Raw genomic sequence first — 576,716 nt, forward strand, 5'->3', positions numbered from 1 at the left:
TCTCTGGGTTACCTATAACATGTAATCGGATGTAAGTACTTAGGAAATAGCTGTATGTACGATGTAAACGCTATGAAAATAGATACTTGGGTGCAGCAAATTCAAGTTTTGCTTTTTGGAAGTTTCTGGATTTTTTTTTTTTTTTTTTGTGGCCATATAGCATGTGGGATCTTAGTTTCTTGACCAGGGCTTGAAACCACGCCCCCTGCTTTGGAAGCACAGAGTCTTGGACACTGGACCACCAGGGAAGTCCCATCTGGAATTTTTTTCTGAATATTTTTAATCTGTGTTGGTTAAAGTCTTAGATACAAAAAACACAGATATAGAGGGCCAACTGCATGCTCCTCTGTCTATTAAAAAAACAACAAAGGAAACTTTGAGCCAACCCAGTACTTGTCCCAGGCCCCAGTTAGTGATTGCTTTTTTTCAAAGGTTCAAAGGGACAGTGAGGGGCTTGTTCCTCTGCTGGTTTACCTGGTAACTAATGAATCCACTTGATGTCATTTCCCCCCAACCCCCTCCCTGCCTTGGGAATGAAGACTGCCACCATGTCCTGCTCACTGGGCCTATACTTGGTGAGGGTGTTGCTCCAGCAACTGGCTTCAGATGTGTAAGATCCCCCATCTATTAAACTGTTAATGTCTCTGTTGTTGACTCCAGGCTCTTTCTTTGTTCTTAAAGCTGGCCAAGTGCAGGCCTTATAGACCTGTGGGGTGCAGCCCAACACTGAGTTAGATCTAGGATAAGGAGAAGTTTTGCACAAATAATGTAGCTAAAGGCAAAGGAGAAAAAGAAAGATATACCCATTTGAATGCAGAGTTCCAAAGAATAGCAAGGAGAGATAAAACCTTCCTCAGTGATCAATGCAAAGAAATAGAGGAAAACAATAGAATGGGAAAGACTAGAGATCACTTCAAAAAAATTCGAGATACCAAGGGAACATTTCATACAAAGATTGACACAATAAAGGACAGAAATGATATGGACCTAACAGAAGCAGAAGATATTAAGAAAAGGTGGCAAGAATACACAGAAGAACTATACAAAAAAGATCTTAATGACCCAGATAACCACGACGGTGTGATCACTCACCTAGAACCAGACATCCTGGAACGAGAAGGCAAGTGGGCCTTAGGAAGCATCACTACCAACAAAGCTAGTGGAGGTGATGGAATTCCAGTGAGCTCTTTTAAATACTAAAAGATGATGCTGTGAAAGTGCTGCACTCAATATGCCAGCAAATTTGGAAAACTCAGCAGTGGCTACAGGACTGGAAAACGTCAGTTTTCATTCCAATCCCAAAGAAAGGCAATGCCAAAGAATGTTCTAACTACCACACAATTGTACTTATCTCACACACTAGTAAAGTAATGCTCAAAATTCTCCAAGCCAGTCTTCAACAGTACATGAACCATGAATTTCCAGATATTCAAGCTGGATTTAGAAAAGGCAGAGGAACCAGAGATCAAATTGCCAACATCCATTGGATCATCAAAAAAGCAAGAGAGTTCCAGAAAAATATCTACTTCTGCTTTATTGACTCTGCCAAAGCCTTTGACTGTGTGGATCACAACAAACTGTGGAAAATTCTTGAAGAAATGGAAATATCAGACCACTTTACCTGTCTTCTGTCTCAAGAAGCAAGAGTTAGAACTGGACATGGAACAACCAACTGGTTCCAAATTGGGAAAATAGTACATCAAGGCTGTATATTGTCACCCTGCTTATTTAACTTATATACAGAGTATATCATGTGAAGTGCTGGGCTGGATGAAGAAAAAGCTGGAATCAAGATTGCCAGGAGAAATATCAATAACTTCAGATACACAGATGACACCACCCTTATGGCAGAAAGTGAAGATGAACTAAAGAGCCTCTTGATGAAACAGGAGAGTGAAAAAGCTGGCTTAAAACTCAACATTCAAAAAACTAACATTATGGCATGTGGTCCCATCACTTCATGGCAAATAGATGGGGAAACAATGGAAACGGTGACAGAGTTTATTTTGGGGGGCTCCAAAATCACTGCAGATGGTGACTGCAGCCATGAAATTAAAAGATGCTTGCTCTTTGAAAGAAAAACTATGACCAACCTAGACAACATATTAAAATGCAGAAACATTGCTTTGCCTACGAGGTCTATCTAGTCAAAGCTACAGTTTTTCCAGTGGTCAAGTATGAATGTGAGAATTGGACTATAAAGAGAGCTGAGCGCCAAAGAATTGATGCTTTTGAACTGTGGCATTGGAGAAGACTCTTGAGAGTCCCTTGGACTGCAAGGAGATCCAACCAGTCCATCCTAAAGGAAATCAGTCCTGAATATTCATTGAAAGAACTGATACTGAAGCTGAAACTCCAATACTTTGGCTACCTGATGCAAAGAACTGACTCATTGGAAAAGACCCTGATGCTGGGAAAGATTGAGGGCAGGAGGAGAAGAGGATGACAGAGGATGAGATGGTTGAATGGCATCACCGACTCAATGGACATGAGTTTGAGTAAGCTCTGGGAGTTGGTGATGTACAGGGAAGCCTGGATTGCTGCAGTCTGTGGGGTCACAAAGAATTGGACACAACTGAGTGACTGAACTGAACTGAACTGAATGTAGGATCATGAAGCCATCGGGCTTCCCTGGTGGCTCAGGGAAGAATCTGCCTGCAATGCAGGAGATGTAGTTTCAATCCCTGAATTGGGAAAAAACCCTGGAGAAAGTAATGGCTGCCCACTCCAGTATTCTTGCCTGGGAAATCCCATGGAAAGAGGAGCCTGATGAGCTACAGTCAACAGTCAACGGGATCGAAAAGAGTCAGACACCACTGAACGAATAACAACAACAACATGAAAGCTATCATCTAATTGGTTAAAGGGAGGATTGCAAAGTCTTCTTTGGGAATGGTCATTGCTGTGATTTACATCATAATTATGGATACAGTTCTTTAAAAAACCCAAGATGATATAGCAAGCACTTTCATACGCATAAATCTGGGCGTTGGAAAATATTTTTTTCAACATCGTATTAAAGATTGTGAGATGTTGAATAGTGAAGGATCCTGCTCAACCTCTAGCTCTGCATCTCCCCCAATTTGAATACTGAGCCCTGCTTTGAATAACTAATATACTGTGGAACACATCATGGAAACACTTGTTCATACTTAAGTGTGTACACTTTCAATAGTGCTCAGACGCTTCAGTTGTGTTTGACTCTTTGCAACCCCATAAACTATAACCTGCCAGGCTTCTCTGTCCATGGGAATCTATAGGCAAGAATACTGGAATGGGTTGCCATGCCCTTCTCCAGGGGATCTTCCCGACTCAGGGATCGAACCCACGTCTCTTATGTCTCCTGCATCGGCAGACGGGTTCTTTACTGCTAGCACCACCTGGGAAGCCCATGTACATTTTCAGGAACAAATTAACTCAAGAGCTCATTGACAAGGATTTGGCTCGGATAGATCCAAGGAGTTCAACCTCGTCATTAGAGTTACAGACAGTAGAAAAATAATTAATATTCAGGGATCTGAGTAGGAGGTTGTTTATGATATTGTTTGGGTGGGTCCTTGAGTAATTTCTTTCTCTCTTGGAGAAAGCAGGGATATGTACATTTGGGGATGACATTTAGTTCTTGAGCCCCAAGACACAGTAGGGTGAATGTGAAGCCTCAGGCTCTGGCATGTTGAGTCTGTGGCCAGGGCTCCTTTTCCTCAAGACAGTGCTCCAGCTCCTGCAGGTACTTGCATGTAGAAAGCACTCTCCTTGGTGGTTGTGGGGGCTGCCATATTGGTGAAAGAATCTCAAGTCTAAGGCAGGGCCGCTTAGTCTTCTTGCAGTTCATTTCTTTAGTTTTTTCTTTTGTCTGCTCCCTGTAGCATGCAGGATTTTAGTTCCCCCACCAAGGATTGAACCTACACTTCCTGCAGTGGAAGTTCAGAGTCTTAACCACTGGACCACCAGGAAAGTCCCTCATTTCATTCTTGATGCTCAGATGTTGAAGTGTCACCATTGGAAAGGCTTTTCCAACTGACATTTCCAACTCCTAGAATTGATTCTCTGGCAGAATACAAAAAAAATTTTTTTTTCAGCAGAAGCAGTACCAGCACAGTTTGGTACACAATACAAATACATCAATAAAGCATGGAAAATGCAAGAATCACATTGGTGTTTATTTTGAGTTTCGTGAATTGAAGCCTGAATGTACTCTCACATTTGTTTCTTTCCTTTATAGGATCTGTCAAGGTAGCTTCCCTGGTGGCTCAGAAGGTAAAGAGTCTGTCTGCAATCCAGGAGACTGGGGTTCAATCCCTGGGTTGGGAAGATCCCCTGGAGAAGGAAATGGCAATTCACTCCAGTATTTTCCATGCAAATCTCATTCATTATTTTCTCATTCCTCACTGAGGAGCCTGGTAGGCTACAGTCAACTGGGTCTCAAAGAGTCGGACACAACTGAGTGACTAACACACGAGGTGTTTTACATTACCTTACCCTCTTGTCTGGGCTTCCCTGGTGGCTCAGTGGTAAAGAATCTTCCTGCCAATGCAGGAGACACAGGTTAGATCCCTGGGTCAGAAAGATCCCCTGGTGGAGGAAAAGGCAACTCACTCCTGCATTCTTGTCTGGAAAATCCCATGGACAGAGAAGCCTGATGGGTTACAGTCCATGGGATCACAGAAGAGTTCAACATGACTTGGTGAATCAACAGCAACAACAAATATAGACATCTTGTTCATATGTGCGTTTGGTAATGTAGGAGACTTTACTGAAGGCTTGAGAAGAAGACAGATGAACATTTTGGAAATGTGACCTCAAGCTGAATGTTACCATCTCCATTTTTTTTTTTTTCACCTCGTCAAGGGGCATGCAGGATCCTAGTACCCTGACCAGGCATTGAACCCCCATGCCCGCTGCAGTGGAAGTTTGGAGTCTCAATGACTGGACTCAGTCATTGGCAGGAAAGTCCCAAGCCATCTCCCTTCTTAAAATATGCTGGAGGCACCCCAACTTAGGAGAATTTTCACTGGTTTCTTCCCACAGAATTTCCTGCTGTATTCCATCTTTTTGGCTCTTTCCCCCTTCTTTCCTTTTTCTTCCTTTCCATCTAATTAATTAATTAATTTTTATTTTGACTGTGCCGAGTTTTCCTTGTGACGTGCGGGCTCTTCGTTGTGGCTCATGGGGGTTCAATAGCTGTGGCATGCTGGCTTCATTGCCCTGTAGCCTATGGGATCTTATTTCTCCAACCAGGGATCAAACTTGTGTCCTCTGCATCAAAAGGTGGATCCTTAACTGCTAGATGACCGGGGAAGCCCTTCCGCATCTCTTTTCCTTCTTTACTGTTTTCCTCTCTAGAGAAGCACTACATACTATGCTTATTTTCTCATTCAGGGCAATTTAAACCATTTATTGGTGATAGGGCTCCTGATAATATTCATGCCCTTTGGTTTTTTTTCTCTTTGCCTTCAAATGACTCATTTCCTCTGCCCAGCCCCAAGACAGATCCTCTCTAAGAAAAGCAGGTAATAACATCTTTATCTCAATACACTTTGTTTTGCATTTGCAATTTTCAGTTCAATACTAAAAGAAATATGCAATAATCCTTTTCCAAAAATCACAATTTTAATGAACTTTAAATGACAGTCTTTTTTGCTATTGCAAAAGGGACATATATAATGCAGTAAGTTCCCTACATATGAACCTTCAAGTTGTGAACTTTCAAAGATGTGACTGTGTTCGCATGTCTAATCACGTAAGTTTGTTCATATGTCTGGAGTACATTGTCAAGTGTATGCATCTCTTTACATGTGGTTATGCTTTACTGTAAAGTACTGTATAGAGTCCTGGAGAAGGAAATGGTAAGCCACTCCAGTATTCTTGCCTGGAGAAGTCCATGGACAGAGGAGCCTGGCCGGTGACAGTCCGTGGGATCGCAAAGAGTCAGACATGACTGAGCGATTAAGACACACACACACGCAGACACATTGCATAGAGGACAATAGTGCAGTATCTTTATTTCAAGCCTAGGATATCTGGAAGCAAGTGTAAAAGCAGCGGTGGTGTAAATAGTGCTACTGTACTTTTCAAGGTACTATATACTATAAGATTAAAAATGTTTATTTTTTCCATGTTTGTTTTTTATGTGTTATTTGTGTGAAAAGTTTTATATACCTATTACTGTACAGTACTGTAAAGCCGATTGTGTTAGTTGGGTAACTTTGTTGGACTTCACGAGCAAACTGGGCTTACTTACAAATGCATTCTTGAAACAGAACTTGTTTGTATATAGGGGACTTACTGTACTTAATATTACAAACTGTGACTCATCTGTGTCATCATTCTCTAGAAAACTTTTTCTGCCAGATGTCTTGCCTCAGAACAGGGTTAAACCAATGTTTGTCACTTGCCTTAGAGGATCTTACAGGCTAACTCTAACGTAAGATCTTAATGTAACCGGGAGGCTGAGCTTTGCAGCAAGAAAGACTCAGCAGTTACATTGGCTCTGAGACTTCTACTCATCTCCTAAACACATGGCTTACCTGGATTGAAGCATAGAAACGGGCATACTTCAACTGGAAATTTTCACCTTGATGCCCTCAGGATTTGGTACTACGTGGGAATAAACACCTTTAGGTTTATCTAAAAATTTGTATTATATCAAGATAGAAGTTGCCATACTGAGGCATTATCAAGCAAAAACCTGGTTCATTTCAAACAGTTTTGAAAGACCCCTAAATTGATCAAGAGACTTTAGGTGGGGAGACTTTCCTGGTGGTCCACTGGTTAAGATTCTACACTCCTGATGCAGGGGTCCTGGGTTCAGCCCCTGGTCAGGGAACTGAGATCCCACGTGCCATAACTAAGAGTTCACATGCCACAACTAAAGATCCTTTGTGCCGCAATTAAGGCCTGGCACAGCTGAATAAATAAATAAATATTTTTAAAAATTGGAGGGACAATGGATACAGGTATATGTATGGCCAAGTCCCCTTCTGTCCACCTGAAGCTATCACAACAGTTAGTGAGCTATGTGAAAGTGTCAGTCACTCAGTTGTTGTTGAGGTCCTTTAATGGACCGGAACCTGGTGGTCCGCAGTCATCAATAAGAAAGTAAAGGAGAGAAAGAGGCTGATATTCCTTGGTTTACGCAGAAGCCAATAAAGCCCCTGCACGGGGCTTGCTCTGTTCACGGAGGCCTCAGGCGCCCTCTCGATGGGGTGAAGGCACAGAGCGCCTTCTCTAGAGGGTCTTAGAAGCCCGGGCAGGAAAGTGAACTCAGAGAGCCTCTGCACTCCAGGGGATCAGCCTGAAAAAGAGAGAGAGAGAAAGAAAGAAAGACACGGGGATCAGAGCTCTGATGGAGCAAAGGTGTTATAATCAACATGGTGTGGGTATATATACTGTCTTACAAAGTAGTTATTCTCAGCAAAGATAAAGATTAAAATTCCAGACTTACAAAACATAGGCAATCCATATTAAAGAGAGAGATTTGTAAACAATCACTTTTACCGTATGGTTCACAAGAAGGAAGAGGGTACTTATCACCATATAGAAACACTAATGAAGGAAATGCCTGGATTCCTCAGTCCCCGGAGAGGCTTGCCTCTCCTCTTAATTCCTGAATATTCAGGAATTAAAAAGGAGCAGAGAATTCCTGACAGATCCAAAACAGCACACAGGAAGCCTCCTGTTAAATGCTTGCTGACAAGTTGTGTCCAACTCTTTGCAACCCCATGGACTATAGCCCTCAAGACTCCTGTCCATGGGATTCTCCAGGCAAGAATACTGGAGCAGGAACTGTTCCCTTCTCCAGGGGATCTTCCCAACCCAGAGACCAAATCTGGGTCTCTGGCATTGCCAGCAGATTCTTTACTGTTTGAACCACCAGGGAAGCCTTAATGAGCTAGAGTCCCACATAAAATAAAAAGGTAAAAGAAAACAGATAATTCTGATTCTATTTAAGGTCCTTCATGACATACCCTTCCTTTACATGTACATACACACCAAGCACTCCTTCCTTACTCATAATTTGGCTTGTTCCTTTGCCAGATAAACCAAATTTTAATGGACTTAGAAAAGCACTTTTGAGTAGTGGAAAAGTACTTTTTCACCTTTATCAGATCAGATCAGATCAGTCACTCAGTCGTGTCCGACTCTTTGCGACCCCATGAATCGCAGCACGCCAGGCCTCCCTGTCCATCACCAACTCCCAGAGTTCACCCAGACTCACGTCCATCGAGTCAGTGATGCCATCCAGCCATCTCATCCTCTGTCGTCCCCTTCTCCTCCTGCCCCCAATCCCTCCCAGCATCAGAGTCTTTTCCAATGAGTCAACTCTTTGCATGAGGTGGCCAAAGTACTGGAGTTTCAGCTTTAGCATCAGTCCTTCCAAAGAAATCCCAGGGCTGATCTCCTTCAGAATGGACTGGTTGGATCTCCTTGCAGTCCAAGGGACTCTCAAGAGTCTTCTCCAACACCACACTTCAAAAGCATCAATTCTTTGGCACTCAGCCTTCTTCACAGTCCAACTCTCACATCCATACATGACCACAGGAGAAACCATAGCCTTGACTAGACAAACCTTTGTTGGCAAAGTAATGTCTCTGCTTTTCAATATGCTATCTAGGTTGGTCATAACTTTCCCTCCAAGGAGTAAGCGTCTTTTAATTTCATGGCTGCAGTCACCATTATAATTATCTGTCCATCATCCACACAGTTTTTTTTTAATGAACACTATATAGAGTGGTATGGGGCTTCCCAGGTGGCAGAGTGCTATTGGCCAATGCAGTAAATGTGGGTTCCATCCCTCAGCTAGAAAGATCCCCTGGAGGAGGAAATGGTAACCTACTCCAGTATTCTTGCCTAGAATATCCCATAGATAGGGGAGCCTGGTGGGCTGCAGTCCATGGGGTTGCAGAGTCTGAAACCATGGAGCACACTTATCTACAAACATCCAGCTGTAGGCTCGTAAGAAGTAAATCACACTCTCATATTCTGAAAGAAAATTCTTAACTTATAAATATGTTTAAAAAAACTGATTTTATATACACGTGTATGTATTTTTATATGTAAAAATCATTGCTGTTGTATATTAGCAATGAGATACAACTTAAATAACAGAGCAGATGTTTTTCTAAAGAACCTTGTTCCAATCTAATTCAGATTCATTTAAGTAAACTAAAAAATATTCAAAATTAAATGAATAAAATTGCTTAGCAAGTGGGGAAATGTACTAAACTTTAATTCAAAGTTCCAAGACCAACTGAATCAGGGCCTAATACATAGAAAAATATAATAAATGTATTTTGGATAAAGATTTGTAGACACAAACTTATCACAGTGAAAAGGCTAGCAAATGCGAGGGATAACAAACTGGAAACCCTTGGAATACATTCCTATCAAAATTGTCTGTTGTAGCTAAGTATCTTTCTATACCAGGGCTTCCCTAGGGGCTCAGATGGTAAAGAATCTGCCTGAAATGCAGGAGACCTGGGTTCAACCCTTGGGTTGGGAAGATCCCCTGGAGAAGGGAATGGTTACCCACTCCAGTATTCTTGCCTGGAGAACCCCATGGACAGAGGAGCCTGGTGGGCTACAGTCCATGGGGTCACAAAGAGTCAGACATGACTGAGTGACCAACACAACACAACAATCTTTCTATGCCACGGAAAACATTCCTGTTTGCATATGCAAAATTTCATAGACTGAGCACTTTCCTTCTGTTCCACTAAAATTCAACAGAAAATAGTAAAATTATTTCTTATCTTATTCATGCTATTCTTTCATATGGTTCTTCTTTAAAATGGGTAAGATAAACTGCTCTGAAATGAATCAGCCAATTTCCAAAGTATGCAGGAAATTTAACATAAAGAGGTAGGTCACAGCTGATTGATAGTTTGCTTAATTCTATCTCTATATGAGAAAGCATGAATTCTCTGAGGGTTCAGGGTAGAAAAATACTTCCTTCACTCCCATCTCTTTTCTAAAGAGTTATTTTTTGTCTGTAATGTCACAAATGCCAGTTCTCTTCCATGAAACTATGAGAGTCAGAGATGTATTTGAATTTCTATTAATGGCTAGTATAGCTGGCCATGAGCCTAGTCCCTCTACACAGAGTAGCTAGAGGTTTATTGTCATTCCCCATACAGAAAACGGTGGCATTCTCTCCTGGCCAAAACAAAATTTCTAAGGGCTAAACATTTCAGAATTTAAGGAATTAGACCTATTTATTTCACAGGCACTTATTGAGAGCTTACTATGTTCCAAGTCCTGCTAGGGGATTAGGGAACCTCTTATTTAAAAAAAAAAAATTCTTTTTAAAATTTTTTGGCCACACTGAGAGGCATGTGGGGTCTTATTTCCCTAACCAAGGGTAGAACCCATGCCCTCTGCATTGGAAGCACCGAGTCTTAATCACTGGATCACCGGGGAAGTCCCCAGGGAGCTTATCATTTCGATAGGGAGAGAGCCCACATTCAATTACAACATAACCCAGTGAGTGAGTGAAAATGTAGAGTTGTGCACAGATTGTTTTGGGAACAATCAGAAGAGAAGATTTGCCCAGCCTGGGTAGGGATTAACGAAGTTTTTCCAGAAAGGAAGGTGCCTAAGCCGAGTCCTAGAGGGGTGCAGTAGGAAGAGAGTTGGGTGTGGAGGGGAAGTGCATTCCAGACAAGAACTCAATCAATGCTTGCAAAACAGAGCTGGAGCAGAGAATCCAGACTGAATTGAAGCTGGAGTCAGGCTTGTCCAGGCACTTCTGATAAGCTAACACAGGTGGGACAAGCCTCCTGTAAGTCCGTTTAAAAGATGGATTCATGAAGGTTTTTGCGGGGAGGACCTTGAATCAGGGAGTTTGCTAACACGGGACAAATGTGTGTGTGTGTAAAACATGATATCAGCCTTCCTCTCCAGCACACATGCACATTTACACTCTATAGAGAAAGGGGCTGCCAGTGGTGAATGAGCTCTTTCAAGATGCTCCAGTGACAAGGTCAGGACCTTGAGGGTAGCATCCAAATTCCTTAGTATGCCGTTCAAGGCCACTGATGATCTTGTCTTACTAACCTCATCTTCCAGCCTGAACTTCTGCCTTTTTTTTTTTTTTTTTTCTTTTGCTCTATGCTTATTGAATTATCCAGGTTCAGAGTTTGGCAAACCCTGGCCCTGTTTTTGTAAATAAAATTTTATAGGGCCATACTCATTCTTTTTCATATTGCCTTTGGCTGCTTCTGTGCTCCAGTGGCAGAGCTGAGTAATCACAACTGAGAACAGATGGCCCCCAAGCCTAGAATATTCACTGTCAGGCTCTTTACAGAAACAGTTTGTTAAGCCTTGCTCTAATTCCCTGAATGTGCCAGCCTCTCTATCTTTTAAAAATATTTATTTGGCTGCATTGGGTCTTAGTTGCAGCATTCAGGATCTTCAGTTGCAGGATGCAAACTCTCAGTTGCGGCATGTGGGATTGAGTTCCCTGACCAAGGATGGAACCCGGGTTCTCTGCATTAGGAGTGCGGAGTCTTAGCCACTGGACCACCAGGGAAGGCCCAGCTTCTCTCTTGTCTCCAAATCACTGTTCATGCCATTCTTTTGCTTAGAATGCCCTTCCCCAATCTCTTCGTTATTTGACTAAATCCTGTCTGATTTAGGATCTCAGCTGAGGAACCACCTTCTAGGAAAACTTCTCTGACTTTCCATCTCTGGTCTAGTAAAGATGTTATTCTAATCTTCTTGTGCTTGCATAACACCCTGGGGCTTATCTATATCTGAACACTTAGAAAATTGTATTAACTGCTTCCTTTGCTTCCTCTGTAAACTCTAAGGCCCTTGAGGGCCGCAATATAGTATCTGTAGGACCTAAGCATAGAACTTGGGATGAAATAAGCCCTCAAAAGATGTTTTCTTAATGCTTATTTAAGTGGAAAGTTTGTTGATACCGTGTCCCCTGGTATCAACAAACTGATATTTGCATATGTTTCCAAAATGCTACCATCTCTATATTTCAAATGCTGGAGATGTGTTTTAACAGGGACCGTTTGCTGAATAATTTGTCAAGTCTGCTGCTGCTTCTAACTTTTCTTTTGTAAGTTTTTCTGCATGTAAAGCTTTCTGCTCCATCTTTCCTGATCAAGGCTATGGATTTCCTAGTATGTTTTGGATATTATCCTAGCTCTCCAGACTTCCCAGAGTACAAATATTTTTCTTAACCCATTTAATGCTCAATGGCTTGAGATGGAATTGAGTCATTTTTCTCCCAAGCTATGTTATTGTAATCAAGCATCTTTCAAATTTCTTAATCTTTTCATAGTCTCAAAAGAAGACTAAAAGTAGAAAAGTATTAATATATTTCTTTTCTGGATTTGAGCTAAGGGCAATATGTCCCAAGCTTTGGGGGGTTTTTGTTGTTTGTTTTGTTTTGTTTGCTTATTCATATTTTTGAACTTTTTATCTTGTATAACTGATTCACAATGTTGTGATAGTTTAAGGTGAATAGCAAAGGGACTCAGCCATACATATATGTGTATCCATTCTTCCCCAAATCCCTGTCGCACCCAGGCTGCCACATAACCTTGAGCAGAGTTCCTTGTGCTGTACAAGAGATCCTTGTTTGTTTATTCATTTTGTTTTTTAATTGTTGATAAAGACCAACTTCAATTTTTTTAAAGACTTTGATCATACTATCAAGCTGAGGATGTTCAGTTGTTTACAATCTTAAAGCAGAGGCACTCAGGATATAGACTATAAACTGCACAAGGGGAAGTGCATCAAAAAATCACTATTTGGGGAATTCTCCTAAGCTGAGATGAGAACAGAAACTAGTTTGAAATTCATCCTAGGAATTGATGATTTTGGGTAAGATGTAGTGAATTTAGACCTTCATTTTACTTAGGAAGGTCCAAGTCTAACTCTTCATTCTGATTTTCTGCATGAGACTGAAATTCAGTTATTGGAATTTATAGCAAGGCTTCAAGGCATCAAGGCTACTGTATGCATTCATTCTAGAGAAGAGCAGACTTTTACTTCCAAAGAGTACTCTTTTCCTCTCTTTAGCAATACAATACTCACAGCACTAAGGATTCCCAGGGAAACACTTTGGTCCTGAGATGTGTCCTTGTCCACAACTAGACTGAACGAAAAGGAGAGACTGCTTTAAAGGCAGTCTAATTGGAACAGAAAAGTTTCCTTCTTCTTCTGCACAAGGAAAATGAATCATTCTGGGATTTAAGGCAAGTGCTGTTATGCATCACTGAATTCTATTCATAAAGCTTTTAAGAAATGGCGAGACTTCTGTAGCATTTAGGGAATTGTATTGAAAATGATTAGTAGTAGATCAGTTCACACTGATCTAGATCAAGAGTTCCTGCTGAAAATAATGATTTGTTACTGTGGCATTTTTATTGATTCCTCTGGGACATCAGTCTCCATGGATGTGCTTCACAGACTCCCAGGAGAAAAAGGAAAGTGAAGTCACTCAGTCGTGTCCAACTCTTTGCGACCCCATAGACTGTAGCCTATTAGGCTCCTCCTTCCATGGGATTCTCCAGGCAAGAGTACTAGAGTGGGCTGCCATTTCCTTCTCCAGGGGATCTTCCTGACCCAGGGATTGAACCCAGGTCTCCCTCATTCTAGGCAGACGCTTTAACCTCTGAGCCACCAGGGCTCACTATAAGTTTATTTGTAAGTCAAGCTGAGGAATTTGCAGTTTTCTAAATCCTAACTGGTACCAGTCATCCCTATACTCCTGAAGTAATTAATCAAAGTCTAGGAAGCAATGATGTTATGTGTTTTAGATCTTGAATTTCTCTATTTCTCCAAGAAGAGAGATCAATGGTCTCTTAGCAACTAAATGAGATCCTCTGATGAACTGAACTAATCAAGGGTATATGATTAATAATATGAAAAAATGGCCAGGTATTAAGAAATGCAAGAGTAAGAGAACTATATTTGATTTTCTTATGAACCATCTTATGGGGATAAGTGAAAAGACAAGACCTTAAATTGTTGAGGGTCATATGGAGAGTTGATGGAAATAGCATGTATATTGCTGATTGTTGGGGGAGACTGTAAAAAGAGGAAAATAGGGTTGGAATTATAACCTAAAAAAAAAAAAAAACTTTAGCGAGGTATAATTTACATAGAATAGAGTGCAGTCATTTTAAATATGCCATTTAACGAATTTTGGCAGATGTAGATGCCTATTTGGGTTTCCAGGTGGCTCAGTGGTAAATAATCCTCTGTGATGCAGGAGAGGCGGGTTCAATCCCTGGGTCAGGAAGATCCCTTGGAGGAGGAAATGGCAACCCACTCCAGTATTCTTTCCTGGACAACCCCGTGGACAGAGGAGCCAGGTGGGCTGCAGTCCATGGGGTCACAATTTTGGTTTCTCTGATGGCTCAGATAGTAAAGAATCTGGACAGAGGAAACTGGCGGGCTGCAGTTCTTGGGGTCACAAAGAGTGGGACACGACTGACTGATTAACACTAGCATGTGCCTATTTAACTACCGCTTCTATTAAGTTTTAGAAACTTCAAAGCACTCCAAAAGGTTCCACTGTGCCCATTTGTGGTTGGTCTAATTCAACGCTCTGTCATACCACAATCACTTACCTGATTTCTGTATCTATAGATTTCTTGACTGTTGTATGGTGTTAAATGAAATCATGTAGTATATATACTCTTTGGTGTTTGGATGCTTTCACTTAGCAAACTACCTTTGAGATTCGTCTATATTTTTGAATATAAAAAGTTCATTCCTTCTAATTGCTGAATAGTATTCCACTGCATGACTATATCTCACCTTTTGTGTGTGTGTTTGTGTGTATGTGTGTGTGTGTGCGTGTATGGTGAGGAGGTGGGGTATGGATTTTAGTTGTTTGACCAGGGGTTGAACCTGGGCCCTCAGTTATGAAAGTGCAAAATCCTAACCACTGGACCACCAGGGAATTTCATATATCACACCTTTTAAATTCACTTACTAGTTGATGAACTTTTGAGTTGTTTCAGTTTTGATTATTATAAATAAAGTTGTGGTGAACAGTCATGTTTATTTAATCTAATATGCAGAGTACATCATGTGAAATGCTGGACTGGATGAAGCACAAGCTGGAATCAAGATTGCCAAGAGAAATATCAATAATCTCAGATATGGAAATGACACTACCCTTATGGAAGAAAGCAAAGAGGAGCTAAAGAGCCTCTTGATCAAAGTGATAGAGGAGAGTGAAAAAGTTGGGTTAAAACTTAACATTCAAAAAATGAAGATCATAGCATCCGGTCCCATCATTTCATGGCAAGTAGATGGGGAAACAATGACAGACTTTATTTTCTTGGGCCCCAAAATCACTACAGATGGTGACTGCAGCCATGAAATTAAAAGACACTTGCTCCTTGGAAGAAAAGTTATAATCAACTTAGATAGCATATTAAAAAGCAGAGACATTATTTTGCCAACAAAGGTCCATCTAGTCAAAGCTATGGTTTTTCTAGTAGTCATGTATGTATTTCCAGTGAGACTTGAACCATAAAGAAAGCTGAGCACCGAAAAATTGATGCTTTTGAACTGTGTTGTTGGAGAAGATTCTTGAGAGTCTCTTGGACTGCAGGGAGATCAAACCACTCAATCCTAAAGAAAATCAGTCCTTAATATTCATTGGCAGGACTGATGCTGAAGCTGAAGCTCCAATACTTTGGCCACCTGATACAAATAACTGACTCATTGGAAAAGACCCTGATGCTGGGAAAGATTGAAGGCAGGAGGAGAAGGGGACGACAGAGGATGGGATGGTTGGATGGCATCATTGACTTGATGGACATGAATTTGAGCAAGCTCCTGGAGTTGGTGATAGACAGGGAAGCCTGGCCTGCTGCAGTCCATGGGGTCATAAAGAGTCCTACAGGCCTGAATGACTGAACAGAACTGAACACACATGCAGGAATGTTTTGGTGAGTATATGTTTTTATTTACTTGAGGTTAATGATTAAGACAGAATTTCAAATTATGAGGTAAGTATATGTTTAATTTTTAAAGAAAAAGCCTACTGTTCTGCAATGAGGTTACACCATTTTACAGTTCCATCAACAAACGTTTGAGAGTCCCAGTGGCTCCATATTTCACTAATATTTATTATTGTTTTCTAAAGACATATTGGAGTATGGTTTTTCTTTTTATTAATTTAATTTGCATTTCTGTGATGACTAGTGATGTTGAACACATTTTCATATGCCTATTGACTGTTCATATACAATTTCTTATGGAGAATTAGTTTAAATCTTTTTCCTATTTAAAAATTAGATGAATTTTCCTCTTATTGTTCTCATATGAGCCTTAAATTCTAGATACAAGTCCATTGTCAGATGAAAAATTGAGACTATTTTTTCCAGTCTCTAGCTTACTGTTGATTTTCTTTCTTTTTTTTTCATGTGCTGTGAGGCATATGGGATCTTAGTTACCTTAGTTCAATCCAACTACAGGAATTTAACCTTTGGCCTCTGCAGATGAAGTGCAGAGTCTTAACCACTGGACCACCAGAGAAGTCCACTGTTGATTTTCTTTATGTTTTGATATACAGAAGTTTTTAATTTTTGAGATCTAATTTATCATTTTTTTCTTATTATGGCTCATATTATTTTTCTTTGGATTTTTCAAAAAAAACTTTGCCTACCCCAAGATTGCAAAGATTTTCTTCTATGTTTTCATTTAGATGTTGAAGTCTGTGGTCTATTTTGAGCTAATTTTAAACATTACTTGTGCTGAAGGTCTAATGGCAAATTTTTTCTCGAGCTTTGGTTTGTTTGAAATCTATTACATGTCCTTCATTTTGAAAAATATTTTTGCTGTGTAAAGAATTAAATAGTTCATTATGCCTCCCAAGTCATTTAAAGATATTGTTGATTGTCTTTTTATTTGCATGGTTATAGTGAGATATCAGCAATATTATGCATATGTATAATTTAATCTGTTTGCTTTAAATATTTTTATTATTGACTTTTGGCAATACAATTATGATATATATAGGTGAATTTTCTTTTGTTTGTTTTGCTTGGTATTTGCTGAGCTTTGTGACCAATGAATTTATATTTTTCATTCAATTTTGAAATTTTCTTGTCACTGTCTTTTTTTTTTGTCCTCCAATTACATGTACATTAGATTGTTGGATATTGTCCCAAAGGCCACTGAGGGTCTATTCACTTTGTTTCTATCAATGACTTTTATCTGTCCTCTGACATATAGCTTGGATAGTTTCTACACTTAATCTTCAAATTTTATTTTTATTCTAAAGCGTTGTATTAGCAATTATACCAATCCAGTAAAATTTTGCTCCAGCTCTCTGTGCTCTTCAGTTACATTTGCCTCTTTTTTTGTATTTTTCATTTCCTTCTTCATTATGTTCACGTTTAAAAAAATCTTAGAACATATTGTTGTTGTTGCTCAGTTGCTAAGTCATGTCCAACTCTTTGCGACCCCATGGGCTGCAGCACCCCAGGCTTCCCGGTATTTCACTCTCTCTTGGAGTTTGCTCAGACTCCTGTCCTTTGAGCCGGTGATGGCATCCAACCATCTCATCCTCTGTTGCCCCCTTCTCTTCCTGCTCTCAATCTTTCCCAGCATCAACGTCTTTTCCAATGAGTCAGCTCTTTGCATCAGGTGGTCAAACTGTTAGAGCTTCAGCTTTAGCATCAGTTCTTTCAATGAATATTCAGGGTTGATTTTCTTTAGGATTGACTGGTTTGATCTCTTTTCTGTCCAAGGGACCCTCAAGAGTCTTCCTCAGCACCACAATTCAAAAGCATCAGTTCTTCGGCGTTCAGCCTTCTTTATGGTCCAACTCTCACATCCATACGTGACTACTGAAAAAAACATAGCTTTGACTTTATGGACCTTTGTTAGCAAAGTGGTGTCTCTGCTTTTTAATATGCTGTCTAGGTTTGCCATGGGGGGCTTCCCTGATAGCTTGGTTGGTAAAGAATCCGCCTGCAATGCAGGAGACCCTGGTTTGATTCCTTGGTTGGGAAGATCTGCTGGAGAAGGGATCGGCTACCCACTCCAGTATTCTGGCCTAGAGAATTCGATGGACTGTATAGTTCATGGGGTCACAAAGAGTCGGACATGACTGAGCAGCTTTCAGTAGGTTTGTTGTAAGTTTTCTTCCAAGGAGCAAGCGTCTTTCATTTTGTGGCTACAGTCACTGTCTGCAGTGATTCTGGAAACCAAGAAAGAAAATCTGTCACTGTTTCCACATTTTCCCCATCTATTTGCCATGAAGTGATGGGATTGAATGCCATCATCTTAGATTTTTGAATGTTGAGTTTTAAGCCAGCTTTTTCATTCTCCTCTTTCACCCTCATCAAGAGGTTCTTTAGTTCCTCTTCACTTTCTGCCATTAGACTGGTATCATCTGTGTATCTGAGACTGTTGGTATTTCTCCTGACAATCTTGATTCCAGCTTGTGAGTCATCCAGCCTGGCTTTTCACATGGTGTACTTTGCATGTAAGTTAAATAAACAAGGTGAGAGTATACAGCCTTGAGTATTTCTCTTATAGTTTTTCTTTGCCTGGGCTTGTGAAGCTTCAGCCTAGGCACACACATACAGCTTATTATTTTCAGCTATAAACTACAAAACACTCCTTTGCAGATTTCTGAAGATTTTTCTTTACATAGATACTTCCTTTTTTGTACTCTCTTCCTTAGCTGCTTCAGCCTCCTTCAACCCTGAACTTTGTCTCTTTACTTCAGTGATACTGCTATATCCTGCCTGGGTTTGCCCTCTGTACACTGGTTGCTAATAAACACCTCCAGGTGGAGAACCCTGGCTTTCTTATGGCTCCACTAATCAATTTCCCTTGTCTTATAGATCAAATATCCTTGATTTCTTATTGTCCAGTGTCTGAAAATTGTTGTTTCATATATTTTATCTAACTTTCCTTAAGTGTTTTTGATGGGATCATTAGTAGAGTTACTTTGTATGGTTATTTATTGAATTCTTCCAAAAATTAAAAAAAATTTTTTTTTATTTGGCTACACTGGGTCTTAGTTGTGGCATGGCATGTGGGATCTAGTTTCCTGACCAGGGATGGAACCCAGGCCCCCTACTTTGGGAATACAGAATCTTAGCCACTGGACCACCAGGGAAATCCTGAATTCTTCCAAAATTTATTGAATGGAAACTGGAAAGTGCAGTGATCTCCAAGAGATAATTTATTCAGAATTGGAGAGATTTGAGAGAGTTCAAAAGCAAGTAAGACAGCACTAGGAGGGGAGAAGATTGTGACTTTAGAGAAGGATGTTATGTAGCAGGAGTTAAAAAAAGAATCACATAACCTATTTATGTGTGCAGTTACTTTATTGCTGTTATTATTGATATTCTTTACTTGTCATTTCTCAGAGTATCCTTGATCAAATATTCTGCTTTCTTTTTTTTTTTTTTTCTCTCTCTTATGGGAGTTTTATTATAATATCACTTACATTTGGATATCCATCCATTTGGACTTAATTTTCTCTGTGGTATAAGGCTGGAATTCAAATTCATTATTTTGCATGTGGATTTCTTGTTTTCCTAGCACCATTTGCTAAAACAACGTTCTTTCCCTTCAGTTGTCTTGGCACTTTTGTCAAAAATTAATGTAGTACAAATAGGTGGATTTGCTTCTAGACTCTTGATTCTATACCATTGATCTATGTATTTATGCTTAGGCCAGTTCCATGCCATCTTGGTCATTACAACTTTGTTATAACGTTTGAAATTGGAATACGTGAGTCCTCCAAGTTTGGTTTTCTTTTGTGAAGTTAAGGTAGTCTCTGTCACTGATCAGCCTCTCAATGTCTAAAAAGTATACAGTTAGAATATTAATAGGGATTACACTGAATGTCTGGATCAATTTGGGGAATATTTCAATCATGACAATATTGTCTTCCAATCTATGAACACAGAATATCGTTCCATTTATTTATGTGGATGTGTGCTTGATTGCCTCAGTCATATCCAACTTAGCTTTCTTTGGCAACTGCACCTCACTTCCCTCTGCCTAATTAACTCCTTTTCCTCTTCTTTAAGAAAGCACAATTCTCTACCTTAATAAAACATTGATCTCTTGGCTATCTTGGATTTATTTTATTGTACACTTTCTTAAATAATATGTATTTTGGTTTCCTGAGATTTGGTTTCCACTTCATAATTTTAGTGAATTTATATATTATACCTAAGACTATTCTTTTTAATAATTTTTATTTGATTTATTTTTGGCTGTGCTGAATCTTCATTGCTGTGCAGGCTTTTCTCTAGTTGTGGCGAGAGGGCGCCACTCTTCATTGTGGTGTGTGGGCTTCTCATTGCAGTTGCTTCTCTTGTTGCAGAGCATGGGCTCTGGAGCACGAGGGCTTCAGTAGTTGTGGCTCCCGGCTCTAGAGATCAGGCCCAGTAGTTGCAGCACATGGGCTTAGCTGCTCTACAGCACGTCGGATCTTCCCACATGAGGGCTTGAACCCATGTCTCCCGCACTGGCGGGTGAATTCTTCACCATTGAGCCACCAGCGAAACCCCCTTAAGGCATTCTTAAATTTTCTTATTACCTTTCAAACCCAAAAGGATTTTCTTAGTGCTCATTAAAAAAAAAAATCAATCTGTATTAATCAATACCACTGACTACTTCCTTTTTGGAGCTCCTCCCTCCTGTACACATTCTCATTTTCTTGGTTTCTTTCTTCCTCCTTCACCTTATCTTCTTAAGGGGAGAACCTCAATTTTTCTTAACCTATTCTTTCTTTCGAGCAGTAAGTCCCCATAATGACCAAAACATATTCAGTTAGATAACTTAAGTGAGAATTCTTTTGATCCTTGTGTGGAATAAAGTAATGACACCCTATTGATCTCATATACATGTTTTGATTAGGCCATCCTTTTGGTTTGTAGTATTCAGCAAACTTCTCATCTATCTTTCAAATTTTGGACATTTAAATTAGATTTCTAGATCATATATCTTGATGTAATTTAGGTCTGTGAGCTGCAGTGGGAAGCAACTTAAAGTCCATTCACAATTGAATATTTATAAATATATCTGGGAGCTAAGGTGGTCCTCAATGAATTATAGAAAAGCAGTCTGTAAATTCTCAGAGAGAACTTACCATGTATAAGAAATCTGGTAAGGTAGGAGTACTTTATCAGTGGGAAAGTTTGAGAGGATACAGTGAGGTTCCAGGTACAGGATGGAATGGTGCTTGTCCCCTGTCCCCACCCAGTCATTCTTCCTTTGCCCTCATCATGTTCTCTCCTTGAGTGCTTGTGTGCTTGGGAAATAGAGGACCAGGGTTAAATGGAAAACTTTGTTATGAGAGAACCAAATAGCCCTAGGAGTTGTTTCTCGGAATTGTTAGGGAACAAAAATATTCCTTGTACCCTTTCTATGTTCTTTCAGTTCGGTTCAGTCCAGTTCAGTTGCTCAGTCGTGTCCGACTCTTTGCGACCCCATGGACTGCAGCACACTAGGCCTCCCTGTCCATCACCAACTCCCAGAGTTTACCTAAACTCATGTCCATTGAGTCGGTGATGCCATCCAACCATCTCGTCCTCTGTCATCGCCTTTTCCTCCTGCCTTCCATCTTTCCCAGCATCAAGGTCTTTTCAAATGAGTCAGCTCTTTTCATCAGGTGCCAAAGTATTGGACTTTCAGCTTCAACATCAGTCCTTCTAATGAACACTCAGCACTGATCTCCTTCAGAATGGACTGGCTGGATCTCCTTGCAGTCCAAGGGACTCTCAAGAGTCTTCTCCAACACCACAGTTCAAAAGCGTCAATTCTTCGGCACTCAGCTTTCTTTATTGTCCAACTCGCACATCCATACATGACTACTGGAAAAACCATAGCTTTCTAGGTTCTTTGAATGGTCTAGTAATCAAATTGATAGAAGAGAGAAAAATAACCAGAAGTTTAATAACATGTATATCTTCTGTATATATGGGAGAGATCCAGGACACTGAGTAGTGAAAGTCGCTCAGTCTTGTCCAACTCTTTACGACCCCATGGACTATACAGTCCATGGAATTCTCCAGGCTAAAATACTAGAGTGGGTAGTTGTTCCCTTCTCCAGGGGATCTTCCCAACCCAGGGATCAAACCCAGGTCTCCCACATTGCAGGCGGACTCTTGACCAGCTGAGCCACCAGGGAAGCCCAAGAATTCTGGAGTGGGTAGCCTATCCCTTCTCCAGCGGATCTTCCTGACCCAGGAATAGAACTGGGGTCTCCTGCATTGCAGGTGGATTCTTTACCAGCTAAGCTACTAGGGAAGCCTGTTAATTCACCAAAATGGCCAGAGCTACCACCGTAAACACCCTCTTCAGCTAAACACAAAAGATGTTGAGGGGAACCAGTTAAGGGAGGTTACCAGTGGCTCAGTGGTAAAGAATCTGCCAGCAGATCAAGAGACTGCTTGCAATGCAGGAGACTCGGGTTTGATCCCTGGGTAAGGAAGATCCCCTGGAGAATGAAATGGCAACCCACTACAGTATTCTTCCCTGGGAAATCCCAAGGACAAAGGAGCCTGGATGGCTCAATTTAAAGAGCTTACAAGCCAATCCCAGCCAGTTCAAAGAAGACGGCTTGGTTCTAGAGGAGCCAGGGTAAAGTCTTTTTAAAGCTAGTCACTAGAGGACAGCCCTTCCAAAGGAAGAGACCAAAGGCTGAAAAACTGGCACAGTTTTATTTGAAGCAACCCTTCCAGAAGGAATTGAACTAGATTACTTTTTCATAACCTAAACAAACAAACAAAAAAACTCAATGGATTAAAGAGTTAAATGTAAGACCGGAACCCATAAAACTCCTAGAAGAAAACATAGGCAATACACTCTTTGACATTTTTCATATTAATATTGTTCGGATCTATCTTCTTAGGCAAGGGAAACAAAAGCAAAAATAAATGATACTGCATCAAACTAAAAATCTTTATACTGCGAAGGGAACTATTAACAAAAATGAAATGTCCGCTTACTGAATGGGAGAGGATGTTTGCAAACAATATAGCCAATACAAGGGTTAATATCTAAAATACACAAAGAACTCCTACAACTTAATAGAAAAAAATAATCCGATTAAAAAATGGGCAGAGTACCTGAGCTGACATTTTTCAAAAAAAGACATATCGATGGCCAACAGACATGTGAAAAAGTGAACAACATCCCTAATCCTTAATGTAAATAAAAACCAGGATGAGATATCACTTAACTTCTGTCAGAGTGACTATATCAAAAACAACAAATATCAAGTGTTGGTGAGGGTGTGGAGGAAGAGAACCCTCATGCATTGTTGGTGAGAATGTAAATTGCTACAGCTGCTATACAAAACAGTAGGGATGTTCCTCAAAAAATTAAAACTAGAACCACTATATGAACCAGCAAAAAACAGAACCAGCAATTCTACTTATGGGTGTTTTTTCAAAGGAAGCAAAAACACTAATTTGAAATAATACATGCACTCCTATAGAGCTTCCCAGGTGGTGCTAGTGTTAAAAAACCTGCCGGCCAATGCAGGAGATGTAAGAAATGTGGCTTTGATCCCTGGCTTGGGAAGATTCCCAGGAGGAGGGCCTGGCAACCCACTCCAGTATTCTTGCCTGGAAAATCCCATAGACAGAGGAGCCTGATGGGCTACCGTCCGTAGGGTTGCAGAGTCAGATACAACTGAAGCAACTTAGCAGCGGCATGCACTCCTATGGCCACTGCAGCTTATTTACAATAGCCAAGATATAGAAGTAACTTAGGTGCCCATGAACAGATGAATGGATAAAAAAGATGTGGCATATATATGTACAATATGGAGTAGGAAATGGCAACCCACTCCAGTATTCTAGCTTGGAAAATCCCATGGACCGTGGATTTGGATGGAGGGCTGGAGTCCATGGGGTCACAAAGAGTTGGACATGACTGAGCACGCACACACACACACACATGCATATATATGTATATATACACACACACATAATAACATTACTCAGTCATAAAAAATAATAAAACCTTGCCATTTGTGACATATGGATGATCCTAGAGGGTTTTATGCTGAAAGTGAAATGTCAAACATAGTAAGACAGCTAGCATATGATTTCAGTTACAGGTGGAACCTCAAAAGAATACAAATTAGCAAACATAGCAAAACAGAAACAGACTCATGGATAGAGGTATGGTTGTCAGAGGAAGAAGGTTGTGGAGGAAGAGTGAAATAGGTGAGAGAGATTAAGAGACACAAGTTCCCAGTTACAAAATAAATGGGTCATGGAGATAAAATGGGCTTCTTATTTGGCGCTAGTGATAAGAACCCACCTGCTGGTGCAGGAGACATGAGAGACACAGGTTCGATCCCTGGGTTGAGAAGATCCCCTGGAGGAGAGCATGGCAACCCACTCCAGTATTCTTGCCTTGAGAATCCCATGGACAGAAGAGCCTGGGAGGCTACAGCCCATTGGATCACAAAGAGTCAGACATGACTGAAGTGACTTAGCATGCATAGCGTGCACGGAGATAAAATATATAGTGTGGAGAGTATAGTCAATAATATTTAATATCTTTGTATGGTGACAGATGGTGACTAGACGTATTATGGTGATCATAATATATGACTATATATCTTTTCAAGCAATCATAGTATATTTACACAGAAGATAGTCGTAAACAATATATTACAAATCAGGATCATAGCTGAACACAAGTTCTCATACTGCAATGAAGTAAAATTAGAAGGAAATACTAGATAATAAAAAACAGATGACTATAAACATCCCCCTATTTTGGAAATTTTAAAATCACACTTTTAATAAAATCTGAGTGAAAAAAGAATTCATAAAGTATACCATTAGAAAATGCTTAGGGAATTCCCTGGTGGGGTCTGGTGGTTAGGACCCGGCACTTTCACTGTCAGGGCTAGAGTTCAGTTCCTGGTTGGGAAACCAATATCCCGCAAGCTGTGTGTGCAGGGTGGCAAACAAAAGAAAGAGAGAGAGCGAAAGAGAAGAAAATGCTTGGAACTGAATGATAATGAAAATATTATGTACCTCCGGAAGAGGAGAAAAAAAACACATCTCTTCTACTCTTCTAGTTGCTTCTGGCTGATCTAAGAATTAAATTTGACGTGAAACAGATTAATAGGAGAAAAACAAAGGTTGGAGCCTGGGATAGGACACCACAACTTTTAATTAAAGTTACTTAAGAAATGGCTAGTGCAAGGGGGGCCCTTTTATTCTCCTCTCTGTCTTCCTGAAAGCAGGAAATAAGTCTCCCCTGTGAAAGGTACCCTCTTTGAGCACAGAGGTAGAGACATCCTTATCACCAGAGACAGGCAATTCAGGGTTGAGAAGCTTATATAAACAAACCTTGTAATTTCTTTATTAATTTACTACCTCGTCTTAGACATAAGTTTCTTTGTCCTGTCAATTTCTCTCAAATTTATTTTTTATTTGTCTAATAATTATAAAACTGACTGTTTTGGTCACTTTTGAGTTCAATTGTGTCCAACATTTTTGTGACGCCATGGACTGTAGCCTGCCAGGCTTCTCTGTCCATGGGATTTCCCAGGCAAGAATACTGGAGCGGGGTGCCATTTCCTTCTCTAGGGGATCTTCCCAGCCCAGGGATCGAACCTGCATCTCCTGAGTCTCTTGCATTGCAGGTGGATTCTTTACCACTGAGCCACCTGGAAACCCAGAGCCTATATTCGCAACAAGAGAAGCCACCACAGTGAGAAGCCTATGTGCCACAATTAGAGAATAGCTCTGGGTCACCCCAACTAGAGAAAGCCTGAACCCAGAAACGAAGACACAATGCAGCCAAAAAAATTTTTTTTTAAATAAAAAGTTTGGTAAATAAGTGTGCTGGACCATGAAGTGACGATGGGACCCAGAGCAAATTCTGATTTCTAGGTCCCGCCAGGTTTCCCCACCACACTGAGTCCATATTTGCAAGTATCTTTGGTGATCACTCTGTCTGAGAACAGGCCCTTTATCTAAAGTCTTTTAGGTAGTTTAGGGGGAAGTAACATGGAGGACTTTCTGAATCTTCTATTTCTTAAAAACAATAGGCCTAAATTAATCTTCATGCCAAAGAGTCACATTTTGGGGTAGCAAATTTTGTTCCCCATACATATGAAAATATATGCAACATAGCTAAAGAAGTAGAATTAAAGGATTTTTTTTTTTTAAGCTTTAAATGTTTAGAATTGCTTCTTAGAAAAGCATACTGAAAACCGATGTGGCAAGCATCCAGTTTAATAAGTTATGGGGGGGAAAAAAAACAAAGAATTCCTGGAGGCATGTTATCTTGTAAAGAGACTATCACCCAACTTCAGCAGAAGCAGTAGGACTGACTTATCTGATTGGCACTTTGGGGAGAAAAGACTGAACATGTTTGACCAGCCTTTCTGGAGTTTTCTTTTTCAGAATCTGCCGCCTCCTGAGAGGGTGCATAGGATCTCAGGCTAAGTTATCACCATGTGTAAGCTTAGTTGAGCAAGTTCTACGTCTGATGAGGTGTTCATCTCGTTGGCAGAACTGCTCATAACCAGAGTGTGTGACCTCTAATTCCTGGATGACATATATAGGAAAGTCAAAGCCGTGTTCTCTTATTGACTTTATCAGCAGTAAAGGAGACAGCTCCATTTTCATCTGTCTCTTGTTTCTTATGCCATAGTTAGTTTAATTTATTTCTTCATTTGACAAGTACTGCTGAAACTGTATAATCCAGACTGGGACTTGAACCACAGTCTTTTAACTGAGATCACATTTAGTCTCAGGACTTGATGAAGCTCAGGTTCCTGATATCTGATAGCAGGAAGAATTCAGTGAGTGACAAAGTGGTAGGTAAGAAGTGGATTTATTTAGAGAGAACACACTCCACAGACAGAGTGTGGGCCGTCTCAGAAGGTGAGAGTGGCCCCAGGGTATGGGGTTGTCAGTTTTTATCGGGGTGGGTAATTTCATAGGCTAATGGGTGGGAGGAGTATGCCAGGTATTTGGGGGAAGGGGTAGAGGTTTCTAGGAATTGAGCCCACTTTTTGACCTTTGTGGTTGCCCTTGGAACTGTCATGGCACCTGTAGGTGAGTCATTTAACGTGCTGATGAACATATCCTGAGGCTCAAGGTCTAGTGGAAGTCAACTGGCCCACCATCTTGGATCTGTTTGGTTCTAGTCAGTTTAGGCTCTGTCCTCGGGCCATGCTATTCTTTCAAAGGGTGTGTCCTACCCTCTTCCCTCCAGTTTGACTGTGATCCAGAATTATGGGCAGGGAATTTTTTATTTATTTTGGGGGGGGGGATATATTTAGGCAAGGGACACACCTTTCCTTGGCATTTGCTTTGCTCTGCAGGTGGAGGTAGCCATTCAGCAGCCCACTTTCCCTATCAGAGGAGAATTTCTGAGTTCAATAGTCATGTAAACTGCAATCTCTAAGGAAAATGGGTGTAGGATGGTGTGATATAGGCAATTTGTATGCTGACTTTTATTTTTCAGGTAATGAAATTTCACCTGGCTTGATTTCTAGCTTTTTCTCTCATGTTGCAATCAAGTCATATATCTAGGGTATGTGTGTGTGCTCAGTCAGTCATGTCTGATTCTTTGCGACCCCATGGACTGTATGTAGCCTGCCAGGCTCCTCTGTTCATGGGATTTCCCAGGCAAGAATACTGGTGTGGGTTGACATTTTCTTCTCCAGGGAATCTTCCTGCCCCGGGGATCGAACCCTTGTCTCTTGCTTCTCTTACATCGGCAGGTGAACTCTTTACCACTAGCAACACCTGGGAAGCCTCATATATTTAGGGTCCTTATATTAATTAATATTCTCTTCATTTGAAGGACCTGAGAAGATTCAAGATGACTCATGGATTCTTTTAATAAAGATCCAAAGGATAATGGACTCATTATCCTTTTAATGCAAAATGTTGAGGGGGCTGGACAGAAGATACCCACATGTAAATGGTTATGTAAGCCTCTCTCTTCACTGTATTCTATATCTTTTTCTTCTTTCCAAGTTTTTTTGATGTTTTGTCTTTCTTTATTTGTGAGTAGCACATAACAGATCCCTCAAATGTCTCAGAAGTTCTTACGGTACTCCCAGATTGTGCTTTAATGGTGAATAATTCTTTTTCCATTAACTTGTCTTCTTTATCTCTATTTAAGACATTCCTTATCTGGCAAGGTGAGGTCATGCTATATATGGGGGTAAGCATTTAACATCCATTTTTTTACCGGAGAAGTTTTATTTGTTTTGCCTAGAGAATATTTCTGGAGAAGGCAATGGCACCCCACTCCAGTACTCTTGCCTGGAAAACCCCATGGACGGAGGAGCCTGGTAGGCTGCAGTCCATGGGGTGGCTAAGTCGGACACGACTGAGCAACTTCACTTTCACTTTTCACTTTCATGCATTGGAGAAGGAAATGGCAACCCATTCCAGTGTTCTTGCCTGGAGAATCCCAGGGAAGGGGGAGCCTGGTGGGCTTCGGTCCATAGGGTCGCACAGAGTCGGACACGACTGAAGTGACTTAGCAGTAGCAGCAGAGAATATTTCTATGGTGTCCATTTGGGATCATGGTTAGATAGTTACAATTACAGTAGGAGTTCTTTTCCTTCTCTGCATTTTTTTTTTTTTTTTTGGCTTCATGGTGCAGCTTGCAGAATCTTATTTTCCCAACCAGGAACTGAACTTGGGCCTTGGCAGTGAAAGTGCTAAGTCCTAACCACTAGACTGCCAGGAAATTCTTTTCTTCTCTTCATTTGTGATGTAGGCTGTATGAAATTTGGTATGATAGGTGTATGCTAGTTATTTCAAAGACATGTTTTAAAAGAAGCAGCCTTGCCATCAGGATATTATAAGCTCCCAGACTCTTCTGGGCACTTTTTAATTCTTATTGGCAGGTATATTAGTCTGCTCAGGCTGCCATAACAGAAGACCACAAAATAGGTGGCTTAAATAACAGAAGTTTATTTTCTCATAGTTCTGGAGGCTTGAAGTCAAAGGTCAAAGTGCTGGCAGAGTTGGTCTCTGGTGATGCCTTCTTTTCTGGCTTGTAGATGGCCACTTTTTCCCGATCCCCCACTCTTTTTTTTTTTTTTGGCCATGCTGCACGGTGTGTGGGATCTTAGTTCCCTGACCAGGGATCGAAACCAAGCACTCCTGCACTGAGAGTGTAGAGTCTTAACCACTGGACCACCAGGAAAGGCTCTCTTGGCCATTCTTATAAGACCTTTCCTCTCTGTTCATGCTTTGGGAGTGTCTTCCTTTTCTGCCGACATGGTCATATTGGATTTGATCTCTTCCTGATGACCTCATTTAACCTTAATTACTTCCTTCAAGGCTTTATCTTCAAATAGTCACATTGAGGACCTCATCTTATAAATTTTTTGGGGGGGACACAAGTCAGTCCATAAAAGCAGGTGACATGTTTCACAAGCTGTCTGGGGCCCACGAGAAGGAAGGAGCACCAGATAAAACTCTTAAAGGAAATCAGTGAAAGTTTTAGTTTTCCTTATCTCTTGGCTCCACTCTTTTTTCTTTTTTATCGGCTGTGCTGTACAGCCTGCAGGATCTTAGTTCCCCAATCAGGGATGGAACCCCAGCCTCAGCAGTGAGAATGCGGATCCTAACCGCTAGCCCCACCAGGGAATTCCTCCCCTTCTTTTCCTAGATTGGTGGTTTTTAAATGGTGGGAGGGACTAGGAATAAGTGGAGAAGAATTTAGAAAAGATGTTGCCATAGAGATTGGCTTATTCTGTGTAAACTTTGGAGACTTCTGGTTTCTGTTAAGAGGGTGAAGCAACATGTGTTGCTGGCTTCCTCAAGGAACAACCATCTGGGAGGAACCAGGAAGCCAGAGGGAAGCATGGTTTCCAGAACCTAACAATTACCAGGGGACAACAAACTTCATGTACCAAAAACTCCAGGGAGACGAAAGGTTGTCTTTTTTTTCTTGTAAGAGTCAAATAGTTGCAACTTAGTTTCCAGGCAGGAAGAGGAGGCTTCATGAGGCTAGATTAGTGAGCACTGGGGTTGAGCACCCTGCATCATACAGCAAATCACCACTGGTTGTCTATTTTACCTACAATAATGTATATATTTCAGTGCTACTCTCTTAATTCATCCCACCCTCTCCTACTCTCACTGTGTCCACAAGTCTGTTTTGTGTCTGCATCCCTCTTCATCTTACGCTTTAAAAGGGCCAATCAGATAACTAACTCACTGTCTCCTTTTTGGTTGATTCCACCAGGAAAACTGAACCAACAAATTCTAGTGCCTTAGTAGCTAAAGTGTGATACGTGAATAACGTCAGATGTGATGGAAACTTACTGGAAATACAAAACACTGGACCCCATTCAAAACCAGTGAATTAGAACCTGCATTTTAAATGGGTTCTTTAGACAATTTGTATGCATGTTTTATTTTGACATCAGGGCCTAGGGCAGGTCATCCTAAAATATGACTCAATGGCATACTCATTTTTTTGAAATTAAGTTGCTTAAGAAGTGGCCCATACAAGAGGAACAATTTGACTCTCTCTCTGGAGAAGGCAATGGCACCCCATTCCAGTACTCTTGCCTGGAAAACCCCATGGATGGAGGAGCCTGGTAGGTTGCAGTCCGTGGGGTCGCTAAGAGTCGGACACGACTGAGCGACTTCACTTTCAGTTTTCACTTTCATGCATTGGAGAAGGAAATGGCAACCCACTCCAGTGTTCTTGCCTGGAGAATCCCAGGGATGGGGGAGCCTGGTGGGCTGCCGTCTATGGGATCGCACAGAGTCGGACACGACTGAAGCGACTTAGCAGCAGCAGCAGAATCAGGAAATAAATGTCCCATAGAATGGTACCCTCGCTGCACTGGGAGGTAATAAAGATTTTTATCACCAGAAATAGAAAATACAGGGCCATGAAGCCTGTATAAGTAAATCTTGTTACTTTTCTATTAATTTATTATCCAAGCCCAAATTTAGCTTACATTTCTTACTAAGTAAGCACCCAAACCTAAGTATCTTTGTCCTGGAAATTTCTTTCAAATTTATTTCTCTTTGTCTAAAAAAGTGTAAACGCTGCCTCCTTTGGCCACTTCTTAGATCCTATGTTTATGAGACCTCTGTGTGCGTGGATTAAATTTGTTTCTCTTTCTCTTGTTTTGTGCCAATTTTATTATCAGTGCAGCCATAAGAACTAACAGGGGTGGAGGGGGAAACTTGCCCTTCCCTGACATTGAGAAGCACTTTTATACATCTGGACCAAGACTCATGGTATAGAAAACACAACCGCCTTAATTTAGAATTGAAGAAACTGAAAAAAATAGGAATGTAGTGACTTGCATGAAGCTACTGATCTAGCTTATGGCTGGACCATGACTGGAACCCAGGGTAACTGATGGTTATTCAAGGGTTATTTCTAAACCACAACATAGTTTGTCATTTTCAGGCTTCCCGGAGTGAACGTCTGACCGGGTTTTCATTTCTGCATCAGTTTGTCATCAGCCTCAGCTGTTCCTGTCAGCTGCTCTTCTTTCTGTCAATCCCGGTTTGGGTTCACATGGAGAAGACAGCTGTGTGCTCCTCCTGCCAGTGCCTTTTTGGCATTGTTTGGTTGCCGTTCTCATGCATGAAGAGCAGAGAGCACAGACAGACTTTCTATCAAACATGCCTTGTGAGCCATGTCCAAAGTACAGGTTTATATCACCTACGCCTTAATGATCTTCAAGGAAATGAGAATACTTTTATAGAACTGGCTCACTCATGATTTCCTTGTCACATCTGATATAGAAGACTTCTATTTTTCAATGTCTTAAACATCATTCCTTGTTAAACGGAATTCCAGTCTTCCATTCTGTGAATCTGATTCTGTTCCAAAACCGAATGCTTCTAGGTTGGAAGTTGGAAATATATTGCTATGTGAATTATTAAGCTTTTCAAATGCCAACTGTTTTAAAGTCTTTATCACTAAATTCCTTTTATCCAGGACACAATCTGTAAACAATAAAACGTTCATTATTCACATTTGCGCAATACACTTCTGCCAACATTTTAATATTTGTGTCTAAGTTCGAAATCAATAGAAAGGGACATGGCTGGGACCCATGATTCCAAATTCTCAATTTTGTGACCAGCTGTCTTCAGCAGCTGCAGTCCCTCCCATGAGTCCCTAGAGGATATGGGCAAGAGAAGGAATGCTCTCTGTTACTGGCCTTGGAGCCCAATCTCAACGTATTTCTTTGATGGGCTGAGTTGGATGATGTGAGGTATGCCAAGGCTTCTCTCATCCATTAGAGGAGGGACATTCATGACTAAAAGTAGCCTCAGTTCACACCTTAAGTTCACACTCTAATGTTGATCCTTATATCTTACCACTTGGATGGCCTAAAGAAGCATAGAAGGGAATCAACAAACAAAAATCAGTTGCATATCTATTCATTAACAATGAACTATCCAAAAAGATAGTTGTTTTAAATTTTTATTTTCTTGGGCTCCAAAATCACTGTGGATGGTGACTGCAGCTAAGAAGTTAAAAGATGCTTGCTCCTTGGAAGAAATACTATGACAAACCTAGACATCATATTAAAAAGCAGAGACATCACTTTGCCGACAAAGATCTATATAGTCAAAGTTATGATTTTTCCAGTAGTCATGTATAGGTGTGAGAGATGGACCATAAAGAAGGCTGAGCACCAAGGAATTGATCCTTTCTAACTGTGCTATTGGAGAAGACTCTTGAGAGTCCCTTGGACAGCAAGGAGATCAAACCAGTCAGTCCTAAAGGAAATCAACCCTGAATATTCATTGCGAGGACTGATGCTGAAGCTAAAGCTCCAATATTTTCACTACCTGATGTGAAGAATTGACTCACTGGAAAAGACCCTGATGCTGGGAAAGATTGAGGCAAGAGGAGAAGGGGACGATAGAGGATGAGGCGAAGTTCCAATTACTCGGCCACCAGGGAGTTCCCTATACCAGCAATATCTTATGTGGGAATTATAGTAGAGGAAGGGCGATGCCTTTAGTGGTAGGAGACCCCAGGCTTTTCTTATTGCACCAACCACACACAGTGTGTGTGTGTGTGTGTGTGTGTGTGTGTAAATTTTAACTGGTTCACTTATGTCATCCAAAGCACCAAAACACCTAGGCCCTAATAGGTCTTGAATTTGAAATATGTCACAGACTACAATGTGAGCTGCTGCTGCTGCTAAGTCGCTTCAGTCGTGTCTGACTCTGTGCGACCACACAGACGGCAGCTCACCAGGCTCCCCCGTCCCTGGGATTCTCCAGGCAGGAACACTAGCATGGGTTGCCATTTCCTTCTCCAATGCATGAAAGTGAAAAGTGAAAGTGAAGTCACGCAGTCATGTCAGACTCTTAGCAACCCCATGGACTGCAGCCCACCAGGCTCCTCCGTCCACGGGATTTGCCAGGCAAGAGTACTGGAGTGGGTTGCCATTGCCTTCTCCAACAATGTGAGCAGTGACCCCTATATTGTGCAATACAGTAAACTTGTTAATTACTCCTGTGTCTGATTGCAGCTGTTTGTTGTTGTTCAGTCACTCAGTTGTGTCTGACTCTTTTTGACCTTATGCCCTGCAGCACACCTGGGTTCCCTGTCCTTCACTATCTCCCAGAGTTTGCTCAAACTCCTGTCCATTGAGCCGGTGATGTTATCCAACCATCTCATCATCTGTCACCCTCTTCTGCTCCTACCCTCAATCTTTCCCAATGACAGGGTCTTATCTGATAAATCAGCTCTTTGCATTAGGTGGCCAAAGTATTGGAGCTTCAGCTTCATCATCAATCCTTCCAATGAATATTCAGCATTGATTTCCTTTAGGATTGACTGGTTTGCTCTCCTTGCTGTCCAAGAGACTCTCAAGAGTCTCCTTCAGCACCACAATTAGAAAGCATCAGTTGTTTGGTGCTCAGCCTTCTTTATGGTCCAACTCTTACATCCGTACATGACTATTGGAAAAACCATAGCTTTGACTTAAATGGACCTTTGTTGGCAAATGATGTCTCTGCTCTTAACATGCTCTTTGGGTTTGTCATAGATTTTCTTCCAAGGAGCAAGCATCTTTTCATTTCGTGGCTGCAGTCACCATCTGCAGATTCTGGAGGCCAAGAAAAGATCTGTCACTGTTTCCATTTTTTCCCCTTCTATTTGCCATGAAGTGATGGGACCAGATGCCACGATCTTCGTTTTTTTGAATATCAAATTTTAAGCCAGCTTTTTCATTCTCCTCTTTCACCTTCATCAAGAGATTCTTTAGTTCCTCTTCACTTTCTGCCACTAGAGTGGTATTTCTGCATATCTGAGGTTATTGATACTTCTCCTGGCAATCTTGATTCCAGCTTGTGCTTCATCCAGCCCAGTGTTTCTCATGATGTACTCTGCATAGAAGTTAAATAAACAGGGTGACAATATACAGCCTTAACATACTCCTTTCCCAATTTTGAACCAGTCCGTTTTTCCATGTCTGGTTCTAACTTGCTTCTTGACCTGCATACACGTTTCTCAGGAGACAGGTAAGGTGGTCTGGTATGGAGGTTGCTGCTGCTGCTAAGTCACTTCAGTCGTGTCCGACTCTGTGTGACCCCCTGGACTGCAGCCTACCAGGCTCCTCCATCCATGGGATTTTCAAGGCAAGAGTACTGGAGTGGGGTGCCATTGCCTTCTCCGGTATGGAGGTTAGGTAGAAGTGGAAGGGAGGGCGGCATGTGTGTGTCTTGCACTCGCTCTTGTGGTTGGAATGTATGACTAACAAAACCTAGTTTTCAAATTTAACCCCAAGAGGATCAGGGACTCCTTTATAGTATTTAACTATGAGAAAAACAAGCACCCACACACAAAAAAAGTGATTAGGTATTTTAAAGGCGGAGCAAAAATTTCTAGCAGTAATGCTCAGCCTGGACAATTACTAGATTGAGAGAATGGTTTTCAGTTTGCCACTAAGGTGAATTTATAACAGAATCCTTTTGACTTTCATATATTTGATTATGTAGGGGAACAAAATTTGCCACCTCAAAATGTGTCTGTTTGGCATGAGGATTATTTTAGGCTGATGATGATTTTTAAAAAACTGAAGACTCAAGGAGTCTTTCTTTTTACCTCCCCCTTAGCTGCCCAAAGAGTTTAGACAAAGGGCTTGTTCCCAGAATAGAGCTATCCCCAGAGACGTCTGTAAAGAACGTGGACCAGGTGTGGTGGGGGAACCAGGCAGGATCTGGAGACCAAAGTCCACTCTGGGTCCCATTATCTCTGCCTGGCTCAGCAAACATTTGTTTTTCCATGTCTTTGTGAATTACCTTCTCTCCTTTGAAGTCCCAAACCACTACCCTCAGCATCCTCTTTTGTCTTTAGCTGAAGATGGTATTTAAAACGAGGGCTTTGGTCTTTTTGCTAAGTTACTCAGTTTTCCTGGGTCTCTCCCAAGTACGCGTGCATGTGTACTAAGTCACTTCAGTTGTGTTCCACTCTTTGTGACCCTATAGACTATAGCCTACCAGGCTCCTCTGTCCATGGGATTCTCCAGGCAAGAATTCTCCAAGCCAAGAGTTGCCATGCCCTCCTCCAGGGGATCTTCCCAACCCAGGGATAGAACCTAAGTCTCTTGCGTCTCTGCATTGGTAGGTGGGTTCTTTATGACTTGTGCCACCTGGGAAACCCCTCCCAAATATATGTTATTAAACTTTTGTTTGATTTTATACCCTTGATCTGTCTCATGTCAATTTGCTTCTTAGACCAACCGGAAGAACCTAGAAAGGCAGGAGAAAATCTCTTCCTCCCTGACAATTGACTATATTGAAATATTAGGGGTTACGTTGATAAAGATAACAGTATCCAGGAAATATTTCTAGGGAATTTCCTAGAGGTCCAGTGGTTAGGACTCCACACTTCCGCTGCCAGAGGCCTGGGTTTGACCTCTGGTAAGAGAACTAAGATCCCACAAACTGTGCAGTATGTTCCAACAAAAAACAAACAAACAAAGCCAGAAAATATTTCTAATATATGTTAACTACTCTCAAACTCTGAAGGCATTCTTGAGATCCCATTTCCAAAAATTGTAATCTTTCTGACTCCTCTTTCTCTCACCCATATCTGGTAGGACAAGCATGCTCACACTGCCCTGAATGTTTCCTTTCCTGAATTTCCCTGGGATTATGTATAACAATATACATTGTTATATAATTATTATGTATAACAATATACATTGTTACATTGTTATATATAACAATATCCCCCTTCTTTGAATGCCTTGACAATTTTGTTTGGAAGCTGAATGTTGCCTTAAATTGTCATGGATTAGGTTTGTAGTCTTTTAGGCTGGGTTAGACTTTGTTCTCCCAGGCAGTTATGTTACTTGTGGACTGGGTTGATCCTTTTGGGTATTGTTTTAAAAATTGTCTTAAGAAAAAGCTTGGTTTGTTTTTGCAATAGGGATCATTTATCCCCCTTACTCTTAATAATACCCCGTTTATTAAAAGGTCTTTCCTGTCTGGCTGGTGGGAACAAAAACTGTTTCCATCCCTATGAGAGCACTGGGAATTATTTGCTTACTGATTTCTTGTGTATTTGTTCACACTTTCAGGTAAAAAATTTTTCTTGTGTGCTGAGATCTATCAGTTCAGTTAAGTTCAGTCACTTAGTCGTGTCCGACTCTTTGTGACCCCATGAATCGCAGCACGCCAGGCCTCCCTGTCCATCACAAACTCCCGGAGTTTACTCAGACTCACATCCATCGAGTCAGTGACGCCATCCAGCCACCTCATCCTCTGTCGTCCCCTTCTCCTCCTGCCCCCAATCCCTCCCAGCATCAGAGTCTTTTCCAATGAGTCAACTCTTCGCATGAGGTGGCCAAAGTACTGGAGTTTCAGCTTTAGCATCAGTCCTTCCAAAGAACACCCAGGGCTGATCTCCTTTAGAATGGACTGGTTAGATCTCCTTGCAGTCCAAGATCTATAATTCAGCCCAAATCCCAAGGGGCTCCCTTTGCCTGTTTGCAGAGTTCTCTTTCTATGCAACTCTCCCATTTCTGGTCCTCTTCCCTGGAAATGTCAGTCAAGTCATCTGGCCTCCCTGAACTCTGATCTCTGCTCACTTCAGAGACACTGCTGGTCCCCGGCCCCATCTCTGTGCTGCAGCTTGCAACCAGCATTCAGCCTGCAAGTTGGGGCAATTGTAGGGCTCACTTTGTTTCCCTTCTCTCACTGATTACAATTCTGCACTGCTTGTTGTTTGATGGCTGAAAACTTACTGAATGTACTTTTGACATTATTTAGTTGCTTAAATCAACAGGTTAAATAAAATCTCCATTATGGTCAAAATCAAAAGTATTAATTCCGTTAGTTTTAGAATGTATCATTCACAATATTTTCTTATGTATCATTTAAAAAAATAAAATATGAATTACTTAGGGGTTGAATTCATGTTTTGTTTATATCTTCAGTACCCCCCATAGAGTTTTACACAGGGTCCTTAAAAGGGCAGCTAATATTTACTCAGTGATGCACTGATATAAGTGCTTTTAAGTTATCATACAATAACCCTACATCATAGAAACGGCTATGAAAATTCATTTTATTAATAAGGAGACTGAGGTATGAAGAGATTAAATAACTTTCCCAAGATCATACTGGCAGTAGATGTCAGAATGAATAAATTCAGAGACTGTGCTATACCAATTTAATAAGAATAAATACCTGACTGAATATGAGTTATGAGGAAAAATGATCTTCATGTTTTTATGAATAAATCTTTTATGAATAAATACCTGACTGAATATGAGTTATGAGGAAAAATGATCTTCATGTACACAATGGTAATTAAACCTCATAAACTAAAGCTTTTTGTCCCACTCCCAGAGCCAGAAAAAGCCAGAGAGAAGATTTAGATCACAAGTGATTTAGGTGACTGAGAAAGGGAGCAACAAATCTGGTTTTTGATGCAATCGCTGGGAGCTCTTTGTCTTGTGTCTTCCTTGTTTCATTACCAGGGGCCCATGGCTCATACAAAGCAGAGCAGTTAAGTAGCTATCTAGAACTGCAGCAGAGTACTTCTCCATAGACACAATTAAACTCAGTTTTTGTAACTAATTTAATCATTTAATACCCATATGTTAATAGGTCTAGTTGAGCACCTATGATAAGAATAATGTTCATCATTATAATGGTAATCATATTAATAATACTGTTATATAATTAAAAAAATCAGATAGCAACTACATTGTAAGGCAAGTTTCCTGGTGATATATATTTAAGGAAAATATTTATTTATCTGGCCGTGCTGGTCTTAGTTGGGGCACATGAGATGTTCAATCTTTGTTGCAGTATGCAGTATCTTTTTTTTTTTTTTTTCCAGTTGCGGCATGCAATCTCTTAGCTGCAGCATGTGAGATCTAGTTCCCTCACCAGGCATTGAACCTGAGGCCCCTGGACTATAAGGGCAGCGTCTCAGCCACTGGGCCACCAGGGGAAGTCCATCCTGATGACATGTATCTCTTCTTAAAGTTCACTTTGGGCCATCCGTCAAAAGGCATTGTGACAATTTTCACCTTGTCCAATTTTCACCTTGGTTCCACTTCTGGGTTCATTCATTCCTATTTATCAGTATTTTTATAAACTTCTGCAAACAACTGTCCACTAGTATCAGATACGCCTGAGCAACTAAACAACAGGGAAACTCTGTCTCTGTGGACTGGTTCTAACCAGCTCAAAATAATGTTGCTGAAGACACATTTTGCTGAGAAACGCTATAGTCATTGAATGGTAGGATAGTTATTGGGTTTGGTTGTGTTGTGTTCTAGTTGTTGTTGATTGTGGATTCTGCCAGAAGAATGCAGTGTTGTCTTACCTATGCACCACCAGCAGCTGGCTGAGAGGAGAAACGCGGTAGATCTGGTTTCTTAACTGGTTGTTTCCAGGTTTGTGAGTGACTGGAGTCAGACTTTGTGATTCTGGGAAGTTGGTCATTCTTTCTGACACTTGCAGTCCAGTGGACGATGTTTTCTCAGGTTCCTGGAGTGTGGGCACAGTGAGGAGCCCTCCAGAGCAGAAACTGCTGCTGCTGCTAAGTCACTTCAGTCGTGTCCGACTCTGTGCGACCCCATAGACGGCAGCCCACCAGGCTTCCCCGTCCCTGGGATTCTCCAGGCAAGAACACTGGAGTGGGTTGCCATTTCCTTCTCCAATACATGAAAGTGAAAAGTGAAAGTGAAGTCGCTCAGTCGTGTCTGACCCTCAGCGAAACTACCCACCTCAAGGGGCTGCCTCACCTCAGTATCAGGGAGCTGCTGCCCTCTACCGGATAAACCTATAGGTGCAGGTTCTGGTTTCAGGAAGATAGAGCAGCTGTGTAAAATGTTTTCTTTTTTGACGTATCCATTGCCCTCCCCCCACCCACGACCCGCCGCGCCCCACCACAGTCTCCCCGCCCCTCGCTCCCCGCCCCACACCAAGTTTGTTTCCTTGGAGAGAAACGCAGCCACATAATCAAGAGTGTACACAGAATTTAATATTTCTTAAATTGTTTGAATGGAATATTCTTTTTTAATCTCCCTGAGTGAACTGAAGTACAAGGAATGGGGAATCCAGCCTTTCTGGTACTAGCTTTAGCACCTGCAGAAGCTAGCACCTTGTCTTAGGGATTGGTTTATCAGTTTCTAGTAGGACAAAGAAAAGGGTTTGTGGAACCTGGAATCAGTAGCAGTCCCATGCATGTGGTTGGGATTAAGAGGTGGCTCTCTGGAAGAAAAAAAAAAAAAAAAACCCGACTTAAGTGTGTCAATTTCCATTCCCTGGTGGTTCAGCAGTAAAAGAATCCACCTGCAATGCAGGAGATGCAGGAGACATGGGTTTGATCCCTGGGTGGGGAAGATCCCCTGGAGGAGGAAATGGCAACCCACTCCAGTATTCTTGCCTGGGAAAATCCCATGGACAGAGAAGCCTGGCAAGCTACAGTCCTTGGGGTTGCAAAGAGTCAGACAGGACTGAGTGACTGAGCATGCACGCATGCACAAATACTTCTACCGTCGTTAATTTCAAATGACCAAGACTTAACAGTTGGCTCATCCCCGAAAATTTAATAGTCAGCTCTCCTGAGCTAATATGAGCTAATTCTAGCACACCACAGGGTAATCCACTTCTAAAGGGTAGAGACTACCAGCTAAACCTTTGAATCTAAGTTGAAAGTTTCAAAGATTTCCCAGGAGAAAATAGCAAGCAAAACAAACTCTTTTAAAAGGCAGTGGCTTTTAAAGAAAACTCTGTAACTTGATCTGAATGTGGGTTCAATCCCTGGGTCAGGGAGATCCCCTGGAGAAGGAAAAGGCAACCCACTCCAGCATTCTTGTCTGGAAAATCTCATGAACCCGAGGAGCTTGGTGGGCTACATAGTGTCCCAAAGAGTTGGACATGACTGAGCGACTGAACATGCACTGTAACTTGAGAGAAAAATGAAAGTTTACCTCTAAAGGTGCTTGCAAAGATAGCTATGTCGTAGGTTATATATATTCTGTACCTTGAGCAAATACATTAATAACTTATAACAGTTGGTTGTCAGAGGAATGAATAAGATAATTTTTCACTTTAAAAGGTGGTTCCTAATTGAAAAAATGCTACAACAAGGGTAAGCATCAGTATTCATCAAAAGATACCAGAAGGAAATTTTTTAAAAAGCAAAATTCATTAGACAACTTTGCAGTTCCTAGGATTAAAATTTATTACTCTAAAAATTGATACATAAAGAGAAATAAAAAGTATTTTAAAAGAATTAGTGGATGGCTGTACATGATCATTTTGTTGAATCATGTTTGTTAAATATAAAACCAAATACATTACTCCATAAAAATGATTGAAAACAGATCAAAATAAAGGCCACAAACTGGGGGAAGATACTTGCAACATACATAATCAAAAGTATGAAGTATATAAGGAACTCTTCAGTTCAGTTCAGTCGCTCAGTTGTGTCTGACTCTGGGACCCCATGGGCTGCAGCACGTCAGGCCTCCCTGTCCATCACCAACTCCCAGAATTAACTCAAACTCATGTCCATTGAGTCCGTGATGCCTCTTACTCATCAATAAAAAAGGAAAAAGAAATGAATATAAACTTCACAGGAAAGGAAGCACAAATGGCTCATCAATGTATAAAAATAACGAATCCCATTGACAATCAGAAAAACACAAATTTAAACTACAATGTAATACTATTTATCCACCAACTTGACATAAAAAACAAACATGGCCTAGAATGTGGAGCAAAAGGGCCATGGATCCACTGCTTGTGGGGATATAAATATGTAAGTGTATATATAACCATTTTGGAAAGACAATTTGGTATTATCAACTAAACTTCAACATAATCATATTTTGTTTCACTTCGAGGTCTGTACCGTTTGAACTCTCTTACCAGGATATGTGCACAAGATTGCCAGAAGCAACATTGTAATACCAAGACAGGAAAAAAAAAACACACAAATGTCAAAATAAACTGTGATAAATTCATGTTTTGCAATAATCTTTATCACTTCATGGGAAATAGATGGGGAAATAGTGGAAACAGCGTCAGACTTTATTTTTTTGGGCTCCAAAATCACTGCAGATGGTGATTGCAGCCAGGAAATTAAAAGACGCTTACTCCTTGGAAGGAAAGTTATGACCAACCTAGACAGCATATTCAAAAGCAGAGACATTACTTTGCCCACTAAAGTCCGTCTAGTCAAGGCTATGGTTTTTCCAGTGGTCATGTATGGATGTGAGAGTTGGACTGTGAAGAAAGCTGAGCACCGAAGAATTGATGTTTTGAACTGTGGTGTTGGAGAAGACTCTTGAGAGTCCCTTGGACTGCAAGGAGATCCAACCAGTCCATTCTGAAGGAGATCAGCTCTGGGTGTTCTTTGGAAGGAATGATGCTAAAGCTGAAACTCCAGTACTTTGGCCACCTCATGCGAAGAGTTGACTCATTGGAAAAGACTCCGATGCTGGGAGGGGTTGGGGCAGGAGGAGAAGGGGACGACAGAGGATGAGATGGCTGGATGGCATCACTGACTTGATGGACGTGAGTCTGAGTGACCTCCGGGAGTTGGTGATGGACAGGGAGGCCTGGCGTGCTGCAATTCATGGGGTCGAAAAGAGTCGGACACGACTGAGCAACTGAACTGAACTGAACTGAACTGAACTTAGTGCTGAAAATGAAAGAACTACTGTATTTCATCAACATGCCTCTATTTAAAGAACATATTGTTGACCAAAATAAGTAAATGACCAGTGAACTATACAATATAAATCTAGTTACAGAAGTTCAAAAACTGGCAAAAATCTTTAAAAATATATTGTTTATGGATACACATATGTGATAAAAAAATAATTTTAAAACAGCAAGGGAATGATAACCCTAAGTTTAGGATGGAAATTACCCTTGGAGAGAAATGTGTGGAAGAGAGGGACATGACAGGCTTCTGCGATGTTTGTAATATGCTGTTTTCTGGATTGGGGGCTTCTTGGAGAGGAATACTTTAAAAGCTTTAGCTGGTAAAGTAATATAAATGAATATATTAATTTTAATTATCCTGCCATGGACCTTCATAAGAACAAAATTACATAAATTCTAAAACTGCTCAGCAAAAGATATGAGTATTGAACAAGAGGCTACTGCATAGCACGGGGAACACCGCACAGTTTTGTGTGGCAGGCTGGATGGCGGGGGGAGCGGTTTGAGGGGGAATGGATACATGCATGTGTGTGGCTGAGCCCCTTCTCTGTCCACTTGAAACTGTCACAACAGTGTTCATCAGTTATACCCCAGCACAAAATGAAAAGGTTTTTTTAAAAAAAGGTTTTGGGTATAGCACACATTGTTGCTTTTTAAAAATTTTTATAGGATTATAGTAGATTTATAATATTGTGTTAGTTGCAGGTGTGCAACAAAGTGATTCCGTTACACATACATTATTTCTTAAATCAGTCCTTTGTGTGTCTGATTCTTTTGTGACCCCATGGACTGTAGCCCCCCAGGCTCCTCTGTCCATGGGATTTTCCAGACAAGAATACTGAAGTGGGTTGCCATGACCTCCTCCATGGGATCTTCTCCACCCATGAATCAAACCCAGGTCTGCTGCATTGCAGGTGGATTCTGCACCGCCTGAGCCACCAGGGAAGTCTTTGAATCACTCTCAGTTCAGTTCAGTTCCGTTCAGTTGTTCAGTCATGTCCAGCTCTTTGTGACCCCATGAATCACAGCATGCCAGGGCTCCCTGTCCATCACCAACTCCTGGAGTTCACTCAAACTCAGGTCCATCGAGTCGGTGATGCCATCCAGCCATCTCATCCTCTGTCATGCCCTTCTCCTCCTGCCCCCAATCCCTCCCAGCATCAGAGTCTTTTCCAATGAGTCAACTCTTCACATGAGGTGGCCAAAGTATTGTAGTTTCAGCTTTAGCATCAGTCCTTCCAATGAACACCCAGGACTGATCTCCTTTAGAATGGACTGGTTGGATCTCTTTGCAGTCCAAGGGATTCTCAAGAGTCTTTTCAAACACCACAGTTCTAAAGCATCAATTCTTTGGCGCTCAGCCTTCTTCACAGTCCAACTCTCACATCCATACATGACCACTGGAAAAAACACAGCCTTGACTAAGACGGACCTTTGTTGGCAAAGTAATGTCTCTGCTTTTCAATATGCTATCTAGGTTGGTCATAACTTTCCTTCCAAGGAGTGTCTTTTAATTTCATGGCTGCAGTCACCATCTGCAGTTGATTTTGGAGCCCAAAATAATAAAGTCTGATACTGTTTCCACTATTTCCCAGGAAGTGATGGGACCAGATGCCATGGTCTTAGTTTTCTGAATGTTGAGCTTTAAACCAGCTTTTCCACTCTCCTCTTTCACTTTCATCAAGAGGCTTTTGAGTTCCTCTTCATCAGTCTAGTAATTTCCAAATAATTTGTTGATTTTTTGGTTGGTGTGTGTGTTATCTGATACAGCTGAGACTAATCAAGTGGTGGCCTTCTTGCTGTGATTTGACATGGAGGATCAGTGTGCTCATCAATACTTACCCATCAAATTGATGTTAATAGTTGTTGGATGATATGTAGTATTGAGAGAATCATTTCCTAGGCAGGTTGATAAGTCCAGGGGTCCCTAAGGAGAGAGGGGTCTGGAATTCTCAAGGAGAAAGAAAGGACAAACTTTTTTTCCCCTCTACATTCCTTAGGATTATATAACAATAATGTATCCTGCTTGAGGACAATCTCTGGAAAAAACCTTCTGGTTAAGCCTGTTATCTTAAAATGTAAATTATGGGAGTAGGTCTAGTGAGGTCTTTACAATCTGCAGACATTCTTTTGATTCATCGTAATAACTCTCCATCGTAATTGGAGAGTATATAACTCCATTGCTAACACTAGCACAAGGGGGTTCTCGGAGAAGGCCCTGTCACCCCACTCCAGTACTCTTGCCTGGAAAATCCCATGGATGGAGGAGCCTGGTAGGCTACAGTCCATGGGGTCACTAAGAGTTGGGCACGACTGAGCGACTTCACTTTCACTTTTCACTTTCATGCATTGGGGAAGGAAATGGCAACCCACTCCAGTGTCCTTGCCTGGAGAATCCCAGGGACGGGGGAGCCTGGTGGGCTGCCGTCTACGGGGTCACACAGAGTCGGACACGACTGAAGCGACTTAGCAGCAGCAGCAGCAGAATATCTTTCCAACGCAGGGATCAAACCCGAGTCTCCTGCATTGGCAGTAGCAGCAGCAGCAGCAGCAGCAGCAAGGGGGTACTCTTTCTACCCGCTTCTGATGTCTATGTCAGAAGCTTTCTCTATCCATTTTATACTTTAATAAAACTCTATTGCACAAAAGCTCTGAGTGATCAAGCCTTGTCTCTGGCCCCGGATTGAATTCTTCTCCTTCGGAGGCCAAGAATCCCGGTGTCTTTTCATGGTTCAGCAACAGCCTTTCAGTATCAATAGCTGGAGAAAGAAAGGGTCCATGGTGCTGAATTCTTTCTGTAAGGTAACATATTCAATTAATTAATGCTGGGATATAATTGATGTAGAAAATTACATTAGTTTCATGTGTGCAACACAATGCACTTCCCATCCACAAGTTCCATGTCTGAGGACTCAACTAAACTTGGACCTAAAATATTTGAAAAACAAAATTTCCAGAAAGCAAAACTTGAATTTGCTTTGCTTTGGCAACTATTTACATAACATTTATAATGTATTGGACTTCCCTGGTGGCTCAGACGGTAAGGCATCTGTCTACAATGCGGGAGACCCGGCTTTGATCCCTGGGTCGGGAAGATCCCTTGGAGAGGGAAATGGCAATCCACTCCAGCACTATTGTCTGGAAAATCCCATGGACAGAGGAGCTTGGTAGGCTACAGTCTATGGGGTCGCAAAGAGTCGGACATGACTGAGCGGCTTCACTTTTACTTTATAATGTATTAGGTATTATAAGCAAAATAGAGATAATTTAAAGCATATGGGAGGAAGGTCTGAGGTTATATGCAACTACTACACTATTTTCTATAAGGGACATGAGCATCTGAGGATTCTGGTATCCACAGGAGTCCTGGCACCAATCCTCCACAGATATTACAGGATGACTGGATTGTGAAATGACTACCACAAGAAGTATAGGTAGCATCTACCACCAACGCACATAGCTACAATTCTTTTTTCTTGTGATAAGAATTTTAAGATTTATTCTCTTAGCAACTTTCAAATATATAATATTATTAACTATGGTCACCATGCTGCATATTATATCCCCAGGGTTTGATTATTTTATAACTGGAAGTTTGTACCTTTTGATCCCCTTCATTCCACTCACTCATTTCCCACTCCCTGCCTCTAGCAACGATTAATCTGTTCTCTGTACTTATGAATTCAGCTTTTGACTTTTATTTTAGATTCAGCATATGAGTGAGGTCATGTGGTATTTGCCTTTTTCTGTCTGACTTATTTAAATGCTTTAGAATGCCCTTAAGGTCCATCCATGTCGTAGTAAATGGCAAGCTTTCCTCCTTTTTCATGGCTGTCAGGGATAATAATGTCCCTATGTATGAATATATATATGTGTGTACATATACACACGCACATATATATGTATGTTCTATTCATATATAAATAACCTTTTCTTTATGCATTCATTCGTCAACAGACTCTTAGGTTGATTCCATGTCTTGACTAGTGTAAATAATGCTGCAATGAACATGGAGCTGTATATATCTTTTCCAGTTAATGCTTTCCTTTCCTTCAGATAAATAGTCAGAAGTGGAATTGTTAGATCATTTAGTTATACTTTTAGAACTAATATTTTAGGTAGTTCTATTTTTAATTTTTAAAGGATCCTGCCTACTGTTTTCCTTAGTGGCTGCCGCAATTTACATTCCCACTGACAGTGCTCAATTATTCCTTTCCCCCCACATCTTTGCCAACACTTGCTGTTTCTTTTTTATAAGAGCCATTCGAATGGGTGTGAGATGATATCTCATTGTGGTTTTTACTTGTAGTTCTCTAATGATTAGTGATGTGGAGCACCTTCACATGTGTCTGTTGACACAGGTCTTCTTTGGAAAAAATGTCTAGTGAGATCCTCTGCCCATTTTTAATCAGATTGTTTTATTTCGCCATTGAATTGAATGAGTTCTTTATACATTTTGGAAATTAACCCATTACCAGATATATGATTTGCAAATATTTCCTCTCATTTGGTAGTTACTTTTTCATTCTGTTGATGGTTTCCTTTGCCGTGCAGAAGCTTTTTAGTTTAAGATGGTCCTACTTGTTTATTTTTGCTTTTGTTGCCTCTACCATTGGTGTTAAACCCCCAAAAAATCTTTACAAGACTGATGTCAAGGAGCTCACTGTGCTATGCGTGTGTGCTCAGTCATTTTAGTCATGTCCAACTCTTTGTGACCCTCTGGACTGTAGCCAGCAGGCTCCTCTGTCCATGGGAATCTCCAGGCAAGAATACTAGAGTGGTTTGCCATGCTCTTTTCCAGGGGATCTTCCTGACCCAAGGCTCGAACCCGTATCTCCTCCTTCTTCTGCATTGCACTTCTTTCACAGCTGAGCTGCCTGGGAAGCCCCAAGGAGCTTACTACCTATGTTTCTTCTAGGATTTTAATGGCTTCAGGTCTTACAACCATGTCTTTAATCTATTTGAGTCAAGTTAAGTTAATGGTATGAGATAGTGTTTCAGTTTCATTCTCTTAGAAGACTGTCTGCCCAGTTTTCAAACACCAGCTGTCCTTTGCCCATTGTATATTCTTGGCTCCTTTGTCATAAATTAATTAACCATACATGCATAAGGCTGTCCATTCTGGTCCATTGATCTATGTTCCGGTTTTTAATGTAAACATTGTACTGTTTTGACTACTATAGCTCATTTTGAAATGAGGAATTATGATGCCTTCAACTTTGTTCTTTATTCTTAAAATTACTTTGGCTATTTGGGGTCTTTTGTGGTTTCATGTGAATTTTAGGATTGTTCTATTTTTGTGAAAAATGGCATGGGAATTTTAATAGAGATTGCATTGATTCAGTAGATTACTTCGGGTAGTATGGATATTTTAACACTACTAATTCTTCCAGTCCATGAAGACTTAAATGTTTTAGAAAAGGTATTTTAATGGTGCTGAATATAATACTTATTTTTCAAACCAGTAATATTTTAAATACTACATGAGTTTTAACCCTTAAAGGATGCTCACAAATGTTCTCATCTGGATACTAAACAGGCATTTTATATTAGACAGACAAACCTGAAAAGTAAGAGAAAAAGGAACCCATGTAAACAGAAATTCAGATAAAATATTAACTATGACAAAATGGGGCTTCCCGGGTGGTGCAGTGGTAAAGAATCTGCCTGCCAACGCAAGAGACGAAAGAGACACAGGTTTGATCCCTGGGTTGGGAAGACCCCCTGGGGAGGGGAATGGCAACCCCTTCTAGTATTCTTGCCTGGAACATTCCATGGATAGAGTAATCTGGTGGGCTACAGTCCCTGATGCTGCAGAGTCGGACATGACTGAGTAACTGAGCACAGACACACACATAACAAAATGGGTGACTTTAGACACAAATGATTACATGCTCAGCGTTCCATGCTCACTATCCTACTTTGGCCTTTTATCCTTTCGGTAAATTCTGAATTTCTCAAGCCAATCTCTTTTTCTTTCAGTGCTATGTAGTGGAATTCCAGGGTTTAATCTTAGAAAAACTATATGTCCACCCAACTGCTGGTGAAAGAAGTCATGCCAGCATAAAGGAGACTATCTCCTCTTCTCTAGCAACTTCAAGAAGTACAGATGGTTTTCTACACCAAAAACTATCCTTGCAACAGTTATTTCTAACAAAGGAAACTTGAAAGACACCCAGGCTTCAAAAAATGTTGCTATACCCTGTAAAAATAAACCTTGATCTTTAAAACTTTTATTCTGTTTGATAGTCTTACTTGTTAATATATTAATACTGCATGGCTTTCACAATAATATATTAGTTTATCTTTCTGTCTTCTGCAAAATATAAATTATTATGAATTTTATTGGTTAATCTAGAAGAGTTAAAATGTATTAAATATTTTACATGTGCCCAGAACTGATCCAAGCCCCTAGAACATTAAACATTTAATCCTGAAAATAATTCTATAAGGTAGATATTATTATTTTCTTCACTTTACATTGATGGAACTGCTCATGAGTCTTTCCTTTTGTCCCTCTGAGTCTGGTACTTAGACCTCAGATGCTATTCTGTGGGGTTTTTTTTGTTTGTTATTCTGTTTTCTGATTCTTCATAGCCTTGGTATTCTCTGCTGCTGCTGCTAAGTTGCTTCAGTTGTGTCTGACTCTGTGTGACCCCATAGACGGCAGCCTACCAGGCTCCCCCATCCCTGGGATTCTCTAGGCAAGAATACTGGAGTGGGTTGCCATTTCCTTCTCCAATGCATGCAAAGTGAAGTCGCTCAGTCATGTCCAACTCTTAGTGACCCCATGGACTGCAGCCTACCAGGCCCCTCTGTCCATGGGATTTTCCAGGCAAGAGTACTGGAGTGGGTGCCATTGGTATTCTCTACAACTTATATTAACTGTGAGAGAAAAATGGCAATCCCTTAGGTGTCTCAATAGCCTTGTCACACACGGCTTTTAGAGTAGGGGGTACCATCTAATTTCTTATGTAACCCAGGTCAAAAGTAGAACTGTTTACTAACTGTCACTGTTAACACCCTGGGACCATAGGCGCTAACGGAGACCATCTATGCAAACCAGGACACAGCGACTCATGGGAGACTCTTGGGAGATCCCTCTAAAGCCTGAAGATTCTGATATGGCCGAGACAGGGTGACTTTCTTTTGCAGGAAAAACAAATGAAAAGAACTGACCACCACTGTTGTCTATTATTCTAAGCATGTCCCTGCCAGGAAGACAGAGGGCATGAAGAAACAAGGTAAAGAACTTGCAACGCTTGACTTGGTTTCTAGAGGTTGTACTTGCTTTCTCTCTAATGATTCTATCAAAGAGGAAATGACTGGAGTGACGTGAGGAAGTGGGGAGTGGATTTCCAGTAATGAATGGCTCCAAACTAAGTGAAAGAGTTGCAACAGAATGTGATCACTGGCTCATGATTTCTGCCCTGAGGAAAGTAGGAGGACAGCAGAAGTGGGGTGGACATCACAGCCCCCTCTATGGAGTAGCCCCCAGTGCATGCCCAGTGCCAATGACTGTGGATGATTGACAGCATCCCTTCTCCCCTCCATGCATACTCATATTCAGCTGAGCCAGCCCAGGGACCTGGAATACCTGGATCACAGGGAACCCCATCTTTCCCAAGGAGTATAAGTTCTGTTGGGAATATTTGAATGTTAGTTTTTCCCTGGATAAGAACCAGAGGGACAGAGAAATCCTTTAGACAGATATCTGCCTTACTTGTTCATCTCATTACACCTACAAGAAATAAAATATGATCCAGACCCAGGAGGAGGCATCATCCTTATTTTGAGAGGCTCTATTCTAAAACAATGATTCCCAGACACCAGAGTCACCCTCACTTGGCTTGCTTCCTCTGGGGCCAGTGTTCTTCTGTCTAATGTCCTCCTCCTATTTCCCCGAGTCTGCTATTAATAACAGATTGCAAGTTCTTCACCCTTCTTCCCTTTCTGAGGGTTACCACTTGAGCACAAGTCCCATGTCCTTCTTAGACTCTTATTTACCATCTCCTAGCGTCTCAGTTCCCAAGTCTCTGTGATTTGCTTTTATCTGTCTTGGAAATCGCTTTTCTTTGTCTCCAATGCATGGCTCACATTCCTTCTCTCCTATAAACACTCCAGACAAGAATCCTGAGGTGGTGCTCCCTGTGCTGGGCCTTACTTGCCCTCCTGAGTCTTCCAACTCATGGGCCCACCATCAGGAAGAGCAGTTTTGAAGTCCTCTGAATCACTGACCATCTCTGACATATTACACATGCACCATCCCTTCTCCTCTAGGGAAATCTAGTGACCTTTGAAATTTCCCTTTTGGATGAAGAGGTAGAGACGGGGCAAGGATTTCATCAGAGACTCCATCCTTGTGATAGGACCTGCATGAAGTTTCCTCTCAGGATTGTCTCACTAAACTCACAGAATAAAGACCAGTCCTGTTTTCTGATGGAAACAACTGTTCTCTGATATCATACCCTCCCAGCATTCTTGTACTAAGTTCCAGCTTTCTTTGCATCCTTCTCAAATCTTCTATTCTGGCCATTTAACAGCCAGTGGGTCCATTCCTGATCATGTTTATGATGTGTCATTGCTACACAACATTATGGCGAATTTCTACACTATAGTTCAACATTCCTGGGGTTACAGTGGTCTCTCCACATAGCCTGTCATCATGATCTTCAACAGTATCTGTTCATAGATACACTCGAGTGGAGAATTCCCTTTCCCAGGCTAAGTCCACCCTATGTGGGTGTTGGAAGGGTTTCTATTTCCTTCTTTCCTACTGCTGTACCCTGGGGTCCCAGATTCATCCTGAGCTGTCCTTTGCAATGGACCTATTCTGCTGTTCCATTCACCCTGTATCCTCACATTCTTTAGGCAATCAACTCTCTTTTTCTAATATTGATTACCCTTTCACAGAAAATGTTAATACATTATTGTGTAGGGGAAAAACACCTTGTCCCCACCAGGAGTGAGACTGGAAACAGACAGAAAAAGCCTAAGTTTCTACTCTCTTGAAAGCTGCAGGATTGCACAATTTAGGGAAATTAGACGTGAGTGAAGAATAATACTGCTGTTTTGAATGCTGTGTTCTGGACAAGAGGGATTTCCCAAAATTTCTCTTCTTTTTTCTTTTTTGCTTCAAACCCATCTTCTGATTTGTTCCTCTAGCTAAGTTGGAGTATATAAAGCACCAGTGTCGTCTCCCAGACAGCCACACAGGCAGCTCAGCTTCACCAGGAACCTCAGCAGGAAGACACACCAAAGGCGAGGTGCTAGAACTTTCCAACACTTTTCCTCCTTGAAGACTCTCTCTCTTCACCAGCATTCTTGTGCTGCAGCCCCAGCTCTCTGCTGCCTTCCTGAATCTACTATTCTGACAGTTAGAATTCACCAGGTGTGAGTATTTCAGGAGGGGGTAGGGCTTCCCTCATATGCTTCTCCTATGTGAGGGCAGTGATGGGGTGAGCAGGTGGTCCACAAACACCAGAGTGCTGTTCACCTTGTCTCACCACCGCAGAGGCGTGGTGCCCAGACTCCTCATGCCTTTCGGTAACTTGCAGTGTAGTTGGGTTTCAGGGCTGACAGAGGATGACTGGACTGGAAAGTGGTTTATGCTAAAAGCCCATTGCAATCCTTCATACAGGAAATCATTGGGATTCCAAGGATTCACATGAAAATGAGAACTGGGATCCTCTGTAATACAATTTATCATCTATCTATCTATTGAGATAAAATTCAGTGGCATTTATTTTTGGAATGTAAGGATGTATCAACATTACAACTCCCTCCCCAATATCTCTCATCCTTGGTTGAGTCCGCTTATCTCTCTGCAGCAGGATGAAGCTCTCCACGGGCATTATTTTCTGCTTCCTGATCCTGGGCATCAGCAGTCAGAGATGGGGAACATTCCTCAAGGAAGCTGGTCAAAGTGAGGACCAAATGATGGGCCAGGGGAGGCTGTGTCTGCTTCCCCCAGGATTTACCTGAGCAGAGGCCACATCTCCACAGGGTAAAGACCACAAACAGGCAGAAAAGGAGCTTGCTCTTTGTGGTAGCACTTTGTCAGGCTTTTCTGACCAGCTTTGCACTTTTCTTTGGGGATTCCCAAACCTAAGTCACATGAAATTTGGGCCCCAACTTTCAACAGGGGTGAGGAAGAGATCTGGGTTCAGGGGTGAAAATGAAAGTGAAAGTCACTCAGTTGTGTCCGACTCTTATATCCCTTCTCCAGCGGATATTTCTACCCAGGAATCAAACCAGGGTCTCCTGCATTGCAGGAGGATTCTTTACCAACTGAGCTATCAGGGAAGCCTTTTGAAGTCACTCAGTTGTGTCTGACTCTTTAGGACCCCATGGACTATACAGTCCATGGAATTCTCTAGGCCAGAATACTGGAGTGGGTAGCCTTTCCCTTCTCCAAGGGATCTTCCCAACCCAGGGATCAAACCAGGTCTCCCACATTGCAGTCGGATTCTTAACCAGCTGAGCCACGAGGGAAGCACAAGAATACCTGGAGTGGGTATCCTATCCCTTCTCCAGGATATCTTCCCAACCCAGGAATATAACCGGGGTCTCCTGCATTGCAGGCGGGTTCTTTACCAACTAGCTATCAGGGAAGCCCCATCAGGTGTTCCTTAAATACAAGTATGGTTCTGCTGCCCCCTCGTGGGCAACCAGGGGAGAGCTCATTTCCAAGTCTGGTAGCCATGAGGTACACGCATCCAGTGGTTGGGGAGTGTTCACACTCTCCACCCACTTAATATTGTAACTAAAATAACTGAGCCTCCTCTTGGCACTGTTCTAAAAGCTTTGTATGTATAAATGAACTCGTTTTCATCCTCAGGTTTTTAATCCTTTAGCCCTGAAATGTAGGTACCATTATCCCTTAACAGAGAACCTGAGGCAACAAGAGATTAAGACAGGTAACAAAGTCCTTCAAAAGAGCAGATTTAACCCTGAATGGTGAGCTCCCAGACCTTGCTATTAATGCCGGCACTTCCACTGCCTCCTAGACAAAAGTTCATGTGGGAGAGTGAGGGGTTTGTGAACACACGTCCTGCTCTTTATCTGAGCAGGTGACAGGTGGTGGGGATGTGGTGCCTTTGGAAGGAAACTCTATACAGTTCTCCTCCCCACAAAAAATGGCACCATGAATTACCTTGACAATGGTTCTACTGAGGCTGAGACCTGACGAGAATCCTATAGCAAGAGATGTAGACCTCACTAGCCAGAGTGAAGTGGCCAAAATTTGTTTATTTCACAAAATTATTTTTTGTGTTTTTCTTCTGTGATAGTTTTTGACTTAACTGTTTTAAAAGTTTGCTGTTAACTTTATCGAAATTCTCACAGACCCAGCTAAAAATTTCTTTTCATCTCTGAGGTCGATGTTCTTCCAAGGGTTGTTCTAGGATCACTTGCATGAGAATCACCTGTGGTCTGCAGTGCTTTGTGGAAATGCCTGGGTCCACACACAACTCCTCCCCTGAACACAACCCCTGGGGCTGAGACTGGAGATTTGGCCTTTATTAAGCACCCCAGTTAATTTTTATACACACCGAAGTGTGCACAGTTACCTCTGGTTTTACTGTTCTTAGGTGACAAGATACGTACGTCAAGCATTTTGGAAATATTTTTATGAGAATTCTGGATTCTAAGGAGCTATTTAAATCAGTGTGAATAATAGAGATGTCATAACTCTCAACAATACTATCTTTCCAAATGCCAAACATAATATATAAAAAGGAGATAAGTTATCTCATAGAGTCACTATATAAACCATGATTATAATCCTATATTAGATTTTTCTTATTTTCCTGATAAGCAGTTTTTTCTTGTTTTAGAAAAAAGATGTTGCCATTTAATTTTAGTTGACCAGATCCCTTCTGTCCATAATTCTCTGCTCCTCATCTTAGTTCATCCTTTTTCTTTTTTTATCAAACTCTTCCTAAGGACCAGAGAGTGATAGTGTACTGAGCACCTACAATGTTCTATAAACCGAACCTGTATTTCCCTCAGTTCTTCTGCATAAACCTCCCCAGAGAGGCAACACTCCTCCATTTCACTGGCGAGGACACAGAACTGTAGAACTGGTGGACCAGTTGCCCTTTTACTGCATCTGATCACCCTGTTTCTTCAAACCTCTTAGGGAACTCACCTTTATCACCTGCTAATTGAATTTTCCCAGGTGCCAAATATGCCCAGACCACTCAGACTTAAATTGAAGAAAGTAGGGAAAACCACTAGACCATTCAGGTATGACCTAAATCAAAACCCTTACAATTATACAGTGGAAGTGACAAATAGATTCAAGGGATTAGATCTGATAGACAGAGTGCCTGAAGAACTGTGGATAGAGGTTCATTTCACTGTACAGGAGGTGGTGATCAAGATCATCACCAAGAAAAAGAAATGCAAAAAGGCAAAATAATTGTCTCAGGAGGGGTTACAAATAACTGTGAAAAGAAGAGAAGCAAAAGGCAAAGGAGGAAAGGAAAGATATACCCATTTGAATGCAGAGTTCCAAAGAAAAGCAAGGAGAGATAAGAAAGCCTTCCTCAGCGATCAATGCAAAGAAATAGAGGAAAACAATAGAATGGGAAAGACTAGGGATCTCTTCAAGAAAATTAGGTACCAAGGGCACATTTCATGCAAAGATGGGCACAATAAAGGACAGAAAGGGTATGGACCTAACAGAAGCACAGGATACTAAGAAAAGATGGCAAGGATACACAGAAGAACTATACAAAAAAGATCTTCATGACCCAGATAGCCATGATGGTGTGATCACTCACCTAGAGCCAGACATCCTGGAATGCGAAGTCAAGTGGGTGTTAGGAAGCATCACTATGAACAAAGCTAGTGGAGGTGATGGAATTCCAGTTGAGCTCTTTCAAATCCTAAAAGATGAGTCTGTCAAAGTGCTGCACTCAATATGCCAGCAAATCTGGAAAACTCAGCAGTGGCCACAGGACTGGAAAAGATCAGTTTTCACTTTAATCCGAAAGAAAGGCAATGCCAAAGAATGTTCAAACTACTGCACAATTGCACTCATCTCACACACTAGCAAAGTAATGCTCAAAATTCTCCAAGCCAGGCTTCAACAGTACATGAACCATGAACTTCCAGATGTTCAAGCTGGTTTTAGAAAAAGTAGAGGAACCAGAGATCAAATTGCCAACATCTGTTGGATCATCGAAAAAACAAGAGAGTTCCAGACAAACATCTACTTCTGCTTTATTGACTATGCCAAAGCCTTTGACTGTGTGGCTCACAACAAACTGGAAAATTCTTCAAGAGATGGGAATACCAGACCACCTGACCTGCCTCTTGAGAAATCTGTATGTAAGTCAAGAAGCCACAGTTAGAACTGGACAGGGAACAACAGACTGGTTCCAAATCGGGAAAGGAGTACATTAAGGCTGTATATTGTCACCCTGGTAATTTAACTTATATGCAGAGTATATCATGTGAAATGCTGGGCTGAATGAAGCAAAAGCTGGAATCAAGATTGCTGGTAGAAATATCAATAACCTCAGAAATGCAGCGATACCACCCTTATGGCAGAAATTGAAAAAGAACTAAAGAGCCTCTTGATGAAAGTGAAAGAGGGGAATGAAAAAGTTGGCTTAAAACTCAATATTCAGGAAACTAAGATCATGGTCCCATCACTTCATGGCAAATAGATGGGGAAACAATGGAAACAGTGAGAGACTTTATTTTGGGGGGCTCCAAAATAACTGCAGATGGTGACTGCAGCCATAAAATTAAAAGATGCTTGCTCCTTGGAAGAAAAGCTATGACCAACCTAGATAGCATATTCAAAAGCAGAGACATTACTTTACCAACAAAGGTCTGTCTAATCAAAGCTATGGTTTTTCCAATAGTCATGTATGGATGTGAGAGTTGGACTATAAAGAAAGCTGAGCACCAAAGAATTGATGCTTTTGAACTGTGGTGTTGGAGAAGACTCTTGAGAGTCCCTTGGACTGCAAGGAGATCCAACCAGTCCATCCTAAAGGAAATCAGTCCTGAATATTCATTGGAAGGACTGATGCTGAAGCTGAAACTCCAGTACTTTGGCCACCTGATGTGAAGAACTGACTCACTGGAAAAGACCCCAATGCTGGGAAAGATTGAAGACAGGAGGAGAAGGGGATGACAGAGGATGAGATGGTTGGATGGCATCACTGACTCTATGGACATGAGTTTGAGTGAACTCCGAGAGTTGGTGATGGACAGGGAGGCCTGGTATGCTTCACTCCATGGGGTCGCAAAGAGTCGGACACAATTGAGTGACTGAACTGTACTCAGATGTATGCAGAACCAAGTTGTCCTCACTGAGAGTACAGGGATGAATATTTTCCCCCTTTATTCTGTTGGGACTATCCTGTATCTGCAAGCTTCCCTCAGTGTTGCCTTTGGTCTCAAGTTCTGGTCAGAGCCTTTCCTGCACTTTTTCAGGTAGAGGTTCATTATACAAGCAAATGTAAAGAGCATCTGACCTCTTCTTGCACATATCACACCCCACCAGAAACAAAGTACCAACAGGCTTAGAATGGAATCAAACAGAATAAAACTTGCACCAAGTGTGATTCTCACAAGTTTAAATCAGGGAAGTGAAAAGTAAAGGAATATTTATTTCAAACCAATATAATAATCTCCGAGGGCTTACTCAAAGGCTGAAATTTGGAAGCAGTGGGAAGAAAATGTATCATTTCTCTATTTTGCCAAGATATGATCACGTTCATCTCATCCTTTTCTTTTCCTTTGCAGGGGCTAAAGACGTATGGAGGGCCTACTCTGACGTGAGAGAGGAGTAGCAGTGTTAGTCGCTCAGTCGTGTCTGACTCTTTGTGGCCCCATGGACTCTAGCCTGCCAGGCTTCCCTGTCCATGGAATTCTCCAGGCAAGAATACTGGAGTGGGTTGCCATTTCTTACTGACATGAGAGAAGCCAACCTCAAAGATTCAGACAAGTACTTCCACTCCCAGGGAACTATGATGCTACCCAAAGGGGACCAGGGAGCACCTGGGCTGCTAAAGTGACCAGGTACCAGGGACGCTGGTAATGCAGGGATGGGTGAGCATAGCTCGGCTGCCTTGGAGAATATGAAGGGGCCAGGCCCTGGAGAACTTCCCTTAGGGCTGTGGGCCCTCTTCCTCTTACCCACCCTCCTGCTCTGTGTCCAGTGTGAGGTCTGAGTGGCTGAAGAGCAGAATGAGGCTGGTGGAACCAGCGATTCTCAACCCTCTCCCTATGAGAGCTATTCACCCAGCACGGGCTAAGCTGGGCTGAGGTGTGTTGTCTCAGAGTTTTAGCCCCTCTTTCCTTGGCTCCTCTCAGAGTCATTGATTCCTTGGAAAGAGGAGAGATGGGGAGGGTGCAGCTGTGTCTCATCAGCCCTGGATTAATCTCCTCCCCACGCTTCTTCATTCCAGCGACGCCAGAGGGAATACTCAGATTGTCACAGACTTGTCTAAGAATGGAGACAGTGGCTACGGGTGGGAGGACTCGAGGGCCGACCAGTTTGCCAATGAATGGGACCGGAGCGGTGAAGACCCCAATCACTGCAGACCTGCTGGCCAGCCTCTGGCCAGTACTAAGCTGTACTGAGCTTCCTCTCACTCTGTGCAGGGCAGGGCTGTGAGCCCCAAGGGAGCAGGGATGATGCAGAGCTAAGTTACTGCATTCTGTATCTGCAGTACTTGATAGTGTATAAGGGGCACATAAAAATAATTAATAAATGCTTGTAAAGTCAATTTGTCTTTGGTATTTAATACTCTAGGGTTTCCCAGGTGGCTCAGTGGTAAAGAGTCTGCCTGCCACTGCAGGAGACTCAGGTTCGATGCCCTGGAGAAGGAAATGGCACCCGACCCCAGTATTCTTGCCTGGGAAATCCCATGGACAGAGCCTGATGGGCTACAGTCCATGGAGTCGCAGAAGGGTTGGACATAATTTAATACTATGGGGATGATCAATAAACATCATTGTTTTTAAAAAGGAGATAATGTACTAATAAACAACAGTAATAATTCAGAGTAAAACTACAGTTATCCATTGATAACTGCTGGGGATGGGTTTCAGGACCCCTGCAGAAACCAAAATCCACAAATACTAAGTGCTTCATATAAAATGGCACCATATAGTCGGCCCTCCACATGGAGAGCATGCCAGCTTTATGTCCAGAACATGGACCATGCTATATAAGCCATATATGTACCATTATATGCAACAATTATCTGTCCACAACTCTGTGCTCCAAATCGTGGAAAGGATATTAGGAACACCATGAAAAACTTTGGCAGTAAAGCTTAAAACTTGATAAAAATCATCAAATTCTTAGAAAAACACAATTTACAAAAACTGACTCAGGAAGAAATGAAAACTTTGATTATTCTACAATTATTGTAAAAGATCAAATCTTCCTCCAAAGCATACAATAGTCCCAAAGGGTTCTATAGACAAATCTAACCCTTCAAAAAAGTGAATAATTATTTTTTTGTACAAACGATTCTGCTGAGTAGAAAATACTCCCCCAGCATAGGGAAGTTTGACACCTTGAAAATGAAAGAAAAGTACAAGCGGTCAGAACTTTACAGATTATCAATAACAAGCTGTGAAGCTGAAAGGAACTTTCAACTACCAATAATAATTTCCTAAACTACCAATAATAATTTTTAAATATTTAAACAACTATGCTAAAGACAAAATTACCAATTTTTTTGTCATAGAAAATGACGTTACAAGGCCATTGTCATACAAAAGGTGATCAAAGAAACATAGCAAAAACTATATTGAAAAAGGATTGCAAATATTCAGAGCACAGAGGATTTTTAGCACAGTGAAACTAACTACTCTTTATGATACTATAATGGTAAATACTTGCCATTATAAATTTGCCAGAGGCATAGAATGTACAACCCCAAGAGTGAGCCCTAATGTAAACTATGGATTCTGGATGATAAAGATGCCCCAGTGGGCTTGCATGCATGCTAAGTCGCTTCAGTCATGTCCAACTCTTTGCAACCCTATGGACTGCAGCCCCCCAGGCTCCTCTGTCCATGGGATTCTCCAGGCAAGAATCCTGGAGTGGGTTACCATGCCCTCCTCCAGGAGATCTTTTCAATCCAGGGATCGAACTCCTGTCTCTTACCATCTCCTGCATTGGCGGGTGGATTCTTTACCACCAGTACCACCAAATTTGCCGGATTCATAGGATGTACAACACCAAGAGTAAGCCCTAATGTAAACCATCAATTCTGGGTGATAATGATACCCCAGTGTAGGTTCAACAATTGTTGTATCAAATGTTTATTGTTTTTGGTGGAGAATGTTGATAATGGTGGAGGGTATCTATGAGTTGGGGTAAGGATTCTATGGGAAATCTCTGTACCTTCTGCTTAATACTGCTGTGAACCTAAAACTGCTTGAAAAATAAAGTCTATTAAAACAAGAAAAAAGGATTGTAGAAGTGTGTCAGGCTGCTTGTTAATAAAAACAGGTATTTTTCTGGATTTCACTTTAAGGTAGATATTCGTTGGCTACTTTAAATTGGTGATTTGCTGTGATTTCTTTTTTCCCATTCTAAATAAATATTTCATATTGTAACTAATTTAATGTTCATAATTTTGTAGTGTTTTCCCTTGGAGAAGGCAACGGCAACCCACTCCAGTACTCTTGCCTGGCAAATCCCATGGATGGAGGAGCCTGGTAGGCTGCAGTCCATGGGGTCGCTAGGAGTCGGACATGACTGAGTGACTTCACTTTCACTTTTCACTTTCATGCATTGGAGAAGGAAATGGCAACCCACTCCAGTGTTCTTGCCTGGAGAATCCCAGGGACGGGGGAGCCTGGTGGACTGTCGTCTCTGGGGTTGCACAGAGTCAGACACGACTGAAGTGACTTAGCAGCTGCAGCAGCAGCAGCAGCAGTGTTTTCCCTAAAATGGGCTTCCAAAACTGAATAATTCAAATACCACTAAGTCTTCCCCTGAACAAAAGGTGAAAAAAATGTGTATAATTATTTGAGCCTAAGACCCACTTGTATTTTATATATTAATGCAGAGTATTTTTTGCTCACATTTAATATACTTTAAAATATTCCATAAATGCAATTGCTATGTAAATTGGAACTTTATTTTATTAGAAATTTTACCATTATCTGTTCATGATTTTGAGAAGCAGGGTCCCTCAGGAACCACACCTATGTCATTCTCCATTTGTAAATATGAGGCTCACAGTAATCTGATATGTATGTGCCAAAATTGGAGATCTTTAGTATATTGATATCTTCTAGGACTGTTGTGCCTGAGCAGTTAAAACATTAAAATACATATTATTTTATTTTAAATTAATTTTATTTTTCCTTTCTGTAAGGGAATCATATTGTGTGTGTGTGTTAGTCACTTAGCCGTGTCTGACTCTCTGTGACCCTATGGACTGCAGCCCGCCAGGCTTCTCCGTCCATGGAATTCTCCAGGCGAGAATACTGGAGTGGGTTGCCATTTCCTTCTCCAATGCGAATTTTAGTAGTAGTAGTTCAGTCGCTAAGTTGTGTCCACTCTTGTGACCCCACAGACTGCCAGGTTCCTCTGTCTATGGGACTCTCCAGGCAAGAATACTGGAGTGGGTTGCCATTTCCTTCTCCAGGGAATCATATTGGTATTATTGAAATTACATGTTGAGGTAGGTTATATCATCTGTAAATTTAATTTCCTTAAAGGGGTGTTCTAAAATATTTGCTGTGGGGTGTGGGGGAGCATGGGGTCTGAGGTTTAGTACCAACAGACTAAATAGCAGCAGGAGCTGAAAATACATCACCGACTCAATGGCATCACCGATTCAATGGACATGACTTTGGGTAAACTCCGGGAGTTGGTGATGGACAAGGAAGCCTGGTGTGCTGCTGTCCATGGGGTCGCAAACGGTCGGACACGACTGACCGACTGAACTGAACTGAGTTGTAATACTGACATTCTTACTGGTGACTTTCGTCTTTCCCAGGATTCCGAACACACCTGGGAGAATAGCGATGTTTTTAAGAATGGCAACTATGCCCAAGGGTCAGAGGTCCGATAGTTTCACGTCTGTAGCGGATACATCGTCCTGTTCCCTGCCCCCACACCCTGGCCATTCCAATCAGGCTAAGAGCTCCTGGAGAGATGGAATATGTGGTCCAGGGAGGGTGACAAATAACAATTATGAATATAACAGCGCTGGGGTCCTGGGTAGAGCGCTGGGGTAAGACCAAGACATTTGGGCTCCCCATCCCAGTGGGCATATGCATTGGGCGGGTAGTCAGGCCGGCAGGGCTCCGGGCAGCAGGGGGCGCTGTGGCGGGAGCTGCGCTGGGCCTTCTGGCGCGTGGTAGTCTCTCGCCTCCTCCCGCGGCTTCCGGAGGAGCTCCCGCGCGCCAGAGGCGGCCGAATCATGGACCGCAACCCGTCGCCACCGCCGCCGAGTCGGGACGAGGACGAGGAGGCCGCGGCCGGGGGGGACTGCATAGGTAGCACGGTCTACAGCAAGCACTGGCTCTTCGGCGTCCTCAGCGGGCTCATCCAGGTGCGGAAACGCGCGCCTCGCGTGGGCTCTCCCTACTCTCCCCAGGCGGCCGCCCCGCCTCGGGCAGCCCCCTCCTGCCCCGGGAGCCGCCGTCCCTTCGACGACCCCTCCGGCCTCACCCCTGGCCTCCAGGCTGTCTACCCGCGGACCCCAAAACTGCCGGGCGCCACTCTTTGTGCCCCTCAATACAAAGGGGAAGTGTAATGGCAGGGATGCTGGAATGCTTTTGGTTAGAATGTTTTATTTTTACAAAATTTCCAAATATATGTGACCATGAAAATGCATTGCTTATATGCAATGCATGTGATGCAGTGGGTTTTTGCTCCCATTGCCGCTGTCGTTTCTGAAGCCCAGGTCGTAATTTATGTTTCGAGGACTTTAGCTGTAGTAGAATAAATGGTTATTTGGGCTTCGTGCAGTTCTGATGTCAAAAGCGCGGTTTGCCCTCCGTGACTTTGGGCAAGTCACGTAACCGACTTCTTTCCTAGTTTCTATAAAGTGGGGTAGTATTTGTATTATTGTTTATAGAGTTACTGTGTAGATTGAATAAGATTATGATAGCCAGAGAATGCTTACCGTAGTTTGCCTTATAGGAACCTCAATAAATGAGAACGTTCTTCTCACGTTTCCCTAACTTTTCCCTCTACTTTCAATCACTGTCCTCCCTAGTCCATCTTCTGCACAGCTGCCCGAATAATCTAAAAAAAAAAAAAAAAAGTCCATGGGAGTTCCTCATAGTTAGCGTTGCCTACAGTGGAAAACTCGTATTTCTTAGACTGAAAGCCAGGGCTCTTTGCAGCTTTTCCAGATTTATCTGCCCATGGCACGCTAAACTGCTCATCATTCCCCACACATGCTAGGCCTTTTCTTAACTCTGAACTCTTGTACTTTTCTCTGTCTCCTCTTCTTCAGGATGACAAACTCCGGTTTCCCCGCAGATTTAGCTTCAGTATCCCTTCCTAAGAGAAGTTTGGGAAAACTTCTTCCAGACATAGGTCACTGATCCATCGTTTTGTTTTCATGACTCTGTCCACAATTCAGTTGAATCACTTACCTTTTCTGTTGTGATTATCAGTTTATGTCTTTTCCCCACTGGATCCTAAACTATTTGGAAGTAAGTGGTTAAGTCTTACTTACCTTTATATTTCTACCCCAGTGCCTAGCAGCAGTATTTCCCCAAGGTGCTCCAGGTACTAGTTTTTTTAAATAAGCTTCTTGCAGAAGAAGATACTTTGAGGATACTAATCTTTGTGACTTCTAAACGATTATGGGATAATATTACTGGAGGAGTGCTATGGACAGCCTTTATTCATCTCCTTCCTTTCTGTTTCTGAAGATGGTTAGCCCTGAAAATGCCAAATCCAGCTCGGATGACGAGGAGCAGCAGATGGAGCTTGATGAAGAAATGGAGAATGAAATTTGCAGAGTATGGGATATGTCCATGGATGAGGTATGGGATTGGAAATGAAACTGAAAAGACTGTTGAGTAAGGAGATGGTGAGTGGTTCAGTCCTTAAGTCTCTGGATTTTGTCATGCTTTCACTAAATCTGTTGAGTTGGTCATGTGGTTTTTATTTTTGGTTTGTGAATATGAACTACATTGATTGATTTTCAAGTTACCAAAATGTAGTTTAGAAATTTCATGTATATTTATGAGAGAGATTCGTTTCTTTTCATTGTCTGATTTGGTACCAAGGTAATGCTGTCCTCACAGAATGAGATGGGAAGTTTTTCCTCTTCGCATTTCAGGAAGAGTTTGTGTACAATTACTGTTGATGCTTCCTTAAATATTTGGTGAAATTCACCAGTGAAGCCATCTGATATTGGAGTTTTCTTTGTGGGAAAATTTTGTTTTTTGTTTGGTGTATATATATATGTTACTTTTTTTTAAAAAAAATGAGTTTTATTGAGATACAAATCATTACCATAAAACTCACCATTTAGTGGTTGTTAGTATGTTGTGGGAAGACTGAAAATTCAGTTTCTTTCATAGATACAGGGCTGTTCTGGTTGCTTTGGTAGTTTGTGTTCTTCAGGAAGTTAATCCACTTCATCCAAGTTATTGAATTTATTGGTGTAGTTGTATGTTATTATTCTTTTAGTATCTGTGGTGATGGTTCCTTAATCCTCACAGATTTTTCTTTGTTGCTTTACTGTTTTCTGCTTCATTGATTTCCACTTTGATCTTTTATTATTTCCTTTCTTCTGCTTACTCTGGTTTAATATGCTGTTCTTTGTATAATTTCTTAAGGACGAAGCTGAGGTTGTTGATTTGAGATCATTCTTTTTAATATAGGCATTTAACACTATAACTATTCCTCTAAATATTGCTTCAGAACTGTTGGACAGCTTCTGATATGTTGTGTTTCACTGCATTTAGTTCAATTAATACTTTCTAATTTTCCTTAATTTTTTTTGGTTAATGAGTTAGCAGTACATTGTTTAGGTTTCAAATATTTGGGGATTTTTCAGATATCTTTCTATTACTGTGGTTAGTGAACACTCTGACTTCTGTTAAATGTATTGAGACTCATTTTATGGCCCAGTATTTGATCTGTCTTGGTAAATGTTCCATGTTCTCTTAAAAAGAATGTGTATACTCCTGTTGCTGGGTGGAGTGTCCTGTAAATGTCAGTTTGATCAGGTTGGTTGAGAGTATTGTTCAAGTCTTCTCTGTTTGTCCTCCAATTGTTAAGAAGCTTTGGTTTGAAAACATTTTTTTAAAGAAATAAAACTCATTTTCAAGTGAAATATTAGTGTGAAAACCTCAGATATAAAAAGGTGAAATAGAGCTACTGTTTGAGATCATGGGTGGAGGGAGGGTCATGCTCTTGGTCTTCCCTTTGTCCTCTTGTGGTGGTTCTTGAAGCGCCTCTGGAGAACAGAGCTGCTTACTGATTCTCTGGCATAGAGTCCTTCCAGTAAAGCTCATCCCAGCCTTATCCCCTGCGACTCGGTGTTTGAGCAGGGCCAGAGGCTTCCAGGCGCTTCCTGCATTCTCATGCGCTCATGCTCTGCTCATGCAGCTCCCGGCACGGAATGTCCTCCACCCCACAAAATCTTCCCCATCTTTCATGGCCCAGCTCAGATGTCACCTCTCCTATGATGTCTCCCCAGACACTCCAGGCAGGATTCCTCTCCTCTGCTCTCGTGGAACCTGTTCATTCTTGTTATTCAGTGATTGTTTTGAGCCTGTTTCTTCTGATGGATTTAAGTTCCTTGTCTTAAAAGCTTAACATCACTTCTTCAGAGATACTGTCTCTGATATATCTAGAGTAGGCCCCCTTACCTTGGTTTCTAGCACATACCATCTTGTTATCTTCTTTATAGTACTTAGAATTTATGTATTAATAGATTAGTTGTTTGTATGTTTATTATTTGTTTATCCCTCTAGAAGGAAAACTAGATGGGACTGAGACCTTATCCCTAGTATGTCTCCAGAGTTCAAAACAGTGCCTATTATTTGAGTTTTTCAGTAAATATTTTATGAGGACCGAATGAGTGGATGAATACCTAAGAGTTAGAGTTAGGATGGCATGCTGGCTAAGAGCATGGGCTTGATCAGATTTCAAATTCTGACTCTCTTCTCCTACTTTTTGTATAACCTTGGGCAGGTTACTTAACCTTTTAAAACCTGAGTTTGCTTATTAGTGTAATGATTGTAACTACTTCTTAAGGTTGTTTTCAGAATTACATGAGATAGTGTGCAAACCACTTCAGTGGAATTTACTGCTTGTTCAATAAATATTCATTGCTATTACTATTATTGGCATTGATATTGGGCTACCTTGTGCTACTCTAGGAGTCATTAACTGTCATTAAATAAGTAAATCCCTGCATGCTGCAGAGAGATGCCCACTTGACAGACAGCTTGATCACTTAGGGTGGAGAGCATCTGGTGCTATGACTTTCAGCTTGTAGTATATCCTTGAAAATATTGTTCTGTCTGACCATGATCTCTGAATAAGTATAGTATTTCTCTCCTAGCCAGCAGTCATGCAGGTTACCACAGTTTCAGCTGCTTTGAAGGATTACTGCCTTTCTCTTTGAGGGTGCTTTGAAGGGCATTTTTCATTTGAGCCACTTAGCATGTGTTCTAAGTTAAACTATTGCGAATACACGCCATAGGTTTGGTGAATATCCAAGGCAATAGGCAGCCAGAAGCTTAATTTTATTTCAGTATTTTACAATGAAAATCTCCACAGCTAATTGATTTAGTTTTGGGGTTCACATTTCTAGTGAGGTTGGGCCACATGTCCACCCCCAGTTCATTCACATGTGTGATGTGTCCCTTTAGGCCCTGGGAGACTCGGCTGAACATGTGAAGCTGTTGCAATTACGCTGTGATAAGAATTTTTTCTGTTGAGGATTTTGAAAACAAAAGTTCTCATTTTGGGCATGACCCAATAGGAGCTTTTATCTCTTTTCTCTGTAAGGTGTTAAGTTCTTAGAAGAAAAAAATCATGACTTACTTTTTTCCCCCTTCTCCCATGTTCTAGCATGATACCTGGAATCAGCAATGTGTTTGAATGAATTAATGAGAATTCCTGGTGGGTAGAAAGATCACTAAGATAACTGCATCCAAGGCAGAGAAAGGAGGACGGTCCTCTGGAATATCACAGTCACTTCAGATTTGCCTGTGGAATTGTTCCATTGCCTTGAGACCGTATACCACAGTGCTCTAATGTTACTTTTGTCTGTGGACACAATTCCTAGCCTTATGCATTTTTTACCTTGTGCCTGAAAAGAAGTGCATATGAAATTCACTTTTTTAAAGGTTGCCTAAGCTATTGGATTTAAGGAGGAATATTCAGCATCCAAGTTAATAATCACTTTTATTTTCAGGATGTGGCTTTGTTTCTCCAAGAATTTAATGCTCCTGACATATTTATGGGAGTACTGGCCAAATCCAAATGTCCTCGATTAAGAGTAAGTATGTACCTTTCTAAAGCTGCCTCTTTGGAGCAGTGGCCTAAGAGTGCTGGCTAGTCTTTCATTTTTCTCACTTTACTGTTCTGAAGTGGCTACAGATCAGTCTGCAGATGTTTATCACTCTGCATATGTTTATTGAACATTATCAGGTACCAAGTAATGTGCTATTTACAATTATTACAGTCATAGAATTTTAGATTTGGGCTGGACCAGGGAGATCAATACATAGATTTAACAGCTGTAGACACTATAGATAGTCATAGCTATCATTATGCTGCTTATATGTGGCAGAACAGGGACCAATGCCTGGACTACCCGCTTCTCAGTTTATTGCCTTTTTTTTTAAGTCATAAAATCCTCCGTTGCTTAAAAAAACCTTAATTCTAAACACAGCCATAGCTCAGTACTTTCCATAATTTGAATCTGATTTTATTTCTTGCATAAAATCTGCCCTCCAGGTTATCTTCTGATTTAGCATGGCCTGTCTGCTCCTCACCTCAGGAGCTTACTGTGATCATCACCTTCTCCGGGCCTCCCTCTGTGTGCCTTCCATCTCCTCTCAATATTCACATCTGTTTTCCAAGGTGGTACTTTTCTTCCAAGACTTCCCCAATAAGTAATCTCTCAGTGACCAGTGATGATAGTAAACGCACCAAAACAGTTCTGTACTTCTCACTGTCTTCTGTGCTTTAGTGCCATTTAGGTTGCCCTGTGCTGTGTATGTTGTGGCTGATTCGTAAATATTAAGTAATTATAATTATGAATGACTGCTATTTACTGAGTATTTTCATTTTACTATCTGTGAGGTAAGCATTTATCTCTTCTTTGTAAATAAAAGAACCAAGTCTCAGGTTAAGAAGTTGGTCTGGGGTTATACAACTAAGAAAGAATGGAGCTGGGATTTGAGCCTAACCTGCCTGACTTCCAAGTAACTGCTGTACTGTATCGTCTCTCTTTCTTTGAAATTATGAAGGAAGTGGAGAATTCTGTAGTATATTTTTACAAATTGAATGTTGGCTTAAAATTTTATTTCATATAATGCACCACCTGAGTTAGGACCTCTTGAAGCAATGAACCACTTTTTCCTTAGGTTGTTATATTAATATAAAGATTTGACAGTTGCATAACTTTCTCCTAGCTTTTTCAAATTTAGGTACTTAGTACTTAAAGAAAATAAGCTTATTTTATTTTAAGAAAATAAGAATTGCTTCTTTTAGGAGTTAGTCCTGTTATTAATTATATATGTCTCTGAACCATAGCATGTTCATGGCAGTGATTCTCAGCCTTTGACACATGTTAGAATCACCTAAAATGTTTGCTTCCCAACTGCAGCGTGTCCCAGAATCAGTGATTATTGGGTCCACCCCCGGGGTCTGATCCAGTAGTTTTGGGTAGGATTAAAGAGTTCTGACAAGTTTCCAAGTAATGTTAGGCAGGTTGTGACCAGGACGAGGGCCCAAATTTTGAGAAGCTTTGTCCTAGGAAGCTTCTTACAAATTGCAGGTCAGGCCATTCCCAGATCAAACAGTCTCACCAAATGTGAGGCTCCAGACAGCTTTTAAAGTCCCCCCTGGTTATTCCAGTGAGTAGCTGAGGCTGGAAAACTGGGTGTTTGGTTGGAAGTTCAGTTATTCCCTCTAGTTTTTAAGGGCAAGGTGTGTGCTGCTCTTCTGCCCCTGTTTTGTTTACCGCTTTCCCTACATTTGACCACCCACATTTTATTGAAGCTCTTTACTCATTTAACTTTGGTGCCACCCCACTCTCCTGGTCTCTGACCTCTCCAGTCACTTCTCTGTTACTTGTTTTGCCTTTTTAATTTCTTCCTACATGCTTCTTTTAAGGTGTACATCAGATCCTTTGTCCTCTTTTTATTCACTTACTTGGTGAGTTCATCTACTCGACACCTTTCTTTAAGTGGCAAATCTGTGTTTGTGGGATGCCTCCCTTCTGATTTCTGGTGTTCTGTCTCTGACCTTTTATCAAGAACTGTCTGCTTGCATGCTGCATTTTCCAATCCAGAATTGTGTATGTTCAAACTCAGTGCTTGTTGCACTTATCCAGTTTTCAAAATCACATGATGTGCTTGATAAACAACTTCCCACACCCTACTCTGGGGATTCTGATTCAATAGATCTGAGATGGGACATGGAAATTGGTATTTTCAGTACATTCCCTGAGTGATTTTTATTTTCTAGCAAGTTTGGAAGCACTATCCTAACTGAATTCATTGTGTTCTTTCCTGTGCTTTCTTTTCTAATTGTTTTTGTCAATGGAACCAATCTGTCCTACTAGAGAAATAAAACAACTTGAAACCTACGAGTTATGTTCAGCTGCTTCTCTTTCCTCCCATCATATTATTCGGGTTTCACTTGAGTCTTTCTCCACTTGATCCATTTCTATACCTGCCATTGCCACCCTCATCTTCCTTCACCTTGATTTCAGAGATGCAGTGTGAGATAGTGGTTAAATGCTTAGCCTCTGGAATTTTGTTGTTTTCTAGTAGGAGATCTTGGGCAAGTTGTTTAACTTCTCTGTGTTTTGAATTCCTCATCTGAAAAATGGGAATAATGATGGTACATACCTCATGAATTATTATATGAAATGGTACATGGAAAGTGCTTAGGGTAGTGCCTGGGAATAGTAAGTGCTAAATAAGTATTAGCTGTTACTAGTCAAGTTAGCTTCTTTAAAAAATTTTTCACTATCATGTGTTACACATTTTGCTGCCAAAATAATTTTCCTAAAATATTACAGTATGTTGACCACTTTCTTGAGGACCTTCATGACTTCAGATAACTCAGATTAAGTCTAAACTCTTCAACATGACATTTAGGGCCCTTAATCCTGATCCTTTCTATCTGCTGGATTTATCTCACACTCTCCTCCCACCATGTGCTACTAATACTGGGTTGGCCAAAAAGTTTGTTTGTGTACGATGTTGTGGAAAAACCTGAACGGACTTTTTGTCTGACCCAGTAGCTGTGTGCTAATACAGGCAGCTTTCTGTTAGCCTTTGTTCACTCTCTTGCATTGTTCCTTCCTGCCTTGGCTGACGCTTTCCCTCTCATTTGAATGTCTGTCTTGTTTGTACATTCAAATCCTATCAATCAATTATGACTCAGTTCATCCGTAAGATTTCTTCTTCCACGAACTCCTGCCTGCCTTTGATCTTTCTTTTTCATGTGTTTTTCATCTTCTCTCAAATACTACTGGACAGTTGTCAAATTAGGTACAGGCAGTATGCTCCCCTGTGCTGCTTCCCTTTTTCTCTCCCCAAACTTGGCTCAGTGAAAGTTTTTTTTTTTTCAAGTTGTTATTTTTGTATATATGTCTTTCACCTTAGAGCCATTGTGACATGTGAAATTTGATTTGGCAGGAAATCTGTGTGGGAATATTAGGTAATATGGCCTGTTTCCAGGAGATATGTGTGTCCATCAGCAGTGATAAAAATCTTGGGTAAGTTTTACTACATAATAAGTATGTTTTTAAAAGATAGATTCATATTTCATATCCCTAAGGAAATCCTTATACATAAGAGAGAGGGAAACGTGGAATGTAGTACTTCCTTTGTCCTGGTGAGCATGCTCCAGGACTTCACTCTGTGTTGATGATGGTATCTGAGGGCTTCCATACTACTTGTGGACACGATTCAGAATTTAAGTCTGTTTTCAGCATTGGTTGCAAAGCGGCCCGAGTAGTCACCCACATGGGATAAGAACCAGTGGGGCAGAGCTTGGCGATGGAGCACCTGACCAGAGTCCAAAACAGTTCAGGCTCAGGGAATCCAGAGGTGCAGAGCTGGAGTCTAAAACAACAAGACTTGTTGACCATAGTCACCCCGAGAATTTTGACTTAGATGGTGGGTGAAATGGCTTGCCAACAGACTAGAGGATACAGGGTTGCCCCTGTGATTCAAAGGCTCTCATACTTCTGCTTAGAGGATAGGTCTCTTCTAATTCTGTTAAACAGAATCTTAAAGAAATATGTGCCTACAGTAGGTTAAGAAAACTGTTCTAGGTTATTTTCAGGAAGAGCTGTAGGGCTTATCACAGGATTCAAGTACCTGGGGCCTCCAAAATAGAGGTTATTACCTCTTCTAGGTGTGGAAGGACTTTAAGATCCTAGTTTAAGGTATTTGTTCTTCCATAACTTGTAATCATTCATGGAATAAACGATTCAGGATTATGTTTGGTGTCTAGTGATACCTATTATTTTGCCAACAAAGGTCCGTCTAGTCAAGGCTATGGTTTTTCCAGTGGTCATGTATGGATGTGAGAGTTGAACTGTGAAGAAAGCTGAGCGCTGAAGAATTGATGCTTTTGAACTACAAGGTCCTGAAAGTCAAGGACAGACTGAGGAATTATTCCAAATTGAAGGATTCTAAGGTGACTGCAGCCATGAAATTAAAAGACACTTACTCCTTGGAAGGAAAGTTATGACCAACCTAGATAGCATACTGAAAAGCAGAGACATTACTTTGCCAACAAAGGTCCGTCTAGTCAAGGCTATGGTTTTTCCAGTGGTCATGTATGGATGTGAGAGTTGGACTGTGAAGAAAGCTGAGCGCCGAAGAATTGATGCTTTTGAACTGTGGTGTTGGAGAAGACTCTTGAGAGTCCCTTGGACTGCAAGGAGATCCAACCAGTCCATTCTGAAGGAGATCAGCCCTGGGTGTTCTTTGGAAGGAATGATGCTGAGGCTGAAACTCCTAATACTTTGGCCACCTCATGTGAAGGGTTGACTCATTGGAAAAGACTCTGATGCTGGGAGGGATTGGGGGCAGAAGGAGAAGGGGATGACAGAGGATGAGATGGCTGGATGGCAGCACCGACTCGATGGACATGAGTTTGGGTGAACTCCAGGAGTTGGTGATGGACAGGGAGGCCTGGTGTGCTGTGATTCATGGGGTCACAAAGAGTCGGACATGACTGACCGACTGAACTGAACTGAACTGATACCTAGTAAAAATCTGAATGAGTAATATTGACAAGTTTTATAAATTTATTAAATATTTATCTTAATATGGAACAGTGTACATTGCTGATGAGATGTACATTTCCTCAGCCACTTTGGGACACTTGGGCATTACTTAGTCAAATTAGAAGATGCACTGTGACCCAGTGATACCGCTTATAGGTATATGGTAAGAGAAATTGCACACACAAATCAGGATACTCATACAAGAAGTATTATGACTATTGCTTGAAATAGCCCCAAATTGGAATCAACCCAAATGTTCATCAGTAGTAGGCTGGAAAAACAAATTGTTTTATATTCATTCAATGAAATGCTCCACAGCAGTGAATCTGCAGCTACAGGAACAAGATGGGTAGATTGTAAAGAGATGGTGTTGGGCAGAAGAGCTCAGATGCAAAAGAGTACATACAATATCATTTCTTTCATATAAAGTTCAAAACCAAAATATATAAATGAACTATAGGGTAAACCAGGAAAATGATTGCTGGAAAAGTCAGGATAGTAGTCATTTCTAGGTGGGAAGGAGAACTGTGATTCGTAAGAGACACAGAGTGGCTACAGAGATGCAGCTCTGTTCTATGTCTTGCTTTATAATTGTTGCCCAAGTGTAGATTTGTGTCTTCCTGGTTTTTATGTTTGTAAGCCATATTTTCACATTTAAAACGTTTAAAAAGTTAAACATTCTGTTGTGATATTTGAAATGAGAGAAGTGAGGCATTTTGGGTTACCATTTTTTGTTTTTGTAGCCAGGTATTGCTGCACTGTTTGTATGATTCAGACCCTCCTACTCTGCTGGAAACAAGCAGGTATGCTTTCTTGTTTTTATAGATTCTCTATACTTACCCATAAGGGGACCCAGGAGAATAGAGTTGCCCTTTCCCTCTTGAATTTTCTTTACTGTTTTGAAAGATAGCTATTAAGCTTACATTTTTCACGTAGGTTGTTGCTTACTTGCCTTTCCCAGACAGAAGTGGCCAGTGTCTGGGTTGAAAGAATTCGAGAAAATCCAGCTATTTATGATAGTATTTGCTTTATCATGTCAAGTTCAACAAATGGTAAGTCACCATGTAATCTAGAAAAAAAATCTTTAAAATTATATTTAATTTTTAGGAAACCACATAACTATTTCTAGAGGTCACTTAAAAACTAAGTGTTAGGTGAGAAACTATTTCAGTTCAAGATATAAACTTTCTTCTTAAGCTCTCAAGATACTGATAAATCTCCCACTTGAAAATGAAGGAACACAAGCAAATTTAAACGAAGGTAGTAAACAGATTGCGCTTGGAATAAGTAATGCTTTGATAGGATTTAGCTTTCTTGACATAGTTTTAGGAATTTTGATTAGACTTACTGGTTTAAAAATTTTGTTTCTTATTTCAATGTTGCTTTTATTCTCTGCAGTTGACTTGCTGGTAAAGGTTGGGGAGGTTGTGGACAAGCTGTTTGATTTGGATGAGAAGCTAATGTTGGAATGGATTAAAAGTGGGGCTGTTCAGGCTCTGGACCAACCCCAGGAAGATTCTGAACAACAGCCAGTGTTTCGAATTGTGCCGTGTGTTCTTGAAGCTGCCAAACAAGTGCGGTAGGTGAGCTCTTCTGTGCAAAATGTTCTGGGAAAACCCCGTTGCTAGAAGCATCCTTACATATGTCTTCTTAGTTTCCTTTCGGCGGGATGAGTAGCACATAGCTGATCTTTGACAGGTTTGATTCACTACTAATATTGGTGACAGTGTATTTGCTCTTTGCAAGAATCATAATGGTTGCAAAATAACTGTTCTGATACTAATATTACTTGCTGCTAAGTCGCTTCAGTCGTGTCCGACTCTGTGCGACCCCATAGACAGCAGCCCACCAGGCTCCCCTGTCCCTGGGATTCTCCAGGCAAGAACACTGGAGTGGGTTGCCATTTCCTTCTCCAATGCATGAAAGTGAAAAGTGAAAGTGAAGTCACTCAGTCCTGTCTGACTCTTAGCGACCCCATGGACTGCAGCCTTCCAGGCTCCTCTGTCCATGGGATTTTCCAGGCAAGAACACTGGAGTGGGTTGCCATTTCCTTCTCCAATGCATGAAAGTGAAAAGTGAAAGTGAAGTCACTCAGTCCTGTCTGACTCTTAGCGACCCCATGGACTGCAGCCTTCCAGGCTCCTCTGTCCATGGGATTTTCCAGGCAAGAGTACTGGAGTGGGTTGCCATTGCCTTCTCCATAATATTACTTAGAAGTAGGGTAAAATCTTCTGCAGTTTTGTATAATTTTATATCAAATGGAAAAGATTTTCTTTGTGCTTTATTTTTTACTGGCCATGTGACACCTTCTTCATTTAGTGTCAGGTATCATTTGTTTTCTTGCTCCTTCCATATATGTGCCAGTCTCGGATAAGTGACTGCCTTTTGGGCTCTGGTATCTTCCTAAGAGTGATTACTAGATCTTGTAGATCACTGAAACTGTTTTTTGCTAGTCATTAGAAAATTAATTTATAAATTGATCTGCCTGCTGGTCAACTCACTGTTAATGCTTTATGCCCTACTTTTTTTTTGGCTACTCCCTGTGGCTTGTAGGATCTTAGTTCCCTGACCAGGAATTGAACCTGGGCCTTCAGCAGTGACAGTGCAGAGTTTTAACAACTGGACTGCCAGGGAATTCCAAGTAATCGACAATAAAACCTTTAAATTTTATGTCCTTTATCCAGGTGAGCATAAAACTCATCATTTCCCCCCAGACCTGCTTCTTCAGTATTCTCAATCTCAATAAATGAGGTAATCATTATTCCATTTGGATAATGTGGGAGAAATGTGGAAGCCATTACTGACACTTCCCTCTCCCACCCCTTTCCCATGGCCAGTCAACCTCCAAGCCTTGTTCCTAACTTTTTAAAAACACTTATTTATTTGGCTTCAGCAGGCCTTAGTTGTGGCATGCAGGATCTTTGTTTGCGCCACACAGACTCACTCGTTGCGGTGCACCAGGCTTAGTTGCCCCTTGGCATGTGGGCATTGAACCGCCTGGGGATTGAACCTGCATCTTCCACATTGCAAGGCAAATTCTTAACTACTGGACCACCAGGGAAGTGTCTTTGCCTGACTTTTCTGGAACTTTGTGCCCCTGCCAGGCTACAATGGACAGTTGCACAGCTGGACAGCTGCACCATTCTCTTAACCTGAGTTCCCAGCCTCAAGGCTCGCTTTTCCAGGCCGAGACTATAGAGCTGTCTTTTTAGAACATACACTAATCATCTCACTTTGATGCTTCAGACTCTTCAGTTGCCTTCCTTTGAATGAGGTCCAGATTTTTCTGGCTTAAAAGGCTCTATACAGTGCTTCTCCATCCTTATTCCTGTCCTCTGTTTCAGCTATAGGAAATTTCCTTCAACTGAACCAAGCCATTGTGACTCCAAGCCATTGCACACCATGTTGTCTCTGCCTCCAACATTTCTTTGCCCCTTTCAGGGCAAACTGTTTCTCTTAGGATACATTCCCTGACTCTCCAAACTAAATTAAGTCTGCTACTTGGATATCTTCTAGTGTTACATTCATATCACTTTACTGTTATTTATTATCCCTGTAATTATCGTCTTTGCTTTTAGACAGTAAATTTCATGAAGGTAAGGGTGTCGTGTATGTATCTGTTTTCCCAGCCTCTAACATAGTGCCTGCAAGCTGTAGGTACTTATGAACCATCTTTTAGTTGTCACTATCTTTTCACTTAATTGTGTGGTTGAAGAACTAAGCCTGTGAGTTTAGGAATCCAGACTGTCTATCACAAAAATTATACTTACCAGGTTTTAGTGTTCTCAGCTCGGCTGGTAAGATGATCCTATGAAGTTTTAAGAACATCGTTATTGTCAGTGCTGGGTGCAGTGGGCCTTACAGTTCATTCTGTAGAAGTCTCAGTCACTTTTTGTCTGATGATTCAAGTAAACCAGCATGGTGAAGTATCTGTCACCTGGTAGGTTTCTGCATTGTTACTTTCATGGGCCAAGGTCAAATCGAATTTTTACTTCTTGCCCAGTGTGTGTTGATTGTAGTACATAATATTTGTTTTTTGACTGTTTCCTCCATTAGAATGTAAGGACTTTGTCCTGTTCCCTTTTTTATCCTTAGCATGTAGGGCAGTGCCTAGTACCATGATAAATATTTACTGAATAAATGAGTGGTCACAATTCCACAGACTGAGAGTTGATTTAATGCTTTTGCTTTTTGTATTTAGCTCTGAAAATCCAGAAGGGCTTGATGTTTACATGCATATCTTACAGCTGCTCACCACAGTAGACGATGGAATTCAAGCAATTGGTAAGATGTTGAATGGGGGAGCACAATAGGTATTCGTTTAATTGTTTTCTGTTTTTTAATTGTTACTTTCTTCATCATCTTTATCAAGTACAGTGTCCAGATACTGGGAAAGACACTTGGAATTTACTTTTTGACCTGGTGTGCCACGAATTCTGCCAGTCTGATGATCCGCCCATAATACTGCAGGAACAGAAAACAGTGCTGGCCTCTGTTTTCTCAGTGTTGTCTGCCATCTATGCTTCACAGACTGAACAAGAGTACCTAAAGATAGGAAAAGGCAAGTATAATTTTAGCTCACTAAGTTAAATTCTGGTTCATCAGATGTGTTTGTTGTTCCTTTTATTCCTTTCTTCCATTTTTTTGGTGCTTTTATTCCCTTGAATAAAAAAATACCACATGCTCAGTACAAAAAAAATTTAAATTTATAAAAGGAAATCTAGTGCTTGTAATCTGACCATTCAGAGATAACTACTATACACTCACATCCATACTTTTTTTTTCTTGTTTTTTAGGCAGCTTTTTTCATTGAGAAGTAAAAATGAATATTTTCCTCTGCAAACACATGGTCTTTCACAGAATAATTTTTTATGACTAATACAATTAAATCCATGACCCATCTAGAATTATTCTGCTGTTACATGTGAGATGTGGTTTCACGTTTTTTCCAGATGGCTGCCCAGCTGCCTCAGCATTGCTGAGTGAATAGACCAGTTTACCCACAGGGATTTGAAAGTTCACTGTTCCTGCGTTTTATATTGCCATATGTCCTTGACTCATTTCTGTTGCTCTATTCATGTATCCATAGCAATACTGTTTTAATTATTAAGACTTTATGTTTTGATACCTAGTAGGGCTAGTCCTCCTTCATTCTAATATTTCAGTATGTTTTTGACTATTATTCTTTTTTTTAAACACTGCATTAGATTGACAAGTTCCAAACAAAACAAAACCAAACGTCTTCTTGACTTTTTTGATTGAGATGTTAAATTTATAGACTATCTGAGAACATGTGCTTTTCCATTTGTTTAAGTCTTATGTCTCTCAGTAATGTTTTATGATGTTTTTCATACAGATCTTCATATTTCTTATTAGGTTTATTCGTGAATATTTTGTGTGTTGCTATTGTCTGTGGTATCTTCCACTGATTACTGTTGGAAAATATGAGGACTGCTGGGTTTCTTGGAGAAGGAAACAGCAACCCACTCCAGTATTCATGCCTGGAAAATCCCACGGACCGAGGAGCCTGGTGGGCTACAATCCATGGGGTCGCAAAGAGTCGGACACGACTGAGCGACTTCTGTGTGTATGTGTGTGTTGGGTTTCTGTGTATTAATTTTGCGTCTGTTGCTTAGTCACTAAGTCATGTCAGCTGTTTGCGAACTCATGGACTGTAGCCCGCCAGGCTTCTCTGTTCTTGGGATTTCTCAGGCAAGAATACTGGAGTGCGTTGCCATTTCCTTCTCTTGCTGAATTCTCTTACTGTTTTCAGTGGTTGTTCCAGTGGTAATTTTGGACTTTATCTGACACTCCTTTTAGTTTAACCTAGATATGTTTTTTCACTTTTCTGCCTCTTTATTATTTAATGGATTGCCTTGTACCTCTGGGGTTATGTAATAATGGTGATCTTTACCTTTTTCCTCACTTTAATCCGCCATGATTCTAGAGCTTCATTAATCATGATGCTGTTTTAGGCTTAAGCTATTTATGTTGTACCATTTGAGGAGATACTAATCCATTTCTATTTTATTCAGTTCGGTTCAGTTCAGTTCAGTCACTCAGTTGTGTCCGACTCTTTGTGACCCCATGAATTGCAGCCACCAGCCCTCCCTGTCCATCACCAACTCCCGGAGTCTACCCAAACCCATGTCCATCGAGTCGGTGATGCCATCCAGCCATCTCATCCTCTGTCGTCCCCTTCTCCTCCTGCCCCCAATCCTTCCCATCATTAGGGTCTTTTCCAATGAGTCAACTCTTCACATGAGGTTGCCAAAGTATTGGAGTTTCAGCTTCAACATCAGTCCTTCCAATGAACACCCAGGACTGATCTCCTTTAGGATGGACTGGTTGGATCTCCTTGCAGTCCAAGGGACTCTCAAGAGTCTTCTCCAACACCACAGTTCAAAAGCATCAATTCTTTGGCGCTCAGCTTTCTTCACTGTCCATCTCTCACATCCATACATGACCACAGGAAAAACCATAGCCTTAACTAGACGGACCTTTGTTGCCAAAGTAATGTCTCTGCTTTTGAATATGCTATCTAGGTTGGTCATAACCTTCCTTCCAAGGAGTAAGTGTCTTTTAATTTCATGGCTGCATTCACCATCTGCAGTGATTTTGGAGCCCAGAAAAATAAAGTCTGACACTGTTTCCCCATCTATTTCCCATGAAGTGATGGGACCAGATGCCATGATCTTCGTTTTCTGAATGTTGAGCTTTAAGCCAACTTTTTCACTCTCCACTTTGACTTTCATCAAGAGGCTTTTTAGTTCCTCTTCACTTTCTGCCATAAGGGTGGTGTCATCTGCATATCTGAGGTTATTGATATTTCTCCCGGCAATCTTGATTCCAGCTTGTGCTTCTTCCAGTCCAGCATTTCTCATGATGTACTCTGCATATAAGTTCAATAAGCAGGGTGACAATATACAGCCTTGACATACTCCTTTTCCTATCTGGAACCAGTCTATTGTTCCATGTCCAGTTCTAACTGTTGCTTCCTGACCTGCATACAGATTTCTCAAGAGGCAGGTCAGGCGGTCTGATATTCCCATCTCTTTCAGAATTTTCCACAGTTGATTGTGATCCACACAGTCAAAGGCTTTGGCATAGTCAATAAAGCAGAAATAGATGTTTTTGTGGAACTCTCTTCCTTTTTCCATGATCCAGCGGATGTTGGCAATTTGATTTCTGGTTCCTCTGCCTTTTCTAAAACCAGCTTGAACATCTGGAATTTCATGGTTCACATGTTGCTGAAGCCTAGCTTGGAGAATTTTGAGCATTACTTTATTAGTGTGTGAGATGAGTGCAATTGTGTGGTAGTTCGAGCATTCTTTGGCATTGCCTTTCTTTGGGATTGGAATGAAAACTGACCTTTTCCAGTCCTGTGGCCACTGGTGAGTTTTCCAGATTTGCTGGCATATTGAGTGCAGCACTTTGACAGCATCATCTTTCAGGATTTGAAAGAGCTCAACTGGAATTCCATCACCTCCAGTAGCTTTGTTCTTTTTCAAGTGTCTTTTTTGCATTTATGGATAAGTTATGTGACTGAGGAGATGACATTAAGTACAAATGTGAGAGAGGTAATGAAGTGAGTCATGTGAATACTTGGGCAGAAAGCATTCCAGACAACAGCAAGTGTAAAAGCCCCAAATTAGAAGTATGCTTGGTATATTTGAAGAAGAGCAGTGAAGCTGTATATGCTTGGGGTGATGACCACGTGAGGAAGAGAAATAGCACCTGGGGCCAGAGAGATAATGGGGGTTGGGTGGGGAGGGCCTGATTTTGCCTTTTGCTCTGAATGAGTTAGGGAACTGTGGGAGTTTTAAGCAGAGAATGGACAGACGTGAGCAGACTTTAACAGGCTTTCTGTGGGGGCAAAAGGGAGACTAGTTAGGAGGCTGATGTGAACTTGAGGCAAGAGATGGTATAACTTGATTGAGGTGGTAATGGGGAGGTGGTGGGGAAAAATAGTCAGATTCTGATCATTTTTAAATAGTGCCAACAAGATTTGCCAACTCGTAGAATGAGAAGCATGAGAAAAGTCAAGCTCTGTCTGGCATTTTTGTGTAAAAAAATTGCCATTTACTAAGGTAGACATGGCACCCCACTCCAGTACTCTTGCCTGGAAAATCCCATGGACGGAGGAGCCTGGAAGGCTGCAGTCCATAGGGTCGCTGAGGGTCGGACATGACTGAGCGACTTCACTTTCACTTTTCACTTTCATGCATTGGAGAAGGAAATGGCAGCCCACTCCAGTGTTCTTGCCTGGAGAATCCCAGGGTCGGGGGAGCCTGGTGGGCTGCCGTCTATGGGGTCTCACAGCATCAGGCACCACTGAAGTGACTGACTTAGCAGCAGCAGCAGCAAGGTAGAAAAGACTGGTTTTTAAACCTGGTAAGGTTGAGATGTCGACTCCATGTCCAGCTGGAGCAGTTGAGCTGACAGTCTTGAGTCTGGAGTGGAGAAGAAAGGCCTGAGCTGGACTGTAAATGTTGGAGTTGTCAGCTGTTATGCTTATTAGGTCTTCCATAAACCTTAGTTACTTCTTTTCACTTGATTTGCTATGAAAAGAGGGAAAATTAATATCTTTTACTGCCAATATGTTTGTCCTTTTCTTTTCATCATTTGTAGTTTAATGAATGTTGATGGCATATTGTTCAGTATATAGACATTCATTATAAATTGCCCATCTTTGTTTCCCATAATACTTATTTTTTTGCTTAGATCCTTTTAAATCAGATATAAAGTTCATATCCCCTGTTTTCCTTTTGTTTGTTTGCATTTGCCTCTAATACCTTTGTCTATATTATTTTTTTCAACCTTTCTGAATACTTTGCTTTAGATGTGTTGATTTCTTCTCAGTAAATGAGTTAAACCATTTAAATGTGTTGATAGTTATGTTTGATCTGCATATTGTCATTTTTCATTATGTACATTTATATTGAAATACTTCAGTATATGATTTATTAACCTTGTTTTGTGAGTATATCTGAGATTTAGTAAGGTTAATAACTTTATAACTCTCAAAATACAGTTATAATGCCCCTCATTACAAAAAAAATCCTTAAAATCTAATAACTTAAAGCACATATCTCCACGTTGACTATTTTTTATCCATTTCCTTTATAACTGTCTCAAAATACAATTATAATGCCCCCCATTTTTAAAAAAATCCTTAAAAGTCTAATAACTTAAAGCATATATCTCCATGTTGACTATTTTTTATCCATTTCCCTGGTATTTTCAAACTACAAACTTAAATGTGGGGGGGAGGCAGTTCCTGAATTATATTTTTTGATATCTGTTCTTTTTCATCATTTTGGGTTTCTTTTTCATTCTGTTTTATTCATTTGCTTATTTGAGAGTATAAAAACGTAAACCTCTTGGTGTCTGAGGCCTTGACAATCTTGTTTCCCGCCATATCTACAGTACCTAAAATACCGTGGTGTCTGGTATTCGTAGGTGTTCAGTACGTGTGCAGGAATGAATGAATGGTAACCAAATTTAACTGGCTGATTCCTTGCCCCTTGATTTGTTTGTACAGTGGATCTTCCTCTAATAGACAGCCTGATTCGTGTCTTACAAAATATGGAACATTGTCAGAAGAAACCAGAGAACTCAGTGGAGTCTAACACAGAAGAAACTAAAAAGTCTGATTTAACCCAAGAGGATTTCCACTTGAAAATCTTGAAGGATATTTCATGTGAATTTCTTTCTAATATTTTCCAAGTGTTAACAAAGGTAGGAGAAAAGTATAAAATGCTTTCTTCAGGAAAAGAAAGTATGGATTGCTTTCTGCTCTCAAATTTTATTGTTAGTGTTTTTATTTTTTAATTTTACATTAATTTGGGGAAATAGAGAAAGAAAAAACTTTGAAGTTTATACTCAAACTAACAGCTGATGTAAATTGGTATATTTATTTATGTGCTTTTCATATACTTCTCACCAGTTATACAATTTTTGGAGGCCGTTCTTTTCACTTAACATTATAAGCACTTTTCCTGACTCCACATCAATACACTGAAAAACTTTTCACTGAGAACCAGTTTGTTTAATACTCAATTTGCCAAAAAATCGGTTTTCAAAATTTACTGTGAACTTGTCTTAAGAAGTATTCTTCCTGAATATGTGCAGGATTGTTAGCATATTCTTTCTTTGAGCATATTCTTTCTCAGTTCAGTTCAGTCGCTCAGTCGTGTCTGACTCTTTTGCCACCCCATGAATAGCAGCACGCCAGGCCTCCCTGTCCATCACCATCTCCCGGAGTTCACTCAAACTCACGTCCGTCGAGTCAGTAATGTCATCCAGCCATCTCATCCTCTGTCATCCCCTCTTCCTCCTGGCCCCAATCCCTCCCAGCATCAGAGTCTTTTCCAATGAGTCAACCCTTCGCATGAGGTGGCCAAAGTACTGGAGTTTCAGCTTCAGCATCATTCCTTCCAAAGAAATCCCAGGGCTGATCTCCTTCAGAATGGACTGGTTGGATCTCCTTGCAGTCCAAGGGACTCTCAAGAGTCTTCTCCAACACCACAGTTCAAAAGCATCAATTCTTCGGCGCTCAGCTTTCTTCACAGTCCAACTCTCACATCCATACATGACCACTGGAAAAACCATAGCCTTAATAATTTTTTATTATTAGTGAGATTGAATATCTTTCCATATATTTGTATATTATTTGTGTTTCCTGCTTTATAAACTTATCCATCTTGATTTTTGTATGAACTCCTTGGGTAATTCTATATCTTTTGCATATTTGTTACAAGTATTTTTCCCATTGTTTGTTGTTGTTTTTGTTTTTTTGGAGGGAGGGATGTAGGTGTTACTTAATTTTTATGTGATAAGAATATAGGAAGAAAGTGGGCTGAGAATAAACCAGGGATATGTCTTGAAAATTCTGATATGCCATACTTAATGGAATTTGGACTTAATCTTGAGGAAACTGGGGAACTACTAGAGTTTTTTTTTTTAAGCATCAAGTGATATGACCTGTTTAGAAAGGTTACTCCAGAAGTAGTAGAGGATTAGAATGAGTTGAAGCTGCAAGACAGGAGACCAACCAACAGGCTCTTGTGGCTGGTAATCTTCAAGGAGAAAGAGTGAGAGCTTAGACAGTGGAAGAGTGGATGGAGAGCAGGGGTGAGATGGGAGAGATTTAGTAGAGTAGAACTAAACCCTTAGCTGGAGGGACTGGCCGCAGAGGAGGACGTCTTGGCGCTCCCCTACATTTTTGGTTTGTGCAGCAGGCCTGGTGGGTGGTGGTGCCTTCAGTGGAGCACATGTTTGGGTTAGACCAGGAGGGATGATGGCGGGTTCAGTTTGGAACATTTGAAATGCCTATAGGATCAGTGGGGAACTGGATAAACTGACTTGTGTTTATTCGCCAGATGTGGCTTTAGAAATTTTCGGTTTTTTGATAACAGATCTTTTTGTTTATTTGTTTTAGGAGACTATAACTCAGGGACTAAAGGAGGGCCAGTTAAGCAAACAGAAGTGTTCCTGTGCATTTGAAAATCTTCTTCCTTTCTATAGCCCTGTGGTGAGTATAAGTAAATGTATAGGTGGCCGAGTTTCAGGGGATTACTCTGTAAAATGTTTTAAGTAATAAGCACTTGATCTCTGAGGCCTTTGTGAAAAAAGGTAGTGCATATACTACACATGACTCAGTGCCTTTGTCAGATAGATGACTGCTGGATAATTCATGGCACTAGCCTGAGTAACAAAGGAATCAACACTGAATTTATAGTATCCTTTTCTGTTGTAGCATATATACTAATTAAAAATAAGATTCTTAGGTATAGTCAATAGGTTTTTATCAGATCAGATCAGTCGCTCAGTCGTGTCTGACTCTTTGCGACCCCATGAATCACAGCATGCCAGGCCTCCCTGTCCATCACCAACTCCCAGAGTTCACTCAGACTCAAGTCCATCGAGTCGGTGATGCCATCCAGCCATCTTATCCTCTGTCGTCCCCTTCTCCTCTTGCCCCCAATCCCTCCCAGCATCAGAGTCTTTTCCAATGAGTCAACCCTTCACATGAGGTGGCCAAAGTACTGGAGTTTCAGCTTCAGCATCATTCCTTCCAAAGAAATCCCAGGGCTGATCTCCTTCAGAATGGACTGGTTGGATCTCCTTGCAGTCCAAGGGACTCTCAAGAGTCTTCTCCAACACCACAGTTCAAAAGCATCAATTCTTCGGCCCTCAGCCTTCTTCACAGTCCAACTCTCACATCCATACATGACCACAGGAAAAACCATAGCCTTGACTAGACGGACCTTTGTTGGCAAAGTAATGTCTCTGCTTTTCAGTATGCTATCTAGGTTGGTCATAACTTTCCTTCCAAGGAGTAAGCGTCTTCTAATTTCATGGCTGCAGTCACCATCTGCAGTGATTTTGGAGCCCAGAAAAATAAAGTCTGACACTGTTTCCACTGTTTCCCCATCTATTTCCCATGAAGTGATGGGACCGGATGCCATGATCTTCGTTTTCTGAATGTTGAGCTTTAAGCCAAGTTTTTCACTCTCCACTTTGACTTTCATCAAGAGGCTTTTTAGTTCCTCTTCACTTTCTGCCATAAGGGTGGTGTCATCTGCATATTCAAATTACATTGGATTTGCTACCATTAGAGGCAATTTCAAAATAATTTTTTTTTAGAAAAATGGAATGTGGAATGTGGGAGTGAGTGAGTGGGTCAGAAAGGAGGATGATAATATAATTCTGGTAATGGACCCTCAAGGGCAATCAGTAGGAGGAGAAATATTAGTTTAAAAATAAACGAGGGGACTTCCCTTGTGGACCAGTTGGATAAGAATCCACCTGACAATGCAGGGGACATGGGTTCGAACCCTAGTCTGGGAAGATTCCATATGCCTCAGAGCAACTGAGCCATGTGCTGCAGCTACGGAGCCTGTCCTCTAGAGCCCGTGAGCCATAACTGCTGAGCCTGAACGCCCTAGAGCCACATGCCGCAGCTGCCGAGCCTGCGCGCAAAGAGCCAACATGCTCCACAACAAGAGAAGCCACTGCAGTGAGAGACCCCTGCTCGCCGCAGCTGGAGAAAGCCCCACACAGCAACGAAGTCCCAGCACAACCAAAGATGAGTAAAAGGAAACAAAATGATAAGGGCTAGGCATTGCCTTGGTGTTTCAGAGGACTATCCAGGAAGTACTGTTCTTGTCATCTGATCTGTTAACAGTTCTTTTCCACTGGACTGTTTAGAAAACATAGGTAGAGCGTTTTTATAGACAATAGTCAGTATGTTTTTAAGGTATCTTTTCCTGTACTTATTTTTATTTGATTTCTTTTGTTTAACTCACAGGTGGAAGACTTTCTCAAAATCCTCCGTGAAGTTGATACGACTCTTGCTGGTAACCTGGAGGAAGGCTTCCCAAGTTTGAAGATTCAGACTTAAAAACTATTAGAATCCTCTGCCCAAGAAATGGACTCGCTGACTGTTGAAATTGACAAATAGGAAATATTACACCATAATTGTTTGGTATCATACTCATGCCCTTCTCCTCCAGCCTTATCTCATTTTTGTTTGGCACTGAAATATTTTCACTACCATCAAACATCATCTCCCTCCCCTCCTTTTTTTTGGTGTGTGTGTGTTGGTTGTATAGTATTTGTCTTCAGGTAAAGAAAACAAAATTATCATAGAGGTCCTTTTTAGAATATTTGAGGGGTCACTGAGGATTTTCTTCATAACTCAATTTGATTTTTACTCAGAATTTTGTATTCATATCTACTGCAAGTGCATTCAGCTGCACTAGTAGAAAACCCTACTACAGTAGCTTAATCTGTTAACTTGTATGTATTTTATGCAATAAGAAGTCCAGAGGTGTGCAGTCCAGCCCTGATAAGGTGGCTCAGGGACCCTGACTCCCTTTATCTCTACGTGATCTGCCGGGTAGACCTTTGTGTTCATTATTGTTGTCTTTTGGTTAAAGGGACTATAATATCTCTTGTCCTTTCTTCCACATTCATGGAAGAAAAAAGAGAAAGAGGCCAAGGGGCTTTCTCTTAACAAAACTTTACTTTTTATTTGGAAAAGATAGCCCTCCCTGGCCAGAACCATGTCTTATGTCTGTCCCTAATTGCAGGTATTTGAAATCAAGTACTTTTTTTCTTTCTGGCCTCTCCAGGAGAGAAAGGCAAGAGAGAAGGGAGATAGGAATGGCTTTTGAGTATACCCAGTTCATGGTGTTTGCCACAATATGCAAACCTTTCTGTCCATTTTAATTGTATTGATTCCATGCTAGGTTGTTAGTAACAATCAAAAGCAACTACTAGTTTAGCTTTGTTACAGTTCAGTTTTTTTCCAGTGTTTTACGTATGAAGATGAAAATGCTAACATTCTGATGAAAGCACATTAGCAGAATTCTCTGGTTTAATTTCAGAAAATGATTTTCTTGAGTGACCTCAGATTTTTAAAGTTAAGACTGAGGAAGTTTCATAACTTCTGGTTGTTTACAGACTGTTGTACGTGATTTTCCTCTCACACTGTATCATTCAGTATAGTGCTTCCTAATGAGACGTATTCTGGGAATCAACCAGGTACACTTATAGGAAGTACCCAGTTTGTATTGTTTCAGTTACTGAAAGTGGACTTTTAGTAGATTTTCAGAAATAGCAGTTATGAATGAAAAAGCCAGCTGTTTAAGCCTCTCTTCTGGTATACCTTCTTCTCAGTCTATTGTAGAATCTTTAAAATTTTTAATCTTTAAAGCATTAGTCTTGCCTTTTGTATTCTTTCCTTGAATGATTTTTGCTGATAAAACACAGGGTTTTCCTGTGCTGTTTGTAAGAGATATATAATTTCCAGTTTGGGGGTAATTTTAGTGTTGAAAGTACCCTGCCAAAAAGAATTGAACTATGAAATTAAAATCTTATCGATTAAACTCTAGTTGGTAGGTTTGCTTTATGTATATTTGTATGTCTTTGGTGGTGACCTGTCCGCCAAGTGGAATATGACTTTAACGTGAGATTTCAAAGGCACCTATGTAATCACTCCTACCTGCTAGCCAGTGCTAAAAATTCTACTTCTGTTATCTCTTAAAGTTTAAGGTTAAAGATGCAAATAAGCCTATTAGAGTAATACTCCAAGTTACTGTCATGTTTAACGTCAGTGTGTAAATTCACATTCTCTTTTCCTGAGGGCACATTTTAAAAGGGGGAGCACAGGAACCTTGGGTGTCTGAACAAAAGAGTGCCATTCAGAGTGGCCAGGTTACAGAGGGAGAAAAAGGATACATCAGGGGGAGGCTCGGGATGTCCAGGTTATTTTCTACTTCCATTTCTGCCTTGAACCTGCCTTATTGATGCTTCTTGCTATTGTAACATTATGAAGTGGTGCATATTTTCATAGTACTTCGATATGTTTGAAAACTTCCTAAATCTGTAAATTATAACAAATAGTTTTTTTTTAAGTGAGCAATGTTAAAACTTCTTTTTTTTTTAATGGTACACAGTTTGAAGAATTTACTAAAAATTAACGCTTGTATCAATTACAGTGATATTTTAAAATGGTGCTTTCTGCAGAAGCAGGTTCAGGAGGCTGGACTCTGAAAATCATGTAACTTGCAAGGCTGAAGACCCTATTTGGGGCAGCCAGTCATATTTATTGTCTACTATGTATCAGGTGTTGTTCTAAGTATTAGGAAGACAGCAGCCAACTAAACAGACAGGATATGCATACTGGAAATTTTGTAGTGGACAAAGAGACATGAATCTGGCCAAGTGGAGCTCACATTCTAGAGTCTTCTGTAGAGTAACGGGAAGAACTTGGCCTGCACAGAAGAACAGAAGAGGTCACTCAGCCTGGAGGAGAACAGATCATTGTTCTCAGTTCTTCACCTCTCTTGCCATGGCTTCTTGGTGACTGGAGTGTATTTCCCTGCCCTTTGATTTTGAGCTTGGCCAAGTCATTTTGCTTCAGCCAATTGAACATTAGTTAAGTTAATATAAGCAGTCTAAATACACTAGTCTTTTTAAAGGCTGAATAGTATTCCACTGTGTGTATATGCCATGTTCTCTTCCCCTGTCAGTGGGCATTTAGGTCGCTTCTGGGTCTTGGCTTTGTGAAGAGTGCTGCAGTGAACACGAGAGTGAAGCTCTCTCTTCGAGACCCTGCTTTCAGTTCCTTTGGTTAGATACCCAGAAGTGAGATTGCGGAAGTGTAAGTAACTTAGCTAAGAGAACGGTTAAGTCATCCCCTCCCCCAACTCTTTTTTCCTAAAATAATGATTTTTTCCCATCTTTGTCAGGATAAGGCTGATCTGGAGCATACTAACCCTGATCACCTTGCTGCGATATTATTGAGATGTCACTCTCAGTTTACATTGCTACCAACAGTGTACAAGCGTTCCTTTTTCTCCACATGCTCAGTAACACTTCTCTTTAGTTACCAACACTTATGTATGTAGATAGTAGCCCCCTAACTGGTGTGAAGTGATCATCTCATTTTGGTTTTGATTTGTGTTTCCCTGGTGATCAGTGGTGTTGAGCACTTTTTCATATATGTGTCAGCCATTCACATCTTCATTGGTGACATGTCTCTTCAGTTCCTTGGCCAAATTTTTAATCAGCTTGTTTGTGAAGCTTTTTTGTTAGTGAGTTGCAGATTTTCCATTATATTTGAATATTAACTCTATCAGATATATGGCTTGGAAATATTTTTTCCCATTCCATAGGCTGCCTTTTCATTTTGTTGATTGCTTCCTTTGCTATGCAGAATAGTTTCCTTTGCTATGCAGAATAGTTTGAGGTAGGCCCACTTGGCTGTTTTTGGCTGTGCTCTTGGTATCATATCCAAGAAATGATTGCAAAGACTATTATCAAGAAACTTCTCTCCGTGTTTTCTTCTCAAGAGTTTTTACAGTCTAAGTTTTACATTTATGTTTTTATCCATTTTGAGTTAATTTTTATGTATGATGTAAGAGAGAGGTACATATTCATTCTTACACACATGAACATCCAGTTTTCCCCAGCATTACTTATTGAAGAGACTGTCCTTCCCCCATGGTATATTCTTGCTGCCTTTGTCAAAGATTGGTTGTGTGTGTATGGGTTTCTTTCTGGGCTCTGTTCTATTTCTTTGGTCTATATGTCTGTTCTTAAAACAGTCCCACTTATGGTAGCATCAAAAAGGTGGTGAAAGACTTACACACTAAAAAATTATAAAACACAGACAGAAGAAATTAAGGCAGACACAAATGAAAAGATATCCGTGATCATGAATTGTAAGAATTAATATTGTTAAATTGGCCATACTATCCAACATAATCTTCAGGCTCATTGTAGCACCTATCAAAATCCTAATTTTTTTACAGAAATAGAAAAAAAAAACCCTAAAGTTTGTGTGGAAGCATAAAAGACACCTAATAGCCAAAGCAGTTTTGAGCCAAAAAAACAAAAAAACAAACCCAAAGCTAGAGATGTCATGCTTCATGATTTCAAAATATATTGCAAAGCCCTTTATGTTTTCTTGAATGAGATTTGAAAAGTCTTAAATATCTGAAAATTCTGCAACCACATTTATTTTTCACTAGGACTATATTAAGTGAAATATACCATATTTGAAACTTCACTGCAAATATGATTTGTACTAGAACATCAAGAGCTCTTTAGCGGCAGTCTTAACTATGTGCCTCTTGCTGCCTCTAAATAGGTTTCCTTGTGAAATGATTTTAAATTAACTTTTAAACACCAGGTTCCGTGTTCCACTGCTAAGGCTACAGCATGTATTTATAAAAACATTTCTGCTCACTAGGACACCTAGTTAATTACATACTGAGCTTGTATCAATATTGGGCTTGGTGACCTGCAGGCTGTTTAGAAGTGGGAGGCTTAGGAGACCATCTGCCAATCTCTGCCATTGGAAATGCTTTTCTCTATTACTGTAATGAAATCACTAAAATCATTTCCTGTTTCCAGTCCTTGTTCAGTTCTTCTATCTATTGTCAATAAGAGGATATTAAAATACTCAGGAAAGTCCACATGTCCTTTTCATCCTGGTCCATAATGTGGCAAGTGTCTTTGTGTTTTAGTATTGGAAATAATAAATAATGACGTCAAGTCTATTGTAATAAAAGAAGCCTGCTTATTAAACTCTTTCTTTTCCTTTGACATCATGGGATCTGTTTATAATTTTATGGGTTTTCCCGCTTACCATTCAGGGTTTATATGATTACATGAGAAATTGAAACGTTTTGGGGAACAGTCCCTTCACAGAACTGACAATTTCCTGCTTGGTCAGGCCCGTTGTGCATGCAGACTCCAACGAGATAGTGGAAGAAAGGACAAGGAGGCTTTCTGTATTCTGGAGGAGCTTGACTTCGTGAAGTTTGGGCTTGCTTCCACAAAGGAGTGTGTGTTTTAAAAGCAAGGTGTGTGGGTTAGTGGGGAATGTATATTTATCATAGTCCACAGATCAAGAATATATATAGAGAGACATATGGCTTTATTATAAGTCACTCAGTCAATGTAGGATCATGTAATTTTGTTTTGAATGGCTCTTTCTGACCCTATACCATTTGAAGACATTGGCATCTTTGGAAGTTAACTCTCCTAGGACCTGTGTCTGGGAAGGCTGGTGGCATTTGTAAACCTATAAGTGTGCTTTCTTCAAAATGCAGCTGGTGTTAACCAGGAACAAATATCGTGGTCAGTCAGCTAGCATTCACCTGGACAAACTTACGTCCTTTAACTTCGCTTTAACCACAGAGAAGTCTTGATTCTGTCACCAGTGGTAGAAAAAAAAAATCTGTCAACATTGTGGACCCTGGAACAAAGTCCTCAAATTGAATTCTTTAATTTTTTTTTTTTAATGTTTGGACAGACCAGGTAACTGTCTTTTGTGTCCTGACTAAAAGTTACTTTAATTTTTGTGATTGTAGTATTCAATATTTAAAGCACTTTGGAGATTTCTTGCTCCAAATGTACCCCTTTGCTTGTTGCCCGCATAAAGTGATACCCAAATGATCTTTAAAGATCAAATTTCACATTTTCAGATCAGTCTTGAGTAATGTGAAATCTTAGTAGATTTTTATCTTTCTATTTGAACATGTTTTAATGTGGGTTGGCTATTTAGGACTGTTGCTGAAAAGACACACAGTTTTCCAGAACAACTCACATTTTTCCAGAACAACTCACAAGGCAAGTCAAAGATTATTTTATCTTTTAGGAAGTCGCCACAGCACTTACAGCCCAAAGGAAACCAGGAGGATCATGCTGCAGAAGCCCTTTGGAGGAACGTGCCAGCTGCTCCGTAACCATGACTTGGCTCTCCTTTGATGGAGAGATTAATAGTTTCTATAATCATATCATCCTGGTTGCTCTGTGCTCAGAGTTTACTCAGACTTGAAAGAAATGGAAATTAATTGAAAAGGAAAAAAAAAATTCTTCCTCTCTTGCCTCTCCTCGAAACCTGGAAAAGTGATGAGACAGATTCAAGGGTTTGTTGTCAGCTGGAGCTGGTATTTATTTTTTTGCAATTCTGGATATAGAGAACCCGAAGAAAGCAATTGGACAGTGAGGAAGAGGTAGGTACAGGAAGAGAGTCTAATGCCCAAAGGCCTAAATAATTCCAAACAGAACAGAATCACTGGGCATTGGACCCAAGATACACATGGAAGGTTATTTGTGAAGCCATATGTATCTGCTCCTGGAAATAAATGCAAAGGGAGCAGAAAGCGGGTTTTGTAGCTTATGTGATTGTCATCAAATGAATTGGGTTGGTCTAGTGATTTTTATCTGTGTCTACTTCTACCACAGAGGTGCTGCCATGAATTTATTTGCCATATCCTGGGTTTGGGAAATACTTTGGTTAAAATCTATCCTTTTCTGCTCTGAAATTTGAGCTCAGTTCTTTTAGGCTGTACCATTGCTTTGTCCCTGGTAGCTCAGATGGCAAAGAATCCGCCTGCAATGAAGGAGACCTGGGTTCAGTCCCTGGGTTGGGACGATCTCCTGGAGAAGAAAATGGTAACCCACTCCAGTATTCTTACCTGGGAAATCCATGGACAGAGGAGCCTGGCGGGCTACAATCCATGGAGTCTCAAAGAACTGGATACGACTGAGTGACTCACACTTTTACTTTCATCACTTTGGACCAGTTCTCTCACCCTATATGCTAGTATTGATTTCTGTTAACGTTGCTGTTGAGCCTTGAAGTGTTTCAGTAGCAGAGGATTTAGCCTTCTGTGGGAGAACATGGATGTTCATAGAACACAGGTCTCTCTGTCACATCTCAAACCAGGGATAAACTTCCAATATATGATCAGTAAGTGCTTTGCTGGAGTTCACTGAACCAGGAAGAGAGAAACTGAGTTGTGAATAAACACTTCTCATTGGTGCATGCCGTTTTATGAAAGTTGTCATGTGTTGAACTTGCCAGGTGTTTAGCACAATGCTCAGTGGGGTTAAGAAGTTGACCATTCAGTACAGGAAGAAAACAAAGTTAACAGGCGTTTATTCTGTCTCCAAAAATCAGAGTCCATGTCTCTTCTGAAACGACTTACTTCTCAAAGTTACATGCTAGTCAGAGATTGGGGCTCTCTTGAGGCTTACATAACTCTAAGAGATATATAGGTCTCTTTGTGGGTAGAGAGCTCCCTGCAGTTAAATGCAGGCCTAACAGCAAGCTCCCTTCCACTGTTGCCCATCCGCCATCACAGTTAAGGACATCAGATACATACTTGCCCCCGTTCTCATGGGACCACATAAGGAAAGCATCTCCAGCCCGGGGCTTGACTCCATCCCTCCTGCAGAGGGAGGCTCTGAGAGCTTGCGAATATGCCAGCAGCCCTGCTGTAGCAGGACATGGTGATGCCACAGCAGAGGCTGGAGAGGACGAGGCCTTGATCCAGGAGGTTGAAGCAATGATGTGTATGTAGGAGACTCACGGGTTTGTTGCCAGTGGGAGCTGAGATGAGGCTAGTCACTCAGGGAGCACTGTGGAGCCTGACGCAAACCCAACAAGATAAAATGCTGAATTTATAGAAACTAGGACACTACCTCAAGTGAGGGTGAAGCAACAAGCACCCTGGAAGCCAAGAGGTCCAAGTAGAAAAGGACGATCTTCACATCTACCGTGACATCTTGGCTACACCCCTCCTCTATGTGCCTGGACAGCATCTTAGGAGGCAGCTGCATGAGACGCCAGCCTTTTTTATTTCTTTCTAATTAAAGATTGCAGTCTTAAAGGACCTCTTTAAATTATTGGACCAGAGTGAATTTCATTGGAATTGGATCTTTGGTTTTTAAATTTTCCTGCTACTAACAGATGGAGATTCAGAGAAATATCAGCTTTATTATGGTAACAAAATGAAGCTGTTACTTTTTCTTTCCCTATCAGAGTACCAGTGTGAATTGAATTTTGAGACCCTGTAACGGAGAAGGCAATGGCAACCCACTCCAGTACTCTTGTCTGGAAAATCCCATGGACGGAGGAGCCTGGTAGGCTGCGGTCCATGGGGTCGCTAGGAGTTGGTCGGGACTGAGCAGCTTCACTTTCACTTTTCCCTTTCATGCAAAGGAAATGGCAACCTACTCCAGTGTTCTTGCCTGGAGAATCCCAGGGACCGGGGAGCCTGGTGGGCTGCCGTCTATGGGGTTGCACAGAGTCAGACACGACTGAAGCGACTTAGCAGCAACATGAAGAAAGAGAGGAGAAGGAGTTGCCAAAGTTTTAGCAGATAAGTGAGAATCCTTACAGATTCCTTTTGGAATTTCTGCAGTCAGATATACTCAGTGTTTCTCTGCATAGATTCATTTCCAAGAAAACAGAGGAAGACAATAGATGAAAAAGATATTTCATTACATTTCAGGAGGCTTGCTGACTGACATCTTTTGTATCTAGAATCTGTAGGGACCACCTAATACGTATGGCGGAGCCATGAAGGATCTTTATCATGGGGTGAAACCCTGTGTTCCTTTAAAAGCTGGCCTATCTAAAGGAAAAGAGAAACTGGAGAATTCCAAATCTAATACACAACCAGTCTCCTATGTGAAACAAGAGAGACTGCTTAAGTAGAGTTCATTTATTCATTCAACAAGCATTTAGCAGTTGCCAGCTACATGAAGTCACAATGCTAAGTGCTGGGGATACAGTGCTTGGGATGTGACATTTGCTCCACAAATGTTAAATAAGTGAATAAAAACTATGCTCCATTTCCAGAGGGAGGCTTACCTGAAGCTGCTGCTGCTGTTGCTGCTAAGTTGCTTCAGTCGTGTCCGACTCTGTGCGACCCCATAGACGGCAGCCCACCAGGCTCCCCTGTCCCTAGGACTCTCCAGGCAAGAACACTGGAGTGGGTTGCCATTTCCTTCTCCAATGCATGAAAGTGAAAAGTGAAAGTGAAGTTGCTCAGTTGTGTCCGATTCTTTGCGACTCCATGGACTGCAGCCCATCAGGCTCCTCCGTCCATGGGATTTTCCAGGCAAGAGTACTGGAGTGGGGTGCCATTGTCTTTTCCTAATGAACTTAAATCAGTGGTTCCCAAACTGATGCACCTAGAAATGACCTAGGGGAATCTTTAAATCTTTAAAAAAAGATTACTGATGCCCAACTCTCACCTCTAGACATTCTGATTTGTATGGGGTACAAACTGGGCATCAGGATTTTTAAAGCCCCCCCCCAAGTGGTTCTCACATACAATGAAGTTTGGGGACCACTGGTTTAAGGACCCTTCACTTGCTTGGGCCTCTTCCAGGACCATTGTATTGACTGGATTTCACGACCAGCACAAAGTTTATGACGTCATAGCATTTCCAGTGCAAGGGCCTTTTCAAGAGACACACTTGTCTTTTTACTGTGTGCCTGGAGGTCTGTACCTCACCATCCCCGGCTCCTTTTCCTGGAGGAGTTGCCTGGTGATGCTTATGAAGCTGATTTAAAGCTCTACAGAATTCACTCATGACTTCATTACAGAGACAAACAATAACCATGTCTGCTGCACATGGGGACCAGTTGGCAGAGAGCAGGGCCGTGTGCGGCACTTCTTCTTCCTTGCCTTTGGCCAGGTACCCACCTGGGAGGCCACCTCCATGACCTCAGTAGGGTGAGCACGACCACAGCCTATAGAGAAAGCAGTAGAGCACTTCGCTGTGCAGCCGCTGATGAGAGGCTCTCAGTGGTGTTTTGAAGTGGCTCTGAACTTGCCACGTGGCTATGTGGTCTGTATTTACCCATATCATCCACAGGGTGCACAGGCTGCTCGGGGTTCTCTGAGGCTTCCTTTTCCTGGTCATGCTTTGGTGTGAGTCCTCTTGGCCCCTTCTGTTATGAAACACCTACTTAGCAGGTCACATTCAAGTTATTGATGCATCTGATTATCAGTGTCTTTGTTGCACTCTGAGGAAAATATTATGTAACACATAAGCCAGAGCCCCCAGTGATGACTAAAGGCAGATTAAGGGCATGGCTGCTTCTGTCTCTGTAGGGAAAGACTGGGGCTTTTGGGATTAAATTCTGCTGTAATAGCATCTATAGTCTTCTAATATCTGGCACTTAAGAAAATGTGCCCCCAACTAACCTCTTCTGGGGTGAGATCCAGGGTATAATTGCCAGCTAGGTAGATTTTCCCATCTCTCCTTTCTGACCCTGTGGAACTCCAAGGGGGCATTCCTTGTCTGTCCGAATGGTATACCTTCCTCTCTTGACTCTTCCAAGTGGTCACTTTTAGAGTCTTTCAGAATCTTCCTGATAATGGGAAAGCTTGGTCACACTATCTTGAGCTCAGTTGGAGCAAAGGAGAAGGGACGTTAATCATCAAGTTTGCTCGGTTTTTCCTGATGTAGGCTCAGTGATACCCTTTCGTAGAAGCTTCAGAGATCATTAATTAGAAAAATGGTACTGGCTTTTCTTTCTGCAGCCCCAGCTAATGCTGTTTGACTTGTAGGAGGAATGACTAGTTATGTTGAATGAGAGGAGCGATGATGCCTCTTTAAACAGTACAAAGCAAATGTTAGGACAGCAGCGGGGGTGGGGGGAACCAAGTATGCCCAGGCAGGGGGGCCCGTGTCTCCAGTTGTTTCTCAAGCTGTAAGATAGTCTCTTTCGTCCTATAAGTCTGAATAACCAGCACAACCTTGTAGTTAGTGGCATTTTTTCACACTTTGATTTATTAACTTGAGCAGGCATGCCGCTTTGCACAACTTAAGGGAGCACCATTTGCATTGCCTTTTATGCAAATCTTGCTTCCTGGATTTGGACTGTCTTGGGTCTTTCAGATGGTATTTGTAATTACCTCTCAGCAATGGACTAGGAGGTTTCCATATGACTCAGAGCCCAAAGCCAAAGAAGTGTAGAAATCTGAAGAAACTAAAAAAAGAAGTCCTTTGGATTCCTTAGTCAATTTTTTTTTTTTTTTTTAATTTGGTGGTACATCGAGGTGAGAAATTCTCTGGGTTAAGTGAGGTCTTGGATTCTGGCCCTCCTCTGTCGTTCCCTGTGTGACTTCAGGCAAGCTGTAATGCACAACAAGTAAACGGTTTTGTCATGACCAATACTGTTTGGACTGCTTTGTTCACTGTGTTAGAAATGACCCCAAGCCAGCATCTCTTGGAGTAACGTGTTGAAGCAAGAATGTTCAAATGATAACCAGGGTTTCCAGTTGTAATTTTTATAAGTGGAATTGAGAATTGAAACAGATCTGGAATAAAACTTGCGTTAAAGCTGTGTCTCAACAGACTAGTACACAACTCTGCCCCATAAAGCCATGTGAGTGTTACCAGAGATGTGTGATCCCTGAAGACACCATGGTGTGAAGATTACTGTTTTTGGAGGGAGATTTAGTAGATTTAGATCTTGAGGACTCAAAAGATTATGTGTGGCCTGATCTCTCTCATCCCTTGGCATCATCAAATGAATTCCATTTGAAAATGGATAGAACCCCATATGGCTTCTAACATCTGAGGTCTTACTACACAAAAAAAGAGAAAGCCCTCCATACATTCCATACAATATACACTCAGATGTGATATATTATTTAATATATCAAAACTCAAAACTGAAAATTCAGCATGACTTTGGCTATCTTAGAAGTATGTTATCTTGGGACTGCAACTTTTAAAAAATAATTGTGCAGATTGTGAATGCTATTTTTCAACTCAATAAAGTATTTGTATTAAGACATGTATTTAAATGTTCCTGTCTCTGGTGATATTCTACTTTATATTGAAGAGATTTAAAGAAAGGGAGAAAGAAGGAAACTTGCAGTTATTGAGTGCTTAGTGTATGCTGGGACCTGATCCCTGAACTGGGGAATTTATATACATAGTCTTATTAATACAATAGTTTCACAAGGGAGATTATATCATCTTTGTTTTCTGGATGAAGAAAAGTTCAGAGAGGTTAAGAAAATTTTTGATGATCACAGAGATAGTAAGTTGGAATTTGAATCAAAATTTGTCTGACTATACAGCCTATTTCTTTACCTAAAAATTCTCCTTTTCCTATATCTATCATACTAAACATGGGACTGCCATAGTATGAAATGCTCTGTGAGCTTTACTTATTCTTTTCCCGAAGAGACACATGAAATGACAAAGACAGTAAGTAAGTCTCCAGAATTGGAACACTTTTCCTTGTGTGAGTATTCTGGAAATATAATTAATACCAGACTGCAGGGAGATCCAACCAGTCCATTCTGAAGGAGATCAGCCCTGGGTGTTCTTTGGAAGGAATGATGCTAAAGCTGAAACTCCAGTACTTTGGCCACCTCATGTGAAGAAAAAGACTCTGATGCTGGGAAGGATTGGGGGCAGGAGGAGAAGGGGACGACAGAGGATGAGATGGCTGGATGGCATCACCGACTCGATGGACATGAGTTTGAGTGAACTCTGGGAGTTGGTGATGGACAGGGAGGCCTGGTGTGCTGTGATTCATGGGGTTGCAAAGAGTTGGACACGACTGAGGGACTGAACTGAACTGAACTGAGCTGAGGTCTTTCTAGAAAAAAAAAAAGTCAAGGATTTACTTCAAGAAAATAAAATATGAATTTATGGTAAATTTAGTCCTTGGTTTAATAAAAAATGGGAGGCAAGCTTCGGGTATGGTTGGTTCCAGACATTCAAACAAAGTCATTAGTCCTAATTTCTCTTCATCTTTCAGTTGTCTCTTCTTCATGTTGGTGTCCTTCTCCACTGGCTAACTTTCATTAACTCCAGGCTTTTATCCTCCAAGGTTAAAAAGATAAGAAAGAGGATCTTTTTCTGAATTATAAATAAGTCATAGGCCTGATCTGCATGGGCCCATATCAGATCACGTTACCATCGCTGAACTGATTAATCTGGCTAAAGGCTTACAATTCTCTGATCAGCAGTTTAGAGTCATGTGATTACCCTAGAACTGGCTGGAAGGTAGGTACAATAAAATCTACCCAAAGCAAATGGACTGAGACTAGGAGAGGTATGGATCTCCAGAGGAAAACTGGGGTTCTGCTAATGGAAGAAGAGAAAATAGATGCAAAGCGTAAAAACAGTAGTATCCTCTACAAGCAATGAACCAATAAATCAGGAAGTTTGTTAATTAATATCAAATAATCACTGGTAAAAGTTGATAGGGTGTTTGTTACAATTGTTAAGTGTTAATGTATGAACATTAGCATTTAAGTATGTTAAGCATTCAAAGATAATTACTACTGAAATAAGAAAAAAATGTGGAACCACTACTTAAAAAAGAAAGAGACCAAAGAAAATTTGATCTATCCAGCCATTTAAAGCATTTAAAAGCTGGCATACTACTGGGAAACTCTCCCTTTGGGTGACAGCCATGGCTTGAGATGGCAGAGCAACAGGATGAAGTTGTTTGAATCCCTGAGTAACCACACAGAACCACATGGAGGGGAGCTTCCCCACAGAGTCACCCAATACGTGTTGGACTTAGAGCGAGAGAGAAATAAACCTGTACTATGTTATGATAATAAAAGGATAATTCATTACTATAGGATTGCTTACTCTGCCTTGATTATTACATACCCCTAAATGAAAAATTCACATTCTTTTCAAATTTAATATAACATCCGTAAGAGATAATGTGATGAGCCACAAAAGACATCCTAATAAATTTTTCTAAGTAGAAATCATACAGATACATTCTCTGACTCAGGTGCAATAAAGAAAAAAAAATTTTAGAAGGAAAAGCAGAACATAACCACAAGGAAATTAAAAAAAAATTGGGGGGAAAAGATTCAGTACTAAACCCAGGAAGAGGCAGAAAACTGTAAAAGACTAATATTGACGTTGAAAAGGTAATAAAAGAACTACCCCATCTCTACTTCAAGGCAACAGAAAATGGTGGAAAATTTCTGAATTATTTCTACAGAGACAACAACTGGATAAGAAAGTCATACACAAAGGAACTATGTGGTGACCGTTTAGTCGCTTCAGTCATGTCTGACTCTTGTGACCCCATTGACTGCCTGCCAGGCTCTTCTGTCCATGGGATTTCCCAGGCAACTGGAGTGGGTTGCCATTTTCTTCTCCAGGGGATCTTCCTGACCCGGGAATCAAACCCGGGTCTCCTGCATTGCAGGCAGATTCTTTACTGACTGAGCCAGAAACTATAGACCAGTCTTATTTATTCATATGGATGCAAAAATTCTAAACAAAATACCAACAAATACAATTTAACACCGTATTAAAAGATATATGAATCATATATCATTTGAGCTTCCCAGGTGGCACTAGTGGTAAAGAATCGGTGTGCCAATGTAGGAGATGCAAGAGACAGGTTTGATCCCTGGGTCAGGAAGATCTGGAGTAGGAAATGGCAACCCGCTCTAGTATTCTTGCCTGGAAAATTCCATGGACAGAGGAGCCCAGCAGACTACAGTCCATGGAGCTACAGAGAGTTGAACATGACTGAGCAAACACACAAAATATATATTAAAAAAAACATAAAACCATCATGATCAAGGTGAGTTTATCCTATGAATGCAAGGATAAGTTAACATTAGGAAATCTCATGTGATTCACTGCATTGCTGCTGCTAAGTCGCTTCAGTCGTGTCCGACTCTGTGCGATCCCATAGACGGCAGCCCACCAGGCTCCCCCATCCCTGGGATTCTCCAGGCAAGAACACTGGAGTGGGTTGCCATTTCCTTCTCCAATGCATGAAAGTGAAAAGTGAAAGTGAAGTCGTTCAGTTGTGTCTGACTCTTGACGACCCCATGGACTGCAGCTTACCACGCTCCTCCGTCCATGGGATTTTCCAGGCAAGAATACTGGAGTGGGGTGAATTCACTGCATTAATGGACTAAAAAAAGAACTCAAATCAGTAAATGCCAACAATTTGATAAAATTTGTAACATCTATTTCTAAGAAAAATTCCTTTATAATCTGAAATAAAAGAAAATTTCATTAACATAATACCTGTAGCAGATAGGATTCTTTATTGAAACAGAAACATTTGCATTAAAGTCTGGAACAAAACAGGATGTTATTATTGAAAATTACTCTGACAGCCCGACTAATAGAATAGGATGAAAAACAAATAAGTATAAGATTTAAATATTAGAAAGGGTCAAATTGTTATTTTTCATAACTTTTGTTTTTCATCAGTCTTTTTCTTGTCAAAACATAAAGGCAGAAAACTGAATTTCATTGATTATTAAAAGGCAAATACTCCTGTTTCCATCGCCCAATTCAAGAAACAACTTTGTCAGCGAACCAGATATCCTAGCTCTATATGGCCTCCAAACCATTCTACTCACTTAGGATGATCTTTTTTCACTTATTTGAAAAGTACTAAGATGTTTTGCAGATGCCTTTTCAGTGGATATGATTATATACCTAGGAAATCAGGAGGCTCACCTGACTGACCTATTAGAACTAATAAGATCAGTGGGGTGGACTTCAGCTCCTACAGTTATCTTCTCACTTCCTTAAGTCATCCATTTCTTCTGCCCTACTGGATCATTCTTTCTCTATCATCTCCTACTTAAAAAAAAAAATCCTTTCCTTCACCTCATATTCCCCTCCAGTTTCTACCACATTTTTTATGCTCCTCTCTACAAGAAACCTCCTGAAGGAGCTGACATTATTTCTGAAGCCTAATCTTACCTCTTCACATAGAAACTGGATTCCCTGTGCCATACATCACTGATGTTGCTTTTGTTGAGGATCCCAGTGACTTCCCTGTTGCTGAATCCAGGGGTGACACTTCTGTCCTCAACTTGGAGAGTAGCATTAAAGGCAATTGAAAGTCTCTTAAAATTTTTTTCTTAATTTATTTTGATTGAAGTAGAGTTGATTTACAATGTGTCTTTTTCTGGTGTATAGTAAAGTGATTCGGTTATATTCTTTTTCATATTCCTTTCCACTATGGTTTATTACTGCCGAGGAACACAGGGGACCTCTAGAAGCCAGGAAAGGCAAGAGAACAGATTTTCTTCTGGAGCCTCCAAAAGGAACATAAGCCAGTTGACATCTTGATTTTAGATCAGTGAAACCCATTTTGGATTTCTGACCTTCAGAACTATAAGATAATAAATGTGTGTTGTTTTAAACCACTAAGTTTGTTGCAAATTGTTCCAGCAACCATGGAAAATGAATACATTTACTGAGACAGCTTCTTTTCTTCAAGTCTTGATTAATTTACCTCTTCCATAACTTCCATGGAAATGTAATTTTCTCATTCTATGATATCAGTTTCATATTAATTATAAGCTTTTCTAATTAGGCAAATATATATATATATATATATATATATATATATATATATATATATATATAATTTTTCTCCAACTGATAGTTCTTTCTCTGTGCCTTGTCAGAGTGTATGAATTTAATTTAAATTGTATCATTAGCTCTGGTGAAAATTCTTCTTTGGTGGAATTCCAAGCACAATGTTTGAGATGTTTTGGGGAGAGTCAGCATCCCCTTAGAATTCTGTCAGAGAAGTGGGAAAGCCCAAATGCATGCAAGCTCCCAGGATTGTAGGAGCTGAGTACGTTCAGTGAGGTCCAGAGACTATCCCTGCTTCTCGCAGACCTTCAAAGTGACCTTAAATAGATTTATATCAATTACTCAAAATTTTTCACATAGAGCTAGTGCCCAAACTGTTCTCCTGAGTTCTTTGAATGACTTGGCCCCATCCCTCTTCTTTAACAGAGGTGTTTCAAGCGCTCCCATAGACCCAACTTTAGGAAAGCTGTCTTTGACCACAGCTTGATTCTGAAACGTCTGTACCTGGCTAGTGTTTTTCATGAAATTGTAGTAAAAACACCAGATTTAAAGTCAGAATACTTTTGTTTAATTTGTGATTCTATTTACCAGCCTGTGCCAGAAAAGGGTCACAGAACCTCTCTAAGCCTGAGTTTCCTTATCTGTAAAATGAGGATAATATTTATCTCATAGAATTATTAGGCAGATAAAAGGAAGAGTGCACTTGAAAGCAGTAGATGTCCTGCATTTTAAAAATATATCCATATTCAGCAATGAAAAGGAACAAATTACTGATAGGCGACAAAATGGATGATATTCAAAAACACCATGTTAAGTGCCAGGAGCCAAAAAACACATGCCAGTATAATTCCATTTATATGACATTCCAGAAAAAACTAGACTGACATAAATTACATCAGTGGTTGTCAGGGGTTGGATGTAAGGGGGGAGAAGTGAAACGGGAGCTTTTTTGAGGTGAGAAAAACGTTCTGTATTCTTTTCCTTTGGTGGTTACACAACTATATCTGTCAGAACTCAGAAATGTACATCTCAAAAGGGTGAATTTTACTGTGAGTAAAAGATACAACAAACTTGAGTTAAAAAAAAAAAAATGAAGCACATATATAGCCTTTTGGGACAGGATCTTATGGACTGAGTGCTCAATCAACAAGTACTTTAGTCCAAAATTTTGACCTTAGTGCCATGTTGTTAACGTACGATTTTCTGCTAATACAGCGTGCTCACCTGTTTGCAGCTTTGAAGTTTTTTAAATTGGAAAGGTACTGAGCACTTCTTAAAAGGTCAATTGCCTTGTTTTAAGGAACAAGGGAAGTCACCAAAACGATAAGGCTGGGCTGGACTATTAACCTAAGAGCACATATTCTGGGAGGTGGGGTGGGGGTGGGGGTGGGGGTGGGGGTGGGGGTGGGGGTGGGGGTGGGGGTGGGGGTGGGGCGGCGGATTCCTGCTTCAGTTGCCAATCAGGAAAAGCAGTGCAAACCTACGATGTGTCAATAACGGATGTTATCTTGATTTGGAGGGAATTTCCAGCTCGATTGCTTAATATTGGTCGGACTTCTGTAGTTAAGGATGGCCTCACATTAGTTTAATTAAAAGGCTAAGGCGTGCGAGTCTCCGCGCAGGCTGGCAGGGACCGTCAGCACCCAGAGGAGGTCAGCTCCTTGGGTGCCCCGCCAACCCCCGCCCGGCAGGCGAACCCTTTCCTCATTGGCCACTGCACGGTCGTCTCGGGCGTCCATTGGCCGGCTCTGACGCCCGCCTCTATAAGAGGCGGGCAGCGCGAGGCTGCGCGCGGACCCAGCTCACAGCTAAGCTGCCCTCGAGGTGAGTGGGTTGGTGCCTTCCCGTCGGGATCAGGGACCACCGTCGAGGATCTGGGGGCTTTGGGCTGGCTCGGGGAGAGGCAGGATCATCCTCCGGGAGGTAAATGCTCGTGGAGAGCTGGGTCTGGGAAGTCGAAGTTGTGCTCCTGTGGTCACTCATTCTTCTCCCTTCCACCTACTCTCTTTGGGGCGAAAAGATACTATTTTTGAGGACCTCCTGAGTGCCAGAAATAGGCTCTTTACATGTCATCTGATTTCACCTCCCCATCAAACCCTGTGAAGCAGACATGTCTTGAATTTTACAGATGAGGAAACTGAGGTTGAGTTGAACCCAAGCGTGCATGATTCCTCTATGCTAGCAGAAACACGCGCTCTTCCTTCTCTTCCATGTCAAACGGCAACATCTCTTTTTTTCCTTCTACTCCTACAAAGGGAACCTTCCCTTAGACACTCCCAAAGAAAAGGGAGGCTCTGATGCAAAGCCTCTCAGCATCACATCTTATCACCTCCACCCCAACACGGGACTAAGAGCTCCAGTACGAGGTTGCGGCTAACAAAGAGGCATTGGACCTAGTAGTTCAGATCCTGTTAACAGTCGAGGTAAGAGTAATCTTGCCTCTGGCCATTTGGTTTACAGAGGTTTAAAATTAACTCCCCACTGATGCTCTACTCTAATTGACTTAGGGCAAAAAGACTAGAGTTGAACTTTCGAACCCAGTGAAAGTTTGCACCTGTCAATTAATTCTCAAAGAAGGATGGAATTCACTTATTTGGTTTAAAAGTAGAAGTGAGCACAGCTTAAAGTAACTATACATGGTTCTGTAAAGCTATAATCTGTGACCTATGAAGTTCACTGGAGTTCATTTGTAGATGTATTGTCAGATTATCTTCAGGCAGGGATGTATCTTCTATTACCATTTTGTTTGCTGGTACCTTTATTTCCTGAAATAATGTTTTCCACATTTTCATATTTTATTTTTTATTCCATCTTTACTTTCATCCTCATCCCCTTCCTCCATTCAGAAAAGAACATCAAGGTTCTCTGGAGGGTTCTCTTCTTTCACACCAGTCTTTCCAGAAGCTTTTAATTCTGTCTTCAAATAGCATCCATGCTTTCAAAATACTTATTTAATAGTGCTCTGTGCTTCCTAGATCATAGAAATTTAAGTTACACTGTTACTGATTAAACTGCTGCTGCTGCTGCTGTTAAGTAGCTTCAGTCCTGTCCAACTCTGTGTGACCCCATAGACGGCAGCCCACCAGGCTCCCCCGTCCCTGGGATTCTCAAGGCAAGAACACTGGAGTGGGCTGCCATTTCCTTCTCCAGTGCATGAAAGTGAAAAGTGAAAGTGAAGTCACTCAGTCGTGTCCGACTCTTAGCGACCCCATGGACTGCAGCCTACCAGGCTCCTCCATCCATGGGATTTTCCAGGCAGGAGTACTGGAGTGGGGTGCCATTGCCTTCTCCGACTGGTTAAACTAAATGGAGAAAACAGTCAGTGTAAACACCCTGACCTCTTCTATACCAAGGGCATGTTGGACTTCAGACCACCTTCTTGGTATGTGTCCATTATTTCACATGGCAGGTTCCTATATGCCAGTGTATCTTTAGTCCGGTCAGGAAAGGTGATAGGAGAATGGCTCACTGCCTCTCACAGAAAAGCGGAAAGTACCAGTTGGCACTGGCTTATTAGAGTGTTGCTTTCAAAGTAAAATATACACTTCTTCATGAGACACATGTCCAAACAAGTGTGACTCATTGGACACCTCATAAGCTTTTATCTTACTAGGCTAATATGGTGGGCTTTGCCCCTGAAGGAGTAAGAGGGGGTAGGCAGCCTGAAGGGGGAAAGAAAAAAAGTGACAAGGGGAAAATGTTGAGGTTCTGAAAGGGGTTTGGGAGTAACAATAAAGACAATAAAAATGCTTCATAAGTTCTATCAGGCCCAGATGTGGCCAAATTTTAGTAAAGGTCAGAGCCCTATGCTTTGAAGTTGATTTTGGGGTGGGAGCTGGGGAGTGGGGAGAACTCTTTTCTTCTAGTTTCTTAGCAGAAGTCCCTTTTGAGAAACTTCATTCTTATATTGACTTAACAAGAGGGATAGGAATATTTCCAAATCTCAGTATACAAAATGCCTTACCTGTCATAAATATTCAATTAATGTAGCCTTCACCTTCCTCTATCCCCACGCATTAGGCAACACTAGGTCCATTTCAGAACCAGGGAGAAAAGAAAGAATTATGAAGCCCAAAATGATGGATTAGCTATGACCATTAGTACCTTCTTACAGTGGCTCCTGCCACAGGAGGTTAAGGGTCAGTTTTGAAATGTGAAAGAAAATCTTGATACAGTTTGATATGAAGAGTTGCATTCTAAGCTCTGAGGGATTGTTGAAGGATGAACTATCAGGAGATCTGAAATTCTGTTGGTGTTACCACTGACTGGCAAAAACATCGTTTTTCTTTCCTGTTTTCTGTTCCTTGCTTGTTGTTAAAGTTTGCTTATATTATAAAAACAATGGTAGACCAGGAAATAACTTATATTTTCAGAATGCTGTTACTTCAGCATGTTACGGTGATAATATGAGGGAAAATGGGGACTCAGTAAATATAGACTTACCCAGTAAATTGTACTTTGGAGTCTTCATCTGTTTGTTTGCAAAAGAATTGCTAAATTATTCACTTGAGATTTGGAACTTAATACACTTAGGGGTTTCATAGCAAATAAACAAATAAAACCGAAAAACACCTTAAGACAAAAGAATACTTAAATTTTATGCCAATTTTTCCATGTGCTTTCTATGATAAGAAGTAGCTTTATAACTATCTTGTGAAATGCTTAATTCCCAGGGAAAGAAAAGTTTATAGCCAGGGAAGTTTAGAATATCAATTTTGTTATGTTTAACATTTTTTTTGAAAGACTGGAAAATGTGGGATGCACTTCCCATTGTTAGAGCTAATATTTACTAAGTACAGAGATCACATTGCCAACATCCGCTGGATCATGGAAAAAGCAAGAGAGTTCCAGAAAAACATCTATTTCTGCTTTATTGACTATGCCAAAGCCTTTGACTGTGTGGATCACAATCAACTGTGGAAAATTCTGAAAGAGATGGGAATACCAGACCACCTGATCTGCCTCCTGAGAAATTTGTATGCAGGTCAGGAAGCAACAGTTAGAACTGGACATGGAACAACAGACTGGTTCCAAATAGGAAAAGGAGTTCGTTAAGGCTGTATATTGTCACCATGCTTATTTAACTTATATGCAGAGTACATCATGAGAAACGCTGGACTGGAAGAAGCACAAGCTGGAATCAAGATTGCCGGGAGAAACGTCAGTAACCTCAGATATGCAGATGACACCACCTTTATGGCAGAAAGTGAAGAGGAACTAAAAAGCCTCTTGATGAAAGTGAAAGTGGAGAGTGAAAAATTTGGCTTAAAGTTCAACATTCAGAAAACGAAGATCATGGCATCTGGTCCCATCACTTCCTGGGAAATAGATGGGGAAACAGTGGAAACAGTGTCAGACTTTATTATTTTGGGCTCCAAAATCAACTGCAGATGGTGACTGCAGCCATGAAATTAAAAGACGCTTACTCCTTGGAAGGAAAGTTATGACCAACCTAGACAGCATATTCAAAAGCAGAGACATTACTTTGCCAACAAAGGTCCGTCTAGTCAAGGCTATGGTTTTTCCTGTGGTCATGTATGGATGTGAGAGTTGGACTGTGAAGAAGGCTGAGCACCAAAGAATTAATGCTTTTGAACTGTGGTGTTGGAGAAGACTCTTGAGAGTCCCTTGGACTGCAAGGAGATCCAACCAGTCCATTCTGAAGGAGATCAGCCCTGGGATTTCTTTGGAAGGAATGATGCTGAGGCTGAAACTCCAGTACTTTGGCCACCTCATGCGAAGAGTTGACTCATTGGAAAAGACCCTGATGCTGGGAGGGATTGGGGGCAGGAGGAGAAGGGGACGACAGAGGATGAGATGGCTGGATGGCATCACTGACTCAATGGACGTGAGTCTGAGTGAACTCTGGGAGTTGGTGATGGACAGGGAGGCCTGGCGTGCTGCGATTCATGGGGTCGCAAAGAGTCGGACACGACTGAGCGATTGCACTGAACTGAACTAGTTTAGGTCAGCATCTGTTCTAAGAGTTTCATGTATTATACTGCTTCTTCTTATAGCCACAAACTTGGGGCTAATTAGCCTCCATCCAATTTTGCATATAAGGAAATTAATGCACATAGAAATTATAACTTGTCTACATGGATTTGTAGTTGGATTTATTACAGAAATCTGCTTTATCATTTTATATCTCTCTTATTGTTGGCAGTTGTATACTATAGGACAAAGTCACCAATACTCTGTGAGAAAAAAAAAAAAAGTGCATGGTCTTTGAGTGATGGTTAGACACGTAAGAACTGTTTCCAAAAGTTTTCACATCTCTAAGAATGCAAATCTGAGACCATCCCTGAATTTTTAGCTCTAGAGCCACCAATTCAGAATTTCCTGTGTATAATTAAGCTTACCTTAAGAAATGGTCAGTTCCTTTGAAGCTGAAAATCCCTTTTTGGATGTCTTGCTTCCCATCCATAAATCTTTTCTGCTCAGAGACTTAGGGATGGGCCACAAACCATCTCCAACACCTTCAGAATCTCATGGGATATTGGTCACAGGGTTGGTAAGTAGGTGAGGTTTGGTGTGCTTCTCAGATATCATAGCTCGGATCTCAGTATACTGTTCTCTTCTGCCTATTTGTCCTTGCTGGAAAGTCTGTCTCTCCTCCTCCCCCTCATAATAAATCTGTGAATTCCTTTGAGGCAAATAGTCTTCTTTGTCTTTTTCATCTTTACTGCCCTAACACTGACTATAGTAATTCATTCATGTAAATGTGCTTGGGTTGAAATTTTATTTGTTTTACCACTAGTGATCATTTGAATCATAGAAAAAATCCACATTATCATTAAGTTTAACTGGCCATTTGGTTTTAAAGCATTTGACACAGAGATTGTCTTAGTTGCAGAGAATAAATTGACACAATTAGAAATATCTAAGCAGTTTTGATTTTAATCTCAATGATTTGATAAGTATTTGTTAAATTTTGAATTTTATATTTTTGGGTAACTGAAGTAGCTTAGTTTCTTCTCTGGGGAAAACACCAGAATACCAAGTCACATTATGTGTTTAAAATGTGTAAGCGAGTTTTGAATGCTGTGAGTCCTGATTAACTGTTCGGTTACTTTGCTGTATTAGAAAAGTTATGTAGTGTGCCCAAGGTCATACACTGACAAACGTTAGGCCAGTGATTAGATATTTCCTTCACTGTTTTGCAGTGTAAATAGTGGTTGAGAAGATGCCAAGGTAGATATCTAGTTCATCTGAGACATCAACTTTCAACTAGATCCTAGGAATTTTGCTCTACTTTTTGTGTTTCTGCACACTTTTAGGGTAATTCTTGTGAAAGCAGATACATACGTTAGCATTCACATTTTCATAGGCAGTTTTCAATATGTGTTCTTACATTTCTAGCTGTGTTACCATGGACAGGTTAGTTTCTCTAAGCTTCAGTTTTCTCATTTATAAAATGAATATAATTCCTATGTCTCTCCACCAAGATTTTTATGAGAATTATATGGGACAATATTAGTGCATGATATATATAGGCATTTGACAAGTATCAGTTTCCTTACCCATCTCTTGGGTTGTTTAAAATGGATGGAATCTTGTCATCATGGCATGGGAAATTCTTTATCTTCATACTCTCTGAACTTATATGTAGAAGTCCCTCAACTTAGTATCTGCCTGATAAATATTTTTTAAAACTAAATTTCAAAGGTATCAAAGACTGGATTCTGAAACAGAAAAGTGTACTCCATTGGCAAATTTAGTAGCAGACTATTGTTTATGACCATACAGTTGGAAATTCCTGAGCTTTATTTGGTACTTTATAACCTCTATCAAGCCAGATAGGGCTCTTAGGGTTACTTCTTATAAGGTGCCCCCAAATGTTACACAGTATGGGTTTTAAAAAGGGCATTATGGCCAAAAGAGAAAACTTACAAAGTTCTCTGGTCAGAAGGACAGAAATTCATGAAGCCCCTCATTTTGCATCAGCCTATAGAAAGCATTTCAAAGCCAAGAATTTAGCTTAATGGAAAATTACCTTGTCCTAACTTTTCTCATTTAGCCTTTCATCAGGCTGGTCATTGTATGGGTACCTGAGATGGGTATCTGGATGGGCATAGAAGATCAAGTCCAAACTCCTCTGCATTAACTGCACAGAGCCTTTTGAAGGATCTGACCTGCTTACCGTGCCTGCATGATCCCTCAGTGCGCTGAAATACTGGGTCACTTCCTGTTGTCTTTCACCTGTCACCTGTCATCTTTCACCTCCTCATGGGCTCTTTCCTCTCTTTTTCTTTAGGAGAGGAATTCAAACACATCTTCAGTGAAGCACCTCTAAATACATAGCGGAAAAATTAATCTAGCCACTGCCATCACTACCATCTGTGTTCTCTGCTACAGTGCTTATCCTTCACATTGTTCTTCTACTTAAGACTCATAGTTTCCTGAGGGTGGGGACCATGTCTGTCACCAGTCTTTCATTTATTTATTCATTCTGTGATATCTATTCGGTCCCTGTTATGTGCAGAGACTGTGCTGCTACTGCTACTGCTAAGTCGCTTCAGTCGTGTCCGACTCTGTGTGACCCCATAGACGGCAGCCCATCAGGCTCCCCCATCCCTGGGATTCTCCAGGCAAGAACACTAGAGTGGGTTGCCATTTCCTTCTCCAATGCATGAAAGTGAAAAGTGAAAGTGAACTCGCTCAGTCGTGTTTGACTCTTAGCGACCCCATGGACTGCAGCCCACCAGGCTCCTTTGTCCATGGGATTTTCCAGGCAAGAGTACTGGAGTGGAGTGCCATTGCCTTCTCCGTGAGACTGTGCTAGGTACTAACAATGGTGAATAAAAGCATATATGATCCCTGCCCCTCATGGAACTCATAGGCTAGTTGTAAATACAGAACAACCATATACACAGGTGAGCTACAGCTGCGCATGTGACTGTTGTTATGAATAGGAAGTGTCTGGTGCAATGAGAATCAACACTAGGGGTTGACTTGCGGAGGTCAGGGAAGGCTTCCACGAGTTCGTGAAGTTTGAACTGCGGGGGACTGGAACATAGTTTCTCTGGCTTTAAGCCCATGCTATCCTGTGATACCTGCTCCACAGGCTTGGAACAATGCATGCAAAGTGGCGAAAGGCAGTGAGATTGGTTATGTCAATGTTAAATGCCAGTTCCACTAGAATAATGATGTGAAACTGGGCAATTAGGAAGAATTAATAACCCAGAGAAAACCAATAACCATAAATCTTCAATATGCTCTTTTCATTTACTAATCTAAATCTTATTTCTCAATTGTGTATTTCTCAATTGAGAGTCACCAGTACAAAGTTACTGTACCCTACATCTATCTACTACACTATTCTCACCTTCCCCAACACACATACACACACATACACACATACACAAATATATATGTGTTTGTATAATCATATGGCACTTGTAGGCCAATACTAAAATGGCTTCAGGGCTCATGGCCTAGGGGATTCCACAGTCAGAGAGAAAGCAGATACTTACCTGGAACCAAAATTCTCTGGGCTAGCAGTTATCCATCTAGTCCACCTGTGTCCAGAGCTGTCCAGGCTCTTGAATTTACAAAAGAAATAAAAGACCCTATCCCTGTTCTGAAGGAGTTTACTGTCTTTTTAGAAGCCATGTATGAGTGACACTTTTGAGGAAAGCCATTCAAGACCCAGTATGACTACAGTTAACAAATGGTGAGATGTGGAGAAAAGGTAACCCTTCTGCACTGTTGCTGGGAATGTAAATTGGTGCAGCCACTATGGAAAACAGTATGGAAGTGCCGCAAAAAACTAAAAACAGAACTACTGTGTGATCCAGAAATCCCTCCTGGGCTTACACTCAAAGGAAATGAGAACACTACTTTGAAAAGATACACACACCCCAATATTCACAGTAGCACTATTTATAATAGCCAAGATACAGAGGCATATATATATGATTGAATGCAAAAGAAGGGGGCAGCAGAGGACGAGATGGTTGGATGGCATCATGCATTCAATGGACGTGAATTTGAGTAAACTCTGGGAGATAGTGAAGGACAGAGGAGCCTTGTGAGAGTTGGACATGATTTAGCAGCTGAACAACAATATATAAATATATATACACACGCAATGGAATATTAGCCATACAAAGAATGAAATTCTGCCATTTGCAGCAATATGGATGGACCCTGAGGGTATGATGCTTACTGAAATAAGTCAGAGAAAGACAAGTCCTGTATATTATCATTTACATGTGGAATCTAAAATATGAAACAAGTTAATGAAAATAACAGAAACAGGCTTACAGATATAGAGAACAACTGGCGGTTACCAGTGGGAGAGTAGAGGAGGAAGGGGCAAAATAGCATAGGAGATTAACAGTAAAAATTACTATCTATAAAATAAATAGGCTATAAGGATATATATATTATACAGCACAGAAAGTATAGTCAGTATTTTTTGATAACTTTAGATGGAATATAATCTATGAAAACATTGAATCACGTAAGTTGTACATCTGAAACTAAAAAAACAAGAAGGATCCAGTATAATAAAGTGCTAAAATTGTAGGGGGGGAGGAGGTAGGCTCTCATGGAGGAAGAGTGCTCAGTTCAGACCACAATAGTCAGGATGACTGCAAGAAGCCCACGGGCTTGAGTCACACCCCGAAAGCACTGGATTAGGAGAAAAAAAGAGAAGGAAACTGCCAACATGTATTGTATGCCTATTATATTCTGAGTACTATGCTAGGCTATCTTTTAGCTTATTTTGGTCTCATTATGGCCTTGCAAAGTGTATCTGTACATTCATGTTTTACAGATGAGGAAAACAAAACTTGGTTATTATTATCAAATATTGTCTGAGTTTCAAATATCTGTGTTATCAAACATTGCCTACATCACACAACTTTCTTTTTTAGGTCTTTCTATTTTCATACTTTGTTTTTAGAGAAGTACACCAAACTGATCATGATTGAAGACAATAAGGAAAACAAAGACCATTCCTTCGAAAGGGGAAGAGCAACTCTTATTTTTTCCTTAAAAAATGAAGTAGGAGGACTTATAAAAGCACTGAAAATCTTCCAGGTAAATACTCTCCATATTTTTGCATAAAACTTTTATGAAATGGGTCTATAAGATTATTTGTAAATTCATCATTGGTGGACTACAGAAATGTTTTAAGTATTTAAATTTCTAAAATATTGCTCAGTTCTATTAAGTGGGCAATCAGATCAGATCAGATCAGATCAGTTGCTCAGTCGTGTCCGACTCTTTGCGACCCCATGAATCGCAGCACGCCAGGCCTCCCTGTCCATCACCAACTCCTGGAGTTCACTCAGACTCACGTCCATCGAGTCAGTGATGCCATCCAGCCATCTCATCCTCTGTTGTCCCCTTCTCCTCCTGCCCCCAATCCCTCCCAGCATCAGGGTCTTTTCCAATGAGTCAACTCTTCACATGAGGTGGCCAAAGTACTGGAGTTTCAGCTTCAGCATCATTCCTTCCAAAGAAATCCCAGGGCTGATCTCCTTCAGAATGGACTGGTTGGATCTCCTTGCAGTCCAAGGGACTCTCAAGAGTCTTCTCCAACTCCACAGTTCAAAAGCATCAATTCTTTGGCGCTCAGCCTTCTTCACCGTCGAACTCTCACATCCATACATGACCACAGGAAAAACCATAGCCTTGACTAGATGGACCTTTGTTGGCAAAGTAAATGGATACAAACAATTTATAGAAACAATTTGTTATTTAAGTAATAAAGAAGTGGGGAAAGAAAGATTTACTTCATAGATTCTGAAGAAGCAAATTTTAATTTTAGCTAAATGAATATTCAGATTTTAATGATATCCTTGACATTAATATGTTAAATTATATTTTTATACAGCAAAATAGCAAGGATTCTACAATTATACTACTCCCTACTGTCAGAGCTTCAGTGCATTTGGCACTTAACTACACCTTTGGTGTGAAGGAAAATTGATGTGATGTGTAGGGAAACAATCTGGCAATAAGTATTGTGAGTCTTAAAGTGTTCACACATTTTGGCCCAGTAGTTTTACTTTCATAAATCTGTCTTAAGGAAATTGGGTCAACCAGTTGGGACATGAATATTTACTGAGTGCTAAGTGCACAGTGCCCTGCTGGATACAGAGATGTGGGCTGGAGCCGAGCAGACCCAGTGTCCGTCTCACAGAGATGTGGACTGGAGCCAAGCAGACCCAGTGCCCATCCTCACAGTGCACACAAGCCAGTGCAGAACACAAACACTGGACAGTTATGTTAGAGAAACGATTGTCGTTGTTGTCTAGTCACTAAGTTGTGTTTGACTCTTCTGTGACCCCATGAGTCCATGTAGCCTGCCAGGCTCCTCTCCCAGGCAAGAATACTGGCGTGGGTTGCCTTTCCCTTCTCCAGGGGATCTTACTGACCCAGGGATTGAACTCGTGATCTCTGCATTAGCCGGCAGATTCCTATCCACTGAGCTTCGCTGGTGGCTCAGATGGTAAAGAATCTGTCTGCAGGGCAGGAGACCCAGGTTTGACTTTCACTTTTTTCACTTTTTCAACCTATAGGGGGCAACCATTTTCAACTCTTTTAACTATATTGTATAGTATTAACTTCCATATTTACAAACAATATGTGTATTCGGCTGCTATTTCTTGATTTTTCCCTTTGTAGATATTACCTATTGGTTTCCTCCAGTGGAAGTAAACATTTAGCTTCCTTGGCACAACTCCCTTTTGCAGAGGCCTCCTCGACTTCCCTTTCCCGCACCTTCCCAGTGTAGTTATGCCCCAATTTTTGGCTATATCAGTCTTTAGTGTTTTCATTATTAAGATTATGTAAATCTTGCTCAGAGAAAAGCCATATTATCCATTATTCTGACTTTTTATTTCTTTATGTACCTGGTTCAATATTACAACATAGTGTTTAAGGGCATAGACTGTGGATTTGGACAGCCTGACTTTGAATTCCAGCTTGAACACTTACTAACTGTGTACCTTTGGGTAAACTGCTTAACCTCTCTGTGCCTCTGTTTCTGTAATTGAAATATCTGATAGGGAATGTCTCATTTATTGCTTTAACTTTACTGGAATTTTCTTGGATCTTCTTGACTAAATTTTTCTCCTGGATGGACTTTTAAATTGTTTGATTATATTTCCTTGCCATATTCCATCAATGTTTTGATTTTAATAGCATTCAATTTTAGATTGATTTAGGAAGTATTGAAATTTTGTGTCTTTTTCTCCAAAAACATAATGTATAGCTTTACATTTGTTCAAGTAATCATTCAAAAAAATTTATGAATGCATTCTTATTATAAAATTTGTAAGAAATAGATTCAGTGAAACTCTTCTTTGCTCCTGATCAGCTCCAGTATTTGTAGCTCACTGTCTTCTATGGGTTCCATGATAGATTGTACATTGCAGGATGAACCCTGCCTATTCCAGTTCCCAACATCCCTGACACTCACTCTCTATTGTTATTTATCAAGTTCATGTTCCCTGATAATTATCTCATCCCTACTTTTACTCATACAAGTCCCTCTTGTTTGGAATCCCACTTCTCCGCTTCTGTTTATTAAGACTCGCCTCAGTTCCTATCTACTTCATAGAAGCTTCTACTTTGTCTAGCTCATGATGCTTTTTCCCTTTGTTGAACATCTTCTGCACCTGAAGCCAAACTATTTGTATTTTCATAGTCTTTCAGGCTCCATAGGTGGCGCTAGTGGTAAAGAATCCACCTGCCAATGCAGGAGACATAAGAAATGAAGGTTTGATCCCTGGGTCGGGAAGATCCTCTGGAGTAGGAAATGGCAACCTGCTCCAGTATTCTTGCCTGGAAAATTCCATGGACAGAGGAGGATCCTGGCGGGCTACAGTCCACGGAGCCACAAAAAGTTGGACATGACTGAGCGCGTGCATGCGTGCACACACACACACACACACACACACACACACTTAGTCTTTCATGTGTTAGCCAACTAGATTGTCAACTTCTTGTATGTCTTGTCTTTCTTCATATACTTCACTGCCCTTACCTGGCTACACAGGTGTTCGTGCAGTTAATTTAGATTCGACATGTTAGTATTGGAAGGCATCTATTCTTTCTCATTTTTTAGATGTTGGGCGATTGGTTCTTATGTTTCATGGTTATGTCACCAGGGTTTTCCCTCAGCACCCAAATTGGTAACAGAAGATACCCTCCCCTAGCAGGTTTACACATATGGCACCCACAGCTCAGGATGGCATGGGAAGACATCAGAAGAAGCAATCTGATTCAGCTGGTTACTTGAGTTTGTAGTCTAGGAGACTGGAGGTATTAAACATTTTGTGTTCAAACTGTTCATCTAGTTTTAGTAAATGGATTTTTTCAAAGGAAACTTTTCTTTCTGAAGGACTAGACACCAAGATAACTTTTTTAAAAAGCTAGCCTTTATTTGTGAGAATTTTCAAAGAGTTCTTTTCATCTAGAAGACTAGGTCTTTTGATTTGAATGCTAATCAGTTGTGGAAATCTGGGGGACTCCCTGGTGGGTGTTCATTTCATTTATTAGTTTCTGGAGGGTGAGATGAATTTTTCAAACTGAAAAAAAGTACCTAAAATTTAGGAGGAATTTTTTTACTGTTGGCAGCACTAAAAATGGACTTTCCGCCTGTTGGCTACTATGACAAATGATGAGATTGATTTTTAGCGGTAATGAAAGTAATTCACTCAGAGACTATAACCATTTGAGGCAGTCATGGATGCTCTTCATCTTCTTCTTTCCACAGGAGAAGCATGTGAACCTGTTACACATCGAGTCCCGAAAATCAAAGAGAAGAAGCTCAGAATTTGAGATTTTTGTTGACTGTGATATCAGTAGAGAACAACTGAATGATATTTTTCATCTGTTGAAGTCTCATTCTAATATACTCTCTGTGAATCTACCAGATAATTTTACTGTGAAGGAAGTCGGTAAGTTGAAAGGTGAAAATGCTACTCAGATGATTAAGTGCATCATATATGTGTCTGATCTTATGTTTATCTTAAAGGCATGAAAGTAAAAATCAAACACTGTCTCTTCAAATTGCTTACAATCTGATAATAAAGAAGATACAAAATGTAACTGCTCAAGGTGCTAAAGAAAAATTATAAAGCAACATTTTATCAAAGGTGAGAGAAGTGAAAAGGAAACCTTGAGTATGGTAAAGAATTCAGAATAGTTAGAAATCCATTTAGTTATCTCAATTTTTAAATTGTCAGGCATTTCTTGGTTTTACAAGTCTCAAATTCACAATCTCTGAGCACTTAATAACTCTTACAGGGCAGATTCTTAGCAGATATTAAATGGATATTTAAATTTGCTGAAACTGTTGACAATTACTGATGACTATGATATGAAATATTTTATATGTGAAATACAACATTCTTCCTTGCTCTCACTTCCACCAAAACCAAATGGAAAAGCAGTAAAGCCCTGTATGTTTTCAGATGCTCAGTAGCGAGGATAAAGTCTAAAATCTCTATTGTGAAAAAATCCTTGTAGTTTACTTAGGGCAAAACACAAGCAAATAAACCAGTCACATTTTGTATATGGTACTCAATTTTAAATAATCCCTTCAGATTATGTCACAAGATTGGGGGTGTAATAAACGCTGATATTCATCTGTTAATGTATTTGTATGGCTATGTGTGCTAAGTCGCTTCAGTCGTGTCCAACTATTTGTGACCCCACGGACTATAGCCCGACAGGCTCCTCTGTTCATGGAGTTCTCCAGGCAAGAATACTGGAGCGGGTTGCCATTCTCTTCTCCAGGGGATCTTCCTGACCCAGGGATCGAACCTGTGTCCCCTGTATTGGCAGGCAGATTCTTTACTTGGGAAGCCCTGGACTTTGGTTACCTCATCTATAAAATGATAAGTTTTATAGAGGCTAAATTGTTCAGTTGATATTTAGGGAACAGTAGCTTGTGTCAGATATTTCTACTAAGAAATGGGGATATAAAAAAATAATCTTACCCTAGAGTCATTCCAATTCTTTTCTGTAAGACAGCCATATACGGTTTCATTACAGTAAAACATGGTAAAAGCTTTTGGAGAATTAGAATCATAGTCCCGAGAACCCAGAAGATAGAGAATTAGCGCCACCTACAGGGTCAGGGAGGAGAAGGCAATGGCAACCCACTCCAGTACTCTTACCTGGAAAATCCCATGGGTGGAGGAGCCGGGTGGGCTGCGGTCTATGGGGTCGCACGGAGTCGGACACGACTGAAGCAACTTAGCAGCAGCAGGAGCAGCACAGGGTCAGGGAAGGCTTATTTGATTTGGGTCTTGAAGGAGAAGGATATTCTCAGGAAAACTGAAAATGAGGTGGAGCAGGACTGGGAGTGGAATAGGTATTCCAGGGAGAAGAGCTTTAGGAAGACTTACATATATGAGGGATGGCAAGAAGATCAAAGTGGCAAAGACATATATGATCTCTGCTGCTGCTGCTGCTGCTAAGTCGCTTCAGTCGTGTCCAACTCTGTGCGACCCCATAGATGGCAGCCCACCAGGCTCCCCCGACCCTGGGATTCTCCAGTCAAGAACACTGGAGTGGGTTGCCATTTCCTTCTCCAATGCATGAAAGTGAAAAATGAAAGTGAAGTCGCTCAGTCATGTCCGACCCTTAGCGACCCCATGGACTGCAGCCTACTAGGCTCCTCTGCCCATGGGATTTTCCAGGCAAGAGTACTGGAGTGGGGTGCCATATTATCTCTAGGATACTTCCAATCAACAAAAATAAACATTCAGTGAAAGTGAAAGTTGCTTAGTCCTGTCAGACTCTTTGCAACCCCATGGACTATACAGTCCATGGAATTCTCCAGGTCAGAATACTGGAGTGGACAGACTTTTCCTTCTCCAGGGGATCTTCCCAACCCAAGTATCAAACCCAGGTCTCCCGCATTGGAGGCAGATTCTTTACCAGCTGAGCCACACATTCAGAGTTTTTAATAATTTAAAAGCATTTACATTTAAAGACATTCAGAGTTTTAAACATTTAAATTTAAAAACGAGTTTTTAATAAATTTGCACCTTGATCTGTAAAATTCATCCTTATCTACTTTTTAAGGATAGCTAAAGTTGTAGCTTAAACTGTTTTGAACTTTTGGTCTGTGACTAAAATACATAATTTCTCCAAGACTTAGGAAGTTAAGGCTCAAAACATTTTTAAATTCAAAAATTTTGAATAAGATGTATTTATTAGAACTAGAACAACTTACTTGTTTACATTTTGCCTCAAAGTACAAGCTAAAATAAAAAATCTCATCCAAATGCATTTGTGACTTCCTTAATTTCTTCTTTCTTATTGCCTAATTTAAGAGGATCTCTTCAACTGTTAGTGGTTTTTGTATTTTGCAGGTATGGAAACTGTTCCTTGGTTTCCAAAGAAGATTTCTGACCTGGACCATTGTGCCAACAGAGTTCTGATGTATGGATCTGAACTGGATGCTGACCATCCTGTAAGTTTTTAAAATATAAAATATAAAAATATAATATTTTCATGAAAATAATTTAAAACAAACTAAAAAGTTAAGGATATTATTTTTCTTTTTTAGAGAAAGTGCTTATTCTAGACTAAATAAGGATCTCGATTAATCTGAGTTTCAGGAAGTGTTATTAGACCTTCATGTTGGTGGACTTGATACCAAGTGACTGAAGAGCGTCCAATTTCATTGGCTCCAAAATATCTGTCCCATGTCTGGAATTCTTAAAATTGAGAGCTCTTCCAAGAATTACGCTACAGTTAAGACTGTGTCTGCAGTTTCTATTAAAATGTGATACAGTACAGGCGTGAGTTGGAGCATTACTAAGTCTGGAGCAGTAGGACTTCTTATGGACATCTAGGATCCTAGGAGGGGAGGAGAAGAGCAAGTCTGCATTAGAGTTGTACAGGCCAGGGATTTAATCTAGCTTCTATCACTCATTAGCTGTGTAAATGTGACCGTGTACTGCTTTAGACAGCCCCCAGCTGATCAGTGAATTTATAATAATATCTTATCAAGTATTGGAATTAATAAATTCCTGTAACTGCCCTTGGGGAGCTACAGTCTAGCTGCAAAAGTAAATCATGTATATATAAACACACATATAAGATTTAAATATGAAAAGTGTGCTAAGTGGCATGCAAAGGCTGTTTTGATATGTACACAAGGGAGGGAACACTTCTAGCTGAAGAGATCAGAGAAAGGCAACCTGTTAACTTTGCCTTAGAGAATTTGGGCAGGAAAGAGATGGAGAGAAAGGAAAATTCATTGCAAAATGAGCGAAGATTCAAAGGTAAGAAAATCTGGGGCATGTTTACAGAAAGGGGAAAAGGGTGTAAATCAGTTTTACTGACCTACTACCAAGGCCTGCTGACTTTCACCTCCTAAATACTTCTTAAATTTGTTCCTTGTTTATTCTCACTGTATCCCTTAACTGATCCCTTAACTGGTTTCCCTGTCTTCATCCTTGCCACCTCCATCCTGTCCTCCTTATAGTCACAAGAATGATCTAAAGCCTGAGTGTCACAATTACCCATCTTGTGCGTAAATACAGATCTAAGAGAATTGAAAACATAAGTCCATGCGAAAACTTGTAAATGGATATTCATGAAAGCATTATTCATAGTAGCAAAAAGGTAGAAACAACCCAAATATCCATCATGATGAATGGATAACTTAAGCATGGTATGTCCCCAAAATGAAATAATAATGGCCATGAGGCTTCCCTGGTGGCTCAGATGGTAAAGCCTGCAATGTGGGTGACCCAGGTTTGATCCCTGGGTTGGGAAGATCTTCTGGAGAAGGAAATGGCAACCCACTCTAGTATCCTTGCCTGAAAAATCCCATGGACAGAGGAGCCTGGTATGCTACAGTCCACAGGGTTGCAAACAGTGGGATACAACTGAGCGACTTCACTTTCCTTTTAATGGCCATAAAAAAGCGTGAAACACTCAACATGCTACAGCATGGGTGAAGAACTTTGAAATCTCTGTCATAGTGAAAGAAAAGCCCTTCACAAAAGGCCATATATTGTGTGGTTTCTTTTATATACAATGTCCAGAACAGGCACATTCCTAGCAATAGGAAGTAGATTAGTGACTTTCAGGGCTGGGGATGAGGGAAAATGAGAATAGTCTGCAAATGAGTAGGGTGTTTCTTTTTGGGGTGATAAAGTGTTCTGGAATCATGGTGGAGGTGGTTGCACAATATCCTAAAACCCACTAAATTATACACTTTAAAATGTCAATTTTAAAGTATGTGATTTTACATCTTGATAAAGTTATTATTAAAAAAAAAAAAAAACCAATGGCTTCCAATTACCCCAAGACTAAAATCCAGGCGGTCAAACAGACCTTTGTTAGCAGGCCTGTAACTAGTCTTCACCGCGCTCCACGCTCTCCAGACTTCAGCAGTGTTGGATTGTGTATGTTTCCCAGGCACAACATGCTATTATTTCTGCGTTGCCCTTGGTGCTGTGCTTCCTGTCCTACACCTAGCTCTCTCAGCTCCTCTTTTGAGACTTACCTTAGGAGTCAGCGCCGGGGACCCTTTCCTTACCCACACTGTCATCTTCACATACTTTGGATTCGAGTTTCTCTTGTGAGTTCGAGTGGTATTTGTGCCTGTCTCTAACAAGCCATTTATCATATGCTTCAAAATCATTGGTTAACATAAACTCCTTGAAGACCTGGATTGTGCTGTGTTTTTCTGAATCTTAGCACAAGGCCAGGGGCATAGTAGGGACTTGTAAATCTATGTTAAACATACAAGTCTCATTCTTTCCTTTCAAGTGTCCTCCCCTTCTTTCCTATTTTGTATTGTTGATTATTTCCTCCTGAGACTTGCTGTTTGATGCCTTATTTTGCCTATTGTTTTTATTAAATATCTTTTATAGGTATAAATTCTAATGTTACTATTTTGTCTGTTTTTATTATCATTATTTGCTTCTGCAAATGATTAATATGTCAGCATTTTGCAATAAACTCTGAGGCTAGATTCAGCTGCCATAATATCAAGTATTAGTAATTACTACTTTGTTATTAATTACTGTATAGGAAAATATAATTGAAGATGTAGTCAGACAATTAAGAAAAAAATCTCGCCCTTGGAAAACAATGTACTTTAACTAGGGTGATACTTTTCTTCTTCCTCAAACTATTTTATTTTTGTAGCAACTGTAGTATTTTTATATCCATAGTATCTTTTATCTTTGTAGTCACTATCATATAAAGCTGTCATATAACATTGACTTTAAAATGATCATAAACTTCTAAACAGTGCTTGCTCAAAATAAGTTATACAGCCCTTCTTTATAGTCACTCGCATAATAATGAAATGTTTTCTAAATTATTTGTCAAGTATATTTTAGAATGGATATTTAAAACCTTTTCTTTAATTATTAGGGCTTCAAAGACAACGTCTACCGTAAAAGACGAAAGTATTTTGCAGATTTGGCTATGAACTATAAACAGTAAGTGTACTATAAAAATAACTTAAAACTTTGAAATAATGAAATAAATGGCATAAATTATGCTCATATAGTAAATAGAAAATAAAATATATGCTGTTTATTGGATGCTAATTCAAAATGACTTCTTCTCTTTATCTCATTAGTGGAGACCCCATTCCTAGGGTTGAATTCACTGAAGAAGAGATTAGGACCTGGGGAACTGTGTTCCGAGAGCTCAACAAACTTTACCCAACCCATGCCTGCAGAGAGTATCTCAAAAACTTACCTTTGCTTTCTAAATACTGTGGATACCGGGAAGATAATATTCCACAATTGGAAGATGTCTCAAACTTTTTAAAAGGTAATGAGCTAATTAATTTTTTTTAGCTTTTATTTATTTTTATTTACTTTTTTAAAATTAATTTTTATTGTAGTATAGTTGCTTTATGATGTTACTAGTTTCTGCTGTACAGAAAAGTGAATCAGCTGTACCATATCCATATATCGCCTCTGTTACGGGTCTCCTTCCTATTTTAGCTTTTATTTATTTATTTATTTTTTTTGTTGAGTATGTTTTTCTTTTTTTAAATTTTATTTTTAAACTTTACAAATTGTATTAGTTTTGCCAAATATCAAAATGAATCCGCCACAGGTATACATGTGTTCCCCATCCTGAACCCTCCTCCCTCCTCCCTCCCCATACCATCCCTCTGGGTCATTCCAGTGCACTAGCCCCAAGCATCCAGTATCGTGCATCGAACCTGGACTGGCAACTCATTTCATACATGATATTATACATGTTTCAATGCCATTCTCCCAAATCTTCCCACCCTCTCCCTCTGCAACAGAGTCCATAAGACTGTTCTATACATCAGTGTCTCTTTTGCTGTCTCATACACAGGGTTATTGTTAGCATCTTTCTAAATTCCATATATATGCGTTAGTATACTGTATTGGTGTTTTCTTTCTGGCTTACTTCACTCTGTATAATTTTTATAAAAGGAGTATTGAACTCTTTTTCAACCACAACAGAATTTTTAATAGAGGACTAACATCTGGTTATATGGGAAGTCAGAATTTTTCTGTATTCTGTCCTGGAGAATTGGGCACCACATTTGAAGAGGAACATTCATAACCTGGAGCAAATGTGGAGGAAAGTGAGCAGAATTGTAAGGGGATAGGAAAATATATCAGATAAATAAAATCTGAAGGATCCTTAGGGAACCTGGGAATTTAGGGGAGTTTATAACTTTATTTAAATATTTGAAGGTCATCTTATATATTAGAGGGATTATTCTACAGCTCTAAAGGACAGGACAGTTGGATAGAAAGAGCAAACTTTTAGTTCGAAATGGAGAAGATCTTGCTAAAATAGCCATTTGAAATGCAGCAGGCTAATGAGATGATCAGTTCTACATCCATGGAAATGTTCATGCAAAAGTTCCATACCCATCTGTGATAGAGAAGATTCAGGCACCTTTGGAAAGATTGGAGTAAATGATCTCTGAAGCTCCTTTCTACACTAAGATCCTACTGTTTTCCCAAAGAAGATGTTTTAGGGGAAGCATAAATGAAGAGTAAGGACAACTTTCCTCCTTTTAGTCCATCATGCTTACTTGGGCCAGGTTTCCTTATTTTTTCCTAGCTAAAATAAGAAATAAAATGACCAATGATCTCCAGAGTCTACAATATGTAAGAGAAATAAACATCCCCTTTGATCTCAGCAGATTAGAACTTTAGGGGAAAAAATAGAAGTTATGTTTTTGACTGAAAGGGAGTTTAGTGAAAGTGAAAGTTGCTCAGTCGTGTCCGACTCTTTGCAACCCCATGGACTATACAGTCCATGGAATTTTCCAGGCCAGAATACTGGAATGGGTAGCCTTTCCTTTCTCCAGGGGATCTTCCCAGTCCAGGGATTGAAACCAGGTCTCCTGCACTGCAGACGGATTCTTTACCAGCTGAGCCACAAGGGAAGCCCAAGAATACTGGAGTGAGTAGTTTATCCCTTCTCCAGCAGATCTTCCTGACCCAGGAATCGAACCAGGGTCTCCTGCATTGCAGGAGGATTCTTTACCAACTGAACTATCAGGAAAGCCTGAAAGCGAGTTTATCTTACTGAGTTGAGTAGATATGTAGATATTTATAACAGTCTATGTGATAAATTCAAAAACAGTATTTTCCAATCACAATAGAATTTATTACATAGACTGTTATAAACATCTACATATTTTTTCAACTCCATAATTCTCATTCCTCAACCACTGTATACAAAACTAAGAACTAAACAGAAGATGGCAATATAGTTTTTTCAAGGGAAGAACCCATGGTAGTAGTTCCTATGAAAACTAGATTTAAAAATAGTAGTGATTAAGAATGGCAGAGAACCAAAGCACATGAACTTGTGGGGCTTAACAAAGATAGACTAGCATATGCTACAGAAGTTATTATCAAATCACATTTGCATGAGATTTAGAGGAAATATTTTGTTATGGATATGAAACTGAAAGCTGATCACTTGGGGTCTGGAGCTTGAGCAGGCTGCAGAACTTATAGCTAAAGATGTTTCAAGGGAAAGTGTCAAAGACAGAAACCAAAATTAAGAGTCAGCTCCAACAAAATGTGAGTTGGAAAGGGCTACCTACCCTGGCAAATATGGTGGCCACTAGACAACTGTGGTTGTTTAAATAATTAAAATAAATGTAAATCAAGATGTTAGTTCCCCAACCACATTAGCCACATTTCAGTGCTCAGTAGCCACACATGGCTAGTGGATACCCTACTGGGTAGTCCACATAATGAACATCTCCATCTTTGTGGAAAATTCTTTTGCCCATCAGAGTGGGAGAATCCAAGTACAAAGGAATGGGGTGGAACTAGAATTACCAGAATGTGTGAACTGAAGTTGAAAGGTTCTAGGATGACCCATTAGGGCTGCTAGAACTAACATCAAAACAAGATGTCCTTTTCATCATAGGGGACTGGAATGCAAAAGTAGGAAGTCAAGAGATACCTGGAGTAATAGGCAAGTTTGGCCTTGAAGAACAAAATGAAGTAGGGCAAAGGCTAACAGAGTTTTGCCAAGAGAATGCACTGGTTGTAGCAAATACCCTCTTTGACAACACAAGAGACAACTCTACACATGGACATCACCAGATGGTCAATACTGAAATCAGATTGATTATATTCTTCGCAGCTGAAGATGGAGAAGCTTTATACAGTTAGCAAAAACAAGACCGGGAGCTGACTGTGGCTCAGATCATGAACTCATTGCAAAATTCAGACTTAAATTGAAGAAAGTAGGGAAAACCACTAGACAATTCAAGTATAACCTAAATCGAATCCCTTACAATTATACAGTGGAAGTGACAAATAGATTCAAGGGAATAGATCTGATAGACAGAATGCCTGAAGAACTATGGACAGAGGTTTGTGACATTGTACAGGAGGCAGTGATCAAGACTATCTCCAAGAAAAAGAAATGCAAAAAGGCAAAATGGTTGTCTGAGGTTGTCTTAGAAATACCTGAGAAAAGAAGAGAAGCTAAAGGCAAAGGAGAAAAGGAAAGCTATACCCATCTGAATGCAGAGTTCCAAAGAATAGCAAAGAGAGATAAGAAAGCCTTGCTCAGTGATCAATGCAAAGAAATAGAGGAAAACAATAGAATGGGAAAGACTAGAGATCTCTTCAGGAAAATTAGAGATACCAAGCAAACATTTCATGCAAAGATGGGCACAATAAAGGACAGATATGGTATGGACCTAATAGAAGCAGAAGACATTAAGAAGAGGTGGCAAGAATGCACAGAACTATGCAAAAAAGATCTTCAGGAACCAGATAACCATGATGGTGTGATCACTCACCTAGAGCCAGACATCCTGGAATTTGAAGTCAAATGGGTGTTAGGAAGCATCACTACGAACAAAGCTAGTGGAGGTGATGGAATACCAGCTGAACTGTTTCAAATCCTAAAAACGATGCTGTTAAAGTGCTGCACTCAATATGACAGCAAATTTGGAAAACTCAACAGTGGTCATAGGACTGGAAAAGGTCAGTTTTCATTCCAATCCCAAAGAAAGACAATGCCAAAAAATGTTCAAACTACTGCACAATTGCACTCATCTCACATGCTAGCAAAGTAATGCTAAAAATTCTCCAAGCAAGGCTTCAACAGTACGTGAACTGAGAACTTCCAGATGTTCAAACTGGATTCAGAAAAAGTAGAGGAACCTGAGATCAAATTGCCAACATCTGTTGGATCAGAAAAAGCAAGAGAGTTCCAGAAAAAGATCTACTTCTGCTTTATTGACTATGCCAAAACCTTTGACTGTGTGGATCCCAACAAACTGTGGAAAATTCTTCAAGAAATAGGAATACCAGACCACCTGACCTGCCTTCTGAGAAATCTGTATGCAGGTCAAGAAGCAACAGTTATAACTGAATATGGAACAATAGACTGGTTCCAAATTGGGAAAGGAGCATATTGTCAAGGCTGTATATTGTCACCCTGCTTACTTAACTTACATGCAGAGTACATCATGCGAAATGCCAGGCTGGATGAAGCACAAGGTGGAATCAAGATTGCCGGAAGAAATATCAATAACCTCAGATACGCAGATGACACCACCCTTATGGCAGAAAGCAAAGAGGAACTGAGGAGACTCTTGGTAAAAGTAAAAGAGGAGAGCGAAAAAGCTGGCTTAAAATACAACATTCAAAAAACTAAGATCATAGCATCCGGTCCCATCACTTCATGGCAAATAGATGGGGAAACAATGGAAACAATGAGAGACTTTATTTTCTTGGGTTCCAAAATCACTGCAGATGGTGGTTGCAGCCATGAAATTAAAAGATGCTTGCTCCTTGGAAGAAAAGCTATGACCAACCTAGACAGCATATTAAAAAGCAGATACATTACTTTGCCGACAAAAAGGTCCATCTAGTCAAAGCTATGGTTTTTCCAGTAGTCATGTATAGATGTGAGAGTTGGATCATAAAGAAAGCTGAACACTGAAGAATTGATGCTTTTGAATGGCAGTGTTGGAGAAGAGTCTTGAGAGTCCCTTGGACTGCAAGGAGATCCAACCGGTTCATCCTAAAGGAAATTGGTCCTGAATATTCATTGGAAGGACTGATGCTGTAGCTGAAACTCCAATACTTTGGCCACCTGATGCGAAGAATTGACTCACTGGAAAAGACCCTGATGCTGGGAAAGATTGAAGGCAGGAAGAGAAGGGGACAACAGAGGATGAGATGGTTGGATGGTATCACTGATTCGATGAGCACGAGTTTGAGCAAACTCCTGGAGTTGGTGATGGACAGGGAAGCCTGGTGTGCTGCAGTCCATAGGGTCGCAAATAATCAGACATGACTGAGCGACTGAACTGAACTGAGAGTTTGAAATGAAGGACAGTATTAGAGCTTATAGAGCCACTGCAGCAAGTAACTTTCACAGTGGGCACGCAGTCTCAACTGTTGGGGAATGAAAGAGCACCAGTCAGTTCAGATAATAAAGAAACTACAAGAGGGAGTACTGGCTAAGAATATCATAGTTTCAAAAAATGGTTCTGGTGTAAATTAACAGATTTTTAAAGTTTGTTTTTTTTTTTTTTAAAGAAAGATTGTCTAAGGAACAGTTTAACCTCTTCATGGAGACAGCAAGGTGCAGTGTAGGGCCTGGGTTCATCCTACATTTATCATCTGCTGTGTGGCCTTGGGCACATTATTGAGTCTTTGAGCCATAGTTTTATGGTTGGCACAATCATAAACATGAAAGGAGATGTCATGTGTAAAAGTTCTTAACTCATCGTCTGGCCATTGTAATTATGACTTGTGTGACACGTTTTAGCTTCACGTTCTCCCTCCAAGTGGTAACTTGGTCCCACTGGCAGAATTAAAATGTTGCAGCAACTAGTCTATTCTGGGGAACATTTTTCTCCTTTGCTTTGCAGAACGCACAGGTTTTTCCATCCGTCCTGTGGCTGGTTACTTATCACCAAGGGATTTCTTATCAGGCTTAGCCTTTCGAGTTTTCCACTGCACACAGTATGTGAGACACAGTTCAGATCCTCTCTACACTCCAGAACCGTAAGTACCTCTATCGCAGCTCCATCCATCAGTATGGTACTTACCTCACGAGTTTTGTTTTCATGAAGATCAAGTGAATTAGCACATGTAAAGCATTTTGAATGGTGCTTGGCCTGTAATACATGTTCTCTGCGCTATACACGCTAGCCATTACTATTACCAGTAGTAACTGACAACCTGTTAGGTACGAAGTACTGTTCTAAGCGTAGGGGATGTAAGACTGAAAAAAATTCAAAGTTTCCTGCCCTCCTAGGGCTTATATTCCAATGGGAGATACAGAAAATAAACAAACAAGTAAATATGAATAAAATAGAATATCAGGTGGTTATAAGTTCCATGGAGAAAAATAAAGCAGGGAAAGGGGACAGAGGTGTGTGTGTGTGTGTGTGCGTGTGTGTGTTTCTATTTTGAAAAGGGTGATCAGAGAAGGACTCTCTGAAAAGGTGACATTTGAACAGAGACCTGATTTGGGGGTGGAGGTGGGGCGACATGTGGATGTCTGTGGGTATGTGCGTGAATTTATGTATATGTGTTTGTGAATGCTCAAGGTTTTGAACCAAAATAATTTCTTTACTATAATAATGTCCTTTGTGGTCCATTTCCAAAGTAATACCACCTGATCAGTTTGAATAAAAGTAAGATCAGGTTTTTATTTGATTGAATGGTTGATCATGCATTTATGTTAAACGTCATAGTGTGACAACTTGTACCTCTTTTTCAGAGATACCTGCCATGAACTCTTAGGTCATGTTCCTCTTTTGGCTGAACCTAGTTTTGCTCAGTTCTCCCAAGAAATTGGCCTGGCTTCTCTTGGAGCTTCAGAAGAGGCTGTTCAAAAACTGGCAACGGTATAAATCTGGAAATCGCTATACAGATCATTAATTCTTAACTGGGGTGGGATGTGGGTTTTTGTGTAGTTTAAAAGTACATATTCCAGATGAGCATTAGAAAATTTGTCTCTGCTCATATTTAATTTAATTTAAATAGTTTAAATAACACTAAAGGAAGACATTTAAGGTTTATCCAAAGAAGACGTGGTAGGCTACAGTCCACGGGGTTGCAAAGAGGGAGGCAAGACTGAGAGACTTCACTTCACTTCACTTAAAGAAGACATGAGCTTAAAAAAAAAGGCAGAGAAATAAAGAACACTAGAATACAACAATGTTAATAGTTTATATACCCTTTTTTTCAGTAAAAAATGATAGGTTCTCTAAAAATGATGCTAAAAATATTTTTTAGCATTTTATAAGACATCATGCTGGAAATACAAATATGAGTAAAGTTTAATTCCCACCTTCAAGGAACTTAATGTGTTAGTCACTCACTCATGTCCTACTCTTTGTCACCTTATGAATTGTAGCCGGTTAGGCTCCTCTGTCCATGAAATTCTCCAGGCAAGAATACTGGAGTGGGTAGCCATTCCCTTCTCCAGAGGATCTTCCTGACCCAGGGATTGAACCTGGGTCTCCTGCATTGCTGGCAGATTCCTTACCACAGAGCCACCTGGGAAGCCCATAAAATGGTTTATTATATTTTAAAATTAATGTCAATATTTAAATTTTGTCTCAGTTTACATTTGAATATGGTAAATATAGTTAGCTATATCCCACATACACGGAAGGTCCTTAGGGTCCTTAGTTATACTTGAAAGTATGTAAGAGTTCCAGGAACAAAAGTTTGGGAAGTCTGACTTGGTCAAGGCCAGACTGTAGAAATACTTGTGAGCCAATCTGGGGTCTTGGATTTTATTCCAGGGTAAATTGGGTCAGTGCCTAAACGTCGTAATTTGTTTTAAACTGAGCCATCCACGATGTGAAGGTAATGCTGATGTCCTTTTGCAGTGCTACTTCTTCACTGTGGAGTTTGGTCTGTGCAAACAAGAGGGGCAGCTAAGAGTCTTTGGTGCCGGCTTACTTTCTTCCATCAGTGAACTCAAAGTAAGAGTTGTAAATATTTGCATGTAACCATATTCACTTAATGTAATTGATGCGACCTGAAATAGTTTCTGGATTTGAACAAGAGCTTACTGTGGAAAATACTTGGGGTGGCAGTAAGCATTACCTAAGAGGTATTTTTCTCTCTTTCCTAAGTTTTCTGAATATAGATGCCTATTCAGAATATAGATATATCTTCTAAATAAATAAGTATTTTAAAGCTTTGGCTTAACAAAGTCTTGCTGTTTCCTCACTGTTTTTGGTGTGCTAACAATAACTTCAGTACTTTCTAGGGAATTCTTCAATGAGATTTATTATGTATCCAATAAAGGAATGAACCTCTGTTTGTTAGGTGGTGAATGGAAGGTACAGTCCTGCTCTCAAAGAGCCCACCACCTGCTGGAGGGTACAAGTCATGTATAGGAATAACTACTGTTGGGTAGAAAGCAGATGCCATATTAACAGTAAATAAATAAAGATCCTTGGGTATATCCTACATGGAGAAGAGTGTTATAAAGAGTGGGGCATTTTATAGGGAATAGCAATTCATTTGTTTTACTTTAGTATATTGTGGATTAAATAGAGATGTAGGAAATAAGTTTGGAATTGTAGATTGGGACCACTCTGTAATACATTCAGAGGTGTGCTGATTCTGGCAGTTGTGTGAAGAAGGTGATCTATGAAAATGGATAGTATTTTTTGATTCATGGACTCTTTGTCCTCTAGCATGCTCTTTCTGGACATGCCAAAGTAAAGCCCTTTGACCCCAAGATTACATGCAAACAGGAGTGTCTCATCACAACTTTTCAGGATGTCTACTTTGTATCTGAAAGCTTTGAAGATGCAAAGGAGAAGATGAGGTAAAGTATATCTTCCTCATACCTTAATTTTCCTCTGCCTTATGTAGGTCCAGTAATGTAACAAGTCACAGAAGTAAACAGCTAATAATTAGAAGCCCTCTACGCTTACTCCTTGGAAGGAAAGTTATGACCAACCTAGATAGCATATTGAAAAGCAGAGACATTACTTTGCCAACAAAGGTCCATCTAGTAAAGGCTATGGTTTATCCAGTGGTCATGTATGGATGTGAGAGTTGGACGGTGAAGAAAGCTAAACACTGAAGAATTGATGCTTTTGAACGGTGGTGTTGGAGAAGACTCTTGAGAGTCCCTTGGACTGCAAGGAGATCCAACCAGTCCATTCTGAAGGAGATCAGCCCTGGGATTTCTTTGGAAGGAATGATGCTAAAGCTGAAACTCCAGTACTTTGGCCACCTCATGCGAAGAGTTGACTCATTGGAAAAGACTCTGATGCTGGGAGGGATTGGGGGCAGGAGGAGGGGGGGACGACAGAGGATGAGATGACTGGATGGCATCACTGACTCGATAGACGTGAGTCTGGGTGAACTCCAGGAGTTGGTGATGGACAGGGAGGCCTGGCGTGCTGCGATTCATGGGGTCCCAAAGAGTCGGACACAACTGAGCAACTGAACTGAACTGAACTGAGCTGAGGCACCTTCTGCCTGGAACATATCTCCCTTCCACAGTAAATATTTAGGATGTGTTGTTTACAGTTATGTTCAGGGTTGCAAATATGAATCATATACACTGAGAAACTGGTTACTTCCCGTTCCTTCCTATCAGAGAGTTTAGAATCTAATAGGGAAAACAAAATGTATGCAAATTACTATATACCAAATTGGAAGCCTTAAAGAGATACAGATGAAACATCATTTTGCATTTTATCCAGGAGCAATTCATTCCAGCTAGGGGAGAGGGAAAGTTTAATGGCATTTCAAAAAGGACATGAAGTATACAAAGTGTTTCAGTTCAGTTTAGTTCAGTTGCTCAGTCGGGTCCGACTCTTTGCGACCCTATGATTTGCAGCACACCAGGCCTCCCTGTCTATCACCAACTCCCGGAGTTCACTCAGATTCATGTCCATAGAGTCGGTGATGCCATCCAGCCATCTCATCCTCTATCATCCCCTTCTCCTCCAGCCCCCAATCCCTCCCAGCATCAGAGTCTCTTCCAATGAGTCAACTCTTCTCATGAGGTGGCCAAAGTATTAGAGTTTCAGCTTCAGCATCAGTCCTTCCAATGAACACCCAGGACTGATCTCCTTTAGGATGGACTGGCTGGATCTCCTTGCAGTCCAAGGGACTCTCAAGAGTCTTCTCCAACACCACACTTCAAAAGCATCAATTCTTCGGCGCTCAGCTTTCTTCACAGTCCAACTTTCACATCCATACATGACCACTGGAAAAGCCATAGCCTTTACTAGATGGACCTTTGTTGGCAAAGTAATGTCTCTGCTTTTGAACATGCTATCTAGGTTGGTCATAACTTTCCTTCCAAGGAGTAAGTGTCTTTTAATTTCATGGCTGCAATCACCATCTGCAGTGATTTTGGAGCCCAAAAAAATAAAGTCTGACACTTTTTCCACTGTTTCCCCATCTATTTCCCATTAAGTGATGGGGCCAGATGCCATGATCTTCATTTTCTGAATGTTTAGATATGTTCAATGTTAGACTAATGGACAGTATTCTGTTTTCATCATTTTCCCCCTAGAAACTGATTGCCTCTTATTTGTTTTCTTATATAGAGAATTTACCAAGACAATCAAGCGTCCATTTGGAGTGAAGTATAATCCGTATACACGGAGTATTCAGATCTTGAAAGATACCAGGAGTATAACCAGCGCCATGAACGAGCTTCAGCATGAGCTGGATGTTGTCAGTGATGCCCTTGCTAAGGTCAGCAGGCAGCTGAGCATCTGACAGTTACCAGTCCTCATCCTCAAAGCATCTGAGCACCAATTCAGATGCCTGTGGGCCAACTGTGGCTTTGCTTAAAGAGCTGATTGTGGAGGGACAGCAGCCAAACAATATTCTCTACTCACATTCTTTAAGGGACCATTACTCTTTGAAAATGAGTACCCAGATACCCCGAGCACACATCTAGATATTTTAGCCACTACTTATTTTTTTCTTTTGGTAACAGCTTTTGTGAAGTATAATTCACATACGATACAATTCACTTACCATCCCAATTTTTATAGAGAATTTGCTTGACCCAATGGATAAATCTATTCTTAGCCTGATTTTATTTCCCCAGTTCTTCTTGAGTAAAATGATGATCACTTAAAATACCTTGATGGTTATTATGGAGCTAATCCATATTGTTATCTAAGATCCTCTTATTTCTACAGTATCTTACTTATCATCAAATTTGGGCCAAGCTTGGTCACATTCACATGCCTCAATTTAATAGGAAACCAACTCTCTCCACTGCTAGCCTGAGCAAAAGCAGAGAGAGCTTTGCATATGAAACATGCCTAGTAAAGAGCAGATAGTCTAATTTTAAGTGTAATGTCTTATAGGGAAATAGGAGTATCTAAATCTAGAAAGGCTGATTGGGACATAATCGTTAAGAATTTGTGACTTTATTTTGTAGGCACTAGGGAGCCCCTGCCGAGTGACCATCCTCCTTGGGGATGGTCTTTTCTTTCTATGGCACTCTGTATGTTTTACACGATCTGCCTTACTCAGGAGGCCAAAGGGAACTTGGTGGGTGTGCCACTTGCAAGGCCCTGAACTCAGACATGCAGCCCCAGAGAATGTCCTCAGGTTAGCAGGAGACAGTGTTGTTAAGAGGGAGAGTTCAAACTGAGACAGAGGAGAGACGTACCAAGTTAAAGTTGGAAAGCAGTGCCAAGCACTTTATTTCCAAGGTATAAGCAGAGACCATAAATAGGAAGGCCAGGCGTGAGGGTATAGGGTGCGGAAATGGGGAAGAAAATGGTGTAAGAAATGTCAGGAAGAGCATTTTCAGACTGACACTGAAACAGTGAAGGTAGCTAGCACTGGCTTTTATGTGGTGTCAGCGGTGTAGTACAAGGAGCAGGTCTGGTATTAACGGGTAACTCTGGAGGCCACAGGACAGGCTTTATTTTTTCAGTTTGCTCCTATTCTCCCCCCACCCACGAAAAGAAGACTTTCCTCAAGTTTCTGCTTTTGGCCCTCTTTTCTCTCTGCTTTCTGTTCATGGAGATGTCATCCGTGTCCATAACTTCAATTCTTATTCCGTATGTGTCCCATATTTGCAATTCTAACTCTTAACACCTGTCTTGAGTTTTTGCCTTTTAAATCCAACTGCCTAATAGATATTTCCATCTAATGCCCCATAAATTAGGCCAATGTTGTGTAACTTCTTGTCACACTATTTACATAGAATGAAATGGGGTTGTGCATAATGGCAGCCCTGCCAAGAATTTTAAACTCTATAGGTCCAAAAAGGAACTCAGAATCACCTGAATATTGTGCTCCATCAGTTTCCTCTCCCAGTGATCTCATTTCTATTAATGGTGAATGAAACTGAAACTGTTAGTCACTCAGTCGTGTTTGATTCTTTGTGATACCATGGACTGCAGACCACCAGACTTCTCTGTCCATGGGATTCTCCAGGCAAAAATACTGGAGTGGGTAGCCATTCCCTTCTCCAGGGGATCTTCCCGACCCCAGGATGGAACCTGAATCTCCTGCATTGCAGGAAGATTCTTTACTGTCTGAGCCACCAGGGAAGCCAGGGTCATATTTTCAGCCAATTTTCTGTTCATAATCAGCTACTTTAAAAACTGTGTCCTTAATTTTTTTCACATTAATAGTCAAATTGTATATCATTTAACATTTTTTTCCAACAGATCCCTAGATATTTTAATCCTTTTTAGGCCTCAAAGGAAAATTTAAAAACTCTTAAAATTTATTTCATTTTATGTTAGACAAGGAAATAGAATTAGGAAGAGTAATTTATAGTACTTCAGATTTTTACATTACTTGTAAATTTTAATAGCTGATCAACTGTTAAATATACCTTTGATAGTACTAGATCTAAGTCAGTTAATCTGAAACCATTTGAAATACTGGTTAAGTAGTTTATAGTATTTGGTTGCAAGGAAATCTATGAAGCAAACCATGATAGATAGCAAATAAAAAATTATGCATACTGTGTCTGGTTATTTTCATATAACCTTGATTATGGTAAAGAATCATAGTTATTGAATTTTTAAATGATGGTATTTCAAATCACTATGATTAAAGCACACTAAAGTAAATGTTAAAGACACAACAATTATAATTCACATCTTCAGAATAATGGAAACATTTTATGATTGATGTCAGATTTTTGCAACTCTGAATTTGTGATGTTTGGTAAATGAGGAATCTTGAGAGTCTTAGAGTTTTCATGCATTTTAAATATATTTCTTCAAAGCCTCAAGGAATATGTTAATACTTACTCAAATATCAGAACAGACTTGAACCAAAAGTGCGGTTCATAATGGTTAATCAGTGAGTTATTACTCAGAGACACAGATGGTATTTTCCTGACTTTTTGAAGAACGAACGCTTCAAAATCTGGTTGTCAGAATGCCTACATTTCTTAATCTGCCTATTTTGTCATTTGGAGTTATACAGTGGTAATGACACACCAAAGTGTGTCCAAACTGAAAGAAAAAATCCTGGAATTACTAGAGCAACACATAATAGAGTTTGTATATTACTCTCTAGGAAATGTATAAAGACACTGTTGTCTTATTTCAGTCTTGTCTTTATTTTACAATGTGATACACATTTATGATTTGAAAGTTTGTTAGTCATTTGGATAATAAAAGGACACAAAATTTATGTTTTCAATAAGCACATATTTTTTGTCAAATGTATGTTGAAAATGGATTTAAATGTATATTAGAATTTTATTAGTTTCAAAAATCTGTAACATCCTTATTCCTTTTAAAAAGCCTATGAATATGTGATATAAGTGAAATCAAATACACCTGGAAAACCTAGTAACCAGTTTTTGGAATTCTTGATAAAGTTTCAGTCTTGTGTTTCTCATCTGTTAAGTGGGCTAGATGTACTTTCCTGGGTTATTGTGAGAATTACATTGTGAGAGGACTCTGTAAAAATAAACTTATTAGCCATATGTAAAGAATCATTGGGGCTTCCCAGGTGGCTTGGTGGTAAAGAATCAGCCTACCAATGCAGGGGACATGGGTTTGATCCCTGGTCCAGGAAGATCCCCGAAGAAGGAAATGGCAACTCACTCCAGTGAGAACCCCATGGACAGAGGAGCCTGGCATGCTGTACTCCTCGGGGTCACAAAAGAGTCAGACCTGACTTAGCCACTGAACAACAGCAAAGAATCATTAACCTCCTTATCAGAAATCCTTCATAGCTTCTGGATGATTTTATCTTCCTCCAGAAGAAATTAACTTTTGCTTGAGCAGGCAGTGCTTAGTCCAAGTAGGAGCTAAGTCAACTTGATGATACATTTCAGTCTTTGAGGGCTGGTCTATTTCCAGGTCACCTCTACTCTTAGGGTGCAGCTCTTTGGGAATCTCAGAGGAGAGCTTTGAGTATGTACCAGGGCTTTTCCTTGGGGATCCTGGACTTCTGCTCTCCTTTCCTTTACTCTTACTCCTCCTGATCGCATAAAATTGCTAAAAGTACTGTTCAGTTTCTCAGCTTCTCAGCTGCTGCTTTCAGCCCAGCTCCTTTTTTTCTTTGAGCCCAGCTTCTTAGCCTCCAAGTCACTGCTTGCTAATTAACAAATGCTTCAAGTAGAAAAGTAGTGCCAAATGAAATCTCTCAGCTTTTAGATCCTGGCCCTCCAAGTTCTGGCTGCTTTCATAGCTCTCCAATGACTTAAAACAAATTTTAAAAATATTTTCCCATCTTTCCTAATTGTTTTTGGTGAGAGAACTGGTCTGTAGCTAGCTAATCTGCATATATTCTACATATATTCTAAATTCTGCATATATTAGCTATTTCTGCATATATTCTGTGGAAATCTGACCCTGGAGTAAATCATTTAATTTCTTTGAGCCTCAGCTTTCTCATCTATAAAATAATGATCCCAACAATACTTATTATACCAGTAATATTGACAGGATCAAATAAGATAATCTAAAAGAAAAAACTTCCTAACCTGTATAGTATACAGATATATTCCGTATACTCAAAAAACTTCATATTTTCCTCTTATGGGGAGACAAGGCACCTGACAGTGTTACCATCAAATAATTCAAATCTAGCTTCATTCAATAATTCATCAAATAATTTGTATCTAGCTTCATTGCTCAAACTCATGTCTGACTCGATGGACGTGAGTTTGAGCAAGCTTGGGGAGTTGGTGACAGACAGGGAAGCCTGGCGTGCTGCAGTCAATGGGGTTGCAAAGAGTTGGACATGACTGAGTGACTGAACTGAACTGAGCTTCATTCAAGAACTGAAACTCAACCAAGCTGCTAATGGGAAGAGCTAGTCAGTGGTATGTACATAGTTCAAATATTGATAGTAGCTTCACTGCAACACTTTCAAGAAATTGTATTAAGGGATATAACTTGATAATATAAGTTAGTTAAAGTACTGATGCGTGTATATTCAAGGGATGAAACTGAGTAACAACTGTATTCTTCCAGATCCTCTCACTATGAAAACTGACTCTAGGTTGTTCCTTCATATGCCCCTTTGGATGAAATCTCAGGTTCCTGTATTGAATTTTCTGCTCACTTTAAGTCCTTAGCTTCTAAGCTGTTTCTCTCATTTCAGTATTTAAAAATTCCAGTGTTATAAATTTTAAGATTAAAGTTTTTCTTCTCCTCTAGAACTGAGAAAGGAAGAGATGTGCTTTGTGTTTTTATTTTCTTGTGGCTCATTCTCTACTCACAAGAATGCCTCTGGCTCCACCAGGGTTTGGGGATGGTGATGAGGAGGAGAGGTAAGGAGTAAGAAGTTCTTTTTGGTTTGATACTATTGACTTGGTATATATGCTTTCTGTACTTGGTAAGTATTTAGTGTTGACTCATTGTCTGTGGGTGTTTTGAAAGAGCTTCCTACTTCTTATTTCTTGGAATCTCTTAATTCGGGTATATTAATGTCTCTGAATGGGATGCTGAATTCATCTCGCTCAGCCTTTATGGATCTAGTAGTCAACTCTCCCGTGGGGGTCCCTTCAGCCCTCCAGAAATTCCCATGGGCTGAGTCTAACACTATACCCTGGGCAATTTGCTCACGCATGGGAAACACTCACATAGGAGATATTCAGACATTCTTTGTCTTAAAATCTCTGGACATGAAAGACCCCTCCAAAGTAACAATATCTCTGCTCACTATCAGAGCAGTTATCTGGCCAGAAGCCATTGGATATTTCTCAGCATGAACTGGACAGCAACCTGAAGTGAAAATCGCTTAGTTGTGTCTGACTCTTTGCAACCATATGGACTGTACAGTCCATGGAATTCTCCAGGCCAAAATACTGGAGTGGGTAGCCTTTCCCTTCTCCAGGGGATCTTCCCAACCCAGGGATCGAACCCAGGTCTCCCGCATTGCAGGGGGATTCTTTACCAGCTGAGCCACCAGGGAAGCCCAGATAGCAACCTGCCTGGTCCCAACATGGAGGGATACATGCCAAGCTCTCAGTGGCCCTGCTGACACCTGCCTTTCCTTAGACACAAAATGGGCAGGATTCATAGTACACTGACAATATTGCACGTATCCTCTCAGACTTCTCTTTCAACCTCTTCAACCTCTTTCATAGACTTCCAGGGTATGTGAAGGTTTCTAGACACCTTCACAAGTTCTGCTTTGGTGGTTTTGTACCTCATTTTATAATGTGGGAGTAATTGGCACTTACTACTTTAGTGAAAGTGAAAGTGAAGTTGCTCAGTCGTGTCCAACTCTTTGCTACCCCATGGACTGTAGCCTACCAGGTTCCTCTGTCCATGGGATTCTCCAGGCAAGAATACTGGAGTGGGTTACCATTTCCTTCTCCAGGGGATCTTCCCGACCCAGGGATCGAACCCAGGTCTCCCGCACTGGAGGCAGATGCTTTAACCTCTGAGCCACCAGGGAAGCCCAAGAGTCCTAGCCAAATGGAGATGAGGAGGGTCTCATTTTATACTATTACATATGCTTAAAAGGAATGGTCAGGGACTTCCCTAGTGGTCCAGTGGTTAAGAGTCTACCTGCCAATGCAGGAGACAAGGGTTTGATCCTTGGTTGGGGAAGATACCACCTGCAGCAGGGCAGCTGAGCCCCGTGTGCTGCAACTACTGAAGTCCTATGCCTAGAGCCCATACTCTACAATAAGAAAAGCCACTGCGATGAGAAGCTTGCACACTGCAATGAAGAGTAGCCCTTGCTCACCACAACTAGAGAAAGCCTGTGTGCAGCAATGAAGATCCACCACAGCCAAAAATATCAATCAATTAATTAATTTTAAAAAAAGGAATGATAGTCTGATCATATAAAAGGCCACTCTTATAAAACAGGCTTCCCTGGTGGCTCAGCTGGTAGAGAGTCTGCCTGCAATGCTGGAGACCTGGGTTCGATCCCTGGGTTGGGAAGATCCCCTGGAGAAGGGAACAGCTATCCACTCCAGTATTCTGGCCTGGAGAATTCCATGGGCTGTATGTGGTCACAAAGAACGGGACATGACTGAGTGACTTTCACTAAATCATTTAACTTAAAAACAATCAGCAAACAGTATAGTTTTTGCACATCAAGTTCTCTTGAGAACAAAGAGCTGCTTTGCCTCTAAGGTTTTCATTTTTATTAGCATGGTCCTCCATGTTTTCAAGATGCCACAGACTGGACAGGTAAACGTGAGGTGCTGCCCTTAAGTGGTCTTTAGGCAGAAACACCAAGGAGTGGGTGGAGTGAAAGAATGGGAAATACTATAAGAGCTCAGGGAGACGCTAGCAAGGGCCTCTCAGGTATAAAGGGTGATGAGTACTGGAGGCTTGTGTCAGCAGAGGGGTCAAGAACCACTGAATATGGACTATCTTTTTAATGTGACCCCATTTGTACCCGCAAGATAAGTTGTGGCTTGGAGTCTGGGTTGTGTACAAAAAGTACAAAAAAGAAAATAAAAATCACCTGTAATCCAACACCCAGCGTGTGTGTGCATGAAATTGATATAATATTTGCTTTAATTATACATCATGAATATTTCTGTTACTATTTTACAAAACTTTTTTTTTTTTAATGGCAGCCTAGTATTCAAGTGCATGGCTATACAATTTAATCAATTTGTTTTTGAACTTTAAGGACTTTAGATTCTAAGTTCTTTACTATTATATGTAACCCCATAATGAATAACTTGGAGTACAAGGGTTTGTGCATAGTTCCAATTTTTTTTCTTGTGATAAATGAACAGAAGTGGAATTGCTATCTTCATATTCGTAGTATTCTTTGCTACATTTTCCTTCAGAAAAATTGTCTGATAGTGTATGAAGGTGTGTCTGATAAAAGCTGTTTTATATGAAAATTTTTGCTGGATGAAAATCATTCAGTTATTATCCAAGTTATTACCTGATGATCAGAATCCGGGCAGGGGCTATGCTGGAAGCGCTGAGGGTTAGAAGGCCGCTCTGGCAGGCAGGAATCAGTTGAAAACCAGCCTCCTTAGTTCAGTATCCGGGGGTGAGTTCCCGCTCCGTGCCAGGAGCTGAGGGCGTTGAGCAACGCTGTAAGACACTACATTCGCCCACTAGGAAGCACCCTTCGATCTTGCAAACTGCACACCAAAGCAGGCCCGAAGCCAGTTTGGCCTAAGACAGGACCCTTTCCACCTCCCTTCCCAGGCTCAATTTCTTCCCCATCAAAATGGTGATGCAATCCCCGTTCTGTCAGCCACTCCGGGCCGTCATGGGGCTCTAACCTGAGCAAGCTTTCTGAACGGTTTAGCGTAGCGCAAGCGTACAGAATTATTACTAAAAATAGAGTGCGAGGGGAGGGAAGGAGACGCCAAGCTGCCGGGCGAGACCAGAGACAGGGGGCGGAGACGCTCGTAGCGCGCCGGGGCGGGGTGATGGGGGAGCTGCAAACCCGCTCCCGCCGGCGCCAGGTTAGCAGCTGCAAGAGGGGGCGGCCCACAGCCAGCCGCAGACCCTTCCCCGGCGTGGGCGCCGCACACCCTTCACCAATGCCTTCCCAGGCCTGCCCCGCTTCGGCAAGCCTCTCCCCCGGCGGGCCCCGCCCCACCCCCTGCCCGGCCGGTCCCGCCCCGCTCCCTCCCTGGCGGGTCCCACCCCCCTGCCCAGGAGGGCTCCGCCCCCGCCCCGCCCCGCCCCGCCCCCCGCCCGAGACGGCCCCGCCCCCGCCCCGCCCTCTCTCCGGGAGGGCCCGTCCCCGCGCCGGCCCCCCCGGAAGCGCGGGCTGAGAGTGCCCGCATGGAGCCAGAACCGCACTCCTCGGAGGCCGTCCCTACAGCTGCCGCGCTCTTCGCTTGGGTACGTGACTCCGCCCCCGGGCCGAGGCAGCTGGAACTGAGGGTCGCACAGACCCTGGGAAGCCCCCGGCCTGGGCGTGGGCGGCCCTGGGGCCCAGTGGTCGAGGTCCGAGAGGCGCTCCGGGTTGGAGGATCCTGGGTTGGGGTCTGGGTAGAAGAGGATCGGGAGGGAAGGGTCTTCGTGGGTGACTTAGGGGCTTCGGATCGGAGGAGCTGCGGCGCAGAGGGAAGAACCTGCTACCCGGACACAGTGTGTGAGTCCGCGACAGACTTCAGGCCTCGATAGCGCTGGGAAAGACCGCGCGGCGGGCTCTGTGCAGAGACTACCGCCCTGTGGGGCCACCTGTGCTTCTCACCCTCCCGTTGCCAGGAGGATGGAGGCCTTTCCCCAGCTCCACCCCCGCCTGGTTGGAGCATCCTTTTGGTGTGAGGCCTGCCGTGTTGAACCGTGCACGCGGCGAGACCCTGCATAGTTGCAGATATTCGGCTGTGATTGGAACCTGCCTGCACTGGGAGTGTGGGAGACTGCGCTGGTGTTGGTTTGACCAGAGCATTGAGAGACGGGGTCATCTTTATGTATCGTGGTTGGGCAAGAGGAGAGCCTGTGCACAGGAGAGCGTGGCAGGCATCCGGCCAGATGCACGGGAACAAGCAGACACAGTGTCTTGTAGTTCTTCACAGGGCATAATTGTATTGAAATGTATGAGTTGTTAATAATATCAGTCTCCTTCGCTAGAATGTAGGCATCAGGAGGGTGGGTACTGTGCGGGGCTCATGCCTGGCACATTGTAAGGTGCTCAGTACACATTTGTTGACTAATGGATGAATGAGTACCTGTTGTGTGCAGAACTATGTGCAGGTCTTTTGGGAAAAGCACAGGAATTAAAGACTTGCAGCTCTTGCGTTGGGGATGGTGGAGAAGGAGGTGGGAGAGGATAAGACCTTTATTGCTGTTAAAACCAGTATGTATTGACTAATTTTTTTTAAAGCTAATTATCAGCACTGGGTAGTATTTATTGAATGCGGGATTGCTTCTGACGGGCAGAATGGAGAGCCTGGCGTGGCTTGAGGTAGTCTGAATCTCTAGGTGCCTTTGAGATGGCCCTTGAGCTGGGTGTGGAATTAGGGATTGGCTGTGTGCCTGGGATGGCTGTTTGTCCCAGGCCAGGGACTCGGGTCTGTGTAGACAGTACTGACAAGGCCTTTCAGATATGGCCTTGTCAGTACTGAAGCAAAAGTACTGTTGAACCTAACCTCCTTGCTGTGCTTGGAGTCTTGATGGTGTATTCTTCCTGCTGCATTAGCTGTGTGGAGGGATGTATTAGTTTGCTAAGGCTGCCATAACAAAATAACACAGATGGGGGGGCTTAAACAATGGAAATTTATTTTCTCACATTCTGGAGGGTAGAAATCCAAGATCAAGATATCAGCACGTTTAGTTTCGTCTGGGTCCTGTCTCTTTGGCTTAGAGATGGCCTCCTGTTTGCTGTGTCCTCATGCGGCTTTTTCTGTGGGTGGGGAGTGTTCACGTGTTTCCTCTTATAAGGATACCGGTCATATTGGATTTGGGACACATCCTTATGATCTCATGGAGCCTTAGTTGCCTTTTAAAAGGCCCTGAATCCAAATACAAATCACATTCTGAGGCACTGAGATTAGGGTTTCAACAGATGACTTTCAGTGAACACAGATCAGTTCATAACAAGGGAATTTACCTTTATAGAGATGTGTGTGTGTGTGTGTGTGATGTATGGACTGTTTATAAGGATGGGAGGCAAATACAGCTGTAATAGGTTGTATTAAAATTTCCCTTTGTTTTGCTCTATCATGGGTGTAGGGCCTCTTGCTGCATCACAAAAATTTGGTGCCAAATTTGAATCCCATAATGTTGGTGTATTACTTTCTGTTCAGCAACCTGTAGCCCTGGTCGTGGGGCCTTGGAGCTCTTACAGCTAACAGAGAAATCCTGTACACTTGTTCTCCACCTCACATTGTGCAAGTCTTTCCTAGGTAGAGACTCATAGGGTCTTACGTTCATTCCCTGTAAAATACGTGCCCACCTTCTTTGGACCAGCACCATTTCAGATGCAAGGGAAACAGCAGTGAAAAGAACAAGGTTCCTGCCCTCATGGAGTTTACTTTTTAGTGGGAGAGGTAGGCAGTAAACAAGTAAACATACAATGTAATGCCAGGGAGCGCCATGAAGAAAAATAAAGCAGAAAAAGGACGTAAAGGGATTGGGGTGCTGTTTTAGAAAGGGTCATACAGTTAGCTTCCTGCTAGGTAAGCTCTGGGCTGGTTCACCATATATGCCTTTTTTCTTTATTCTTAGAGGCAAAATAGGCTATAATGAAAGGAGCGGGGCATTTGACTTGTCTACTCAGCTGTGTGACCATGGAAAGTTATTTAACCTCTCTGAGCCTTAGTTTCTTCATCTGTGAACTGAGAACGATAATGCCCTCTCCTCTGTTGTGAGAATTAATGCCCAACATACAGAGAAGCAAGCACTCAGTAGTTGGTAGCTAATATTGCCCTAGGGAATTCTGGGACTTCTGGGACCTGTGTCCCTGCATGGCTTGCTCGTCCAGCAGGGAGTCCTTGCAGCCCAGGATGACTCTGGAATAGAGCACACGGGACAGGAGTTTGTATGCATGCATGCATTTTTGAGTTTAAATCACTTTTCTTCATTCAGGTGTCTTACAAAATGAACACGTTTTAAAAGTTTTACTACTTAAGAACCAACCAGCAGTAGGTAGTTGGAGAAATTATAAGGATTCTCAAAATCTTAATAAGATTTTCCCTGCAGGCCCACCCATTATCCCTTATCTTCAATTTTGAATACAGGAAACTCTGAAAAGCCAATACTGACTTGACATGAGGCTGTTTACAGTCTTTGACCACTGTGAGTATTCGTACCATTCACCGCAGAAATAATACTGTTTTACTTATGGAGTGCTGCTCCCGGTCCTTGCAGCCGCGTGTATGATTTATATACCACATTGCTTTTCTGAAGTCTGTAAACTTCCAAAACTGAAATACATCTGGCTGCAAAGGTTTCAGGTTAGGGATTCTGGACCTTTATCATATAATAATGATGACACACATATTGCCCACCAAGGGGAAATATGTTTCCTTAGAGGAATCTCATGGCGTGAGTCTTACAGTCCCAAAACAGTGTACTTGGAAAGGTCCTTAGAGATCGTTGCCAGCCTCTTTCACTGTGCGTATGAAATAACAGTGATGCGCTCTGTTTGCGGGCACAAAATCCGCAGCTGACTTTGATTCCAGAAGCTCATTGCTAGTTTCCCCAGTGAGGCTGTGGGGAGAAGGGTTAAGAACTAGTACTACTACATTCTTCCCCGCCCACTTTGTTCCTATTTTTCCTGATTATATCTTACTTTAGCTATCCTAGATTTTTATCAGAAGGAACTCCTACGCTGTCTGCCCGAAGCAACACATATTGGCTGGGATGTTGGAAGGGGAAGCTGAGGAGTATCCCAGGATGAGCTGTGGATGCTGATGGCTCCTCCCACATAGAAACTGAGGTGTTCTGGGGCCTCTGTCCAAGTGTAGGTGTTGTATAACATCTTCGTAAGAAGGAGCCTATGGCGTCTTATCTGTCCTAGGCTCAGAGAGGAGTGTCAGGGTGAGAAAGGTGGGGACTGGTAGATTCACATCGACCAGCTGAGGTTATTGAAGTTCCCATACTTTTTCGTGATTGGCTTGTTTTATCCCTAGGGTGCAAATAGCTATGGGCAACTTGGCCTTGGCCACAAGGAAGATGTGCTTTCTGCCCAGCAACTGAGTGACTTCTGTAAATCTGGTTGTATCAAGAGGATCACAGGAGGAGGGGGCCACTCTGCTGTTGTCACAGGTAACTTCCTTCCAGAACAGCCTCTCACTTTCTTATTTGGACATTTCCCCCTAGGGTGTTATGTTACCGTCTTTCAGCCTTTTGTATTTTGCAGAGGACAGCATTTTTGTGATGAAATCAGGCTACCATCAGAGAATCCTAGGTTGTCAGAGCCAAAAGGATTTCAGAGATCAAGACCCCTTTCTTCCCCTCCCTCCCCTCCCCACATGAGGCTCAGAGAGGAAAACTGCTTCAAGTTACAAGACAAATAGTGGCCAAGTTGCAATGTATATTATACTTTATGCTGTATATTGATATTTAACTTTCACCTATGAATTAGAAGTCCTTGCAGTTAAGTTGAATATTCCCTGAGAGCAAGAACTTTGTATTTTCCTTAATCTTCCCTCACAGTAGCTGGAGTAGTACTTAGTAAGGATTACAAGTGCTATAATATTGCCAAAGAGGGCATGTTCCATCCTGACTAAGAACTTGAGCTCTGGAATCAAACCTCCTGGGTTTAAATCCCGGTTCTTTTAATTACTGGCTGTGTGGCCTTGGGCAAATTACTTAATTTCTCTGTGCCACAGTTGCTTCTCTGTTACATGAGGATAATGGTGGTGGATAAGGAGAATCCGTAAGTTAACAGGACTGCATTATGACTTTCATGGATACTTGAAACTTTGGCCTCCCTCTATAAAAAAATATTTAAAATTATACTTACAGTGGCACAGATATAAAGATTAATATAATCCAGGCTAGATTTAGTATTATATATTTTTATTACATATATTTTTTATTTAAAAAATTTTAATTAAAACATTTTTGTGGGCCTCTATGAGTATTGTGCACCCTGGCACTATGCATAAAAGATAAGTTGGCTTCACACTCGAGGCCCTTAGAAGAGTACTTGGCACATTTTATATTCCAAATAGATATTGGCTTTTATTGTTACAGTAGATGCTCAATTTGGTGATTGATTGGCCACTGCTGTGGAACTTAGAGTTTCCATTTAGATATTAGGTTGTAACCCCTTGGCCCTGTGCCATTAGGTCCAGAGCATCTTAACATGCATGGCTTATTAACTTGGGTGGGAAAAAAGTTAGTGGGTCCATGACTCCAGATAATTTATGAAATCCTTTTGCTCACTTTGGCGGTTGTAATTTCCCCTGCACATACTACCACCAAAACCTTTGTATTTTGCAGATGAAGGAAGCCTTTTTGTGTGTGGCCTGAACAAAGATGGGCAGCTGGGGCTGGGTCACACAGAGGAGGTCCTGTATTTTACTCCCTGCAAATCGCTCCTTGGCTGTGCCATCCAGCAGGTAGCCTGTGGCTGGGACTTTACTATTATACTTACAGGTGAGTGCTGCTGCTGCTAAGTCACAGGTGAGTGCACTTCTAGGTAAATCTGTGTAACTGCCAAGGCTTTTGGGGAGGAGAGCATGATGCTGCGGGCCCTGATTCAATGAAACGCACTTTGTATTTAAAAATACACACCAGGGACTTCCCTAGTAGTGCAGTAGCCAAGACTCCATGCTCCCAATGCAGGGCGTCTGGGTTTAATCCCTGGTCAGGGAACTAGATCCCATGTGTTGCAAGTAAGAGTTCACATGACACAGCTAAAGATCCCACGTGCCACAGCTAAGATCCGGTACAGCCAAGTAAATATTAACACACACACACACACACACACACACACACAAATATTCTTTCTAGTTGTCAAGGCAAGTTGTGGGGTGCATTTTGCAAGGAGAATTTTAACAGTAAAGGAGGTTGGGCTGGAAAATCTGGAGGGTAATTATTAGAATCTAAACAGTTGCTAGTGGTAAAGAACCTGCCTGCCAGCGCAGAGTTGCAAGAGAGCTGAGTTCGATCCCTGGGTTGGGAAGATCCCCTGGAGGAGGAAATGGCAACCTACTCCAGTATTCTTGCCTGGAGAATTACATGGGCAGAGGAGCCTGGCATGCTGCAGTCCATGGGGCCACAAAGAGTCAGACAGGACTGAGTGACTGAGCACACACAAACGATAGCTATCGTTTATGAAATACTTAGAGTGTGGGCCTGGGTCAGAGCTGTAGGGAGTCAGTAGATACCACTGTTTCTTGCTATTCGGGACCACTTGTGAGACAGACTCAGAACATTCAGGCAGGTGGAGAGCAAACGATTAGCTTTTTACTGATACAAGCTAAGTTGGAGGATGGGGCTGACTGTCACACCAAGAGGTTCTGCTGACACTCCTCTAATCCAAGCCTGCCCCCTAAACTTTAACAGGGGAGACCCTACTGTGTGTCAGCCCAGGGTGCTGAGAGGAAGGTGCTAAGCCATACATGTCCTGTTTCTTCTCTCAGATTCACCAAGTGGCTAGGTTATCCCTCCTTCAGAAAGCAGTGCAAATGGAGAAGGGCAGGGAAAAGACTTGAAGTGTATTAAAGTAGGGGCTTCCCTGGTAGCTCAGCTGGTAAAGAATCCGCCTGCAATGCAGGAGACCCCGGTTCAATTCCTTGGTCGGGAAGATCCTGGAGAAGCGATAGGCAATCCACTCCAGTATTCTTGGGTTTCTCTGGTGGCTCAGGTAGTAAAGAATCCACCTGCAATGCGGGAGACTTGGGTTCGATCCCTGGGTTGGGAAGATCCTCTGGAGGAGGGCATGGCAACCCACTCCAGTATTCTAGCCTGGAGAATCCTCACAGACAGAGGAGCCTGGTGGGCTATAGTCCATGGGGTTGCAAAGAGTTGGACACAACTGAGCGACTAAGCATAGCACATATTAAAATAATGGAAATTCTGTTCCATGGAAATGTGAAAAGTGGGAGATAAGTATCCTGCATCTCAACACGAGGCACACGGCTAAGCGTTCTTCATGGTTAACCTGTCATTAATCAGGTGTGGAGTGGGCAGTCTGTGTGAAATGCTCAGCCCAGTGCCCAGTCTTCTTATTCCTAGGGAAACAGAGCAGGAACTATGGATTGAATGGGCTGAAGCACGGGTGCCTCTCATTCCTTTTGCTGTTATCATCCTGCAGAATTTACCCATTAGACTTAGATATCTTACTTCTTAGATCTGCAATTCAAGTATTTGTATTTTGCAGAAAATGGTCAAGTTCTGTCATGTGGATCCAACTCCTTTGGCCAGCTGGGAGTTCCTCATGGGCCTCGAAGATGTGTGATCCCCCAGGCCATCGAGGTAAGGATGGCACTTGATACTGAGCTTGCCTGTGTCCTGTTAAAGGGTCTCCAGGTATCACATTTATCCCCCTCACCAGACTGAAAGGCTGGCTGCGTCCCTGAAAACTCATGGGGTAGTTAGAATGTATATTGAAAAACTTAGGTTCTCCTGGGAAAATTAGGTTGGAGGGATGGATGCTGTGAGTGAAAAGCCTCTGCTAGCTCTCATACATGTTATAATTTTTTGTGAAGTAAAAGAATGAAACTGATATATCCCATAATGACATCAATGACATCTTAAAATTCTAAAAGTTATAATAGTGGAAACTGTGTTAGAAACAGGTCTGATTGGAAGTGACTTCCCTAAGGACACTATATGAGGCAGATGGCATAGGTCAGTTCTGCCCAGTGGAAATGTAACGTGAGCCACATATGTAGCTTAAAATTTTCTAGTAGCACCATTTAAAAAATGTGTTTCAGGACTTCCCAGTCCAGTGGTTAATACCACTGGTGTGGTCCAGCAGTTAATACTCCATGCTTCCAATGCAGAGGGGTGGAGGAGGGGGCAGGTTCGATCCCTGGTTGAGGAATTAAGCTCTCACATGCTGTGTGGTGTGGCCAAAAAGTAAAAATAAAAATGTAAATAAATAATGTATGTTTCAGTGGTTTTTAGTATATTCACAGAGATGTGCAGCCATCACCGTCATCTACTTTTAGAACATTTTTATTATCACAAAAGAAACCGCACGCCCAATAGCCGCCAACTCCCATTTTCACCTCTTAACAGGCCCTTGTTGTCGCTCTTGTTCAGTCGCTCAGTAGCGTCTGACTCTTTGCGACCCCATGAACTGCAGCATGCCAGGCTTCTCTCCCTCTTTCACTATCTCCCTGAGTTTGCTCAAACTCATGTCCATTGAGACAGTGATGCCATCCAACCATCTTATCCTCTGTCGCCCCCCTTTTCCTCTTGCCCTCAATGTTTTCCAGCATCAAAATCTTTTCCAATGAGTTGGCTCTTCAGATCAGGTGGCCAAAGTCTTGGAGCTTCAGCCTCAGTCCTTCCAGCAAATATTCAGGGTTGATTTCCTTTAGGATTGACTGGTTTGATCTCCTTGCTGCCCAAGGGACTCTCAGGAGTCTTCGCCAGCACAGTTTGAAAGCACGAATTCTTATGGGCATTTCATATAAATGGAATCATATAATATGTAGCCTTTTGTGTGTGGTTTCTTTCATTGCATATGATTTTTTTAAGTTTCATCCATGTCATGGTATGACATGGCAAAATTAATTTTAATAACTTTTAAACTAGTCTCATGTATCCAAACTATGATTATTTCATTTTATGTATCATCAATGTAAAACTTTATTAATGGACATTTTATATTCTTTAACTTATATGAAGACTTTTTTTGTGGTGTAGATTTTCTTTAGAGTATATCTCGGTTCAGTATAGTCACCTTTTAAGTGTTCAACAGCCACATGTAGTTAGAGGCTACCGTATTGGATGGCACAGGTATTAGGACTCCTGGTTTTAGTTCAGAGCTCTTGTCACTGCATTGTACTTAAAATGTACACATTTTTCTGAAGATATGGAAGCAAATTTTTAGAGAAATTATATTGGAATCTAAAATGAGTTTCACCTAAGCTGCCCCATTCATACCTAATTTTCTTAAACTGTGACTAAGAATGGGATCTGTTTTCATTGGATGGAGAGCTTGGGTCTGCGCCTATCACATGAATTCTAATTGGCTGGTATTGGGGGAATATTATTTGGGGTCATGGTTTCCATGGTGTTTTAATCCCTTTGGGCTATTCTAACAAAAATATCATACAGTGGGTGGCTTAAACAGCAAACATTTATTTTTCACAGCTCTGGAGGCTGAGAAGTCCAAAATCAAGGCGCCAGCAGATTTGGTATTTGGTGAGGGCTCACTTTCTGGTCCATAGACAGCTGTGTTTTTGCTGTGTCCTTAAATGTGAGAAGGGGAAAAGCACTGTCTTTTATAAGGGCATTACTTTCATCCATAAGGGCTCTGCTCTCATGACCTAATCACCTTCCAAAGGCCTTCCAAAGTACCTCCCAGTACTATCATGTTGGGGATTAGGTCTCAACATATGACTTTTCAATGAACACAGACACTCAGTCTGTATAGCATATGGTATACATGGAATTCTAGACCATGTAGTCCCTGTTGTAAGGAGTGTTACAGCTTCGAGTAATAGTTGCAAATAGATGAGTTTTTAAGAACCTATGTAAAAGTTGTAATTAATTTAGCTTGAGTCACATGATGAAAGAAGACAGAGGAACAAAGGTTAAAATATGTTGGATGATAAAATAAGAAGGTAAAAACATTTTGACATGTGTATCTTATAGAACAATGGGAGAAATGTGCTAAAGTGAAGTGGAAGAGAAATTCATTCATTTATTTAATAGCAATATCGCTGGATCATGGAAAAAGCAAGAGAGTTCCAGAAAAACATCTACTTCTGCTTATTGACTATGCCAAAGCCTTTGACTGTGTGGATCACAGTAAACTGTGGAAAATTCTGAAAGAGATGGGAATACCAGACCACCTGATCTGCCTCTTGAGAAATCTGTATGCAGGTCAGGAAGCAACAGTTAGAACTGGACATGGAACAACAGACTGGTTCCAAATAGGAAAAGGAGTACGTCAAGGCTGTATATTGTCACCCTGTTTATTTAACTTATATGCAGAGTACATCATGAGAAATGCTGGACTGGAAGAAACACAAGCTGGAATCAAGATTGCTGGGAGAAATATCAATAACCTTAGATATACAGATGACACCACCCTTATGGCAGAAAGTGAAGAGGAACTAAAAACCCTCTTGATGAAAGTGAAAGTGGAGAGTGAAAAAGTGGGCTTAAAGCTCAACATTCAGAAAACAAAGATCATGGCATCTGGTCCCATCACTTCCTGGGAAATAGATGGGGAAACAGTGGAAACAGTGTCAGACTTTATTTTTCTGGGCTCCAAAATCACTGCAGATGGTGACTGCAGCCATGAAATTAAAAGACGCTTACTCCTTGGAAGGAAAGTTATGACCAACCTAGATGGCATATTCAAAAGTAGAGACATTACTTTGCCAACAAAGGTTCGTCTAGTCAAGGCTATGGTTTTTCCTGTGGTCATGTATGGATGTGAGAGTTGGACCGTGAAGAAGGCTGAGCGCCGAAGAATTGATGCTTTTGAAGTGTGGTGTTGGAGAAGACTCTTGCGAGTCCCTTGGACTGCAAGGAGACCCAACCAGTCCATTCTGAAGGAGATCAGCCCTGGGATTTCTTTGGAAGGAATGATGCTAAAGCTGAAAGTCCAGTACTTTGGCCACCTCATGCGAAGAGTTGACTCATTGGAAAAGACTCTGATGCTGGGAGGGATTGAGGGCAAGAGGAGAAGGGGACGACAGAGGATGAGATGGCTGGATGGCATCACTGACTCGATGGATGTGAGTCTGAGTGAACTCTGGGAGTTGGTGATGGACAGGGAGGCCTGGCGTGCTGTGATTCATGGGGTCGCAAAGAGTTGGACACGACTGAGTGACTGATCTGATCTGATTGTGTGAAGGTGCTGTATTTAGGCAGGAGAGACAAAGGTGAGTAACACCAAATCCTAACATTTGAGGACCTTGTAGTTTAGTAGTACATGTTGATATAGAAACACCTAGATGAATTACCATGTTAGAACTATGATAGATGCTTGTGGAGCCCCTAAAAGGGAGGGTTGAACTCTTTCTAGGGGAAGGTAGGGTGAGAACAGACCTATGCTGAATCTTGAAAGTTGAGTGTAAGTTGACCTGGCTTGGGATAGGAGGATGTGCAGAGTAGGTACAAAAGAAGCAATTGCAAACAGAAGGATGCTGCTGCTGCTAAGTTGCTTCAGTCATGTCCAACTCTGCGCAACCCCATAGACAGCAGCCCACCAGGCTCCCCCGTCGCTGGAGTTATCCAGGCAATAACACTGGAGTGGCTTGCCATTGCCTTCTCCAATGCATGAAAGTGAAAAGTGAAAGTGAAGTTGCTCAGTCGTGTCCGACTCTTCTCGACCCCATGGACTGCAGCCTACCAGGCTCCTCCTTCCATGGGATTTTCCAGGCAAGAGTACTGGAGTGGGGTGCCATCGCCTTCTCCAAAACAGAAGGATAAAACAGGCTTAAAACAGGAGTTTTAGAGATGCTGCAAGCAACTTAGTATGATTGTAATATAAGAAAGTGGTAGAAGTGACAGTGGGGAGCGGGCCGGTAGTATCTGACAAATGGTAAGAACAGTGAGTTAGAGAGGGGCCACATAGGGAAGTGTGGGGGCATGGAGTGAAGGAAGATTCCTCAGCAAGAAAGCTCTTGCTAATAACCCACATGAGAGATGATCCTGCCCCAAGCTAAAGCAGCAGCAGTGAGGTGGAGAGGAAGGATTGGAGATAAGTTGTTTTGAAGAGATTGAATCCATAAGTAAAGCCCTTTATTTACCTTTGAAAAGAAAAAAAATAAAAAAATTTAAAGGTAGTGTTTTCAAATTGTGTGAACAGTAAGATTGGATCTTCCCTGAAGCTAATGTGATTGTGGGCTGAATTAATAGAAGTATAGTCTACAGAAGAAGGGAGGCCAGAGCTCTGTCCTTTGTGCTGGTCACACTACGTCAGCGATGTTGTGTCGTGGTGTGGGTTTGTTTCTTCAGCTCTGGGCACTGAGGTGAATAAGACTCAGACCCTGCCTTTGAGGACTCTAAAGTTTAGAAAGACACTGTTGTTGTTCAGTCACCAAGTCGTGTCTGACTCTTTGTGATTCCATGGACCGTGGCATGCCAGGCCTCCTTTAGAAAGACACTGTGGACCTCAATAAGCAAATATGGTAAAGCCCCACAGGGGCTGTGATTGTGCATATACAGTCCCTTAAAAGAGAGAGACTGAGTAACCAGAGCGTAGAGGAGAGAAAACAAGAGAGGGAGGGAATTTGAAACTCGATGATAGCTGATGGAATTGGGGATGTTTGGCCTAAAGAAAAGATATGTATCTGTTATGTATAGCTGTGTAATAAACATTGCCTGAAATTTTATTAGCTTACAACAGCAAGCATTTATTGTCTCTCAGTTTGGAGGGTGAGGAATCTAGGAACAGCTTAGCTGGTCTCATGAGGCTGCAGTCAAGATGTCAGGCATGCTGGAGGTCTGCTAGAGGCTTGACTGGGCTGGTGGTTCCTCCTTCCACTTTCTCATGGGCAGGAGACTAGTTCCTTGCCATATGGCCCTTTTTGTAGGACTGTTCAGATGTGATATGGCTTCCCCCAAAAGTGATGAAACAGTGGCTGACTTTATTTTTCTGGGCTCCAAAATCACTGCAGATGGTGGTTGCAGCCATGAAATTAAAAGACGCTTACTCCTTGCAAGGAAAGTTATGACCAACCTAGATAGCATATTCAAAAGCAGAGACATTACTTTGCCAACAAAGGTCCGTCTAGTCAAGGCTATGGTTTTTCCAGTGGTCATGTATGGATGTGAGAGTTGGACTGTGAAGAAAGCCGAGCGCTGAAGAATTGATGCTTTTGAACTGTGGTGTTGGAGAAGACTCTTGAGAGTCCCTTGGACTACAAGGAGATCCAGCCAGTCCATCCTAAAGATCAGTCCTGGGTATTCACTGGAAGGACTGATGTTGAAGCTGAAACTCTAATACTTTGGCCACCTGATGTGAAGAGCTGACTCATTTGAAAAGACCCTGATGCTGGGAAAGATTGAGAGCAGGAGGAGAAGGGGATGACAGAGGATGAGATGGTTGGATGGTATCACCGACTCAATGGACATGGGTTTGGGTGGACTCCAGATGTTGATGATGGACAGGGAGGCCTGGTGTGCTGCGGTTCATGGGGTTGCAAAGAGTCGGACACGACTGAGCGACTGAACTGAACTGAAAAGTGATGAGAGAGAAAGAAAACTTCACCACCTTTGGTCAAGCAAGAGGCTTCAATGCCTTTTATTGTCTAGTCTCTGAGTCACTCAACACTTCCTTATCCCATTCACTAGAAGCAAGTCACTAAGACCAGCCTACAGTGAAAGTGAGGGAAATTAAGCTGCCTATCTTGAAGGGAGGAGTCTAAAATTTGAGGACCTGTTTTTAAATTTTATTTTTTGAAGTATAATGGCTTTGCAATGTTGTGTTAGTTTTCCTTTGTACAACAAAATGAATCAGCTCTATGTATACATATATCCCCTCCGTCTTGAGCCTCCCACACCCACCCCCGGAGGACCTATTTTTAAAGCCACTGCAAGATGTCTTAGAGAGGACGTGACAACTGACTTCAAATGTTTGGAAAGCCTTGTGAGAAGCAATAGCCAGTTAGCTTTGGTTCCACCTAGGGAGACAGATGGAACCGTGCAAACGTGGGCAGGCACCTGGTGAGCCCATGTTACTGGAAGAAGGTATTTGGGCAGGGGTTAGATGACCCTTGGTGGGGTGTTGTCAAAGGGTTTCAAGCATTGAGTGTGGATTGGACTAGATCAGAGATCAGCAAACTAGAGCCCTTGGTAAATAAAGATTTATTGGAACATAACCACACCTATTCATATATTTATGGATGTTTTTATGTTACAATGGCAGAGTATAGTGATGTGACAGAGTCTAAAATTTTCACTATCTAGCCCTTTATGGAAAACTTTTGCCAACCCCAGACTGGATGACCTTGCAGATGCCTCCTAGCCCTGAGTGGCATTGTGATATGGTATTTGAAAAATATTTTGCCTTTTAGGGATACATATAGAGGCATTTGTGAATGGAAGTGTTGGGAATTGGGAGCGCCGCACTAATGAGACACATAATGAGGACCATGCTGCGTTGTATTTGGGCATAAATTACATAACACTTTGTAGATGGATAGTTCTGAGATCACCATCCTTTTCTTTGTTTTGACAGCTCCTGAGAGAGAAGGTTGTTAGTATTGCTGCTGGACTGAGGCATGCTTTAGCTGCAACAGGTGATCATTTTGCTATTATTTTCTTAATGGGCATGTAATAAGGAGACATGGAGCTTTGGAAGAAATAAACTTTAAGGAGTAATTCAGAGTGTCTGTTGTGCTCCAGTCTGATTAAAAGGAGGGGATGTAAGCAGAAGTCATGTGGGAAAGCCTTCAGCAGGTAGGGAGGAAGGAAATGAGGTGGTCCAGGTTTTCACTGTGTTCTAGGCTTGGTGCTAGGTTCTCTTGGTTTAATTGTTTGGTGGTGTTCAGTCGCTAAGTTGTATCCGACTTTTTTGAGACCCCATGGACCAAAGCCCTGCCAGGCTCCTCTGTCCATGGGTTTACCCAGGCAAGAATTCTGGAGTGGGAGCCATTTCTGGAGCCATTTCCTTCTCCAGGGGATCTTCCCGACCTCGGGATGGAACCTATATCTCTTGCGTCTCCTGCATTGGCAGGTGGGTTCTTTACTGCTAAGCCACCAGGGAAGCTCCCTTGGTTTAATTAGTAGCTCATTAATCTTCATGGCCATGCAGTAATGTGAGTTAAGTGTTTTTAAAATTGAGGTATAGTTGATTTATAATATTATATAAGTGTTAGGTATGCAACATAGTGATTCACAGTTTTTAAAGATTACATTCCATTTATGGTCGTTAGAAAATATTGACCATGTTCCTTGTACAATATATCCTTATTGCTTATTTTATTTTATACATAATTGTGTGTTTGTCTTACATATGAAGAAACTGAGGTCCAGAGAGCTGTGACACAGGGAGTTGGGGAATAAAAGGTGAGCTGGGATCAGAGTCTAGGCTGGATTCCAAGACCCATATTCTTTGTCATGAGCTGCATTGCTTTTCTAGTGGATTTTAATGTTGATTAATTTAAAAGCTTCAAGTGAGCTTGCCTCCTGTGCTGTAAGAGGGTGATGGGTGTAGGGCTGACAGAGTGTGTGAGGTCAGAGGTGGAAAGTGGAGGAGGCATGACCCTTTTTTCTCTCTCTTGCTCATTTTTCTGCTTTCTGCTCCACTCCTCTGGGCTGCAGGACAGCCTGAACGGGCTCTGGCAGCCGAGGCCCAAGCACTGGTGAGTCCAGTCTTGGAACCAGGAGAGGAGTAGAGGTGATTAAGAGTCTGGTGCTACATGGTGGTCACCTGGGGCTTAGGGTCGATTATAGTTTTTTGAAAAATTAAGGTTTTTATTTTGATAGGCATACTGATTCACATGCAGTTGTAAGAAGTGAGATAGATCACATGCACTGTTTGCCAGTTTCTCCCAGTGATAACATCTTGTGAAACTATAGTGTAATAGCTCAACTGGGGTGTCTTGACACAGTCAAGATACAGAACAGTACCTTCTCAAGGATCCCCCTTATTGCTCTTTTATAGCTTTACCCACTTTCTACCTACCCTCACCCCCTTCTTAGCTCTTCTGTTCCCCCATAATAATGTCATTGTAAGAATGTTATAAAATGGTATCATATAGTATACAGCCATTTGGGGTTGGCATTTTTGCTCAGCTTATGATTCCATGGAGATTCATCCAAGCTGGGAGTATCAATAATTTGTTCCTTGTTATTGCTAAGTAGTATTCCATGAAAAAGTGAAAGTGAAGTTGCTCAGTCGTGTCCGACTCTTTGTGACCCCATGGACTATACTGTACCTGCCAGGCTCCTCCATCCATGGGATTTTCCAGGCAAGATTACTAGAGTGGTTTGCCATTTCCTTCTCCAGGGGATCTTCCCAATCCATGGATCGAACCCGGGTCTCCTGCATTGCAGGCAGACTCTACTGTCTGAGCCACAGGGGGGGCTTCAGTATTCCATAGTATAGCTGTATTAGTTATACTGTGGTAGTTAAACTCTATTAGCTTGCTAGGGTGGCCATAACAAAATATCACAGAGTGGGTGGCTTAAACAACAGGAGTTTATTACTGTTTTCTCACAGTTAAGGAGGCTGAAGTCCAAGATGAAGACGAGGCTTGGTCTCTAGCGACATTTCTGTCCCTGGCTTGCGGACGCTACCTCCTTGTTCTCTCCTCACATGGTTTTTCCTCTGTACACGCGTGTGGAGAGACACAGAGACCTCTGGTGAATCTTTCTCTTTTTAAAAGGACACCGTTTCTTTCAGAAGCCTCACTCTTACGGCCCATTTAACTTTCATCACGTCCTATAGGCCCTATCTCCAAATACAGTTACGTTGGGGTTTAGGACTGCCGCTGCTGCTGCTGCTAAGTCGCTTCAGTTGTGTCCGACTCTGTGCGACCCCATAGATGGCAGCCCACCAGGCTCCCCCGTCCCTGGGATTCTCCAGGCAAGAACACTGGAGTGGGTTGCCATTTCCTTCTCCAATGCATGAAAGTGAAAAGTGAAAGTGAAGTTGCTCAGTCGTGTCCGACTCTAGCGACCCCATGGACTGCAGCCTACCAGGCCCCTCTGTCCATGGGATTTTCCAGGCAAGAGTACTGGAGTGGGGTGCCATTGCCTTCTCCGGAGTTTAGAACTTCAATATATGAATTTACGGGGGATACAATTCAGTCTATAACAACCACAGTTTGTTTAACCAGTCACCCATTGAAGCACATTTGGCTATTTCCGGTTTTTAGCTATTAAGAATAAAGCTATAAACATTTGTGGACAAGTCTTTATGTGAGCATAAATTTTCATTTCTCTGGGATAAATGCCCAGGAGTGTGATGACTGAGTTGTATGGTAGTGATTATACTTTTATAAGCCGATTCCCTTAGAAATTAGCAGGGCCAACCAGAGAATTGCCTGTCATCAGTTTCCTTGCCCCTTGCCTACCAAGATTCTGTGACCGCTAGTCTCATGAGTACATTTTTGTCAAGTTACATAGAAACACAGTTACGTGTTTAATTTTAAGTCCTCTTCTTCCCCCACTTTTTTCAGTAAATATTTCTACCTGCATCTCAAAAAATAAGGACTTTTTCTGAAAACATTACCACCCCCCCAAAAAAATACCACCATCGTATCTGCAAAAAATTATCAGTAATTCTGTAATTTCATTAAGCATCCAGTCAGTATTTAAATTTCCCTGATTGTTTCAAAAATGCTTTTTATGGTTTTGTTTGAATCAGGATCCAAATTAGATCTATCATTGCACTTAGTTAATATGTATTTCATGTCTCTCTCTTTCTCTTTTAAAATTTATTTATTCCTTTTTGAAAATCTTTGTTTATTTATTTTGGTTGTGCCAGGCCTCAGCTGTGGCATGCAGGATCTTCAATGAGGATCTTTAGTTGTAGCATGTGGGATCTAGTTCCCTGACCGGGGATCAAACCCGGGCCCCCTGCATTGGGAGCATGGTGTCTTAGCCATTGAACTACCAGGGAAGTCCCTATTCCTTTTAGTTTTTTATTGTGATAAAATACACATAACATAGTTTTATCATCATAATCATTTTTAAGTGTACAATTGAGTGGGATTAAGTACATTCACATTATTGTGCAACTATTACCGCAGTCCATTGTGGAACTTTTTTTCATCTTGCAAAACTGAAACCCTATATCCATTAAACAGTAGATCCTCATTTCCCCTTCTCCCAGTCCCTGGCACCCACCATTCTTTCTGTCTCCGTGATTTTGACCACTCATTCAGGTACCTCATGTAAGTGGAATCATAGAGTCTCTGTCTTTTTGTGGCTTATTTCACTCAATATAATATCCTCAGAGTCTGTCCATGTTATAGCAAATGTCAGGATTTCCTTCTGTTTTAAGACCTAATGGTATTCTCCTATATGTATATACCACATTCTGCTTGTCCACTCATCTACTGATGGACTCTTGGGTTGTGTCCGTACTTTAGCTATTGTGAATAATACGGCCATGAACGTGGGTGTACAGATATCACTTTGAGATCTTGCTTTCAATTCTTTTGGATATTTACCCAGAAGTATTATTGCTGGATCATACAGGAATTCTATTTTTAGTTTTGGGGGGAATTGCCATACTGTTTTCCACAGTGGCTGTACCAATTTACGTGACCACCAGTAGTGCAGAAGGTTTCCAAATTTCTTCACATCCTTGCCAACCCTTGTTGTAGTAGCAATCCCAATGCCATCCCAATGAGTGTAAAGTGACAATTTCAGGGTAGTTTTGATTTCCTTTTGCTAATGGTTAGTAATGTTGATCATCTTTTCATGTGCTTATGGCCATTTGTGTATTTTCTTTGGAGAAAAGTCTATTCAAGTCCTTTACTCATTTTTGAATCAGGTTTTATTTTTGTTGTTGTTGAGTTTTAGGAGTTCACTGCATATTTTAAGTATTAGTCCTTTATTGGACATCTCCAGCTTCTTTATGTACCTTTTCCTTTCTGTTTTTTCTCTCACAATTTGTTGAAGAGTTGGTAAGTTTCATTTTATTTCAACACTGTGTTTTGTTCACTTTGTGCTCAGTCATCACCAGTTACATTTCACACAGCAAGCTTGTCTGTTTTCAGCCTAGAGGACCACTGGGTATAAGACTTCTGGAGGAGCAGTATCTTAATGTTGCTGTTGGGTGATGGAGCCTAGTTACACACATCTGACTGTAGGCCAAATATATGATATTTCATCTACACATTGGTATGAGTTTCAGAACATTGGTATATGAATTAGATCCAGTGAATATGGAAACAAAAGACCATTCCACGTGTGGAAATGGTGGCTGTTAAGAAGCTATCTTGCAGTCATAAATATGTATTTATTTGACAATTAGGAATCTCAGAATTCATCTTGGTGTAGTAGAAAAGGCGCTATGTTAGGTGCAGGAGAGAGTTGAGTCCTGGTGTTTTCTCTGCTCCCTGCTCCCTGTATGACCTTGGACAAATCACATGCCCTCTTCAGGCTTCAGTTTCTCATCCAGTGAATGTGAGGCATGGACGTGGTAGGGTTCAAGGTTGTTTCCTGCTTGGTCTGGAGTCTGGGTTGTCTTTTCGGGTTAATCATGAAAAAGATATCATTCCAGTAATTTGATTCTGGAGGAGTCAAATTTGACTCCAGGGGAGTCAAAGGAGAACTTTCTGGAAGGAGTTTTACTATGTTGGGATTTCCACTGATGGTCTTAGATTGCCCTGAAGATTGGATTTGTGATTGGCTTGGTGGTAGTCCCTAGGACCAGCCATAGAATTGCTTGAGGCAGTAAGCTTTTTCATAATACGTATGCTAACTAAGCATGAATGGGGAATCTCTTATGGCATGAGGTTGAAAGCGCCATCTAGTCTTCATCCAGGTAAATGTTTTCTCTTTTTCTCTCCTACGCCGCTGGGAAGCTAGCGGCACTGTGTTCCAGTGGGGAACTGGTTTGGCATCATCTGGACGGCGACTGTGTCCTGGGCAGACTCTCCCACTGTTTCTGACAGCAAAGGAACCCAGCACAGTGACAGGTAAGGCCCTTATTTCTTCTGAGTCCTGTATTCATTCTTTGTCTGGAAACGGAGATACAGGCATGCACAAAATGGGTAAATGGCATTTTTCTTTTTGCTGTTTCTTGGTCTCTCTGTCTTAACTCTCTGTTGGTAGGTCTCTTAATTTTTTGGGATTTTTGTAGGCCCAGTAAAAGTACCCCTCTTTGGTGCCAGAGTTCAGAACCCATTGAAAGACAGATGCAAGTCAGGTAGGTAGAAATCAAAATGGTTAGATTGAAAGACATGAGTTAGGTGTTTGGAAATAATGGGTAGCAGTAGTGAGCCTCCAAGTTCTGAATACCAGCTTGGATTTACCCACCAGGCACAGGCGCAGCTGCAGGCAGTCCTGCTAAATTCCTGGTGCCACTGAGCACCTGGAGGAGGGGCCCTCTGCAGGCAGGCACAGCCCAGAGAGAGAAGCCATGAAGACCATGCCTGCCTGCCCAGCCACTCCCCAAAGGAAAGCAGGAGCGGCTGAGGACGTAGAGAGAGGGGCCGGAAGTGTTCCCTTAGGGAAGTCTCTCCATGAGCACATGAAGAGTAGATAGGAAGGATGCTGCCTACTGGTCTGCTGGTCAGCCTTTTGTTGGGAAGTTAGCCTCTAGGACCTCCTGTCTCTCTCCCTCTACACTCTTTGTGGGCCTTTCTCTCTCCATATGTAGTACCACGTCTCCACCTCCTCCTTCTCTTCCTCTCTGGCTATCTGACTTTGTGATCCAGTTAACTGAGGGTTGGCTCTAGGAGAAAGCTGTTAGGAAACCTCTACTCTCCTCTAGCTCAGAACAAAGGAGGGATTTTTGAGGGTGGTAGGAAGCAGGGAAAGAAGACTGAGGAGTGAGCCACAGTGGGCGTGTGCTACAAGTTGTTGGGATGCTCTGATTGCCACTTTCTCTCTCTCTTTTTAAAAAAATATTCATTTGTTTATTTGGCTGTACCTGGTCTTAGTTATAGCATGTGGAATCTTTAGTTGCAGCACGTGGGATCTAGTTCCCTGACCAGGGATTGAACCCAGGCCCCCTGCATTGGGGTGTGGAGTCTTAGGCACTGGACCACCAGGGAAGTCCCGGATCTGATTTAGTCCTCAAGGCTTCCCCCTGCTGCGGGCGTAAGGTTAGCCCCCTGAAGCCCAGGGGTTGAGCTGGGGAGAGTTCTCTCGGAGAAGGAGAAGGGACCATTGGACACAGGCCAGAGAGTCTGCTTCACATTGAAAGCATTTGTAATATAAGCTCATACTTGCCAAACATTTTTCCTGCCTCACCAGGGTATTCGCTGCTCCCTGGGCATGCACTGTGTTCTCATCCCTCTGTGCTTGTGGGCAGACTATTACCTCTGTGCAGAATGCCTTTTCCTTTCTGTTCTCCGTGGAAAAATCCTGATAATTTTTCAGGTCCTAGCTCAGCTGCAACTGAAAGACTCTGCCCTCTTCTCGCCTCCGTTTGCATTTTCTTTCTCTGCAGGGACAGCACAGTGTGTTGTATTGTTATGAGCTGTTTACATGTTTTCCCAAATGCCAAAGATGATGAGCATTTTAAGGCTAGGGACTGTGTCTACTTTCTGTTTTTGTACAGATTTTGTATCTAAAAGGAATCAGTAATGTTTTTATTTGATTTGACTTAACCTGGTTGGGAATCTTCTCAGGGCACAGCTTAGATTCAGAGGTGGTTTGGGGGAGTTTTCTGATGAGACAGTAGCAGAGATCTCAGCTTCCTGCCCTCAAAGTCTTTCACTTTACCTTCCCCCCATCTTTACATCATCTCCATCAGTTCTGGAGCTGGGACCCTGGGCGTCCTCTCCCAACCTGGCCACTAGGGGACCAGTGCGTCCTCTCTGATGAAAGTGGCAAGAACATCTGTTTGTCCCTTTCTCATTCTATAGGATACTTGACGGCATGAGGGGTATTTTAAGACACTGGAGAAGCTTTATACAGTCCACAAAAACAAGAGCCGGAGCTGACTGTGGCTCAGATCATGAACTCCTTACTGCAAAATTCAGACTTAAATTGAAGAAAGTAGGGAAAACCACTAGACCATTCAAGTATAACCTAAATCAAATCCCTTACAGTTATATAGTGGAAGTGACAAATAGATTCAAGGGATTAGATCTGATAAGAGTGCCTGAAGAACCATGGACAGAGGTTCGTGACATTGTATAGGAGGCAGTGATCAAGACCACTCCCAAGAAAAAGAAATGTAAAAAGACAAAATGGTTGTCAGAGGAGGCCTTACAAATATCTGAGAAAAGAAGAGAAGCTAAAGGCAAAGGAGAAAAGGAAAACTATACCCATCTGAATGCAGAGTTCCAAAGAATAGCAAGGAGCAATAAGAAAGCCTTCCTCAGCGATCAATGCAAAGAAATAGAGGAAAGCAATAGAATGGGAAAGACTAGTGATCTCTTCAGGAAAATTAGAGATACCAAGGGAACATGTCGTACAAAGATGGGTACAATCAAGGACAGAAATGGTATGGACCTAACAGAAGCAGAAGATATTAAGAAGAGGTGGCAAGAATACACAGAAGAAATATATAAAAAAGATCTTCATGACCCAGATAACCATGATGGTGTGATCACTCACCTAGAGCCAGACATCCTGGAATGTGAAGTCAAGTGGGCCTTAAGAAGCATCACTACAAACAAAGCTAGTGGAGGTGATGGAATTCCAGTTGAGCTCTTTCAAGTCCTAAAAGGTGATGCTATGAAAGTGCTGCACTCAATATGCCAGCAAATCTAGGAAACTCAGCAGTAGCCATAGGACTGAAAATGGTCAGTTTCATTTCAATCCCTAAGAAAGGCAATGCCAAAGAATGTTCAAACTACTTCACAATTGCACTCATCTTACACGCTAGCAAAGTAATGCTCAAAATTCTCCAAGCCAGGCTTCAACAGTACATGAACCATGAACTTCCAGATGTTCAAGCTGGATTTAGAAAAGGTAGAGGAACCAGGGATCAAATTGCCAATATCCATTGGATCATAGAAAAAGTAAGAGAGTTCCAGAAAAACATCTACTTCTGCTTTATTGACTACTCCAAAACCTTTGACTGTGGGGATCACAATGAACTGTGGAAAATTCAAGAGATGGGAATACCAGACCACCTTACCTGCCTTCTGAGAAATCTGTATGCAGGTCAAGAAGCAACAGTTAGAACCAGACATGGAACAACAGACTGGTTCCAATTTGGGAAAGGGGTACGTACAGGCTGTATATTGTCACCCTGCTTATTTAACTTATATGCAGAGTACATCATGTCAAATGCCAGACTGGATGAAGTACAAGCTGGAATCAAGATTGCTGGAAGAAATATCAATAACCTCAGATACGCATATGACACCACTCTTATGGCAGAAAGCAAAGAGGAACTAGAGAGACTCTCAGTGAAAGTGAAAGAGGAGAGTGAAAAAGTTGGCTTAAAACTCAACATTCAGAAAACTAAGATCATGGCATCCGGTCCCATCACTTCATGGCAAATAGATGGGGAAACAGTGGAAACAGTTGGGCTCCAAAATCACTGCAGATGGTGACTGCAGCCATAAAATTAAAAGGCGCTTGCTCCATGGAAGAAAAGCTGTGACCAACCTAGATAGCATATTAAAAAGCAGAGACATTACTTTGTCAACAAAGGTCCATCTAGTCAAGCTACAATTTTTCCAGTAGTCACGTATGGATGTGAGAGTTGGACTAGGAAGAAAGTTGAGTGCCGAAGAATTGATGCTTTTGAACTGTGGTGTTGGAGAAGACTCTTGAGAGTCCCTTGGACTGCAGGAAGATCCAACCAGTCAATCCTAAAGGTAAACAGTCCTGAATATTCATTGGAAGGACTGATGCTATAGCTGAAACTCTAATACTTTGGCCACCTGATGTGAAGAACTGACTCATTTGAAAAGACCCTGATGCTGGGAAAGACTGAAGGCAGGAGGAGAAGGGGATGACAGAGGATGAGATGGTTGGATAGCATCACTGATGTGACGGACATGAGTTTGAGCAAACTCCAGGAATTAGTGATGGACAGGGAAGCCTGCAGTCCATGGGGTCACAAATAGTTGGACATGACTGAGTGACTGAACTGAACTGAGTAAATTAAACAGAAATGTCAGAAGAAAGTTACAGAATAAGACTGCATATCTGCATGCCAGACCAGGTGATCACAGCTTTGAGCAGAGTTGATTGGGATTATACCTCATCACTGAAAGCAGTGTATTTAGGGAGGAAGAGCCTGGATTTGAGATGGGAGGCAAGTTCAAATTCTAGTTCTGTCTGTGTCTTGTTAGAAGGCCTGGACTTGTGTCTCAGTGTCTGCACTTGATAGCAGCTGAATATAAGAGATGTCACTGCTTCTGGGCCCACTCCGTGGACAGAGCAAGGAAATATACAGGGACACACACTTGTGTTTATACCTACGTATACCTACGTTTGTTTATCTTTTGTAGAAACCATGAGTTTACACTGAATTCAGTTACAATCCAGTGTCAAATGGTCGATTCTAGCCTTCCACCTTTTCATATCTGTTCCTTCCTTCTCTTTTCTAATAGTGGGAAATCTGACTCCTTTATCCTCAAAATATTTACTTATTTGTTCAGCCTCCTGGATATCACCAGTCTGTCTACCACACCGCTCATCTTCTTGGCCAGTGCTGCTGACTCAGACCTTCATGCTTTGGCTGAGTTTCTCCCCAGGTGCTGGTGGGTCACTGCTTGTGGCCCTTCTCTACCCAATTTGTTCTGTTATAAATGTGATTTCAAAAGAATTTTTTTTTTTTTTTGGTAGGCCTAGAGAATTCTCAAGCAGTATGTGTTCTTGCTGGCTCTGATCACTCAGCGTCACTGACAGGTAGGTAACATGCCATTCAGAATGCTGGGCGTTTCTGCCTCAAGTGTTGCTGTTGGGATACAGATGGAAGAGCATAGACGATGGAGTTGGGATAATGATGCCACTGCTGATGTGATCTTAGCAAGTCACTCTACCTTCCTGAGACCATTGACTTGTCTATAAAATATTTTGGGGGTAGTTTTCAGAATTTCATATGATAATACACATTAAAACACTCATGTGAAATAGAGGCTCACTTCCCTTCCTCTGAGTTTGTTTTCTCAGCTGTACAACAGGGATAAAAATATCTTTTGGAGTAGTTGTGATTGTCAAATCATATAACCAACAGTAAATTTATGTATAACATATTCTTATTCATCTAATCTGTTTTGATGTCTAATGTAACTGTTTTAAACTTCCCTGGTGGCTCAGTCAGTGAATAGTCAATGCAGGAGGCCTAAGTTTGGTCCCTGGGTCAGGAAGATCCCCTGGAGAAGGGAATGGCTGCCCACGCCAGTATTTTTGCCGGAGAATCTCATGGACAGAGAAGCCTGGCGGGCTACAGTCCATGGGGTTGCAAAGAGTCAGACATGACTGAGCGACTAAACACATATACACATATAACTATCAAAGCTTTCTACGTTCTCTAGCTTTCTCTTCTCTAGCTGTTTAATCTCAAACTAGCATATTTTTGCTTTGATTTGTCACTCAATCGTGTCAGACTCTTTGCAATCTTGTTTAGTCCATGGAATTCTCCAGGCCAGAATACTGGAATGGATAGCTGTTCCCTTTTGTAGGGCGTCTTCCCCACCCAGGGATTGAACCCAGGTCTCCTGCATTACAGGCAGGTTCTTTACCAGCTGAGTCACCAGGGAAGCCCTGTATCTTTCTACTCCTTTTATCTGTTGCCCTGTCTGTTCTCTCTGTTTATCTTCTCTATTTTATTTAACTACATGTTTCTATTTTTATCTTCCATCTTTATATATAACCAAGGTCTCCATATACTGCTAAATCTAGTTGTGTGTATATTTTTCTAATTTATTTTATGTTTTTATATATTTCTCTAGTTGATCTCTCTATTCCATCTCTTTAATCTGCCCTCACTCCAGTATTCTGGCCTGGAGAATTCCATGGACTGTATAGTTGCAAAGAGTTGGACACGACTGAGTGACTTTCACTTTCACTCTCTATCAAGTCTTTTTTCTCTCACACACTATGTATACCTCTCTGCCTTGGCTATGTATCCATCCATCCATCTATTTGACACACTCAGTCAATACAGTATTAACTGCTGACAGTGCAGCATTTTTTTGGGTTGCGTTGGCTCTTTGTAGCTGCACAGGCTTTTCTCTAGTGGCAGCAAGTGGGAGCGCCTCTCTAGTTGTGGTCCGGGGGCTTCTCACTGTGATGGCTTCTCTTGTTGCAGAGCACACGCTCCAGGGTGCGTGGGCTTCACCCTAGTCGTTTACCACCCCTGGTAGTGGTGGCACGTGAGCTCAGTAGTTGCGACTCACAGGCTCTAGAGCACAGGCTCAGTAGTTGTGGGCTTAGTTGCTCTGTGACGTGGATCTTCCCAGATCAGGGATTGAACCCATGTCTCCTGGATTGGCAGGTGGATTCTTTACCACTGAGCCACCAGGGAAGCCCCAGCATTTTCTTGAAAGTGAAAGTTCTCTCTCTCAAAGTTTATCTTTTTCAAAGCCTGGATTGCCCTGACTCCTGCAGGTAGACTGGAGACTATAGCTATGAGAAATTTATGTTGGTAAGCTCTCTTGCCCAGAGTTGAATGCATTTCATTTTTTAAGCAAAGGGAAATGACTTTCATACACTGTATTTTCAATGTTTTATGTGGAAATTAAAGATGTATACACTGTATCTGTAAATTAATGGGGGCTTGCATTCTTCAACATCAGATTTGAGGAGAACACAAGAGCTGTAACGTGAGAGTTTAAACACTTTATAAATTCTGAATTGTAGATAATTTGATATTTAATGAATTAAAAGCAACTAACTAATGAAGGAAATACCTGCTTTTAGCCTCTGGTTCATATTAGGCAGATTTGTACATATGCTAAAAAGGGTGAGCTGAAATGAATGCCAGCTCTAAGGACTCTCCTGGGCATGTGGTCCCTCACCTCCCCTTTTATAGAGGGGACGAGAAGTGACTAGTTCATCCCTTGTAGTCCTCACTAGCTCTGGGAGAAGGCATTCTTTTCCAAGAATAAGAATAGAGTAATAGGTTTCAACTTTTAGTCTAACTTGAGATGGCTAGTATTATGTAAACCTAGAGGTTCTTCTAATTGCTCATTAATATCAATTTCTTCAAAAATTTTATATTACTAAAACTATTATTTCATATGCGGGTACTTTTGTTATGGTGTTTTAAAAACACAGATGTTGAATTTTTTATTGAGATGTGCTTCATATATGAAATTCACTCCTTTAAAGTGTGCAATTTAGTGATTTTTAGAGTATATGCACAAGGTAAATTGGTTCTGGATATTTTGAAAGTGACTTAAAAGGGTCAAGATTAATATCCCTCTTTCCCAGTCCAGTTCAAGCTGTGACACACCGCGTTTTGTTCGGTGCTCTCTAGACCGCTCTGGAGTTGTAGCTTATGTAACTGTTTGGCATTGCAGCAGAATTTAATTTTGCCTGCTGATGCACAGCGTAATGATCTGCATGTGGAAGACAGTTTGTCTTTGCAAAAGATGGTTTAGACTTACTAAGATAAATGAAGGCTTATAACAGACACAGGCTCATTGTCAGTGGCACCTTGGTAGCTCAGCAGTCCCTTTCACGGGTGGAGACTTTGCCGAGGGGCTCCACTTCCCTCTTGTAAGGAATCCTCATACTTAACACACCCTGGTGAGGTCCAGGGAGGTTGCCTTCTCTCTAGGCATGAAATAAACCAAATTTGCTGTATAGAACTGCGGTATGTCAGTGCTGCAAGGTCACCTGGGTGACACAAAGACTCCACTGATTTATGGTCCCTTATTTTAGACTTGGGCTTCCCCGGGGGCCCCAGTGGTAAAGAACCCCCCTGCCAGTGCAGGAGATGTAAGAGACACAGGTTCGATCCCTGGGTTGGGAAAATGCCCTGGAGAAGGAAATGGCAACCCACCCCAGTGTTCTTGCCTGGAAAATTCTGTAGGCAGAGGAGCCTGGTGGGCTACCCTCCATGGGGTTGCAAAGAGTCAGACACGACTGAGGGACTGAGCACACATTTTAGACCATGAAACAGAGACCCAGAATGTGACGTGATGTGCCCAGTGTCAAAGAGTCATCCAGTAGCAGATCTGGGACTTAAACCCCAAGTCTTGGCCTCATATCCTTTAATGATACTGTTTGGCTTCTGATTGGTTTTTGAGAATAGACCAAGCTGCTCCAGGGCAAGCGATGCTATAAACCTTTATTGGGAGGTCACAGGATGCAGTGGAAGTGGAAAATCCGGCTTCTGGTCCTGCTTGATCCCTAATAAGCCTTGCAATCTTGAAAGTCACTTAATGTCTCCGAGCCTTGGTTAATTTATCTTCCAGAAGAGTGCTGTCTAGGAGAAATATAATGTGAGCTGCATTGCAAAAAGTAAAAGAAACAGGCGAATTAATTTTAATAATTTATTTTGCTTTACCCAGTATATCCAAAATATTATTGCAACATGTAATCAATATGAAAATTCTTAAGGAGCCATACTCTTTGTTTTTGCACTAAGTTTTCACAATACATTGTGCTTTTTTTTTTTTTATCTTCAAAACGTCTCATTTGAACCTCACAATAATCCTGTGATGTAAGCAGGAATAAGACTGACTGACATTGTGATTTAATAGAAAGAGCAATTTCAGAGTCAAGTAACTGGTGCCTTAGCTGCCTGTGGGCACCGTGTGCTGTCCTGTGCTGTGTTACATGTGAGGGTTGGGGAAGCACTGAGAGATCATCCAAGGAGTCACAGACGGTAGATTCATAAGCCAGACTGTAGCCCATGCCCTCTTTTGTTTGACTTCCAGTTAAAGATTTGTTGAACTTGAATGCCTTCTCGACAGCCATGTGCCCTCTGGTTTGCCACAGTCGCCCGCCAGTCTCTCCTTACATCAGTTACAGTGTCCTTCTCCACCATCAGCTTTCCCCTCCAGTCTTCAGCTGGTGAAACTAAGGTTTGGAGAGGAAGTGGTTTGTCCAAGGTCAATAACTAGTTAGCAGATCCAAGAATAGAAGCCAGAGTCACTTGACTCTGAATTTGCTCTCTTTCTGTTAAATCGCAATGTCAGTCAGTCTCATTCCTGCTTATATCTCAGGATTATTGTGAGGTTCAAATGAGCTTAAGTGCTATGTGAATGTGATATGATAACTTTATATTTTCCGCTGAACAGGGCATGTGGTGAAATCATCAGATATTTATAAAGTTTAAACTTTAAATAATTTGCCTTTTAATCTGTTATTTTGAAAAGCTAATATATATTTTTTCTAACGAAAGGTAAGCATTTATTTAAAAAATGTAGAAAACGGAGAACCATATGTCTTGCACAAGGTGGATGTTGAATAAATATTTGTTGAATGAATTAATGAAAAAATAAACTCACTTTTCCTGTTCTTGACAAACTGTTAAAAACATTTGGCCTTTTTTCCTATTTATAGAATTAAAAAAAAACTTATGTATTATGCTATACCTGAATTTGGTATCTTGCTTTGCTCTATTCAATATTGTAGGGTAAGAATAATACAACTTCTTTGAACCACTTTTTTCCCCCAGACTCGGGTTATTTTCCATCATTTTGGGCTAATGTTTCTTCATCTCTTTTGTTTCCCTTCTGTTTGTTTAAAGATGCAGGAGAGCTGTATGTTTGGGGAAGCAACAAACACGGGCAACTGGCTTCCCAGGCTGCTTTCCTCCTTCTGCCCCAGAGAATAGAAGCACGTTGTTTCCAGAATGAAAAGATCGCTGCTGTCTGGAGTGGGTGGACACACCTGGTTGCTCAGACAGGTGAGAGAGTGGCAGGGAATTTGTGGTTGGAAAGAGCAGCTGGGGGACAGCTGTCTAAATAGCTATGAATGCTCGGGATTAGGTAGGTTGGTTTTCACTGATGAAAAGCTTGAAGGACTGGGAAGGGGAGGACCTGAGATCTATTAATAGTTCTGCAGTCAGTCAGATGTGTGGCTTTACTTCTCTGGATCATAGATTTGTACCCAAAAATGTGAGGCTGGTTTAGGTTAACTCCTTGTGGTTCTAAGGGTCCATGAGGTTTCGAGAGGCAACAGGCACCACCCAGAAATTTGTCCAGGTTGTTGGGAGGGTCTTTGCCTTGTCATAGCTAAAGGAGTGACTCTATTTGCATTTCCACCTGAGTCTAAATTCAAGGCATCAGAAACTTAAGTTAAATGTTCAAGATTGAGGCAGAGCATTATTTTGAGTCATAGCTGGCATGGTATTTTGGTTTGAATTTTTATTAACCCTAACAAACTGTGTACATTGATTCGAATATCTCACGTGTTCCCTCAGACCTCACTTTACCAGGCCAGGCCATCCAGCTTTTGGCATCTTTATCTTTTCTTGATTCATCTTAATTGTTTCTCATCTCTCTCTTAGGGCATTTCTTCTTTCCTAGTCTTCATATTCCTGACAGTGTTCTCAGGGTTTGTTTTTTCATGGCTGTCCTTCTTCCCAACCTTCCTACAGCTCTTGCTGACTGACACAGAGTTTCCCAGGCCGGCAGGTTGTGATTCTTAAGATCCATTATCGTGTCAAGGCCTTCTGAACTTCAGGGGTTCTCAGGAGTCCCCTTGCCTGCTCTTGGCCTGCTTGTTAGCAACACGCCGATCTGTAGACCCCCAAATACCTCATGACTTATTCCAATGCCTTCTGACTTCTGTAGGTTTTCAAGTCCGCTTCAGTTATCCTTGGTTAACACACACTACATGTTTGAACACACAAACATAGGCTTAGGAGTATTTACATCCATGATGCTTTTAATTGGTTCTTAAATTTTTTTTAAAGATTGCTTTGAAACAGAGGCCTGTATAACCAAGGTGTATTTAAACTTTCTGCATTTACTTTTTCAGAGGGTGCTCTAATGGTGTCATTCATTTGGAGGCAAATCATGACTTTCCTCACAGTAGTTCAGACTGCTTAAAGATTGGGACCATCTACAGAAATTTATCTTAAAGAGACTCTCTGAGCATAGTAGCTACTTATTTATATAATTGTTAACTGTTTCTCTTCTCCTCCTGATAGTGAGTTCTGTGAGAGGAAGCCCCATATTAGTCTTGCTCACATCTGTATCTCCACCACCTCCCAAAGAAAGTATTCATTGGCTGCATTAAACCTGCTAGTTAAAAGAGACTAAACATACTCAAATGAGGCAGGGTAGACTGCGAGGATTTCTGACCTCTTAAGAGGTCCATGATCAGAAGGCTTCAGTTTGTCTCTTTGAATTTGGTTGTTGTTTATTGGGAACCTTTTGAGCAGTGGGCTAAGCTTGAAGAAACGGAGGAGACGGGCCATGCTCTGTCGGGGCTTCCCAGGTGGCGCTAGTGGTAAAGAACCCGCCTGCCAATGCAGGAGACATAAGACACACAAGTTCAATCCCTGGGTCGGGAGATCCCTTGGAGAAGGCAATGGCTACTCACTCCAGTATTCTTGCCTGGAGAACCCCATGGACAAAGGAGCCCAGTGGGCTATAGTTTATGGGGTTGAAAAAGAGTTGTTCATGACTGGTCACTTGGCACGCATGTATGCCCTGTCCCTGCCATGTGTGGACAGGCTTAAGAGTACAGAGACAGAAGGTTTTACCCATCCGCCCACCATACAGATGGTGAGGATCCGATTATGTACCATTCCTTGTGCTTGGTCCTAGTCCTGCCCTCAAGGGGCCCACTGTCAGTGGGGGAGACAGGCTGGCGTCCGATTTCAGTGCATCAGTGGAGCCAAGTCACCATGCAGAGGGGCACAGACACTAGCAGTCGTGTGAGTCACTGGGTGTTAACAGGTAGGCGTTTCATGCTTAGTCAGTCTCCAAAGGATTGCAGTGCAGCAGGATACACTTACTACCAAGCGGTAGTGGGTTTAGTTGAGTCTGTCAGTAAGCCTGTTAGCTGGTTAGGCAGCTGACTAAAGAAAGGCATAGAGATGTTGCTGCTTTGATTCTGGCTTTGCACCGTTGGAACTCACTCTGATCTCCACGTCTGGGCCAACAGCACGGCCCTCGGGGTGGGAGGTTGGAACCCATGTCCCTGACACTGCCTGAGTCATCCCAGCTTCTCTGTGGGGCTCAGCTTCAGGTTTCTACCTCCCCTTGAAAGCATGGTCTTTGGGTAAAGTTTCAGCTGTTTAATTAACTTGTTGATTCGGATCTCTTGTTTGTGCGCTTTGTCCCTTTCCCCTTTCTCCCGAGTGCAGAGTGGTTGGAAGCTGGGCTGTTGGAGTGGCCTGGTTGCCGCACTGAGTTTTGGGTGGATGAGAGTCCCCTGCTGTTTGATTCACCAGTTTTATCCTCCTCCCCAGCAGCCGTGGACCCCTTTGCCCTGGCACGGTGTCATTGAAAAGAAACAGCCAGGGCCTCCAGTTTAATCAGACCCAGCTGCTCATGTTAACGGGAACAAGATTTGCTTACAGGATCAGAAGCAACTCATTATTGGAACAAGGAGTTATTTGATTCGAGTTGTTTTCACAAGCTCCAGAGGAGAATGGTTCCTGGGACCTACCTGCAGCCACAGCAGCACAGAAAGCTGCCTCCTGTCTCATTCTGTGAGGCATTAGGGTGTGATATTGATTAAAAACAGCTTATGGGCCGTGACCATGGATCTGCCCAGTAAGGTGGGCTGGATTGGGTTAGGATGAGAGCGGGGAAGTAGACAGTGCTCTCTCCTTACTGGTGTGAGTACTTACTGGTGTGATAGTCCCTACACCAGTGACTCCCAGCCACAGGCCACTTTGTACCTTGGGGGATGTTTGCAAGGTTTCAGAATGTGTCTGGTTATCACGTCTGGGATTGGGGTGCTACTGGCCTCTACTTGGTACAGGCCAGGGATGCTGCTAAATGTCCTACAACGCAGAGGCAGCCCCACAACACAGACACCCAGCCCCAGGTGTTGGTGGTGCCACCGTCAAGGAACGCTGCCCAAGACGGCCACCCCCAGTGGAAGGTGCTGAGCGAGGGCAGGTCACATGGTACCAGGACAACTTTTAGTTCATGCATATGGGACTCTGGGATGCAGTCTCTGCCCTCCCCCATCAGGAGTCTGGTGCCTGCCTGCAGTGCTTGCGATGGAAAAATACTTTTCTCCGTTAGTCAGAAGCACTTGGAAAGAGTCCAGGAGAACCTGTTCTAATCTGGGAAAGTTGGCAAGGTACCTGTGTCTCAGGCTGGTGGAGCTGCATTCTAGAAACCTTTCCCAAGCTGCTTAATGTCCCTGATCATTGTTCTCGGGAACTTCATGGGACTCCTGGGTGACTTTATCCGGGCTCAGTGACCTGCAGCTGTCTCCTCTGAGATTCATGATTTCCTGGCCTGAAGTGCTTCCTGTGAGGACTGGATGGCAGCTCTGGGTGCCTTCTTAGTTGGTGACCTTAATGAAGTCACTTCACCTGTCTAGGCTCAGTTTCCTCATTTCTCAAGTCAGGATGTTAAAACCTACCTCCCTTCTGTAAGCAGCTGTGTAGGGTTCAAATGGGTGTATCTGTTGAATGGTGCTGCTCTGTGTGCTGTGCTTAGCGGCTCAGTTGTGTCCAACTCTTTGCAACCCCATGGGCAGTAGCCTGCCAGGCTCCTCTGTCCAAGTAATTCTCCAGGCAAGAATACTAGAGTAGGTTGCCATGCTGTCCTCCAGGGGATCTTTACAAACCAGGGATCGAACCCAGGTCTCCCACGTTGCAGGCAGATTCTTTAGTCTGAGTCACCAGGGAAGCCCAAGAATGCTGGAGTGGGTAGCCTAATCCTTCTTCAGGGGATCTTCCCGACCCAGGAATCAAAGCAGGGTCTCCTGCATTGCAGGTGGATTCTTTACCAGCTGAGCTACCAGAGCAGCCCATGAATGATCCTAACTAATTGTAAAATGCTGCATATACCTAAGTGGGGGTGGCTGTGGTTAGGGTGTGTGAGTATAATATTAAGGAATTAGCAGGTGCTTTTAGAAAGGCTTCTATTTCAGCAGAGTCTGTGCAGCGCTGGAGACAGGGCTCATGAACTGGCTAGGGATGCCTTGCTTGAGCTCCAGCTCTGACAGGCAGTTTTCTGAGGGTTTTCACTTACATGCAGCAGGCATGTAGCTCTCTGATATAATCAATATAGGATTGTCATGGCCTTACAGGTAGGTTTCCCTGTTAAAAATCTCTGGTCACACTCTTCTTCCTTCACCCCAATTTGTAACTGTATACTTCCATTTGCATTCTTTTTAAAAAAGTATTATCATTTGGCTGTGCTGGGTCTTCACTGCTGTGAGTGGGTTTTCTCTAGTTGTGGTGAGCGGGGGCTACTCTCTAGTTTCGGTGCGTGGAGTCTCGTTGTAGTAGCTTCTCTTGTGGCTCCCAGGCTCTAGAGCGCAGGCTCAGTAGTCATGGCACATGGGCTTAGTTGCCCTGTGGCATATGGGATCTCCCTGGACCAAGGATTGAACCCGTGTCCCCTGCATTGGCAGGCAGATTCTTAACCATTGGACCAGCAGGGGAGTCTCATTTGCATTCTTACTTGTTTAACATCTAGGCTGTAAATTCCATGAGAGCAGTGTTTGTTCACAGCTGCATCCCCAGCACCTGGCGCAGGCCTGGGCACATGGGAAAAGATAAGTAACTAACTGCTGAATGAATGAACAAATGGTGAGGTAGAGAGAAGCCTGGTTTTGGAGTCAGACAGGCCGAGCTGTGACTCTCAGCTCTGCCAGCTTCTGACTGTGTGGTGGCAGCTCCACCTCTCCCCGTCACCAACCCCCCACCCCCATAGTTCAGGCCTTGTCACCTCTTGTGGGGTCCCACAGCGGCCCCTGCTGGTGACCTCATCTTCCCACATTCATGCAGTCCCTCTCACCCACTCTGTTCCCCATCTCTCAGTTGGAAGATCTTTTCAAGCCCATGTGTCAAGTTCCAGTGTCTTCCCATTGCTCTTAGGATAAAGACAAGTCCTTAGTGGCTACCAGGCCCTGCACGGTCTGCGCTCTGCCTGCCTTTCCAGCCCTGTTTCTGACCATGCAAACCCTTGATCTCTAGCTGACCTCTCCTCTGGCCTGGGTACCTGGAATGCATCCTGTATTTCCCATCATAGTGCTTTTGCTACTGATGTTCCTTCTATTTGTCACACTTATCCCTGCTCTCCTTCTTCATTTTGACTTAGTTACATCCATTTCCCCCACCCCCTGGATGTCAACTTAATCATCACATCCTCAGGGAGGCCTTGCCTTGACATCCCTGACTCATCACTTTTCCCTTTTATCTCTTCTCAAGCACTACAACCTCTCTTTTGTGCTATTTTCTATAGGATTCTTTAACTCATTTCCATCCCACTAGATTTTAAACTCCATCTGGACAGGAGCCACATTTGTTTTGCTCAGCATTGTGTCCACTGTGCTTAGCAAAGTACTTGGCACATCTGGGGTAGGTACTCAGTCCATGCTGGACAAATGAATAAGCCCAATTTCTCTGAGCTTATTTCCTCATTAGGAAAGCAGGGAAATTTTGCTGACCTTGGATGAGGATTAAATAAGATGGTGTATCAAAGCTTCCAGCATCCAGCAAAGGACTGGGCTTATGTCGGTTCAGTATACCTTAGCTTCCTCTGTCCTTTGAAACTGGAACGATCAGGAGGTCAAATGCCCCGTATCTTCTCTTTCCGGCAGAGGTCTCTGTGGGGCTGGATCTGAATGTCTCTGGATCGGTAACAGGTTGACTCAGGACTCTCCTGGTGAGTGCAGAAAGATCAGTGCTTAAAGATGCTAAGTGCTGGTTGCTGGTGATTTATTAGAATTTCATGGAGAATGATTTACATGAGATCCAAACCTTAATATAGGGTTGGTCAGAATGTTTAGAGCCCAGTTGCCTTGGGGATGCTGGAAGTGTTCCCTGGGCCATGCAGTATCCCAAAACAGCCTTGTGGTCTCACGCAGGCTATGGACTGAAAAAGTGAGCCCCAACACAGAGTTCTTGACATTCTTCACTCTCTTCAATGTCACCTTAAAAGGTCCTGAAGTCTTATCTTTTCAAGAATCAGAAATGGAAAGAGAAACTTCCTCACTTGGGAAATGAGAAAACTGAAACAGAGAGGCAAGAAAGTGCATTTATGGCAGCATCGAGGCTGGAAATTCAATTCTACTTTTCAGTAATTTTTTCCCCTCCTCCCTTCATTATCTTCCTGGTTCTTGGTTATATCCTTTTAGTTGAGATATTTTTTATTCTTTCATTTCTTCAAAGTGGGGAACTGCATGGCACGTGTGGAAGGGACCAGATCTTAGCCATTCTCCTTTCTTCAAGAGTCACAGATAGAGAAATATTTTATTGCATTTGATGTCTAAGCATTAGTGAAATCCAAGCCCAGTCATTGATTCACACTAAACTGAGTTTATAAATATACTTAATGCTGATTTTTCTGTTTGGGGGCCAGGATCCCTCCAGAATAGGGTGATAGTGTATATTACTCTGTCTTCTTTGGGACCTGATATCATGAAACCCCAACCGAGCTCAGGAGGTTCTGACCTCATGGGCTCTGTATAAAGCAGGGGTGTTGGAATTCTTGATGTTTGTGCTTTAGAACTTTGAAAACCCAAACGTTGAAAGTCACACTGAACCCAAAGGACTCTTTGAAGTGGATAGTTTTTGCTTCTTGTTTAAACCACAATTTTTTATCCTAGAATCCTTAGCATGTCAGGAATGGATGAGAACTTAGATCTCATCTGCTCTGACTCTCTCAGCTTGCCTGCTGCCAAGTCGCTTCAGTCGTGTCAGACTCTGTGCGACCCCATGGACTGCAGCCTACCAGGCTTCTCCGTCCATGGGATTCTCCAGGCAAGAACGCTGGAGTGGGTTGCCATTTCCTTCTCCAGACTCTAGATGGCAAAACTGAAGCCTGAAGAGTTGGAAGCACAGGGAGTGAGGGTAGGAGGGAAAGCGGAACTGGGGCCTCATGGCCTGGGTCTAGTGCTCTTTACACCTTGTCACTTTCTCTGCAGAGATGAGGAGGAAATGTGCGTGATTTAACTACACACACCCAGCGACCTAAACCAGGAATAATAGTTCCTTCTGTACATGAAGTTCAGCCTCAAGAAAACACCAGTTCTTACCTGAAATGTGTAGCCAGAAGTTCCTTTAATGGATTTGCACATGGAGTAGAAACTGGGAACTGGTGCTCCGGGAGCACAGGTCTGGAGGCCATCCCAGGACTCAGAGAAGCAACTCCTTTCCCATAACTCCTATAGCATATTATTACCTTATAATAAGATAACGGTGGTCCTAGCTCTCGCCGACCACTTTTATCACTGTCAAATGCTTTCACCTCCATTTTCTCATAGGAAGGTGTGAAGATGGGTGTTATTATCCGTGCTTTCCAGATAGGTCCCTACTCAGTTAACTGTACTGCCCTGGTCACGTAGTTGGACATAGTTAAAACTTGAACCTGGTCTTTTGTCCCCAAACCTGCTACTCTGACTCCAGGAAGCACATATCTCAGAATGCTCTAACCCATGAACCAAATTTCTTTTACTCTTCAAAGAAGCATCTTTTCCCAATGTTTGCCCATGACTCTGGCAAGCAGCAAGGAAGAAAATTCCTAGTTATCCTTAATCCTTCAGCAGGTGTTAGTGGAATGCTTGTATGTTAGTCACTCAGTCGTGTCCGACCCTTTGCAACCTCATGAACTGTAGCCCACCAGGCTCCTCTGTCCATTGAATTCTCCAGGCAAGAACATTGGAGTGGGTTGCCATTCCCCTCTCCAAATGGAATGCTTACCTAGATGAAATTAGACTATGCTATAGACTACAAGGAAACATAAAATTTGGAACTACCTTCAGGAATTTTATAGTTGAAATATTTAGTAGAAAAATTATAAAATATGGCAAAGAGCCAGAGGAGTGGCCCAGATACTGAAGGTTCTAGGGTTTCAGGGGAAAGGGAGGTCAGTGTGGTCACAGAAGGGTGTGAAATCCTTTGGGAAGGTCTCATTTTAATGTGTAGAGGGTTTGGGACTTGGTTCTGTTGCTTTCTCTTTGTCCTCTGGTAAGACACAGAACTATCTGGTCCCCTTCTTCCCATCTGAGCAATAGCAGGTTATGGACAGGATATCCAAAGGCCATCCCAGCTCTGAAATTCCATAATATTAAAAAAAATAAAACTGACCTAAGGAAATTATCATGGATACATTGGAAGATTAAGTGTAATGCCATTCATTGCAGCCTGATTTATAATGACAAAAACAAATGCCTGGAAACAAATGAAATTGTAGGGGGTTTGGTTAAATAAATTATGGTACAAACATGTTGGAATATATACCCACTATATAGAATGTTTTAGAAGGATATTTGGAGAAGGCAATGGCATCCCACTCCAGTACTCTTGCCTGGAAAATCCCATGGACAGAGAGGAGCCTGGGAGGCTGCAGTCCATGGGGTCGCTAAGAGTTGGACACGACTGAGCGACTTCACTTTCACTTTTCACTTTCATGCATTGGAGAAGGAAATGGCAACCCACTCCAGTATTCTTGCCTGGAGAATCCCAGGGACGGGGGAGCCTGGTGGTCTGCCGTCTCTGGGGTCGCACAGAGTCAGACACGACTGAAGCGACTTAGCAGCAGTAGCAGCAGAAGGATATTTAATAACAGAAGAATATGCTCATGATATGGTAAGTAAAAAGGGTAGATTGCAAGGTTACTGTACTACAACTTCTATTTTTTTTTTTTTTCAAAAAGAATGTTTGTATGGGTGAATTTTCTTTTGTATTTTCTATGCTGAATATGTAATTTTCAGCCTGATTATATCCCCCATAAATGTCAGTGAATAAACTTTCTTGTCCCTCAGTGCAGGGAACTGGCCCCTTTGCTGGTGTATTCTTGTGTGTATATGCCCTTGACATCACTTCCATGGGCCTCGTTTGGGAGGTAGCATGGAAAAGAGGCAAGAGACTGTAGAAGGAGGCAGGAAAGCACAGGTCTATTTTTGGCTCAGTCATGAGTCAGCTTTGTGGCCCGAGGAAACTTTGTGACCTTTCTGCACATCCCTGAGCCTTGGTTTCCTCATCTGAAGAAGGGAATTGGAGGTCACAAACAGTCCTTTGAGCTCCAGATACACTCATTCCTAAAAGTGGAGAATTTCTTCACTGTCATGGAACCAGCTGAGAGCTGATTCAGCTGAGAGCTTAACCAGCTGATTCCTTGAGCCTGGGTCCTTTCTTTCTCTTTCATTCCTCTGTACCTGGATTTAGGTGGCTAGCTGTAAGATCTCTCCCATTCAGACTTGGGGATGAGACTGAATCGGGTTGAGCAATAGGGCCGAGACCAGAGGGTGTAGTGACAGTGTTACACCACTAGAGGGGAGCATTGTTTGACTACTTGCCCTATCTGCTCTGCAGGTGAAGAGTGGCCTTGATTTGCCTCAATTTGATTTCAGATTCTAGAATTTTAGATTGAAGAGGACTTTGAAGACGATCCAGCAGAACTCAGTTATGCATATGTGAGGTAATAGAGGCCAGAAAAGGCAAGGGACCTACTTTAAGTCACATAGGTTTGTTTGTTTGTTTGTTTTTTCTGGGTCTTTATTATAGAGTTTAGAAGAAGGCTATAGACAGAGCTAAGAATGTGATCAGTTGCACGTGCAGAAGGTGGACCATTTCTCCTAATTGTGCAGGAATCCGAGAGATCTGCTTGTGTACACATTCACCCAGCTCTTCTGGCCAGGTGCCAAGAGGCCTGGAGGTACAGAAGAAAAGATAGAACAAGACCCCAAGGGGCAGCATCTGGTGGGGAAACCCATGCAAACACGTGATGCTACCCATGTGTCTTCCTCGGTCTCTGTCACCCTCCTGTGGTCTGCCTAGCCTAGGATCCGGGCTGTGGTAGTGCTCAGGGGCTGGTTTCCTGAAGACCTGCAGACATCCTCGTGAATGATGTCCTCCAAGGGCAGGAGGCACCTGACCGTGTCCAGTTTGTTATTTCCAGTGGACTTCTGCAAGCAGTACTCACATGTTCACATGTCCTCTCTTGCCATTTCTTGAGGTTTGCAAGGAATCCTGACACTTTATTTGCCACCTTCCAAAGGTTTTATTTCCTTGACCCTGGGTTGACTTTACTTTTGGTTTCCAGGGTGCCCACTAGCCCTAAGCATTGTGGTAAAGTAGAATTGTGCTCTGGTAGGACTCCCCTGGTGGTCCAGTGATTAAAACTCCATGCTTCCAATTGGGGGGCTTGAGCTCGATCCCTGGCTTGGAAACTAAGATCCCACATGCTAAGCAGCATGGCCAAAAAAAAAAAAAAAAAAACCCACCCAAACGAAAAAGAACACCCCACCCCCCACATAAAAAAAGAAATAGAACAAAATACCAGTGCAGAAATGGGCATGGGTCTGGGAGCCGGCAGCTGTGTGACCTTGGGCAGGTTACTTCCTTTCTTTGGGCAAGGAAGTCAAGCTCTCAGCTGCAGCTGTGTCATCTCTGCTAGAGAGCTGAAGTTTTGGCATTATTTTTGGCTTTTGTGTTTGGCAGTGAATACCCATTGATCCGTGGTCTAGAGGAGTGCAGTGTCTGTCCAGCTGCAGCAGAAGCAAAATTTACCCTTTGAAGTATGTGCCTTTCTATAAGGGCCTTGCAGAGGGCCTGGCCAAAGCCAAGTTCAGCTGGTCCCACGAGGCCACCAGATGGCAGCAGTGGGCAGACAGATAGCCGTCGGGTGAGCTGATAAAGCCAGCATCCAGAGTTAGAACTAGCAAGGTCAGAGCTGAAAGCACCCCAGAGGTCACTCCCAGGCCCAGAGAAAGAAGTAGGGTACGTAAGATCTCTGGCTTCCCTGGTGGCTCATTGGTAAAGAATCCACTGGCAATACAGGAGACTTGGGTTTGATCCCTGGGTTGGGAAGATCCCCTGGAGAAGGAAATGGCAACCCACTCCAGTATTCTTGCCTGGGAATCTCATGCACAGAGGAGCCTGGTGGGCTATAGTCCATGGATTCACAAAAGAGTCAGACATGACTTAGTGACTAAACAACAGCAACAGTGCCTAAGGTCTCACTGTGCGTTAACACGTGATATCTCCTCGCTTGTTAGAACTGAGATTGGTTTGTTTTCTAGCTGGCCGCCGCACAGGAAGAACCAGGGGACAAAGACCTAGGCCAATGACCAGGGACCCGGAGGTGGGAAGGGAAGGGGCAGGAGTTAACTGTCCGCCTTGGTCTTGATCTCTTCGAGCGTCTGGTCTTAACGGTCTCTACCCTGCCACCCTCAGTAAGGACGGCGTCCATTGTCTTTCTGCTCCCCTCCTGCCTGCACAGTTGTCCTCTGGTTCACAGTTCTCCTATCAGGTTGTACCAGGAATCTTTGTCAAGGGTCATCTCAGAGTCCCTACACCCAACAGATCTGCAGTCCCAGGGCCTTGCACATTGCAGTAAGTTAGCACAATTGGTTGAACAAAAAAAATTCTCTTAAAAGAATTTCTCAGGGGGCCAGAGTAGGGCAGGGAACCAATCTTGCCAAGCATGTATCATGTTCTGGGTACATGCTAAGTACCCATGCTCTGCTGGGTACACATCCATACTTCCCAGAACGCTCTGAGGTGGGGTTCATTTCCTCTGCAGTCCAGGTGAGGAACTTGAGGCTCAGAAAGGCTGAGTGACTTGTCTAAAGTAACACAGCTAATTAACCAAGCAGACACTGGAAGTGTGCTCTGTTTGATATCAAAGGTCAGACTCATTTCTTTTGCCTTTGCCGCCTCCCTTCAAAGTGACTGCCTTTGAAAAGTACCAAGTGACTCCCCAGGCTGGAGGGCAGAGAGGAACAAATAGGTTTTTCTCTTCTGTAGAGAAAGCTGGTGGTGGGCTGCTGGGGAGAGGGGGCCTGAGAAGCAGTGAAGGGCAGGTGTTTGTGGAGCAGGTTCGGGGGTGGCACCTGGCGGTGGAAGGCCATCTGAGAAGAGCCCAAGTGCCTTTCGTGTCCAGGGCAGGACTCCAGCAGTTCCCTCTGCCGGGCGTGCTCGTCTCCCTGAGCCCTGCCTGTGTAGCAGCTGCCACACGCCCGTCGCCCTCTGCCACTGTCACCTCTCACAGGGGCCTTCCCTGCCCACCACGCCGCAGGTGGCCCCCTCGCCTGTCTCAGACGCAGTCTACTCTCTGCCTGCCTTTATCTTCCACCCAAGCAGTTTTCAATGCCTGAAACCACAGTATGGTTTGTTTACTCATTTGTCCTCACTCTCCCCTCACCAGGTCTGAGCAGGTTAGGTGAAAAAAACCTGTCTGGTTTATTCTCCTCAGCTCTCCCCTGGCATAGAAAAGGGCTCCGTGAGAGTTAGCTGCATGGGCGCCTGGAGCTTTGGATGTGGGAGAGATGCTGTTTTTGGAGGCTTGCACCCAGAACTGGATGACTTGGCCCGAGGCCCTGCCCTCTTCCCACCTTCTTGGAGAGGCCCAGGGCCAGAGAGCTTCAGCTCCTTGAGGCTGACGGTGAGGCCTAGTGCCCCAGGCTTGTGGGGCCAGCTCTGCCACTGCACGTCTGCCAGACCCTGCCTTGGGCCCGTGGCTGCCCAGTCTGTCCAGGGGAGGCAGGGGTGGGGGCCCACCCTGCCGCGAGCTCACAGGATGCTTCTGGGAAGGGCTCCTTGGCCCCTGGCAAGAGGGCTGAGTTTCCATTCAGAGAACCCTCCTCCTCTTTCCTGGTGGGGATTGATCTGTTCCAGGAGCTCTCTAAAAGTGAGCATTAAGTGACCGGGCTGTAATTGCACCATCATTTTTAGGTTCTTGACAGATGGCACTGTGCTTGCCCTTCCTCTGGGGACCTTGCCTGTCTCACGGGAATGCTCAATAATCATAGTGACAGCCAGTGCCTTAAAGTGCTCTCGGATGTGGGCCAGGATGGAATTGGCCCACTTTGAGGAATCTTGGATCAGCTTTTTCCTAATCTAAGAGTGACTTTCTACTTCAGGAGGAAGCCTGATGCAGCCAAAAGAGCCCGGAAGAGCCAGGTTCAAGTCCTAATTTGGCTGCTCATTGGCCGGGTGATCTTGGGCTAGTCGTTTAGCCTCTCTGGGCCTGAATTTCCTCATCTGTTAAATGAGAAGCATGATCCCTAATTTGGCTCCCTCGAGGGGGAAATATCATGTCATTCATTCATTTGCACACTCCTTCCTTCACATCCTCACTCTACCATTCAACAAACACTTGTTGAACAGGCTGAGGGGAGAGGAGGGCGTTCCAGGCAGGAGGAATCCTGGAAACAAAGGCATGGCAGCAGGAAGTGCTCGCTGGTGCAGTTTGCTTACCATGGGGCCAGACGGGGTCAGCAGGGACTGGAATCCCTCGAGAACATAGGTATGGCTTTATTCTGGCTTTGCTGTGAGCAGTGGGAGGAGTGGCTGAAGGTTTCGGGGAGGGGGTGAGAGACGTGAGCAAGGGAGGGAGGCCCTGCCTTGGAGTGGCTCTTACAGGCAGCTTTCTGCTCCGGCCTCTTCTCTGTGGCTGATTTTGAGGTACTCCGGATTCTCAGGGGGTCCTCTCCCCTGTGATCTGACTAATAGAAAGTGCAAAGCAGGCGGGCGCTGGAGTCACCTGTCTCGCTGGCTCGCCCTCTGGGGAGCTGTCTCAGGCCCCGGGGACCGCGTCACATTTCCTTCCATCTTGAATCATTGGATGAGCAGCTTTGGGGTTTCTCCCACACCTCCCTGAGGAGATGAAGGGTGTAGGGGATGGTTATTCGTGTTTACCAAGGATGCACTGTGTGCCAGGCGTTTTGCCAGGGCTTTGCAAAATCGTCTATTTAATCCTTACACAAAGTTTGCCGAGCAAGGCTCCCTCTCCATTATGTGTGAGGAAGAGAGGTTAAGAGACGTGGCCTCACCCCACCTAGTTACTTGGCCTTACTTTGCTCAGTGTGAAATGGGGTCGGCAGTGTCACCCTGTCAACTGGAGGGCCTTACGAGGAGGATCAGGTAAGATCCTGGATGTGAAGGCATTCTGTACAATACACGAAGATGCTGCGTGACAGGACTGCTTCCCAGAGAACTGCTTGTGACTCCCTTGGGCCTTTCCTGCCTGGTGATAGAAGGTTCCAAGCTCTGGTCTCTCTTCTGCGCACCTTCCCCTAGCCAGCCCCTGGGCCAGGGGCTCTGCTCAGCACTGTTCTCATTTAGTCTGCAAATATGAAGGCATCACTCTTCTTCAGAAAACTCTACAGTGCAAAATTCATATCAATGTATGCTTACTTTTTGGCCATTTTGGTGAAAACAGTAAGAAGTCATGGAATTTTAATGCTGGAAGAGACATTCTCATCCTTACTTGAAATATGAGGAAACAGAAGCCTGGGGAGATGGTCCCACAGCTCATGGACACAGGGCCAGGATTAGAACCCAGGGGTCTTGAGCCCACGGCCCTTTCACTGCCCTGCAGCACCTCTCATGAGAGAGACTTTAATTGCTTCATCTCCTTTGTGGAGGAAGGAAGAATCCAGTTTAATAAATTTCATTACACCAGCCCCTTTATGTAACAGGGCTGTTTCCGGGTCCTGGCAGATGGTCCATAGTAACAGTGCTTTGCTGATTTGCTTGGAGCTGATCCTCTGCAATGAAAAACCCCGTGCAACAGATGCCTTTCCCAGTCCCTGGCCTGGGAAAAGCCAGCCGCTTGGGGAAGGCACTGTAGCTTCACCATCTCTCATGGGACCTAGTGGCAGTCCCCGGAGGTCATCTTAAACCAGCTTGGGTTTTTACAGAAGGGTCACATTGGTGCAGTTTGTTGGTGGGTGGGGTACTGGTAAAAAGGATGTTTCTTCTGGGGCCTGAGGGACAGATGGGCTCAGGGAGCAGAGTGGGAGAGATCAGATGTGGACGGGGAAGACAGGCTGTCCCTCTGTGGATCTGGCCTGGTGGCCCTTCACACCATGAGGCCTTGGACGCCCAGGTGAGCAGTTGGAGTGTAACTTGCAGCCCCTTTTGTTGAAATTACTGGGACTCCATGTCTGATTATTTTCCCTTTCCTGATGAGTGCTTGATCATGATGGTCCTCCTTATGGCCTCTTCTGGTGGTGCTCCTTACTGCCATTGCTTGAGGCAAGTGGGACATTCTCGGGCACCAACAGTGAGTGGGTGTCACTTCTACAGACTCTTCCTGACCTTGTCCTGCTTCTCAGGTCTCCCTCTTGCAGGGTCCTCCAAGGTGGGGGTGGGAGAATGGCCCCCCCCCCCCCCCCACTGTGAGTGCAGCTCTTTTAGGGCTCCAATAGGTCTTTAACAAAAAAATTTTTTTAATGCCATGTGGCATGTGGGATCTTAGTTTCCCCACCAGGGACTGAACCCCTGTCCCCTGCATTGGAAGTGTGGAGTCTTAACCACTGGACTGCCAGGGAAGTCTCCCCAGTAGGTCTTTTACACTCACCTCCCCAGTGTTCTACCCTGGAGAATCCCATGGATGGATAAACCTGGTGGGCTGCAATCCATGGGGTTGCAAAGAGTCAGATGCAACTGAGCAACTGGGCACACACACATGCCGCTGAAGAACCTGGGATAGTCCCCGGGTTTAGAAGAAATTCAAGGCACCATCCAGAGTCAGGTCCCAAGGTGTTCTCGCCGGTTGATCACAGGCTGGCATCCCAGGACAGGATGCTTTCCCTCCGTGCTCCTACCCCTGGGTGAATTTTTTGCCCTCCCAAAGTTCAGGGGCAACATCTGCCTCTCTGCTTGAAGATCTTAATCTGGGCCTCCTATTAACTAACAGTTCAGTTTCTCTTTGAAAACCAAGGATGCAAATAGTATTGTGGGATCTCTTGGGGTTTCGGAGGTGGAATCCTGGTTTCGACGCCACGGTGAGTTCTGCAGGATGCCCTGGCCCCAGGTAATGGTTTTTTCCTGCTCCTGGTCCCGTTGGCCTCAGGTTGGCCTGCAGGGGGCGCTGTGTTCACACAGCCGAGCGCCGGGAATTCACCCAAGGGACCCAGGCAGCGCCTCTCTGCAGGCCCAGGCATGCTGGAGAACTGCGGCTTTTCCTTGGCCCTGCCGGATCTCCCAAGTCTCATTCCCAGCTCAGCCTCCAGCTTGGGCACCGTGAGTCATCGTCATCAGTGGAAAACTCGGCCTCACCAACAGCTGGGCGCAGTGCTTGGCCTTTTTTCTTCTTCTTTTTTTGTAACTTCACAGAGATGGAAACTGCTGATGATCATTTGCAAGAGACAGCAATTGAAGGCGAAGTTCAGGGCCAGGACGGCAGTTCTAGGTGGGGAGAGGAGAACTCTGAGATAAGGGTGGGGATGTGTGTCTTTCCATTACCTTGCCCTTGGGCCTTCCAAGAAGCCATGCTAGGGAGGCAGGCAGTGAGGGGCTGTGTGGGCCTCACTGGTCTCTGTTCTTTTCTGCCAAGGAGCCCAGGAGGCCTTGGGTAGTTAACTGATGCAGGCGACAATGAAAGCTTTGATAGGTTGACGGAGGTTTTTCTAAGAATCTGTGAGGAGAATGTGCTAGAAGTCAGAATGACCTGAGTTCTAGTCCTGTTTTGCTTCTAAGCCACTACGTGACCTTGGGTCAGTCAGTCACTTTGCTCACTGGACTGCACTTCTCCGGCTGAAGCACATGGTGGGGGTGGGGTTGGAGTCCCTTGAGGACCCTTGCTGCTCTGGTGCTCTGTGAGTCTGAACTGAATGTAAGGATTTTGAGCCCACAGTCACCTTCAATAGTTGAAGCCTGTAGCTGTCCTGACGCAGTGAGCGCCGCTCATGGACAATCACACAGGTACAGGTTCCTTGTTAGTGTTCAGTTGCTAAGTTGTGTCCAGCTCTTTGTGACCGCATGGACTGCAGCACACCAGCCTTCCCTGTCCATCACCAACTCCCGGAGCCTGCTCAAACTCATGTCCATCAAGGCCGTGATGCCATCCAGCCATCTCATCCTCTGTCGTTCCCTTCTCCTCCCACCCTCAGTCTTTCCCAGCATCAGAGTCTATTCCAGTGAGTCAGCTCTTTGCATCAGGTGGCCAAAGTCAGCTCTTTGCATCAGGTGGCCAAAGTATTGCAGCTTCAGCTTCAGCACCAGTCCTTCCAATGAATATTCAGGGTTGATTTCCTTTAGGATTGACTGGTTTGATCTCCTTGCTGTCCAAGGGACTCTCAAGAGTCTTCTCCAGCACCACAATTCGAAAGCATTAGTTCTTCAGTGCTCAGTCTTCTTTATGGTCCAGCTCTCACATCCATACATGACTATTGGAAAAACCATAACTTTCACTGTACAGACCTTTGTTGACAAAGTGAGGTCTTTGCTTTTTAATGCACTGTCTAGGTTCAGGAATGTCCCGGTGGCCTGCTTCCTCTCTCTCCCCACGAGGCAGTGGGCAGAGGCTCTTGGAAAGCAGGAAGCTGGGATTCTGGTCCTGGCTCCGCCAAAATACATTGTATGTCCTCGGGCAAATCCCTCACCTCCTTCAGTCCCGTTTTCCATTTTCTTGAAAATCAAGGATTAGATTCCCTTCTTGGCTTCAACTCCCCTCAACTCCCACCTGCCACCCCCCACCCCCAGCCAGGCTCCTGCTAGCTTTTCTGCAGGGTGTGATTCTTAGCTGCAGAAGCCCTGGGGTATAGTTCCCTTTCTTGCCGGGAGGGAGAGAAGCAAGATTATTTTTTTAATTACACAGCTAAGATTAGGCAGCAATCTACATTTTAAAATGTTATTAATAAGACTCTGAAAGTGTGCAGAGAAGCTTTGGAGTTGGAATGTGGAATAAGATGGAAAACATCTGCAGAGCCAGCGGCCTCTATTGGGATGTTTTTTTTTTTTCCTCTGGGTGCCAAGTGACTGCTAGGTGTGACTGGTGGTCCGGTATGCCACCGGGCCCCTGGAGGAGCAGGAAGCCCTAGCACTCGTCCAGAGAAGCATCCTCAGGGCTGGGGATCGCGGTCCACCCTCTCAGGATGGTTCTTGCAAACTGGCTTTAGAGAAAGAGTTATAGTCATATTGCCAGTTCCCCTATTTAGTTTATAAAGTGCTTTCATATTTATTGTCTCCTTTTTCATCATAGACCTGAGAGGTAGTTAGAGCTGGTCTCACTGCCCCTTCAGGAGCTGGGTGAGGTCTCTTCAATGCAAGATTCTTCCTTTAAGAAAGGGATGTGCTACAGAGGAAAAGCCCCACACACGGAGTGTGGAGCTGGGCACCTGTCCTAGGCTCCCCCTCCCACGCCAGCTTTGCCTGTCTCCTTTCCCTACTTTGTATTTCTCTATAGCACTTAAAATCCTTTGCCAGGGGATATGTTTCATGTGATTTTTGTCCGTTGTTCTGTCTCCCCCCCTCCCACCCCAAATGCTAGAATGTAAACCTCATCAAGGAAGGGAGTTTTGTCTATTTCCTTCCCAGCTGTGGCCCCTAGCACTGGGAAGCCCCTGGTGTGTAGAAAGTGCTCAGGAACTATTTGTTGAATATTGAGAGTGCTTGGCTCTGCTTCCAAGTAGTCTATGTGACTTGGAAGAGTTATTTATTTTCCTCAGTTTTGTTTTCTCTTGCAGGGAGTTGGATGGGATGGTTTGTGGCATCCTTGTGGCAAGCAAAAGCCTGTGGCAAGCAGTGCCCGCAACGCTTCTTCCTTTCAGCAAACACCGAGCACCCGCTCTGGGCAGGCCCTGTGCCAGGTGCTGTGAGGAACACAGCGAGCCCAGGAAGGGTCCTGTTTGCACCCTTTGGTTTATGTGATTGTTCGTTTTTTATGTGTCACCTTAACTGGGCCACAGGTGCCCAGGTATTTGCGTGACTGTTATTCCGGGTGTTTCTATAAGAGTGTTTTTGGAGATTAACATTCATAGAAGTAGACTGAGTAAAGCAGACTGCCCTCCCTAAAGTGGGTGGGCCTCATCCAATCAGTTGAAGACCTGAATAGAACAAAAGGCTGACCCTTCTCTGAGTAAAACTCTCCTGCCTGACACCAACCAACAGCCTCTGAACTTGGACTCTGGCTCTGCAGATTTTGGAGTTGCCAGCCTCCATAACTGTGTGAGCCAGTTCCTTCTACTTCATCTTGCTCTGTAGGACCTCCTGGTTCTTTTTCACTGGAGAACCTTGACTGAGACAGTGGGCGATGTAAGACATGTCATCAAATGGTCTCCTATTTGGCAGCATAGGATAGTAGTTGGAACAGGGTACAAGCACCATGCCAGTGGCTCCTAAGAAAGGGATGGCCTGTTTTGACTTAGGGGATAATGGAATGTTTTAGGGAGGCAGTGGCATTGGATCCAGGCCCTGAAGGGTGGGAAGGGATCTTGTGGGTGGAACAAGTAGGCTGATCGGCAATACAGGCTGGGGCACAGCACAGCCCTGAGGCCTGGGAGCTGGAGGAGGTGGAATGTGCCCTTGACAGAGGGGCTGTCATCGGTGCTGAGAGAACAGAGGTGCTTGGAGGGCTAGAAAGCTAAACACATTACACAGTCTAGGACCAGGGCTTCCTAGAGGCCCTCACCAGGACTGGAGAAGAAATCAGCCCTCCCTGCGTTTGTCTGGGAAGCCCCCATCCTGCATGGTATAGACAGTCCTGCGGCTGGTCTGGGGCTCCTCAGGTACAGTCTGTCTGGTCTTCTCTCACCAGTGCCCTTTATTAGCTGTGATAAAGTCAGTGGTGAAAATGGAGCAGCGGTGTGGAGTGTCTGGCATGTCTTTGCTGTATGGGCCAAGGATGATGCTCCCTTAGTAAACTGACCAGGCCAGCTTTGTTCCTCTAGCCCACACAGGTGTCCCTGTGACTCTGAGCAACCTCTGGAAGTCCACGCACTGTTCACTTTTGGAGAGGCAGTGTAAGCCAGACACGGACTGGTGGGTCCCCTGCAGGGCAGTGACCAGGGGCACTGACAAGGGGCAGCTCTAAGCTCTGAACCGAGACTTCACCCCTCCCTATGCTTTAACTTACCTATAACTTGAGGATTGTAATACTGCCTTCTCACAGGGGGGTTTTGTGGACCAAACAGGATAATCCATGTCAAGAATTTGGCATGAAGTTAGTGCTCTCAAATATTAGTTATTATCATTGGGGCTTCCCAGGTGGCTCAATGGTAAAGAATCCACCTGCCATGCAGGAGACGTAGATGTGGGTTTGATCCCTGGGTTGGGAAGATCCCTTGGAGGAGGGCATGGTAACCCACTCCAGTACTCTTGCCTGGCAGGCTTACAGTTCATGGGGTCGCAGAGAGTCGGACATGACCGAAACCACTTAGGACACAGGTTATTGTCATTATCACCATTCCTGCAGGTTTTTCACTCACAAGCCGTGTGATCCTGAGCAAGTCATTTAACCTCTGTGACCTGTTTCTTTTTCTGTAAAATGGGGTTCACACCCATTGTTTAGTGTTGATCAAACTATATCACTTCATGGCAATGCCTAAAATAGAGTTTTGCACAGAGTCAGCTCCCAATAAATAATTCTCCCCAGGCCCTTATGTTTTTATTCAATCTCTTTGCAGATTACTTCTCTTCTTTTTAGCTGGACAGCTCATGTTTGGAATTTTTATTTCTATATGAATTAAAAAAAAATTCCAAACCTTTGTTATGTGATATTCTTCATGGTACAACTTTGGAGACTTGGGGAATTTTACAAGAAAAAGAAAAAATAAGATATACAGCCAGGTTTTCAATTTTTAAAACTGGTTACCACAACATTGTAAATCAACTGTACTTCAGAAAAAAAAAGAATGTGTGTATGTGTACAACTGAGTCACCTTGCTATATAGCAGAGATTGGCGCAGCATTATAAATCAACTGTACTGAAGTAAAAAAAGATTGTTAACCACATTAGTGGTCTTTGATATTAAAGTGGATGTTTTAGTTGAGGACATTGGTCAGACTAGATATTCAAAACGTGCCAATAAAATTAGATTGTACACCATTCATTTTTTACATTAATTTAATTATTTTAGTTGGAGGCTAATTGCTTTACAGTATTGTGGTGGTTTTTGCCGTACTTTGACATGAATCACCCATGAGTGCACGTGTGTCCCCCCATCCTGAACCCCCCTCCCACCTCCCTCCCCACTGTATCCCTCTGGGTTGTCCCAGAGCGCCGGCTTTGAGTGCCCTGCTTCATGCATCAAACTTGCACTGATCATCTATTTTACGTATGGTAATATAGATGTTTAAATACTATTCTCTCAAGTCATCCCACTGTTGCCTTCTCCCATATAGTCCAAAAGTCTGTTCTTTACATCTGTGTCTCTTTTGCTGTCTTGCATATAGGGTCTTCATTACCATCTTTCTAAATTCCATATGTATGCATTAATATACTGCATTAGTGTTTCTCTTTCTGACTTCAGTCTGTATAATGGGCTCCAGTTTCATCCACCTCATTAGAACTGACTCATATGTGTTCTTTTTTATAGCTGAGTAACATTCCATTGTGTATATGTACCACAACTTCCTTATTCATTTGTCTGCCGATGGACATCTAGGCTGCTTCCATGTCCTAGCTATTGTAAACAGTGCTGAAATGAATGTTGGGGTACACGTGTCTCTCAATTCTGGTTTCCTTGTACACCACTCATTTTGACCCTGAAAATTTTTAGACATAATTATTAAAGTTTAGACCAGGAGAATGTCTCAGAGGTCATCTATCCCAGTCCTCTTACTGTATGGATGGGAAAAGTGAAAGTGAAGTCTCTCAGTCGTGTCTGACTCTTAGCGACCCCACGGACTGCAGCCTACCAGGCTCTTGCATCCATGGGATTCTTCAGGCAAGAGTACTGGAGTGGGTTGCCATTGCCTTCTCCAATGTATGGATGGGAAAGTAGGTCCCAAAAGGAAGGGACATGTTCAAGGTAATGTAGTCTTGGAGAGAAGCCTGGTTTAGGATCAGGTCTCCGAGTCTCTGGTTAAAGCGTCTTATCTTCTCCAGCTCACTTGCTTCATCTCTTTTCCATTGCTCTCTTCCACCCTCTTCCTTTTCACCCTTGAGTTTAAATTTATTTGTGCTATGTGAGGCGATGTGCCAGATACTATGCTTGCATCTAATAAATATCCCAAAATCCAATGGTGAAACTTCAGTACTCTTCTCTTATTGTCAGTAGAGGCAATGGCCCTAAGATATTGGTAGTTGGCGGCTGGCAGAGAAGATTTGGCAAATCGGTAGAAACTGGGAGTGGAGCGATGGGAATCCTGGGTAAGGCTGTGGTGTTGAGTTGAGGAGGACAATAGTAATAGGGCTAACACTTGCTGTTATGTGTCATGCACTTTATGAAAAAGTATCCTTGCAACAGCCCTACAAAAAAGGTGTTCTTATTCCCATTTTTCCTATGTTGAGTCATTTGTTCAAGATTATAGAGCCAGCAAGTGAAAAAGGTTAGTAGTGGGGAGCAAGAAGTAGGTGAGTGGAGATGGTTAGATTGTTCATTTGTTCATTCAGGCAACAAATGTTTTATTGAGCATCTACTCTGTGCTGGGCATTTTTCTAAGATACAGGAATGGGCAGACACAGCGCCTGCTATCATGAGCCAACTCTCTGGAGGGGAGACAGACTTTAATCAACAGTCCTTCTAATGAGTGTACATTTATAAACCAAGACAAGTGCTCCCCAGATGAGGAAAGTGCTGCTCTGAGATCATTGCACAGAAGAGTCTGATCTGGGTTGAGGACTGAGCAGAGCTGCAGAGTGAGTAGGAGTTGACTAGGTGAATGAGGTGGGGGGTAGAGGAGACAGTGAGGATGGAGGGAAGCAGTGTAGCGGCCTTGAGAAACAGCAGGATGACACGTCTACCCAAGGGCAGTAGCCTGGTGTGCTGGCGTCCAGCCCCTGTGCTCTGAGCTCCCCTCTCTGTTCTCCTCTCTCCTGCTCCGTGCCTCTCGGGCAGTTAGTTCTGTGTTGAAAACTTCTTGGTTTTTATCACCAAGTGCCTTTTTATAAAGTCTCTGTCCACATGGCAGAATGGAGGATGGGTTACAGAAATGAGGTGCTTATACTCTAAGGACTTAGAATTAATAACCCTGAGAGTAATAGGTGTTTGTAAACAGGTGAATTATAAATATAACTCCTAAGTGCACAGAGGTTTCCTCCTCGTGTGTGTGTGTGTGTGTGTGTGTGTACCCCAGAAGGTGTCATAGCATCCTGGAACATTCCAGGTGGGAGGGACTGAAGAGGTTGTGTGGACTTTCCTCTGCCTGCCCTGTGGGATTCTTTTTGTAACATCCATCTCTATTTGCTGTAACTCCATTTTGATATCTTCAGTGGCATTGTTTCCTCCTGGGACAGATTCTGTTAAATAAATGTGGATATTCCTTATATTACAGTGTAATCTATCTTGTCGCCTTCAGGACCCCTTTTCCTGAACAGGGTGAAGATTCCCCTTCCCCCGAGGACTGATGATACTCTTGGAGCTGTTTCTCGCTGTGCCTGTTGCTGTGGCTGCAGCCCCTGCCTTTACCAACATCTCGGGCAGCCCCCTGAATGGTAAAGGAAGCTGGCTCTGTGGCCATTTCCCATCCACCCCCCTTCCTGAGTCTGCTGTGACCCCACAGCATCCAGGGCTTGGCACCTCGTCTTCTTTCTCCTCATTCACTCCCCCTTTATTTGTATTTGACTGTTTGTTAAGATGCTTATCAAAAGGGGCTTATAAAAGGCCCCAGAGGATTTAAATCACTTAGTAATGAAGTAACATTACCTGAGTCCCAACAGTGGAACCCCCAGTCTAGCGTCTCTGCCTCTTTGTTCCTTTTCATGGCACCACCACCTTCCTTCCCACTAACCCTGAAGTCCTGAAATCAGAGTGCTGTTTATCTCCTCCCATCCCCTTTCTCTCACATCAGATGGGTGTCAAGCCTTGCAAATTCTTACCTACCCAGCCCCTCGTGACTTCAGCCTTGGCTGTGGCTGATACATCTCTGGCTTGCGTCACTATAGTGGCTTCTTTTCCTTCCTTCCTTTCCTTTTAACTTACTCCTACTGTGACTTTGCTTATCCCCTCTCCTCACCCGTAGAACCTTCTCCCTGTCAGTAAGAAGGGGATGGTAAGTGTACCTGTCTCATGGTGTTGTTAGGATACTGCATAGAGATGGTTTAGAACAGTATATAGAGAATTCCTAGAACAGAATCCTAGGCACACAGTGGGTGCTGTGGAAGGAAATGTTAGCTGAGTATTATTACTGCCCCCCTAATTCTTTGCAGATGTAGCACCCCCAAAACACTCGTTTCATCAGACCCTACCTCTGTCCCAAAGTCTGCAGTCTGAGACTGAGAGTCCGGATAGCAGTCATCCCTAAAGTGAGCATGCCAGATGAATTGCCAGGGCGTGGGAACAGGAAATTATGATGTCTTTTGTGTTTTTATTTCATTCTTTTAATTTTACACTTTTGGAGTGTGTTTTATACCCAGTTCAGTTCAGTTGCTCAGTCGTGTCTGACTCTCTGTGACCCCTTGGACTGTAGCACACCAGGCTTCCCTATCCTTCACCAACTCCTGGAGCTTGCTCAAACTCATGTGCATCGAGTTGGTAATGCCATCCAAGCATCTCATCCTCTGTTGTCCCCTTCTCCTCCTGCCTTGAATCTTTCCCAGCATCAGTCTTTTATACTGGATAGATTTGAATAAAGGTGTTTTTCTTATTGTTCAGTCACTAAGTCATGTCTGACTCTTTGCAACCCCATGGACTGCAGCCCACCAGGCTTCCCTGTCCTTCACTATCTCCCAGAGTTTGCTCAAACTCATGTCCATTAAGTTGATGGTGCCATCCAACCATCTCATCTTCTGTTGCTCCCTTCTCCTCCTGTCCTCAACCTTTCTCAGCATCAGGGTCTTTTCCAATGAGTTGGTTCTTGGCATCAGGTGGCCAAAGTATTGGAACTTGAGCTTCAGCATCAGTCCTTCCAATGAATATTCAGGGATGATTTCCTTAAGGATTGATTGGTTTGATCTCTGTGCTGTCCAAGGGACTCTCAAGAGTCTTCTCCACCTTTCAGTTCAGTTCAGTTCAGTCACTCAGTTGTGTCTGACTCTTTGTGACTCCATGAACCGCAACATGCCAGGCCTCCCTGTCCATCACTAACGCCCGGAGTCCACCCAAACCCGTGTCCATTGAGTCAGTGATGTCATTCAACCATCTCATCCTCTGTTGTCCCCTTCTCCTCCTGCCCTCAATTTTTCGAAGCATTAGGGTCTTTTCCAATGAGTCAGCTCTTCGCATCAGGTGGCCAAAGTATTGGAGTTTCAGCTTCAACATCAGTCCTTCCAAAGAAATCCCAGGACTGATCTCCTTTAGAATGGACTGGTTGGATCTCCTTGCAGTCCAAGGGACTCTCAAGAGTCTTCTCCAACACCACAGTTCAAAAGAATCAGTTCTTCTGCGCTCAGTTTTCTTTATAGTCTCTCATGTCCATACATGACCGCTGGAAAAACCATAGCCTTGACTAGATGGACCTTTGTTGACAAAGTAATGTCTCTGCTTTTTAATATGCTGTCTAAGTTGGTCATAACTTTCCTTCCAAGGAGTAAATGTCTTTTAATTTCATGGCTGCAATCACCACCTGCAGTGATTTTGGAGCCCAGAAAAATAAAGTCAGCCACTGTTTCCACTGTTACCCCATCTATTTGCCATGAAGTGATGGGACCAGATGCCATGATCTTAGTTTTCTGAATGTTGAGCTTTAAGCCAGCTTTTTCACTCTTTCACTTTCATCAAGAGGCTCTTTAGTTCTTCACTTTCTGCCTTAAGGCTGGTGTCATCTGCATATCTGAGGTTATTGATATTTCTCCCGGCAATCTTGATTCCAGCTTGTGCTTCATCCAGCCCAGTGTTTCTCATGATGTACTCTGCATATAAGTTAAATAAGCAGGGTGACAATATACAGCCTTGACATACTCCTTTTCCTATTTGGAACCAGTCTGTTGTTCCATGTTCAGTTCTAACTGTTGCTTCCTGACCTGCATACAGATTTCTCAGGAGGCAGGTCAGGTGGTCTGATATTCCCATCTCTTTCAGAATTTTCCACAGTTTATTGTGATCCACACAGTCAAAAGCTTTGGCATAGTCAATAAAGCAGAAATAGATGTTTTTCTGGAACTCTCTTGCTTTTTCCATGATCCAGCAGATGTTGGCAATTTGATCTCTGGTTCTTCTGCCTTTTCTAAAACCAGCTTGAACATCTGGAAGTTCACGGTTCATGTATTGCTGAAGCCTGGCTTGGAGAATTTTGAGCATTACTTTACTAGCATGTGAGATGAGTGCAATTGTGCGGTAGTTTGAGCATTCTTTGGCATTGCCACCTTTACTTTTATCTTTATCTTTGCTTAAAAGTATCTAATTATAAATATGTATAATGCAAGTGCATACTTTAATAAATAAATGAATATATATGTATATCAGTCAGTTCAGTTCAGTCGCTCAGTTGTGTCTGACTCTTTGTGACCCCATGAATCACAGCACACCATGCCTCCCTGTCCATCACCAACTCCCGGAGTTCACTCAGACTCACGTCCATCGAGTCAGTGATGCCATCCAGCCATCTCATCCTCTGTTGTCCCCTTCTCCTCCTGCCCCCAATCCCTCCCAGCATCAGAGTCTTTTCCAATGAGTCAACTCTTCGCATGAGGTGGCCAAAGTACTGGAGTTTCAGCTTTAGCATCATTCCTTCCAAAGAAATCCTAGGGCTGATCTCCTTCAGAATGGATTGGTTGGATCTCCTTGCGGTCCAAGGGACTCTCAAGAGTCTTCTCAACACCACAGTTCAAAAGCATCAATTCTTTGGTGCTCAGCTTTCTTCACAGTCCAACTCTCACATCCATACATGACCACTGGAAAAACCATAGCCTTGACTAGACAGACCTTTGTTGGCAAAGTAATGTCTCTGCTTTCCAATATGCTATCTAGGTTGGTCATAACTTTGCTTCCAAGGAGTAAGCATCTTTCCATTTCATGGCTGCAGTCACCATCTGCAGTGATTTTGGAGCCCAAAAAATAAAGTCTGACACTGTTTCCACTGTTTCTTCATCTATTTCCCATGAAGTGATGGGACCAGATGCCATGATCTTCGTTTTCTGAATGTTGAGTTTTAAGCCAACTTTTTCATTCTCTCCTTCACTTTCATCAAGAGGCTCTTTAGTTCCTCTTCACTTTCTGCCATAAGGGTGGTATCATCTGTATATCTGACGTTATTGATATTTTTCCTGGCAATCTTGATTCCAGCTTGTGCTTCTTCCAGCCCAGTGTTTCTCATGATGTACTCTGCATATAAGTTAAATCAGCAGGGTGACAATATACAGCCTTGACGTACTCCTTTTCCTATTTGGAACCAGTCTGTTGTTCCGTGTCCAGTTCTAACTGTTGCTTCCTGACCTGCATACAAATTTCTCAAGAGAAATATATATATGTATATATATATGTATATGGATATATAATCAGTGGTATGTTGAAAGTATTTTGCTGATAGAAGTGCAAGCAAGCAAGTCTTGAATGTCAGGTCCAGACCCTGAGCCTGGTGTTGCCCTGTGGTGGCCCCAGCCTGGCAACCCTGACTTGCCTCCACCTCCCAGCCTCGTGACCCTCACACTCTCCACCTGCCCACCTTATGCTTTTGGATTTCTGTCATTGCTTCTCCCCTCTCCCTGCTCCTAGAATGTTCTCATTTTCTTTTCCTATCCAAAGTTCACCTTAATGCCACCTGTTCCATCAAGCCTGCTGGGACAATTCCAACTTGGAACGCTCCCTCTAAGTTCCCTAGACCTTCCTTGTCAATACCGCTCATCTGGTCCTGTTGCTTTCTCCACTGTGCTGGGACCCTTGGCCATGTATGTTTCTTGGTCATCCTATGTTATCTCACGTGGATGTGCCTTTAAATTATAATTTACTTGCTGACTTTATTTTGAGGTGTATATAGTTTCTCCCATTTATCTGGAGACACACACCTATACTTGTTGGATGATATTAATGTATCTATTTTATATAAGTAATATATAATTATTTATGCTGATGTGCTGTGTGCTCAGTTATGTATGACTCATTGCAACCCCATGGACTGTAGCCTGCAAGACACCCCTGTCCGTGGGATTTTCCAGGCAAGAATACTGGAGTGGGTTGTCATTTCCTCCTCCAGAGGATCTCCCCATCTCAGGGATAGAACCTGCGTCTCTTGCGTCTCCTGCATTGCAGGTAGATTCTTAACTGCTTGAGCCACTGGGGAAGCCCTGTACAATTATTTACTATAATGTAAAGATTCATTTGTTATACATTTGGGATCCGAATGTCCTTGGATTTGCCAGCGTGCTTCAGCTCGAGGCAGGCAGACATTTATCTAGAGTGCATTAATGAACGTCTTTTGTATGTGGATTCATTGTTTTCTTTTACTTCAGGTGACCTAAAAATCGTAATCCTTTTGTTTAATGCCTTTATTTCAGTGCTTGTAGTTCCAAGTTCTGAATGGTCTCCTGGGAAGGAGGCCATTCTAGTGAAGAAAGCTGGATGGTACACAGAACATATCCATTTAATCTGAGTTTTCCCCCTCTTCAAACATTGTGAGAACGGCTGTTTCATCAGCTAGGTTTCATCAGTTTGTGACAGCAGCTGTGCAATCATTGAATCTGCCATTGGTCTTAGAATCAGAAGACAGAGGTTTAAATCTTGCTTTTTATCACGTGCTGGTTTCATGGACTTGATCAAGTCATCTAACCTCTCAAGTCATCTAATCTTATCTGTAAAATAAGCCTAATAATCTGTAATTCCCAGGATTCTTATGAGGATTGATTGAGATATGATCTGTGAATATGCTAGACCCCTGAGAGGTGGTCAGCTTAAAGGAAAAGAAAAAAGGGATCCCTCCCTCTGTCCCCTGTGAGCCTTCCGATGCAAAATGTATTTTGGGGAGAAACAGACAGCTTCAGGGAGTGGACCTACCTGACTGAGCAATCTTAGGTTGGTGCTCGAAGGCTGGCCATCCAGGCAGCCTGACTGTCTCTAATAAAATGTCTGTGGCATCCCCAGGGAGCATGGAGATTAATTAGTTCATCTTTGTAAAGTGCTTTGAAGGTGAAAAGTGCTGTATAAGTGGAATGGTTGAATTGCTATTGGAAATGTAATCATGGTAGCGCCATATTCTGGCAGTCTTGCCTGTCTTGGACATCAGTAATCAATAGCAGAGAAGGTTCTAAGATGTCTTACTTGATAGGAAAGGATTCACTGTGGGGTTTGTGATAACACAGTTCTTTCTGTAGTCTTGCAGTTAGCAACTTGCCAGTTCTTCTCAGCAGAGGAATGCAAGTGTCCTTTAAGAAATAGCAGTCTCATCCTCTGGCTTTTTGGGGCTCTTCTTGCTAAGGCAGCCTGGTGGTAAATCCCAGCCAGCTCAAGCAGAGGGACAGTTTGCCAGGTGGGAATGCCTTGTGGGTCCTGGCCCCTTGAGCTTCCCCCTCCCCCCCCCCCCCACCCCCCACCGCTAATCCTGCAGAAGTTAAGGAAGAGTTAAGAGACAATGTGGGCCAGTGTGAATAATCAATGCAGAGTGGTGTCATGGACTAGTAGAAGGAGATGTGGCTTAACTGTGTGACCCAGGGCTGGTCACTTCTCTGAACCTTAATTTTCTTACCTGTTTCATGGGATCATAGTGGTTGATGAGTACAGTAATAAAGGTGCTCGCAGGAAGGAGGTTTCTTCCATTCTGAGGAGAGCTTAAAAGTCAGGAAAAGTTTTGCAGAACTGGGACCCATGAGCTGGACTCGGAAGGTTGAGTCACCGTTTGTCAGGTGAATGATGTAAGGAGAGGGCATCCATGGCAACAGCACATCTGAATGGACCCGCTCCCTGTTCTTGTAATATATCTGCTACCCCATGTGTTGCACAGACTTGGGTCCCTCTTTGAGGAAGCCAGGAAGAACTTCTTGGTATCGACGCTGGTGTCTGTAAGCAGACTGGTCCTGAGAACTGTATTCCTGCAGAGCCCTGTATCCCTTCACAACTCTGACATTTCCCCTGTGAGTTCTCTGGTTGTTTTTTCACTGACACCATAAACCATATGTTGAATGCGGGGCCAGATGAAGCTCTGAGACTAAAACACAGAGTATGTAGTAGATTTGTCTAGAATTTAATATGCATTACTTGGTGTTTTGTCTCTTAAGCAAAGTTTTTCTTTGTTAAAACAAACATGTATAAAGAATTTATACAGCGCACATGGTTATGCATATTTATTGCAGAGAATCTGTTAATAATCTATGCCTCATCAGATTTTGCATTTCTGTTGAAATAACAAATGTGGCACTTGGTACAACTGAGTAAGTTCGGTGAATTCTCTCTTATCTGGGAGAAGAAAGGCCAGTTCCTTTTTCCCAAACTTCATTTTCTTCAGTCGTCTCTAGCACTGGCCAGCCCCCAGGTGGTGCATCTGGGGGACTGACTGCTTTTCTGGCTCCAAATGATTTTGTCTTTTTTTTTTTTCCCTCTCACTCCCTTCCCTCTAGCACACATAGGCACTCACCTTGGAGCTGTTAGCATCGCTCCTGTGGGTAAGAGCACAGACTCGGGCAGGTCCTCTGTGTTACATGGAGGGGAAAACGCGTGCCAGGGGCCACTGAGAGGTTGTGGCCTGGGGCAGATCAGGAGCCTGGGGAACCGCAGAGTGGCTGATGGGGGGCTCTGGATGGGATGAGAGGGAGGGGAGCCCAAGAACAGATATCATATGCCCCTGCAAAGTGCAAGGCGAGTGTGGGGAAGGGGAGGGGGGTTAGAAGTGTTACATACAGAGCGGTCAGAGTATCCTCGGTGGCCATGTCTGCATCTCAAAGGCAGGAGCCCAGGCTGTAGAAGCAGCCTCTTTGGAACCCAGCTTTGGCACTCACCCCTTGTTGGATCTTGGTCAAGTCAGACATCTCACCTCTCTGAGCCTCACTTCCCTCATCTGTAAACATGCTCATGCGTGCGCTTTCTTTACAGGAAGATAGGAAGGTCCCTGCTGCGTGGTAGCTGGTACTGAAATGAGTGATCACACATTCCCTTGTAGTTCTTTGGTTACCCGTGGGAGCACAGCTGTGGAATATAGCCTTAATTCAAGTTTTGTTTTTGTTTTAGTAACTGGCAAGGTGTTTACCTGGGGCCGAGCGGACTACGGGCAGCTGGGGAGGACAGTGGAGACTCGTGAAGGCTGGGAGTCAGAGAAGCAGGATCCATCCCTCCCTGGCTCCGGGCCACAGAAGGGCACACCTTCGTGTCTGCCTTGCTTAACGGGAGCGACCGAGGTAGGAAGTGACCTCTTTCCTCAGAGGTGATGTGTCTCTCTTCCTTGTCATTTGGGGGAGTGATCACTGAAGACCTACTGTGTGCTTATAGTCCAGGCCATACAGTGAGTTCCACATAGGAGCCTAAAGGGGTCTTCACTTTGAGTTGTTCACGTTGAATATGATAGAAAAGGCAGTTACCCAGATACCTGTACTGTAGGGCAGACTGTCTGTGCCTCCTTTAGAGATTCCAGGGGCTCCGGGTCTGCTTTGGAGGGTGAGAGATGCATTCAGGGTACAGGGCTGGGTTGGGCTTTGTGGAGGGCCTGGCTTGAGCTGTGTCTTGGAGGATGGGTGAGACTTGAGCAGGAATGAGAGAGAAAGGAGGACTTTCTGGTGGGCACTGCAGCTGGAGCAGGGTCGGGGTGGGGAAGTGAGGAAGCTGTTTGCGGAGCATTGGTGGTTCTGTTTGGCTGGAGCCTGGGGTGTCTGTGGTGGGGAATATGAGGTAATATCAGAAGGATGAGTTGGAACTTTATCAGAGGGGCCTCTACTACTAAGCTGAGTAGTTTGCTCTTCTGTTTATATTTCCCAGTGTAGAAAGCACAGTAGTTCAGTTGCTTATTCAAGCCCCTTTAGTTCCCTGAAATGTCTTGAATTCCTCCATTTAAGGCAGGAGTCTTAATTTCTCCAGGGTATGTGTTTCTCTTACTAAACTTTATTTTACTGCTGTCCTTAAAAAAAAAAAAAAAAGAAAAGGCTAGGTTTTTGAGAAGAAGGAGGATGGCCACTCAGGAAACGTGCCTCTGAACCCAAGTTGGCTTCATGTAGGAGTTCAGTCTTCATTGAGTCTGTCAAAAAAATTAATAAGCTAGTGAGACTTCTGTAATTAGCATCAGACTAATTACAACCCTCTCCATACCTAGAGGGCTTCCCCTCCCCCGGGGCCTGCCTGGCCTCCTCCTTCTGGGTATGTAGGACGGTTCTCAATTTCTGCCTCACATCCCAGCCCTGGTCCTCCTGGGTCTTTCCTTGGTGCTGGGTTGAGTCTGTCTGTCTGTCTTTTTCTTTCATTGTAAAGGAACTGAACAATACCAATTTAGATACAATAACGCTAGTAATAAAGCCACCTGTTGTCTTGCCACCCTAACACAACTACATTCCTTTTTTGTATATACACATGTAGACACTTTACAAAGTTGTAGTGATGGCATTTATGATGTTTTATACTCAGACTTCATTTATTTTATCACAAATGCCTTGCTTTGTTTCTTCTTGGTCTTTGAAGATTACTCAAAATGACTGTCTAATATTATATGGTTTGAAGGTTCTGGGGTTTTCCAAACCATTCTGTGAATATTGGACATTGAGGTCATTTCTTTTTTTTTTTTTTTTTGGTCACTATAGTGAATTCTGCAGCAAATAGCCTGTTGAATTGTTTCTTGAAGGGAAAATCTTGGGGATGACATTGCAGGGGCAAAGGCCATGGGCATCTTCATGGCTTTTGCTGTATTTCTGTAGATTGTGTTTGAGAGACGTTGACTTCAGTGAGGGAGGGAATGCAGTGCTTGAGCTAGTGCTGTCTGTTGAACAAGGAAGGTGCTGAGAGCTTGGTACCTGTTGCTTCAGACTCTTTTGCTTTCCTTTTCTTTCTCAGAATACTTAAGATGTAGTGGTCAGGTAGCATAGCAGAGGTACACCAGCTTCATGGATTTTTCTGAGTCTCTAGTTTTATTGGCAAGACGAGGACAAGAATACCTACCCCAGAAGGTCATCAATGAAGATCACCACAAAGTTTTTGGCATCTGCCCAGCATGCAGTACCTGTGGGTCCTTTCTCTTCTTCCCCTTTGGAGCCTTGGAATGCCCTGCCGTGGTCATGCTATGCAACCCTGTAGCAGTGCAAGCAGATAGCTGGAGAGCCTCACCTTGATGTGATTTTTGACTGAGCTTCTTGGCAGGGCGGTGTGAAGAGTCAGCTTGAGCTCTGAGCCCTGTAGCAGCTTCATTTCTGTGCTCCCCTCCATTTCCTCTCCAGACTCTGGGAAACTGGTACTGGTGTGTGTACTCACTGGTCTCACTGCAGGCGCAGACCCCAGGTCATTTCCTGTTGGTAAATTGGGTCTGGGAATTCTCTCTGCTGTTGATGTCCAGGTCTGGCTGCTCAGGCAGCTAATTGCCGGAGGCCCAGAGCTGTAAGCTGCTAGGAGTGGGTTCACCTTAGGGAAGACCAGAGCTGTAATAAACTGGGGGATACCCTGGTAGAGGCTTGGCCAGGGAGGTGCACAGATACCTGGGGAGACAGGAACAGCCTTGGACTAAGCTGATGATTCCTGACCTTCAAGGACTGGAGTGGCCCGTAGCTGACCTGTTACCTTCTGCTACGTCCAGGGATGAACAGAGGGAGGAGGGAGCTATCTGGGCTGAGGCCTCAGGTAGGATGTCTGCCCAGGAGGATCCAGAGAGACAACCAAGTGGGAGAGGAAAGCACAGGTAGACACAGCTGGACTCCGGTCTGACTGACCCCTCCCACGAACAAAGGAAGGCAAATAAATCCTGTGTAACTTGGTGGTTATTACGGCCCAGAAAGCATGCTAAATGCTTTACATTTATTCTTTCATTTTTACAATAAACTTGGGCACAGATGTTATAATCACTGTGGTAAAAATAAGGAGACTGATGGGTTAGTCACTGGCCTTGGATCACACAGTAGGTAAACTGTGGGGCTGGGACTTGGACTTGAAGTTCTCATACTTTCTGTAGACATGAAACAACGTTGCCTGTGTATGCTCACCTGCAGGGAAGTTCTGGGAATCAGGATCTCTGATTCTTTGAGAGTCCCGGTTCTTTTCTTCTGAGCCCTGTCTTATCTTTAGCCTGAGAAAGACTGAGATTTCAGACCAGACAGGCCGTGGCTCAGTGTTCTTACATACTGAAGACTGTGTTTCGTGCACTTTCAGCTTTGCCTTAGGTACTGGCCCTCTCTAACCACTCTTGGAAAATTCCAGGGTGAGCACAATGGTTGGGATCACTCCCATGCACATGTCAGGGTAGGGTGTGTGTGAACTGGTTTATCTGCTCCCTGCCAGCAGCCTCTTGCTTTCTAAGTTCCCGGTGGGGCTACTGTCTGTTCATTTCCTGTGGAACACTGGTTCCAAACTCCACCCAAAGGTAGAAACCCACACTTCCCAGTAGGGCAGAAGTATCTGCACTCACTTAGTGGGTTCAGTGGGGCTCCCCCAAGATTCTGAAGCAGCTAGAGTAGGGTACCTGTTATGTTAGTAGAACCATCAGGAGACTTTCTTGACTGAAGGTCAACAGCCTCTGGGAGGACAAGGTCCAGCTTGGGGTTCAGAAGACCTGGGTCTAGCCATGATTCTTCCCTGACTGGGTAAACTTGGGAAAACCCCTTTCCTCCTGTACCCACCCCCCCCCCCCCCTTTTTTGGAGAGTCGTTCAGTCGTGTCCAACTGTTTGTGACCCCATGGACTGTTGTCTGCCAGGCTTTTCTGTCCATGGAATTCTCTAGGCCAGGATACTGTAGTGAGTAGCTGATCCCTTCTCCAGGTGATCTTTCTAACCCACGGATTGAACCCAGGTCTCCGACATTGCAGGTGAATTCTTTACCGTCTGAGCTACCAGGGAAGCCCAATATCCTGGGCTATCCCTTCTCCAGAGGATCTTTCTCATCCAGGAATTGAACCAGGGTCTCCTGCATTGCAGGTGGATTCTTTACCAGCTGAGCTATCAGGGAAGCCCCACGATTCTGCCCTGACTGGTTGAACTTGGACAAACCCCATTCCTCGTGTACCCTTAGTTCTCCAATATATAGGTTAGGGTTGTTAGACCAGGTGATTTCTAAAGTTTCTTATACCTCTTACAGTCTCTTCCATCTCTGATTCTTATTTTAAGGAGATGATCATTACTTAAATTTGTAATGATCCGTGCCTCCAGAGTCCCTAGGTGTCATAGCCAAGGTCACTCAAGCCCGAGCTGCTGGCCCAACTTTGGCAGATCTGGAAATGTTGGCTCTGTTCTCTGCCCTTGTTCCTCATCCCCAGGGCCTCCTGTTCCAGTTTAGGTCACTGGGACTTGAATGCTCCCACCTGGCCCTCCCAGGACTTGCAGTTCGGCTCTGACCCCTGTCCCTGTGGCTGTGACCTTATTGCTGGTAACAGCAGACCTTGGTGCCTCCACCTTCCTCCATCCCCCTCCTGTCACACCCTCCACTGGATCTGTGTGTGCTGTCCCACCTTTGTGCATGTCTCTTGGGTTTATCCCCTTCTTGGGCTCTTGCCCATTCTGTAGGCAACCTGGGGAACATTGGTTGGCACCTACCATATGCTTGCTTTGGATCATACAGTGGTGGTGGCTGGGGAGGTGGGCACAAAGATAAAAAATAGTCTTTGCCATCAAAGAATTTCCAAGCGTGTAAATAAATTCCTTACCATGTGGAGTGAAAAGTGCTGTGGGAGGTATGTACCAAAGGCCAAGGGAGCAGTGAAGATGAAATGATTTACTCTGAAGTCACTAACCAAGAAAAGTGTTTGGACTGGGTTCTTAAAGATGGGTAGGAGTTTAGCAAAGGGAGAAGGATGTTCCGGGCAGAGGGGACAACATGAACTAAAGCCTTGAATCTGGATCTGCTTTTAGCTCCTGGTACAGGCGGGATGGCTGCCCCGTCCAGTGGTCCAGCTGAATTTTATAGTCTGGCTGCCTGTTTCACTTGTTCCATCACTGCCATCCATCCTTCTGGTAGGAGTCCTGTCTAAAAGAAAGTAACTCTCATGTGCGTTATCTCTCTTGATCCCAGTGTGATGCTGTGAAGTAGGCCAGAATAGGAATGTTTATCCTTGTTTTATAAGTAAGGAAACTGAGACCCGGAGAGGCTTGCTGGGAATTAGGAGAAGACCTGAGACAAAGAGCCTGCTTCCCACTGTTTCTGAGAGCCTTACTCTGGGCTCAGTCTGCAGCCATGGTCCTGAGTCATGTTCCTGGTTTAAATTCTGCCCACGTCTGGTTGAAGAGCACCAGATCCCAGCCAGGGAGCTCAGTGCACACGTGCACGTGTGCACATATGCAGCCACTGGAGCAAGAAACACGGAAATAAACAAAAGTTGAAGCAGGGATTGGGTAATTGTCAAGCCCAAATGCCACCAACCCTCATTTTGCTACAGGACTGAAACTGTTTGTTGGAGAATCAACCTGTGCACAGGGTCTAAGTGAAATCTGTCAGAATGAGTGGGAAAGAAGCTATTTTTAGTTTGCAGAGTCACTCACTCAGCTGTGTTAGCTGAGGTTTGAGCCAGTCCCCTACGCTTTCCACAGTGTTATTTCTGAAGGAGAAATACCACTTGAATGCTGTGTAAAACCCATTAATGAACCTGGAAGTTTCCAGGGCGTCTTTGTCCTGCATCTCCCTCAGAAGGCTGCCTTTCCTGAATGACCTTCCTCCTTTCCTATATTTAATACATTTCTAATTTTAAGTTTGTGTCAAGACTGTGGGACTTTGGTGCCCTAAATAACACAGAAATCTACCACCAGCAATCAGCTGAGTCCGGAGGGCTCTGACAGAATGGAACACAACCTGAAAAAGCATCCCCAAGTAGCTGTCTGGGAAGTAATCCGCAGCATCACGGCTCTTCTCAAGGGGCGGGAGGTCTCTGAGACCACGGCGTCTGGCTGCCCAAGCTGTCTGGGGGGAGTGGTTTCAGAGGCCTCCCCAGAAGCAGGGGGCAGTGTTCATCCAAACAGGGTTTCATTGGAGATTAGAAAAGCTAGCACATCTATGCTGTAGCTGCTGACCTAACTGGGGGAGAAGAACACAAAACAAACCTCAAAGCAGGGAACTGGATTTGTTTGTGTGAACACTCAGGAGAGAGAAGGAGGCACCAGTCAGGGCTGTCTTGTTTGAAATTATGGTCAAGGATCTGATGCAGAAGCGCTTATTTACTGCCCGCTGTTTTCTTATTTATTTGTATTTATTCACCTCTTCTCACTGAACTATATAAGATCCAGGAGGACAAGGACCTTATCATCTCGTTCAAAGCCGTGTTCCCAGTGTCTGACACAGATCCCGGCACCTCCGAGGTGCTTAGTGGACATTTAGTGATTGAACACATCGAGAAAGAGATGGTTTCCGAGGCTGAGGCCCTCTCAGCTCCTCTTCAGCTTCTCCCTTTCTGTCACTACAGTCTGTGCTTCTCAATCCCAGGCCAGTTCTGGAGTAAGCACTTCCATGTTCTCAGGCATTTGGGCATCAAATGTCCAACAAAGCCAGAAAATGTGCAGATCTGTAAAACACCCGAGCAGCCTGAGAAGTTTCCTATGAAGTCTGTTGATGGCGAGCCTTAGTGTCTTTTAGTGTTTCACAGTTGACCAGTTTATGCCTTCACGCGTGTTCATCTTTCGTTTTTCTTCTTTTATCCAGCAGATGCTTATGTCTGTCTGTCTGTCTGAGCACTCCATGAGCCGAATGGGGGCAGCAGAGCAGAGTGGGACAGACAGGTCCTGTCTTAGGAGCTTGTGAGCTGGTGGCAGGGCTAGGTAAAAAGTTCATTGCAGGACAAGCAGGATGTGTCAGAGGCGGTGAGAGAGTCTGACATTGAAACTCTGTTGATCCCATCCCTTCCCCTGCCCTCGGGGACCTTTTGCTTTCTTGCATTTTCAGTCCCTGTGGTTCTTTTGGGTTCTACAGGGTTGGGGTGGGGTGGAGTGGGGTGGTGGGGGTGGGAGGTGGTGACTGGAAAGGCTTCCTGAATTGGAAGCTTTGACATTAAATTAGTTCTCAAGGGAGTTAATGTGAAGTAACAGGGGAGTCTTGGCAAGAACTTGCATTAAGAGGAAAGCAGAGGAAGAGCAGCCAGATAGAGATGATTATTGACAGGAGAGGGAGAAAGCGAGCCAGGGAGAAAGCGAGCCAGGGACTGCAGCGTCGCAGAAGCCCGGGGGATTTCAGCAGGAGGTCAGGGAACTGGGAACCGGAGACGAGACCACTGGATTTGGAGATGGGGAGTGGGGATGACACATCAGAGACAAGCTTAGGTGGAAGCTAATGCAAGGACTTGGTACAAATGGAAGGCTGAGGAGAAACCCAGGCTGCAGGCGTGAACAACAGAATCAGGAGATTCGGTGGTCAAAAGAGGTTGGGACAAGCGTAGACACTTGAAAGGAGAGCTTGGTTGGAGTTAGTTTTATAAGCTCGGGGAACCTGGGGTGGGACAGAAACCTGAACGCAAGGATCAGAGAGCAGGGAAGAGAGAAATCTTGTGAGGACAGAGGCAAGGGCGGCGGGTGGGGGATGTGGCTGGAACAGGGCTGCCAATGCAATGACGGTGAAGAGGGACATCGCTGTGAAGGGCTTAGTTCCAACAGGAAAGAAGGATGCTTTTTCTTTCAGCACAGGAATAAAGAGAAAAGGGGCTGCGGGAAGATGGAAGTTTCAAGGTGGAGAAGAGCAATGCTTTCACTGAAGTGTGTGCACCATTTGTTGTCATGTTTTATCTTAGTTTCATTTATTTATCCAGTCAGTGTTTACTGCATCCTGCTGAGGGCCACGCACAGCGCTGTGAGCCAAGTTTTCACAAAGAAAAGGCAAAGTTGCTAACCCGATGCTGTAATAACCATATTTATTAGTAATACAGTCCTTACTAATCTGTCCATCTCTAAATCAACCTGGAGCTCTTTGAGGGCCTACAGTGTCTTATTTATTTTTATATAATTAGGGCCAGGCTTGGTACAAAGTAAATCATCAGGAGAAGTGCACTGACACAGTGCAAGAACTCCTGTTGGGGGGCGTAAATCTTCTTGCTTAGATCAAAAGACAAATTGTCTCCTGCTGTGATGAGGTTAGTGTGAGGAGGCTTCCAGGGAGGGATGGTTTGCTTTACTCTGCAGTGGGTGCATCCTGGTAGCACTCTGCAGACTCCAGACTGGGTCCTTGTCTTATGAGGAAAAGCAGCAAAGAGAGGACCGGCCTCAGTGAGGACTGGCACAGAGATGTTAACTCATGACCACGGTCAACCCTACTGCTTTCTGGAGTTGGATCTCTGGTGGACAGAGGCTTGAATATGGAATGAGACCTGGTTTGGAATTTCTGCTCTGTCACCTAGAGTCCATATGACTTTGGGCCAGTCAAAATCTCTCCAAGTGTTAGTTTTCTCATCTACAAAATGGGAGTAATAATATCTAGTTTACCTTGCCCACAGGATTATTGAAAGATGCAAATAAACTGTATAAGGGCTCTTATGAACTGTAAAGTGCTGTACAAAAGAGTTACTATTGGGTTCATAACATGCGAGCTACTCTGTACTTCAGACACATGTTTTATTATAAGTTTGAATCAGAGCTGCTCTTCTGTCTTAATCACTTGAGATCTTAGGAGCTACAAAGAACCATCCTAGATCTTGTGGCAAAACTTCTTAGAATCGTGAAAGTGAAAGTTGCTCAGTCCTGTCCAAGTCTTTGCGACCCCAGGGAGACTATACAGTCCATGGAGTTCTCCAGGCCAGAATTCTGGAGTGGGTAGCCTTTCCCTTCTCCAGGTGATCTTCCCAACCCAGGGATTGAACCCAGGTCTCCCACATTCCAGGCAGATTCTTTACCAGCTGAGCTACAAGAGAAGCCCAAGAATATTGGAGTGGGTAGCCTATCCCTTCTCCAGCGGATCTTCCCAACCCAGAAACAAACCGGGGTCACCTGCATTGCAGGCGGATTCTTTACCAACTGAGCTATGAAGGAAGCCCTTAGAATCATAACCAGTAGAAATACTGGAGGCCAGGTACTTGGGAATCTATGGCCAATCTCCATGCAGTTCCTGGGAGTGTGAATTCCTGTCTTTTGAAGTAGCCATCAGCATCTGCAGCAAGGATGTTTCCAGTGCTTCCTCTCAGCAGCAGAGGAAATTCATCAGGGCTGATTTAAAGTCCCAGTGACCTCATGTGTCACCACCACACTCTGCAGCATTACGACTGCCCCCAGGCTGTGCCCAGGGTCACCCTGGAGCTGACCAAGCTCTCTACTGTTGCCTTTGACCTTGAAAACTGGGCTGTCCCAGGGTAAAAGTAAATCATGCTGAGGTTTAGAGTGAAAACAGGAGCCAATGAGGGTTCAAAGAAGGCTGCAGTGGTTTGATGAGAGACTATACAGTCTGTGAAGGCTGAGTGAGCTGTAAGTGAATCAGTCATCCAGGGGACTAAAACTACCTCCATCTCCACCACTGTTCCTGTAGCTTGGACCCCTGCTATCTGTTGATGACAATGACCACCCCTTAGTTGAGAACCCCTTGTTTCTAGCTGGGCTTATTCTGGCTGCCTGCACCCAGCTGCCAAAATAATGAACTAAAATATAAATCTGACCATGTTAGGATCTTATTTTTTAAAAACATTTTAAAAAAATACAGAAAGCATCCATTACCACAATAAACACTTATTGGAAACCCAATTGGAAAACTTTATATGGGAGAAACTTAGCTGAGCCTTCAGGATATAGTGGAGAATGAAACCCAACCTCTGCCCTCAAGAGGTACAAGAAACAGAGTCTCTAATCCCCACAGCCAGTGTGCCAAGAATGCGGTTATTAGAGCGTGAGTTTCAGAATTGTTGTTGGCCTTGTTCACCACTGTGTCTCCATCACCTTAACTGGTGCCTAGCACACCTAGTAGGTCATCAGCAAATAATTGTCATGGGGATGAATGTACTTTTTAATGGCTTCCCATACAGGATGAAGTCCAGAATCTCTGACTTGTCCTAAGAGATTGATCCCGCCCCTGTCAATATCCAACTTCACCTTCTATCGCTCTCTCCCTCACACTTTGCAACTCATCGTGGCCAAACCAGAGAAATCATCATGTGGTTTGATTCTTGTGGGTCTTTGCATGGATTGGTTCTTCTGCCTTCCTTTGCCCTTGGCTGCTTGGACAACTACTGCCCGCTCCCCCCACCCCCAGTGAGTAACAAGGGTGATGTCTTGTATTCATCTCAGTTTTCCTGCCATCCAGCTTGACAGACTTGTCTTTTCTTTCAAAGTTTTTCTTCATCTGGTGTCATTACCCACCTGCCTTGACTCTGTTGAGCTGCTTTCCCCTTTCTCTCCACCTCCCTTGTCCCTGAGACTTCTTGAGATTCCAGCTCTGAAATTTGGTAGGCTGCTGGAGGCCTGGCTTCTTGGCTGTGATGAACTCTGGCCTTCCTTTTGCCTTTTGTAAATGCCTTCTCCCTCCCACACTGATCCAGTCCAGACAGCTGCATCTCTCTGCCAGTTCTAGCAGAGAACTGGGACAGGAAGCTTACCCAGAGCAGCACCTGGATTTTGCCAGTCTCATTCCCCAGGGAATAGATTCTGTGTCCTGGACCCCTGGTCATTGTTTGGGACCTTGTTTGGAATGGCTGGTTCCCCAGTAGAGTGTCAAGTGTTTAATTCCAAGGGTTATCACTGCTTTGAGCTTCCTGCTGGAGGCCTTCTTTGGTATTGGCAATGGCCTGAATCAAGCCTCTCTCTGCCAGTTCCTTTGGATATGTTATACTGAATGGTTGCCTTAGGAACCAACCCTGTAGTTACCCCTCTTCCCCAAGGTTAATCCCATCCAGTTCCAGACTCTTCTTTGCCTCCAGTGTCCTGAGCTGCTGCAGCCTTGGCTGGTAGGATCCCCATGAGGTAGGTAAACAGAAAACATTCTCATCACTTCCAAGGAAGCAAAACCAGGCCTTTCTTTTGGCATGTAGCCTTAAGAACCCCAAGACGCCAGGTCATTTGGTAGTGGGACCACCCAATTATGACTAGAAGGAAGAAGTTAGTCTTTGTGTGATTCTGTAATTCCCTTCTGTGATGCAGTGGTTCTGTCTGTGGGAGCTCTGCAGGTGGTGGCCGCCACCTCCTGCATCTGCAGCTTGCTATTTGTATGGGAGCTTTTTTTTACTGGATGCCTGGTGTCATCCAAGATGGGGAGACTGACTGTGGTAGCAGAAATGGAAGGAGTCAGAGATGTCTCTGTGAAAAGAGCAGCTGCTGTGACAATCAGCCGTGAATCTTCTGGCTCTTCAGAGGGGCCAAAAGTGCAAGGAGAAAGGAGAGCAGGAGGCAGAGTCGAAGCCACTCGGAGGTGCTGGGGGCTGCTTGTCACTGCCATTAGGACCTTCCAGGTGCCACTTCAGGAGATCCAGCTGGCTGGGGACAGTTGTTCATGGCTGCTGATCAAAATATATGTGTCGCTGTAGCCAGCACTGCTGGGATTGCTTGAGGAAAGTTCCTCACTCTAGAAAGATAATTTAGTCATTGTTGAGTGTCTTCTCTGGTTTTATGTCCATGGGAGCCCTTTTGGGTAAGGTTTTTTGCTTTTTTTTTTTATTTCATTACTAACCTAGAGCATGCACATCATTTGAGGATAAGAGTCTGTGTGAAGGAGCAACCAGTAGGAGAAGGAATTGGGAGAATCAAGTGACTTTACATTGTCATTTGATTTTTGGACAAACTGCTCTGAGTCTCTGATTTTGCATCTGTCAGATATAATACTGCTTATTAGGCCTGCTTCTTCGAGTGGTTGTCAAAATGATGTTATGAATGTGAAAGTATTTTATAACCATGAAGCAACAAACAAATGTTAGTTAAGCTGGTTGATTTCATTGTCATATCCAGTCTTCTGTGGGTTTTCAGGCAACTTCCATTTCTTACATCTCTTTGGAAATTGTTGTCAGTTATCATAGAGCTTGAGTTTGATATGAATCGTTTCCATGATTCTTGGGTTCCTCTTTATCCATTATTACCTGTCAGTGCATTTGAGCTGTGGACTTAGAATGTGACAACAGGGAGGACACAGAGTTCTACAGCTTTCAAAATGGGATGTGACTGATGGCCTGAATCTCCTACAGGTGAGAGCTGAGACCCTGAGAGCAGAAAGATCTAGGGGCAGTGTCACAGAAGAGCTGTTGGCCAGGCATCTTGAGTCTTTGGGAGAGCTTCTCATAGGAGATGCAATTTGCAGTCTGGGGGAGACTGAGTTTGGTAGGTGAGAAGATCAAGCCTTTTAGGCTCCTGAAAGATCTATGGGAAGTGGCTGGTTGCTTCTGAGATGATAAACCTGGGGATGGTGTTGGCAGGCTTGGGTTTGAGCCGAGATTGGCAATTAAGAAAGATATGATGGGGAACATTAGGATTTTTTTTTTTTTTAGGATTTTTAAGAAATAATAATGGCTTCTATTTGTTGAACATTGACTATGTGCCATCCATCATACACTGTATAAACAACCCTTTCAATTCTTACCGTATTCCCACGAAGCGTATACTATGTTATTCCCATTCGTAGATGGGGAAATCAAAGCTTGGGGAAGTAACTTATCTGAGGACACAGCTGGGAAGCAGCAGAGCTACACAGTGGCTCTGTGGCAGTATCATGGAAGAATGGACATCCAGGTGACTGGATAGTGGTTGTTCAGGCTACAGGGCAAAGAGGTGACTGAGAATTGTGCTCACCACCACCACCTCCTAAGCGGCCAGATTATGCCAGAGGAGATAGAACCTGTGAAGTTCATTCTCCCCTCTTTGGTGTCTGGGCACAGACTAGTGCCTGTTCTTCCCCCAAAACTGCCACTTTAAAGCTGGGACAGTGAAATGTACCTTTGAAGAGTTGGGAGGAGTTATTTTAATTGCTCAGCGTCCTTTCTTGAGCTTCCATTTCCATTCATAGTGGCAATGAGCCATGCTGTGTAGGGCCATCTAAGACAGATGGGTCGTGGTGGAGAGGTCTGACAAAATGTGGTCCACTGGAGAAGGGAATGGCAAACCACTTCAGTATTCTTGCCTTGAGAACCCCATCAACAGTATGAAAAGGCAAAAAGATATCACATGGATGAGTTTTGGAGTATTTCAACCCCAGCCCCCTTACCTCCAAATCCAAGTTGTATGACTTTACAAGATTCAGATTAGAGCTTACCCAGTTGATTACCTTAGACAACTCCAGTTACCGTTTCAAATGTAAGCTACCTGAGGACAAATACCATGTCTTGGTTGTGGCTGTATCTTTCGTGCATGACACAGTGCCTAGAAAGCAGTGGTTGCTTCAATTCCAGTTATGGAATTGAGTGGAAACCTCTCCTCAGAAGTCTGAGTCACCTGTTACTATTTGGTTTTACTCTAGCATCTAATCACCTCATGTGTGGTGGTCTTCCAGAGGAAAGCATATGGTGCTGCAGAGTAGACACTGTATTTTAGGATTTGGGGGCAATCTCATACCCTGATGGGCAGGGGGCAAGAGGCTAGGTCACACAGCAGGTGCTTGGAGAATCCTTAGGGGTTTGAGCTCCACCTACTTAGAAGCAGGCTTGGACAGGTCTGCAGGTGGGTAGTTGCTGATTGCTAACAGAGTTGTGATATATTCATTCTAGAGGAAGAGGGATGGAAACAGAACACTGACTCCTCTGGTTGTCTCAGCTTGAGGGTCATTGAAAGAGAAAGATCTTTCCTGGTCTGCAGTGTTCCATTCCTCAGATGCTGATGTAAAGGCAAGATCACAGAGGCAAGAAAATGGTGCATTTCCCTTTGCAGCCCTCAAGGTGAAAATTCCGCTACTGCATGGCGACTTGTGGGAGCAGTTCCGTAGTTACTACTATTCAGGCATTTATCATTCTGCTCCCTGGGCACATTTTGCCAAGCTGCATTAATTTCCCCATTCTTTCTGACACTCACCAGCTCTGTGGTGATGATGCATCTGGTGGCCGAAACCTTCCCCATCAGAGTTTGCAGTGTAGTGAAAAGAGCAGTGTCTTAGCTATAATGCCAGCAGGTAGCATCCTCTAAGTCTCAGTGAGGTGCCAGGTTCTTTGCTAAGCCCTTTAATCCTCATGGCAACCCAGAATCGTTGGGGTTATTATTCCTCAGTTTTTAGATAAGGAGAGTGAGGCTTGGGAGTGGTCACTTGTCCAAGGCCACTGGTTAGTAAGTGACAGTTGTGATTAAAATCCAGATCCTACTGCAAAGCCTAGGCTGTGAAATAACCAGGATTGCATTTCAAGCTTGAATTCTAATTTTCTGTGGGGCCTGGAGTCAGAGAATCTGCTTCCTGGGCTTCAGCTTTTAGATCTGTGTAATGACAAGCAATTCCAAGGTTTTTTCCCAAGCTCTAAGGCCACTACCAGAGAAGGAAATGGCAACTCACTCCAATATTCTTACCTGGAGAACTCCATGGACAGGAGCCTGGCAAGCTACAGTCTATGGGGTGGCAGAGTTGGACACGACTGAGTGCCTAACACACACACAAGGCCACTACCATTCTGGTTTGGTTAGAACTCTTCCCTATCTGGATTTCTTTTTAGCTTTAAAACTTTTTTTGTTGTTGTTTCATAGGCTAGTTGCTATGTATTAATTCCATAGAAACAACATTAATATCAATAATTAACAACATTAATATGAGGCAGTTAAGAATATATATTATGTAAAATAATATGGATCAGTACTCTCCTTTAGAACTTTATATGGTAATGGAAATGGTTTGCATTGGTTCAATGCAGTAGTTGATAGTATAATAATATAAAACCAAGCAGAATATGGATTCTTCCGTTATTCTTCCTACATCTCATCTTTGTCTCCTGTGTTCCAACTAAGTCTTCTGATTTCCATGTTGATTTTTCCAGAGGTCTAATACTTGATATATTATTACATTTGTATTATGCTTTTAACTTTCAGCACACCCAAACGTACAATATTACATCATTATTTTCCTGCCTGTGAGGCATATGGAAAAGATGGATAGTGTTATGTGCATTTCACAATAAGGAAACTGAGATGCAGAGAGTTATATATGCTACCAAGAGCAAAGTAAATACTTTTTGCATGAATAAGTGACTTACCTAAAGCCATTTTTGGAGCAGTAGCACCAGGATTGGAAACTCAGATCTTCTGATTCTCAGCCAGAGTTTCTTTATCACTGGTGTGTCAAGCATAGAGAGACTCTGCTCATGAGGGAGAATTCTTTTAATGTTAGATATGGGAGGTTTTCTTTTTACTTTATATTTTTATGTATTATATGATCTTTAACTCCATATAGGTGTTATCTTAATTATAATAATAAAATAGATATTTGGAAAAATTATATGAAATGCTGTGAAAGAAAAAGTGAAAGTGAAAGTGAAAGTCACTAACTCATGTCTGACTCTGTGACCCCATGGACTATACAGTCCATGGAATTCTCTAGGCCAGAATACTGGAGTGGGTAGCCTTTCCCTTCTTTAGGGCGTCTTCCCAACCCAGGGATCAAACCCAGGTCTCCTGCATCGCAGGCAGGTTCTTTACCAACTAAGCTATCAGGGAAGCCCGAGGCTGCTTATCAGAGCTATTCCTATTTTGTAGAGGTGAGAATGCTCGTGCTAGTCAGATAGGCAGGTTTTCTATGTGGTATCTGTGGTGAGAAGAGGTTTGAACCCCCATCTTGGTTCCATTTCTGGTAATGGTGAAGTAGTTCTTTCGGATCAGGCCCCACAGAAAGCAACTGTAAACTCAGATAAAATGTAAAAATATAACTCCATGAAGGAAGTGGAGAGTGACCAAAAACAGGCCTATTTTTCACAAGGTCCTGAAAGTCGAGGACAGACTGAGGAACTGTTCCAAATTGAAGGATTCTAAGGTGATTGCAGCCATGAAATTAAAAGATGCTTACTCCTTGGAAGAAAAGTTATGATCAACCTAGCTGCTGCTGCTGCTGCTGCTGCTAAGTCGCTTCAGTCGTGTCCGACTCTGTGTGACCCCATAGAAGGCAGCCCACCAGGCTCCCCCGTCCCTGGGATTCTCCAGGCAAGAATACTGGAGTGGGTTGCCATTTCCTTCTCCAATGCATGAAAGTGAAAAGTGAAAGTGAAGTCACTCAGTCATGTCAGACTCTTAGTGACCCCGTGGACTGCAGCCTACCAGGCTTCTCCATCCATAGGATTTTCCAGGCAAGAGTACTGGAGTGGGGTGCCATTGCCTTCTCCATGACCAACCTAGATAGCATATTAAAAAGCAGAGACATTACTTTGCCAACAAAGGTCCATCTAGTCAAGGCTATAGTTTTTCCAGTGGTCATGTATGGATGTGAGAGTTGGACTATAAAGAAAGCTGAGTGCTGAAGAATTGATGCTTTTGAACTGTGGTGTTGGAGAAGATTCTTGAGAGTCCCATGGACTGCCAGGAGATCCAACCAGTCCATCCTAAAGGAGATCAGTCCTGGGTGTTCTTTGGAAGGACTGATGCTAAAGCTGAAACTCCAGTACTTTGGCCTCATGTGAAGAGTTGACTCATTGGAAAAGACTCTGATGCTGGGCGGGATTGGGGGCAGGAGGAGAAGGGGACGACAGAGGATGAGATGGCTGGATGGCATCACTGACTCGATGGGCATGAGTCTGAGTGAACTCCGGCAGTTGGTGATAGACAGGGAGGCCTGGCGTGCTGCGATTCATGGGGTCGCAAAGAGTCGGACACGACTGAGCGACTGAACTGAACTGAAAGGGGCATGGCTTCTACATGAAATGTACCATTGTGAACTGCAGCCTTTGTTGTACAGGACTTCAGTGGAATGATGGGAGAAATCTAAATGGAGCCCGAAGTTGTGTGGGTACTCACATATCAGTGTTAATTTTTTAGTTTTGATAGTTGAATTGTTGTTATGCAGAGAGTATTGATGGTTTTGGTGACAAATACACTCACATGTTTTGGATTGATAGGGCATCAGTTTGGTAACTGGCTCAGAGATAGTTCAGGAAAAAAAAATGGAGAAAGAGAGGAAAGGGAGCAAAGATGGTAAAATGTTAATATTTGGAGTATAAGAGTGTTCTTTATATAGTATTGCAACTTTGCTAGAATTTATTTCAAAATATATAGTATTGCAACTTTGCTAGATAATACATCAAAATATTTTGATTATTTAAATCAAAATAAGATTTAAAAACTTCATGCTGAAGTTCCTTGAAAGTTTTTTTCTGCATCTATTGAGAGATGATCATATGATTGTTATTCTTCAACTTGTTAATACGATCTATCACATTGATTTGCCGATATTGAAACCGTACTTGCGACTCTGGGATAAACCCCATTTGATCATGGTGTGTGATTCTTTTAATGTCTTGTTGAATTTAGGTTGTTAATATTTTTGTTGAGGACTTGGCATCTATGTTCATCAGTGATGTATGTGTGTTAGTTGTTTAGTCGTGTCTGACTCTTTCCAGCCCCATGGACTGTAGCCTGCCAGGTCTCCTCTCTCCGTGGAATTCTCCAGGCAAGAATACTGGAGTGGGTTGCCATTCCCTTTTCCAGCGGGTCTTCCCAACCCAGGGATCAAACATTGGTCTCCTGCATTACAGGCAGATTGTTTACCGTCTGAGCCACCAGGGAAGACCTGGCCTGTAAATTTTTGTGTATGTGTGATTTTGGAATTAGGGTGGTGCTGGCCTTATAGAATGAGTCTAGAAATGTTCCTTCTGTGGTTTTGGGGAACAGGGTTATAATTTGACTCTTCTTTAAGTGTTTGGTAATGTTTAAATTCACCTATGAAGCTGTCTGGTCCTGGACTTTGTGTTGTTGGTAAGTTATTTATTTATTTTTCTAATTTGATTTTATACTGGTAATTGCCCTGCTCATATTTTCTATTCCTTCCTGATTCAGTCTTGGGAGAATTGTATATTTCTAAGAATTTGTCCATTTCTTCTAGACTGTCCATTTTATTGGCCAAATAATAATGAAAATTTGTGGGATGCAGCCAAAGCAATGCTTTTGGGGAAATTGATATCTTTAAGTGCACATATTAGAAAGTGTTTAATTCAGTGACTAAAGGTTTCGCCTTTAGAAGCTGAAAAAAGAAAAGTAAGCCCAAAGTAAGTAGAAAGAAGGAAACAATAAAGATAAGAGTAGGAATGAATGAAATGGGAAACTGACAAAGATAGAGAAAAATAACAAAGCCAAAATAATTCTTTGAAAATATCAACAAATATCTAGCTGGACTGATCAAGAAAAAAGAGAAATATATGTTTCAAAAACAATCAAACTCATAGAAGGAGAGTAGAATGGTAGTTGCCAGGTGGAGAAAATGGGGGGATGTTGGTCAAAGGATTCAGTTATGTGGGATGAATAAATTCTAGAGATTAATGTGTAGTGTGGTGTGTGTGTGTGCTAAGTCACTTTCAGTCATGTCCAACTCTTTGTGACCCTGTGAATTGTAGCCTGCCAGCCTCCTCTGTCTGTGGGATTCTCCAGGCAAGAATAGTGGAGTGGGTTGCCACAACCTCCTCCAGAGGATCTTCCCAACCCAGGGATTGAACCCATGTCTCTTATGTCTCCTGCATTGGCAGGTGGGTTCTTGCCAATAGCAGCACTTGGGAAGCCTGTGTAGTGTGGTAGCCATAGATAATAATACTGTATTATATACTTATGATTTGCTAAGTGAGTTGTAGATCTTAAGTGTTCTTAACACACACATAGTAACCATGTGAAGTGATAGGTGTGCTAATTAGCTTGATTTTAGTAATCATTTTACAGTGTATATGTATATCAGATTCCATTGCACTTAGATACATTCAATTTTTATTTGTCAATTATACCTCAATAAAGTTGGAAAAAATTTTAACATCCATTTGTGATAATAACTCTAATTTTGGCAAATTAGAAGTAGAAGGGAACTTCTACAGTCTAATAAAGGGCATTTATAAAAAGCAAATTTCATAATTAATGGTAAAAATTTGGAAGTGTTCCTTTTAAGATTAAACTAAGGCAAGTGTGCCCTCTCTCAGCATTTTTATTAAACCTCATGCTGGAAGGAGATTCTAGTGAGTTCCATAAGTAAGAAAAAGCAGAAGTAGGCTTAAAAATGAGAAAGGAATAAATCTGTTTTGATTTGCAGATGACATGATTGTTGACACAGAAAGTGTCAAGGAATCTAGAAGATAACTTTAGATAGAAGAAAGAAGTGAATTTAACAGAGTAAAGGCTCAACATTCAGAAATTGATTTTTTTATACAGCAGCAACAAAAAATTGAAAGATCTTAAAAATATTCTTTTATGATTATATTGCAAAGCATAATAAAATATTCAGGTATAAACTTAACAACAACAAAAAAATCTGAAAGACCTGTACATAAGAACTGTGAAACAATGCTGTGAGAAGTTAAAGACCTAAATAAATGGAAAGATAAATAACATTTATGGATTGAAAGAATCAGTATTGTCAGTCCTCCCCAAGTTGATATATAGATTTAAAGCAGCCCCAGTCAAACAGGCTTTTCTTGGGGTAGAAATTGACAAACCGATTCCAACATTTATATGGAAACATAAAGAATCTTGATTATCCAAAGCAATCTTGAAAAACAAGAGAAGTTAAAGGATTCACATTACCTAACTTGAAGGTTTGCTATAAAGGTACAGTATGTTAACAATAAAAATGAAAATAATTTGATTTACAGATATACAATGGAATATTACTCAGCCATAAAAAGGAATGAATGCAAGTCAGTTCTAATGCGGTTGATGAACCTAGAGCCTGTTATACAGAGTGAAGTAAATCAGAAAGGGAAAAACGATTACTGTATATTATCACATATATGGAATCTGGGAAAATGGTATTGATGACCTATTTGCAGGGCAGGAATAGAGACACAGACAGAGAGAGTGGACTTGCGGACATAGTGGGGGATGAAGAATGGGACGAGCTGAGAGAGTTGCACTGAAACATGTACACTACCATGTCTAAAACAGACAGCTAGTGGGAAGTTGCTGTGCAACACAGGGAGCTCCACCTGGGGCTCTGTGACAACCTAGAGGGGTGGGATGAGGTGAGAGGTGGGAGGGAGGCCCAAGAGGGAGGGGACGTATATACATACGGCTGATTCATGTTGATGTATGGCAGAAACCGGCACAATATTGTAAAGCAATTATCCTCCAATTAAAAATAAATTTAAATTAAAAAATTAATTCATTAAAAAAAAAGAATCTGCCTGCCAATTCAGGAGATGCAAGAGGCACAGACTTGATCCCTGGGTCAGGAAGATCCCCTGGGTTAGGAAATGGCAACCCTCTCCAGTATTCTTGCCTGGAAAATTCCATGGACAGAGGAGTCTGGTGAGGAGTCCATGGGGTTGCAGAGAGCTGGACATGACTGAGCACACATGCACGCACACTCGAACTCAGAGAAGACAAGCGCCTGGCCCAGGGCTGCACAGCAGGCCAGGGACAGTGCTGGGCCTGCTGCCCAGCCTCCCAGAGCACTGTCTTTTCCGCTCTCCCGGGTGATCTTGTCAGCATTCTCAGACACTAGTACCCTGAGAAGAGTACTGAGGTTTCAGGGTGGCTCAGGTTTCCTCTGACACCTCTTTTTGGTCTGAAAAGTGGTTTTCCAGCTTCTCTGTGATGCCTGTGAGAGTGAATTCAGTTGATTCACTAGACCCTGTTCAGCTTTCCTTTTCTTTGCTGGGCTGGAAGAGGGAAGGAGCAGCCCGCTGGAGGGTGTACTGTCTGTGTTATTAGAAAGGTTTTTCCGGGTCTCTTTCCTCTGCAGTTAGCACCTTTAATTAAAAATAAAATAAACAAGTAACTGTGTTCCTTCTCCTTTCCAAATATTGCTGAGAATCTTTGCGTCGTTGCTCTTGGTTGTGTGTTCTGATGATGTCTGAGCACTAAGAGCAAATTGAGAAAGGGACTGAGAACACCATTACGGAAGAGGTTTTCTCAAGGGGAATGGCCAAGTCTAGAATAGAACAGCCATCTGCTGCCAGATGGACAGGGTGCCCCTGAGCTATGAATCTGACCCAGGAGCTGGCCTTTACTGTGTGTGTGCTCTTTGGGGATACCCCCTGTGTCTTTGTTCCCTGCTGGCTCGTGGATTCCCCCTCCCTCACCCAGGCTGCTCTGGCCCCCAGGATCCTGCTGCCTGTAATGTCTGGACATACCCAGATGATCCAGCGGAAGCCAGCAGCACACTGCATTCATGCAGCGAGGTGGCACCTCTGCTCCTCTGCAGTGAAACGCCCAAATTAATTCACCGTTGTTAGCAGTCCTCCCAGCCGAGAAGACTCATGGCAGTTCAGAGTGTTCTGGTGCAAGAGGTGGGGTTGAGGTGGATTTTTCTGTCCACACTCAAAATGCTCTTGCCTGATTTACCCTGATACTTCATTATCCTGGAAGCTGACAGGCTAGGGGAGGGAGGCAGAGACAGGTGTGTGGGTGGATAAAATTCAGAGTAATGAAGTCCACTGTCCTTTTTTCATGTTAGAAAGAAAAAACTCTTTGTTTCCTGTGTTGCCATCCAACTTGTTTACTATGAATATGCTTTTCTGCTCTCACTTCTTTCCTCTACCCTAATCCTCCTTTCTCTTTCTCCTTGTCCTGCCCCTCTTTTCCTCCCAGCCCTGCCCCACCTTCTACTCCTGTATCATTTGTTCTTCTGAGAATATGAAAATATGGAATGAATGGTAGGGGAAATACCATCACCAAACCCCTGCCCCTTCCCCAGGTATTAGAGTCATCATTTAAAGAGGGAGTCAGGAATGTGACTTTCCCGCATTCGAGGTTTATTACGTTTGCTATACTCTGTCCCACACAGGGAACTGTCTGATGAGGGCGAGGCGGCAGCCAAGCTAAGGAGGAACAAGAAACCAAGGTGAAAATGGATCATCTTTCCCTCACCATCATCTGTTCCATCAACTCAGCCTTCTCTGAGAGCCACAAGTATTCCTGCCTGTCTGCTCTTGGGAGCTGTATGAATATGTAGCTTTGTTTATGCATCTCTTTAGCATTAAGACACTGTTTGTTCACTTGCTTTAATTTGGTTCTGTATCAGCCATCCTGGGGAAGCAGGGCTTCTCTCATTTCCTCATGCCGTCCTTCCTAGCATGTGCTGTCATTTCCTGTTTGCTTACAGTCAGTTACTCGTGAGTCCCAAGTATGAACTTCATATTTCCCCATATTGTCAGTCAGTCAGTCAGTTCAGTCTCTCAGTCGTGTCTGACTCTTTGCGACCCCATGAATCACAGCACGCCAGGCCTCCCTGTCCATCACCAACTCCCAGAGTTCACTCAAACTCACGTCCATCGAGTCGGTGATGCCATCCAGCCATCTCATCCTCTGTCATCCCCTTCTCCTCCTGCCCCCAATCCCTCCCAGCATCAGGGTCTTTTCCAATAAGTCAGCTCTTCGCAGGAGGTGGCCAAAGTACTGGAGTTTCAGCTTTAGCATCAGTCCTTCCAAAGAACACCCAGGGCTGATCTCCTTTAGGATGGACTGGTTGGATCTCCTTGCAGTCCAAGGGACTCTCAAGAGTCTTCTCCAACACCACAGTTCAAAAGCATCAATTCTTCGGCGCTCAGCTTTCTTCACAGTCCAACTCTCACATCCATACATGACCACTGGAAAAACCATAGCCTTGACTAGACGGACCTTTGTTGGCAAAGTAATGTCTCTGCTTTTTTTTTTTTTTTTTTTTTGTCTCTGCTTTTTAATATGCTATCTAGGTTGGTCATAACTTTTCTTCCAAGGAGTAAGCGTCTTTTAATTTCATGGCTGCAGTCACCATCTGCAGTGATTTTGGAGCCCAAAAAATAAAGTCGGACACTGTTTCCACTGTTTCCCCATCTATTTCCCATAAAGTGATGGGAACAGATGCCATGATCTTCGTTTTCTGAATGTTGAGCTTTAAGCCAGCTTTTTCACTCTCCTCTTTCACTTTCATCAAGAGGCTCTTTAGTTCCTCTTCACTTTCTGCCATAAGGGTGGTATCATCTGCATATCTGAGGTTATTGAGATTTCTCCCGGCAATCTTGATTCCAGCTTGTGCTTCTTCCAGCCCAGCGTTTCTCATTATGTACTCTGCATATAAGTTAAATCAGCAGGGTGACAATATACAGCCTTGACGTACTCCTTTTCCTATTTGGAACCAGTCTGTTGTTCCGTGTCCAGTTCTAACTGTTGCTTCCTGACCTGCATATAGGTTTCTCAAGAGCCAGGTCAGATGGTCTGGTATTCCCATCTCTTCAGAATTTTCCACAGTTGATTGTGATCCACACAGTCAAAGGCTTTGGCATAGTCAATAAAGCAGAAGTAGATGTTTTTCTGGAACTCTCTTGCTTTTTCCATGATCCAGCGGATATTAGCAATTTGATCTCTGGTTCTTCTGCCTTTTCTAAAACCAGCTTGAACATCTGGAAGTTCACGGTTCACATATTGCTGAAGCCTGGCTTGGAGAATTTTGAGCATTACTTTACTAGCGCGTGAGATGAGTGCAATTGTGTGGTAGTTTGAGCATTCTTTGGCATTGCCTTTCTTTGGGATTGGAATGAAGACTTTTTCCAGTCCTGTGGCCACTGACAACTTGAAATAATGACTGAAGTCTCCTGTGATACTGAGCGAAGAGACCCATAGAAGGTTGGAGAGTCTGGGGGCACCTCCTGATATCAGGGGTTCTAGAGTCCCTGTTGAGTCAGGGTTTCTGTAATGTCACACATCAAACCAGGTTTAGACCCTACAACCTGGTATTCTAACTAATAACTTGCTGCATGGACAGATCCCCTTCCTTCTCTTAGTTTTTTTCATTTATTACAAGCTTCAGTACCTGCCGGGGCATCAGTTTAAGTTAAGCTGCTTATTCTATATTGTCGACCAGGCTATTCAACTATTGAAGTATATTGGTTTTTGAAACTTGTTGGCTCAAACAAATAGTGGGACAAAGGAAAAACATCTCAGGGTTATATTTGACACTCTCACTTGTCCTTTCCTCCATGCCGTGAGTGGATCACAGCTGCAAAACAAAGCCTTTAGGACCAGTTTAGGTCCTCAGGAAGGTTATCATGAGGACGGTTATCCGAGGGCCAGTAGCAGGGGTCCCAGCAACAAGTGTGCTGGGCAGAAGGACCTTTACCACTTGGGGCTATAAGGGCACAGTGGCTATTGTCTGCTAGGATTGGTTCCCTAGAGGGTTTCTCTTTCTTGGCCACTGACTGCTTGCTTTACTCCTCACAGCACATACTGCTAAGCAGCAGGAAGGATAGGACCAACCCAACTCAGTCTGCCCTGCCAATAATGCAAGACACATGCTGAGGGTGGAGGGATTTCACAGAAGGCTCTAGAATTCCAAGTTCCAAATGTTTGATCTAATCAAGGGCTGTGTGGTCACATAGCAATGCTTGTACCCTTTCCCTGGGGATTCCATTTTAGGATAATTCTTACTGTTAGAAAGCTCAGCCTTCATATTTGCTTTCATCACTACTTTGGGAGGTAGGTAGGACAATGATTTTTTTTTAAAATAATTTTTAATTTCTGGTTGTAAAAATAGTGCATGCTCTTTGCAGAATTATAGAACACCAAGATCATTTATAATTTCACTATTTAGTGAAGACAACTTGTAACATTCTAATGCATTTTTCCAGTTTTTCCTACATGTATTAAAAAAAAAAAAAAGCACCACAAGATGTGCATATTGTGTGTTTGCTTTGCAGCCAGATTTTCCACCTACAACTATATTGGGAACATTTCCCCTATATTGCTAAATATTTAAAAAAAAATTATTTAACATTAAAAATAGCATTCTATTATTTGGATATGCCACAATTTATGTGGTTATTTATGGAAGTGTAGGTTGTTTCCAAATTTTTTGCTACTAAAACTTAGGCTGTGATCAACATCTTTGTACTTAAAAATTTGGTCAAATCTCTGATTGTTTTCTCAAGAAGGATTTCTAGAAATAGGATTCTTGGATGAAAGGATATAGAATTTTTAAGGATCTTGATATACATACATACACACATTTTGCATTTCTCAAATTTATTGCCAATAAAACTGTTATTTTTGAAAAATACAAAACAGACACAAAAGGAACCGTTGAGTGTTTGCTTTGACAGATATTTTAGGACATTTTATTTTTAAAAACTTAATTTTTTATTGACGTATAGCAGATTTACAATGTTTTATTCATTTCTGGTGTACAGCAGAATGAATTCAGTTATATATAAATATATATTCTTTTTCAGGTTCATTTCTATTATAGGTTATTACAAGGTATTGAATATAGTGCTGTAAATAGGAAATTGCTATTTATTTTATATATAGTAGTGTGTATCTGTTAATCCCAGACTCCTAATTTATCCCTTCTGTGGTAATCATAAATTTGTTTTCTATGTCTGTGAGTCTGTTTCTGTTTTGTAAGTAAGTTCATTTGTATCATTTTTGTTGATTCCACACATAAGTGATATCATATGATATTTGTCTTTGTCTGACTTACTTCACTTCGTATAATCTCTAGATCAATTTATATTGTTGCAAATGGCATTATTTCATTCTTTTTATGGCCAAGTAATATTCCATTGTGTATATACAAAGTCTGCTTTATTCATTCATCTGTTGATGGACATTTAGGTTGCTTCCATGTCTTGGTTACTGTAAACAGTGCTGTTATTAACATTGGGGTGCGTGTATCTTTTTGAATTAGAGTTTTCATCTTTTCTGGGTATACAATATACCCAGGAGTAGGATTGGTGGATCATATGGTAGCTCTATTTTTAGTTTTTTTAACTGTTCTCCATAGTGGCTGCACCAATTTACATTCCCACCAACAATCTTGACACATATTTAGTATGGCAAGAATTACTGCCGTACTGCCATCAAGAATTTCATTCCTTGATCCCTGTGCTGATTACTTCTCACTAGAAAAGATGCCAGAGTAGCTGAAGCATCTCATTGGAAAGTTTCCTGTTCCCCTCAAATGAGGAAGGGATTTTAAAGGGACTTTAAAATGCTCTTGCCATCTTCAACTCTGTTGAATGGCACCCCTCACTGTTAGTTTCTGTGTGAGGGGTTTGTTTATTTTCTTGGTCAGAGCCACATGCAGAAAAGAGAATAGGCCCTGGAGAGCAGGAAACCTCATTTTATCTTGGATTGATGGAGGACCAGCCTTCCCTATTAGAACATGAAAAAAAAAATGCTGTTCTGTTATTTGTCAGATGAGAATAATGCATGTGAAAACACATTGAAACCTGTGAAGAACTCTATAAATGTAATGTGTTATTATTAGCGTTATTTTGGATTCAGATAATAATGCTGATATGATTACTGAGATATTATGTAATGCTTTTGGCAGAATAAAGGATGTTGAGCTTTGAATGATAGCATGGAACTTCAGAGAGAATATTTACTCTGACCTCCTCATAAGGGAACGCAGATAAGGCAACTGAGTCTCAGAGAACTTAGCCATCCAAAGTCACATAGCAGAATAAGCTGGCAGCCAGGTCTCCTTCTTTCTCTCTCTCTCTCTCTCTCTTTTTTGGGGGGGGGTCATATTCTTGACTTTTAGAGCCAAATGCAGCCAAGTGCAACCAAGTGCAAGCCAAGTGCAGTCTTGCTCATGTGTGCTTCTAAAGTACCATTTTACATTTTAATTGTATTACTTTTAATTGAGGTATAATTGACATACATTATATTAGTTTCAGATGTTACAGTGTAATGGTTTGGTATTTGTATATATTGCAAAGTGATCACTATAATTAGTCTAGTTAACATCTGTCACCATACGTTTACAGAATATTTTTTCTTGTGATTAAAACTTTTAATGTATACTCTCTCAGCCGCTTTCAAATATGCAATGCAGTGTTATTAACTGTACTTGCCATGTTAGACACTACATCCCCATGACTTGCTTATTTTATAAGTGGAAGTTTGTATACCTTCACCCATTCTGCTCATCCCTCTTCCCACCTCCTCTGTGAGTATGTGCTCAGTTGCTCAGTCGTGTCTGACCCTTTGCAACCCTATGGACTATAGTCCGCCAGGCTCTTCAGTTCATGGGATTTCTCAGGCAAGAATATTGGAGTGGGTTGCCATTTCCTTCTCCAGGGTATCTTCCCAATCCAGGGATCAAACTTGTGTCTCTTGCATTTCCTTCATTGGCAGACAGATTCTTTACCTCTGAGCCACCTGGGAAGCCCTTACCCCCATTCTCTGGCAACCATCAATTTGTTCTCTGTATATATAAGCTTGTTATTTTTTATTATTTAAAACTTTAAAAATTTTAAGATTCCACATATAAATGAGATCATATGGTATTTGTCTTTCTCTATCTGGCTTATTTCACTTAGCCTAATGCCCTCAAGGTTTATCCATGTATCCGTGTTGTCACAAATGGCAAAATTTCTTTATTTTATAGGACTGAATAATATTCTAGTGTGTGTGTGTATATCACATCTTCTTTATGCATCTGTTCTTTATCTGTCTTGTATATACCCATCTTCTTTATCTGTTGACATAGGATATGTAGTATGTTTCCACACTTTGGCGATTATGAATAATGCTGCAGTAAGCATAGGAATGCATATACCTTTTTGAGTTAGTGTTCTCTTTTTCTTCAGGTAGATACCCAGAAATGGAATTGCTGGATCATATGGTAGTTCTATTTTTAATTTTTCAAGGAACCACCTCCATACTGTTTTCCATAGTGGCTGCACCAAATTACATCCCCACCAACAATGCACAAAGGTTCCCTTTTCTGTGCATCCTTGTCAACCCTTGTTATTTCTTTTTATAATAGTTGTTCTAACAGGCATGGTTTTCATTGTAGCTCTGATTTGCATTTCCCTTATTTTTTTTTAAATAAGATGAACAACAGGGATTTACTGTATAGCACAGGGAACTATATTTAATATCTTGTAATAAACTATAATGAAAAAGAATCAGAAAAAAGAATATATACATATATGAAATGAAAGTGAAAGTTGCTCAGTCGTGTCTGACTCTCTGTGACCCCATGGAGACTATACAGTCCATGGAATTCTCCAGCCAAAATTCTGGAGTGGGTAGCTTTTTCCTTCTCCAGGGGATCTTCCTAACCCAGGGATTGAACCCAGGTCTTCCACATTGCAGACGGATTCTTTACCAGCTGAGCCACAAAGGAAGCCCAAGAATACTGGAGTGGGTAGCCTATCCCTTCTCCGGTGGATCTTCCTGACCCAGGAATCCAACTGGGGTCCTCTGCATTGCAGGCGGATTCTTTACCAACTGAACTATCAGGGAATACATATAAAATGAAATCACTGTGCTGTACACCTGAAACTAACACACATTGTAAATAAAATGTGCTTCAATTGAAAAAAGAGAGAGAACTAGATGCTAATATGGAGAACGAGACAGATTTAGGGTATTATTAATATGAATTCTTAGGATTATATAGCCCTTTTTTCCTTTTGATAATTTGTAGACAGTGAAGTTTAAATACTTGATTGTAATTTTTAAATTGACACCTTAGTATTAATAGAAATAGTTACATATTATATCAATAAACTTTAGGAATATCATATCTAATAGTATATCTAATATTAACTGTGGTTTTTGTTTAGTCTCTAAGTTGTGTCTGACTCTTTTGTGACCCCATGGACCATAGCCTACCAGGCTCCCCTGTCCATGGGATTTCCTAGGCACAAATACTGGAGTGGGTTGTCATTTCCTGCTCCTTGCATTTCCCTTATGATTAGTGATGTTAAACATCTTTTTATATACCTATTAGCCATTTGTCTTCTTTAGAAAGAATTCTATTCAGATCTTCTGACCATTTTTTAATTGATTTTTAAAAAGTTTTAATATAAATTTATTTATTTTAATTGGAGACTAATTACTTTACAATATTGTATTGGTTTTGCCATACATTGACATGACTCTACCACAGGTGTACACGTGTTCCCCATTCTGAACCCCCTCCCACCTCCCTACCCATACCATCCCTCTGAGTCATCCCAGTGCACTAGCCCCGAGCATCTTGTATCATGCCTCGAACCTGGACTGGCGATTCATTTCACATATGATAATATACATGTTTCAATGCCATTCTCCCATATCATCCCACCCTTGCCCTCTCCCACAGAGTCCAAAAGACTGTTCTATACATCTGTGTCTCTTTTGCTATCTTGCATACAGGGTTATCATTACCATCTTTCTAAATTCCATATATATGTGTTAGTATACTGTATTGGTGTTTTTCTTTCTGGCTTACTTACTCTGTATAATAGGCTCCAGTTTCATCCACCTCATTAGAACTGATTAAAATGTATTCTTTTTAATGGCTGAGTAATAATTGTGTATATATACCACAGCTTTCTTATCCATTCATCTGCTGATGGACATCTAGGTTGCTTCCATGTCCTGGCTATTATAAACAGTGCTGCGATGAACACTGGGGTACACGTGTCTCTTTCAGTTCTGGTTTCCTCGGTGTGTATGCCCAGCACTGGGATTGCTGGGTCATAAGGCAGTTCTATTTCCATTTTTTAAGGAATCTCCACACTGTTCTCCATAGTGGCTGTACTAGTTTGCATTCCCACCAACAATGTAAGAGGGTTCCCTTTTCTCCACACCCTCTCCAGCATTTATTCCTTGTAGACTTTTGGATCGCAGCCATTCTGACTGGTGTGAAATGGTACCTCATTGTGGTTTTGATTTGCATTTCTCTGATGAAGAGTGATGTTGAGCATCTTTTCATGTGTTTGTTAGCCATCTGTATGTCTTCTTTGGAGAAATGTCTATTTAGTTCTTTGGCTCATTTTTTGATTGGGTCATTTATTTTTCTGGAATTGAGCTGCAGGAGTTGCTTGTATATTTTTGAGAATAGTTGTTTGTCAGTTGCTTCATTTGCTATTATTTTCTCCCATTCTGAAGGCTGTCTTTTCACCTTGCTTATAGTTTCCTTTGTTGTGCAGAAGCTTTTAATTTTAACTAGGTCCCATTTGTTTATTTTTGCTTTTATTTCTAATATTCTGGGAGGTGGGTCATAGAGGATCCTGCTGTGATTTATGTCGGAGAGTGTTTTGCCTATATTCTCCTCTAGCAGTTTTATAGTTTCTGGTCTTATGTTTAGATCTTTAATCCATTTTGAGTTTATTTTTGTGTATGGTGTTAGAAAGTGTTCTAGTTTTGTTCTTTTACAAGTGGTTGACCAGTTTTCTCAGCACCACTTGTTAAAGAGATTGTCTTTAATCCATTGTATATTCTTGCCTCCTTTGTCAAAGATAAGGTGTCCATAGGTGTGTGGATTTATCTCTGGGCTTTCTATTTTGTTCCATTGATCTATATTTCTGTCTTTGTGCCAGTACCATACTGTCTTGATGACTGTGGCTTTGTAGTAGAGCCTGAAGTCAGGCAGGTTGATTCCTCCAGTTCCATTCTTCTTTCTCAAGATTGCTTTGGCTATTTGAGGTTTTTTTTGTATTTCCATACAAATTGTGAAATTATTTGTTCTAGCTCTGTGAAGAATACCATTGGTAGCTTGATAGGGATTGCATTGAATCTATAAATTGCTTTGGGTAGTATACTCATTTTCACTACATTGATTCTTCCAATCCATGAGCATGGTATATTTCTCCATTTATTAGTGTCCTCTTTGATTTCTTTCACCAGTGTTTTATAGTTTTCTATATATAGGTCTTTAGTTTCTTTAGGTAGATATATTCCTAAGTATTTTATTCTTTTCATTGCAATGGTGAATGGAATTGTTTCCTTAATTTCTCTTTCTGTTTTCTCATTATTAGTGTATAGGAATGCAAGGGATTTCTATGTGTTGATTTTATATCCTGCAACTTTACTATATTCATTGATTAGCTCTAGTAATTTTCTGGTGGAGTTTTTAGGGTTTTCTATGTATAGGATCATGTCATCTGCAAACAGGGAGAGTTTTACTTCTTCTTTTCCAATTTGGACTCCTTTTATTTCTTTTTCTGCTCTGATTGCTGTGGCCAAAACTTCTGAAACTATGTTGAATAGTAATGGTGAAAGTGGGCACCCTTGTCTTGTTCCTGACTTTAGAGGAAATGCTTTCAATTTTTCACCATTGAGGATAATGTTTGCTGTGGGTTTGTCATATATAGCTTATATTATGTTGAGGTATGTTCCTTCTATTCCTGCTTTCTGGAGAGTTTTTATCATAAATGGATGTTGAATTTTGTCAAAGGCTTTTTCTGCATCTATTGAGATAATCATATGCCTTTTATTTTTTAATTTGTTAATATGGTGTATTACATTGATTGATTTGAGGATATTTAAGAATCCTTGCATCCCTGGGATAAAGCCCACTTGGTCATGGTGTATGATCTTTTTAATGTGTTGTTGGATTCTGATTGCTAGAATTTTGTTAAGGATTTTTGCATCTATGTTCATCAGTGATATTGGCCTGTAGTTTTCTTTTTTGGTGGCATCTTTGTCAGGTTTTGGTATTAGGGTGATGGTGGCCTCATAGAATGAGTTTGGAAGTTTACCTTCCTCTGCACTTTTCTGGAAGAGTTTGAGTAGGATAGGTGTTAGCTCTTCTCTAAATTTTTGGTAGAATTCAGCTGTGAAGCCATCTGGACCTGGGCTTTTGTTTGCTGGAAGATTTCTGATTACAATTTCAATTTCCATGCTTGTGATGGGTCTGTTAAGATTTTCTATTTCTTCCTGGTTCAGTTTCGGAAAATTGTACTTTTCTAAGAATTTGTCCATTTCTTCCACGTTGTCCATTTTACTGGCATATAATTGCTGATAGTAGTCTCTTATGATCCTTTGTATTTCTGTGTTGTCTGTTGTGATCTCTCCATTTTCATTTCTAATTTTATTGATTTGATTTTTTTCCCTTTGTTTCTTGATGAGTCTGGCTAATGGTTTGTCAATTTTATTTATCTTTTCAAAGAACCAACTTTTGGCTTTGTTGATTTTTGCTATTGTCTCTTTTGTTTCTTTTGCATTTATTTCTGCCCTAATTTTTACGATTTCTTTCCTTCTACTAACCCTGGGGTTCTTCATTTCTTCCTTTTCTAGTTGCTTTAGGTGTAGGGTTAGGTTATTTATTTGACTTTTTTCTTGTTTCTTGAGGTGTGCCTGTATTGCTATGAACTTTCCCCTTAGCACTGCTTTTACAGTATCCCACAGGTTTTGGGTTGTTGTGTTTTCATTTTCATTTGTTTCTATGCATATTTTAATTTCTTTTTTGATTTCTTCTGTGATTTGTTGGTTATTCAACAGAGTGTTGTTCATCCTCCATATGTTGGAATTTTAAATATTTTTTCTCCTGTAATTGAGATCTAATCTTACTGTGCTGTGGCCAGAAAAGATGCTTGGAATGATTTCAATTTTTTTGAATTTACCAAGGCTAGATTTATGGCCGAGGTTGTGATCTATCCTGGAGAAGGTTTCATGTGCACTTGAGAAAAAGGTGAAATTCATTGTTTTGGGGTGAAATGTCCTATAGATATCAATTAGGTCTAACTGGTCTATTGTGTCGTTTAAAGTTTGTGTTTCCTTGTTAATTTTCTGTTCAGTTGATCTATCCATAGATATGAGTGGGGTATTAAAGTCTCCCACTATTATTGTGTTATTGTTAATTTACCCTTTCATACTTGTTAGCATTTGTCTTACATACTGTGGTGCTCCTATGTTGGGTGCATATATATTTATACTTGTTATATCTTCTTCTTGGATTGATCCTTTGATCATTATGTAGTGTCCTTCTTTGTCTCTTTTCACAGCCTTTGTTTTAAAGTCTATTTTATCTGATACGAGTATTGCTACTCCTGCTTTCTTTTGGTCTCTATTTGCGTGGAATAACTTTTTCCACCCCTTCATTTTAAGTCTGTATGTGTTCCTTGTTTCAAGTTGGGTCTCTTGTAGACAACATATATAGGGGTCTTGTTTTTATATTTATTCAGCCAGTCTTTGTCTTTTGGTTGGGGCATTCAACCCATTTATGTTTAAGGTAACTATTGATAAGTCTGATTTCATTGCCATTTACTTTATTGTTTTGGGTTCGAGTTTATATATCCTTTCTGTGTTTCCTGTCTAGAGAAGATTCTTTAGCATTTGTTGGAGAGCTGGTTTGGTGGTGCTGAATTCTCTCAGCTTTTGCTTGTCTGTAAAGCTTTTGATTTCTCCTTCATATTTGAATGAGATCCTTGCTGGGTACCATAATCTGGGCTGTATGTTATTTTCTTTCATCACTTTAAGTATGTCCTTGCCATTCCTCCTGGCCTGAAGAGTTTCTATGGAAAGATCAGCTGTTATCCTGATGGGAATCCCCTTGTGTGTTATTTGTTGTTTTTCCCTTGCTGCTTTTAATATTTGTTCTTTGTGTTTGATCTTTATTAATTTGATTAATATGTGTCTTGGGGTGTTTTGCCTTGGGTTTATCCTGTTTGGGACTCTCTGGGTTTCTTGGACTTGGGTGGCTATTTCCTTCCCCATTTTAGGGAAGTTTTCAACTGTTATCTCCTCAAGTATTTTCTCATGGTCTTTCTTTTTGTTGTCTTCTTCTGGGACTCCTATGATTTGAATGCTGGGGCGTTTAACATTGTCCCAGAGGTCTCTGAGATTGTCCTCATTTCTTTTAATTCGTTTTTCTTTTTTCCTCTCTGTTTCATTTATTTCTACCATTCTATCTTCTACCTCACTTATCCTTTCTTCTGCCTCCGTTATTCTACTGTTGGTTCCCTTCAGAGTGTTTTTGATCTCATTTATTGCATTATTCATTATATATTGATTCTTTTTTTATTTCTTCTAGGTCCTTATTAAACCTTTCTTGCATCTTCTCAATCCTTGTCTCCAGGCTATTTATCTGTAACTCCATTTTGTTTTCAAGATTTTGGATCATTTTCACTATCATTATTTGAAATTCTTTATCAGGTAAATTCCCCATCTCTTCTTTTTTTGTTTGGTTTGGTGGGCATTTATCCTGTTCCTTTACCTACTGGGTACTTCTCTGCCTCTTAATCTTGTTTATATTGCTGTGTTTGGGGTGGCCTTTCCATATTCTGGCAGTTTGTGGAGTTCTCTTTATTGTGGAGTTTCCTCACTGTGGGTGGGGTTGTACAGGTGGCTTGTCAAGGTTTCCTGGTTAGGGAAGCTTGTGTTGGTGTTCTGGTGGGGGGGGGGCTGGATTTCTTCTCTCTGGAGTGCAATGAAGTGTCCAGTAATGAGTTATGAGATGTCAGTGGGTTTGGAGTGACTTTGGGCAGCCTGTATATTGAAGCTCAGGGCTATGTTCCTGTGTTGCTGGAGAATTTTCATGGTATGTCTTACTCTGGAACTTGTTGGCCCTTGGGTGGTGCTTGGTTTCAGTGTAGGTATGGAGGCATTTGATGAGCTCCTATTAATTAATGTTCCCTGGAGTCAGGAGTTCTCTGGTGTTCTCAGGATTTGGACTTAAGCTTCCTGCCTCTGGTTTTCAGTCTTATTCTTATGGTAGCCTCAAGACTTCTCCATCTTTAAAGGTTCTCTATTTCTTTGCATCTCCATCACGACCACGCTAGTCCAACTTTCCACTCTCTCCTGTCTGAACTTTATTATCTCACTCATTTATCCCCAAAATACACTTTCTATTCTCTTATCATCAGTAAGCAGAGAAGTGAAGAAGTCACCATCAGATGGAGTCTCTTCTCCAGTTCCCCCCTAATTGAATTTTTAATATTATGTAAGTTCTTTATACAGCTGACCCTTAAATAACTTATATATGGATTTTTTTAATAGTTAATACTACAGTACTCACAGTTGCTTGAATCTATGGATGCAGAACCACAGATGAGGAGGAACCACATATATAGAGGGCCAACTACAAGTTACATGTAGATTTTTGACTGTACAGAGAGTTCGTGCCCCTAATCCCCTGGATATTAACTTCTTATAAGATATATAATTTATAAATATTTTTCCCATTTGATAGGTTACCTCTTCATTTTGTTGATGGTTTCCTTTGCTGTGCAGAGCTTTTTAGTTTGACATAGTCCCAGTGGTTTACTTTTGCTTTTGTTGTCTTTGCTTTGGGGGTCACATCCAAAAAGTCATCACCAAGATCAATATAGGAGCTTACTGCCTATTTTTTCCTCTAGGAGTTATATGATTTTCAGGTCTTACATTCAAGTCTTTAATCTATTTGATGTCATTTTTGTGTATGGTATAAGATAGTGGTTCAGTGTCATTCTTTTTCATATAACTGTCTGGTTTTCGCAACACTATTTATTGAAGAGATTGTTCTTTCCCGTTGTGTATTCTTGGCTCCTTGGTCATAAATTAATTGACATTTATGTTTGGGTTTATTTCTGGGTTCTCTATTCTGTTCCATTGATTTAGGTCTTTATGCCAGTACTATATTCTTTTAATTACGATAGTTTTGTAATATGCCTCCAGCTTCGTTCTTCTTTCTCAAGATTGCTTTGGCTATTTGGGGTCTTTTGTGGTTCCAAAAAATTTTTAGAATTGTTTATTCTATTTATGTGAAAATGCCTTTGGAATTTTCATAGGGATTGTATTGATTCTGCAGATTGCTTTGGGTAATATAGACATTTTAAGAATATTTATTCTTCCAATTCATGAGCAGGGAATATCTTTCCATTTATTTGTGTTTTCTTTGGTCAATGTCTTACAGTTTGCAGTGTATGCCTTTCACCTCCTTGTTTAATATTATTCCTAGATATTTTATTCTTTTGATACATTCATAAATGGGATTGTTTTCTTAATTTCACTTTCTGATAATTTGTTACTAGTGTATAGACATGCAGTGAATTTTTGTCTATTGATTTTATATCCTGCAACTTTACTGAATTCATTTATTCTAACAGGGTTTTTTTTTAAATGAATTTTTTAGGGTTTTCTTATATCAAGTCATCAACAAATAGTGAGTTTTGCTTCTTCCTTTCTAATTTGGATTCCTTTTATTTCTTTGCTTTGCCTATTGCTCTGACTAGGGCTTCCAGTAGTATATTGAATAAAGTGGTGAAAGTAGACCTGTTTTGTTCCTGACATTAAAGGAAGGTTGAGTATGATTTACCTGTGGGCTTGTCATATACAGCCTTTATTATGTTGAGGTATGACCACTCTTTACCCACTTTGTTTTTATCACAGTTCAGTTCAGTTCAGTTCAGTCGCTCAGTCGTGTCTGACTCTTTGCGACCCCATGAATTGCAGCATGCCAGGCCTCCCCGTCTATCACCAACTCCCCGAGTTCACTCAAACTCATGTCCATTGAGTCGGTGATGCCATCCAGCCATCTCATCCTCTGTCGTCCCCTTCTCCTCCTGCCCCCAATCCCTCCCAGCATCAGAATCTTTTCCAATGAGTCCACTCTTCACATGAGGTGGCCAAAGTATTGGAGTTTCAGCTTTAGCATCAGTCCTTCCATTGAACACTCAGGACTGATCTCCTTTAGAATGGACTGGTTGGATCTCCTTGCAGTCCAAGGAATTCTCAAGAGTCTTCTCCAACACCACAGTTCAAAAGCATCAATTCTTCGGCACTCAGCTTTCTTCACAGTCCAACTCTCACATCCATACATGACCAACTGGAAAAACCATAGCCTTGACTAGACAGACCTTTGTTGGCAAAGTAATGTCTCTGCTTTTTAATATCACAAATGGATGTTAAATTTTGTCAAATGCTTTTTTGTGTTTATTGAGATGATCATTTATTTTTTATTCTTTATTTTGTTAGCATAGTATATTATAGTGTTGATTCTTGCATCCCTGGAATAAATCCCATTGATCATGGTGTATGATCCTTTTAATGTATTATTGAATCCAGTTTGCTAATATTTTGTTGTATATTTTTGCATCTATGTTCATCAAGGATATTGGCCTGTAATTTCCTCTTCTTATAGTGTCCTTGTATGATTTTGATATCAGGGTAATACTGGCCTTATAAAATGAGTTTGGAAAGTGTCCCCTCTTCTTCTGTTTTTGGAAGACTTTGAGAAGGACTGGGAGTAATTCTTCTTTGAATATTTGGTTGAATTCACTAGGAAAGGTGTCTGGTCCTGCACTTTTGTTTGTAGAGGGTTTTTAATTACTGATTCAATCTCCTTACTAGCAGTTAGTCTGCTCAGACTTTCTATTTCTTCATGATTCAGTCCTTGAAGGTTATATGTAGGAATTTATCCATTTTTTCTAGGCTGTCTAATCTGTTGGTATATATAATTATTTGTGATAGTCTCTTATGATCCTTCGTATTTTTGTGATATCAGTTGATATCAGTTGTAATGTCTCCTCTTTCATTTCTGACTTATTTATTTGAGCCCTCTCTTTTTCTTGGTGAGCTTAGCTACAGGTTTGTCAATTTTGTTTATCTTTTCAAAGAACCAGTTCTTGGGTTTCATTCATTTTTTGTTTTGTCGTTTTAGTCTTTATTTCATTCATTTCTGCTCTGATCTTTGTTATTCCCTTCCTTCTGCTAACTTTGGGCTTTGTTTATTCTTCTTTTTCTAGTTTCTTGAGGTGTAAGGTTAGGTTGTTTATTTTAGATATTTCTTCTTTCATGAGGTAGGCATTATTTTCTATGAGCTTTTCTCTTAGATCTCCTTTTGCTGCATTCCACAAATGTTCATGTGTTATATTTTCATTTTGTTTGTTTCAAGGTAGATTTTTATTTCGCATTTGATTTCTTCATTGACCCTTTGGTCGTTCAGTAGCCTCTTGCTTAGGCTCCACGTATTTATGACTTTTCCAGTTTTCTTCTTGTTTTTGATTTCTAGTGTCACATCATTGTGATCCAAAAAGATATTTGATATGATTTCAGTTTCTTAAATTTGTTAAGGCCTATTTTGTGGCCTATCATTTAATCTGTCTTGAAAAATGTTCCACATACAATTGAGAAGAATGTATATTCTTTTGGTTTTGGATGAACTATTCTGTATGTATCTGTTTAGTTCATCTGGTCTATCATGTCATTTAAAGCTTATTGGTTTTTTTTATGGATGATCTACCTCTTAATTGTAAATGAGATATTAAAGTCTCCTATGATTATTGTGTTGCTATGTATTTCTCCCTTTAGTTCTGTTAATATTTACTTTATATATATAGGTGTTCTTCTGTTGGATGCATAAATATTTACAAGTTATATCATCTTGTTCAATTGACCTCTTTATCAGTGTGTAATGTCCTTGACTTTTATTACAGTCTTTGTTTTAAAGCCTATTTTGTCTGATATAAGTATAGCTACCCCAGCTTTCTTTTGGTTTCCATTTACATGGAATATCTTTTTCTGTCCCTTCATGTTAAGTCTGTACAAAGGAATATGTTTCAAACAAAAGAACAAGGTAAAACCTCAGGGGGGAAGAAAGCTCAATAAAATTGAAATAAGTAACTTACCTGATAAAGAGTTCAAAGTAGTGGTCATAAACATGCTCACTGGACTTCAGATAAGAATGATGAACAAAATGAAAACTTCAACAAAGAGACGGAAAATATGAGAAAATCTCAAACAGAAATTATGGAACTGAAAAATACAATAAGTGAAATGAAAAAATACACTTGAGTAGTTCAGCAGCAAACTAGATAAAGCAGAAGAAAGATTCAGTGAGCTCAGAGATGGGACGAAGGAACTCACCCAATAAAAGCAGCAAAAAAAAAAAAAAAAAGAAGAAAGTAAGAAAGAAGGAAAAAAAGGAAGATAGTTCAAGGGATTTATAGGACAACATCAAGCAGACTAATATTCACATTATAGGAGTCCCAGAAGGAAAAGAGAAGTGAAGATACAATGTGCTTGAAACATACTCCTCTATTTCTGCATTTTGCTTGACTTTGTTTTTTATGCGTTGTATGAAACAAGCTACTTCTCCCAGTCTTGAAGGATTACCTTCTGTAGGACATGAACCTTAGCATTCAGGTCTACCCTAATTCTTGGTTGCCTATCCAACCTTTGTGATTTTTTTCCAAGCAGCCTATTTTATTTTTAACAGTTGCCAGTAGTTGAGGATGTGCCAGGACCAGCCTGTGTCCCAGACAGGAGGCTCTCGGTCAGCAGCTAGATTTAGGCTGATTGAAAGCTAGACCCTCAGGCAACAGCTTTTAAAGGATATAAATATACACAGTTTTGTGGGACCACAAGCATAAGCCCCACTGGCCTCTAGAGCCAGTTAATTTGGAGGTGTCTCCTAGGAAGCAGTTGCAAAAACTGGGGCTCCAGATGTGTGCACAAACTCCTTTCTGGGAGATGACCAGTGAGCTTTAGTGAGGCAGGAGAAGAGTGCAAAGATGGCATCCTGTGGCCTGCATCGCCCAGGAGCACCTCTGTAGGCTCCGGATGTTTGCTGAGGCTGACGCTCCGGGATCAGCAAGCAGAAATGTTGGGAGTGTGTTTCAGTCTGCTGCCAGTGCATGCCCTGGCTGTGGTGGCCTGCCTAGAACTGCCTCTCTGACTGTTACAGTCCTATGGGATCCAGGAACACACGCTTACCTGATCTTCAGAGGCAGGTGATTAAAGGGTATCCTTTGGGCGCCAGCTGCAAAACCCAGGGCACCAGATGTAAAAACTGGTGTGGCAGATAGTTTAAGAGCGCCCCTCTGAGAGACACTGACACTCTGGAGTACAGCGGAGGGGGAGCACAAAGATAGTGCCCATCCTCTGAGCTCTCAGGAAAGGTTTGCAGTCAACCTTGGACGTGTGTTTACTTAGAAGCCTGCCCCTCAGGCTGCAGCTAATAGGCCTCTTTCTAGAAGGATTGAGCTCCTGGGTCTATTGCCTCTTTCAGTGCCCTGAGGGTGGTAGCTGTTTCAGAACCCTTTCTCCCTTGTTTATAGTTTTGTCAGACCCATGAGCATAAGTTCCACTGGTCATCAGAGCTAGGTGAGGGAGAGGGGTCCCCTGGAAGCAGCTGCAAAAACTGGGGCGCCAGAGAAGGATGTAAGCTCCTTTCTGTAAGATGAGCTGGGATAAGGCAGAGAGAGAGAGGGTAAAAATTGCATTCTCCAACAAACTAGTGGTTACCAGTGGGGAGAAGGAAGGTGGGGAGGGGAATATAGAGCAGTGGATTAAGGGGTACAAGCTGTTAGGTATAAGATAAGCTGCAAGGATATATTGTACAACACAGGGAATATAGCCAATATTCTATAGTAACTATAAATGGAGTGTGACCTTTAAAAATTGTGAATCATTTTATTGTCCACCTGTAGCTTATATACTATTGTACAGCAATTATACTTCAGTTAAAAAAGATAAAAAGAAAAAAAAATGCATTCTTCAGCCTTCATTCCCAGAGACCCCCTCTGTTAGTTCCTCTAAGTGTGCCAAACCAGATACTTGCCCCTCAGACCACAGTTCCTGGACAAGCATGTAGGCCTCTTTCTCAGAAAGGCAGGGGGTGTGTTTCAGTCTGCGGTCTGCACAGTGCCCTAGGAGTGGCAGTCTGCCAAGAACTGTCTCTCTGATTGTTAGGCCCATGGCACCCAGAAACTCAAGACCCCCAGCCTCCAGAGCCAAGTGATCAAGGGGCTTCCCCTGGGTGGCAGCCACAAAAACCAGGTCCCCAGACACAGAAACCGGACCACTAGAGGGTGTGTGGGGACTCCCCTCTCTGAGATACGGGCACTCTAGAATAAGGCAGAGGGAAAGTAACTCTCACTGCAAAAAGAAAAAAAAAAAAAAAACAGAAAAGGAAAGGAAAAGAGAAAAATGAAAAGTAAGGAAAAAAAAAAAAAAAAAAAAAGGAAGGAAGTATTGGATTGACCAAAAGACCAAAAAATTCATTTGGGTTTTTCTGTAACATCCTACAGAAACTGGAAAGAAATTTTTGGCCAACCCAATACAAAGAAAAAAAGAAAAGATGATGCCTACTGGCTTTAGCGAGGCTGATTTGGACTTTTCTCCCGGTATACCTTTTAGGGCTTCCCTGGTAGCTCAGTCAGTAAAGAATCTGCCTGCAATGCAGGAGACCCAGGTTCGATTCCTAGTTCAGGAAGATCCCCTGGAGAAGGAAATGGCAACCTACTCCAGTGTTCCTGCCTGGGGAATCCCATGGACAGAGGAGCCTGGTAGGCTACAGTCCGTGGGGTCACAAGAATCGGACACGACTTAGCACCTAAACGACCACCAGGAGAGCATAGAAGATCCTTGGAGTGTCCCAGCAGGCCCCTGTCCCTCAGACTAACATTTAAAGTTAGGGAATAAGTCTCATTCATATAAAGTGGGCATTTTTCAGATCACTGCTTCTGTATGGGACTCTGGCACAGGTGAGTTCAAGGCCCTTTAAAAGACCTTCTTCAGTTTACCACAGCCCCATGCAAGTGGGTTAGACTTCAAAGCTCCATGTTCTGGGGACTTCTCTCTCAGGTGCTGGTCTTAAAATCTGGGATGCTTGATGTGGGGTACAAACTCTTTGCTCCTCTGGAAGAAGCTCTGGGTTTTTACTCCCCACCATCCGCCAATTATGGGTTGCTGTGCTGGGCATGGGTATCACAGCAAGATTGTGTCTCAGCCTTTCCTACCTGCTATGATGTGTCTTCCCTCTCATTTGCTCAAGGTGAAGGGGTTGTTCTGCCAGTATTTAGGTTTTCTTCAGAGAAAATCATTCCATGATAGCTGTGGATTCAGTGTATCAGTGAAGGGAGTTGAGTTTGGGATTGTCCTACGTCGCCATCTTCCTGTCTAACATTTTTACCAGAGTTTTTAACACTCTGCTTATTGTACTTATTGTATAATAAGTATATTGTATAATATAATATATTTGTATGCCATTAAAAGAAGTGTTGGGTTTTTATTTCCAATAGATTAGAGTCCTGGGAAATTTCAGACAGACTCACCATTAGATTATTTCTTTTTCTGAGTTAGTGAGTCTGAATTAGAGAGGATTACAGCGCATACATACATATTCTTACTGTATGATAAGGGACATAAAGACCTAATGACAGTAGTCTTTGAGGAAATTCATTAGTTGCAACCTCTAATCTCCCATCCTGGTGCCTCTATCCCCCTTCCTTACTTTATTCTAATATACTGTATACTGTATTCATCTGTTGTTTTTATCATCTGTGTTCCTCTACTAAATTCTAAGTGCCATGAGGTTAGGATTGGTGGTTTTTTTTGAGTGGGGGGGTCTCTTTTAACTTCTCAATGTTTAAATCAGTGTACACAGTAGCATTTGTTAACTATTTATTGTAGGAGCGAATGAATAGTTCCCAAATTAGTTGGGGATGGAGACCTGGGATCTAATTCTAGTTCTGAATCACCTGTATAAGCTTAGGCAAGTCTTTATTTTTTTGAGGTCTCCTTTTAGCACCTGTAAAATAAAAGCACTGGATCTCTAACCTAAGTTAGCATTCTTTCTAGCTCTAACATTTCATGACTGTGCACCCTTAGTTTTTAAATGCTTAGTAGATATAGAACAATATTTTGTTTTATTTTCAAGTAAAATTTTATACAGAATCTTAATATCTAAGACAGATAAGAATGGAGCTGCTCTGAATGAATTGGGCTTAGGGATAGGAACAGGAGAATGAGGCCTTTCAACTTGGCTGCCTGCTGGCAGGCTGGTTCTTCCTGTGAGCTCCACGGGTTTGTCTAAGAAACACAAGGTCTCTCTCAGACACAGTTTGAAAATTCTTTCTCTAGATTAAGTCAGAAATGGGAAGTGGCCATATATCTGCATAAAATTCTGTTTGTGTGGAGATATGGATTTGATGGAGATGTTGAATAATGAAAAAAAGATGTGGTTTAGATGATGGAATTGTAGACTGAGTTTTCTTTCTGCAAATAATTTTATCTATTGTTATACAAAAATAAAATTAGGATAAATTATTTTTGGTTCTGTGATTTTATTAGAAACTTATTTGATTGAGGTTGCTTAATACAGCTTGGTCTCTAGTTCCTTCTTCTTCCATGGCTACAAATCTCATGTAGCCTGAGGCCTAGAGCTCTGTTTGTTTTGGAATCTCCAGAGAAGTAAGGGTCTTTATGAAGTTTTTACATTAAGATTCCCTGAGTCATGACCCACCACTAGTCCCATCATACTGAAGTAGACCACTGTTGTTAATAATAGAGCTAATGTCTAAGCCATGGGTCTTACCTGGAGGAAAACTGTCAGATATATGGGTTCAACAAGATAGTGAATTAAAGATAAATGACACAGGAAGTTTCTTTTCTTGTGTAACTGGATTGAACTCTGTCTGGGCACCAGCTGGGAAGCAAGCTAAGCTAATATTTGTCTAACTGTGATCTGAATTGTTTGAAGGATGGTTTGGCTTATTTGAATTTGAGTATCCACTAATAATCAAGAAAGGTTGAAAGCTTTTGTATTGTTGAGTACATATTTACCATGTATTATATTACCTTTTATTAATATGGCAGCTTAAGAAACATTCAGAGTAAAATTGTTTGTGGACTCATTTGGTTGGTATTCCTTCCTGGATAATAGCAGTGATAAAAAATACCCAGGTAATAGCTTTCATTCAAGTATCTCAACATTTAAAAAAAAATCCTAGTGTTTTTTGTTATTCAATTTGTTCTAAAGCATTATTGTTAATTCTGTGAGCATTTTAAAACTGTATGTATAAGTGTAGAGGTATCACCTTTAGTAGAAACTTTCTTGTAGCTGTCATCATAATACAAGCAGAGCCTCTTACGGATTACCTCAACTGAATGGTCCTATCTGTTGCTATGGTAACTCTAACATCATGTTTGAGATTATTCAAACTCAATTTTTCCAAAGACAGTTATTTTGACAATCCAAAATCAGGATATCTAACAACTCTGAAAGCTATTTTTCAGTTTTCCTACCTGACTGTCCTGATATCTGCGATCCTTAAAGCAGCATAGTTGTCTTTGCCTAATTTTAAAAGTTTTTCAAAGTAGTTAATTCTTCAGCAAGGGTATGTTTGCTTGCTTGGTTCGAATTTAGTGGAATCTAGGTACTATCTCATAGTAACAACTTTTTGTTTTCTTGATTGCTCATCACAAAAATTTGGTGAATATTTTACAAAGATTATTTTATTGTGTAATAATATAGTGAGGAACTTGAAGCCCAGAGAGATGAAGTGACTTTCCCTGGGGTGAAAGCCCAGTAGATGCAATGCCAGATGCAAACACCAGAACCCTGATCTCTTTGAGTCCCAGGTTAGCATTCTTTCTAAGAGGGGCCCAACTCAATGCATATCATTTTTCTTCCTCAATCTGCCATTTGGATATCACAAAATGACATTAATCAATCAATATAGATTAAAATGAGAGAAAATCAATGGGACCCAGTAGTGAATTGGAACAACATCATTAAATTTACAACCTTCCAAGTCCAGAGAGTTGTTTAAGCTTCCATTTAAAATGAAAGATATTAGAAATAAACTGTCTTTAGATGGATTTATGATTAACAATGTATGTCTTTTCCTTTGTGACCTGTAGAACCTCAGACCATTTCTACAGGAAATTTGCTGTTACAATACAGCTGACTTTTCATTATTATTGTCTTCCTCAGTATTTAACATTTTGTGGTGTGCTGGAGGAAAATTGCATTTGGATCATAAAATTAGACCCAACTTGACATTGAGTTTCATCCAGGAAAATAGATATTTGAGTTTCATCCAGGAAAATAGATATTTTAAAATAAAATGTACTATCTTAAAATTTAGTTGTGGTAAAATATTAATGTATAATACTCAGTATATAGCCTTTATCATCATGGGCACTTTTTATTACATTGTTGCTCCCACATTTTAAATATTATGATACTCCTTAATTAAGGTCACTGATTGAATTAACATGCATAACAGCCATCCATTGCTTAAAATTCTCTCCCTTCCCCCAATTACCCCACTGCAAGTTGCTCTGCATCACCATTCTTACCACAGAGCAATAAAAACAAGAAAAGACAAATCACAATGAAAGCTTTGGACAGCAACTAAGCTGTGCTGGGTTTATTTTGTCACCTCGTGGCAGAGACCAACAATATTTTTCCAAAGAAGATATAGATGGCCAAAAGATGACATGACATGAAAAGAGGCTTAACGTTGCTAAGTATTAGAGAAATGCAAATCAAAACTGCAATGAGGTATCACCTTACACCAGTCAGAATGGCCATTATCAAAAAGTCTACAAATAGTAAATGCTGGAGAGAGTGTGGAGAAAAAGGAACCATTCTACAATGTTGGTGGGAATATAAATTGGTACAACCACTAAGGAGAAGTTATGAAGGTTCCTTAAAAACACTAAAAATAGGGCTTACCATATAATCCTACAATCTCACTTCTGGGCATATATCTGGAGAAAGCCATAATTTGAAAAGACACATGCACCCCAGTGTTCATGGCTTCACTATGTACAATAGTGAAGACACTGAAGCAACCTAAGTGGCCATTGACAGATGAATGGATGAAGAATGTGGTATACTTATACAATGGAATATCACTCATCCATAAAAAAGAATGAAATAATGCCATTTGGAACAGCATGGATGAACCTAAAGATTATTATACTAAGTGAAATAAGACAAATATCATATGCTATTACTTATATGTGGAATTTAAAGATACAAATGAACTTACATATAAACAGAAATAGATCCACAAAGGTAAGAAAACAAGCTTACGGTTATCAAAGGAAAGGGAGGGGAATGGATACATTATGAGTTTGGGGTTAATACATAACACACTACTATATAAAATAGGTAACCCACATGGACCTAGTGTATAGCACAGGACGTTCTACTCAGTATTTTTAATAAGCTATAAAGGAAAAGAATCTGAAAAAAAATACATATGTCTGTGTAATTGAATCACTTTGTTATACACCAGAAACTAACAGAACATTGTAAATCAACTGTACTCCAATTAAAGAAAAAAGAAATATCTCAACATTTTTTTTTACCTCTTTTCTCCTTGGACTGGTCCTATCCCTCCTCTTCTTTAGTTTGTTATTCAGAGCTCAGCAAATCCTACCTTAATTTCCTTCTCATATGTACTCACATATTTCTTTCTCCCTCTTACTTTTAATTCTCCCTTCATTTTTCAATTTAGTGACTTCACAATATTCATTGCTCCTTTTTTACTTTTCATTGTCCTATTTATGGGTCCTAAAAAAAAAAAAGTGACCTTATTTGTAGTTACTGAGAGCCCTGCTAGTGAATGTGTGGGAACACCCTCTAAAGTGATGAGTTCTCAGCTAAGGGCCAGAAAAGGCCTATATTTGGAAATGAAGTACCTCATAGGAAAAGGCCTGAGGCCTTACACCTCAGAGGCCCCTGAATACGTGGAGACATTCCCTTCTGCATCAGAACCAGCAGTTCTGATGTCTCTGTCTCTTCCTTCCTCTTCTGATAAACCTGCTTTTTCTAAAAATGCCAACCCTCAAGATAATTTTAAAAACCTATTTCTTACCTGGTTTCCTTGTTTTTCTCTAAGGTTTAATTTTTTTTTTTTTTTTTTTTACTGCAAATATTCGGCATTTGGGATGCTCTAAGGCAGTGATTCTCATACTTAAGCATGCATTGTCTGGAGGACTTGTTGTAACAGACTGCTGAACCCAACCCAACAGTTTTAATTGAGTAGTTCTGGGATGGAGCAGGAGAATTTGATTTCTAACTAGTCCCCAGGTGGTATTGATGCTGATGCTCTAGGACTACACTTGGAAAACCCACTGCCCCAGTGTTATGTGGCCTCTCTGGTGTGGGTATTGGGCAGTGTTTTGCAACCCATTCTCTGGCCTGTGTGCCTACAGAGACCATTTTCTAGCATACGGACTGGGTTCCTGTCTGCCACTTTTTTTCCCATAGCTGAGACCTCTTAACCTGTAGCCTCGACTTTAAGGACAGAATGTGTGTTTTAACAGTTTCTCTATCCCTAAGAAGAATGGCTACATTAAGAGCTATTAGTTGGGTATATGTTTGGGGGTGAGGGTGGATACTGTTGCAAGGCAGCAGGCCTGGGATATTGAGTATCACTTATAGTATTGTTTCCATAAAAGAAAGGCTCTGGGTTATGAATGGGATATATTGATGCTACACTGTGTAGCATCACTTGTTTGGAAGTAGGCATTAAATATTTGCCCCCATGTCTCTTCTGATGGTAGTCTGATTTCTACCATCAGTAGAAATGACGGGTCAACAACTCATTAAAGGTATTGCTTTTGTGATGGAAACAAAGTAAGGAGAAGATTGTTTTCTGGGCCAACTTTATTTAGCAATTTTATTGATGAATCTTTATAATACTCTAGTCTTAAAAAAAGAAAAAGACCTGAAATACTCAAGCAAGTGACAAATGGTAGCTGTTCTGGGAGTGCCTGTGATGATATTGTCTAGTAAATTGCCAGCCTGGAAGGGACAGGTGCAAGGCTGAATCGGGAGACAAAATAGGCTCAGGAAATACTGTGTTAGCTTTTCCTTCTGACCATTTCGTCTGCTGTGTAACTGAGGGTGCAGGAGAACATTAGGTCAGCGATGTGCATGATTGGCAAGCTTCCATCTGCCCGCTGGTCACAGCTGATAGACATGCACCTGGAATCTCAGCTCTTCCATGCTGTCAGGGCCCTGGGACATCATCCTAGTCTAGGCCATTCCATTTACAGATGGTGATATAAGGCCTAGGATAAGGAAAAGACTTGCCCCAAAGCACAGGTGAAGAAGAACTAAAGAACCTCTTGATGAAAGTGAAAGAGGAGACTGAAAAAGTTGACTTAAAGCTCAACATTCAGAAAACTAAGATCATAGCATCGGGTCCCATCACTTCATGGGAAATAGATGGGGAAACAGTGGCTGACTTTATTTTTCTGGGCTCCAAAATCATTGCAGATGGTGATTGCTGCCATGAAATTAAAAGACGCTTACTCCTTGGAAGGAAAGTTATGACCAACCTAGATAGCATATTCAAAAGCAGAGACGTTACTTTGCCAACAAAGGTCTGTCTAGTCAAGGCTATGGTTTTTCCAGTGGTAATGTATGGATGTGAGAGTTGGACTATAAAGAAAGCTGAGCACTGAAAAATTGATGCTTTTGAACTGTGGTGCTGAAGAAGACTCTTGAGAGTCCCTTGGACTGCAAGAAGATCCAACCAGTCCCTCCTAAAGGAGATCAGTCCTGGGTGTTCATTGGAAGGACTGATGTTGAAGCTGAAACTCCAGTACTTTGGCCACCTGATGCGAAGAGCTGACTTATTGGAAAAGACCCTGATGCTGGGAGAGATTGGGGGCAGGAAGAGAAAGGGATGACAGAGGATGAGATGGCTGGATGGCATCACCGACTTGATGGACATGGGTTTGTGTGAACTCCGGGAGTTGGTGATGGACAGGGAGGCCTGGCGTGCTGCAGTTCGTAGGATCGCAAAGAGTCAGACACGACTGAGCGACTGAACTGAACTGAACTGAAAGCACAGGTGAGAGGCGGCAGAGTCTGGACTTGAGTCCTGCCCCGAGTCTAGGCCCAGATCTCCTCCCATTGCACTGCACTACTTTCTCCTTGCCAGTCTTACAAGGTGACTGTAATCTGTTTTAGACCTTTGGTTTCCCTTCAGTTAGCTACAGACAGCAGGATTATGGAGGAGAGTTGTGTGTGCTTTTTTCTCAATGCCTCAAAGGCCATTTTCTGCTACCTTCTCCCAAAGCCACAGCTATTTGATCTCCAGCTTCAGGCTCAGTCCAGGCCCAGGATTGTACCTTGATCAGGTAGATTGAAGAGGCTCAAGTTCACAGCCTGGGAGTCAGTAAGATGTCATCTGGGTGGTTACTACCCCCGTCCTGACCTGCCCAGTTCCAATCTTGTTACTCTGTGCCTCATTCCTGTCTTGATAAGTTGATAAGTTCTTAGAGGGTTGGTGCCCTGTCTTACTGTTATCAATTTGTTTTTCACTGTAGAAGAGTTGGGGTGCGGGTGGAGGGTTAGGAAGTGTTATTTGTTGATGTCTATTTTGTGCCAATCACTTTACTCACATCATATTATTTTATCTTTGCCACAGTTTAATGAGGGGCCTCACAGTTAGCTCAGTGATAAAGAATCTGCCTCCCAATGCGGGAAATGCAGGAGACTCAGGTTCAATCCCTGGATCAGGAAACTCCCCTGGAGGAGGAAATGGCAACCACTCCAGTATTCTTGCCTGGGAAATCCCATGGACAGAGAAGCCAGGCAGGCCATAGTCCATGGAGTCACAAAGAGTTGGACATGACTCAGTGACTGAGCATGCATGCACATTTTCATCAAGTTTAATTTCATTTTACAGATAAGGAAGCTGAAGTGCTGAGAGATCATGGGACTTGCTTAGGGTGACACAGCTAATGAGTGCTGGAGCTGGGGTTCAAGTTTGAATCTGTTGAGCTCCAGATCCCATACTTTCCATACTGTACCTGTCAGGGCCTGTAGTTCACCCATAAATCCCAGTCCATTTATTTGTTCAGTGAGTATTTATTGAGTTCTGTTGTTTTTCAGCCCCTATGCTAGCCACTGGAGAGGCAGTCCCTTCCCACATGGAGCTTAGTACCATCTATTGGGGAAGACAGAGTAATGATGAGTAGATAAGAGTGTTAGAAGGAGATGCTTATCTAGCAATGAATGGGGTTGGGGTATAAATCAAACAAGACCTTTTGGAGGAGAAATGTTTACATTGAGCCCTGTGCTGAAGGGTGGAAGGACCTTGCATAGCGACTGGAAGGAAAGCTAGTTAGGCAGGAACATAGTTAGCAGTTGTGGACTGATGTCCTGCTATTTACTAGAAATCCGCCTTCTGCTGCTGCCTTCCTAGCACAGTGCCTGGCACATGATGGGTGCCCAGTGAATGTTGGCTGAATGAATGAATGGATGGATGAAACAACAAATGAATGGCAATTCTGGAAGTTCATTTTGTTTCTTATGTAATAACATAAGTTACCTTGGAATGAGTCATAGTTTCAAACAGCCTTTTCCTCCATCTCTTCTTAGCTTTCTGTTGTTTTGGGTTTCCTCGCTATATTTTTAATGTCCTCACACGGGTCCTGCTTTTCACAGCCATGGGGTGTCTTCCTGCCTCAAAGAGAGCAAAAGCTGAACTGCCCCATTATCCTCTTAGTGGCTGCCTTGAGCATGAAGTTTGAAATAGCGTCAGTGATTTGATTTTTTCCTCTGGGGATCCAGCAATTGAAAATAAATGTAGAAAGAGCCCCAAAGGAGGTTTTTCTTGGGGGCATGAGAGATGACAGCACCAGTTATTGGTGCACTTTGACAATGCAGAGTTATGTAAGTGGATGAAAAATAGAGGCTATTCCACCAAAGTCAGCTTGCCTTACTTAAGTGCTTTTATATTCACAAAAGTGGGTGGCCCAGAGTGCTTCTGTAACTCTGACTATTTGCAAAATCCTAGTTCATGACAGAGAAATAGAATTCTACAGACGGAGGTTCAACAAATGTTACTTTAAACAACAAATATGTGCTGGGTACTTTCACGTTGCATTTAATATCTAAAATATCAACAATATTCTGTTTCTAAAGAAGAAATTTTCAACCAAACAGTTCTGGTGGGAGTAGCACAACATTGCAGAACCTGAAATAGGTGAGAATAGCCTATCATTAGTATACCTTGGTCCAGAAAAAGTTCCCAGCCACTTTGTATCCCAGTTTTTTCCTAATTTAAGCTCCTGGGTATTCTCTTTCTCTTCTAACTTCTGGGCTGAGGAGTAGGCCTAACTAAATCAGTTTGAAGGTCAGACAATGACAAAACTGAGGAAATGGTCTTTGGTTCTTGTTTGTTTTTCTTTGCTTGGTCCATTCATTCACTCACTCATAAAGCAGTGTTGAATGACTCCTATGTGTAGACCACCACAGATGCAGACAACTTTTACATCCTGTCCTTGCAAAGCTTGCAGTGCCTGGGTAAGACAGATACAAGATGGGGGGTTGGAGGATTGTGGTTTGGGGTGGCATCTAATGCAACACTGATGGCCAGAGAGGGCATCCTAGGAGAAGGTGAATCCTAGGGGTCTGGCAGGGGTCAGCTCTCAGTGAAGACTCACAAAGGCAAGCCCCTCACCCCTCCCTAAGTGAGGCCGGAGCTGGCCAGAGTCCATTCAAGAAGTACTCAGAGTAATCTTGTCCATGTCCCCCACCACAGTAAGAGTAGGGGTATTTAACAGGATGCTGCTGCTGAGTTGCTTCAGTCGTGTCCGACTCTGTGCAACCCCATAGATGGCAGCCCACCAGGCTCCTCCGTCCCTGGGATTCTCCAAAGAGGTAATCAGGAGTCCTGTTACCTTGCTCTTTTAGGAGTTCTTGGAGGTTGATTTTTGGAAGCAGAGTATAGCTGTAGCTAATGGCTTATGGAGAATTCTGTAGTCAGATTTCCACTTGAGATTTCTATCAGAGTCAGGGACATCAGGTGATCAGTTATGTATGTAGTTATTGTGTCATCCTAAAACCATCTTGTAGAAGAGGGTCCTTTGGCAGGTGCAGGGAGAGGTTTTGGAGCTGGGCTCTGAGGGCTGTAAATTATTTTTCATAGTGTATTCAGAATGAAAAATGTGCACTGTGACACCGAGAGTGCCTCAAGAAAGGAGTCCATTTCTAACTTGCTGATGACCTGCACAGTCATCAAGTCGGAGCACCCTCTCCCCTCTTTTCTCCTCCTGTCCCCACCAGGCAGCTGAGATACAGCCCTTGCATAGTGGCTGATATTGGTTTTCCTGGTGGCTCAGTGGTAAAGAATCCACCTGCAGTGCAGGAGACAGAGGTTCAATCCCTGGTTCTGGAAGATACCCTGGAGGAGGAAATGACAACCCACTCAATTATTCTTGCCTGGAAAATCCCATGAACAGAGGAGTCTGGTGGATTGCAGTCCGCAAAGAGTCGGACACGACTTAGCGACTGAACAACAACAACAAGTGAGTGATGTAGCCATGCAAAGAAAGATGAATAATTCTAAAATGTGGAGTAGAGAGATGGGGAGCAGGAGATGGGGATGGACAGGGAGGCTCGCTCCCAGGGACACACAAAACCCAAGGCTTAGAATTTTTTCTCTGCTTGTCTCAAAGCCTCATTGGCCAAATGAGACTTTCTCAGCTGGATGATCACCAAATTCAAAGCTGGTCTTCCTGGATTTGGAAGCAAGGACAAGGTTTGTTTAATCTGTACTGCTTCCAATCTCTGCTTCTCCCCTTCTTTTTCTGTTGCATGGGACTGACTCCGTATGGGTCTATCACCCCAGAGGTTATGACCCTCTCCCACTTCTGTCCTGCTAGTAGGCTTAGGCAGTGTTCCTTTGATTATGGTTTTATCCCTGAGATTCCAATAAAGACTGAAGTCTGCCAGTAAGTGAGGACCAGTCAGGGGACAGTGGGGCTGGGAAGAGTGCTGTAGTTTCAGAGGTGACCTCTTTGCTGATTTTAGAGCTCTGTTCGGTGCTTGCTGGCCACCTGCCAGTACAGAAGGAGCTCTGGATTCACTAATGCTTGGTTCATGGTTAGACTTCCGTGCTTAATTAGTATTTTTAAGTCATTTTGTCTAAAGGCTTCAAATTTAGAGACGCTAAGTACTCCAGAGATATTTTATGGATCGCAGCTGAGTTTAAAAGGATCTTGCAGCATCCCTCCCCAGCCCTTACTACTGGCCAGCTGCTTCTAATCACATCCAGCAAAGTCCTGTGACAGACTCATTCTTCTTCCAGCTTCTTGCAGAAGATGTCATGCTCTAGGTCGGCCTGGGTCTTTCTGAGAGCTGTAGAACAGTGTCTCCCAAACTGCAGTGTGTGTGCGGATCACTTAGGCATCTTGTTAAAATGCACATTTGATTCTGTAGGTCTGCTCTGCAGCTCTAACAAGCTCCCAGGTGATGCTGATGCTGGGGTCTGAGAACTCCCCTTTTGAGTAGCTAGGAAATTGCTGAATGTCAGGCATATAAGGGGCCTTAGAAATGGATTACCAGATCTGAGCCTGACTGCACAACAGAGGATATAGAGGCCCAGATAAGAAGAGTGGCTTGCCTGAGGTCACACACCAAATTAATGGAAGAGACCAGGACTAAATCTCAGTTCATCACTTTCCCTTGATGTTGTATATGCTTTTCATCTGCTGATCTGAAAACTAGAAATAAGGAATGAAGGAAATGAAAATAAGGTTTCCTGTTGGCATTATCAAGTTTTATAGAGCCAAAATGTAATATGTTGTAGTTTAGATCCGCCTGGATTACTTCTTTCTTAGGTTTTAGTGAGACATTTTCTGTGTTAGGGGTTTCCCTGGTGGCCCAGATGGTAAAGAATCTGCCTGCAATGTAGGAGACCCAGGCTCAATCCCTGGGTCAAGAAGATCCCCTGGAGAAAGGAACGGCAACCCACTCCAGTATTCTTGCCTGGAGAATTCCATGGACAGAGGAGCCTGTTGAGCTACAGTCCATGGGGTCACAAAGAGTTGGACACGACTAAGCAACTGAGCACATAGGCAAGTGGGCACACTTTTCATTCTGTAAATATTTATTGTGTGCCTGTAACATACCAGATGCTGAGCTGTGCGCTTGTGGATGTGGAAGATGAATTCCTAAGAGCTCTGGCTGCAGGAGGCTCCCAACTAGATTCTGCATCACAGTCATCTCTTGGAGTAATATCAAAGTGGGACTCTGGTCTTGGTTGAACGATTTGATAGGTGGGGATTCAGATAGAGGACAGAACTTAGGGTCATACTTGCTGGGTGTCTAGCACAGAGCAGGATGGCATGGTTTCTGGAGTAATGCCCAGTGAGGAAAGCCAAGGAAAAGGTCAAAGCAGGAATGGCAGCACCCTGAGTTTGCTTCTGAGCTGCTAACCTCAGATACTTGAAACCTCTCCTAACTGAGGACAGGGCTAATTGCTCAGGACTGGGCTGGGAAGGTCACTTGGTGAGAACATAGGGCCAGGCACTCTGATACCAGAAAAATGTAATCACGCAGGCTTACCCTCTGTTTGCCTGCTCACCCTTCCTGCCTTTGGCTACTTTCGTGTAAGAATCATCTTATTCTGTGGTTATAGAGATTAAGGTGCAGGAAGCTTCTCAGGATCAGGCCCTTTGGGAAATCAGAGGTGCCAAGAGGCTCCCGTCATCACTTATACTAACATCTCCAAGGGCTGAGATATCATTAGGTGTCTGCTGATGAGGCAAGTGACTAAATGCTTCAATGGGAGAAGACTGGATGAATGGGTACTTGACTTGAGACCCCTCAGCCAGGCTGTGTTTGAAATTGACATCCAGGGACCAAGCTGGAAGGGCTGCATGTTGGTAGTGCTCGTGACAGTCAAACGGGGAGCAATGCCTGGTGCCTGCTAGGCCCATAGTAAATACGTGTTGACTGAGTAGGTATTGACAAAGTGCTTTATATAGTGTGCAAAACACTTTCCAAGGCATTCCTCTCCCAGACTGTGAGATAGGCAGAGCATTATACCCATTTGATACCAAGGAAGTGGAGGCTCAGGGTGTTACATATTTTGCCCAAGATCACATAGCTGGTAAATGGCCAAGCTGATACTAGAGCTCAGCTGAGTCTCTTTCTAATGTTCTGTCTTTGAAGACGGGTTTGAAAATGCACACAGGTACTGCTGGGGACCTGGCTGTTGCACATTCAATTTTAGGTAGTTATTAAAAAGATATCACTTTTTTAATGCAAAACATTTTTTTTTCCAAAGGAAATGTGCCTCTCTGTGTGCATTTCCCCCAAATTGAGCCCTTGGGTGTCTTTATTTTTAATAAGGAAGGAACACTTGGGTCTGGAACAGCTGAACCAAGCACCATTGCTGCCTACTCATTAGCTCCATCTAATTAGATTGAAACCAAGGAAGGAAGTGGCAGAAGCAACCATTTTGTTGTAGCAGGAATGGTCACATATGGCCCTGAACCGGCCTTCCTTCTCCAGAAGGCCATTAGGATGCAGCTTGTTTCACAGGACAATAGTATATTTCCATCACAGAGAGAGAGAGAGAGAGAGAAATTGAGAGAGACAGACAGAGTGACAGATTGACTTCTGGGACCCTAGAGACTTGGTGACTCATTGTATCTTTTCATTGGCACTCAGACATGTAGGGCAGAGAGGCTAGTGTTTTTTCTTTAAGAACAACCTAGATACAAGCCATTTCTCTGAAGTACTTGGAGGACCTTGGGTTCCTGTAAATAGCTTAAAAAAAAAAAAGTACACCTGAAAGGTTTTGTCCCTGAAACTTGGGTCCCAAGTTTGCATGTGAGTAGAACAGTCCTGGCCCTGATCCCAGGCCTGCGGTAGGTGGTTTTGTCTAGTCCTCAGTGGCAACTCTGACCTCTGGGTCTGCTTACTTGAATCAAAGCTTCAGCCGGAATTTTCCATATTCATGCCTCTCTGCTGCTGTTGCTGCTAAGTCGCTTCAGTCATGTCCAACTCTATGTGACCTCATAGACGGCAGCCCACCAGGTTCCCCCATCCCTGGGATTCTCCAGGCAAGAACACTGGAGTAGATTGCCATTTCCTTCTCCAATTCATGCCTCTCTGTTGTTGCACAAATCGTAAGGTAGCAAATGAGGAGAGAAGGAGATTGATCGAACTCCTAGGCCTGTACTTTATGTGAAGGAGCCTTGGGGAGTGCCAAGGGCCAGTTGTGCTTTTTCTGAGACTACTTTCTACCAGCTCCTTGGGCTGGCTTGCTTCCTTTTCCCCTGCCTTTACTCCCATCTCTGTTCCCTTCCCACATCAACCCCTCTTACTACCCTGTGGTCTCCCCGTTCATCCCTAGTTTTTCCCCCTTTCCTCACCTTCCACACAGGAAATGCCCGTGCACTTCCTTCCTTGCTCAGGGTCTCCCAGGAGCAGTCTGTTCTCCTTGGCAGAGCTTGTGGGGAATTGCTGGCTCTTTCTGGTCTCTTCAACCCATGAATTACCACTGCTCCTTTGCTCAGACCCTGTTTGTAGCCAGACTTAGAGCAATTCCTGATTGCTCAAATTCTCTCCCTGCCCCTGTGCCTTTGCACCTGCCAGTCCTTTGAGAAGATTTTAGTTATTTAGTTTCTAATTCAAGTATATGCCCAGGCAAACTTAGGTGTTTTCTTTCTCTTTTCTACTTTTAGTAATTCAGATGTATTCTTGCTCTTTTTTTAATTGTATAATTTTGTAATCATTTGTTTGAATGTTTATCCCTCTTTCTTACCACAAATACATCAAGCATTTGCTTGTATGTATTGATTGATTGATCAAAAAATCAATTGCTTGTATGTATTTAAGATTGATCAAAAATCAATCTTTTTGATTTTTGGTACTTTTTAAACAGAGAGCATATTTATGTATATATTTATTTATTTATTTTGGCCACACAGCTTGCAGGATGTCAGTTCCTCCACCAGGGAGCAAACCCAGGCCCCACACAGTGGAAGTGTACAGTCATACACTGGACTACCAGGGAATTCCCATCAGGTAGCATTTTTCAAATGCAAAACTTAAAAAAAAAAAAAAAAAGCTAAATGTGCCTCTCTGTGTGCATTTTTACCAAATTGGGTTGAATCCTTGGGTCTCTTTATAAAATAAATATATGAATATAAATGTCTGCTTTGTGCTATTACTATCTAGCCATTGTTGAGTTCTGACTCTGAGTCAGACATTAGGCTACAGTTAGGGCTTTCCATTCACTCATTTCCTCCTCCATGGGCATAGAGCTTATTATTTTCTCCACTCTGCTGCTGCTGCTGCTAAGTCACTTCAGTTGTGTCTGACTCTGTGCAAACCCATAGACGGAAGCCCACCAGGCTCCACTGTCCCTGGGATTCTCCAGGCAAGAACACTGGAATGGGTTGCCATTTCCTTCTCCAGTGCATGAAAATGAAAAGTGAAGGTGAAGTCGCTCAGTCATGTCCGACCCTCAGCGACCCCATGGACTGCAGCCTTCCAGGCTCTTCCATCCATGGGATTTTCCAGGCAAGAGTACTGGAGTTGGGTGCCATTGCCTTCTCCGTTTCTCCACTCTATAGACTAGGAAATTGTGACTTAGAGTTTTTCAGTGACTTGGAAAGATCCCAGAACTAGTAATTAGTAGATCCGGGGCTCATGCCAAGCATGCTAGATACTGTAGATATAACATGCAATATGTCATCAGCTTTTCCCTCAAGGAGCTTGTGGTCTAGTTGGTGAGACAGGTAAGTCAGTATCAGGCCAGGATGCTGAGTCCAGTGCTGAAGGGGTGCAGGGTGCCTCAGGGGGTGGGGAGGGCAATGTGGGGCTGTGCACACCCACCCTGCTCTGTGTCCCGGCACCCAGCCCTGTGTTGTTTCCCTCTGTGACCCACACTCCGCATCTCACTCCTCTTTTGTTCCACTTTGTGTTTCTCATCAGTCCTTCTGCAGCGCCTCCTCCATCAAGTTTGGAACGTGTGCTGTCTCCGTCCTGCCCCATTCACACCAACCGCCCCAAGTGGGTGAGGGCGTGGGTGAGAGTGGGATGGTTTCTGGAGTACCAGGAGTCTCTGGAGATTGCCTGTGCTTAGCTCATTTGTCATTGCCTCGGCTTCCTGGAGCGTTTCCATCCTAGGAAAATTTTTCTTGGCCTCAGGACAGAACTTCTAAGAACATGTCCCAGGATTGGGCCCTCTGGCACCCTGTCTCTCTCACCCCACAGGCTCTGGCTAGGCCTCTGCCACGCACTGGATTCTTGCGGGTCAGAGAGCTCTGAGATGTGACCGCTGTTCTGCAGGGGCTTGGGATACAGTAGCCCAGACCAGGTGAGGGGCTGAGGCCTACGTAGGTCTGGAGGGTGATCCCTGGGCCTGTGGCAGCACTGAACCAACACAGGAATCAGGTGTGAGGAGAGAAGGTTGCACCTGCGGGGACCTCATAGATGAGTCCCCTGGGGTTGGAGGTGCGGTGGACTGTCTGAGGTCAGAGTAAGGAGAGATGTGAGCTAGCCCCAGGATCTTACCCACATTTCTCCCTGTTAGAGTAACCCCCCATGTGGATGTTAGTGTCAAACCAGGCAGAGGCTCTAAAGGATAACTGTTTTGATCCAACATCAAAAGAGGCAAATCCAGTGCCTACAGAAAAAAATATTCTAATTCTTCAGGGGCACAAAGAAAGGGAATAAAAGAGTGGGGAGCAAAATATAAGGAGCCCCTCCTGTGTGTGTTGTGCCAGGTTATTATGTAATAATATGTGTGTTAGTTAAGTTCATAGCAACCACCTGAATCTTTATTTATTGATGGGGAACTGAGACTGAAGTCATGTCGCTGGTAAACAGAGAGTAGCCTTTGAAGCCTGGTCAGTCCTAAGCATTTCCTCAGCTTGCTGCTGTTCCCCAGGCACTGAAAAATACCCGCAGAGGAGACGATTGAGGAAGCTTAACATACCACACAGGAAGCCTCAGACTAGCCCCTATGAAAGTGCCAACCAAGGAGCAAAAAGTTGTTAATAAGATCTTTGTCAGCAGGGGCTAGGAAAGAAGCCCTATGTTTTCTACCAAGAGTGGTGGAAGGTTCTTTTGACCTTCTCTTCCCTGCCCTGGGCATGGCGGTCTCTTCCTGGGGTCCTCCACAAGCTCTGGGTATGACCCCACAATCTCTGAGGGAGCCCTCTGTCTCACCCCGTCTGTTGGCGTCTTGATGAATAACCTCAAGACGATTTAGGCTGGCCTTCCGGAGCCCTCTCCATGAGTATGTGTGATCTGTCTTACTGCCAGAGCTCATTTGGGCTCCTTTAATAATTGAAGGCCAATGTTAAACGTTTCAGTTTGTCCTTCGCAGACAGGAGCAGTTTTCTGGGTGTAAGTGATATGCCCCGTCCCCCAAGGACGCTGTGTTTCCTGAAGTGCAGCTGATTCAGCACGCTCGGTTGTGGCCGCCAGGTCACTGAGGTTTCTTCAAGTCCTCCTTTCAAGAGCCATCTCTCCTGTTTCACCTTTGTGAACAATCCTGGGAGGCTCCCTGGCTAGGGCCGGAGATCACTTGACTGGGAATTTGGACTAAGAGGGGTGATCTATGGCAGCCGTTTCCCACTGTTCAGAGGAGTCAGTGCCTTTTGTCACTTCAGCACAGAACGAGGGGCCGCTGCAGGTGTAAGTACCATCTGTTTACCCTGTACTGGTCATTCGAGGACAGTTCTAATTGCAGTCTCCCCAAGTCATGTACTTGTTCTTGCCTCCAGGCCCCTCTGCCTTCCTCACCTTCCCCTGCCGACCTCTGTTCCTCCTTCTGGCTCGGTCAGGTTGGCTCTCCCAGGGGCTCTGTGGTAAAGGGTCTTTCTCTGCATGTCACGGCCCTCTGTGTCTCCTCTTCCCTGGCACTCAGCCCCATGTGTGGAGTTGTCTATTTACTTGTCTTTCCCTGGTGGACTGAGAGCTCTTGGGAGATGATGGGATAATGAACCAATGAACAAATGGAAGTAGTTTGTAAATTCTGCTGCTGGAAAAATCACAATAACAATTAAGGAGGAAAGTTGACGTTTATGGAGGACCTATTCTGGCCCGGGTGCTGGGCTGGCTCTGCCATCTCATTTAATCTTCACAATGGCCTTGGATGGTGGATGCTAGAGGTTACACAAAGAAGTCAAGCTTTCTGCAGTGTTTCATTGTGATCCTTCTGGTTTGGGACTGACTCACCACAAATGACCTGCCTTATAATTTAATAATGAGTACGTTAGAAACTTAAAAAAAAAAAATGCTTTCTTTTAATTTTGCAGTTTCACAGCTTCAAGTTTTAGCATCGAGTACAATAATATATCAGATGACTGTCAAAATGCAGCACCAACTCTTTTGCTGGAAATAATTACAGTTTGCCAACCCTGTTTATTTTAAGCGGCTCCAGTGCCTTAATGTACTGTGCTGTAAATTGAGCCTGTGATGTATGGATTATGCAGGGGGATTGGAAAGGCAAGGAAGCCAAGGGCAGATCCACTGGATGGGTGGTAAAAAAGGAACTAGAACATGTCCCTTTGTTAAATACATTCTCCTGAAGATGTGTTTATAATTTGACAAGTTAGACAGCTGGGAAAATTAGGAGCTGCTTTGCTGGAGAACTTGGCCTGATTCTTCAGACTTGCACTTGGAAAATGAAGCCATTGGTTCTCTTGGTAATTCTCTGGTCAAAGTGCTTGTTTCTCAGGCCATAGGCAGTTCAGGCCCCAGCCAGGCCGAGTCTGCTGTCTTTTAGGCCTGGTTGCTGTTGGTTCTAATTTCACATTTCTTACTGCCTTCTTATTGCCTCCTAGGTAGACCACTGCCCCCTCTAAGTTGTCTAAAGCAAGACTCAGCCTGGCAGAGTGGAAGCTGGAGTTAGATTTGTGTTTGAATATAGGCTGTCACTTTTATTTAGGGAAAGTTGTGTGACCTCTCTGAGCCTCATTTTCCTCATCTATAAAAGGAGGTTATTCACTGAAAAATTATTTATTGAGTGTCTGTTATGTGCCAGCCACTGTTCAAGGCATTTGGGAAATAGAAATTCCTGGTAGAATTTACATTTTATTGAGGGGAGACAGACATTAAATTGTAAACATAGTGATTAAGAAAAGTGTATCATGTGTTAGAAGATAATGAGTACAAGAAAAAGAAGAAAAGATAAAGAGAGTGGGGTAAGGATTTTGGGAATTCCAGAGGGAAGCTGGGACAAGTGTGGGTTGCAGTCTTCAGTAGGCCTCATTGAAGTGGGGGCATTTAAGAAAAGATGTGGGGTTGGTGAGGGCTTCCCTGGTGGCTCAGAGGTTAAAGCATCTGCCTCCAATGTGGGAGACCTGGGTTTGATCCCTGGGTTGGGAAGATCCCCTGGAGAAGGAAATGGTAACCCACTCCAGTATTCTTGCCTGGAGAATCCCATGGACAGAGAAACCTGGTAAGCTACAGTCCATGGGGTCACAAAGAGTCGGACACGAGGGGATGGCCATGCAGGTATCTGGTGAAGAATGTCCCAATATGAAGGCCCTAAAGTGGGGGTGGGCTTAACATGTTCGAGAAACAGCAAGGAAGCCAACATGGCTCAAGCAGACAGAGTGAGCATGGGCAAGAATAAGGGAAACTGAGGACAGAGGTCATGGCGATCATTGCCCTGGGGTTATGAGGACTCAGTGAAAAGGTATCTGTAAGGCACCTTGCTCTTCCATTGGATTTCCAGGTTTCCCAATGGCATTTTCATTCTCCAGTCACCCAGGCTCCAAACCAGGGCTCGAACCCACACACCCTGCATTGGAAGGTGAAGCCTTGACCACTGGACTGCTGGGGAAGTCCCTCACACCCTCCGTGTCTTTGTTCACACTCTTCCACCTGCTGGAAGTTCCGGTTTTGCCTAATCTGTGATCTGCCTGCTTTCCTGGACTCGGCTTTAGATGGTCCTTGTGAAGTCTCCCCTGATTCTTGTATCCTAAGTGATCTCCCCCTTCTCTGAACTGCCACAGCATTTCTCTTGTCATTCACAGCTTCCCACCTTGGATTTTAGGTTGGGATGCAGGTGTGTGTACTTTATTTCCCTTCTAGGACTGTGAAGTCATTGAGGCATGGGTCATTTTCGTCTTTTACCACCCATAGCACGTGGCACAGCACCTTTTCCAGAGGAGGCACTCAGTGAATCTTTGAGTGAGAGACTGAGTGGATGTTTCCCAAGCCAGAACATCTGGAGAGGGACTTGCCTTGGCAATTCTTCCCCTTATGCTGATAGGAATGCGGTACTAACAAGTTTCTGGAGTCCGGGTGTATTGAGTCTGCGTGGAGCTGCTATCGTCTGGTGCTATAACTCAGAAGGCATTTTCTCGTAGAAGTCATGATGTAAATAGTTGTTAGGACTAATTCCATTAGGAGTTCCAAATATCTGACTTAGAATCACACACTTTTGGTGGCTTGTTCATTCATAAGTTGGGGACTGCTTCTTTTTTTTTGTGAAGATGCCCGTTTGTACTGGCAGGCAGGCAGTGTCTGCTTAGCCAGACTGCCAGCCACTATCCAAAGGCACTCTGAGGTGAAGAAAGGTTACAGAGAGATAACCAGCTCTACCACTTATTAGCTGTGTGATTTTCAGCAAGGTACTTTACTGACCCGAGCCTCGATTTTCTAATCTGTAAAGCAGGAATAAAAATTTCTACCACTAGGCTTAATGAGGATCAGCAAGGTAATCTGAATAAAGGACAGTTAGTCCTAATAAGCACTTATAAATGTCATTTAACAACATTCAAAACAACAGAACATTTATTTTCCTTTTATTTTGTGCATTTTGGAAGTTTCTGTGGTCTAGGACAGTGCTGCTCAGATATTATGGTGGGTGCGAATCACCTGGGAGCTTCATTAAAATGCAGAATCTGGTTTTGTAGGTCTGGGATGGGGCCTGAGATTCTGTTTCTAATATGCCACACCGCTGATCCCGGGACCGTATTTGGAGTAGCAAGAGGTTAGGGTGACGGCTCTCAAGCTAAGGCCTGCCTCCAGGTCACCTGGTAAGCTTGTTAAAATTGGATTTCTGGGCCCCTCTGCTAATGATGTATTCATTCAGTACATCTGGGCTGGGGTCTGAGAATTTTCATTTCTGATAACCTCCAAGATGATGCCAATACTTTCTGGTCAGGGACCACACTTTGAGAACCATTGTGGTTGTGAGGTAATGGGGATGAAGTTAATAAGAAAAAAGAGGGAAGTAATGGTAATTCTTGAATGCCAGGGTACTTGTGCTCTCTGCTCTTTTAGTTGTAGAAGTCCATATGATAGTTATTGACTGACAAGGCTCTGGAATGTCTTATTAATAATTAAATAACGACAGCAAGCAACACTTGCTGAGCACTTATTATGTGCCAGGCACTGTGCCAAAAGCTTTATATAGTCCCACTTAATTCTGATAAAAATTCTATTGAAGTGGATACTGTGATTTTTCTGTCTTGGTGTTTCCCACGTTAACCGATTTGTAAGAGTCAATGGGTGTGGTTGCTAAAAATACACATTTCTAGGTCTCTACCCTGGTGATTTAACTTGGTGAGGCCTAGTGTCTCTGGTGGTTCTTACAGTCAGGTAGACCTGGAACTCTCTCCTCTAGATAATCCTCTCTCTACTTCTCTTTCATCTATGTCCAATATTAAAACTGCCAGTTTCAAAGAAATACTGTAATAGAGGGGCGTCCCTAACTTCCCAGGTGGCTCAGTGGTAAAGAAACTGCCTGCCTCTGCAGGAGATGCAGGAGACCTTGGGTTTGATCCCTGGGTTGGGAAGAGCCCCTGGAGTAGGAAATGGTAAACCCACTCTAGTATTCTTTCCTGGAAAATTCCATGGACAGAGGAGGCTGGCCGGCTACAGTCTATGGGGTCACAAAGAGTCAGGCACGACTGAGCACACGCACACACACGCAGCAATAGAACGCAGTATATTTGACATTAAAAGTTACATTAAGTCCAGTTTTTCTTTGCTGTTTCAGAAAACCCTTTGGGAGCCCTAGATGCCTTGGCAGTCCACATTTTGACCATCTCTTGACTGTAAAGGTGCAGAAAGACTAGGTGATGGAGCATTCTATTTATTAGAAGGCCAAGGAAATCCAGGCCAGGCAAGGAAGCCCAGGCCAGCCAAGGAAGCCCTGGCTGACTGTATAATATTTGGCTGTCTTGAGGAAAAGCATTTTGTTTGGAATATTTTTCTAGGAAACTGGTCTCCATCACATCCAGATGGATCCTATGATTCTACAAGATTTTAAGAAAGATGAAAAGAAAATGTTGTACTTGCTTCTCTATGGTCAGGGCTTGTTTTCCCACAACAAAGCCAGCCTCTTGCTTGGAGCACACATACCCCATCACTTCATCAACAGCCCCAGTTGATGGTCTCCCTTACCTTGCCAGGGCCTTAAGCTCTTCTCTGGTTTTCCAGCCACTGGCTTCTTTGCATAGGATTTTGCACTTGGCCTGGGGTTGTGTATTCTGTATTTCATTGAAACTATGGCTAAGGATAGAAAATGGGAAATGTTTCGAGTTATATTTACAGTTGGAAATAACTAACTGCTCGCCTACTCTGGGGAGGGAGGAGGTCCTGTCTGCCTGTCTTGATGGGGGTGGTGGAATGGGGCAGTGAGGTGTAGCAAGGATGAAGTTGGCTGTTAAATGTACCATGTTTTAGCCATCAGGAAAGATTGTTGTGAAACCAAAGAAAATTGAGACTTTCTTTAGTTCTGTTGATGCTAATCTGAATTACTTTTTGAGCCATTTGATGTAACAGCTCTCAGAGTAACTTTCTGATGCTAATAGGAGCAGTATTTCAGTTTGATGGAATGAGCACTGGACCCAGAGTCAAAAGAGGTAGGGACTCAGGTCAGCTCTCCCTCTGATTTCTTCTGTGTTCTTAGGTTAGTTAGATAATCACCTCTCTGGATATCACCTTTATCTTTAAAATGAGGAGATTGAGCTCAGTGATCTCAGGATCAGCTTGATATTCTGTGCTCTTTTGATGACCTATTCCCAGGAACATGTGCCATCATAATAACTTGTCCCAAAATGCAGTCAAATTCACCCACCCAACCACTATCTATTGAGCATCTAGTCTCCAATATTTCAAGTACTGCCCTGTATACTATGGGTGATGTAGCTGTAGATAAGCCACACAAATCCATTCACTCATTCATTCTTTCATTCATTCATATACAATCATTTATTTATTGAGCATCTATTATGTGCCAAGCACTATGCAAAAAGCTATGAATGATACAACAGTAAATTAGACACAGGTTTCATTGTCACATAACATGCTGTCTTAGGGGTGGATAAGTTGTGTACATACTGTAACCACTGTCTCTAAAAGAGGCCCTCTCCTTTTTCTCTGTCTCCTTACCCTACTTTTAATAGCATTTATCACCTGACCTTGTATTATTTGTTTTGTATCTGTCTATCAGAATGTAAGCCCCATGAGAGCAGGGGTTTTGTTTTGATCACTGCTATACTCTAGCACCTAGGTTAGTGCATGGATAAAATAAACACTCAGTAAAATCTTTTAAAAGTAAAAATACACAAGAAGCTAGAAATTATGTCTATTTATATAAAACTTCCCTTCAGCTCAGTGAAGAGAAAGGTTACTTCTAACTAGGACAATGATCTTTAAATCCTGCACATTAGAAACACCTTGTGAACGTAAAAAATCAGTTGCCAGGTCCCACTGCATATGAAGTCAGCGTCTCTGAGTGATGGTTGGACATCAGTATTTTATAGGAGTTTCCCAAGTAAAGATAATGGGTAGCTAAAATAATGTAAACTAGCAAAATCAGGGAAAGCTTCATAGAAGAGGTAGGGTTTGAGATGGCTTGAAAATCTGGTAGGATTTGGATAAGAAGGAAGCATTCCAGATGGAGTACACAGCATAGACAAAGTGCAAATACAAGAATTACAGGCTGATTTCAGGTATCAGAAGGAGTTCATTTGGGGCTGGAGCCTAAAGAGCATGAAAAGGAATAATTAAAGCAACATTTATAATTGTTGGCTGTGGCCAGCTAGAGAAGGTCTTTGAATTCTAGGCTTAGAGATTTCAACTTCATTCAGTTTTGCAGTCAGAGAGAACTATGAATGGTTTTTAAACAGAAGTGATATCATCAGACTTTTCCCTGACTGCTCTTAGAGGATGAATGGGTTGGAAGCTGACAGGGAGGCCAGTTAAGAGGTAGTAACATGGTCCATGTAATTTGGGCTCAGCGTAGGGTTGCATCACTGGTATTAGAGACAAGGGTTGAGGTACAGCTAGGCTGCAAAGCCTGCCCACCCTCCAACTGTGGTCTTCTTTGAGGGATCTTGGTGGAATCACTGGCATTGCAATGGTCAGTACCTTTTGATCATGCCAGGGGAGCCAAGTGCCATTGCATCCCTAGGCCAGTTTTGTCCTAGGCGTAACTGATGAATTGATAGTGCTGTTAAGGCCTCCTTCCTGAAACGATAGGCCATTTTATCTAGGGAAGAATTTTTACACATGAAACTCAGAACCTTTGAGACAGAGGTTTCTGTTATTTTAATGTGGCAGTGTGTGCGTTTACTTCATCTCTGGTTAATTCCAGCACCATGGATACCATCGGGTATGATGACCAGTATCTGGAGCTGCTAATTTCTTAAGCTTTGTCTGGGTGTACTGAGGACAGCCTGCCTCCAGAGACAGCTTTGAGCAAGGGCCGGGAGCCATGGGCCAGGGGGTATATTTCCAGGAGCCACTCATTATCTGAATATGTTCATCTACAAAGAGCTGAAGTTTCTGAGTGCACAGGACATCTGCATAGGCTAGGACACCATATGTGTGTGGGGCTGGAGGAAAGCAGGGTTGATGGGGGGAGGTCGTGATTGGGTCTAGTTTGATGATACAGGCTTGTGCAGAGAGGACTGCCTGCCCTTGGCCAGATGCTGCCTGTAGCTGGTGCATCCCCAGGGTCATATGCTACTCAAAAGGACAGGCAAAGCCAGAGTTGCTAATACAGATTATTTTTTTCCTCCCTGGATCTGTTTTGCCAGGGTTGACCTTATTCACAGTCAGTTTCAGAATGTCAGTCCCTCAGATAGGCACTGACTTTACAGCTTGCAAGGAGCTTTCACACCCTTTTTATCTCATTGGAATCTCACAACAGCCCTGTGACTTAATTAGGACAGGAGTTGTTCATCCATTTTATTGATGAGAAAACTGGGGTTGGGATGGGCTTCGGTAGCTTATTCTAAAGTCATGTAGATACAATGCATAAAGGCTGGGGCATTTCCATGCAAGAGCCAAGAGGCCAATGGTTGGGGCTGCTTTAACGGCATTTATGCACACGGCAATAGGAAAAGTTAAGGTTTTGGGACCTGCACGTCTGTCTCTCCATTCCTTTCAGAGGTAGTTCTGGCTTGTCCTCTATGAGTCTCATAGTATAATGATGCTTAGTCATATCATCAATAAGACGTCCATACTGTGATAGTTACTCACACAAAATGACACATGACTCTGTGCCTGCTGGGCTCTGATCTAGCTTGCAGGTTCATCCTTGTTAGCACCATTCTTTGCAGCAGCATCTCCCGCTGGAAATGATAACATATTGGGCCCCTCATATCTCGGAGCACGTTCATTTATCAATGGGTTCCTTCCCTTCACAATGAATATGGAACAACTTAGAAGCACCAGATGCCTTGGGACAGGAGAAGCATGGCTCTGGTCAACATTCATAATAATAGATGGCCAATTACATTGTTCCTTTCACTTACCAAGTGTAACATATCTCATATGTTCCTTTAAAGAATTCTAGGAAATGGGTATTATATTCCCATTTTACCAATGAAGAATCTAAGCTCCCTAGAGAAAAACAAAAGGCTTGGCTTGCCCAAGGTCCCAGAGCCATCTCACTCCAAACTCTGTTCTCTCTCCATTGTTCTCCTGGCTTCTCCTACCAGTACTCTTTGATCTCTTAGACTTGTTCTGGCGTAAGCTCCAGCTTTTTCTGTGATTCCAAGCTAAACTATTTATTACCTTTTCTGCAGCTTCCCTATCTTTTTAGTCTTGGAAGTGTTCCATAGAATTCAGCAGGAAGGAGCTTGTTTCTCTCAGACCCTGAGATTTTTCTGTGACTTCCCATGCTGACCATGGAACCCCATTCATCTCTCTTAGCTAGAGCTCCTGCTGGTCTCTGCCTTTATTTTTCCCACGGTCAAGTTTACCCTTGATCTGAACCATAAACCCTTGTCCTTTTTCTCCTAATCTGTTTAATATTTCTCAAGGTTCTTCCTGTCAGTCTTGCCTCTGTGACAGACTAAGGCTCCCCCTCCTATCAGGAAGGCTCCGTTTCCTGCATATATTTATTCATTCATTCACTTACTCATCAAGCATTTCCTGTATGCCGATGTCAACCACTGTGTTTAAGGACTGGGGGCTCTGAGTTGTTAAAACATGGTTGAGGAAACCATAAAGAATCAGGAGCCTTTATGGTTCAATTTGCTAATGATTGTTAAGGCATAAACAAATGTTTTTGTGGGAGCATAGGAGGAGGGACATGTGATCCAGATTTGACAGAGGGCAGGAGGTGGTCGGAGAAGGCAATGGCATCCCACTCTAGTACTCTTGCCTGGAAAATCCCATGGACACAGGAGCCTGGTAGGCTGCAGTCCATGGGGTCGCTAAGAGACGGACATGACTGAGCAACTTCACTTTCACTCTTTCATGTGTTGGAGAAGGCAATGGCAACCCATTCCAGTGTTCTTGCCTGAAGAATCCCAGGGACGGTGGAGCCTGATGGGCTGCCGTCTGTAGGTTGCACAGAGTCGGACATGACTGAAGTGACTTAGCAGCAGCAGCAGCAGCAGGGGGTGGTCAGAGAAGTTTTCTTGGAGGAGAGCCTGATATCTGAACTGAGTCCTAAGGGATGGGTTGAAGTTGGCTTAGAGAGAGTGGTGGTGGTGGTGGTTTGGGGGAATTGTGGGGAGAGCAGAGTGCCAGTTAGAAAGATCTGCTTATATAAAGGCCCAGAGCATCAAGTTTAGGGAATTGCAAGCACTTTGACCTGATTGGAGTAGAGATTGTAGGGATGGTGAGGATTAGGCAAGAGAAGTAGTCTGGAACCAGATTGTACAGGACTTTTATTTCATTCTAAAGGTGATGAAGGGTCATAGAAAGATCTTAAGTAGAAGAGCAACTTGTTAAGCATAGCATTTTAGGGGGAAGAATGGATCGGAGAGAGACAGAAGAGGTGAGTCAGAAGTCTGTGGCAGTAACTGAGGCCTGAGCCGATGAGAACTTGAACTAAGGTTAGGGCAGCAATAACGGACAGACTGAGTGAATGGATTCAGAATATGCGGAAGGTGGAATTTCTGGAGCTACTAACTGGTTAGCTGTCCATGCGACTGAGAGGACACGTGCTCTTTTGTCTCTCCCTTACGTGTGCTACCTTGCCTTCTCCTTTATGCGATCCCTGTTTGCAGTCAGAAGAGAAATCTGATGTTTGTTTTCCAGTTGGCTGTCTTCCCTTAGCCCATTCTCCCTGCAAGGTCCTTCTTCTTCTGGCTAACCCTACCTTTATTATCTGTCTGGTCAGTGTCCAGGGCATTTTTTTTCTGTTTGTACTTGGAAACAGTGACACTGCAGATCAACCAAGAGGTATCACTCAGGTTTCCTCTGGTAGCCATCATTCCCTCTCTGTCTGGATAGTGCCAGCCTCTTCTAAGAGGCTACCTGGTGGGGAGGGAGATACAAGGTGACTTTATTTGCTAAGTTGCCACTAAAGGAGGAGAGGACGAGTGTTTTGCACTTTTGGAACAGAAAAATATTTAAACACAGAAAAGAGCATGTAACTACTCCCCATCAAGAGAAGAGGAAGCGTGGTGTGGGCAGATTGAGATGCTCCAGGTTGGTGACACTTGGAACTGTCCTCTCCATGGCTGTGCTGATGGGTTTGATCTTTTACGGAATAGAATAGAGCATCAGCACCAGAAGGGGCCTTAGAGATCATCCAGCTCATCTTCCTTGTTTTGCAGAAGACTCAGATCTCTCGGAGAAGGCAATGGCAACCCACTCCAGTACTCTTGCCTGGAAAATCCCATGCACGGAGGAGCCTGGTAGGCTGCAGTCCATGGGGTTGCTAGGAGTCGGACACGACTGAGTGAATTCACTTTCACTTTTCACTTTCATGCACTGGAGAAGGAAATGGCAACCCACCCCAGTGTTCTTGCCTGGAGAATCCCAGGGACGGGGGAGCCTGGTGGGCTGCCCTCTATGGGGTTGCACAGAGTCGGACACGACTGAAGCGACTTAGCAGAAGAAGTAGCAGGAGATCTCTAGGGGATGGTGTGGTTTGCCCAAGGTCACGATTAGCTAGTAGCAAAGCTAGGACCAGAACCAAGGCCCTCTACTTCAGTTTTTGTTTCGGTTGCTCTATAAAAGTACATGATTCTTTTTTTCCATAAAAAAAACTTTTTTTTTTTTTTTTTTTTGACAGTTTGACAGTCTGGAGAATTGGACTTACAGGCTGCTTTAGCAATAAGTGTATATTATTAGATGGTTTCCCACACCCCCCACTTCCAAAGGGACTGGAAATAGCCTGTCCAAGATTGCAGGGTGAGCGAGGGGTAGAGGGGTCTCCAGACTTGGACTCTAGTGTTCTTTCCAGCACAGCCCAAGGTCTCACCCAGGGCCCAAGACTTGGACAGCTTGGCTCTAAAGACAACGGACAGACTCATTCTTCAAATGCATCACAACCACAGTCGATTTCATAAGATCCAAAAGACATGATTTCCTTCTTTTCTCTTTTTTCCTTGAGTGTTCTACTTCTTCTTCTTTTTTTTCTTATTTGACAAAAGTGTATAGTGGTGGAAATGACGTCAGTTTAATCAGGCTGCTTGACACAGTACTTTTCCACTGAATTTACTAGGAACCGTGAATTTGTTGTAGCAAACGGCCCTGAAGGCTGCAGTGTCTGATTGGCATGCCAGAAGCATCACTAGCGAACAGCTAAATAGAGACTGGGGAGAAAACTGGGTCAGGAAACAGGCCTCCTGTACCTGCAGCGGCTGCGGAAGGCGGCGCACAGGCGGCAGGTGGCCACAGCATGGCACTGTCTCCCAGAGCCTGCGCCGGCGAGCACCCCGCCCCCCAAGCTCTGCGCTGCAGCACCCCCCACCCACTTTCCTTTGCAGGTGATCCTTCCTGTGGCCATTTTGCCTTCTGTTTCTCTACAACTGCAAAGCTCTTATATCTGGCAGCTCAGGAATGGCTTTTTCTTAATTAAAAAAAAAAAAGCCAATGATTGGTTCACATGGAACCTTCATTAGCCACTGGTGTTCCAAACCGTGGAGCATGTCTTTTGGTTTTCCAGAGCTGGATTTGTCAAGGGGTTTGAGAGTCCTGCACAGTGTTGAGGAAAGGCTTGGTCCTGTTGCAGGAAGGGGGACCCCTTCCAGGGCCCGAAACGGGGCTCTTGTCTAACACTCGGAAATGAATTGTCCGAGGAGACACATGTGCTAACAAAGCAAGAGATTTTATTGGGAAAGGGCACCCGGGTGGAGAGCAGGAGGGTAAGGGAACCCAGGAGAACTGCTCTGCCACGTGGCTTGCAGTCTCGGGTTTTATCCTGATGGGATTAGTTTCCACGTTGTCTTTGGCCAATCATTCTGACTCAGAGTCCTTCCTGTGGTGCACGCCTTGTTCAGCCAAGATGGATGCCAGAGAGAAGGATTCTGGGAGGTGGTCGGACAGGTGGTGTCTCCTTTTGACCTTTCCCGAACTCTTCTGGTTGGTGGAGGCTTATTAGTTCCCTGTTCCTCACCAGGACCTTCTGTTGTAAAACAACTCATGCAAATGGTTACTATGGTGCCTGGCCAGGGTGGGCGTTTTCAATAAGTGTGCTTCCCCTAACAGTCCCATTTCCATTTGCCTTTCTCCTGATTTCCCTTCCTTCCTCTCTCACCCTGCACCCCCCAAAGATGATTGAATTCATCTCTGAAAGTCTCAGTGCTGAGCACCAAGATAGATCAGGGTCTCCTAAAAGGAGATGGGGGTGATTATGCCAGAAGGTTCAGGGGCAACTTCTTGAAGGCAGTGGCATTCAAGCTAGGCTTTGAGCAGTGAATTGGGTCAACATGGCAGGCACCGAGGGCAGGATGCTGGTGGTCTGCCAATGCTGCCTCTGGACTGCCTTATGGTGACTGGAGACCTCCCCACTGTTCTGGGGCTAGAATCTATCTCAGTGTGTAGGAGCTGACAGATCCTCAAGAATCTGTTCTTCTAGCCTCCTTATTTTGTAGATGGACAAATGAAGGCACGAGAGGAAGGGGCTGGAAGATAGGCAGCTCAGTGTTGTTGTAACCATACTCTGCACAGTCATGCACTTGGCCTCATTTCTGACAGAGTCCTGAGAACATCTGCTCCTCCTTCTGGGTTTCACTCCTATCATTGTTTTTTGATCCCATCATGTGAACTCAGAGATGCTCAGTGGTCTCTACTTATAAATTACCAGTTAGGGAACAGACCTGGGTCCTGCTGGCTCTGGACTCCTAGATCACTTGGATCCTTGATGGTTAGTTACATTCCATTCCTTCCTCAAGCCAAGCCAGATCAGGCCAGGACTGCTTTTTCAGAAGGGCTGGTGCCTCCCCAGGAATGCTTGGTAGAAATGGGTCTTGTCTCAGAGCAAGGGCTCAAATTCTCACAGTCAGAAAAGTTGAGCATGGCAGGAATCCAGGTCATTGAATTTTTATGTTATTCTGTGAGAGAATTTGGCTCATTTTGGCTGAAAGTGGTTTTTAATAAAATATGCTTAAATTTACTGAAATTTGCTTTAAATACAACTTTTGCCTGACCATTTTAATTCTATACAGCATCTCTTTTTCCCTTTTAAGGCAAAATCAGAGAGTGAGAATAAAACAACCTCCCTAGTACTTTTCCCTGAATCTTTTGGATAGTCTCAATTCAATATGAGGAGTTCTGTCTTTGGATCAAGTATTGATGTTACAGTTGAAATGCAGAAATGTATACCAATTTTGGATAGATGCACCAAAGTTTGCTGAGCAAATGAACAATCTGCACAGGATCTTTCAAAGCCAACCTCAAGGCCAGCTTGTTTTGGAATACAGTTGATATTGATAACTCACATGTCAGGTAGCCTCTGGCGTGAGATAAGTGGAATGAACAGAAGAATAAGCCCCATTAGAATAGTCATCAGACATTCCAGTTCTGAAGATCAGCCTTTGATGGTCCTGGTAGTTGGATGGCCAGAACAGATCCTGTCCTTTTCAAATCAGAGGTTCTTTTATTTTATTTTAGGTCAGAGCAGGTGGTTTTAAATGCCTCTAAATAATTTTCCTGGCTTTAGAAGGCTATATTCACTTGCAAATTAGTAGGCCTAGCATCTAATTGGTATTTGCTGAAAGAAAGGGAAAGAAGGAAGGGAGGGAAGGAAAGAAGAAATGCTTCTTGATACTTGGCAGGTTTCCACCCAGAGGCTGACACATTCATAGAAATTTCCATATATTCTCATTTTAGGGTCATACTAGGACTTGTCACTAGAGTGAACATCATCTGAACATTCGTAGAAGTGGTTGGAAGAGACAGAAAAGCTGGAGAGAGATTGTAATTTGAAGTTTGTCAAGAGCCACTTATCTTCCTTAACACAGTTACATAAAGGAAGTGAAAGGTAGGAGTCACAGTAGAATGCCCATACAGGCTCAGTGTGGCTTGGCCAGGGTCCTCTATAGTCTTTCCTGAGCTTATCCACCCCTGGCCTTGGCCTCATTAGTCAGGGACACTTAAAAGTGGTCCTTAGTTCTCAGCTGTTCATGCTGGCTGTTGCCAAGGGCAGCTTGGAGGACCCAGGCTCTTCTCCTGGAGAACCCCCTCTGCTCCACTGGTTCTGGCTGTGACCCATGCTTCCACTTCCAGCCTTGACGATGCTTTTCTGTTTCTTGGAGCCCTCATTCGCCCTCTCTAAGGAACACAGGGTACGAGACGCACAACCAGGATAAGGTCTAATGCAGTGGGCTTCTCATATTTTCTCCTCTTCCCCGGATGTACCCACCCTCCTCTAATGCAGTGGGCTTCTCATATTTTCTCCTCTTCCCTCTGAAACTTCCCCGGATGTACCCACCCTCCGGCCCCAGATGCCCACTGCTCTGTTCTGTGCATGGAACAGATATGGGCTGGCTGCTCTGGTGCCTTCTGCTCATGCCTTCAAAGCCTGTAAAGATGAGGTGGAGGAGGGATTGTTCACTGCTGATGGCTGTTGTCTTCTTAAAGATCATCAGCGTAGAGGGCATAGAGGTTCCCCTTTTTTCTCTCTCCATGGCTGACCTTTTGCCTACTTTGGTGACTCCCTAATTCTGGGGCCAGTTAGAAAGGTCAGGCAGCTTCAGTGTGCCCCGTCCTCTCTTTCATATCTATTCATTCAGTGATCAAATACTGGGACCTTCCTGGTGGTCTAGTGGTTGAGACTTTGACTTTCAACACAAGGTATGGGTTCCATCCCTGGACTAGGAGCTAAGATCCCATATACCTCATGGCCAAAAGACCAAAACAGAAGCAACATTGTAGCAAATTCAATAAAGACGTTTAAAAAATTATAAAATCCTGGGATTTCACCTCTGCAGTGTCCCTCAAGTCTACCCCTATCTTCTCATTTCTCTTGTCACACGTTGTTGTCATTCAGTTGCTCAGTCATGTCTGACTCTGTGACCCCATGTACTGCAGCACGCCAGGCTTCCCTGTCCTTCACGATCTCCTGGAGCTTGCTCAAACTCATGTCCATTGAGTCGGTGATGCCATCCAACCATCTCATCTTCTGTCGCCCCCTTCTCCTCCTGCCCTCAATCTTTCCCAGCATCAGGGTCTTTTCCAAGGAGTCGGCTCTTGTCACATGAACAATTGCAAATAAGCTTCTCTTCTCAAACGTCTTCTCTGGAAACCTCTGCCCTGGTTGCAGTTTTTACAACGTCAGCTTCCGCTGCTTGCTTCCAAGGCCCCTCATCATTTACTTGTTTGCATCTCAGGCTCTTGTATTAAATGTTTGTTAAACATTCTATGATCCATCCAGAGCAACCTTGTCAGAACAGAGTGGGGAGAAAAGCAAATATCTATCTTCTCTCTTGTCATTTCTCTCAGATGAATGAACTAAATATTTTTATTGCCTTGAAGATTAATTATCTTTTGTCCCTGGGCCAGCTTTAATATTCTTGCTGTACCTTCTTGTGACTGGGGCCTGACGGCTGGAACTTCTACCCCCACTCTGAACTGTGTTTTTGCCAGGTTTCTCAGCATCTCTGTACCATTTGGCTTCTGCAGTGAGTCACAGCCCAGGGGTTCGGAGAGATTGGAGTCTGACCTTCAGGGTTTAGATTAAGTACTGGATCATAGATCTCTGAACTGAGAGACCTCCTGAAATCTTCTGGTCCTTTCTGGCACATGAGATACTGCTATTGCATTTTAACAAATAAAACACCTGAGAGCCAAAGAATTTAAGTGACTAAGCCATGGTCACCCAGCTCATAAATTTTAAACTCTAATGCCAGACTGGACTTTAGGCTCTAAATGTACTTTATCCTCTCTGGGTAATCCAGCTCTCTATTTAGAGAAGGCATTAAATCTCTGAATTTCTCTCTGCATGTGAAACAATATGGGAGCCCCTTTTTGCAGTCCTGTGTCTTGTCAATGTAAGGAAGGAAAGCAGCCTAGCCGTGACCTCCTCCCAGACAGGTGATGGCTGGTGGACAGGCAGACATGCGCTGCATCCCCTGTCCCTTGTTCCCCAGAGAGCTCAGGGGGTTGGCCTGTGGGGCCGTTTGCCCTACCTGATTCTTCTTCAGGGAATCTGTGTCGGCCCTCATGCACCAAAGGAGGGTTTTGTTTCTACAGTGGTTTCTCAGTCCCTCAGGACCACTAAGCACTACTTGCTCACTTCCGCCTGTGTTGCACCTCAAACCAAAAGAGCAAATTTGTATTCTTCCTGCATGTGCCCTGTGCTCGTCCCACCTCCCAGCTATCTCTCGGTTCCCTGGTTGTTCTTTTCTCCTAATTACTGGAGCCCGGAGCCCTCTGTGACTGGGCTTGGTAGGTGTCCTCCAGTCACTTGATCTGTCAGCACTCACCAATCCTGCCATTCCCCCCCCCCCATTCCTGTCTGCTCCCTCGTGGCCAGAATCCCCTCATGGCCAGATATCTGTGCCCTTCTTTCCTGCATCACTACAGCAGCCTCTTCGTGATCTCCTGGTCCTTTGTCCTTCATCGCATCATGTAGACTGGTAGACTCTAAACACTGCCCCACTTCGGAATCTAAAACTCCCTGAAGCTATCAGGTTAAGCATCCCAGCTCTTTCATAGTCTAACCTGCATCTCTAGTGTGGGTTGTTCATACCCGTCAGACAGGGCTACTCATATCTCCTACCTATTTAGTGACTCTGTGTTCATGTATTTCCTCCATCTCTCTTTCCCTCCTTCACTGAAAAAAAATATAATAACATCTTTTTGCAAACTATGAAGCATGTAGGGTTTTATTGGTTCAACAAATCCTGCTGTGTGAAAGAGAGGAATGGGTTTTAGACTTGATGATTTACCTACTGTGTGCTGGGAATTTGCATGTATTACCTGATATAATTCTCTCAATATTCCCATGAGTTGGGTTGGATTATGTTCATATTACAGATGTGGAAACTGAGGCCATGAGGGGAAAAGCATGTTCTCTTCTGCTATGCCATAGACTGGGTGCTAGAGGTGGGTAAGAACTAAAAAGTCTCTAGGCTGGTGTGGAATAAAATTTCTGTTGTCCAAGGACTACAGAAGAGGTGCTGCAGAGGTTCTGAGAACGGTGAATTTCTCCTAGCAGGAGGATTAGGGAAGGCTTCATGGAGGAGGTAGATTTCTCCTGGGCAGGAAGGATGGGCAGTATTTGACAGAAAGATGTGGGAAACTCGGCCAAGAAAAGAGGGACTAGCATAGACAGAGGCCCAGAGTCGGAAATGCCTGTGGTGTCAACAGAGATCATCAATGAATGGTCCACTTTGGTTGAAACACAGAGTTCTTATAGGGGACCACGTAGTGGGAAGTGAGGCTACAAAGATAAGCTGTAGCCTATTCACAGCTTCAGTGTCTGGTTAAAAGATTCACGGTCTGGGGAACTCCCCGCTGGTCTAGTGGTTAAGACTCGGCGCTTTCACTGCCATGACCAGGGTTGAATCTCTGGTTGGAGAACTAAGATCCCACAAGCTACACAGCCAAAAAAAAAAAAAAAAGATTTATGGCCTGGTCTCTAGGTGCAGGGGAGCCATTAGCACATTTTGAGCAGGTGAGTTGCTAGTCAGAGCTGAGATTTAGAAAGCTTACCTTGGGCACCCAATAAGTTAGAAGAGGAAACAGGAAATAATTAGCAGCTATTGCAACTGTCCAGTGCAACTGTTCTGAGGCCTGAAATATCACAGTGCAATGGGATGGAGAAAAGGGGCAATATGAGAGCAGAGCCTGGGAGACAGAATTACAGAACTTGGTGACTGGCTGGGCTTGGGGCTTGAGAGGAGAACTCAGAGACGATTCCAAGGTGACTGCAGAGATGATGATGGCAATGCCTAACAGCCAGAGGAGAGTCAGAAGGGGAAACAGATTTGGGGTGGGCAGGGCTCCTTTGGTGGTAGGTGATTTGTTTTGTTTGTGCAGGTGGAATTTCAGGTGCTGCTGAGTAGCCTAAATCACGCCTGTGTTCAGTGCTCTTCACCACTGCTATCTCCCTTCCTTCTGTCCTTCCTCTGTTAAGCAAACGTTTGGTTGTCTTTTACAGTCCAGCTGAACGTCGCCCTCTGGTGACCTTTGTTTGTCTTTGAACCTCTGATGTACTGTCCATGCCACTGGATATTACCTGAGTCCAGTCTCCCCAGCACATGCCCTCAGACGCAAATATATACCTGATATATGTGAGATGAATGTCTGGTGATTATAACTGACATTATCACAACTGAAGTTCATGTTTGTATGAAAGTTTATAGAAGCACTTAGAATGGTCAGAAATGTGTTGTCATTTTCTCCCAGTCCCTCCAGGTAAAATCAGTGAGCCACTGATCGTCCATACACTGAAAAGGTTATTCGGGAATAAATGGCAACTTTTAGTTTGATAATAAGCACAGTTGAGGACATTCAGTTCAGTTCAGTCGCTCAGTCGTGTCTGACTCTTTGCGACCCCATGAATCACAGCACGCCAGGCCTCCTTGTCCATCACCATCTCCCGGAGTTCACTCAAACTCATGTCCGTCGAGTCGGTGATGCCATCCAGCCATCTCATCCTCTGTCATCCCCTTCTCCTCCTGCCCGCAATCCCTCCCAGCATTAGGGTCTTTTCCAGTGAGTCAACTCTTCGCATGAGGTGGCCAAAATATTGGAGTTTCAGCTTCAGCATCAGTCCTTCCAATGAACACCCAGCACTGATCTCCTTTAGAATGGACTGGTTGGATCTCCTTGCAGTCCAAGGGACTCTCAAGAGTCTTCTCCAACACCACAGTTCAAAAGCATCAATTCTTCGGCACTCAGCTTTCTTCACAGTCCAACTCTCACATCCATACATGACCACTGGAGAAGCCATAGCCTTGACTAGACAGACCTTTGTTGATAAAGTAATGTCTTTGCTTTTGAATATGCTATCTAGGGTGGTCATAACTTTCCTTCCAAGGAGTAAGCATCTTTTAATTTCATGGTTGCAATCGCCATCTGCAGTGATTTTGGAGCCCAAAAAATCAAATGAAAGAGTTGGAATGATTTTTAGTTGCTTTAAGTAGATAGACTGTTAGAAAGAATGGTTAAAGTAAAAAGTATATTTCAGGTGACATCGATGCTGAGATGGATGTTTTGTGTGTATTAAAAAAAAAAAGACTCTTAGCATTGTACTTGGCACATAGCGCTCAATAAAGCTGGACTGTGTTATTAGTGATAGAAAATTTGAAACTATAAATAGAAAAAAAGCCATTTTTAAGGATAAGATCAACATTTGATTAATATGGAAATATATACAATGCTTTTTAAATTAATTTATTTATCTTAATTGGAGGATAATTTCTTTATAATATTGACACAAATCACCCATGGGTGCACATGTATACCCCCAACCTGAACTCCCCTTCCACGTTCCTCCTCACCCTATCCCTCTGGGTTGTCCCAGAGCACTAGCTTTGAGTACCCTGCTTCATGCATCGAACTTGCACTGGTCATCTATTTTACGTATGGTGATATAGATGTTACAATGCTATTCTCTCAAATCATCCCACCCTCGCCTTCTCCCACAGAGTCCAAAAGTCTGTTCTTTACATCTGTGTCTCTTTTGCTGTCTTGCATATAGGATCGTCGTTACCATCTTTCTAAATTCTATCAGTTCAGTTCAGTTCAGTCGCTCAGTCGTGTCCGACCCTTTGCGACCCCATGAATCGCAGCACGCCAGGCCTCCCTGTCCATCACCAACTCCCGGAGTTCACTCAGACTCATGTCCATCGAGTCGGTGATGCCATCCAGCCGTCTCATCCTCTGTCGTCCCCTTCTCCTCCTGCCCCCAATCCCTCCCCGCATCAGAGTCTTTTCCAATGAGTCAACTCTTCGCAAGAGGTGGCCAAAGCATACATGACCACTGGAAAAACCATAGCCTTGACTAGACGGACCTTTGTTGGCAAAGTAATGTCTCTGCTTTTCAATATGCTATCTAGGCTGGTCATAACTTTTCTTCCAAGGAGTAAGTGTCTTTTAATTTCATGGCTGTAGTCACCATCTGCAGTGATTTTGGAGCCCCCCAAAATAAAGTCTGACACTATTCCCACTGTTTCCCCATAGGTATGTGTTAATATACTGTACTGGTGTTTCTCTTTCTAATTTATTTCACTCTGTATAATAGGCTCCAGTTTCATCCATCTCATTAGAACTGACTCAAATCCATTGTTTTTTATAGCTGAGTAATACTCCATTGTGTATATGTACCTCAACCTCCTTATCCATCGTCGCCGATGGACATCTAGGTTGCTTCCATGTCCTGGCTATTGTAAATGGTGCTGCGATGAACACTGGGGTACATGTGTCTCTTTCACTTCTGGCTTCCTTGGTTTTTATGCCCAGCAGTGGGATTGCTGGGTCATATGGCAGTTTTATTTCCGTTTTTTTGAGGAATCTCTGCACTGTTCTCCATAGTGGCTGTACCAGTTTGCATTCCCACCAACAGTGTAAGAGGTTCCCTTTTCTCCACACCCTCTCCAGCATTTATTGTTTGTGAACTTTTTGATGGCAGCCATTCTGACCAGTGTGAGATGATACCTCATTGTGGTTTTGATTTGCATTTCTCTAGTAATGAGTGATGTTGAGCATCTTTTCATGTGTTTATTAGCCATCTGTATGTCTTCTTTGAAGAAATGTCTGTTTAGTTCTTTGGCCCATTTTTTGATTGGATTGTTTGTTTTTCTGGTATTGAGCTGCATGAGCTGCTTGTATACTTTGGAGATTAATTCTTTGTCAGTTGTTTCGTTTGCTATTATTTTCTCCCGTTCTGAAGCCTGCCTTTTCACCTTGCTTATAGCTTTCTTCATTGTGCAAAAGCTTTTAAGTTTAATTAGGTCCCCTTTGTTTATTTTTGTTTTTATTTCCATTACTCTGGGAGGTGGGTCATAGAGGATCTTGTGATTTATTTCAGAGAGTGTTCTGCCTATGTTTTCCTCTAAAAGTTTTATAGTTTCTGGTCTTACATTTAGGTCTGTAATACATTTCGAATTTATTTTTGTGTATATACAGTGTTGTTAAAGTGCCATTTAGAGGTCTAAAGTCATTATTGATGAATATAAAGATGTTTGGTTTGCTCATAAAATTATCATGACTGACGTATTTGGAGAGAATCAAATTCAAAAAACTAGGAAGAGTTGTTTTTCTCTTCTAAATATTTAGTGAAAGATAAAAGGGGTCTGGGGAAAAAACATTACTTCCCAACCTTTCAACAACTTTCCATTTCCCCTTTTGTTTCTCTGGACCATCAGATTTCCAGTGACCAAAGTGGAAAGGGAACTAATGTAAGTATCTACTTTGTCTGAGGTACTAAATACAGGTAACTGAATTCAATCCTGGTGATAGTCCTGTGAGATTATTGCTGTAATTCCAGCTATGCAGATGAGGAAATCGAGGCTTAGAAAGTCTTAGTAACTTGGCCAAGTTCACAGGACTACCAGGTGCTAGAACCAGAAGTGAGAGCTCTTTCACTTCGTCTCTTGCAGTAGCTTCCTGACGGTCTGTGATGGAAGAGCACACGCTCCTCCCCGCTGCCATGCAGCCTTCTTGCTTGTGAGGTGCAGGACGGGGGGCGGGGGGCAGGGTTGGGGGCATTTTATGGTTACAACTTCAAATGACAGTTGCTAGAACAAGTAATTCATTCAACAATATTTGACCTCTGTTTTGTTTGAAGGCAGGACCAGAGTCTTGAGTTCCTCAGTCACCACTGCTGCCTGCTACTCATTTAAAATACGTTTAAAAATAGTGTTAAATTGTGAATACTCAGCCCTCCTTGATACATGGGGCATATTGTAAGAGGAACTTGACAAGAGAAGTCTGTCTCCAGATTCTTATCTGGAGACTCTAGGGAAGAGCCTGCTTCTAAGCTCATTCAGCTTGTTGGCGGGTTTCAGTTCCCTGTGGCAGCAGGGCTGAGATCCCGTCTCCTTGCTGGTTGTTGGTCTGGGCTTGCTCTGCAGTCAGATGGCACCCTCCAGTCCTTGTCTCTCCATCTTTAAAGCCAGCAATGGTGCTGCAGGTCCTTCTGGTGCTTTGAGTCTTTCTGACTTCTCCTCCTGTTGTCAGCCACAGAAAACGGGCTCTGCTTCTAAAGGGTGTGATTCGATTAGGCCAGCTGGAGACAGCCCTTCCATTTCTGATAGACTTTCATTTTTAGAACGGCCTTTTGGATATTAAGCTGTACTTTGACATTTTAACCATTTCTATCCATTGATTCTCATTCTGCCATCTCATTCTGCAGTCTGATTCCCTTTCTCCCTGCCCCATGGCCCTTGCACCATTCAAGTTTTCTCTTCTCTAGATTGAAAACACTCACAATCTTCCCTTTATTTTTCACAGGACATGTAGCATAGCAGTCAGTGTACACGAGAGTCACACATGCTGTGCTGTGCTTAGTCGCTCAGTCGTGTCTGACTCTTTGCGACCCCATAGACTGTAGCCTGCCAGGCTCCTCTGCCCATGGGATTCTCCAGGCAAGATTACTGGAGTGGGTTGCCATGCCCTCCTCCAGGGGAACTTCCTGACCCAGGAATCAAACCTGGGTCTCCTGCATTGTAGGCAGATTCTTTACCAGCTGAGCTACCAGGGAAGCCAGGAATCACACATAATTGGATTTAAATTCAGCTATACCACTTACTAACTGAGATATTGGACAAGTTAACTTCTCTGAACTTTGGTTTCTTTATCTATGCATACTTTATAAGATTAATTCAGAGATTAAATGAACTAGTGTATGCAAAGCTCTTAATCACTTTCTCGTCACATTACATATAACTAATATATGTTAGCCGCTATTATTCTTTCTGCATTGTTACTCTTTTCCCATTTTGTTCTTTTTTTTTTTTCCTGGATGTGATCTGTTTTGGCAATGACATTAATAAAACATGCTGCCTGTATTACACAAGTGTCTTAAAAAACATTCTAAGTTCTTTATCCAATAATTCTTTTTATAAAATTTATCCCAAGGAAATAATCAGATCTAGGCAAAGATTTTTGTTCAAGAATATTTGTCATAACACAACTTATAATGGTGAAATATTGAAAACAATCTAGGTAACTAAGAATAGGGAAATAATGAAATTAGGATACATTCGTTTGATGCTATAAAGCTGTAAAAATAACATTTTTAATGAAAGTAATAACATGGGAAATATAACATTGTTTATTGCAAACATCATAATATAAAACAGAATATATAGCATGACCCTAACTGTGTTTCTGAAATTATGTCTATTTTATTCACACACAGACAAATATTGTTAGGGAAAAGAAAGCCTGAAAGGAAATCTGCTATGTGTTAATAATGAGTGGTGGGATTATAGGTGTTCTTTATTTTCCTTACTATATTTTTTTGTAATAACTGTGTGTTACTTTTATAATCTGAAAAAAATTGATAAATTTTATTTTAAAATTACTTTAGGTAGGGAGCCTAGAATAATACCTGGTAGTCCACAACTTTGGAACCAGAAAAGTTGCAGAGTCACATCAGTAGATCGAGAGCACCTCTGATGATCACTCAGCTGGGAACTGGCCTGAAGGCAGTGGGATTCTCGAAGGCCGCCCCTGGGGTCAGGATGGCAGCTCTCATTAGTCTGTTGACCAGTGGGGCTGCCACCTCATAAGGACACATGTCGGGCCGGGTCATGTGGCACCGTCAGCTGCTGCTGACGCGGCGTCACTCTCGGCGCTGCATTCAGTGTTATACCGCGCCCGCTTGTTATGATAAGTTTTGACATCTCTGTCACATCTTATCTGCATTCTTGGCTTTGTAATCCCAGAAAGAATAAAGTTTTGGGATCTGAACCTCTAGACTTTGTTTTGTTCTAATCAGAAAAGCAAATTGATCCTTAGTGTGAGGAGCTCAGGGCACCAGAGGGGCCTCTTGGTCAAGAGCCATATTCAGGCGGTCCTGCCCCATGCCTGGCAATGGCCCAGCCAAGCTCTGCTGTATAGTTGCAGCAAAGACAAAAAAAGATTCTCAGGTCTTGCACACACACGGCTCAGAGTCAGCCTGTAGGCTTGTTTTTGTTCTGTTGCAGAGAACAGAACTGAGAGAGGGTAGGGTTGTGCTGTCTCCATCCACACACTTGGAATTCACTTTCTAAAATTGTTCCCATCCAGGGGCTTTTCCTCAGACCTCGTGGGATCTAGCTGTCATTGTCCTGAGAGGCCATTCTGTTTATCCAGTGACTTAAAATCTGAACATCTGAAGGATCATCTAGTCTCTGAATTCAACTATTACTTACAGAGTTCAAAGCATTTATGAGACCGTGGTAAGAGCTGAGGAAATTCAGATAAATCCAGTGTCATTCATCTAGCATTTCCTAGTATCTACCCTGTATATCAGATTCTGAGCCAAAAGCTGGGGGAGGTACACAGATAAGTGACTTCAATTTGGAAAACATCTGATTAGGACCTACTATGTTCAGGGCACTGTGCAAGGCACTGAGGAAATAGATTAATGAGACACAACCCTTATGCTTAAAGAAGTTACAACTTAAAAAGTCTGGGAAGAGAGACATGGGAACCACTTAATAATAAGTGGAATGAGTGCTATTTCTATAGCAGAGCCCAGAGGAGGGAGTAATTACTTCTGAACTGGCCTGGCTACTTACTAGCTATGTGCTTTTAGTCAAGGTATTTAACCATTGCATTCCTCAGGTAATGTATCAAATGAAGATATAATGAGTTAATTCCAATGAAATGTCTACATGGGATTTAGCAGTCATAGATGTTAGCAGTCCTTTCCCTTCTCCTCTTCTGCTGTCTCCCTCCTTCCCAGGAATGAATGGTGAGGGTTACCCCGAACCAAGGGGACAGCATGAGCTGGGTGTGATGAGGAGTAGGGCAATACAGTGTCTGGGGTCTGATGAGGCTGGCATGCAAGTATTTGTGGATAATTCAACTGGAAGAGAGGCCAGAGAACCACTCTAGGTCTAGACCATGGAGGATTTTCAATGCCAGACAAGGAGTGTGGGTTTGGGTGACACGGAGACAGCTGATCCATGTGGACTTTCAGAAGAGCATCTTGGCAGAGTAGGGAGAGGCTGAGGAGGAGAGGGACACTACAGAAGCTGCTGCAGAATTCCAGGCAAGAGTTAAGGCCAGAACTAAGACCACTTCTCTGACTCCCTGAGTGTGGTGGGGCCTGTGGTTTTCTTGTTGTGGAAACATTGGTTTGAGTGGCAGTTTATCCCATGTAGCCCATCAATTTTAATATTCTGAGATTATGTTCAGTCTCTTGACCTCAAGGCTGATCCGCGTATGCATCCCTGCCCATGTAACTGTGCTCACTGCATTGCGTATAAGATGGGCATATACTTGAGACTTCCTGTGTGTGGACACCAATGGCGTACACAGAGCATCTGTAGAACCTGCTGAAATATGAAATAGTCTTATTGCAGGGGAACCTTTATGAAGAAAAGCCTAATGTTTAAAATCACAACAATGAAAATTAATATAAAGACATATTTTCCAAAGGCTTTATAATGTAAAAAGATTTGGGATATCACAGGAGATGGAGGTTAACATTTATTGAACTATGTCTAAGTATTGAGTTGGCAAAAAAAAAATTCATGCAGGTTTTTCCATAACATCTTATAGGAAACCTGCACAAACTTCTTGGCCAACCCAGTATCAGGAGTGGGGTTGGATGCTTTGGTATACTTGATCTTATGGATCCTGTGATGCAAGTATTAGGATAGACACTGAAGAAATGAAGGATTAAAGGTGAAATCCCTAGGCCCAAGGTCAGGTAATTTAACAAGTATCAGATTTAGGACCAGGTTCTTTATCTCCATGAGCCTCAACTTTCTCATCTGTTTTCACTGCTTTTACTTCTTTGATCAGTTCCCCTGTACGAAACCAGTGCACTGCCCCCAGTCCTGCTGCGATCTTCCTTGCCTGGGGTCCTGCGGTCCACCAGGCCACTGCTGTCGAGCCAGGCTCTGAGCTCCCCGGGCTGCTGCCAACCCTGCTGAGCCACTTGCCTCACATGGGCTGCCATCATCCACTCCCCTGCTTAGCCACCTTCCTTCCTTCAGCTTTTGGACTGAATGATTCAGGAAGGAAGGCTATGCTTCTTTGCTTTGGGTATGTGTGTGCTCAGTTGCTCAGTCATGTCTGACACTTTGCAACCCCATGGACTATAGCCCAACCAGGCTTCTCTGTCCATGGGATTTCCCAGGCAAGAATACTGGAGTGAGTTGCCATTTCCTACTCCAGAGGATCTTCTCAACCCAGGAATTGAACCCGTGTCTCCTGCATTGGCAGGTGGATTCATTACCATCGAGCCACCTGGGAAGCCTACTTTTACTTTCCTTTTCTCTTTTTCTTGTTTGTTTGTTTTGATTGAAGTATAACTTAAACACAGTAAAATATGCAGACCTTAAATGTTCAACTCAATGAAACTTTACATTTGTAAATACCTATGTAATCACCCAAATTAGGCACCTCAGCAAAGCATCCCTCTTGACCTTTCTCAGATACACCTACCCCAAGATTACCACTGCTCTACACTTCCACTATAGATTAGTTTTGCTTATTTACATTTTTAACTTTTTAATTTGAAATAATATCAAATTTATAGAAAAGTTACAAGAATAAAGAACTCTCCAAATCCTTCACCCAGACACAGCATGTTTTAACATTTTACCACATTTGTGTGCATTTATGTGTGTGTGTCTCTTTCTAAAAATTTAACATTGATAGAACACTGTTGTCTCATCTACAGAGCATCTTCATCTTTCTCCAGTTGTCTCAATGACATCTTTTATGACAATTTTTCACTTTGATGTAGGATCCAATCCAGGATCGTATATTGCATTTAGCTGTCATGTCTTTTTGCTTGCTTTAATCTGGAATAGCTTTTCTTATCTTTTATGACATTGATTTTTTTTTAAGAGCACAGGACAGTTGTTTGGTATAATGGCCCTCAATTTGGTTCTATCTGATTTTTCCTCATGATTTGATTTCATTAGGCACTTTCAGCAGGAATATTAAATAAGTGATATTTCTTTAATGTATCACAGGAAGAGGCAACTGATATTGATTTATGCCATTGTCAGTGATGCTAACTTAGATCACTTGGGTGAGGTGACGTCTGCCTCCTTTACTATAAAGCTACCATTTCTCGTTTCTTTGTAATTAAGAAGTAATCTGTGAAGAGATACTATGTGAGTCTGTGAAGTGAGGCTATGTAAATATCCTGTTCCTCTTCATACTTGGCCCAATAGTTTTAACATCTATTAATGTTTCTTGCCTGAATTCACCATTATATTGCAAAATTATTTTCTTGATAAAAAAATAATTATTACTTTTGCATTTATAATTTTCTACATTTTACTATAAGGGAGAGCTTTCCTTGCTCCCTTATTTATTTATTATTCATAAGTATAGTATATACTTAGGATTTTTTCTTGTATTTAATGAGCTGTAATATATTATCATTACTCATTTTGATGCCCCAATTTTCCCTGACTTAGCCAGTGGGAGATCCTTCAAGCTTCTATATCCTTTTGACATATCCCTGTCATTCTTTGATCACTTCCTTTCTTCTTGGCACAAATAGATGTTCCTGGCTCAAATTGTTCTTTCCCAGTCTCAACCCTGGAATCAGCCATTCCTTCAGGGAGCTCTGATTGTTCTTAAACAGTATTAAAAAACCAAAATCGGTACATCAAGTGACCTCATTGCTGCTGGGGTGTCCTTGCTTCTAGACAATTTCATATTGGTTTAACTCAACCTCTGTGTGTGTACATATAGAAAACTGTGAGTTCATACTGATATGTCTAATTCTAACCTTATATCCACAGAGTTCCTCTTGGCCCTCTCTCATTACATATTTGTGTTTTCTTTATCTACAGTGAACACTCTAGCTCCCAAGAACATTCATATATTTCATCTGCACAGTCCTAAAATATATACAAAATACTTTCAGAACTAATACATGCATACTGCTATGGGACAAAATCAATCCACTGAGTAGGGTATTTTTAACAGTTCTTTTTGTTTTTAAACACAATTTATTTAGTCAAAGTACTGGGCTTAAAAGTTACTAGGACTGGTTCTTTTTCCCCTCTTCAGAACAATTATATTATTTATTTGAAATAAATTTGCCTGTTTTTGAGCTTCATGTAGATAGTGTCTTACAATATTTACTCTTCTGTGACTGGAGTCTTTTGTTCACCATTATTCTTGAAGATTTATCCATGTTTTGAATAGCAGTAGGGTTTTTATCCCCCCAAAGTTACAAAGTATTCTGATTATACTATACTTTATTTATTCTATTGATGATGAATATTTGGGTAATTTTATGTTTTTATTATGAATAAAGCAGCTGTGAACATTCTTATACATGTTTTTTGATGGAAGTAAGTAATCATTTATTTCGGGTACTTGAGTCTCCTGGTGTGTGTGTCTGTGTGTATTTACCTTTAGCAGATACTGCCAATTTTTCAGTGCAGTTGAGTTTATATTCCTGCCAGTCATGTAAGAGATTTCCAGTGTTCCACATCCTCATCAGCATTTGGTATTGGCAGTCTTTATAAATTTCAGCCCGTCTTGGCTATTAGGGAAAGGGTTCAGTTTTTTGGAGAAGCATGCTGGCCTAAATCTGTTAATTACCTGTCTCTGAGGTCAGCTGCTCAGCTCACGTGGCTGTATCCTGTTCTCATGGGCACAAGTAACTTCCTGGTGTTGCCTTTACTGAAATTCAGATGCTTTGTTAAGTTTGGCACTTTTAGTCTGTAAGGATCAGAGATACTCTCAGGTTACTTTAGGATGGGCATAAGTACTGGGAACAGGTGAAGCAAATGCCTTATAAAAGAACAACTGGAAAGTCACTTAAAACACAAGGTAGCTGAAAAAGCTCGACTTTCTTGCACTGTCAGCAGTAGGATCTAGAAATCTCACATTCCAGTGACTTAGCTACTCTTCTTTAGTTTGCTCCTGTTGCTTCTGACTCTTCTGACTGTAGCTCCTCTTTATATGAACCTTTCTTGTGTCTATTTTTTCCAGCTACTGTGCCAGCTACCAACAAGATGACTTATACCATACAACATTTTTCAGGCAGGATTTTCACATTAAGCCACTTCACAGACTGTGGCCAATCTATGCATTAACCTTCTTTGTGCAGGTATCCCTCGATAGCCCATTCACACCAATTATGCCACGAGTGCACATAGTATCAACATAGCAATTTAGGAGAAAGCAATTTTCTTTGAGTGCACTATGGAAAAAGCAAGTATTCTGAGGGGCTGGCTGGCTAGTTTAATTGTGTATATTATATTCTAATTAACTAGACATTTCTCAAGTCCTCTCCTTATCTGGCAGTAAATAATTATTGAAAAAAGGAAATGAACTGTTCATAGTGAACATATGCCAGTTCCGAGTACTTATAGTTTCCTTTTACATGTTCTCCAAATTATATTTTATATATTTTGGAGAGATGTCTGCAGAACAGGGTCAAACTCAAAGTGAATTCTATTCTGTAGAAGTTGGGATGGGTGTGAAAGGGTTTTAGGATGTATGAGATTCACTTGTTTGTTACCATCCCATCCTAAAGTTGAGGGAACTGAAATCCAGAGAGGTGAAGAGATTTGCCCAAGGTCCTATGACAAGGAGGTGGCAGGGCAAGGACTCAAAATCCAGATCTTCTGGTTCCAAGCTCTTCCTACTACCCTACACTGCCTGGGGAGATATGCCCTACCCCCACACCCAAATTATTAACAGTAGAAAGGAGGTTTGACAAAAGCCAACTTTAGCCAAGACAAGTGGTAGGATTTGAGAGAAGACAGATCTTTTAAGGGCTGAGATGATCTGGGAGACTTCCTCCAGGCAGTGAGTTTTGAACTGGGCCTTGTAAAGTTGGTAGGTTCAGAATGGTATGGAGAAGGGAGAATGGTGCAAATAATGGTGCAAAAGAGGGAAAACACAGAGATTTTCCAGGGACAGAGAAGAGACTTGTGTTGCTGGGTTAGTGGGTTTATGTAGGGAAGGAGTGAGAGATAAAGTGTGGTAGGAAGTTGGAGACTTTGAGACCATGACAACTTAAAAAAATTTCTTTTTAAACCAGATCACGACAGGATGGCAAGAAGAAAGCTTGAGAGGCAGCTCTCAAAAGCTTCCAAGTTGGAGTGGAAAGGACTGAACTAAGATGGTAGCAGCTAAAAAAATCAAGACATGGAGAAGGCAGAATTAACAGGCTCTTGAGACAGAGTAGGAGAGAGATAAAGGAGTCAGAGAGCTGTTAGTCACTTGAGAGTTTGAGCCTTAATGCCTGGGGCAGTCTGGTACCAGAAGAGGGGCAGGATATGTAGCGGGTAAAGCTCACGGGCTTTGGATCAAGGCTCACCTGGGTAAATAGCCCAGTGTGACATATTTAACTTTTCAGAGTGTGTTTGCCGACCTGTTAGAAGATTGATCCCCACTTCTAAGAGTAGCTGGGAGGATGCAGCTTTGCGAGTAAAGTGAAATTCCATAATATCACACGTTTGGCATCCAGGCACTTAACAAATTTTAGCTCTCTTCCTCCCCACTGCAACCTCTCCATTTGAGAATGAAGTAGGACCTAGTTTAAGGTTCATTTTCTTAGGTATCAGTCAGTTCAGTCGTTCAGTTGTGTCCAACTCTTTGCGACCCCATGGACTGCAGCACCCCAGGCTTCCCTGTCCATCACCAACTCCCAGAGCTTGCTCAAACTCATGTCCATCAAGACGGTGATGCCATCTAATCATCTCATCCTTTGTAGTCCCCTTCTCCTCCTGCCTTCAATATTTCCCAGCACCAGGGTCTTGTCCAATGAGTCAGTTCTTTGCATTAGGTGGCCTATACTTAGGTATGCTGCTGCTAAGTCGCTTCAGTCATGTCCGACTCTGTGCGACCCCGTAGACGGCAGCCCACCAGGCTCCCCCGTCCCTGGGATTCTCCAGGCAAGAACACTGGAGCGGGTTGCCATTTCCTTCTCCATAGGTTGTGCAAAAGGAGAGAGAATGGATACATACATATGTACGGCTGAGTCCCGCAGCTGTTCACCTGAAACTATCACAACGTTGTTGGTCGGCTGTATCCTGATACAAAACAAAAAGTTCAAAAGAAAAACAATAGTAAATCTATTTTAAAAACGAAAGAAAAATAGGCTTTTCAGGGTGAATGCGTTCTTCCTTCCCTGGATTTTGAGGTGGACGACAAGCTGAAACCTCTGGGACCAGAGGTCTCATTTTTTTTTGGCTTCTTTGACATCTAGGCTTCAGTCAAAAGTTGACGCCCCGACAAAGGGAGTCAGAGGTGTCTTTTTAAGAGTAGGTGCTTCCAGAAACAAGCAACCGCGCCGCTCTGCTGTCACCAAGGACCTCCTTTGAAGCTTTTTCTGAGCCTACTGGTAAAACGCCTTTGACTGACAGGACTGCAGTTTGTCGTAAAATATGCCCAGCCTCCCAGCCTGCTTTTCTAACAGGTCTGGAAATTCTGGTTTGTCTCCCTTGAGTGCTATGCAGGTGGCAGCTGGGTTAGGGCAGAATTTAGCAAAGGCTGCGCTGAGGCGCCCATTCCCTTCCCTGTTAACCCGTTCGTTAATCCCAGCCGGGGCGAGGCTGCCGTTCTGGAGCTGCATGCCAGTCTGTTCTTTCTCAGGACCGGGCGGCGCTGGCCAAGGACGTGCGGTGAGGGTGGGAGCCGGGGCTGTACCGCCGAAGCTCTCCTTCCGCAGAATACCCTACGGAGTGGACGCCCCGCCCGCCCGCCGTCACGTGCGTCCACACGTGCGCCTTGTTGCCATGGCATCGGCCGGCGCCCAGGCCCATTGGCGTGAGGCAGAACCAATCAGTAGGCCCGTCACGCTGCTGCGCACCAGGGTGGTCCCTGAGCTGCCACCTCTCCGTTGGGAGGTCCCCGCGCTGAGGATGGCCCCTGGATGGTGACGGGGACCAGCCTCGGGGTTGGTCTGGCCTCGGCCTGGTTTCCCTCATGGGAATCTCAGTGCTTCTTTTCCTGCGTCCTGGTCGCACCCCGCCCTACTCTTTTTTCCCTGATTAAAGTGTGCGGAGTGGGTCAACCTGGTGGCCTTCCCCGCGAGGTGATAGCTTCCACAAATCTTTGTTGCCATTTTACAGCCGCGTCCCCTGAGAAAAAGCCCTGGAACAGCCCTTGATCGAGGTAAATCTAGATCTACCAGAGGTAGACACTCGTAACCACAGGCAGATGGTTGAGCCTTGTAAATCTGGGGCTCTCCCAGCATAAGATCCCTTGATAATTGACACAGGGTTGCCAGATGTGAGAACATGCTATGTGGCACCGGGAAGGGTTTGGACAGTTAACAGGACAGAAAGGTTGAAGAAGATACGAGCACAGAATCCAGCACCTCCATCAGCGGTAAGACTCTGATCAGTTACCTCACCTCTCTGAACCCCAACTGTCTCATTTGTAAAGTGGTTGTAACAAAAAAAATTTAGATTTGGTTTCAGTTTAAATGAAATAATATAGGCAAAGCAGTTAGCCAGGTTCTTGGCCATTAAGACTCAATAAGGGCCAGTCAGCAGTTTATAGAAATGGTACAAGTGTGACGGTGGAAACTAAAGCACTCATATTCAACATCTGGCCAATATTTTCAGTCATCTAATTTTTATTTATGCTTTTAGTTATTCCTTTACTTAACCCATTAATGTTTCAGCAGCTACTGGTAGTGGATGTCCACTACCAGTCAGTTCTTGCCCCAGGTCATCCCTGTCCAACTGTATTTAGTGGGATCCCGCCCAGGGGGAGTTGTGGCCTCCTTCATGAGAACTGATGGAGTCCAGCTCCGCAGGAGGGCTCCTAGGAGATCTTGTCCCCGTGGCAGTTGAGGCTTTGGAAGTTGTTTTCTGCAGCTCTGCCTCCTCAGGCTGAGTTGCCTGAGCAGAGCAGATCCCTCTAGTGTTTGGACCGAGTGACAGGACAACTTTCCATAAACTCCTCTGTCCCCCACTCCTCACTGTTGGGGGGGTGTGCCCCCTGAATCCTGAAGGCCCCAACCAGCAAGCTGAAACCCACCCTGGAACAGTTCTGTGCTCTTGACACCCTCCCCATCTCCCTGTCTACTAATACCTTTCCCTTCCTGCCTTCATGCTGCATCGCAGTGCCTTTCTGCATTTGGACTGGCATCTCCGCACCACTACTCACACTGTTTTGGGATCATCTCACATCTCTGGGCCCATTATCTTTGTCTGGGCCCCTTCATGCCTTTAGCTTGGGCTATATGGCAGACGCATTACTGGGCAGGCACCCTGCTGGATCTGTGAGAGACAGAGGTGCTTAACACATAAACGGTTCATAAGTAAACATCATGTGGTAAGGGCCATGGTGCATGGTGCTGTGGGAGTAGCCAGGGTGGAGCAGCTGGCTCTACTTTGAGAAGTCAGAGAAGGCTTTACCAGGAGGTAGTGTGGCACTAATGGTAAGGAACCCGCCTGCCGATGCAGAAGACGTAAGAGACACAGGTTCAATCCCTGGATTGGGAAGATCCCCTGGAGAAGGAAATGGCAACCCACTCCAGTATTCTTGTCTGGGCAGTCCCATGGACAAAGGAGCCTGGTGGACTACAGTCCGTGGGGTTGCAAAGAGTCGGACAGGACTGAGCATACAGGCACAATGTAAGCAATCATAAACGATTTTGCTAGATGGAGAGTAGGAGAAAGGGAAGTCGAGTCAAGGAGAATAGCATGTATTAAAGTCTGAAATCATGTGATATTCTTACAGAAAATGTAGCTAGTGTGAATGGGAAAAGGGATATGTTACTTGGGGTTGAGAGTTCATGAGTAGCAAGGGGGAAAAGGGAGGCCAGAGAGGTAAACAGGGGCCTACTTGTGAGGACCTTGTAAGCCATACCACTTGCTTTAGACTTTGCCCTTCCAGTGCTGAAGTCCTGTGGAGGGTTTTCTATAGGGGCGTGACATGTGCAGGGTTATATGTAAGGAAGATGAGACTCATGGCTGTTGGGGGATGGACTGTGTCATTTGTCCTCTAGCAATTCTGTCAGGCAGATGGGAGGATACTCTTTTCTACCTTATACTCCTGAGAACGCTGAGGCTCCAGGGGCTAAATACCTTGCCGGAGGTCTGACAGCCAGAAAGCGGAGGACTTAGCATTCACCTGGTTCTGACCCTGACTCTCTTTCTCCTGGGCATACTGCCATTGTTAACAGAGTCTTCTAGAAAGCTGGGCAGTGGGTAGATGCTGACAGAGGCAATGTGAAACAAATGGTCATTGACACAATCTTGTTGAAGGAGTGTAGCACTGGGATTTTGTGGCCTGTGGTGTTCAGTCTCCTGACCTCTGTGCCAATGCACAGACAGCAAGAAACAGCAGGGAACTTTGAGCTTCAAGCACTACATTGCCTTGACAAAATCCATTCATCACTGTCTCGCTCATTAATTCACAGCAGCATCTGCTGCCTGATGCTGGCGTTTGTCAGTGACTTGTTTCTGGAAGCCCCTAGTCTTCAAGGCTGGTCAGGTCTGCTCCCGCAGCCCCAGGGTGAGCCCTGGCAATCAGAGGCAGGCCCTTTCTGCCTGCATTTATAAAATGAAATAACTTCATTAAAAAAAAAATAAAGGTAGTGTAAACTGGCCGTATAGAACATGAGCTCTGGAGATAGACAAACCTGGCTTTTAGTTCTATGGCTGCCACTTAGCAAACTAGGAAGTTATGAATATATATGAACCTCAGCTCTCTTCTCTCTGAAATGAGCAAAGTCAAACCTACCTAAAATATTACTGTTATGAGTAAGGTGAGATAGTGTTTATAAAGTGTCTTGGCATGATACCTGGCACATATGAGTCCTCAGTGTATGGTGGCTTTAATTTTGAACATTTAAAGAATGTTTGAAAAATAGAGAATTTGAAGGAAAAAAATCTTATAATCTTACCATAATACAACTACCTTTATAATTTAATTATTTCCTTCAAATTTTTTATCTCTACTACTTCAGAACATGTCAGATTTTATAGCACATTTATTTTATAGCCAAGAGCCTTTTTAAAAATTTTTTTTACTCCTCTGTGGTGGGAACTGCGTTATATTTATTTTCCTTATTTGTACTAGATAATTTTTCTGATTATTAAAATTGTGTATAAAATTTAAAGAACATAGAAAAAGGCAAAGGGAAAACCATACTCATCAGTTCAGTTCAGTTCAGCCGCTCAGTTGTGTCCGACTCTCTGTGACCCCATGGACCACAGCATGCCAGGCCAGGCCTCCCTGTCCATCACCAACTCCTGGAGTTTACCCAAACTCATGTCCATTGAGTCGGTGATGCCATCCAACCATCTCATCCTCTGTCGTCCCCTTCTCCCACCTTCAATCTTTCCCAGCATCAGGGTCTTTTCAAATAAGTCAGCTCTTTGCATCAGGTGGCCAAAGTCCTGGAGTTTCAGCTTCAACATCAGTCCTTCCAATGAACACTCAGGACTGATCTCCTTTAGGATGGACTGGTTGGATCTCTTTGCAGTCCAAGGGACTCTCAAGAGTCTTCTCCAACACCACAGTTCAAAAGCATCAGTTCCTCAGTGCTCAGCTTTCTTTATAGTCCAACTCTCACATCCATACATGACCACGGGAAAAACCATAGCCTTGACTAGATGGACCTTTGTTGGCAAAGTAACGTCTCTGCTTTTTAATATGCTATCTAGGTTGGTCATAGGTTTCCTTCCAAGGGTCAAGCATCTTTTAATTTCATGGCTGCAGTCACCATCTGCAGTGATTTTGGAGCCCCCCCGCCAAATAAAGTCAGCCACTGTTTCCGCTGTTTCCCCAGCTATTTCCCGTGAAGTGATGGGACTGGATTCCACGATTTTAGTTTTCTGAATGTTGAGCTTTAAGCCAACTTTTTCACTCTCCTCTTTCACTTTCATCAAGAGGCTCTTTAGTTCTTCTTCACTTTCTGTCATAAGGGTGGTGTCATCTGCATATCTGAGGTTATTGATACTTCTCCCGGCAGTCTTGATTCCAGCTTGTGGCTTCATCCAGCCCAGGGTTTCTCATGATGTACTCTGCATATACGTTAAATAAGCAGGATGACAATATACTGCCTTGACGTACTCCTTTTCCTGTTTGGAACCAGTCTGTTGTTCCATGTCCAGTTCTAACTGTTGCTTCCTGAGCTGCATACAGATTTCTCAAGAAGGTCAGATGGTCTGGTATTCCCATCTCTTTCAGAATTTTCCACAGTTGATTGTGATCCACACAGTCAAAGGCTTTGGCATAGTGATACTCATATTCATAATGACCCCCTTATCCTTATTCTTATCCTTACCCTTACCTTATCCTTACCCTTATCCTTAGCCCAGAGGCTATCACTATTAAATTTTTGGAATAACTCCTTCCAGTCTTTTATTCATGTTTTATTATAGAGTTGAGATCATATTACATATATAATTTTTATGTAGTTTTTTCAGTTCACAGGATATCACACGTATTTTCCTTTATTGTAAGCATCATTTTCCAAGGCTGCATAATAATTTCCAAGTCATCAGATGGCTCTACTGTAACTTACATAGAATTCTCCTATTGTTAGACACCTAAGTTTGTTTCTAATTCTTCCATCTAAGTAGCTTCCTGTGGCAAAACCAAGGGAACCAGCCTCAGTATAACCAGGAAGCATATGATGAACTTGTGCTGTGTGTATGGCCTGGGTGAGGCCTAGGGGGACCGCCTCAGATAAATCAGAGACAGAGCCTGCCTCACAGGAGCTCAGAGACTAGTCAGCCTGGAAATATTTAATACCCAGGTACTTCTTTGCCAGACAGTGTTAGGGAATCCACCTAAACATGGGTAGCCCTCTTCCCTGAGGAAACTAAGATCCTGGACCCATAAGTTTTACAAAGGAAAAAGCCTGAGAAGCCTGGCTGCCCCTTCTCACTTGAAGTGAAGTGAAAGTTGCTCAGTCATGACTAACTCTTTGCGACTCCATGGTCTTGGTCCATGGACTTCTCCAGGCTAGAATACTGGAGTGAGTAGCCTCTCCCTTCTTCAGGGGATCTTCCCAACCCAGGGATCGCACCCAGGTCTCCTGCACTGCAGGCAGATTCTTTACCAGCTGAGCCACCAGGCCTGCCGTACTCAAATGTCTTTTGAGCCTGTTACCTTGACTGTCAGGGGCCTGTGCTAGTTACCCTTGAATATCACTGCCAAGTGGTTTTTCACTGGGAAAGTGTAAGAAGTTACAGCACCAGGAGAGTGTGAGAATGAGGGAATCAGAGAGGCTCTAGTCTTAATTTAGACAGACACGCACTTCCACTGGCACCTGATGCAAGTTATATTTCCTCTTCCTAAGCCCGTTTTCTCCACATCATGTGAAAGATCAGACTAGGTGATCTCCAGGGCTCTTCCAGTTGACATTCCATAAGTACCTGAAGCCCTTTTTCTTGCCAGGAGCTAAAGTAAGCATCACAGTAAAGGTCACGGGATCTTCTCCAGAACCTAGAGTTCCTTTTAATTAATACCTGGGGGACAATTTACGCTCTTATTTTCCCAGTCACTTCCTTCTGGTAGCATTTGGGACATGCAGAGACTGAGAGGCAAGAAATAGCTCTCACTGGGTACAGCACTGAATTCAGAACCCCAGATGATTGTCTCTTAGGTGTTTGTTCTTTAGGTACTTTGTTCTTTCATTCATTTTCTCTGAGCCCCAGACCTTGTACAGTCCATCTGTGTAGTAGTGCAGAAGGGAATGAGACATAGCGCTGTCTTCAAGACACACACAGTCTAGTGAGGAAATGGGGGAAAATGTAAAAGACAACAAGATGATTGCTGCAGTGGGGATGCATATAAATTGCCTAATGGAAGGAGTGCTTCCGTCAGCTAGAAGCAGTAGCAAGGGAGTGTCTGGATGCTTTGAAATTTTAAAGGATGAAAAGAATTTTTGGAGGTAGGCAGTTCAGGGGAGGCCATGCAGAGCAGAGGAGCAGCATGTGTAAAGGCCCGGAGGTGTGAGAGGACATGTGTTCAGAGAACTGCAGGTGGTTTGTGTGGCTGGAAGGTAGAAGGGAGAGTGAGCAGATGGGCAGAAGTCAAGCGTTTTCCCTTGGGCAAGTCTGTTTCCACTGAGTTCTTTGCTCATTTTATCATTCCAGGCCAGAGTGATGGACTTTTCAGCTCAGTTTTCCAAAACTGTCATTTATATTGCCTTATATTTTCATTTTTTTTTTTTACAGTAACACATGCTCATTATAGAAAGTTGAAAAATACAAAAAAAAAGTATAAAGAATAAAGGATTTTTTAAAAAATCACTTATGGTCTCTGCCTACAAGCAAATACATTAACATTGTGGTGTATTTCCATTCAATATTTTTTTATTTTTTCACTTTTTATGGAGTTGTGAGTGTATTGTAATTATAGTCTTTTGTTCATTGTGCCCCTTTCTACTTCCTAAAATTGCTCCAAAACTGGATGTTAATATCCTTAAAAATAACTCTGATCATAAAATATAATGGCTTAAATAAGTTTTCTATTTATATCTATAATATAACTTATTTTATTTCTTTTTACAGATCTCCTGTGGCTCAGAGCATAATCTGGCGGTGATTGGTAAGTAATTTGTGTCCTGATAACTGCGTTTATTCTGAAACTCATGGGCAGAACTGGAGGACTCCTGATTAAGCAAAGGCCAACGTGCGTGTGTGTGTATGCTGGGGGAGATGCTGGGAAATGGAAGTATTTAGTTGACCAAGGCTTTGCTAGGGGCCCTTTTTCTAAAATTTCTCTACATATTATTGAGCATCTAAAAAGGTACCTGAGCTAGCCTCCCTGCTTCAGGAAGAGGCATTTTGGGGAGAATTAAAGATCTTATAGGTTGAGGGCATCGTGTGCAGAGAGCTGAACATTGGAGAGGAAGAGAATTGGGCTGCTCCTGGCTCTTGAGTCAGTCCTTTGCACCAAATTCTTTCCTCTTGCTCGGCTCTTTTTTTGGAGACGGGGTGGGGTTGGGGGTGATGGCTTGGCCCACTGCTTTCCTGCCTTGTGTTTCTTGGCACTCAGGAACTCCCAAGCCTGTGATTAATTGATGTTTCTTCTTATTGGCTGTTTATAACCAAGGTTCACTGGTTTTTATAATCAGGCCTGTGAGTAATTCCTTCAAAAAGCTTTCTCGATACTTCCGCAGGTAGACTCAGTCTGTAGGTTTATAATAGCCAGGACATGGAAGCAACCTAGATGTCCATCAGCAGATGAATGGATAAGAAAGCTGTGGTACATATACACAATGGAGTATTACTCAGCCATTAAAAAGAATTCATTTGAATCAGTTCTAATGAGGTGGATGAAACTGGAGCCTATTATACAGAGTGAAGTAAGCCAGAAGGAAAAACACCAGTACAGTATACTAACGCATATATATGGAATTTAGAAAGATGATAACAATAACCCTGTGTACGAGACAGCAAAAGAGACACTGATGTATGGAACAGTCTTATGGACTCTGTGGGAGAGGGAGAGGGTGGGAAGATTTGGGAGAATGGCATTGAAACATGTAAAATATCATGTATGAAACGAGATGCCAGTCCAGGTTCAATGCACAATACTGGATGCTTGGGGCTAGTGCACTGGGACGACCCAGAGGGATGGTATAGGGAGGGAGGAGGGAGGAGGGTTCAGGATGGGGAACACATGTATACCTGTGATGGATTCATTTTGATATTGGCAAAACTAATACAATTATGTAAAGTTTAAAAATAAAATAAAATTAAAAAAAAAAAAAAGAGAGAGACAGTGTAGAGTCTGGCTATCTGAGTTCAATGCAGGCTTCTACTTATTCGCTGTGTGACCCCAGACAAGGTACTTAGCTCTCCATGCCTCATCTTTCTCATTTTTAAAATGAGAAGGGCAATGGTATCTTGGGGTTGTTGGGGCTGTTGTGAGGGTTAAAAGAGTTGATATGTGTATAGCACTTAGAAGAGCACTTAGCTCCTAGTAGGGGTTTTAGAAGTGTTAGTTGATATTATCTAATATCATTAGATCAAATAATTGCCCCCATCTTTAGGTCCCCCATCTGTGAAATGGAGCAGTTAAAACAGAAAACCAAGTTCCCTCCAGCCCCAGTATTTTATTTTTAAGGGTATTTTTTAATTGGAGTATAATTACTTTACAGTGCTGTTAGTTTCTGCTATACAGCAGTATCAATTCTCTCTTGAACCTCCCTCCCTCCCTCCATCTCACCCTTTTAGGTCATCACAGCCCAATATCTTAGGGCTCTATTACAACCCCGTTGCTGTCTGCTTTGAGTAGGTGATGTCTGTTCTGTGAACATCCCTCTCCCAGCCTCTGAATCTCAGCTTCTGAAGGTCAAGGCCCCTGGCTTTTCCTTTTGTTTCCTGGTTATTTGCAGCACCCAGAGCAGTGCCTGGCACTCAGCAGAAACTCAAGCACTGTTTTCTGGATTAAGCTAGACTGGCTGGCTCAGCTGCCTGGGGTGGCAGTTTGAAGCACTGCTTTGCAGGCCCGAATGTGATGTGCAAGAAGGCAGAACCAAGGACAGCAGAGGAGGCAGGCTGCCAGCCAGCAGAGTGGGTGGGGGGAGGAAAGGGGCTGGAGTCAGAGAGGGAGTGAGAAAATGTAACAGCAGACCTGTGTGCTTTGCAACACCAGATACTTTATACTGGAATTGCTCCAGCCTGGGTGTAATTAAGACAAGCTAATCAAAGAATCAGAGGCAGTGCCTAGGATGTTGCTACTGCTGCTGTCACTGGACTGGAAGAGAGGTTGGCTTCTTCTGGGACCAGCACAAACAATAAGATTGCAGGGAATCTAAATACAAGAAAGAACAAAATACAGCTGACGGTGGGGGTGCTGGAGTCAGCAGGGTGGCAGGCAGAGCCGACAGGCAGCCTAGGGCTGTAGACAGAGCACAGACTCTGCAGGCAGACAGCCTTGGTTTAAACTGGCTCCATCTCTGTGTGAGCTTCCATTTTTTCCTCATCTGTGTAATGGGGATAATTCCACCTGGCAGGATTGTTGTTGTGAGGATTAGAGAAGATAATATATCTGAAGTACCTGGTACTATATAGGAGATGTGTAAGAAATAAAGTAACTATTCCATTTCTTTTTCGGTTCTCTTGGTCAGGGTAGGAAGAGGGGAAAGTCACTTGTTCGTGTAACTGTTCTAGTGAAGTAATTCTTGGTTGGGAGAGAGAAATGATGACATTCTGGAAAGGTGTGTCCAGCGTTCCTACCCAAGTGAGGAAAACAGCAGAGCCAGTGGGAGAGCAGGGCATGGCATACTGGTGAACTCCTCGAGGGCAAACCTCTTATTTTCCATTTTGTTCCCAAAGCCTGGGGCTTGGCTCAGTCTGCTGAATGAATGGTTCCAGAGTCAGGAAAGGTGGGCCCAGTCCCAGGACTCTGGACACGTATACCTGCCTGTGTGTGAGCTGGGATCAGAGGCTGAGCACCCCTGGGGGCATGGTGCCCTCAGTGGGTGCCCGGCAGGATGCAAGCTGTGCAGCAGGAAGCGACAAGAAGCCTCCTGTGAGCCCTGGCAGGAGGCCAGCAAGAGGGAGACAAGCTGGAGGAGCAGAGTTCCTACCAGCTGGATGTCTGGCTCTCACGGCCGGCTCCCGCCTCCACCTCCTGCCCCTGCTGCCTTCAAGTGGACTTCCCTGCCTTCAGTCTCACACCCGAGATCCAGGCCCTCCATGCCTGGTGCTGGGTCACACACGTGATGGGCACAAAACAGTGCCCAAATAGACTGGAGTAGAATGTAGAGAAGCCACACTTTGCTCCAGGGGAGAAGAAACACATCAAACTGGAAGGGAGGGGGAAGTGAGATGATTGAAACAATGTAACTCGGGCTCTGCTGCTGCTGCTGCTGCTTCTACGTTGCTTCAGTCCTGTCTGACTCTGTGCGACCCCATAGATGGCAGCCCACCAGGCTCCTCTGTCCCTGGGATTCTCCAGGCAAGAACACTGGAGTGGGTTGCCATTTCCTTCTCCAAAATGAAAAGTGAGAGTGAAGTCACTCAGTCATGTCCAACTTGTAGCGACCCCATGAACTGCAGCCTACCACGCCTCTCCATCCATGGGATTTTCCAGGCAAGAGTACTGAAGTGGGGTGCCATTGCCTTCTCTGTCTTAAAATGCACAGGACTCCACAAAGCCTATTTGTTGTACCCACTTTATGGAGAAGAAAACTGAGACTCAGAGGTGAAACAAGGTGCTCAGGGATAAGTAGCAGTAGATGACAGCACTCTGTGCCTGACTTTTCCACGAATGCTTCTTTGACTCACTCACCTCCTCAGGGCCAAGGAGGGTGGGGAGTGACTAAGAGCACAGACGCTGGGGTCCTATCTCCTGGATGCAAATCCTGGCTCCTCTGCTTATGAGCCGTGTAGCCTTGTATATGAATGACTTAGCCTCTCTGTGTCTTTAAAAAAAAATTATTTTAATTGAAAGATAATTACTTCACAATATTGTGCTGGTTTTTGCCATACATCGTTGTGAATCGGCCACAGGTGCGGTGTATCCCCTCCAGCCTGGACGCCCCTCCCACCTCCCTCCCCGCCCCATCCCTCCAGGTTGTCACAGTGCACTGACTTTGGGTGCCCTGTGCCACATGTCAAACTCATCCTGGTTGTCTCTTTTACATATTATAATGTGTATGTTTCAGTGCTATTCTCTCAAACCATCCCACCCTCCCCTTCTCCCTCTGAGTCTAAAAATCTGTTCTTTATGTCTTTGTCTCCTTTGCTGTCCTGCACGTAGGATTGTTGGTACCATCTTTCTAGATCCCATATATGTGTGTTAATATATGGTATTTATCTTCTTCTTTCTGACTTACTTCACTCTGTATAGTGGGCTCTACGTTCACCCACATTTTTAGAACTGACTCAAATGCATTCATTTTTATAGCTGAGTAATATTCCATTGTGTATATGTACCACAGCTTCCTTATCCATTTATCTGCCGGGTGGGCTGCCGTCTATGGGGTCGCACAGAGTCGGACATGACTGAAGCGACTTAGCAGCAGCAGCAGCAGACATCTAGGTTGCTTCCATGTCCTGGCTATTGTAAACAGTGCTGCAGTAAACACTGGGGTACATGTGTGTCTTTTTCAATTCTGGTTTCCTCAGGATACTCTCTGTGTCTTGACTGCCTCACCTGGAAGATCATATTATTGACCTCATAGTGTTGTTGTATAAAGGGCTGACAGTGCCTGACAAAAATAAAGGCTCAGTGAATGTTAGCTGGTGTTGGTGCTGCTTTTATTATATGTTGAGAATATAATTTAAGGAAGTAATATTAACAAGACTGAAGCTCATGGTAGGAATTCCAGAAAGTGGAGAGAGAAGTGTCTCCCTCACCTAGCGTGTCAGGGTCAAGGATCTCGGCAGAGCGGCAGAATGGATTTGTAAGCTGCAGCCTGGGTACACTGATCTGGGGATCTCAAAACCCCAACAGCCCTGGAAAGAGTGCCAGCCCAGCTTTGCTCCGTGTCAGGGTTTTGCTGTTCACCGTCCCAGACAGGGACTGGGCCCTGTGTGTTCAGCCCTAGAGAAGCCCTACAGCAGCCACGTTAGCTTCTTAAAGTGAATGTGTTAGTTGCTTAGTCGTGTTCTGTTCTTTGTGACCCTACAGAACTGTAGCCTGTCAGGCTCCTCTGTCCATGAAATTCTCCAGTCAAGAACACTGGAATGGGTAGCCATTCCCTTCTCCAGGGGATCTTCCTGACCCAGGGATCAAACCAAAGTCTCCAGCATTTCAGGCAGATTCTTTACCGTCTGAGCCACTGGGGAAGCCCATAAAGTCAAAGCATCAATGATTCAACTTTGCTACTTCATTTGCTTCCGGGTTTCTTTGTTTCTCCTTTTGCAATTTAGTTTGGTTCTTTCCTTAGTTGTCCAATGAAGCTTCTCTTGACCTGGGCTGTGTTTGCCACAAGGTTGCCCCCATGGCTAGAGAGGATGGTGAGGCAGGGCAGGCTCCTGTATTAGACAAAGGAAGAGCCTCTGGAGCTGAGCGTAGACAAACTCACTGACAGGAAGGAAAAGCAGAAGCCACTGGCCGTGGCCGGCCTGGCCCCTCTCTAGCTGTGTGCCTTGTACAGTTGTTCCCCACTGAGCCTGATTCCTCATCTGTAAAAGCAGTATCACAATCCCCAACTCTAAAAGTTATTTTTCCAAATGGCACAGGTGTGTCAGGCACCTGCCCAGTGCCTGTCACAGCATAGGTGCTCAGCTGGTGAACTTGACAGGTTCACGAGTTCAGCTGCTTGCTTGCTTCCTTCCTTTTCACCCAGGATTCCCCTCCACATTCTGACGAAGCTGGCCAGCTCCCCTTCATGGGCATAGATGAGGTCAGCAGGAGTGAGATGAGGGCGTGTGGCCGCCACTTGCTCAGAGGATCCCTGGTTGCCAGCGGCAGGTGTCCCAGGCCCAGCTCTGTCTTCAGGGCCCTCACCTCTGTGTCTGGCTGAATTGGCTCCAGCTGTTTCCCTTCCCCTTGGGAGCGGCTTATTTTGGCTTGAATGGGCAATTTGTTTGCCTTTTCTCCTGATGTGCGGTTGTTCAGCCTCCCCTTCCTGCAGAGAAAAAAGAGCTGACTGCATTTCCTCTCTCCCACTCCATGCAGGCCCTTAGAAGGGATTTTATTGGGGGCCCTTTCCTGGAGCACTCACGCATGCCAGACAGGCATTGTTAAAGTGTTAGATATTTGGCAGCAAAGTATAGTGCCTCCTCCTCCAAGCAGAAGCAGCTCTTTTACCAAACTGGAACTATAATCTGTGCAAGGATCTTTTATTTTTTATTATTTTCCTTTCACTGATTTTTTCTAACTGTTGAACTTTTGTGCTTTTCTAATATGTGTGGCAGAACAGCTGACCGGCGTGGCCTGAGACCCGTCAAGTGGGGTCACATAGGAATTGAATCGAGAGAGCTAACTTATTTTGACACTGGCTGTAGATCTGAGAGGCAGTACCTCCAAACCCCAGGGCCTTGTAGAGGTCTTTGAGGCGAGGACAGACTTGTATGGTCCTGTGCACAATGGGATGGACGGAGCGGAAATGCTTTACTTATTTTGTCCCATTAATCCTCATACCCAATTGATGCACGGTTGTTAACCCTGCTTTCTAGATGAGAGAATCTGAAGCTTAGGTTGAGCAGTTTGCACCGCCAGGTCATCCGGTCAGGAGGAATCTGTGTGTCGAGTCTTTAACCCAGGCCTCTAACTCCACAGTCTGTGGTCTCCTGCCTGCTGCTGCCTTCCTGCAGACCCTGACAGTCTAGCCTGTTTTTAAGGCCACCAGATAAGATTATTTCATCTCTTCATTTCAATATTTGGTTCCCCTTCATGTTGGCAAGTTCTGTATATTTAGATTATAGCAGTCTGGCTCAGATTAAGCAGTTCTCTGCATAATAACTAGGTAAAATTGTGACATTGATGACATTGTGTTGTTATCACACTTCCCTCTTTACCTTCTGACAGTCCCAACCCTTTTAAGATTCTTCTTCTGGTGTACCTTCTCTTTAAAATTTTCTTTTACTTATTTAATTTGTGAATAATTAATACATGTACATTATTTAAAACTTAAAAAGCACAAAAAGATTTAAAATGAAAAACTTCCCTCCTGCTTTATCTCCCATCTATCCAGTGCCCCCAAACCCTTCTACTACATGTGCAACTAATTCTATTATTAGTTTCTTCATATCCTTCTAGTTGCTTTTTTGCATACATAAGTGAATGCTAAGATTTATTTTTATCTTCTCTTTTACATAAACTGTAGTATACTTTACATGCTTTTTAGTGTCTGATTTTTTTCTTTCAGTGATTTATCTGGGAGATCTTTTCATATCAGTATAAAAGCCTTTCTAGGGACTTCCCTGGTGGTCCAGTGGTTAAGAATTTGCCTTGCAATGCAGGAGATGTGGGCACAATCCCTGGTCAGGGAACTAAGATCCCACAGGATATGGGACAGCTAAGCCCTTGTGCCACAACTGCTGAGCCCATGTGCCACAACTAGAGAGTTTGTGCACCACAATGAAGATGCAAAACAGCCAAATTAAATTAATTTTTAAAAAGCCTTTCTAGTTCATTATTACCACTCCATAATATTCCAGTATACCTATGTTCAGTTCAGTTCAGTCACTCACTCATGTCTGACTGCGACCCCATGAACCATAGCACACCAGGCCTCCCTGTCCACCACCAACTCCTGGAGTCCACCCAAACCCATGTCCATTGTGTCAGTGATGCCATCCAACCATCTCATCCTCTGTCGTCCCCTTCTCCTCCTGCCCTCAATCTTTGCCAGCATCAGGGTCTTTTCAAATGAGTCAGTTCTTCGCATCAGGCGGCCAAAGTATTGGAGTTTCAACTTCAACATCAGTCCTTCCAATGAACACCCAGGACTGATCTCCTTTAGAATGGACTGGTTGGATCTCCTTGCAGTCCAAGGGACTCTCAAGAGTCTTCTCCAACATCACAGTTCAAAAGCATCAATTCTTTGGTGCTCAGCTTTATTTATAGTCCAACTCTCACATCCATACATAACCAACTGGAAAAACCATAGCCTTGACTGGACGGACCTTTGTTGACAAAATAATGTCTCTGCTTTTTAATATGCTGTCTAGGTTGGTCATAACTTTCCTTCCAAGGAGTAAACGTCTTTTAATTTCATGGCTGCAGTCGCCATCTGCAGTGATTTTGGAGCCCAGAAAAATAAAGTCAGCCACTGACTTCCACTGTTTCCCCATCTATTTGCCATGAAGTGATGGGATCGGATGCCATGATCTTAGTACCTATGTACCTATGTACCATGATTTATTTAACCAGTGCCCTGTTGCTGGAGATTTAGGTGATTTCCTGCCCTTTGCTTATTACAAGTTGTGACATAGTGAATTACCTCGTATATATGTGTTATTTCATGTTTAGGTGAGTATAGCAGTAGGATAAATTCCTAGAAGTAAAATTATTATGTTAAAGAGTATTTATTATTTTGCAAGATACTGCAGAAACTGGCTTCCATAGGAATTGTACCATTTTCCACTCCCAACAGCAGTGTAGGAGAGTGCCTGCTTCTGCAGCCTCCCTAATCATGTGTTAGGAAACTTTGGGATTTTTGCCAATTTAATAGGTGAAAAACTACTCAGGGTGGTTTTGGCTTATCTTACTTTTTCAACTGAAGTACCGTATGTAAATAGTAAAGTGCACAAATCTTAATGGTTCAGATTGATGAGTGTTCACATATGTATCTACTTAAGAAACCACCACCCAGCACAAGATACAAACCATCTCCAGCACCCCAGAAGGCTGCCTCCTGCTTGTTCTGTCAGTAACCCACCCCGCAGAGGGAACCACTGTTCTGACTTCTGTTTCCGGAGATCAGGTCTTCCCTGTTCTTAAACTTCATATAAATGGCCTCATGCAGCATGAACTCTTGTGTGGCTTCTTTAGTTCAACACACTGTGTCCATTAAAACCATCCACTCTCTGTGTAGCAATCGTTCTTTTTTATTGATGAGTAATATCAATACTACAAGTTATTAATCCATGTAACTGCTGAAGAGTATTTGAACTGTTTCCAGTTTGAAAATTATGAATAAAGCCGCTATGAACATTCTTCTACATGCTTTTTGGTGAACATACACATTTATTTCTCTTGAGAATGTAACTAAGAGTAGGATTTCTGTGTTACCAGGTCATATATATAGCATTAATAGATTCTGCTCAACAGTTTTACAAAGTAGTTGTACCAATTTATACTCCTACCAGCAATGTATGAGAGTTCTAATTGTGCCATATCTTTGCCAGGTATTTTCAGTCTTATTGATTTAGGCCATTCTGCTGGGTGTGTAGTGTGGAGTCTCACTGTGATTTAATTTGCATTTCTCTGGTAACCAATGATGTGGAGCACTTTTGTATATGCTTATAGGCCACGTGCATAGCTTCTTTTGGTCTAGCATGAAGACTCTGCTCATTGTTTTAAAGTGGGTTTTATCTCTGCTTTTCTTAACAATTTGTAGAGATCCTTTATCTTATGAATTCAGTTTCTTTGTGCTGCTAAGTCGCTTCAGTCATGTCCGACTCTCTGCGACCCCATAGACGGCAGCCAACCAGGCTCCCCCGTCCCTGGGATTCTCCAGGCAAGACCACTGGAGTGGGTTGCCATTTCCTTCTCCAATGCATGAAAGTGAAAAGTGAAAGTCAAGTCGCTCAGTTGTGTCCGACTCTTCGCGACCCCACGGACTGCAGCCTACCAGGCTCCTCCGTCCATGGGATTTTCCAGGCAAGAGTACTGGAGTGGGGTGCCATTGCCTTCTCTTTGTAGGATATATATATTGTGAACATCTCCTGGGCAGTGACTTTCTCTTTTGTTCTTTTAGTGTAAACAGTGATGATATTTATCTTTTGATAAATATCAGTCAGTTCAGTTCAGTTCAGTTCAGTTGCTCAGTTGTGTCTGACTCTTTTCGACCCCATGAATCGCAGCACGCCAGGCCTCCCTGTCCATCACCATCTCCCGGAGTGAGTCCATCGACTCGGTGATGCCATCCAGCCATCTCATCCTCTGTCGTCCCCTTTTCCTCCTGCCCCTAATCCCTCCCAGGATCAGAGTCTTTTCCAATGAGTCAACTCTTCGCATGAGGTGGCCAAAGTACTGGAGTTTCAGCTTTAGCATCGTTCCTTCCAAAGAACACCCAGGACTGATCTCCTTTAGAATGGACTGGTTGGATCTCCTTGCAGTCCAAGGGACTCTCAAGAGTCTTCTCCAACACCATAGTTCAAAAGCATCAATTCTTCGGTGCTCAGCTTTCTTCACAGTCCAACTCTCACATCCATACACGACCACAGGAAAAACCATAGCCTTGATTAGACGGACCTTTGGATATTCTTAATTTTAATGAAGTCTAGTTAATCAGTCTTTTCTTTAATAATTTGAGGTATTTGGGTCCTACTTAAGACACTTTGCCTATTTCAAGGTCCTCAGAATGAAAATATCCCTCCATGTTCTCTCCTTTTTTTTTTCTTTTTGGCTATGCTGCATGACAGGCAGGATCTTAATTCCCTGACCAGGGATCGAACACCTACTGCATGCAAAGTAGTGTTGTACATGAACCGTGTTGTACGTCTTCATAGACCTGCACTGTCTATGCTTGCTTTGCATGCAGTAGGTGCATGTTCCACGCAGTAGGAGGAAACACATGCCCCCTGCAGGGGGAGTGCTGAGTCTTAACCACTGGAGCACCAGGGAAGTTCTCCTTTGTCTTTTTCAGCAATTGAGTTGTTGGTCTTCTGCTAATCAGTTTCTAGGAGCTCTTTATATATTAGGAAGATTAGGCCTTTGTCTGTGATTTGAATTGCTCATGTATTTTCCTAGATTTTTGCCTTTTGTTTTTGCTTTTGATGTTTTTATTTTGTCCTATTTTTATCATGCAACTTTTCTTTCACTGTAAATGAAATTTACCAGTCTTTTCCTAGAGTTCTGGATGCCGTTAGAGTATGGCTTCTGGATTTTGAGAATCCCTCCCCACCCCAGGGTATAAAGGACTTTCCTCTTATTTTATTCTGGTACTTTATGGTTTTATAGTCTACATGTGAATCTTTGATCTATTTGGAATTTATCCTGATATACGTCAGGTGCAGATTCAACTTCATTATTTTTCCAGATGGCTACTCAATTGTCTCAACACTGTTTATTGAATTCACTTTTTTTGGCTGCCTTCCTGGGTCCTGTCACTACCAGTATAGCCCTCAGGCATAATGAGAAGCAGTGACTTAACCCAAGACTGCCCAACTAATCAGTGGCACAGTTGGGGCCAGTACTTGGGTCCAGCTCCTATTGCTTAGACAGGGCTTGTGGCTGGCTCTCAAGGAACCTTCTAAGTGATCATGATCTCCCAGGCTGTTTGCTAAGTGGAGGGGGCCTGCTAAAGGCAGAGCAGCCTCTTCTACTTTGTTTGTTAGGTCCTGAGTACTCTGCCCCAGGTCCCCTTTTCTTAGCCTTGGAGGTGATAGGCTGTTGCCTTTATCACACCACTTGAGGCACCTTATTTTCTTCACTGCCAGACCAGAATGTGGCCAGATCTGCATTCAAGAGAAATGTTTCACAATTAATCAGAGATATTTTTGCAGACCATTGGTTATCATTTGAGTCACATTTCTGTTGAGTCATTTGTTTTCAAAGCATAGCCTCACATCACAAAAAATGCCTCCTTAGCTCTCCATAAAAATGGAATTATTTTTCCCCCACTATTACTCCTAAAGAAGCAGTGTTTGTGTCACTCCACAGGAGTCATCCCGCATGAGACCACAGGTGAAGGTGGCAGGCTGCCAAGGAGGCTCACAGAATTGCTAAATGACTGATGTCTATGCAGCCTTTTTGGGCACAAGATTGGCCACCATGTTTTGGCTTGATATTCTGATCCTTATAGAGTTGCTTACAGTAGCAAAACCTGTAATTGTGTCCCACTGCAGTTGTTTGCAAATACTCAAGAGGCCTGTGGCCTTGCAAAAGTAAGTCTTACTAAGGTGAATTCAAAGTAAAAAAAAACAACAGAGTTAGCATGAGATAGAGACAGCCTTCTGCAATAGAAGGGCTGAGCTTTGGTCCCAGCTCTGTCTGCCACCAAGCTCTGTCTGGGCAAGCACCCTCCCTCTCTGGACCTTAGAATCCCCTCTGGGAAATATTTTTGAAGTCTGCTTCATTGCTCAAGTCTGTCCTCATGTGCATGAACTGTGTTGTACATCTTAATAGACCTGCACTGTCTATACTCGCTTTGCATGCAGTAGATGTTTGTATGTTTGTTAAATGCTGAATGAATATTACATACAGTATTTCCCTTATCCCTTCCCATCAGCTTGCTAGTGACTAATAATGTGCCCTATAGCATTCTGGGTGCTGAGGTGGAATACAGCAAATGGTCTTAGCTTATGGAGCTCATATTTAATGGGAAAGGGAGCTACGTTAGACCTGGCACATGATATGTACTTAATAAATACTGAATGAACACATGAGTGAGTGCAAAGCAGAGAGTGATAACACTTAAAAGAAAGAGTGAAGAGGGAGGAATGATTAATTTTGGAAATCCTCATGGCAGAGGGGCTTTCTGAGTGGAGGAAGGGTAAAGGGCGTTCTGAGGGATCAACATGAGCAGAGGGAAGGAAGGCTTTAAAGTGTGAATTATGGTTGAGAGACAAGTGATCCACCAGCAAGACGGCAGAGGGTCAGCTGAGGCCATGTCTCTGGGGGCATTAACTTTACTATATAGACAGTGTGGTTCCATTAAGCATTATTTAGGAAGACACTCAGAAGTTGATGGTTGCAGCAGCAGACTTTTTTTCTTTTAATAATGCTTTCTTACAGAGCAAAAGAGAACTGACAGTAACGGGTACCTACTATATGCAGGTGCCACTCTGAGCATTTTGCTTCCATCATTTTATTAGGCCATCACCATGCTAGGTAGAAAGAAGACATGTAAGAATTAGCCCCATTTTCCAGATGGGAAAATAGAGACTCAAAGAGGTGAAGCCCTGGATTCAGGCTGACATCCACTGACTCTGAGGTCTGCATGTTCCCCCCTCACCACATGCTCCCTGCAGCGGTCAGGCTTTGGCTTAGTTAACACATCAAGCAGCATCTACCAAGCCTATAGCATGCACATGACTTCTGAAGACAGGAAAAGGCAGCAGAAACTGATAGTACTTGTCTAGAGGTGCAGAGACCAGCCTGTATCCCAGTCTGTCCTCAGAGCACTGCATCTAGGAGACCATATGCAGCGTGGGGCAGCTTTAACAATGGCCAAGCAGTCAGGTCCAGAAGCCTGCTCAGTCCTTCCTTAGATGGGAGCAAGCTTCCTGAGTCTGGGTGACACCCTGATATCTCCCTGTGAACGCCCAGTCTCACAATGCTGCCCCTTAGCAGCCACAGGCCTCAGCATGCACCAGGGCCCCTAAACAGCACCTACCCCACAGCCACTGTCTCTGTTACCTCTCATCTCTGTGGAATTCCCCATTCTGCCTGGGTGCACCTAAGCCCTTAAATATAGAACAGCTGTGACTCTTCCTTCTGATGTGCTCTCTTCAGCATTCTGTTTGCCCATTTGCTCATTCATAGATTTAGTCATTCATTAAGAAGCTGCACCAAGTACTAGAAAGAGTCCTGGGCCAAGGGACCTGAATGCAAGATTGGTTGCTTTCATCTTGGGCAGGTACTTTCCTTTTCTGGGTGTGTTTTTCTTTATGAATAAAATAAAAGAAATCCGTAAGGTAATCTTCAAGGTCTCTTCCACCTCTGACACTTTGGGTCTTGTTCATAAAATTCATAAATTCACACCTTTACCCTAGCATGGGGTTAGAGAATACTTCTAAGAAGACATGATGTTTGAGGTGGGTCTTTAAGGATAAGCAGGAGGAAGAGAAAGGCTTTCCAAGGAGTGGGATCAACTTGAACAATGGCTTGCAGAAGGCATGCAAACTGGGGGCAAAGAAGGGATCAGGAGGGGAACAAAGCAGTGGGAGACAAGGCTGCGGGGATGTCCGAAGGTTGAGGAGCTGGGACTTCATCTTGTATGGCAACAGGGAGCAGGAAAGGTCTTAAAGCAGAGTTGGGACTTGATCTGATCTGTTTCCAGGAGCAAATAGCTGTTCAACAAAGGAGTCTTGGAGAAATGGCAGTGGGTTTGATTTTGTGGCTTTGTAAGATATGAATTCAGTAAGTTTGTGGTTTTCAGCTTGAGGCGAGGAAGTTGCTGCAGCCCTTTGGGTTCAGCACACTGGATATCTGATTGTTACACCCAGCATCGTGGCACCAGAGTCCCCATAAGACTCCTTGGCCCAGACTCAGCCCCATCCTAAACACAACTCCAGGTCCAGCCAAGGCCAGTCCCTGCCTTTTCCTGTGGCCGCCAAGAGGCTGACTTGGTCAGGAAGCTGCCCAGTGTGGCCCTAGTGCAGCACACATGCTTACACCAGTAGCCTCTTTCGCGGCCTTTGTCTTTTGTGAGTTTTTGTGAGTCTGCTCACTTTATTCAGGCAGCACCTCTTAGATAAATTCTGCATATGAAGGGAATTTACTATCATCAGTTGGGAACTGACTTGCAAAAGTGTTCGGCAAATGGCATTTTATATATCAAGAAGGAAAAAAACCCACAAGTAAAATGATAGGGACTCTTGGATAGACACTTTTTGAAATTTAATTTTTTCAAATGTAAGCCTTTTTTTCAAAAGGCTTACAGGTTTCTACTCTGGGAGGAGACTGCTTCTCTGAGTAAGGCGAGGAGAATTTTAGCTGCTCTAATGTAAGAAGAGATATAGGGTCCTAGAATCACAGTCTGAAGGTGGAGGAGACTTCAGAAATCCCTACTGAAGAGGAAATGAAGGCCTAAGTGAAGAAATCATTTGCCCAAAGTCACACAGTAATTCAGACGCTGAGCCCAGGATGCCAGCCCCCAAGTCCTGACTGCATGGCACCACCACGTCTTTGGAGACAGAGCATCGGCAACTTTTGAGGTGAGTTCCGAGGCCCCCGCCCGTGTCACGCTGACCTGGCAAGCCCTGGCGTCAGGAGTCCTTGCCCCGGCTCACTGCTGGGTAGTCTCTGTGCGCATCCACACCCAAGGTCCCACATCCGCCCTCACCCTCTGCGGCAGCACATCGCAGGTTTTCAGCAAATGCAGCCCAGGAATAGAAATCGGACCTGTTTCCTTTGATTTCTCTTTTTTTTTTTAAGGGGAAGGGAAGGGGAAATAAGGGCCTAGGAAGCCAAAACAGGAGATTATCAACTCTCAAATATTTATGGACCATATGCAGTTTTTTTTCCTTTAAAAATTTTTTTTACTTTATTGAAGTATAGTTGATTTACAATGTTATGTTCGTTTCTGCCTTACAGCAGAGTGATTTAGTTATACATATACATACATTATTTTTTATATTCTTTTTCATATATGCAGTTTTATACAGCATCACCAACTCGATGGACATAGGTTTGGGTGAACTCCGGGAGTTGGTGATGGACAAGGAGGCCTGGTGTGCTGCAATTCATGGGGTCGCAAAGAGTCAGACACGACTGAGCGGCTGAACTAACTGAAGTGATACAATATGAATTTATTCTTTGCATCAACCATTAAGTGGGTACTGTTATTATACCTGTTTCAAGATAGAGAAACTAAGGCATAAAGAGGTTAAATCATTCACTCAAGGAGAAGAGCATTGTCCTGGGTGCTCTACAGTATAAGGGTCTGGGTATCCAAAGTGGTGGATTCATAATTAGTGAGTGATATTCTCCCAAATTATTCAGCAATAAATTGATAAGAGCTGCAAAGGGAATCTCTTGTGACTGCCAGAAGGCTCCAGCCTCAGCCTGTCCCCATTGAAAGCATAGCAGAGTGCTCTACTTTCTGTTACATCAGAAAACTGGGAGGGTTTATATATACAAAGGATGATAAGATCAGAATCTAGCAAGGGCAGATATGTGAGCTGAAGTCAACAAAGTAACACATAATTGGGCATAAATGTAAGAGGAGGGCTAATGGTAGACATTGGGTATTGACTGCTTCGATGATTCCTGGTCAGCACTAGTGAAACAGAGCAGGGGGCAGACAGTCAGAGCAGCAGAAATGTTGGCAGAGGGGTGAGGATGAGCTCATGGGTTGTACTGCCTTTACACTTTCCATTGTCAGTGGAGCATCCCGAAGACAGAAAGTGAAAGGGGTCCAGTCTGTGGGTAGGGGCAAGGGTGTAGTTTTGTGTCTGAGGTCGCAGCATCACCTCTGTATGCCCACGCTGCACGTTAACCTCGATCCACTCCAGGGAGAGCCCCCACAGTGCAGGTACACTTGGAAATGTTCACTCTGTAGAAGTAAAGTGGGTGGGAGCCAAAGGACCCCAGAGGCCATTTATTCCCACTTCTCATCTATGAATGAGATACCCAAGTCTTGGAGGGGGCAGTGATAGGGTCCAGTTGTGAGCTGTCAGCGAGGAGACCCAGGCTGACTGAGAAAGCGGATCTTCCACCACTTAGTCCAGAACCCTTTGCTTCAAACCATGTGTTCTCAGAAACCAATACCATCCAAATCTAAGACTTCCCATCCCCTGGGGAAGATTTCTCTTTAATCTGGACCTTTATAGGCTATTTAGACGCTTTTATTAATCTTCTGTTCCTTTGTGACTTTAAGTAATTCGCTTGCCCTTCAAGAGCTATAATTGCACAACTATAAAAATAAAGATAGGGACTTCCCTGGTGGTCCAGTGGCTAAGACTCTGTGCTCCCAATACGGGAGGTACAGGTTTGATTCCTGGTTGGGGAACTAGATCCCATAAGCCACAACTAAGTGTTTTTATGCTGCAGTGAAGGTTGTGTGAGCCACAGCTAAGACCCAACACAGCTAAAATAATAAATAAATATTAAAAAAAATAAAGATAACAATCTGGCTCCCCCTTCTTGCTCATAAAGCCTTCCTGGTGTTGTAAAAGCATAAGTCTGATTAGAAAGAAAAAGTAATCATTTTGAATAAAAATCAAGATAGAATATCATAGTTTGAATAAATATTGTTTTATACGTCTCAAATTAATTTGATGTGACTTAGGGGGGACACTAAGTCCACGAAAGTCACCTGACTAGGCTTCAGATCAGCCCTGCCGTTTTCTAGCTCTGTTCCTTTGAGTACATTACAGCCTCCCTGAGCCTCCATTTTCCTTTGTGGATAAAGAGAATGAGAATACTTAAAATGTTATAATGCCGATTAAACAGGACGATATATGTAAAGGACCTGGTACATGACACCAACAGCACGTGAAGATTTCCACAGCTCCACATCCTGCCCAAACCAGGACTGATCCAGCTGGCAATTTTCACTAGTCTAGGAGGTTCTATCCAAGTAAGGATTTTGTTTCAGAGACAGGAACCCTCTGCTGGATCAACCAGAGAAACAGACCCAGTAAGAGACATACGTTAAGAGATTTAATGCACAGAATCTGCTTACACAATGGTGGAGGATGGAGAGGCAAGTCTGAAACCCAGAGGGAAAATCTTCAGGAAGGGCAAGCTGTTGCTCCAGCAACAGGCAGAACTTCTGCCTCAGGGAAACCCCAGTGTTCTTCTTAGGATTTTCAACTGACTGACTCAGACCCACCCAGATTATCTAGAATAATCTCTGTTACATAAAATCAGCTAATTATAGAGGTTAATCACAACTACAAAATACCTTCACATCAAATACTTAGATTAGTATTTAATTAACTGGGTACAGATTGACACATAGAACCAACCATCACAGGGTCCAACTTGTATTTTAAGAAAATCATTCTAGGCACTGGAGGAAGGCTGAGCTGAAGGTGAGAGGACCTGGAAACAGATGAACAGAGAAACTAGCCCATTACATCAGGGGAAGGCATTTAAGTAGTGGTAGCTGAGGTAGAAAGTCAGAAGCAATTTGAAAGGCCAGGCTCAGCTTGATGGGACTAAGTGACCTGTTATGAACAGGGTTACAAAAAGAAGGAAAAGAATGGGCAGGATCAGGGATGGTACTGAGGTTTCTACTGGCTAGACTGGGTGGATGTGTGTCACTGACCAGTGAGGGATATACATAGAAAAGAGTAGGCTAGTACTCTTGCCTGGAAAATCCCATGGATGGAGGAGCCTGGTAGGCTGTAGTCCATGGGGTTGCTAAGAGTCGGACACGACTGAGCGACTTCCTTTTCACTTTTCACTTTCATGCTTTGGAGAAGAAAATGGCAACCCACTCCAGTGTTCTTGCCTGGAGAATCCTAGGGGCAGGGGAGCCTGATGGGCTTCCGTCTATGGGGTCACACAGAGTCGGACACGACTGAAGCGACTTAGCAAAGCAAGGTGATGGCTTTATTTTTTTTTTAATATAAACAAGTGTGAGATGGGCTTCTCAGGTGGCTCATGATCAAGAATCTGCCTGCCAATGCCAGAGATGCAGGTTTGATCCCTGGGTCAGAAAGATTCCCTGAAGGAGGAAATGGCAACTGACTCCAGTATTCTTGCTGGGATAATTCCATGTACAGAGGAGCCCGGTGGGCCATAGTCCATGGGGTTGCAAAGAGTCAGACACAACTGAATGTGCACGCATATCATACACAACTGTGAGATGCCTGTGAAACACCCAAATAGACATACCTGGTAGGAGATTGGCATGAAGACGTTTAGCTCTTTAGAGAGGTCAGAGAGTTTCTGTAAAGAGAGCTTGGTGAAGCAGATTATCATAAGTAGTTTTTCCTTCATGTACAATGGATAATGTTTCTGCTAAGTGGCTATAGGGTGTGCTGTCATGGTGCCTTTGATAATGTTACATCAGTGTGACCATTCTGTGATTATCCCTGCTGCTGCAGTGATTTAGCCCAGGGCAGAAACTGCTTTCTTGGCCAACTGTTGCAGGGGCCTACCTGGATGCCATTGCAAGAGTTAGATCCTCAGTAGGAGCCATACCTGCGGAAGCTGTCTTCTGAGGAAAATCCAGGATGGAGTCACTAATTTCTGGGGTGTGACCTGAAAGCATATAGAAAAAGCATGATTAATGACCATGTGACAGCCCAGTGCCCCCCCAAAGCAAGGCTAGCCCAGGCAGGCTGCCTGGGAAGAAGCAAGCCCCCTTGGCTCTCTCAATTTCCAACCCTAGACCTCCTCTGACAGGTCTGCAGATAATGGATGGAGGGTTGTGCACTGGGAGGTATGGGAACAAGGGAAAGAAGAAGGAATGAACACTCACCAAGCACCTCCTATGTGCCATGAAGTGTGCCGGGCGCCTTCAGAATGATGATGGTGAAAATGGTGACAGCTTACACCAAGATTTGCCTTGGTGTAGATGGCATGTATGGTTTATTTTCTCGTATTTAATTGTCACAGCAATCATATAAGATGGGTACTATCATGAAGCACATTTTACAGGAGAGATGAAGTGACTTGCCCAAGTTCATACAAAGGTGGGATTTGAAAAAAAAGTTCTGACTCTCAAGGCCAGAGTTTCAGATTCTGTGCTGCCTCTGCCCGATACTGACACAGCCACTCTCCCCTCCCTGGTCCTGTCATTCAGGGGGACAAGACTACAGGGTTCTTCCTCCTTCAGTTCTTGCAGATTTCTGTCTTCACAACTTTAAGGAGCTAGATGGGTTGGAGGAAGCACTAGGTGGGGATTAGGACACTTAGGTTGCTATCCCACCCTCTGTCTGACTTTGAACATTAGACCTTAACTTTTCATTAGGGTTCATCATCTGTAAAATGGAGATGCTTACATCTGAGGGTCCGATGCAGGACTTGCTAGGGAAGTGTTTTTGCAAACTCTGACAGGTATTCCTTTGCATCTGTACCTACTGCCCTGCTTTTCAGAAGGTCCTCTTGCCTGTTACCTTCCCCAATCCTGACTCTGCTTATCCTTTATTATGATTTATGACAGTTTTATCACTTAAAGCTCTCTGATAATCATGCCTTGAGGCAGGAGGCCACTAAAATTCTTATTTAAATAATCTCAACTCCCGGAGCCAGCTGGAGGGGGCAGGGAGGTGTAGCAGATTTAGCAGTTGCTGAAGCTATAACCAAGAGGAGTCTTCTTGTCAGTCATAGGAGTGAATCATTCAAATGGCTGCATTGCTGAGTCCTTTCCTAAGGCAAGTTGGATGGCAGTGTTGCTTTCCTCACTCACTAAGCCTAAAATGAAGCTCAGCTTCTTACTTTGAAATGTACCAGGCATAGGTATTTGAAAGAGCATGGGCTCTGGAGCCAGCACTGTCACCTACTAGCTAAGTGACCTTGAGTAACTCCTGTTGCCCAGCTGGGCCTCAATTTCCTCATCTGTAAAATGGGAGTGAAAATACCTGCTTCACAGGGTTGTTGTACAGTTCAGATGAGATCGTGGAAGTAAGGGGCCCTGCAACTATACCACTTGGTCATTAGACTCTCAGTGATTCTTCCTGCCCTGAGTCTCTGAGCTGTGGGAACCAGCACCTTGGGGAGGTTGATTTGATGAGGGGTGAAACGATCTGGTTTCCAGAGTGCAAAGGCAGAGGACTCAGTACTAGACATTTGAATCACAGTTCTATTTTTAGTTACAGCCTGCCTAAGGTTTGAGAATGTGTCTTCCTCATGTGTCCCTTCCTCCTTCAGTGTAAGCAGCGGAGGATCAGGGTGAGGAGGCCGCTGCCCAGCTTCCCCTGTCTTCACAATCCATCTTTCTCCTCGCTGGAATCTACTGTCAGCTTCAAGGAAATCAGTGCTGATCCTTGGACATGAGTGTTTTACTTTAGTCTTCAGTCTTCTAGTTTTTACTCTAGGTTCTCTCACCACCAAACCAGCCTTCAACTTAAAACTGTGGAGGAATTTCATCCATCACCCCTGCCTGTGTCCACAGTGTGGCTGATCTCATGAATTTGGGGAGCACAGCAGTACATGTTTTTCCAGCAGGGCTTGTTCTCACAATGCACAATGCCCCACAGGGCCCCCTCCAAGCTCCGAGCTCTAGAGAGCCTCCTAGGTCTCATGTGACATAGAAGAGGAGTGCAGACCACGGGCCACCCGTGACTTAAGAGTAATAGTAACAGCGAATGTTGTTTCACGTTTTCCTTGTAGCACCTCTCTGGTGGGCAGGAATATGTTTTGGTGGCTGAGAGCACAGGGTTTCAAATCAAAGAGACCAGGGTTTGAGTCCTAGCTCTGCAGCTTAACACTGTGACCTAAGACAAATTAGTGAACTCCTCTGAGTGCAGGTCACGATTTCTGTCAACTGGAGATAGTAGTCCCCATCCCACAGAGCTGGGAAGACAAGTGAAGGAATACCTGCAGAGCTGCAGCACAGGCCAGGGACACAGTAAGCATGTCACTCGAAGTGACTGTGGCAGCGGTTTTATAGCAGAGGAAACAGCAGCCCAGGGAGGTTAACTCATTTATCTAAGATAGGCATTATCCCTATTTTATGTAAAAGGAAATGAGGCTGAGAGGTCAAGAATCTGGCCCAAGATTATACAACTGCTAAGCAGCAGAGTCTGAACCTTAAACCAGGTCTCCTGATATTTTACCAGAAGCCTCTGGAAAGCTGGAATAAATACCCCAAACTCATTTATAACTGGCCCCGTGGTAGTGGAGTCCCAGCCCAACCTTCCTTCTCCTGAATCCCTCTTCCTAGACATGGACCGCTGGTGATAGATGTGTGTGGGTGCACACACACGTTTGTATACAAATATGTACATCTAAAAGGACAGAGTAGGAAAGTGTCCTGGGAGACCACGATTCCCCAGAGTGCTCTGGGGTGCAGTGTTCTGGTTAATGAATTTTCTATGAGCTTAACCCCTTGGCTTCAGTCATTGTTGAAGATGATTTTGAAATGCATTGCAGCCATCCACTTTCTGATGCTATTGATAGAAGAGGCTGTCTAGTGAGCGTAATTACATCCTCCTTAAATGACAGAGAATCTTGGCAGGGTCTCCAGGCATCATCACAATGGCCAGTCATGATGTTCAGGACTCTAATAGCAATCTGTGCATCTGTGTAGGTCTGCTACACTCATTGTATTATTTAATCATGGCAGCAGCCCTGGGTGTGTTGGGTGGGAGAGAGGGGTAGGATGGGGACATAATTATCCCCATCTCACACGTGAGCAAACTAGGGCTCAGTGGGAAGGCTTCATCAGGGACCGTCTAGCTTGAGATTAGCAGAGCTAGAACTGAAGTGACATTTGCCAAGACCATGCAGTAAAGCAGGAAAAAAAAAAAACACCAAACAAACCAACAAACAGATTTTTGAGTCAGACATACCTGGGTTTAAATCTCAGTTTTGACACTCACTAATGGTATTGACCTTGAGCAAGTTACTCAGTCTCTCTGGTCCCAACATTTCTCATCTGTAAAAACAGGGAGAATAATAGTGCCCTTGCTGGAATTATTTTAAGGTTATTCCAAGTGTATAATGCATATTAAGTAGCTGGTATTGTGCCGGGTCAGAGTAGGTCCTTAGCACATTTTGCTGTTGTTTAGTCGCTAAGTCGTGTCCGACTCTTTTGCAACCCTATGAACTATAGCCTGCCAGGCTCCTCTCCCCATGGGATTCTCCAGGCAGGAATACTGGAGTGGGTTGCCATTTCCATCTCCAACCTTAGCACATGGAAACATTCTGTCTCCTAGTCACAGCACTGTTTCTCTTCTACCAAGATATCCGTTGGTGTGATGTGGAAGGTCAGAGGGAACGGACTGACCTGTCTTTGAGCCCATCAAACTCGAAAAGTGCCTTTTTGAAGTAAATATATTCTCATTAGCTTTAGGAGGGTGGGTTTTTTTGTTTTATCTCTTTCTAATAACAGAGGCCTTTGAGATTTTTATTCATAGGTAAACTTAAATAATTTTAATACAAGAGGTCTGACGTGACAGAGGTCACCATCAATACAAGAGGTGCTGCAAAGCAATATAGTATCATCAGTTCAGTTCAGTCGCTCAGTTGTGTCCGACTCTTTGCGACTCCATGAATATATGGATGTTATTGATAGTAAATGCTCATAGTCTGGAAATTCTTTTTGGATCATGTAGGTCTTTTAAAATATGCATAGAATTTGACTAGGAGAACAGGACACATTTCATGTAGGGTCAAAGGTAAGAAGGTAAGACAGTGTAAGATATACTTGACTTGAATGGAGCAGAAACTATACTATATGGGGAGCATACATATACGGGGAGCATAACATGTAAACACACACATGTTACTCTCATCTTCTACCTATATACATTGCTAGTCTAAAGCCACTTCCTTAGCTGGAAGTGATCAGAGACTCTGGCTGAATAAATCTGACTGTCCTCCTTGATCTGTAGGAAGACAATGTATATAAAGAAAGAACCCTGGGCCTGGGTTTAGGAGATTCCAGAATTGCTCTAGGTTCCATCTCTTTTCAACAGTGTGACTTGGAAGAGACATGTAACCTCCCTGGGCTTTACCTCCTCATTTATAGAAAATGGGCCACTTTTGGAAAATCCTTTGAAACTATTTATCAAGAGCCTCGAAGATGTCTGTTCACTTTCATTGATTCATGTCCTGAAACTGTCTCCTAAGGACAGATCTTAAATGTGGAAAAAGTCATTATGATTAAAGATGTTGATCCCAGTGTTTCATAATCTAGTAAAATTAGAAGTTGCCTAAACATCCAGCAATTGGGATTAGATAAATTTATGGCCCATCTACTTGACTAATTTGCTGTGTTTACTAAGAATAAAACCTTGGACACATAAACAGGAAAACCAAAAGGCATATATGAAGTACTAGGAAAATCATACTCCCCGACGTAGGCAACGTTCTTGATGTCCTCCGGGATTCCTCATGGTCTGGCCCCAGGCATTCACACCAGCATCCCTGTGCCATCACTATTCACCATATAGGGAGACCTCACTTTGGTGACCCTAGGGCGTTTTCCTAACAAAGGCCTTTCTCCTTTGTGTTTGCATGTCCTGACATCCCTCCTGAGATGCCCCTTCCTCCCTTGTCCAGCAGATGAACACCTGTTCTCGTTCCAGTCCAGCTTTAGCTTTCCCTGACTTCCTAGGAAGAATCAATTGTTCCCTCATCTCTGTTCTGGTACACTGCATAAGGGGCCTCTCACCCCTGGCTATCGTGTTAGTCTTCTGTGTGTGTTTCCGTTGTTGCCTCCACGCATAGCCTGGACGTCTCTTGAGAGTCAAAACTGCCTCTGTACTTAGAAGAGGGCCTGGCGTTTAATGGACATGCAATAGGTATTGATTATTTTTAACTTCTTACTTTTACTTTTTGTTTTTCCATGTCTTCTGCATATTTTGTAATGACCTTGCGTTATGCTTATAATGGAAGGGGAAAAAACCCCCGATAATCCATTCATCCATTTCTTTTTAAGGAGGTGACTGGCCTAATTCGGAAAAGTTATTAAAATGCAAATCCCCACACCCCTCGACAAGCTTTCGGAACCCAGTCTTCAGGGCAAAGGCCTGGAATCAGTATTGTTAAGAGGCCACTTGGTTATTGTGATGCTTAGCCATGGGTGGGACCCCTTGACCTAAGTACCTCTCAGGTGTTTTCAGCCTAGATTCTTCCTCCTTCTTGGAGGGCCTCCTGTTCCTTGCTGCGCCTGCCACGAGTGGTGTCAGCATGAAGGCATTGTGGAGCAGCAGGCCAGACAACAGGAATAACTGTGATAACTGTGTTATGAGCACCAGTTCTGGGCCAATGACTGCTTTTTTTTTTTTTTTTTTATCTGTACAACAATGCTTTAAGATCAGTTTCATTATCTCCATTTTTATAGATGTGGAAACTGAGGGAAAGGGGAGTTAAGTGTCTGAAAGTGTTAGTCACTCTGTCTATGGCATTCTCCAGACAAGAATACTGGAGTGGGTTGCTAGTCCCTTCTTCAGGGATGGAACCTGGGTCTCCTGCATTGCAGGCAGATTCTTTACCATTTGAGCCACCAGAGAAGCCCAGTGGGTTGCCATGCCCTCCTCCAGGGCATCTTCCCAAGCCAGGGATTGAACCCAGATCTCCTGCATTGCAGATGGATTCTTTATCTTCTGAGCCCCCAGGGAAGCCCAAAAATACGGGAGTGGGTAGCACATCCCTTCTCCAGGGGAACTTCCTGACCCAGGAATTGAACTGGGGTCTCCTGCATTGCAGGCGGATTCTTTATCAGCTGAGCTACCTGGGAAGCAGTGTCTGGCCCAAGGTTAAATAACAAGAAGGCAGTGGAGCTCCTATTTGAATTCAGTTCATTCAGACATCAAAGCCCAGGAACCAGAACCTCCCTTCCGGCCCCTGCTCTGCCTCCCCGAAGGCGTCCTGGCAGGGCCAGGTGTAGCCTGCTGTGTGTGGAGAGGCCGGGTGCAGTGTGGTGGGCCCTGGAGCCCCTGTCCTCTGCGCAGACGTGTGGGATTAGCAGACTTGGGCAGCCATGCGCCACAGAAGCGGGGGCTCCTGCTCACCAAATGTGCTCTGACACCCACCCACCTGCCTATCGGGCGCAGTGAAGCAGCGGAATTCAATTTGTGGCAGTGACCTAAGAGGGGCTATTTTTAGTAAGAAAGTAGGTCAGGGGCTGCAGCGGTGCTGCCTGAGAAACAAGCAGCCTCCCCTCTCACCGGGAGGCTTGTTCCTCTCTCACACAGCCGGTGTGGAGGTGAGGAAGGCCGACCCGGCATCCTCACATGACCGCAGTCGTCACTGTGGAGCCACTCCAGGGAAAACACATACACACATCTAAGACAGAGGTTCTTGTCTGGCTTTGCCTAGGGTCCTGGCCCCAGGATTCCTCAGGAGGTTAGAATCCCTTCAGGGAACATGATGCGGGGCTCTTATACTGTGTTCCCACTACATAGCAGCTACTGTTCTGGGTTTGATATGTATTATCATTTAATCCTTGCAAATACCACTGCAAAGTAGGTATTATTATCCCCATTTTACAGATGTGGAAACTGAGTCACAGAGAAATTGAGGATTAGCGAAGATCACAGAGCTCATGTGTAGTGGACCCAGATTTTGAATCCCACGTCAGACTTCAAAGCTGATGACCAATCGACCAGTCCATCAAACCATGGTTGAGGGATGTTTTTTAATTACCACTCTACTTCTGCCCCATTTTATTTGGCACTTCAGAGAAAACAGCACAGAGATGGCTTTCTCTAGCTGGATTTACCTGAGTCAGACAACCTACTCCTTCCAGGACAGGAAAGGGTACACCGACCTCTTCCCTAGAGAGGAGAAAGCGCATTTCTCCATCCTGCTGCCCAATCATCAAAGCCAGCAGCTGCCAAAAACAAACCAGCCACCTGATTTCCCTGGACCTGGGGTGTCTCAAAATGCTCTGTCCCACTTGCTCTGCCACATATTAACTGCAGATCTGTGGCAAATTGCAGGGTGCTCATTGGCGATGCACAGGCAGACTCGAGCTTGTTAACAGAATGCAGTAATTGACACATCGTGATTCATTATGCACAGCACGGAGGACTCGAGCACAAGCCCACTTTGTGGCCAGCCGCCGCTGGCACTGCCAGCCTTGAGAATCTGTTCCTGGCTCTGTTCTGGCTCTCCAGCTGGAGAGCACGGTACCTTCAGGGCCAGAAGCAGTCGGAGGCTCCCACCTTATCCTGCTCCCTCCCTCCAAGCAAGCCGTGAGGATGTTTCCTCTGTCCCAGGCTGCATCATCTCAGAGTGGGGGTGTGGGGGGGTCATTTGTTCATTCATTTATTCAACATGTATTTTTGAAAATGCGCCAGGCATGTCACAGAGAATAAGACCGACAGTTCCTGTCCTCACCGAACTTGCAGTCCCTCTCTGGGCTTTGTTTTACTTGTCATCAAGTCAGTAGGAAAGAGAGAAATGGATTGCTCAATCTCTTCTAGCTCTAAGATTTCAGAATCTGTGATCCTGGATTATAAACATTTATTATTGAATCCTAGTGTCAATCTTACTCATTCGTATCCAATGCCAAAGGGGAAAAAAAAATGAAAATCTAGAATTTCAGAATCAGAAGTTGGATCAGAAATCAGAAATGAGAACCATGGGCACAAGCTCATTCAATTTCTTCACTTACAGATGAGAAAAATGTGAGAGAGAAAAAAGAAGAGTGGGACTTGGCCCAGTGGCAGAGCAGGCTGGGGAGGCCAGTGCCAGGTGAAGCCAAACCTCACCTCCAGCCTCTCCGAGGCCGCCTCCTCTCTCAGCACTGCTGATGAGCCCCTCCTCAGAACCCTTTCTACATCGGGCTCCTTGAATGCTGAGCCCTCCTGGGTCTCTCCTTCCTACTTCTCTGACCCCTGCTTCTGGGCTCTCTTACCAGCCTTGGAGCCTTCAGCCTGCAAGTGGAAGAGGAAAGATCAGCTTTGCCTCAGAGGTGGCTAATCTGGTAGGCGAGCCTTAGAAGGTGAATAGGATTGGAATTCCTTTCACCAAGACCAGCAGGAAGATGGCCAAGAAGGAGAGGAAGAAGAGCAGGTAGAGTTTGCTGCGAGTTCTCAAACAGGCAGATTCAGGCAAACGACAGTGAACCTGAACGGAGAGGGGAGCTGATGGAGGTGGCTGGTGAGCAGCTCACTGGAGCCCCACAGAGGGGCCAGCCTTAGCTCATGCTGCAGAGCCCCTCTGTATCTCTGCCCTTTGCCTGAGTCCTCCATTTAGCCCCGTGGAAAGAACCTCAAGCTGGGACGAAGAGAAGATCTTTCTGATGATCTAGTAGGGCAGGGGCATTGAGTTCAGTGCAGAGAGGTCAGCACCAGGAAGCTCAACACTTTTTCAGTGACCAGGGACATCACTGTGGGTGGAGGAAGATGCTGTGAGTAGACAAGGCTTTGCTGCTGCTGCTGAGTCGCTTCAGTCGTGTCCGACTCTGCGACCCCATAGACGGCAGCCCACCAGGCTCCCCCTGTCCCTGGGATTCTCCAGGCAAGAACACTGGAGTGGGTTGCCATTTCCTTCTCCAAGGCACGAAAGTGAAAAGTGAAAGTGAAGTCGCTCAGTCGTGTCCGACTCTTAGCGACCCCATGGATTGCAGCCCACCAGGCTCCTCCATCCACGGGATTTTCCAGGCAAGTGTACTGGAGTGGGGTGCCTTAGGCAGCTCCTAAAGTACCTGTTTGTGGCTTTTCTCTTCTCTCCCTCACAGTCTGGGAACCAGTATATTGAAGTACTTGATCAATTAATAAAGTTTTCTGTCCTACCATGCTCCCCTAGGATGGAGGTGGTCAGAGGTAGGAGGTAGGTCAGACGTAGGTCAGAGGCAGTCGGAGGGTGAGAATATTGTTGATTATGAAAACGTACATCCATTTTGTGTGTATCTTTGTACAACTTTAGTCTCCTAAATTGATCTGTTATTTTCCATACTGTACTTTTGTAGAATATAGTTTTCCAGTAGGCACGTAAATCATCCTTAAAGCAGTACTTACTCCATGTCCATAAAATATGTCATATGTGCACTTAAAAAATGCATCTGTCACACTCAAAAATAAATCATTCTGAAGTTTTGAAAAATGATTTTCAAGTCATCTGACTGTGAGCTGGAAACGTGAGTCAGAAGCATTGACTCTTGTGTGTCCTTGGGCTGGTCACTTTCCCTTGCTGTCCCTCAGCTCTCAAACCTGCAGAATGAAGGGGGTGGATTAGTGTAGTTTTACACATCTGGCCTGTGAACTGGTGCTATTGACTCACTTAGGATAATTGTTACATATTCCGATTACTGGGCCCAATTGCCCATGTATAGAACTGGGAATTGAGTGCTTGGAAATTTTTACTTCTAGCAATCCTCCAGGTGATGCCAGGTCGTGCAGCCAGGTTTGAAATAGTTATCTTCCAAGAACCTCACTGGTTCTGTTTTAGAATCCTCTGCTTTCTCTTTCTTGCTCAGTTTTCCTGATTTTCTCCTATCTTTTTTTTCCCCCCTAGGGAGCTCCCCTCACTAGATCGTAAACCTCTCAGGAGCAGGGGCCACATCTTGCCCACCTCTGTATCCCTGGAGTTCAGCACAGTTCCTGGCACACGGGATGTGCTTAGTGAGCAGAAGAAGGAAATGAACGAGTTTTCATGGCTTCGCTACCATTTGTGCACATCCAAGTAGTTTCCATAATTTTTCCTATAGGACTCAATCGTTATACATCTTCTGATTTGATAAGGACAGAGATTTCAGAAACTCACAAAAATGGGTGTGAATCTTAGTTCCACCACTTACTGTATAGTAATTTATTCCAAGTCATTTAATCTCTCTAAACTGCAGATTCCTTGATCATACAATAAGGATAATGGCACCTGTTGCTACAGATCATTGTAAGGATTAACTTACTATTAATACATGAGAATATACATGTGAAAGTGCTTGACATTCAGTAGGAACTCAAATACTTTAGTTGCTTTCTTCCTTTACATGGTAAGTGATAGGAAAAGGAGGGAAGGAGACTCAGAAGAATGGATCATTCCCAAGCCAGCCACTGAGGATGAAATAAGGCCCTTCGTCATCCCCTTGCTTCCCAGGACTCTGAGACTCTGAATGAAGCCCAGGCAGCTTGGTTGCCCCCTACTTGCTCTGTCCTGAGCACACCAGTATTCAGACTTAGAATCTCCTGACTGCAAATGCAGTGTATTCTCTCTATTACTCTGCTACAGGGAGGTAGGAAAAGAGGTAGCAAAAGAAATTCAAGGAACTGTTATAGGTTTGGGCCCCTCATGCAGGCCCAATGTCTGGGGCTTGCAGTGGGAAGCCCAAGTTTATTTAGAGAGGAGAGTTTCCAGGGTCAAAGATCTTTGGGTTGGTTTTGTTAGCACATCAGCTCCCCTCTCTGCAGACTCTGTGTGGAACTGTCACAGCATGCTGCTTCCCATTAAAATCTTTTTCAAACTAGGTCTAGCTGTTTCAGCCCTGGAAGGAAAGCCGGATTATTCTCTGAGAAAAATGGTCAGTGGTTATTCCTCCCCGCAATACTTCCAACATCACAATAGCAGCAACAGCCATCCTTTACCAAGTGCCTCCTGTGCTGAGTCTTCCTGACATCACTGTGAGTAGGTGTTATTAGCTCCATTTTATAGGGGAGCAGGTTGTCATTAAGAGTGTAGACTTCAGAGTTAGACCAAGTTTCAAATTCTGGCCCCACCATGTTTTAGCCAACCCTCTCTGAGTCTCAGTTTTTTCATCAGCAAATAGGGTTAGTAATGTATACATTATAGTTGTTGTTCAGTCACTCAGTATTGAATCTTATAGTGTCAATACTATTAATATGAGGACTGTGTGAATATCACCTTCCTGATACTTGACATAGTGCCTAACACATGGTAAGGAAATCCTCCAGCAGCATTGTCGTTGTTCAGTCATTCAATTGTGTCTGACTCTGCTAACCCCATGGACTGTAGCACGCCTGCAGACTTCCCTGTCCTTCACCATCTCATGGAACTTGCTCAAACTCATGTCCATCAAGTCGGTGATGCCATCCAACAATCTCATCCTCTGTCGCCCCCTTCTCCTCCTGCCCTCAGTCTTTCCCAGCATCAGGGTCTTTTCCAGTGACCCTGAAAAAGGGTCTCTTCGCATCAGGTGGCCAAAGGATTGGCGCTTCAGCTTCAGCATCAATCCTTCCAATGAACATTCAGGGTTGAATTCCTTTAGGATTGACTGGTTTGATCTCCTTGAAGTCCAAGGGACTCTCAAGAGTCTTCTCTAGTACCACAGTTTGAAAGCATCAGTTCTTTGGCGCTCAGCCTTCTTTATGGTCTAACTCTTACATCTGTACATGACTACTGGAAAAACCATATTTTTGACTATGTGGACTTTTGTCAGCAAAGTGGTATCTCTGCTTTTGAATATGCTGTCTAGGTTTGTCATAGCTTTCCTTCCAAGGAGCAAGCGTCTTTTAATTTCATGGCTGCAGTCACCATCTGCAGTGATTTTGGAGCCCATCAGTGTATGGTGATGGCCCATTACAATGATGGTGACAGTGGTGTGATCTCTTGATCTATAGAAGGTTGGCCATCATAGTAGATACTAGAGGGATGAGGAGAGACGGCAAAACCCCCAGAAGTTCCTAAGATAAACTCAGGAGAACCTCAGAAATGGTGTTGGAAGGAACCTGGTATGATTGGTTGGAATCAAATCAGAGAAGAGCTGTATTTTATTCACTCAGTGTGCTTTTATCGGCTACCTACTCTGTGTCGGGCCTTGTGCTAAAACCTGGAGATACAATGGTGATAAAACAGGTATGATTTCTGCCTTCAAGGAGCTTGCAGTCTCATGGGGGAATCAAACACTATTAAAATACTTATACTAGGATAGTTATTAAAATAATTATAAAATTGCAAACTAGGATAAATGCTATGAGATAAAGGGACAGGTTGCCATAAGAACATATGACAGGGGTCCTGACCTACTTCAGGTGATCAGGGATAGTTTCACTGGGAAAGTAACATCTGAGCTGAGAGTTGAAGGATCATTTGTTTATTAGGTGAGGGAGTGAGTAAAGTGAGGGAAGGCTTCCTAAGCATATGGACCAATATGGCCCCTAAGGTGACAGGAAGCTTAGTGCTTTCAGAGAACTGAGGAAATCAGTGGGCCCTGAGTATAGAGAATGGGGAAGAGTGTGAGGCTGGAGAGACAGCTCAGGGCCTCGCTGATCTGTCTTTTTTTTTTTTTCTCTAAGAGCTTGGAGGCCATTGAAGGATTTGAAGCAGAAGCTGATGTATGTGTGTGTTGCACACATGGGGAGCAATATGAACAATTGGGATTTATAAGAGATATTTTGGCAGTGGTCTTGAGAATGGGTGGCAGGTTACAAGAGTGCCTGTGGGGAAACCAGGATGCTTTGCATTAGTCCCAGAAAGAAAGAATGCTGGACTGGGCTGAGTGGTGACATCAGAGGAGAAGGGCTTTGAGATATTTAGGAAGTAAAGTTGGCAGGACTTCCTGATGGACCGATGAGGAAAGAGAAAGTGTGTAGGACAGCTCCCAGGTTTCTGTATAGACAATGGATTATGGCCCTGCCATTCTAATCTGAAACAAACAAACAAAAACAGGCAGAAAAAAAAAAAAAATGAGATTTGGGTAGAAAGATCTTGATCTGATTTTGAACGCACTACATTTGAGATGCCTTTTAGATATCCAGGTGTGGAGGATCCATGCCGAGGGCTAGGCTGCCCGTGGTAGGACACGCTGACCTTGGAACGCCTTTGGGTGCTCTGGCCGAGATCCAGCCTCTTTAGGGCCCAGGCTTGTTTAGTCCAGTTGGTCTGAGGACTCGTGAATTTGCTTCTCACCCTTCATAGTTCTGGTTCCTTAATTGAATAACCTTAAAAGGGGTGTCATGAGAGAATTCAGCCTAAGGGAGGGGTATGAACAATCTAGGGAGAGAGTCAGCATCCCGAGGGGAAAGAATTTAGGCATTGATGCATGTTATCATAGGTGTTTTTCCTCCAAATCTGTGGTTGAGATGTGTTTATTTCCTTATTCGTTTATTAATTAAAGTATTTCCTATTAAATATATATCTTTAATATGGCAGGCATGATGCCAAGTCAGAAAGGACCCCTGGTTCTTTGGGAAATGTCATCTCCAGAAACTTCCTGGCATTTCTGTTCTTGTGATCAGAAACAAACCACGCAGGATACTGTCTTTTCTCTGAACACTGAATCTCCAGGATGCTGCCTGCTGACTTTTATCAAGGGGACACGTCCTTGACTTCAGAGAGTTGGTTTGTCAGAGGGGCTCTATCTGCAGCTGAGACCCCCCTCCCAGTCTGTCTCTGGGCCTTTCCTCTCTTGCAGAGGCTTCCTAGACAGGATCTGCATCAATGCCAGTTCTTCACTTTAAAAGGGGCACAGCTGGACAGACTGAGCTCCACCTCCCATGCCTCAGCCTGGGCCGTGTGTTCTGGTTTGTTGTCCAAGAGCATCTCTTTGTGTCCAGGTGAGGGTGAGAGAAGTGGCAGCACCGGCTCTGTGTCCTCATCTGAAATGGCTGAGGAAGTGGGGCTGGCGGGCAGTGGGGGGAGAGCAGAGGAGTGACTCATCCAGCCCTGGCACCATGTGATAGGATCTGTGAATACCCATGTGCTCTAAGAACATTTGCCTTGTGAAAATCTAAACTCACGAGCCACGTGAATTCAGGACAGTGATTACCATCCTGAAAAGGAGCGTAGTGTCCTTGCAGAAATCCTCTAGTGTATTTAACATGCAGTACAGTGAGGGAGCCCAGGTAGTGCTAGTGGTAAGGAATCCGCCTGCCAGTGCAGGAGACACAGAAACACAGGTTCGATCCAGAAGATCCCCTAGAGAAGGGAATGACAACCCACTCCAGTGTTCTTGCCTGGGAAATACCATGGACAGAGGAGCCCGGCGGGCTACAGTCCATGGGACCTCAGAGAGTTGGATGCGACTGAGCTCACATTCAGAGTGAGGAAAGGGAAAAACTATGCCGTTTAGGCACTCAGGGGAAGTTGACACAAGTGGAGTGGATGGTGAGCCCATGTTTGGGGAGATCTTGCTGCAGAGAATGACCATGTGTCAGGGGGCGCTGAGCCACTCCTTCCCAGGCTGGGATGGTAGACTGAGAATTGCATCTCTAAGATTCTCTGAGTCTTGGCTTTGTCCTTCATCTTTAAAAGTATGTCTGCCTTGGGCAAGTCTGCTGAGTGGAAGTGTCCTTGAAGTCAGAAGTTGTTCAGTTGCTAAGTCACGTCTGACTCTTTGCGACCCCATGAACTGTAGCACGCCAGGCTTCCCTGTCCTTCACTATCTCCCAGAGTTTGCTCAAACTCATGTTCACTGAGTTGGTGATGCCATCCAACCATCTCATCCTCTCTCGCCCCCTTCTCCTCCTGTCCTCAATCTCTCCCAGCATCAGAGTCTTTTCCAATGAGTTGGCTCTTCGCATCAGGTGGCCAAAGGTTTGGCGCTTCAGCTTTAGCATCAATCCTTCCAATGAATATTCAGGGTTGAATTCCTTTAGGATTGACTGGTTGGACCTCCTTGCAGTCCAAGGGACATTCAAAAGTCTTCTCCAGTGCAACAATTCGAAAGCATCAATTCTTCGGTGCTCAGCCTTCTTTATGGTCCAACTCTCACATCTATACATGACTACTGGAAAAACCATAGCTGTAACTATATGGACCTTTGTCAGCAAATTGATGTCTCTGCTTTTTAATATGGTGTCTAGATTGGTCATAGCTTTCCTTTCAAGGAGCAAGCATCTTTTAATTTCATGGCTTCAGTCACTGTTTGCAGTGATTTGGGAGCCCAAGAAAATAAAGTCTGTCACTGTTTCCACTTTTTCCCCATCTATTTGCCATAAAGTGATGGGACCGGATGCCATGATCTTTGTTTTTTGAATGTTGAGTTTTAAGCCAGGTTTTTTTTTTTTTTTTCACACTCCTCTTTCACCTTCATCAAAAGCCTCTGTAGTTCTTCTTCTTTACTTTCTGTCATTAGAATGGTATCATCTGCATATCTGAGGTCATAGATGTTTCTCCAAGCAATCTTGATTTCAGCTTGTGATTCATCCAGCCCAGCATTTCGCACAATATACTCTGCATATGTTAAATAAGCAGAGTGACAATATACAGCCTTGATGTATTCCTTTCCCAATTTTGAACAAGTCTGTTGTTCCATGTCCCATTCTAACTGTTGCTTCTTGACCTGCATACAGGTTTCCCAGGAGGCAAGTAAGGTGGTCTGGTATTCCCATCTCTTTCAGAATTTTCCAGTTTGTTGTTATCCACACAAAGGCTTTAGCATAGTCAGTGAAGCAGAAGTATATGTTGTTTTGGAATATCCTTGTTTTTTCTATAATCAAGTAATGTTGGCAGTTTGATCTCTGGTTCCTCTACCTTTTCTAAATCCAAATTGTACATCTGGAAGTTCTCAGTGCACTGTTAAAGGCTAGCTTGAAGGATTTTGAGCATTACCTTACTAGCATGTGAAATGAGTGCAATTACAGGGTAGTTTGAACATTCTTTGGCATTGCCTTTCTTTGGGATTGGAATAAAAACTGACCTTTTCCGATCCGGAGGACCACAGCTCAATCCCAGCTCTACGTCTCCTAACTGTGTGACTTGGGCAAGCCACTGTCTGAACCTCCTCCTAGTCTGTAAAACCAGGTCCATAATACTTTGCAGAGTTCTGTGTGTATGAGGGTCAATTGAGTTAAGCCTAGCAGCCAGCACCCCAGGATATAAACAGGGGGAAGCTTTGAGGAGCTCCCGCTCAGCTGCTTTGCATCGGCCGTCGACTGTGGTGTGTGCGCGTGGCCTGAGTCTGCACGCTCTGCTCAGACAGACATTCGTTGCTCCCCAGAACACAAATGCAGGGCATGTGTCAGCTCACTGGCAGCCTGCGGTGGCTGGGACACACTGTCCTGTTTCTGCCTGAGGAGACATGGGTTCAACAAGCAGTTAGCCCACCTGGCTTAAGTTTCCCCGGAAAGCTCGGTCCTCATTACAGAGAAATCCTTTCAGGTTCTGAGGGTGGCGTGTTGCTGCAATCTGACCCCTGTAAGAATTCTGGCTATGTCCCCTTCTCATGCCAGCTCTCTCCTAAAGCCGTTTTTATGAGGAGTTATTTTCTAACATGTTGGATAAAATCCCAGTGTGTGTTTCTGATGGCGTCTTAGGAGGATCACACTGTTTTTATTTTCCAGGGGAGCATTAGCAAAAGATGGACTAGCCTTTGGATAGAGCCAGCACAGTCACTGTCAGCTCAAGGCCATTTGCTGCCTGCAAGATCCTTGGTGCCCTCTGTATGACTCTGGCTTCATCTGTCAGCATCTAACACATGTGAATCATGCCAGCCCAAAGATACTTGTCCTGGTTCAGGGTGCCCATCCCAATCATCACAGTTTCCATCTGCACACACACAATGCAGATTTGTATTAACTGGTTATTTTCTCCCCTAGCATCCCTGCAGACTCTGTAGGGTCGAGTTCTTGGCTCCTTTATTCAGATTACGAGAACATGGATCTTACAAGGTGCACTGATTTGTCTGATGCATGCAGCTAACGACTGTGTGCTAAGTCGCTTCAGTCATGTCTGACTCGTTGTGACCCCATGAACTGTAGCACACCAGGCTCCTTTGTCTATGGGATTCTTCAGGCAAGAATACTGGAGTGGGTTGCCATGCCCTGCTCCAGGGGATCTTCCCAACCCAGGGATCAAACCCCCATCTCTTATGTCTCCTGTGTTGGCAGGTGGGTTCTTTACCACTAGTGCCACCTGGGAAGAGTTCTTGGCCTCTTTATACAGATTAAGAGAACATAGATCTTACAGGGTGCACTGATTTGTCTGATGTCAATCAACTAATGATTGGCAGAGCTGTTTTTCAAACCATGGGCTTGTAAGCGGCAGCCTGACAGAGTGAAAACACTGTCCAGCATCTGCACCTCTCACCTGTGACATTCCTGAGCTGTGTGACCTCATCCATACTAGTCATTAGTATTAAAAATGGTTCTTGATATTGGTGATAACAGTAAAGTTTCCAAAGCATCTGGTATGGTAGTAGGTTCTCTAAACCATATCTCACTGCATTCTCACACTAGACATGAGAGATGGGTTTTGTTACTATCTGTTTTACAGATAAGCATCCTGAAATCCAGAGACCTAGAGTATCTTTTCTGAGCCTCAGTTTCTGTATAAAATAAGGATATGAATACCTCCCTGGAAGGGTGATTACAGGGACTGAATGAATGTGCATAAACTACATGTGTGTGTGTTAGTCGCTCAGTCGTGTCCGACTCTTTGTGACCCCATGGACACTAGTTGCCAGGCTCCTCTGTTCATGGGATTCTTCAGGCAAAAATACTGGAGTGGGTTGCCATTCCCTTCTCCAGAGGATCTTCCTGACCCAGGGATTGAAGCCAGGTCTCCTGCATTGCAGGCAGATTCTTTACCAACTGAGCCACCAGGGACTCAGAGCACAGGGCTATGATGGCTGAGGCGCTCAGTTAATGCTTCCTTCCTTTCTCTAGCTCCTCCTCTGACTCCTAATCCAAGTCTTTCCGTTGCATCCCCTTTAACCCGTTTGGAAGCTGAGGTCATGCTGGAGCCCTTTCATAACTTTCTTTCTCACTATCCCCACACCCCTCAGAGGGCCACTTCAAGTCTCTGATCTGAGCTCTCTGGCAGGTACCGCCTCTTTAGTCCTCTGCCAGTTCAGGAAACACCATCCTCTCCTGGCATGATGCTACACACCCCTGACATTTGCTCCACGGCTCTGTTCTGGAACGCTAAAGCCTGTCCTGGCCTCTCCAGCCGGGGCTCTCCCCTTTCCCAACTTGCTCTAAGGCAAATAGAGGTTGTTTTTCTTATTTTGGCATCTTGCCCGAGTCCCTCATGTTGTTATGTTGTGTTTCACGAGGGCCCACATATGGAAGTGACCTGAAACCAGGTCTCCTGACTTCCAGCATCATGTTCTACAGCTTATTATTTAAAGTTTAAGAGGCATACACAATAGGTCATGGGGAAAATATAGGAGCCCCATCTTTGGAGATCCTGAGAAATGTATTTATTGGGCTCTCAGTAAATGTTTATTCATTTAGCACCTGCTCTCAGCCAAGCCCTAGGTGTGGCCGTAAAGGAGGCAGGCAGGTCTGTCCTTCAAGAAGCTTTCATGGAACTCACGTTCTAGGGTGAGAGGTGGAGAATAAAAACATAAAGTCCAGGTTCGATGCATGAGACAGGGTGCTCAGGGCTGGTGCACTGGGATGACCCTGAGGGATGGGATGGGGAGGGAGCGGGAAGGGGGGTTCAGGATGGGGGAACACATGTACACCCATGGCTGGTTCATGTTCAGTGTGTGGCAAAAACAACTACAATATTGTAAAGTAATTAGCCTCCAATTAAAATAAATGGATTAATTAGAAAAAAAAACATAAAGTCAACTGGTAAGAGAATTTTAGATTTTATGTGTCATGAAATAAATTAACTGGACTGTGGGACAGAGAGTATCTGGGAGGTGTGTTGTGCATTTTGGATGGACAGAGTGGTCAGGGAAGGACTCCTTGAGAAGGTGCCATTTTGAGCTGTGATCTTCAAGGAAAAGCTGGAGCATCCCAGGCTGAGGGAGTATCGAGAACAAAGGCCTGGAGGTGGAAGGGGCTTGGCCATTCGAGGAGTGAAATGCAGATCTGGACAACTAGGGGCACAGGGCAGCAGAGGGAGAAGGCTGAAGCTCAGAGAGCAGGAGCTGGAGGGTATTGGGTTTCAGAGGCCATGGAGACATTGCGTGTCTAGGATCAGCACGGAGCCACCGAAGGGCTTTTCAGCAGAGGAGTGATGTAATCTGAAGGAAAACTGAGGCGGCCACATGGAGAATGGATTATAAAACGTGAACAATGAAGCAATACCAGATAGCTGCTATTAGAATAGCCCAGTAGAGCTGACCGTGGCCTGGCCTGGGTTATGACAGTGGAGACAAATGACCTGAATTTGTGATTATGTTGAGGTTAGGACAGCAGGGCTCAGTAAAAGAATTAGATGAAATAATCCATTCTGCTCCATCTATTCAGTACCCCATTAGTATAAATCCAGATGATACCTAGCTTCAGTTTTAAACTGGGAGTTGTGGGGGATGACACATGCCTGGCAGTGGGTAGACTGGAAGGGCTACAGACCTGACTGCCAGAATGTGCCTCTGCAAGTCTGAGAGACCGCAGATAGAGAGAGGCTAGTCCTTGCATCTCTGAAAGACAGCTCGGAGGAGTGACACGGGGAGATTTTCAAAGAATTGGTTCATTCAGCAGTCCTATAGCAAGTACCTTATCTGTGGCTGGTGTTCTGTCCCTGGTGAGTGAGATAGGCTCTGCTCTTTAGCAGCTCCCTTCTCTCGGGGGAGGTAGAAATGTAAATAGATAAATCTCAGTGGGTAAGGATAATGACAAAGGGATAAACAAGGGGATGTGGAAATATGAAGGACAGGACTTTTCATAGAGGAAATAAAGGAAGGCCTCACAGAGAAATCAGGCATCAAAAGGAGCTAGGAGTACATTCCAGAAAAGGGAACTGTATGTGCAAAGGCCAGACTCCTGAAAGAGAGGGCTACATTCAAGAAACAGAAAACAGCTGAGTGTGGCTGGGGTTTAGGGTGTATGGGAGGTTTATGGACTGCTAGGTAAGGTTGTTGTCTGCACTGCAAAGTGCCTTGTGTGCCATAGTGAGTATATTGGACTTAATCCTTTATGCATCCAGGAACCATTGGAGGTCTTAAAACCGGATGCAAAGCAAATAGCTGCCCCACAGACTGCCAATCAATCAAATCCTCATTTCCTACTGCGTCTGGATGCAGCCTCAGAAACGTTCTTAACACAGCACTCCAGGCAGTCACTTCCAGTCAGCCAGAATTGGCAGGGGATAAGGCCTATTTGCCGTTCTCGAAAGAAGATGAATCTGTGGATGAGTTTAAAGAGAGAAGTGTTCTAGGACCAAAAACTATCTTTTACAGTTACTTCATCGGCCACAAGTACAAATTGCCTTCATTGTGTAAGACCTGAAGGACAGTCAGAGAGAACCCAGCGTCCCTGCTGTTCATAGGAGAATGGCTGTTGGACTGATGGGAGAAATAACCATCTAGCCCGTAGGAACATATTTCTGAGTGTGGCCATGGTTGTATGAGCACCAAGGAGGCAGTGCTGAGGCAGAAAGTACCAGATTTCCAAGGAATTCTGCTTCACTAGTCCCTAAATGGATGCTTTTGATCTATAGGGAAGTACAGTGTTTTAGTATATGTAAGGCTTCCTTGTCCAGTTGACATTGATCTTTTTCGCCAGGAAGTTCTTTTGAAAACGGCATGTAGCTCCTTTGAAGAAGGCAGAATATCCCGGGCTGAGAAACCAGGAAGTAACCATTCATCTGAGAGTTGAGTGGTGGCTGGGATTGTCTCTGCCAGTTCCATATCCCTGACACCCAGTGTGGGACCTGGCACACGGTGGTGCTCAGTGATGTTTGTTGAGTAAATTAACTAGGAAAAGAAAACAACCAGCCAACCAAACATCCAACCTAGGTTCTAATCCCAGCTCTTGAATTTTGTTTCTCTTAGTTATACAATGACCTGGTTGGTTTCCGTGGCCCTTCAAGACATTCTGCTGTCCTCAGATTCTAGGATGATGAATAGAATGGTTCAGAGCAAGCCAAGTCATCACTCATATTTCTGATATGCCTCAAATTTAATCAGAATAAAATACCAAAATCAAGCAGTACTTTACAACATCTCAGATATGCCTTCTAAAAACAGAACCTGCGTCTGTCTCTGAGTTGTGAAGAAAATGTATTAGGTTATATTAAACAGCAAGATTGTCCTTTTTTGTAGGAAGGAAAATGAATTAAATCTTGTCTTCCTGACTGGGGATTTTAATTGGGATTTGAGTCAATTTGATCTAAATTTGAGCATCCATCCAGAAAACATTTATTGACATCTGCCATGAGAAGGGCTTTGTGCTAGGCATGTGGGAGAGAGGGAGATGAACAAGACACAAGATGTACGAGAGCCTTCTAGGCAGAAACTGACAGTCTACTCAGCAAGATAAAACATACACTTGACTGTGGCCCCAGGTAGACTGAGAATTAACCGGGACAGGACTAGGGGAGGTCGGAGGAGGAAACCCCTTCAAGTACATCATACAGGCAGGAAGTCAGCCTCTTAACACACCGTGTAGGGCTTAGAATTCACTGAGCCATTGTGGCCATGAGGATATACTCTCATGGGATGGAGCTGCCCAGAGCTCCTGGTTAGCCTGCAGCCACTGAGTCAAGCCCCTTGGCCTGAGCTCTGGTTGGCAGGGAAAACCACCCCATGCATTCAGCCATTGGTCTTTATGAGCAAAGGGTATACCACACCACCAAGCTCAGGGGCCCCTTTCATGGCTCTTATCCTTGGGGCCAATTCAAAGAAAAAGATGTTTACTGCAATAGGAATTCCTATTTTTCCTTTTGCCCATGTTACCCTTTCTGCCTCAGCTCCCACTGAAATTCAAGATCTAACTAAAATGGGGGCACATGCTTTCTGACATTTATCCAACAATTACTTGTCAAACCCTTCTCTGTGCAGGGCCCTGTGCCAAGTGGGTAGCAGATCATAGAGGCCCTGCCCTCAAGGGGCTGACAGAAGGCTGCATGAGCCAGGCCGAGGGAAGACTGTAATCCCAGCTGTGAGAGGGGCCAAATGAAGTGCTCGCAGTCAGAGGAGAAGGAGCTTATTTTAAGGCTATCGAACACAGGTATACCTGTGGTGGATTCATTTCGATATTTGGCAAAACTAATACAATATTGTAAAGTTTAAAAAAAAATAAAATTTTAATAAAATAAATAAATAAAAATCAGGCAAAAAAGAAAAAAAAAAAAAAAGGTGGGGGGGAAACCTAAAAGAGATCCATGGGATTTGGGCCTCAAAAAATGTAAGGACCATACACATTGAAATAGATGTAGTAGGTTTTCTAAGATAAAATGATGACCAAAGCGTTGAGGAAGCAAAAAAAAAAAATTCCAAGCATGTTTAGGGAACAGGGAATACCTCAGTCTGATTATATATAATAAAAGGAACATAAAGGAGAACAATGCTTTGGAAAAAAAAAAGTTGAGGCCCATCTGAGTCAGTTTAGAATACTGTATAACAGGGTTCCCTAGACTGAGTGACTTAAACAGCACACATTTATTTCTCATAGTTTTGGAGGGTGGAAGTTCAAGATCAGGCTGACAGCATGGTTGGGTTCTTGGTGAAAACTCTCATTTTAATTCACAAATGGCTTTCTTGTTGTGTCCTTATGTGGTAGAGAGAAAGAGAGAAAACTCTCTTTTTATCAGGGCACTAATCCCATCATGAGGACTCCACCCTCATCATCTAATCACCTCCCTATCTCCAAACACCATCACATCAGGGATTAGAGTTTTGACATGAAGAATTTTAGAGGAACACAAGCATTTAGTCCTTAGTAGGGCCAGACTGGGCTTCCCTGGTGGCTCAGACGGTAAAGTGTCTGCCTACAATGCGGGAGACCCGGGTTCAATCCCTGGCTCGGGAAGAAGAAGGCAGTGCCTCTAGAGAAGGCAGTGGCAACCCACTCCAGTACTCTTGCCTGGAAAATCCCATGGACAGAGGAGCATAGTAGGCTCCTACAGTTCATGGGGTCACAAAGAGTCAGACACGACTGAGCGACTTCACTCTCTCTCTCTCTCAGGGCCAGACTATAGCGGGCCTCCTTAGGTGTTCCAGGGTAAAGCAATTATATATTTAATTCTATAAGCAATAAGATGTCACTGATAGTTTTTAAGCAGCAGTGTGCATAAAATCCAAGGGTTGGAAAGGACTTTGGAGATGACCCAGTCCAGCCCTCCATCTCACACATAAAGACTGAATCCCAAAAAGGGTAAGTTACTAACCCTAAGTCAGACAACTAGTTCTGGAGCCAGGGCCAGCACCAGATCCAGATGTTCCAGCTTCAAATAGAGTGGTCTTTTGCCCACCAGGATGAGATCTGCACTAGGGAGAGATTTGTGAGTCTTTCTGCTGCTGCTGCTGCTAAGTCGCTTCAGTCATGTCCGACTCTGTGCGACCCCATAGACGGCAGCCCACCAGGCTTCCCCGTCCCTGGGATTCTCCAGGCAAGAACACTGGAGTGGGTTGCCATTTCCTTCTCCAATGCATGAAAGTGAAAAGTGAAAGTGAAGTCGCTCAGTCATGTCCGACTCTTAGCGACCCCATGGACTGTAGCCCACCAGGCTTCTCCATCCATGGGATTTTCCAGGCAAGAGTACTGGAGTGGGGTGCCATTGCCTTCTCTGCGTGAGTCTTTCTAGTGGAGGTCAATTGGGAAAGGAGAGGCGAGAGTCAGAGAGGCAGAGCTTTGGGAGACTTTTGTATAAAGTTTGGATGAAAGGCAACACCTGAGGCTTTTAGGGCCTTGACAGTGGACTGACAAGGAAGGAGCTGATCAGGGAGAAACACAGAGGTCCAGCTGACGGGGCCTGGATGTGGAAGATGGAAGGGAGGAGTCTACTGGTACTTGCTCTGGCTTCTCTTCTTTACCAAGTTGTTCCATTTTGGTAACAATTTCATAAACTACCTTCAAGTTTTCCCTTCCCAGAGGCAGGATGGGAAACAAATTGAACATAAATGCATCAAACACCCTCAGTGTTTGCTATATTAAACCCTTTTTTGTAATTTCGTTTTTGTTTGTTTTTTTTTTTTTTGGTCCTTCTTGCCTAGAGGACCTGATCCTTTTCCAGAGCCTGACCTTCCAGGTTGTAAGTCCTCAGCAATGCTTCCATTTACCAGCCAGCACTCTGACTCCGTGGCTTTACACATGGGATACTGGAGCTACCATCATCGTCTGAGTGTCCCCGATTTTAGGTTTCCTGCCAGACCCTGTGAAGGTCTGTGCGTGTGACTTACCTCCCATCACATGACTCTAAGTTTGAAACCAAAGCCCTGAGACAACCCCCAGCAAATACCGAGCTCCTGACTCCTGGCCCTAGGATGGTCTGGGCCGAGACCACCTGCCTCAGAACCTGGAAGCATGAAAACGAATATTCCTGGGTTCTCCCTTACCCCTTCTGAATCAGAACTGCAGAGTGGGGGCCAGGAATCTGTATTTTGGATAAGTGCCCCCAGATGATTTTTATGTACCTGAAGTTTGAGACTCTGCCTTAGATCACTTAATACTTTTTCTGGGCCTCAATTTCCTTGTTTGAAAATTGAGAAACTATGTACTCAATTTACTGTGAAAAAAGAAATGCACTTGGAAAAAAAGTGTTAAAAGTTAAGTACTTATATTTATAGAACTAATGGGCTTCCTGGTGGCTCAGATGGTAAAGAATCCATCTGCAGTGTGGGAGACCTGGGTTCAATCCCTGGATTGGGAGGATCCTCTGGAGGAGGGCATGGCAACCCACTCCAGTATTGTTGCCTGGAGAATTCCCATGGACAGAAGAGCCTGGTGGGCTACAGTCCATGGGGTTGCAAAGAGTTGGACATGACTGAGTGACTAAGCACAACACAGTATGCTGCTGCTGCTGCTGCTAAGTCGCTTCAGTCGTGTCCCACTCTGTGTGACCCCATAGACGGCAGCCCACCAGGCTCCCCTGTCCCTGGGATTCTCCAGGCAAGAACACTGGAGTGGGTTGCCACTTCCTTCTCCAATGCATGAAAGTGAAAAGTGAAAGTGAAGACCCTCAGTCGTGTCCGACTTCCAGGGACCCCATGGACTGCAGCCCACCAGGCTCCTCCGTCCATGGGATTTGCCAGGCAAGAGTACTGGAGGGGGGTGCCATTGCCTTCTCCACATACATGTATATAAAATTATTATGTGTATTGCTCAGTTTACAATCTTGGGATCAAGAAAGTTTAAAATATTTCTCAGACTGAGATACACTGGATACTGGTAAAAGATCTGAGTGCTCACATCTGGAGCATGTCTGCTTACCAAGTAAGAGACAATATGAATGAATAACTCCAGGAAAGATAAACCCGAAGCAAAATCGTTAAGCTTTCTCTTCAATATCCTCTACCTCCTGCATTCAGTCAGCATCATTCACTGAGTGCCTAATATGTGTCAGGGCACCGTGCCAGGCTAACAATATAGAGATAATAAGACATGGTCCCTGACCTCGAGGGGTTGAAGATCAATATGGAAAGGAATGTTCAATACGGTGTGATAAGCACTGGCTCCAGGGTGGGTAGAGGCTGGGTATTACTACTTTGGCAACAAGAGCAGGTATCAGGTGTCAGGAAAGGTGTCACCAAGGAGACGACCCTAGGGCTCTATCTTGAACACAAGTATCATTGTTCCAAGAAGGAAAGCCCCTTATATAGTCCTTGTCACTCACTGGCTGCCTCCTTCCATCCCATCCAGTTCTCTCATCAGTTTCCTCCCCCATCAAACCAGTTTCAGGAATTGAGTTTTTTCCTTCTTCCACCAAAATCTGCTTTCACTCTAAGTCAATTTTTAGATTTAGTCATAAACACTGGGGTTTAAGACAATGCTTTTTTGGGGGAAGGGGTGCAATGTACATTGTTACCCCCAAACTAAGCTCAACTGGAGATGTGTTTGTTTGCCTTTTATATCAGCCAGCTGATGGGAGAGGTGTTATGCCTGATTGGTTAGTGTTTTTTTTTTTTTCCCTTGGGGGGAAGAGTATTGGTGACAAGTGGTTTTCCCCAGTCCTTGTTGTTTTACTAGTTAAATGATTACTACTTTGCTTATCTGTAAAGAATTAAGGGTTAATACATAGTCAAAGTTGACTTGTAGAATTGCTTTCTTAGTGTTTTAAGGTAGAAAAACAATGGATAATGACTCAGATCCTAAATTAAACTAGCCCTTCAGAATGCACAAAGTGTCATGACCAGGTATATCCTTCCTACTCTAAAGGTGATCACCAAGTCCTCAACCTCAACCTTGGCTAGCTCTGAGTTGAAATGCAGAATCTCAAACTAGCTTATGGTTACTAGGGGGTGAGGGGAAGAGGGATAAATTAGGAGATTGGGATTTGCATATACAAACTACTATAAAATATAAAATAAATAATTAGTAAGGACCTACTATATAGCACAGGGAACTCTATTCAATATTCTGAAATGGCCTATATGGGAAAAGAATCTAAAAAGAGTGGATATGTGTATATGTTTAACTGATTCACTTTGCTGTACACTTGAAACTAATATAACATTGTAAATCAACTATACTCCAATAAAAATAAAAAGAAATAAAATGTAGAACTTGAGTCCCTACCTGAGATCTGCTGAATCAAAATATGTATTTTAACAAAATTCCCTGGCAATTCATATGCACATTAAAGTTTGAAAAGGACTACAAAGTTAGTGATTTATCCCCAGTTATTGATTAGGACACTCATGTCCAGACAGATTAAGGAACTTTCTCAAAATCATGTAACAAGCAGCGGAGACAGGATTCATGCCCTGATTACTTGAATTCCAAGTTCAACACTTGGTCCACTGTACAGCTTTGCTTCTTTGTACTGTATTAACAACGCTTCTTCAGTAGTTCATGATAAATTAAGAGGGAGAAAAATAATGTTTTTTCAAGGTATAAATGTGTCTTCTTGAGAGCTTCAGGAGACAAGGAGAGTCAAAGAGCTCATCAAGTGAGCTTTGAGTTTATGCCAGGCATGTAGCCTTGTCTCCTTTTTACAGATGGTGAGAATCCTTAGCCTTTTACTGAGCGTAAACGACCCATAGGGACTGGGGAAAGAAAGGGTTGAAGATGGTATTTAAAGGTATGATACTGGGACTTCCTAGGTCAGAGGTCAAGGGATCAGAGAGATTGTGAACATTTCTTCATCCTTGAAGTAAGATCCTCTTCCTGTATGAGGTCAGCTTCTTCCTCAACTAATCAGATTTGTTGGCTGCTCCCTGCCTCCAAAGTCAGAAATTCAGGAATTCAATCTTCGGCTTGGAGCTCCTCTTGATTTATGAACAACTGTCTCGTAGAGTAAAAGTGGTTTTCCCAAAGAGGGAAAAAATAGCTTAAAAGAAGGCCTTGAAGAATCAAGATGACAGAATGTATTATTTATAAGGGCCTAAAATAAGTGCTGGATCCTCCACTCAAAGTGAGCAGGCGACAGCCAAGCCCTGTGTGGAGTGGAGCCCAGCCGGCTCCAGCTAGATCCATGTGGCAGGGTGGTCAGCCACGCTCTGCTCAGGATGCCAGGGGTCCTTCTCAGAAGGTGACTCTCACTGCCAGTATAGGGCAGCCCGTGTAGCTCATGCCTCCCAGCTTACAAGTGCTCACGATAGCATCAGTGAAACAAAGTAATTCATTTTTAAGAAAACTTTTTATTTTATACTGGAATATAGCCAATTAACAGTGTTGTGATAGTTTCAGGTGGACAGCAAAGGAACTCAGCCATATATATACACATACCCATTCTCCCCCAAACTCCCCTCCCATCCAGGCTGCCACTTAACATTGAGCAGAGTTCCCTGTGCTGTAGCAAGAAGGTAATTCTTGAAGGAGAATGAAGGAAATGCAGCAAGAGCCTGTGGATTGGTGGGAACACACAGGCATACACATATGTGCACACACATACACATGCACGCACACACCATTTGTAAGATTATTTTGAGTTCCTGACTTAATGACTCAAGGATACAGGTATGTGTTGGGTATGAGGACAGGAGTAGATACAGGGTCTCTGGACCTTGTCTTTGATAATGGCTCCTGGTTCTGTAACAAAGCATGCATCTGCTGGTGACTCTGGCCATGCAGAATAGGTCCTGCCACATCCGGGTAACAGCCACTTCTTGCTACGTTACAGGTGTTTTTTTTTTTTTACTCAAGGCTTGGCTCATTATTCTTGAAGAACTTAAAACAATTTCTCTGTTTTCCTTTAGGAGAATGTTTACAAACATGTCTCCTACAAAAGGCTCTCCTGCTTTCTGAAAGAACCTCAGACTTAGCAAGTCTGCATTTTGCCCAGTGGGGAAGAGGCAGTCAGTGTCCAGGGTTCTCACATCAACAGCCAGCATTACAGAAAACCCATTTCCCTGGCACTCGTCCCTTGACTCTGCCGTAATACCTTTGTTATCTGGGGGCTTGTGGCACTGACTTAGACCTGAGGACTATTTCCTAAGTCCATTTGTCTATAGCAGCCATGACTCAGTGACAGGAGGGAGGTCACTGAGAAATAGAAGGGGTGCCAAGAGACTTCGGAAGACACCCCAGGCAGTCATGAGATTGTCTCCAGCTTCAGAGTGATTATAAGTCTGCTTTTACCAGCAGAACAGTAGGCTGGGATTTGAACAGAGGCTTCAGAACCCTCTCATCTGTCTCTGATCCTTCCCCTGCTTCACCCTCTTCCATCCTCTTACTCTTCAAAATTTCTCTTCTGGGCTGTGGTGACTACACTGTGGGGGAGTAACGCTTTCAGTAGCTCTCGCTGTATTTGGAACTTGCTTTGTATTCTCTGTTGGCTGACGGCCTCCTCCCCAGCCATGGGAGCTCACTGTGATCCATGGTGCTGCTGCAGCCATGGCAGCATCAACTTATATTGTCTCCAGTTCTAATCTCAAAGGTCTTCCAGGTTCCTGTCATCAGAATGGTTATCCCTGGAGTGTAGGGTACTGGTCAATAGGATCAGGTTTACCCACATGCCCTGGCAATCCAGGGAGCCTTCAAGAAGATGGACGTCTGACCTTCCTACCACCCTCCCCACCCCAATTCAGAATAATAAACTCTGAAGACTAAAAGAAATCTCAGCCTTTTAAGATCCAGGTAGCGATTCCATATTTGAATGAGGCAGTGTGGTATAGGAGGATGTGGTGTATTGAACTGGTTCAGTTCAAATCTCATCATTACCACTTTCCACAAAATGTGTGATCCTGGGCTCATCACCTGATCCCTCTAAACAAGAAATGCCTGGTAGAGCCATAATGGAGAATAAAGGATGGTACAGATAAAGTGCCTGGGTATATGATGTGCTTGATAAGTAGTGACTAATATTATCATTATCCTGAAAACCAGGGGTTTTCAAAAACTTTTGCCTGTAGAATACGTGCTTTCCATCATATATGCTTTTTAGACCCCTTACCACTCTGGTTATTTTAGTAGTAGTGTTATTACTATTACTGTTTTTATTGTGGTAAAGTATACATAATACAATTCACCATTTTATGTGTACAAGTCAGTGGCATTAAGTAGATTCACCTTGTTGTGCAGCCATCACCCACATCCATCTCCAGAATGTTTCCATCCACCCACTTTGAGACTCTGTACCCATTAAACAGTAACTCCCCATTCCCGCCAGCCTCCCAGCCTGGTCACTGTCTTGGAATAGCACACTCCAAGTTCTTCGGTGTCTTTCTTCCTACCGTAAATGGGGCTTGGAAAGAGCTTCCTGCTAGGGTTTTCTTTGTGTTCTACAAACTCCCACCAGCAAGCCCAAGAGTTAAAGCTCTATGTCAATTGCAGCAAACTTTGGGGATTACTAATAGTTACAAAATGGATGTAAAGCAAAGCTGCTTTGCATGGAATGGATCCGCAAAGAGCCTTCCAAGGACTGGTACATTCCTTCCAAAGATATCCAAGGATGTGGCTTGGCATAGCTTTGGGGAGAAACCAACAGCTTTTGAATTCTTCAATAACATGTATCTCATGGTGAAGATTAAATGAGCTAATTCGTGTTAACTGTGTAATACAGTGCCTGGCATGGATAGTGTCTTTATATGTACACTGTTGTTGCTGTGATTGTACTGTGACAAAGTTGTTATGTATGTTCTGTTATTTAATCCCCACAGTAGGTAGATATCAGCTTCATTTAACATGAGGAAACCAGGGCTCTGGGCTGTTAACACACCTGAAATTACAGAGCTAGTAACAGAGTAACAGAGCTGCCCTTCAAACCCATACTCAGTAAGATGCCACCTGATGTGATATATGCCAGGAAGGGAACTCTATGGGTGAGTGAATCATATTGACTTCATTCTCAGTATTACATCTTTCCATCTACCCTGCCCTTTTTCTGAGGCCCTGTCTTTTTGCTGTTTCTTCTTCTTAAATCATTCACCTAATGTCCAAGCCTCAGAGCTTTGCGAATTTACTAGCCCCCATTCTCTGCACCATCTGAGAGGGATCACTCATGGTCTTCAGTAAGCCCCCTGCTCCAGAATAGGAAACTGAAGCCATGCATGTAAACCATGGAGCTCTCTGGCTTTATTCTATGAGCACCTGAGAGCTAATGCATTGTTCATGGAATTTAGAGCAATCATTGGGGTTTGGGTCAGGAAATAGTACTTTGCAGGACATTCAAGTCACTTGGCTGGAATTTGTTCAGAAAAGAAAACACTTACACCTGGTTTCCGTGAGTGACCAAGATTCATTCTCCTTTCAGAAAGCAGGACCAAATCACTCTGTACTTTGTCATGACTCCTAGGAAGCTCAAAGCCAGCTTGAATGCTTGAGTCACACATGGCATGTACATCAATTCCCAGGGCAAACATGTTTGATCCCCCTCCTTTTCCTGGTTTTGCATCTCCATTTCTGTTTTACTCACTGGGTTATGGAAATTCCCTTTGGAAAGAGAGGAGTTTAGGTAAGTCAATCAGTAAAGACTATAAATGTGTTGAAGTCAAGGACCGTATTTGGTTATGGTAGTGTCCTCAGTCCATAGCCCAGGATCTGGCATGTGGTAGGTGCTGAATACATGTCTGTCAGTTGAATGAATCAAATATGTTAATGAACCAGTGTTCAAAGTGACTTGAAGGGTGGCATCTTTGGTACTTTCCTTTGGACTCTCAGCTCATAGGGTTACCAAACTGGAAGCTTTAGAAAGCGTTCCTTAGACTTTGATGGTCTTTCATTAAGGATTTGTGTGTATATGCTCACAACAGACACCATAAATAATAATGACTAAAAAAAGGATAAGTCAGTTTTTTGTGACTATTATGCGCTAAATTGTGTCTGCCCAAGATTTGTAGGTCAAAGCCCTTGCCCCCAGTCTGACTGTATTTAGAGTGAGGGCCTCGAAGGAGATAACAGAGATTGAGTCATAAAGCTAGATTGAATCATAAAGCTTGAGTCTTAATCTGACAGGGCTGGTGTCCTTATAGAAGAGGAAGAGACACTAGAGATCACTCTCCCTTCTTGTAAGCCAGAGGAAAGGCCATCTGCAAGCCAGGAAGACAGGCCTCACCAGAAACCAACCCTGGTATTTTTTTTTTTTTGACTCTGCCATCTAGCTTGTGGGATCTCAGTTCCCTGACCAGGGAATGAAACTGGGCCATGGGAGTGAAAGCCCAGAATCCTAACCACTTGGCTACCAGGGAACTTTTGATCTTGGACTTCTGTCCTCCACACCTGTGAGAAAATCTTCTGTCCTTTAAGCCACCCAGTCTGTGGTATTTTGTATGGCAGCCACGGAGTCTAATACACTCATGTATGAGAGGTCTAGTGATACTCAGCTCAGGGCTGGTGTAGTAGCCCTGTGGATAGCAAAAAACGTTTCCAGTAATCTCCATCTTTCTATTTTACTATCCTTAGCATAGGTTTTCATGGTTTTACTATCCTTAGCAAGGTTTTCATGGTTTCCTCATGGCCCAAGATGGCCGCTAGAGTTCTAGCTGCCACATCCACATTCAGGCAGGAAGCACACAGAAGGGAAAAAGGCAAAAAACAGGACCTACAAAGACCCTTTGGGCTTCCCCAGTGGCTCAGTGGTAAAGAATCCACCTGCCAGTGCAGGAGATGCACTTTGATCCCTGGGTCGGGAAGATCCCCTGGAGAAGGAAATGGCAACCTACTCTAGTATTCTTGCTTGGGAAATCCCATGGACAGAGGAGCCTGGCGGGCTATAGTCTGTGGGGTTGCAAAGAGTCAGGCACAACTTAGCAACCGAGCACACAGCACAAAGACACTTTTCCTGAAGTGGTACCCTGCCGTGTCCACTTGCATCTTTTTGTCCAGAACCTAGTTACATAGCCAAACCTAACCATAAAGAAGGCTGGGAAATTAGTCTTTTAGCTGGGCACTTGACTGCTCTGAATAAAATTTGGAGAGAATGAGAGTTGAATAGATCACCAGTAGTCTATGCCTAAGAAACATGAGCATTTTGGAAACGAGGAACCTGGAAGTGAGCCTCTCACTCACAAGAACAGTTCCACTTCTCAGAGCCTGTGAGCTACTACCAGTCTTTAAATCCCTGCTCTCCCACACAGAAGAATTCCAAATAATTTATGTAGAGGCTCCCTACTTTAGGAGCTGGAACTTAACTTCCCATTCCTCGAGTATGGGCTCTGCTTGTTAATATGCTTCCGAAGAGTAGACCATGGAAGGGGGAGTGGTGGAAGGGAGGGCAACTCTACGGCGAAGAAACCTGGTAAATATTACCTTGGCCAGGTGATCGAAGTTATAATAACATCATTAATAATAAATCGTTTTGAACCTTTGATATGACCTGATGAGAAGGGTACTTCTCTGTGGTCTTTCTCTCCCAAACCCATAATCTGAGTCTAACCATGAGTAAAACATCAGAAAAACCCTATTTGAAGTCATCCTACAAAATAGCTGACTAGTACTTTTTGAAACTGTCAAGATCATCAAAAAACAAAGAAAGTGAGAGGCACTCTAACAGACCAGAAGATCTTAAGGAAACATGACAACCAAATATAATGTGGTATCCATACCCTGGAGCAGAAAAGGACATTAGAGAAAAAAAGTAAAAATCTAAACCAGGTACAGCATTTAGTTGGTAGTAATGTACCGGTGCTGGTCCCTTAGGCATGACAGATACACCATAGTGACCTAAGATGTTAACAGTAGGGGCAACTCGGGGAGCGGTATTTGGAAACTACTGTGTCTCTTCAACTTTTCTGTAAAATAGCACTCTTCTAAAATTAGCAGTTTATTGAAATAAATCCCTGCTCTCCTGCTTACTCACTGAATGACTTGGGCAAGTCACTTTGCCCCTTTAGGCTCAGTACCTCAGCTGTGTGACGGGGTGATAGAAACTTCACTGCAGGACTGAGAAACGGCTTCAGTGAGACGGTGTGACACAGCCTTGAGACAGTGTCCCCTCAGTGTGGCTTTGCATGCAGCATTCCCTCCTGCCTCTGCAGTTCCACACAAGGGCCTTCCAGAAATTTCTTCAGAGGCCATTGCCACTGTGGCACCCAGCAGGGCCCAGCCCCACCCCACTGGAGTTCCTTTATAGCCAGAATTCCCTGCAGGAACTTCTCTTGACAGGTTGCTCTGAGGGACTAAGATTGCATTTTTATTTTCATATTTCACTTCATTTCTCCCCTCCTTGAATTTAGTTTTTCTCTTCAGGAATCAGCATATGACTCAAACTGCCAGTTCTAAATTTAGTATTGCCTGTGATAGGGAGAATGCATTTAGTGCTGCCTAGGATATGTATTTGGAAATAATGGTTTTATTTACCACATCCAGTAATTCTGACTGCCTGCTGGGTTCTTTCAGGAAAGAATTTGTCATCTCCTTTCCTCCTAATGATGAAATGTTGCCGGCTCAGGTCCCAGAGGCCCAGCCCGGGCCAGACGCTGGTGACTTGAGTCTCGGTTTAATTAAACATCATCCCCAGGATTCTGCAGTCCTGGGTTCTCTCCAAGCCTTCTGTTTAGAGGTAGTTTGGAAACAGGTCTACTCTTTGGAGCCTGGAAGCTTATCTCTGGGCTCCAGGCCGAGAAGATTTGCCCCTTTTTTCATCGTTGCCCCTTTAGTGCTGGAATATAGGGGAGACGAGGAAGTTCCGCATATATGGGGCATGTGTCCTCGACATGCTGGGGATATAGAAGTAAACCGTAGACAGCTCCTGCTCTCTGAGAACTATAATTCATTCATTTATTTTAAAAAATGCCTCAGGCATCTACCATGGACCCAACACCATGCTAATCGTTAGGGGTACAGCAGTGACCAAATCAAACGAAGTTTCATTCCCTGAATCATGCTTTCTTGTGTGCGTGGTTTGTATGGTTTCTATGGCTCTTGTACACATGTTTTGTATGGTTTCTATGGCTGTGGTGCACATGGTTTGCATGGCTCTTGTGCACGTGGTTTGCATGGTGTGTATGGCTCTTGTGCACATGGCTTGTATGGCTCTGACATAATGCAGGAGATGAGGGATGGTATGTGGTATTAGGGAGATAGGCAATGTGTGTTCATTTCCCAGGTCTGCAGTAATTAAGTACCATAGTCTGAGTGGCTCACAACAGCAGAAATATATTCACCACAGGTCTGGAGGCCAGAAGTCTGAAAACAAGGCTTTGACAGGGTCAGACTCCTTTTGGAGACTTTAGGAGCAAATCCTCCGTTACCTCCTCTGTCTTCTGCTGGCTCTAGGCATCCCTTGTCTTGTGAATGCAAACGCCAGTCTCTGCCTTCTTCTCCACACAGCCTTCTCTCTGTGTCTTTCTCCTCATCTGTCCCTTCAAGGATATGTGTCTTTGGTTTAGGGTCCACTTGGATAATCCAGGATGATCTCACTTTGGGGTCCTTAATTTAGGTACATCTGCAGAGGCTCTAGGGAAGAACCTATTCCTGGCTCCCCCAGCTTCTGGTGTTTCTTGGCATTCCCTGACCTCACTCTAGTCTCTGTTTCGTGGTCACCTTGCCTCCTCCTCTTCTCTCTGTGTGTCGAACTTCCCTTTGCCTTTCTCTTCAAGGACACTTGTGGTGGCACTTAGGATCCACGCCCATGATTTAGAACAATCATTTCATCGCAAAATCCTTCACTTAAAATCTTATCTGTAAAGACTCTTTTTTCCAAATAAGGCCCCATTCAGAGGTTCTGGGGGTTAAGATGTGGAGGTGTCTTTTGGAGGGCCACTGTTCATCCTACCATGCGACATGAGAGTGTAAGACCTATGCATATTCACCCTAGGAGGTTGATTTTATTCTCATTTTCCATGGGAGGACACTACGGCTCAGAGAAATTACGTGATTAACCCAGGGTCACTCAGAAAGGAAGTAGCAGAGCCTGGGATGGACACCTGGAGGTATCTGACACTGAAGCCCCTTCCTGTCCTCCCCTGGCCTCCTGACCAACCAGAATTTCTGAGAAATCTCTCCTTTGGTTTCAAACACAAGTGACTGTTAGGCAGACCACACCTAACTTTACCAGGCATTGGGATCAAATATGAACTAGCCTGAATGAACTGTTAGCTGAGAGCAACTGCTCTGCAACCAGACAGGAAGTCTGTGGGAAGGAAGGGAGTGGGAGCAGAGGGCTGGTTGTGAAGAGGGGGCTCAGAGCCCAGAGTTGGGGCAGGAATACCTACTAAATAAGGGAAACAGCAGCTAAACGAGATGCAGCCATGCTGTGCTTAGAGCTTTGCCCAGCGCCTTCTCTGGTTCCTTGATGTCAGAAGGACTTCTCTGCTTGCCCGCAGCTGGGGGTGGTCTCTGACCAAAGACTCCCTGCTACAAGCTGGAGGGCCTGAGAATGCGTAGGGAAGGGCTGTTGGTTTGAGTCATTTGTGTCCTGACATTTCCAAGCAAAGCCAGAAGTGAGGCGCAGAACACTCAGAGATGAACACCTGTGGTCCTTGCCCCGAGGCAGAGTGACGAGAGTAGAGAAAGATCCAGAACCAGATTCTGCTCTGCCCCTCTCGCTGTATGACCTCCCACAAGGTATTATACCTTTCCAAGCTCTGTTTTCTTACTTGGAAAATGTGGACATTTTTGAGATTTAATGGAGATAAAGATGAAAAGTAACTGTCACAGCCTTAGAATATAATAGGGTTGATGGATGTTACTTCCTTTTCATCAGAAAACCACCTCTCCAGGCCAGAGCAGTGGTTCCCAAACTGTAGGCTCTGGTGCCTTAGAGTCCAGAGTCTACCACAAGGCCCCCAGATTCCTCTGTACACCTGCAGGAAGCATTGTTTCCAACTATATATAGATGGTATTGTGGTGACTCTAATTTAAAAGCTTTACTGAATTCATGGTGACTTTGTCATTAAATGTAGCTTTGATCGGTGTGTATGGAAAAACCCTGAAATTCTCTGATGTTGAAAAGGAGTCTTCATGCTCAAATATGTTGGCAACCACAGGTATAGTGCGGGAGACAGATTTGTAAATTGACAAATCAGATTGTGTGCAATCAGTGGTTTTACAGAGCTACATTCAGGTTCTAGAGAAGGAGACAGGAAAAGCTAGACATACTTCCTGGAGAAGTCTGGGAAGGCAGAGGTGACATTCAGGCTAGGCCTTCAAAGATGAATAGGAGTTCGCCTCATTTGGTGTGTGGGCATTACAGTTATGGAGAGTAGTAAGGTGAAAGGCACAGAGTCCAGCTGGTGAAGACTTGGGTTTTAGTGGGTGCTAGGAGAGGGGAAAGGCCAGAAAAAGCAGATAGGAGTCGGGTCAGGGCCAGGCCTGAATGCCATGCCAGAGTTTAAGATGACTGTAAGCAGAGGGAAGCAAGCAAAGGTGTGAAGTAGAGGAGCGACAGTATGAAATTGACCTTTAGAAAGATCATGGCTTGAAGGATGTAACTTGGGAGTCCTGTGAGTGGGGGAGCAGGTGTGGGACTCATAGCAGAGTGGGAAAGCATAAGGTTTCAGGAGTGACACAGCCTGGGCCCAAACCCCAGCTCTGCTTCCTACCGGATGAATGACCCATTTAATTAGACTCTCTGTTCTTCAGTTTCTTTTCTGTAAAATGGACATAATAATGTATCTACCTCATAGGAACTATTAGGAGGATTAAATAAGAAAATGTATTTCATGGAATATTAACTCAGCCTTAAAAAAGGAAGGGGATTCTGATACACACTGCAGCCTGGGCGAACCTTGAAAACATTATGCTGAGTGAAAGCAGCCGGCTATAGAAGGACAAGTGCTGAACGATTCCACCTTTATGAGGTTCTGAGGGTCGTCAGACTCATGGGAGACAGAAGGCACAATGGTGGTGGGCAGGGACTTAGAAGGAAAAGGAATGGGAAGTTATTGTTTAATGGGTACAGGGTTTCATTATGAAAAGGTAGGAAGCACTCTGAAGATGGATGGTGGTGATGGTTACCCAATAGTGTGAATATACTTAATATCCCTGAATAGAACACTTAAAAATGGTTAAGTGAGTAAACTTCATGTCATGTATGTTTTATGACAGTTTTTAAAAAAGAATAAGAATTTTAAAAATGTATTTCGAGTATCTGCACACAGGAAGAAATTAAGGAGTATTGTTAGTTAATATTATTGTGCCAGGTAAACGAGGATGCAGGCCTAAACTAGGACAGGAAGAATGAAGGCGGAGAGGATGAGGCATTACCTGGCTCTTTTTAGGCAGAGCCCCTAGGGCTGGGTGACAGTGAGCCAAGGATACAAGGCAGAACCACAGCAGTTTTACTGGGACGCCGCAGAGCCCGGCCCCTGTCACAGACCTCCATCAGAGTCACTATGAAGACCCAGCTTTGACTTCTCAGACCCATGAATTTCTGAAGGATGTCCTGCCATGGCAGAGGGCCAGGGCCAGCTGGTGCTGAATCACCCACTGGGCCTGGAGCTGCCCAGGCCAGGCTCTGTACCCATCTTGCAGATGAGAGCACCTGCTGCATCCCAGATCCTGGTGGCTCAAGGCTCTGCAAGGGAACGCCTCCATGTCCCCAGAATCAAGCTGTCGGACCTTACCATCACAGCCTCTCCTTCTTCCCCTGAGATCTGAGAGCTAGAGAGGAGTCCCACCGGAAACCTGAGAGAAGACACAGGAGGGTCTTTGACCTTCTGTTCGATCACTTAAGTCCAAGCGTGAAATTCCCGTTCACGTATTTTATTGAAACCTCACAGAAACAAATTCTGGGGAGGTTTGTGCAGCTTTGGCCCTGCAGAAGAGGGCCAAGTTGGCAGGCAAACGCCTGAGGCCCCCCACCGCAGTGGAGTTGGAGAGCCTATTGTGCCTTTTTCAGGAGGAGTTTGGTGAGGTGGTAAAGTTTCCAGGTGCATTCCAGACAATCTGGGTTCACTGCTCGGCTATGGCACTTACTAGTGATGTGGCTTTGAACAGCCTTCACCTCCCTGAGTTCCGGTTTTGTCTATGAAGTGGAGATATCTCTCTTGTGTGATTTTTATGAAACATAAATGAGATGCATACACAGAGAGCCTAGCACATTATAGGTGCTTAGTAAACATGTTTTCTTTCTCTGCTATAAAATTTCATACTTTTTTTTTCTTAACCACCCCAAAAGAAGAATTTTGTTTCCTTTTTTTTTGCTTCAGAGAAGGAAATTGGAACTCTTAGAGATTAAGAAACTTACCTAAATCCCCACCAGAAGGGAACAGTAGCTCTCAGACTCTCTAAGCCTATGCCCTTCCGCTGGGAGACACTGCTTCCTGTATCTCACTCAGTACTAGGAACAAGAATGTTCATATATGACTAGACTACTTCTAGAAGAGCACCTGAGCAGAAACCTGCAACCACACAGAGTCCATGCGGCGTAATAGAAAAGTGTGCCCACTGTCCCGGGAGGCTGGCTCATCTCGGTCTTCTCTTTCTCTAAGGTGAAATGGGCTGTGTACATAATCATCTATAAAAAGTACTGTGGAGACCCATTCAAAATGACCTGCTGGAAGAACGGTGGGCATCCATTGCTGGTTTTCATCCCAGAGGACAGATGAGGTCAGCTGGCCTCCCTGAATTTAGCCTGAAGTGATTGTAACACAATCCTTACAAGGAAGAGCTTGAGAAAGGATGCAGCCCTTGGGTTGAGTACTTGATTGGCTTCTTTTTAGCTATGTGGTCTTAGCTGACAATGCTCATGCCTCAGTTTCCTTAACCTCTAAAGCAGAATTAATAAAACCAACTTGGCAAAGTTGTTGTTTGGGATTAAATGATACGGAGCTAGAATGCCTCGGTTTGAATCCCCGCTCTGCCAGTTATTGGATGTGTAATATGGGCAAATGATTTAATCTCTCTGTGCCTTGGTTTTCTTGACTATAAAATGAGTGTGATGATGGTACCTAACTTTAAGGGTTATGATGAAGATAAATGAGTAAATATTAAAGCGTGTGAAGTGCTCAGAGTAGTGCTTGGTACCTTGTATGAGGTAAAAGCAAAAAAGTTCAAGTGTTAGTCACTCAGTCATGTCTGACTCTTTGTGACCCCATGGACTGTAGCCTGCCAGGCTCCTCTGTCCATGGGATTCTCCAGGCAAGAATACTGGAATGGGTTGCCATGCTCTTCTCCAAGGGATCTTCCCAACCCAGGGATTGAACCTGGGTCTCCTGTATTGCAGTTGGATCCTTTACTGTCTGAGCCACCAGGGAAGCACAATACCTTGTATACTGTCAGTACATTTTAGTTATTATTGTTGTTATTATCACTAGCTCCTGTGTCCGTCTCATGGGAGTGCTGGTTGTTGGTGATCCCAAGCTCTAGCAGCTGTGTGAACATGCAGACAACTCTTTGTTTGTGTTGACACAGCAGCAGAGGAGAGGATGGATTCTTGGTGTCTCAGTCGACACAGAAGAGAGTGTGTCTGCAGGCAGGCTTCCTGGGGGGAGTAGCGCTTTTCCTGGTCCTCTGAGGACTCTCTGGTCTATACTGTGCAAGGTTACTCATCTGTTGAGGGGGAGATAAGATTTCATCTGAAAGATGATGTCTTTTACCTATCACCACGTCCCAGCCCATTACCTGTGGAGCAAGCATGACCCTCTCACCAGTCCCAGGAATGAAGGGGTTGGCCCAGGCAGGAGGCCAAGTTGGTTCCGGATCTCTTGACTTGGGCCCGAGTGGGACAAGACTCCACACGACAGATTTCCCAGCCAGGGTGTCAAGACAGCGATGGCCTCAGCACTTAAGGGTGGTGGCCAGGCCTGGGCTAGCAGAAACCAGTCCTCGGACTGCACATCCACCTCCACATTTACCCAAACAGTATAATTTCTTTCTTTTTTGGCCACACCATGTGGCATGCAGGATTTTAGTTCCCTGACAAGGGATGGAGCTGTGCCTCCTGCAATGGAAGCGCAGATTCTTAACCGCTGGACCACCAGGGACGTCCCAAACATTTTTGATGTGGGCCTGAAAACATGTTGGGAGGTTCTACCCGGGAGGCCATGCCTTTGAGGCAGTAAGCCAAATAGCAATCAAGAGAAACTGCTGCCGGTTCAAATGACTGGAAGCTGAGCGGAGGCTGCTGCAGATGTATGTCCCGGTCCTTTGGAGAGAGGAGAGAGCTATTAAAGAGTCAGAGGCCCATCTTGGCAGCCCTGCCTGCCAATGGATGTGTTTGAATTGCTGTAATGGTTTCCTTTTCAGGCCCCCCCCTAGCATTTAATAAACTTCCTCCTGCAAATCCCACCCCGTCTCAGCTGCTTTAACGGGAATGGAAGCAAGAGGGCTCTTCGATCCTCCGGTAAAAGTTGTTCAGGAGAAGAATGCTTCCGCTCCCCCAGGGGACACTGTGGTGGTGAGAAACCTCTGGGGATGGGAGAAAGGACAGCTGAGAGGTGGAGGAAGGCTGCGGCCCAGATAGAGGAAGCACCCAGTGAGGGCTCATCGCTTGAGCATGGCCTTCCTGCTTCCCGGCAGGAGCTGACTGAGACAAGCACAGCCCACTCCCTCAAATGCTAATGGTGAGGGCTCAGGTGGAGAAGTGATGCGACCCCACAGTGTTCATACAGACCCAAGTCTTGGGTGCAGATACAGGTCCCAGAAAGGATAGAGATCCTATAGACAGCGTTCTGCAAATCAAGTCTTCCTGCTTGAGTGAGCAGGACTCAGGCCTATTCATACCCCTAATTTCTATTGGCATTAATTGCCCCTCCACCAAGAAGGGCTTCCCTGGTGGCTCAGTGGTAAAGAATCCGCCTGCAATGCAGGAGACCTGGGTTCAATCCCTTGGTTGGGAAGATCCCCTGGAAAAGGGAAAGGCTACCCCACTCCAAGGAGAACTCAGAGGAATCAGCAGCACTATTTGGCCAGGCATTCTTGTCCCGGTATTCTTTAGAGAAATTCTGCTTCTTCATGGCCCTTTGGTAAAACTGATAAAGTAAGGGCTCTGAAGTCTTCTTTACCAAATGGCTCGGTTTCCTCATCTGTGAACAAACATCAGAATAGCAAAACCTACCTCTCCGTTCATTTGGAGGATTCGGTAAGGTAAATTAGATGAAAACCCTCAGCCCTACCTGTGTTAGGGTTCTCTAAAGGAACAGAACCAATAAGATATACTATACCTATTTATCTAGGTTTATTTTAAACAATTGTCTCCCATTGTGGTAGAGGTTGGCAAGTCTGAAATCCTTGGGGCAAGCCAGCAGGTAGGAGATTCAGGTAAGAGTTGATGTTTCAGTCTTGAGTCCAAAGGCTGGAAACACAGGCAGGATTTCCTATGTTGCAGCCTTGGGGCAGAATTCTTTCTTCTTCAGAGAATTTCTGTCTTTGTTTTTAAGGCCTTCAACTGATTGGACAAGGCCCACTGTAATCGATCATAAATGTTAATCACATCTTAAAAAATACCTTTACCAAGGAGTTCCCTGGTGGTCCAGTGGTTAAGAATCCGATACCTTGCAATGTAGGGAACCCAGTTTTGATCCCTGGTGAGGGAACTAAGATCCCACATGCCACAGAGCAACTAAACCCATGCGCCACAACTACTGAGCCTCCACCACAGTTAGAGAGTCTGTGCACTGCAACAAAAGATCCTACATGATGTAATGAAGATCCCACGTGCTGCAACTGAGACCCAGTGCAGCCAAACTAATGTTTTTAAAAATACCTTTACTGCAACATCTAGACTAGGGTTTAACCAAACAACTGGTCGCTATGGGCTAGCCAAGGTAAATTAACCATCACACCATGAATGGGTTAGGGTTCTACACAAGGACATATCCTTCCCTCTCTTCCACCCTTTCTCCTTTTCAAAATCATTACAGAGGTCTGAAGAAGCTTCATTCAGTGACATCTTTGACATGAGGGCCTGGAAGCTGTCCGATTGAGGGCCTGTGTGTTCCTCTTATGACCCTCAGATCTGTTTCTGCTGACCTCACGCTCCAGGGAATCAGTGTCCCTACTTCCCGAGTCAAGCCTAGAGTAGCCTTGGTGGTTTTCCATTGAAGTCTATGCTCCAAGCCATATCTGGTTTCCTCTATATCCGGTCCAGGTTGTTCTGATCTGCTTCTCTGATATGTGCAGTGTTGCCATTTCTAGGGTCAAATCAGAAGACCTGTGCTCTGTAGCAGCGAAACTGTGTTACTGCCAGAATGACCTTTCTGGCATGGGTAAGTTAGCAGGACTGAGAAATTGGAAGGAAAGCCTTGATGGGGGCTCAAGAGCTAACTTCCTGCTTACAATGTTTCAAGTGTCATTCAGCCTGGAAGTATAGCGAGCTGTTCCTGGTCAGAAACTTATCCTCCCCAGGTGATCTAGAATGCTTCTTGTTTTAATGGAATGTGGAGTTGGTTTTGCCAAAGTTGAAGAAGGCCTGTATGGAACCTCTAAGGCAGCATGAGGTTGGAAAAGAGCTCTGGACCAAGAATTAGAAGAGCTGGACTCTGCTCCATCACAGTCTCCTTGTGTGGTCATGAGCAAGTCACTTGCCCAATTCAGGCCTCAGATGCCTCCCTCAAAAGAGGCTGGAAGCCACACTCCTCCTTACCTTTGCCCAGAGACCACTTTATGGCTTCCAGAGCATCTTCACGATTCATCATCCTTATACCAGACTCAGGAGGTAGGTAGGATATAGGTAAGGAGATGAATTGTTCCCATTTTGCAGAGAAGGTCCAGTGAGATTAAATGACTTGCCTTCGTTCACACAGATGGAAGGTGATACAGCTAGCACTAAACCCAGGATCCGTAGTCCAGCTCGTTCTTGGGTCCCCTTTTGAATACGGTGATGTCTATGAAACTATAAGGGAAGGAACACATTGGAGTTGGCAGAAAGCTAGTGGGGGGACCCAGCAGGGAAGACAGCAGCGTAGAAGAGGGGATGACACTGCCTTCATGCCCCCAGAACACCAAGGCTTTGGAGGGAAACGAGTGAACACCCTTACACTGACAGAGGGCCGGTTTAGCAACTCAAATGAAAATGTTTTTTCATGCTGTAGATTCCATTCAGAAAACATTTATTGAGGCTTTATCACAGACCAGGTTCTCTACTGGGGGTCAGAATAAGTGAGTAGAAGTGTAATGCAAAGCGGATTGTCTGTCTGCTTCTGTAAGCAGACATATATAACGAAAAGTTTTATATTTGAAATGTAAACAGAAGGCTTTGGATTTACAGTGGAAGGTCTGTATGATTAAGCCATCCCGGGGAGATGAAGGCAAACACAGCTGAGCCCCGAAGGCTGAAGCAGGATGTGACCATCGGGAGACAGAGGAGGAGAGGGGTCTCTGCCCTGCTCGTCCTCCCTGACAACCTCCTACCCTGCTGCAGCTACCGCTGCCCTGGTGCGCCAGGATGCCGGCTGCCACAGCCTGCTTGCTGCAGGTCCTGGCCAGTCCTGACCCTGACAGAGCCCCCTACCCTCGCTTGTCTGAGTTGGTGCGGTGCCCTGAAGCGTGGACTGCAGAGCGAGAGCGATTCTGCCTGACAGCTCTGGGAAGGTTCACAGCAGGAGCAGAGACACCTGGGGCCCTGGGCAGGGGATGGCAGGTCGGAAGGAGCTACCTTTCCTAGGGGTTATGCCCACCCTTCCTAAGGGGCTGGGAGGCGGGAGCTATTGCTCTGCATGTGTGATTTTAGACTGAGAGTGTCTTTATTTTAAAATAAAATGGCCTTCCCAGTCTCCTATGCAGTTTTCTGTCAGCTCGTTGCCATGGAGAAGTTGGTTGCGGCTGAAAGCTCTGTCCCTCTCTGTGTCAGCATTTCTGGACCTGCCAGCTGCCTCCTGCTCCTTCTACAGATGGAGAGAGCACTCCCCACCTCGGGGTGGGGGGGCAGACCCTTCCTCTGCGAGGCCTGGAGCTGCGTCTCGACTCCCTGCCGGGGAGGAACCTCCCTCACCCATGCGCCAGCCCAGCAGCTCTGCCCCGCGTGCCTTCCTGTGGTGTCCCCGTGCGGGTCTCACCCCGTGCTGGGCTCTGCGAGGAGGGTGACGACCGTGGCCAGGGGACATGCATCCCCAGGCAGGACCCGCCAGCATGCCGTCACACCATCCCTGTGCGTCAGCCTTATTCTTGCTTCAGAATTTAAAGGACAGGGTTTGTTTCTCTTTCAATCACGATGGCTGCTCATTTAGAATCTTCCTGGAAGTCACCTCCTAGTCTCTGCACTCCTGGGTATCGTTTCTTCTCTGTGTCCCCCGCGCCCAGCACGGGGCTCACCTGGAAGCGTGTGTCTAACGGAACGCTTTGTCGGACCTCTCAGATGTCCGTCTATCCTGTCTCTCTCCCTCACTTCTGAGCACAGAGACAGTATCTGTGGCAGTGTGAGCCAGTGGAAAAAGGAAGGACTTCAGGACCAGGGTGTCTTTGACTTTGTTTCCACATTTCCTAGCTCTGTAATCTCAAGCAGGAGGCTTCTTCAGTTGGAGGCTTAGTCAAACCCAGTACTTTTCTTTACATCCGCATCACCTGTCAGTGATTCAGTAACTGAGTTTTGACATTTAAAAAAACATGTAGAACTTACCGGTGGCCATTAATTCCATCAGGTGCCCTCCTTCTACATCCATGTGGGGCCCCACTGAAAAAAGGTGCTTTGCAGAGAGCCCTGGGTTGGGCTTCAGAGCCCTGGACCGTGTCCTCGCTGTGACCCTTGATGAGTTGTATGACCTGATCAAATCCCTTTCCTTACCAAGACCTCAGTTACCCTGTTCTAAAAATTCAGGAATTGGAGTGGGTCATCTTGAAGGGTTCTTTTTCTCTAAAAATCTGAAGACTCAGCTTTAAAAGAGAAGTCTTACCTCAGCTGTTGCTACCAACATCCCCAGTGCCCCAGGCTGGAAGCTGACCTCAGCATGAACCCTTCTGCCAGCCTCTGGAAGCTGCTTTCCCGGGAAGCTCTGGGCTAGAACCCTGGCACTGGATGCAGAAATCTCTTTCGGATATAAAAGTCCCCTTGAATGCATCATCTCTGTTCCCTCCCCCAATCCAGTGGCTGAGCTTGGCTTGTATCCCAGAAGCAGTGGAGAGTTGCTGGAAGGAGGGTTTTTTCCTTCTTCACCCGTGTCTTGCTTTCCCACAGACCTGTTGCCTTTGAGAGCCTTCAGCTACTGAGAATTCTATTTCCCAAGCTCCCTGCAATCGAGGACTCTGTGCTCAGCACTGAGAAGGTTGCAAAGATGTGGAAGTCATCGTCTCCACAGACAGTCTCACAATCTGTGACGGGTATGGGAGACACAAAGCAGAAGTGTGAAGGTCACAGGAAGCTGCCCAGAGAATCTGTTAATAGCTCTTCTTCTGTCTTGGGCAAGTTCTTCCCTTCTCCAGACCCAGGTTTCCTCTTCTGTGTAGTTGAGACGTCTGGGCCTATGATCACTTCATTCCCTTCCTGCTTTGAAACTTCCATTCTAAGTGCTCGGTGAAGGAATGGTTGTTGTAGACTTTCTTGAGGAAGGAGACTTGAGCTGAGCCTTGAAGGCTAGGCTAGCATTTGGCCTGGCCTAGGAGAGAGAGAGGGAAGGAGGGTGCAGGAACACAGGCAGAGACCAGAGAGCGCAGGCTGAGGGTGGAGCGAGGTGGGAGGCCTACTCACCAGAGCAGTCTCTGAAGAGATGGCTCTTGCCTTCCACCCGAGGACACTTGTCCCCAAGAGCTTGGGGCACTGGTGGTACCTGCAGGAAAGTGTTAGTTACTCAGTCATGTCTGACTTTTTGTAACCCCATGGATGGTAGCCCGCCAGACTCCTCTGTCCATGGAATTCTCCAGGCAAAAATACTGGAGTGGGTTGCTGTTCCCTTCTCCAGAGGATCTTTCCGACCCAGGAATTGAATCTGTCTCTCCTGCATTGCAGGTGGATTCTTTGCCATCTGAGCCACCAGACAGAGAAGAAAATGAGACCGGTGGAAACCAGGGTTTCCTCCCTACCTAGGGGCCCCAGTCTGATGTACACTGTGGCAGAAGGACCTCCACCAGGAAGACACGGGATCAGAGCCAGTAGAGGCCAACCCTCTCCAGGTCTTTACCTTCTCATCCAGTCAGCAGGTTCTGATTCTGCTACTCTCTTGCCTGAAAGCTCCTGAATAAAGTCCACATCTTCTTTCTTCTTTTGACTATGCAGCATGTGGGATCTTCCTACCAGGGAGTGAATCCATGCCCCCTGCATTTGGAGCAGGGAGTCTTAACCACTGGACCACCAGGGAAGTTCCTGAGGTCCATATCTTTAGTCAAGCATTTTGAGGATTGTATTTCCCCCCTACCTATTACCCCAAATTTACTTCCTTCCACTTCTTTTTACACTTCTTCCAAGCTTAACTACCACCATTAGATCTACAGGCTCCATCTGCCTTCTCAGCTGGGCCTTTGTTTGCCCTGTGCTTCCTCCTTGGAATGCCCTTCCTCTCCTCTCCTCTAACGTTCTTTTTCTGCTTGGAAGTCTCTGCTGATCCCCTAGATTTGATGGCAGATGCCACAAACAGTTCATTCTATATTCCTGGTGGCATCTACCAAATAAAACTAATAAGTGTTTTATGAATGACTAGAAAGACCTGGTTAAGTCCCTGTTTTCAAGCAGCTAGAGTTTGTATTGGAAGTTCAGTGGCCAAGGCCTTGATGCTTGTATATTGTCTTGAAGATTTTGGAAGTTCCCCAGGGTCTGTGGGCGTGTGTTCAGTTAGCTAGTTCCATGTGGTTATGACCCCTTTATTCAGTGTATGAGCAAACTGGCAGAAGAGGGTAGAGACCCAGGGGACTCATATTAGCTGTGGAGTTAGCTCCTGCTAGGTGGGGATCGGGCTCAGTCTAGGTGTAGGGGCCTGTGTGAGCCTGGGAATGTCAGTATGCTGGAGGGCCCATTGAGAGGTCCTCCAGTAGGAGTGTAATGGGTCCGACAGGGGCATCTTAAGGTAATCACCACCAGGCATTCAAATTCTAAGAGGCTCCAGTCAGAGAGCAACCTGGGGATACATAAAAGGTTCAGATAAAAGGCTCAGGCGGTGGGATGGCAGGAGAGTCTAGGCAGGGTGTCAGGGTCCTGCCCAGATGGCTAGAGTTAGGCCTCTAGCTCCAGGAGCCCCTAGTTTAGGGCTCACTGGTCCTATGGCTGGGCGTTCCCAGCAGGAGTCAGCAGGGATGCTATTCAAGGGAAATGGATTCCCTTTCCAGACAAGATTGGCTTGGAAATAGGCATGACCTCAGTTTGGAAATAGCTTCTGGGCTTCAGTTCCTTTTCAGTGGGTAGGTCTAGGGTTGGCAATGGCTGATACATTCTTGGGCTCAAAGGTGAATCCTGCCTTCTTCCTGGGTCACCGACTGGCCTACCAGGCCCTTGCTTCCATTTCAAACCCAAGCCATGATCATGCCTCCCTCTGGGCTGCCATTTGGAAAAGCCAATCTCAGGCTGACACTGGCTGCCTGTAAATGGCATGGAATTAGGCTAATCAGTGCCTCTTAATTCCCCAACAAATGTGGATGCTGTGCTAATTGCCAGGGTCCACACCGGCAGAACTTTGGCTGGTAGCATCAAACAAGAGAAGTGGTAATTTGGAGGCTGGAATGGGGAAGGGCCTGCTTTGTTGGCTGAGCCAGTTGAAAACCATATTACCCTTTGAGCAAGCCACAGTGCAGACAGCCAGGGCCTGGCCTCTTTTTACAGTTGAGGGACTGGGGAAGTAGCCCACAAGTGTGTTTGCAGGAGCTGAAACTCGGCACCAGCAAAGCAGTTTTTGGTCCATTAATGGGATTTTGTTGTTATTGTCGTCCCTCAAGGAAGATTCCACCAGCAGCCTGGAGTAGCACTGCCAGGGCAGCTCACTGGGGATAAAGCATCCCAAAGCTTGGTCTACTGTTACCATGGCAACATGGCATTTCCAGACTCTCCAGGCAACCTTACCGGCATCTGCTGCTGTGAACGATTCAGATGGAGAAGGGCCACTGCTCTTTCTCCGTTAGAGATCGAGCAAATTGGGAAGACAGGGAGCCTTGCACCGAGGACCAGGGTCTTAAAGGAAAAGGCTGTTCCATTGATGTGATGTCTTCTTGATGCAATAGAATTTGAATGTCTGTTATAGTCTCCTGGGGAAAGCTGCAGGATCAGAAGATAAATCCTGGAGGAGAAAAGTAAGGGGAGCTAGGGGAACGTAGGGGGACTATGTGACAGAGGCCTCCCTGGGCAGGTGGCTGGAGTAGGGGATGCGGTAGGCAGTTCAGTGTGATGGGAAAATTGAGGTTGGTGGAGGTGCCTCTCTGAAACCTGCTGGTTTGAGCCCTATTTGACAAAAGCCCAGCCTTTGGCCTCATTTCACCCAGATTATGTCGTACCCCTTCCTCTCCTGAGGTTGGAGAACTAATCTCCACACCTCATGTCAGGTGGATATATCTTGCATTCTGTCCTGGTTTGTAGTCATTTGCAGTATGGTGTGTGCCCACTGGAATCACTGATCCTCTACGTTCATAGAGGGAATTGAGACCCACAGAGGAAGGTAGGTTGTTTAAGGTCCCCAGCAACACAGAGGCCATGGACCATAGTGGTTAGAACTGAGGATCTGGAGATGGACTAACTTTGGTTCGAGTCCTGGCTGCATCACTTAGTTTTCCAGCGAGCCTAAGCCTCAGCTTCTTTAGAGGTAAAATAGGAATCCCGAACATTCCCACCCTGTTGGGGTATTATGGGTGTGAAATGAGATCATGGAAGTTGTACAGCGGGGTTCCTGGTATATAGTAAGAGCTCAGGAAATGTTATTAATTAAGAGACTGGAAATTCCTTAAAAATGGGGACTATCTTATTCATCTTTGCTCATTCCCTCCTCTTCCTTCCTTGCGCACCCAAGGCACCCAAGTAATACTGTCTCTGAAGTTGATATAAGAGGGATGTTAACTGGGTGAACACATGAATGCTGGGAATAGAGAACTGTCCACATTGATGGGCTCTGTGCTCCTATTGACTGTTTTCAGTTTCAGTACTGCCTGGTCTCCATCGGACTGGAACCAGGCCAGGCCAAGAGTCTTTCCTGTGTAGCTCAGCTCACAAAGTGAAATAATTTGCCATTCGGGTCCCATACCCACCTGTCCTGAGGCCCAGGACTTATACTCCCCAGGGCTGTGGGTTTCTTAAAGGACCAGTAGAGTCGTTCCCTCTCAATCTTTGGGCACAATATATGGTGTTGCTGGTAACTAATGTATAGCTTTACAATATACAAGAAGTTTCCATTCACTCTCACGCGAGCCTCATCATAGCACTGGGTTTGTCCTCTGTAGTAGCCCAGGTTGTGGTGGAGATCCTGAAGCTTGGTAGCAGGGAGTGGCTGGTCCCAAAGCACACACCAGGGAGCGCTGGAGGACGGGCGCAGTCCTATCCTCTGACGCCAGCTCTGGTGGTCTTCCCACCAGATGAAGCCTCTCTGGGTCTGTAGTTCTTCCTGGGACCCCATCACCTCCAAAGGTGCAGCTCTTAGGTGAGCCCCCTCTCTCCTCTACACGCTCACTCCCTCATCTTCCTTCTTTGGGTTTGCAGGAGGGCTGAGGGTGCTTTGGAAAGTCTGAGATTCCGATTTAGTGACTGGGGAGAGAGACATTGTTTTCAGCAGGGGCAGTCTCCCTGAGCCATGTCGAGCTCAGCAAAACTGCAGGTGCTGCCGTGCTGTGGAGGACTGCCTGGGGATGCTGGAAGCTCCACACCATTGTCCTAAAACGCTAACCATCAGAGCTGGCAGGGCCCTTGGAGATCCGTAAAGCTGCTGCCTTCGGTTAATAGGTGGGGAAACAGAGGCCCTTTGAGAGGTGGTGACTCACCCAAGATCGTGAGCTGAGTTGGTGGCAGAGCCACCCCGTGCTCCTCCTATAGGGCCATGCTGCAGCCCTGCCCGGACTGGCATTTGCCCTTGCTCTGAGGTGCCTCATTTGAAATCATTTTAAAGAATCAGATTTTTAAAAAGAGTTTTTTGGAAAGAACTGTGTATTTCAGACAATATTTTCAACAATGTTAGTTTTTCAAATTGTTTATATGATCATTGAAGAAAATTTGGGTAATATAGAAATGTTCTATTTAGAAGGTAACAAACTGAGCCATATTTGTTGCTGGTTTTTTTTTTTAATGGAAGCTTTTAGATCAATAGTCCCCTATACCCTGTAACATTTTCTGCAAGTTTAGCTGCAAAGAGTAGGAAAGTAACAGTCCATAGGGGCCTGGAAGGACTTAATTTAGTTCTGCAGATTTCAGGTAGGCTACTAACACTAGTTGTTGGCATCTATAGAGTCTCTTCCAAGTAACAAACCACTCTTTCATAGGTGTTCTCATTTGATTATTTGATCATTATAAGAGTCCTGTGAGGTAGGGAAAACAAGTATTATTTTCCCAATGCAAATGAGAAATTTGAGCCCCGGGGAGAGAAAGTAATTTGCTCAAGATCACACATCTAGTAAGTAGCAGAGCTATGACTTCAAACTAAGACTTGGGATAAAGAAAGCAAAAGACATCTAATAAATATTGGTAAATGAATATTTGACTCCCCGTCTAGGGAAGGCACTGGAAATCATCTGGTCCAGTGATTTTCAAACTGTGCTCTGGGAAAACCTAGGATTCCTTGGAGCCAGTTGAGGGTACCGGGAGGCTGTGTTGGCTCTGAGCCACTCACCCCTGCTCCAACCAGAGTAGCTTCAGTGTTATCTTTTACCCACTGGAAGGCTGAAAACATCTTAACTAATCTGACTTCTCCACCAGTGGCTCTCAAACTCTGGTGTGTATCACAGCCTCCACGGGAGACTCTGACAGTTGGTCTGAGGTGGGTGCCAGGACTCTGACTGTTTACAAGTGCAGATGGTCATCAGGCCATGCTTTGAGAAACAGTGGCCTGCTTCTTGGAATTGAGGAAAGTCAGATCCAAGGAGAAGCGGGGTGTTCCCTTGGGCCGTACAGCCCTGTGGGAGCAGAGGCCCCTGTGGGGACTGTAACCCCCGGTGCGGCATCCGCTGCCCTTCCCCCCGCACCACCACTGCAGCTCAGCCAGAAAACAAATGACACAGCAGAGAGTAACAGAATGGTTTCTGTGGCAATGCTTCACGGTTTGTGCTCGTCAGGACACCTCAAACACTCATCTGAACCCTCGGCGAGAACTTGTGTGAGATCTAATCTACTTGTTCCACGCAAGGAGTCTGGCAGAAAGGAGGAAGGAGGAAGAATGGATGGCGTGCTTCTGTCGTGTGCCCCCGTCCTGGGGGATTCTCCCAAGCTTACCCACAGCTGGCAGCAAGATAGAGCAGACCAGGGAGGGGTAGGAATGGATTCTGGGCAAGAGGCATGGGGCTGTCCCATCAGTGGATGGAGACATGTGGATGGGAGCGAGCGCCATCTAGGCACATATCGTGTGATGGACTCTCTGCTGGGCATGTTACCTGTTCATTCAAAAAAAAAAGTAAAAGAAAGATGATTGTCCTTATTTACAGACAAAGAAACTGAAGCTCAGACACACACAGTAGGTGACAGAGGCAAGACCAAGTCCAAGTCTGGCAGGCTCCATAGCCAGTGAGCAACAATTGCTTTCAGAGTCTCTGGTCAGTGAGGGAGGACTTGGATGTTTACTCTGCAGCTGGCCTCTCCTTGTCTCAGGAAGGGGAGGGTCGGCCTGCAGGCAGCTGGGTGAGTCCTGGTGCTCCTGCAAAGAGCTGAGTTGGACTGTGCCAGGCCATAGTGCTCCTAGAGCTGGAGATGGAGTCTGCCCAGTCTTTAGCTGTAGTGTTTCCCTGCCCCTACAGTGGGGGCCCCAGTGCCCTTCAAACTGCAGGTGCCTTCGACATGGGCTTCCCCGACTGCCCCTCTACACATACCCACTGCAGATCCTTTGGACTGATGGCCCCTGTGGATGGCCTGCCCAGCTCTCAGAGTTGGCTTCTCCTCAAGGAAATGAGTTCCTCCTGGGGCAGGTGACACCCATTCATTCCTAGAATGAATTCCTAGATGTTCACTGAGCACCTTTTATGTACCTGTCACTGTTCTAAGTGCTGGGGATGCTGCAGTTGAACAAAATGAAATTTTTGCTCTCTTGAAGTTGTCCATTCCAGTGGGAAGACAGGTATATGGTGGGGGTGGGGGGGGTGGCGGGGACATACTAGGGGGCTCATTTAGTTTTCCCTCCTCATAATGCTGTAGGCCTGCCAGTGCAGAAGGTGTAAGAGATGTGGGTTCAATTCCTGGGTCAGAAAGATCCCCTGGAGGAGGAAATGGCAACTCACTCCAGTATTCTTGCCTGAAGAATCCCATGGACAGAGGAGCCTGGCAGGCTATGGTTGGTCCATAGGGTCGCAAAGAGTTGGACATAACTGAAGCGACTTAGCACACACGCACACACGACGTGCGTGCAATTGTGAGGGGTGGAAGGGTGGTTGAGTGGTCAGAGAATGCCCTCCGAGAAGGTGACGTTTGAACTAAGAGCCAAGTGAAAGGAGGGAGAGGAAGAACCTTGTGGATATCTAAGAAGGAATGTTCCAGACACAAGGAACCGCCAGTGTGAACGCTAATGCAGGAAGCATGCCTGTGCAGTTGGAGGAATAGCAAGGAGGCCAGTGTGGCTGGAGAGGAGTGAGTGAGGACCAGAGTAGCAGCAGTGGGCATGAGGGAGGGACCTGGGGACCAGACGGTGTGCAACCTCAGAGGCCAAGAGCCAGACTCCTGGTTTTCTTCTGAGCCAGGAGGACTAGCACCCTGTACCTGGCTTCAGCCTTAGAGCCTCCACTCCTGTTATCTGAGAGGGGAGTCTGTCATCTGGGACTGAGACCACAGGAGGCTGAGTAGCCCCTTCTGGGGACGTGAACACAGCCTCGGACTCGCCGGTCTTCCTTGGATGCAGTTTTGTTTCTTCTCAGGGCCACGGAGCTGCCTGCCCCGAGGCCCTCACTTCTGGGTGGCCCCACACTTCCTGGGAGTTAGAAGGCATCCCAAGGAGAGTTTGGCAGCAGGGCTGCAGCATTCCCGTGCCAGCCCTGCATCCTCTGGGAATGCTGCTTCTGCTGACTCCTGGCCCCGGGAGAACCCCAGGCCTGTGCATCCCAGCCCAGCAGCCTGGCTGCTCACAGACTTGAGCGAAGAATGCCGCTTCCCATGGGACCAGTGGGAGAACTTGGGCTGGTGGGTTATAATTATCCGAAGTGGTAGTTTTGTTTCCAATGTAATGTGTTTTTTATCAAGTAGGGATGTCCACGGAAAAAATCTATATATTAGCCCATGTAGCATGCATACCGGAAAAGGCAATGGCACCCCACTCCAGTACTCTTGCCTGGAAAATCCCATGGATGGAGGAGCCTGGTGGGCTGCAGTCCATTGGGTCGCTAACAGTCGGGCATGACTGAGCGACTTCACTTTCACTTTTCACTTTCATGCATTGGAGAAAGAAATGGCAACCCATTCCAGTGTTCTTGCCTAGAGAATCCCAGGGATGGGGGAGCCTGGTGGGCTGCCGTCTATGGGGTCGCACAGAGTTGGACACGACTGAAGTGACTTAGCAGCAGCATGCATACATCCCAGTCGTGCGCATCATTCAGAAAGCTAGAATTCAGAGTGATAAAGGCACCATCTGGGCCCCATCGCGTCATAAACTTACCTGGTAGCTCCTGACTTTAGTTATTCCCACATCTCATAGCCCCTGCCTTTTGTTATTCCCATGGTTTCCCACTTCTCACTCAGGTCACTCACTCATTTCTTAAAAGTCCTTCTATCTTAAAATGTCTAAAACAGAACTCCGGACATGGTCCTCAGGCTGACCACTCCCCGCAGGCTGCCTCACCTTAATAAGCACGCTCTTTGCCCGTTGTTCAGGAAGTCCCTCTTGATCCCTTCTTTCACTCTTTCCCTATGAAGTTCCATCAGCAGGTCCTACACACCCTGCTTCTGAAATAGATTGTGAATCCGTCTGCTCCTCCGTCCCCACTGCTGCCAGCCCTCTCCGAGCACCACCCGGTCCTGCCCAGCTTGATCCCCAGCACTGCAGCAGCCTCCTGACCTGTCCCCCTCCTTGTTTGCCCGTCACCAAGCGGCCCTTTCAGATGTGAGTCAGAGCTGATCACCCCCTTCTTAAACCCTCCAGTGGCTTCTCAGCCCACCTGCTGCACACTCCGGCCCTCTCCCCCGCCTCCACATGGCCCTGCCTCCCCATCACTCAGAGGCCTGCCTCTCCCCTGGCTCTCCTCCCCGGACCCCACCGGCCTCCTGCCTGTTCCTGGAACCAGCAAAACTCCCTCTGGCTTTGGGCCTTTCCTGGAAACCCCTTCCTCCAGGTGACTGTATGGCTGGCTCCTCATCTTTCAGGTCATAGCTCAGAGGCCACCTTATTGGAAAGACTTCTTACAACCTGTCCTTCTAATTCTATCACTCTATTTTGGTTTCCACATAACTCATGTCACCTGCCACGTGCTGAAGAGTTGCCTGTCTGCTTGCCTGTTGGTCCCCTGTTGGAACGTAAGCCCTTTGAGTACCGGAACCTTGGGCCTTGTTCTCTGCTATGCCCCTCCCGCTAGAACTGAGCTTGAACCTTATGGACACTCTATAACTCTTCATCCACTCACTCATTCATTCATCTCTGGTAGATAAAACCAGAGGGAAATAAGTGGAGCTCAGAATTTTAGGACAATTAAATAATAATGGTGGATAGCCGTCTATACATTTGTTCAAATCCATAGAATATAAATGGCAACCCACTCCAGTATCCCTGCCTGGAGAATCCCATAGATAAAAGAGCCTGGTGGGCTACAGTCCATAGGCTCACAAAGAGTTGGACATGACTGGAGCAACTTTAGCACACATAGAATGTACAGCAGCAAGAGTGACCCCTAAATGTGCACGGTGGGCTTTGGGTCATAATGATGCGTCAGTGTAGGTTTGTTGACTGTGACAAATGTATTGCTCAAGTAGGGAATGTTGACAGTGGGCAGGCTGTGAGTGTCGGGGCAGGGAACCGTATACTTTCTTCCAGTTTTTCTGTAAACCTAAAACTGCTCTAAAAAATAACATTTTTTTTTTTTTAAATAACATTTTTTAAAAAAGGAAAAAAGTGTACTAATGTAAATTGAAAGTATTAATCCCTTAGTTGCTTCCTATATTGTACTATAATTTTTTTTTAATGTCATGAAATTCAAGAAAATTTTACCATCTGGAATAAAAAGAGATCAATAAGAGACAAACCCTATTCCCAAGGGACTGTGGTCCCTTTGAAGAACTGACCGCTGCCTTTCTGGGTGTACCCTCTCCAAGGCACCCAGCTCCCGGCACTGTCACCGTGGGAGGAGCACCCCACCCGTGTGGGAGCCTGGTCGTTGTGGACCAAACGGATCAGGCTGACCCGGGCACAGCTCCCCACCCAGAGTGGACACTCAGTAAGTATTTATGAAGTGACTGGAAAGCATAAGGAGAACTCCTGGTCAGGTTTGTGTCATCCAGTGGCTTCTCAATGGACTCTAGTGCCCGAACCTCCGAACCTGCGTGTGGTTCCTTCTGGACCTGCTGCTGGATTCAAGAACAGACCTTCTTCCTCCCACCCTCGCTAATGCACTAGTGCCCTGGCTCCTCTTCTGAACCCTGGGGTTCCCAAACAGGCGTGGGGAGCACAGTGTCAGGAGGCTCTGCTGTGACCAGGCTCCAGGCCTCAGTGCTGCACTGTGCCCCTCTGCTGGTGCCCCTCAGAAGTGGCTGTGTTCACTTAGGAAAGTGCTTTTGATGGAGACATCTTGAAATTCCCAGTCAGGTCCGAACACCAGCACCGAGGCCAGTGTTTGTATAGAAGCTTCTGCGGAAACAGTATTGGGGTGGAAGTGGGCTGTGGGGAGAGTCAGCTGACTTGGACTCCAACACAGCTATTGTGGCCTCAGGCTGCACTGATGCAGGCAGCCCCTGGGAACCAAGTGTGCGTCTAGATAGAGCCCTCCGCCAGCTCTGGGGACCAAACTTCTAGGAGGGGTGATGACAACTTGGGACCTACCAAGAGGAGGGGCTGTGGGACAGGCTGCTAGGTTATCTGAATTCAGTTCAGTTCAGTTGCTCAGTTGTGTCCGACTCTTTGCAACCCCATGGACTACAGCATACCAGGCCTCCCTGTCCATCACCAACTCCCAGAGTTGACTCAAACTCATGTCCATTGAGTCGGTGATGCCATTCAACCATCTCATCCTCTGTCGTCCCCTTCTCCTCCCGCATTCAGTCTTTCCCTATTACCTGCAGTGGAGAAGTCTGGAGGACAGGATATGCAAACACTGAAAGGGATTAAACCCCACAGGCACCATGCTGTGGCCTTACCACTCCATCTCCAGGGCAGACCCCTGCTGGCAGCACCAGACTCCACCCTGGGCCTCCTCACTCACAGCCTTGCCCTCCCAGGGCATGCTGATCTGGGATCTCTCCCAGCCTCTGTTTCTTCTTCCATAGAGTGTGATCAAAATACCTCCTTCCTAGGGCGGCTCTATTCAGTGAGTGGGTTGCGCACAGCCCTTGGCTGCACTTGGGGTCCTGGCAGACCCTTGAGAAGGCGAGCTGTCTTTTCTGTTCCTTCTCCAAGTGCAGCCAAGAAGCCCAGAAAGCTCGCAGTTCTGACGGAGAACACAGAATTCAGAAAGGCAGTCTATGGGGAGGAGTTTGGTTGTTTATAAAACAGGCCAACACGTTTCCACCTCGTAAGTTCTAAATCCATCGCTCCTAGCTCCCTAGATCTAAGAATAGTCACCCAGTGGGGCCAGCGTGCCGCAGCACGCTCTTTCCGCAGGTGACCCAGGCTGCCACGAGCCGCAGCACCTCCTTACCCCTGGATGTGTGTTGGGAGGTAGGATTCATACAGCTGGCCTCCGTCTCTCTCAGCCTGGCTGTTTCTGAACCTTCTCAGACTTGGCTTTCCCTCTCTTCTCACCCCTTCCTCACTGGGCTGTTTTCACCATCAAATGTGATGCCTGCAGAGATGCAGAGGGGGACATAGCAGTAGAAGGCATGCAGGTGGGGACCTTTGGCGTGACACTGCCCCACTCTCGGCCTGCTTCCTCTTATGTAAAGGGAGAGAGATCAACAGGGAGAACTGAACAACATTTTAAGCGATCAGATTCTAACAGAGGTGCTAGAACAGCCCCAGCCTTGCAGCCTCAGATTGAAACCTCTGAGGGCAAACCCCATCCATTCAACCCATTTTTATTTATCATCTGAACCAAGGCCATTCCTCTGTCAGGTCCGAGGAAGCCAGCCTCAGGCCCAGGGCATGTGTCCCCCTCCTTGGCTCTTCTACTTCCACCTTCCTCCTCTCTCTCTCTTTCTCTCATTCACATCCAAATCCACCCACACCACCACGCAAGTTCTCCAGACTTAGAAGGACTTCTGCGCTGTGTCATCTCAGACTCTGCCCACCATAGGAATGCCATCACCAGCTGGAGGCTCAGAACCTCTGGCACAGGCGACCTGCCCCTCTCCAGGGCAGTCCTTACAGTGTTCTTCCTGATGGTAAGCGGAAATCGACCTGCGTGTGGCATCTCCTCCCCACGTCTGTGGGCTCTTTTAGCCTCTGGGAAAGATCCAACAGCTCCTTGCTCTTGCCAGCCATTCATCCATTCGAGTGTCCATTCATTCAAACAACAGGTATGAGTGCTAGTGTCCTGTGAGTATTGTTTCAGGTGTGGAAATAGCAGCAAACAAAGAGTCCTGCTCTCAGAGGGCTTGTGTTCTGGTCAGGAGAGAGATTGTAAATAACAAGTTAAAAATACAAAGAAAAATAAAGCAAGTGAGGAGACAAGAGATGGGGAGGGGTGTAGATGGCTATTTCATACAGAGTTGTCAGGGAAGGCAACTGGAGTTGCCATGCCCCACTCCAGGGAATCTTCCCGACCCTGGGATCAAACCCACATCTCTTATATCTCCTGCGTTGGTCGGCAGGTTCTTTATCACTAGCACCACCTGGGAAGCCCAGATAAGGTGGCATTTGAACAAATACTTGACAACATGAGGGAGTGAACCTGTGGACATCAGGGCAAGAGCATTCCAGACAGTGAGGACAGCAAAGGCCCAGAGGCCAGCGCTGTTTGAGGAACAGGAAGAGAGTCAGTCATTGTAGCTGTGGTGATGTCAGCAAGGTGGAACTTGATAGAAGCTGAGGTCCAGGAAGAAGCTGGACACCAGCTGTTATTTATCTGAGTCAATGAAGAGGCAATGGAGGATCTGCAGTGCCGTGCTGACTTCCTGCCAGGTTTGAACAGCCTCTCTCAGTTTTTGTGTAGAGAATACAATAGGGGCAGCAGAGAGAGCAGTTAGGACCCTTGCAGGAGCACCCATACAGAGTGATTGGCTGGTGAGATCCTCGATGTCCTTTAAACATTACCTTCCTAAATCCTTCATTGTTCCTACCTGGTGGACAGCCACAACCTCCTCTCTGGCCTGCTCGCCTTCAGTCCCAAACCCTACCTCTTCCTCTCACCCCGTTCTCAGTGCTATCATGGATCCTTGTCTGGAAAGGACCCCAGGCCAGTCAGCTTCTACTTAGCAAATTAGGCTGCAGTCACAAAAGCATCTCCAGAGTAACACTGTGGGCCAGCAGGCCCTCCCCGCTCCTGATTTTGGGAGCTTGCTTCCTCCTGCTGCCTCAGATCCTGCCTTGAGGGCATCAGTGGCCCCAGAGAGGGACAAATGGACTCATTATTAGACATGTCCTGCACTGAGAGTGCCTCTTCCCTCAGACTGGCCCAGTGGGACCGTTGTCCTCGCAGCCACTCTCTAGGCTGTTCTGGTGGAGGAGCAGCCCCTCTCTGGGCACTGTGGCCATGGCTCTCTGTTCTTGAGGCCAGTGGCCAGGAGGTGGCTCTGGCCACAGATAGAGAGATAAAGATAAGGATCCAGGCACAGGACTGGTGTTGATGGCACTAGATCTCAGTGTTAGGTGTGTGCTCCAGCTCTGCTGCTCTCCAGACAGAGCAGGGGGTTCAGAAAGACTGTGGCAGGGGAACGGCCCAGATGTATCCACTTTCACTCAGTAGCTCCATCCTGAGTTGCCCATACCACATACCTGAGGCTGATTGACAAGTGTGACCCGCTCCCCAGGCCTGGCTCTCATCCCAGCTCACAGATCAGTGAGGCAGTTACAAATAGAAACACCTCTAGATCCAGAAAGAGTGTGGTGTGTGTGCTTAGAGAGCTCTGGGCACCTTAAGAACTCAGCGGAAGTGAGATTAACAGCCTTCCAACAGCGCAGGAGGACCCAGCCCTACACTGGGTCAAAATGTACTCCTGCAGCCAAAAAGATGCCAGCAAAATCAGTGAAGGTCACTCCAAGTAGGCAAATCTTAGTGAGTACCTTCTACTTAAGATGGGTGAACTCTTATTCATCCTTCAAAACCCAGCTCAAAAATAATTCCTGAAACTTTCAGTGACACCTGCCTCGTGTCCACAACAGAGCATATAATTCTCCCCTCTGCTACTTCTGTCCCTTAGAAATACTGTTGCTTTTTTTATCATCATCCTATATTATTGGTTTTTAAAATATATGAACACACAAAGGAGAAAATATCAGTCATCCTTCCCCGTGTCTCCCTCTCTTCCTCAGAGACTGTGTGTTCTCAGTTTGGGATGCATTCTTCATTCTGCATTCTTCAGAATCTATACATACAAAAATATATAGTGGCTTTGCATAAATTAAGTCATAATTCCTCTATATTGTTCTGTATCCTATCTTCTCTTAAAAATGTCCAAGGTATTGTCCCATGTCAGGCCACAGAGTGCTACCTCATTATTTTAAATAGCTGTGTATTATTCAAGACATAATATTATTCAATATTATTCATAATATTATTCAATATTATTTGATATTATTCATAATATTATTCAATTATAAATAATTCATAATATTATTCAATATTACTTGATATTATTCATAATATTATTCAATTATAAATAATTCATAATATTATTCAATATTACTTGATATTATTCATAATATTATTCAATTATTAAAATAATTCGTAATATTATTCAATATACTTGACCCATATGTGGTTCAAATGGTAGGGTCACATCATAGTTTCTTTGCATATTCCTTTGTGATGGGTATTTTGGGGTTTCCCTTAAAGTCTTTCACAATTACAAACAATACCACAGTAGACACTGTCGTGCCAGCCCCCTTGTACATGCCACTGGTCCCCATAATTGTCTTTCCCCATGGCGGCACCAGAGAAGGAAATGGCATCTCGCCTAGAGAATCCTGTGGCCAGAGGAGCCTGCTGGGAGGCTATCCATGGGGTCGCACAGAGTCGGACACGACTGACGTGACTTAGCAGCAGCAGCAGCAGCGTGGCGACACTAGTGGTAAAGAACCTGCCTGTCAATGCAGGAGACGTAGGAGACTCAGGTTCAGTCCCTGAGCCAGAAAGATTCCCTGGAGAAGGAAATGGCAACCCTCTGCAGTATTCTTGCCTGGAGAATTCCATGGACAGGGGAGCCTCAAAGGCTATAGTCCATGGAGTCACACAGAGTCAGACGCGACGGAAGCTGCTGAGCACGCACGCACATGGTTGTCTACCCTAATGGCCTGGGAGCTCCAGGGCAGAAACTGAATTTTCCTCTTCGGGGTCTTGTGTCCAGTACAGGTGTCCACACAATGAAATAAATGGACTCATCTGAGCAGAATCATGACTGTGTGAAAGATCTGGGTGAACTCAGGGAGCAGTGGCAAGCCTGTGGGGCTGGAACAGAGGAAAGAGCGCTGATGCAGCCAGGAGGGACAGGCTGCCGTCAGAGTCAGTTAAGAGGTCCCTTGTAGATGGTGGGGAGACAGGAAATTGTCCGCAAGAGGACCTAGTCCACACTGTGTTTCAGCCTAACTTCCCCCACCCAGAAACCAGCTGTTGTAATTGTCCAGGCAAGATAGACTCTGGCCCTGAATCTCATCTTTCTGTCCTGAGGTTGCCACCTAGACCCCAAACACATCAGGAAGCCTGAATTCCTTGCTCACAGCAGGACCTAGGGACCACCAGTTACGGCCCAAATGGTGAGATACCTATAAACTTGGGCGACTGGACACTCAGACATTTCTCTGAAACTTGCCCGGCCCTGAGGCCAGCTCCATGCACACTGACATCTACCGCCTTCCTGAATCCAGAGCCTTCCTCTCCGTGAGGTGCTCAGACCTCGCCCCTCCTGTCTCTCTTTATCTGTCTCTGTCTCTGCCTGGTGTTGCAGAAGAGCAGCTCTGCCTGAGGCCCAAGGTCCATGTGTGGCCTCTGAGAGGCAGCAGACAAGGTGAACCATTGGCGGCCTGACTTTTTGCACCGTCTCTACCTCCTCTTTCCCCATCCCCAAGATGTGCTGGGGTGGGCAGTGGCAGAAGGAAGCAGGGTCTTCTGCAGCTGCCGCAGCCTCATCCCCAGTGCTCGTGAGGGCTCGGGGAGGATCCTGCTCTTCTATAGCGTGCTCCTCCTCTCACCTGCTACAGCTCTTGCCTCCCATCACTGACCTTGTCCCTGTCCAGTTGGGCCATGACTTTGAACCTTTCTTCATTACCTGAGGAGCAGGGCTTTTGCTAGAGAGGATGACATATTGACAAAAGAGATTCTGGAGTCCTTTTGGCTGGGTTGGAATTTAGGTCCACTTCTCACCAGGTGTGCTAGGTTTGCTGTGGGGATTCAGTGAATTAATACATATAAAGTGGTTATCATGGGCCTGGCGTACACTAAGTATTCAGTGACTTTATTACCATTTTGGAAATACTGAAGGACCCTGAGACTCAGGAGTCCTGGATTCTAGTCCTGGCTAGAATGGCCACGTGACCATGGGCAAGTTCTTTTACCTCTCTGAGCTTAGTTACCTCATCTATAAAATGGAGGCAAGAACACTTCAGAGGGTTGCTGTGAGAATTAAGGTAACATTTATATGAAACTGAGAAACACCATCCCTAGGTTGTAGCCTGCATCTTCATGGTCAGAGGAGGCAGCTAGAGCTCCAGCCATCACATCCACATTTCCAGTGACAGGATGGAGGAAGGGACAAAGAAGAAAGGGGCAAGGGGCACATGCCACCTGTCTTTGAAGAAGAGTTCTTTAATACAGAACATTTCAGCTTGCTTCAAAAAACTAAGATCATGGCATCCAGTCCTATCACTTCATGGCAAATAGATGGGAAGAAGTGGAAACAGTGGCAAATTTTATTCTCTTGGGCTCCCAAATCACTTTGAACAGTAACTGCGAATTAAACAGTGACTGCAAATAAAATTAAAAAATACTTGCTCCTTGAGAGGAAAGCTATGACCAACCTAGACAGCATTTTAGAAAGCAGAGGCATCACTTTGCCGACAAAGGTCTATATCAACAATGCTATGGTTTTTCCAGTAGTCATGTACGAATGTGAGAGTTGGACCATCAAGAAGGCTGAGCACCAACAAATTGATGCTTTTGAACTGTGGCACTGGAGAAGACTCTTGAGAGTCCCTTGGATGGTAAGGAGATCAAGCCAATCAATCCTAAAGGAAATCAACCCTGAATATTCATTGGAAGCTGAAGCTCCAATACTGATCCTGAAGCCAGAGCTCCAATACTTTGGTCACCTGATGTGAAGAACTGACTCCTTAGAAGAGACCCTGATGCTGGGAAAGATTGAGGGCAGGAGGAGAAGGGGACAACAGAGGGTGAGATGGTTGGATGGCATCACTGACTCAATGGACATGAGTTGAGCAAACTCCAGGAGACAGTGAAGGACAGGGAAGCCATGGGGTCGCAAAGAGTCGGACACGGCTTAGCAACTGAACAATGAACAACTCATTGGCCACGCTCCACTGTACAAGAAGTTGGGAAATGTAGCCTCCATTCTGTGGTTCAGGGACAACCAAGGGTTTCTGCCACACATGCTCAGGTGCTTGCCTCTTGTAGGCAAGTATGCTCCCACAGAAAAGCTGCCCCCTTCCTAGTGCTGGGCTGCAGTCCCAGCACCATAAGGCCCTGTGAGGACCCAGGTTGCCAAGGAGCTCAGGCAGGTGCCACAGACCTGAACAGATTGAGGTGCTGTGTCCAACCTGTGCCAGGGACCGTCCCACCCCAAGATTCTGTTGCCTGCAGGGCTCTTAGGCTAATGCAAGTGTGGTGGGCCCTAAGCTTTGTCACTTGTTACAGCCTGAATCAGCTTCACTGAGCTCCACAGGCAGGGCACTGAACTCTAGAGGTTGAGGAATCCTTCTGTATCTATGAGCTCTCTACCCAAGGCTCGGAGCTTCCCCGGTGACTCAGTGGTAAAGAATCCACCTGGAATGCAGGAGTTGCAGGGTTCGATCCCTGGGTTGGGAAGATCCCTAGGAGGAGGGCATGGCAACCCACTCCAGTATTCTTGCCTGGAGAATCCCATGGACAGAGGAGCCTGGCAGGCTATGGTTGGTCCATAGGGTCGCAAAGAGTTGGACATGACTGAAGTGATTGATACCCAAAGGCTCAGACAGGTGTCCCAGGTCTAGTGGAGCAACTCTGGATCAATCAGGTGGGATCTCAGTGTCCTCGAGAGCTTGGCGAGTGCCAGACACACTGCAGAGATCCCTGTGTAACTCCAGGAATCATCGTGAATGCACTTGTTTTGAAAACTGGGTGTCCCGTATGCCATTTAGCTTAGGAGGAGACTTGTCATGGGCTCCTACCTCTATATGAGAACAGTAGCACCTTGCTGAGTCCAGAGGGCCCTCCCGTCTTCACTGTGCCCCTGAATAGGTGGCCGTCAGTGAGGGTGGGAGGCGGATGTGTGTGTGAAACATCTAAAATGCTGGAGGAGCTCAGAACCTAAACATGTCTTGGGTGAGCCCTTCTATTACAGGGCAGCCCATCTTTCACTCTCCAAGTTCAGCAGCCTGGTCTTTTTCTACAGGAGGTTTCTTTGCAGTGTTGGGGAACCCCTGACTTGTCATTCCACCCTCAGCCTCCCCATCTGCAGGGAGGGTTTCCCACCTGCATGGCCTTCCTTGCCTTTTCCTCCTTCTCACGTGGGTGTGAGCTGTCACCATGTGTCAGGCAGGGTACCAGGGCGTTACTGTATATCAGCACATGTGGGCCTCCTCCTAGGAGCCCCGTGAGGGAGGTGGGGACAGACTTGGCATTGTCACACAGCTGTGTGGTGATGTGAGAACCAGGGCAAGCGTAGCATAGTCCACAGTCATCCATAGTATGTGTTATATATGTACCAGGGGCTGGTGGGTTACAAGCCATGGGCCAGATCTAATTCATGGTCTGTTTTGTATGGCCTCGCAAACTAAGAATGATTTTTAAAGTCTTGTAATAAAGAATAAGAATATGCAACAGAGACCGTATGAGACCATCGAACCTGAAATATTTCCTGTCTGCCTTTACGGAATAAATTCGGCAAGCCCTGATATAGAATGTGCAGAGTTTAGCATAGATTCTGGAGCCACACCTCCTGGGTTCTAGAGCCTCAGTTTCATAATCTCTAAAATGAGAATAATCTATGAAGCATGACTGCCCTACAGGATTGCTGGAATAAAGTGAGATAAAGAATATAAAGCACCTACCCTCATGCCAGCCTCTTTGGGAGGGCCGGAAGAAGCTATATCTGAGCCTGTGCCAGGCTTTTCAACCCAGTGGGCTACCCCAGCCCCGCACGTGGCTTCCTCAGAGCGTTTCCTTTGGCAGGAGGAGAGGGGCCTGCCAGCTGCCCATTGTGCCATGTCCTGCTGCTAGGTCAGCGCTGCCTTCCTCCCACCCCCATTCCTGCTGACCGTCAGCTGGTGCCGCTCACCAGGGCTGGGCATGAAGCCTGCAGCAGGTGCCGAATGAAGCCCGCAGGTCCCAAGCCTGTCCCACTGTCCACCTTGTGCCTGAGATCGGCCTGGCTGAAGCGCCTGCTGAACTGCAGGACTTGTGGCCTGGGGCTCATCCTCTCTGTGTGCATTTCCTCACTCACGGGCCAAACAGGCAGACATCTGTGTTTCCCCAAGCCCAAGCTTTTGGCTAATGCCTGCCTCCCTCCCAGGGAAAAGGAAGGAGAAGGGCAATCCCAGGCCAGCCAGGCTCCCTCTGTGAAAGAGTGGTCCACAAAACAGATTTTTCAGTGGCTAATGAGTGAAATGTAAAGATAATTACAAACTCAGATGATTGAAAAAAAAAAATCAAAAGTATTTACTCATCTGGACGGGGATGGGCTTCCAATTCTTACAGCAATGGGAGAAATGATTAGATAAAAGAGCAAGAAATGGTACTATGTAGAACCACAAAATTTATGTTTTACATCAAAACACCCAAAGCAAAATTTTAAATAAAACTGAGGAAAAATATTTCTGCCACATATGCACAGAATTAATACTCTTAAAATAATCTTAGTAAGGCTCTTGAGAACAATAATGGCAAGCATTTATTTAGTGCAGTAGTGCCCCCTCAGCCACAATTTTGCTTTCTGTGGTTTCAGTTGCCCACTGTCAACCATGGTCAGTCAATATTAAATGGAAAATTCCAGCAGTAAACAACTCACAAGTTTTGAATTGCATGCCATTCCGAGTAGTGTAATGAAAACTTGCTCTGTCCTGCTCCATCCTGCCCAGGATGTAAATCAACCCTTTGTCCAGCCCATCCATGCAGTACATGCTACATGCCCATTATTATAGGAAGAACCAGTACAGGATTTGGTACCATCCACGGTGTCAGGCATTCACTGAGGGTCTTGAAAAGTGTCCCCTGCACATAAGCTAGGACTGCAGTACTATGTATTTTATATATATACTTATTTGTTTAATGCTTGTAAATGAATCAGTTCAGTTCAGTTGCTCAGTCGTGTCCGACTCTTTGCAACCCCATGAACCACAGCACACGAGGCCTCCCTGTCCATCACCAACTCCCGGAGTTCACTCAGACTCACGTCCATTGAGTCAGTGATGCCATCCAGCTATCTCATCCTCTGTCGTCCCCTTCTCCTCCTGCCCCCAATCCCTCCTAGCATCAGGGTCTTTTCCAATGAGTCAACTCTTCGCATGAGTTGGCCAAAGTACTGGAGTTTCAGCTTTAGCATCATTCCTTCCAAAGAAATCCCAGGGCTGATCTCCTTCAGAATGGACTGGTTGGATCTCCTTGCAGTCCAAGGGACTCTCAAGAGTCTTCTCCAACACCACAGTTCAGAAGCATCAATTCTTCGGCACTCAGCTTTCTTCACAGTCCAACTCTCACATCCATACATGACCACAGGAAAAACCATAGCCTTGACTAGACGGACCTTTGTTGGCAAAGTAATGTCTCTGCTTTTTAATATGCTATCTAGGGTGGTCATAACTTTCTTCCAAGGAGTAAGTGTCTTTTAATTTCATGAGTGCAATCACCAGTTGCAGTGATTTTGGAGCCCCCCAAAAAAAAGTCTGACAAGAGTTCCAGAAAAACATCTATTTCTGCTTTATTGACTATTGCCGAAGCCTTTGACTATGTGGATCACTATAAACTGTGGAAAATTCTGAAAGAGATGGGAATAACAGACCATCTGACCTGTCTCTTGAGAAACCTGTATGCAGGTCAGGAAGCAACAGTTAGAACTGGACATGGAACAACAGACTGGTTCCAAATAGGAAAAGGAGTACGTCAAGGCTGTATATTGTCACCCTGCTTATTTAACTTAAGTACATCATGAGAAACACTGGGCTGGAAGAAGCAGAAGCTGGAATCAAGATTGCCGGGAGAAATATCAATAACCTCAGATATGCATATGACACCACCCTTATGGCAGAAAGTGAAGTGAAGTCGCTCAGTCGTGTCCGACTCTTTGCGACCCCATGGACTGTAGCCTATCAGGCTCCTTCGTCCATGGGATTTTCCAGGCAAGAGTGCTGGAGTGGATTGCCATTTCCTTCTCTAGGGGATCTTCCTGACCCAGGAATCGAACCCGGGTCTCCTGCATTGCAGGCAGATGCTTTACCATCTGAGCCACCAGGGAAGCCCTGGCAGAAAGTGAAGAGGAACTAAAAAGTCTCTTGATGAAAGTGAAAGAAGAGAGCAAAAAGGTTGGCTTAAAGCTCAATATTCAGAAAAATAAGATCATGGCATCTGGTCTCATCACTTCATGGCAAATAGATGGGGAAACAGTGGAAACAGTGTAAATGAATAAGTATGTATAAACTTTATGAAAAAGATACTATTATTATCCCCATTTAACAGATGAGGAGACTGAGGCTCAGAGAAGCTAAGTAACTCACCCAGGATCACAGGTAATACATGGAGGAGTTAGGATTTGAACCTAGGCCATCTGGCTTTTGGGTCTCAACACTTAAACTTTTCTGTGCAAAACAGGGAAAACCTGTAAAGCAGACAATACACTAAAGAGGAAATACAGATATCTGAGAAAAATAAGAATTCTCTTTCAGTTTCAGTGGGAATGAGAAAAGTACAATAAAAATAATGAAAATAAAAAAATAATAATCTTTGCCTTCAAATTAGAAAGGATTTTTAAATATTATAATAATGAATACCCACTGACAATACTGGAGTGCTATAGAGATTCGCACAGATTGCTGTAGTTATATTTGAGTGGCCTTTGTGAAAAGTATTCTGGCAGTACTCAAAGCAATACTCAGGAATCTCAAAAATGTCCACGCCATTTGACCAGAAATTCCCATTCTAAGAATCTTAATTTGAGAAAATAATTAGAAATGTAGGCAAAGATTCATGTACAAAAGATGTTCATAGAAATGTTATACAAAATAATGAAAAATTAGAAACAAACCTCATAATAAAATGCAGGTTAAGGAAACTGTTTAATCTCCATAATGGGCATAACTAGGCAGTCATTTTAAATAATCTTTATAACAAAAGACACCATAAACAAAGTGAAGAGACACCACAGACTTCTGGGGGAAGACATGATGCTTATAACAAAGGATTATGTAAACAAAAGAATACACAAAGAACACTTACAAATTAGGAAGAAAGAAAAGGCAAGCAACCAAAAACAGGCAAAGAATGAAAGAATGTAAACACACAATACGTAGGAGAAGCAATTTAGGGGTAGTATACAGAGATGCTTCATCTCACTAGTAGTCAAAATTGCAAAATAATTACATGTATTTAATAAGAATCGAAAGAATGTAACGGCAAAGATAGAAGGAAACAAGTTCATACCCACTGCCGATGGGACTATAAACGATGAGGCTGCAGCCGTGGTGAAGAGCGGTTTGGCAGTACCTGCGTGTGTGTTCAGTCGTGTCTGACTCTTTGCCACCCCCACGGAAGTGTAGGCCACCAGGCTCCTCTGTCTATGGGATTATCCTGACAAGAATACTGAAGTGGGTTGCCATTTCCTCCTCCAGGGGATCTTCCCGACCCAAGGATCAAGCCCATGTCTCCAGTGGCTCCTGCATTGGCAGGTGGATACTTTACCACTGAGCCGCCTGGGAAGCCCTTGGCCATGCCTGGTAAATGCAAACGTGTGATTCCACCACACTCACACTTCTAGGGATCAGTGTGCACAAACACCAATTTGTATAAGGACACGTGTTCCAGGATGTTCACTGCAATGCTATTTATAGTAGCAACAATAGTAATAGGATTGTTGTAAATTATATCTTGTGTAATAAAATAGCAGCAATAATCATCAGTCATTAAAGAACTGTCCATCAGAAGGGAAATGGGTGAGTAAAATATGATTTATGCATAATAAAATACTATGCACAGTTGAAATAAATGAACTAAATCTGTAACTATCAGCTCAGATAGATTTCAAAAACAATGGTATAAAGAGCAAGTTACAACAAAAGATATATTTGAGTGACACTACTTGTGTAAATCTTTAAAACAAACTAAAAATATTACATAGTATTTAAGGACACATATATGTAGAAAAATATAAAACAAGCATGCAGGCAATGTACACCAACTTCAAATAGTGGTTACTTCCTGGAAGGAGGGCCAAGGATGAGAGGTGGGTCTTAAATGGTATCTTTATAATTGATTTATTTTTTTAAAGGTTGAAACAAATATGGTAAAATGTTAACTTATGTTCTAAATCTGATTGGGGAACATGTCTTTCTGTTAAATTATTTGTACTTTTCTGCATAGAGTGTTTTCAAAATTTCAAACAATTTATTTTTAATTTACTTTTTGAATAATCTGTAATTCTATGGAGAAATGTTTATGTTATTAAGGCAGGAAAGCAAGATGATATGTACACAAATATTTACAGGTTTCACAAATTGAAGATTTGAAAGAGAGATTGAAAATATTCGTAGTGGGAATATTCACTGGCGGTCCAGTGGTTAAGATGCAGGAGGCATGGGTCAATTCCTGGTTGGGGAGTTAAGATCCCACATGCTGTATTGTAGAGCCAAAAAAAGTAAAATAAAATAGTTAAAATATTCATTGTAGTGGACAAGATTCTAGGAGTCTGCTTTTCTTTACACCTATCCATATTTTTCTCTACACACCCCCCTCGCTTTTACCACAAAGATATATTACTTTTATATCCAGAAAAAAAAAAATTTTTTTTTAACAACCACAGAAAAATGTGAGCGAGTTTAGTTAGATTCCAGGAAAGGGTCCAAAACCTAGGAAGAGGTGCTGTGATGGGGTGGGAGCCTCGTGGGCTGTCGGAGAGACATGCGCTCAAATGCTGGCTCAGAGATTGGCTGTAGGAGTCTGAGTTCTTTAATTGTTGATCAATTCAGTGAACCTTGTTGAGCCACAACTGAGATAGGGCAGTGAACAGAACATTCATGTTCCTCCCTTACTGTAGGGCAGACAGTCTTGAGAGGAGTGGAGAATAAACCCATCAGCACCCAGACCATCTATCCACCCCCACAGGGAAAAGTACAAGGGCGATGACAGGAATCCAGGGTGACTGGGTGCTGGGGAATCCGGCCTCTGAGCATGATCTAAACAGAATCTGAAGGATGAGGGGGATGTAAAGCCCAGCAAAGCCGGGACTTGGAGAGAAAGGTCAGCCCCACAGGGCATGTTTTAGAAGCTGAAGGAAGCAGGGGTTCTGGCATGCAATGGGGTGGGGGAGAGTGTGAAAGGGGAGCCCCGCAGGCTGGTCCAGAGCCAGACCACTCTGCCTCACTGGCCAGAAGGGCTTTAAGGGCAGTGGGAAGTCAGTGAAGGGTTGAAGCAGGGGAGTGACCTGGTTAGATCTGCCGTTGTCAGAGATTATCCTGATGCTCCTTGAAGATCAGAGTGGATGGTGAGCAGCCTGGTTAGTTGGCTGTTGGTGTGACCCAGATGAGAGAAAATGGGGTTGGGATCAGGAGACGGAGTGGTGGGGAAGGATTGGAGAGACTTTCAGAGGCAGAATTGGCAGGTCTAGGAGTTTGTGTGTGTGTGTGTGTGAGTGAGAGAGAGAGAGAGAGAGAGAGAGAGAGGTGCCTGTAGGGGGAGGGAAAGGGAGGGGCCGCGGAGGAGAGCCAGGTTTGAGACAGGAAGGTGGCGGGTGGGTGGGAGTGAAGTAAAGCAGCCTTGGGGAGCAGGGGAGGAAGCCAGGAGGGCAGGCAGGCCCTGAGGTGTGGCTGAGCTTTGGTTTCCTCAGGTGTAACGTGGGGTCCTCGGGGATACCGCACCCCCAGGGGGAATGTTTTGGGCCTGTTCCCCAGAACCACAGCTACAACAGTCTGTTTCTCTCTCTCTCCCTGTCTCAGGTGGTGTGTGTCACTCCTGGGGCTGGAACGAGCATGGCATGTGCGGGGACGGCACCGAAGCTGACGTCTGGGCCCCGAAGCCCGTGCCAGGCCTACGTTTCTTCTTGGGACTCCATGTGGGCTGCGGGGCTGGCCACTCCCTGGCCCTTTGCCAGCTGCCAGCCCTCCCTGCCCTGGGCCAGCACCCCAGTGTCACCAGTCCTTCCCCAGATGCCACCAAGGAAGCCAGATCTCAAGAAGCTATGGAGCAAGAAAGAAACCAGAAGGAAAGGCATGCAGAAACTTCTCCCCAAGCCCAATCTGACAGGTTCAGAAATGGGGGGCTTGTGGCAGAGACCCTTGAATAAAGTGACCTTACCCACCTAACGTGTCCCTGGAGAATTGCTTTGTCAGGTTGCAGCAATCCTGAGAGGGATTCAGGAGGCGCTGTGGGTGGACCGACAAGACCAGAATGATGGGTGGCTGCCTGCCTGGTGTCTGGGCTCTAGAAACAGACATCATTTCTACCCAGTGCATGTGAAGTCTTTACCCAAGGACATAGGAAGCAGCAGGAAGTCTCCAGCCTGTCCCTGACTGGTGGGGACAGAAAGTACAGCTCTGGGGTTTCATTCTCAGCATCCAGAGCATGCAGTCTGCTGGTTCAAGGTACCCTGGTTCCATGTACTCTGATCCGGTGACTGAATACTTGGACAGGATGGAGTTCTTCCCTTGGTGACTGGGACCAAGGGAGAGGGCTCTAGAGTGGGAGTGGAGGAAGTGTAGATGAGTAAGTGGAGGAAGAGACAAGACTTCTGGAAAGACCAGGCCAAAGAGACCCCTGGGACAGACAAGGGAATCTTTAGAACCAATGAAACTCCCAAGGTCAGTCTTCCTCTGAACCAGGCAGGACTCTGCAGCCAGTCTGTGTGACTGTAGTTGCCAAGCTGTATTTCTGGGTGAGGGACCAGCACCCGGTGGGAGGCGGGGTGGGGGGGAACTTAAGGGAAAGCAGCATCAAGAACCCTAGCCCCTGAGCTCTGCCCCCCAGGCCCTTGGCTTCTGCAGGAAGGGGTCCTTCAGGTGAAACAGGGACCAGGCCAGGCCACAGGCCTCAGGCTTCCCTGGTGGCAGCTATGGCTCTGGGGGCCATGGCACCTTTTCCTCTGCTGTGACTGCCAGCAGGCCTTTGGCCAGAGGCCTCAGAAAGTGGCTTTCCCTGGTGGGCAGTATCACCACCCAGCCAGCCAGGGCTGTGGCGCATTGCACAGCGCCTCCTTCTGACTCAGGAGAGCATTTGAATCTGTGAATGCTAGGCTCCAAAGGCTTGAGAATATTACAAAAGCCCAGAACATCATGACTGGAGGATCTGTAACCACCTTCTAGCCTAGTGGCCTCTAAACTTGTATTCCAGACCCTAGCAGTCTCCTGAGACTGAGAGCAACCTCCTGACAGTGGCCACCGGGTGGGCTGTGGGTAAAGGAAAGCCAACTACACAGAGGTCTGCCCCCGCCCCCCGCCAACCTTATTCACAGCAGCATCATTTTAACCTGGCTTCCCATAAGATTTACTTGACAAGGCGTCCTTGAGAAAGTTTTAAAACCACTGATCTTATGCAGCATTTTTGTTGTTCATGTGGGAAAAGAGAGGCCCAAGAAGGGGAAGGGACCATCTTAAGGTCACACAGCTCACTCCTGGCCCAGGGTCCTAATTGGGAGGTGACCCATCCAGTACTTTGAGCCAGACAAGGGGTACAGACAAGGAGTGGCCCTGAGATCATCAGGGAGTTCGACTCAGGAGAGTGGGGATGAGGGCCATCCTGAGCTCCTCAGGCCTGCACCTAGAGACCATCCATGGCCAGTGGCTGACCTTGAACACCAGTGCGTGGAGTCCACATCACTGCACTGGCCAGCAAAGCCTTTGGTCCTCCCACATCCCAGGACCAGTAGAGGCCAGTACAACCTCTAAGCACTTCCAGAGTGGAAGGAAGGACTTGTCTGGACACTCTGAGCTGGTCTTGCCAAGGTGACCAAGCCTTCTGAGATGGAGCGATCAGATGGCCCAGAGATGACCCAAACTGGAGCAAGTCCGCCATTACTGGCCACCACCTGCTATCCTACATGCTGAATGGTCTGCATCAGAGGGCAGCCCCACACGGGTGAGTCCTCAGGCCCGTACCTTCTAGACAGGGTTTCCATGCCTGAGGAGCCCACATGCAGTCTGTCTTGCAGCACAGCCCCCTACCTCTTCTGGCACCTGCTGGAAGAAATCTGAACCCCCGAAGCCTCTGCTGCTGAGCCCTCATGCTCCTGCCAAGGCTTCCTTGTGGGCACAAGATCCTGGGGCTCCTTCCCAGCTTGAGTCAGGGTAAGGTGGTGGATTGGCCTTAAGCCTCAGAACCTGAGCCAGACTCTTCTTAGAAGCCTGTGGAGCCCAGCTAATCCACTCACGCCGGAATGAATGGCTCTCGGCAGTAGACGACACCTCGGACCCTTCAGTCCCCTCTAGTGACAGCAGTGGGCAGGCTTCTCCACGTCAGCTCACTGGCCAGATCAGAGCAGCACCGGAAAGCCCCAGGGCTTTCAGTGGGGTGAGGGGCTGTTGGCAGTGTCTCCCAGACTTTTTTTCTGCATCCTCTGAACCCTATTGGTTATTCACAGACTTGTAGATGCCCAAGCCCTTCATTCCTACTAGATCTCGAGCTCTTCATGAGCAAGGGACCAGGTCTTGGTTGATTCCGGAACCCTTCACCAAGGACAGGTCCTGGGACAGAGGACGTGCCCAATGGGTAATAATGAACGAACTGGTCGGTACACACTTAGGGTTACCATAGGGTGGAGAGGCTGAACGCGTGAGCTCTAAGATCCCCTCACCCCCACCCACCCTCTGCTTTTATCTCTAACAAATGTTTGTTAACTATGCTGTGGATAGCCAATCATTTGACGGTGATTAGCTAATGAGCCATAGGAGCCAGCTTGAGAAAATGCCCACTTATCTCTAAGAATGATTTTTTTTCTGCTAGACTAAGCTGATTGGCCTTCCCCCTCCCCCCACCATGCTGCCCTATGGGAATGAAGGAAGGAAGAAAGAGAGGGGAGTGAGATCCCCTGTGTGCTCATAGGTCTTAGGTCTGAGGCTCCTGGAGTGACTGTTGAAGGGCAGCCACACACCAGGTTTTCGGGGGATGTTTACAACCTAACCTGCCACACAGGCTCCCCTCGCAGGCACTCCAGCTCCCCTTGACACCCCACCACCTTCAGTCCCAGTGGGTTATCAGGTCAAAATTTGATGAGGCTGTGCTTGAGAATGGTGAACCCAGGCCAGGGGCTCAGAGTAAAGCCCTCCACTTGCATCCACCACTTCTGAGTGAAGTGACTTAGTGATAAATTGAAATTGGAGGGTAGTGAGTCAGAAAGTGGAATGGGGGTTCCAGGTCCTAAGGGGCAGTGTCCGAATTCCCCAGCAACCAGAGCACAGAGAGGTGAGAGTTGGGAGAGGAGATCCGGAGGGTCTTGCCAGCCAATTTAAGGAACTCTGGCTTCATTCTCAGGACAACAGGTGTTTAAGCAGGAAATCAAGGTAGTCAAATATTTTTATGTGCATGGAAAGCTCAGGGCAGCAGGTAAATGGCCCCTCTGTCACACCCATGGCCTGAGGACCCTGGTATTCAGGACCAATAACTCCGGTGTTCCAATCAATTCCACCTCCAGCCCCAGGAAGCCCTCAATGAGGACTTGAGATGGCTTCACCTAAGCTCTGGAGTCAGACCACCTGGGTTAAAAACTTAGCTTCATCATTCATCAGCTGTGTGGCTTTGAACCAGTGACTTTATCTCTCTGTGCCTCTTCTCTTGCCTCTATAATGGGCATGTTGAATTATTGTGGGTCATCATCAGACAGCTTGTCTCAGGTGTCCTGCACATGACAGATGCTCAGTGTATGTTAATCCCTGTTCCCCATCAGCTCCCATGTCCCTGAAAACCCCTATTCCAATGGCCTCGTGTCAAGTCCCACCTGAGTCCACCAGAGGCACTTCTCCCAGGATGGACCCCAGGTCGAGGGAACTCTGGTCTCCCTGCAGTCGCTGACACTGCTTGGCTTCTCTGTCCTGATGCTTATGAATGGCCGTTACTCAGGTGGTGTGGATCAGGCAGCTCTGTGGCCGCATGACCCCTGGGCAGAGGTCTTGCGACTCACTGCTGCACGCATCACCCCCTATTCATTGGTTCCTGGACTGCACAGGGAGCTCAGAAGTTGAGGTAAGTGCTCAGAGGGGATGAGAAACTGTTGGGTGAGAATTCGACACCCACCTTCAGACTTCTACCCACCCATATGATCGTTGACTTGGCCATACTGGCAGGGATGGAGGGAATGGAAATCCGGGAGGAACTGACCTCCACTTGTGTGTGGCCCTGGTCAGAGCACTCCCCTCTGGGCCTCAGTTCCTCATCTGTAAAGTGTTCAGAGGTGGCCTGCCATGTCCATTAGCGACTTTACCACCTGAGATTCTCTAATGGATAGGAAAAGAATTGGAACGCCAATCCCCACTCCACCCCCCGACCAAAACCAAATGAAATACTCAAGCAAATCAAGACCAAGTGAGCAACTCAAGCAAATCAAGATCCTAGGAGAGGCCTGCACCCCTTCCAAGATGCCACCAGGCTGAGTGAGGGGTATGCAATGGGGTGGCTGCCGGACAGTGCCCAGCAAGGGTACAGCTAGGTGGAGCACCCAGACCCATCAGACCCCTGCCTCTGGCTCCATCAAATTCAAGAATGGCCCTAGGAGGGAGGTGACCACGGTCTGCATGAAGGGCAGTGGGGGGGGCAGGGGTTAGGACCTCCACATAACCAGATTCAAGGGTCATGAATACAGCAGGATCCATAGAGACGTTTCCATGTTGGTGAACCCCCAGAGGATGGGCCCGTCTTAGGTCAAGGCCTTTTTTGTTGATTCCTCCTGAGCTCTCCCCCCTCCCCCAACCAACAGGATCTGGGGAGGGGCAGGGTGAGGTGGGCAGAGCGGTCCTGGCTTTCTCCCAGTGATAGGACAGCCTGCACCTTGGATGGGTCCCTGAGACCAGAAGAGCCAGGGCTCAGGCTTACCCCACCCTAGCCGAGCCGCAGAAGGCCTGACCAGGGGCCCAGAACCAAATTGCGACACTGCTGGAGGAATAAAAACCCAAATTCATGCTTTATGTCCAAAGTCAGCTTTTTATTATCGAGAGCCAGGGCCCAGGGAGGGGAGGGTGCTGAACTAAAGCAGCATTGCTCTCTTTCCAGGAATGTTGCCAGCTGCAGTGAGAGCTTGAGATGTTGCATTTTTTTTTTTTCAACTCAAGCATGTGTTTTTCAAAAATATCATCCTTCCCCACCCCCCACCCCACCACTAATTTTAGAATCAGACCAAAGCCAAGCTACTGTCCTCTGTTTCTGTTGGGAAAATACTATATTTATTCGAGATGCAGAAGTGCGTCTCTGCAAACCTCCGATTGCTTCAGGAAAACAAATCTGCTTTAGACTATACAGAAACCATGATACAAAATTTATTTCATGCTAGAATCGCTTTGCATAACATTGGGCATGCAGGTTTTTTTTTGTTTTTGTTAAACTCTGAAGTACTAAATTGCATACAATGCCGGGTTGTGCCTTGATCAAGGTGGAGGAGGACTGGCCCTCCCACAGTCCTGATCTTTTTTGGTGCTCTGAAAGAACACTTGAAAAATCCATACGGTGTTGATTATCTACTATGAACAATTTGTTATGAAAGTTGGTCACACTGAATCTACACACTGCTAAGATGATCGAATCAACCTAGACTAGCCGCTGTCAGGGATCTTGGGGAGACGTCCGCTGGGTCGCAAGCATGCCAAACAGAGGGAAGAAGGCGGCAGTGCGTTTCCACAATTCTATTTGGAGCAAAGTTTTCCGTTTCCACGTGAGAGATGAACTATGAAGGTGAGGTCAATATGACCAATGACTGACCGACTGCCCTTTTGGGAACCTTTACTCTAGAATCTCCGTGTACAAAAGGGAAGCAATCCATTACTCATCCCCACTCCTTCCCCCAACCCGCTCATTCCCCTCCCCACCCCAAAAAAACGTACAGGTTTCTACTGAACGCCTTTACAGTTTGGCTCCAACAACATGTATAAAAGGAAAGAGCTTTGAAAGAAAATAGAGGACTCTTGCTTGTTTTTCTTCATTGTTGTCATGGTTTAGGGTAATCATACAGTTGCAGGGGAGGTGGGGTTCGTGGGTTTGGATTGCTGGGTTTTCTGTTGAACTTCATGCAAGTCATGCTAAGGAACCCCTCCATCCCACCCCCTCCCCGAATAAATTAAAAGCTTTTTCTCAAAAAAAAAAAAAAAAAAAAAGGAAAAGAAGGAAAAGAAATCCTCTACGGTCAGTTACCATTTGGCCGTAGAAAAGCTACGTCCGTCCTAGTACAAGGCCTGGGCCACTCGGACTCGTCCGGCAAACCTGCATGGCGTGAATTTACTCTGTCCGAGGGCGAGGAGGGGCTGCAGGTCCACCCAGATGCTTAATAGCCACCAGTGTCCTGGGCCAAGTCGCCTGGTCAAGTCACTCTCACAGCCTCTGTCGGCATATACTTAGCAATGACAGGGCTTTCTTTGCAAAGATCTGTATGTAAAGAATACAATTAACACTTGAGCTTCTCTTCTTGGCTTTCCCATCCCGCTTGGTACTTAGTTTTTAAGGAAGGAGGAGGAAAGACCGAACAGCCGCATGCAGAGGCAGGCAGGATCTTCTCCAGCTGGCTTGGTTCTCCCATGCAGTGAGCCAGCCCAGCACGCCTCTTTCTCTCCCTCCTGGGGGAACGGGTTGAGCCCCTAACTCTTCTCTACCCCGCACACAGCTCATGGCCTGGCATTATCCTGAGAAAAGCAAGTCCTCAGCGGCTGTCATGACTCCATGAGAGCAGGACCATGTGGATGTGGGTGGGGGCTCCCCACCCTCAGTGCCTCTGGGGAACTGCGGAGTGGGTACCACCTGCAAACAGTGGTTGCCATCGGACTCCTTGCTCCCTACAGGCTGCTTCTGTCCCACACACCCTGGGCTTCCGGAAGCCCAGTCAAGAAACTCTTCTGTCTGCTCTTTCAGGCCACACAGATTGATCCAACATTCAAGATGAGGGAGACAGGCAGCCCCATAAGACCTTACCAGCAGAGCACAGCCATGGGGAAAGGTCTACATGCCTTCCTCTCCCATCCCCTGGGCTTGCCCCTGATCCTGGTTTTCTAGAGCCTCCACTTGGGAGAAAGCCAGTTGTGAAGGGGAGCTTTAGGCCTATCCATGGAAGGTGCCGAGGATGGGGCAGGCAGCCCCCAGGCCGGCAGCCCCCCTTCCATGCAGCACCATGCGGGGTGTGGTATGCCGCGCTGGGGTCCACGGGACCTCCAGGCAGGGCAAGGAAGCAGAGGCCAGCCTGGATCAGGAGAGCACGCCAAGCACCAGAAGGACTTCCCCCGTCTCCGTGTGGGCTGCCTCTCCTTTTCTGGGTTTGCCCTTTATTTTGAATTCTCTATTTTCTCCTCACATATTATTGAACCATTTCAAATACTGGAGCAGTTGTGAATGGCTACCAGCTACACCAACTGTTGCTCTAAAAAGCCAACTATCTAGCCCAACCTGCTCACCCCAGTCAGCATGCAACCATACTGTGTGAGCCTGTGAGCCGCTCCCCAACATGCATGAGCTGCCCAGCCAGCCTGCTGTGCCGAGGATGGCTTCCTCCGCCTTCCAGGCCCTGCCCGGTGTCCGGAGCCTGGATCTAGGGTGCGCTGGGCCCCCGCCCCAAACTTCTCCCCAGTCCATGCTCAAGCTCTAGTGGAAGCCTTGTCCCCAGGAGGTCGGTTTACAAGACAAGGGTCTGATCCAACCTTGACCACCACAGGGCTCTGCCTTCACCAACCACAAGGGGGCACTGACCACACCTGGGGCCGCGGCTACTGGGTGCTGGGGTTGGAAGGGGCTGCACAGAGTCATACATAACCACCTCCTCTTGGCTAGTTTCCTATCTGCCACTCGCAGTGTTCTGACTGGCACATACCTTACCTCTGCAAGGACGCTGACCTCACTGCCAAGCCTTTAAGCTATCTCTCTCGTCATGACCGCCCCCCCACCCCAACTGGTCTATATGGATTCTCTTTAAAGGATGCCTCTTCCAGAACATGGATCTTGGGTGGCTAGGCCCACAGGGTCCTGGCCAGCCCAGGCCTACCCTGTTGCTCTCCCCAGCCAAGGGACAGGGGAGATCACTTTGCCTTTGGGGTCTGACCTGCCATCTGCCAGAGTAGCCTGGGGGAAGTTGAGGATCTTCCCACATCTCTGGGTACCCCTCTGCCTTGGGGGAATGTAGTCGGCCAGCCTGTCCCCAAGCCTCTTCTTACCCCTGAGCTCAATTGCAACCCACAGCTGCCTGGACCTCAGGTTCTCTCTGCCAGCCTACCATCCCAACTGGGAAGGGTGGGACTCAGACCTCTGGGGGCCGACCCTGGGGCTCCTCCTGCTCCTTTCCCCCCTCATTGTGCCTGCCTGCCCCTCAGCACCCCTCGCCCGCCGCCCCGCCCACCCCTGTGCAGGAGCGCGAGGCAGGCCCGCTGATGCAGAGCACCCCGGCCTCCTCTACATACCCTTTCTCACTCCTCCACCAGGTGGGCACGCGTACTCCCCAGTTGATAAGAGGAAGCAGGGTCCGTATCTCTCGCGGGTGCCCGAGCGCGTAAAAGGCAGGCCCTCATCGGGAGTGAGGGCCTGGTCTATGTGGGGGCAGTCTTCGTTCGCCAGCGCGGCCTTCGCCACCTCCCCATTCAGTTTGGAATCTTCAAACATATAAGCAGAAGCTATTGAGACACTGAAAACTGTTTAGTGCGGGGGGGGACAGGCCAGAGTGGGACATCAGCAAAGGGTAGTGCGTGACTGAGGACAGAAAAGTGAGCGGGAGAGGCACGAGGCTGGGGGTCCCCAGCTCGTTCGGGCAGCCTTTGGGCTGCCCACAGTGCTGGGGAGGAGGGTTCCTGGGTTTGCTCAAAGTTTGCAAAAAGATGAGTTTGGTGATGGGCCCAGCAAGCGCGGTGCTGGGGGGCCGGGCCCAACGTCCAAGGTGGGGCCGATGAGACAGGATGGTGTGGATGCGGTCATGGGTAGAGGGCCAGACACAGAGCTCAGGGAGAAGACAGACAGACACGCAGAAACACTCCTGTCCAGAGCGGCAGCATTTTCTGATCCCTCTGCTGCTGACCAGAGCCCGGCTGCCCCCTCCATATCCAACTGTCTGCTCAGGCATCCCTGGGCCCCACCCAAACCCCAAGGGTCAACTCCACTCCAGGCCCCCTGTGGATCCTCTCTGGTCATTTGCTTTATGCTGTTCCCCCATCACACCCTATCTGATCACTCTATCCCACCCCCATATGGACCTAATCCAGTCACTCTCTATGCTCCATCACCCATACAGACTAGGCCTGGTCACGCAGTCTCCTGGTCCCCCATCCAGTTGACCACTCAATCTGCTCCCTCTCTGTACAGACTTAAGCTGGTCACTCAGTCCACTCCGTTCACCACCCAGACCAAGCCAGGGTCTTCCACCTCGCTCTGCCTCAAGCAGAGCCAGCTTGCACAGGCGCAACAAGAATGCAGGCATGAGGCAGTGACAGCAGCCAGGGTTTGGGAGGGACTCCCATTCCTCCGTCTCCTTTCGGCAGCGTCCCCCGCAAAGCAGAGCAAATGGATGTGTAAAGACAACAGCGGCTGATGGACTCGGGTGGGAAAGACGAGTCTTGGCCTCTGCGGTAGCCTGAGAAGGAACCTGGGAAGAAGTTTGGGGGCACATTTGGTGAGGGCGCAGCTCTAGCCAGAGCAGGGCGCTCCCCCAAATCCAAGAGCAGCATCGTGGACGCCTCTGGAGCTGGCAGAGAGGGCTCTATTGGCCTCTGAGCCCACCCATCACTCTTGGGGACCCCTCCCCTGCTTTCTGCCCTCCAAGCAGACTCTTCCTGGTTAGGGTGGCACCGACTCAGTCCCCAGGGTGGGCCCTGGTGGTGGTAGTGGTGGTTTAGTAGCTAAGTCGTGTCCGACTCTTGCGACCTCATGGACTGTGTAGCCCACCAGGCTTCTCTGTCCATGGGATTTTCCAGGCAAGAATACTGGAGTGGGTTGCCATTTCCTTCTCCAGGGGATCTTCTCAACCCAAGAATCAAACCTGTATCTCCTGCATTGCAGGCGGATTCTTCACCAACTGAGTTACGAGGGAAGCCTGAGGTTTCCTCAAAGACTTCCTCCAGGGTGAGAGCCTCAAGGGAAGACAGACCCAACGTGGGTGTGACCACAGCGGGAGGCCCTCTGAAAGGCTAAAGAGGGGCAAAAAGCTGGAGAGAGTCTCCACCCAATTTGACCCTCTTCCGTGACCCTGTTCACATCATGTAACTACACGCAGAAGTGATCCTTCTCCGTGTGCACACACTCGGCGTGCCCGCGGGTGGGACCACCACCCGTGTACACATTATGTCACTACAAAGAGGCAGTCAGTCAAAAGAGAAATGGACCAATCAGGTTTATTCGTAAAGCAAATCCAAAAAAAAAAAAAAAATCCCATCATAATTTTGGAACTTAAAAAAAAAATCTGTCGTACAAGATGGCAAAGCATTTCATGTACAGTGTGTTTCTTGACAGATCCCAGGGGCTTCACTCCCCAATTCACTCTGAACCAGAAAGGTTAGTTACCAGGGTAACTCTGATACCACGTGACTGGGGTTGGGGCCTCTCTGGGGAACTGGGCACTGCCTAACACTGGGGGTGTGTCTGAGGGCACACAGGTGTGCACACAGACCAGCCCGGCCCTTCCTCCCAGTCTGGCTGGACCTCCCAAGGGTCTCTGGGAGAGGGGAACGGAGTTCAAGGGAGGAGGCAGTGGATAGGGGGATGGAAGTTGGAGCCCACAGTACCCTGTACACATTTTCTTCTAGGGGAAAACAGTGAGTCCTACCAGGCAGCATCTCCATCTGGGGGGAGAGTCAGAACTTGTGATCTCTCCACTGGCCATTGCCTGCCAGCGGAGGTATCTACAGCCTGCAGGGCTCACCCAGGGTTGGGTAGCCGAGCCTGAGACCCTCTGTGTGACTCTGCCCCCCAGTGCCGTGCCCCTGGGGCAGCCAGCTCCCACAGCCTTTAGAGGACCTGAAGTTGAGGCTGGTTTCCCTGCAGGGGTCGGGCCAGGGGGCAGCTGAGTGGGCTGCCCGGGTGGGTGTGAACCAGACCCCCTGCCCTTCTCAGAGCCTGCTTCTTCTCTCAAACATGTCCTCTGAGAAAAGGCCGAGCCTGGGTGGGAGTGTTTGGGTCCTGCTCTTTGAAGGAGCCAGCCTCCCTGGGCTGTGGGCTTATCTGTGATGTGGGGTGCTCTCAGAAACTGGGAACCATACTGTCCCTCCCCAGTTCCAGAGGAGGGCTGGAAAAGAGACTAGCCAAAAAGTGGCCAGCTCACCAAACCTGGGGAACTCATGAAAAAAGCCAGAGGTGCCAGGTCACCCAAGACTGCCCCCTCATACCCCGACCTTGTCCTTTAGATGAGATGGTCACCAGGTCCCTCAGTTCCCACCTGCTCCCCAGAAGGCTGGGAGCCCTGCCCTCCCTGGCCAGGGCCCCTTGGCCCCGACTAGACCCGAGGGCCTGCGATGATGAAATGGCAGCATGGGCAGCGTTTCACAAAGATGGTTTCCAGGCTTTGAAATGGGCTGAGAGAGATGAGCGTCCGCGAGAGGGTCATTTTTTTTTAAACTTTGGAGCAAGGAGAACCCGATGTCCGGCCCTGAGCCAGCAGGCTGGCTTGTGTGCCCTGGTCTCTGGGCACCACCTAGGTACTTACTGTTCACACCAGCAGCGGGCGCCGGGGGCGCACGCAGGGCTAGGGTGGGGCAGGTGGGGTGGCTGGGAATTTCCTTGGGTTTAGCCCCCCAGGTGGCGGCTGCCCAGCCTGGGGCTCAGGGAAAAAACCCCAGGTTAACTGGGGACGGTCTGTGAGAGATACGAGCTGAGTACAATCACAAGAACCGGCACAAGTCATGCAACAGAACGAGGAGAGAGAGAGAGAAACATGATTAGTGGAGAGAGAGAAAGAGAGAGCATGTGAACAACACAGAAAAGAACACCCAGTCCTGGCCCTCAGAGCCCCTTATTTCTCCGCTCCTTCCCCCTGAGCCACCAGGGGGCCTCGCTGACCCCACTCAGGGCCCCCCGCTGCCCACCGTGGCCCTGCATCTGAGCAGAAACTTGGTTAGCCCCTGCAGAGGGGCCCTGCCCACACCTTGCCTGGTCACCCCTGTCCCAATCCCACTACCTCCCCTGCCCCAGGGGGTACACCACTTGCCGCACCCACTGCAGCTGGCAGGGGAGACGTGGAGGGCCGGGGCGGGGGCCGCTTTGGACTCAGCTGCTCAGGGCAGACCCTGGAGGCTGCAGGGGCAGCTCTGTCCCAGCTCGGGGCAGACCCAGACGGGGGTGCTTTTCAGGACCTCACTGCTGCCCTAGGTGCTGATGGACAGGAAGGGGGAGGTCTGGCCACCACCCATCCCCTGTACTAGCCCCCTGCTCACCTATGGTGGGACCCCACAGCCCCAGACGCAGCACCACAGAGGAGCAACCCACATCACAGGAGCAGAGATGGACGAGACACACGTGAAGGCACATGGCAGGACAGAGGGAGCACTCTGAACTGCCCAGAGCAGGTGGTCTGGGCCCCCGGCTGCAGGTCAGGGAGGGACCCCCTTTCTGCAAGAGAAGCAGCTTCTCCTGAACTATCAACCCCAGCCCCTGACCATGGGGGTGCCATCCTGGCATCCTCCCATGAGACCCTACAACCCCTGCCGGGACGAATCCCCCAGACACTGGAGCCACGTCAGCCGTGATACCGAGGAGACCAGACACTTGACCTGAGGCTGCAGGAGAGACCAAGACGGGGAGGGGAGGGGAGGGGAGGGTGCTGCTGACATGACTGGGATGGCTTGCCTGAGTCCTGGAGTCTGGCCCTGGGCAGGGGGTGCCCTCAGAGCCCAGCATGTTGCACTTTGCCCCAACCCAGGTTCTAAAGGTAGAACTGGAGTCTCACTGGGCCAACTGACTGCCCTTGGGGTGGAGGGCGGTTGTCAAGGTCTTGGGGACTGCATCTCAGCTCTCAGTTCCTGTGGGGTCCAGCCTCCCATCACATTTGCCTTCCTCGCTTCTGGCCTCCCCCACACTCACTCACCACACACCCCAACCCCATGCCCACCAAGGAGCATAGCTGCAAGCAGAAGAGGAGGCCAACGGGAAGAGACTTGGGGAGGCAGAGATAGGGAGACATCCCCTAAGGATCACACACTTATGCTTATCACTTGGGTGATAATTTGGGTCTCACACACCAGCTTTCAGAGGGAGGAGGGTTCTGGTGAAGGACCAGGCTCAGAGCAGGTTTGGGATGTCAAGACAGCACCCCTAGGAGCAATAAGAACTTGGGAAAGGGGAGGAGGCAGTGTGTGGGGGACGGAAGGGAGTGAGGCAGCTGGGCCCCAGAGAGAAGGGCTCTAAGTATCTGGCTTAAGCCAGGACAATCTGGATCCCTGAGACCTGGGGCCAGGGCAAAGAGGGTCCCAGGGCCAGGGCTGTCGTGGTGGTGGGGTGCAGGGGCTCTAGGAGAAGTGCACAGGCTTTCCGGGAAAAGGGCCTGTGTCTTGGGGCTAGCTGGTGTACATATCAGAACACACATCTGCACTCTGTGTGTGCACATGCATGCATGTGTACACGTGTGTGCATGTGTGTGTATATGTGTGCATGCACACATGCCCTCAGCACATGGAGAATACTAGCATTGTCTGGGACTGAAGGATTTGTGCCTGGTGGGAGTGAATCACTGGGGAGGATGGGACAGGGGGCCAAGGAGTGCTATGGTGATGCCACTCAGGCTCAACTCTTCCTGCTGAGGCCTGGCGTGAAGCTAGGGGCGAGGCCCACCCAGACCCTTTCCCAGAGCCCCAGGAATTTTCCTCGCCGTGACGGTGCTCCTGAGGTCGAACAGAAGGGCGAGATGATCCAAAGCAGAGAGGCGGGGCAGGGGCTTTCCACGGCCCATGCCTGGCTGGCTAAGCAGAAGCCACGCATTGGCCGAGGAGTCCAGCCCCACCCCAGGCCCTCCCATTCCAGCCTCTGAGACCCCTGCCCTGCTCCTGGCCCAGCCCAGAACACTAGCCACACTCCTCTCAGGTGTCTACAGGGATCCCAGGGAGTGGGGAGGGGTATGGGACCGGGTAAAGGGGCTAGAAAGACCTCAGACAGAGAGGTGGACTTTCAGGGTACCACTCTGGTCAGTATAGCTATGTGATGAAGCCGGATGCGGAGTAGGATGGGGTGGTGGGCCAGAGAGAGGGGCATCAGGGAAGAAAGAATCAGTCAGCCACTGGGGAGGCCATTCAAACCAGGGGACAACTTGCTCCTCTGGGGCTGAGGGAGCCTGCAGCCCCACCTCCTGCCCTGGGCACAGGGTGTCTTCTGCAGACTAAACACTACCTGTCACTCACTCAGCCTCCCTCGCCCCGGCACCTCTTCTGAGTTCAGTGTTGTCATGCTTTTCTGGGTCATTCATTCCCTTCAAATCCCTGTGTCCACAGAATAAGTCGATGGTATTCCATGGGTAGAGGTAGACTATGGGCTTTTTATCTTCGGACCAGAGCCCCATGATCAACTTTATGTGCTATGTGCAGGTTCTCATAAAACTGAGATAGTCCCATAACGAACCACTAGCCATGGAATATGAGAATATATCCCACGGTGACTAGTATTGTTTCATGGCCCCCCTCCCCCCTCCCTGACCCCCACTGAATTCACGGGAAAGTGGGCGTACACTGGTTGGGATGTCGTGTATTGCTGCTGCAGTCCCTACCGCCGGAAACAGGGAACACTCTCAGTGGGAGGTTGTTGCTGGTCTGAAGCGCTTTCATCTAAGCTGCCCGGGTGGTGGCCCCCTCTAGTCCTTCGCTCACCAGCCGCTTCCATCAGAAAGAAGGCCACCGGAAACTCCCACTGGACCATCAACCCAAACAGACAACGTGAAAGCTAGAGTCACTCCAACAGGTTCCTAAAGATAAACGCTAAACTCTAGAGTGGTGGTAGAAGATGAGCTGGTTCCGCATGCTGTGGGGTGAGTAAGCTTGTTACGGAGGGCAAGAGGCGTCTCCGAGGACGCGCCTGGAGCTAGGCAGCCGGCATCGGAGCAGGAATGCTACTCAGCTATGGAGACAGGCTCTGCTGGGGGGGTGAGAATCCTTGCTGCTGTCTCTGCAGGGACCTCCTGCCAGAGCCCAGGCACCATCCGTGCCACGTGCACTGCCCGAAGGGAGCCGTGTAAAGACCAAATGGGCAGCTGTCTGGCATTTCCCAATCACACCCACCCCGCCCCGCCGTGACTCCGGGTCAGTGGCCTGAGTCAGCGACTCATGCCCAACTCCTGCCCATTGAGCAGCGGAGCCCCTGGGCTCCTGCTAAGAGAGTCCTCAGCAACCTCATGGGCCGTGGCATCTCTTCAGAACCCCACGAGACCGGTGTGTCAACCTCCTTACCGGGGGCCACCAGTGAGGTTCTAGCAGGCTCTCGCCTCATGAATTTGGCTGCCCAGCATCTCCCTGGGCCCCCAGACGCCACACCTCTAGACTGAGCGTGGGGTCCAGAGTCACCCACGGAACTAAGGAAGCAGTCTGACTGAATCTGGAATCATCGCTACAGGGGGCAGAGGTGAAAGGTCAGATCGACATGCCTCTAAGAGGTTTCCTACCTGCTCTGTTAATTTCTAAAATTTCTTCCTGGGCCAGCGGGCATGTGTCACTCTGAGTACTGTGATGTGGAGAGTTTACGACAGATTTACAATAATTGGGAGATCCCAGCTGCGGTGGCCGCGGAATATGCTTCTTTTTTTTCTTTGGTAGTTTCTGCTTAGCCATGGCTAAGGAGTAATACATCCCAAAATTGTTCACGATGACGGGCACGGGCATGGCGATGGTCAGCACGCCCGCCAGCGCACACAGCGCTCCCACCAACATGCCGGACCATGTCTGCGGGTACATGTCTCCGTACCCCAGCGTCGTCATGGTGACCACAGCCCACCAGAAGCCGATGGGGATGTTCTTAAAGTGGGTGTGCTCACTGGCGCTGGGGTCATTGGGCTGAGCCCCTATCCTCTCGGCATAGTAGATCATGGTAGCGAAGATCAGGACGCCCAGAGCCAGGAAGATGATGAGCAGTAAGAACTCATTGGTGCTGGCTCGCAGAGTGTGGCCCAAGACCCGTAGGCCCACGAAGTGGCGGGTCAGCTTGAAGATGCGCAGGATACGCACGAAGCGGACGACGCGCAGGAAGCCCAGCACATCCTTGGCGGCCTTAGAGGACAGGCCGCTCAGGCCCACCTCCAGGTAGAACGGGAGGATGGCCACAAAGTCGATGATGTTGAGCGAGTTCTTGATGAACTCCACCTTGTTGGGGCAGAAGACCACACGCATGAGGAACTCGAAGGTGAACCAGACCACGCAGACGCCCTCGATGTAGGTGAGGAAGGCCTCCGTCTCCGCCTCCCGGTAGTAGCGCACTTGCGTGCCGTTGCGCACGTTCTCGATCTCCGTCTTGTTCACGATGGGATTGAAGCGCTCGTGGGTCTCCAGGCAGAAGGTAGTGATGGAGACGAGGATGAAGAACAGGGAGGCAAAGGCCACATACTGTGGAGGAGAAACACACAGTGTCAGAGGGGAGGTTCTTCCCCCAAAGCAGAGAGACTGGGTGCCTCTGGGCCAGGTCCAGTCTGGGGCCAGGCTGGGCAAGATGCCTGCAGGACACCCCTTCTGACATGGGCCAGGCAGGCAGGCCACCGTTCCCTCTTCAGAGCGTGGAGTATGGGGGTAAGAGACCTGCAGGGTTAAGAGGCTGTGGCGGAGATTTCTCTGTCTTCACAAATGCCTTTCCTTTCTTCCTGGATGAGTGGCTAGACCATAATTTCCCAGCCTGCCCTCCAGGCTGGGTGGGGTCATATGACTGGTCTCAGGCCATCCGACAGTGCACAAAAAGGTGTGCATGAAGGCCCGGCCTGGCTCACAAAACCTTCCTGCTCAACCTTTCATGCCCTCTCTCTTTCTCTGAATGTTGAAGCCCAAGGAAGCCAGCAGGGCCACCATAAGAAAGTAGCTGGGTCCCTGGAAAGAAAGACACCTACTAAATACACAGGTGGGAAGTAAACTTCTACTTTGTTGAGATGTTGCACTCTAGATGTGATTTATTAAAGCATTTAGCACCCCACCCCACCACTGATGAAAGTGACCTAGGTGGCTGAGGCTGAGGTTGGCAAAGAAAGGAGGATAGGGAAGCTATGGTGGAGCCAGGCCCCTCAAAGGCCACATCTCCCATCTTTCTTCCGTCCCTCCGCTAGGCTGTTCACTCTCTTTTTCAGGGCTCTGTACCTCATGCAGGCAGTCTCTTCATATTCTATCCTATGTTGAATTGCAAAAGACGTATCTTCCCCAAGGCCTTACACAACTCCTTTACCCACTTCTCTCTATTGTCCCAGGAACTCACATCATGTATTGGAAGTGTATCTCCAATGGGTGATACACTTGGGTGTATCAGATGGGTGTATCTCCACCCATCCTGGAGATACGAAAATAAAGACTAAATGGTCATTTGTCAGAGATACTGGGTTGTAGATTCAGGCATAAGGAGGAGACTTGGACCAGGGGTCCTCAAACGCACCATAAACCATAGAGATGGCTTTGCTCCTGTTCCGGCCGGCTGGCCCCAGGGGAAGGGGGTGGGTGGGAGGAAGGAATAAGCTGCTGGGGAACTAGGGTTTTCCAAACATATGTGGGTGCCTGGTCCTTTCAGATCCCCTACCCGGGTGAGAAAGAAATAGCCAGGATAACCCAGTCTGTCCAGAATGGCCTGCTCTGGCCCCACCCCCTGAGAGAGGTTCAGGAGACTTTGTGGTCTGATTTGGTCACCCTCACCCCCATCTGATGACCCACTGGGCTTCTCTAACCACAAGCAAACACGGGTACCCTAGGAAAGAAAATCAAGCAGCTGTCAGAGTTTCAAACCTTCCTACTCAGACTGAATTCCAGACAAGGGCTCTTCTTACAGCCTCCAGTCTGGGATCATGGAACTTTAACACTGCCCTTGGTAGAGGAACCCTGGCCAGGGGGTTCTCCTCCAGGAACCCAGCTTTCATGTTCCTGCTGCTTCCCTCCCCTCTGGACTCCCCTTCTCCCAGCCTATCAAGACAGACCATGAACCGTGCAAGGCCATCTCCCTGGAGGCAGTTCTGGGCTACAAACTAGAATGGGTGGCAAGTTCATTCTCCAGAGCTGCCTTCACAGAAAACTTCAAGGAGTGCCAAGGTGCCACTCTTTATCTGCCACAAGAGGCAGCCGTGCTGCTTCTAGTAATTTCTTTGGTTTGTATTGATGTACCTCCCCACTTGGTGGTGACCCTGTCTGGGTTGACCATAGCCATGAGACCTGACACTCAACCTAGCACAGATCTAGATATGAAGAACCGTGTGGACCTGCAAAGACACATTCCAGGTTGAGAGAAAGGGAGAGGAGAAGGAAAGGGGCAAAGTCAGCATTTTAGAATATCAGAGTAAGAGCAACCTTTAGAGATTATCTGGTCCAAGGCACTGCATGCTATAAATGGGAAGTCTGGGGCAAAGAAACAGGAAATGATCTACCCAAGCCACTCATCATGGCATGCTGGCTCCTGCTGGCTTTAGAGAGTCATGCAATTTTCAAAAACTTGATCCTAGATTACTATCGAGTGTGACCCCTCTGCCTTCTTCCTTCCATCCAGCCTTCCTTCTTCCCTTTGTTTCTTCCTTTCTTTCTCCCTTTCACCCACTCATCCTTCCTCCCTCCTACCCTCTCTCCCTTCTTTTTAGCCACATATTCATTCATCCTTCTTTTCTCCCTTCTTCTATTCCTTCCTTTGTTCCTCCTCCCTTCTCTCCCTCTTTTCCATCAGAAATGCATTTATTCATTCGTCTCTTCCTTCTCTCTTTTTCCTTTCTCCCTCCCTTCCTTCCTTCCACCTACCCATCTATCTACCTGTCCATCCATCCACCCATCCATACTTTTTTCCTTCCATTCCTCACCAAGCGCCAGGCTATGCCCAGCATGGAGTGCAATAAGACCTCAGCCCTGCCCCCAGGGAGCCCCCCACACAGCTGAAGATAAAGGACACACACAGAGACAAGTAAAAAGCAGTGGACTGAAAAGGTGAGCCCCCATCAGCCCTGTGAAGTACATGGGGTTTGGACAAGATGAGGGCAGTGCAGGGACTTAAGCCAGGTTTTCTGATTCCAGAAATAGCACGTTAAGGGTCCAGATAGTGCTGACCTGGGACACCACAGGGGCAGGCCAGGAAAGCAAACTGGAAGCAACTGGAAGAGGCCACCAACTCCAATCCAGGTTCATCCAGCTCCAGCACTTTTTCCTTTAGCAGTTATCAAAGCTCTTGGAGCCAAGAACATATCCCCAAATGCTGAGTATTTGGCCTCAGATTCCCTCTGAAGGGCCCTGTCTTAGAGCTTGGAATTCACAGCCCAGACTCCCAGGGCCAGGTCACGTTCCTGCCCTGGTCTTTTTGAGAGAGGAGAGGAACATGGACACTGTGAGTATCTAAAGGATGCCGAGAGGCTGGGCCTGCTGCATCTCCGGGCTCCTGATCCCGGCCAGTGGTGGAAGGCAGCAGGTGCTGCCTCTCCTCTGCTCCATCAGCCGTGGCATCCCCTTCTTAAATCATCCCACAGCTGTCCTCCTCTGTCCCCTCCATGCACATGAGACTCTCTCTCAATGGGGTCACTGTCATAAAAGCCAGCATATTGTAGGCTTCAATCTCAGCCATGAGTACAGCATCCACCCAGTTATCAGAAGGGGCAACAACTGGAATCCCAGCTCTCTGCTTGGCCATCTGGCCACAGAGAAAAGCCCTGACTTCTCAGCCTAGCCTGTGAGGCTCCCTGTGCCCTGACCGCACTGACTTCCCAGGGACCTCTCCCTGCAAGCACCCAACATTCTTGCCACATGCAGATCAGATCAGATCAGATCAGATCAGTCGCTTACCCTCTGCCATTTCTGACCTTCCATCTCTGTGTCTCTGCACCTGCTGCCCTTTCCTCCAGGGTGTTCCTGCTAATCTCCATGTGGAAAAACCCATCCACCCATCAGTGCCCCACTAAGTAGCCCTTCTCCTGGGACACCTCTCCCAGGGAGACTTCTTCTTGGCCCTGAGGCCCTTAGGAGGCAGCAAATGAAGTCCCCCCCACCCTACCAGCCTCTAAATATCCCCCAGGGAGGCAGCGAGGCTGTCTCCAACTTGTGCTCATTAGTGCTTGGGGAGCCTCACAGGTACAGCCCAGAGAGGGCACTGATGTCCCCGGGGTCTTCTCACTTCCTCCCAGGTGCCCTCAAAGGCCCTCAGAGCTCTACACCCATTGGCTCTTCTTGAACAACAGGTCCTGACAGGAAAATTGAGGCCCAGGAAGTGGTAAGGTCTTCTAAAATTAGGATAGACAAATCCTGGGTTCTCAGGGATCAATGGCCATCCCTTTCAGATTCTTTCCTCTTTGGGCCCCAGAGACCAAGGAGTGGGGGTGCCGGGGTGGGCAGCAGCGATCAGCCTTAGAGTCAGATACTAGGACTTCTTCCCCAGAGGAGCCGGGGAGGTGTAAGTCAGGCTTCCTAGACTCTGCTGCAGGCACCTAGTCCCTTGTCAGAGGCAGGGCCCCAGCAACATCTGGGTCCAAGTGGGCCCTTTGGATCACTGTGGAGGAAAGCGCCCCAGCTTGCTCAGACTGCCACAATCTCCTAAGCCTAGCGACTAGCAAGTCAGCCCCAGCGCATCAAAGCCAAAGCAAGAGCCCATGGTCAAGCGAGTTTCTAGTGCCCTCCCACCCATCCTCAGGGAAGCTGAGCCAGAAAGGAGAGAGGAGAAGCTGCCAAAGCTAAAGGCCTAGAGCTCCCTGGTGGTCTAGCCATTAAGAATCTGCCTGCCGATGCAGGGACACGGGTTTGATCCCTGGTTTGGGAAGGCCCCACATGCCGTGGACAACTAAGACTGTTCACCACAGCTATTGAGCCTGTGGCCTAGAGCCCACGAGCTGCAACTACCGAGGCCCGCATGCCCCACAGCCTGTGCTCTGCAACAAGAAAAGCCGCCATAACGAGAAGCCCGAGCACCCGATGAAGAGCAGCCCTGACTCGCCACAACTAGAGAAAGCCTGTGCACAGTAACAAAGACCCAGTACATGCATTAAAAAAAAAAAATACGCTAAAAGGCCTGCTGTGCACCTTTAACCTTCCCACAGACCTGGTGAGACAGGTGGTTGTACCTTATTGTGCCAAAAAGGAAACAGGTTCAGGGACTAAACCAAGGTTTAAGGCTAGTGATGAAGCTGAGGCTTGGACCCAAGTTGATCTGGCTCCATTGTCTAAGCTCTGTCCACCACCAGAGATGCCAAAGCTTTGGGGGCTAAAAACACAGCTCTGTGCTCTAGGGAGCTGGCCTTGATTGTATCTGGATGGCTCAATCTTGGAGCTTGACATCCATAGCTTGGACTCCCTGAGGTCAGGTTATGTCTGTCCCCAGTGAGAGAGAGAGAACCAGGATACCTGAATGCACAGGCTGGAGCCCAGAATGCCTGAAATGGTCCTGGGCCTCAGTGCCCAGCACTTGCGAGTGCCTGGTGGGGGGAGGCTGCCCCATCTTGCTCGGGGAATCAATGCCAACAGCAGCCTCAGATGGCCCAGCCTGCATCTCTATCTGGCTGACTGTGTCCTGGCAGACCCAGAGAGGGCAGGCTGAGAGATGACCACAACTTGTTCAGGGAGCTCAGCCAGAGGGACAGGGTGGATGCCCAAGGATGGGGAGTTCCCAGAATCAGCTAACCCCTGGCAGGGAGGGAACCTCTGCCCGGCAGGCCCAGGCAGTGAGCCTTAGGAGCGGTCTCCGCAGCACCCTGGGCTGGCACATGGAGTCCAAGCTATGGGTGTCAAGCTCCAAGATCGAGTCATCCAGACACAGTTAAGGCCAGCTCCCTAGTGCACAGAGCTGTGTTTTTAGCCTCAAAGCTGGCTGGAATATAGGAGCTGCCGTCAAGGGCTGGGCACCTGAGGACGGTCACCCCCAGACACACACTGCTGCCCAGAGTAGGCACCTGACCCATTACCTAAGCACACACCTGTGACGAGTGACCACACAAACTACAGCCCAGGGTCCTGACCACACACACAGAAAACACAGGGCAGACGGATGGTACTGGAACACATCACTGCCCATCAGGCACGAACACCCAGGCGCCGTACCATGAGGCACACACCCACACAGCCCCCACCCTCCCTGCGCGTATACACTCAGAGCACACGGATGGTCACCACACAGCATACCTCCTACAAACACCCTGAATGCCAGGCGTAGCTGCACAGCTGGCCCCTCCTCTGCCCGCCTCACCCCCGCTGGGTGTGACTGACTCAATGTCTGACTCTCCCACAGGATGGCAGTCCCAGCCCGCCTCAGCTTCCCCAGCCTTCTCTGATGCCCTCAGCCTGCCTCCCTGCCCAGACTCCTGGATTTCCCATCCCTAGATCTGCCTGTCACCCACCAGTTCCTGATGTCCTGCCATTTGCCAGACCCTGTCCTTTCTCCCCAGCCCACTCCAGCAGCAGTAGCTATATGCCCCCACACCCAGGACCCAAACCAGCTGGAGGGCCGATCCTCCTGAGCTTCTAGTCTAACAGGCGGCCAAAAAGGGAGCTTTGTCTGGCAGCCCAGGGCCAGCCATCACCCAGTCTAGCCACACCTCAGAGGCCACTCTGTGAAATTTCAAGACAGTGCAGGCAATATTGCCTGATAAAGCAGCATAAACCCAAACTGGTAGTTCTGGCTTTTCTTCTTTCTTTTTTTCAGAATCACAAACTGTGAGAGACCCACCAATTGTGTTCTAGAAAGAGGTAGCCATGGCAACAGAGAGAGGCATCCTGTTGCTATGGTAACCAGGGTGGTGAGACTGTTGGCTGTAAAGTCAGACAAACCTACTAACGATCTGTTGACTTAAGAAGATGTTTTATAAATCACCAAGTTATTTTTATCGTAACCCCACCCCTAAAACTATAAATCAGAAAGGCAATTTACTATCTATTAAAATGACCAAGATGTGCTGTGACTTTCATTATAAATTATTTATATCACAGTCATCTTTAGAAAATTGTGCTTGTCTTTCAGAACTGTTCAGGGGTTCACCGTGGGGAATCTGTGTTCTTGCAGTTTGGCATTCCAGAAGCAAGGCCATGGTTGTGATGTGGTGCGTGGGCCAACATGCTGATCTGGCCATTCCCTCGCTGTGTGACCGTGGCAGATCACCCCCCCTCTCTGAGCCTCAGTTTCATCTTGGTACAGTAGGGCTGGACTTGGTCACTTCTGAGGATTCTGACACTGGGCAAGGCTGCGACCAGTGGGACTAATCAGGGGAGCCCTGGCTGGTGTCCAGGCCCCAAGCCCCTAGAGGCGTCAGGTCAGTTTTTCTGCCTAATTAAATCTGCCCAGCAGGGGTGTACAGCGTTTGAGTTAATCCATGCGGAGTCAGTGATGCAGAGCAGGCGGGATGGCCAATTGGCCTAAATAAATTGTCAGTCGAGTTGAGTTTGGAAACTGAATTAGGCTTGTCTGGACTTCCTTGGGCTGGACATGCCCACACTGTGCTGGCCTAACTGAGGGCTCTGAGGGGGACAGGAGGCTCTTTGGGGTCCATCTCCTTTTTGGTCCATTAATAAATGCCTCCACTATGGCTGCCCAGTCAGAGGCCTGGCTGTATCCTGAGTGCTCTGTCCAGCATCCGCATTCCAGCCCTGGTCCTTCTCACCAATCCTGCCCTCTTGGCACCCAGTTCAGGGAGCAGCAGGCAGGAGATGCTTCCCATTGTATTACCTGGAGGGCGTGGACGGGAGTGTGTAAAAGTGTGTGCAGAGAACATGCTGCGTGGAAGGTCTGTGTGCTGGGGGAGGCGTGCAGGGGAGGGGGAGAGGTGGTGTGTAAATGTGGAGTGGGTGTGTGCGTGGTAAAGGTGTGTCACCTGCTTATGTGACCTGACTCTAGGCGCGTGTCAGAGGCTCGTGTAAATGGTCACTGTGTGTGGTTCATATAGGTGGTAGAAAAGCATTTGTGTGTGTATAAGGACATGCATGGGTGTGATGTGTGTGTGTGTGTAGGGACATGTATGGGGTGGTATGTGTGTGTATGTGCGTGTATGTGTGTGCACATCTCCTAGGAGAATCAGGGTCTGCTGGGCACTCTGGACACGTGTTCTGAGTTGAGACCATGATCCTTGTCCATGCCGGAGACAGTCCCTCACACTAGTCAAGGGCGGTGATGTCTCCTCCCTGGGACGGTCTCTGACTGAGAAAAAGCGAGTAGACAGGGTGGAGGTAGCCAGAGGCCACTGCACCAGCCCAGAGAAGACCACGGGGGAGGGCTGTGCCCAGATGGGAATCCCCTCAGCCCCCTTCACTGCGCCACTCAGTCTTGGGCACCAGGCTGGGCCGCTGGGAGAACCAAGGCCAGAAAAGGTCTTGTGCAGCCTTTGGGGAACCCAGACTTTCCCAGTGGGACAGCAACCCACTTCACGGAATTCATCCTCCAGACCCCAGGCCCAGGGCTGAAAGGGCTGTCTCAACAGCAAGGCGGGTGACTTCTGGGGCAGCAGAGGTTCTGTGTTGTTTTCACTCCAAGATGCACATTTTGGAAATGAAACTATGTCACAAAATACAGACACCCTTAAAAGAGTATTTCTTCCCAACATGCTGTTATTTAGCTCATGGCATGTTGAATATGGTACCCTGACTTGGGAAAACACTAGAAACCAGAAGAACAAGACAGAGGGGACCCTCACAGGTTTTTGGCCCTAAAGCAGCTCGTACGGCAGGAACCTGGAGATGGAGGCAGTGCGAGGGAAGGGACCTGCCCGAGGTCACGGAGCTCTCAGGGTGGAGCAGGGGTAGGAGCCGGGTTCTCCTGAAGCGTCAGTTCTGGACTTCCGTCATCGCAGCCTCTGAGCCTTTGCTTATTTAACGCCCCCTCTCAGGCCTCTGCTCTCAGGGTCCCACCTGCCTTCTAACTCCCAGGTCAAAAGCAGCACACATCTGTTTTGTCAAAGGAGGCAGCCGCTGGAGCAGAAACGGCTGGACCTCGAGGTGAGACCAGCCTGAGTTTGGGGCCTGGCCCGGCTGGTGATCTTGGACAGCATCCCTTTCTGAGCCTTCATTCCTGGACAGGGAAGGGGTAGATAATATCCCCTGCCTCTGGGTGGCTGTGATTAAGATGAAACAGCACACAGAAAGAAAGAAGGAGGTGTCTGAGTGCGCTGCTTCAGTCCGCATGAACCAGAGGTGGACCTCTTCCAGCTCTGGCCCTCTCCCATCACAACAGCACCTGCAGCATCAGAGCACGTCAGATGTAGAAGCTGAGAATCTTATGGTCAGGGAATTGCTAAGCTGGAGGCACCTGGGAGACTCAAGCGGACCCACCCCCCACCCCCACTGCCATCACAAAACAGCACCCTGGTCCTTCAGAGAGTCGCCCCATGCCCACCACACTCAGCCATACGACACAAGTGAGGCCGAGTCCACACTTCTGCCTGAGCCTGCCCATCGGAGGCCAGCCCTGGCCCCTGAGGACAAGGGAGCCATGTTTCCTGAGAGACCGGTGGGACAGGGTCAGGTAGAAGCTTCTGGATTTAGCAACAAGGAGAACTAGGTGGGAGGGCTAACCCAGAGCCCCCAGAAGCATGGAAGGGAAGGCAGGGAGTAAAAGGCCCTCTCTGGGGCGTTTGGTATGGCACAAAGGAGGCAGGGGTGGGTAGAGGCCGCTGTGCTGGGGAAGCAGGACTGAGCAGAGACTCAAATGCAGAGTCCTGGGCTGCACACACAGCAGTGGGCGGGGCCAGACATTTATCTTTAGTCTATGTCCTCCGTGGCTCTGATGCTGCCAGCCCCGTCTTGGCTTTTGGGATCCACGAGGCCAGTGAGTCCTAAGTGCCCAGCAGCTCTGATGCACAAGGGGCCTCTTCAGCCTGAGACCACACTGGGGGCTGAGAAGCAGGCGGCGTGGCAGAAGGGAGAGAGTCCCAGGCTTGACTTCCGAGACCCGAGTTCAAATCCCAGCTCTGCCACTGGCTGTGTGAGGGCAGGCAAGTCACTTTGCAGAGGCTCAATCCCATCCTTCTTCAAATGGGGACAATCATAAGAACAATAACATGCCCAGAAGCAAGGCACAAGGAGGCACCTGGGGGAAAGGCCGAGTGTCTAGGGCTTTCCCAGATCCAGGGTGGAATTCCAGGGCAGGGAGAAACCCCAAGACTGCCAGTTCCCTTGCACACTGGTATTCCAGGAGCTGGGCCAAGGCTTCCCTCCACAAAAATCCAAACACAGCATTTTGGGTTTTTTCCACCCAAATTGTTGGGGGTGGGGGAGTGATTACAAGGAACAGCAGCAACAGCTAAAGGGAGAAATGTGTCTAACTTTAGGTTTTTTCCCTCTAATTTTTTTTGCTCCTGTTGCAACTACTTGCCTGCAAACAACAAACCAGAAGAAAATGAGTCTTGTGGAGAGCCAACGCCTGGCCCCTCAGAGCCTGTTTCCAGGGGTCGCAGCCCAAGATAGGGCCATGTCCCAGACCCAGCACTGCGGGCTCACGCTGCTCATAGTGAGGGTGATTAACAGGCCTACTTCCATGGGGTCTTCCATGTGAGCCCCAGCCTGAGGGCTGTGAGGAAATGAGGCTTGACGGGAAAGGACACCCAAGGTCACACAGTGAGCTCCGGGCTTCCCGGCCCTAACTTGGGTGACAAAATGATGACGGAGCTTCCTGCTGTCGAGAAGGCTTCCTGGGGCTCTCCTAGCATCGTGTCTCATGTAAACCTCACGCCAGCCCAGGGAGGTAAGTTCTGCTGTTACTACTGCTTTTTAGACGATGAGTCTGGGGTTTAGGGAAGAGAAGACTCTTGCTCCAGATCTCAGAGGTTCTCAGTGGCAGGATTGGTTTTGCTTCAAAGCCCTGCATTTCAGACCCTCCAAAGGCTCCTTAGACAGCCATGGGAAACGTCCACAGTGCAGGCTGGCCTGGCTGTGCCCTATGAGATGAATGAGGCTGCTCCAGCTTGGTTTCGACCTCAGTCAGCCACAAGCCCCAGAGCCTCAGAGGAGCGGGGCTGTGTGGTCGCAGAGCTCCCCTGCCATGTCTCAGGCCAAGAATACCAGGTGTCAGGGCCCCAGAGAAGGTGCCCTTCCCACCTGCTCCTGTGACCTGAGGGTTCCTGCTGGAAAATGGGCAGTAAACATCTTCCATTAGCATCTTTTAAATTTTTTTGTTTTTTTATTTTTGGCTGCGTGGGGTCTTTGTTGCTGCACGTGGGCTTTCTCTAGTTGCGGTACATGGGCTTCTCGTTGAGGTGGCCCCTCTTGCTGTGGAGCACGGGCTCTAGGCAGAGTGGGCTTCAGGAGCCGCAGCACACAGGCTCGGTAGTTGCGGCTCTCGGACTCCAGAGCTCAGTAGTTGTGGCGTTTGGGCTTAGTCCCCTTGGCATGTGGGGATCTTCCTGGACCAGGGATCAAAGCTGCATCCCCTGCACTGCAAGGTGGAAGCCCTCCCATTAGTATCTTAAACCTGGAGGAATACCAGCCTTCCACACAGGAAATTCCTCTTCTAGTTTAGGATATAGAACTATATCTGTTTCCGGATGAGCTTGTCTACTTTCCTATTAGCAAATGATGACTTATGGAACCCTTCATATTTCCTCTTTTGCTCTGACTGCCAGGGAGCTCAGTTAAATTTGATGCTCAATGCTGAACCCATCATTTACCTGGGTATTAAAATGAAAGTAAAGTCACTCAGTCTTTTCCGACGCTTTGCGACCCCATGGACTGTAGGCTACCAGGCTCCTCTGTCCATGGGATTTTTCCAGGCAAGGATACTGGAGTGGGTTGCCATTTCCTTCTCTAGGAGATCTTCCTGGCCCAGGGATTGAACCCAGGTCTCCCACATCATAGGCAGATGCTTTACCATCTGAGCCATCAGGGAAGTATGGAGAGTTGCTATTTCTTGTTTTCATTATACAACTCATATTTTCTTTTCTTTCCTTCCTTATTTCTAAGGATTCTGTTGTACGTGTGTCTCATGGGCCTCAAACCTTCTTGTGCCACAGACCGGAATAAGAAACACCTGATGAGACTCCCAGATGAGGAAGTGAGCTGGAAGGCACTCCCTCTGGGGCTGGGTCAATAACCCAGAGCAGATGTCTCTGCTGGTGACCACCAGTGACAGGCACTCCTGAGACTACATTCTGTCTTTGGACAGCTATCCAGACAGGCATTTCTTATTTAAGCTAGCCTCCCTGCCTTTTTCTGCCAGGGATCCCAGTTTTGCCCTCTGGGGTCACCAGGACACTTCCTCCCTCTGACAGCCCTGCCCACACCTGCAGATAGGCCACAGGGCCCACCCTGAGCTGTCCTTCCCGTGTGCCAGGCTTCCTCTGGTTCCATCCATGCTTCCTGTCTTGGGCCAGCTCTCGGCCTGTTTCAGAGCCTGGTTGTGTTAGGCACCCGCTTGCAGGTGGCCACATGGATGGCACGCTTTTTCAGTGCTCACAGCCACCTCAGTGGTGAGAGTACTGAGCTCTGTTGAGCCTCACTGACCTCTGCTGTAAAGGAATAATGACTACTCTTGCAAACATGATCTCATTTATCTTTAAAAACCTCCCAAGGGGAGGTGTCATTAACTCCACTTAGCAGATGAGAAAATTGAGGTTCAGAGTGGTTAAGATGTGTGCAAAAAAATTAATAAATAAAACCCCACACAGCTGGGAAGCAATAGGCAGAATTTGAAACCAAGTCTCTCTGATGCTAAAACCACCATACTCCAGGGCTTCCATTTATACATCTCTTTCATATCCATCCAGGCAACCCTTGGACGAAGACATTTGTCTACACATTATAATGTCATAGGAACAGCTGGCTAAAGTTTACAATATCTTCACATTTTGAATCCCATATAAACACCGTGCATGCGTGTGCATGTGTGTGTGTGCACGCTCTCTCTCTCTCTCTCTCACACACACACACACACACACACACACTAGCTGGGCCATCAGCAGGACAGCCTTTATTGCCGCCATTTGACAGATGAGAAAACTGAGGCTCCAAGTTCTATGAAGTGTCCACTAGGAATCCACAGTGAAATTTTCCCCCAGGGCCCACTTATGTTTTTGCACTGAGTCAAGGGTCCTGACTCCCCATAAGGTATGCATATGTGTGTACATGTGTGTGCATGTGTGTGTGTTGAGAGACACAAAACGATGACCCCAAGAGGGACAGGTCAGGGAGGGCAGTGGACACAATCCAGGTGGGACCACAGCTGTGTTTCCTCCAAAAAATATTTAAGCTTTATCCCAGGCCTGTGCCAGGCACTGGGTACAAGGTGCGCAAAAACAAGCCATAGGTCTTGCTGGGGAAGACTGACATTTATCAAATAACCAGGCAGGCAAATACATATTTGTATGAGGAGATGAGGACTTTGGGGGAACGCACACAGCAGTCGATGGGCTTTTAACAACAAGCCTGGGGGTTGGAGGGGCCCCAGGAGGAAGTGACAAGTGTACAGGGGTTGGAAAGGTAGGTAAAAATCACTAGGGAAATGCAAGGTGTGAGGACGAGCATTCTAAACAGAAAGAACAGGAACAATTCCCCATCCTTGCCTTCCTTGACCATCAGCAACCTCTAAGACAGCTCACCACTCTCTCTTTTCTGTCACACTTTCCAGGTCCCCACAGTCTCTTGATTTTCCTCCCACCTCACTGGCTGCTCCTTCTTGACATCCTTGGCAATCTTGTCCCCAGCTTCTAACTTGTGGGGTGCTCCAGAGTGCAGTCCTTGGTCCTCTTCTCCGTTGACACTCATTCCCTTAGTGACCCATCCAGTTTGAAAGCTTAAATACCATCACCTATTCAAATACCACTAACTGCACACTCCCAAACGCTTATCTGCATCAGGACTCCAGCATCCAGCTCCCTCGCGGCTCTGTGGTGGAGGTCTACTAGTTGTCTCTGCAGCTCAGCACGTCAAATGAGCTCTTATATACCACCCCCACTGCCGGCAGCCTTCTGCGTTGCAAGAGATGGCAACTCTATTCTCCCAGGACATTCTTGCCAAAAAACCCTGGAGTCATCCTTGACACCTCTCTTTCTGTCACACCTCACATTTAATTGTAAGGAAATCCTGTTGGCTCAGATCTAAATAAATCCAGAATCTGACCACTTCCCACCACCACAATTACCACCCCATCCGTAGATTTACAGTAAGAGCCTCTTAACTGGTCCCTCGGCTTCCAATATTCCTGGAGCTCTAGGAGTGTTTTCAACACAGCAGCCACATGATCCTTTTAAAATGTAAATCTGATTGTGTCATTTCTCTGCTGAAAACCCTGCTTCAGCTCCCCGTTTCTCTTGGAGGAAGAGCCTCACAACACCCCGAGGTCCCCACGGGATTGGGTCCTCCATTTGCCTCCAAGCTCATCTCCTATCGCTGTCCTCCCTGGCTTGTTCCAGCCACACCGCCTCCTCAAACACAATCCTTAAACATGCCAGACACACGCCTGCCTTAGGGCCCTAAGGTGCCCTTCCCCAGCGTCCTTGTGGCTCATTCTCCTGTCATTGCAGGCAGCCCACTGACCACTCTAAAATGTCAGCCAGCACCCTGCGCAGATCTGATTCTCCTTCTTCTGCTCGCCCCATGGAGCACGTCCCCCTTTGTCAAACACTAACTTTCCCCCAGCTTTACTGAGGTACGAGGTATGTACAGTAACACTCACCCATTCTAAGCATCCAACTGGACAACGCTGGCACTTCACACCATCCAACTCGCTCATTTTCATGTCTATTGTTTGCCTCTCTCCTCCTTAGCATGTAAGGCCCATGCGGCGGCCAGATCAGAGCATCAGGACTGGCCCTGCCGTTAGACTCAAGTCACATGCTCCACACTAGTAGGGGAAGAGGGGCCCCTTCCTTGGGAACCCGGGGCACAGCTAAGCAAGAGCACAGCTTCCCATCCTATGCATCTGCTTGTCTCAACCCATCTGTCTACATGGTGGGCACAACAACCCCCTTAGCCTCCTCAGGAGGTGACCGCCTCCTCTGATGCCCACTTTCCCTTGCCTGCACGGAGAGTGCACGCAGTCACAGACTCACTAACACAGCATCTGCCTCTACCCTGCAACACGCACAGTCGTTGGCTTCGAACTTGTGTTTACACCAGCACTGGCCACACTCACAGCAGATTGATATCCACGCTGGTAAAAGTATAATCTCTCTCCATGAATCCGTGACGAACCTGGCCTTGGATGCAGTCACTAATGATTTCGCTGTGTTGTCATCAGCTTCATTCCCACAGAGGTGGTGTGTTACACTGGCAAGGGGCACTGTGACCAAGAGCAGTTCCAGGTCTACACTGGCAATGGGTATACTCGTTGACAGCAGACTCCTGTCTACACAGGTGGCAGGCCCAATCACACTCATCTCTCATCCAGGGGCACAAAGACCGTTACCGGCTGAGAACATGAATGAGGAGAATGGGCACAAGGGCACCAAAGTTCCTTTTCAGAGGCCAGACAGAGTCTCCCCTCCCAGCAGGCTGCCAGCTGAAGGCGCTTGCTATGGAATTCAACAGCCTGAGTCCTGCCTAGGGGGCAGAACTGTCATGGGAACATGAAATTCAAAACCCAAGTGCAGGCCCTGGGGTGAAGATGCTGGAACCTGGGACACACGGCGAGGAGATGAGACCACATCTATTCCCAGCACCTCGAGATCACTCAAGGTGAGGAGAGACTCGGGCTGTGTGACTCCCAGTGCCGCCCGCCCCCTCCCCACCCCACACCCGGGCCTGGCCCAGCCAGCCTGGGCTTAAAAAAGCACCAGGAAATGTCACTTTCTTTTTGAGGAGGTGCAATGGGAGGAGAAAGGCCAGGCAGTTCAGCTGCTGGCCTATTCAAAGGTAGGGAACGGTGACACTGCTCTCAAATCCTGAATCTTGTTTCCTACCCAAGCTGGATGAAATGCCAGCCCCTGCTCCAGTGGATGGAGCGCTGTCTAGGGCCAGCCCAGAGGCCCCAGCCTGCCTGGCAGCCCCAGCCAAGGCTCTGCTGCGGCTGTATGACTCCTGTGTTTGCCCAAGCCAGGGCCGGGCCTGTGGCCTGAGCAGGCTCAGAGACTCAGAGGCTGCGGCTGAACCAGATACCATCGTTGTGCTGGGCTGCTGTGCTAGGCTGGCTCACGGCGGTAGCTCTAGACTCAGGGCCGAATGTTTGGCCTGGACGATGCCCTCTGCCTGGTACCATTGTGCTGCCATTTCCCCATCTGCGAAATGAGAGGGGGCTCAGACCCGCTCCAGTTCTTTTTGTAGGATCCCCACGTTACCTGTAAGAACATCCCAGTCCTGCCAGAGACACAGCCTGGACGAGAGACAAGTGAGCATGGAGTCTTCCATCCAGCGAGCCATGGATGCAGCTTTCACTCACATGGTCATTCATTCAAGCTTCATACATTCACTGAGTGCCTATTTTACTTTGCACAGAAACCTCCAGAAATCCCAGCTTTAAATAAAGCTTCCGGCACTGGGGAAGGCAAATAGTAGGAATTCAACAGTGGGTAAAAACATCCGCTGTGTGCTACCTCCTGAGCCGGATTCATCACCAGCACTCCCATTGCCCCATCTCATTGACCCCTGCACCATCTCAGAGGTCCACACTGCAGTTACCATCCCAATTTCACAAAGAAGGAAACTGAGGCTCAGCGAGGTTGAAGAAGTTGCCCGTGATCAGACACCTGGAAGGTGATGGAGTTAGGATTTGAAACCCAGCTTTCCATGACTCCAGAACACATGCTCTTAACCACACGCCTTACCCCTGGATAAACACTGACTGAATGACTGCCTGGGTGAATGAATAAAACTTTGTATTGGGGCAAGTATGGGTTCATGAGTGTCCAAGCCCATGAGCGTGGGGAGCATGCATCTGCGGATGTTTATGTGTTTGCATGTGGAGCTGTTTTATGGAAAGACTCTCCCTGTTGTCTTGGTCTTGTGTGTGCTAGAGCTATACTTAGCTGTAGCCGTGACTGTAATAAGCAGTTAGCAGCACACCAGGCACTCTCACTGGGACCTGGTTTCCCAGGGAGATCGCCGGGACCAGTGTGTGTGTGTATGCATGTGTGTGCAGCGGGTGCAGCCTGGTGCTGGGGAACGTTGAAGCAGGGCTTGGGGAGGGGGCCTGGTAGGCTCAGCACTATGCCTTATGCAAAGGGAGCGCCTCAGCTCCAGACTAGTTGCATCTAAGCTGTCAAGCCCTCAACTCTTGACCCCCCATGTCCATGGTCCCTTGACTGGCCCTTGCTAGGCAATTAAAAGCCTTGGAGCTTGTGTCTAGAGCTTGGGGATTGATGGAGAAAAGCAGTTGGGTGTGGATGGACCTCAGCATACCTGAGCCAGGCTCATCCAGGGTCTCAGGAGAGCACCTCCTCAGCCAGCACATCAGGGGTATTAAGGAAGCCTGCTTGCCAAGGCTGGGGACCTAAGGAGAAAGAGTGGCCTCCCCACCCCAGAACAGATTGAAACCACAGGTATGCTCAGTGCAATCTGGGGTCAATCCTCAGGGATTGAAGGCCAATCCTCCTCTCATGGCCTGCCCTCCAGTGGCTGCACAGAGCCTGGAAAACCCCCAGGTCCTGAGGACCTCCCTTTCACATGGCTCTTCCTGCAACTTCTTTCTAGCCCGTCCTGGGTCTGCTCCATCGGAGCCTTTCACCTTTGAGATTGAGCCAGTTCCCCAGGCCAGTCCCTGCCTCTAGCTTCCAGCTCCTTCACTCCACAAACCATCCATTCCTTGTATCAGCAAACCCACAGATGGGCTGGGTGGCTCCACCCTGCCTTCTACCCTGAAGTCCTCAGCATCCAAATCCCATCCTCTAGAATGTTTTCATTTCATGAGAGATAGGACTTCCTCTGCTGCCTTGAAGTCAAGGGACTAGAAATTTATCCATCTACCTTCACATCCATCCATGTATTCACCCATCCACCAAGCTACCCACCCAGCTGGTTCTCCCTCTGTACACCCTTCCTCCCATCCACTTATCCACATCCATCCACATACCCATCTTTTTATCCATTCTTTCATCTATTTGTCCATCACCCATGTGTCCACTCAACTACCTCACTCTTGACCATGGAACCAAAACGTAATAGTATAAGAAGGAACACTACCACTGCTCTAGTTTACCTTCTTAATTTCCCCAAGGGGACCTGGCCATGTTTTCCTTTATCAGTAAAACAGGGATACGATCTAAACCTTCTACTTCATAGGGCTGTTGCGAGTCACATTGTTTTAGCTAAGACTTACTGACTCTATATTATATAACAGGTGCTATCATTTCTTAAACTGGTCCTTGTCCTCTAGAAGCTGCAGCTGAGTTGGGGAGACCTGCCACTCCAATAGGGCAGCTGCGTTGAGGGCGGGAAAAGTTCCCTGGGAGAGCAGGCTCTTAAGGAGGGGGATCAGGAAAGACTCCAGGCAGGATGCCTTCTCCAAGCTGACTTTGAAGGCTAGATCTGTCTCAGATATGCAAAGGTGGAAGGAAGGCCATTCTTGGTGGAGGGAACAGAATAAGCAAAGGCAGGAGGCAGGGGAACAGGGGATCCTGGAGGAATGGTTGGTGTGCCAGGAGGCTGAGGGTGGGCAGTCTGGAAAGACAGGATGGGTGACATTTCCTGGGGTAGCACAACAAGGTCTGGGAAGAGCCTTGGACGTGGAAAGCCTCAGCAAGTCAGTATAAACCACGGTGACTTATTACACTGAGGCCTTTACTCAGATCCCCAGACTGCCAGTCAAGGAAAAAATATCTTCTTGGTGACAGCCAGGCCTCGGGAGACATGATTCCTGACGCCCAGAAGGGAAGCCAGCATCTGGCATTTCTGACCTTTGTATCACTAAATATATCATTGGTGACAGTGGTTCATGACCCTGAGGTTATGGGGCTACCGGACGAGGCTTCTACGGCTGCCTCCCTGGCTGTGGCTCAGCCAGGCCTCCTTCTACCAGCATCCCCGGGGAATCTGAACCCAGGACTAGGTTCAATGTGCCCTAGACAGCCAGCTCCAACCCCTGGTGAGCACCTCCTGTGTGCCGGGCTCCGTGCCGAGGGCTCCACCCCTCTGGGACTCTTCCCCATCTCACACAGGAGGAAATGGGCTCAAGCCACATGCCCAAGCCCACGCTGAGGCGGGGGGCACCAAAAGCCAGGCCCAGTCAGGTCCAAGTCTTGTCCTGTCGTCTCTACTCTGTCTGCTCCTCACATTCCCTCTGCCTTTAGGATCTGGTCTCCCCTCACTGCCGCCCCCCGACCCCACACCCAACCACAGCCCTGTTCTGAACTATATTTTCTCCCTGAGAAACTACTTTTCTGCCTCTGGTCTGAGTGGATTCTCCCGGCATCCCTGAGAAGCAGGTGACACCATCGTGTATAGGTGAGGCAACTAAGGCTCAGAAGGACAAGGGCCGTGTTCCAGGGTGCGGGCCGCTCAGGCGCATGTGACCAGCCCCCACGGCACCACGAGGAGAAGCACGCTGTCTGGGGCTGACCCTTAGCAGATGACAGCCCTGTGGGCTTCCAAGAGGGCAGCCCTCAGCCCAGGGCTCAGGCTGTCTCCAGGTGACCCAGTGGGTGGCCATGTTCTTCCCAGCTGCTCAGAGAGCCCCTGAGGTTGAGCATAAAACATTCATCTCTAAGTGCTAAGATGGTGGCCCCGGCAGGAGGCTGTGCTCCAAAGTATGTTCAGTCCTGTCCTGCTGACAAGGTCCAGGGGAGTCCCACTCTCCCATTCTACCACCTGCACAGGCAGAGAAGGGCCCTGGGGAACCACTGAAGCCCCCCGTTACAGCACCCCTCTTCACAGACATCAGGTTCATGTTCTCAGAACCCCCCACAGCAGGTGAGGCCAGCGTCTGCAGAACACCCTTTACAGCTGAGGCAGCCAAGGCTGACAAGGTCATACGGCTCACAGCCAACAGAGCTACATTTGGACCCCAGCAGCCTGGCTCCAGTCTGGCCCATCACCACCATGCTGACCATCTCTCTCAGCACACTCGGAGTGAGGGTTCTGCCACAGGAAACTGCAGACGGGACCTTTGCCTGAACGGGCCCCTCACCTCTGACTCCCTCACCAACATCCAGCCCAAAAACCCCTCAGAGAGCAGCTCACCCTCCACCCCTACCCTGGTGGCAGCCCCATGTGGCCCCCATGTCTCCTCCTGGGCGCAGCTGCCTTTGAGGAGAGGACAGAGGTCCCCCAGGATGGTGAAGCAAGAGCCCTTCCCTGAGGCCCAGCTTCCTGAAGGTCCGACTGGGCAGCGCCTTTGGCCAGGCGAGGGGAGGAGATGGCAGTGCAGATGTGAGCACAGCCAAGTGCTGGGAGGACATGCACTGTGGGTAAGATCCCACTGTCAGGGACCCCAGGGGGCTGTGCGCAGCTCTGCTCTCCTTCCACTGTCCCCCGGTTCAGCCCTGGACCCTGGTCTCTCTCTGCGCCTTGAACCCCAGGCACACAGCTGCTTGGGGATTTTGCCTGTCCTATTCACTGTGCTCTGCAGATGCCACATGTCTTCCTCCCTCTCCTCCTGCAAGTCTTTGCTGAAACATCACCTGCCCAGGGAGGCCTTCCCTGCCACAGGAGCTAAGTCATCACCTCCAGCCTTCCCCGGGTCTTCCCTCCATTGTATATCCCCCTAGTACTTCTTACCATCTGACACACGAAATAGTACATGTATTTCTTTCTTTTTATTCTCCCTGCTCGAGAATGTAAGCTTCTTGAGAGCAGGGATTTGTGACTGCTTTATTCTTTGCTCTACTCCCAGCTTCTAGAACGGTGTCTGCAGCCTAGTAAGTAGGTGCTCAATAAATATTTGTGGAATGAATGACCAGGTGCTAAGAGCAGCCCCCTGGCAGGGGAACCACACAGACTGTCCTCATGTGGACAGTCGGGGCACAGGGACAGCAGTCCCTTCCTGCACTGTGGATGGGGGAGGTAGAAGGTGAGATGGGGTGCACCATGGGCGGAGGGTCAGGGGCAAAGTAAAGCAGGATTAGGGGTGCCAGGCTGGCAGGGGAAGGGCCAAGTTAAGCCAGGGTAGAAAGGGCATGCATCTGAGGCCCTGAGGCTTGAGTGAGCTTCCTCTGGCTGCCGTGGGCCCGGCTGATAGAGTATTAGACCCTGGGCCCAGCAAGGCTGGCTCTGGCCCCCTGAGCTCAGTTTCTGGGGCTACTCCAGCTAAAATTAGCCTGTCCCCACTCAGCCTGGTGGGGCAGTCCAGCCTGAGGACAGGTACTGCCCACTGGCACCAACAGGAGCCCCAGTCCTTAGCCCTGAGGCCCCAACAGCTCCTGGGGTCGGCCTGGGCCCTGCTGCCACTGCTCTCTGTGCCTGTGCATCCCCTGTAAAGATGTCTCAACACCCTGTGCTGTGATGCCTGGCCCTGGCCCACCACCCCCACCACGCTGGCACACTTGTCAGCATCTTAGGTCCCTGGGCTTGGCTCCCGACCACAGCCTGATGTCAGTGGCCTCCCTCCCTCTCTGCCCACGGGCGGGAGTTCCATCATCCAGCTCTCTCACCCCCCTACACCTGGGGAGGGAGGCAGAGCAGGGGTGAGCTGCCCGTGACAACAGAGGGGGTGACCGAGCCCTCTGAAGAGGGCTATGACCTGCCCATGACACACGGCAGGTTTACGGCAGGACCAAGACGAATCCAGGCCTGCCTCCATGGATGACACCACTGAGATCTGGTTCCTGGGAGAGAGGTGATTCTGGAAGAAGGGGCCCCTGGGGCCAAGTAGGTGAGGTGACCCTCAGAGAGGTATTGAAGGGAGGGTCAGTTGCTGAAAAAGGAAGCGGGTAGTGAACAGGCCAGGATCTGGTTCTTCTAGAGCCAAGCACCATTAAAAAGACAATAATGGAACCCACGATAATTAAGCACTTATTATGTTTCGGGTTCTGGGCTAAGTGCTTAACACATTCAATCCTCCCGACTTCCCTATGAGTCAGGTGCTATTAATAACCCTCTCTTGAGGCACAGACAGGTTAGGGAACTTGTCCAAGGTCACACAGCTGAAAAGAGGAAGTGGGGCTGGGATTCGAAAGCAGGGCTCCTGGCTCAAGAGGCCACACTCTTAAGGAGAGAACGGGGCTCCAGGGCATATCGCTAAGATCGGTCACTAGGAAGTGGGGGCCGCCCCGAAGCCCATGCACTTTCTACTGAACACAGGACTGTGGCTTTAAGCAGGGGAATTTGGGACAAAAGGCATCCGAGGACTTCCAGGGGATGAGTCTGTATTGAAAGCCAGTAACTAATGCCTAGAACTTCACGCAAACACAGCTGACAGAGGAAAGGGGACGATGGGAGGGGTAAAGCGAGGGAAGGAGGTGAACGGGGAAGGACGTGGGGAGGGAGAGGGAGAAAAAGAACCTGGCTAGTCTTTAGGAGAAACAGAGTCCCAAAGGAAGTCAGATGTGGGCATTCGGCGGGACCAGGTGGACGTGGGAACTCAGAGTCCTTGCAATGCACAATGTCACCATCCCAAGAGCTTGCACATCCTGGTTTTCAAAAATACTTTTTCAGTCTCTGAGCTCTGGTTGTGGGCAGTGAGTTGGGATGGAGGGCTTGTGTTCCCAGGTGAGGCAAAGAAAGACGGGGTCAGCCAGTAATAGGCTCTGAGGCGTGGTGCCGATGTCTGGCCTAGGTCTTGAACTCTGGTCTCCTTATTTATTCTCCCAATGACTATGTATTTAGAACCCGCTATGTGCCAGGCCCTATTCCAGATACCAAGCACAGAACAATGGGTAAAAGACAAAAATCCCTGTCTTCCTGGAGCTTAAATTCTAGTGAAGCTTTTATTTTTATATAAGAATATAGAGTTTATATTCCAGTAGAACATTCTTTACTATTTCATTGGAAAAGACCTCGATGCTGGGAAAGATTGAAGGCAGGAGGAGAAGGGGACGACAGAGGATGAGATGGTTGGATGGCATCACCGACGTGATAGACATGAATTTGAGAAAACTCCGGGAGATAGTGAAGGACAGGGAAGCCTGGTGTGCTGCAATTCATGGGGTTGCAAAGAGTCAGACACGGCTGGGCAACTGAAAAACAACATATTCTAGTGGGGGAAGCAGACAATAAACAAGGTCAATAATAAAATACAGTTGGATGCTGTTAAATGCCAAGAAGAAAACGGGAAAGCATAAAATGGGGGAAGGGAACGCAAGGGTGCAACCCGAGGGGATGACCTCTGAGTACAGGCCTAAAGGAGGTGAGGATGAGGGAGTAAACAGCGAGGGGAAAGCACTCCAGGTAGAAGGTAGGGCGAGAGGACAGGTCCTGAGGCAGAAGCACAAGCGCTGTGCTGGTGGAAAACCAAGGAGCCAGAATGAGCGGGGAGGAAAGAGAGCGGAGGGGGAGGCTGGGTGCGGGCAGCTCCTGAGGAGCCTTATAACCCTTGCAGGGGCCCGGGCTGCTCCCTGACTGAGCAGAGTACAGGGGTGGCTCAACCTGGCAAGCGTTTGACCAGGAGGGCCCTGGCTGCTGTGCGCAGAAGGTGCTGCAAAGGGCAGAAGCAAGCGGACAGTTCACAGGAATCCGGGGGAGAGACGATGGTGGCTTCAGCCAGGGAGGTAGCAGTGGAGGCAATATGACAAGGTCAGGTTCTGGCTGTATTTTCAGTACAGAGACAACAGGATTTGCTGATGTGTGAGAAAAAGCGAGGAATAACGGATGGGTGCCAAGGTTTTTGGTCTCAGCACCTAGATGGAAGCGGCTGTCATTTATCCAGCTGGGGCCTCAGCCTCCAGGCACACCACCCCGATGTCAGCGTCTTGGGCACAAGGAAAGATCAGAATCACCCACGAAGCTCTGCCAACCAGCACATACCCGTCCAGGCCTCTTTGTGTCCTGATACTTCCCCTCCACTGGGAACGGTTTCCTGCCTCAGCACTTCTCAGAATCTGGTGTGCGTATGATTCATCTGAGGATCTTGTTAAAATGCAGATTCTGAATCAGTAGGGCTGGGGGCAGGGCTGGGACCTGAAATGCTTTCTTTCTGCCAAGTGCCCAGGTGATGTTGATTCTCTTGGTCAGAGGACCACACTGAGGAGCAAGAACCCCTGTGTCCCAGACCCCATGGCAAATCCTCCTTCTCTGAGTATCAGCATCGCCGGAGAACAGACTCTGGAGCATAGGCATCCTGACCATCTCCTTCCAGACCCAGGAGTCAAGTTCTCCAGGGACAGAGCCCAGGAGTTTGACCTGTCTTCTGCTTTTGGCTGCTCAGCATGTGGGATCTTCCCTGACCAAGGACTGAACCTGTGCTCTGTGTTGGGAGTGTGGAATCGTAACCAGTGGATTGCCAGGGATGTTCAAGCCTGACGTTTTTGAAGGATCCTAAGTAAACTGTAAGTTACCCATGGATGGGGGTCCCCAGAAACACCCCTCTAGCCCCATTACAATGATTGCAAACACCCCTGGCCCATCCAGCACAGCAGCAGCCCACTGCCTCCCTTCTCTGCAGTGCCTCGGCACCATCGAAGATAGCCCCAGCCTGCCCTGCTCCAGCCCCTAGAGTCTGGCATAGCATCTCGTCTCTCAGTACACCTTTCTGCAACTCGCGAAGGGCAGACAGCTAAGAGAAGGGCCTGGAGAAGAGAGCTGGAGGTGCCACCCACTGGGCCAGAGCAAGCACACCATAGAGAGGTGGTACCCCCCGATTTGTGCCATGAGAGGACTGGGGGAGTCTACACACCCGGTGACTCCCAGGGGCCTAGCACCTGTGGCGACGCCAGGTAGGAAGGGATTACTACGGGAGCCTGAATGAATGTAGGGGAAAGCTTCTCAGACCCCCTCCCCTGGGCTCCTGCCCGCTTGATACCAGGAGAGCTCACATGTGCCCTAGAGAGGAGCTGGGCACAGAATGTGGAAGGAGAAGTAGGAAAGGACTAACCCGGCTCCCGGGGCTTCTCAGGTGGCACCAGTGGTAAAGAACCTGCCTGTCAGTGCAAGATACACAAGAGATGCAGTTTCAATCCCTGGGTTGGGAAGATCCCCTGGAGGAGGGCATGGCAACCCACTCCAGGATTCATGCCTGGAGAATCCCATGGATGGAGGAGCCCGGCGAGCTACGGTCCACAGGGTCACAAAGAGTCAGAGACAACCGAAATAACTCAGCATGCACGTACACCCTGGCTCCCACGGTGCCTCCGGGAAGCTGAAGCTTGGAACTCTAGCCTCCTGGAGTGTCAGAGTGGCGAAGGGACTTGGTGGTCATTTAGAACAGGGGTCCACAGTCTCTGAGATCTAATGCCCTGTGACCTGAAGTGGAGCTGATATAATAATAATAGAAATAAAGTGTATAATAAATGTATTGTGCTTGAATCATCCTGAAGCCATCCTCCACCCTGGTTCATGGAAAACCTGCCTTCCACGAAACTGGTCCCTGTGGTCAAAAAGGTTGGGGACTGCTGATTTAGAAGGTCCTCTACCAGTCCATTCTAAAGGAGATCAGTCCTGGGTGTTCATTGGAAGGACTGATGCTAAAGCTGAAACTCCAGTACTTTGGCCACCTCATGCAAAGAGTTGACTCACTGGAAAAGACCCTGATGCTGGGAGGGATATGGGGCAGGAGGAGAAGGGGACGACAGAGGATGAGATGGCTGGATGGCATCACCCACTTGATGGACATGAGTTTGAGTAAACTCTGGGAGTTGGTGATGGACAGGGAGTCCTGGTGTGCTGCGATTCATGGGGTCGCAAAGAGTCGGACACGACTGAGCGACTGAACTATCTTCCAAAGGGGAACTATAGCCTGAAGGGACAATGGGACCTGCCTATGGGAGCCTGGTTGGCTTAGTGGCCTGGCTACAGATCTTGTTCTGGGGTAGCTGCCTCATGCCCACAATGGGGGTCCTGTCTGCGGCCTCTTCTCTCCTCGTCCCTGGGCTGGTGCTAAGCCCCAGGCCCCCAGGAGTGACCCACTGACTGTCAGCTCAAATCAGGCAAGCCTGTGACTTCTTGCCCAACCCAGACCCTGTACTCCCAAAGGAGTCAGTGAGGGCAGGAGCAGTCAGGCTAAGCATTAGGGACCTGGGGGAATGGATTTTCGGTTCAGCAAAAACTAGAAAGGCTACTGGGAGAGGGAATAGATGAGCAAAAACCTGGAGGCTGGACTGAGGTTCACATGATGAGGTCAGGGAGGAGCCAGGCGGAAGGGAGGAGCCTGGCAAAAGGGAGGAGCCTAGCAGAAGGGAGGAGCCTGGCAGAAGGGAGCAGCAGGACCCGTGGCCGGCTTCCAGAGCAGAAGGCCTTGAATGCGGAGCTGAGGAGGAGCCAGCATGCTCACCAGGTGTCATCTCTCGCAGGATAGCTTCTGATCCTCCCAAGCCCCCCAGTCATTTCCCGGGGCCTGCATGGCTGGCAGGGGCAGGAGAGGCACCTTCTGAAAAGTCTCTTTCCGGGGGCTGCCAGTGCATCATCTTACCCCACCAGGCTGGGCCTTCACCTGCCATGGTTCAGGGGCCAGAACTGCAGAGCAGGATTCCCAAACAGGTTTCTGGGAAAGAGAGTTTGCTGAAGGAGGAAGGAAAACAGAAGGAAACCCAAGCCCGGGCCACGGCCAGCCACAGCCCCCAGTACCCTGGAATAACAACAAGAAGCGGTACTGAATAGTGGTTATGGACGGAGCTCCGGGGTCAGGTGGTCCCACAGCTAAATGCTGGTCCACTACTCAGGGTCTACAATGACCTTGGAAAGGCTACTTAACCTCTCTGAGCTGCAACAGCCTCATCTGGGACATTGGTGTGATAATAATGGTACAGCTCCATGGGCATTCGTATGACAATTGAATGAGAATACGTAAATCAAATCCTTAAGGCTGTCTGATACATAGTAAGTGCTTTAGTAAATAAAGTGCATGTGTGCTAAGTCGCTTCAGTTGTGTCTGACTCTGTGTGACGCTATGGACTGTAGCCTGCCAGGCTCCTCTGTGTGTGGCATTCTCCAGGCAAGAATACAGGAGTGGGTTGCCCTTTCCTGCTTCAGGAGATCTTCCTGACCCAGGGATTGAACTTGAGTCTCTTAAATTTCCTGCATTGGCAGGAGAGTTCTTTACCACTAACACCACCTGGGTAGTAAACAGTAGCCATTAGTACGTTGACTCAAGGAAGGGGCTTCTGGAAAATTTGGCCTAGGGGATGAATACAGGATCTGGGCCAAGTCTGGGTTGACTGGCTAAGAGAGGTCTCTACCAGCTGTACTGGGCCCTGGGAGGCGAGTGGGGAAGGGAGGAAGGAGGGCACCTAACTGCTGCCCAGGTGGAATTTAATATTCTCTTAAAACTGAGAGAGCAAATAAATACAAATGGCCAGCCCTTAGGCCAAGAGGCTTGGGGTAGAGTTTGAGCCTCGTTGATGGGCTGTGTGGTCTTAGGCAAGTGTCTTCCCTGCTCTGAGCCTGATTTTCCTCTGCCGGATGAGGGCAGTAGCTAGAGGTGGCCTGGCAGCACCCAACAGTCCTGTGCATATGAAAGGCAGTCCCTCCCCTCAAGTTGTTCTCCGGCACTAGGGTTGGGCATCTAACCGTCTCCGGAGCCTCCTAGGTTCCCCTTTCCCTGGAGCCTGCACCCATGGTGTGGCCAGGCTGGCCCAGGGCCCATGGGAGGCCGCAGCTTGAGGCCCTGACCTTTCGGTCCAGAGTGAATACACTGGTCATGGGACTGCTCAGAATAGTCATAGCACTATATTCAGCTGTCTTGGGAGGCCCCGAGATCCTTGGTCCAGGTGGTGGGCCCTGGAACGAGCCCCCACCAGCTCCCTTCACCGCCTCTGAAACAACATACTTCTCTCTCTTGGAGGTTCAGGCCAGTCTCCTCTAAAGCTCTGGCACATTCTAGACTGCCCAGAGTTAGGGAGCACAGATTCCTGCCCCTGGAGGGCCAGACCCCGGCACTCACTGAAGTGTTGTAAGGTGGACGGGGCTCCCAGGTACGGAACCAGGAGTTGAAGACCTGAGTTCCTAAACCAGCCCCCTAACTTGTTCACTGGGACCTTGGACAAAGCACACCTCTCTGGGCCTTGCCTTCCTCATCTGTTTCAATAATGGCTCCTATTAAACTGAGTATATAAGAAGCTTGGATTCTGGAGTAGGAGACAGATTGGAATCAAGCAAGACTGCTAATGAGCATTTTATTACACACTAGATTGCTACTTTAAAGGGAAGGACTCTGGTCCTAGACCCAGCCTGTGGGGTCCAGAAAGGCATTTCCAGGGAACTGAGGTTTGAGGAGGGGTTTCAGGGAGAAAGAGGGGCAACTCAGGAGGAAAGAGTGCTCCAGAGGGAACAGCATATGCAAAGGCCGTGAGGCAGGGGGACCTGTCACGTGCAAGAAAATGAATTGCGGCCGGGATGACTGAAGCTCATCTGATGTAATGGAGAGAGCCAGGCCAGAGGAGCCTAGAGAGACAGGCCAGGCCCAGGGGACCACAGAACGGGCTGGGGAAGCACCGAAGGGTTTCAAGAAGGCAAGGCTGTAAGCTGACAGATTTGTGAGTTGAAGAGATCTCTGTGGCTTACAAGTGGAGGGTGACATGGAAGGGCCAGGGGCTGGAGGCAGGACAGGAGTCAGGAAGCTGCAGGAAGCTGGGCCGGGGGGACACAAAGATGGCTGGAAACCAGGATAGTGGGCCTAGGACAGAGGGCAAAGGGTGGAGTCTAGAGAAAGTCATGGAGTGAAATGCTAATCCAACCAACAGGAGTTTAATAACAGAAGCCAACATTTATTGAGCACTGACTACATGCCAGGCCCTGTGACTTGGGGCTTTCCACCAACATGTAGATAACTCAGTTCATCTTTCCATCAACCCTCTGGGACAGGTTCTATCATTATGCCCATTTTAGAGGTGAAGAGGCTGAGAAGCTGACCAGAAGACACTCTCTTGGTGACTTTCATTACTGGTTGGGGAGCTGGCGCAGGGGAGGCTGTCTACCATTCAAAGACACGCGGACACCTGTCAAAGCATTGTGAGAAGGTGAGGAACACCGGATGGGGGACACAGTATGGTGAGGAGTGCTTAGGGTGGCCAGAGGGGAAGGCACCAAGCCCTTCTGCCCTGCTCATGGGTCTCCTTCACGTGTTTCCATGACTCAAAGTGGGGCCCAGACCTGGGGCAGTGTGCTCTGAAGTGGGGGCGAGCTGCCCAGGAAGTCCCTATTAGCACCCCTGTCCCCAGTCCCTCCACATGCCAAGCCAAGATCCCAGTGTCAGCTGGGACCCAAGGGAGGGCCAAAGTTTCTGGCTGGGCAATTCATCCCAGCTGCCAGGTGAGGATCTGTCCCAGAGAGTTGGGGGAGAGGAGGACTACATCAGGTTCCAAACAGGTGGGGACAAAAAGAGAGATGGAGACCTGGCATCAGAGGAGAGCTGGGCAGTGGGGTGGGTGGGGGTGGGGCTTCCCAAGCTTGGGGTCACTGGCACTTCTTTGTCACTGCAAAGTCAAGTGACTTTGGGGGAGAGATGTCCACACAGACACACACACGCACAGGACACTCTGGTCTGCAGCACAGGGCACACCACTGGTGATGTGTGACCTGACACCGAGCAATGTTCCTGATGACAACATGAACATCAAAGATAAAAGCCAAGAGCCTCCGACCTGTGCTGGCCCCCAGGGGAGAGAGGAGGGCAGTTTTCAAGGCTGAGCTGCCCCAGGCTGCTCCCACGTGACCCTGCCTGCTCCCACACCTCCACAGTTTTGCATGCTAGCACTGCTGTTCCCTGCCATCTGCCTGGGTAATTCCTACTTGCTCCTCAAAGTCCGTCCCTGAGTTACCTCCTCCGGGATAGTTCTTACTCTCACAGTCCCAGGAAGCCCCTTCACGGCACTTACCACAAAGTGTCGTCGTCATCTTTTGCTTGTGTGTATCTGGGGCGTGACCCCTCGTGCCAAAGGACAAGTTGGGCTCATCCTGCCCCAGCTCACCTCCCTACCCCTCACTCCCTCAGCCTGGGAACCCAGGAACCAGTAGGAGAGAGGGGCCAGCAAACCAGCAGCTCTGGCCAGCACTGTCACCTCCAAAGAGCTCAGATGGAACCTCCCACCGCCTAGTTAGCCCGTATCTCCCAGGGCCACCACTAAGGCCTGCAGTGGGGTGGCCTCACTGTGCACCAACAACCAACTGGCCTGGGCTAGAGCAGTGTTTCCACTAAGGATGGAAAATAGGGGGCAAAACCACTCACTAAGGTGGCCAGAAGTCCCAGGAGATGAAGGCAGCAGGCAGGAAGCGGGTCTGAGTTTCACCTCCCTCAAGGCACACACACACAGGTAACCCAAAGCCCCTCTCACATACAAGTCCACACAGCCACACTGACACCAGGTTCCCGCACACAGTTCCTGCCTCACACGCGCCTCACATACACACAGGGTCTCTGTCACACACATAGAGTTCCCACCCCACACAGCCTCTCACACAGATGGTCTTGTGCACGCAACCTTACATGCAGAGCTTCCCAGTGTCCCACCCACCACACACAGAAATACACTCACCTCAAGTCTCTCACACCCTCCCCAAGAATCCTTCTCTCTCACACATGCACAGAGCATCTTTCGGACATATACAGTCCCCCCTCTCTCTTATATACGCACTCTTTCCCACACAGTCTCATTCTCACACACAAAGTCCATCTCTCAGAACCCACAGAATCTGTCTTTTTCACACTCACATGGGATTACTCTGATACAGAAACACACAGAATCTCTCTCACGTAGTCAGTCTCAACACACACACCCGCCCCCAGAGTCTCACTCACACATGCTTTTATTCTCATGTGGCCTTACACACACATACACACACACACACACATGAAGAACCTCTCACATCCACACAGAATCTCTCTTACACAGATTCTCACACATACAGCTTGTCTTTCACACACATCTACAATGTCACACACAGGATTGTGGTCTGGAATCCTGAATAAACATTTGAATCCCGACACAGCAATCTGAGGCGGCCTGGGGCCCGCGAGGGGGAGGGGTAAACAAAGGTGAGGGCGGCGGAGGAGCCGAGATGGAGGAGGGAGAGCGGGCGGGCAGCCGGCTGGGCTCTGCGCAGATGAGCCGCAGAGAGGCAGCGCAATGCAGCTAGGCCGGCCGGGTGTGCAGCGGGAAGCCTGGGTTCTAATCCAGGCTCTGCCCTCACTTCCTGTGTGCCCTTGGGCAGGCCCCAGTGTCCTCAGCTGTCACCCGAGGGAGCTGGAACAACTCTATGTGGCCACTGGGGAAAGAATGTCGCACAGATAGGCTGAGGGGGGCACCTTCTAAGCACCCCACCCCACCCCCAACCACTGCTCAACTTTTCCCTCAGTCTGCTCTTCAGTGGACGCTGGAGAGAATCAGGACTTTTCTGTAAGATTCTTTAGCCAACCGCCTTTAGCCAACTCTTGTATCTGCATGGGGGAATGGCCAGTGGGAGGAGATGGACAGGGCAAGGGGCTAAATATGTCCCACATGACCCCTGCCTATCCTGAAACTCAGGGGCTAGGGTCAGAGCCTGAAGCTGACCCCAGGAGTCGGGTGGGGGGACTCAGCCTCTTGGTAGAGCGCCAGGAGGTGGAGAGGACCATATGGAAGTTGGGCCTACTCTTTGCTTCTGGGGCCAAGGGGGTGGTGATGGTGGTAGCAAGATGCTTCCCAAGGTCAAATGCAGGCTAATGGGCAGCTGCTCTAACCTAGGCCTCTACTCCCCTTGCCCCCTGCCCCCACATGCCCCAGTTCAACCTCCCAGTCCCCTTTCTCCTGCCCCTCCTCACAGCTCAGCTACAGCTTCCAGTTACATAATCCCCTGGCTATGGTGGCCTCTGTCAGGAGAGGGGAGGAGGGAGACCTCTGAGGATCCCAGTCTCCTCTGGAGATGGCAGGGAGCTGGTGGCCAGCTGAGTGGAGGACGGGGTCCTAGGGGACTTGGGTCCCAGGACACCATGGCCTCTAACTCCCTGGGTGACCTTGGGCAGGCTTTTCAAAACGGAGGGTTTAACTATCTCCCTATTACTGCACGTCCACACACCCCCTCCCCGCCCCAAACACACACACATATCTGATCTAGGATTTAATATATAAGACCTGTTGCCCTCTCCCTCAGATGCTAAAACACTGAGTGTTTGATCTCAGTAACACGTCCATCAGGCCTGTGCCTAAACACAGCCTTTTCCTGCCGTGGAAGCTTCCGTGCCCCCTGGTCCCTTCTCCCCACTGAAGTCAGCCGGGGAGGCACTCCTGCTCCCTCCCCTGCCAGAACCTCCATCCCCAGTTCGAGGGCAGGAGGGAAGGGGTGTGGAGCAGTAAAGGAGATAGGGCATTGAAGGTAATGTCTTGCCTGGGAGGGGATTAGGGGGTGGCTCACACACTGGGGAGGGACTCTGCTTTAAATTCCCAACTCTGACCCTTCCCCTCTGTTCAGATCTCTGAGGGCAGAGCCTAGCAAAGGCAAGAGGGGTTTCTTCCAGGGTAGGTGGCTGCTACCCCTGTCTCCCTTTTGGGCTCAGTGAAGCAGCAAAGACCCTTAGAATTCACCAGGCCCCCTCTCTCTCTTTACATTTGAGGGAACTGATCGGAGGAGCCATTTGATGGGCCTGGGTGGGCAGCAGGGTACCCTTTCTCCCTGGCAACAAGCTGCTGTCACTAAAGGGGAGTGGTTGATGAAGACATACCTCCCTCTCACAGCCCTGTAGATGCCCTCCCTGTCCGGACAGGTCCTAGAGGAAGCACAGGCAGAAGCCCAGAGGACCCCTCCAGCCATCTCTCCTTTTGACAAGAAAGAAGGGCAGGCTCTGTTTCTAGGAGCAGGTCTCAGAGGGATCACACCCTCCCCCAGCTCCACCATCTATCAGTTAATTAGCCATAAAGACTGCCCCTTGATCATCTCCCTGGGATGCTCTGAGGCTGCTCCGCGGGGTGGGGTGGTCTATCTCACACAGCAGATCAGGTCTCAAGCCCTCTTCTGTGGGCCCTGGCTGGTCCCACATGCCCCTTACCTGGGAGAGAGGAAGGACTCCTACTTCCCTCCCCACACCAAAATCTAAAGGACAGTTCAGAGCTTCACCCTGTACACCTGCAGAGATGGTGATGTGCATGCACAGGCACGCCTGCACACTCAAACATACACACATGCTTGCTCATTCTCACCACATACATTACCCACCCAAATATACACCACCACACTTACATAAATATGCGCACACTATCAACTCATGCACACAAACACACCCATTCATACTCACTTATACATACGAAATTCAGAAATACACAGACCTTTACATATGTACAAAGCTAGCCACCCTTGAGGAGAGTCACTGTCTCTGTCACACGCGCACAAACATCCTCCTTTCTGCTTTGACTCCGGGGCACCAGTTCTCGGATCCAACCCTGCCCGCGGGAGGCAGAGAACACTGCCTTCCCCGCCCCACTCTTCTCATGGCTAAGTTGTCACTTACCCTCGCGTAGCGGGATGAGTAGGGGTCCTCGAAGAGGGCCCAGATGCGCGGCTGCCAGCGGCGCCAGAAGCCGCCAGGCCGTCCGTCTGGGGAGTCGCTGAGCGCCAGGCGCTTGGTCATCTCCAACTCGTCCTCGCCGTCGCCTGAGTCGCCGGGGCCGTCGGCGTCCGCGTCGTCCGCGCTGTTGTCCAGGGGCGCGCCGCCGAAGCTGTCCAGCGCCTCCTCGGCGTCGCGGTGCTGGCGGTAAGTCATCCAGCAGCAGGGCTCCACGTCGGTCTCGTCGATGCCCCAGAAGGCCAGCTCCTCCTCGTAGAGTGGCCCGCACACGTCGGCCGGGCAGTGCAGCTTGCCCGTGCGGTAGTAGTTCAGGATGTGCGCGAAGACGCCGGGGTGGCGGTCGAAAAAGAACTCGTCTGCGCGCGGGTCATAGTCGAAGTGGCTGTGGGCGTCGGGCTCCGCCAGCCAGGCGAGCCGCGTGCCGGGCAGCGTGCGCAGCGTCGAGCGGTACGTCTGGTGGCGCGTGCCGCCCACGTTGATCACGATGCGCTCGCTTTCGTCCCCTTGGCCCATCGCGGCGCCTCCTTAGGCATGGCGCGGCCCAGCGACACCCATGGGAGCGGCCGCCAGGGGGAGTTGGCGCCGGGGAGGGGGGCGCGCGGCCTCCTCCCCCCTCCCCCCAGCCGTCGGGGGGACAGAGGACCGGGCTCCGGCTACTCCGAGAGCAACCCAAGCCCTTCAGGGCGCTTCCTGTCGGGTGCTGGTTCAAGGGAGTGTGCGCGGGATCCCCAGGGTCTCCGGGCGCCAGATGTGGGAGGGAGCTAGTCCGGCTGCGGAGGAGGCAGAGGAGGAAAGAAGGGAGGGAGGGAGAGAGGGAAAGGGTTGCGGGGGGTTGGGGGAGGAGGTGGCGCTCAGCGGCGAGCCCGGGGAGGAGGAAAAAGAGGGTGGGGGGGCCGGGCTCCCGTCCCCATCTCAGCGGAAAGATAGAGAAATCGACACAAAGCTATCGGGGGGAAGGTCAGCTGCTTCCAGGGCCGGACATGGATCAGCTCCTGGAAGGGGGAGGGGAAAGGAGGAGAGGGAGCCGGGAAACTCGCGCTCTGCTGTGAGGTGGTCGTCGCAGCGCGCTCTCGGCGCAGGGGAGATGGATGCCCGCTGCCTTCCTCCCTGCGTGGCCCGGCTGCAGCTCGGGGCGCAGGGCGGACTCCGGCCCCCTCCCTCTCCTTGCCTGGCTGCCTGCTCCCCCCGGTGGCAGGCGCGCCTGTCCGCTCGCCCGCCCTCCTCTCTCCTTCTCCCCGCCTCTCGGAAGAGATGGCGGGCCCCCGGGCAGGGGCACCAGGGGTGCTGTTTTGTGCTGCTGCCGCGGAGCGCTGCGCTCCGTGCGCTCCGGCTGGATCTGGGGCTCTCCGCTGGATTGCGCTCCGACTCGGGCTCCGGCTCCGGCGGCGGTGCTGAAGGGACAGCTCCCGGACTGTTGAGGAGCTGCGCGGGGCCGGGCTAGGGTTCTCCCGACTGGGCTCCGTCTGCGGGGCCGGTGGGCACTGACTCCGGTGCCTCTGCGCCCTGCGCTCTGCGCCCTGCTTCGGACAGGCGGTTGGCGCTGTCGACCGAGGCGAGGGGGCTGCGGCGATCGGGCCGGGGAGGCGAGGGTGGCGGGTCTGGGCGCGGCGAGGCAAGGCTGGTGAGGCCGGGGAGGCGAGGCGCGGAGCGGCCGCCGCCGCCGCCCGCGATGCTGCTGCTGCCGGGGCTGCTGCTGGGCTTAGCTGGCTCGCTTGCTGGCTCGCGCGGTCCGCGTCCAGCCCGCCGCTCTCCGGACACGGGCACACGGCGCGCGCAGCCGCACTCGCCCCCGGAGGGAGGCGCCGCGCTGGGTCCTAAAAAGCCCTGATTCCGCGCCCCTCTCCCAGCCCCGCGCGGAGCCCGGCCTCCTTCAACCCCAGCGCTGGGGGCGCCAGCCCGGCACCCATCCTGCGGCTCCCGGGGAGGGGTCGGGGAGAGGAACCCGCCAACGCTCCGCCCTGGGGAGCGCCACTCAGTGGGTGGGGGCTCTGGGAGACGTCTCGATCCGCGCCCCTGGGTCAGATTGAGGTGAGAAGGCGGTTTGGTACCCACCCCTACCTTTCCCTACTAGGGACTGTCTGATCCCCTAGTGAAATGAGACACCCTTGACCGCTATCAGAGGCACCTCGATCCGGATCGCTCCAAGCAGTTCTTTAATATCGACCTTTCCAGGGAACCTGGAGTCCCCATGTCGCTTTCATAGGTACCCTATTGCATAGATTCCAAAATAGCACTCTCCGCGCTCCCCTATACACTACACACACCTCCACTGGGTTGTGTTGTCCTCTAAGCCATCTACGAACAACCTAATAATCCTGGACCCCTGTTAACCCCTTTCGACCCTTTTCTGACCCTGGGCCCTTCTTAACTGCAGGCTGACCCTAGTCTCCCGGTGAGTGCCTCATGCTGTGCATACTGATCCCAGCTCACTGATCCTCCCACACTAGTCCAGGATCCTTAGTGAGGATTCTGTCCTTAGAGGTGAGAAGAAGCAACTCCTTCTAATGGTCCTGAACATTAACAGGCCGCCTTTCTCCTAGGGTTTCAGCTACACTGGAGGGGCCGTTGATGCGATATCTGGGGGCTATATAGGAGCAGCCCCCCCCCCCACCGCCAACCCCCCCCCCCCCCACCGCCAACCCCGCGGTGATTCTGGGCTTCACCGTTGATGATGGGGTGGGAGCTGTAGTTTAGGCCCCCAAGCCTTCTCAGCCCATATTTGCTGGCAGTCCCTCAGTTTTCTCAATGAAGCCATCACCCCTTCACTCCTTACTTGTTCCAGGCTTGGTCCCAGGTAGAGAGGCACAAGCCCTTGTAGGGGCCCCAGGCAGTCAGGGAAGTGGGCAGGTGGGCCAGGACAGGGCTGGGGAGGTCAGGCCCAGCTCCGGGGGTGGCTGTGCTGGGAAAAGAAACTTATTGATCTAGCCCAGCCCAATTGAACACAAGGCTGCCTGGGCAAAGGGCGATTTAATTAAGAAGACACGAGGCTCTTATTTACCTGTGGGCACCCGCTCACTGTGCAGACAGCTGTCCCTCAACACTGACCCACAGACCTGCTTGTGGGCCTGGAGACGGAGCTGTGCTGCAGGCATCTCTGTCCTCACTTGCCAGGGGAATCCCAGCCCAGTGCCAGTGAAAGCTGTGTGTGCTGGGGCAAAGGTCTGGAGGAGTGGAGAGGTTTGGAGAGGGGCAAGGGGCAGAGCAAGAGATGAAGGGTCATGGAAGGACAACTAAGAGACAGAGAGAGGCGGAGTTATGGCAGAAACAAGGGCAGAGATGGGCAGAGGCACAGAGAGAGCTGGAGTCCGGGGCCAGGATGGCACTTCCTCCCTCCAGAGATTGATCTGTATTCTTCTTCTAAAGGGGAGATGTTTCGCCTTCAATACGACGCCTTCAGAGTAACACAAAGGTAAGAGTGCGTTTCAGTGTCCTCCTCTCACCCTGGTCAGTGTGAATCCCACCCCCTACCCAATGGGAGGCCTGGCCTGGTGTAGCCCAGGTTGGCCCAAATTCAGATTCCCAGGACATAGTTCTTTCAGGAAGTTCAGCCTCAATCCAAGGAGGTGATAAAATGTAGAAACAGAGTCCCCGGAAAGAACAGAAAAAGATGGACACAGAGAGATGGTCTCTCTCTCTCACACACACACAGAGCTGGGAGAAATTAAGATGGGGAGACACAAGACCGAAGCCTTTCCAAACCTTCCCTTCCTTCCAGACAGATATCCAGTTCCTCTTCTCCCTGTGGAAGCTTCTTGTGATTCTGCCAACCAGAGGGGCACAGGGCTCCACCACTTCCCTCTCTTGCAGGACCACATGAATCAGAGTATGGCTCTTTAACCTTCACTGTAGCTTACTTCATTTCCTCAGAAAAAGAACTCTCAACTCCACCAGGGCTCCTTCTTGCTTGCTTCTCCCTACACTGCACAGAGCCACAGTAGCTCCTCATTAAGGGCTGGATGATTTGAGAAAGGCCAGGAGAGGGGCTGGGATCCTAGAATCCTCATGTGAGAGACCATAGGAGTCTGGAGCCCTAAACCAGGGCTGAGTCAAGGGGAAACCCACCCAGGTTTTCTTGGGGAGTCAGTGCAGACCCCACTCAGGCTTCTACCCCATGGTGAACCATAATGGGGAACTGAAGCATGCCCCAGGGGGTGAGAAGAAGCAGAGGGAGAGGCAGAGAGAGGCAAAGGGTGCTTAGAAGAGGGAAGCTGGAAGAAGCCCTGGTCAGCCCTGGCCATGTAGGGCTAGAGAAAGAGGCAGGACAGGGCTAGAAGGAGGGGGAGTGTGAAAGTGTATCCATCACACCTAAAATACAAGGTAAGCAGAGTGGGCTCAGAGAGAGGAGCCTCCCAGGTGGGAGAGGGTAGCTGCCCAGGAGATGCCCCATGCTGTCCCACCTTCATCCTTGATGACATTCTGAGGCCCCAGAGGATGCCCCCCTTCTCTATCCTAAGCAGGGACATAAAAATTCTTTCTCTCACTTCCTCTTCACACTGTGAGAAGGCTGGCATTTGCATAAAGCCCAGAGAAATCAAGAGGGCATCATGGCGGGCGTGGGGGTGGGGGGGGGTGGGATGGGGAAGGGAAATAACCCCAGAGAAATGGGGGTTGGGAGGAGGAACCACTGAACAGAGCCTTAGCCTTTTACCCACAAGGCTAACCACAGACCCTCAGCCCAGATGAGAACCTCACCACTTTTGAGCTGTTCCTCTTACTCATAGACATTTGCTCCCTTCCTTGCAGAGGAAAGCAATGGTACTATGCAGAGTGTCTTTTTGGTATCAGTGGCTGATACTAAAGAGTATACAGGCAGGGCTCAGGGTACAGTGAATTAACAGTGGGGTGATGTTATTCAGTGGTCAAGAGCATAAACTTTGGAGCCAAATTACTTGTGTTCAAATCCTAGCTCCACCATTGACTAGCTATGACCTTGGGCAAATCACTCAACTTCTCTGTGTCAGTTTCTTTATTGATGAATGATAATAAGCCCTATATCCTAACACCTCAGCTCTGTCATTTCTCTTGTTGAGGCTGGAGGAGGGGGTTGATGGGAGTGATGAAGAATGAGCTAAGGTAGGATATGGGCTAGAAAGAGGTGAAGAGAGTCCTGAAGCCAAGTTTGGCCTGTGTTCTCACACCTGGCACTTGCAGGCCTTAGATCTGGTCCTGCTAGGCTCTGGAACTGGCCCAAGTCCACCCCTCGCAGGCCCTGATACAGGTTGGCCCATCCCATATGCTCTCTCCCAGGCCAGGAGCCTTCATATTCCTGGTGGGTTGGGGTGCCATCTTGTGGCCAAATCTGAGAACTAACCTAACCAGGGCGCAGAGCAGGCTTTGGGGAGATAATAAGCAGTGTACCACACAGGCCTCTCTCTTCTGCAGATCAGAACTCCTCCCTCCAATGGACAGGGGAGGGTGAAACTAGAGGTGCCGTAGTTGGAAACTGGTGATGGTAGCTGTCAGATCTGTAGCGTGAGCACTGAGCCTGGTGCCTAAGCTGGGAATGGGGTGGGGTGTACAGTTGTTTTTTTCTTGTGATCCCTGGGCGAGTGGATCTCAGATCTCTTAGTCCAGCGAAAGTCTCTAAAAGGGCCAAGGTAAAGAATCTTCCAGGGAAGTGCGAGAGCAGGGCTTGTCAGTCTCTGCACTATTGACATTTTGGACCAGATTATCCTCTGTCGTGGGGCTCTCCTAGGAGGTTTAGTAGCATTCCTGGCCTCTGCCCACTAGATGTCAGTAGAAAGTGAAAGTCCCTCAGTCGTGTCCTACTCTTTGCGACCCCATGGACTATACAGTCCATCGAATTCTCCAGGCCAGAATACTGGAGTGGGTAGCCTTTCCCTTCTCCAGGGGATCTTCCCAACCCAGGGATTGAACCCAGGCCTCCTGCATTGCAGGCGGATTCTTTACCACCAAGCCACTAGGGAAGCCCAGATGTCAGTAGAACCCCTTCCCCATTCAGAACAAATCAGAAAGGTCTGTGGATACTGTCAAAATTCCTTGGAGGAGGGTGAAACTTCCTCTGGTTGCAGGGACCACTGATGGAGAGGGATTTGGTTCCAAAGCTCATTTTGCTACTTACTAGCTGCGTAAAACAGCCACATTCTCTCTCCACACTTCTGTTTCCTCAGCTGTGTAAAGGGAGGATTTTGTGAGGATTCAGTGAGCTAGCCTCTCTCATTAACTTCCTCTCCTTCCCTCATCCCCCTTCCCTCGGATTGCCCATCTCCTCCAAACCCTCTGTGACCAGCCTTATCCCGTGTCTCTCTCCTGGGCTCCTGCCATTCACAGCCAAGCCCGTCGCTCAGTGGCAGTATGGCCTCAGGGGCAGAGCGTCAGCCCTCCCTGGGCTTGACTTTGAGGAAGAAGGGCCTCAATACCTGGCCTCTTGTTCTTGAATGTAGGAGGAAGGTGAGGAGTGGGAAATGATGATGGCTGTGGTGAAGGATGCATAGGATGGTCAGGTGTGCACATGTGTGGGAAAAATGGGTAGATGCGGGCACTACAGCAGGAGTGTCCCCACAGGACCAGTCAGCAGCCACCGAGTTCTCCCAGAAGTAGCTGGAGATGCATGGCTGCGACTCCCTATAGGAACCTTGTGTGTTCTCTGGGCCCTCATGTCTGAGTCAGCCTGCAGTGTGCAGGCTGTGAGGCGTGAAAGTGAAAGTGAATGTGAAAGTAGCTCAGTTGTGTCCGACTCTTTGCAACCCCATGGACTGTAGCCCACCAGGCTCCTCCATCAGTGGAATTCTCCAGGCCAGAATACTGGAGTGGGTGGCCTTCCCCTTCTCCAGCGGATCTTCCCAACCCAGAAATTGAACCAGGGTCTCCTGCATTGCAGGTGGATTCTTTACAAGCTGACTTACCAGGGAGGCCTGAAGTTTAGACATTTGGTGGGGGTTGGAGGTCAGGGTGGGGAGTGGGGGTGGGGTCACATTAAAAAAAAAAAAGAATAGAAAGTTGTGTACAAAAGTGAATATTTATTGAGACTTAGAGAAGAAATCAAGACCAAATGTAAAATTTAGAAAACCAACAAATACTAAAAATGTTTTAAAAAATCCAGAAAAACAATTGCTTAATATTGTTATTAACTTTCTAACACACCTACATAATACTTTTTAAATATGCTGTATTTACTTGGAAGCATTCATAATGCCAATGAAAACAGTTGCAACTTTTTTTGCAATTACCAAATGATGTTCAGTTAACAAAACCACATTTGTTGTATTAAAGCTTCATCAAATATGGCTGAAAATGAAAAAAAAAAAATCATCATCCTCCCTTATAACTATTTCTTTCTGTGCATCAACATGAATCTGCTTTAAATTTACATGCCACTTTATAGCCTCCCATAGTGTATTGGGCAAGGTTTGTGGCTACTGAAAATACTACCAGGACTGGGTTATTCAGACACGTTCATGAAATGGATGGGACCCAGAGTAGCCAAAATAATCTTGAAGAAGAACAAAGTTGGAGGATTCACACTTCCTCATTTCAAAACTTACTATGAAGCTACAGTAATCAGACTGTGTGGTATTGGCATAAGGGTAGATACACAGATCAATGGAATAGAATTGAGAGTCCAGAAATAAGCCCATACATTTTATAGTCACTTAATTTTTGCCAATGGTGCCAAGACAATTCAATGGAAGAAAGAAGAGTCTTTTCAATGAAAAGCACTGGAACAATTGGCTACCCACATGCAAAAGAGTGAAGTTGGATCCCCTCTTCAGATTATCTAGAAAAATCAACTAAAACTAAACGAATACCTAAAATGTGAGAGCTAAAACTATAAAATGCTTCCCTGGATTAGGTCATGGTTTCTTAGATATGATGCCTCAAATACAAGCAGCAAAAGGAAAATATAGATAAATTGGACTCCAAAACCAAAAAGACTTTAGTGCTTCAGAGAACAATATCAACAAAGTGAAAAGACAATCCATAAAGTGAGAGAAAATATTTTCAGACTATATATCTGATAAGGGTCTAGTATCTAGAATATATAAAAACCCTCATAACTCAATAATAAAAAAACAAATGACCTCATTTTAAAATGGACATAAGATTTGAATAGACATTTCTCCAAAGAAGATATACAAATAGCCAAGAAGAACATAAAAAATGCTAACATGGTTAGTCATTAAGGAAATGCAAATCAAACTACAATGAAATACAGTTCACACCCACTAGGACAACTGGAATAAAAAGACCATAACAGCGCTTGTTGAGGAAGCAGAGAAATTGGAACACTCATACCTTGCTGATGGGAATGTGAAATGGTGCAGCTGATGTGGGGAAGACTTTGATAGTTTCTCAAAAACTTAAACATAGAATTATGATATATCCAACAATTTCACTTTTAAGTATATACCCAAGAGAATTAAAATCATATGTTTACACAATAAGTTGTACATAACTGTTTATAACAGCATTATTCATAAGAGCTAAAAAAATGGAGACAAGCCAAATATCTATCACTTGAGGAATGGATAAACAAAATAGGGTGTATTCACACAGTAGAATATTATTCAGATATAAAAAGGAATGAAGTACTTTTAAGCTGCTACACTATGGATGAACCTTGAAAACATGCTAAGTGAAGGAAGCCATGCACAAAAGGCCACCTAGTGTGTGGGTCCATTCACATCAAATGTCCAGAATAGGCAGATTCATAGGGACAGGCTGGGGCGAGGAGAGACAGTGACAGCTAAGGGGTATGGGTTTCTTTGGGGAGTAATGTTTTGGAATTTGATAATGATGATGGTTGCACAAAGCTGTGGCTATAGTACAAACCATCGAATTCAGCACTTTACCAGTTTGAATTTTGTGATATGTAAATTGTATCCCCCCCTTTTTTTTTTATTGTGAAAAGTAAAAGAAGGATTAGTAAACCAGGAGGCTATAAATAATTTGCTTATGCTAAGAAGAATCTGTCATGGTGCCAGCTCCCTTATCTGTAGAGGACCTGTTTAGTTATCTTTTTCTTTCTCCAAAATGCTTTAAGTTAGTTTCAGAACTGGAACATACCTTTTAAATTCACTAATTCATTACACGGAGAGACAGCCCAAGTCCAAAAAGGTGAAGCCACATTCCCAAGGTTTCAGAGCTGGTCAGAGGCACAGCCAGGCCCACATCCTGGAAAACATGTGGCCATTGATATCAGCTGGGACTTGCACCTCACTTCTACCAGGAAAGTTCTTTGTGAATTAATATCCACAGTTAAATGTTATCTGGGGGAAAAGAGTTAACTATACAAAAGTGACGCTGTATGTTATAAAAACAAAACCTACACAGCCTCACACTGTCCCTCTTAATACTAGTGAGCTGTGTGCCAAGGATTTAAGTGTTTTATAGGAGAGAAAAAACTTGAGTTAGAACCAATTTATTTTTTTCCATCATTATCACCATCACCATTTTGGTCTTTATCTTCCTTCTCATCTCCTTTGCCTTTCTCTTCTGGATCTTTTTTCTTTTTTTTTTTGCCTTTTTCAGTCTTGCCCACCCCTTTCCACCCATATCAGGCTGTATATTCTTTAAATGCCTCTTCATGTGGTTCTATAATATCATTTTCTATACAGAGAATTGAGAGCTAATTCAGTCTCTCCCTCAACACAGTTGATCAAAACTTATTTTGATATCATTGATAATTTAGGAAAGTTTCTTTCAGGTTTACCACTCTATTGGAAACATCTATTGGAAAGTGTAACTAAAATGTACACTTTTAAAATTGTCAAATTTGGCAGAAGTGCCATCAAATTTCTCTCATCTGTGGACTATAGGAGTTCAAGGTATTTTCAGTTTTCCTGTGTGGTGATTACTTAAATGCTTTTAAATTGGTAATGTTCATTTAAAAATTTGTTGATGCTAAGGTCTTGTTATAGTGGCATATTATGAATTTTATTCTATCTTTGTTAATGTAACTATTTTGTGTTAGACCAGCAAAAACTTAAATCGTTTTCCAATATGCTCAGGTAATTCACTCTTCTTTGTTGAATAGATTACCAAACAATGCAAGAGACTTATCAATAATTCTGTTCAAAAGTTCTCTCTTTTAATAAATTGTTTTTTGTTGTTGTTGTTTATTTTCTAAGTTGTGTTCAACTCTTTTTGCAACCCTGTGGACTATCACCTGCCAGGTTCCTCTGTCCTTGGGATTTCCTGGGCAAGAGCACTGGAGTGGGTTGCCATTTCCTTCTCCAGGGGATCCTCCTGACTCAGAGATGGAACCTGCATCTTCTGCATTGGCAGGTGAGTTCTTTACCACTGAGCCGCCAGGAAACCTGCCAGTACATTTTTTATACTGGTATTATTTTACATAATTACAAATTAAATAAATGCTAGTCAGAGACAATTCCATTTATAATTTGTCCTAGGATACTACATCAAAAATATTTAAAACTATATATATATATGGCGAGTCATGGCTCTACATAACTCTTTAGAGAATAATGTTTACAGCACTGCCTGTATCACTCTAGCTCCACAGGAAAATAATCATTTTCTCTTTATGCTAAATAAAGATAATGGAATTTAATGCTACAGGAGTAGCATCCTTTTTAAAAATAATTTTTAACAATGGAATTTCAATTTATCATCATTCCTGTAATGAAGATAGAATAAAATTATACCTTTAAGCATACTAACAAAGAACCTGAAAACAAAAATTTGTATTTAATCATTATTCAATAGATTATAGATATATTTCAAATTTTAAGGAATTAAATTGCACTAACAAAATATACAGTATTTTTGCATGTAAAAGGGCTTATTCATTCTAAAAGAGTTCTCAGATGGACTTTGATAAGAAAGGTTTAAATATGAAGAATGCAGCCTGTTCAAAATTAAGAAAAATGCCTTGAACTTATAAGGGTAACAGCTCCATTTGGTATGATCTAAATAGATGTTGGGGGTACCGTTGTTTTCTCAATGTCAGAATCATTGTAATTTATTTCATTGTTCATTGTTATTGCTTCTGTTTTATATTTCATTTATTTAAAATATATTCCACTACACCCAAATAAGATGTACACCTCTCGAGAGGACCTCAACATGCCCATAGATGCCACCTGACATGAGGGAGGAAGTCAGAATAGAAACAATGGTCATAACCAGTTTCCTAAAATATTTTACTTTGAAATATGTGAGAAAAAAGAAAAAACTAAACCATGTGAACCTATTTCTAGGGCTTTTCATGCCAGGGACAGGACCTAAAGCTTAAACGTCCTTAGCCTCCAGGTACACCAGCTTTGACGGTATGTTCTGAGTTCTTGTGTGCTGTTGTGTGAGCACACGTGTGTAGAGATACTCACATGTCTCTATGGAGAGCATGGCCCAGTATCTCCTCAGATCCAGCCCAGGTGAAAATGGCCCCAAGAACAGGGATGTTTCATCTACACTGCAAATGGGATTCAGCTAGATGTCCCCCACCTCTGGCCCTGCCCAGGGAACTGAGATGAAAAACAGGTCAGGAGGGGACCTCAAACCCCATCATTCACGGGGTGATTTGATCTCTAGCTGAAAGTGTTAGTCACTCAGTCGTGTCTGACTTTACAACCCCATGAAATGTAGCCTACCAGGCTCCTCTGTGTATGGGATTTTCCAAGCAAGAATACTGGAGTGGATTTCCATGGGCTCCTGCAGTGGATCTTCCCGGTCTGGGGGTCAAACTCAGGTCTTCTGCATTGGCAGGTGGATTCTTTACCATCTGAGCCACTCTGGTGGCTGCTCTCTAGCTACTCCCCTGCATCCTGACATGCTCTCTTCCTCTCTCCTTACTTCCTCTGCAGAGGCTCTGGGGCTGGGCCACTCAGCATGCAGTCTCTGGAACCTCTTTGCCTGGGTTCAAATCTTGCCTCATGATTTAAGCTGATCTAGTTGAAGTTTTTTTCTGGGAATTTTCAGACTGGAGTTAAATGGTGAGGTAAACCCCTGAGTTGCTGTAGAAAACCAATATGGACCAGGAGAGAGAGAAGGCAAGAAGGAGGTGTGTCGAAGAGCAAGAGGGGCTCCAGTCCCAGCTCTCAGGCCCACAGGTGCTGTGGTGTTGCAGCCCTGCTCCCTTATGTGAACGGCCCTTCGTCCTTCCAACACATTCCCTGTAGGGTTTAACCTTGTTTGAATTGGGTTTCTGTCACTTGTAACCAAAGTGTCCTTGACTAAATCTGCCCCCATCCCTGCTTCTTCTTCTCCAGAGGTCTCTATCTCTATAATAGCACCACATTCCACCCTGAAGCAAACCAGAGCCCAGGGTCACCCTTGGCTCCTCCTTCTCCCGCCTTCCTTGGGGCCTCCAGACACAAGGCTCTGTGAAGACCTGGCCACGGAGGTGAGAGAGGGCTGAAGGCCAGCCTGCTCTTCGTCCCTAGCCATGGGCCCTGGTGCAGGACAGCGTCCTTAGGAAAGAAGAGACCCCCTTTTCAAATTGCACACTAGCTCTCTATAGGCTATAGTAACCCTATAAGCTACTGGAGCCTTCTTCTTATATACAGGAGCCCATAACCCTCTAGGCTACTGGTTCCTTAGTGCAGAAGCTCTGTCTCCTCCTCCCTTTGCCTGATTACTCTTTCGTACTCCATCATCATCTCCCACTGCACCCTCCCTTTATTTCTCCTTGTGGTATTACCCACCATTTCTAACATCACTTGAGTCTCTGTCTAGTGGCTGTTTCCCTCTTTAAGCTGTGTGAAGGTAGGAACTCTGCCCTCAAGGTTCTCCGTTGTCCTGTCAACCCCTACACTTTATCTGGCACCACTGTCTCTATTCCTCTTTCTCTCCCATCCCCAATCACTACCCCAGTTCAGGCCATACCATATCTCCTCTGAGAAACCCTGGTGGCTTCCTGACAAGTCTCAAGTCTCGTGTCTAGTTCCCTCTTATCGTTCTGCCAGCTCAGACTGGTCTTTCTAAAATACAGATTTCTTTGTATTCTTCCCCTGGTTAGATTCCTCTATGGCTCCCTATGGCCTTCAGGATAAAGCCTAATTGAGGTCCATTGTGGCCTCACCTCTGCCTTTTCCCCATCTCACCTCTGGCCCCTTGTGTGAAGGCATAGTTTACTTTCTGTCACCTCTGGGTCTTTGGCCTTTGCTATATCCTCAGCTTGGAGCATCCTTCTTTGGCAGCTCTTTTCTTGTCAACTCCTTTAAGATTCTTATTAGGGTCTGCTTGCTGTCTATACCTTCTGTTCCTACTGCACTCCTCTCCATGTACGTCCCCATTCGAGCACTTAATTCATTGCCATGTAACCAGTTGCTAAAAGATCCAGCCTCCCAAAATGTCTGGGTGCATCCCAATGTCAGAACTGTGTCCACAAGTCTCTGTCTTCACCCAGCCTGGGACCTGGCATCTTCTGAATGAATGAATTCATGAATGAGCCCTAAGGGATCCCAAGGGAGTGTAAAGAACCCCAAGGCACATCTGGGGTGGCAGCCAGATGAAAAGTGGAGAATCATTAGTAGCAGCAAAGAGCCCTGGGTGGCTCCCCAGGGGCCCTACACTGGGGAGAGCTGAGGCTCTCCTAGAGCAGAGAGCAGAACCCTGGCTCTTCCTTCTGCCATTATGTCTTGCCTGCATTCCCCAGGCACTCTCCATACCTGCCCCTCCTGGGTGAGAAGAGCCCTTGAAAAGGGGCCTGTAAGGTTTTCAGGGAAAAAAACATTTGTAGGAGTGGGATTATAGGAGCCATTGAGGTCCTGGTGACAAGAGTATGTGAATTAGGGGTTGGAATTGGCTTTTGCCAAGCCATCCATCCGGGGTGCCCTCCCAGAGGTTCCTCTATGTGTGTCCCCTGTGTGTGTGTTCCCTGAGTATGTGTGTGTGTCCCCCATGTGTATGTGTGTGTGAGGGGAGGTCTGTGGCATTGTGCATGTGTTGTCTTCTTTCGTTTCCCAAGACACAGTTCAAGTGGCGCCTCTTCCAGGAAGCCCTCCGCAGCACCCTGACTAAATCAGTAGCCCCTTCTCAGCTCTCAGGGTGTTTATAGCTTGAAACCAGCACTGATGCCACCTGTGACGATGCAGCTGTGCACGCTCCCCTCTCCCTGCAGGCTCTGGACCCGTGTCTTCTTACGAGATCGGACTGTGCCAAGATGCTCTAAGTGCTGGGCTACTTACAGTAGATGTGTCTGTGCCTGCCTGGCCGTCCATGCTGGCCCTTTGCGGTCACACCTATCACCGAGAGCCTGGAAGTACCCTTCACACTCATTTAGTTTTTCCTCATAATGCTCTAAGCCCCTTATGATACCTATGAGGATTTCGAGTGGCATCTGGGGGACATAATTTTCCACGGATCCTTCGGGACACCATACCTGGCTTCACTCTGTGTCTGGAGGGGCGTGATTCTCAACCGTATGCACTTCAGCATCAACTGAGTAGTTTGAAAAATACCAGTACCTGGCTGTGGGTATCTAGGTGGCAGATACTTTAAATCAGAATCGCATGGACCTTTTATTAACGACTCAGATCGCTCTAATATCCATCCTGACATGAAAACTACTGATCTGTGTGCTGTGACGTGCTGTTATGGTCAGAAGAACCTCCTCACGTAATGGAAACGTACACACCCCTCCCTCCCAAAGGCCCCAGGCTTCCTCCTTGCAGTCCGTCTGCCGCCTACAGGGGTCGCTGCGGTACAGCTGGCCCAGTTTGCGGATTTCCCTCGCTGTTAAAATCCAGTCCCCAACCCTAGCGAAAGCCGGAGCCACCGCGGTATAAATTAGCGTCTTTATTTCGAACACCTGAGCGAGCGCCCGCGGCTCGCCTGCCTGCCGTATAAACATACAAAGTCCCTGTCGCACCGCACACCATGCCTCAGAGATAAATACAGCCCGAGGGGCTCCTGCTCTGGCAAAGCAACTCTTATTTACAGGAATAGATTACAAAAGTATTACAAAAAGTGGTCCTGAACCGGGGGTGGGGGTTGGGGGGTGGGAGTGGTTACCATTACACCTGTTACACTTGGGAAGGGAGCGGCGGGAAACAGCTGAAGTCCCCAGGGGGCTCCGGAAAGGAGGGGCACGCCCCTTTAAGCGGTCGGGGGTCTTGGGGGCGGGGCTTAGGCCTGCGTGGGTCACACACCCCCATGGGGGAGGGGGCGAGGAAGAGGAAGGGCCTGGCTCCTCAAGGGTCAGCTCTGGCCCACGGAGTAACATCAAACGGCCGCCACAGCGGGTCTCAGGGAAGAGCGCTGAGTAGGCGGGAAAAAAAGGACCAGGTCCTTGCCCTGGGGTGCGGGAGGCGGAAACACAACAGTTCCTTCGCCTCTCCTACCTCGGGAGGGTCGCTTTTAAAGCGCTGTTGGGAGGAGAGTGGTTGGCACTTAAGCGCAATCTTTGGGCGCGAGGGACCCTGAGGGCGCCATCCCTCGGGCCCGTGGGCAGCGGCGCCCCCCGATGAGGCCGCACAACCCCTCAGAGCACCTGGTAAATCGGGTTGGGGTTCGCGCCCGCGAGGCCCTGAGGGGCAGTGTCGGGGGAAGGAGCGGGGGTGCCGCGCTCCACCTCGCTCCCGGCGGCCTCCTGCGGGCCAGGAGACGACTCCGGCGGCGCGTCGGCTAGCAGAAGCGCGGGCGCGGCGGGGCTCTCGGTGGAGATGCGCTCCACGATGCTGGACAGGCAGTCGAGGCTCGACACCGCAGCGCTCTTCCCGGGCCGGGGTTCTGCGCGGGGAGGGGTAGGTTAGTATGCAGGGGTGCACAAGTCTCCCACCTCCGAGTTCAGTGCTTTGGGGCAGACGGGGAACTGAGGGCCAGCCAGAATTCATGAGGATCCCACGAAATTTCAGGATGAAAAAGGAGGGAACTACATGCTTAGTATTTCATTCCCGGTACCATCTTCCAGGATGGGGGCAAGGAGGTCCTAGATAAAGAGAAGCCAGGGAAACTCAAAAGGGCATGTGGGAAGGAGGCGCGAATACGCACCGTTGGGCGCCTCGCTGTAGTAAGTGCGGTCGTAGCAGTTCCGCCGCCGGGCACCACTCGGGGGGCCGCTGTAGTCCATCTGCAAATGGAAAGGACGACCGAGTCAGGCCTGGGAACTGCGCAGGGCAGGAGCTCTGTTCCCTGCAGCCGCCCCCTCCCCGACTTCCCAACTCCCCAAATCTCAGCCACGAGAGTTCCGGGCCCGGATCTGTCTGGTTTGGGGAGCAAGGGTGGGCAGGAGCTGTCTGCAGCATGCCGAGCCAAAGAGAGGGCAGACAGTCACCCAGGAGCACAAATCTGCATTTCTGCAACAGGCATAAGAGGAGAAAAAGCAGATCTTCGTGTCGGCGCAGCAGTGTTCTAACAGTGCCCCCAGTCGGATGGATCGTATCCTTCCTGTGCATCCCCAAAGCCCTAGGCCGCCCCAGTGACAGCTGCCTGGGGGTGGCAGTGGACTCCACCGGGGGTCCACTCCTTGGAAGGTTCCCCGCCCAACCCTCCCAACCGGAGGGCCAGCTCCTTGCCCTCTCGTAAACACATGCCTGATATACCAAGAGCTGCCCGCACTTCTCTAGCCCAGGGTCCTGGCCTTACCATGCCGTCGGAACAGTTGGAGCGCGGACTGGAAGCGTCCGAGTCGCCGCTGTAGTGTTCGCCGCTGCGGCCGGGGGGCAACGGGCCAGGCGCGTAAAAGGCAGCGGCAGCGCCGGGAGGCGCGGCGTCCTGGTCGCGAAGTAGCGCCTGCAGGCCTTCGATATAGCGGATGGCGTTGCGCAGGATCTCCACCTTGGGCAGCCGCTGGTTTGGGTTGCTAGACGTGCAGCGTTTGAGCGTCTCGAAGGCCTCGTTGACTTTGCTCAGGCGGCGCCGCTCGCGCATGGTAGCAGCCTTGCGGCGGTCGGCGTTAGTCGTCTTGCGTTTGCACGCCTTGCAGGCCCACAGTAAACAGCGGCCCGCCTGGTGGTGCCCGCTGGGCGCGCGCACATGCTCGTCCTCGCGCGCGCCCGGGGCCGGGTGCGCGGCTGCAGGGAAGTGCGAGTGTTCCTCGGGCTTCAGGAGCGCGCCCACGTGCACGAGGCGCGGATCCAGGTCCTCGAAGAAGCGCAGGTCCGGGGAGTCGAAACACGGGTCATCATAGAAGTCGTCCGCTGTTGCAAAGTTGCAGAGAGAGCCGTCGGGGCCCGTCAAGTCTACGTCGCGGAGCGGCGGCGACAGCAGCTCCATATCCCGGCGGGGGGCGGCGCGATCCTGGCTTTGCCCAGCCTCAGCGGCAGCGGCAAGGGTTGCCAGAAACTTGCTGCTGTTCTGGAGCCCCAGCAGTGAGATAGCAAAGCACTGAGGGTCTGAATGTATAACCAGCTGTTCCCCACCCTCCCCGGTCCTGTCCCGCCTGAGGGACGGACGGCGAGGAGAGCCGCGGCAGCGCCCTGGGGCCTCCCCACCCCTACTTTCACACCAGGCTCCCAGGGCTATTTATCCCGTAGTAGCCTAAGGGCCCCCGAGCCCGAGCTAGCGGCTAGAGGCGGGGGCGCCCGAGGCCAATAGGAACAGAGCAGGGAGGAGCTTGGGATCCCCAGGGTGGCAGCAGGGGCCCGAGACTGGCCAGCCCCCTACCCCTTGACACCCGCGCGCGAGCGCTCGGGCCCCTCCCCAGGCGGGGAGGAAGGCAGAGGCTGGCAGCCCAACGCAACTGCACTTGGCTCCCGGGCACACTCTCCAAATTTCTCCAGCACTGGACTCCTCGTGTTTCCGCGGGAAACGCTGGCAACGCGCGCTTACCTTTGGGCTGACTTTGGGGTCCCCTCAGTCCACTGATTTGTGGGGACCCAGGAGCAGGATAGGGGTAGAAATCAGATCTACCGAATCAGGGAGAGATGTGGAAAGAGACACAGGGCAATAAGGCAGAGGTACACTCAAAGCTGAGTTAGTGAGACGGTGAGCGGTAAACCCAAGAGGCTGAGACATTGAGAGAGCAGAAAGCTAGAGTCAGAGGCAGGAAAATGAGCAACGAGAGATGAGACTCAGTCCAAGTGGGGGAACCTGAGACTGAACGTTGCGGTCGTGCCACTTGGCCAGCTTCTGCCAAGGGAATCACTCAGAGGGTCGCGGGCCCATTTTCTCTGCTCGCTTGGAAACCCAGCCGCATCTACACAGAAGTTGATGATCGCTGCTAAAGCTTCGTGCCAATCTCTCCAAACTCAGGGCCTGTCCCAGTCTGGAGGGAAGGAAACAAACTTCTGCCCAATTCAACCTGCGCGTTTCCACAGGGAGATGTCCAGTGTGGGTATCAGCTGCAATGTCTCTTCTGCTGGGGAAAAAAGGGAAAGTTCATTGTGCAAAGGCTTAGAACGCGGAGACCACCTGAGAACCTGACTTCAGGGTGGAGTCTTTGAGAGCGGAGTTTGCAGACCAATAAGCGGAACTCCACAGTTCCCTGTGTGATTTTGTGGAAGTCACATCTCCTTCTGAACCTCAGTTTCCCCACTTTGTAAATCTGAGGACATTAATAGCGATCTCTCAGAGTGATTGTGGTGGTGGTGAGAATCTAAAGAGAGCAAAGATGTGGAAGCCCTCAGTCCGAGGTACAAGGATATACTAACAAGAGGGCTTGCTTCTGTCGTTGACACCAGCTGGACAGCTGGAAGGTGTGCTTCTTATAGCCTTCTCTGCTGTCAGCTGGGGCACTGAGCTCCGACGGAGGCCAAGGTAGTCTTAGGGCTAGGCTCCTGTGAAGGCCTCAGGGCATTTCTCCCCAGCCAGGACCACGGGAGAGACTAGTAATAGAAGGAGGAGGCAGCCACTCGTGGAACTCTGGCACTCTCACAAGCTCTCTCACAAGCTCTCCACTCCTGTAGGGTGGCTCAGCCTCTTCCTGAAACTTCAGTCCACACCTTCCTCTCCGCATTTTTGGGCTAGAGATCTCTTGGACCAGACACCCCTACTGGGTCTCTCCTCCTGGATCCCAAAGATATAAGCAAGAATGATCCTTGTTCCTTTCCCACTAACTTCTGGAAGCTGTCCAACCTGGCCCTCTGTGCTCTGAGAAGTCAGTCCTTCTCTTCTGGAGCCCTATCTTCTTTAATTCTCTGCCACTTCTACACCTCTGGCTCTAGTAGTGCCGAAGGTCCCCCTTTAGGAAGTGCTCACCTCCTCTCACTCCATAGCACCATCTTCATTTATTCATTCAGCACACCTCATGGAGTGTCCACTATGTACCAAATACTGGTCTAGGTGTTGAGGATACAGCAATGAACAAAACCAAGGCTCTGCTCTCATGGTGCTCACACTGTAGGGTTGGTTGGCAGATAATAAACAAATAAGCAAGGAAATGTATGATGTCAGGAGGTTATAAGTTCTATGAAGGAAAATAAAGCAAGACTGGGAAAAAAGTGATGGAAATTATTTCATTATGTGGAGTGGTCAGGGAAGACCTCTCTAGCTTGATTCCATTTGAGCAGAGACCAGAATGAAGGGAGGGCAGAAGCGGCTATCTGGAATCAGATAGAAGGAAGAGCACGTGCAAAAGTCCTGGGAAAGGACTGTTTATCAGCTTTAAAGTACATGAAGGAGGCTGGTGTATCTGAAGCAGAATGAGCAAATGTGAGAGTGGTAAGATATGGGGTCAGAGAGGGAGCAAAGGATTTGTATTCTGAGATAGAAAGTCAACGGAAAGGTTGAGCAGCAAAGAATGTTACCGTCTGACTTATAAACAGGAGCAAGCTGGCTATGGAGAGCAAAGGCACAGCAGGGAGACCAACTAGGAGCCCACTGAAAAATCCAAGTGAGTGGTGATTGTGGCTCAGATCTGGGTGGTCATGTTGCTGATCACTGGAATGGAATCTTCACAATTTATTTGCAATTGGATGTAGGCAAGAGAAATTTGGATGGCTCCTGGAAGAATGGAATTGGAGAAGAGCAGGACTGTGAGTGGCAGACCCAGAGTCCAGGATGGCACAAAATTTGAAATGCATTTTCAACATCCAGCTAGAAAGGTTGAGTAGGGAGGGGGTTTATGAGGTTGGAGTGTCAAAGGGGAGGTCTAGGCCCATGGGTAGCCTGACCACTCTACCTCTAAGACATCGCTCAAGTCTCTGCATCTCCACCGTAACCATCCTGGACTACACTGCCACACTGCTGGCCTGGATGCCCACCATAGCCTCCTGGTTCCTCCTCTCACTTCCACTCTTGTCTCAGTAGGCTCCATTCACTACACAGCAGCTTGAATAATCTTTTAAACATGTACATGGGATTATATTTCTGTCCTGCTTCAAACTCTGTAAAGCTTCCCATTGCATTTTAAATAAACTCTCATCTCCCCACCTGGGCTATCAGGCCCCATGTGAACTGGCCTTAGCCCATCTCTGCAGTTGCGCCTGGACCCATCATCCCCTTCGATCATTCAGTGCTAGCCTGGCCTTCTTTCCTGTCTGCCAACACTCTGAGCATGGTCCTACCTTGATGCTACATACTTGCTGCTTCTCTGCCAAGCCCTTCCCAAGACTGGCTGCTTTTTATACACCAGGTCTCAGCTCAAACTCGCCTCCTTGGGATGTCTCTGACCATCCTCTCTATGGTAGCTGAGTCACATCACCCTGCTCATTTTCTTCCTAACACAGCCACTCTTAACTTCTTAGTTGGTTCATTCATTGATTGATGTGGCCCCAAGAAGTCAAGGATGCTTTGTTCACCATGGTATTCTCTGAAACCATCAGAGTGGCTGTCACATAGCAGGAACTTGATAAATGTCAAATGACTGAATGGGTGGCCTCATAGCCTTGACTCTCTATGGATATATTTGAACATCTTGAAAAGTGTCATTAATGAGGCTGCTTGTATTTCTTCTGAACAGGATAGTCGCATACATGATTAGATGTTCATGCTGGGTCACTCTTCCCAGGAAAGACTCGGGTCCATCTGCCTGAAGCATGATCTTTTAGTTCATCAAATATGCATGGCCTGCTGCAATATTGTCATAGCATCCTATAGGAAGATTTGGTGCTTATAATAAACTTGAGTCTTTTCCTTTGACTTACATTTATAATGAGGAATGAGAATAGTTATATTAGTAATTTAGTTTGAAATAAATATTTCTTCCCATTGGTTCAAGCCTCCACAGAATGCCTGGCACATTGTGTGTGTGTGTGTGTGTGTGTACACATGTGTGTGTGCTCAGTTGTGTCTGACTCTTTGCAACCCCATAGACTGTAGCCCACCAGGCCCCTTTGTCCACGGAATTTTCCAGGCAAGAATACTGGGGTGGGTTGCCATTGCCTCCTCCAGGGGATCTTTCCAACCCAAGGATTGAACCCAGGTCTCCTGCGTTGGCAGGCGGATTCTTTACCACTACACCACCTGGGAAGGCAGGCACACAGTAGGCACTCAATAAATGTTTCTTGGATAAATGAATCAAACTCTTTAATTGAAGGGTGCCCTGAAATTTCCAGGTAAAGCTCTTCAAGCCGTTTATTCATGCAGATCTGGATTCTTCTCAAGCAAGCAAAGAAAACACAGAAATATATTGGATTCTGAAACTTAAATGATCACAGCTTTGCTTTTTGTGTTTTGCATTCATAAGAACCACCTCAGGGCTGTCATCAAGGTGCCTTTACAATAAGTAAATGTTGTATGTTCAAACTTACCAAACACATTTAATATTTTATCTCTTTTGGCTTAGAAATCTAAACTCCATTGACAGTTTTTAACTTGATTTGTAGCTTCGTCTTCTCTGGAAATTAGAAAGCATGGTTTTAAAATGCATACACTGTTTGGGGGTATGATGCCATTTTTCTATTAGACTTCCAAGTGGGATTTTGTTTGCAGCAAGTCTTCTGCTGCTTGAAGAGCTTGGGATATACTGAACTTGGTGACCTTTACAGGGCTGACCCCCATACCTGCCTGGAGTCACTCTCTTGGACATGCCACCACATCTTTTGGCAAAGGTTTGCCAACACCACCATCCCATCCCTGTTGCCAAAAGATCAGGGAGAAGTGTGTCTGTCCAGGGACCTGGGACCCTTTAGTTGTAGTGCTGGCTTGGGGGCAGAGAGGGGAAAAGATGTCAAGTCTGGAAGCAGAAAGAGTCCAAGCTCTTACATTGTAGAGTCTAGTCAAGGACTTCTCCTGGGAGAGGCCAACAGCAATGGACTGGGGGACCTATGGAGGGGGCTTCCCCCAGCACCTCTTCTTCCATCTCAAGGCTAAGCGGGGTGGTGGGCTGTGTGATCTGGAGCAAGGGCACACCTCACCCTGCCCGAGTTTGCTTCTGGCCTTTACAATGAGGGGCTCCTTTGGCAGCAGGGAGGGAGGGAGGGCTCTCTTCTCTCTCCACTCTTTCCAGCCCTCCATCCTCAATTCCCTTGGCCTGCCTGCCTGGGACTATAAATGGAGAGCCAGCCTCTGGGCAGGAATGCATGCCTGGCTGGGCCCCACAGAGTTGCACCCTCAGGGAGCGGCCAGCTCCAGGGCACCCGGCAGCCTTTATATATATATATATAGCCTCTGGAAACCCAATCCAGCCTGCACCTGCCCCGGTCTTCAAGCACCCTGCCCTTGCCCAGGCTGGACCTGTGGCCTCTTCCCCCGGGGTTGGCACAGGCCATGTATCTGCTGGGGGAGGGGACATGCCACAGGGCCAGAGGGTGAACACAGAACGGGCCAGGTGGGGGCCGGCCAGCCTCAGATCCCCTCTTTGTCTCCCGGCTTCCCCTTCCTGCCCCTGGATCCACCTCGATAACCCTGTTCTATCTCTGCCAACGAGACCCCTAGTCCTGCACTGAGGCCAGTCTGGGTTGATGAGGACAGTAATAGATGTGGTCCTAGATTCAGGGTCAGGGGCCCAGAGATCCTCCACAGGTGGCCATATTTCCCACTTTACAGTACTCCCCAGCCTCCCACATACAAACAGGGCTTGGGAGTCTAGTAGTTGGACTGGGAGTTGGAGAAAAGGGGTCCAACTGGGAGTTGGACAGGGAAGGGGGCAGGGAGACCACAAATTATAGGTGTAACCCACACCCCCTCGTGTGCAGGGCGGGGCTTCATGGAGTGGTGTGTGCACTGTGGGGGCGTATGCCCAGTGCCGGCCATCCGCTCTGTGATTCGTTCACTCATTCAGCAAATATTTATGCAGCACCTTCTGTGCCAGGAAGTATAAGCAGAGAACAAAACAGTCAATGTTCCCTGCCCTTATGGAGCTGACAATCTAACAGGTAGACTAAACAATAAACATGCTAATAAGTAAATCATGGAGTAGGTTAGGAGGCACAGAGATATTAAAAGCAGAGCAGGGTGAGTGGACTTGGGGCGCCAGGGCAGAATTAAACAGAGGGGTCAGGTTGACACAGTGACATTTGAGCGAAGAGGTAAAAGAGGCTTGGGAGCCAGCCTCATGCCCATCTGGGGAAGAAAGTTCTGGGTGGGGAGAACAGATCACCGTTGAGTATCTTCTCTAGGATAACTGCCTCCGCCAGGAGAAGATGATTCATTGGGGAAGAGATGGGTGTAGCTTCCACTGCTCTAGGAGCCCTTGGCCTGGATGTCTGATGCTGTGTAGGCAGGCTAAGGTGAGAGGGTGGCGTGAGATGGGGCTTGGGGATGGCTTGGATGGGTGACTTATAATGACAGGGTGAGGTGAGGATGTGATGCTTTGTTCACACAGAAACACGTTTACCAGGCGTTGCATGTTGACAGAGTGGGTGGAAGGCTTGGGAGAGAGCTTGGCACTGAGGGAAGGGAAGGGCATGTCCCCCACAGGCTGCACAGCTTTTCACCCTGCCTGCCCCAACTCACACAGGTGCCAAGCGCACCTCGCTGCATGCACATCTCAGTCTCTAGGTACACCTCCCAGGAAGGGAAAGCTGAGGCCCAGATTATGAACTGCTGATGCTTGGCTTCTGGAAAGACCTAAGGATCTCACTCATACAGTCTCTTGCCCTTCAAGCTTATCCTTTATGTAATTAAAGCCCTTCTCAGTCACAGTGGTGAGCACAGAGGCCTTCGTGGACTCAGGTTCCTGAAGTCTGAAGTACAAACTTGCTCTGGTTTACTAAACTGCACAAATAAGGTGACAAGAGCTTAATGACCAGAGGTGCTAATGCAGGCAGGATTCTGGAAGGTGCTAATTAGCTTTCCAGCCTGAGTGCTTTAGGCTCCTGGGGTGAGAACTTCATGAAAGGAGAGTTCACCATCCTCACTGAATATACTCTCAAAAATAGTTTTAAAATGCAAGTTTAACTTAAAGCATCACAGATTTAAGTCAGGCACAAGAAATAATATAATCAAAGTATGCATATTGTCCTTGAGCTAAGATGGTGTGGATGCTGCAGAAGGTTGAGGAAGAGTCCTCTCCAAGTCACCCTCCACTCTGTGCACATAGGATCTGTGAAAACCCAGATGTCTGTCTGTCTCCTCTGCCTATGACAACCCACAGGAGGCTGTGCCAATGGTCCGGGGTGTGGGCCCAGGACAGAGCTGCCAGGAGCGTTTCCTTGGAAGGGGCGTTGGCCTCACTGCTGTCCCTCCGTGCGTCTATGGACACGCACCAAGGACGTCCTTCACACTGCGCATACCTCACACTCCATGGACATCTCAGGCACACTCTGGGCACATCTCACACAGCATGTACAACTCATTCTGTCTGTATCTTCCACCCCATGCCCACTTCATACATCTGTGTATCCTATATAAAGGACGTATCGTCTACACTGTGCATACTTCTTACACCATGTCCATCTCACACTCATTACACATCACATTCAATGTGTATACCTCACAAACATGTATACCTTACACACTGTGCACAGCAACCTTACGGAACACTCCTGTGTCCCACAGGCTTATATTCTAGGCCAGGTACAACTATACCTTAGATACATCACAGACTTAAGGTTGCATAGCATCACTGACTCAATGGACATGAACTTGAACAAACTCCAGAAGACTCCGAAGAAGCCTGGCATGCCATAGTCCACAGGGTCACAGAGTTGCCTTTGTCTAAGGCAATGGCACCCCACTCCAGTACTCTTGCCTGGAAAATCCCATAGACGGAGGAGCCTGGTAGGCTGCAGTCCATGGAGTCTCGAAGAGTCAGACACGACTGAGCAATTTCCCTTTCACTTTTCACTTTCATGCCTTGGAGAAGGAAATGGCAACCCACTCCAGTGTTTTTGCCTGGAGAATCCCAGGGACTGGGGAGCCTGGTGGGCTGCTGTCTCTGGGGTTGCACAGAGTCAGACACAACTGAAGCAACTTAGCAGCAGCAGCAGCAGCAGTCACCTATGTGCCTGGAAGTCCCCTGCTCCACCCAGAAAAAAAGATACTAAGTGGGCGTATTGGAGGTGGCATCCATCTTTTTCTTGCAGTTTCTACTTTGAACTTTTTAAACTGAGTCTTCCTGCTGAGAGGTCAGGCCTCCATGTCAGGGTTGAAGGAGGAGCAGCTCAGGGCCGAAGGGAGAGCTAGTGATGGGGGGCCCCGCCATAGGGCCAGCACACGTGGCAGGATCCACTGGGCAGCTGTGGGGTCTGGGGAGGGGCCTCAGCTCCCCACCCTCTCCCGTTGCCTCCTCTTTGCCTAATCAGCCCACCTGCCAGCCTGGGGGCTCCAAGGAACCAGGATTAAGGCACACACAGCCGCTGGGCTCCGGGGACAGACACCAGCTGCTGCCCCCAGCAGCTGCCCCAGCCACACGCCTCTGAGGGGAGGTCGGGCTCCTGGGGGAGGCCTGATTCTCTCCCCCAAACCTGCCCACCCTTGGCCAGTGGCGCCCAGGACAGAGGTTTCCTGGCAGAGAGACAGACAGCAGAGAGCCTCATGACTGGTACCCAGGCTGCCCTGGATATCTGTCATCTGCCTCCGCCCTACATCCTGCCCTGCTCCGTGAAGCCTCCTCGATTCCTGTCTCCTTTTGGTTTGGGCAAGAGATTTATGGCCCAGGTGCCCCAACCGGCCTACCCCTCCCTCCATTCCTCCGTAAGCAGCCACTCTGGTTGCAGGCTCCAAACTGGGCGATGCAGCAAGATCTGAAGCTCATTCAGACAGGGCCTCTGGGAGTTCCATCTCGTGGGAGGAGGAAGACTCATGAATGAGTCCTCAAAACATCCCTCAAAGGGGCGAGGAACTCTCCTGTGGATAGCTGTGAAGACTGCCCCAAGGAGGATATGTGGGACTCCTTCTTCCTGAGGTGTTGAAGGGTGAGCAGAGTTGCCCAGGAGGATTACTGAAGGGAAAGGCATTCTAGGCTTAGAGACCAGCCCAAGCCAGGCCAGAGGATGTTCCCATGTGGCTGACACTATCTGGGGTTCCTCTGGTCATTTGACACTTGTGGTCTCAGACCCTCCCAGAAGGATAAATGGGCCCCCTTCTGAGGTGAAGCCCACTAGTTTCCCAGGTAGGACAATGGGTTCAGTCACGGGCAGAGAGTGGTGTAAGGAGGGCTTGCAGGAGGAGGACAGTGACTTTGTACAGAAAAGAGCGGCTGGACTGGAGCCCAAACCAGAGTGTTTGCTGTGCCTGGGGTTGCCCGGCCCTGAATCCTTCCACACCCCTACTTGGGGCTCACTCTCTGGACAAGGAGAGAGACGTTGGACTCCTGTCTCTACTCCCATTCAGGGAGGGGTCTGGCCAGGGGTCCCTGCCTGCTTGGCCTCCCTGCCTCCCTATTGGGCCTCCCTTCTTGGCACGCAGAGCAGAGGCCTGTCCTTTGATCTGTCCCCTGGCCCAGCGGGGCGGCAGTGAGTGAAAGGGAACCCTGAGTGAGGGGGATGCTCAGCATAGCTGTGGAAGTCTGTTCCTCAGACTGGAAAGGCAGTTAACGTGAGGGTCCCCACTCCAAGGAGCACTGGGGGGCCATGAATGTCAATCCTCGGCTTTGCTCGAAGGTGTGGCACACCTTCTCTCAGGCCCTGTCTGAACGTGGCCTTGGAGAATGTGGTGCTGCTCTTCCTTGACACAGAGACTGGGTCTCTGGTGCCTGGGGCTGTGCTCCCAGCACCTCCACTGGACTTAAGGGTCCAACGGACAGAGTCAAATGCTGGCCCTGCCCCTCACTTCCCTTGGGGGAAGTCACTTCCCTTCTCCGAGTCTCACCTTTCTTAGATGTAAAACGTGACTACTCCCAGTGCCCATCTCTCAGGATTGTAAGGGATCAATATGCCAAGGCTTGTGGTATCCTTGAGTGAGGCCCATCTCACAGTGCTCAGTAGGGGCTTGGGAATTATTTTTGCCTGGCGACCTCTCCCTTTGGATGGAAACTCTGACTAAGCAGTGGGTGGGGTGAGGATGGGGCAGTGTGAGGCCTGGCCTGGTTATTCTGGGCTCTGAATCTTTTGGAGCCAGGGGCCATGGCGGGCACAAGGCTGCTGGAAACGTGGGGAACCTTATAGCCGTGAAGCCTTGTCTGCCGCAGTGGGTGTTGCCGCCTCCACCGTGCACATGGGCAGCCTGCCAGTCGCCCCCAAACAAAGCCTAGCCCGGGGAGAGGAGCAGAGCAGGCTGATGACAGATGCAGCGAGGCTGGTGCGGGCAGGGCAGGGCGCAGGGGCTGGGAGAGGCCAGAGGAGGCAGCTCTGTGGAAGGCAGCCCCGGAAAAGGCTGGGGTCCAGCAGAGTGTCCAGCTCAGTGGCCATGGCCCTGCCCCACCCCAACACCAGTAACAACATTCATCCCTGCTGTAATGTGTGGAAATCTGAGGCCCAGGGTTCTAGGCAACTTGTCCAGGGCTCACGAAGGCTTAGCTATGGAGGCCCTAGGATGGGAACCCTGGTCTCTTGACTCTACACATCTGGCCAGCTCTTGGAAGCCCAGATCTTGGAGACAGGGGAAAGGATTTGATGGCTTCTTGAGGGCCCTTTATGCCCAGGATTCTCTGAATAGATAAGGATGAATTTGCCCCCACTTCATGCCCTCTAAGCAGGGACACTCCCATATGCTGGGCATGGGCAATTGTAAGGTCACCAGGGGCTGGCACTGATTCGATTTCTCTGTGGTCAAGAGGTGGCCACCTTTGCCCTGACATCTGACCTCTGATCTGCCAGGCTCAGAAGTCTCTAGTCTCACTGTCCCTCCTTAGCTGTTTGGGCTTGGGGGCCCAGTGGCTTGTCCCAGAGGCCAGGGAGGTGGGAAGAACATAGAAAGAGACGTCTGGGCTTGGGGTCTTGCTGGACCCATCAAATATGCTCCCTGTCCATTCAGCCCCTCCTCTGCCTCTTATGCCTCCCTAACCAAAACTTCTTTTTTTTTTTTTACAGTTTTTTTGAAATTATGAATAACTTCAAAGGTCGAAAGAGACATAGCAGCATAAAGAGCCTGGCTACCAGCTCTGACAACCATTAGCTCATATCCAAAGCTGACCTGTTTATGCATTGTCCCCTTTTAACCCTCCTGTTGTCTTGAAACACATTTCAGACATTATACCATTTCACATGTGCATATTTGATTATGTATTTCTAAAAGATCAGAACTTTCATTGTCATAAGCACAATACCATTAAGCTACTTAAAAAATTGATAATAATTCCTTTTACCACCAAATATCCAAACAATAATCAGGTTTCCAATTATCTCAGATATGTTTTTATTTGTTCATTTGTTTGTTTGACTCATGATCCAAATTGGGCTTACACATTGTGATTGGCTCATCTTTTTAAGCCCCTGTAAATCTAACTTCAATGTCTTTCTTCCTTTGTAATTTATTAATTGAAAAACAAAAACTCGGTTGTTTAGGGAATTCTCTGGCTGCCCAGTGGTTAGGACTGGACACTTTCACTGTCATGGCCCAGTTCAATCCCTGATTGGGAAGTAAGATCCCACAACCCTTGCGGCGTGGCCAAACAAAAAAATGCTGGGTTGTTTCTCCTGCAGAGTTTCCTAGAGTCTGGAGTTTCCTGATTGCACTTTTATGGCATATGTTTGTTTTGTTGCTATTTTGTTTACTAATATAATTTTTAGACTGAAACATGACCAGAAGACTACATTTTCCAGATTCTCTTGCAGTTATCTGTGGCCATGTGAGTAAGTTCTGACCAATAGGGTATGAATGGAAGGAATCTGTAAGCAATTTCTTGGCTATAACTTCTCCTTTCCTCCTCCCATTGGTTGGAGTAAGGGTGAATGGCAGGAGCTGGAGTGGCCATCTGTGTTAGATTAACAGGCCACCAAAGACATCCGTTTTCTAATCTCCAGGACCTGTGGATTACATGGCATAGAGGACCTTGCAGGTGTGATTAACTTAGAGATCTTGATAGGGAGATAATCCTGCATTACCTAGGTAAGCCCAAAGTAATCACAAGAGTACATAAAGGAAAAGGCAGATGCAGGAAAGTCAGAGAATAAAACTGATTACAGAAGCACCAGAGTGATGTGGCCATGAGCCAAAGAATACAGATAGCTTCTAGAAGCTGGAACAGGGAAGGAAAGAATTACCCTCTAAAGCCTTGGAAAGGAATGCTGCTCTGCCAACACCTTAATCTTAGCTCTGTAAGGCCACTTGTAAGATAATGGTGGTGTTGTTCGTTCTTTACTGTCTTCCGAAGTTTGTGTAAACTCATGTTCATTGAGTTGGTAACACTATCCAACCACCTCATCCTCTGTTGCACCCCCTTCTCCTCCTACCCTCAATCTTTCCCAGCATCAGGGTCTTTTCCAATGAGTCAGTTCTTCACATCAGGCAGACAAAGTATTGGAGCTTCAGCTTCAGCATCAGTCCCTCCAATGAATATTCAGGGTTGATTTCCTTTAGGATTGACTGGCTTGATCTCCTTGCAGCCCAAGGGAGTCTCAAGAGTCTTCTCCAACATCGCAGATCAAAAGCATCAGTCCTTCGGTGCTCAGCCTTCTTTATGGTCCAACTCTCACATTCATACATGACCACTGGAAAAACCATAGCTTTGACTAGACAGACCTTTGTTGGCAAAGTATGCTGTCTAGGTTGGTCATAACTTTTCTTCCAAGGAGCAAGCGTCTTTTAATTTCATGGTTGTAGTCACCATTCGCAGTGATTTTGGAGCCCGTGAAAATAAAATCTGCACTGTTTCCACTTTTTTCCCATGTATTTGCCATGAAGTGATGGGACTGGATGCCATGATCTTAGTTTTTTGAAATGTTGAGTTTTAAGCCGGCTTTTTCACTCTTCTCTTTTACTTTCATCAAGAGCCTTTTTAGTTCCTTGTCACTTTCTGTCATTAGAGTAGTGTCATCTGCATATCTGAGGTTGTTGATATTTCTGCCAGCAATCCTGATTCCAGCTTGTGCTTCATCCAGCCCGGCATTTCGCATGGCGTACTCTGCATATAAGTTAAGTAAGCAGGGTGACACTATACAGCCTTGACATACTCCTTTCCTAACTTTGAACCAGTCCATTGTTCCATGTCCAGTTCTAACTTACTTTCCAACCTGCAAACTGGCTTCTCAGGAGACAGGTAAGGTGGTCTGGTATTCCCATCTCTTTAAGAATTTTCCATGGTTTGTTGTGATCTACACAATCAAAGGCTTTAGCATAGTCAATGAAGCAGAAGTAGATGTCTTTCTGGAATTCTCTTGCTTATTCTATGATCCAACGAATGTTAGCAATTTGATCTCTGGTTCCTCTGCCTTTTCTAAATCCAGTTTGTACACTGGGAAGTTCTCAGTTCATGTTCTGCAGAAGCCTAGCTTGAAAAATTCTGAGCATTACTTTGCTAGCGTGTGAAATGAGCACAACTGTGTGGTAGTTTGAGCATTCTTTGGCATTGCCCTTCTTTAGGATTGAAATGAAAACTGACCTTTTCCAATCCTGTGGCCACTGCTGAGTTTTTCAAATTTGCTGACGTACTGAGTGCAACACTTTAACAGCATCATCTTTTAGGATTTGAAATAGCTCAGCTGGAATTTTATCACCTCTACTAGCTTTGTTCATAGTAATGCTTTATAAGGCCCCCTTGACTTCACACTCCAAGATGTCTGGCTCTAGGTGTGCGTGTTTTTGTTTTTTGTTTTTTTTAATTGGAGGATAATTGCTTTACAATGTTGTGTTGGTTTCACTGTATGACAAAGTGAATCAGCCATAAGTATACATATATCCCCTTCCTCTTGAGCCACCTTCTCACCCCACCGTCCTCTGCCATCCCACCCCTCTAGTTATTTTAAACCACTACGTTTGTGGCACTTTGTTTCAGCAGTGATAGGAAACTAATATAACCATTTTAGATCATGTGATGGAAGTTAATTACTAAAGATCACAAAGCAACAAGATAGAAAGAACCTGGATCCCCAGTATTGTTAAGCTTCCCTACAAGTCTTTGGCCCCTCCCTGGAATTTTATATAAGAAAGAAACAAACTGTATTTTAGTCGTCTTTGTTGTTACAGCAGCTTAACCTATATCCTAATTATATGCATCTCTACTACCTGTCTGGAAATGACATGGGTCCTGACGAAATAAAATCTATAATGCACATGGTAAGTGTGGTGGCTGAGACATATCCAGGAAACTACACAGGCATAAACAGAGGAGACAAGAAATCTTTGCTGGACTAAATTGCTGCTTTTTCTCCAAGAAAAAGAAATGCAGAAAGGCAAAGTAGTTGTCTTAGGAGGCCTTACAAATAGCTGAGAAAAGAAGAGAAGCGAAAGGCAAAGGAGAAAAGGAAAGATATGCCCATCTGAATGCAGAGTTCCAAAGAACAGCAAGGTGAGAAAAGAAAGCCTTTCTAAGTGTTCAATGCAAAGAAATAGAAGAAAACAATAGAATGGGAAAGACTGGAGATCTCTTCAAGTAAATTAGAGATACCAAGGGAATGTTTCAAGAAAAGATGGGCTCGATAAAGGACAGAAACAGTATGGACCTAACAGAAGCAGAAGACACTAAGAAGACGTGGCAAGAATACACAGAAGAACTATATTTATATATCTTTTTAAAAAGATCTTAATGACCTAGATAACCACAATGATGTGATCACTCACCTAGAGCCAAACATCTTGGAATGCGAAGTCAAGTGGGCCTTAGGAAGCATCACTATGAACAGAGCTAGTGGAGGTGATGGAATTCCAGCTGAGTTATTTGAATTCCTAAAAGAGGATGCTGTGAAAGTGCTGCACTCAATATATCAGCAAATTTGGAAAACTCAGCTGCTGCTGCTGCTAGGTCGCTTCAGTCATGTCCGACTCTGTGTGACCCCATAGACGGCAGCCCATCAGGCTCCCCTGACCCTGGGATTCTCCAGGCAAGAACACTGGAGTGGGTTGCCATTTCCTTCTCCAATGCATGAAAGTGAAAACTGAAAGTGAAGTCGCTCAGTCATGTCTGACTCTTCGCGACCCCATGGACTGCAGCCCACCAGGCTCCTCCATCCATGGGATTTTCCAAGCAAGAGTACTGGAGTGGGGTGCCATTGCCTTCTCTGGGAAAACTGAGCAGAGTTATTTAAAATCCTAAAAGATGATGCTGTGAAAGTGCTGCACTCAATATATCAGCAAATTTGGAAAACTCACAGGACTGGAAGAAGTCAGTTTTCATTCCAGTCCCAAAGAAAGGCAATGCCAAAGAATGTTCAAACTACTGCACAATTGCACTCATCTCACACACTAGCAAAGTAAAGCTCAAAATTCTCCAAGATAGGCTTCAACAGCATGTGAACAGAGGAATTCCAGATGTCCAAGCTGGATTGAGAAAAGGCAGAGAAACAAGAAATCAAATTGCCAACATCCGTTGGATCATAGAAGCAAAAGAATTCCAGAAAAATATGTACTTCTGCTTCATTGACTATGCTAAAGCCTTTGACTGTGTAGATCACAACAAACCATGGAAAATTCTTAAAGAGATGGGAATACCAGACCATTTTATCTGCCTCCCGAGAAACCTGTATGCTGGTCAAGAAGCAACAATTAGAACCAGACATGGAACAATGGACTAGTTCAAAATTGGGAAAGGAGTACGTCAAAGCTGTATATTGTCACCCTGATTATTTAATTTATATGCAGAGTATGCCATGCGAAATGCTGGGCTGGATGAAGCACAAGCTGGAATCAGGACTGCCAGAAGAAATATCAATAACCTCAGATATGCAGATGACACCACCCTTATGGCAGAAAGCGAAGAGGAATTAAAGAATCTCTTGATGAAGGTGAAAGAGGACAGTGAAAAAGTGGGCTTAAAACTCAACATTCAAAAAACTAAGATCATGGCATCTGGTCCCATCACTTCATGGCAAATAGATGGGGAAACAATGGAAACAGTGACAGACTTTATTTTGGGGGGCTCCAAAATCACTGCAGATGGTGACTGCAGCCATGAAATTAAAAGATGCCTGCTCCTCGGAAGAAATCTATGACAAACCTAGACAGCATACTAAAAAGCAGAGACATCACTTTGCCAACAAAGGCCCATAAAGTCAAATCTATGGTTTTTCTAGTAGTCATGTACGGATGTGAGAGTTGGATATAAAGAAAGCCCAGTGCCGAAAAATTGATGCTTTTGAAATACTGTGGTATTGAAGAAGGCTCTTGAGAGTCCCTTGGACTGCAAGGAGATGACACTGATCAATCCTAAAGGAAATCAATCCTGAATATTCATTGGAGGGACTGATGCTGAAGCTGAAGCTCCAATACTTTGTCCACCTGATGGGAAGAGTCAACTCATTAGAAAAGACCCTGATGCTGAGAAAGACTGAAGGCAGGAGGAGAAGGGGACAACAGAGGATGAGATGGTTGGATGGCATCACTGACTCAATGGACACGAGTTTGAGCAAGCTCCAGGAGATGGTGAAGGACAGGGAAGGCTGGTGTGCTGCAGTCTATGGGGTTGCAAAGAGTTGGACACGACTGAGGGACTGAACAGCAACAGCAAACTCCTGCTAGGTAAGCAAGGATAGTTTTCTTCATTTTGAAGAGATGGCCAAGAGGTTGGTGACTGTTCCCCAGGCTAACAGATGGTGTGCCCCTGAGATGGAAGCAGAGATTCTGGAGTAACCTTTAAGGAAGATAAAAAATAAGAGCCACAGGAAGGGAAGTAATGTCAATAGTGTGGTTAAGACTGTGGGCTCTGGGAGTCAAGCTGCCTACGATGATTCTGCTACTGACTATGTGACTTTGGCAAGCTCTTTAATCTCTCTGAGCCTCACTCTCCACATATGAAAGGTGGAGATGTAAATTTACATTTGTCAAAGTGCTGTTGTGGATATTAAATAAAAGCTGGTATGAAAAGTGGATCCAAAGCACAGAGCTGGGAACGTAGTAAGGACTCAATAAACTGCTATGTTTAAGGTTGCACCTGTCCACAACTCAGTGGTGGGGTCCACCTGTTGAATGTTAGAGAGATCCTACCCACCTCAGTTTATGATTTCTGGAATGAAACCTAAACTTGAATCCCAGACCTGCCACTTATGGCTATGTGCTACTTAACCACTTTGTGCTTCTGTTTACTCACCTAAAAATGGCATATCAAAACTAGAAAGCAACCAAGACGTCCTTCAGCAGGCCAATGGATAAATAAACTATGGTACATCCAACAGTGAATTATTATTCAGTACTAGAAAGGAATGAGCTATCTAGCCATGAAAAGACATGAAGAAAACTTAAGTGCATATTGTTAAGTGGAATAAAACATTACATACTGTATGATTCCAACTATATGATATCCTAAAAAAGGTAAAAAAAAACAATGATTGCCAAGGGTCAGGCGGGAGGGATACATGAATAGGCAGAGCACAGGGGTTTCAAGGCAGTAGGACTATTCTCTTTGAAACTATAATGGTAGTACATGTCACAATACATTTGTCTAAACTTACAGGGTGTAAGGGGCTTCCCTGATGGCTCAGATGGTAAAGAATCCACTGCAAATGCGAGAGCCCTATGTTCAATCCCTGGGTTGGGAAGATCTCCTGGAGAAGGGCATGGCAACCTACTCCAGTATTCTTGCCTGGAGAATTCCCATGGACAGAGAAGCCTGGTGGGCTACAGTCCATGGGGGTTGCAAAGAGTCGACTGAGAGACCAAGCACAGCACAGCATGGGATGTAAGACACCAAGAGTGAACCCTGATATAAACTATGGCCTTTGGGTGGTTATGATGTGTCAATGAAGGTTGATTGATGGTGACAAATGTACCAGGTGACAAATGTATCAGGATGCTGATAGCTGGGGAAATTGTGTGTGTTAGGGGGATGGGGGATAGACGGGAACCCTCTCTACTTTCCACTCAATTCTTCTGTGAATCTGGAAAAGGTCAGTTTTCATTCCAATCCCAAAGAAAGGCAATGCCAAAGAATGCTCAAACTACTGCACAATTGCACCCATCTCACACGCTAGTAAAGTCATGCTCAAAATTCTCCAAGCCAGGCTTCAGCAACACGTGAACCGTGAACTTCCAGATGTTCAAGCTGGTTTTAGAAAAGGCAGAGGAACCAGAGATCAAATTGCCAACATCTGCTGGATCATGGAAAAAGCAAAAGAGTTCCAGAAAAACATCTATTTCTGCTTTATTGACTATGCCAAAGCCTTTGACTGTGTGGATCACAATAAACTGAAAAATTCTGAAAGAGATGGGAATACCAGAACACCTGACCTGCCTCTTGAGAAACCTCTATGTAGGTCAGGAAGCAACAGTTAGAACTGGACATGGGACAACAGACTGGTTCCAAATAGGAAAAGGAGTACGTCAAGGCTGTATATTGTCACCCTGCTGATTTAACTTATATGCAGAGTACATCATGAGAAACGCTGGGCTGGAAGAAGCACAAGCTGGAATCAAGATTGCCGGGAGAAATATCAATAACCTCAGATATGCAGATGACACAACCCTTAGAGCAGAAAGTGAAGAGGAACTAAAAAGCGTCTTGATGAAAGTGAAAGAGGAGAGTGAAAAAGTTGGCTTAAAGCTCAACATTCAGAAAACAAAGATCATGGCATCTGATCCCATCACTTTATGGGAAATAGATGGGGAAACAGTGGAAACAGTGTCAGACTTTATTTTGGGGAGCTCCAAAATCACTGCAGATGGTGATTATAGCCATGAAATTAAAAGACGCTTACTCCTTGGAAGGAAAGTTATGACTAACCTAGATAGCATATTCAAAAGCAGAGACATTACTTTGCCAACAAAGGTCCGTCTAGTCAAGGCTATGGTTTTTCCAGTGGTCATGTATGGATGTGAGAGTTGGACTGTGAAGAAAGCTGAGCGCCGAAGAGTTGATGCTTTTGAACTGTGGTGTTGGAGAAGACTCTTGAGAGTCCCTTGGACTGCAAGGAGATCCAACCAGTCCATTGTAAAGGAGATCAGTCCCGGGTGTTCTTTGGAAGGAATGATGCTAAAGCTGAAACTCCAGTACTTTGGCCACCTCATGCGAAGAGTTGACTCATTGGAAAAGACCCTGATGCTGGGAGGGATTGGGGGCAGAAGGAGAAGGGGATGACAGAGGATGAGATGGCTGGATGGCATCACCGACTCTATGGCCATTAGTTTGAGTGGACTCTGGGAGTTGGTGATGGACAGGGAGGCCTGGCGTGCTGCGATTCATGGGGTCACAAAGAGTTGGACATGACTGAGCGACTGAACTGAACTGAACTGAAAACTACTCTAAAAAGTAAAGTCTATTTTTTGAAAAAGGTTTGTGTCTATTATCTATTCCTATGATAATACTTATATGTCTGTTCCACTCCACAACTCAGTGGCTTTAAACAATAAGCATTTAGTTTATGAATCTGCAGGTGGGCTATGCGGATAGGGCTGTTGTGGGCTCAGCTGGGCTCACTCACCTGTTGTGGCTGGTCCATGCTGGACTTGACTAGGGTGACTCAGTTCTTCTCTGCAGGTCTCTCATCATCCAGCAGGCTGGCTGGGCATGTTTTCATGGTGAGAGAAGTGGTGCAAAAGTTCAAGCCAAAGCACACAGCATTTTTTCAAACCTCTGCTCAAGGCCCTTGGGAGCCCCTTGGGAGTTACCTGATTGAACTGGAACCAAGGGATGAAGAAATAGGCCTCTTGATGTGAAGAGCTGCAGAGTCACATGACAATGGGGACAATGAGCGTTAGGCGTGAGGAACTAGGTCCACTAATGTGATCAGTTTACCTGTGGGGACAACAGCGTGCCCTCCCCATGAACATCAGATGTGGTCAGATATATGAATCTAACAGAGGCCTGCCTGGCCCATGAAAGGAACTTGTAAAGTGGTTAGTTCCTCCTCACACAGGAATCTTAGGCTGCTTCCAGGACTAGTGGAATAGAGTAGAAGAACTGAGAATTGCTAGAGACACGGCAGCAAAGGGTGACACAAGATGTATGCTTTACTTGGTAGAGCCCTTCCCTCAGGTACCTGTCATGGCTCTTTCTCGAGTTTGGTCTTCAGCCTTGATGAGCACAATGTCACTTGTTGACAGACATTCACTCATCATTTGCAGTGTCCTGTTCGTCTACATAGATTCCTGTCAAATGAGAGGAGTCACTGAAAGACTTTCAAACCATTAGCTTCCTTACTACTACACAGACACAAGTCCCTGACAAATAAAAATGTGCCTTTTGCCTTCTGAGCAATAATGATGATGATGATGATATCAGTAATAATATTCATAGCTCCCACCTACTAAGTAGGCAAAACTGAGTCCTATCTGATTCTCACATTAACTCACTGAAGTTAGTACTATTACTCAGCCCATTTTACAGATGAAGAAACTGAGGCTCAGAGAAGTCATTCAGCTAACAAGTGGCAGAGTTGGGACTCTACAACTCCAAGGCCAATACTGTTAACTACTTCACTTTTCTCCCTTAAAGCTCTTGTATTTATTCTGCCCAAGTCAGGCTACTTGACATTTGTGTTACTTTTTGCAAGCCTGCTTCAGCCATTACCCATGGGCTTCAAGTCGCACACTGACAAGCAACAGCAGCTCTGAAGTGAGGGGGTCATAGTTGAAGGGAATTTTTCCAGGTCTGTACAGGTAAGGGTCCCCCAACTGTAGGGCTTCCTCTGCTCACTCCCAGAGTTACACTTGAAACCCTACCCTTCACTTGAAGGCCACTGCCTGCTGGTCATTCCTGGGGACAGCCTGAGGTCTTGGCCAAAGCCAAGGCATGGAGCTGGCCCTCCTCCCAGGGCCCCAACGTCTCATGGCTCGAATCTAGGGGTCAGTGAGGAGCAGGACTCTGGGAGGGGAGGCAAGGCCCCGAATATCAGACCTGAGTTGGAGAAACTTGAGAAGGCCCCCAGAACAGCTGACTCTGGGCGCCACGTTTTGGCGGCGGCTGCCCCCTCCCCCACACTGGCTGTGCTGTGAGTCACGGGTTTTAGGCTGAGCACTCTGGGAGATTAACCAGCTTTGTGACCAGCTGCTGGAGGAGAATACTTGGCCGAAAGAAGCAGGATAAAGTTACCCTCTCAGAAGTTTATAGGAAGGCCCATAAATGCCCCCAACTGCTGTGGGGCCCATGATGTGGGGCGCTTCTGGATCCCCCCCTTGCTGAGGCCCTCGGTGGCTGTACCCATCTCCCCACTCCTCACCCACCCTAACCTGGAACCCACTGGGAATGCCTGCCACTTAGGGTTCCAAGAAGGGTCTTGGGCCATGAGCCTTCCTTCGCCGGATGACACACATTAGGAACAGAGCCCGGACTGGAGTCAGTTGGGAAGGGCCTGGCTCCCTCCTGGCTCCGGCCTGGGTCAGAGGCTGGTGGGAAATGTCTGGAACAGGATGGTGGGCCGCTGGCACCCAGGGCGAAATGAACAAGAAGGACTACATTGCATCATGGCTCCAGAATGCATCATGGTGAGGGTTTGAGAGGATGAAAGGGAGCCCTGGGACAGGGAGCAGGAGGCCTGGGTTCAGCCCAGCTTTGCTGCTGACCCTCTGTCCTCATTCACTAAAAGGAGAGCTGGACAAGTTGTTTTCAAACTATGCTCGGTGGAGTCCTGGGCCACTCAGAAGTGCCTCGGGGCTACCACAAAGGCTGGATGAGCATTTTAGCCCAGTAGGATTCTTCAATTATCTTCGTGACCCCCTTCCCCCATCTCGCATATTCATATTTATCAAAATAATCTCATTTTCCCCCCACCAATTGACTATCCATTCAGTCAACAATTATTTATTGAGGGCCTAGCCTGTGCCAGGCTCTGTTGTAGTTGATAGAGAAAAACGGTGTTCTCAGTGAACTCCGGGAGTTGGTGATGGACAGGGAGGCCTGGCGTGCTGCGATTCATAGGGTCACAAAGAGTCGGACATGACTGAGCGACTGATCTGATCTGATCTGATCTTATAAGAAATAAGAACTATACATTTGAACTGGGAAAATTAACTTGTAACAACAAAATGGCACGCCCACATCTGCTTTATGGATCTGAAGGTAGGATTCTGTTTCTAAAGAAGTTTGGCTTGGGATATCTCCTGGGTGACTTCTGATCCACTTGACACCATTCCCAAAGCCTAAGCTGCCAGTTACTCAGGGAATACCCAGAAAAGGGTGAGAAGGAGGCATCTTGGTCCCAGGGTGTGTTGGGGGGTTTCCCACACAGTGGAGGAGGCTCTGTCTGCCCTCTGCCTTGGGACCTAAAGGGTATGTGGGCCAGGGAACTGTGCTGGTTGTAGCCCCTACCCTGGATCCAAAGATGGGGTGTCCACACTACTTTATATAAAATAAACAACAAGGTCCTATTGTATAGCACAGGGAACTATATTCAATAGCATATAATAACTTATGGGCTTCTCAGGTGGCTCCAGTGGTAAAAAATTCATCTGCCAGTGCAGGAGACGCAAGAGATGCGGGTTTGATCCCTGGGTCAGGAAGATCCCCTAGAAGAGGACATGGCAACCCACAACAGTATTCCTGCCTAGAGAATCCCATGGACAGAGGAGCCTGGCGGGCTACTGTCCATGTGGCTGCAGAGAGTTGGACATGACTGAGCAACTAAGCAGCAATAACCCATAGTAGAAAAGAATCTGGAAAAGATTTAACATGTTGTGTTGGTTACCAGTGTAAAGTGACTTCTAGGCTAGTGGCAGACAATACCAACAATAATATCTAACACATATACTACCTACTGTATGACAGGAATTACTTCTGAGTTCACTTCACTCCTAACACTAGTGGATGGTTATCTCTTCCATTTTATAGATGAGGAAACAGGGACAGAGGATTAGTGTCCCAAGGTCATAGAGCAGGTAAGATAGAGCTGGAACTTGAAGGCTACTACTTGCAATGCTGGCAACCCACTCCTGTACTCTTGTCTGGAAAATCCCATGGACAGAGGAGCCTGGCGGGCTTCATGGGGTTGCCAAGAGTTGGACACGACTAAAGCAACTTAGCACGCAAGAAGGGGGCAGGGAGAAGGAGGAAGAAGAGGATTTGGGAACTTGTTTCTCTATGAGTCTTGTTCTTGGCTAGAGGCTGGCCCGCTGCGCCCAGCCCTGGTCTCCAGCCCCAAGTCTGTCCAGGCACCTGCTGTGGGGCCTGGCTTCTGCAGACAGGACCAGGGAAGGGCCAGGGTGAGGCCGGAGGGCGGGTGAGGACAGCTCAGCCCAGCTCCTCACTTCTGGGAGCCTAGGGCTGCTCCAGCAGCTTGGAGCCTCCCTGGAAGGACGGAGGACATGAGTGTATGTGGAGGAGTGAGCCAGACTCTCCTGCCTCTTAGAAATGAAGTCCCCAGCAGCCTCTGTCTAGTTGGTGTACAGGGGCAGAGTCCATGTCTCTGCCTGCCGAGTGTCTCCACTCAGAGCATTCTCTGTTATCATGTGTCTAGACCTGCCTCTGTTCTCAGGGAGCTACTGTCTCCAGGAGATGCAGATGACACTGGAGTGGCTTAAGCCAGGTGTGATCCAAGGTTCTTCAAGGAGAGAAAAGAGCGGGCTGGGCTGGTGCTACAGGAAGGGCTTCCTGGTGGAGGTGGCTCCTGCGTTCTAGGAAAGGGAGGGGCCTTCTTCTAGGCAGAAAAGAAAGACGGTGAAGTCGCTCTGTTGCGTCTGACTCTCTGCAACCCTGTGGACTGTAGCCTACCAGACTCCTCTGTCCATGGGATTCTCCACGCAAGAATACTGGAGTGGATTGCCATTTCCTTCTCCAGGGGAATCTTCCCGACCCAGGGATGGAACCCGGCTCTCCTGCATTGCAGGCAGACGCTTTACTGTCTGAGCCACCAGGGAAGCCTAGGGAACCGCAGGTGCAAGGGCTCAGAGGCTTATCTGTGACATTAGATAAGGATTTTCAATTCTGACTTTGCCAAGATCTGGTTATTTTGGCCATGTGAAAGCAAGTCTGGGGGCCCTGAGCTAAGGCGCTGGGTTCTAGATGGGCTTGAGGGGGCAGGTCTGAATTTAGAGAGCCCCACTCAGCAGATACATGGCTGAGACACTGCTGTGGGGAAACAGCTTGAGGGAGGTGACTGCTGCAAAGGCTACACCTGCACAGGGTACGTGGGCACCCCGGCCCAGGGAAGGTGGACGTTCTTCCTGACACTAAAGACACAGAGACATCCCTGTAGAGTCTGTGGGTCTCACAGTAGCCTTAAGGTCCTGGACAGTGGCACACAGTCAGCATAGGGTGATAATAGAAACTGTCATGTCGGAGAGACGCACCCAGTCAGAGTCCCCGGGAATCGGACCCGAGGGACACCATCACAAGGTGACAGCTGTCACAATGCTCCACTTGCCCCTCAAAGTTCCGACACACCTTCAAGCCACTGCCCCTGGGCAGCTCACTGCCGAGACCCTCTCAGACCCGCGCAGCCTCCGGCCATCAGCGACAGCCGCAGGGCCCCCGGTGGCACACGTGCGCACGCAGCCCGCGGCCGCACACCCCTGCGCACACGCCGGCGCGGGCTAACGAGCCCACAGCCCTGCTCGGCGGGAGGGAGCCAGTTGTCGGGCGGGGCCGCGCGGTCACACAGCATTAGCCCTGCGGCCGCCCCGCCAGGTGCGGCCACTGCCCCTAATCCCTGGCCCTGGCCCGCTAAGCCGGGCCTGAGCGACGCCACAGCTGGGGGCGGCCGGCCACGCGCCGCCCATCACCGCAGCCCCAGCCCACCGCGGGGCCTTCCCCATCCTCCACCCGACTCCCACCTCCCCAGTCCCGGGCAACCCTCGCGCTCCCTCCTCCGCCACTGACCTTGGGCTCCCACCCCATCTAGCCTTTAGCGCCCCACTGCCCCGCCCCCAGCTCCTCCCACTACAGCCTCCATCTGGGTCCTCCGCTGGTTAGAGCTCCCTGCACCTCCCCGACCCCATTCCAGTCTCTCCACTGCAAGACCTGCGGTGCCCTACTCTGCCCCAGAGCCACTCACTGCCAGCTCCGTGCCCACTCCTCCACCGGATTTGACTTGGGCTCCACCCTCCTCACGCTTCACCCCTCTTATTTACCTGCCCTGCCCCTTGTGCAGGCCAGAGCTGGGGTCCCCTCCCCTACTTGGATTTGTGAAGTTCCAGGATCCACTCTTCCCCCACCACACATATTTCCAGCCTCCAACTGCTCATCCTGTTACCAGGCAGAAGTCATCTCCCCCCAGGGAAACTGAACTTCAGTTCTAGATTTCTGACTCTTGCTGGACCTTGGGATGGATCCCAGGACCTTCAGAGGTATTCTGTGGCCTCTTTGAATCTCAGTTTTCCTTGTCTGAAAAATACAGAAGTGTGATTGAGATGACCTCTGAGAAGCTTTTGTCTTTTCCAATCCCATAACGTTAGCAAGGTCATGTACTTCCTGTCACCTGAATGTTGAAGACAGATGAATGTGGAAGGGCACCCACTGGCCATGTGTCCCCACCCCATCTCATCCCATTATTTAGCTTTCACTGTGTGAGTCGCCCAAGGCAACTTTTACCCTCTGGTATGGGGATGAGCCGGAGAAGGCAATGGCACCCCACTCCAGTACTCTTGCCTGGAAAATCCCATGGATGAAAGAGCCTGGTAGGTTGCAGTCCATGGGGTCGCTAAGAGTCAGACAGGACTGAGTGACTTCACTTTCACTTTTCACTTTCATGCATTGGAGAAGGAAATGGCAACCCACTCCAGTGTTCTTGCCTGGAGAATTCCAGGGACGGGGGAGCCTGGTGGGCTGCCATCTGTGAGGTCGCACAGAGTCGGACACGACTGAAGCGACTTAGCAGCAGCAGCAGCAGAAGCATGGGGATGAGTGGGCTTCCCAGGTGGCTCAGTGGTAAAGAATCTGCCTGCCAGGAGACACAGGAGTCACGGGTTCAATCCCTGGGTGGGAATGATCCCCTGAAAGAGGAAATGACAACCCACTCCAGTATTCTTGCCTGGGAAATCCCATTGACAGAGGAGCCTAGCGGGCTACAGTCCATGGGGTCACAAAAGAGTCAGACACAACTAAGTGACTGAGGATGCATGAATGCATGGCGGATGAGTAAGAGAGAACAAGGTGGAATCTGGGTGCTTAGGGCTTGGCCAAGGCTTGGGACTGGCTGTGGGCAGGGGATCTCTGCCGCCTTGGGATGTCCCCTGGAAGGGTGCACATCTGGGACTGGCCTGGCGGGGGTCCTGGCCTCGGGCACTGTCAGCATTGGTGCTGATGGACAGCCCTGGCAGGTGGGAGCCGGCCAGTCACCCCCGACAGCCCTGCCCACCTGTCGCCCTCCTGCTCGGGTGACCGGCTGCCTGACCCACTGACCAACTTCCTGCTGCTTCGCTGCACCCTGGGCACTGTATGATCAGGACTGCTGTGCCCTGCCCCGTTCCTTTCAGATTTTTCCCAACAACCTGCTGGTTCAGAGCACACAGGCACACAAATATCAGGTTAATATTATGCAGATTCACACAACACAGACAGACACATACAGGGGTTGCAGGCATGCATGCCCATGTCTAAGCCTGCTTCATTCTCATGCAAGCTGAGCCAAGATGCTTCTTCCCAGGTATGACAACATGGGCATTGCCTTCTCTGTGGCCACAGGGCCCTGTGATAAAGGTGAAGGCAGGCAGTCTGAGTTTCCAGCCCCGACTCTGTGATATCCTAACTGCGTGACTTTGTCAAGTGACTTAATTTCCCTGGACCTCAGATTCTCCATCTGTTCAATAGAACTGATAATAAGTATCCATCTTATAGGATTGTTTTGAGAATCAGATGAAACAATCCATGGAAAGTACTCAGAATGGTTCCTAGTATTAATACAATAGAAATCCACAATACATGCTAACTGTTAATATTATTATCCAGTGGGGGCTGACAGGTTTCTGGGATATTCTCAGTGATAATTTTCCTTTAATTGGTCATTTCTGGGCATAACTGTTTAAATGGTTATAAATCTCCCTAAAAGTACTTTTATTCCACTTTCCACATTAGGAGATGTCAACTGGCAGATGAAATCAGGATATGCCATTTCCACAGCCTTCCCTGGATTCTGGTCAGGTGTGATTGCTCATGCTTTGCTGTTTAAAAACTAAGAAACCACACAAGTCTAGACCTGAGTTGTTTAGGGGATGCTGGGCTGGGGCCTGGGGCTCACCATCTTCTCTTCAGAATCTAGGCAAGACCCTCTCCCCAGGTCAGGACCCCCAGTCCATGCATCTATGGATCCTCCTCCTTCTTTCTGAAAATCAGGACAACGTCTGCTCCATCCCGTATGACCCCTTCCATCCCCCAGATCTTCCTAAGGGCCACCCGTAGCACTTCAACAATCTCACTTCACATGCTCTTGGGCCCTGAGATTGGGATTTCTTGGCGCCCTAAAGAGAAGACTGCACTTGGCAGAGTTTTGAGTTCTAGAACAATCTTCTTCAGCATCTCCTTCTTCAGTCTGCTCCAACCAAACCAAGTCTGCTCTTGGCAACCTTTGAGCAATGAATGAATGAGGCTCATGATCCCAGTGGCAGCAACAGATGCAGGATAAAGTTGGGAAGTTCTATTTTTCCACCACTCTCGCCCCCACAGGAAGTCTTCTTTGTTCTGCTTCTAAACAAAACTCAAGAAATCCTGTTTTCCACCTTGAGAATTTTCCCAACTCTCACTCCACATGAGTCCTCTCCCCTCCTGACTCCCTCCTCTCGAGCCCTGTCTTTGTTTTATCCTCAGGTGCGTGTCTTGCCTCTGATTTGGGGTATATTCTTCATTTATATTCTTTATCATAACTATTGTAAAGTACTGTCACTTCTAGTATAAAGCTTCCTGTATTAGTTATCTACTGTTGCACAACAAAATACAGTCAAATTTACCAGCTAAAAACAATAAACTTTTATTATCCTGCTGTTTCTGTGGGTCAGGAGTCCAGCAGCAGCTTAGCTCAGGGTTTCTCCCAGGCTGTAACTAAGGTGTTGGCTGGGGCTAACGTTATCTTGCGGCAAGACTAGGAGCAGATCCATGTCCAGCTCACTCATGTGGCTGTTGGCAGGCCTCAGTTCTGTGCTGGCTGTTGGCTGGAGATGTCAGTTCCTTGCCACGAGGGACTCTCCATGGGGCAAGTTGCAACATGGCAGCTGGCTTCTCTCAGAGCAAGTGATCCGAGAGAGGAAAGAGATAGAGAATGCACCCAAAACAAAGATGTGTCTTTTGATATTGCTGCTGCCAGTGCCCCTGACCCCACAGCAGGCCACTGTCAACCCACGCCTCCACAGGAGACTCCCAAACACTCACAGGTATAGAAGGATTATTTGCCTCCCTTTTTCTGCTTATCTGGGCCAAATCACTTCCAAACTACCAGTTGGTCTTAATGAGAGTGCTTCTCAACTCCAGGGCTCAAGTGCTTGAGGTGGGTCATGGCTACTACACTGGACAGCACAGCCGTGACCTGACCTGGATACCTGGGGGCCACCGGGGGATCAACACTGGACTGGATAATGCTGTGAAGACCACTTAGCAGATTCTGGTGCCCCAGACAAAATAGGCAGACAAAGACACCCGGGCTCAAATCCCACCCCCCTCCCAGAAGATGCATCTTTTTATAACCTGATCTTGGAAGTAACTTCCATTACTTCCACTGATATTCATATTCAAAGGGGAGGGATTACATTAAACCAGGAGGCAGAGATCACCTATCACACTTCTCAGTGCGGTGGTCCCTGAATTAGCCCACCCATCACTGTGTTCTCAGTAGATGTTTGTTGAAAGAACAAGTGCAGTCACCAGAAGACACTTGGCAGAGGCCCTATAATCTAGACTGTTCTCCTTGGATACGACCCTTCCCCCCGACCCACCCCCAATTTTCTTCTTGGGAGTCATTTGAAATTAAACTGAAAAATAATGTTACCTTTGAATAACATATCTGCTCCTGGGAGTTTGTCTGCTCTCCCACTTTCTATAATTTGCCTTTCCAAAACTGGACATGTGCGTGGCATTATCTCATGCAGATAATCTCTGTGGTTATCACAAGTTCTAAGGTGACTTGGTTACTTTCTTTCAGGGTTCCTATCTCTTCTCTTCATCTAAGTCAAGACTAGTTTCGAAGAAATGGCCTCCAGTGTGCCCCTAGCACGCATACCCTCCTCTCACAGTGATCAGCACTTGAAGCTTTCGGTGTTTATGGTTCTGTCTTCTCAGCTGAGCAGAGACCTACTGTAAGGTAGGGACAGTTCAGCAAATACTTGGTGAGTATTCATGGAGTGCGTATCCTGTGCTGGGGCTGGGCTAGGGACCAGGGAGACAAGAGGGTCATTCATGGAACTCCCAGCATCAAAATGGAACAGGTGCTCAAGAATGCTTGCTCCTCTGGGAGATCAAACTGTCAGCAAGTCCACCTCAAGTATTAATCAGGTGCTGTTGTGACAGAATTTCCAGGAATGGCTCCCAAGATGCCACACTTTAATCCCTAGAATCTGAGGATGTGATGAGATACAATACACTCCCCTGATTGTATTATGCTGTGTGTTATACAATTGACCTTAAAAAGCGGTGATTATCTGAGGGGGCCTAACCTACTTACATAAGTCATTGCCAGCAAGGAACTCTCACACCCTGGTGGCAGAAAGGGAAGTCAGAGAGATCTGAAGCATAAGAAGGACTCAGAGCTCTGATTTGTTAGTTTGGGGGTAGAGGGGGCCATGTGAGAAGGAATGCAGGTAGTGTTCAGGTGCTGAGAGACAGCAGGCAACAGGGACCTCAGCTCTATAATCACAAGAACTGGACTCTGCCAACAAGCAAGTATGCTTGGAAGTAGATTCTTAGAATATGCCTCATGCCACCCTCCATACCTTCATTTCAGACTTGTAAGCCCTTGAGATTAGAGCCCAGCCAAGCCTTTCTAGACATCTGATCTACAGAACTATGAACTAATTAATGAATATTTTAAAGTTATAATTCGATGCTTTTTAGCATATTCACAAAGTGTGCAACCATCATCGCTATATAATTCCAGAACATTTTACTCACCTCCGCCAAATGAAGCCTGTTAAGTAGTCATTCCCTGATCCTCACTTCCTCCAGCCTCTGGCAAACACTAATCCATTTTCTGTATATATGCATTTGCCTATTCTGAACATTTCATATAAATAGGATCATGTAATATGCAGCCTTTTGCATCTGGCTCCTTTTGCTTAGCATAATATTTCCAAGATTCATCCAAATTGTAGTATGTATCAGTATTTCACTCCTTTTTATGGATGAGTAATAATCCCTTGTATAGATACAGCACATTATATTTATCCATTCAACAGCTGATGGATATTTGGGTTGTTTCTACCTTTTGGTTATTATGAAGAAAGCACTCTGAACATTCGTGAACAGGTTTTTATGTGGATTCACATTTACAATTCTCTTAGGCATATACCTAGGAGCAGAGCTGCTGAGTCACATAATAACCCTATGTTTAACTTTTTGAGGAACTGCCAGACTGCTTCCCAAAGTAACTGCACACTTTTACACTCCCACCAGTTGTGTATGAGGATTTCAATTTCTCCATCCCCATGAACCACTGTTATTTCTCTCTCTCTCTCTCTTTTTTTTTTTTATTAAAACCATCCTAGCAGGGATGAAGTATTGCTTCTTTTTTGGCTTTAGCTTGCATTTCCCTAATGACAGTTGATATTGAGTAGATATGGTTTAAATCCACTAAGTTTTGGGTGACTTGTTCTACAGCAATAGAAATCTAATAAAGGTGCTTCCTCAAACCCAGATGGCAAAAATGGAAATGGGGAAAAAGTTGACAACAAAAGAAGCCATTTGAGTTGAGTGGCAAAGGAGTCAATAAATGGCATTGTCATGAGGTAGGTCTGGAACCACCCTGGGTGGGAGGACAGACATCTAATGTTAAGAGGTGGGACTAAATCAAGAACTAGGACAGTTATCCTGTTATAACAGGGCAGCATACATGGAATAAATCAGGGGAATATTGGGAGTAAGCTGCTTCTAGTTTTTGCCCTTTTCTGTTGAATCAGTCATAAATATAGCTGTGCTGAAGGCACCTCAGAGTCTGCAACATGTTTGACTTTTAGCCATTAAGTCCCTTGTAGCAGGACATCCAGATGGATGAAGACCTCATCTGCTTAAATAGGTCTCTGGGTCAGCCCTGGGACACGCTTCAATATGCCAAACTCCATTTCTATAACGTAGCCGGTGAGCTTTAGGCGACTTTCTTCTGCCCTTCACCACCTTGATTCATTCATGAACAGGCTAGGTTTTGTTCTAGGTACCCGGGATACAACAGTGGACAAAATACAGGTCTTGTGTCACTTACCTTTTAGCTGGGAGAGACGGCAACAAGCATAAAGGTAGTAAATAGTGAATCATATACTTTATGTGTATTTGTGTTATATATTTAAAAAAAAGAAGAAAAGTAGACTGTGGTATGGGAGATTAGGCTGCTGGAAGAGAGAAACTGATTGCAGTTGAAGGATAATCAGGGCAGACCTTGGCTTGTTGAAAAGGTGAAAAAGACCTGAAGGAGTCTTTCGAAGGAGGAGTTAGGAAGGCAGATACCTGGTGGCAGAATATTCCAGGCAGTGAGAAAAATTACAAAGGTGGTTCTACGGCAGAAGCATGTCTACCAAGTTTGAGAAAGAACAAGGTGGTCAATATACCTGGGGCAGAGAAAGAGGAAGAGGAGCAGGAGATGAAGGCCAAGTGTGGCTGAAACAAAACTATGTAGAGCTTTGCAGGCATTGCCAGGACTTTGGATTTTAGTTTGAAAGAAATGTGGAGCCTTGAAGAGTTTTGAGCAGAAAAATTATGAAGAACTAACTTGCATTTTCAAAAGGATTCCCCTAGCTGTTGTGCTTAGAACAGGTCGGGTGGGGAGGTAGGGTGTTGGCCGGGGGGGAGGTTAGAAACAAGAGATCTTGCACAAGGCTTCTGCAGTGAGAGATGGTCACAGCTTGGTCCAGAGTGGGAGCAGTGGAGAGAGTGAGAAGTAGTCAGCTTTTTGATACAGTTTTTGAAAGTAGAGCCAATAGGATCTCATGACAGATTGGATGTGGAAATGAAAAGAGACAGAGAAGATTCAAAGGTAGTGTTTTACCTGAGCAACATGATGGATGGAGTTGCTGCAAGCTCAGATGGAAAAGGTTATATGTAGAGCAAGCTTCGTAGAGCAGATCAGGAGTTCAGTTTTGGATGAGTTAAGGTTGAGAGCTTTATTGTATATCCAAGTGATGATATCAAGCAGGCTAATATAAGTTCAGAGTTTAGTTGAGAAATCTCAGCTGAAGATGGAAATTGGATAGCTGTCAGCATATACGTGGTATTTAAAGCAGGGCTGTACAAACACTGATGCTTTTGCCGCACAGGATTATTTGTTCTTCTCTCTGAACAGATCCATTTTCTTTGTGCACATGAAATGTTTCCATCTGGTTTCTGAGGGCTGAGTCCTCATCCCACTATGTCTCCATGAAGTCTAAAAGATGATATTGACTTTGCTGACTTAAAATCTCAAGCTCATGGGGTTCATCACTCAACTCTGATCTCTATATCGAAAGCCACTGCAGTATTTGCCAGCTCGTCCTCCCAAGGTGCATCTCTGAAAAGCTGGGTAGCTCTTCTTTCTAGGTCAGACCAGTAGGTGCCACACCAAGTTTTATCTGGCCATCTTTCTCCCTCTTCCTCCAGTTTCAGTTTTTGGTAGATCAGTGTCAGACCAGGAAGCTCTTGGTGTGAACGTCAATACATCATATGGGTAGAGTCTTAGATGGTGTTTTTAAGTCAGAGAACTATAGACTTCTAAGGTCGGCCCTATAGATCATGCTCATAGGGGCAGGAGGTTAGCACAGCTCCTTCCACCACAGCCCCTCAACACAGGGATTTGGAGTGGGTCCTAGAGTAAGGTGCTCCCTATTCTTGTCAGTTGACTATTCTCTGTCCATTTAAGGGATGGAGACATGACAGTTAGGGGTGTGGCATGTGAAAGAGATGGAGTTAGGCAGTCAGGGCATGACAAAGAAGCTAACGTGCAAGCTCTATGCCCTATCACTCTGGTGTATGGATTTGAGGCCTCACACAGGTGACAGGGAAGGTAGTTGAGCTAGAACACCTCTAGGAGTCCAGCCTGGTTCTTCTGCATAATCCCCACACCCTTTCCATCCTCTGGGTTCCCGATTCCCTCTTCCCTTAGGCCTGGTTCTCCTTGCCACCTCCTCCCTCACCCCAGGCAGAGAGGGGGCCGGTTCAGGGCCCTATGACTCAGGCACAGGGTGGGGGAGGATGTTTTGGATGCCGCTCTGCTGACGCTGGTGCCCTCTGTTCTTACATCCTCCTTAATTTACTGCCTGAGGAGGGGGCCAGGGCTCTAGAGAGGGGATTAGATGGTCCACACTGATCTGAGGCAACAGCTGCTGGGCTGACGGCCGAGGAGCGAGGAGTGAGCAGGAGGCGGGGGAGGCTCATGCCTCCGCTAGGGCCGGAAGGGAACTAAGCGGGCATCTGGATGGGGCCCCTAGGTGAGGCTGGCTCTGGAAGAAGCTGCCATTGGCCTGAGGGGTAGGGCTAGAAGGTCTGCCTGACCAGTAAATCAAATCTAGGTATCACACAGGAAGGCCAAGGGGGGCCATCTGGTCAACCATCTTGCCAGTTTTCTAAAGAAAATTAAGAAGTGCTTTCTTTAGCTTTCTGCAACCCAGGGAGGGGAAGATTGGCTCTGGGGTCTAAAAGGCCATCTTATCAAGCCCTAAGATGCCACATGATTGTGTGAGAAGCTCCCTAACATCGAGAATGCCCCACATCAGTTGGAACAATTCCTTACAGAGAAACCTCTTTTCCCTCGCTTACAGTCCACTCACTTGTTTCTTACAAAGCAGAAGGCAAACAGTTAGCAGCATTCCCATTTGACAAATGGGGAAACCAAGACCCCACAGAAGTTCAGTGCCTTGCTCCAGGTCACACTTGGGGTCCGTGGTGTGGCTGTGATTAGAGCCCAGTGCTCTTAACTAAGTCAGTCTGCATTTTGAATACCTGGGCACATGTGTTGACATTTTGCACTGGGGACTGGCCTCTTTTCTTCCTTCTAATCCATAATTCCAGGTGATAGTCTTGTTTAAAGGAAAATGGCCCAGGCATGGAAGCCATAAACCTAGAATCTTTGAATCAGTTAATGTCCCCTTTGGGTGACTTGGTTTTCCCATCAATATAATGGACAATATCTTAAACATTTGTCTTATTCAGCCAAAGGACAGGAGGGGCTTTGGGGACCATTAAAAAAGTAAAGATTTGAGCTCTGGAGTTAAAATATCTGGGATCAAATACAATCTCTGCCACTTACCATTATTTTTAGTGAATTTTCCCTCTCTTTGAATTCAATTATTTCATCTTCTGTAGTCAAGTGATAACAACACCTACCACAAATGGATATTATGAGGATTAAAAGAAGTCATTCTAAAAGCAAAGCATTAAAAATAAATAAATAAATAAATAAAAGCAAAGCATTATTTTTGGTGCCTAGTAAATGTTAAATTAGAGAAAGAGCAATAGCTCTAGTAGTTGTGGGGTGTTACTTATTGCTTGCTTACAAGTAGCCACTGAAATTGGGCCAAGAGATCCCGGGCTAGTGGCTAGCTTAGGGCAGTGGTTCTCAACCTTGGCTGACCAATCAGGATCACTGTTTTGGAGATGGATGTTTACAAGGTTCCTAGATGACCTTGAGGATCACCCAAGGTTGGTAATCACTATCTAGGGGGCCTTCTTTGGTGGTTGGATAATTGACATATCAGTTGTTTGTAAGTAAACAGGTGCTTAGTCATTTAATAGTTTAAACACTTTCCCTGATTGGCACTTCTACTCCTAATTAACTCCTAACAAGCCCTTCCTTCCCTGGGTCATGAGCAGGAATTCCCCACTGGGGGTTCCCAATTAATGAGGTTTTCCCAGCTTGGGGGCCTCTGGGAAGCAGGCAGGACTAATTATGCTCTTGTCCCCCAACCCCCTGGCCAAATCCTCTCCCTGTCCTTCATCAATCTTGTCCTGGCCTCCAGCTGGCTTGCATTAGCTCTGGTTTTCCAGCCCCTATGGCTGCGGCTGTAGCTGAGAGATTGAGCCAGTCCAGGCTGGATGGATCTGTCACCCGATCCTGGGTCTGTGCTGCAGCCAGTCCTGGAATCTGGGGCAATGTGATCCTGCCCTGCGGGAGCCCCTAGCCAAACCAGGGACGCCATGGCGGAGCTCAGGAAATCCCAGCTATCCAGGGACCTTTGCCTAGGCCCCCAAGGATCATATCCACTTATTCTCAGAGAACCTCTTGTCTAAGTGCCTTACCTTAAAGAACAGGAACTGGGGGCCCAGAGATGTGAGTCACCTGCCCAAGGTCACACAACCTGTCCATGGAAGAGCTTACCTAGAGCTCTGATCTCTTTGGTTACAGTCCAGGCTCTTTCCCTGGCTCCTCCTGAAGCAGTGTTTCTGCAGACCATTGTCTGGGTGATGGGGTCTGATATGGGTGCTCCCATCCAACCCCAGACACCAGGCAGAGGAGATCAGGGGAGGGAAGTTTTGAACCAAAGCACATGATCCTTTTAATTCAGATTAAAGAAGTCCAATTTCAGGTCATTGGAATTTGGAAATTTAGGGAATAGCGGGAATAAAAATACGAAAATAATTGAAATAAGAGCAATACGTTTTAAAAATGTATTTTATAGACGTAACACTTTTCAGCATAATTGAGGAACACAGATGGATGGATCTGACACATAGGAACACTCATCTCTGGAATCTGAGTTTGCTGATTATCATGTTCACCCAAAGGTTATTACATCCCAAAGTATGGACACCTAGACCATGAAACAGAAAATTTTATAGAGGACAGTTTGAACTTTTTCTTTAGTAGTTGAGAAAAAAGACAACTAGTTTCCTAAAGACTGATCTTTCCCACATAATTTCATTTTTTAAATACCCAGATTTTACATATCTCACTCACACCTGCTTCCCTTGTTCCTCCTAAATGATTTGAACCAAATATCTAAGACAAGAAGTGGTTTTGTTGAGGTTCTGAGGGTAAGGACAACAGAGACCATAGAGCTATCTGGTCTCGGCCTTCAAAGCCCCAGAATGTCAGGCAGCTCCTGTCTAGAGAAGGTGAAATAGCCTCCTTCCCTCAGAGATGATCTGGGGCTTCGAGGTGGCTGAGGGTGTGGAAAACATGCTGGCTGTTTGGCAAGAGCTGCCATATGTTGAGAAAGGGTTTACTACGTCCTAAGGGCTTTGCACATCACTGTTTTTATAAGGTAAGTATTTTTATACCTATCATATATTTGGGGAAACTGAGGCTTAAAGCAGTCAGGTAGCATACCTAATGTCACTAATTTACTAAGTAGATTTGAACCCAAATATTTAGAGTTCAAAAGTCATATGTTTCTCTCCAATGCCTTTTGGGTAGAAGTGTGAAGTACTCCATACTTCAGTTTGGGTTCACATTTCTTGTTCCTTTTGACTTTATTTCCCTGTTGCTTTCCCTCAGAGTTTGTAACATTGTTCAGGAGGGCTGCGGTCAGGGTGTGTAGCCAGTGTTATCTGCTCCGCCAGCGCCTGGCCTGCCTCTGATTTCAGTCACAGCCAAAGAGGACAGACCTATGTGAAACTATGTGAGCTCAGACTCATTCTCAATGTCCTCCCTCAAGCACAGCCAGAGTCTTTCTGATTCTGATTCAGGGTTATCTCCTATACCACACAAACTTGCTCACAGCCTGCAAATGCTACCTGGAAGCGTAAGGGAGTTAACTTCCCAGGAACAACTTCCCAATCAGTGAGGGGCAGGGGGGAGACAGAGACTCCAGCTATCATCCGTCAGGTGGACCCTTTTGTGAGGCATCTGCCACCTTCTCAGAGGTTCCAGTGGACTCGAGCCTTCTATGCCTACAGACCTCAAGGAAACACACCCTCATCTTGGCTTTTCCTATTTCCCTGGTTCGCTCTTCCTCCTCCACACTACTTCCTGGGGTCACTTTCTGAGTAGACCACTTCCATCAAATCCTTGCCTTGCTTGTTCTGCTTTCAGAGTGATCCAAACTAACCTGGTGCGGTGCCCGGAAGGCTGTGTGAATTGGTTTGTGTGCAGGGATGGGGTAGGGGATATGGTGGCAAAGGAAGAAAGAACTTTGAACAGAAAATAAACTTGAATACAGGAGGATCTCCTTTCATGGAGATTCTCCATATATAAAATTCCAGGAGCTCTTGAAATTTCTGTTCAAATGGGAGGCATCACCTGGCAGAGACACATGATCTCAATTTGGGGCAATGGGTGGAGTCATCACTGAGCAGGATGTTTCAGGATGGGGCTGTCTCTGTCTCTAGTTAGGGAGGTCCCTCAGTCCTTGGTGGTGGATCTCCCCAAGCTCTCACCAGTGGAGCTGTCTCAGGTAGATCACTACCTGGCCACAGTTTCAGTGAGCCAGTTTCACTGGTCCCAGAGGCTCCCATCTTGCATGAAGTGGGGGACTGTTTTACCTGGTAATGTCTTTGGAGCTGATATCCAGCCACATCCTAAGCCTCTGTATAAAAACAAAGGGGAGAATTTAACCAGCTGTAAAAATCAATTTAAATGCTTACAGAGAGACAGTAAGGCCTGACACTGCCGTCTCATTTTCATGAGGTGAGTCACTGAAACGGTTGACCTCATGGCTAATCTATGAGCAAAGGCGCGCTGGCAGTTACTGCTGGCGCGGGAATGGCCTCCGACCTGTTTCCTGGAACCCTGGCGCCAGTCAGAGCTCAGAGTGGCCTTTAGCCATTTTGGAAGTCAGATTACCTTTCCAAGGAGAACGTTCCCAGCTCAGAGGTGCAGGTCTAGCTGTGACTCCTCGATTTGTCAGTTTCACTGACTAGGGCCCTTTTTGAAGTTACTGATTGGTCAGATCCACCACCCACTCCTCACAATATGCAGCTTTCATTGGTCGAATCCACCATGTGCAGTCAGTGGGAAGAATCCTGCTCTCACACACCTTTGAAATGATTTCTACTTAAAGGCTCGTAATTCCTGCTATGATCTTCTGCATTTATGCAACTCTAATAAACCTGCTTTAAAATGCCTGCTCCCCGTCCTGTAGAGTGAGGAAGTAAGGATTGGAGATACATGAGCTCTGGATTTGAATTCCAGATTAGACTCGTTTTAGCTTTATGATTTTAGCTAAACCAACTATTTGCCTTTTGTATGCCTTAAATTTAATAGCTGAGAGCATTACAGTTAGATGGGTTCAAATATAATTTGCTGGCTGTGTGATTTCAGATGGGTTACTTAAGTTTTTTGAGCCTCACTTTCCATAGATAGAAGATAGGGGTAATAGTAATACATACTTGGAGAACGGAATGGTAACCCACTCCAGTATTCTTGTCTAGAGAATTTCATGGACAGAGGAGCCTGGCGGGCTACAGTCCATGGGGTCCCAAAGAGTCAGACTAACACACACACACACATACACATACACAGTACATAGTATCTACGACTATGTGTGTGTGTGTGTGTGTGTGTGTGTGTGTGTGTATGCGACTAACACACACACAGTACATAGTATCTACATGTTATGAGGATTAAAGGAGATAATGAATATAAAATATTTGGCACATAATACATTCTTAACAAGTATTAGCTATTTATATTGTGCATTTAGAGAGAAGGAAACTTGTAGAATAATAAAGACCCACTCCTAAGTGGTTAAGGATACTGTCCAAAGATCAGCCACCGGGCAGACCTGGATGGTGGTCAGTGATCTCATGGATGCAGTTCTTATTTTCCTGGATGTGGACAACCTCAGTGGCTGGTCCTACCTGGACCTGTTGTTTGTGAGTGGCAGGCAGAGTCTTCATGTGTAGACCAGAGGCTCAAGATAGGGAGGAGGAAGTATTAAGACACTGCATTAAGATCAGTGCTCTGAGAGAACGATGTGATTCAGGAGTGGCAAGAATATTGGCTGTGGCTATTAAATACTCTAAAGCGTTTTAAAATGAACGTTAAAGCATTAGCAAAGGAAGAATCCTATGCATACTTGCATAGGATTCAAATACAGGAGGAAGAATCTGGTTTCAAACACTTGACTACAGTATCATGATGTGCAACAATTAAGCAACAGAGGAAGTAAGATCTAAGGTGTATTAAGGTGTATCTTTGCACCATTCCATTAATACAACATTCTGTCAATTGTCCAATAACACTTAATAACTATCCTCCTAGTCCTTACTTTGTTAAGCAGCTACGAAAGCGCAATGCATTGTTCTGATAAAAATAAAAACACCAGTGGGTTTTTTTTTAAAGGGTACAGGAAATTGCTGTATTGGTCAAATCCAGCTTTTGGAATTTAGACTTTGTCAAAGTATGTTTCACCTGTATTTATTACTCCAAAATCTTATATTGCATTAGTTGCTCACTTGTGTCTGACTCTGCAATCCCATGGACTGTAGCCCTCCAAGCTTCTCTGTCCATGAGATTCTCCAGGCAAGAATACTGGAGTGGATTGCCATTCCCTCATCCAACTCTAAAATCTTAGGGTTAGGTTATCCTATGCAATCATTTTCATGTGCGAAAATAATATACATATACCTGGTCAGTATATTGGAAGGTCCTATGTGAACTGGTCATTGCCTGCTCTTTGCAAGAAGAATCTGGAAGCTTGTATGAACATTGATACAGCTAGACCACTGTGTCAGTATCTGTTGGTCCTTTGAGACTTGGTTGCTTGTTAGCTGAAAGTATCTGGAAATCTGCAGAATCATGTGTCAGGGATTATACATATGTGTATGTGTACACACACACAGTAATACCAAGTGGTTCGGGCTTGTGCCCTATAGCATTCCCACCATCAACCTTGCGGTTGGAGGGCTGGAGTGGGGTAGGAGGAGAGGATGATGTAAGAGAAGCTCTGTCAGACTGGAGGGGGAAGCCGAGAGCCCTTCAATTGCTAGGAAAAGATAACGTAAGATCAGGGTGCTGCCTTAGCCCAGGGATACAGAGAAGGAAGATGAAAGATGCTGCAGAGGAAATACTTATCTACCACCAAGATCAGGAAATGCAGGCATTCCTGCCACTGTTGCACTTTCTCCCACACTCGCCATCTGACTGTAAGCTGTATCTGGACTGGTAGCCTGAAGTGGTCTTCACATGCTATGAAAGAGATCCCAAAGCCTCTACAGGTCTCAAGCAAACAGAGAAGGTGGCTGAGAACTGAGGATTGGCAGTCATGGTGTGGAGACACAAGGGCTCCCCCATTGTGAGGAGACATGAGGATCCCACGACAAGACGCTGCAGTTAGCAGCCCCAAACTGGAGGTCCAGGTAGCATCTGAAGCTGGAGAAAACAATCGTCTCCCAGAAATCAATCACTGAGTTATTTGCCTGTGCTGAGCACAGACTGCAAGATGTCCATTCATAGGCACCTCAGCAATGGATGAGATTTATGTCCAGAAGCCTGGTGGGTTGAGCTCCCCTTTCCCCAGCAAAAGCCAGACCAGAGACCTCTCTCCTCCGGGGGTCCCTGTAGCACTCAGGGAGCAGAGACAGAGGAGTGAGTGTGGAGCACCTTGAAGGATGAGTCACTACCACAGAGAGAACTTACCCACAGAATTTTTTAACTAGAAGAGTTGGAGTACAGTTTTTCTCCTACCTGCATTTGTTAGGGAACTTTGAATTAAGAAAAAAAAATGCTTAGAGAATAATAAACAGAAGTATATTTTCTTGCGTATCTGACCTGTGATGCATAAATCGTAATCCAGTTATTACTAAAGTGTACAGTGGCCAATGGCATTGTCTTAAAGCCTATGCAAAACTCAACTGTTTTAAATCATATTTCCCACATAGTGAAACTCTCTTGGTTGAAAGGATACTTTAAACATTTTTGTGTCATCTGCTGCAGAGCATATGATGGTTCTCTGATCTGCAGATTCTTTAGAGGAAAGGATTATAGTTCATCATTTTTCATCCTGTAATTGATACACTAGCCGCCTATTGAGACCAAATACTTCCAGAGGCAAAGTCCAGCTTTGTTTGCATGTGTTACTCCAAACCCCCTAAAACTGGGTGAAAAATCCACTGTAGCAGGCACACTAACAGTGTAAAAGGACTTCTCAAGTGATCCTTCAGAAGTATTAAGAAAGCTGCTTTGTGAAAAACCATTAAATGCTAAATGACAAAAAATAAGCCTGAATTTGCTAAGATGGTTACTCTGAAATATTACAGTCTAAGCACCTGATTTTCTGAAATGTAATCTGCAGTCTGAACAATTTTTATGCCTTTTGACTTTGGAAGAATATTCTTTCTCCAAATTAGAGAAAATTAAAGTCTTTTGAGGAACTATGGGAAGCAGCATCATTTGTGAGTGTAACACAGCTTGTTAAAAAAGCTCAAATAGCTGAACCCTCTCCCACCCAGAGGCATTGCAAAACCAGAGTATACCCTCTGTAATTTGTATAAAATTCTTCACAGCAATAGAATATCGTTTGATTATTATATTGTCAAGATTTGTTTTAGATTTTCAGGGTTCTTTTTTCAGGAGGTGTATTTTTGTTTTAACCAATAAACCAGTTATTGGTGATTAGTAAAATTACGTGCCTAGTATTTACAACAAGTCTTCTTCATGGTGCTCAGTCCTGAGTGGAGGCACCTGAGGCTTTGCACTGCAGTGTTTGTCCTGCCAGAAGGTCTTGTTATTCCCTAATATCTGCCTGGAATTCCTAGTCTTGGAGTGTGTGGGTTAAGGGACCTTCTTTATGAACTGTGCTCACCTGGGCATGACCACAGTAGGGACAACACAAGCTAGAACCTGACAGGAGAGTTAGGCAGGAGAAAACCACAGACAGAGAAGCACTCTTCCTAGGCTCCTACAGTGTGCTGGACACTGGGCCAAGCTCCTATCATTGTTTTTTAAAAATATATATTTTTAAAAACCTTTTTATTGAAGTAAAGTATACATAGAAAAAATACACATAAGTGTACAAATTGATGAATTTTCATAAAATGAACATGTCTATGTAGTTACCCCCTATATTAAGAAACAAACCATTACAGTTTGCAGAAGATCCTATGACCCCTCCCAGTCACTCTGACTCCCCAGTGGGAAATTACTCTCCTGACTTCTTGCACCATTGATTTTATCTGTTAAAAAAAAATTTTTTTTTAACAATCTTAGACTCCTAAGCTGCAAAGGTAGTACAGAGAATTCCTGCATATTTTTTACTCAGCTTCCCCAATAATATATCACAGAACTACAGTATATTATCAAAACCAGGAAACTGATATCAGTATACAATGATAGAAACTTAGCTACAGATCTATTCAGCTTTTACCAGGTTTATGTAAACCTTTGTTTGGTATATAGTTCTATAAAATTTTATCACATTCATGTAAGCACCATCACAATCAGGACACAGAAATGTCCCATCACTACAAAGGGTTTTGCCTGGATTTGAAATTCATGAATGACACCGTACAGTATACTTTTATTTCTGGCTTCTTTCGCTGAAAATTATGTTTACGAGATTTATTCTTGTTGCTGTGTGTAGCTGTAATTTGTTTATTCTCATTGTTGTATTCTGTGGTGTCTCACAATTTACTTACCCATTGTACTCTTGGTAGACACTTCTGGTGGGTTCCAATTTTTGTCTGCTATGAATGGTTCTGTTATGAACATTCTGGTCTATCTTTGGATGAATGTATATAAGCATTTCTGCTGGGCATATACTGAAGAGTGCAATTGCTGGACCTTAGGCTGTCCGTATGTTTATCTTTGATACATACTGCAAACCAATTTTCTAAAATGATTCTACCAATTTACATTCCCATCAGCAGTTCACAGAGTCCTGGCTTTCGCATCCTTACCAAATCTTGGGATTTTCTGTCATTTTCCTTTTAGTCATGTAATGGAATGCATGTGATATTATGTGATAGGTTTAATTTGCATTTCCTTAAGAACTAGTCAAGCTGAGCACCATTTCATACATTTACTGGCCACTTGGAAATAATTTTTTTTGAGAAGTATCTACTCAAGTTTTGGTGAATTTTTTTTTTAATTACTTTGTCTTTTTTTCCCTCATTGATTTGTAAGAGTTTGTATATGAGTGCTTTGTTGGGTATTTGTGTTGCAATAGCCCCTTGCAGTCTGTGGGTCACATTTAAGGCTTTTTTTTTTTTTTAGAGCAGTTGTAATTTCTCACCAAAATTGAGTGGCAAGTACAGGAAGTTCCTAAAACCCTCTGCCCCTACACATGAGCACCCTCTCCACTATCAACACCCTGCACCAGAGTGGTGCATCTGTTATAATCGGTAAATCTACATTGACACATAATTATCATCTAAAACCTATAGTTTACATTAGGGTTCACTTTTGGTGTTGCAGATTCTATGGCTGTGGACAGATGTATGATGACATGTATTCGCCATCATACTATACAGAAGAGTTTCATAGCCCTGAAAATCCACTATGCTCTGCCTATTCATCTCTCCCTCCCCTTCATCCCTGCAAACACTGAGCTTTTTATTATCTCTATAGTTTTGCCTTTTCTAGAATGCAGTATTGTATGTAGCCTTGAAATTGGCTTCTCTCACTTACAAATATACCATTAAGTTTCCTCCATGTCTTTTCATGGCTTGATAGCTCATTTGCTTTTTAGTGCTGGATAATACTCCTTTATCTGGATATCCCACAGTTTATCTATAAATTGAAGAACATCTTGGTTATATTCAAGTTTTGGTAAATGAATAAAGCTACTTATAAACATCCATGTGCAGTTTTTCTGTGCAGACATAAGTTTTCAACTCTTTGGGGTATATACCAAGTGTGATTGATTGCTAGATCATATGCTATCAATACAATTTAGTTTTATAAAAAACTACCAGACTGTCCTCCAAACTGTCTGTACCATTTTGTACTCCCATCAGCAATGAATGAAAGTTCCTGTTGCTCCACATTCTTGTCAGCATTTGGTATTATCCGTATAGGATATGGGGCCTTCTGATGCTTTTGAAAAGCTTTTGATGAAAGTGAAAGTGGAGAGTGAAAAAGTTGGCTTAAAGCTCAACATTCAGAAAACGAAGATCATGGCATCTGGTCCCATCACTTCATGGGAAATAGATGGGGAAACAGTGGAAACAGTGTCAGACTTTATTTTTGGGGGCTCCAAAATCACTCCAGATGGTGACTGCAGCCATGAAATTAAAAGACGCTTACTCCTTGGAAGAAAAGTTATGACCAAATAATAACCAAAGTTATTATTCAAAAGCAGAGACATTACTTTGCCAACTAAGGTCCGTCTAGTCAAGGCTATGGTTTTTCCAGTGGTCATGTATGGATGTGAGAGTTGGACTGTGAAAAAGGCTGAGCACCAAAGAATTGATGCTTTTGAACTGTGGTGTTGGAGAAGACTCTTGAGAGTCCCTTGGACTGCAAGGAGATCCAAACAGTCCATTCTAAAGGAGATCAGCCCTGGGATTTCTTTGGAAGGAATGATGCTAAAGCTGAAATGCCAGTACTTTGGCCATCTCATGCGAAGAGTTGACTCATTGGAAAAGACTGATGCTGGGAGGGATTGGGGGCAGGAGGAGAAGGGGACAGCAGAGGATGAGAAGGCTGGATGGCATCACTGACTCGATGGATGTGAGTCTGAGTGAACTCCAGGAGTTGGTGATGGACAGGGAGGCCTGGCGTGCTGCGATTCATGGGGTCGCAAAGAGTCGGACATGACTGAGTGACTGAACTGAACTGAATTGAACTGAGGGTAAGGCTAAAGATGGTTGAAAGAAAGAGTGAAGGCTCTGGGGAAGAAGAACCCTTGAGGATAGGAAACAGTTGGCTCCTCCGCGGAAGCACACCTTCACAACCTCTTCCATTCCCCTGTCCTCACAAGGGCAGTAACTAGGTCCTTCCCCAAGGAGACAGGAATGGCAGAGGGAACAGCAGGTGGGACTGAGGCACTTAAAGGATGCAGTGGAATCACCCTGTCCTCTCTTCATCACTCTTAAGATAATACATAGTAATAACAACAACAGTAATAATAAACATTAATTGTCTAAGCCTCTCAATATTGAGCCATTGTGTTATTCTTATCTTCATTTTACACATTTGTAAATAGATTCAAAGAAATCAACCAACTTGTTTTAAGCCGCACAACAAAGACCTTGAAGCTGGGAAAGATTAGAAAGCAAGAGAAGCGCATGACAGATGGGGAGATGGTTGGATGGCATCACTGACTCAATAGACACGAGCTTGAGCAAACTCTGGGAGATGGTGAAGGATAGGGAAGCCTGGTGGGCTGCAGTCCATGGGGTCACAAAGAGCTGAACACGACTGAGCAACTGAACAACAGAGACTGAAATGCAGATCTGCCAGATTACAAAGCCTACAGGAATAGCTCCAAAGACAGAAGTTTCCCAACTTACAGCCAGTCTCAGGCCAGATATCTGCTGAGCAGGAGAGGCAGGAGTCCTGAGTGCAGACCCCTCACCTCAGAAAGCGTTGTGGTGAAGAATAAAATAGATACATGCGAGCAGACAGGCATGTCCACAGACACCTGATTGATGACAAAGATGCCACCACAGTGCCACAGGGAAGTGATAATATTCTCAGTAAACAGTGCTGGGTCAGTTGGATATCCATAGAGAAAAACATGATGCTGAACCCCTCCACCGCATACCATACCCAAAATCAACTCTGTTTGGATTACAAATATAAATGTGAAATGTCAAACACCAAAGCTTTAAAAAAAAAAAATGGAACATTTTGGAAATCACTTTGGTAAGTGATTTCCCAGGCAAGAATACTGGAGTAGATTGCAGTTTCTTTCTCCAGGGGAATCTTCACAACCCTGGGATCAAACCCACATCTCCTGCATTGGCAGGCAGGTTCTTTGCCACTGAGTCACCAGGGAATTGCAAATTAAAACAACAATGAGATAGAGTCCACTACAGACCATTCAGTTCAGTTCAGTTCAGTTCAGTCGCTCAGTCGTGTCCAGCTGTTTGCGACCCCATGAATCGCAGCACGCCAGGCCTCCCTGTCCATCACCAACTCCTGGAGTTCACACAGACTCATGTCTATCGAGTCAGTGATGCCATCCAGCCATCTCATCCTCTGTCGTCCCCTTCTCCTCCTGCCCCCAATCCCTCCCAGCATCAGAGTCTTTTCCAATGAGTCAACTCTTCTCATGAGGTGGCCAAAGTACTGGCATTTCAGCTTTAGCATCATTCCTTCCAAAGAAATCCCAGGGCTGATCTCCTTCAGAAGGGACTCATTGGATCTCCTTGCAGTCCAAGGGACTCTCAAGAGTCTTCTCCAACACCACAGTTCAAAAGCATCAATTCTTCAGTGCTCAGCCTTCTTCACAGTCCAACTCTCACATCCATACATGACCACTGGAAAAACCATAGCCTTGACTAGACGGACCTTTGTTGGCAAAGTAATGTCTCTGCTTTTGAATATGCTATCTAGGTTGGTCATAACTTTCCTTCCAAGGAGTAAGCGTCTTTTAATTTCATGGCTGCAGTCACCATCTGGAGTGATTTTGGAGCTCCCAAAAATAAAGTCTGACACTGTTTCCACTGTTTCCCCATCTATTTCCCATGAAGTGATGGGACCAGATGCCATGATCTTCGTTTTCTGAATGTTGAGCTTTAAGCCAACTTTTTAACTCTCCACTTTCACTTTCATCAAGAGGCTTTTGAGTTCCTCTTCACTTTCTGCCATAAGGGTGGTGTTATCTGCATATCTGAGGTTATTGATATTTCTCCCGGCAATCTTGATTCCAGCTTGTGCTTCTTCCAGCCCAGCGTTTCTCATGATGTACTCTGATATCCCACGTCCAAGGTAAGAGAAACCCAAGTAAGACGGTAGGTGTTGCAAGAGGGCATCAGAGGGCAGACACACTGAAACCATACTCACAGAAAACTAGTCAATCTAATCACAATAGGACCACAGCCTTGTCTAACTCAATGAAACTAAGCCATGCCCGTGGGGCCACCCAAGACGGGCGGGTCATGGTCTGAGAGAATGTGGTCCACTGGAGAAGGGAATGGCAAACCACTTCAGTATTCTTGCCTTGAGAACCCCATGAACAGTATGAAAAGGCAAAATGATAGGATACTGAAAGAGGAACTCCCCAGGTCACTAGGTGCCCAATATGCTACTGAGATCAGTGGAGAAATAACTCCAGAAAGAATGAAGGGATGGAGCCAAAGCAAAAACAATACCCAGTTGTGGATGTGACTGGTGATAGAAGCAAGGTCCGATGCTGTAAAAAGCAATGTTGCATAGGAACCTGGAATGTCAGGTCCATGAATCAAGGCAAATTGGAAGTGGTCAAATAAGAGACGGCAAGAGTGAACATCAACATTCTAGGAATCAGGAATGGGTGAATTTAACTCAGATGACCATTATATCTACTACTGTGGGCAGGAATCCCTCAGAAGAAATGGAGTAGCCATCAGGTCAACAAAAGAGTCCAAAATGTAGTACTTGGATGCAATCTCAAAAATGACCGAATGATCTCTGTTTGTTTCCAAGGCAAACCATTCAATATCATGGTTATCCAAGTCTATGTCCCAACCAGTAATGCTGAAGAAGCTGAAGTTGAATGGTTCTATGAAGACCTACAAGACCTTTTAGAACTAACACCCAAAAAAGATGTCCTTTTCATTATAGGGGACTGGAATGCAAAAGTAGGTAGTCAAGAAACACCTGGAGTAACAGGCAAATTTGGCCTTGGAATATGGAATGAAGCAGGGCAAAGACTAATAGAGTTTTGCCAAGAAAATGCACTGGTCATAGCAAACATCCTCTTCCAACAACACAAGAGAAGACTCTACACATGGACATCACCAGATGGTAAACACCAAAATCAGATTGATTATATTCTTTGCAGCCAAAGATGGAGAAGCTCTATACAATCAGCAAAAACAAGACCGGGAGCTGACTGTGGCTCAGACCATGAACTCCTTATTGCCAAATTCAGACTTAAACTGAAGAAAGTAGGGAAAACCACTAGACCATTCAGGTATGACCTAAATCAAATTCCTTATGATTATACAGTGGAAGTGAGAAATAGATTTAAGGGCCTAGATCTGATAGATAGAATGCCTGATGAACTATGGACCAAGGTTCGTGACATTGTACAGGAGACAGGGATCAAGACCATCCCCATGGAAAAGAAATGCAAAAAAGCCAAATGGCTGTCTGAGGAGGCCTTACAAATAGCTGTGAAAAGAAGAGAAGCGAAAAGCATAGGAGAAAAGGAAAAGTATAAGCATCTGAATGCAGAGTTTCAAAGAATAGCAAGAAGAGATAAGAAAGCCTTCCTCATATGGCAAAACCAATACAATATTGTAAAGTTAAAAAATAAAATTAAATTAAAAAAAATAAAGTTAAAATTACTTTTTAAGTATCAGAATATCAATAAAATTTATATGAAGCAAAAAAAAAAAAAGAAAGAAAGAAAACCTTCCTCAGCGATCAATGCAAAGAAATACAGGAAAACAACAGAATGGGAAAGACTAGAGATCTCTTCAAGAAAATTAGAGATACCAAGGGAACATTTCATGCAAAGATGGGCTCAATAAAGGACAGAAATGGTATGGACCTAACAGAAGCAGAAGATATTAAGAAGAGATGGCAAGAATACACAGAAGAACTGTACAAAAAAGATCTTCATGACCCAGATAATCACGATGGTGTGATCACTCACCTAGAGCCAGACATCCTGGAATGTGAAGTCAAGTGGGCCTTAGAAAGCATCACTATGAACAAAGCTAGTGGAGGTGATGGAATTCCAGTTGAGCTATTTCAAATCCTGAAAGATGATGCTGTGAAAGTGCTGCACTCAATATGCCAGCAAATTTGGAAAACTCAGCAGTGGCCACAGGACTGGAAAAGGTCAGTTTTCATTCCAATCCCAAAGAAAGACAATGCCAAAGAATGCTCAAACTACCGCACAATTGCACTCATCTCACATGCTAGTAAAGTAATGCTCAAAATTCTCCAAGCCAGGCTTCAGCAATACATGAACCGTGAACTTCCAGATGTTCAAGCTGGTTTTAGAAAAGGCAGAGGAACCAGAGATCAAATTGGCAACATCCGCTGGATCATCGAAAAAGCAAGAGAGTTCCACAAAAACATCTATTTCTGCTTTAATGACTATGCCAAAGCCTTTGACTGTGTGGATCACAATAAACTGTGGAAAATTCTGAAAGAGATGGGAATACCAGACCACCTGACCTGCCTCTTGAGAAATTTGTATGCAGGTCAGGAAGCAACAGTTAAAACTGGGCATGGAACAACAGACTGTTTCCAAATAGGAAAAGGAGTCCGTCAAGGCTGTATATTGTCACCCTGCTTATTTAACTTATATGCAGAGTACATCATGAGAGCCTTACCCTCAGGGGATTGTTAATTGCTTGTTATTCCAAAGAAGTCATGAGATGCCGGGAGCAAGAGCAAGGCGTGGCACTTGGGAAACCCTGGTCCTTAGACTTGGCTTAGTTGGTCACGTTCTTGAACAATCTTGGATGAGCTGCTCTCCTTCCCTGAGCCATGCTTTCTCACGCACAATGGTGTAGAATCATTCCATCATGTCCCCAGATCTTCTTGGCACCATATTCTGTGACTGTTTAATAAGATGTGACACCTGTAATCACTGGTTGGTGGTATGATCCAGGGTAGGTTCCCAAGTGCATGTGAGTGTGTGTGATTCTTTGTTCAGTCCAGTCTGGCTCTTTGTGACCCCATGGACCATAGTCTGCCAGGCTTCTCTGTCCATGGAATTCTCCAGGCAAGAATACTGGAGTGGCTTGCCATTTCCTGCTCCAGGGGATCTTCTCAAGCCAGTGATCAAACCTGTTTCTCTTGCATCTCCTGAATTAGCAGGTGGATTCGTTACCACTGCACCACTTGGGAAGCCAAGAGGACCTGCAAAGAAGGCTTATCCCACTCTTGGGGCTTATCCTTTCCCTGAGAAAATCAGGTAGTCTGGTTGCTATTCTTTCTTAGTTGTCCCAAGGAAAGAATCTAAAATATAGAAATAGGTTTATGCACAAAGATGTTCATAGTATTGCTTATGCTAGTAAAAACACCCATTTTGGAAAGAATTGCTCTGCCTATGTTCTATCTGGGGTCAACTAGACTGGTACTCAGGATCCTCCAATCAGCATAGAGAAATCTAATATTGACTTAGTTTCAGGAAGGCAGCCATGATACTTGATATAGAATCAATTAGTTAAACATCAAAAGGTTTTCATCACCCATTAAGCCCTGGGCTACAGCTCATGTGAAGAATTGACTCATTGGAAAAGACTCTGATGCTGGGAGGGATTGGCAGCAGGAGGAGAAGGGGACGACAGAGGATGAGATGGCTGAATGGCATCACCAACTCGATGGACATGAGTTTGGGTGAACTCTGGGAGTTGGTGATGGACAGGGAGGCCTGGCGTGCTGCGATTCATGGGGTTGCAAAGAGTCAGACACAACTGAGTGACTGAACTGAACTGAACAGAACGAAAACAGTGATAGACTATTTCATGGGCTCCAAAATCACTGCAGATGGTGACTGCAGCCATGAAATTAAAAGATGCTTACTCCTTGGAAGAAAAGCTGTGACAAACCTAGACAGAACATTACTTTGCCAACAAAGGTCCATGTAGTCAAAGCTATGGTTTTTCTGAGTGCCAAACAATTGATGCTTTTGAACTGTGGTGTTGGAGAAGACTCTTGAGAGTCCCTTGGACTGCAAGGAGATCCAACCAGTCAATCCTAAAGGAAATCAATCCTGAATAGTCATTGGAAGGACTGATGCTGAAGCTGAAGCTCCAATACTTTGTCCACCTAATGTGAAGAACTGACTCATTGGAAAACAGCTTGATGCTGGGAAAGACTGAAGGCAGGAGGAGAAGGAGACAACAGAGGATGAGATGGTTGGATGGCATCAATGACTCAGTGGACATGAGTTTGAGTGAGCTTGGGGAGATGGTGAAGGACAGGAAAGCCTGACATGTTGCAGTTCATGGGGTTGCAAAGAATCAGACACAACTAAGCCACTGAACAACAACAGAATGGTTATATGAAGATGACTCAGACATTATTTCTACTCTGAAGGAGATCACAATTTAGCCAAGAAAGGAGAATTCCAAGAGTTAAAATAGAAGTCAATATAAATGCTGCATTAGAGGCAAGTGAAAGATGCCATGAGAACTCAGACAAGACAGTCATGTTTCTTGGTAAATTGGGAAGACTTCCTGGACAAGGTGGCATCTGGGTTTTCCAGACAAAAAGCTGGAAAATAATTTTAAGCAGTTTGAGCCAAGGCATAGAGAGAGCAGTACATCTTTGTGGCTGGATTGTAGGGTGCATGGGAATTGCATAAGGGGTAACATGTAAGAGAAATAACACGTAAGAGAAATAACATGTAAGAGAAATAAGAGAAATATTTCTTATGTACTGTCACTCAGTACAGTAGACTAGAGGTAAATATGTAGGGCCTTGAATGGCAGGGTAAGCAGTGTCAACTGCATCCAATGAATGGATTGGAGCTGAGGGATGGGGGGATGTTGTCTAATATGATAGCATTAGAATGATGATCAGGTGATGTTTTTGAAAGATAGATTTGAGAAGAACAAGGATGGAGGTGGCATGATTAGATAGGAGCTACTGACAATTTTTCAGGAGAGAAAGGAGGAGACATGGGGACCTGAGGGCATTGAGAATGGAAAGAAGCAGAGTCCTAGTGCTCTTTAGGAGGTAGACTCAACAGACCTTGTTGGTGGCGAGGATGTGGGAGGTGTGGTGAGTCTCAGATTTCTGACTCTGGCCACTGCATAGACAGTGGTGTCCTTTCCTGAGATGGGGAACTCAGGAGGAGAAGTTGGGGGAAAGATAAGGACCACAATCTGGGCTGTGTTGAGTTTTAGGTGCTAGAATGGGCTCTCAGGAGGCAGATGGTTGGATAAACCAGGGGCTTAGAGGGAGACTGAGGTTGGTGATGTTGCTCTGGGCCACATCAGCCTAGAGCTGGTGTTTAAAGACTGGGAGAGAAGACCTGTGTCAGGGAGAGTGTCTTGAGAGAAGGGAACTGAGGACAGTGCCAAGAGGAGCCCCCACCCCTAATGGAACGAGAAAGAAGGCATTGGAAAGGCAAAAGGAGAAAAGCCAATGAAGAAGACAGATGAGGGACAGTCAGGAGACCAGAAGAGCTCCCCTGGAAGGAGAGGGAAGCTCAAGGAGGGAGCTGCCAGTTTGCCTTATAATGCGGAGAGGTCCAGACCATTGAGAACTCAGATGTGACATGTCCCTGCAATTTAGCAGTGACATGGTTGGAACAGAAGAGCTTTCTTGGGATGAAGAGAGTGGAATCCAGATGGCAAGGAGTTGAGCGAGTAGGGATGAGGAAGTGCAGGACTTGGAGTAGAGACAGCTCTGGCTAGAGTCAGCCTGGCTAGAAAGAGAAGGAAAGAGATGGAGCAGTGACTGAGCCTGTGGGGAGATGGAGGGAGGGCTTCAAGCTGTGATGGTGGCTACAACCCTCTTTCCACCAACTTCTGGCTAGTGAACAAGCCCAGAGTCTGCTTCAGGACCTTTCTTTTCCAGGCCAGGCTTCCCATGGAAGACGGAGCCTGGGGCACATCTCTGTTCTCTTCCCCTTTCTTTGTGCGTGGGTGTCTATGGGCGTGTATGGGCTCATGTTTATGAGAAGTTGGCATAAAAAGCCTGTAGGTAGAGTTCTGGCTCCCCAGCTGGTCTGGAGTCAGCCGCGGGGCACCCCAAGGTTCCTGAGGGGGTGAGCCTGCATCTCTTTATCCAAGATGAGGGTGAGAAGTAGGAGGCAGGCTGTGGACCATCACGATCTGTCAGCTAGCTCAACAAGTCTGCCTGCCATCTGGGCCCCATCAGATGAGCGGAGCGCTTCCTAGTTAATCTCTGATGAACTTGGCCTGGTTTTCATTTCAAAAGGCTCTACTTCTTTGCCTTCTTCCACCCAGCTCCTTCTTTACATCCCCTCCCCAAAATAGGACTAAAAATTATACCTTCTCCCCTCCTTGGTCTCCCCACCCAGCTGGGGCTGAAGAAAGCTTTGAAATTGGAGCAAGGCTCAGGATGGGGAGGGATGGGATGCTGATGTAGCTGCTGGGGAGGTGCTGGGGGAGGAAAGGCCAACTGAGCTCCCAGGTGATGGGGAGAGAACAGAGATCTCTTAGACCAACTCTGCCCCCCTGGGATTTCCAATCCGCTCCTTCTCATCTCCCAAGTGTCCTTCCATCGCCTTAGTCTTTCCTTTCCTCATCCCACATCCCACGTAGGATGAGGAAATCATTTCTTGGCATATTTGTTCATCCCCTGGGTGTCTCAACAGACTAGGGACAATCCTCTTGGCCAGTAAGGGAGTGAGTCTGAGTCCTGGCAAAGGCTGCCCTGTTATCAGCTGCCTGAAATCAGGGGCTTCCAGGGCCATGAGCCAGAGGCTTTGGGAACCTGGTCTTCTGTCTTCCTCCCTCCATGTTTATCATACAGTATAGTGCAGGAGACCAGTGCTGAAAGGCTCTGTGCCAAATGCAGAATGGAGTGTTGAGCTAACCAGAATAGATAGAGTTTATTGTATCTCAGAATGCAGGAATCCTAGAATTTCAGAACTAAGAGAGACCTTGAGACATGTGGCCCAGCCCAATTATCGTACAGCCTTCCCTGGTGGCTCAAGACAGTAAAGAATCTGCCTGCAATGCAAGAGATCCCGGTTCAATCCCTGGGTTGGGAAGATCCCCTGGAGAAGGAAATGACTACCCACTCCAGTATTCTTGCCTGGAGAATCCCATGGACAGAAGAGCCTGGAGGGCTACAGTCCATGAGGTCGTGAAGAATCAGACATGACTTAGCAACTAATACTTTCGTTTTCATTTTTCAATTATTGTATGTAGAGAAATGTGAGGGCCCTAAGAGAGGAGAGTGATCACACAAGGACAGATGAGAATGGGCACCAAGGCTCTCATTTACGAGTCTGACTAGTGTGAAGCCCTGCAACAGGCATCAAAGATGCTTTACCTTCCTAAGTCAAGGGCTGAATTGGCTTCATGGTCAGTGGGAGCCAGAGTTGTCCTGAAAGTGTTTCATGAGAGCTCTGAGTTCCACTCATTGGAGATGAGGTGTGGGTGGGAGGCAAAGTTAAGGATCAGTTTGTAAAAGAGGGAGTGAGGGGAGGATAAGTGAGGGGAGTGAGGCTAAGGATAAAAGGCAATGTTAATGGGAGTCTATTCTTTTCTTAAATTGACGTATAGTTGATTTGTAATGTGTTAATTTCTGGCATACAGCAAAGTGATTCCATTTTACATATATATATATATATCTTTTTCATATTATTTTCCATTATAGTTTATTACAGATATTGAATATAGTTCCATGTGCTATACACTAGGATCTTATTGTTTATTTTATATGTAGTTGTTTGTACCGGCTAATCCCAAATTCCGAATTATCTGCCCATCTTTCCCCTTTGGTAACCATAGGTTTGTTTTCTATGTCTGTGAGTCTGTTTCTGTTTTATAAATAAATTAATTTATATCATATTTTGGATTCCACATATTAAGTGGTATCATATGACATTTGTCTTTTTCTTTCAGACTTGTTTCACTTAGTGTGGTGATCTCTAGATCCGTCCAGTTGCTGCAAATGGCATTACTTCATTCTTTGGCTAAGTAATATCCCATTGTATGTGTATACCACGTCTTCTTTATCCATTCATCTGTTGATGGACATTTAGGTTGCTTCCATGCCTTAACTATTGTGAATAGCGCTGCTGGGAACATTGGGGTGCATGTAATTTTTTCAAGTTAGAGTTCTCTCTGGATATGTGCCCAGGAGTGGGATTGCTGGATCATATGGCAACTCTGTCTTACTCCATACTGTTTCCTATAGTGGTTGTACCAATTTACATTAATGGAAACCCATTCTTACTAGGTTCTCGTCTGCGTGATTCTTTTTCTGTTCGCTTGAAGTAGGGATTCATTCAGTAATGGAAGACTGACTACATGGGTACAGGATGGATCTCGCTACAGGAAAACCCAGCTCAAACTGGATCAAACAATAAGAGAATCTAGTAACTCATTTGCAAGTTCAGAGATAAAGTGGGCCTCAGGATTGGTTGATGTATCAGCTCAACCATGGCATCCAAGCCTCAAAATCTTTCTCAGCTTTGCTTTAATCCATGTCATAAGATAGTTGTCTCCTAGTCATGAAGTAACTGCCAGCAGAAAATAGGAATTTTTACCTGTTTACTCAATTTAATGGGAAAGAGGAAAATAATCTCTCTTCAACCATAGAATATAAGTATTTTTCTTGAGTCTACTTGAGCAACTTTGAGTCATATCGCCATCCCTGGACCAACAGCAGTTATCAAACACTTGCATAATTAATCCTATATAATACATTATAATAGATTTTAAAAAAACACTCAAGTTTTCTTGGAAATAAAAACCTGAGTGGTAGGGGAAAAATAATGGAAAGCCTGATGAACATAATCAAGACAGGATCCGTGAACTAAAACACAGTGCCAAGGAATTCTCTCAAAATACAGAGCAATAAAACAAAGAGGTGAGAAGTGTAAGATAGGAGTTTAAATACAGAGTTTTGAGGCTTCTGCTTATGCCTGGTGTGGAAAACTGGAGAGTCTCTCATTGTTCCTGCACTAATAAAATGAAAAGTTTGGATAAACTACAAAACTACTACATTTCTTGAAACTGTCTGTAGTGACCACCTTCCAAGATGGCCCCCGGTGACCCCTACTTCCTGGTATTTACACCTTGTGTACTTATACCCTTCCAGGGTCAGCCTGCGTAAGCCGTAAACTATTACAGAAGTGATGTTTTGTCATGTCCAAGATTAAGTTACGAAAGAAGGTGGTGTTCTGTCTTGAGTTCTCCCTCTCCCTCGCTATCTCTCCTTCTTCCCTCTCTCTTTCGCTCTCTCATCACTTGCTCTGCAGGAGCAAGCTGCCATGCTATTAGCAGAGCCACAGAAAGGCCCACATAGCGAGGAACTGAAATTCAACAACAGCCAGCAATGCACTGAGGCCTGCTGACAACTGCAGGCATGAGCTGGGAGAGCTCCTCAGCCCTATTCAAGTCTTGAGCTGTCTACAGCCCTGCTGACAGCTAGACAGCAACCTTATAAGAGACTCTGAACCAGAACCACGCCATCAAGCCACTCTCATATTTCTGAGACATGGAAATGGTGAGATGATATTTCTCCTATATTGCTTTAAGCTGCTACATTTGGGGGATGATTTGTTATGTAGCAGGAAATAACTAATAACCTATCCAGAGTGGAGGATTCAGGGTAACCAAGCAGGTTGAAATTTCAGGGAAGACAGGGCCCTTCAAGCAGAGACAGGTAGTGAGCATTTGCTTACTTCTGGTAGAGTAGGAGAAGAGATCTAGGTATGTGTGCTCAATTGCATCAGCTGTGTCTGTTGACTCTTCATGACCGCATGGACTGTAGCCTGCCAGCCTCATCTGTCCATGGAATTCTCCAGGCAAGAATACTGGAATGGGTAACCATTCCCTTCTCCAGGGGATCTACCCGACCCAGGGAACAAAGCTGGGCCTCCTGAATTGCAGGCAGATTCTTTACCATCTGAGCCACCAGGGTGCCATAGAAAAAGGTAAAAAGAAAAGAGAGAATTTTTATTTTTGATTCATCAAATGAATTCATTTTTTATTGAGGTATAATTGACATGTAACATTATTTTTGTTTCAGGTGTACAACCTAATTATTCAATACTTGCGTATATTGTGAAATGATCACCACAGTGTCTTGTTAGTATCTGTCACGATACATAGTTGCAAGCTATTTTTTTTATCGTGAGAAGAACTTTTAAGATTTGCTCTCTTAGCCACTTCCAAATATACAGCACAGTATTATTAACTATAGTTCCCATGACTTTATTTTATAACTGAAAAGCTTGCACCTTTTGACCTCTGTCACTCATTTCCCCCATCCCCAGTCCCCTACTCCTGGAAACCACCAATCAGTTCTCTATATCTGTATGCCTAAGTAAGATTATATAGTATTTGTCCTTCATTGGCTTATTTCAGGAGATAAAAGTTTTAAATTGCTAAAGCCTACATGTGGATGATTATAGAAGGATAGAGATTGTGGGAGCAACAGACAAAAGGGTGGTTCACGTTCACATACAGTCTCTTCTTCCCGAACCTTCAGTGGCTGCTCATGACAAAGACCAGTAGCAATGTAGGAGAATGGAGAATCAAAGACCTGTGCATCTTGATCTTAGGCTTCCCAACTTTCATAACTATGAGAAAATCAATTTATTATTTATGCCACTCAGTCTATGGTAGCCCTGGTGAACACAGGACTTATTTTAAAGTGCAATTTCAAATTCCTTATTGACGATATGTTGACCTTATATCCTACCACTTTGCTAAACTCACTTAGTTCTGTTGCTTCTTGGTTGACCCTTTGGGATTTTCTGCAGAGACAATTATGTCATCTGTAAACAGAGACACTTTTATTTTTTCCTCTCCACTCTTTATACCTTATATTTCTTTAAAAGTGTTTTAAATTACTTTATTTTTTAACCTTAAAATTTTTTTTTACTGAAAGAAAGATTCTTTAAATCCTATAATGCTTTACAATTTTCAAAAGTTTTGCACACATGATTTCCTATAAGCCCATAATAACTTTTTTCCCTTTTATCCCCAACCCTATATGGCCTCTCCCTTCTGTCTCTCTCCCCACTGGTAACTGCTAGTTTGTTCTCTGTATCTGTGAATCTGCTGCTACCTCTTATTTCTTTTTCTTGCCTAACTTCACTGGATAGAATTTCCAGTGCAATTTTAAATAGAAGTGATAAGAACAGATATCCTTCCTTCATTCTCAGATGTAGGGAGAAAGCCTTTAGTCTTTCATTATTAAGTATAATGCAGTTTATACAGCTCTGTAACCATCACTGCAATCAGTAATTGCTCACCATCTGTTATCACGTTGTTTGTGTGTTCAACTGAATTCCCAGAGCAGGCTTAGAATGGAAGATAGTACAATGGATGGAAGAGAGAATAGTTAATATGTTGAACCATATCCTCCCTTAAAAGTCATAACATGCCCTGACTCTGTTTACCCTCATATCCAGCCTGCTCTCTGCACTCCTAGTTTGGGTTACTTAACCTTTATGCTGGTTTTAGAAAAGGCAGAGGAACCAGAGATCAAATTGCCAATATCCGCTGGATCATTGAAAAGGCAACAGAGTTTCAGAAAAACATCTATTTCTGCTTTATTGACTATGCCAAAGCCTTTGACTGTGTGGATGACAATATACTGTGGAAAATTCTGAAAGAGATGGGAATACCAGACTACCTGACCTGCCTCTTGAGAAACCTGTATGCAGGTCAGGAAGCAACAGTTAGAGAGCTGGACATGGAACAACAGACTGGTTCCAAATAGGAAAAGGAGTACGTCAAGGCTGTATATTGTCACCCTGCTTATTTAACTTATATGCAGAGTACATCATGAGAAACGCTGGGCTGGAGGAAGCACAAGCTGGAATCAAGATTGCCAGGAGAAATATCAATAACCTCAGATATGCAGATGACACAACCCTTATGGCAGAAAGTGAAGAGGAACTAAAAAGCGTCTTGGTGAAAGAGGATAGTGAAAAATTTGGCTTAAAGCTCAACATTCAGAGAACGAAGATCATGGCATCCAGTCCCATCACTTCATGGGAAATAGATGGGGAAACAGTGGAAACAGTGGCTGTCTTCATTTTTCTGGGCTCCAAAATTACTGCAGATGGTGACTGCAGCTATGAAATTAAAAGACGCTTACTCCTTGGAAGGAAAGTTATGACCGATGTAGACAGCATATTAAAAAGCAGAGACATTACTTTGTCAACAAAGGTCCGTCTAGTCAAGGCTATGGTTTTTCCAGTGGTCCTGTATGGATGTGAGAGTTGGACTGTGAAGAAAGCTGAGCACCAAAGAATTGATGCTTTTAAACTGTGGTGTTGGAGTAGACTCTTGAGAGTCCCTTGGACTGCAAGATCCAACTAGTCCATCATAAAGATCAGTCCTGGGTGTTCATTGGTAGGACTGATGTTGAAGCTGAAACTCCAATACTTTGGCCATCTGATGCAAAGAGCTGACTCATTTGAAAAGACCCTGATGCTGGGAAAGATTGAGGGCGAGAGGAGAGGGGGACAACAGAGGATGAGATGGTTGGATGCCATCACTGACTCAATGGACATGGGTTTGGGTGGACTCCAGGAGTTGGTGATGGACAGGGAGGCCTGGCGTGCTATGGTTCATGGGGTTGCAAAGAGTCAGACATGACTGAGTGAACTGAACTGAACTGAACCTTTATGCTCGGCCCCTTCTCTTGCTTCATCTGACGCATTATCTCGTATGGAGGTTTGTACTCAGCCATCCCTTCTTCCACTCACAGAATTGTTGCTATTGTTTCCTGTTGTTTATGGTTGTAGTCAGGTACACACCTTTCCTTTTCCTTGTGGTGGTGGTGGTTTAGTCACTAAGTTCTGTCTGACTCTTGCAACCCTATGGACTGTCGACTGCCAGGCTCCTCTGTCTATGGGATTCTCCAGGCAAGAATACTGGAGCTGGTTGCCATTTCCTTCTCCAAAGGATCTTCCTGACCCAGAAATTGAACCTGGGTCTCCTGTATTACAGAAAGACTTTTTACTGACTGAGCTACAGGTACTCTACCCTAAACTATGTCTACAACCAAGTCCTGCAGGAAGGTAACTTTCAGTGAATTTGATCTCCCTGGAGTGAATTATTTTGGAATCAGACACATGGTTGACTTTGAAATCAAAACTCAGGAGCGGCTAAAACTTCCATGGATGGCTCCATGTTCTGGTCCTGAACCACAGGCCTCCGACAGTGATGGGAATCTATCGATCCACTCTAAGCGGTTAGAGCTTCCTTTTTCAACCTATGTATGTTTGTCTACAACATTATCCTCTGAGTATGTAAAGCAACTTGAAGATCCAGGTCAGTCCATACAGGATAACTTGAACTTTAGAAAGTCAATGTAGGTAAGCTGATGTGCCTTCATCCTGACTTTGGAGGTATTTTTCAAACTACAGTTTACTGCTAGTTAGAAGTCAGTTGAGTGAATGCAATAAGAATTTTTCAAAACCCAGTGGATTTTGACATACCAGAAGGTGTTGCCTACAAGCAGTGCAGTGTTGTGTGAGGAAGCTTCTGTTGCATGTGTATGTGGGTGGACACACATGCGTGCTGGCTAGTGAGGTATACTGTATGTCAAGGTTATGGGAATATCACAGCCCATGAAGCTGAACTATTGAAAAGTGCAGGAACTATGGGTTGGGCAGCATGAATGAAGGCAGAACACAAATATTTTTGATCGAGCAAACTAATCAAGGAATGTCTGTGCTTAACCTTTTAAAAAATATTTGTTTATGGCTGTGCTGGATTTTCATTGCTGCCATTGGTTTTTCTGTAGTTACAGCAAGCGGGGGCTACTCTCTCGTGGTGGTGCACGGGCTTCTAATTGAAGTGGCTTCTTTTGTTGTGGAGCGTGGGTTCTAGAGCTCGTGGGCACGTGGGCTCAGTAGTTGAGGTTCCTGGGCTCTAGAGCACAGGCTTAGTAGTTGTGGCACATAGGCTTAGTTCCTCCCTGGCATGTGGGATCTTCTGAGACCAGGAATTGAACCTGTGTCTCCTGTATCGGCAGGCGGATTCTTTACCATTGAGCCACCAGGGAAGCCCTGTGCTTAACTAAGGCAACTCACACACAGATTACTAAAGAGGCTATATGATTTTACACTTTCACTAGCAAAGTGAAATGAGGATTCCATTTATCCACATTCTTGCCAAAACTTGATGGGTCAGTCTTTCAGTATGTGGACATTCTAGAGGGTATGTAGTATATTCTCATTATGGTTTTAATTTGGATTTCACTAATAACAAACGATGTTGAGATTCTACATGTGTTTATTTGCCATCATATATATTTAAATGTCAAATGAGATTTTGTTCGTGGTAGAATTGCTTTTTTAGACTTCTTATTGTTATGTGGGTGTATTTCTGAACTTTCTGTTGTAGTTCACACACACACACATATATATATATACCCTTAGAACCATACCATATTATCTGGATTACTGTCACTTTATAAGTTTTGAATAAAGATAGTGTAAGTTTTCCAGCTTTTATCTTTACCAAGTTGTCTTGGCTGATCTGGGTCTTTACATTCCCATATATGTTTTAGGATCAGCTTGTCACATTCTACAAAACAAGCTTCCTGGGATTTTTTTGAGAATTTCTCTTTTTAAAAATTAATTATTTTAATTGGATGCTAATTACTTTACAATATTGTGGTGGTTTTTGCCATACATCAACATGAATCAGCCATGGGTGTACATGTGCCCCACCATCTTGGACCCCCCTCCCATCTCCCCATCCAACCCATTGCTCTGAGTTGTCCCAAAGCACCAGCTTTGGGTGCCTGCTTCATGCATCAAATTTGCACTGGTCATCTATTTTACATGCGGTAGTATACATGTTTCAGTGCTATTCTCTCATATCGTCCCACCCTTGCCTTCTCCCACATTGTCCAAAAGTCTGTTCTTTACATTTGTGTCTCTTTTGCTATCTTGCATATAGAGTCATCGTTACTGTCTTTCTCAATTCCATATATATGTGTTAATATATTCTATTGGTGTTTCTCATTCTGGCTTACTTCACTCTGTATAATAGGCTCCAGTTTCATCCATTTCATTAGAACTGACTCAAATGCATTCTTTTTTTTATAGCTGAGTAATATTCCCTTGTGTATATGTACCTAACTTCCTTATCTATTCATCTGCCGATGGACATCTAGGTTGCTTCTATGTCCTAGCTATGTAAACAGTGCTGCAATGAACATTGGGATACATGTATCTCTTTAGTTCTGGTTTCCTCGGTGTGTATGCCCAGCAGTGGGATTCCTGGGTCATATGGCAGTTCTATTTCCAGTTTTTTAAGGAATCTCTACACTGTTCTCCATAGTGGCTGTACTAGTTTGTATTCCCACCAACAGTGTAAGAGGGTTCCCTTTTCTCCATACCCTCTCCAGCATTTATTGTTTGTAGATTTTTTGATGGCAGCCATTCTGACCTGCATGAGACGGTACCTCATTGTGGTTTTGATTTGCATTTCTCTGATATCGAGTGATGTTGAGCATCTTTTCATGTGTTTGTTAGCCATCTGTGTGTCTTTTCTGGAGAAATGTCTGTTTAGCTCTTTGGCCCATTTTTTGATTGGATCATTTATTTTTCTGGTATTGAGCTGCAAGAGTTACTTGTATATTTTGGAGATTAATTCTTTGTCTGTTGCTTCGTTTGCTATTATTTTCTCCCGTTCTGAAGCCTGCCTTTTCACCTTGCTTATAGTTTTCTTCGTTGTGCAAAAGCTTTTAAGTTTAATTAGGTCCCATTTGTTTATTTTTGTTTTTATTTCCATTACTTTGGGAGGTTGATCAATAATAGTAAAGATGATCCAAAATCTTGAAAACAAAATGGAGCTACAGATAAATAGACTAGAGACAAGAATTGATGAGAATTTCAATTGGGGTAAAATTGCCACTTTAACAATATTGAGTCTTCCAATACATGAAGAAGATATAGCTCTCCATTCATTCACATCTTTAAATTCTCTCAGCAATGTTTTTTACTTTTCAGTATATAGGTCTTGCAGGTTTCTTTCTTTTTTTTTTTTTAACTTTACAATATTGTATTGGTTTTGCCATATATCAAAATGAATCTGCCACAGGTATATATGTGTTCCCCATCCTGATTCCTCCTCCCTCCTCCCTCCCCATACCATCCCTCTGGTATGGTCGTCCCCACTGGTCGTCCCAGTGCACCAGCCCCAAGCATCCAGTATCGTGCATCGAACCTGGACTGGCGACTCATTTCATATATGATATTATACATGTTTCAATGCCATTCTCCCAAATCATCCCACCCTCTCCCTCTCCCACAGAGTCCAATAGACTGTTCTATACATCAGTGTTGCAGGTTTCTTAAATGTACTCTAAACTCTTTTATTCTTTTTTATATTATTGTGATTAGCATTGTTTTCATAATTTCATTTTCAGATTGTTGCTATTATATAGAAATATAATTGAGTTTTGCATATTGAGTTTTGCATATTGAGTTTTAATTGTGTTAATAGTTCTAGTAGCTTTTTTTTTGTAGTTCCTTAAGATTCTATACATAGATGATTATATAATTTATGAATAAAGACAATATTATTTTTGCCTTTCCACTTTGTATGCTTTTAATTTCTTGTTTTACTTTATTGCACTGGTAGAATCTCTTAGTGGAAAATATTCTGCCTCTGGTCATTAAGTGTGACATTAGTTGAAACATTTTGAGATGCCTTTATCTGGTTTAAGAAGCTTCCTTCTGTTCCTACTTTTCTGAGAGTATTTTCTTGTAATGGATGGGTGTTGGATTTTGTCAAATTCTTTTTCTGTGCCTATTGAGATAATGTTGGAACTAGTTCTTCACTTTATTAATATTATTACTTGATTTTGGGAGGTTAAACCAACTTGCATCCCTGAAATACTCCACTTGGCCATAGTATCAGATCAGATCAGATCAAATCAGTCACTCAGTCGTGTCCGACTCTTTGAGACCCCATGAATCGCAGCACACCAGGCCTCCCTGTCCATCACCAACTCCGGGAGTTCACTGAGACTCACGTCCATTGAGTCAGTGATGCCACCCAGCCATCTCATCCTCTGTCATCCCCTTCTCCTCCTGCCCCCAATCCCTCCCAGCATCAGAGTCTTTTCCAATGAGTCAACTCTTCTCATGAGGTGGCCAAAGTACTGGAGTTTCAGCTTTAGCATCATTCCTTCCAAAGAAATCCCAGGGCTGATCTCCTTCAGAAGGGACTGGTTGGATCTCCTTGCAGTCCAAGGGACTCTCAAGAGTCTTCTCTAACACCACAGTTCAAAAGCATCTATTCTTTGGTGCTCAGCCTTCTTCACAGTCCAACTCTCACATCCATACATGCCCACAGGAAAAAACATAGCCTTGACTAGACGAACCTTTGTTGGCAAAATAATGTCTCTGCTTTTGAATATGCTATCTTGGTTGGTCATAACTTTCCTTCCAAGGAGTAAGCATCATAGTACACAATCCCTTTTACAAGTTGCTGGATTTTGTCTGCCAATATTCTTTTTAAGGAGTTCTGTACCCACGTTTGGGCTTCCCAGGTGGCTTAGTGTTAAAGAATCTGTCTGCCAATGCAGGAGACACAGGAGATGTGGGTTTGATTCCTGGATTGAGAGGATCCTCTGAAGGAGAAAATGGCAACCCACTCCAATATTCTTGCCTGGGAAATCCCATGGACAGAGGAGCTCGGCGGGTTGTAGGCCACAGGGCTGCAAAATGTCAGACACGACTGAGCATGCATGAATACACGCACACACCCGTGTTCATGTGAGACATTACAATGTTTCCATTTTTATCATGTCTCTGCTGGCTTTGGTATCAAGGTAATACCAGCCTTATGAAATAATTTGGGAAGTTTTCCCTCCTCTTTTTTCTGAAAGAGTTTGTGTAGGAATTTGTCTTGTTTATTTCTTAAAATGTTTGATAGAATTCAACAGTGAAGGCATCTGGGCCTAGGGTTTTCTTTGTGGGATAAATTTTGCTTATCAAGTCAGCTTCTTTACTTGATATAGGTCCTACATATTTTTTGTTCCTTTTTGAGTGAGTTTTGGTAATTAATCTTTCTCAGAATTTTTTCTGTGTGACATATAACTTCAATTCATTTGGGTTTATACCTAGGAGTGGAATTGCAGGGTCATATGAAAACCACTGAAAACTGACCCATTGGAAAAGGCCCTGATGCTGGGAAAGATTGAAGGCAAAAGGAGAAGAGGGCAGCAGAGGATGAGATGGTGGACAGCATCACTGACTCAATGGACATGAATCTGAGTAAACTCCAGGAGATGGTGAAGGACAGGGAAGCCTGGCGTGCTTCAGTCCATGAGGTCACAAATAGTCAGATATGACTTAATGACTGGACAACAACGACAACAATGAAAAACATTTGATTAACATTTTGAGTAACTACTAGGCCATTTGCAAAGTAACTGCATCATTTTATACTCCTGATAGCAATGTATAAGGATTTCAATTTGTTCATATTCTCTCCAATACCTATTATTATCTGACTTTTTGACTATAGCCATTTTAGTGGATGCAAGGTAGTACCTCATTGTCCATTTTATTTGCATTTCCTCAGTGACTAATGATCATGTTTTTGTGTGCTTATTGAACATTTATACATATTCTTTGGAGAAAGCCTATTCAGATTTTTTGCCCATTTTAAAAACTGATTTATCTGGGTTTTGTTGCTGTTGTTATTTGCTATTGATGTGTAGAAATTCTTTGTTATGGATAGTTCATTATGGATACAAGTCCCTTATCAGACATAAAGTTTGCAAATATTTTCTCCCATCTGGGGAGCGGGTTTTTTGTTTCTTTATTTTTTGTTTTACTTTTATGATGTCTTTTGAAGAACAAAATTTTTCATTTTGGTGAAGTTCAAGGTATCTATTTTTCTTTTGTCTCTTGAGCTTTTTATGTCACATCTAAGACGACTTTGCTTAACCCAATGCCATGGAAATTTATTCGTTTTTTTCCCTAAGAGTTTTATTGTTTTACCTCTTACATTTAGGTTTATAATCCATTTGGAGTCAATCTTTGTATATAGTGTAAGGAATGGATTCAACTTCACTTTTCTCACATGGCCATCCAGCTGTTCCAGCACTATTTGCTGAAAAGACTCTTCTCCATTGAATTGTTATGGCATGTGTGTCAAAAATTAATTGACCATAAATGTTTGGGTTTATTCCTTGGCTTTCAATTCTATTCCATTGATCTATATGTTATTCTTATGTCAATTTGTTATTTTTGTTTTTGTTGTTCAGTTGCTAAGTTGAGTCTGACTCTTTGTGACCCCATAGACTGAAGCACACCAGGCTCGTCTGTCCTCCACTATCTCCCAGAAGTTGCTCAAATTCATGTCCATTGAGTCGGTGACGATATCTAACCATCTCATCTTCTGCTGCCCCCTTCTCCTTTTGCCTTCAATCTTTCCCAGCATCGAGGTCTTTTCCAATGAGTCAGCTCTTCGATTCAGGTGGCCAAAGTATTGGAGCTTCAGCTTCAGCATCAGTCCTTCCAATGAATATTCAGGGTTGATTTCCTTTGGGATTGACTGGTTTGTTCTCCTTGCAGTCCAAGGGACTCTCAAGTGTCTTCTTTAGCACCACAGTTCAAAAGCATCGATTTTCAGTGCTCATCCTTCTTTATGGCCCAACTCTCACATCTGTACTTGACTAGTAGAAAAACCATAGCTATGTCTTTATTGGCCTTTGTCAGCAAAGTGATGTCTTTGCTTTTTAAAACTCTGTCTAGGTTTGTCATAGTTTTTCTTCCAAGGAGCAAGTGTCTTTTAATTTCATGGCCGCAGTCACCATCCACAGTAATTTTGGAGCCCAAGAAAATAAACTCCGTCACTATGTCAATTCCATGACTGCAAGTTTGAGTGCACTTGTCAACCTACAAATAGGCCAATAGGCAGAGTATGGACCTTGTGGATTTTGAAGTGTTTAAGCATAACTTAATTCCAATTCTTTGGCTAACCACAAAGCTAAGCTATTCTAAGTACCGGGTAAGTATTTTTATCATACAGTATTTTTCCTTTTGTAACTGGCTTAGTTCATTTAGCATGATGCCTTCAAGGTTCATCCTTAGCAAGTGTTAGACTTTTCTTCCTTTTTGAAGTTGAATAATATTCCATTGTATGCATAAGCATTGAGTGTTGGGCTGCTTCTGTGTTTTGATTATTGTGAATAAAGCTGCTATAAACATAAGTGTACAAATATCTGTTGTGTCCTTACTATGAAATCTTTAAAGTATATGCCCAGAAGTAGATTTCTGGATCATATGCTAATTTTATTTTTAATTTTAAGGGAAAGCCTTGCTTTCCATAGTGGCTGTACCACTATGGAATCCCCAAGGCAAGGGCAACAAACGAAGTGAATCTTACTAGAAAGCTCCATCTTTCTTCCTGGAGGGATTTTCATTTTATATGCTGGAGCATTTTATATGCTCACCAACCATGTGCAAATAAATGTTCAGGTTTCTCTGCATCCTCACCAATACTTGTCACTTCTTTTTTGAATAACAGCTATACTGATGAGTATGGTATCTCATTGTGTTTTGAGTTTCATTTCCCTAATGAGTATTGATGGTGAGCATCTTTTCTTGTGCTTATTGGCCATTTGGATATATACATTTCTTTGGAGAAATGCCTGTTCAAGTTCTTTGCCTTTAAAAAAAATTGTGGTTTGTTTTTTTGTTGTTGTTGTTGAGTTACAGAAGTTCTATATATATTCTGGATTCAGCCATTATTTCTTTTCTTTCCCTTCTTCTCTCCTTCAGGGCCTTAAATTACACGGATTTTAAAGCCTCTTCATCAGGCCACTGAGGCACTATTCATTTTTTCAGCCTATGACTTGTTTTAGATATTTTCTCTTATTATGTCTTCGAGTTCACTGATCTTTTCTTCTGAAACCTCTACTCTATGCTTAATCTCATTTAACATTTTGTGTTTTCACCTCTGAAAGTTCCATTTTCTTTATTATATCTTTCTTTTTTTTCTTAGTAGTTTCATATTTTTCTCTGCTTTTCGAGCGTCTTTGTAATAGCTATTTTAAGACGCTTGTCAGCTTTTATCATCACCTTTGTTGATTCAGGTCTGTTTCCATTGAACTGATCACCGCCATTGTTATGAGTCACATTTTCCAGCCTCTTTGCATGCCTAGTAATTTTTAATTGAATTCTAGACATTATCATGTTGTCACATGTCTGGATTTTTTTTTCTAAAGAATATTTAGACTTTGTTGGTTCTTATAGTTAAGTTACTTGTGTAACAACATGGTCACTTTGAGGTGTGTTTCTGTGCTTGGTTAGGTTAGGCTTAGGGTAGGATTTACTCTAGGGTTAGTGTTTACTCATTCCTATTTCTATTTATCCAGTCCTATTTCTAAGGGATGACCCTTTCTGGAGAGTCAGTTAAGCACACTGATGTTCAATGAGGTCTCTTCACTCTGGTCAGCATTTGAATTTCTCCCAGCCCTGTATAAGCTCCAGGAACTGCTCAGTTGACAATTAATTTATAGTTCTCCGCTCAGCCTTACGAATGTGCACCCTCCATGCGTACACTTAGCATTCAGCAGCAGACTTAATCTACGCAGGTTTCTGGAGCTCTTTCTCTACAGAGCAACCTCGGTTCTGGTAGTCTGCCACACAAATTCCAGCTGCCTCAGACTTTCTGAATTTGATCTCTGTCTCCTCAGCTCCGTGGGACTGCCATACTCTAACGGGGCTTCCCCGTCTCTGTACCTTGTTCCAGAAAATACCTCCAGGAAGAAAGATGGAACTTTCTAGTAAGATTCACTTGATCACTAGTAAGATCCCCTTGCTTTGGGGATCCCAGCCCTGCACTGCTTGTTGTCTGATGTCTGAAGACACAAATTTCATGTATTTTGTCCGATTTTTCTAGTTGCTTATAATTGCCAGGCAAGTCAGCAATTGCAGAGTATTCTGTTGTGAGGTCATGAATGTTTTCAATTGCTAAAACATACATGTTTTTTGACTGTGTTTTTACATATAAGCCTCCTATTCTATGGATACATAAATATCCTGGGAATGTTAATAAGAATACTATTCATGTCCTTCTTGTTTCTTGAATTAGTGGTATTTCACTGAGGGAAATTTCCCCTGCTATCTCAATTTGGACCCTATTTTTGTCCAAATAGCCAGTGAGTTTTAACTGACTGATAATATTTATAATAAAAGTCAAGATTAATTAGAATTGGCACGCTGTGGGGTTCCCCAGCAACTATGTAGGTGGAAAGTGGGGAGAAACATACCATAACCATTCATTCATTGGGTGATGCTGGTTCCTCTTATGAAAGGATCACAAGGATGTTTCCCACATAGGAACTTTTAAAATTTTTGCATAATTCTCATAACTATTATAATTATTATTCCAATTTTACAGTTGAAGAAACTGAAGTTCAGAGAAGTTCAGTAACTTGCCAAGGTCACAAAACTAGTAAGTGAAGCAACCATAACTGGAAAACAGGCAGTCTGTCCAACCTGTACACTGTGCTTCACAGCTGTCAGAAATGTCATGTATCTGGCCTATTGATGGAATTATTTCATATTTTTCATTACAGGTACATAATTTTCTAGTTTAAAATTTTTCTTTGTCATTTCCTATGGCTTTTTTGAGTAATCTGAGCATAGTCAGGCCATTAATTTTTTTAATCTTGAAACTATACCCCAGAATATTTTTCCATATTATAAACTGCTTAAGTTACATTTTTCTTTAAGCAAAAGTCCATGGTGGAACTATTGAGACAAAGGAATAGATATTTTTTGAAGGACTCCATAGTTCAATAAATAGTTCCTGAATTTTATCAAGACAGTTCCATCAAGCAGTGCATAAGCATGCCAGCTACTCCATGGAGTGTAGCTTTAATTGGAATCTTTGAAGACCCAAAGTTTCTACAATGTCTAATGGTGGAATCTGAGGCACAGTGACATATGGGCAGAGGAGATATTTTTGGGAGCAGTCCCTTCCCTGTACCTCCCAAATCCCTTGCAGACCCCCTTTCTCCTCAGGCAGCCCCTCCTGCACATGTTGGGGGCAGGGCCTGGGCTAGGGGCACCTCTGCCAGGATCCCGCTGATCTATGTTCTTGTCTGACACTCAGCAGCTGTCGCAGAGGCGTGGGCTGCAGGCGCTGTTCCCCATGGGCCGTGTGCAGGCTGCAGGCCGGGGATCCTTTCCCGCCTAATCCGAGGGGCACTGGCGGTGGGGAGGGAGACAGCTGGGTGTAACTGATCTGCAAAGGAATGGAATGGTGCAGGCCTCCCAGTGCTGGGCTGGGCGTCTGCAGGCTGCCCTCCCCAGCTGCCAAGCCTTTAACCCTTCCCTCTCTTGCTCCTCACTCCCCTCCATCCTGGGAGTGGATGTCACCCAGTTAGACCAAATGCCAGGAACATCCCCGGGTTGGGTCTGAACACCTTGCAGAGGAGCCAGCCTTGTGATAATTACTGTTGGGGAGGATAGAGCAGGAGCAAGAGGCTCAGGCCCTGTCTCAGAAGAAGACAAAGCCCCAGCAGGTGTCTCAGACAGCAGCAGAGACCGTGAGGTAGAAGCGGGGAGGCCCGGCTTGGGTTGGAGCTCAGGGAAGACTCCCTGGAGGAGGAAGAGAAAGGAGCTCTGGGTTTGGACTCATTTGATTCTTCTTCCACCTTTGTTCACTTTGCAGTGAGAGCTTGTATAAGTCACTGTCTCTCTAGGATCTATTTGCTGCTCCTGAAAATGTGGTATTTGAAGCTGATCTTTACGGTTCTGTCCACAGTGGTAATAGTAGCTCTATTCAACATCTCCCATAGGCCAGGGGCTTTATGCAGAAACATTCTCACCATCACTTTGCCAGATTCTCCCATTTTAGTGACAAGGAAACTGAGAATTTGGAGAGAAGGAATCACACAGCTGCTCAGAGACAGAGCCTGGCCCCATAGTCCAGGCTCTTCCAAGGCCTCCTGTTCTGTCTTCATCTCCAATAGTCTGTAAATGGTGACCAAGTTCAGGTAGAGTGGAGGCCGGGTGCATCGCAGGCTGGGGCCCAGAAGAGGCAAAGGCTAGAGATGAGCCCTAGAGCTCCTGGATGAAGGGTGGGCCGTGGCTGGTTGGGACTCCTGGCCCCTTTTATTCTCCTGTCCTGGGTGCAGCTGGGCTGAGATCTCCTGGCTCAGCCAGGCAGCCTCACACAGAGTCACGGCCTTTGCAGTTGTCCAGCCCGTTCCCATCCATGAGCTCACTTGACCCTCATGCCAAGCTTAGGATGCAGAACCTGTCAGCCCTCTTCACCATGAGGGACGGAGGCTTGAAATTTTCCAGCATTCCTATAACTGGTAACTAACCAAAGAGAGACTAGAGCCCTCTTTCCATTGTCCCCTCTGGCCTCCTAGAGGAGAAGGGGCTGGAATACTAGCTACCAGGCACCCCATGATCCTCTTCATGCTCCTGTTCCTCTAGAGTTAAGAAGGAAAGCATGAGTATGGGCTCTGGAGTTAAGCAAGCATGGGCTCAAGTCCTGCCTTCCTCACTCTTGAGCTGTGCAGTTGCTTAACCTTTCTGAGCCTTAGCTTCCTCCTGTGTTGTAAATGAGATATGGGTGAATAATAAATAAACGCTGGAGGCTGGCCTGCCTCCCTCTTCCCTGACCAGAGCACTGGGACACCCCAGAAGCTGGCATGGGACACCCCAGAGAATCAGAATGTAGGGCTGGGGGTAGGGGGTGGTGCTAATGGCCACAGAGAAGGATCCTGTGGGCTGGAGTTTTGCAGTGAGGTAGGAGTCTAGGCTGGTCTGAAGGGTGGGAGGAGCTGCCTAGAGGGAAGGAGAACAAGGACATTCCGGGTAAGGCACAGGCCACAGGCAGAGGCGGGAACAGACATGGTGTGGGAGGAACAGAGACGGAGTTTGGCTTTAGCGGCCTGGGGAGGACACTTGGCCCAGAGGGAGGCGGGTCTTCATGGAGAATGGGGGCTGAGCAACAAGCCCAGAGGATGCTCAGCTCTGGAGAACAAGTTCTCCAAGGGTGCAGGGGCTGTACCAGCACCCACCATGTTGCCCACCTATCGCCCCCGCCCTCGTCCCCATCCATGGGTTGCCCAGACCTCTGGGCAAACGGCCGGGTAGGGTATGGTTCCAGCTTGGGAAAGACAGCTGTGCAGGCCTCCTGCCTGCTGCAGGGGATTAACTGGCACTGCCACGGTATGTGGGGGGCACCTGGCTCCCAGCTCAGCCCACCCCATACCCTTTAACTTCTTGCTGCCCGGGTCATCTGCTTTCGTGTTTAAAGGCATGTTATTTCTCTTTTTTCAGTGCCCTATGTTAGACACTGGGGGCACAGAGATAAATAGAAATCCAGGGCAGGGTCTATCCAGCCAGAGGCAGCTTTGTCCATCACTGTCTCTCCTTGTGCCACCCATGGGACCTCTAAGAGCCTAGATCTCTTTCCCAGCAAAACAGTTCTCTCTCCACTGGCTCCTTCCAGGATATATGGTCAAATCACTGCCCTCCTTAAACCAGCAAACAAGCAAACTTTCCTTTGACCTTATGCCCTTTCTCTTTTCTGTTTCCTCAGCCAAACTCCCTAGCATCATCCGCACTATCTCTACCTCGTCCCTGAGAAGATACCATCCACCAGACCCACCTCTACTTCTTCCTGAGCATACAGCTGGACTACGTCTCCCAGCCTCCCTTGCAGTTAGGTGTGGCCATGTACTTGAGTTCTGGCCAGTGGGATGCGAGTGGAAGAGAGCCAGACACTTTCAGTCCTGCTCCCTCAAACCTGCAGTGCATGCTCCCTGCACTCCTCTTGGGGTGCAGACAAGCACAGCACTTTTTGAAGGCTCGTGCTGAAGACGGTAGACCCTCAAGACAGAGGAGCCAGGGTCTCTGAATCATTTTGGATGCGAGGTTCCAGCTACACAGGAACATCTAGTTTTCCTTTTCAATAGTAAGAGGGAGATAAACTTCTATCATGTTTCAGCCCAAGAAAAGATCTGAGTTGCTATTCATTAAAAAAAAAAAAAGGAGTTGGGTCCTCCTGCTTCTCCATCTTCCCATGTTGGAGAACCCAAGAAAGCAAGGAAGAGGGGACCTGAATTCTAAAAAGAAGGTTGGAAGAAGGAAACACTCTGCTCTGAGATTTCCTGAGGCAAGACATGGCCAGTGAACTTCCTCAGGCAGCATTTAACCTTCACCTTGAAGTTGTTCCTTTTTGGTTTGGGGCTATGTTTGCAATCTGCCTCCCCCAAACCACCACCACAAGTGTGTGAGGCTTCAAGGCTTGGGTGGTCAGAGGCTTAGGGAGATGTAAAAGTCAGGGCCACAGGTGGGCGAACAGACCTAGGCCTGGGGGAGAAGCCTGAAGCTGGGGCAGGTGCTGACACAGCAGATGGGAGAGGCAAGGAAAGGGTTAAGGAATCTGAGAGCAGGATTGGCTCCCCTCTAAGTGAGGGCAGTAAAATCAGCATGTCGCCTCCAATTTGCTCCGGCCTGACCTTGAACGTGAATCATTCCATCACAATGTCCTTATTGATTTCCACAGGAAGAGGATTAAGCCCAGAAAATCAGGGCGGGAACTTGAGCCTGAAGCACGGAAAATGGGATCGTTCTGGAGCTCAAAGCCCCTCGTGTTGGCAAATACGTCACAGGGGGCTGCAGGCTGGACGGCCGCCCAGCTCGGCTACCAACTTTCTGATGGCCGGGTCCTGGGCTTCCGTTTCCTTACCTGTCTGGTGTGTGGCCTCCAGGGTTCCCTCAAGCTTTAAGTCACGTGCAGAGAGTGGGGAGGAAACCGAGGATGGGGAAGATGCTATAGACATGCCTTGAGGCTCTTCGGGGGTGGTCACTTCAACCTTCTGTATGCAGTGGCAGCCTTTGGGACCCTCAGAACCCAACAGGCTATTCCAGGACCAATGCTGACGTGGAACCAGCCGGCCCAAACAGCCAGGAAGGGCCTCCTTAGTCCTAAAAACCCTTCAAGGGAATGAGAGGGATATGGTGGGTAGGTGGGGTGTGTGTGTGTGTGTGTGTGTGTCCCTGCATAGGTGCATGAAGGAAGCAGGTCATTCTCTGGGAACTGACCCACAATTTCCTTCTTTCATTTAACATATTCTGAAGAGCCCACCATATCAGTTTATTAAAAGGCTATATAGTATTCTTTGGTGTGACTGTACTAGGTTATTTTAATCCTTCCCTAATGATAGGCATTTAAAGTTATCTATTTTTTTTAACTTAAGATAAAGTGCCATAAACATCCTGGCACACGCCTCTTTTTAGGAATTACTTCTTTAGATGCTGTGTTCGTTTCCTGATGCTGTAACAAATTACCATAACCTCCAGCCTCAGCTTCTATCATCGCATCTCTTCTGACACTTATCCTGCTGTGATTCCCTTGGGCCCACCTGAATAATCTAGGATCATCTCCCCACCACAAGATCCTGAACTTAATCACATCTGCAAAGCCCCTTTACCATGTAAGGGACACATTCAGAGGCTCCTGGCACTGAATGTGGATGTTTTTGGAGGACCGCTGCTCAGCCCACCACAGCTTCCTAGAAATAAGATGGCTGAGTCAAACGGTATGTGCATTTTTAATGTAAATCAACATCTCATAATTGTATCAATGAACACTCATATCAGCACTATGGGTACTGGCTTCTTGAATGCCACTGAGCAGTGTTGATTTAGGTTTGACATCCTCACCTTTCGCTATCTTCCCCCATTGCAGAGCAGGAAGCATGCTGGTTGGTGATTTGCTTCTTGTTAACCTTTCATTCGTGTCTTAGCCTAAAAGACTTGGTTCCCCAGGAGGAAGCTAGGGGAACAGGACTGGGAGTTTTAGCCATAGGGTTGGGGTGTGAGGTGGGTTTCCAGGAGAAGCAGGCAGGAGGGGGTACCTGGGTGGGGATGGATACCCAGAAACACTGTGATTCCAGAGATGAGTGTGATCATCAGAACGTGTGGCCACCTGTAAGTGTATAGTAAGGGTGGAGCAGGAGAAGTCAGGGTGACCTCCAGGGTCCTAAAATAGGGTCTTGTCTTCAGAGTTGAAATTCCTTCAGATTCAAAGCAAACCTGACACCTTCAGAGATGCTCCGAGGCCTGATGGGTTCCTGTGGTTTATTGGATATACAAACAGAATACAGACACAGGAACGAAGAGGCTGCAGGAACAGCTGGGGACCATCCTGGCACAGGGCCCCCATCCCAAGGGCGCCAGGGCAGCCACACGTCTCCAGACATACAGGGCAGTGCTGGGGTCAGAACACCCTCACGTTCATATCCTTTGGACCCAGAAGCACAAAGTGGCACGTGGTGGGGTGTGGAGGGAGCCCCAGGCTGGCTTTAGGAAGGACGCTGTGGCTCAGAGACCAGGCTCTGACAGACGCTCAGAGACGGCTACACACGCATCAGGCCTCACTTCCCACTGACCATTGCTCTCCTACTGGACCGTCTCATGAAGCAGAGAGCTGGGCATTGGCAGAGCTAGGAACCCCACACTTGGGCTGTTCCAGAGACCATGTACTTGGAAAAAAGTACTTGGAAAAAAGACATGGCAGAGCCAGGGTGGCCCTTGCAGGCTGAAGGTATCATTAAACACCCTAAGGCCCTTGGAGGGGTGGACTGTGCAGCCACATGGGGGTGAGTGGAGCTGGACCCACATGGAGGGTCCTCCATCACACCTCACCAGAGCCAGCCCACTGGCCAGGGAGGCTGGTTCTGAGGGGTGAGAGTGGAGGTGAGTATGGCCCTGTTCTTCTAAAGCCTTTCCTGAATTACAAGATCAATGACAGACTACCAGTGCTCCCCTCTCTGGGTTATGGCAAACTTGAAGGTCACTGAACACACACTGAACAGTCTCCGGACCTGACCTCATAGATACTGGTGAGAGCACATGGGCTTGGGAACCCACCCTCTTTGCTTCTGGGAAGCCCTCCTGGACAGCACTGAGCACATCCGGGTGTTGCAATTAAAGCCTTCTTTCCTTTTACTGAGTTTGTGGTTCTTCTGTGGTCCAGAGGGCCAAGGAGGAGGATGGGTCATCAGATCCAGGCTCTCTGCTGGGTCTTGGGTACAGCCTTGGTCCCAGCTTCTCAGGAAAGCTGTCTCCTCCTCCACCAACACTGCAGCCAGAGTCTCCAGTGACAGAGGGCCCTTCCCAGACCTCCAGCCAGGGATAGAGTTGAGCTCCCTGAGCCCCAAGCTGTGGCACTCTCCCACATGTGGAGGAGGGAGAGGCAGGATGGGCCAGTGCGGCCAGTTCTGGTCACTCTCTGTGCTCTGCCCATTCCACCCTCAGCACATACCAGCTCTCCATACTTTTAGTGCCCCCGCCCCCGCCCACCCTACACTAGGCCAGCCAGAGCAGACAGTGGTCTGGCCAGCCCCCGCCCCCAGGCCTCAGGACCACTGGCAGGCACAGTCGGTGGGCTCCTGCAACGTGTAGGGCACCCAGGTGGCATTGGTGGCACAGAAGAGCTGCACGGAGCGCCGCTGCAGGCCCACCTCACGGCAGCACTTGCAGAAGCGGGCGTAGGTGTTGATGTTATAGTTGTAGATGCTGGCGGATGGGCACCTCCCATCACAGGACACTAGGTTCACCTGGAGATAGGCAGGCCAGTGAGGCGGCCTGTGAGGCTTCCTTCCCCCCAAAGCTCCCTCCATTCCCATATTCGGTTCGCCCCCACCCCACCCCACCCCCACCGTCTTGCCAGGGCCACGCACAGGGGTGTTGCTCCTGCATTCATTCTTGCGGATGGTCATGCGGATTGTCACCTTCTTGCAGGAGCGCCCATCCTCTTTACCTGCGGGGACAGGGTGAGTGAGGCAGCTACGGCTAAGGAGTGCTCCCGGGGCTGCAGGCTGGGCCAGACTGGGGGGGTTAGTGTCATGCTGGAGGGCCTCTCCACCAGCGTTAGTGCCCCACATTAGAGTCCCTCCCAATCAGAGGAAAAGCTCGTGACCCAGTGCCCCGGAAGGAGTTGGAGGCGGCAAGGCAGGGGAGATGGTGAGACAGAGAAGGATGCCTGAGATGGCCTGGGGGCTCTGGGCTAGGGGAGAGGAGGATCTGGGGACAAAGCAAGCTGCCCCTCTACCCAAGCCCCAATACCTGTCTCTAAGCCATTGGTGACCCTGGGTGTGTATTGTCCCCTCTCTGAGCTTTTGTTCAAGCATTTAGATTTTGCAGTTTCTGGAGTGAATGGAAGCCCCAGTCCCTAGCATAGTCAATGCTTGCACACAGCAGGATCACTCGGCTTCCATAGCTATCAAACACGACAGGCCCACCTCACGTGGCCATCACAGAGATAGAAACTGATAAGCATGGACCATGCTTATCACGGTCCATGATAAACCCTCTTCCTGGACCATGCTTCCCACAACCAGTCACATGGCTCATGCACACCCTCACCTGCTCAAATATTCCCTCACCAAGGCCTTTCCTGATCCTCTTCTTAAACAATAGCATCCTCCCTCCACCCAACCTCCTTCCCTGATCCCTCCCTTCCCTATTTCTACCCAGGGCACTGTCACCATCCTGAGAGACAGATGTGAAATGATGCTCTTGACACATAAGCATTAGGGTCTTCTTTTGCACAGGCTCCTTCCACAATTTGTTATGAGTTCTCATTCTAAGTAAATCTTCACTCTTGTAAGTTTGGGATCCTTTTCTTAATGAAGCCCACCCCCAAGTGCATAAATTTCAACCCCCATAACCCAGTTACATCCATCTTACTGTAATTTACTTGCCATTCTGTCTCTCCCACTAAGCAATATAGCTTTACCCTTGGGGCTCAGCAGGTAAAAAGAATCTGCCTAACCAGGAGACCTGGGTTCAATCCCTGGGTTGGGAAGATCCCCTGGAGAAGGGAGAGGTTACCCACTCCAGTATTCTGGCCTAGAGAATTCCATGGACTGTATAGTCGGACACGACTAAGCGACTTTCACACTTTCACTCCCCCACTAAAACGGCAACTCCACGAGACTGTGTCATTTTTGCTTTATCTACAGGGCCTAGAACAAGGCCTGGCATATTGGCGCTAAACAAATATTTGCCAGATGCATAGACTCCCTCTGTGACCCCAGTGTGCCCACAGGAAATGGGGTGGAATCCTCTCTTCTGGCCTCTGGGCTTCACCACAGTGGGTTTCTGACCACACCTGCTGGAGGTCTCCTTGCCAGAGCTAAGTGCACTTTTTCCTCCTTCTCTAGTCCCAGGAAGCAGAAGAACCAAGGACTGTCCTGGCCATGGCATCAGGGTCCTGGGCTGAGACCAGCTGAGTGACCAGTGGGAGCAAACCACTGGGCATTGGTGGGCATGCGGTGCCAGGAGAGTGGGCACTGCTGAAGCATCCCCATGCAAGCCCAGGGTGCAGCCCGCTACCCAGCATGCACTGCGGGCCTATGGCCTTTGCCAGCAGCAGGGAGCTGGGGCACCATGCCCCCTCCCCCACCCGCAGGGCTTGGGGCCACCTAGCATTAGGGACATTGCTGGAAATAGCAATGCAGCTACACGCCTCCGTCCCACGGGCTTCCAAGAGGAGTACCTGGGTGGCAGTGGACAATAACGCGTGGAGGAGAGGCGGGGCTAATGGGGACCACGGGAAGCAGGGTCCCCGGGAAACCTGGGGAGAGGGACACGGGTCACAGGTCACATGGAGCACCTGGGACATTCAGAGAGCATGAGTTGTGCCAGGAAACAGAGGCACAACTCTTTTGTGATCCTCAGGGGACAGAGATCAGCCAATGAGGCACTGAGCTCAGTGTCCTTGGAATATGTGAGCTGGACATAAAAGGGTCCCATATCCTACATCCCTCCATGGGAGGGTCAAGGGCCCTGGGGAATGAGAGGCATGGGGTCAAAGGTCCTCAGGCTGATGGGAGCACACACACACATGCAGCTGGGGCTGTGGGTTCCCGGGGTAGGGGTGAGGACAGATGCTCAGAGCTCTCACTCAGACCTGGTCAGGGAGCCCGTGCGCCTAAGGCCCACCCAGGAGGCACCTCCAAGACAGGGCTCCTGAGCACAGGAGAATTCACGCAGGGGCATCTGGGCTGGAAGTCATGGCATGCCCGGAGGAGGCAGAGTAGCTGGGGAGTTACTGACCTCCTGGATCCAACATCCCAATGTCCCCCATGTCCAATAAGGAGCAGAGGCCTTTTATTGGGAAAGGGATGTGAGCATGGCCCCTGCCCACCTGCAGCCCTACATCAGCTCTGTGAACACCACGGTGGAAGTGTTATCTCTTCATCTACTCCCTCAGAAAGAACCACCACCAGAGGTGCCAGGCCAGGAACCTGGCCCTCTGAGCCCCAACATGATACCCTGTACCCCCGACCAGAGCCCCCTCCCCACCCCCAATGGCCTACATTTGCTCACTCACATGTCCTGCAGCATCCTTCCAAGGAAGGTACCACCGAGCCCCCAACCTAGAGGGAGAGGAGAAGAGGTGGGTGGCAGACTCTGTCTAGGCCAGAAGCCAAGATGCCAGCAAGAGGCACAAAGATTGCAAGAGTCTTGACTTGTTTCCTCCCATGATGCTCCAGGGCAGAAGTTCCAGGCCCAGTGGTCCAGTAGGCCCAGGCCAGAGCGGGAAGGGCCCCTGGGCTGGCCATCATTAAGAGTCACAAAGCCTAACCTGACTGGTTGGGACACTGGATCTAAGACTACCTCAGCCCCCAGTGAGGCTGGAGGCTGGGTAGAGATGGGGCAGGGTGCCAGGGCCTCCTGTCTGTGTGGCGGTAGCTCTCCTTATGTACCCTGCCCCCGGCACTGTCAGCCCGCTTAGTGTTTCCTGCACAGAGGGTCAGGGGAGGGAGAGGGAAGGGACTGACCTATGTGGAGCAGTGGTCTGGGCTCTCTCTCAGTCCTGGATAAGATACCTCTTTCCTCTGGACTCAGTTTTGCCATCTCTCCTGCTTGTGCTTCTGCTCAGTCGCTAAGTCGAATCCATGGACTGTAGCCCATATCTGTCCATGGGATTTTCCAGGCAAGAATATTGGAGTGGGGTTGCCATTTCCTTCTCCAGGGGATCTTCCCAACCCAGGGATCGAACTCACATCTACTTGGCAGCAAGATTCTTTACCACTGAGCTACCAGGGAAGCCCATTCTCCCACGTCTAAAATGGGACAATGATCCCTGATAGCCCTTCTCCTCTACAGTGAAATGGATAAAAGAATGGATGTGACAGTTCTTTGTAAATAAGTATGTGTGTGTGTGTGTGTGTGTGTGTGGGTCTCAGTATATGTGTGTGATTTTTGTGATTTATGTGTGATTTTGCATATGTGTGTCAGTATGAATGAGAGAGAATGACTGGATGTGTGTAATTGTATTCTAGGTGAGACCAGAAATCGTTAAAAGCTCAGTATTAATGTCAATGTCCAGGAGTCTCTGGCAGAGGCGTGGGTCAGCGGTGGCCTGCATCAGGCTACATCAGGGGCACTGAGTGCAGCAGTGCGTGCATGGGACCTCTTGAAGGAGGTCGCCATTATTTTCATTACCTCCACTATAATTTGGCCTCAGGTCAAACAACAGGGAGGGAACACAGCCCTCCAATTTAAAATTGGATTAAAGATTTACTGAGCATGGCCCGGCCCATCAGAACAAGACCCAGTTTCCCTCTCAATCAGTCTCTCCCATCAGGAAGCTTCCATAAGACTCTTATCCTTCTCCATCAGAGGGCAGATAGAATGAAAACCACAATCACAGAAAACTAACCAATCTGATCACATGGACCACAGCCTTGTCTAACTCAATGAAACTATGAGCCATGCCATGTAGGGCCACCCAAGATGGATGGGTCATGGTGGAGACTTCTGACAAAATGTGGTTCACTGGAGAAGGGAATGGCAAACCACTTCAGTATTCTTGTCTTGAGAACCCCATGAACAGTATGAAAAAGCAAAAAGATAGGACACTGAAAGATGAACTCCCCAGGTCAGTAGGTGCCCAATATGCTACTGGAGGTCAGTGGAGAAATAACTCCAGAAAGTTATTTTGGAGCCAAAAGGAGCCAAAGCAAAAACAACACCCAGTTGTGGATGTGACTGGTGATGGAAGTAAAGTCCAATGCTGTAAAGAACAATATTGCATCTGAACCTGGAATGTTAGGTCCATGAAAAGTGAAAGAAAGTGAAGTCACTCAGTCATGTCCAACTCTTTGCGACCCCATGGACTGTAACCTATCAGGCTTCTCAGTCCATGGGATTTTCCAGGCAAGAGTACTGGAGTGGGGTGCCATTTTAGTTCCATGAATCAAGGCAAATTGGAAGTGGTCAAACAGGAGATGGCAAGAGTAAACATTGACATTTTAGGAATCAGCGAACTAAAATGGACTGGAATGGGTGAATTTAACTCAGATGACCATTATATCTACTATTGCGGGCAAGAATCCCTTAGAAGAAATGGAGCAGCCATCATAGTCAACAAAAGAGTCTGAAATGCAGTACTTGGATGCAGTCTCAAAATGACTGAATGACATTTATTCATTTCCAAGGAAAACCATTCAATATCACAGTAATCCAAGTCTATGCCCTGACCAGTAATGGTGAAGAAACTGAAGTTGAATGGTTTCTATGAAGGCCTGGAAGACCTTCTGGAACTAACACCCAAAAAAGATGTCCTTTTCATTATAGGGGACTGGAATGCAAAAGTAGGAAGTCAAGAGATACGTGGAGTAACAGGCAAATTTGGCCTTGGAGTACCTAATGAAGCTGGGCAAAGGCTAATAGAGTTTTGCCAAGAGAACACACTGCTCATGGCAAACACCCTCTTCCAACAACACAAGAGAAGACTCTATACATGGATATCACCAGATAGTCAACACCGAAATCAGACTGATTATATTCTTTGCAGCCAAAGATGGAGAAGCTCTATACAGTCAACAAAAACAAGACCGGGAGCTGACTGTGGCTCAGACCATGAACTCCTTATTGCCAAATTCAGACTTAAATTGAAGAAAGTAGGGAAAACCACTAGACCATTCAGGTATGACCTAAATCAAATCCCTAACGATTATACAGTGAAAGTGAGAAATAGATTTAAGGGACTAGATGTGATAGACAGGGTGCCTGAAGAACTATGGACAGAGGTTTGTGACATTGTACAGGATCATAGGCAGTGATCATGACCATCCCCAAGAAAAAGAAATGCAAAAAGGAAAAACGGCTGTCTGAGCAGTCCTTCCAAACAGCTGAGAAGAGTAGCTAAAGGCAAAGGAGAAAAGGAAAGATATACCCATCTGAATGCAGAGTTCCAAAAAATAGCAAAGAGAGATACGAAAGCCTTTCTTAGTGATTAGTGCAAAGAAATAGAGAGTCTTTCCCATTAGAATGGGAAAGACTAGAGATCTCTTCAAGAAAATTAGAGATACCAAGGGAACATTTCATGTAAAGATGGGCTCGATAAAGGACAGAAATGGTATGGACCTAACAGAAGCAGAAAATATTAAGAGGTGGCAAGAATACACAGAAGAACTGTACAAAAAAGATCTGCACAACCCAGATAATCACGATGGTGTGATCACTCACCTAGAGCCAGACAACCTGGAATGCAAAGTCAACTGGGCCTTAGGAAGCATCACTACGAACAAAGCTAGTGGAGGTGATGGAATTCCAGTAGAGCTATTTCAAATCCTAAAAGATGCTGCTGCTAAAGTTCTTCACTCAATACATCAGCAAATCTGGAAAACTGAGCAGTGGCCACAGGACTGGAAAAGGTCAGTTTTTGTTCCAATCCCAAAGAAAGACAATGCCAAAGAATGCTCAAACTACCACACAATTGCACTTGTCTCACACACGAGCAAAGTAATGCTCAAAATTCTCCAAGCCAGGCTTCAACAGTACATGAACCAAGAACTTCCAAGTGTTCAAACTGGATTTAGAAAAGGCAGAGGAACCAGAGATCAAATTGCCAACATCTGCTGGATCACCAAAAAAGCAAGAGAGTTCCAGAAAAACATCTATTTCTGCTTTATTGACTATGCCAAAGCCTTTGACTGTGTGGATCACAATAAACTGTGGAAAATTATGAAAGAGATGGGAATACCAGACCACCTGACCTGCCTCCTGAGAAATCTGTATTCAGGTCAGGAAGCAAAAGTTAGAACTGGACATGGAACAACAGACTGGTTCCAAATTGAGAAAGGAGTATGTCAAGGCTGTGTATTGTCACCCTGTTTATTTAACTTACATGCAGAGTACATCATGAGAAATGCTGGGCTGGATGAATCACAAGGTGGAATCAAGATTGCTGGGAGAAATATCAATAATCTCAGAAATGCAGATGACACCACCCTCATGGCAGAAAGTGAAGAACTAAAGAGCCTCTTGATGAAAGTGAAAGAGGAGAGTGAAAAAGTTGGCTTAAAACTCAACATTCAGAAAACTAAGATCATGGCATCTGGTCCCATCACTTCATGGCAAATAAATGTGGAAACAGTGGAAGCAGTGACAGACTTTATTTTCTGGGGCTCCTAAATCATTGCAGATGGTGATTGCAGTCATGAAGTTAAAAGATGCTTGGTCCTTGGAAGAAAAGCTATGACCAACCTAGACAGCATATTAAAAAGCAGAGACATTACTTTCCCAGCAAAGATCCATCTAGTCAAAACTATGGTTTTTTCAGTAGTCATGTATAGATGTGAGAGTTGGACCATAAAGAAAGCTGAGCGCCGAAGACTTGATGCTTTTGAACTGTGGTGTTGGAGGAGACTCTTGAGAGTCCCTTGGACTGCAAGGAGATCCAACCAGTCCATCCTATAGGAAATCAGTCCTGAATATTCATTGGAAGGACTGATGTTGAAGCTGAAACTCCAATACTTTGGCCTCCTGATGCGAACAACTGACTCACTGGAAAAGACCCTGATGCTGGGAAAGACTGAAGGCAGGAGGAAAGGGGGATGACAGAGAATGAGATGGTTGGATGGCATCACTGACTCGATGGACATGAGTTTGAGTAAGCTCCGGGAGTTGGTGATGGACAGGGAAGCCTGGCGTGCTGCAGTCCATGGGGTTGCAGAGTCAGACACAACTGAGCAACTGAACTGAACTGAATGTCAGGAACTCTAATAATTCAACTATAGGCCTAAACCCTCCAGGAAATCTTTTCCTTTAGGTGTGTGCAGAATGACAGCTCTCCATGCTAGCACTGCAGGACTGAACAATACATCTGTGTGATGCATGTGTGCAAGTGTGCCTTGGTGTGTGGCATGCGCACTGGCCTGATGAGGTGTTAACGGCCCTGTGGAGTGTGTGGTGCCTGAGGGTGGCTGACTGCCCACGGTGGTGTGTATATGAGTGTGCTGAGAATGTGTGTATGTCTGTGTGCATCTGGATGCGCTCATGTGATGTGTGTAGATGCAGTATGATGGGGTCAGAGCAAAGATACATGGAGAGGTGTGGAGTTAGGGTGGAGTCAAGGTGGCTGGATACGTCCAGGTTCCAGGGAAGACCTCCTTCCACACATCTCCACACCAAAAGACACCCCTGCCCCTACCCACCACCACCACTAAGACAGCCAGTACCCCTGGCCTCCAGCCATGCTGTAGGGAGAGGTGGCTGGCACTGACCTTGGCACACTCGGTCTCGTTGAGCGGCGGGCAGCTGATGGGCGAGCGGACGAGCACGGCACCCAAGGGAGTGCTGCTGCAGTGGTGGCGGGTGCAGTCTGCGATCCAGGACGCCCCGGGCTGGGGGGACAGAGGGGGGTGATGGGGGCTTGGGGACAATGGCCCAAGTGAACCAACAGGGCACAGCTCTGAGGACAGGTGCCACCCAGAACTTGGCACTGCCCAGGACCCCATGTGGACCCAGTCCTGGGAGCTGGTCCTAGGTGTCCCTGCCTGGGACCCCTTCCTAGCTGTGTAGTTAAGGGTGGCATACCAAGAACAGGGAGGTGGTGCCGTTGGGGAAGGTGAAGAGGCAGGACACGTTCCTGCAGGAGCCGCAGCAGGCTGCCAGGTCCCTCGGGTGCTCGTACTCCTGGTTCTGTAGGACGGGGCGGGACGCGATGGGCTCAGCCCCGGGGCCCACCTCCACCCTCCTGCGCTCCCACTCTCTGCTTGTCCCTGAGCCCAGAAACCAGAGGAGGGGCGCTGGAGATGGCTGGGAAGGAAACCCCTAGCCTCTTTCAATGTTGAGTAGGAAGGCCGTCGTTATGTACCCTGAACCTCCCTTATACCCTTCCTTGACCCAGCCCCAGTGGACCAAGAGACGGCATGGCTGCTAATTAAGGGTGCCAGTATTCATTTCAGATAAACTTTCGTTTGGGTCCCAGTTCCTGGGGAAATGTTGACAAACAGCTGGACCTCCCTAAACTTCAGTTTTCTCATCTGAAAAATGGGAATAATTTCATCATCTTTTGCTCGACTAATTCTGATCCAGGCCTTACTAGAAGCCAGTTGCTGTCCTAGGTACTGGGCATATAGAAGCACTCAACAAATGGTAGCAACACAAAGACACAAACCAAGGTGACAGGGAATGTGCCAGGCACAAGTAGGTGCTTAATAAATGTGTATTTTCTCTGTCAAATGTCCACCCTCGCCAGGCCTGCACTCTTGCTATTCCCCTCTGGCTTCGGCACTTTGCACAGGGGGTCTTGGAGGTCCCCCGCCATGCCCACCGTCTAGACTTGTCCAAAGAGCTTGGGCGAGCTTGAAGGGCCCCACGGACACCCAGCCCCCCGGGCCCCCAGCCCCCTCCCCCTACCGCCTCACAGTGGACGTCACACAGCACGGAGGTGGTGTTGATTTGGTAGAAGCTGGTCAGAGGGTCGAGCACGTCAGTGCAGCGGGAGGTGTGGCACACACCATCTGCCGAGAGCTCCACCACTGTCTGGCCCGGCTGCATCACCCCCAGCTCTCGACTCAGACACACGGGGGCCTTCACTGGATGGGCGAGCAGGGTGGTGACAGTCAGCAAGAGCCCAGCACCCCTACCAGCCCCACGCTGACTGGCCCAGCCCTGGATCGCCCAACCTGCTCTACCTCCCTAGCTTTCCCCTCCCCACTTACCGCACTCATATTTGGCGCAGCCACACACGTTCTCCGCACTGCGCATGAACGCCTCGTCCAGCTGGGACTTCTCCCACTGGGTGGGCAAAGGAGGTCAGCATCCCAGGGTTGGGGAGGCCTAGCCCCACCGTCGGGAGCAGCCTACCACCTGGGGCCCTCTCTCTGCTGCAAGTGGGTAGGGAGGGGGCTGGCAGGCCTGTTGGCCAGGGGGGCCCTTGGCACCCTGTGAGTTCAGTCATCCTCTTATAAGGATGCCTGGGTGCTCCTCCCTGCTGAGGAGTTGCTCCCCAGTGTCCTCTTCTGGGCCTCGGGCCTCTCCTGTTATCCTGAGCACCCACTGGCCATATCAGCGGGGCCCCTGCATGGCTGGTGGCCCAGAGCCCTGCTCTGCTCATACACTTTCCTTCCTCCTAACCCAGTTAAAAGGAGAAGAGGCTGGGATGGGGGAAAACATGAGAAGACATGAGGGCTGGGTGGGAGGGAGGGAACACTTATGATCCAGAAAATCATGTAAACAACATAACTTTAAACACAACTTTCCATTTCTTAAAGTATTTTCAACTTTTCTCAGTGGCCATGCAGCCTGATAGTTAAGGGCATGTTTTCTGAAGTCAGATTTCCTGGGTTTCAATCCTGGCTCTGAGATTTACTAGCTACATTGCATTAACCTTAGTTTCCTTTTTTGTACCGAGATAATCACAGAGTCCACCTCGTTTGGGTTATCATGAGAATTAATATGATAATGTATATAAAGTCTAGTCAAAGCTATGGTTTTCCCAGTAGTCATGTATGGATGTGAGAGTTGGACTATAAAGAAAGCTGAGTGCCGAAGAATGGATACTTTTGAACTATGGTGTTGGAGAAGGCTCTTGAGAGTCCCTTGGACTGCAAGGAGATCCAACCAGTCTATCCTAAAGGAAGTCAGTCCTGAATATTCACTGGAAGGACTGATGCTGGAGCTGAAGCTATAATACTTTGGCCACCGTGATGCAAAGAACTGACTCACTAGAAAAGACTCTGATGCTGGGAAAGATTGAAGGTGGGAGGAGAAGGGGACGACAGAGGATGAGAGGGTTGGATGGTGTCAGTGACTCGATGGACATGAGTTTGAGTAAGCTGCAGGAGTTAGTGATGGAAAGGGAAGCCTGGCGTCCTGCAGTCCATGGGGTTGCAAAGAGTCAGACATGACTGAGCGACTGAACTGAAACATCAGCTACTGTCATGAGTATCACCATCATCTCCGCCATCCCCACCATCATCCCCACCACCACCACCACCATCAATGTCTTCCTTGTAGTACTGAATCCTCACCACAACTCTGAACTATGATCAGACCCACTTTACAAGCAAGGGTACTATGCCCAGAGAGCAGAACTTGATACAAGAATGCTGACTTGCAGTTCAAGGCTCATCGACCAGATGAAAGGAGTGGAGAAGGGAAAGGGAGGAAAGAAAAGGTGGGAGAAGACCAGGGGGAGTGGGGAGGGGCAGGGTCTTCATACCAGATGGCACCGGGGCACTGGGATGGTGTCACAGTCACATTCTGAAAAACAGGAGGGGCCAGGACCCACCTCACCAGAGATGTCCAGGCGGGAGCCCCCTGGGCCTCCCGGATTCCTCACCATAAGTGCAGTCTCCCTTCTAGCTTCCCTCCATCCCCACATGGGGGCTGCAGCTCCCCAGGTTGGGCAGGTGGGGTGTGATGGGTCCATAATTGAATGTGCAGGGAGGATAAGCGGGTGGATGGGTCAACCCCAGGTTCCCTTCCATCATCTGGGCTTCATTTCTCCCAGTGCTCTAGAACCCACTGAGCAGAGCAGAGTGGGGCCTCTCCAAGAAGGAATATGGCAGGGTGGAATTTCTGATCACTTGCATTTCCCAAAGTATATACTCAGCAAGCTGAGCTCTACCCTGAACCTTTGCCTGTGAGAAGGTCCAGTTCTAAACTGCAAAGGAGCTGATTTTGGAGGCACCGCTGCCTGTGACATAAGGGCTCCACCAGCTCTGGCTTCAGAGGGAAGTCAGGGTCACAGTGGCTGTGAAACATGCTTTGGAGTCACCCCCTCATGCAGCAAATAGTTTTAAGCACCTATATGCTGAGATTTTTCTGTGCTTTGGGGACAAATCTGTGGATAAGACAAACTGAAATCCCTATCTTCATGAAGTTTACATTTTAGTGAGGCCTGGAAAAAGCAAGCAAAATACCCGGATGCAAAACAGAGTTTTTGAACTCTTTTGAAAACCAGCTGTGTATCTCAGAGTGCAGGAAAACCATTTTTATGTAAAGTTCGCTGGTATTCATTACTGATCACTGCCGCTCCCCACCTGCTTCCCAAAAGGACTTCAGGTGAATTTGAAATCATGATTACTATCTGATGGTTGCAATAAAGACTTTTTTTTAGGTGGAAAATTTCCTTTTTGCAACAGGGAAGTTGCTTATTTTCTTCTTTTATTCTGGGGAGACAAAAAAATGTCCAGCACTCAGGGAGCGGATGAAGCCAGGAGGAAGGCCATTTGAAGGCTTCCCTCTGGTGGCTCTGGAGGAGGAGAACCTGAGCCAGGTGGACAGTGGCGGCCCCGCTCCTGCCTCCCTCCCGGGGCCCTGGGTCTCCTCCTTTGGGGAGGGGGTGTCTCTGTGCAGGGACTTACCACAGGACTTGTAGGGGCAGCAGCGCTCTGGGCTCCACACCTCCACCAGGGCCGTGCCCATGCCACACTGCACGTGGGCGCAGCGGAAGCTCTCGCACACTGCACAGGAGGGGAGGCGGGGACGCATCAGACACAGAGGGCTTGGAGCTGCAGTCCTCAGAAACACATTGGCTAAGGAGGGGGTGCCTCCTGGCTTCCCCCGAGGCCCCCTCAGTGTCCTCAGGCACCTTCTGGAGTTCAGGGGAGAAGCATGGGCTCCTGAAGTCTCCCCATAGATCTATGTCAGGACACTAGCTCTGCTCCAGGAGGTATTAGCAACATGACAATGTCAGAACCTTCAACTCTTTCAGCTGGGCCTCCCTCTTGGGATTCTGTGTCACCTTGAGACTAGTGCTCCGAGGGTAGTCAAGGACCAAGGGACGCTCTCCTGATGGACAGTTCCTCTCTAAGAACACAGCTCCTCCCATGCTGTGGAGACTTCCTCCTCTGGTAGCATCTCGGCCCCAGTCTGCTCTGCTTCAGCAGATGCTACACACACTCCAGGGCTCACACTTCCCCTCATCCTGCTCTTCAGCAGGTCCCCTCTTGGTTTAGGATTCCCCAGCCACTCATTGAGAGACCAAGACAAGGAGGAGGGAATCGCTGGACACAACTTTCTGGTGGGGTGGGAAGGTGCCAGGGACAATGCTGAAGGTGAAAGACTGTAAAACTTATTTTATCTAATAAAAAAAATATTGGCACAGGTAAGAATTATTAATCAATTTTCAAAAACCTAACAGGTGAAAGGTGAGAAGGACATTTGTATAATGTCTAAGTGATAGGTTACTTTCTGTTTGAAAGAGGAAATTTGTAAATGTAAGATGGACAGGTCACCCTAATCCAGGGCCAGCAACCACAGAGTATGTACCTCCTGGTGTGACGAAGCTCAAGAAGAGTGTAGATTTTTAGCCTGAATCCACGAAGTCTTGGTTCTAATTTCCAGTTTATGGAAGCACAGAAGACAGAGGAGCATGTAAACAGTCCCAAGAAGCAGCGGCGGCCAGGTAAATCCAGAAGGTGGGACTTATGCTGGACCATAACCCAAACTCTACAGTTTGGCGTCGTGTGGAAGAAAGGACGCTTACTGGATTCAAAGACACTTAAGAGACATAATGCTAATGTGTGGGTCTGGCTGGGATCCTGGATTGGACAGACCAGGCAAATCATAGATGGGGTGTGATAGGACTTGAAAATGTATTAGCAAGAAAAGTAAAGGTCATTCACTGAAAATCTGGCTTAAAAAGAGCATGTGTGGTATAAACTCAATTTGGTAAAACACATTTATATTGTATAAAGGCATGGAAAATATCTGGAAGAATATGTACTAAATTGGAGGATATTGACAATGGGATACCTGGGAGGTAGGAAAATTGCGTTTTCGTTTTCTTGTCTTTACTTGGATTCAGTGCTTTCTACAAGACTAAGCGCTTTTGCAAGAAAAGTGTAGTGAAGACTGGGACAAGGTAATATCAGTGGCCTCTGTTTATTGAGGGCGCTAGTGGTACAGAACGCGCAAGCCAGTGCAGGAGACAGAAGAGACACGGGTTCCATCCCTGGGTCGGGAAGGTCCCCTGGAGGAGGGCATGGCAAGCTACTCCAGTATTCTTGCCTGGAGAATGGACAGAGGAGCCTGGTGGGCCATATTGTCCACAGGGTTGCAAAGAGTCAGAAATGGCTAAAGCGATAGCACGCACTATATGCCGGGTACCATTATACCAAGGTAGTATGTACATAGCACACACTTCATGTATATTATCTCTAATCTTCACAATAGCCCCTTGAGGCATATGCTATTATCCGCATTTTACAAATGAGAAACCTTGGCTCAGAGAAGTCATACATTGCCCCAGGCCACACGGCTAGTAAGTGATTGGCACCCAACACAGTGACTGACTCCATACCATTGTACTCACTCCACATTACTCGAGTCCTTCCTGAGAAACACGAGAGGGAAGCTGAGAAGGAGAGATGAGGAGAGAGGCTGAAGAGGACAGAGGAGAGGAAAGATGCTGATACCCTCTGCTCAGATGCGCTCTGTAAACACTTCGTGACAAGCGGCCTCTGAGCCCCCGGGTGCAACTGCTTGGTCAGGTACAGCTGGGCCTTTTGGGGAACTCTCCTCCATGGGAACCTGCATTGCTTCAAAGGTGGATCTAGAAATTGATCCCACTGGGGCTGCCCTTGGGGTATCCTGGAAGAGACCCCTCCCCTACAATGCTCTGTGCCAGTGCGGTCCACCTCACATTTCTCCTACAGTTGGTGTGGAAAGTAATTTTTGTAAATTAAGCCATATTTAAATTTAACCCTTTTGTTAATGTTCATCCAATAGATTTGCTTAAAGTCGATGATGCCGGCTGTATTATGACTATGCTTATTAGGTATCGTATACAGTAATATGTTACTGTAATTGTATACAGTAATATGTTATACAGTAATACGTTACGGTACATCCTATATACATACAGGTGCTATGTCTTGTAAAAATATCAGAAAGGGCCCACTTTGATTTATCATTGCAGAATAACAGGGCTTCAGAGGCTTCAGAATGCAACCTTGTGTAGGGACTATGGTAACAGTGGTAGAGACCCTGAGGCAGGGGCCTGGGTCAGTCACAGAATGAGGACTGTGGATCCAGGCTGGGTGGGTGGGAGTGGCCTAAGCATTTGTGCCTCAACCCAGGCTCTTGGGGGCCTCCATGGAGGACAGGGACCTCCTTTAGGAAGCCTCAGAGCCATCTATGTGACAGCCCAGACCCTCGCCATTCAGCCCAGCTTCTTCAGGTGGGGCCTCCTTCCATGGCTTCTCCAGAGCCCACATGTGGGGGCTCCTTGCTGCCCCCTGTTGAATGCCCATGGATCCCAGAGTGAGGAGTTTGTGACGGTCCCCAGAGCCCCTTCCAGCCCTGGCCCCCACGTCTTGCAGGACTCACCGCACTGGTACAGAGGACAGCAGAGCTCCGTGGTGTTCCTGTCCACAGTGAGCGCCTCCCCTTCCTGACACTCGGGGATGGGGTCTGGACAGTCTCCACAGGCTGAGGGGAGAGACGGGCCACCCCTGTCATAGGCAGTCCCCATGCTGGGAAGGGCGGTCTAGAGCAGGTGGTTGTGGGAAGCACCTAAACCACAGGTGTGACAGGAGCCAGACTCATAGCGTTACCAAACCAAACGGTCTGCTCGCCTGCCGCGGTAAAGCCAATCTGCTGACACCCAGTTGTGGTGAAGGAAAGTGCTGTGGTTATTGCAGGCCCCAAGCAAGGAATTCGAGTTTGAGCATTAACTGCCTGTTCTCCTTACGGGCTTCCCTGGTGGCTCAGATGGTAAAGAATCTGCCTGCAATGTGCAAGACCTGGGGTTCGATCCCTGGGTCGGGAAGATCCCCTGGAGAAGGAAAGGGCAACCCACTCCAGTATTCTTGACTGGGAAATCCCGTGGACAGAGAAGCCTGGTGGGCTACACTCCATGGGATCGCCAAGAGTCAGACACAACTGAGCAGCTAACTGTTTCTCCTTGCCTGGCGCCTGCAATAAAGGCTGCACTTTCCTTCACCACAACGTGGAGTCCGTAAGTGGGCTTTGCTGCGGGCAGGTGAGCAGACCCAAGTTTGGCTTGGTAACGCTTGCAGCATGCCACAGTCCCATGTGACCCGTCTTGCAGTCAGAGCCGAGGGGTTCTCCCTCACCTCCACCTAAGTTATTTTACTGAAAAAGCACCCATCTTCCTGTGCTCAGTAATGTACGGCTTGAAGCAGTGGCGGTTTCCTCCTACACTTCTTCCTGGACAGGGGTCTCACCCTTCTCCCTGTGCCCCTTCCACCCGAAGATCCCCACCCTTGCCTCCCAGCCACCCAGGGAAGCAGGGGTGAGGGAGGCAGTGCCGGTGATCCGGGCGGGCCTGCTGCCATCGGAGGGCACGTCCACCCACCACAGAGGTAGGAGATGCAACATGAGTCCCCCAGGCGGCCTGTGATCAGGATCTGGTCCTGGCGGCAGCTGGGGACCTGCACTGCCTCGCACAGGTCCGGGTCACACTCTGGGGGAAACAGAATTTCGGGGTTGGGAGCAGACCCTGCGTGGCCATGCCTGGGCCCCCACCCTAGCCCTGCTTTCATTTCCAGCCAGAACCCAGTCATTCCCAGAGCTAGCCATGCTCCCCACCCCTGGGTGATAGGCCTCTCACCACAGCTGTAGCTGGGGCAGCAGGAGTCCTCCTGGAAGTGGGTGAGGAGCCGGTGGCCGGGGCTGCAGGTGGGGGCAAGGCCCTCACACAGAGTCTGGTTACACACTGCCCGGGGGCCACAGGGCCTGTCACCTGGAGGCCGGGACTCCCCCCAGCCTCCAGCACTGCCCAGCCCCTGGACACCTGGCCCCAGCACTTCCCCCAGGACCCAGGTTCTTGGAGAAGGCTTCTGAGGATCACATAGGGTTCAGGACTGAGACAGAAGAGCCATCAGAGTTAACATTCATCCAGCGGGCCATGTGCCCGTTGTAGTTCTACTAGATCAGTATCAACTTCTATAATTCTCATAACAACCCAGAAAGTGGGTACTATTATCAGCCTCATGTTACAGGAGAATGGACCTCATGGTAGATGATCTGCTGGGGCCACAAGGCTGCAAGGCAGTAGAGGAAGCATCCACCAGGGTGCCTGGCTCCAAGCGCACATCATTAAGTCCTGCCCCACACTGACTCAGAGGGCACAGCTCCCCCAACCCCCATGGTCCTCCACTCTCCCCAACACACCCCCACAATTTCCCGAGGCCTTATCCTATCCATCAAGGTCAAGGAGCACAGCTGCAGTCTTTTAACCATCTAACAATGGAGGTCTAAGGGTGGGACTCACCGCAAACCGTCCCCAGGCAGCAGGGATCCTCGGTGGGCTGCAGCAGGGCCACCTCCCCGAAGCGTGGGCAACTTTCAGGGCGGGGACCTGGGCAGCCCAGGTCCACCGGGACGATTGTATCTGGAGCTTGGCACTGGTGCTGGCAGCAGCCACTGAGGGAGCTGTTCCAAGTCTCCCCCAGGGCCCGCGGCATGCCCGTGCTGTCTGTGCAGGCTGCAGTGGGCATGGCGAGGTGCCAGGGACTGAGGAGGGTGGGGAGACCCAGACTGTCCCAGGCCAGACCCTCCCTGGGAAACTGACCACCCCAGAGCAGACCTGGAGGGATGCAGGGGGGCTCAGCCATGGGCATAGGAGGGCAAAGGAGACTCTGGGGTCTACCAGACTCCAGGGCAGACTCTAGGGCAGACTCCCTCTGCCGGGGGAGGGGAGGGACTTACCGCACTTCTCCTCGGGGATGCAGAGCCCCGAGTGGCGCCGGTGCAAGATGGTGCCCTCGGAGCAGACGCAGCCCTCGCCCAGCACCTGGCACTGCTCTGGGTCCAGCGGGCCCAGCATCCCATCCTGGCATGTCTTAGCAGGCTCACAGGCTGACACACATGCCTGGTATGTAGAATCGCTGGAGCACAGGAAGGCTGCAGGGGCACAGCAGCAGGCACCAGGCCCAGGAGGGTGAGCAGGGGGCTCATCTGTGCCTCAGCAGAGAGTATTAATTCAAAATGGTTTAGTGCATTGCCGCCTTCCTCTACATCAGGAGCCAGCAAAGCACAGCCCACAGCCCAAATCCAGCCTCTGCCTGGTTTTGCAAATAAAGTTTTATTGAAACACAGGCATGCCCATGCACTTACTGTTGTATCTGGCTGCTTCTGTACTATAAGAGAGTTGAGTAATTGTGACAGAGACAATTAAAAGCCTCAACTATTTACTAGCTAGCCCTTTACAGAAAACACTTGCCAACATCTTGCTGTAGATCAGTGCTTCCAAACTTCCTTGACTATAAAAACTAGATCTTACGCTGTGTTCCAATATACACTCGCACATGAACAGTGGTCCTTAAGCCTGACTGCAAAAGGGAGCTTTGGCAACATCATGGCTGGGACCCCACCCCAGACCAATTGAATTAGCATTTCTCACTGTGGGGCCCAGGCATAAATACTTTTTGAAGTTCCCTGAGTAATTTCAAAGGGTAGCTGGGATTAAGAATCACTGATGCATTATAACAGAAACCTTTTTTCACAAAACAATACTTCAATACTTAACCTTTCTAGGTGTAGTACACACTAGGGTTTTGGGTTTTTTTTTTTTTAATTCTATTCCATTTTTAAATGCTGATGCCAACCCCCAAATCAGTAGGTGTGCTGATCTCATGCCCACTGACTTGGAGTTCACAGTCTGAAAAACACTGTGTGTGTATGCTCAGCCTCTCAGTTGCGTCTGACTCTTTGTGACCTCGTGTGCTGTGCAGCCCACTAAGGCCATGGGATTTCCCAGGCAAGAATACTGGAGTGGACTGCCCTTTCCTCCACCAGGGGATCTCCCCAACCCAGGGATCAAACCCAAGTATTCTGCAGCTCCAGCATTAGCAAGCAAATTCTTTACTACTGAGCCACCTGGGAAGCCCCCGAAAAACACTACCCTAGATAAGCTTGTCTTTTTATCTTTTGCCTGTCATATTATAGATGTGGTCTTCCTTTGAGCTGTCTCCAACCTTTCTGGATGTGTTCACATTTACAAATCAAACTACTCTAGGCTGGTCCACCCCACCTACCCGACCAGTGCAAACCTAATGGGGGATGGGGAGGAATGGCTCTCACATCCATCCTCAACGAAGGAGAGGAAAGATCGAAAGAGAAAGACGACCAAAAACTAAGAGAGAAGGGCTAATGTTTACTAGATGGAAACATGTGATGGGCCTGTGTGAAGCACTTTGTACACATTATCTCATGTCAACTTCAAAACAATACTCAAGGGACTGCCCCCATTTAACAGATGAGGCAAGGAAACAAAGAAACTAAATAATAAACTAATAATATTTATTTGATGTGTTCATATAAATTATAATAAAGGTAAAATTTTAAATTTGTTAGTAGTTTATAGATTTATTTAGAAAATATTTGTAAATGTATTAATTGATATTCATGAGTGAATGAATGAGTAATTGAACCTGGGAAAGCCCAGACCCGGACTCAGGCCTGTGAGCCTTCCTCCCACTCTAACAAGGGTGAGGGGTGAGAGCAACAGAAGGCACGGAGGAGACCCTGGGGTTCCGCCGCCTCCCTCCCCTCTCCCCTCCCCGACAACTCACGGCAGTAGTCGGAGCGCCGCCACTCGATGCACACGTGGAACTTGTGGCACATGGCCACGTACACGGTCAGTGCCACACAGGGCTGCTGCACGTATTTGGTGTCCCGGATCCACAGGTCACAGAACGACTCTGGGGGGACCTGGGCCATGCATCAGATGGTGCTGCTACTCTGGCCCCCCACATGCCAGGGCTCAGCTCCTCCCAGCCCGACCCATCCCAAGAACAACACCTCTGGGGAGTTTGCCTTCTGCACACAGGAGCAGAGGAGCTGCCGTTCTCAGCCCAGGAGGTCCCCCCTGCTGGAGCCCAGTGACACCTACAAAGCGGTGGCAGGCACTGAACGTGCGGTTGGACACCATGCGAAGGCAGGGCGAGCAGTCGGCCGTGGCACAGCTGTCTGGACGGAAGCGGGTCTGGCCAACTGAGGTCAGAGAGCTGGGCACCTGCCAGCTGTCCAGAAAGGGAGCCGGGTCTTCGGCCTCACCCACCACAGAACCATCCTTCAGGGTGAGGTCATTGGCCACATCTCCATCACAGATACCTGAAAGGGGCAGAATTACCCCTGTGGCCACAGTAATCTCTACCACTCCCAGCTCCCCAGCTGTCATACTGAACATTCCTCGCAATAACTCTTTGAGGCTGGTATTACTGCTATCCCCGTTTTATAGATGAGAGAAATACGACACAGAGAAGCCAAGCAACTCCCTGTGGAAGAAACTGTCTTTGTTTAGGAACTACACATCAAAGTACATAGGGATAAAGGGATCCCTGTCTCAAACATTTTCAAATGGTTCAGAAAAAATGCATTTATATAAACAGCATATGCATAGAGAACTGAACAGATAAAATGCATATATACATATATAAATGAATAGTTACATATACACATGTATACACACACACACACACACATACACACACACACAGATACAAGGAGAGAGAACGAAAGAGAAGCAAATGGACAGAATGTGAACACTTGGTAAATCTGGGTAAAAAGTACATGAGAGTTTCTTATACTAGTTTTGCAACTTCTAAGTTTAACGTTATATCAAATTTAAAAGTTACTCCAAAAAATCTGCTTTAATAGAGATTGCTAGCTAATTATAGCACCTGTCTCCTCTTCCTCCTGGAAGGTCCGCTAGCCTACTTCTCCCAGGCTCTCTTGTGGCTATCGAGACCACGTGATGAGTCCCCCACCAATGGAATGTGAGTGAAGGTGATGGGTGCCACTTCCAGGCTGGATGCGTAAAATTTGCCCAATTCTTTGCCCTACTGTGCAGTTGGAAGCTTGCGTTGAAAATGGCAGGGCCACGGGATGGAAGGAATCTCCATTTAGGAATTTACGTGTGCAAGAAATAAACCTCTATTGTGTTAAGGCACTGAGATGGGACTCAAGTTCATCTGACACAGCTTCTAAAGTGAAGTGAAGTGAAAAGTGAAGTCGCTCAGTTGTGTCCGACTCTTAGCCACCCCATGGACTGCAGCCTATCAGGCTCCTCCGTCCATGGGATTTTCCAGGCAAGAGTACTGGAGTGGGGTGCCATTGCCTTCATCTCTCACAATCTAGGCTCCGAACACACGCTTCCACGCCCTTGTCTTCTGTCTGAAACATGTTCTCTTAAGTCCTTCCTTCACACGCCCTTCAGATGCATGGTCCCTGACCTTCCCAATTTTGTGTGACAGGTTCAGTTTGCAGGTCTGTCTTGCTTTCTGAGTACAAAGATTCATTTTCCTTTATAGTCTCACTCTCTCAATATTTCCCCAAGTTGTCTAGCAGGTGCCCAAGACACCAAGTGTTAGTTTGGATAAAATAGAGATAAATTAGCTGACTTCTGCTCTGATACCTCTAGCCACTAATTTCATGAATATAAAGCATAATTTAACACAAAATCCTCAGATTTTTATCAACAGTCCTAATGGTCAGATTTTTGGTGTCTTGGCATTGAGTGATGGAGGGGTGTCAAAAAGGCATCATAGGGAGTAGCTGACCCACCAGAGGTTGACCACAGCACCCTTCACCAGTCATAAACAGTGGAAGGAATGGATTGGAAGAATCAATATAGTGAAAATGAGTATACTACCCAAAGCAATTTATAGATTCAACGCAATCCCTATCAAGCTACCAACAGTATTCTTCACAGAGCTAGAACAAATAATTTCACAATTTGTATGGAAATACAAAAAACCTCGAATAGCCAAAGCGATCTTGAGAAAGAAGAATGGAACTGGAGGAATCAACCTACCTGACTTCAGGCTCTACTACAAAGCCACAGTTATCAAGACAGTATGGTACTGGCACAAAGACAGAAATATTGATCAATGGAATAAAATAGAAAGCCCAGAGATAAATCCACGCACATATGGACACCTTATCTTCGACAAAGGAGGCAAGAATATACAATGGATTAAAGACAATCTCTTTAACAAGTGGTGCTGGGAAATCTGGTCAACCACTTGTAAAAGAATGAAACTGGACCACTTTCTAACACCATACACAAAAATAAACTCAAAATGGATTAAAGATCTAAACGTAAGACCAGAAACTATAAAACTCCTAGAGGAGAACATAGGCAAAACACTCTCCGACATACATCACAGCAGGATCCTCTATGACCCACCTCCCAGAATATTGGAAATAAAAGCAAAAATAAACAAATGGGACCTAATTAACCTTAAAAGCTTCTGCACATCAAAGGAAACTATTAGCAAGGTGAAAAGACAGCCTTCAGAATGGGAGAAAATAATAGCAAATGAAGCAACGGACAAACAACTAATCTCAAAAATATACAAGCAACTCCTACAGCTCAACTCCAGAAAAATAAACGACCCAATCAAAAAATGGGCCAAAGAACTAAATAGACATTTCTCCAAAAAAGACATACAGATGGCTAACAAACACATGAAAAGATGCTCAACATCACTCATTATCAGAGAAATGCAAATCAAAACCACTATGAGGTACCATTTCACACCAGTCAGAATGGCTGCGATCCAAAAGTCTACAAATAATAAATGCTGGAGAGGGTGTGGAGAAAAGGGAACCCTTTTACACTGTTGGTGGGAATGCAAACTAGTACAGCCACTATGGAGAACAGTGTGGAGATTCCTTAAAAAACTGGAAATAGAACTGCCTTATGATCCAGCAACCCCACTGCTGGGCATACACACTGAGGAAACCAGAAGGGAAAGAGACACGTGTACCCCAATGTTCATCGCAGCACTGTTTATAATAGCCAAGACATGGAAGCAACCTAGATGTCCATCAGCAGATGAATGGATAAGAAAGCTGTGGTACATATACACAATGGAGTATTACTCAGCCATTAAAAAGAATACATTTGAATCAGTTCTAATTAGGTGGATGAAACTGGAGCCTATTATACAGAGTGAAGTAAGCCAGAAGGAAAAACATAAATACAGTATACTAACGCATATATATGGAATTTAGAAAGATGGTAACAATAACCCGGTGTACGAGACAGCAAAAGAGACACTGATGTATAGAACAGTCTTATGGACTCTGTGGGAGAGGGAGAGGGTGGGAAGATTTGGGAGAATGGCAATGAAACATGTAAAATATCATGTAGGAAACGAGTTGCCAGTCCAGGTTCGATGCATGATGCTGGATGCTGGGGGCTGGTGCACTGGGACGGCCCAGAGGGATGGTATGGGGAGGGAGGAGGGAGGAGGGTTCGGGATGGGGAGCACATGTATACCTGTGGCGGATTCATTTTGATATTTGGCAAAACTAATACAATTATGTAAAGTTTAAAAAATAAAATAAAATTAGAGAAAAAAAAAAAAAGAAACCTAAAAAAAAAAAACAAAAAAAAAACAGTGGAAGGAAGAAATGGTGAGAAAGGATGGCAGAGGAGGTGCTGATGGCGGTGGAAAGGTGTGTGGTGTGTGCCTGTGTGTGTGTGTGTGTGTGTGTGTGTGTGTGTGTAAGAAGAGATGGTTATATCAGTAGGAATGGAAGCTTCATAGGACACATTTTGCCTGTTTTGCCTACTCCCTAGTGGCTGATACTCGGTACATATGTGGTGCACAAATGAGAGAATGAGCAGGGTGCAGACTGACACGTGTTAGTGCATATGTAGAAGGCATTTTGACAGAGTGTGAATGAATAAAATGGGTGCAGATTTACGGGTGGAGGGCATGCAAGTATGTGTGTTTAAGTATTCCTGTGTCATCCATCATAACCATGGCAGTCTGTCATGGAGTGTCTCATGGGGGTCCTTCTGTATCTGCAAGAAGCAGCAGCTCACGCTCAGACTCCTGTACCCTTTTTTCTTATCAAAATCCATCCAGACTCTTAGGGAAAGCTCTCTGTAATCATGCTATGGTCTGAAGAGCACTAGTTCTGTGTTGTGGCAGCTCTGCTGTGTGATCTTAGGCAAGCCACTGAGCTTCTCTGAGTCCCTTTTCTTCCTTAGTTCAATGGAGATCCTTCAGGGCTATTGTGTGGATAACCTGGAATAAGTGAGATCAGTGTGGAAGTGCTTTGTGAAGTGCCCAGGCATACACAGACAGGGGGGATTATCTGGTATTAGGAGGCTATCAAGGGAAGCTGACAGACCATCTCGGCTGAAGTGACAACTGGCCGAGGCCAGAGCCCTGCACCATCTCCCAGCTGGCAACTTCAGCCCCAGGACACAAGACATTAGGTCTCTGCTCCAGTGGCTCCACTGGTCCCACCTCTGGCACGGCACTCTGTCCCAGCTTTCCCTGTTCCAGGGGAACTGGTGTCTGGGGACAGAGGTGGACCAAGGAGTCATCTCCCTCCCCTAGCTGGGTCCCCTCTCACCACACAGGCCACGGCCCTGGGCCTCGCTGGCTCTGCTGGCCTCCAGGATCATGAGTCCCGAGCTGTGGAGCCACTGGATCTGGATGTGTGACGGCGTCCGGATCACGTACATGTGGCCTGTATCCTCAATTCTGAACCCGTGCCAGCTCACAGGGGGCCACACAGGCTGAGAGTCCACAGACACCTTGCAAGGAGGCGGGTGTTCAACGTGAGTGCAGCTTGTCTGCCTGTTCAATCATCCCTCCACCCATCTATCCAACTAGCAGTTATTAAAAATCTGCTCTGTGACAGGCTCTGTTTCAGGTACATGCAGGCAAGACACAGTCTAAGGCGGCACAGAAAAATTCTGAAATCATTTTTATGAGCGCAAAACAATGAAACAAATGCAAATAGCCAGAGGCAGGCAATTTCTATATACATCCAAATACGCACAAATCCTGAGCCCGTCCGATCACTCTCTTCTTTCCTGATTCTGCTCAGGTCATTTCTTCTGGGACAAGCTCATATGTTTAGCTGCTCAGTCGTGTCTGACTCTTTGTGGTCCCATGGACTGTAGCCCGCCAGGCTCCTCTGTTCATGGGATTTTTTTTCCCAGGCAAGAATACTGGAGTGGGTTGCCATTTCCTCCTCCAGGGAATCTTCTTGACCCAGGGATCAAACCCGCATCTCCTATGTCTCCTTCGTGGCAGGCAGATTCTTTACAAACACTGAGCCATGGGGGAAGTCCTTTTATTCTGGGAGATTTTCCCTAAATCTCCAGCCCCTAGGTTGGGTATTCCTTCTCTGAAGTCTTCCCAGATCTGTGCTGGCCTTTAAGACAGATTTGTTTCTTCATCATGACTTTCAGTGGACTGTGAGCTTCTTAAAGGCAGAAACTGTGTCTAGTCACTCACCTTTGAATCCCCAGCACCTGCCTTGAGGCCTGACATAAATTGGGGGCTCAATGCATGTTTGTTAAATATGCAACACTTTAAACTCAAAGCTACAACCCCTGCTACATACAGACAAGGTTAAATTTGTATGTATTATGGATTCTCAGTTTTACTCTGTAGAAATGGGAGATGAAAAGATTAGGATTTTAAAATATTTATAATGACTTTATACCCTCTCACCCAAGTATCACTGTTTTATTAATCACTTGGCAAATTATCCAGTGCATAAACTACTGTGCTGAACAGAGGGAGTCCCAGCCCAGCAGTCAGAAAACATTAACCTTGGGCAATTCCCTGGCTCTCTCTTATCCCGAGCCTTCTGAGCTGTACAGACAGTGCCGTGGGCTCCACGACCCTGAAGCATGTGGGACAAAACCCAGCAAGTATTATGCTGAAGTCTAAGCAGTGTGTTCATGAGCAGATTCTAGTAAGAGGGCTGCAGGTCTTACCTCAGGAAGAGGTGGGGAGAGCGGGGACTCTGGGACCTGAGAAGGAGTAAGCCCAGCTCACTCTCCCACTGGGAGGAGCAAAGGCAAGGTCCTTGGGGCAGGTGCCCCACACAGAGGGGGGCTGTGGTCAGGCACCGGCCTCCTTGACAAAGGTGGGCTTAATGGGAAGCCGATGCAAGCTTAAATTCACGGCTCCTTGCTTAGACAGTCCCCTTCTTGGAAGAGTCCCCAGTAGTGAGTTCACATGGCCTTCTATTTTTGTAAAAATTGCAAAAGTGAAATATTGGGTTGGCCAAAAAGTTCGTTTGAGTCTTTCCGTCACATCATCTTACAGAAAAACCTGAATGAACTTTTTGGCCAATCCAATATTTTAACCACAATCATTTAAGGCTACTGTCTCTTGCCATTTAGCTTCTTTTCAGTCACAATATTCCTCCTGGCACACTTCCTCCCCTGACATTAGAGTGGTCACAAACATCCTAATGAAAATCACCTCCAAGTATATCTAATTTGCACTACTTTTTTACAGGGTCCCTCCCCACCTTTACCCCAAGTTATGAATAAGCTTCAAAGCCCCTCCTGCCCCTCGCCTGATTGCTGCCCTGACCTGTGGGCCGGCTCCCTGACGCACTCACCTTGCGGTTGAAGCGGTCAATAGTGACCTCGTGGGTCTTGTGAGTCACAGTCAGCATCACCAGACAGAACGGGGGCCAGTTCAGGTGCCCCTACAGAGAGAACCCAGCCCTCATCAACCCGGAGGCCAGTGTTCCTGGTTCCTTCCTCCTGGGAACCAGAGGAAGGAACCAGAGGAAACAGGCCTCTCCCCATTCCCCCAAGCCAGCGCTCCTACAATGTGCTAAGAGCACCCACTGCAGCTGTACAGATGGTGCACAGAATCCCACAGAGTGCTCTGGTTCCACCTGACCTCCTGCAAGCCCCCCAAAAAGCTGTCTCCTTCCACCTGGCTCGTGGGAGCATCCCAGGAGGTGGTTCACTGCAGCCAGCATCCTCGACCACAGACCACATCCTAGGGATGGCATGCCAGCTCCTGGCATTTCAGTACCTTTCGCAGGGGCCTGGGCTGCTAGGATGAGCAGTGAATGGTGCAGGCTCTAGGAAGGGCCAGGAGGTGGCGCTCCACTCACTCCTTCCGCAAGTGCTGGCTCCCTAAGACACCTACCCGGCCCTTGCCTGAGAGGAGCTGTGGGCAGGGGCCTCTGATAACCCTCAACAAAGCCAACTCACTGCTCAATCTCCCCTCCAAACCTAGTCAAGTTCCGAGGTCCCAGCAGGAAGGGAAGCAGGGGATAGTCACCAGGTTGGCACTTTTGCAGTCGAGGACATGGACAGTGACCATTTCTTCCGGTCTCTGGCTGAGGATGTAGATGGCCTCTTTAAACAGGGCCACGTGGCTCCCATCAAAGGTGACAAAGCTCAGATCAGGGAAAATTGAGCACCGGCCTGGGGAGGGGAGAGACGAGAAGAATAAACAGATGCTCCCCCAGGGCCAAGACCACTCAGGACCATTAGGCCTTTTCCAGGGTGATCCAGAGGCCCAGGGGGCTGGCTGGAGGGTCCCACAGAGATCAAAGGTCACAGGGGTAGGAAATCTGCCAGGTCAGAGATCCTTCTGTGGGTTCATGTCAAAGTTACCCCGAGAGCCAAGAGTACACAGGTGAGGGGCAGAGGTCGGGCTAGGGTAAGGGTATGAGGGAGACACGGGAGGTGCCAGCAGACCCCACGACTCACAGGCGCACTCCCAGATGGGGCAGCAGCGGTCGCCGCCCACCCTCACGGCGAGGCCCAGGACCCCACAGCGAGGGGGTGCGGCGCCCTGGGGACAGTGCTGGGACTGGTTCACACGGATCAGCTCGCCCTGCAGGCAAATGTGGCGGACGCAGTCCTGCTCGGCGATCGGCTGGGGCAGAGGGTGGAGGAACAGCTTGAGTGACCCCCTTGGGGCTGCTGCCGCTCACGTCCCCTGTCCTGGCCCACCCCCAGCCGTGAGGGCACAGATCCTTACCCTTGCAGGTTCTGGCGGGTGGGGGACCCTGAGGCACAACGATGAGGAAATGGTGCCTTCACCCTCCCTCCACCCACCCAACACCGGCCCCCACCGAGGGCCTGGGGCTGGGCTGAGCGTGAGACTGGAGTCAGGGACTGAGTGCCGGAGAGTCTACATAACTGCCTGGCCCTGCAGAGAGCTCTAGGCACAGAGGTGTGCGGACCACTAGTTCAGACTCAGAGAAACCCAAAACACGCACGCACACACACTTTATCTCTTTTCCTACAAACACACAGACATATACCATCTTGCAACAACATACATTACATGCACAAGAGCACACACGCAGATAGATGAGTGTTCACATGGAGTCCCGTACATGTAAACACAAACGAGTTCACACAGAGTCCCGTGTGGGTACACAGACATAAACATGCTACGCACACGCCAGCACACCATGCTGTCACACTGGCTGTCCCATCAAGCCATCCAACAGGCCCCTGGACTCCAGGTGGGGTATGTGGGATCTGCTATGGCATCAGGGGCCCAAGGAGCCTGGGGCAGGGGCCAGGACGGTGGCTAAATGTCATTTGAGAGTCTGACAGCTGGCTAAGGAGAAGCTGCAGCCAGGCGTGAGGATGTGAGAGCAGGATTGTGTCCAATCCCCGGGGCACAGGAGGAGGGAAGGCACAGAGAGTCCACAAACCGGGGCAGACCCTGACAAGCCACTCACGACACAGGCGGCAGGCGTTTTGGCCTCAGCAGTGGTTGCCAAGGCCTCGGCTGAACCTGCTGAGACGCTCTGGACTGCGGGGGCCGAGCGCCCGGACTGCTGGGTGGTGGCCTCTCCCTCCGGCTCCGCTGGGGGCTGAGGTCCTGCCGAGGTACCGTGGGCCTCAGCCAGCTGTGGGGGCAGAATGAGTGGGCTCTCTCGGGAGGCCGTCCTGGCCGAGACTTGGCTCAGCGGGTAGGATGTGGGCACCAGGGGCACCGTGCCGGCCCAGGGGCCCTCGGCCCCCATCACCAAGGTAGCAGCAGTGTGGGCCACTGCAGGCATGAGCTCCGTGGGGCGCCCCTGGGCAGAGCCGGATATCCAGGTGGGCAGAGACACCTGCTTGGACAGAATGACCGTCTTCTCCGTGGTGCTCTTTCGTGGGGCAGCAGATACTGTGGAGGCCACCCCTTCAGCCACGGCCACGACCCCAGGAGTTGGCAGTGTGGCTCCCAGAAGCAGGCCTGGAGCCGTGCCTGTTGCCTGAGGGACCGCATGACCGGGCTGATGACCCTGGGCCACGACAGCCAGGGTTAGAGGCGGTGCAGGACTGAGGGTCCCAGCAGGCAGAGTCGTGGCCACGGCGAGAGACGTGGCCTGTTGCTGGAGTGGAGGGGTTAGGGTAGAGCCTTTGGGGCCAGGCGTGGCCACCGGGGCAGACGTCCCCACCTTGGCCAGGGGCAGGCTGGTATCAGGAGGCAGGCCGGAGAGGAGCTGGGCTGGCCGGGTGGACTCCAGAGTGGTGAAGGGTGTGGCCCCCAACGAGTGAGCAACTGTAGACAGACTGGCGGCAGCTGCAGTCCCCGAGGGCTGAGCTGGGGGCCTGGCGGCTGTGGTGGCGTGCTGGGCGGGGCGGGCTGAGGCCATGGGGAGCGGGCTTGGAAGTGGGGCTGCTGGCAGGCCTGTGGGCTGGTCGGGCCCGGGTTGGACCTTCTCTGGGGAAGGCACGGTCTCCACGCTCTCAGTCACCAGGGTATGGGCAGGAATCTGTTCTGCAGCTGTTCTGGCCTCAGCTGGGGGGCTGCTGGGACTGGAAGGGCCCTGGGCCTGTATGGACTGTGGGACCCCTGTCTCAGTCATGACCTTCGTCATTGCAGGTGTCAGAGAAGCCTCGCGGGCTCCTGAGGAAGTGGGGGGCCTGGAGGTCACTGCCGGCGAAACCACAGGCCTGGAGGAAGGACTTGCAGGCAACTCCAGGCTGGGGAAGGGCTGGAGGGGCGTCGTCTTAACGGGCAAGGAGCCAAGGCCTAGGACAGTGACAGCTTTGGTCATGAGGGGGAAGCGAGGAGCGGGGGGTGACAGAGAGGAGACTGTGATGTTGGGGCTCTCGGCCAGGATCACGGTCACCCTGGTCGTCTCCATGGCACCTGACCCCATGCCAGATGTGGGCACGTGCTGTGAAACGGGGAGGGATGAGGGCTCTGGGGCCCCGGAGCTAGCAGGGTGGCCAGCAGTCACTCCTTTGCTGGCCGGGGCCTCTGTGGGGTGCTCGGGGAGGTTAGAGGCTGTGACTCCCAGGAGCTGTTGCTGAGTGGCCTGGGCGGGGCCTGGAGACAGCGCTGGCCCCACCGTGGCTGCCGTGGGCGGGTTCAGGGCTGTGGTGAGTGGGGCAGTCGGTGTGAGCGCTGGCCTGTGGGATGAGGCCCCGGGAGCTTCCTGTGGAAACTGCGGCTCCCTGTCACTGGCAGTGGGCAGCGCTTGACTGGGAGGCAGGGTCTCGTTGCCAAGGGCCTCCCTGGGAACCAAATCCACAGGCTCCACACCTGGGGCGGACGAGAGAAGAGGCTCAGCCAATGGGGCGACTCCTGCGTCCAGGGGTCATCACTGGACAGGGCTGTGACGTGGGGCTCCTGGGCTAGCATCCTCGGTGAGGGGGATAGGCAGCTGCTGACCCACCCAGGGCCTCTGTTACGTGGTGTCAGATGACTCAAGACATCAGCAGGTCCCTGCCCCACACCTCAAACACTGAGTCCAGAGCCCAGTGACCTCACGTCTGAATCTGGCCACATTCTCAGCACAGGACCCCAAGCCAGCCTCTTCCCCACATGGGCCTCATATTTTCTCTCTATAAAAAGCCAGGTAATGGACTGGATGAGTCCCTGCCCGCTCTAGAGGATATCACCTTCCAGAGGCCCCTCTGCTGACTCTGCTTCTCCAGGGACCAGGGGGCTCTGCTGAGCATGACTGGTCAGTGAGACCGGGGGATTTAGAGGACACTGGAGGAGGGGTGAGAAGTCCAGGCCACTCACAGTCCTCCAAGTGGACGCATCTCTGTGTGACTTCATCCAGGACCTTGGGGGTGGCACACGCGGGCACACAGCCCTCCACCCTGAGGACAGAGCAGGGCGCTAGTTAATAGTCTGGAGCACAAGGGCTGGTTATGCACACCTGGTGCCCACACTCACATATGTGTACATTTAGGCACATTTTCATGTTTCTTCTCCACACCTGCAGGACTCAAAAACATTCACACAGACACTTATATGTCCACCGTCTACCAAAACATCAGTGTACACACTCTTATGAACACACACCCAGCTACACCAACACCCATATACTTGCAGCTCATATACAAGCACATACACACAGCTCTGTACATCTGTGCGCCCACAGCCACCCTTTACACCCACATGAACACGCACAGGGCTCAGCTATATGCCCACATGCACAAATCCATATTCACATATGCCCATATCAGTCAGGTTCACCCTGGTTCACATGCATCCCCATACCCAGTAAACAAAACATATATATATGTATAAGTACATGTGAACACACACACGTCAGTACAAGCTCATGCCTAAACTTGCAGATGGCATACAAACCCATTCACACAGATGAATGTCAGACACTGGTGTAAGCACCTTGGCTCCCATGACCCCTCACCTGGGCACATCCCGGCAGCCGGCTGCCCATGGGTCCCGGCAGGTTTGGAAGCAGGGGCTGGCACAGGCATCATAGTGCCACTCACAAGTGGGGTAGGCAGCCCCTGAGGGCTTGGCATCTGGAAAGGCAACCAAACCCAGGGCCCTGAGACTGAGTGACACCAGGCACCAGCTCCTGACCAGGTGCCCGAGCACAGAGGTCATCCCAGCTCAGCCCATGCCCATCCTGCTCCATGGAAGAGATGAATGGACTCATGAAAAAAAAGTGAAGACTGAAATGAAATTTTAAAATAAAATGAAAAGCCAACCTAAGGAGAAACTGTATTCTTGAGAGTTGAGATCAGTGTCTGGGGGATCCTTGGGTTGGGACCCTGGGACCTTGGTTTTGTGGGGGCTGAAGTCTCAGCAGTGGGGCTATGGAGCAGGCAGTTGGGGCTGGACTTTGAGAGGTGGCCAAAGAGGCTGGGACCCCTGACCTTTCCATGAGGCTGCCCTGTCACCTGCCCCTCTGAGGCCCTGGTGGCCAGAATTGCCCCCTCTGACCTTGGTGGCTAATGATAACAACAGCCAACTCTTAACAGCAAGCACAACACTCAACATTTCACAGGTATTTACTCACTCATCCTCATGGGTAGCACTATTTTAAAGATGAAGAAACTAATCACAGAAGATGCTGGGAATATTAGACTTTCCCAGAAGTAATTTCCTTTAAAAAGGCCTTGAGCTAGTGCCTTGACAAATGAAGGATCTTCATGGAAAGTCTGGAGACCATGGAGGGTTTTGAGGTGGTGTGTTAGTCACTCAGTCGTGTCCAACTCTTTGAGACTCCATGGACTGTAGCCCAACAGACTTCTCTGTCCATGGGATTCTTCAGGCAAGAATACTGGAGTGGGTTGCCATTCCCTTCTCCAGGGGATCTTCCTGACCCAGGGATTGAACCCAGGTCTCTTGCACTGCAGGCAGATTCTCCACTGTCTGAGCCACCAAGACCCCAGACCACATTGGCACAAGTGACCAGTCTCTGAAACTGTGGCCTGAGCTGGGAGGTGTGGGCAAGCTCCCCAGCAGGCTGGAGGGAGCAGCCCCATTCTGACTCCTCAGTCTCCAACACTGCTGCTGACTGTAAAGAAGCCTGCTTTTCTAAGATCCTTGAGACCAGAACTGGGAATTTACATCTGAGGAACACCTGCTGTGAGCCAGGCCCAGAGCAAAGCCCAGGAGACAGTCAATCCTCACAACAACCTTCTGAGGCAAATGTCCCAGGGAGAAGAAACAGGGAGAGGGGTTCTGGGGCTCTTCCAAGTGCCAAGGACAGGGGTCAGGATTCAAACCCAAGGCTGTCTGGTTTCATAGCCTGGGCTTTTTTCACTCTGCACTGGTGACTTCCAGCAAGGGACACAGTCCTGGCATCACAGCTGGTGATGAATCCATGCTGGGTGGGGTCCCTGGTGGACTTGACAGGTGACCACTGAGTGTAAGAGTGAGCTGGCCTCGCCCTGGGCTGGGAGGGGCAGGGGATGGTAAAGGAAAGGCTGACTGGGGGCGCTTTTACACACATGTGCGTGTAAATGGATCCATTCATACAGCACTGGTGCCCACACGAGCGCAAACATACACGTCCACATACAAGACAGACAGGCCAGCCCGGGGCAGTGAGGACATTATAATCACTGTCTCCAGGGTGTAGGCAGAGAGCAACTACTTTTGGGGCAGACCCACCTGGCAGGGGTATGGCAAAGCCTTGGAAGCCATTGGTCTCGGCTAGAAAGGGCACGAAGCTGCCCCATCACCACCCAGGGTCCGGGCCTCTCAGCGGGGACACGGGGTCTGCGGGCTCCTCGTCTGTGCCCCAGTGGGCAGTCTTTGAGCTCACAGGGCAGGCATGTGCCCCCATCAGCAGGAAACCTGAGCCAGCAGGCTACACAAGCTGTGGCCAGGATGATCACTTTCCTCCTTGCTTCCACAAAGGCCGCCCTATTTTTAGACCATGTAAATGGCCTGCAGGAGTAGGCAGACCCGGGAGACTGGCTGGGCACCAAGCCGCACTGCCTAAGGCTCCCTGGGCCACCAACATGGAGGCCAGGTCCTCTCCCGTCTCAGGGGTGGCACCGTGTGGCCTCCCTGCAGCAGGAGAGTGAAGGTCTCGTCTCTCAGGGGCAATGGGAAGAGTGAGGTGGGGAGAGGGCAGGGAGAGTGAGGCAGGGTAGACACCTACCCAGAAGGCGGAATAGCGTGCCCCAGCGGAAGGCCTCCGTGTGCTCGTACGGCCGCAGGGCCAGCACTGGGCCCGACACGTAAAGGAAGGCCCCGGGCTCCGCCAGGGACTCCAGGGCCACCAGGCCCGCCCGCCACGTCCCCCGGTGCAGAGAGAAGGAGGCATGGTGGCGGAAGGCATCGTCGGCCTGCCACTTAGCCAGCTCCAGAGACCCGTTGGCTGTGACGTGTAGGAAGAAGTTGGGTCTGTCCGCTGCCTCCAGGGACACCACATCTGGGTCTGCAAAGAGCCATGGGGGTAAAGTCGGCAGAGAGGGATCCAGATGGGCGGGGGCGGGGCAGACACCCAGGCTCCATCTGCAGTCTCAGCGACCCAGGACTGGGCCCTGCTCCTCCAAGCCTGAGCCACCTCCCCTCGGCCCACCCATCTCGGCCTGCTGGCCGCCCCTCTGCACACACCACCTCTGCCTGAGCGGGTGGCGACGGGGGGAGTTACAGTCCCAACTACAGAGCCTTATGCAGGTGACCGAAACACCCCCTCCCTCCCTTTCTTCCCTTCCCGCCTTCCCTTCTTCCTCCCTCTTTCCCTCCCTCCTCCCCCCTCCTGCAAACATGTCTGAGGCCCCTCCATGTGCCAGGTGCTATTCTAGATGCTGAGAAAACAGTGGAGAGCAGGACAGACAGAAACGGCCGTCCCAGAGTTCTGTTCCGTGGGACGTACTGGACGAGCTGGGCTTTGCTGATTTGCCAGGCTTCAGTTTCCGTGGTCCTGCCCCTTACAGAATCCCAGAGGGCCAGAGCTGGGGGACCTGGGGACTTGAGTCCAGCTCATGGAGGGGAAACTGCTCCAGAGCTGGGCCCCTCTGTCCTCTCTCCTGTCTCCACCAGGGCCTATTTCTAGAGAGAGTGCATTGTTGCTGGGTGGATCGCCCCCCCACAAACATGCACGCACACACACACACACACACACACAGGGCCCTGCAGGGTCAGGACCCAAATCCACAAGCAGGTGTCTGGAGTCCCTGCCTGCCACGGCTGGCATGTGGTGGGCAAGTGAATTAACGCCTCCAGGTTGTGAAGGATGAACAACGTGTGAAAGCCCAGCACCCGACCTGGTGCGTCTCCCCCATCACCACCCCTCCCCTCGTGGCCCCAGGAGTTCCTGTTAGACCTCCCTGGGCAGCTGTGAGAAGACATGAGATAACTGGAGGAAGAACTCATTATTAATGTCAACAACAACTGCAACTGAGCAAGGACTTAACTCCGTGCCAGGCGCAATGCTAAGCAAGCAAGCCCTCTGCTCGCTGCTTGTACTAAATTCCAAGAGAGCCCTGTGAGGCAGTGAATTCACTCATTCAGCAGCTAATATTACTGAGGGCCCATCATGTGCCAGCCACTGTTCTAGGCATCAGGAACACAAAAAAGAACAAAAGGACAAAACCCCTGTCTTCATGGAGCTGACATTCAAGTGGCAGATGTGGAGGGGCAGGGGTGTAAACTTAGAGAAGAAGCAAATTCTTATAATAGCTTAGAAGGTGATGACACTGTTATTCCCATTTTACAGATGAGGGAAGCGAGGCCTAGAGTCACACTGATGGTGGATGAGGGAGGCAGGATTGGAGTCCAGACTCTTAACCACCGTGCAGTCAGCCCTAGGGATGGGATCCAGGAGTGGGCATGGGGCATCCCAGAGGGGTGGAGCGTGAAGTCCCTTGCTGTGTGACCTCAGGTAAGTCACTCCCCATCTCTGAGTCTTGGCTTTCTCCTTTGTGAAGACTGGGGTTGGCCTAAACCAAGTTTCTCAATCATTTGTCCTTAAGTCCTCCTAACAGGGGAGAGGCTGAAACCCAAAGCTTGAGGTACAGTCATCCCTCAGTACCCCCAATAGCACCAAAATCTGCAGATGCCCAAGTCTGCGATGTTTAATGTCCTAGCAGTCATCCATCCTGATCTGTAGGTTTCACATCTGAAATTTTGCCTGCAGTTGGTTTTAATTCCTAGATGTAGGACCATGGATACAGAGGACTGACTGTGCAGAGTCTTGAGTTTTACTTTAATTAATCAAGTGACTTTCACATTCTAAATTTTATTTCTCTTTTAATTTCTCTGTTTGGGAGGCAACCTATCAAAAAGTGGGCTGCTGTCACTTCCAAGTGCCCTTGGGTAAGTTACCTAACCTCTCTGGGCCTCAGTTCTCACATCTGTAAACTGGGAAAGTAATTTAAATGATAGCAACTACTTTCTAAGACTGTTGTGAGGATTAAATGAGTTATTACAGGTGAAACACTTAGAACAGTGCCCAGCACATGGTAGGTACTACAGAATAGTGAGATAGTATTAATAATAAGTCTATTATTAATAATAAATAATAGAATCAATAATAGATAACCTCCTCTAAAAATCTTGAATGAAAATTGATACTCCAGGGAGACGTGCTGCCGGGATGTAGCAATGTGTCCCTTCAGTACATTCCATGCGGGGTCAAGACTGCCAGGGAGAGGCTTAGGCTAAAGGACCGCTGAGTCCTCCTCTTTGTGACCTTTTCACATCGGTGACATTTCTTTCCATCACAGTCTTTCCCGTTCTTCAAGGCTAAGTTCAAAGGACACCTCCTCCACGTAGCCACCCCAGAGCTTACCTGGAAGGGACATTCTCTTCTGCTATCCAGTACTCTGGGCTCAGCACAGGGAAGGAGCACAGGATGGGGTGGGAGGGGAAGCGGGGTCCTCACTAGGTCCTGCCCCCAGCTGCTCAGAAAACCCAGGTCTGACCGAAATGGAGGCTGGCTTTCACAGCCTCAGGGCATCCCATCCACAGTGACATTCTCCAGGGTCAGGCTACTCTAGGTTCTGCTTAACACGCCATAAAACCACTGGAAAATCAACACCCCCTCTCCACTAGACCTTACTTACTGGACTAAAATACTGAATGGGGAATAGAAAATTCCCACTAAGCAGATGGCCCGTTACATCTGGAAGGTTGTAAGACACCCTTAATTCTTCAAGCAGGACCACACAGATCTGAAGGTCAGGCATGTCTAGGGAGGAAGCGTTCTCTTTGGGGGACACTGGAGGTGCTTCTGGCCCTCCCATAGCCTAGTCCCTGGCTCCTCATGCCCACGTTTCCTCATGCAGTGATGGGATTCCTCCCGGCACTTCCTCCTGTACCCCTGACTCACCCCACCATGGACATCACCCCGAGCTGTGCTGGGGTGTCCCTCCTCTCCTTAAAGCCCTTCCATGGCTCCCCACTGCTCTCAGGATAAAGACCCACTTGGATTACAGGTTCCTCCCTGGCTCCTTCCAACCCCTTGAGGAACATATTCTAAGAAGCCTCTCTTGACTCCCCAAGACTGAGCTAGGGGCTCCACCTTCCCCCAGGCACTGTAACTGCCTTTGTGTCCGCTGGGTGGGACGGTGGACTTCTGGTGGGCAGGGATGATGTCTCTGACACTGCTGGTTCCCTGGTGTCCAACTCTGTGCCTGGCATGGGAACAGGGTTCAGTGAAAGGGAGGGAGGCAAGGGAAGCTGCAGAGGAGGAAGAGGAAGGAGGGAGGAGGGGAGAGAAATTAAGAGAGGGGAGGACGATCCTCATAACTAGACAAACCACAGATCCTAAGAACATGAGAACTTAAATTCTCAGGCTAGAATGAACTCTCTGAGCCGTGTCTTGGTTCAAGACGCCAGTCCACACTGGGATTGGCTGTGTGAACCATCCTTGTGATTAGGAGATACTGACTAGATAGGACCAACAGGATTTGGGGAAGAAACTCTGATCACAGTGACTGCATGCTGGGACATGCAGAAATGGTCACAGAAGAGAAGGCTTCCCAGCACTGGTGAACTGAGGCTTTGGATGGCCCAGGACCCAATACAAATACCACCCGGGGGTCACTCCCCACCAGGCAAGGTCCTGCCAACCCTCAGGCACTACTGCACTCCGAAGAGAAGATGGTGCCCACTACAGCTAAGCCTTCGAGTCTGCTGACAGTCTGAGACTCAGGACATGGGCTATGTGCTTCAGTCTGTGTTAACCCACCAGTCCAGAATTCCGAACCACAACTGAGCAAATCAAGAACCCGCTCCTCCATTCACAGGAGAAGTTCTGCTGCAGTCAATACATTAGCCAGCTCCCCTCTGGCATTTGAAGTCCGTCTAATCTTAAAAGTAGAGGGGGCTGAGGAGGAGGAAGAGAGAGACAGAGGGGAGGGGAGGGGAAGTAGTAATTATTGCCACCTGGCTTTTCTGGAACATAGCTGTTGTGTGAGGCAGGGTGCACAGGTTCATCTGGACCTTGGCCTCCCTGATCTCTCAGGAAGAAGATGGACAGTGTCTCTTGAAAGAGGCTGAGAGGCTGACCCAGAACCCTGTCTCAACTAGGAAATGGGCACCTGTTGGAATCCCACACTTCTCCAGCTACCAGAGCTGGCTTAGGGTCACAGCATCTGCCCCTCCTTCCACCAAGGGCCAGAGGGTGGGCCTTACCGTGGGCCTTAGCCTTGTACAGTGCAGCTGTCAGCAGGAAGTTCACAATGTCCCCCGGCGCCACGTCCTCTGCTCTCACTAGGACCAGGGCACTGCCTGCCACCTTCATGGCCACCAAGGCACCGCCGGCTGCCAAGCTAGCCAGCTGGTAGGGGCCTTTCCCTAGTGCTGGAGAAAGGGGGCCCAGTCATAAGTCCTGCTTCCCTGGGCCTCTGCTCACCTCCTATCTATCCCTACCTGCCCAGCCTTGCTTGAGATGGGGGAGAAGAGAAGCCCAAGAGCTCCACTGGGTCACGTCCTCTGCCCCAGGCCCTGGGGACCTTGATTTCCAGAAGCAAGGGACAGGAGGCCCAGGTTGCCAGCCACTGAGGAACTGACCCCCTTCATAGCCCCTGAACCACTTTTTGGGAAGCCTGGAAACAGGCCACCCCTAGAGGGGTGGGGGTGTGGGGGTGGGCATCTGGGTCCGCAACGTCTCTCCACCAGCCAGTCCCCCTGCCTGAGACTCTACCATCCCAGCTGCTGTGCTATTCAGAGTTGCCCCTGGGAGAAGACATCTGTGTAGTCTCTGCCCACCCGAGGTCTGGAGAGTAAAGGCCAGAAAGGCTTGGGTTCAGCGTTAGCATCTATCCACTTCTTTCAAACATGTGTCACTTCTGGGTCTCTTGGGTTCCTGGGGTTGTCGGCACAGGCGGGACAGGGGCACAGGTTTCCCAGACAATCACAACAGCCCTGTAACCAACCTCACAGGCTCTGGTGTGCCCTGCCTTCCAGAGTCATCTTTCCAGTCCCTGCTGCAACTCCTCAACAGCTCCCCTCTGCCCTCAGAATAGAGTCCAAGAGCCCAGCCTGAATTCAGGGACCCCTCAAGCCCCAACCCCTGCCCCTGCCACACCAAACTTCTCTCGCTCTTCCCTGTAAGAACCCTAAGGCGCTCCACCTTCTGTCTCCACCCATGCCGCCCCACCCACTCAGCACAGTCCTCCCTGTCTGTGCCTGCGGCCAACGCCTCCTCCATCTCTGGGGCCCAGCTCAAATGCCGCCTCTGTGGTGCAGCTCTCCCCGCACCCTCTCCTCTCACATGTGAGCATCTTTCCTCCCCTGTGCTCCAGCAGCATCGGTGCATGGTACATGCTGATCACAGCTCTTACGAGGAGGGTCTCAACTGGGGAGACCACATCTGTCTCCCCTACCAGACGGGACACAGGCAGTGCTGTGCTGGGAAATGGTGAACAGTCAGCACTCAAAAAATGAATACACAAAACCCCATTTGGTAATGTTTGCTGATTTCCATGGTGTGAATACTCCCACCAGCGGTCAGCTTCAAACACCAACTGAATGTGGAGTGAAGAAGACACAGTGGGTTCTAGAGAGTTGGGGTGGGCTGGCTCCAGAGCTCCACTGGGACAGGTCTCGTTAACCATTGCATCCCCAGCACCCGGCAAGGGCCTGGACCAGAGAAAATGTTGGCAGCACAGCCGAGCAAGGAATGGATGGGTGGGTGGGTGGGTGGGTGGAGGATGCTAGAAGCAGCCTGTCCTTTGTCAGTTACTGCCACCCAAAATGCCACAGAAGGGAGAAAACTCTGCTCGGAGCTGTCTTGCTGAAATGTCTTGCCTGGTGTCAGACAGACCCTGCCTGTGAAGGGACCGCAGTCCTCCCAGCACAGATTCAGGCCTCCAGGAGTTAAAGGTCAGGGGCTATCAGGAGCCCGCTGAGGCTAATATTTTCAGTCACAGCAGGGACTGTGACTGGAAGGATGACCCTGGAAGGCAGGGCACACCAAAGCCTGTGAGGTCGGTTACAGGGCTGTTGTGATTGTCTAGGAAACCGGTGCCCCTTGAGCTGCTGCTGCAGCTATTGTAAATAATCATGCTGTACCTGGTTCAGCTCTCATGTCATGGACCCCCTACCTGGTATCCTTGTCCCTCTAGTCAGGCCCCCACTATTTCACCCTCCAGGGGGACGTTTCGCAAACCAAAATCTGATCATGTGGGTAATAGGGGAAAAGCCTTGGGCTTGTATCCATATAGACTTGCTCCTGGCAGGATGGTGCCTGGAAGCAGGGGCAGAGGGGACCTCAGAAGTCAAAGGTGAATGGCATCAAGGACTTGATGAGCTTTTAATTCGGCCAACCTGGCCCCACCACACAAAGATCAGTGCTTAAAACTATTCCTGGGCAGCCCTCCAATCCCATCCAACCCCAGTGATTAAACTGACTAATTGGTTCTAACACTGGACATTAACCTCCCTGGAGTCTTTAGTCATGACCTAGTTAGTGAGAAGTTGGAGCATATCCTGTTACCCTGAGACCTTGGTTAAAACTGAAGATAAATCTGACAGACTGCGCTGGACCACAGGTTTTGCCCCCAACAAAGGAAGAGCAGTTTGCACCTGCCTTTGCCAACTCAAAGCTTCAGGAAACCCAAGACAAGAATCCATGGGCCTGATGAGCCAGATGATAAAGGCTATGGGGCAGCACTGGTGCAAAAGGGGTTTCCATTTCCTGGTGAAGCTGCCACATGAGCACACCCGGGAAGCTAGCCTGCCCTGGGCTCTGACAGAGGCAGCAGAAGCTGCTGGGCAGAGTCCCAGGGCATCTCTGGGCCCTGCACTGTCAGGGCCCTCTCTGCATGATGGAATCTTCCTGCCCCACATCACTCAGGACCAGCAGGGCCTCAGGATGGCTGATGCTGTGGCACCAGGGCACAGATGGCAATGCCTCGGCTTTCAAGGCTGAGCTTACCTTTGTTAAAGAAGTCACAGTCATAGGCTGAAAGACAGAGAACAGAGACCTCTTGAGAAGCCTGGAACAGATGGACAGGGCCAAGGGCCCTAGCATCCCAACTCTCCCTCCTTCCCCAAGGGCTGGACCTGGCCTGCCTCCCAAACTCCAAGATTCAGACATGGTTGTTGATCCAGATGTCTTAAAGTGTAGGAAATACAATGGCTCCTCTCTTTGCCCCCAGCATAAAGCTCAAAGGCTGGCCGAGAGTAGGCATTCAGCATGAACTGAATGAATGAATGCTGGGACAGAAGGGTGTTTTCTGTGTGATCCCAAAGGGCAAAAATAGAATCAAGAAATGGAAGCTCAGTTCAAGAGAGAGGTGACATATGTATACCTATGGCTGATTCATGCTGATGTTTGGCAGAAACCAACACAATTCTGTAAAGCAATTATCCTTCAATTTAAAAAATAAATAAATAATTTTTTTAAAAAAAATAAAGAAATGGAAGCTCCAGTCGAAAATGTTGTGGAAGGTACTAGAGAAATGCAAGCACAAGACAGAAGTTGGTCTTTTAACAGCATGGATAAGAAGAACCCAAAGGCCTCCAGGATCCAAGGCCCTGAGCGCAGTTTCCATCAGGCTTTGATGAGCTCCTCCAAGTATGTGCTCCATATGCCCTCTAGTGGCTCAGCCCAGCACCACAGCCTGTTCCCTTGGCAAGTCAGCCATGGATTAGTCCACTGAGATAAGCTGGGGACTTTGCAGGGGGCTTCCCTGGTGGCTCAGAAGGTAAAGAATCTGCTTGCAATGCAGGAGACCTGGGTTCGATCCCTGGAGAAGGGAATAGCCACTCATTCCAGTATTCTTGCTTGGAGAATTCCATGGACAGAGGAGCCTGGTGGGCTACACAGTACATGGGATCTTGCCCTTTGGGATCTTGCCCCATGGGGTCACAAAGAGTTGGTCACAAAGGTCACAATTGAGCACCTATCACTAACACTTTGCAGGGGGCACCTAAGCCCAGGAGCAAGACCATGAGAAGTCAGTTGACCCAGTAGATTTGGGACAAAGGCTGAGGAAGGGCCTCCCTCACTCATAGGCCACCAACTCCACCCGCACCCTCCACACCCCATGATGAACACTATTCCTCTGCATTTGGCACTGCCCTCTGGAAAGAGCACTCGGAATCAGTAGACTGACACACCATGTGGTTATGGGCAAGTATGTGCTTTTCCTCACTTGTGGATTCAGAAGATTGAACTTGAAAATCAGATCTCCAAGTCTCTGTTTTCAAGTGTGTACCAGGCTGCCCAAAGATGTGGTCAAGAGCCAGCTATCTAGAGACCCACAGACCTGGGTTCAAATCCCATCTCTCACTCATCAGCTGTGCATACTGGGGACAAGTTTCTCAACCCATCTGAAATTTAGTGTCTTCCTCTGCAGGATGGGAACCACCACAAGTATTGCCCCACAGACTGTTAAGGTCTGAACTGGAGTAAAGCAAGTGATCATTTCAGGAAAATTTAAGGGAACCTCAAAAAAAATCTCGGTAATCAGGATATGTCATACTTTAATACAACTTTTAAAATTTCAGAATTAATGAAAAATATCCATGATGAACAACATATCAAAATTTTAAAACAAAGACAAAAATCAGTGACCGCACCTTGCTGAGCCATATTGGAGCCTGAGGTGAAAGGAAAAATCAATAATATCGAGCCTGTTATTACTAAAATTGTGGTATTTTATTCATCGAAGATGTTCTTGTATTAGTTTTGATTTTTAAAAAGTATTGCCTGAAAATGTGATTTATCTTGATTATTGAGTCTTTCGGTACTCCTTTAAATCTTTGGCTCCAGGCACTGGCCTCACTTGCATTTCCCTAGTCCTGAATATTAAATGATTTAATGCACAGAAGGCACAGGGCCTGACACATAGTGGATCCTCAATAAACATGTTCCCTTCTCCTTCCAGAAGTGCACGCTCAGTCGCTTCCATCCTGTCTGATACTTTGTGACCCCATGGACTGTAGCCCACCAGGCTCCTCTGTCCATGAGATTCTCCAGGCAAACGTACTGGAGTGGGTTGCCATGCCCTCCTCCAGGGGATCTTCCTGACCCAGGGATCGAACTTGCATCTGCCTGTGTCTCCTGCATTGCCGGTGGATCCTTTACCTACTGAGTCACCTGGGAAGCCTCCTTCCTGAAGAACTTTTACCAAAGGAGAAGGAGAAGCAGACTGCGTGAGGACCTAAGGCATCTGTGGTGGAAGGGTCTCAGGGTAAAACAAGCAGAGAAAAGGGAAACCAAAGGTGTTTCTGCTCCATCTTCTTCCTGAGGTCATCCTGCCTGGAGCTCCCAGGGCTCAGGACATGCCAGGCACCACGTCCCCGTGAAAAATTACAGGAACATCAGCTCTAGCACTAGTCCTGTGTCCCAAAGCGAGGCGTCTTGTGCCAGGAAGACCTTTGATGTGCAGGAACAAATAATAAATCTTTCGAATTTCTGTGTATTTTACTTCATCTTTTAAATATTTATTTTTGTATCTGTTTTGTGGCATACTTTACACTACTAATATTATATATATGTACATGTACCTATGTATATGTACATATACACATATATGTATATGTATATATATATGTGCTGCTGCTGCTAAGTCGCATCAGTCGTGTCCGACTCTGTGCGATCCCATAGACAGCAGCCCACCAGGCTCTTCCATCCCTGGGATTCTCCAGGCAAGAACACTGGAGTGGGTTGCCATTTCCTTCTCCATATATGTATATATATATGTACATATATACATACATATATATGTATATGTACATATACAAAGAGACATTACTTTGTCAACAAAGGTCCATCTATCTACTCAAAGCTATGGTTTTTCCAGTAGTCATGTATGGATGTGAGAGTTGGAATATAAAGAAAGCTGAGAGCAGAAGAATTGATGCTTTTAACTAGAAAAGGAAGAAATGAAGAACCCCAGGGTTAGTAGAAGGAAAGAAATCTTAAAAATTAGAGCAGAAATAAATGCAAAAGAAACAAAAGAGACCACAGCAAAAATCAACAAAACCAAAAGCTGGTTCTTTGAAAAGATAAATAAAATTGACAAACCATTAGCCAGACTCATCAAGAAACAAAGGGAGAAAAATCAAATTTATAAAATTAGAAACAAAAATGGAGAGATCACAACAGACAACACAGAAATACAAAGGATCATAAAAGACTACTATCAACAATTATATGACAATAAAATGGACAACGAGGAAGAAATGGACAAATTCTTAGAAAAGTACAACTTTCCAAAACTCGACCAGGAAGAAATAGAAAATCTTAACAGACCCATCACAAGCACGGAAATTGAAACTGTAATCAAAAATCTTCCAGCAAACAAAAGCCCAGGTCCAGATGGCTTCACAGCTGAATTCTACCAAAAATTTAGAGAAGAGCTAACACCTATCCTGCTCAAACTCTTCCAGAAAATTGCAGACGAAGGTAAACTTCCAAACTCATTCTATGAGGCCACCATCACCCTAATACCAGAACCTGACAAAGATCCCACAAAAAAAGAAAACTACAGGCCAATATCACTGATGAACATAGATGCAAAAATCCTTAACAAAATTCTAGCAATCAGAATCCAACAACACATTAAAAAGATCATACACCATGACCAAGTGGGCTTTATCCCAGGGATGCAAGGATTCTTCAATATGCACAAATCAATCAATGTAATACACCACATTAACAAATTGAAAAATAAAAACCATATGATTATCTCAATAGATGCAGAGAAAGCCTTTGACAAAATTCAACACCCATTTATGATAAAAACTCTCCAGAAAGCAGGAATAGAAGGAACATACCTCAACATAATAAAAGCCATATATGACAAACCCACAGCAAACATTATCCTCAATGGTGAAAAATTGAAAGCATTTCCTCTAAAGTCAGGAACAAGACAAGGGTGCCCACTTTCACCATTACTATTCAACATAGTTTTGGAAGTTTTGGCCACAGCAATCAGAGCAGAAAAAGAAATAAAAGGAATCCAAATTGGAAAAGAAGAAGTAAAATTCTCACTATTTGCAGATGACATGATCCTCTACATAGAAAACCCTAAAGACTCCACCAGAAAATTACTAGAGCTAATCAATGACTATAGTAAAGTTGCAGGATATAAAATCAACACACAGAAATCCCTTGCATTCCTATACACTAATAATGAGAAAACAGAAAGAGAAATTAAGGAAACAATTCCATTCACCATTGCAACG

At 45.5% G+C, this 576,716-nt stretch overlaps 7 protein-coding genes and 1 long non-coding RNA gene across 12 annotated transcripts in view; 4 read left to right on the forward strand and 4 right to left on the reverse strand.

Moving 5' to 3' along the window:
• The first annotated feature begins 52,007 nt into the window (after window positions 1-52,007).
• On the forward strand, window positions 52,008-57,782 carry LOC109568815 (serum amyloid A-3 protein-like). Its single transcript, XM_070803222.1, has 3 exons — window positions 52,008-52,098; window positions 53,063-53,132; window positions 57,608-57,782. Exons 1-3 carry the CDS (start codon window positions 52,008-52,010, stop codon window positions 57,780-57,782), a joined length of 336 nt encoding a protein of 111 aa, XP_070659323.1.
• A 3,782-nt stretch (window positions 57,783-61,564) lies between these two features.
• On the forward strand, window positions 61,565-86,543 carry SAAL1 (serum amyloid A like 1). Its single transcript, XM_019975524.2, has 12 exons — window positions 61,565-61,729; window positions 63,066-63,179; window positions 66,575-66,658; window positions 70,038-70,117; window positions 72,385-72,444; window positions 72,578-72,693; window positions 73,040-73,220; window positions 75,843-75,925; window positions 76,014-76,202; window positions 81,186-81,382; window positions 83,085-83,177; window positions 84,957-86,543. Exons 1-12 carry the CDS (start codon window positions 61,598-61,600, stop codon window positions 85,047-85,049), a joined length of 1,422 nt encoding a protein of 473 aa, XP_019831083.2. The 5' UTR covers window positions 61,565-61,597; the 3' UTR covers window positions 85,050-86,543.
• Window positions 86,544-103,023: 16,480 nt separating this feature from the next.
• TPH1 (tryptophan hydroxylase 1) lies at window positions 103,024-137,446 on the forward strand. 4 transcript variants are annotated; one of them, XM_019975749.2, is made up of 11 exons: window positions 103,024-103,150; window positions 112,239-112,375; window positions 116,064-116,247; window positions 118,675-118,775; window positions 121,703-121,770; window positions 121,914-122,110; window positions 127,698-127,833; window positions 128,555-128,681; window positions 129,675-129,770; window positions 130,494-130,627; window positions 132,372-137,446. In XM_019975749.2, the coding sequence occupies exons 2-11, from the start codon at window positions 112,259-112,261 to the stop codon at window positions 132,544-132,546; spliced, it is 1,335 nt and encodes a 444-aa protein (XP_019831308.1). In that variant the 5' UTR covers window positions 103,024-103,150; window positions 112,239-112,258; the 3' UTR covers window positions 132,547-137,446. The 4 variants fall into 4 exon arrangements, with proteins under 4 accessions (XP_019831308.1, XP_019831307.1, XP_019831306.2 ...); XM_019975748.2 differs by having other exon boundaries at window positions 103,081-103,150; window positions 112,210-112,375; XM_019975747.2 differs by lacking the exon at window positions 103,024-103,150 and adding an exon at window positions 110,935-111,002 and having other exon boundaries at window positions 112,210-112,375.
• On the reverse strand, window positions 127,321-140,785 carry LOC139187301 (uncharacterized). Its single transcript, XR_011570850.1, has 2 exons — window positions 140,140-140,785; window positions 127,321-128,950 (listed from the first exon to the last, which is right to left on the reverse strand). It is a non-coding gene; the product is annotated as an uncharacterized lncRNA (long non-coding RNA).
• A 143-nt stretch (window positions 140,786-140,928) lies between these two features.
• Window positions 140,929-389,096, forward strand: SERGEF (secretion regulating guanine nucleotide exchange factor). 2 transcript variants are annotated; one of them, XM_070803581.1, is made up of 12 exons: window positions 140,929-141,059; window positions 144,797-144,932; window positions 146,115-146,270; window positions 148,000-148,094; window positions 154,993-155,053; window positions 160,298-160,411; window positions 165,195-165,257; window positions 170,056-170,214; window positions 201,378-201,544; window positions 298,774-298,810; window positions 386,412-386,516; window positions 388,731-389,096. In XM_070803581.1, the coding sequence occupies exons 1-12, from the start codon at window positions 141,000-141,002 to the stop codon at window positions 389,075-389,077; spliced, it is 1,500 nt and encodes a 499-aa protein (XP_070659682.1). In that variant the 5' UTR covers window positions 140,929-140,999; the 3' UTR covers window positions 389,078-389,096. The 2 variants fall into 2 exon arrangements, with proteins under 2 accessions (XP_070659682.1, XP_019831140.2); XM_019975581.2 differs by lacking the exon at window positions 386,412-386,516.
• Window positions 389,097-393,898: 4,802 nt separating this feature from the next.
• KCNC1 (potassium voltage-gated channel subfamily C member 1) lies at window positions 393,899-438,960 on the reverse strand. Its single transcript, XM_019975815.2, has 4 exons — window positions 438,391-438,960; window positions 404,519-405,452; window positions 397,362-397,550; window positions 393,899-395,349 (listed from the first exon to the last, which is right to left on the reverse strand). The coding sequence occupies exons 1-4, from the start codon at window positions 438,958-438,960 to the stop codon at window positions 395,285-395,287; spliced, it is 1,758 nt and encodes a 585-aa protein (XP_019831374.1). The 3' UTR covers window positions 393,899-395,284.
• A 14,192-nt stretch (window positions 438,961-453,152) lies between these two features.
• MYOD1 (myogenic differentiation 1) lies at window positions 453,153-455,844 on the reverse strand. Its single transcript, XM_019975543.2, has 3 exons — window positions 454,957-455,844; window positions 454,363-454,441; window positions 453,153-454,101 (listed from the first exon to the last, which is right to left on the reverse strand). The coding sequence occupies exons 1-3, from the start codon at window positions 455,584-455,586 to the stop codon at window positions 453,854-453,856; spliced, it is 957 nt and encodes a 318-aa protein (XP_019831102.2). The 5' UTR covers window positions 455,587-455,844; the 3' UTR covers window positions 453,153-453,853.
• A 74,050-nt stretch (window positions 455,845-529,894) lies between these two features.
• The window catches only part of OTOG (otogelin), a 90,202-nt gene continuing 43,380 nt past the window's right edge, over window positions 529,895-576,716 (reverse strand). The window contains exons 31-56 of the mRNA XM_070803223.1: window positions 572,455-572,481; window positions 569,709-569,876; window positions 565,225-565,503; window positions 563,011-563,128; window positions 562,374-562,453; window positions 560,086-561,887; window positions 559,097-559,265; window positions 558,663-558,808; window positions 557,983-558,072; window positions 555,967-556,150; window positions 551,480-551,700; window positions 551,160-551,298; window positions 549,295-549,489; window positions 548,858-549,070; window positions 548,195-548,299; window positions 547,940-548,047; window positions 546,949-547,050; window positions 543,981-544,079; window positions 542,834-542,874; window positions 541,332-541,407; window positions 541,027-541,205; window positions 540,202-540,306; window positions 539,889-540,008; window positions 534,704-534,749; window positions 532,047-532,126; window positions 529,895-531,923 (exon numbers count right to left, since the gene is read on the reverse strand). Coding sequence (XP_070659324.1) covers window positions 531,723-531,923; window positions 532,047-532,126; window positions 534,704-534,749; window positions 539,889-540,008; window positions 540,202-540,306; window positions 541,027-541,205; window positions 541,332-541,407; window positions 542,834-542,874; window positions 543,981-544,079; window positions 546,949-547,050; window positions 547,940-548,047; window positions 548,195-548,299; window positions 548,858-549,070; window positions 549,295-549,489; window positions 551,160-551,298; window positions 551,480-551,700; window positions 555,967-556,150; window positions 557,983-558,072; window positions 558,663-558,808; window positions 559,097-559,265; window positions 560,086-561,887; window positions 562,374-562,453; window positions 563,011-563,128; window positions 565,225-565,503; window positions 569,709-569,876; window positions 572,455-572,481 — 5,093 coding nt within the window. The 3' untranslated portion in view covers window positions 529,895-531,722. The remainder of the gene's footprint in view (window positions 531,924-532,046; window positions 532,127-534,703; window positions 534,750-539,888; window positions 540,009-540,201; window positions 540,307-541,026; window positions 541,206-541,331; window positions 541,408-542,833; window positions 542,875-543,980; window positions 544,080-546,948; window positions 547,051-547,939; window positions 548,048-548,194; window positions 548,300-548,857; window positions 549,071-549,294; window positions 549,490-551,159; window positions 551,299-551,479; window positions 551,701-555,966; window positions 556,151-557,982; window positions 558,073-558,662; window positions 558,809-559,096; window positions 559,266-560,085; window positions 561,888-562,373; window positions 562,454-563,010; window positions 563,129-565,224; window positions 565,504-569,708; window positions 569,877-572,454; window positions 572,482-576,716) is intronic.

The sequence above is a fragment of the Bos indicus genome, chromosome 15, assembly GCF_029378745.1.
Source record: "Bos indicus isolate NIAB-ARS_2022 breed Sahiwal x Tharparkar chromosome 15, NIAB-ARS_B.indTharparkar_mat_pri_1.0, whole genome shotgun sequence".
NCBI lineage: Eukaryota > Metazoa > Chordata > Mammalia > Artiodactyla > Bovidae > Bos > Bos indicus.

Bases quoted from the DNA above. Each gene is read 5' to 3' on its own strand.
- LOC109568815 (XM_070803222.1), top strand. From the start codon at position 52,008: ATGAAGCTCTCCACGGGCATTATTTTCTGCTTCCTGATCCTGGGCATC. The intron at 52,099-53,062 runs GTGAGGACCAAA...ATCCCTTAACAG, and splicing joins CCTCAAGGAAGCTGGTCAAA to AGAACCTGAGGCAACAAGAG. The intron at 53,133-57,607 runs GTGAGCTCCCAG...TCTTCATTCCAG, and splicing joins AGCAGATTTAACCCTGAATG to CGACGCCAGAGGGAATACTC.
- SAAL1 (XM_019975524.2), top strand. From the start codon at position 61,598: ATGGACCGCAACCCGTCGCCACCGCCGCCGAGTCGGGACGAGGACGAG. The intron at 66,659-70,037 runs GTAAGTATGTAC...TTGATTTGGCAG, and splicing joins CCAAATGTCCTCGATTAAGA to GAAATCTGTGTGGGAATATT. The intron at 76,203-81,185 runs GCAAGTATAATT...TTGTTTGTACAG, and splicing joins GTACCTAAAGATAGGAAAAG to TGGATCTTCCTCTAATAGAC.
- TPH1 (XM_019975747.2), top strand. From the start codon at position 110,944: ATGAGTGACACTTTTGAGGAAAGCCATTCAAGACCCAGTATGACTACA. The intron at 116,248-118,674 runs GTAAGTTGAAAG...TGTATTTTGCAG, and splicing joins TTTTACTGTGAAGGAAGTCG to GTATGGAAACTGTTCCTTGG. The intron at 118,776-121,702 runs GTAAGTTTTTAA...TTTAATTATTAG, and splicing joins AACTGGATGCTGACCATCCT to GGCTTCAAAGACAACGTCTA.
- SERGEF (XM_070803581.1), top strand. From the start codon at position 141,000: ATGGAGCCAGAACCGCACTCCTCGGAGGCCGTCCCTACAGCTGCCGCG. The intron at 146,271-147,999 runs GTGAGTGCTGCT...TGTATTTTGCAG, and splicing joins CTTTACTATTATACTTACAG to AAAATGGTCAAGTTCTGTCA. The intron at 298,811-386,411 runs GTAAGTAATTTG...TTCCTCCTCCAG, and splicing joins GCATAATCTGGCGGTGATTG to GGGATCTTCCCGACCCAAGG.
- KCNC1 (XM_019975815.2), bottom strand. From the start codon at position 438,960: ATGGGCCAAGGGGACGAAAGCGAGCGCATCGTGATCAACGTGGGCGGC. The intron at 405,453-438,390 runs GTAAGTGACAAC...TCTCCTCCACAG, and splicing joins ACTCATCCCGCTACGCGAGG to TATGTGGCCTTTGCCTCCCT. The intron at 395,350-397,361 runs GTATGTAGAGGA...CTTTACATACAG, and splicing joins TGGTGGAGGAGTGAGAAAGG to ATCTTTGCAAAGAAAGCCCT.
- MYOD1 (XM_019975543.2), bottom strand. From the start codon at position 455,586: ATGGAGCTGCTGTCGCCGCCGCTCCGCGACGTAGACTTGACGGGCCCC. The intron at 454,442-454,956 runs GTAAGGCCAGGA...TTCCATTTGCAG, and splicing joins CCAACTGTTCCGACGGCATG to ATGGACTACAGCGGCCCCCC. The intron at 454,102-454,362 runs GTGCGTATTCGC...CTCCCCGCGCAG, and splicing joins CTACAGCGAGGCGCCCAACG to AACCCCGGCCCGGGAAGAGC.